General features: G+C 40.2%; 4 protein-coding genes across 7 annotated transcripts; 3 read left to right on the top strand and 1 right to left on the bottom strand.

Moving 5' to 3' along the window:
- The first annotated feature begins 26,480 nt into the window (after positions 1-26,480).
- On the top strand, positions 26,481-73,347 carry LOC126260075 (decapping and exoribonuclease protein-like). 2 transcript variants are annotated; one of them, XM_049957279.1, is made up of 7 exons: positions 26,489-26,688; positions 26,772-26,909; positions 37,822-38,045; positions 46,583-46,814; positions 63,808-63,943; positions 67,919-68,134; positions 72,812-73,347. In XM_049957279.1, exons 1-6 carry the CDS (start codon positions 26,636-26,638, stop codon positions 68,126-68,128), a joined length of 993 nt encoding a protein of 330 aa, XP_049813236.1. In that variant the 5' UTR covers positions 26,489-26,635; the 3' UTR covers positions 68,129-68,134; positions 72,812-73,347. The 2 variants fall into 2 exon arrangements, with proteins under 2 accessions (XP_049813235.1, XP_049813236.1); XM_049957278.1 differs by having other exon boundaries at positions 26,481-26,909.
- A 20,220-nt stretch (positions 73,348-93,567) lies between these two features.
- LOC126260015 (uncharacterized) lies at positions 93,568-253,389 on the bottom strand. 2 transcript variants are annotated; one of them, XM_049957176.1, is made up of 12 exons: positions 253,291-253,389; positions 237,940-238,142; positions 210,480-210,624; positions 210,140-210,339; positions 206,415-206,580; positions 176,325-176,461; positions 164,712-164,932; positions 149,670-149,920; positions 137,473-137,613; positions 130,797-131,009; positions 111,493-111,639; positions 93,568-95,659 (listed from the first exon to the last, which is right to left on the bottom strand). In XM_049957176.1, exons 1-12 carry the CDS (start codon positions 253,304-253,306, stop codon positions 95,568-95,570), a joined length of 1,932 nt encoding a protein of 643 aa, XP_049813133.1. In that variant the 5' UTR covers positions 253,307-253,389; the 3' UTR covers positions 93,568-95,567. The 2 variants fall into 2 exon arrangements, with proteins under 2 accessions (XP_049813133.1, XP_049813134.1); XM_049957177.1 differs by having other exon boundaries at positions 237,940-238,153; positions 253,291-253,379.
- Positions 253,390-253,599: 210 nt separating this feature from the next.
- On the top strand, positions 253,600-349,623 carry LOC126259223 (anaphase-promoting complex subunit 2). Of its 2 annotated transcripts, none has more exons than XM_049955835.1 (14): positions 253,600-253,852; positions 264,150-264,309; positions 271,554-271,662; positions 273,822-273,960; positions 284,630-284,810; positions 299,089-299,314; positions 304,290-304,480; positions 315,582-315,756; positions 328,614-328,725; positions 328,818-328,946; positions 339,916-340,045; positions 344,014-344,099; positions 344,302-344,457; positions 349,292-349,623. In XM_049955835.1, the coding sequence occupies exons 1-14, from the start codon at positions 253,766-253,768 to the stop codon at positions 349,496-349,498; spliced, it is 2,088 nt and encodes a 695-aa protein (XP_049811792.1). In that variant the 5' UTR covers positions 253,600-253,765; the 3' UTR covers positions 349,499-349,623. The 2 variants fall into 2 exon arrangements, with proteins under 2 accessions (XP_049811792.1, XP_049811791.1); XM_049955834.1 differs by having other exon boundaries at positions 264,150-264,588.
- Positions 349,624-419,444: 69,821 nt separating this feature from the next.
- On the top strand, positions 419,445-494,219 carry LOC126259226 (uncharacterized). The gene is made up of 7 exons (XM_049955840.1): positions 419,445-419,594; positions 431,785-432,261; positions 457,054-457,406; positions 468,614-468,801; positions 478,085-478,220; positions 478,666-478,768; positions 494,072-494,219. The coding sequence occupies exons 1-7, from the start codon at positions 419,556-419,558 to the stop codon at positions 494,189-494,191; spliced, it is 1,416 nt and encodes a 471-aa protein (XP_049811797.1). The 5' UTR covers positions 419,445-419,555; the 3' UTR covers positions 494,192-494,219.
- The last annotated feature ends 33,971 nt before the right edge of the window (positions 494,220-528,190 follow it).

The following is a 528,190-nucleotide window of genomic DNA, read 5'->3' as shown; positions in this document are numbered from 1 at the left end:
TTGACCCCATTGCAGCAGCAGGTGAACCCTTGTCCCCTTGCACAGCTATCAACTGCTTATGCATGATATGCACTTAGGTGCTAAAACTTGCAATGTTTCATCAAGGGTAACTCCTGTGTTTTTGACTCCAACATTGCGGAACCTTTACCCAATACACAAAAAAGCAAACAACCGGAGAACAAAATAGGATGGTGAGGAGGGCAATTAAACCTAACTTTATGATAAAGCTTCTTGTCACAACTCAACTTCCTCACCTGTGTGGCTACTCATACCTAACACTTTATATACTTCTAAACAAAAAGCCAAATCCTTGCTCACAATCAGCTACATTGTCTGTCTTACCCAGGTGCAAACTAACTTACATTGTTACACATCCTCGAAACACAATCTTGCCATAACCTGCATTTGAAAACATCTGATAGAAAATCAGCTGAGTTGCCATAATACTTGCAGGAGGCAAAAAAAAAACAACACTCGCCTAACAGTGTTCATTCAGAAGACAATGTCCTCGACGCAGCTGTGGAGGCGGCAGATACCAGCACGCCTGTTGCCTAATATAAGACGCTGCAGCACTTCCGACGCCATGCCTTCTGACATGTCAGTGTTTCTATGACCAAATGTAGAGGTTAGAGGTGAATGACCTCTATCGTGGATGGAAGAATGATTCTTCTTTAGCTCACAGTGGCATTCAGGACTCCACCCTGGGCTTGGTGATGGGTAGGAACCAGGAGGTTGCCAAAAGTCCGGTCATAAAGCCAGTACTTACAAAGATATGTTTATTCCAAGTGAAAGATAGAACTGTGATTGTTGTGGCACAACGTCAAATCCCGATGTGGAAAACATGCCTAGGTAGGCTGTTAGCAACAAGTTTATTGGTGAAAACATGGAAGCTCCTCTTCTCCTTGTCTGGAGCTTAATTACACAAACACAAGAAATAGTTCTCAATCAAGTTTTTGTCTTGAAGTGGGTGAGATCTGGTAAGTCTGGTGGACTATCAGTTACAGAAGACTAAATGACAATTACTTAAGTCACAATTTACGTCTCAAAGAGTGCACTAATTGCCGCTGATTACAAGAACAGCATGACATGCCCTAATACCAAAGTCCTGGAGGTCTGCTGCGCTAGAACCAAGTCTCAGTGTAGCAGGGTGAAGATGGCTGGTAGCTCCATGTAGTGCCTGAGGCAAAGATCCAAAATGTGCCTGGTGCTGGAGAGCAGAGTCCTGGAGGTCCCGGGAGAGGCTCTAAAATATCGACCATGACAGTGGTCAGCATAAAGCTCAGAGAACTTGTCTGCAGAGAGCTTGATGTGAACTACCATTCCATAGTTGTGCACTCGAATAAATATGGTCGCAGCACACACATACGGTGTGCCCTATTTGTGGACACGATACGCAAAGGTGAAATGGTGCACATGAGATCACCGCTGCAGTAATAGGTTCGTGTGCTGCTATCAGCTAGCATGGAGCTCTTGTGCCAGCTGCCAAAGATTCTGTGGACAACAAACCAGCTTACTTGGTCACCAGGATACTTACTGGCACAGAAGGCAAGCACTGGTCAGTGATGGGCTTTCCAGCATGTAAGCGGGCTGCGGAGGATGACACCTGACACTTGGTCAAACATGGGACAAGGGAGCACAATTGTTTGTTGTCTTGTAGGTGTGTAGCTACAGGCACAGCACCCATGACCTCCCCCCCCCCCCCCTGTGTGGTGCATGGAAGAGATGATGAAGCCTTCTTGGTGGAGTGTAATGACCCAACCTCCTTCCTTTCCCTGAAAATGATGGCAGTGCCATCGAGAGACAGAGGGCAAGGATCTGTCACAACATCTGCCCAGATGAAACAGCCAAGCGTGTAACAGATGTTGTCCAGTGACTGTGTCCATGGAGTGGGTTTCTGGACCAATCCTGAGGATGGTACGGTGGACCCACAAGGGCTGGGGGGGGGGGGGGGGGCAGCCAAAGAGGAAACATCTGGAGCAAATTTGCAAGGATAACAAAAGTATTAATACAAACACTGCACCTGGAGGGCTAATAGTGCTGCGAGAGGATATGGGAAGTATGCGTAGAATGCCCGGATGGTAGAGAGCGTACTGGAAAGAATGCAGTAAAAGCATTGCATCCAGAAGGCAGATATGAGCGAGAGCACTGGTGCAGTAAGAATGTTGTGGCTGGAGGGCACACAGGAGTGCGGGAGCACTTAAGAAATAGGAATTTTGTGCCCAGAGGGCATATGTGAGTGCGAGAGCACTTGAAAAGTAGAAATGTTACATCTGAAGTGTGTATATGAGTGTGGGAGCATTTGAGAAATAGGAATATTGTGACCAGAGGGTGTATGTAAGTGCAAGAGCACTTGAAAAGGAGGATCGTTGTGCCCAGATGGTGTGTGTGAGTACAGGAGCACTTGAGAATTATGCAGGCATTTGAGCGCCCGGAGGGCACAATGGTGTTTAAAAGCACCTGGGATAGAGAATATGACAAGAAGGGAGGACAAGCAAGGAATCCTGGCATGTCAGTAGTGATTACTCCTGTGGTTGAGCATGAGAAAGAGCAGGAACAATAGGCATGGAGATTGCCCATGAAGAAAGGAAAATGTTTGACTGCTGAAGTTCCACAACAATGTTTACAAGGAATGTTGGGTCTCACAGCATTGATGATGATAGCCAGCTGGTGGGTGTTGCTGGAAGGTCCATGCCTGCTAAATCCCTGGTCCAAGCCTGGAGTGGAGAGGTATTAGCTGGTGCTGAGCCAGGCATCAGCAGCCCATGGACGGCGGAGGCACTTTGGGAAAGGCGGCCGGGTCCATTTACAGCTGTGGCAATACCAGATGTCATCTCCAACCACAATACTTGTTCTTTGCGACACTGTGTCTGCTGCATGTCCTGCAAGTGAGATAGTGGTGCAAGAGGTACAGAACTGGGGAGCCACATCAAAGTCAGTTGTGAACTTACTGTAAAGAAAACCAGAGATTAGCACACCTAGTTGTGTGTGTGTGGGGGGGGGGGGGGGGGGGGACAACTTTGTCACTAAGATGTAAGATGCTTAGATGCTTGGAAACCGTTGCCCAAGACATGAACGAAACTGTGAAGTCCACGAAGTCATCACTAGTGAGATGCAGCTTCAAATCGTTTAAGCCATTGTCAACAGTGGGTCAATCAAACATGGGCTTCGATGGTAGAGCAAAACATGAGAGCTGTCACCAGTTGGTATTGTGTGAAAAATGTTGAAGCTGTCACGAGAACTGGGACTATATTGGAAGCCAGCACTTATGATGGGGTGATACTTAAAATCATAGTAGCCGTCGCCAATGGTGAGATGAAACTTGAGAGCCATATGGAAGGTGTCGCCAATCGTGGTACAAAAAATAGACCACTGTAATCCCTTTTCACTAATCCCCGTTACCTCTCTTTAGTAAGAGCATAACTCATGCACGCTATAGGTACTGTGGAAAAATACCTGAACTATTATTTATTATTGTAGTGCCACTGCTATTTTGTTTAGTGCACGGTATTTCGATTGTAGCAACCGAGCTGTTTCTGGCTTGCTTAGTGAAACATGCTAGTGCAGTGTTAATGCACAGCACAGGAAAGAAGATTTCTCCATCAGTGGATTTCAATGGTGTTGCCAAGAATGTGATTAGAAGTGACATTGGGGTAACAGGTACACTGCTATCTTGTACGAACAGCTAAATTTTTGTAGCAGTTTCATTTGCAGCCCAGCAGTTCTATCAAGACATGGGGGCTACGCCAGGTGAGGAAACCACATGGAACTACCACCAACAGTCACGAGTTCGTGTCTCCATTACAGTACCGACTTCCAGCAGTAAGTCTGCCCTCCAGACTTAGTGCCACAGTAAAATGGGCCTTCTGAGCTCACTCCGGCAACAGACGGACTCCTGCCCAGGAGGCAGTGGATCACATCCCCCCACACAACAGCCATCTCCTGCCACTATACTGGATGCGTTTCTGCACTACCTGCCAATGGCCTCTGGGACACAGACAATTGTCACAGAGTTGGTTACTGCAGCAAGATTCCTGTCTGTCTTCATGTGCTGCAGATGCCCGGTGTTTGTGACATGACTTACACAGTAGGGTTGCGTTCCAAACACTGAGCACAGGCATTGACAAAGCTGCACACATGCATGTTGCAGCCAGCCAGCTGGCTGTGCACTAGCTGACATCTCGCAGGCCACCCGGCCCTCTTACAGTGGAGTGGGGATGTAGTCATTTCCTTGCACTGATGCAGCACTGACATACAAGTAGAAAATAAAATATTAATTTTTACAGGTGCATCTTCCTGGGCCTCCACTAGTCTGCTGCCCCGCCTCAACCCTCCGCTGCCTGCCATCCTGACATTGTAGCCACTCCTCCACCCTTTGGGTTAGCTATAACATGTTAGCTATTGAGGCTTGTGTGCTGTCTATACATGTCTTCATAACAGACTGCAATCTTCACTGCACTTGACATAATTGTCTTGAGAGATTCAGCAACTGTTTAGTGTTGTACACTGATATGTGGTTCCGAGCAGACACGACGCGTTGCTGACACAACTACTTACATCTGAAGATGATCCAGAGTGATCAAACCCATAATCTAATTAAAAATGTGCAACTGAGATGAAACAATAAATGAGAATTATATTATGACTGCGATCTTCTTGTGTGTAGGCTTTGTTGTTGTTAAATTTTATGGGTAGCTTTCAATTTTAACTCCTTCGTACATGGACAGGGCTAGTCGAGCACAGCCTCAGAAGGCAAGGAAAATTACTAGGCAAGGGGATTCAGTAGACCTAGAGGATCTCATGCTGAAACTTCTCGAGAAGAGATGTCAGCAGCAGACGCATTGCCTGAAACCCAGAAACAATACCCACAAGTCAACAGAGTGGAACTAGAAAGGTTTGCAAAACAGAATCGTCAGTAGCACAGAGCAGTTCTAACTCTGGAAACATGAATGCATTCCATTGTGGGTAAAGCAGATGCTAGAACAAGTGGAGGTAGACGAAGAAGAAGCCATGGAACAAGCCTAGGGAAAAGTAAGCAATTTAGGAGGGATATGGCAGCATTACAGGAAGAATTAGATGAACAGCTGACTCAAATGTGTTTCGCATGCCAGATTTGAACCTATGGATTTGAACAGTTTTGCCAAATCTCTAACATCCAGGTTAGTGCTCATGCACACTTGCTATGCACTGTCTGCACAGATGTCCCATCCACAGATATTTGTGCAGATAGATCACCGCGTGTGGTCCGGCCTTTAAGAATGAACATATTACTTTCCAATAATAGTTCTTCTTGTGTTCTAACTGTAAGCAATCATAAATTCTGCAGCGAGGGTTAAGGCTTTAAATTGTGGTTTTAATAAGTGTATGAGTAAATTATGTTGCCACCAGTGGCAATGCATGCTGTTGTTGTAGTGTTGTACAACTCCACATAATTTTACACTTCATGTGTGCCCTTTTTTAATATTATTTTTTGTGTAGAGAAGCCAGTATATAGCGTGAGATATTTTACAATCAACTACCTTTGGTCATCCATTGTTGTAATGCCTTGTAATGGAACCGAACACAATGCTACGCTTGAAGCAAATTCAAGGGGTTTCACTCCTGTGCCAACTCCCTGGTGGACAGTACGGTCCATTGTACTTCAAGCAAGGGCACATCAAGGCCTGTTCATAGCAGCACGTAGCACGCTCACCAGTGACATCACAGGGTGTTGCAGTCGGGATGCAAACTCTCCGACTACAAACAGTTCCAAATGCCCCGTTAGGAGGACACGGAGGGCACATCTCCCAGCTTTCTCTCTTCCTGCAACATTAATTCATTATCCCAGCTGCTAGGGTACATGATCCACAATATTACCAGTATTGATATTTCAATAGCAATCATAATACCTTTGATTCCTTCACAAATTTGTTGTAATGGTAGAAATGCAGAGCGAACATTCTCTTATCAGCATAACGATTTTTACATTTTTTCTGTCGTAAACAGAGCTTACATTTTCAGCTAAAATTGTGACATTTGAGAATGATGCGATTATTGGTGTTACTGCATTCATAAAGTTTATGTTTATCATGCATATGTATATTTTAGTTCTAAAAACCTTGGGCATACATTTGGTGGTGTTTCAAGGCAATTGAGGCTTTTGGTTCTCAATACCAGTTTTCTATGTGTTGCTATATATGAAACACTCTGGAGTCTGGACAGTAATAACCAGCTTGTCTCATAGTGTCCAGATTGTTGAGGACAAGTGACAATTAATAGCGTAAATAATTTACAAGGTACAGACTTTTATCACCTTTCCAATGAGGAGACGCTTACTGTAAAGGGACTAGGACGATTATTAGAAGTTTTAAATATTGTGCAAAATGTTATTACCGTAAATGAGGGTAAAGTTATGATTCTTCAATTCTCCAGCGTATTTTATGACGAAATAAATCTCGGATGAACAGCCTGGTTTGAGTGTGCATAGGACACAATATTTCGGCAATCGACCACGTTTCCATCATCAGATGCCCTGATGTAGTGACCGGCGGTGGGCCGGTGCCATGTATATATACAACAATCCCCCTCCCACTCCTCCACAGGCGCTTCCTATGAGTCGGTACGGTCCGCGCCCCGCGCGGTCCACGTACAGCGTCTGTTCTCCCGCCGTCTGGGCGCTGCGTCCTAGGTCTTCTCGTTCAGAATGATCTGCCGGTACCGTTGACGTTATTCTTCCCTCCTCCCCCGAAGTCGGTATACTCTGGGAAATATTATTTTTCTTCTTAATCCGGGTGATCGCGGGTTCCCACGCCTTGCTAAGGATGTAACCGCTGTCACGATTTAGTTGTGGCTTCTTTGACGACACAGTCCCAGTATTTGGAAGTCTGTGTCAGGACTTTGGTTTGGTCATAAACCATGCTATGGAGTTCCAACAGGCAATACTCAGCGATTGCCGACTTACTGGGCTGTTGAAGTCTAGTGTGCCGTTGATGTTCTCGGCATCGGTCCTCAATGGAACGAAAGGTCTGCCCTATGTATACACTACCGCATTGACAAAGGTATCTGATAAACCCCTGATTTACGTAGACCAAGGCTGTCCTTGGCACTACCAAGAAGGCTCTTGGTTTTACTTGGAGGACGGAAGATGGTTTTCACTTGGTGTTTACGTAAAATGAGTCCAATTTTTTCGGATAAGTCCCCACAAAACGGAATAATAGCCAAGGCCGCCTCCTCCTGAGGTTCATCCTCAGTTTCCGCCGGTGTTGCAGGTGTGGGATGCAGAGCATTCCGAATTTGCCCTTCCTTCTAACCATGCCTCCGAAACACGGTCTTCAGATGGTCCAGTTCTTATTGGAGACTGTCCCTATTGGAGATGGTGTGAGCTCTGTGTACAAGAGTTTTGAGCACGCCATTCTTTTGTGCCGGGTGGTGGCAGCTATCCGCATGTAGATACAAATCGGTGTGCGTCTTCTTCCTATACACACTGTGCCCCAAAGTGCCGTCAGCAACGTGGTCGATTGCCCAAATATTGTGTCCTATGGACACTCACACCAGGATGTTCACCTGAGATTTATTTCGTTGAGGGTAAAGTTGATCTTCGACGTTAAGATCGATCACTTGTGATTTTTCTCTATATTGAGTTTAGTATCTTTGATAAATTTTAGTATTTTCGTAGACGGCAACACTGACTCTCAGTTAAAATAGTAAACACAATTTTATTAACGAAGAAATTCCGCTGCGACAATGCGTTTTATACTTAACGATCATCTGAAGGAAAGGTGTGATTTTCAATTCTTTTCAATCAGACGGAATCGAACAACAGTACAGAGAGTCGTGTTCTCGTCAAGACGCAAAAGAAGAATGAATACGTAAGTAAATTGTGTTACGATCCTAGCCTGAATGTGTTGTTCTTAAAATAATAGCTCTTAAGGTAGTTATTTATTAGAATAAGAAAATCTGTATCCTTGTAAAGTCGATCATGACGTATAATTGACAAGGAGAAAGTTGGATGAGCGGGAAAAAGAAATTATTCTCCCAAGTATCTCTTACTGGCATTCAAGGCTGTCCAAGCTGGTGGAATGAGTATTTGGCGAGCATCAGTGGAATATGTGGTGCCATACACAATACTGAATGACAGAATCCACAACAGGCATCCTCTTAGTTTTGGCTGCCGAACTGCACTTAGTGCCGAGAACGAAAAGAATTTAGTAGAAAGTATCATGCTTAGTGGAGTACTGAGATTTCCACTACATGCTAGAGATGTTACAGAAAGTGGTGGATCACGAATGGACATTCTGTGTGTTCACAAATTTTTAGATTCAGATAAATCTGAGAGTGAGAAATTAATAACATCTGGTATATGAAAATTATGTTTATGAACAAGTTAATACATCTACAGCCCAACAGCAGTAATAATAATTATAAGATGCATAACTTATCTGACAAAAAAAGAATTCTTTTTGTTTAATTTTGTTGTTTTGTACATAATTAAGTATGGTTTAGAGCAATAACGAAATAATTCGTAAGCTTTCGCAATTCTCCATTTCACATTTTTGTATAAGTGGGAGTTTTCGTGCTTTTCCATTTTTTTCGGACAAATGTACAAAACAACCAACAGATGTACTAGTTCACGAATTTACTTCCTGGCTGAAAATCAATTATTCTTACGCTCTCTCGCACAACAACTGGCGCTAACTGTACACTTCCTTACTAAATGTTCGCTTGAAGACATGCTTATTCGATTTTGTCACTCTCGCAACCAACGGATCTGTTTTTGGAGACCCTAGTTCCTTTCCAGCTAACTTTTCCTGGTAATCTACTTTTTTGTTCTCAGAATGAGAGTTTCACTCTGCAGTCGATTTAGCTCTAATATGAAACCTCATGACAGAACAAAGCTGTCCAATAATCGAACCTGCAGCTTTATTTTTCTTTTAGATTCAACATAGTTCATGTTTACACTGCACACGAAAGACAATTTCCGCACAGTTATCAGCCGACTCCAAACATTAAGTGCCATATGTGGAAACAGTTACACTCAAGTAGTAATGTCTACCAACATGGTCACTCGACTAGAATACAAAGGAGGCACTGAGGTCCATGAGGGCCTAAAGTACACAGCTGTCGATCCCTCATTTAAGTGAATATCACAGAAACAAGTGATATAGCTTTTCGTGGAATTTCATATATACAATGTGGGCCTGCAGCACAGCTAAACCTGACTCACAATAAGATCAACACACTTCAGAAGCATGAATAAATACTACAGTCTTACAATAGATGGTGATGTGTTTTAGACCCATACGATTCTCGGTTGGTAGGACATGTTCTGAGGCATCAAGGGATCACCAATTTAGTATTGGAGGGCAATGTGGAGGCTAAAAATCGTAGAGGGAGACCAAGAGATGAATACACTAAACAGATTCAGAAGGATGTAGGTTGAAGTAGATACTGGGAGACGAAGAAGCTAGCACAGGATAGAGTAGCATGGAGAGCTGCATCAAACCAGTCTCTGGACTGAAGACCACAACAACAACAACGATTCTCAGCACCTCAAATGGTTTACTGTATAATAAAATTCATAACTAGATATGCTATAACTCATTCAGAAACCCACAAAATTTTTTACTGTCAGTACAACTTCAACATTTACTGACGACCGATCTAATTTTATTACGGTATATTAGTGAATGAATTAGCATATCTGAGGAGTATGCTATCATCTACGAGGATTTATCCCGAGCGAATAGAGATAAACGTCTGCCTCACTGTGCTAGTACCTGGTGGCACTTACGTGACATAGTTGAGTGGCAAGGGCCTGTGAACCGTGCATGTTGTTTCTCATATCTGTATGTACTCGTATATGGCCCTTAAGGCAATTACATCACGCGAGTTGTGCATGCATAGAAGCTCCATAAAACGTGCACAACTGAAAGTGTGCTCACAATCATGATACAAAGTTTCACGTAGTCTAGAGGAGCAGTAGTGTGGTAGATTTAACTGGTGTATCTTTCAGAATGCAGCATGTATGTTACATTTAACAGTACCCAAAGAAAAATAAGCAATAAATCCGCAAGGTGTCGAAAGTTAGGGCGTTCACTTGCTCTTGTGCTGTTACACAGTAGCCACTGCTGGTTACGGATATTGTTCAGAACTATCTGAATCGTGAGGGCAGTCGCGAGAAGCGTCTCAAAGACAATAGACCTGCAAGGATTGGATGTAAAGTTTCCCCTGACATCACAAGGAGCTTTCAATCAGATTGCTTGAGAATGTGAAGTAACCAAGATGCGCTATCACTAGAAAAGAAACGAGAAACTACTTTGAAAACCTTAAAGAATCTATTGATGGAGTGCACCCAGAAAACGCAATAAATGTTGAGAAAACTAACTTTTCTAGTGATCCTGGGTCCACAAAAATCTTGGTTAAACATGGTGTAAAACATCTGGAAAGGACCGTAGACACCTTTAGAATTAGCAAGAGTGTAATGATGGCTGCAGCTACTGATGGAACTCCTCTCACTCCTTGTATGGCTCATAAAGCTGAACACTTATACTCTAGCTGGTGTGAAGGAGGGATCCAAGGTTCAGCATTCAGTAGAAATTCAAGTGGCTGGTTCGACATGATAATGTTCAGTGATTGGTTGAACAAGATGGAGAGAAAGGATTTACATAAGATCATCATTGGAGATTACTTATCAAGCAATGTGTCCGAGGTAATCCATTCCTGTGAAGAAAACAACACAGTTTTGTGCCACTTTTGCCAAACACAACACACATTTGCTAACCCCTTGAAGTGGCATTATTTCCCCCTTTGGAGGATGCATGGCAGTAAGTTTTGAACACAGAAGGAGACTGCCAAAGACTGAGTTCCCTCACATGCTGAAATCGGCCATCGATGAAGTTGGTACCAGAACCCAAGAAGATATGAAGTTTGGATTTTGTGGATCGGTTTAGTTCCCTTCAGTCCAGACAAGATGTTAAGTAAAATTCCTGATTTTGAGGAAAAGGACAGCTCTGCAGACTCTTCCTGCTTAGGAATACTTACCCAAAAAAACACATCCACAAGCGAAACAAAAATCGGGGAAAAAGGTTAAAAGTTTTTTCAGGAAAAGGTGTCTCAACCTAGGAGAATATGAAAGAATTGATAGTCTTCTCTGCCTGGAACCTGGTGAAGATCATGAGTCTTCAGAAACAACAGATGCTGGAAGCAAAAGTAGAGATTCCAGTGATGTGGAAGGAAACCAAGAACCACAGAACAAAAATATGTATGACGTTGACAACTTGGTTCTGGTCATGTTAAAAAAGAAAAAAGAAGACCGAAATAAATCTTACATCTTCAAAATAATTCCAATGACAGGAGATTAAATCACCATGAGTTTTCTGAGGAAGAAGGTCACTCCCAAGGGAACATATTTTGTCCATTCCACCTCAGTTGATGAAGTAATTGTCAACCAAAGTAATATTGTGAAAGGAGTGGAAGCTAGCAACAAAACAGGGAGAAGATCTGAACTCATTTCTAGGATTAATTTTAAAAATTTGAATGAGAAAAACTTTGTGTTCATTTCATTTCCATTAACAGTTATTATTTGTTTGTATACAGTGTAAAGTATTAGCAAGTAACATATTTTTGTTCATTTTATTAATCACAACACCAGGTAATGTCACATGAATTAAATGAATAATAGTTGTAACAGTTTCCTCTGTTGTAAAATAAACATTCAAATACTCTTTTTGTATGTGGCTTTAATTAAATTATTAGTAAGGTATAAATAATGAAACTTATAAAATATAGATAACTGATATATTTATTTTTGCTAATCGACTTTAGTCTATTTGTTGCGTCATCCAAACAAGATGTAACCAGGACAAAAGCCCCACAGGCGCAAAGATGTGAGCTGGTTCCACTGCCATATAGACTCGCTACTTGAGCGAGTTCCACCAGTGTCACAGGCAGCGCTGAGGATAAAGATATCGACTTCGCCTCTGCCAATTGCCTGCCAAGTACAATCCGCAATGACCAGACGATAACGGGCAGAAGTCTACTTCGAAGATAGAGGAGCAGCTGTCACCCAGTTGGTTATAGATCATCGTCCAGGGCTGGCTTAGACAGGGAACATCGTTTAGTGACTCTTAGAAGTAAACACACAGTTGTTGTAAATTGTATTTGCTTCTCACTGTAAAGTTTACCTACGATTATTTGCACTCAGCCATAAACTAAAAGTAAATAAGACCCCCAAAAATTAATTTCACAGACTATAATTTAATTAATTATGGTTGGTTTATGTGTTCCAGTACAAGCTGTTGTGGAAAAATTCTATCCTGATGCAGATTATGTTCATTGCTATGCCCATCAATCTAATCTTACAATGATAACGGTGGCATCAATCAACTGCAATGTGAAAATACTTTTTTCGAGTTCACAGGGAATATGTGCATTCTTCTCAAAGAGCCCCCACCAGAATGCGATCCTTGATGAGGTGGCGAGAAAGTGTGTGTCTCGATCTTGTCCTATTAGGTGGAATTTCCATCTTGATCTGTAAACACAGTTCGTGACTGCAAGAAAGACATCAGAATACTGAATGTGTGAATCACGTAATGAAAAATAACTATATAATGAGTGAAACTACTATTTGCCAGGCACTTTGTCATAAAAAAAGTTCTTTCCACTTGTAGTTTTAGTTATTGTTTGCAATTCTTTGTAAAGTTATGCCATTAGTTTAAGTTCTCTTTGGTCATCTACAACATGGAGACACTAATGTGTAAGATCCGAGGAGATATTGACAACACCTGTGGTAGTGAATCTATGGATTGATCAATGAAGAAAAGGAAGTTGGACACAACTAAGTGGAAAAAAAGAGGAAAAGCAGGTGTGTGGTGAGATAATATCTGAGGTCATCTTGTAGCTTCATTATTGTTTCTCCCACAAAAGTTTCCCTTCTGCTTTTCTAACTTTGCTGATGATATCTGATAGAAAGTATGTTTTCCATACTGTGTATTTTCTTGGATAAGCTTAAATGACATCATGAATTATCTTCTATCTACATAGCACTAGAATTTACATAATTTTCAGGTGACTTCAGTATATAAGATGGGTAAAGAACAGACCCCCAAAATTATAGACTTCAGTTTGCTACAGAAACCTTGAACATTTTCTCAGTTTGAATATATTAACGTTTCTTGAGACTGAGGAGCTTATGTCCATGAAACAGCTTGGTTTTAGAAAGCAGCACTCTTGCAAAACTCAGCTGATATTTTTCTCACATGATATACTGCAAACTATGGATGAAGGGCAACAGGCAGATTCCATATTTCTAGATTTATGGAAAGCATTTGACATGATGCCCCACTGGAGGGTGTTAATGAAGGTACAAGAGTATGGAATAAGGTCACAGATATGTGAATGGCTTGAAAACTTCTTAATTAATATCAGCCAGCATGTTGTCCTCGATGACGAGTATTCATCAGAGACAAGGGTGTCACCTGGAGTGCCCCAGGGAAATACGATTGGACCACTTTTGTTCTCTATATACATGAATGATTTAGCACGCAGTGTGAGCAACAATCTATGGTTGTTTGCTGAAGACGCTGTAGTGTACGGTAATGTGTCGAAATTGAGTGACTAGGAAGATGCAAGATGACAGACAAAATTTCTAGTTGGTTTGATTAATGACAGCTAGCTCTAAATGTGGAAAATGTAAGTTAATGAAGATGAGTAGGAAGAACAAACCAGTAATGTTCGGATACAGTTTTAGTAGTGTCTAACTTTACACAGCCAAGTCGTTTAAATATCTGTGCATAACGTTGCAATGCGATATGAAATGATATGAACATGTGAGAACTATGATAGGGAAGGCGAATGATCGACTTCCATTTGTTGGGAGAGTTTTGGGAAAGAGACCACATATACTAAGCTGGTGCGACCTATTCTTGACTACCACTCGAGTGTTTGGTATCTGTACCAAGTAGGATTGAAGAAAGACATTGAAGCAATTCAGAGACATACTGCTATATTTGGTACTGGTGGGTTTGAACAACATGTAAGTGTTACAGAGATGCTTCAGGAGCTCAAATAGGAATCCCTGGAGGAAATGAGGCGTTCGTTTCGAGAAACGCTATTGAGAAAATTTAGAGAACCAGCATTTGAAACACGATTCTACTACCACCAACATACATTGCACGTAGGGACCACAAAGATAAGACAGGACAAATTAGGGCCCATACAGAGGGAAATAGATAGTCATTTTTCCCTCGCTCTATTAGCGTGTGGAACAGGAAAGGAAATGAATATTAGTGGTACAGAGTATCCTCTGTCACGCACCGTTCGGTGGCTTTCGGAGTATCTGTGTATATGTAGATGCAGGTGTTGGTCGATAGAAGTTTATAACAACAAACAACCTAGGGAAGACGTTCACTAAACTGTCTACGCTGCTAATTCTCAAAATTTCCATGATGTGGGCCGAAGCAGAAAAGGTTATTTTCAACCTTGGAATGGGTATGACACACGAAAGATTGCCAGCGTTGGCGATGCTTTTCATTGAGAGAGATCTCATGATGGAGATCCTAGACTTTAATCAACTGGTGACCGACAAGTTTGCGTCAGTAAAAAACAGGAGAGCAGGGCGAATTTCCAGTATGAGTGAGGTAAGAGTAAGTTAGTTACTGGTATGTTCCGTGGCTCATTTTGCACGATAAATCGTCATGATGTGAAATGAGTCATTTTACACTCGTATTGCAAATTAATTTGTATATCGATTTGTATTCTAAACATCACCATATTATTATTATTTCTTTCTTTCTTTTCTCAGACGTTATGTCTGGTCAAAAATGGAAAGTGACGCGGACCTTGATCAAGCGTGACTTCCTTTTAACTGTACGGTATATGTTATATTGCATTTAGGAACTTTTGGGTCATTGAACATGTATCAATAATTATGGATCGCCGGCTGAAGTGGCCGTGCGGTTAAAGGCGCTGCAGTCTGGAACCGCAAGACCGCTATGGTCGCAGGTTCGAATCCTGCCTCGGGCATGGATGTTTGTGATGTCCTTAGGTTAGTTAGGTTTAACTAGTTCTAAGTTCTAGGGGACTAATGACCTCAGCAGTTGAGTCCCATAGTGCTCAGAGCCATTTGAATTTGAATTATGGATTTCTGTAGTTGTATATATAAGTTTGGATGTAGCTGTATTGAGTTGATATACTGGTGGATATTGTGTGGTATGACTCCTGTAGTTGATAGTATAATTGGTATAATGTCAACTTTATCCTGATGCCACATGTCCTTGACTTCCTCAGCCAGTTATATGTATTTTCAATTTTTTCTCCTATTTTGTTTTGTATATTTGTTGTATTGGGTATGGATATTTTGATTAGTTGTGTTAATTTCTTCTTTTTATTGGTGAGTATGATGTCAGGTTTGTTATGTGGTGTTGTTTTATCTGTTATAATGGTTCTGTTCCAGTATAATTTGTATTCATCATTCTCCAGTACATTTTGTGGTGCATACTTGTATGTAGGAACGTGTTGTTTTATAAGTTTATGTTGTAAGGCAAGCTGTTGTATTATTTTTGCTACATTGTCATGTCTTCTGGGGTATTCTGTATTTGCTAGTGTTGTACATCCGCTTGTGATGTGATCTACTGTTTCTATTTGTTGTTTGCAAAGTCTGCATTTATCTGTTGTGGTATTGGGATCTTTAATAATATGCTTGCTGTAATATCTGGTGTTTATCGTTTGATCCTGTATTGCAATCACGAATCCTTCCGTCTCACTGTATATATTGCCTTTTCTTAGCCATGTGTTGGATGCGTCTTGATCGACGTTTAGCTGTGTTAGATGATACGGGTGCTTGGCATGTAGTGTTTTCTTTTTCCAATTTACTTTCTTCGTATCTGTTGATGTTATGTGATCTAAAGGGTTGTGGAAGTGGTTATGAAATTGCAGTGGTGTAGCCGATGTATTTATATGAGTGATTGCTTTGTGTATTTTGCTAGTTTCTGCTCGTTCTAGAAAGAATTTTCTTAAATTGTCTACCTGTCCATAATGTAGTTTTTTTATATCAATAAATCCCCTTCCTCCTTCCTTTCTGCTTAATGTGAATCTTTCTGTTGCTGAATGTATGTGATGTATTCTATATTTGTGGCATTGTGATCGTGTAAGTGTATTGAGTGCTTCTAGGTCTCTGTTACTCCATTTCACTACTCCAAATGAGTAGGTCAATATTGGTATAGCATAAGTATTTATAGCTTTTGTCTTGTTTCTTGCTGTCAATTCTATTTTCAGTATTTTTGTTAGTCTTTGTCTATATTTTTCTTTTAGTTCATCTTTAATATTTGTATTATCTAACCTATTTTTTGTCTGTATCCTAGATATTTATAGGCATCTGTTTTTTCCATCGCTTCTATGCAGGCGCTGTGGTTATCTAATATGTAATCTTCTTGTTTAGTGTGTTTTCCCTTGACTATGCTAGTTTTCTTACATTTGTCTGTTCCAAAAGCCATATTTATATCATTGCTGAATACTTCTGTTATCTTTAGTAATTGGTTGAGTTGTTGATTTGTTGCTGCCAGTAGTTTTAGATCATCCACGTATAGCAAATGTGTGATTTTGTGTGGGTATATTCCAGTAATATTGTATCCATAATTTGTATTATTTAGCATGTTGGATAGTGGGTTCAGAGCAAGGCAGAATCAGAAAGCACTTAACGAGTCTCCTTGGTATATTCCATGCTTAATCTGTATTGGCTGTGATGTGATATTATTTGAATTTTTTGGATATTAAGTGTGGTTTTCCAATTTTTCATTACTATGTTTAGGAACTGTATCAATTTAGGATCTACTTTGTATATTTCCAGTATTTGTAGTAACCATGAGTGGGGTACACTATCAAAAGCTTTATGGTAATCAATGTATGTGTAGTGTAGCAAGCTTTGTTTAGTTTTAGCTTGATATGTCACCTCTGCATCTATTATCAGTTGCTCTTTACATCCTCGTGCTCCTTTGCAACAGACCTTTTGTTCTTCATTTATTATTTTGTTCTGTGTTGTATGTGTCTTTAATTTCTGGGTATTGACTGAAGTTAATATTTTGTATATTGTTGGTAGGCATGTTATGGGGCGATATTTAGCTGGGTTTGCTGTGTCTGCTAGATCTTTAGGTTTCAGATACGTTATTCCTTGTGTAAGTGTATCAGGGAATGTGTATGGGTCTGCAATGTAACTGTTAAATAATTTAGTTAGATGTGAATGTGTTGAGGTGAACTTCTTTAGCCAGAAATTAGCTATTTTATCTTTTCCAGGGGCTTTCCAATTGTGAGTAGAATTAATTGCTTGGGTGACTTCATGCTGCAAAATTTTCACTTCAGGCATTTGTGGTATCATCTTGTATGTCTCTGTTTCTGCTTGTATCCACCGTGCATGCCTGTTATGTTGTACCGGGTTTGACCATATGTTGCTCCAGAAGTGTTCCATGTCTGTTATGTTTGGTGGATTGTCTATTTTAATGTGTGTGTTATCTATTGTCTGGCAAAATTTCTTTTGGTTTGTGTTGAATGTTTGGTTTTGTTTCCTTCTATTTTCACTTTTTTTGTATCTTCTAAGTCGTTTGGCCAATGCTTGTAATTTCTGCTTCATTTCATCTAATTGCTGTATCGCTTCTTGTTGTGAGATTTTACCTAACCTTTTTCGTTTTTTTTCTGAAATTTCATTTCTTATAAATTGTGTTAGCTGTCCGATGCCTTTTCTCAGATTTTCTATTCTGATCTGTAGCCTGTGTTGCCATGCTGGTTTTGTGGGTTTCTTGTGTGTGTTGGTTGGTTCTGATCTCTGCCTAGTGTGTATATTTAGTGTAGTGAGTGCTCCTATATAAACCAGTAGTTGTAACTCTTCCATAGTTGTGTTTTCATTTATTTTGTTGTGTATGATTGTGTTTATAGTTTTTATTGTTGTTTCGACTTGTGGGTTATTTGGCGGTCTATGCAAGAATCGTCTAATGTCTGTATTTGTGTCTTTGTATTCTATATATGTCAGCTGAAATTTTTCTTCTATATCTAACATGTGTGTCACTTCGTGTTCTATTTGTGCCTGTTCTGATGGCTGTCTTAAGATTTCGTTTTCCTCTGATTGTTTAATTGATGTGTGTTGTTCTTTGTTTGTTTGCTCTGGGATGTTTGAGTCCATTACTGTATTTTCTTCTTCTTCTGGCTGTACCTTATTTTGTTCCAGTATTTGTTGTACTTGTTGTTTGATGTTTTCTAATTCTGACTGGGGTATCCTGTTATTTTTGATTATTACACGGATCTGATCAGCTAGTCGTTGTTCTGTTAAAAATTTTATTTCTGGGTATCTGGTAATAAATGTTGTGTATACTTGTGATCTGTATCCAGTTGTGTTGGTTCCTAGGTTTGTTGCTTGGTAATAACAGAACATGAGGTGTCGATTAACTTCATCTGACCATATCATCCTCTGTCTTTGTTTTCCTTCTAGGGTGATTGCAGGAATCATATCCTGCAAAACACCTCTATTTGGATTTAAATCATTTTCCAGTTGGCTAGCAGTGTCGTTACCATTGTGGGCGGGCATAGGGTTCAAGTGTCGTCCACGACCATGACGGCGCTTGTCTGAGGCTTCTTTAGTTCTGTCCTGAACCAACCAATCACACTAAAAGGGGGGTTAGCCCTATTAGTGGTTTGTTCTTTTCGTCGCCTTTTACGACTGGCAGAACATACCGGAGGCCTATTCTATTCTTTTCTTTATTATTATTTTTATTATTCCTTGAAATGAAAACAAGATATACAGACTGAGTTAGCAATTCCTACCCACCACCTTTTACACATTAATTACATAGGGATTCTTCTATGGAATAACTTTTTCAATTTATTTTCAAATTTTACCTTGCTGTCTGTGAGACATTTTATATCACTAGGTAAGTGGTCAAAAATTTTTATTGCAGCATTGTGCACCCCTCTCTGTGCTAAAGACAACCTTAATGTTGAGTAATAAATGTCATTTTTCTTCTAGTATTGTAATTATGTACCTCATTGTTCCTTCTGAACTGTAGTGGAGTATTTACAACAAACTTCATGAGGGAATAAATATACTGTGAAGCAACAGTCAGAATGCCCAACTACTTAAATAGATGTCTACATGACTACGAAGGCTTTCCTGGTGTAATAATTGATAATATTCTTCTTGGGTGTGCAGCCAGATCGTAACGTCTTCATGACACAATATTTCCGCGGTCCAACTGGCCGCCATCTTCAGCTGAGAGTGTTGGTGCACGATCTCGCCGGAACTGACATCCCAGCGCAAGCGGCGGCCCCTATATAGGCCGCAGAAGGCCCACAACGCGTGCGCAAGAAGGTGTCGTAACTGCCCTCTAGCTCAAGTAAACATACCGCGCCGCCAGTGGTAGAAACAGGAGAAATAGAGATATCGCTATCAAAAATTTAAAAAAGAAAATTAAAATTTTATTTCGACGATCGAAACACAGACCGTTGTTTTTTAATGTCGGATAACACCGGGTCCCAAGTCTTACTTAAAAGATAACCCTTGTCTCTATTAATAAGATTATGAGATAAACGAATCTCTATGAATTCTTTTCAAACACAGTCCCAATAACGTGATGCAGGGGAACCCATTTGTGTCTCTTCATATAGCATTCTGTGTCCCTTGGTGAGACAGTGCTCTGCCACTGCAGATTTCTCAGGTTGAAGCAACTGTGTGTGCCGCTGGTGCTCAACACATCGGTCCTGAATGGTCCGGATTGTCTGACCAATATAAGCCTTACAACAGTGGCAAGGGATCTTGTACACAACGGGCTTCCTCAACCCCAAGTCATCCTTAACAGAGCCAAGAAGCGCTCTAATCTTGGCTGGCGTATGAAAAATACTTTTGATATGATATCTTTTCAGAATTCTTCCTATCTTCAAGGAATTACTCCCAGCAAAAGGCAGAAAAGCCACTGATTTGCAGGTATCTTCTCGTGGTTCAGGCGAAGGTCCAAAATGAAAAGCACGATGGATCTGTTTATGTGTATAGCCATTCTGCTTGAACACAACCTTAAGATGGTCTATTTCTTGTGTCAAGCTTTCTCCATCTGAAATGGCATAAGCTCTTCTCGCCAACGTCCGTAGGACCCTCGTACACTGGAACGATGGATGACAGCTAGAAGCATGCAGGTAACGGTCCGTGTGCGTAGGCTTTTGATAAACACTGTGTCCCAGTGTCCTATCAGCCTTTCTGTACACCAGAACATCCAGAAACGGAAGCTTTCCACCTCCATGGGTCTTTGTGAAATTCTGGGTGAGACCATTCACAGAAAACCTGTTAATGATGCTTTTGAGAACTTTTTTCACCGTTTCTTCCATTTCTGTATGTATACTGGGAGTGATTACAGTACTCATGTCATCTGAAAAAAGAACTAATTCTGCTTGTTGCACATTAGATGGTAGATCATTTACATACATGAGAAATAGTAGTGGACCTAACATTGAGGCTTGGGGAAAAGAGCATAGGTAGTTCCAGTTTTCAAGAAGGGTCGTCGAGCAGATGTGCAAAACTGTAGACCTATATCTCTAACATCTATATGTTGTATAATTTTAGAACATGTTTTTTGTTCGCGTATCATGTCATTTCTGCAACCCCAGAATCTACTCTGTAGGAATGAACATGGATTCCGAAAACAGTGATCGTCTGAGACCCAACTCGCTTTATTTGTTCATGAGACCCAAAAAATATTAGATACAGGCTCCCAGGTAGATTCCATTTTCCTTGACTTCCAGAAGGCGTTCGATACAGTTCCGCACTGTCGCCTGATAAACAAAGTAAGAGCTTACAGAATATCAGACCAGCTGTGTGGCTGGATTGAAGAATTTTTAGCAAACAGAACACAGCATGTTGTTCTCAATGGAGAGACGTCTACAGACGTTAAAGTAACCTCCGGTGTGCCACAGGGGAGTTGCTTTTTACAATATACACTCCTGGAAATTGAAATAAGAACACCGTGAATTCATTGTCCCAGGAAGGGGAAACTTTATTGACACATTCCTGGGGTCAGATACATCACATGATCACACTGACAGAACCACAGGCACATAGACACAGGCAACAGAGCATGCACAATGTCGGCACTAGTACAGTGTATATCCACCTTTCGCAGCAATGCAGGCTGCTATTCTCCCATGGAGACGATCGTAGAGATGTTGGATGTAGTCCTGTGGAACGGCTTGCCATGCCATTTCCACCTGGCGCCTCAGTTGGACCGGCGTTCGTGCTGGACGTGCAGACCGCGTGAGACGACGCTTCATCCAGTCCCAAACATGCTCAATGGGGGACAGATCCGGAGATCTTGCTGACCAGGGTAGTTGACTTACACCTTCTAGAGCACGTTGGGTGGCACGGGATACATGCGAACGTGCATTGTCCTGTTGGAACAGCAAGTTCCCTTGCCGGTCTAGGAATGGTAGAACGATGGGTTCGATGATGATTTGGATGTACCGTGCACTACTCAGTGTCCCCTCGACGATCACCAGTGGTGTACGGCCAGTGTAGGAGATCGCTCCCCACACCATGATGCCGGGTGTTGGCCCTGTGTGCCTCGGTCGTATGCAGTCCTGATTGTGGCGCTCACCTGCACGGCGCCAAACACGCATACGACCATCATTGGCACCAAGGCAGAAGCGACTCTCATCGCTGAAGACGACACGTCTCCATTCGTCCCTCCATTCACGCCTGTCGCGACACCACTGGAGGCGGGCTGCACGATGTTGGGGCGTGAGCGGAAGACGGCCTAACGGTGTGCGGGACCGTAGCCCAGCTTCATGGAGACGGTTGCGAAAGGTCCTCGCCGATACCCCAGGAGTAACAGTGTCCCTAATTTGCTGGGAAGTGGCGGTGCGGTCCGCTACAGCACTGCGTAGGATCCTACGGTCTTGGCGTGCATCCGTGCGTCGCTGCGGTCCGGTCCCAGGTCGACGGGCACGTGCACCTTCCGCCGACCACTGGCGACAACATCGATGTACTGTGGAGACCTCACGCCCCACGTGTTGAACAATTCGGCGGTTACGTCCACCCGGCCTCCCGCATGCCCACTATACGCCCTCGCTCAAAGTCCGTCAACTGCACATACGGTTCACGTCCACGCTGTCGCGGCATGCTACCAGTGTTAAAGACTGCGATGGAGCTCCGTATGCCATGGCAAACTGGCTGACACTGACGGCGGCAGTGCACAAATGCTGCGCAGCTAGCGCCATTCGACGGCCAACACCGCGGTTCCTGGTGTGTCCGCTGTGCCGTACCTGTGATCATTGCTTGTACAGCCCTCTCGCAGTGTCCGGAGCAAGTATGGTGGGTCTGACACACCGGTGTCAAAGTGTTCTTTTTTCCATTTCCAGGAGTGTATATAAATGACCTAGTAGATAGTGTCGGAAGTTCCATGTGGCTTTTCGTGGATGATGCTGTAGTATACAGAGAAGTTGTAGCATTAGAAAATTGCAGCGAAATGCAGGAAGATCTGCAGCGGATAGGCACTTAGTGCAGGGAGTGCCAACTGACCATTAACATAGACAAATGTAATGTATTGCGAATACATAGAAAGAAGGATCCTCTATTGTATGATTATATGATAGCGGAACAAACACTGGTAGCAGTTACTTCTGTAAAATATCTGGGAGTGTGCGTAAGGAAAGATTTGAAGTGGAATGATCATATAAAATTAATTGTTGGTAAGGTGGGTGCCAGGTTGAGATTCATTGGGAGAGTAATTAGAAAATGTAGTCCATCATAAAGGAGGTGGCTTACAAAACACTTGTTCGAACTATACTTGAGTATTGCTCATCAGTATGAGATCCGTACCAGGTCGGGTTGACAGAGGAGATAGAGAAGATCCGAAGAAGAGTGGTGCGTTTCGTCACAGGGTTATTTAGTAAGCGTGATAGCGTTACGGAGATGTTTAGCAAACGCAAGTGGCAGACTCTGGAAGAGAGGCGCTCTGCATCGCGTTGTAGCTTGCACTCCAGGTTTCGAGAGGGTGCGTTTCTGGATGAGGTATCGAATATATTGCTTCCCCATACTTATACCTCCGGAGGCGATCACGAATGTAAATATAGAGAGATTCGAGTGCGCACGGGGGCTTTCCAGCAGTCGTTCTTCCCGCGAACCATACGCGACTGGAACAGGAAAGTGAGGTAATCACAGTGGCACATAAAATGCCCTCCGCCACACACCGTTGGGTGACTTGCGGAGTATAAATGTAGATGTAGGTATGTGATTTTTCACCAGTCAGAGTTATGTCCCTGGATTCTGTTGGCTGAATTACTACTAAGTACAACTTTCGGCATTCTTTAAGTTAGATATGACATGATCCATTGGTTGTCTATATCAATCCCATGAAACTTCAATTTATCTTGGAGTATACTTTGGTTCACACAATCAAATGTCTTTATAGGTCACAGAAAATGCCTACCAGTGGTATTTTGTTATTTAATGATTGTAATATCTGGTGTGTGAACATGTAAATGGCATTGTCAGGAGAGCAGGCCTTCTGAGACCCAAACTGTGATATTCTGAGGATATTATTGTTAGCAAGGTAAGGTACTATTCTAGAACACATCACCTTCTCAAAAATTTTGGAAAATGATGTCAACAGTGAAATAAGTCGGTAATTACTGACGTCTCTCTTATCGCCTTTCTTAAAGAGGGGTTTAACAATGGTATATTTTAGTCTCTCTGGAAAAATGCCTTGAATTAGTAATGCATTACATATTTTGGACAACACTGGACTTATTATAAGGGAACAAATCTTTATTACTCTATTGGAAACACCATCAAAACCAGAAGGGCTTATATTCTTCAGAGAATTTATGATCCTCTTAATTTCAGAAGTAGAATAGGTGGTACATTCACATGATGTAATTTTATGAGAGCTACTTCTTCAACACATTGCTGTGATCTTCCTCTTGAACTGTAGGTCCCTAAGTTTTCTACTGTGTTTAAGAAATGATTATTAAATTCATTTGCTACATGTGACATGTCATTTGTAACCCTTCCATTCAATTCAGTAGTAATGTTATCCTCTTCTGTGGTTGGTTGTCTTGTCTCTTACTTCACAGCATTCCATATCACCTTAACTCTATTGTCAGATGTTCTGATGTCTGACATTATTTCGATGTTTCCTGATTTTGTAAAACCTTATTTATTAATTTGGGTAGTTTTTCTAGTGTGCAAATACTGCTGAGTCTCCACTTGTTCTTGGAAAAAGATACATTTTCCTTTCACAAGGTACTTCAATCCCCTTAGTGATCCAAGGTTTTCTACAAGTTTAATGTCCCTTCTGATTAGCTTATGTGGAACACTATTTTCAAATGCTAACATGAATTTATCATGGAATACACTAAATTTTATTTTGCACTTGGTTCTTAATAAATTTCATCCCACGTTGTTTCTTGTAAACTACTCTTAAAACACCTGCCCATAGTCATTAATGATTCTAACTGAGTTCCACTGAGGAGTATTCACACTGTAGGGCACTATATCATTTATCCTGGCTAACTGTGCATCGAAATCAGAGAGATTGTTTGTTACTGGGTAAACAGCTATTTTCTTGCTTTGTGTCTCATCAAAGAAAACATTATCAATGAGGGACCTACTGTCTTTATCCACCCGTGTTGGAAAGTTAACTACGGTACTGATCTTCAATTTTTTGCAGGCTTCGTTAAGTGGATCCAAAAAACTGAAGTTTATATCATAACGAATGTCGGGAAACCAGGCGTCAAGACAAAGAATTTTCTCCCTTGTAAATGTCTCATGTAAAAATGCAACAATGAAACTTCAGTGCGAGACCCTACTTCAGATACCACCGGCCGCCACTGGTTGGCATATCGGTGAATTTCCTTACGAACAGCAGTATTCGATAACGTCAATGTACTCAGTATTCTCACTCCAGTACACATACTGCTTCCTTGTGTTGCTTGTGCAAATCTACTGGCAGTGTGAAATGCTACTCGAGTATCGCCACTGGAATTTATTTTGAAATGCAACTTTCGTGACTTCTCTAGAGTAGCATTATTTTAGTTGTATGTGGAAGGCGTGAGATCATGGAGGTAAGAATTACCTCCATGCGTGAGATCACAGTCTAACATAACAGTCGCGACACTCACTGCTGTAAAAGTTGTTGTCGTTTGACAGATGGAGCGACACTAGCGCTTCAAGCGGCAGGTAAGGTGAACGTCAGACGCGTCGTAAGCATAATGTGTGTTTGCATCCATTTCCTACGTAATTTCCGAATTATTCGAGTTAGTTTCTTGCCTCCAAGAGTTTGTGTAGTATCAGAAAGCATATATGTTTCTAAAAATGATTCTAAAATAAGCGCAAGTATGGACAAAAACCATGAATAGAGTGGCAAGCTACAACAAATTCGTGAAGAAACACTTATGACACTGGACAGAATTGCAGCTTACCACGTTGATATCAAAAGAATATAAACACACAGATTCACATGTAAGAAGCACGGGCATGTACCTCTACATGCAAAAGCGATGGACAGCCCGTTTATCGTTCTGTAGGCCTACTGTGTTTGTCACTGTCGCCTGTTGCCACAAGTACGACCTTCATCTTTATATTATTCTAAGTGGGACAAGCAACTGACAAATAATGGGAGAAATATGCTGAAAACATAATGAGCTGGTTACATTACATTTCACGAAAAACCAAATATTTGAATAATTTTCAAACAATCTGTCTGTAGGCACTTTCCTTGTCCCATAATAGTTGCGCTCGAAGTCTAGCAATCTGAACGTTCTGACACTTCACACGCTTTTGTAAGACACGAACAGCTGCACTTAATCTAACCACTTCATCGTCAAAGCAGGTCTGTGTTGATGATTCTCACGAATCTGGCACTAATACATGGAGAGTTGAACTGGCTGCTTCTGTGTCATAGGACTGTTTTACAGCTTTAGATTGACTGTCGAATCTTTGTGGCAGTTTCCTCTTCGTCTGTCGAGGTGGCTTATTTGGAATGTCAAACAGTGTGGGTACTTCATTCCACACGAGTTTTTATTGTCTGCGTTCATGAACTGGTTTTGTTCGAAATGTAGCGAACAAAACCTAATATTATTATACAGGTAAACCGGGTCTTTCTTCATAAGGTCTTCTCGTCTGCTACTAACTAGCCATTTTTTTTTGCTCCTAAAACGAAACATTCATCATTTATACACATACATTTGCAAGTGAATCCTGACAATACAGTTTAGTAACATGATGGTATATACCTCTCAGGATCCTTAGGAAACCTAAAAAAGACAGCTGTGGTGTCTTCTTTCTATTGCTGCTGCAATTTATTGCGCTACAAACGCTCCCGATGGTAAAAACCATTGTATAAATCAAAATAAACAATCACTATTCGCTTTCACGATCGCGCTGAACTCACAGTTCAACCTATCGGCCGCTTGGAGCGCTGCTGGCGCTGAAGGTAACAAAATCGAGGCGAAGTGTCGCGACTGTTACGTTAGACTGTGCGTGAGATGGCCGGCTAACTGCAGTGAAGAGTTATCTTTGCGTCGTCAGTGTTGTCGTCTGCCGACACTTCTGTGAGTGTTGTTTGTTTCTGTCGGTCGGGTAGACGCGGTAAACAGACAGACTTTTTGTGAGTTAGAAAAATGTCGGCTAAGCTAAATGTTCATTTGCAAGAAGTTCCAAGGACCTTCCCCACTTTTCAAAGGCCTGAGGTATTAGGTTACTACAGTCTCAACACAGAGCGTCAGTTTTGTGATGACTTATCAGAATTAAAGTATCTTGTTCCCCACCACAGACGGAAACGAAAACACAACCTTAATTACAAGATTGAAGATATTGTTAAGAAAGATGAGGATGTCAATGAGAGACTGGACACGATATTGCAGTGGATTCTCCGCAATGCTCATAATTTGAAAGATGACAGCGGAACTAGGTTTGTGACGTGTGTTCTTTGCAGCATTAGAATAATACCAAGCATTTTAATGTTTTATGTAGCTTATATTATGCTTCATTTGACGACACTGGAAAATACTTCTGTTTGTTGCTCCATCCAGTACACGTGTTTTTTAGTAGGTGTTAGTGTGTTTCTAAAGTGAAAGTTTATAAACGTTGAATCCACTCGTAATTATTCGTCGCACAGGTAAAACTAGAAATCTGTAGCAGTTGGTGTTGCCCAGAAAGCAAATCTGTATTGCTTGTATCATTTTGTAGGGCATCTAATATGGATAGAATAATAACAATAAGCAAATCAACCGAAACAAATGGAATATTTTGCAGTGTTTGCATGAATGAAGCAACCCTCGTCACTCTGTAATAAAAACTGTCCATTGACTACTCATTTGGCACAGTAAACAGAAGTGAAACAGCAGATAGAATAAATGTTTTCTAGCAAACTATATTCACACTTACGAACTGACGTTGATGTTTTTATTCGACAACCATCTGTGTGCATACCGATTGTGATGGCTGATAATTCCTGAATTATTGTCTTAAAATGACTCAATACTAGCATTTGGGGAACACTAATACCAGATTTTATGTTTGACCCAAAACTTTGTGTTATTTTATTAGAATATGGGTAACTGGGAAATCAAGTAATGATAATAGCAGTAAGTTTGTAGCACTGCATATAATGAATAAATTGCATGAAATATTTCAAACAAAAAGGAAATTGAATGTTGAAGCATGTTTTGAGAAACAAATGGGAATAACTGATCATCTGATTCACAATAATATTTGGTGAGATGATCCTTGACTAAATAAATAAGTAAATGAGAAAGTCTGTAAAATTTGCAGGACTTGAGTAAACAAGTGACAGACAGACAAGGCTCAAAAAAGAAATGTTGGGCTTTTTTTTGTAAAGCTTCTTAAGAAATTTAGTAGTTCCTTGTATAAGATACGTGGGTCATTGCAAATACATAATTGTGATTTTGACACATGTATTGCAAACACGTGGTGCACAGTTGCAGCTTATAAAACCACCGATTATAATAAAATTGACTGAATCTTGACAAATATTCTGTTGTCAACAAAGTATTAAACATCAGGCATTTAATAGCTTGTTATTTAGTACACTATTTCCTATGAGTGTTGTAGAGCTCTTGAAGCATTGTATTTATTGATACTACATAATAATTATTAACAAATTAAATTACTGTACCCAAGAGATAAAGAGAGATAATTTAAACTTGAAATCATAATTGTAATATCAAAACGCAGCTTCATTTGTGGAAAGAAGGGCAGCAGTCATGTGCTTTATCTTAAAGGTGGTTTAAGCAGTAGTTAAAGGTGTATCTTCATTTAATACTGCCTAAATCAGCCCTGGGCTGAACTAAAACTGCCACCCTTCTTTCACAAATGATATATTGTTTAGACACTACAAATATGTTAGGCTGAAACTGTGACAATAGGAAAATATATACTCTCTTTCAGAGAATGTGTGTAGGACCTTGTTTGGTAATGTGCACCACTCTGTTCCCCATTTGTGTGTGAAGGAGAATCTAGTCACTGACATTTTTCATTGTAGCTCATTTATTTTATGAGATTGGTCTAATCCATAGCTTCTCCATTCTTCCTCACTCATCATACTGTTAGTAGTCACATATGCACTGCAGCATGTAAGGGTTGTATGCATGCTCTGAATCTGTCAGTTTCCTCTGTCATTCTAATCACATTTCATGTTATTTATCATGTCAGTGATACCACCAAAGCACTCAACATTTCTGTGAAAAAATCTCGCCGTTCTTGCTTATACTGACTCACAATCTGAAACTGGGTGTTGTCAATGTGTGTCCCACACAGAATGACAAAGGCTGCAAATAAGGCCTAATCAAGGAGCACTATGCCTTCTTTTTTTATTAATGGTTTAAAAGCATCACTTCTTAATAAAGGGTTGTGTGTGCACTATGGGGTCGACAGAAGCGTCCGATCCCACGCGTCGGCTTTGACCCGTGACGTAAGGGTGTTGTCGTGTGTGACGTCATGACGGCGCGGAGTTTGGTTTGAGTGTGGCTGTCTCCAGTTCTGTTTTATCTTATTTTATTTACTTTTCTGATCTGTTCGTTCTATCTCATGAAAAATTTTCTTTTTTTTTAATTTAAAAACACTTATTACTTATTTTAATTATCTGTTTCCTCCAATTTCTGTTTTAGTTTATTATATTTATCTTTCTGATCTGTTAGTTCTATCCCGTGAGATTTTTTTTTAAAAAAGACAAAAAACACTAATCAGCTACTGAAGCATCTTTATCTTCTATGGGTTGCAGGGGTTACGACCCCTGGGGAGGTGGGTGGGTATTCATGCATGGCTGTCTTCACTTACACGTTGTAGCTACGCAAGGCGTCTAAATTTGTTTATATTTAGTTTGCCCCCCCACCCAAAACACCCCATTTCCTGCGCTTGTCCCGTTAGTTTCATTAGGCTTCTTGTGGAAAGTGTGTGTGTTTGTTTTTGTTTCCGCCATATTTGTGACGTCATGGGTCAAAGCAGACGGGCGGGATCGGACGCTTCCGTATTTCCGCACTATGGAATACATCTTTTAAGTGAAAATTCTAATTTAGTTTACTATTAAATGTTACTCTAGATACTTAAGGTTAGTTGACTCATTAAACATCTTCACCACTACATTATACTCAGGTGTTGCCCCGGACCTGCTGGAACAGAATTGTCAGTGCTTTCCCCTGCTGTAGCAAGATCTTCCTGGAGAGTTTCACAATCTCTTAATTACCTTGTTTTGTGATACACCATCAGATCATCTGCAAACTGGCAAATGTTAGAGTTGATATCAGTTCCAGTGTCTTTTATACATGGTATAAACAGTAATAGCTCCAGCAGTCTTCCCTAAAGCACAGCTGAAAATAATTCGGCTTTCTCTGATACAGCTTTCTCTATCCTTATATTCTGAGTTCTGCACTGTAGGCATGCCTTTATCTAAATCATAATCCTGTTATTAATTCCTGGAGCCTATAATAGCCACATTAAGAGCTTTGGTGGTCTCTGTTGAATGTGTTTAACAGTGAAGTCTTAAATTTTTTGTGATCATTGAGTGTAAAGTCCCATAGTTCCTCCATAATTTATTCTGGGAAATGTGGTACTTTACATCACTATATTGGTTGTGAACAATTAAAATTTATGGTTCGTTATTAGTGACAGGTATTCAGCATTGTAGCTCAGTGGACTTAATTCTTGAGTTGGAAGATACATGATTCTTGCCCACATAAGTAAGGGGTGATCAAAAGGCTTCCATGTGAGGGTCTTGCTGCAGAGTATATGCAATGTGGCATGACTCTGATGCTGGTGTATAAACTTTGACATGTAGCAAAGGATTAGTGAGGCATTTGTTTCTTTCTGAGGTGCCTGCAGCAAATATGGAAATGTGAAGTGTGGTGACATTATTACCAGATGCGTCCAAACAGGGCCAACATGCTGTTGTTCTTTTCATGGCTGCTAAAGGACAAACACTGGTAGACATTCATTGGATAATGAAAGTGTATGGGGCAGCATGTCTGTCGAAAACTTCCATTGTGGAATGGTGTGCCAAGTTCTGTGCTGGTCATGATTTGACATAAGATGCTAGACAATGTGGGAGGCCAGCCTCATCTATTATGCATAGTTCAAGTGGGAGACACTCAAGCATCCATCCTATAGTCCTGATCTCTCCCTATGTGATTATCATGCTCTTCGTCCCTTAAAAGAGGCCTTGAAGAATCAGTGTTTCCTGCCAGATGAGGATGTGCAGCTGGCAGTTACAGGCTTCTTCATGCAGCAGGACATTATGTTTTACCAAATAGCTATCTGCAGCTTGGTGCAGCAGTGGGATGACTCTCTCAGTGCTCATAGTGATTTTGCCTAAGTGGCATACCAATTCTGGACTGTATGGTCTTTGAACAGAAACTTTTGGTTTCCCGTAGTAATATTTGATAATTCCACTGTTAGGATTGTGCTACATGTAGATTCTTTCTGGTTTTGATATTTTCATGCTATTTGTTTCTCACACCATCACAAAAGATATTTTTTATATTTGTATTTGACATATATATGTCACTTTAAATGCAGAATATACTTGTTTATCATACTTCACCATGGTTTGTCTGGGTTAGGTCCTATGTAAAATCACCAAGCAGATCTACAGCTTCTAATGTATTCAGTTACTCACAGACAGATCTGATGCAGAAAAGACAACAAAAGGAACCTCAAAAAGTTAAATCTCACTTTCAAATTGATGGCATAGAAATAAGCATCTTCCTGGTCTTGTAAAGCACGTAAATTAGTTGCAAATAATTAAAGTAAATCTAGAAACTCACCAAATAGTGGAGATATTGAATCATAGACAGGCACGTAAAAAAATTAATTTGTTGCATTTAATAATCACATTGAGTCAATCCTTTAAAATTACAATTCCATAAAATTGTTAATTGATACAGATTTTTTCTCTGTGTAATGAGTTTTTCATTTAGAATTATCTGTATGGTTTTATGAATGCATAATGATTCATCCAATCATGCATAAGATAGCAAAGTTTTATTTTGTTTTGTGCGCCTGTCGACATCTCAATGCTTCCAGCTAGTGAGTCATTTCCTTTACTCCTAAATTATTTACATCTCAATGCTTCCAACTAGTGAGTCATTTCCTTTACTCCTAAATTATTTACATTGTGCTAAAAGTCTCCGTACTATAATTTATTAATATTTTTCAAAGCAGAATAAGTATTTATAAATGTGAATATTCAAAACACTGAATTATCACAGATGGATCATGCACAACATGCTTTGTTGGTCGTTGTCTTCTTGTGTAGTGTAGTTCAGCCAGTCTGTTCATGTGTTGTACAAGTGCGAATTTTCTCATTTGATTCTGTTGGTCTGAGTTGTTTTCAGTAATTCCAGGTTCAGGTTTCAGTTCACTAGTGGCATATTTCATATAAGGTTTGAGTGTCATTTTGTCTTATCGTATCTGCCCCATCATCGGAGCTGCCTTTGTCTCAACTGTGCAGTTACAGGAGCAGTAAATTCAGAAACTACTGCAGGGTGTAATTCAGCTCACTGTGGTTTTGTCTACTACAGCCACATCTTGGCGCACCATTTCTGTACCTGTGCCAACTTTTTGGGTGTTTGATGGTCAGAAAGAGGATTTGCCTTTCGCATTCAAGGTACACAATGAAGTGTTCACTTTATTGCCAGCGCATGTGCAAAAATTTCTTGTTTGTGTTCTCAGTTTTTCTCAGGCACTCACACAGAGGAGGTAACTTCTTAGTGGGACAGTTAGATTTGCATTTTTGTTGTGACAGCTGCCTCCAGCCAAGCAGTGCATGTGCCATGTTTTTGGTAATGCAGGACAGTCTTCCCCATAGTGTTCAATGAGCTCGATCTTGAGCGGTGTCTGGACTGGTGACCTAAAACTTTGTGTGTGGCAAGCTGGGCCACCTTAAGTCAGGTCATTTGCAGTATTGCTATCTGGTGTGGTCCTCAGTTTTTGCTCACAGAGATTTTTTGCTGATGATGCCATCAGACGTCTACTATCTCATCATTGTTGCTGTCAGTGCTGACTGGGCCACGACTGGCCTTCCCATCAGCACCGGCCCTGTTTTGGCTGCCCTCCTTTTAGTGTCACTCCTGTTGACACCTGCCCTGTCACGGCTTGCTCTCCAGTCATCAGCTAGCCTGTAAGCAACATCAGTTCCAGTCATCAGTACACGTGTCACCAGCCTTGTCTGTCAGCCTCCTGTCTTCGCCCAACTTGTCAGTGACTGCATACATTCGTTCATTATTCCTGTTGTTGCTGCCCATCCTGTTGATGCCGCCACTGTCAGTCCTGCAACTGCCAGGCTCTGGCCCTGTCACGGTCGGCCCTTCTGTCGTGTCAAACCTGTCAGCCACTGCATCAGTCCTGTCATCTTATCAGTGCATTGCTGGTCCTCTTGTCGTCACCCATCCTGTTGATAATACGGTGACCATTTTAGTCAGTCCTGTTGCCAGTGGCCCTTTTGTGGTCAGTTCTTATGTCATCATCAACAGTGTCGACCCAACTGCCAGTCTTGTCGTCACTGACCCTGGTATCACCACTCCTCTTGCCGTCACTAGCTGTCTTGTCAGTGTTATTGTGACCAGAACTGCCACATCTGACCCTCTCGCCGTTGCAGGCATCTCTGCATCTGGCCCCATCATCCCCTTTTGTGGCACTGTGGCCATCCCAGTGACTGCTCCTGTTGTTGCTGCCAGCTCAACTGCCCGTCTCATCATTCCTACTGACATTGCCGATCCTGTCATGTTCTTTTGGGTCTTGAGTTGTGCCTTCCTGGAAATTTTGCTGCAAGCTCCACCTAGGCCTGGTCAGCCAAGCTGTCACATACAGAAGCCAGTTACCATTCCCCTATGAGGACACGATGTGGTTGCTGTATTGGGGACAATTTCTTGTGTTCTTTAGTAGCTTGATTCAGTATATTCATATATCTTGTGTTCAGTTTTTGGAAGTTATTATGCAGTGTGTCATTTTTCTATTCTTGTTTATCAGAGGTTGCGGGTCCTACACCACTTGCTCAGCACTCTTCTTCATTGTATGTTGCATTCTTTTTCACCTGTTCACACAATTTCATTTTATACGTAAGGTTTTCTTTGTGTCCAGCACTTATGGAATGCAAGATTGTGTTACTGGAATTAGTTACATGCTGAGGCACTTGTTTACATATTGGCTGACTGTGCAATTATTTCATTCCAGTTGTTTGAGCAGTCAGCATTAGCAGCTGTGTTGTGTCTCCTTCTTGGGTGCAATGCTTCTTTGAGATGGTTGCACCATCTCTTTTTAAGGGAGGAGGGATGTGATGTATGCAGGGCTGCCCCTGCACATTTTGGCCACCGCACCAGCGTGTGTGCTTCACGGGCTACATATGGTCCCTGCCTAACCACAGAGGCTGTTTGTATGTAGAGCCATGGTGCTGTGTACAGTCAAATCACCAGCAGCCAGCACAGCATTTGGGAATACAAACCTCACCGATAGGCAGCGTGCCTATTGCGACAAAAAGTGCTGTAAGCAGGGCAGTGCTTTCCTATGCTACGTCACATGTGTTCTCAGTGCTATGTGGGTATCCTTCAAGAGATTATTTTTGCCAGTGTCAGACTATGTGGGACAGTTATGTCCCAGGGCTTCATGCTGGCCATATCAGCTGCTCCCCTTAAGCCCTCACGATGAGTATCTGTCATTGATACTATGCAGGACCACCATCTACTGCTTCCAGGTATCATGCCTCACTGCACGCATCCCAGCGGGAGTTGTTATCATCTGAGGGACTGTGTCCAACATCCCAGAAGCACTGTCATTCCTTGGCATCTATTGTCATATGAGCCATCATCTCCAATAACTGTCGATGCCTGACATCTCGGAACCTATCATCATCTCAGGGACATACTCTGAGTACCAGGTCGGATCCTAACAATGATCGTCCTTGGCTCTTCGTGCTATACAACACTTATCGTGACTGTTGGGCTTCATCATGAAGGCACATTTCAGGCAACATTTAGGAGAGACAGTTCAGTTTGTACTTCAGTTGTGTGGTCATTGTATTTGAGTTCTGTTCTCTATATCACTAATAAACAGTTGTTGATACAATGTATGTTTCATCACTCTTCAGTGTGAGGACATTTCAAAAACTTCTCCCATTTATCATTCACATCAGTTCCACTTAATATTGGTTCCCATTTTACATTCTCTAACCATCTTAATTCAATCATACTTATAGCTATGCAAAATAAAATGGACTGATTTATGGTACATACACAGATAACAGAACACTGTATTAAGTAGTTTTCAATCCCTGGCTCTTCTTGTGGCAGAAAGTACACACAGTCACACATAGAACCACACAGACACCCACCAAATGCACACTATTATGGACATGGTGACTCTGATTATATTAGAGAGCAGTTGCCTGGGCTGATGGAAGGGGTAGGGAAGGAGGCATGTGGCAAGGAAGGGGTACTGGGATGGTGCAAGCCTGGAGTGGAAAAGCAGATAACTCGGCAGCTGCACAAAAGAACAAGAGTAATTCTCATGGGGTGGAGCATATAAGAGCTATAGAGAGAAGGGAAGAGAATAAGGTGGAGATGGAAGGGAGACATGGAGGGGGGAGAGAAAGGGAGAGGGGTGGAAAGGGGAATAGAGAGAGAGAGAGAGAGAGAGAGAGAGAGAGAGAGAATGGCTGCTTGAGGAGGGGGGGGGGGAGGGAAAAAAAAGGTTGAGGCAGTGGGAAACAGGTTAGCGGAAGTGTAGGCTAGGGGGATTGCCTGATTGCAGAATACGCTGAAGAGACAATTCCCATTCGTATAGTTCAGAGAAACTTGCACTGGAAGACAGCATCCAAATAACCCACTCAGTGAAGCAGCTGTTGAAGGCATTTTTGCTCTGGTGCACAGCATTTTTGGCAACTGGATGATCAAGTTTCCAGTTTGCGACAGTTTGGCGGTAGTCATTTGTGTAAGTAGATAGTTGGTTACCTGTCATGCCCACACAGAATGCTGCACTGTGACTGCAGTACAGCTGATATATAAAATGGTTACACTTTCATTCATGGCCGTGCCTTTTATAGGGTAGGAAATGACTGTGACTGGGCTGCTGTAGGAGGTTGGTGTGTGTGTGTGTGTGTGACAGATCTTGCACCTGGGTCGTCCACAAGGAAATGACCCATGGGGTGCAAGAGTGGGAGCAGAATTGGAATAGGGATTGACAAGGATATTCTGTAGGTAGAACACTATTTTGGGTGATGTGGATAGGATCCCTCACCTCATGGTACGGTGAGAGGTAGTTGAAGCAGTGGTGGATGTGGTTGAGATATTCCAGGCCAGGGTGATAGTGGATGATCAGAGTAGTACTGTTCAGCAGCTGATTAATAGTTTTAATGGTACCAGAAGAGGAGATGGTGTGGGAGATCTGTTTATGCATGAGCTGGTTAGGAGATCATCTATCAGTAAATGCTCTGGTGAGTTTATTGGCATATTTCAATAACTCTAGGCTTGCACTGCAGGTGCAGGGTCCGTGGATGACTAGCCTGTAAGAAAGAGACTTTTTGACATGAATGGGTGACAACTTTAACAGCTGTAATTTTGACGGTTGGTGTACTTCATATGAACAGTTGTATTTATGTAGCCATCTCAGAGGTGGAGATTGACTGCTAAGAAGATAGCTCATTGAGTTGAGAAGCACCAAATAAAGTGGATTTATGGAGGGAAGGGCAAAGGCTCTCTTCATCATGAGTCTAGATCATTAAAATATCATCAGTGAGTCTGTACCAGACAAGGCATTTTAGATGTTGATTGGATAGGACGGATTTTTCCATGTGGGCAGTAAATAAGTTAGCATAGGATGGTGCCATGCAGTAACCCCTGGCAGTACCAAAAATTGAAATAATTGTGGATTAGTATGTGCTAGGCCAGGAGGATTAGCAAAGAGGTGGTGGGTCTGGTATCAGGAGGACACTGGGAAAGGTAGCTAGCAAGGCTATGGGTGTGATTAATTTTCTTTGTATAGTCCCTGCATTGGTTTCTGTAGTAGGTACTCTGTAGTTAAATACATAGTTTTCTAAAGTTGTTATTTATACGTTTTCCTCTGTTATGTTTGTAAGAACATGACCAGTGCTTATCCCCTGTGTCTGTCTTTATGTGGTTGTAGTTAGAACACTATAAAAAGTCACCATTATGTAACTAATTAATGCTATTATTTAATGAGTCCATGTGTCCAATAGACAACACATCTTTTTTCTATGCTGATGTATTCTCCAGTAAGTCCTCTAGATAAGTAAAAAAAATTTCAGTTCTGCTTCGAGATGACCTACACAGGGCTGCTATAGTCAGGTTGTTTTTCCCTAGCTAGAAATATATTTAAGAATCTTTTCTCACTCTCAAAAAACAAGGGCACATGTAAACTTGGAAAGCTGATCAAACAGATAGTGCAGCTAATGTGGCTATAGTGAGGATATTGTGATGAGATCTTATTCACTGTAGTCAGTGACCTTGCCATTAAGATAGTGTGCACTACACCAATGGGAGGAAGGATGATTAGGAGTGTATTACAATGAGATGTGGTCATGAAATCCATCTTTCAGCAATTCCACTTGGATTAAGCAACCCAAACCTAATTACAATAAGACATTACCCAATGACGCATAGATTCCTTCTCTGGCTGGAGGATCACCAATATGGAGTAGCCACTGCACACAAATATCAGTAACCCCCTGTTCAACAGTCTGCATCTTATATTCTGACAGATGTCAGCTGCAGTGATACTATTTGAATCAGGATATATTACCATTAATGTATTTTGTGATAGATTTTAAACAAAGACTTGTAATAAAAAATTATCTTCCTGTGTCTGAATGCAGTAGTGAGTACAGGGAGAAGGAGAAACAAAATGAGATTATCAGTACTTTTATCTCATAAATTTCAAGTGAATGTATTGTATCTTTAAACTATATTTCTCTTTGAATTATTACCGTAAGGTGCAAATAGCCTAAGTGTTAAATACCCCTAGTGCCAAGCCTTCAGTACCACCACTGCCTTGATTGTTTGTGAAAATGTCACTTGTGATTCTTGCAGAATTTTGTGTACCAGGGCAGGAAGATTTCTTGTAAATATAGAAATGAGTGAAAGCATTTCAAAGCTACTATTGGGAGAAAACGTAAGAAATTTGTAGTTGCTATAGGTGTTTAAACACAAAAAAATCCTAGGAACAACTCAATGGGTATCAGAAGGTTTTAATAACAATTGTTTGATGTTTTATTATTTATAATATGTGTCAGAGTAAAGGAATTTTGCTTGCATGGAAATCCTAGATAACTGTGGTGACTTTTCTTTACCTCTATACAGGTTACGCACAGATTTTGTATGCTTCCGTGGCCTTCTTACTATGCTTATTTGTACACCTTATGAGACAAGAGATGACTGGATAATATGTGCAACAAAGTGGAAAGGTACAATTTATCTGTGTGCTTTTGAAACTGAAGATGCAAAAAGACAGCGTTTGCAGGCCTCTGAACATCAGAAGAAATGTATGGCTTGGGGCAGGAAATTTGAGCAATATATGGCAACAGGTGAAAATTCATCGACTACCATGAGTTTATGAATATTCTTATGACTTCTACATTTTATTGTGCTGTGTAAAAGAGAGTTCATGTGCCTTAGTGTGTTCCAAATCATGATGAAACATTGTACCATTAAATGTGCTTTAATCTTGCACTTACCATCTTATTTACTTATGGAAAGACAGCATAGACTGTAGAATGCAGTAGCTTTTGTTATTTTGTTCTCAAAGCAAGCAATATTTGCTGTTTTAATGTGTTATAGCACTTTAATTACTAGCTGCAGTTAGACCTCAAATAGGTTATTGCTGCCTGACATACCTGGTTCATAACAAATAACTTATTTTTAGAGACTATTAGCTCTCATGATAAGGTGAGAACAGTGACTGATGTTACCCTGCAGTTGACTGCACACTGTAATTAAACACACGGAGAGGTTGAAACTGTAAGCTACACTGGGATTCAGATCCTGATCAGTGCCTTTCATGGATCATGTGGTTACTGGCTTGAGCTGCCCAGGCATTAACAACAGCCATCCCCATATTTTCTGTCAGCCAGTAACTCTGCAAGCAACCATATGGTGTTTGATGGAGGTTCTCCTTTACCACTGTTAGTCATTTCCTTTAGTGTTCCACTTGCAAAAAAAAAAAAAAAAATTATATATATATATATATATATATATATATATATATATATATATATATATATGGTTATAATAGAGGGAAACATTCCACGTAGGAAAAAATATATCTAAAAACAAAGATAATGTGACTTACCAAATGAAAGTGCTGGCAGGTCGACAGACACACAAACAAACACAAACATACACACAAAATTCAAGCTTTCGCAACCAACGGTTGCTTCATCAGGAAAGAGGGAAGGAGAGGGAAAGACGAAAGGATGTGGGTTTTAAGGGAGAGGGTAAGGATTCATTCCAATCCCGGGAGCGGAAAGACTTACCTTAGGGGGAAAAAAGGACGGGTATACACTCGCACACACACACATATCCATCCACACATATACAGACACAAGCAGACATATTTAAAGTTTAGGCAGAGATGTCAGTCGAGGCGGAAGTGAAGAGGCAAAGATGATGTTGAATGACGGGTGAGGTATGAGTGGCGGCAACTTGAAATTAGCGGAGATTGAGGCCTGGTGGCTAACGGGAAGAGAGGATATATTGAAGAGCAAGTTCCCATCTCCGGAGTTCGGATAGGTTGGTGTTGGTGGGAAGTATCCAGATAAACCGGACGGTGTAACACTGTGCCAAGATATATATATATATATATAATTTTGTGTGTATTTGTGTTTGTTTGTGTGTCTATCGACCTGCCAGCACTTTTGTTTGGTAAGTCTCATCATCTTTCTTTTTAGATATATTTTTTCCACGTGGAATGTTTCCCTCTGTTATATATATATATATATATATATATATATATATATATATATATATATATATAAACTTCATGATCCTTACACAATATGTACATTGTCAGCAGTAGAATCACTCTGCTGTCAGCCTCAAATGCCTGTTCTCTAAATTTTCTCAACAGTGCTCCTCAAAAAGAATGTTGCCTTCCCTCCACTGATTTCCACTTGAGTTCCTGAAGTATTTTCATAGTACCTGCATGTTGTTTGAACCTACCGGTAACAAATCAGGCAGCCCGCTTTTGAATTGCTTCGATGCCTTCCTTTAATCTGACCTAGGGTGGATCCTAAACACTTGAATAGTACTCAACAATGGTTCACACTAGTGTCCTGTATCCTGTTTCCTTTACAGAAGAACCACACTTTCCTAAAATTCTCCCAATAAATCAAAGTTGACCATTTTCCATCCCTACTACAATCCTTACATACTTATTCCAAGTCATGTTGCTTTCCGATGTTATGCCTAGATATTTAATCAACATGACTGTGTCAGGAGGCATGCTGCTGATGTTGTACTTGAATATTATCGGTTTGTTTCTTATACTCATCCGCATTAACTTAGATTTTTCTACATGTAGAGCTAGCTGTCATTCATCACACCAACTAAAAACTTTATCTAAGTCATTTTGTATCCTCCTGCAGTCACTCAATGACTACACCTTCGCATACACCATAGCATCGTGGGCGAACAACCACAGACTGCTGCTTACCCTGTCCACCAGATCGTTTATGTTCGTAGAAAATAACAGCGATCTGTCACACTTCCCTGGGGCACTGCAGACAATATCCTTGTCTCTGATGAACACTCCTCTGAGAACAACATACTGTTTTCCGAAAAAAACATACTGGGATCTGTCTTTGTGCCATCCACATACCTGGGAACCTATTCTGTAAGTTTTTGCCTTGATTAACAATTGGCAGTGTGCCATCATGTCAAATCCTTTACAGAAATCTAAAAATATGGGATCTGCCTGTTGCCCTTCATCTATGGTTTGCACGATCTCATGTGAGAAAAGAGCAAGCTGAGTTTTGCATGAGTGACACTTTCTAAACCCATGCTGGATGTGGTCAGAAGCTTTTCCCTCTTAAGGAAATTTATTACATTCAAACTAGAATGTGTTCAAGGATTCTGCAGCATACTGATGTTAACGATATTGATCTGTAATTTTGTGGGTCCATTCTTTTAACCTTCTTCTATACAGGAGTCACCTGTGCTTTTATGGCCACTTGGGACTTTGCACTGGGTGAGAAATTTGCGGTAAATGCAAGCTAAGAAAGAGACCATTGTTGTGGAGTACTCTTTGTAAAAGTGAATTGAGATTCCATCAGAACCTGGCTACTTATTGTTTTCAACTCTTTCAGTTGTTTCTCCACCCCAGTGATGCTTATTACTATGTTCTCCATGCAAGAGTCTCTGTGATGGTCAAACAATGGTATGTTTGCATGTTTTGCCTGCATGAACGATTTCTTAAATACAAAATTTAAAACTCTCCTACTTTTCAGACTGCATAGAAGTTCTCCTGTGTAATTTTCTCCTCATTTAAACTCAGTAGCCTAGAATAGCTCAGCTACAGTCCAACATTTGTTACAGTTTGAATCTTTCACTATGTGGTAGTGTGTCTGCTAAATGAAAGGGAGCCTTTGTAGAGTTTAGATGTAAGAGACAAAGTGGAGATTGCAATTGTGATTCCGATTGTGAAGTGTGTCCAGGTGTCTCTGTGGGTAAGAACCATTGACCACGAAAGCCAACGGTTTCTGTTTCAGTCTGGCATACAACTTCAATCTGTTGCAAAGTTTCACACCACCACCACCACCACCACCACCACCACCACTACTACTACTACTACTGCTGCTTGTTTTGTTGTTATATAACACTAAAAGTACATTCAAAACATAATTGCATACGTGTTTAACTTTAAATGTTTCTGCATTATGACAAATTGCCCCAGTTCATAATTATTCATTGTTAGTGGCCATTCTGCGTGTAAAACACTACCACTAAGCAGAAACTAAAGTTTATTAGTGATTTATGCAGAATATTTGATAGACAACCAGTGTTAGGGCAAGAGAGGACTCTTGTGACTGAATGGAGTCTAATGGATAGGCTATAAAATTGTAAAAAGTCATATGATGCATTTAAGTTTAGGAGGTAAAATTCCAGTACTGCCAGTAAGACACATATAAAAGTGGAAAACAATTTGTTACTTTTGGAACTATTAGTTCCATCCTCCTCCCCAAGAACCATGGACCTTGCCGTTGGTGGGGAGGCTTGCGTGCCTCAGCGATACAGATAGCTGTACCGTAGATGCAACCACAATGGAGGGGTATCTGTTGAGAGGCCAGACAAACGTGTGGTTCCTGAAGAGGGGCAGCAGCCTTTTCAGTAGCTGCAGGTGCAACAGTCTGGATGATTGACTGATCTGGCCATGTAACACTAACCAAAACGGCGTTGCTGTGCTGGTACTGCGAACGACTGAAAGCAAGGGGAAACTACAGCCGTAATTTTTCCCGAGGGCATGCAGCTTTACTGTATGGTTAAATGATGATGGCGTCCTCTTGGGTAGAATATTCCGGAGGTAAAATAGTCCTCAATTCGGGTCTCCGGGCGGGGACTACTCAAGAGGATGTCGTTAACAGGAGAAAGAAAACTGGCGTCCTATGGATCGGAGCGTGGAATGTCAGATCCCTTAATCGGGCAGCTAGGTTAGAAAATTTAAAAAGGGAAATGGATAGGTTAAAGTTAATTATAGTGGGAATTAGTGAAGTTCGGTGGAGGGAGGAACAGGACTTCTGGTCAGGTGAATACAGGGTTATAAATACCAAATCAAATAAGGGCAATGCAGGAGTAGGTTTAATAATGAATAAAAAAATAGGAGTGCGGGTAAGCTACTACAAACAGCATAGTGAACGCATTATTGTGGCCAAGATAGACACGAAGCCCACACCTACTACAGCAGTACAAGTTTATATGCCAACTAGCTCTGCAGATGACGAAGAAATTGATGAAATGTATGATGAGATAAAAGAAATTATTCGGGTAGTGAAGGGAGACGAAAATTTAATAGTCATGGGTGACTGGAATTCGATAGTAGGAAAAGGAAGAAAAGGAAACGTAGCAGGTGAATGTGGATTGGGGGTAAGACATGAAAGAGGAAGCCGCCTGGTAGAATTTTGCACAGAGCACAACTTAATCATAGCTAACACTTGGTTTAAGAATTATGAAAGAAGGTTGTATACGTGGAAGAAGCCTAGCGATACTAGAAGGTATCAGATAGATTATATAATGGTAATACTGAGATTTAGGAACCAGGTTTTAAATTGTAAGGCATTTCCAGGGGCAGATGTGGACCCTGACCACAATCTATTGGTGATGAACTGTACATTAAAACTGAAGAAACTGCAAAAAGGTGGGAAATTAAGGAGATGGGATCTGGATAAACTGACAGAACCAGAGGTTGTAGAGAGTTTCAGGGAGAGCATAAGGGAAAAATTGACAGAAATGGGGGAAAGAAATACAGTCGAAGAAGAATGGGTAGCTTTGAGGGATGAAGTAGTGAAAACAGCAGACGATCAAGTAGGTAAAAAGACGAGAGCTAGTAGAAATCCTTGGGTAACAGAAGAAATATTGAATTTAATTGATGAAAGGAGATAATATAAAAATGCAGTAAATGAAGCAGGCAAAAAGGAATACAAACGTCTAAAAAATGAGATCGACTGGAAGTGCAAAATGGCTAAGCGGGGATGGCTAGAGGACCAATGTAAGGATGTAGAGGCTTATCTCACTAGGGGTAAGATAGATACTGCCTACAGGAAAATTAAAGAGAACTTTGGAGAAAAGAGAACCACTTGAATGAATATCAAGAGCTCAAATGGAAACCCAGTTCTAAGCAAAGAAGGGAAAACAGAAAGGTGGAAGGAGTATATAGAGGGTCTATACAAGGGCAGTGTACTTGAGGACAATATTATGGAAATGGAAGAGGATGCAGATGAAGATGAAATTGGAGATATGATACTGCGTGAAGAGTTTGACAAAGCACTGAAAGACCTAAGTCGAAACAAGGCCCCAGGAGTAGACAACATTCCATTAGAACTACTGACAGCCTTGGGGGAGCGAGTCCTGACAAAACTCTACCATCTGGTGAGCAAGATGTATGAGACAGGCGAAATACCCTCAGACTTCAAGAAGAACATAATAATTCCAATCCCAAAGAAAGCAGGTGTTGACAGATGTGAAAATTACCGAACTACCAGTTTAATAAGCCACGACTGCAAAATACTTATGTGAATTCTTTACAGACGAATGGAATAACTGGTAGAAGCTGACCTCGGGGAAGATCAATTTGGATTCTGTTGAAATATTGGAACACATGAGGCAATACTGACCCTACGACTTGTATTAGAAGGTGGATTAAGGAAAGGCAAACCTACATTTCTAGCATTTGTAGACTTAGAGAAAGCTTTTGACAATGTCGACTGGAATACTCTCTTTCAAATTCTGAAGGTGGCAGGGGTAAAATACAGGGAGCAAAAGGCTATTTACAATTTTTACAGAAACCATATGGCAGTTATAAGAGTCGAGGTACATGAAAGTGAAGCAGTGGTTGGGAAGGGAGTAAGACAGGGTTGTAGCCTCTCCCCGATGTTATTCAATCTGTATATTGAGCAAGCAGTAAAGGAAACAAAAGAAAAATTCAGAGTTGGAATTAAAATCCATGGAGAAGAAATAAAAACTTTGAGGTTCGCCGATGACATTGTAATTCTGTCAGAGACAGCAAAGGACTTGGAAGAGCAGTTGAATGGAATGGACAGTTTCTTGAAAGGAGGATATACGAATAACATCAACAAAAGCAAAATGAGGATAATGGAATGTAGTCGAATTCAGTCTGGTGATGCTGAGGGAATTGGATTAGGAAATGAGACACTTAAAGTAGTAAAGGAGTTTTGCTATTTGGGGAGCAAAATAACTGATGATGGTCAAAGTAGAGAGGATATAAAAGGTAGACTGGCAATGGCAAGAAAAGCGTTTCTGAAGAAGAGAAATTTGTTAGCATCGAGTATAGATTTTAGCGTCAGGAAGTCGTTTCTGAAAGTATTTGTATGGAGTGTGGCCATGTATGGAAGTGAAACATGGACGATAAATAGTTTGGAGAAGAAGAGAATAGAAGCTTTTGAAATGTGGTGCTACAGAAGAATGCTGAAGATTAGATGGGTAGGTCACATAAATAATGAGGAGGTATTGAATAGGATTGGGGAGAAGAGGAGTTTGTGGCACAACTTGACGAGAAGAAGGGATCGGTTGGTAGGACATGTTCTGAGGCATCAAGGGATCACCAATTTAGTATTAGAGGGCAGTGTGGAGGGTAAAAATCGTAGAGGGAGACCAAGAGATGAGTACACTAAGCAGCTTCAGAAGGATGTAGGTTGCAGTAAGTACTGGGAGATGAAGAAGCTTGCACAGGATAGAGTAGCCTGGAGAGCTGCATCAAACCAGTCTCAGGACTGAAGCCAACAACAACAACAACAACAACAATAATTCCATCCTTAGGCAGAGAGTAAGGATAGGTTTGGCAGTTTACTCAGAACAATGGGTGAGACTGACTCACCTGTTTTAGGGCAAAAGGAAGCCAATGGAAAACTAATGGAAAGAAGATGCAAAGTATGAAGACTGGGAAAAAAAAGACATTACAAGACAAACAGAATGTAACTTGGCTATAAGAGGGTGGTTTGATAAGTCTGGCAAATTTCCACGAAAGAATGGAACATTTCTGTTTTGCCTTCATGATTGGTAATCTTGTTTATTCCAAGGATTGTATAAAGAATTTCTACAATGTACAGTATACAGTTCATTGTTGACAACTGTGTGAATTGGTCAGTATGAAGGCTGCCATTTAAAATGGAAAAACTGAGTTTCATGCCATTATTAAACATTTCCGTTTGAAGGGTTAACTGCCGCACAAATCAAAACAGAATTGGATGAAATTCACATGGACTCTGCACTGTCAAGCACTGAAGACACAGTGTGCTCCAGCCAACCAGTTGATGTCGCCTCACAGGAAACCATTGACGAAATCCATGATATGGTAATGCAAGACTGTCAAATAAAAATTCTTGAGGTTGCCAAGACTGCAGGAATCTCAAATGAGCATAATATTCTGCACGGAAGAATATCGTGCATGAAGAAACTGGGTGCAAGGTGGGTACTGCGATTGCTCACAGTCAGCCAAAAGAGCACCTGGCACAACTTCTCAGTACAATGCCTGGCACTGTTTAATCACAGTCTGCAAGAGTTTTTATGCTGATTTGTGAATGTTGAGTCAAAACGGCTATCAAAACAATGCACAAAGGCTGGTGAAGGTGCTTCTAAGAAGCAAAGAACATTTTGTGAGCTCGTAGGGTGATGGCCATTGTTTTTTTGGGATTCCTGAGAAATTTTCATAAAGATTTCTTAGAAAAAGGCACAACTATGCTCCATTGTTTGAAACTTGCATTGGCAGAAAAAAGACTAAAGCTGGTGCGCAAAAAAGTGCTCTTCCACCAGGATAATGCACCATCCCGCACATCAGTGCTAACAATGGTGAAAGTGCATGAATTGGGCTTTGAATTGGTTCCTTATCCGCCCTGTTCATCAAACTTAACCCCAAGTGACTTCTTTCTAATTCCTGATTTGAAACTTTGGTTTGCTGGGGAGAAATTTTCATCAAATGAGGAAGTGATAGTTGCAGTCAACGACTTATTTTGCAAAGTTTGACCCGACCTATTTTTCAAGTGGGATGAAAAAAGCTGGAGGACTGCTGGACCAAATGTTTACCCCTCAAAGGACACTATGTCAAAGTTTTTTTTTTTACCAGACTGATCAAACCACCCTTGTAGATGCAAATCTTGTCATTCATTTATTTTGTATACATACATGTTGTTCTTTGCTCCTCTATTGAGATTATTGAGTCAGAGTACAGCCTTATTATCCCAGGATCTTAAGTATTACGGTGATATCTGTATAAGTTGTAGCTACAAAGTGCAGCTCTTTTATTTAATGTCCTGTTCCCTTATGTAATAAGTTTCTGTTAGTTGTTTAAGATAGCTGTCACTTAGATTTTTCCATAAATTGTGGATATATTTTTCAGCACGTCCTGGAGGCTGCCCAGATATAGAGCAGCCCATTAATGAGAAAGCAGAGTTTTGTGTGGCTTTCCAGTCAAAACTGAAAAATCATAGGCTTTTGTACTGTGCAGAAATGGACTGTGTGAAAACAGATACTGAGATAAAAGACCTAAAAGAATTACAGAAGACAGAATTTGTGGAAATAAAGACAAGCAGGATCATCACACATCCAGGGCAATACAGAAGTCTTAAAAGGTGTGACAAGACTGCACCTCTTAGTAAATGACCTTGTCTGTCAACAGCTATTCTTTAAAAGCCAGCAACATACATCTTCTAATAATTAGTGTCACACAAGAATTATAATATATACATATGACAGTCAGTAATAAAGCATAGGTATGCTTTTTTTCCAGATTACAGTTTGTAAGTCATAGTTCCTTAGAGACTTGCCATTATTAAATGATTTATTTTCCTACTAAGTACTCTCCATTGTAGTCAATTCAGATCTAGTGTTCTATAAATTCAGAAAAGTACTGTGTCTATTTTGTGGCAGCTGACTACCTCTAAAATTGTATTTCTTGCAATTAAAATCTTTTTATATAACTGTATACAAATTGTGTGTGCGTGTGCGTGCGCCCGCATTTTTATATCTGTTACCCATTTAGCACTAAAAGTAGTTACAACATTGAAATGTTGCATTAAAATTAATAAATTCCCAACAAATGTAAACTCCCCCCTGTAACTGAAATAGCCTCTTTGTATGGGATTAATTGTGAATACTTGCCCTTTCCCTGAACTTTCTCCTCATTTTTGGCCTAAATTAAAGGTGATTTATTCCGTAGATAAAAAATCAAAATCCTGATTTGGTTGATTAACATTGAGAGAGAAAGTGCATTTGATTAGTCAGGGGGGAGAGGTTTTAAAGTTAAGAAATTGACATGGACAATAACCATAAGAGTACGAGGTGCATTCAAGTTCTAAGGCCTCCGATTTTTTTTCTAATTAACTACTCACCCGAAATCGATGAAACTGGCGTTACTTCTCAGCGTAATCGCCCTGCAGACGTACACATTTTTCACAACGCTGACACCATGATTACATGGCAGCGGCGAAGGCTTCTTTAGGAGTCTGTTTTGACCACTGGAAAATCGCTGAGGCAATAGCAGCACGGCTGGTGAATGTGCGGCCACGGAGAGTGTCTTTTATTGTTGGAAAAAGCCAAAAGTCACTAGGAGCCAGGTCAGGTGAGTAGGGAGCATGAGGAATCACTTCAAAGTTGTTATCACGAAGAAACTGTTGCATAACGTTAGCTCGATGTGCGGGTGCGTTGTCTTGGTGAAACAGCACACGCGCAGCCCTTCCCGGACGTTTTTGTTTGTAGATTGTATTTTATTGGTCCTGTTGTCTACATAGCAGCTTATGCGTAAGACATTGGACAAGTCAAGTTATAAATATACAGGCTGAAAGTAATTTCCAGGCATACATATTTAAGCTTACAATAATACACTTTACACGTAAGTATTTATATATCACATTTCATAAATTTAAATATTCTTCAATGGAGTAAAAGCAGTGATGCTGTAAATATGACTTTAGAGATTTTTCAAATGTATTGACCTCAGTGATAGCTTTTATGTTTTCAGGAAGTTTGTTATAAAGCTTAACTCCCATGTGAAAAGTACCTTTTTGGCACAGTGCTGTGCTGATTTGAGTCATATGTAAGTTTCTGTTTTGTCTGGTAAAGTGCTAATGTATATCACAGTTTTTATGTAGTCTCTGGTCCTTGCCTATTACATTTAATTTAAAGAACAAAAGGGTTTCCATAATGTATACACACGGTAATGGGGGAATACCAGATTTCTTAAACAGGGGTTTACAAGAGTCTCTAGGCTTGCACCCAGACAAGATTCTAATGGCCCTTTTTTGTAGTTTAAAAGTGCTATTAGCTATTTTAGAGTTTCCCCAGAAGGTGACCCCATATCTAAGACGAGAATGAAAGTATGCATGATATGCATTCAATACTGTTTTCTCACTACAGCATGATTTTAATGAACAAAGAAGATAACATGTTTTGCTCAGTTCTGCATTGAGATATTCAATATGCTTATTCCATCTGATGTTACTCTGCAGCCAAAGTCCTAAGACTTCGGTTTCAGTACTGTTACCAACTGGTTCGTCATTGATAGAGACTGATGGGATAAACATGTCCTTGTTAGGAACATTGTGGAATTTTAGAGCAACGGTTTTCTTACTGTTTATTACAAGCTGATTACTCTGTGCCCAGCTGCTAAGTTGTTTCGTGACCGTGTTTACTGTCTGCTGTAACTGTTCATCGCAGTCTCCTTTTAGTAGAATCGTGGTGTCATCTGCAAATATGATTGATTTGTGTGCATCAATATTTAAGCTTAGATCATTTATGTACAGAAGAAACAGAAGGGCTCCCAATACGGATCCTTGGGGTACACCACATTTTATTTGTTTATAGTCAGATAAGTGATTAGATACAGTTTTTAGTTCGATATTTGTGTGCTTGACGCACACTGCCTGCATACGATTTGTCAGGAAGGAACTGATCCACTTGTTGGACAGACCTCGAATACCATATCTTTCTAGCTTTGATAGCAGAATTTTATGGTCCACCATGTCAAAAGCTTTTGACAAGTCAATAAAGACTCCTATTGTTTCCTGTTTTTTGTCCATCAGGTTTAGGATGGAATTGATGCACTCATAGACAGCAGTTGTCGTTGACCTCTTATTTCTGAATCCATGTTGTTCATTACATAGGATGCTGTTTTTATTTATAAATTTCATAAGTTTCTCATACATAACTTTTTCCAGTACTTTAGAGATGCAGGAGGAAATTGTGATGGGTCTGTAGTTATTTACATTGTCATTATCCCCTTTTTTATATACAGGAATAACTTTTGATGTTTTTAACACATCAGGAAAAGTGCCTGCCTGAAGTGAGCAGTCGCATAAATGTGTGAGTACTTCAATTGGGTTTGATGTGCTCTTCTTTAACATTGTTGCAGGTATACCATCAATACCTGCCGATTTGGAATTTTTTAGTCCTTTTATTGCTTTAGCTACTTCATCTTGTGAAACAGACCTGATGCACATTGATCCTCTACATGCACTTATTTTCGTAGGATGCACTCTGGAGGCGATCTGTTCAACAGTCATTCGGCGATCCCCCAAAACAGTTATCTCCACTTTCTCGATCATGTCGTCAGACCGGCTTGTGCGAGCCCGAGGTTGTTTCGGTTTGTTGTCACACGATGTTCTGCCTTCATTAAACTGTCGCACCCATGAACGCACTTTCGACACATCCATAACTCCATCACCACATGTCTCCTTCAACTGTCGATGAATTTCAATTGGTTTCACACCACGCAAATTCAGAAAACGAGTGATTGCAAGCTGTTCAAGTAAGGAAAACGTCACCATTTTAAGTATTTAAAACAGTTCTCATTCTCGCCGCTGGCGGTAAAATTCCATCTGCCGTACGGTGCTGCCATCTCTGGGACATATTGACAATGAACGCGGCCTGATTTTAAAACAATGCGCATGTTTCTATCTCTTTCCAGTCCAGAGAAAAAAAATCGGAGGCCTTAGAACTTGAATGCACCTCGTATGTAAGACACCGTTGTCTTACAGTGGTAACTGCCTCATGTAATTTATTTGGCTGTGAATATTAGTTCTTGAGCTGTAGTGGGAGATTAAAACATAAAAACAGAGCTATGATCCAAATAACACACATATATTAACTTAAGACTTAAACGCCACAAATACTGACAAAATGTTATCATAAGACAGGTGTGTCTTTCAATATTAATCAGTTTTCCTTTATTTAATAAATTTGCATGCTGCAGCACAAATGTCAGCCTACACTTGAGCATGCCCCCCCCCCCCCTCCAAAAAAAGGGGTTGTCTGATGACAGCTCCTAATCTCTTACAATTTATAACAACTTAAACAGTGTAGCAAAGATTAATCGTAACCTAAATGAAATTTTGTGACTCATGGGACCACGCTACATGCCTCCAGTCAGCTGCTGTCTAGTTTGTGTGTTCTTAGACCCATTGAAGACAAATAGCTTTACACTGCTGTGATGAAAGTCATGGGATAGTTCCTAATATCATGTGGACCTCCTTTTGCCTGACTTAGTGCATCAACTCAACATGGCATAGACTCAACAAGTCATTGGAAGTCCTCTGCAGAAATATTGAGGTGTGCTGCCTCTACAGCCATAATTGAAAAAGTGTGCCAGTTCAGGATTTTGTGCATGAACTGACCTCTTGATTATATTTGATGGGATTCTTGTCAGGAGATCTGAGTCATCAAATCATTCACACAAATTGTCCAGACTGCTCACTACAGACCAGTCATGAGTAATTGTGGCCTGGTGACATGACACATTGTCATCCGTGAAAATTCTGTCATTGTTTGGGAACATGAAGTCCGTGAATGGCTGCAAATTGCCTCCAAGTAGCCGAACATAAACATTTGTCAGTGATCAGTTCAGTTGGACCAGAGGACCCAGTCCATTCCATTTAAACATAGCCCACACCATTGTGAAGCCACCACCAGCTTGAACAGTGCCTTGCTGACAACTTGGGTCCACATCTTCCTGGGGTCTATGTCACACTCGAACCTTACCATCAGCTTCTACCAAATAAGATCAGGACTCATCCGACCAGGCCACAGTTTTCCAGTCACCTAGGGTCCATCCGATATGGTCACAAGCCCAGGAGACGTGCTGCAGGCAATGTTGTGCTGTTAGCAAAGGCTCTCACATTGATAGTCTGCTGCCATAGCCCATTAACACCAAATTTCGCCACAAAGTCCTACGAATTACATTCATCATGTGTCCCACATTGATTTCTGCAATTATTTCATGCAGTGTTGTTTATGTGTGAGCACTGCCAACTCTATGCAAATGCTGCTGCTCTCCGTCATTAAGTGAAGGCTGTGAGCCACTGTGTTGTCCATTGTGAGAAGTAATGCCTTAAGTCTGGTATTCTCAGCACACTCTTGACATTGTGGAGCTCAGAATATTGAATTCCTTAATGATTTCCAAAATGGAATGCCCCATGTGCCTAGCTCCAGCTATTATTCTGTATTATTCCAGTTATGTGGCTGTAATCACGTTGGACACATTTCCACACGAATCACCTTAGTACAAATGACAGCCCCTTTATACCTTGTGTATACCATACTACCACTATTTGTATATTTGCCTATTGCTATCCCATGACTTTTGTCACCTCAGTGTATGTCACACTGTGCAAAATGGCACCCACCTCAAATGTTCATTGCATGCAGCTCTCTTCACAATGTTCACTCAGAAACTGGTTGAGGCAGACCTACAATCACTGTCAGCAGTAATCCCTCTCATATTTAAAACCCACTGTCATTCACAAGACATGATACTCATCTTTGTCTGTTTACAACCACAGCTATTATGCCATGTTACATATCTGTGAGTGGTACAGCATATCTCATAGACAGATTGGTAGTCTGTGTTGATACAACAACAAATCAAGCATGTTTAATCACAATAGGGTTATGGGCATGTCCAAACATGATAGCTCGTCTACCATTACGTCACATCTCCAAGTTGACACATTTTATTGCATTGATTCCGTGCAACTGACTGACACATACACGCCACTGCCATGAATTATGTCAACAACGGTGAGTCAAATGACCACTTGTTACAAACCCTTCTACATCATCTACAGCAGTCCAAAGTGGGCCAGTTTGCTTTTCTGAGGAGGTGTCTAATATTTTGTCCTATGAGCGTGCCGAAAATCATGGAAAACTGAACAAATAAACCTTTGACATAGTGTTATTAAGATTGCTATTAGTTTATTTAGTTTATACGTATAGAATTTTTGCTTTGACATTGCTTCTTTCCGTTCCTACATTACTTACATATGTTTTTATTTCATAAGCCATCTATCTGTAACATGTATTGTTACAGCAATTTCTTTGTGAGCTGTACAAACCATTTATACGTTGAAAGTAGAGTAGTGGACACACGTGTAAAGAAAAAGTTGAACACTACAAGTCAGAGGTATACAAACCAAATTTGGATATGACTTTCCCTACCTGAATTTACACAAAAATCCAAGAAAACAGATGTAAAATGTTTTGGAAGTTATTATTAGTTTATTTACATATTTATTTGCATCTGAAGCAAACAATGATAAAAATACAAATTGCATTATGTAATGGTACTTAATGACAAAACATATAAAATACTGTCTGCCCAGAATTTTGCTAAATCATGGACATCCGTTGTCACTGCCATCAAGTCCTCCAATGTGCATTCCAAAGAGCATTTACGAAAACTATAAAATGTTAAAAAAGAAGTATAGAAAAACAATAAGAGAAGCGAAAGCAAGAGCAATTGACACCACTATAGCGAACTCAAAAAACAAGGCAAAGGCAGCTTGGAATGCAATCAATGCTGAAAGAAAGGAAAAAGATGGGTCAAACAAAGAAGAAGGTATTAGGTCAATTAAAGTAGACAACACAGTGGTCACAGATGGTATGGAAATAGCAAACATACTGAATAATAACTATATCAGTGTAGTAGAAAACCTAAAATTGGAAAGAAATAGTCAAAAACAGAAGGGTATTAAGGTACCAAAAAGATCATGCAGTACTATGTTCTTAAGACCAGTCACGGAAGATGAATTGCGGAAAACTATACAGAAACTGAAGTCCAAGAAATCAGCTGGTGATGATGAAATATCAAATCATGTAATAAAGCTGGTATGTGAGGAGATAATAACACCACTGCTGAACATAGCAAACTGTTCTTTCAGCGATGCAATTTTTCCAGAAAAACTGAAGATAACGAAGGTAGTGCCAGTGTACAAGAAAGGGTGTAAGGATGATCCCAACAACTACAGACCAGTTTCACTGATATCAGGTTTCTCAAAAATCCTAGAAATGCTTATGTATACCAGATTAGTTAACTATTTGGACAAACATAACATTCTCATGACCTCACAACATGGTTTCAGAAAGGGTAAATCTACAGAATCAGCAATTGTCAGTCTAACAGAATACATTTTACAGTCCTTAGATGAGAAAAAGGTTGTCTCTGCAATGTTTCTGGATCTTTCAAAGGCTTTTGACACCATTGACCATGAAATGCTGATACAAAAATTAAGCAACTATGGCATTCGGGGGCAACCAGGTGAATGGATAAAATCATACTTGTGCAACCGCAAGCAGTATGTATCATTAGGAAACTCGTACCAATCAGAAACCAAATCCATCAAATATGGAGTGCCGCAGGGTTCGGTAATGGGGCCATTGTTATTTAATGTATTTGTTAATGATATAGGTGTTGAGGAGGAAGAAAAGAAAATATTGTATGCTGATGACATGACAATACTAAATAGTGACCAAAATATGGAACAGCTTGAGAGAAGAGCATACATATCTGCAAATGTCACAGCTCAATGGCTGTTGGAAAATGAACTGGTTATAAATCTAAAAAAGACTATGTATGCAGTGTTTAAAAACAAGGAAAAGGCTGTAGACATGGATTTAGAGGTTGATGGAACAAGGCTGGAAGAAGTAGAATCTGCTAGATTCTTAGGTATTCTTGTGGATAATGAACTGAAATGGAAAAAACATATTAATAATGTCTGTAAGAAACTGAGCTCTGTCATATTCTTAATGATGCAACTATCACAGTATTCAGACAAGAACCTTCTGTGTACAGTGTATCATGGACTTTTCGAACCATACTTACAGTATGGAGTGACTGTGTGGGGAAACTCAAACAAACAAGAGACAAAACGAGTGTTCACATTACAAAAAAAAAAGCAATTAGGACCATTTTAAGAAGAAAGACCTCTGAAACATGCAGAAACTGTTTCAAGAATTTAGGTATCTTAACTTTTTCATCATTGTATATATACAAAACAATAATGTACATCACAAAAGGTAGTGAGGACTGGATTACAAATGCTAGTGTACACACCCACAATACAAGAAAGAAGAATGAAGTACGGAGCATACCCCACCGACTGGCAATGCTAGAAAAAGGACCCCAGTACTCTGGTATAAGACTACTAAGAAGTCTGCCCAAAACCCTGCAAGATAGTATACTTCACAATGACTTTGCAAAGAAACTTAAAGACTATCTCATTGAAAAAGAGTTTTACAGTGTTGCAGAATACTTATGCCATTAAATTTGTATATATTGTTACTCATTATCAGTGATGTAAAAATGTAAGCTAAAGGTGTAGGAAAATAAGTGATAAAGAATTTTAATACTTTGACATGTCCTATATTACACGTACATTTACTGTACACAATGTAATCTTACAGGATCAAATAAAATTCAATTCAATTCAATTCAAAGTTTATGAAGTGGGCCACGGTTTCATCTTTGCCACATTCGCAGAGCCTAGATGGGCTAGGAGAGCCCCACTTTAACATTCTCATTTTGGATCTGCAAACACCAGTATGAAGTCTGTTTAATGGTTCCCAGGTAGACAGCGTTCTCATCCTCTGTAATCTTAACCTTGCAGTCTTAGGAGGTTCATTGATATTTTGAATTCTGTGAAAGAAACTACTACTAGGTCTCAGTCATTGGTGGGTAGGTCAATATCTGTACACAGTAGCAGTGCATATGAGGCAAGTTCATGGATGCAACTTCTGTTATAACATCTGTTGGAGCTATTCCTGTCGAGCAATTTGGATGCAACTTCTCTTCTAATATCTGGTGGAGCTATTCTTGTCAAACAGTAAACTGTCAAACAGTAAACTTTACAACTCAGTGTTTGTCTCAAAACCCCAGTGTTTTTCATACAGAGAAGTGTCAATTTGTGTAGCATAACTGGATCTGTACCAAACAGGTCATGTATACTCTGTGGCAGGATAGCATAGATCCAAGGTATTAGTTCTCATTGTCTCTGGTTGTGTACCCAGTTGATTCCAGTCAATTTGCAGAGTAATGTTACCTCTAGCAGACACTTTCTGTTTGGTGTTTATGCAGTGCTTTTTGTAAGTGAGGGTGTGATCCATTGTTACACATAAATACTTAGGTGGTCTAACCAAAAAACAACAACAACAACAACTGGGGGAAGAACACTGTCTTGTGGCAGGCCGTTCTTTTGTTTTCTCCATTGAATACTCTGACCTAGAAATTTGACAAACTTGTAATTCTGAAGAAGGTTGCCAACACTTGTCATCTTTTAATCCTTAGTCATGTTATATAGTTTACATAATATAAAATGATGAACCGATTCATCTGCAGCAGATAAGTCAATAAAATCACCATAAACAGTAGACCTTGAAGTCAGGTTTAACTGCAGCGTAATTTCCAGATTAACCCTCTTCATTTGCAACATACTTTACTGATTGATATGGTACACTTAAAACTGATACTTTTGGTATGTCTCATGAAATATTTGTGAGCACAGATGTGATTGTTGCTTTCAATTTATTTGTGGTTTTCGGTTTATGTCAATGTTCCTCTGTCTGTCCACATGGGAAAAGGTCACAAGATGCTAAAGCAGGACTGTTAGTTTACAAATGTAGCCTATACAAATAGCCCTTGTTGTGTACTTGAGAAGTGGTTATGATAAAACTTGAGATGGTCATTTTCAAAATGTAATTGAACTGTTACTAGCTACACCCAATCTTGTAGCGTTGCCAAATATCTTTCACCTGTTACCACCATGTGGAAACTGACAGAACTAACAGTAGAATACATTGTAATGCTCTGCAGTGGAAATGTCCCATGGGAAATAATACAGTATATAACTACAATGAAGTAAGTCCATACATATCACACAAGTACCTTGTGTTTAAAAAAAAATATATTTTTCTGTTTATGATTTGATTATGAATAATGTCAATCAAACTTTTTAATAATGGGAGGATTAACAGTACTAACCTTCTCCTTGCAATTTAGTCTCACTTTGCAAACCATGAAATATTTTGCAGAACTTACAGAAATAATTTGATCACAAGATGATGCTTCCATTGCCAAATAAATTGTGGTGTACAAATTCCAGTGTACTTCCTAAAATAGTCTGCTCTAAATTTGTTACAGTTGCAGCCAGAGTTTGTCTGTGCACATCATATGAATTACTTCTTATTAGTGTAAGCGTTATGGACTGACATCAGCAAATCAAGATTTGGTGTGTCATGTGTTAGCTGTATTTGAGTTTACATCTAAAAAGTCAACTACTCTTCTAGAAACTCTGTGGCAATTGCCTTCTCGGAGTTCCACAGAGAATCACCAAAGAAATAATTCAGATCTCCTCTTCCTCAGTGTTTGTTGGAAATCATGTCTGCAGTCAGATGCTCCACAACATTACTCTGGCATCTGTAGGAATGTTGATGTCCAGGACTATTTTCAAAGAGCAGAGCACTTGATATTAATAGATGATTCTGGACAACTGCATACACTTTGTGTAATAATTCTAAATAATGTTTCATTGAGAGAGTCATATCACTTGCTGCTGTTTTAAGTGTCATAAAGCACATAAACTAAATAGTCAGACCCCAGAACTTTGTTTCCTCATAGCTTTGCCTAAAAATATGTTTGTTTTCAGGCAGAATATGTAATCAAATATTAATGTCATCTATTAAACGATGGAAAATTCAGGGTGGAATGTAATAATATTATGAAAAGGATAGTTGCTACTCGGCGTGTAGTGGAGATGCTGTCGCAGATAGGCACAACAAAAAAACTCGGAAAGTGAGCTTTTGGCCAAAAAGGCTATTGTCGAAAACAGACAACATGCACTTGCGCGCGCGCGCCCACACACACACACACACACACACACACACACACACACACACACACACACACACAAATGAAATTCACACACACATGACCACAGTCTCTGGCAACTGAAGTCAGACTGCGAGCTGCAGCACATGATGGGAGAGGCAACCCTGTGGGTGTAAGGAGAAGGCGGGGGCGAAGAGGGAAAGGGTTAGCAGGGGGGGGGTGGGGGATGGTAACATTCTGCTAGTGGGAGCATGCAGGGACAAGATGAAGAGAGGTTAGGGCAGCTAGTTGCAGTTGGAGGTTAGATGGAGGGCAGGAGAGAGGGTGGAGGGGGTTTGCAGAAAAGGAGAAAATTAAAAAAGACTGGTTGCATTGATGGAATGTAGAGGGCTGTGTAGTGCTAGAATGGGAACAGGGAAGGGGCTATATGGGTAAAGACAATGACCAATGAAGGTTGAGACCACAAGGGTTACGGGAATGTGGGACATATCACAGGGAGAGTTTCCACCTGTGCAGTTCAGAAAAGTTGGCGTTGGTGGAAGAATCCAGATGGCACAGGCTGTGAAGAAGTCATTGAAATGAACGATGTCTTGTTGGGCAGCGTGCTCAGCAACAGGGTGGCCCAGTAGTTTCTTGTCCACAGTTTGTCAGTGGTCATTCATGTGGACAGACAGCTTGTTGGTTGTCATGCTTATGTAGAATGCAGCACAGTGGTTTCAGCTTAGCTTAGATCACTTGACTGGTTTCACAGGTAGCCCTGCCGTTGATGGGATAGGCAATGTTTGTGACCGGACGGGAGTAAGTGGTGAGAGGATGTATGGGACAGGTCTTGCATCTAGATCTATTACAGGGATATGACCCATGAGGCAAGGGGTTGGAAGCAGAGATAGTTTAGGGATGGGTGAGGATATTGTGTAGGTATGGTGGGTGGCAGAATACCACTGTGGAAAGGATGGGAAGGATAGTTGGCAGCACATTTCTCATTTCAGGTCACAGCAAGAGGTAGTCGAAACCCTGGCAGAGAATGTAATTCAGTTGCTCCACTGCTGGGTGGTACTGAGTCACCAGGTGAATGCTTCTCTGTAGCCAGATGGTGGGACTTTGGGTGGCAATGGGTGACTGGAAAGGTAAGGTTTGGGAGATCTGTTTTTGTACAATGTTGGGAGGGTCATTACAGTCTGCAGAGGCCTCAGTGATATCCCTGGTATCTTTTGAGAGGAAATGCTCTGCACTACAGATGCAATGACCACGGGATGCTAGGCTGTATGGAAGGGGCTTCTTAGTATGGAATGAGTGGCAGCTGTCAAAGTGGAGGTACTGTTGGTTGTTGGTAAGTTTGATACGGACAGAGGTACCAATATAGCCACCTTTGAGGTGCAGGTCAACACTGAGAAAGGTGGCTTGTTATTTTGAGTAGCACCAGGTGAAGCGAATGGGAGAAAAGATGTTGAGTTTCTTGAGGAATGGGGATAGGGCATCCTCACTCCCGATCCAAATCACAAAGATGTCATTAATGAATCTGAACTGGGTGAGGGGTTTGGGATTCTGGGTGTTCAGAAAGGATTACTGTAGACGGCCCATGAATTGGTTGTCATAGGATAGAGTTAAGTGGGTGCCTGTAGCTATAACCTGGATTTGTTTGTAGGTAATACCTTTAAGGGAGAAATAATTGTGGGTGAGGATATAGTTAGTTATGGCAACTAGGAAGGAGATTGTTATTTTGGAATCCTTTGGGCATTGAGAAAGGTAGTGTTCAATAGCAGTAAGGTCATGGGCATTAGGGATGTTAGTGTAAAGAGAGGTGGCATCAATAGTGATGAGCAGGGTTCTGTGTGGTAAAGGAACAGGAACTGTGGAGATTTGATGGAGGAATTGGTTGGTATCTTTTATATAGGAGGGTAGGTTGTGGGTAATAGGCAGAAGGTGTTAGTCTATGAGAGCAGAGATTCTCTCAGTGGGGGCACAGTAACTGGCCACAATGGGGTGTTGTGGGTGGTTGGATGTATGGAATTTAGGAAGCATGTATAAGGTAGGAGTGTGGGGAATGGCAGGGGTGAGGAGAGAGATGGACTCTGGGGAGAGGTTCTGGGATGGGTCTGAGGATTTGAGGAGAAACTGGAGATCCTGCTAGATTTCTGGAATGGTGTCACAGTGGCAGGGTTTGTTGGTGGATGACTCTGACAGCTGGTGGAGACCTTCTCCCCAGGTAATCTTTATGTCAAAACAACAGTGGTGGGGCCTTTGTCGGCAGGTAGAGTTATATGGTCAGGATCAGTTTGTAGGTGGTGGAGTGCAGTTCTTTCTGTGGATGTAAGGTTAATTTGCATGTTGAGGGATTTGGGAAATGATGGTTAGGCAAGGTTTGAGGTTAAGAAATTCTGAAAAATTAACAGGGGGTGATTTGGGGGCAGTGGGGGTGGATCACGATTGGATGGAGGAGTGAACTGAGTCAGGCAGGGTTCAGCATTGGTCTGTGTTTGAGTCTGATGGGTAGGGTTGGTGGTGAGAAAGTGTTTCTGCTGTAGGGACTTGGAGAAGTAGAGAAGGTCTTTAACAAGTTGTACATGATTGAGTTTGGGAGTGTGGCAAAAGATGAGGCCTGTGTAAAGGACTGATTTTTTTTGGCCTGTGTAAAGGACTGATTTTTTTTTGCGAGGCTAAGGCTTTTGAAGGAAAGATTCGTGTCTGTGCTTCGGGTCTGTTAAGGTTCTGGATTTTGTGTGGTTGTGGGAGGTAGTTTTGGAGTGTGGGGTAAATGTAGTTTCTCTGCAAGACAGGGTTTGACAGCTATGAAGGGACGTAAGGGAGGTTTGGAGGTTGTTGTAAAGGTGTTGGACAGTAGTAGTTCAAGGTGGGAGTAGGAAGTGAGCAGGGTGGAGAGTTTCCTGAGGTGGCATTGTGCATGTTGCTCTAGTTCCTGGAGGGCGAGAGTTTGTGTGTGATATGTGATTGAGGAATTTGGGATTGTAGTAGAAGAATTTTACAGATGGAGACAAGGTGTCACAAGGAGATTTGGGCTCTGTTGATATGGTTTTGCTGGACTATGTCTTGGTGAGGGCTAAGGATTGGCAGTATCTGGACAGACGGAGGTCATTGTGGAAGGAAGGGTGGCAGAGCCATTTGGGGAGATTCCATGAGCCAAGCAACATTGCAGGAACAATATGTGGAGCTGGGTTCTGGATAGGGATAAGGAAACTTTTCTGAATTTATGCAGATTGAAGGAGCAAGGATCCATAGTGGTGGAAAAATAGGTCAAAATACGTAAATAACATAGAATTATGTCCAAAAAACTTTGCAAAAATATACCCAAACATGTGGAAAAAATTGCAAAAAGTATGAAACAGATGAAATAAGGGGGGGAAAATGTGAAATCTGAGAGAGTAGGGTGACCGTGAAAGGCAAAAACCAACTGAAATTTGTGTGAAGTCACAGTGAGATCAAAGAAAAAATATATAAATTTTTTAAAATGTGGATTGCAGGTCTGTGGATGGATAAATGTGAAGGGGGATGGAAGATGTGACAAGGTTAGCTGAAATTAGTAGCTACAAACTGGAATAGAGAGGAGAAAGAGTGAGGGGATGGGGAGGAGTTGGTAGGATGAGATGCAAGTTCATGTGGCACAGGAAAGGTACAGGAAATAACACGTGAAAATATGAAGTGTGATGCAGGGAGAGTGATCAATTTAAAGATATAGGATTAATGATATCGGTGAGAGTAATGTGGGATGTGAATACTGCACCAACAGTCAGCGTGGTCTTGTTGCCGTCTGTTGTGCGTGACTGAGATGGTTGATACAGTGTGGCTCATAAGTGGAGCATAAGGTGCAGTTTGTAAGGCAACAAGAGAAACTCTAGGAATGAAGAGAAATTTAGACAGACACTGAGTGTAGTGATGCATTAGAAAATAGTAACAAAGGAAAACGGCACTGGGTTAAGGATAGAAGAAAAGCTGTCTGCCAAAATCAATCAATGTAACAGTATTAAGAAAAGGATAATTGCTACTCACCATAGAGCGGAGATGCCAAGTCACAGATAGGTAAAACAGAAAGACTGTCAGAAAGTGGGCTTTCAGCCAGTAACACGATCGCGCACGCGCAAACGCAACTCTCACACACATGACCAGTTGAAGCCAGACTGCAAGCAGTAGTGTGTGTTGGGAGAAGCAATTGGGTGGGGAAAAGGAGGAGGCTGGGGCAGAGAGCGGGAGTGATAGAAGGGTACGGCAGGGGGACGGTAATGTGCTAATAGTGGGAGCATGCAAGGATGTGGAGGAGAGAGGGTAGGGCAGCAAGGTGCAGTCGGGAGGTTAGATGGAGGGTGGGGGAGAGAGGGAGGGGGTGGGGTAGCGGAAAAGGAGAGAAGTAAAAAGACTGGGTGCGTTGGTGAAATAGAGGACTGTGTAGTGCTGGAATGGGAATAGGGAAGGGGCTAGATGGATGAGACAAAGACTAACGAAGGTTGAGGCCAAGCAGGTTATGGGATAGTAGGATATATTGCAGGGAGAGTTCCTACCTGTGCAGTTCAGAAAAACTGGTGTTGGTGGGAAGGATCCACATGGCACACACTGTGAAGCAGTAATTGAAATGAAGAATGTCGTGTTGGGTGGTGTGCTCAGCAATAGGGTGGTCCAGTTGTTTCTTGGCTGCAGTTTGACAGTGGCCATTCATGCGGACAGACAGCTTGTTGATTGTCATGGCTATGGACACCACGTCCCTGTACTATACCAACCTATTCATGGAGAATCTAGAGGAATCCTTTTTAAGCACCCAGAATCCCAAACCCCTCACCTGGTTCAGATTGACTGATGACATCTTCATGATCTAGATCAGGACACCCTATCCACATTCCTCCAAAGCCTCAACACCTTCTCCCCCATTCGCTTCACATGGTCCTACTCTACCCAACAAGCCACCTTCCTCGATGTTGACCTCCACCTCCAAGATGGCTACATTTGTACCTCTGGCCATATCAGACCTACCAATCACTAGCAATGCCTCCACTTCGACAGATGCCACCCATTCCCTACCAAGAAGCCCTATCTATCCAGCCTAGCCTCCCATGGCTGTCGCATCTGTAGTGATGAATGCTTCCTCTTGAATTATACCAAGGGTCTCACTGAAGCCTGTACAGACAGTAATTACCCTCCCAACCTTGTACAAAAGCAGATCTCCTGTGCCTTATTTTTTCAGTCATCCACCAGCTCCAAAAGTCCCACAATCTGACCACAGAGGAGCATTCCCCTGTTTCTCAGTACCACCCAGGACTGGAGCAACTGAATTAAAACCTCCACCAGGGTTTCAGCCACCTCTTGTTGCATCTTTAAATGAGAAATGTCCTACCAACTTTCCTTTCCACCCATCCCACAGAGGTATTCCACCAGCCAGTATATCTACACAATATCCTCGTCCATCCCTACACAACTCCTGCTCCAAATACTTTGCTTCATGGCTCATATCCCTGTAATAGACCTAGATACAAGACCTGTCCCATACATCCTCCCACTTCCATCTACACCAATCCTGTTACAAACATCACCGATCTCATCAAAGGCAGGGCTACCTGTGAAACCAGGTGTGTGCATGTGTGTATGTTGTCTATTTTTGATAAAGGCCTTATGCCAAAAACTCAGTTTCTTAGTCTTTTTATTGTGCCTACTGCGACTCAGCATCTGTGCTGTATGGTGAGTAGCAACTATCCTCTTCATAATAATGGGCATCTATTGTTATATAGGCTTCGTAAGTTCTCAGAATCATTTAAATTCTCTTTTAAAAAGTGGATCTTGATGAATTTCCACATAAATTCTTCTTCTTCTTGTATTTCAAGATAGGCTGTGTAGCAGTAGATGTTTTAGCATACAAATATCAAAATAAGAAAACATTAATTTTAGCTTTTGTCAGCTCTCCTTGAAAAGATGGTTGAAAGAACCACCAACCTGAATGTGTCTAGAGGCAAAAGAACAGTTTAATGTAATAATTTTGGTGTACATGGTTGATAAAAAAGAAAAATCTTCGGTGCAGGGTACTTCTGTGAGCCAGAGGAGAACGGTACCAGCAAGTGTGACAGATGATTTCAAAATAGACTTATGCAAAGAAAACATAGGAAAGGTTCTATTCCAGAACTGAAACGTGCATGCATACCATACTCCCGCACCACCCCCACACCCCACCGTATGTATGAAAAAGATAAAGTATGATGAAAGACCTTAATGTTCTGATAACACTGAATACTGAGCCATGTCTCTTGATAACACCATTTATCTGTCCTGCTTTACTTACTAGTTTGTTCTTCTTTTCATATTTATCTATCATTACATATATTTACTTAATTCAAGTATTGTCTTCTTTTAGTTATTAGCTTATAGTAATAGTTTATGTCTGTAGATTTGTGTGCTTTGTTTATCAATTATTGTTACAACAGTTTTTGTACAGAAGAGTGTATGATTGTCATTTTTAAATCATAATTTTCTACTCACAGGTTCAAATTCATGAAGTGGTGGGCACAAAGCTTTCTGGTGAACATAAATTGTATCATTTGTGGATTTCGTAATGATGAAGGTATTGTAGAGGAAGTTCGAGAATATATGGTTCCAGAGCTTGCCAAAACATCGAAGGTGAGTTTTATTTACACTGACAAAGATGTTTACGTGCTGTGATGAAATGATGTGTATAGTATGAATATTTCTTGGACAGGCATTTTCTTTTGTTCATTAATTTCTTTGTAAGTGCAGTGTACTTAAAGTACTCTAATAACTAATGTGTCTAAAAAGTAAGAGCTAGTTGGTTAGAAAATATTATCTGCAGTGATCATATTGTACAGTTATGTGCACAGACACTCTGTGTACGAGTACTTAAAGTTTAAGTGATGGTGAGTTAAAATGGTTGTTAAACAATTCTATCGTATTTGAAGTAATCAGCGATAAGATTTTGTAATTCAAAAAGGTGTTTAATGAAACTGAAATTCACTGTGTAGTATATAATATCTGTAGGCCTTTTTACAATGACTGAAGAAAATGTAAGGTAATGGCATCATGCATCTAGAAAAGGCCTTACAAATGTACATGATGAGGGTAGGAATGCTTGGCGGGAGTTCAATCAGAAGACCGGGTTGAGCATGTGAATAAAAAATTCGGGAGAAACATCACTTCACAACAAATCACCTTTAGGCTGGAGCTGGTGGTTCACTGTAGAGCTGCATGTGGTCACACTGGTAACTGCAGTTACTGTCATGATCACATGCAGCTGTTCACTTTAAATGTGCCAAAACTAGTCATTTTAATAAATGAGAGACTCTGCAACCTTGACATTTCTTTGTCCAGCTGGTAATCAGAGAAGGCTCAAGATTTAAAATTTGAAACAACCAAAGAGTGCACTCCAGCATCAAACCAGCTATTTAAAATCAGAAAAACAAAAGCCGAGGAAGATGATGAACAAATGTTAAGAAAAAAAGAACAGAATTAAAAGTAGCAGAATAAAAAACAGCTGTGTTGTCAGATGAGATTTAATCTGTCATGAAGATCAGGTCATCTTTGGTGATCATGGAGTCTTTCTCATTCCTGTTTGGACTGGGGAGGTAAGGGGGAGGAAGCAGTAAAGACCTAATTGATAAATTACTCCTGTTCACAATGGAAGGTGAGTGGGTTCTGAAATTGATGATTCCTGTGCTTGTATCCACAAGAGGTATATTTTAAATGAACAGATACCACTGTAAACGGGATTTACAGCCCACATAGAAAGAATGAGGTCAGTGGAGAATGGAGACAAAGGTGAGGTATCCGTCCATGGGACGACAATACCACTCTACTCCCATACTTGTTAAAACGGCTATTTACCATTACTTATTTGTTGCTATTGTTTATTTGGTATCACCAAAGGACACAGGAAAAACAACAATGAAAGCTCTCTGTCCTTGTGTAACTCAGTAAAAAGAATCAAATGGAAACATATGAGTTTTAATTAGCACCTTGAAAAAATAAAGTTACATTTTTATTTTTGTGTTTATTTGCATGTACATGTCTGATATCCTGGTACACAGTGAAATCCTTGCAACTAAGTACTGTAGCACGTCATTAGAGTAGTCAAGACAACATGCTGCAGCCCATCACTACTTTATCATGTGCCATTTTGATTTGGCTGCTCTAATGGCATGCTACAGTAGTGTAATGCAATGATTTCACTATGCACCAGTATTTCAGACATGTATCTACAAACAAACAAAAAATTAACCCTTTCCTGTTGTAAGTGTGTGTACCAGTACTGCTACACTGATTCCCATGTGTTTTGACATGTATACACCCTGCTTGGATTTTCCTACAGTACGGTGGATGTCATGGACATATTCTGAGATGCCGGCTTCTCACTCCTGGAGATAAATTACTTCCATATGTTGGTGAATAAAAGAAGTTTTGTGTATTTGTCATACAACATGTGTGCCTCATTGCTTGCTATCATTTGCGGAAAACCTTGTTTGGATATTTTGAATTGTTTATGAGATGCAGCAATTGTTATGACCACGATTCGCGATGCACGAGGATAGGAAAGGGCGTGTCACATCATGATAAACGCAATAACTTGAGAACGAAATGAGAGATCCTTCTACTCTTTCATATAAAATTTTGATATCTTATTTTCATTTAATTTACAGCAACATATGAGCTAAAGTCAACCATAAGCAAAGTTTATGCAATGTGTTTTTACCTTTGAAAAATCTTTAAAATTTTGCATATCTTTTTACTTAACTTTATGCAGCACAGTAACTATGGCACGTAACAAAAAGAAGTTCAGTCCTTTGTTAAGCCAAGATATCAGACTCAAAGATGTGCAAAAATCTAATTTTTTCACCTAATAATTTTCTTCAAAATGGATGATAAGTACTTTAGCCAGCAAGTCCGAACTGAATGCATCATGCCCGACTGTCAGTTAGATATAAAACCCAATAAGTTGAGAATAAAATGAGATATTGTTCTTCTCTCAACTTTAAATAAAATTTTGATATCTTATCTGCTTTTCATTCTATGCAGTGTATGAGCTAAAATCAACCATATGCAAAGTTTTTTCAATGCATTTTTATCTCCAAGAACTCTTCAAAATTTTGTGCTATGTTTTACTTAATTTAATGCATAGCATTATGTTTGATGCATAACAAAAAGAAATTCAGTTCTTTATCAAGTGAAGATAACAGACTGTAAAAGATGTGCAAAAATCAAATTTTTTAATCTAATAGTTTTTGAAAAATTGGATAATAAGTATTTCATATTATTCAGAACCCCGTCTTTCAGCACAGGCACCAGCATTTGATGAGCAGTACAACCAAAACAAAAGCTGCCCCAGCACGGAATCTACATCTACATTTACATTTATACTCCGCAAGCCACCCAACAGTGTGTGGCGGAGGGCACTTTACATGCCACTGTCATTACCTCCCTTTCCTGTTCCAGTCGTGTATGGTTCGCGGGAAGAACGACTGCCAGAAAGCCGCCATGCACACTCGAATCTCTCTCATTTTACATTCGTGATCTCCTCGGGAGATATAAGTAGGGGGAAGCAATATATTCGATACCTCATCCAGAAACGCACCCTCTCGAAACCTGGACAGCAAGCTACACCGCAATGCAGAGCACCTCTCTTGCAGAGTCTGCCACTTGAGTTTGCTTAACATCTCCGTAACGCTATCACACTTACCAAATAACCCTGTGACGAAACGCGCCGCTCCTCTCTGGATCTTTTCTATCTCCTCTGTCAACCCGACCAAAGAGCTCTTCTGTAACAGCAAAAGGGTTAATTACGTAACTTAATTTTATATGATAATTAAAACTTTATGACGACCCCTCAAAATAAAAAAAATTGCTTGACCACCATGAAGAGCCATAATGTCTTTCCAGAATGAATTTTCACTCTGCAGTGGATTGTGTGCTGTGTGAAACTTTCTGGCAAATTAAAACTATGTGCTCGGACTTTGACTTGAACCTTGGACCTTTGCCTTTCATGGAAAAATGCTCCACCGATTGAACTATCTAAGCAGAACTCAGGACTTGCTCTCACAGCTCTACTTCTGACAGTACCTCTCTCATACTGTCCAAATTTTCCTTTTGTTGTGTTATATTTCATATGAATTCACAAAAACAATCACATAAATTTTAAAAAGAAAATGATCGTTTCTTCCATAAAGTTTCACTCAGTGCTACTGTAGTTTCATCATAATATGCTTATGAAGTTACTGTCATTTCAGCATAATATGACAGTTCTGTTACTTTGATTTGAGTACATAAGGTGATGTTTACGTTTATAAAGATAAATTTAAAAATCCTTACATAAATTTTTACAGCTATAGTATGTCACTACTAATGTTGAAAAGTTGCAGTTCCACTCACATAAATAGCCTACACATATTTGTAGTCACGTACAAGATACCAAAAGGTGGGCCACATGTAATTTTCGTACCATCTAGAAATTTTTGGCAGAAGTTACAAACATACATTCAGAATATTAACACAAGTATGCAAACTGAAAAGGAAGTGATGGATCATGACACCTAGCTGTCATTCACTCATTGATAAACAAAAGGTCACTGTGTTTGTTGTTAATTTCAGGATACATGGAATGCAGCAGCTGGTTTAAATTTTTGTGAAACGTTTCTGGACTTTGTGAAAAATACCATAAAGGAGGAATCCCTTGAAGTTGTGTGGAAGTTTGATTGGGGTCCAAACAGAGATGTCTGTGGAGTGAAGCTAACAGGCATAACTGATTTTTCCATTCTTCCCCTATGGTATACAGACAACTTGATCTTGTCTGCTTCATAACACAAGGTGAGATGTCTTTCTGTAGCTTAACAGTGTATCTTACTTCAAAGAAGATACATTTTAAATTTGAAGATAGTAACAAATAAAAGACACTGATACAATTTCTTGATTGTGAACTCATTCTGATATTTTTTTATTTATTTATAGACATTCAAATGCTAGTGAGGAAAAAATCTTTAAAAAATGTAACAAAATGATGTATAACTAATGGGTGTTCGGAAAAATGACTATGAAGTGAGAAAAGAGTAAATGAGTCAGTAAATTCCATAGAAGTTTTGTTGTACCATGCAGTTATTTCTAATCTTTGCAACAGGAGTGGTGTATTTTTTAAGTAACAAACTGCACAAAGGAGAAATTATAGTTTTCAAAAATGTGTTCAAATGTTGGTAAAAATGCATCAGTATCTATGCATTGTTTAAAACACACAAGTGTAATCTGTGCTCATAATACTCCCTTTGCCAGTAACGTTCCATGACAGGTTTTTTTTCTGAGTTTGCAATACTAAAAAGGAACAATTATTTTTTTTAAGTTACCTGGTATGTGTGCATCCATGAAATGATCTTGGCAATGTTTCCACACAAACTCACTAGGTGACAGGGATGTGCTTAGCAACACTCTCTTTGGGTTATTGGGACATTCTTTATGGTGACATAGTGGATGCTGATTGTGAGCAAAGAGCGAACATTAAGTTCTGCATTAAGCTCAGGATAACTCCTAGTGAAACATGGACAATGATTAAGCAAGCATATGCATTCAAAGAACTTTCAAGAAGTTGTGTTTTTGAGTGGCACGAAAGGTTTCATGAAGGCAGAGATTCAGTGCAAGACAATCCCAGAGCTGTTCGCCTGCCTACAGCACATACTGCTGCAAATGTGGAGTGTGTAAGGCAGTTATAGCAAGAAGGCTGTCATGTAATTGTGTGTGCGAAATCAGAACAACTTTATTTGAAGCGTGATGTGTGTCATAAGTTTTTATGCAAAGATTTAAGAAAATTGAAATTTAATGCAAAACTTGTCCCTTACACACTAACAGACAAAAAGAAATAGGAAAGATGAAGAATTTCTGTTGAACTACTGTCTGTCAAAGATTATTGCTGGGGATGAAAGTTGGTGCTACCAGTAAGACACATACATGAAGCGTCAGAGTGCTGAATGGCGGACTCCTGGATCACCAGCCTTGAAACAAGTTAAATGACAACCTTTGAGAACAAAGCTAGTGTTGATTGCATTCTTTGATAGTAAAGGATTAGTTCACCACGAGTGTGTTCCTCCAGGTCTAACAGTGAACCAAACTCTTCACATCAAAGTCTTGAAATGTTTGCTACAAGCAATTCAACATCGCCACCCTGATTCGCCGCATTCTCGGGAATGGTTCTTACTGCATGACAATGCAAGATGCTATACTGCCTTATCTGTTACTGGGTATCTGGTCACACAGCCTTGTTTTGCCATCCCACATCTGCCATATTTGCCCGACCTCTTGCTTAGTGATTTTTTCTTGGTTCTTTAAGTGAGAAGGTGGCTGAAAGGAAAGCTTCATCAAAATATCACAAACATCCAACAGGCTGTGACAAATAAACTTGTAAGCACTGCAGTTGAAAATTTCCATGCTTGCTTCTAAGACCTCCAGAAACATTGGAAAATATGTATAGACAGCCAAGGGGGCTACTTCAATAACAACTAGGATCATTACCATTTACAACCTTATTGAGAGATTCGCTACTCACTCTCATAACTGGAATTGTGGCATGTGTTGTGCAATAACCCCCATCATGGCTCACAGGGGATGTTATAGTGGAATTCACACATTTCAAAACACAACTCTAGTAGTCAACAGCCTGCATCTGAAGGATTGTAGTATTTTTAAAATTACTGCCCCTTCTGCTATTATAGCAGTCTCATGTTTATTCAGTCATTTGTTCACCCAGTCCTCACATTTGTAAATCCCACAATGAAGGAAAGCTTTCAGGGATCAAGCACATTTAGCCACTACACCTTGCAACATTCTGTGTCATCCTGCACCATTGATCAGAGACTAGCAGCAGCCGGACTAGAAAATCACCGTCCTATGTCTAGACTGCCATTAACACAAGACAAGTGAAATGGTGCTATGACCAGAAAGCATGGACCACTGATGAATGGCAACACATTGTGTTCAGTGATGTATCACACTTTTTGCTCTATCCCATATGACCATTGTCAGCAAGTATGGTGGTGAACTGGGGAGATGGACCATTTTTCCTATGTTTTGGAGAGGCATAGCAGTGTTAGTCCAGGCATCATGGTGTAGGGGGCCATCAGTTATGACTTCAGATCACAGCTGGTAGTGACTGAGGGAACTCAAATGGCACAACACTATGTAATGGACCTCCCGTATCCTTATGCATTACATTTTATCTGACTGTTGTGGTGCCATTTCTCAATAGGACAGTTCTCAACAACCCACAGAACATGTCTCTATGAACTGTCTGTGTGATGTTGAGGTATTCTTGTGGCCAGCAAGAATTCCAAATCCATCCCCAATAGAATGACCAGCTTGAATGTCAATTCTGTCCCAGTATAAATATCCAGCACATGAACAACCATTTACAACAGTTGTGGGCCAGCTTTCCTCAGGAGAGGATGTAACATCTTTATGATATCCTTCACAATCATATCAGTGCAAGTGTCCAGGCTAGAGATGTGCTTCATTGTATTGATAATTGGGTCCACTCTGCAAAGAGTTTTGTTAATGACTCAATTTTTTAATCAGTGAAACAAACTACATACCCTGTCAACCTGTGAAGGTTAAGTGTATCTGTCATGGATGCTTAAGAATCTGTGACTGTTTGCTCAATATAAATATAGTAAATTGCACCCAGTCACATTTTTGAAGTATTTGTTTATTCCGTAAATCAGTTTTTGGACTTTTCATGCTTCTCTTCAGGTGGTGGTCAGGAGATTACATGACTAATTCATAACATAATGCTGGGTGTAGGCTATGTGACAAGAAGCTGGAACATTCTTTAACGTGCCACAATAGGTAATGTTTATATGATGATTGGTATCCGAAAAAGGATTTCTGTAGTTACCGCAACTATGTTTTCTTTCTTTCTCTCCATTTGGATGATTCATTTTTTTTTTTATCAGGCAGTGTAGTTGAATGTCGATGTTTTTATGAGGTTTACTGCATAATTTGATACAATATAGAGATACTGTAGACTAGTAAGATTGTAGCTATCAGCTCTATCAGCTTTTGAGCCCTTTTTGGAAATCGAAACAAAGTAAAATAATCCAACATGCACCATCATAATGGTATTTGCTGCCATCAAAGATTGCTGCACAAAAGTGACTCATAATTGAGCTTTATGCCATGCCATGTATAAAATTCAGATTGAACATCATAATTTGCAGAAAGAAACAAGTATCTTGTCATTATTCAATGCCCCCACACAGTGTCCCAGACTGACATTTTTTTGTATTCAGGAGGCTAGCAGTTGCAGTCTTTGCTCAACCACTGTAAATTTAGGTTTCTCTAAATTGAACGGGGAAAATGGTTCATTTCAAAAGGTCAAAACTATTTTGTCCATCAAAAGCTGTTTAAGTTATTGGAACAAGTTGAACTTTTACTTAATGTATTCTGTATAACTAGCCAGTTTTGGCTATTTTAAAATACAGATGTCCAGTGATATGTATGCTGTCATATTTATGAGTAAACAGATCCTTTGAAAAGGACAGGACTGATTTCCTTCCGTCATCCAAGCTTGGGTTCCATCTCTAATGACATCATCAATAGAAGGTTAAAACCTGATTTATCATTTTTTTTCTTTCAAACTGTCATTTCTGTTTATCGTGATTTTTCCTGTTGTTTCTCCTCCAAACACAGATATAATTTATTGAATTTCCTTTCTTCATTGTGAATTAGAATCAGTTTATTGCAGACTATTGTTAATTTTCATTTCCTTCACATTGTCATGTTGGTGCTATGTCAGGTGATGAATGATTTTTACAGCCATGCTATGCTTTGCTGCTCTCCACAAAAATTCATCTCTCTATTCTTTACCCAAAACAGTGGATACAGTTGTTAGGAATATCTTGAGGTGATCCAGCATTTTATACCAACAATGCACCTGTATGTCATTTTGGTAGGGAAACCTGCAATGTCTGCTCTGTTTTAATCAAATAAAATTATGGGCGTCTTATAATCTACATTCTTTTCACTATTTTACTACAATGTCTTAACAGTTCTCTGCATTTTCCCCTCTTCCTGTTTTCCCCGCTTTCTGTACAAGCTGCTGATTGATATAGTGTTAAGCTTGTACTATATGTTTGAAGGAATAAAAGCTGCAAACAGACTGTGTAACACATAAATTAAAGTACATTTTGGAAGTCACACAAAAATATGTTAGAAGTTTAACCATCTGAAGATGAGTATCATAGCCCAAAAGTGGTAATGGCACGAAAATAAAGGTTTTTAAAATTATGTATGTCTGGTTGTGTTCTCCACCAATGATTCTTAACAAATAAAATATGTTGTGTGAATGTACTGTGTTTAGGCAATTCATAAAACCAAAATAGCCAGTGTTTTTACCTCTCTTAACATAAGAACATTTTTTCCTGCACTAACAAAATCACAAAAAACTGCAGTATCTTCGAAAATGTTGTGACAAAAATTTTAATCCGATGTGCATAAAATTACTTTCAGGAGCTGTACACTGGTGAGACAGAATGCAGTTTCCACATTCAGAACAAAGGATGTGTCAATATATGTTGCTATTAACTTCCTGGAACATCTGCAATAACAACAGTGCACACAAAATATATTCAGCATAGACAACACTGCATATTTTGATGTGTGTGAAGGTCGCATACTGGACTTACAGCAGTGGATCACTTAGCGGTGCAAATATGAATAGTACTTAAGTTTGCAGTCCATTGTGAACAAGTCTACATTGTTTATTTTGTGGTTGGAATTGACATATATTTTGTAAATATTGACAGTAGGCTTTAACATACAATATCTAATGTAATTCTAGTAGCTGTGGCATTCTTTTTTGTTGCACTGCTCAATATGGCTAATTGTTTTGGCAGTATTTTATCGGATCTTTTGGTAATTGTATCAGATCTTCTTTGACACACACATCCGTTATTGCGATGTTATTGTGTGTGGAGATGGGAGTGAGCTCCCTTAAATGCATTAGAGTCATGTAATAAAACTGAGACTGATCACAGAAAAGGTAATTTTTGTGTCATATTTTCAGTCACAAGCTTGGCTGCTCCAGCTCAACAAACAAAATACCTGAAGCATAGTTTTAGAAGATTTTGGATTATGAAAATGGCAGGTCTTCTGCTTGCATTTGTTATGCAATAACTTTGATAATTTTATTGTACTGTGTGAAAGATGGACCACACTAAAATATTGCAAACAGTTTTGTAATAACTATGATTATGAGTGATTATGTTATACAGTAATAAAGGCTTCCATACTAGTGACAACAAAGTGTTAAACCCAAATAAGAATAGTATAAAATTACTTAAATATTTTTCCACTACAATAATTTTGTTGTATGTAGATGAAAATTAAACTAATGGAAAGTCTTTCTGGTACTAATACTACTGTCAGAAATTGAAGTTTGCATTGTGTCTTGCTCCCTTATGGGAACAATCTACTAAAAAATGTAGGATCCTGCAGCAAACAGGTGATCACTTGTATTATGAGTACAGTTAAGGTACACCATACATTTCACCTGAGGTAAATGATCATTTGATATATCATTGACAAATAAAATTTTCGCAACACCTTAATCTTCACAAAACATCTGTGCACAAACCATAAACTGCAACAACATACACATAATCAATATAAGGACAGGGGAACAACTATCTACGAAGCATTCTATAGATTTTTTATATATGGGACAAACTTTAAGAAAGTTGTATGAATGCATGGTGGAAGTCATCCCCTTCAATTTACATTCAGAAAGTAATCTGGAAGTATTAAAAAAGACAAGTCGGCAGTGAATAGTGACATTGGTTTGAGGGTGCATCAGTATGAAGAATTTTGTTTGTGAGTTTTCCAAATATTGTAGGAAACTTATTCTTAACTTCACTTCATAAATAAAGGTACACAAGTAGAAAGTGGGTAAAGCAACAAAAAATGTAAATTTGAGTTATTGGTGAAATTCTGCTGTAAACGCCATGGCCAATAACATATGAGGCACTGAGAGCAAGAGGGGACTAACCCACATTTGTTGCCATGTTAAGTTACCTGCATGAAATGATGCCTATGTGAAGTATAAAAACCATACAAAACCACATATTTAAATTCTGTATGGTAAACATAGACGAGGGGCCAAATACTACTTTTTGCACTGAGCCTTTGTCACAATTTTATGGACTATGATTCATTAGTCCACTGCTGCACTGACAGCACTTCCCTGAACCACCTCCAGTGTTCGCTACATGCAGCCATGCCCATAGTGATGCGACGATGTTGCCTTGTGTAGTAGTTGCTATCGCAGTATTCGCATCACTCTGCATTGATTCACATCGTGGAATCGCGCAGTGCAGGCGTAGTGTGTTGGTAGGGTGATAATTGTCGAAGTTACAATGATGGATCAAAACCCAAAACCTAAAACTATAGAGGAACAATTACAAGGTATGTTATTATTGTTTGTGTGCGCTATCATACTGTGTAGCAGTAATACAAAAATATTGATTCCTATACGTTTGACATTGAACTTCACAGATATGTTTCAATTGGAGGAGGAAGGTGGTGATCAAGAACGTGATACAGAGTGGCGCGATGTTAACAACAGTTTGGAAATGTCCTCAATACCAGGACCATCTGCATCCTCATCATCCCCTTATAATATGAACAGTGTGAAAGGCAAAAAGCGTTTGAGGAATGAGAAAGATCGGAAATGGATTGTAAGAATACAGAGATGAGCCAAAGGGGAAGAATATGTAAACTGTAAGGGCAAGATTACACCTCAAAAAGAAAGCCGAATGGGACCATGTTCTTGTTTGAAGCAATGCCACCTAAAGATAAGTGCAGACAGGCAGTGTAAAATATTTAATGATTATTATGGATTGGCGAACTTTGATTTGCAATCGACAGTATCCGTGTTCGTAAAACATCATGAACGTATACCATGTTCCTTTCTTGATGGGAAAATACCAGGCAATACTTTTTGCTTGATATTCATGGTAATGATGTGAAAGTGCAAACCATTTTTTCAGAACACACTGGTGGTATCTGCAGGATGAAGAGACAGAATACTGAAGCAGAAAGGTGTTAGCGCAACTGCTCCTCTTGACCGACGAGGATGACGTGAATCTGCCAACAAAACACTATCAGATAAAATAGCTGAAGTGAAGTGTTTTGTTGGCAAATTTCCAGCGTATGAAAGTCACTATGCCGTACACAAATCAAGTAGAAAGTATTTGGCACCCGATTTAAGTTTCAGTACTGTGTATTCGTTATATTGCAAAGAAACAGTGAACCCAGTATCTGATCATATAATTCGCAAAATCTTTAATGAACAGTTTAATTCATCTTTCCATCCACCTATTTCGGATTCACGTAAGAAATGTGATTCTTTCCAGATCAAAATAATGGCCTTACCAAATGACAATTTGTTCATCTTGCAGAAAGATGAACATTTGAGGAAAGCTGAGTGTGCACATAAAGGCTTGCAGAACGATACTTTGCTTGCTAAATCAAATGATAATGTTACAGTTATAACATTTGACATTATGAAAACTTTGCCTACAACTGTATTGTCAACAGGGGTATGCTATTACAAAAGGCAAATGTGGACCTATTGCCACGGTATTCACAATGTAGGGAATGATGATGTTCACGTTTCTTTGGAACGAGTCGATGGCATCTACATCTACATCCATATCCATACTCCGCAAGCCACCTGACGGTGTGTAGCGGAGGGTATCTTGAGTACCTCTACTGGTTCTTCATTCTATTCCAGTCTCATATTGTTCGTGGACTACTGATGGCCTTGGGAGAGCCAGTCATGACAAAACTGTACCTTGTGAGCAAATGTATGAGACAGGCGAAATACCCTCAGACTTCAAGAAGAATATAATAATTACAATCCCAAAGAAATCAAGTGTTGACAGATGTGAAAATTACCGAACTATCAGTTTAATAAGTCACAGCTGCAAAATACTAACGCGAATTCTTTACAGACGAATGGAAAAACTGGTAGAAGCGGACCTCGGGGAAGATCAGTTTGGATTCCGTAGAAATGTTGGAACACGTGAGGCAATACTAACCTTACGACTTATCTTAGAAGAAAGATTAAGAAAAGGCAAACCTACGTTTCTAGCATTTGTAGACTTAGAGAAAGCTTTTGACAATGTTGACTGGAATACTCTCTTTCAAATTCTGAAGGTGGCAGGGGTAAAATACAGGGAGCGAAAGGCTATTTACAATTTGTACAGAAACCAGATGGCAGTTACAAGAGTCGAGGGGCATGAAAGGGAAGCAGTGGTTGGGAAAGGAGTGAGACAGGGTTGTAGCCTCTCCCCGATGTTATTCAATCTGTATATTGAGCAAGCAGTGAAGGAAACAAAAGAAAAATTTGGAGTAGGTATTAAAATCCATGGAGAAGAAGTAAAAACTTTGAGGTTCGCCAATGACATTGTAATTCTGTCAGAGACAGCAAAGGACTTGGAAGAGCAGTTGAACGGAATGGACAGTGTCTTGAAAGGAGGGTATAAGATGAACATCAACAAAAGCAAAACGAGGATAATGGAATGTAGTCAAATTAAATCGGGTGATGCTGAGGGAATTAGATTAGGTAATGAGACACTTAAAGTAGTAAAGGGGTTTTGCTATTTAGGGAGTAAAATAACTGATGATGGTCGAAGTAGAGAGGATATAAAATGTATACCGGCAATGGCAAGGAAATCGTTTCTGAAGAAGAGAAATTTGTTAACATCGAGTATAGATTTAAGTGTCAGGAAGTCGTTTCTGAAAGTATTTGTATGGAGTGTAGCCATGTATGGAAGTGAAACATGGACGATAACTAGTTTGGACAAGAAGAGAATAGAAGCTTTCGAAATGTCGTGCTACAGAAGAATGCTGAAGATTAGATGGGTAGATCACGTAACTAATGAGGAGGTATTGAATAGGATTGGGGAGAAGAGAAGTTTGTGGCACAACTTGACGAGAAGAAGGGATCGGTTGGTAGGACAGGTTTTGAGGCATCAAGGAATCACAAATTTAGCATTGGAGGGCAGCGTGGAGGGTAAAAATCATAGAGGGAGACCAAGAGATGAATACACTAAGCAGATTCAGAAGGATGTAGGTTGCAGTAAGTACTGGGAGATGAAGAAGCTTGCACAGGATAGAGTAGCATGGAGAGCTGCATTAAACCAGTCTCAGGACTGAAGACCACAACAACAACAACAACATTGTTCGTGGAAAGAAAGATTGTCAGTATGCCTCTGTGTGGGCTCTAATCTCTCTGATTTTATCCTCATGGACTCTTCATGAGATATACGTAGGAGGGAGCAATATAATGCTTGATTCCTCGGTGAAGGTATGTTCTCAAAACTTCAACAAAAGCCCATACCGAGCTACTGAGCGTCTCTCTTGCAGAGTCTTCCATTGGAGTTTATCTATCATCTCTGTAATGCTTTCGCGATTACTATATGATCCTCTAACAAAGCACACTGCTCTCGATTGGATCTTCTCTATCTCTTCTATCAACCCTATCTGGTACGGATCCCAAATCGGTGAGCAGTATTCAAGCAGTGGGCGAACAAGTGTATTGTAACCTACTTCCTTTGTTTTCGGACTGCATTTCCTTAGGATTCTTCCAATGAATCTCAGTCTGGAATCTGCTATACTGACGATTAATTTTATATGGTCATTCCATTTTAAATCACTCCTAATGCCTACTCCCAGATAATTTATGGAATTAACTGCTTCCCGTTTGTTGACCTGCTATATTGTAGCTAAATGATAAAGGATCTTTCTTTCTATGTATTCGCAGCACATTACACTTGTCTACATTGAGATTCAGTTGCCATTCCCTGCACCATGCCTCAATTTGTTGCAGATCCTCCTGCATTTCAGTACAATTTTCCATTGTTACAACCTCTCGATATACCACAGCATCATCCGCAAAAAGCCTCAGTGAACTTCCGATGTTATCCATAAGGTCATTTATATATATTGTGAATAGCAACGGTCCTACGACACTCCCCTGCGGCACACCTGAAATCACTCTTTCTTCGCCGGCCGAAGTGGCCGTGCGGTTAAAGGCGCTGCAGTCTGTAACCGCAAGACCGCTACGGTCGCAGGTTCGAATCCTGCCTCGGGCATGGATGTTTGTGATGTCCTTAGGTTAGTTAGGTTTAACTAGTCCTAAGTTCTAGGGGACTAATGACCTCAGCAGTTGAGTCCCATAGTGCTCAGAGCCATTTGAACCACTCTTTCTTCGGAAGACTTCTCTCCACTGAGAATGACATGCTGCGTTCTCTTATCTAGGAACTCTTCAATCCTATCACACAATTGGTCTGATAGTCCATATGCTCTTACTTTGTTCATTTAATGACTGTGGGGAACTGTATCAAACGCCTTGTGGAAGTCAAGAAACATGTCCTCTACCTGGGAACCCGTGTCTATGGCCCTCTGAGTCTCATGGACGAATAGCGCAAGCTGGGTTTCACACGATCGTCTGATTCCTACAGAGTAGATTTCTAGTCTCCAGAAAAGTCATTATACTCGAACACAATATGTGTTCCAAAATTCTGCAACTAATCAACATTAGAGATATAGGTCTATAGATTTGCACATCTGTTTGACGTCCCTTCTTGAAAACGGGGGTGACCTGTGCGCTTTTCCAATCTTTTGGAATGCTACGCTTTTCTAGAGACCTATGGTACACCGTTGCAAGAAGGGAGGCAAGTTCCTTTGCGTACTCTGTGTAAAATCGAACTGGTATCCCATCAGGACCAGCGGCCTTTCCTCTTTTGAGCGATTTTAATTGTTTTTCTATGTCTCTGTCATCTATTTCAATATCTACCACTTTGTCATCTGTGTGACAATCTAGTGAAGGAACTACAGTATAGTCTTCCTCTGTGAAACAGCTTTAGGAAAAGACATTTAGTATTTTGACCTTTTGTCTGTCATCCTCTGTTTCAGTATCATTTTGGTCACAGAGTTTCTGGACATTTTGTTTTGATCCACCTACCACTTTGACATAAGACCAAAATTTCTTAGGATTTTCTGCCATGTCAGTACATAGAACTTTACTTTCGAATTCATTGAACGCCTCTCGCATAGCCGTCCTCACACTAAATTTCGCTTCGTGTAATTTTTGTTTGTCTGCTAGGCATTGGCTATATTTATGTTTGCTGTGAAGTTCCCTTTGCTTCTGTAGCAGTTTTCTAACTCGATTGTCGTACCACGGTGGCTCTTTTACATCTCTTATGATCTTGCATGGCACATACTCATCTAATGCATATTGTACGATGGTTTTGAACTTTGTCCACTGATCCTCAACACTATCTGTACTTGAGATAAAACTTTTATGTTGAGCCGTCAAGTACTATGAAATCTACTTTTTGTCACTTTTGCTAAACAGAAGAATCTTCCTACCTCTTTTAATATTTCTATTTATGGCTGAAATCACCAATGCTGTAACCGCTTTATGATCATTGATTTCTTGTTCTGCATTAACTGTTTCAAATAGTTCAGGTCTGTTTGTCACCAGTAGGTCTAAGATTTTATTGCCACAAGGCGATTCTCTGTTTAACTGCTCAAGGTAGTTTCCAGATAATGCACTTTAAAAAAATTTCACTCGTTTCTTTGTCCCCGCAACCTGTTATAAACGTTTGAGTCTCCCAGTCTATATCTGGTAAATTAAAATCTCCACCCAAAACTATAACATGGTCGAGAAATCTACTTGAAATATTTTCCAAATTTTCTTTCAGGTGTTCTGCCACAACAGCTGCTGAGCAAGGGGGCCTATAGAGACATCCAATTACCATGTTTGAGCCTGCTTTAACCGTGAACTTCACCCAAATTATTTCACATTTCGAATCTCCGTCAATTTCCTTCGATACTATTGCACTTTTTATCACTATTAACACGCCTCCCCCTTCACTGTCCAGCTTGTCTCTGCGGTATACATTCCAATCTGAGTTTAGAATTTCATTACTGTTTACATCTGGTTTCAGCTAACTTTTTGTCCCTAGTACTATGTGGGCATTGTGACCGTTTATTAATGAGAGCAGTCCTGGGACCTTTCTATAGACGCTCCTGGAGTTTACTACTACTACTACTACCACATTAATTTTGTCATTCCCTGTTGCGTTTTGCCTACTGCTACCTTGTCGCATCTCAGGAGGCGTCTTGTCGAGCCTAGGGAGGGAATTCTCTAATCTAAAAAACCCAAATGTGCACTCCACACGTACTCCGCTACCCTTGTAGCCGCTTCCTGTGTGTAATGCATGCCTTACCTATTCAGGGGGACCCTACATTTCTCCACCCGATAGCGGAGGTCGAGAAATTTGCACCCCAGATCTCCGCAGAATCGTCTGAGACTCTGGTTTAAGCCTTTCACTCGGCTCCGAACCAGAGGACCACGGATGGTTCTGAGAACGACACTACAAATAGTTAGCTCAGATTCCACCCTAACCAACTGCCTGTATGAACTGAGGATGACCTCTGAACCCAGACGGCAGGAGTCATTGGTGCCGACATGACATCTGGAGGTTCTCATGAGATTGGCTCATGTTTGTTGTACTATGTGAACAATTTTGTGAAATCTTCCTGGTTAGTTATGTTCTCGGATCAGTGTGGAGGTCAAAATAGGAATATTAAACACTCACTTATGTGCCAGTACATAGTTTCCAATCCTATTTACATAGTAAATTGATTACAAATTTTTAGTCAGTGGTCATTCGTATTTACCTTGTCATCAAGATTTTGGTTTGATTGAAAAACAAAAGAAGTATTTTAAAAATGTTTACATTCGAGAACACTGGAATGAGATTATTGAGGCTGCCGGGAAGAAAAAGCCTTTCAAATTAGTTCACATGGGTAAAGATGACTTTTTTCAACAAAAACACTTGAAAGGAATATTACAAACTGCAAAATATCGGTTGGTCAAACCAAAGTAGAGTGGTTCAGGACCTAGTGACTACAATTTGTGGAAGAGCTACCTTTTGCTATACTTTTTAAGTATTCCAATGAAACAGGTGATGTATTTAATAAAGTCGATGTGTCCAAGAAGAGATCAACTCTTATAAAGGAGTTAGAATGGCTGTATCCAGAAGGTAATGCAATGAATTAATTGAAGAAGAAAGATTTACTGAGTGTACTAGACTTCATTCCACCAGCCCACCATGATTTTGATAGTGAAGATTATGATGTGCAATAACAGTTTGTGGAAACCTTTGTGGTTGTTGTAATTGCATTATTTCATGACATTGTTTCTTAAAGTTGTTCAATGATGTAAACAAACTATAGATCCTATTCCTCTACAATATAAAGAACAATAACTATTTTGTAGCTATTTCAATGAGTATGTTGTATTTCATTTCTCATTGTATTTGCTTATTCATTTGTTTCGCGTATGTTACTTTACTTTCTTTTCCAATGTCGATGTTTTCATACTCGGATTGCAAAGTACACAATCTGAAATACATTTGAATTCAAAAGTAAATGGAAATCCTTTTGTGAAAGTCAAGAGTGATGCAGCTCACGCTCTCGTCGATGGACCCTGTGTATTTCTGGGATGTTCACTTAATTTCAGCTTGGATATAAATGACACATTTTCACATGGAAATGGATGGCTCACTGTTGCCATTGTGACTATTTGCTGAAAGTCATGTTATGTGTAATGCAAAAGTGGACTAACCCACATAAAAAAATCAGGAATGTTAAAGGTCAAGTTGTAATTTAGTTGTATAATCCACTTATGAGACCTGCAGTACTGCTAGAAGCTAAAAGTTGTAACATACAATCACCGGGTAAAGAACAGAATATGTTTTCTAAATCCAATATCTTTCTTCTCTGATTACCTCCGTTGGAGAAAGGTTGGGGTTAGTCCGGTATTGCTCCCAGTGTCTCATATGTTCTGATACAAGAACCATAACAGATGGGAAAAGTGTTTATAGCTGGCACTTGGGTCTAACACCACCATCGATGTTTCTAGAACGAGTCATGTGCCAACACTCTGTTAGTGCCTTGGCACACATTTGTGTGAATTTCTGACAATTGAAGTAGCTCTGTGGCTTGTTCGTAGCAATATGGCATTGCTTAAGTAATTATTATAGATAAATAATACATAGTATTGCAAAATGAAATGAACACTGCACCAAAACGGAGAACGAGAGGTGAAGGTACTGCTCAAAGTGAAAGAAAAACAATGCCGTGAAGGAAAGAAATATACTAAAAAGAAAAGAAGAAGAAGAAGAAAAAAAAAAGATGTTCTGTTTCCAACTAATGAGGCTATCAAGCACCAGGTAGACCTTGACTGTCTCTTTAACATTTATCGTAAGTTATGGAATCAATATAATTATTGAAAAGAATTTCGTATTGCAGAAATAATAATTCTGATTTGAGGTTATGGTTAACTGCTTGCAGGGAATCACTTACTTGCCTGCAAAGACCTAGGTACTTTGCAATAATATTATTAATATATATATACTTACCCCCACTTTCAGATTTCTTGCAAATGTTAATTTAAATGCAGTCAGCTTTCATATGACCAGAAACTTAAGTTGTTCAATGATTTCCACTCCCTAAAAGATACAGTGAAGCAAAATTCCTATGCAGTGTCTCACATGCAAGAGTGTAAAGTGAAAGGGTGAAGCTCAAAAATAAATAATGATACTAACAAAACTACTCAGCCATCTACTGAGGAAGGTGCTGAACAACCGGTAATACCAAAGATGAGAAGCAAATATCTGCTACACAATGCATGATGTGAGGGAGATTTAATACAAATATGTAAAGAAAATTTTGTGAGGTCCTCAGTTTGACAAAAAGAAGAGTTCAGACATTAACGCAGTTTATGAAGAGTGGTGAGATTGTCTATGAAGAAAGGCCAGGAAATAAGACAAAACAAAGGAAATTAGCAGAAAAAGATAATAATCTGGTTGTTGATCATATTAACGCCATTCCAAGTGGAGCAAAGCCACTAATCCAGGGAAAAATCAGCCAATAAAGAATACAAAGTGTAGATCTGACTGTTTTTTGTTTATTCAAGGAATTTCAAAAACAATATGAGGACACTAAAATCCCCAAACTATAGCAACTTATGTTCTACATGTGATCTTAAAGCCAAATTAAGGTGTGATCCCAATAATAAAGACAGTAAACTGCAACTAGAAGTGCATCAGTGAAAAGCAAAGAAGGCTATGGATTCCATGAAAGCTGACAAACAACAGAGTGTCAAGGGCCTAACTTGGAAGTTTGTACAGCTGCAATGGATTTACAAAAAGTGATTTCTCTTTTTTAATTAAGGAACAGTGTAATGCACTATTTACAGTGCCTCTCACACCGGACACATGTTCCTCTGTCATGACGTGTTATTTGACAGGAATGGGAATGAAATTGCTTCCTGTGTGCACAAAGCTACATAGAAACTTAGTCGTAAAAAGAAACTCATAATGTGGAGTCAAACTGCTGTGGGCAGGATAAAAATATGATTACAATGGTTCTGTGGATTTACCTAACAGCAAAGGGTTACTTTACTTTACAGAAATATAAGTCTAGTTTTTGGTGAAAGGACACACTCTTATGTCTTGTGATCATGATTTTACTCACATTAAGAAATGAAAGAGGCTAACTGTGTGTGAAGTTCCAAAAGATTTACTTCACCTCATTACTGAAGCTACACTCGCAACACTATTCATATTGACTGTTATGCAAGAAACAGGTCATTTGAGAAAGATAACTACTGAAAAATATATGAATATTACAAATGTGCATATTTTCAAAAGCACAGTGGGTTTGACTGACTGCTGAACGGGTAGGGGTACTGCAACTTCCATCAGCTCTTAAAGAAACTGAAGAGAACACACATATGACAAGAAAACTGTATAGTTTTTCTCTTTGTTTAGCGTACCCTAAATTTTATACTAATTTTGTATAAGTGGTATAAACACTTTGTCTGTGTGAGTGCTATGCCGATTGCGTTGTTGTGGGTTGAAACTTCCCGTTTCCTGAGGTATCGTAACAAGACGAGAAAACACCTGTCGGGAAAGTGGGTTCTTGTCAGGATATCGCTCTCTGTACAGTTCCGCTTCCTGCGTAGCATTTTGCCTACCTTCAACGACGGCAATAAAATAAACATTATGTCAATGCAGTTTGTAGGAAGGACAGCCTTTACTGTATGCCTACTCTACACAACAGTATTGGACTAAACTACTGTACTAAATGTAGCCGGACATAAGAAAACAATATTGAAATTGCTGTTTTGCTAACTTACATTCCCCATAGATGAGTAGCATTTCTACCTTCTCTTCGTTGGTGTACATTCTACTCACACAACTCTTCAACTGACGATGGTTGACGGCATGATGGGTGTGCATTCTACATATGTTTACATTTGTCCTCTGTCAACGTCAGCACATGGATGTGTTCCATTACCCCGAGTACCTGCACTAAGTGCTGGGAGCATCAATATCATTGTTGTGTTATATAATTAATAACGTTGTGTTTCAGTGAATGGTACACTATGATATATTTTTGATAGGTCTTTGGGAGAGGAAATGAATTACCTAATAAAGAGGAAATGAATTACCGAATAAAAAATACAGGAAGCCATTTATAAATGTCATATTGCTGTTCATATCTTTGTAAAAAACAGACCTACAATGAAGGCAATCATGCTGATTGATGTCCCCCTGATGGCTAAAGAACATTTGCTTGAAACATTTTGTGCTTTGCATCTGGACAAACAGTGGGCAAGGTAAATGGGACAACCTGTATATGAAGGTGTACTTTAGATAACCTGTGAACTTGTATATTTAAAACCAACCTCTCAACTCACCTGTATTTGTTATTTATCCAAAATGAATGAATGGTATCTATTTGTTCTTATTGGACTATGTGAGAGATTTCATTTCAGTAATAACGCTGACATTTTAGTTAAGTCATTCCGACAACAGTATTCTTGCTCCCTGCTGAAAACATTTGTAGAGAGTGGAACAGATGTGTCCCTGGATAATGATTTGGAAGAAAACTTAGAAGAGCCATTAAGCCAAGAAGGAAGGTCAGATGAGAGGCTGGAGACAAATACGCACTGGAGCCAGAAAGCTGGTATTGGGAAGGGGAATTAAAATGATGAGAGTCGTGAAGTAAGTACCCAGCTTCATGCTGCTTAGCAGCATGCTTAATAACATGGTACAACAGGATGTTTCCCAATTGCTATCACAGGCATCTAGGCATTGTAGAGGAGACTTTGTAAATAATGTTTTGATAAGGAACGCACATCTCGAAATGGACTGTTTGGATGTAAAATAAGTTTGAAGATTAGATCACTTTCAAATCTCCTACTTCACAGTATACGCACAGCAGAAACAATGAGCTCTGAGCTGTGCAATGTTATGTGTGCTCGCTGGGCTCTCTTCTGAATGACAAAAGACATCCTCTTCAAAGCTCCAAAATTGCAGCATGTCTGTGGAGCACCACAGTTAACTCTCCTGTTGTGAACATATCAGTTTCTTGCAGCCATTGTAATCGGAGAAAAATTGTGTGTGATGTCATAATTACAACAGGGCCTGATGGTGGAGCTCTCTTCTCAATTTGTGTGCATGCCATGAATTGAGACAATTGAAACTGATCTGAACTTCAAACCTGTTTTGTATCCAAACGGTTCATTTCTGGACATGGATTCATTATAAAATTTTTTATCTATTAAGTCCCCTCTAGAACCCCTAGAATCCTGTATCAGGAACTGTGAAACACCCTGTATAATGTGTCTGTGATCATTCATTAACAAAGAAAACACCCATATAAAACAAATATGCATTAAGGGAGATCATTTACAGTTTCGGATGCTGTCCTCCTTAAAATAAAGTCTGTGCTGTCAGCAGTGGGTCTAGATTATGCAGTACAGTTTTTGCAGATTAAAACCATGAGCAGAAGCAAGTTTTAGGTGTGACACTGGTCTGCAGAAGTACATTTCTAGACAGTGAAAGATTTTTCTTGAAGATAAGGAAACAATTTTTGCAGTGTTGATCTAATTTTAGGACATGATTTGAAAAAGTCTTGTCCTTGATATTCTAGTTAAGACAATCAAATCTGATGTGTTTTCTTGTTTCAGTGGGGGATTATTTGCTTTAGGCTGGAAACACTTGGCAGAAACATATCTTCCATACATTCCAAGCTACAAGACAGTAGGAAAGTGGATGGTTTATACAAAGGGTGTAGGAAATATCAAAATACATAAGAAATTTTTGTTTGTTAATTGGCTTAATGTGAGCAGAAATACGGCTGCAACCATCTGCACCAAGAAAATTAATGTGGGTTTTGGAGAATTTGAGTTTTATGACAAAGGAGACGTTCATTCTCATCTTGAGTCCAGAAAGCAAATATGTTATGTATGAATCAGAGACATTACAGCGTGCCAGCTCTGAAACACAAAGCATTCTCAAAAAGGCCTATGAAAGAGACTGCATTGAGAAGAGTCTTTATTGTTCCCACGATCTCAATGATGAACTTTTAATGAGATCGGCTTTCAGAAGCAAAATGAGTATTTCCAAATATATACAGAAATAGGACAGATCCTCAGTAAACACAAAGTGAAAGTAATTTTTCACCCTCCACCTAAGACTGCAGCACTCCTGGGTTCCGTTAAAAATGATTTGGTGCTTCAGAAGCCTGGGGTTTATAAGAACCCCTGCGAGTGCGACCGTTCATACATCGAACAGATGACACGTACAGTCCAGGAGAGATGCACAGAGCACCGCAGGTACACCAATCTCTTACAAACTAATAAATCTGCGGTGGTGGAGCACTGTATTGACACTGGGCACTGTATGGTGTACAATAATGTCAAAATTTTAGCCTAGAATTCATGTTTCTGGGACTCAGTAGTGAAAGAAGCAACTGAAATTCAGTTGGCGACAAATTTAATTAATAAACATAGCGGCTTCAGCTTGGACAAAACATGGAATCCGGCAATTTCTGTAATTAGATCACAAAGACGTCCTGACAGTGCACTCTCCCTGTGACACATCGGTATCACCTTGTGGAACGACTGCGCAGCCATAGATTTAATTTCCATGCATATGTTACACCTCTTTGCCACCTATCAACATCTCTGGCACTTTGTGTATCTTTGGCCGCATATGCAGTGTTTCGATCCTCGGGTGTAAAAGGACGGAGCAAATGCTGGAGCGTTAGTCACCTCGGCTCAGCCTGAAGATGGCTGGACGGTATTCAGCCAAAATATTAGAACAAAAAGCTGAATTTATGCGGCTCCACACCCAAAATTTAATGGAAAAGTTAAATAACTATCCATAAAAGTGAAGTTTTGTGTGGTTGCCAGAGGAAATGTGCTGTTAGTCCTGAACTTTTGGAGGGAGGTAAAGGGTATGATGCTGTAGTTTCTAATTAAATTTGTTGCCCATAATGTGCAACATATACAACTGAATAAGAGCAGCAAGCTGCAGACAAGGAGTACTGCCAGAGGCATTGTGTTTGCATTGGTATATATGAGGAGGTATCTAAAAATTCCTGGAACAGCACAGCTCTGGGCAGAGCTTCTGTAGCACACATTTCTCTTGCTGGGTGTGTGTTGCACTACGTGTGAGCACAGGATGCCCCTGGGGTTGCTTGGGAAGGTTTTGTCTAACCAACATGAGTTTTCTCACCACAACTGTTTTGCTCTGTCCTCATTTTTTTTAACATTGTGGGTGTATGTGGATATTGCTGGGTTTCAGGCTGGATACCCCCTATTCATGTTCAATGCTGAGGTGATACCCTGGAACATAGAGAGCCTCAGCAATTCTGTTTGTGTCTGGGCGGGAATTAAAAGTATACTGGGGCAACAGTGAGAATTGGGAGCATAATCAGTGCAGTTGTGTGAATTGCTGTGCCAAGGTGGCTTATTGGCTAATAGACCTGCCTGCCAAGCAGGAGACCTCGGTTTGATTCCCAGCCTTGAAACAAACTTTCACTTGCCACTTCCGTCTATATTCATAAAATCATACAGTACCAGTTTTGGGAATTATTATGAACTTTCGCAAGAAGCATGTTGTCGAATAGAAGTTGTTTCCAAGACTGATAAAAGTGTTCGATAATCTGTTTTGTTGGTTTTATGATACAACATTTTAAACACTTTATACAATGGCTGCATGTACAGATATATTGTCCAGTGACAAGAGTGAAAGGGTAATAGTGACTCTCACATGGAAAATGTCCATTAGTATGAGGGGTAGTAGTCATAAAGTTCTAATTGTCACCTTATCTGTGTGTCAAGCACCTTCTGCGATTCAAGCTGGACCTTCACAGTAATGGTAAAATAGTGACCATTGAGGTGGATCTTCAGCTTCAGGAATATGGCAAAGTTCACAGGAGCCAAATGTGCTGCGTAGGGTATATGTGGAGGTGAAAGAATCTTGTTTCTGTTGAGAAACTCACATGTGTAGAGGGTGTCATGATGGGGTACACTATCATAGTGGAGCAGCCAGTGTTTTGCACACCACAGATCCAGCCACTTTCACCAAACTTCCTCCCTCAGACACCTTAAAACATGGCAACAGAACTTGCTATTGACAGTCTGGAATTTGTGATGCACAATGCGATGAATGTTAATAAAGACTATGAGCTTGCAGCTGGGCGTGCTGAGGACCTGACTCACCTTTTTCAGTTGTGGAGATGATGGGCTGTGAATACTATTGCTTTGTCTCAGGTTCATATCCATACACCCATGTTTCTTCACATGTAATAAATCTTGATATGAAGGATGTATTGTCCATGCATGTATTGTCCATGGCATGCTGACAGACTACTTGACAGACTTCAACGTGGTGTTCCTCCTACTCTTGGATCAGTAGCCTGGGCACCAACTTGGCAGCAACATGCCACATGTTGAATCGCACGTAAGGAATGCCTGCACTATTCTGTACGACACACCCACAATGCCTGAAATATATTTTCAGGAGGTGGCACCCCACAGCTCTTTTATATTTGGAAAATATCATATTACTTCCTTGAGGTGCAGGTGAAATACTTTATTTACAAAACCAGTTTCAGTCATCTGACCATCATCAGGTTCCTGTATATCAATAAAATAATACATAAGTAACATTACAAGCTTAAACTGTCATGTGTCTGTTAACTGATATAAACATTAACAAAAACAACACAGAATGAGATGTCACGTACTCACATAAAACTATTCACAGCATCATGTTAAGATGAAATATAACACTGTTGTTATCAGGTGGTAAAAGCATGAATTATACAATGAAAATAAAAGTATATGATAACACAGTCCTGTAACTCACTACGAAAACTAAATATTATAAAGACATAAATGGTTCACATTTATATAGAGTTACCTGTTATCTATTGTAAAATAAATTACGTCAATAAATAAAAATAAATGAAAAGTACTAGTTTGCTTTTGTTCTGCAGTATTACTTTTATTGTGTTAACCAGTTTTTGTCTTACAAGGCCATCTTCAGACAATTACTGACTCTTGTCAGCAAAGAAGTGACATTGTAACTTCTTTGTCGACAATCAGTAAATTACTGACTATTGTTGCCAAAGAAGTTATACTGTAACTTCTTTGTCGGCAATCAGTAAATGTCTGAAGATAACCTTGTAAGCCAAAAACTGCTTAACACAATAAAAGTAATAGTGTAGAACAAAAGCAAACTAGTGCTTTATATTTGTTATAGCGTTATTCTACAAATAACTGACGGAAGAATCAGTTAATAATCTATAAAAATGTGCTATGTAGTGTAATCATTCATGTAAAAACTGTAATCAGCATTAATGCCGTGAACAGATTCATACCATACAAAGGTGGCTGCAGTGATCAGCTGTACAGTGCATGGTATAAATCTGTTCTCAGATTTGTCACTGACTGCAGTTTTAACATAGATGAGTACACTGCACAGCACAGTTTTATAGATTGATGATGTAATTTATATTAAGATATCATGACAGGTAATTGTGTACAAATGTGAACCATTTATATCTTTATGATATGTGGTTTTCATAATGAGTCATATCACTGTGTTATGGCATACTTTTATTTTCAGTGTATAATTCATGCTTTTACCACCTGATGATAACAATGTTATATTTCAGCTAACATAAAGCTGTGAACACTTTTATGTGAGTAGGTGACATTTCATTCTGTGTGTGTTGTTGTTAACTTTTACATTATTTAACAGATTCACGACTGTTTAAGCTTGAATGTTACTTATGTATTATTTTATTGGCATGTAGGAACCTGATGATGGTCAGATGACTGAAACAGGTTCTACAAATAAAGTATTTTTGCCAGCAGCTCAAGGTGGTAATATGACATTTTCCTAATGGTAGCAATTTTATGACTTGTTCTCCGGTGATCCTCACACAATTTGCAAGAGGTTTTGACATTTTCAAGTGTTCTGCTTTTGAAAGGTCATCCTGATTACTCGTCTTCCAGTATGTTCTTTGATTCTTGAAGCACGCATGCCACTCAAACTACCTCACACAACTCACTGCAGCATCACTATACACTTGCTGAACAATGTCAAGTACCTTTGTGGCATATTTCCCCAGTTCCACACACAATTTCACATTCACTCATACTAATATGGTGAAATCACAGACATGGTAACAAATGTATTCAAAACAGTACCAGCTGCACAGCTCCTGATGTTAACAGGATGCTCTCTCTTGGCACACTTGACCTGTGAAGGTTGACACTCCATTTGCCTGTATGTGAAGCCTTGCACTGTCATCTGTTGGCTTTTTGATACCCCCTTGTAACTACCGCTCATAAGCAGTGTCAGCAGGATGTAAGTAGTTCCCTAAAAAGTTGTTGCAATAACAGTATGAAACCATACAAGGCATTCCAGACGTACCAGCCAACTCTGAAGCTAAAAATTATGTTTTGTTAAAAATGTGGTTTTCCTCCCAGTATGGTAGGTAGACCAAATATAGGTGGAAACAACTGTTTGGTGTGCACATTAAGGGAAGACATCTATTAAATACTAGTAAATCAGATTAAAGCAACCACCTTACTTTGTGTCACCGGGAATCATCGAGGTTGTTGACAGGGATGATTAACCTCTGTTATAAGAACAGCTGCAGTACTGATTGGGAGATTCCCTTACCAGATATTGCCTCAAATGCTTTCGTTGCACAAATATTATACTGTCTTGTGCACTTAGCCTGCTTACCTCCTCTACTGGACACAAAGTTGTATTCGTGTAATCAGTTATTTTGAATTTTCAAATTCATGAATTTTTCAGTACAAATAATTCCAGCCAGACAACTGTCTTAATTATGAACTGTTGAAGACTTCCAGCACAGTACTTTAACATGTCTTGACCACCTGCTAGATGTAACTTTGCTCCATCGTCATTGATGGCAGTGCCACTAATTCTACTTACAGTAATGACGAGAGTTGCAAGTACAGGTTGTATTCCCATGTAAATATACACTCCTGGAAATGGAAAAAAGAACACATTGACACCGGTGTGTCAGACCCACCATACTTGCTCCGGACACTGCGAGAGGGCTGTACAAGCAATGATCACACGCACGGCACAGCGGACACACCAGGAACCGCGGTGTTGGCCGTCGAATGGCGCTAGCTGCGCAGCATTTGTGCACCGCCGCCGTCAGTGTCAGCCAGTTTGCCGTGGCATACGGAGCTCCATCGCAGTCTTTAACACTGATAGCATGCCGCGACAGCGTGGACGTGAACCGTATGTGCAGTTGACGGACTTTGAGCGAGGGTGTATAGTGGGCATGCGGGAGGCCGGGTGGACGTACCGCCGAATTGCTCAACACGTGGGGCGTGAGGTCTCCACAGTACATCGATGTTGTCGCCAGTGGTTGGCGGAAGGTGCATGTGCCCGTCGACCTGGGACCGGACCGCAGCGACGCACGGATGCACGCCAAGACCGTAGGATCCTACGCAGTGCCGTAGGGGACCGCACCGCCACTTCCCAGCAAATTAGGGACACTGTTGCTCCTGGGGTATCGGCGAGGACCATTCGCAACCGTCTCCATGAAGCTGGGCTACGGTCCCGCATACCGTTAGGCCGTCTTCTGCTCATGCCCCAACATCGTGCAGCCCGCCTCCAGTGGTGTCGCGACAGGCGTGAATGGAGGGACGAATGGAGACGTGTCGTCTTCAGCGATGAGAGTCGCTTCTGCTTTGGTGCCAATGATGGTCGTATGCGTGTTTGGCGCCGTGCAGGTGAGCGCCACAATCAGGACTGCGTACGACCGAGGCACACAGGGCCAACACCCGGCATCATGGTGTGGGGAGCGATCTCCTACACTGGCCGTACACCACTGGTGATCGTCGAGGGGACACTGAGTAGTGCACGGTACATCCAAACCGTCATCGAACCCATCGTTCTATCATTCCTAGACCGGCAAGGGAACTTGCTGTTCCAACAGGACAATGCACGTCCGCATGTATCCCGTGCCACCCAACGTGCTCTAGAAGGTGTAAGTCAACTACCCTGGCCAGCAAGATCTCCGGATCTGTCCCCCATTGAGCATGTTTGGGACTGGATGAAGCGTCGTCTCACGCGGTCTGCACGTCCAGCACGAACGCTGGTCCAACTGAGGCGCCAGGTGGAAATGGCATGGCAAGCCGTTCCACAGGACTACATCCAGCATCTCTACGATCGTCTCCATGGGAGAACAGCAGCCTGCATTGCTGCGAAAGGTGGATATACACTGTACTAGTGCCGACATTGTGCATGCTCTGTTGCCTGTGTCTATGTGCCTGTGGTTCTGTCAGTTTGATCATGTGATGTATGTGACCCCAGGAATGTGTCAATAAAGTTTCCCCTTCCTGGGACAATGAATTCACGGTGTTCTTATTTCAATTTCCAGGAGTGTATGTTCAGCTTTATTAATAGTTTTTATCATGCACTTTGATACTACAAGTAGGGTAAGGCCAAACTGGTTATTGTTGACTGGCCTCCGTTCAAACAATTACTGGAAGTCATGTTGATTGATATGTTTTTGTGTTTCTACAAAAAAGCACACCATCAATAACCACACCAACAAAATCACCACGCTCGTTCCATTTTTATCTTCTATTTTATCAAAACCACAAGTGGTCTGCAAGGAGCGCTAAAAACACAGAGAGATTTCCAAGGTACATTCTGGACATTGGATTTCACCTTCTGACAATGACTATGATACTTAAAAGCTTTAATTTAATTATTTTATGCCTCAGTTTACTTATTGCACATAGAAATTGAGTGATCCATAACAATAAATAGGATGACTTTTACTGGCACTGCATGTATACTGTAAATGAGTGTACACTTCTACATAATAATGTTTAATAGCATTTTCACTGTACTTAATGCTCAATTTGTTACCTGGGATGGGCCATGACCACAAGAGAGAATACTGAGTGAAAAGCAATTGTAAAGTCTTGATTCTGTGAAATTTATTGTGAACACACTGTTCACTCTCATCAGCAGAATATCTTCTATAAATTATACATAAGATATTCTTTAATAGTGCTTCATTACTTAAATAATTTTCAAGACAGGAAAAAATATTACCAGGCACTACCCACTAGTTCCTGTTTTCTTATTCAGTCTCTCTTTTGCATAAAAACACTGTACATAGTAGTTAATTTTACTATACATTTGTATAACATTTTAGCACAGCAAAAAACAACAAACTGCTTCTTCATTTTTACATAATGTATTTGTTGCACATATAAACACTGAATGGCACCAATTATTAATATCACAGAGTTGACTATGTTTTAATTTATAGAGAGCAAGACAGATAACCAGTATCATTGTATAGTCTGTATAGTAATTATATTTCAGTAAAAAAGTGAATAGATCTTCAACCCAAAGTTTAGTTATATGTTTATGGCTAAAATGACATCAGTCACAGACAAAAAAGTCAATGTGGCTCACAGTGATCTCTCAGGTTTTCTCGATATGATTGATTAATAGTGTACTTCCGAATGTTCTGTTATGTTGTTGATTCCATTTTGTGCACAATATTTTGACAACTGATCCAGCTGTCTTCCTTAGGTGCTGTGAGTACTGATCTCTTACTTTTACTTGGTCCCACATTGGAGGATGCTGGGAGCAGGAGCTTGCAATCAGCTCATAGCTCATTGGCTGTTAAGACAAGCCCCACTTTCTTCTCCCAGAGCAGCCAGCTTACAGCTTAGAAAAGAAATGAACATGTAATGTATTAGTGCATTGCAGAAGTTCCACAAAAGTTGATGGTGAGTCACTAAAAGGACCAAGAACAAGCTCTTTGCTCAAAAAATGGTTCAAATGGCTCTGAGCACTATGGGACTTAAAATCTGAGGTCATCAGTCCCCTAGAACTTAGAACTACTTAAACCTAACCAACCGAAGGACATAACACACATCCATGCCCGAGGCAGGATCCGAACCTGCGACCGTAGCAGTCGCATGGTTCCGGACTGAAGCGCCTAGAACCGCTCTTTGCTCATTTCTGCAAATAATGTACCTAAGGTTGGCAATGTGTGTAAACATTCTGGAGTGGCATGAAGTCAGACGACATGTGCCGATCACAGAGGGGCCAAGTAAAAGTGTGTGACCAGTATTACTGTTATGTGTACTCGCAGAACCTGAAGATAACGGCTGGGTCTGTCATTGAAATACTATGCATAAAATGGAATCAACAACTCAGGAGAACACCCAGAAGCACACTATCAATGGCTGACAGTGTTTCACAGCCCACAGATACGTTTGAAAATAACAATGCTCTTTACTGGGCATGAACTTTGCTTTCATATAACCTGGAAAATGGTTGCCCAACAAGTTACTGATGGGCCTACAGTATAATGTGAAATCGAAACTGTATAGCAATTTTGCATGCTTCTTGACATAACTGGTTACGGTGAGTGAGGGCTCGTCAGCTTGCTCTTCAGTTTACAGAGAGGCCATAATATGCCCCTTACCTGCAGAGCCATCAAGTCACACATGTAATTACACTGTATGGAAGCAAAGGAACCTATTGCTGCTGTCACTATAGGGGGAACTAGGATGACATATGTTTATTTTTACTCCCTCCACTCCTCTGATAACATTCTATATTCAGCATTTTGGTACATATAGTCCTTAGTTTATTCATTTCCAAGGCCTTCAGTTTTGGCTTTCCATTCATGTTTTCAAACATTGAATTCATGTGGCATGTTTGTGAATAAAACTTTGGTAAAATGTAATCACAGTTAACCTATATCTTGAAAGCTGGAGGATTTTCTGTTATCACTCAAGAAACTGCACACGAGATACATCACACTGGTGTAGGACACCAGCTGTATCAGCTGAAGGTATCAACTGCCCTCCAAATGCTGCTGCTGTGAATCAAAATATTTCTTAATTAGTTTACAGAGACCATAGTGAAAAACAAGGAGACAGATTCGTTACATTGTGATTTGCTTTACAATGTAACTGTGACTATACCAAACAGCAAACAGTTCATTGCACCTTGTATGTTGAATTTTCTGTATCAAAACAGGGTTTAAGGAAAAGAATTGCCAGTTGATGTAACTTTTGAGAGGTATGGATTAATTATAATATTGACTAGATGTGGATATAAGCAACATATATGTAAGTACCTTTGGCAACTATCACATTTTATGGTTTAATGTAAGATAAAGATATAAATGCTGTAAACTACTACATTTTAGTTACTGTTACATGGTAACATTTAATGGTTGGAAATTAAAAGTAGTACACTTGTGTTGGACTGGTTCAGAATGTGGTATTTCATAATACGTTTTGTGCCTAAATTATGCTTGAAATGTAATGTGGAATAATGGTACTGTATATTCCACAAAAATGATAATCACTGCCATCTGCATTGTATTAACAAGTTATCTTGATTACTGAATGAACATTCCAATTATGTAATGACGTTTTCCATTCCAACACAAACTTAATAATTTTCGAGAGGTTGGTTATTGATCATTCCAGAAGTTAATATGGGCTATATTCTATAGGGAGTCTTGAAGGAAAGGCCACTTTCTGTCAGGTAGTAAATTATCTTTTGAAGCAAAAAAGTTTATAAACATATACTATTAGAACATTTCCTGACATACAAGTTTGTAAATGTTCATATGTTTATATCACAGCAAAATAGTTTTATTTTGTTATATACTTTTATGTATTAGTTACGACCTGTTTCAAAGTTAGAGCAGTCCATCACAAATTACAAACCAATTCTTACATGCAGTAGTACATGGAGGCTTAATTATCTGCACCTCAGTTACATGGATTTGCATTTACCCAGATTGTCAACCACAAGCAAATATCTTTGTAGTCTAGTCTGTGTGTGCACAGATATGTCACGCTGGCACTAACTGTCCACACTATGTGTGACCTCTGCTTCAGGCATTTCATTATTGTTTGTGGTAGACAGTGACCATTCCATTATTGTTTGAGTGACACAGTTGTCAATGGCTACACTGCTGTGCCACATTGTGCATCTGAACTTTAAAAATGTCAAAGCACAAAGGTGTGGTGCTATCACTTAAAGGTAAAATAAACATTATTGATTCATTTGAAAAAGTTAACCAGTAAGTATGGTGTAGGTACTCCTACAATAACCAATATTAAGAAGAATACTGATTCAGCTTTGAAGTTAACTGGCAAACTTGATAGTGAAGATAGGAGTAAACATAAAAAAGTGTCGAAGAAACCAAAAAAATGTACCTTTGTATTGTTTGTTTCACACACACACACACACACACACACACACACACACACACAAACTAAGTAAACAATATCTGGTCTTTTGCTCTCTGAAAAGGCATTACAGTTAACTATAAAAATAGGTGGTGGTGAATTGTTTGTGGCAAGTAACAGATGTAAATCTCATCACAGAATTTGTAAGTTGGAAATACAACGTGGAAAAAATTTCAGCTCATGTAGATGCAGCAGATTAGAACTGGATGAAAATGACTGTGGCATGGACTTTGTTTGCAACGCTAATGAAACCAGATTAAATTGGAAATCCTGGCAAGAGACATCAACTCCAGGATACAAAGCTAGTAAAGAGCGAGTAACAATATTAGTTTGTGCAGATGCTACTGGAACCCATAAAATACCTTTGCTCGTTGGAAAATCCAAAAACTCCAGATGCTTCAAAAAAATACCAGGGTTCCCTTAATATATAAAAGCCAAATATTGCAAGGATGAACACCAAATATTCACTGACTGGTATGACTACACTTTTATCCCTGCAGGAAAAATATTTGAAAACGAAACTGGTAAACAAGGGAAAAAGTCATAATTTTACTGAGTAATGCACCAATCCATCCTATGGCTGAATTGTTAGAGAGAGGAAATTGAATGTTCACAGTAAATTTTTTGTGTCCTAATATGATATCTTCACTACAGTCAATGGATTAAAGCGTTACTGAAACATTATAATGATTTTATAGAATACAACTTTTACATGGATTGTTATCTGAGATAAAGGTAACATAGAAGTCATTTTGTCATTTTTCAAGCAATGAAATTAAAAGAATATTGGTGGTGGTGGTTGTTGGGATGTTTAAGGGGGACTAAACAGCGGAGGTCATCAGTCCCCCATTCCAAAAACAGGCGAGCCGAAAATGTGCGGAGCAGGTAAAAACCAAAGGGGGGAGGAGACTCCCCCCCCCCCCAGGCACTAAAAGAACACAAATGCAGCAACAAACACTACAAACAAGAAGAGTACAGATGAACACCAGACAGAAAGAAACAGAAGAAAAGAAGAGGGCCGGAGGCTGGTTGACTGACCACGAGAACAAAAAAGGGGAAAGAGTCAACCATCCGACTATACACCAAAACAGCAACAAATTTTGAGAGACGCGAATACAAAAGACACAGAAAGGGAAAGGGGCAGGACCTCCCTAAATAGAACCATAAAAAGGACTACCACGGATAAAAGTTAAAACGTCATCAGCCATGGAGGCATCGTCGCATAAAACCAAAGGCAAAGTGCCCGGGAGATTAAAAGACTGCCGGAGGGTGCGCAGTTGGGGACACTCCAACAAAATGTGGGCGACCGTAAGCCGGGACCCACACCGACACAGGGGGGGGATCCTCCTGACGCAAAAGATGGCCGTGCATCAGGTAGGTATGGCCGACGCGGAGCCGACACAGGACGACAGAGTCCCTGCAAGAAGCCCGCAGGGAGGAGCGCCACACATCGGTCGTCACCTTGACAGCCCACAGTTTATTCGGGGCTGTCATGCCACGCCACTCAGCAGACCACATCCCAAGCACCTTACGGCGCAACACCAGCTGCTGATCGCAAGCCGTGAGGCCGATCTCCAAAGCTGGGGCGTCGATCGCCCCTTTGGCCAGCCTGTCAACACGTTCGTTCCCCGGGATGCCAACATGACCTGGCGTCCAAATAAAGACCACCGAACGACCACAATGGGTAATGGCGGAAACAGACTCCTGAATAGAGGACACCAGAGGAGAAGAGGTATAGCAGCGGTCGATGGCCTGGAGGCTGCTCAGGGAGTCACTGCAGATGACAATGGACGTACCTGAGCAGAAACGCATATGCTCAAGAGCGCGCAATATGGCCACCAGCTCTGCAGTAAAAATACTGCAGCCAGCCGGCAAGGAGCGCTGCTCAACATGGGCAGCGTGAGCAAAAGCGTAGGCAGTGTGACCATCAACCAGGGAACCATCAGTGTAGACAGCCTCACAGCCCGAAAATGAGGCGAGGAGCGCAAGAAAACGGCGACGGAGGGCCACAGGCGGAACTGAGTCCTTGGGTTCTTGTGCCAAGTCCAGACGGACGGACGGACGGCCGGGGCAAACACCAGGGAGGCGTAGGTGCACGGACCCGGAAGGGAGGCAAAAGAGGGAAGGACCCCAGTTCCGACAGCAGCGACTGGACGCGGACAGCTATGGAAAGCCCAGACCTAGGTCGCCTTTCGGGCAGATGGAGGACCATGGCAGGGAAAAGCAGGCAACGATTGGGATGGCCCAGCGAGCAATGCACGTGGACAGCATAGTCGGCGAGCAGTCGATGGTGGCGAATCCGCAGCGGGGGAACCCCGGCCTCCACCAGTAGACTATCCATGGGGCTCGTACGAAAAGCGCCAGTTGCAAGCCGAACCCCACAGTGGTGTATGGGGTCTAACAACGTCAACACTGAGGGTGATGCAGACCCATAGCCAGGCTCCCATAATCAAGCCTGGACTGCACTAGGGCTCTGTACAATCGCAACAGCGTGCAGCGATCTGCACCCCAAGACGTGTGGCTCAGGCAGCGGAGGGCGTTGAGGTGACGCCAGCACTTTTGCTTCAGCTGAGTAATATGAGGAACCCATGTGAAAGAATATTGTTACATGGTTCTAGATGCATGAGATTTGATTGAAAAGCTTGGAACAGAATACTAAAATGGGAGCACGAAAATTCAGTAACCAATACAGATGATTATGTTTTGAAGGATAAAAATAAGCTAATGACAACCATACAAATATGCCAGGAATGTGATGCTGCTGCTGCTGATGATGATATGAAAGAGTGGTTCACTTCTGACAGTATTGATTAAGATTTTTCAAATCATATTGGGTGACAAAATTGTTTTATTGAAATCACATTACAGCCAAACAAACAGCAGGAAATGCAAGAAGTTGAAACAGAAGAAAACGTTGTTGTTGTGGTCTTCAGTCCTGAGACTGGTTTGATGCAGCTCTCCATGCTACTCTATCCTGTGCAAGCTTCTTCATCTCCCAGTACTTGCTGCAACCTATGTCCTTCTGAAATTGCTTAGTGTATTCATCTCTTTGTCGCCCTCTATGATTTTTACCCTCCACACTGCCCTCCAATGCTAAATTTGTGATCCCTTGATGCCTCAGAACATGTCCTACCACCCAGTCCCTTCTTCTTGTCAAGTTGTGCCACAAACTCCCCTTCTCCCCAATTCTATTCAACACCTCCTCATTAGTTATGTGATCTACCCATCTAATCTTCAACATTCTTCTGTAGCACCACATTTCAGAAGCTTCTATTCTCTTCTTGTCTAAACTATTTATCATCCATGTTTCACTTCCATACATGACTACATTCCATACAAAAACTTTCAGAAATGACTTCCTGACACTTAAAATTTCTCTTCTTCAGAAACGCTTTTCTTGCAATTGCCAGTCTACCTATTATATCCTCTCTACTTCGACCATCATCAGTTATTTTGCTCCCCAAATAGCAAAACTCCTTTACTACTTTAAGTGTCTCATTTCCTAATCTAATTCCCTCAGCATCACCAGACTTAATTCGACTACATTCCATTATCCTTGTTTTGCTTTTGTTGATGTTCATTTTATATCCTCCTTTCAAGACACTGTCCACTCCGTTCAACTTCTCTTCCAAGTCCTTTGCTGTCTGTGACAGAATTACAATGTCATTGGCGAACCTCAAAGTTTTTATTTCTTCTCCATGGATTTTAATACCTACTCTGAATTTTTCTTTTGTTTCCTTCACTGCTTGCTCAATATACAGATTGAATAACATCGGCGAGAGGCTACAACCCTGTCTCACTCCCTTCCCAACCGCTGCTTCCCTTTCATGTCCCTTGACTCTTATAACTGCCATCTGCTTTCTGTACAAATTGTAAATAGCCTTTCGCTCCCTGTATTTTACCCCTGCCACCTTTAGAATTTGAAAGAGAGTATTCCAGTCAACATTGTCAAAAGCTTTCTCTAAGTCTACAAATGCTAGAAACGTAGGTTTGCCTTTCCTTATTCTTTCTTCTAAGATAAGTCTTAAGGTCAGTATTGCCTCACGTGTTCCAATATTTCTACGGAATCCAAACTGATCTTCCCCAAGGTTGGCTTCTACTAGTTTTTCCATTCGTCTGTAAAAAATTCGCGTTAGTATTTTGCAGCTGTGGCTTATTAAACTGATTGTTCGGTAATTTTCACATCTGTCAACACCTGCTTTCTTTGGGGATTGCAATTATTATATTCTTCTTGAAGTCTGTGGGTATTTCGCCTGTCTCATACATCTTGCTCACCAGATGGTAGAGTTTTGTCATGACTGGCTCTCCCAAGGCCGTCAGTAGTTCTAATGGAATGTTGTCTACTCCCGGGGCCTTGTTTCGACTCAGGTCTTTCAGTGGTCTGTCAAACTCTTCACGCAGTATTGTATCTCCCATTTCGTCTTCATCTACATTCTCCTCCATTTCCAGAATATTGTTCTCAAGTACATTGCCCTTGTATAGGCCCTCTATATACTCCTTCCACCTTTCTGCTTTCCCTTCTTTGCTTAGAACTGGGTTTCCATCTGAGCTCTTGATATTCATACAAGTGGTTCTCTTTTCTCCAAAGGTCTCTTTAATTTTCCTGTAGGCAGTATCTATCTTACCCCTAGTGAGATAAGCCTCTACATCCTTACATTTGTCCTCTAGCCATCCCTGCTTAGCCATTTTGCATTTCCTGTCGATCTCATTTTTGAGACATTTGTATTCCTTTTTGCCTGCTTCATTTACTGCATTTTTATATTTTCTCCTTTCATCAATTAAATTCAATATTTCTTCTGTTACCCAAGGATTTCTACTAGCCCTCGTCTTTTTACCTACTTGATCCTCTGCTGCCTTCACTACTTCATCCCTTAGAGCTACCCATTCTTCTTCTACTGTATTTCTTTCCCCCATTTGTGACAATTGTTCCCTTATGCTCTCCCTGAAACTCTGTACAACCTCTGGTTCTTTCAGTTTATCCAGGTCCCGTCTCCTTAAACTCCCACCTTTTTGCAGTTTCTTCAGTTTTAATCTACAGCTCATAACCAATAGATTGTGGAAATGTCTTACAATTTAATACCTGGTTCCTAAATCTCTGTCTTACCATTATATAATCTATCTGATACCTTCTAGTATTTCCAGGATTCTTCCATGTGTACAACCTTCTTTTATGATTCTTGAACCAAGTGTTAGCTATGATTAAGTTGTGCTCTGTGCAAAATTCTACCAGACAGCTTCCTCTTTCATTTCTTTCCCCCAATCCATATTCACCTACTATGTTTCCTTCTCTCCCTTTTCCTACTCTCGCATTCCAGTCACCCATGACTATTAAATTTTCGTCTCCCTGCACTACCTGAATAATTTCTTTTATCTCATCATACATTTCATCAATTTGTTCATCATCTGCAGAGCTAGTTGGCATATAAACTTGTACTATTGTAGTAGGTGTGGGCTTCGTGTCTATCTTGGCCACAATAATGCGTTCATTATGCTGTTTGTAGTAGCTTACCCGAACTCCTATTTTCCTATTCATTATTAAAGCTACTCCTGCTTAACCCTATTTGATTTTGTATTTATAACCCTGTATTCACCTGACCAAAAGTCTTGTTCCTCCTGCCACATAACTTCACTAATTCCTACTATATCTAACTTTAACCTATCCATTTCCCTTTTTAAGTTTTCTAACCTACCTGCCCGATTAAGGGATCTGACGTTCCACGCTCCGATCCGCAGAACGCCAGTTTTCTTTCTCCTGATAATGACGTCCTCTTGAGTAGTCCCCGCCCGGAGATCTGAATGCGGGACTATTTTACCTCCGGAATATTTTACCCAAGAGGACGCCATCATCATTTAACCATACAGAAAAAGTTGCATGCCCTCGGGAAAAATTACGGCTGTAGTTTCCCCTTGCTTTCAGCATAGGTGCTGGAAATGATGCAGGACCATCTCATGCAGAAGTATTTCAAGCCCTGGAAACAGCTTTCAAATGGTGCAAACAACCAACATAGTGTGACACCATGAGTTCATGACAGATAAAACAAATTCATACTGTAGCATCAATGAAGAGAGAAAGCTTTTTATGTCAGATGACAATGAAACTACAGTGACTGCCCTATGTGACTTTTGTTAGGTATTTCATTAAGGTTGCAAAATTTTAGTAACTTTATGAACATATGTATGTACATGTGAAAATGTGTCTCTAATCTCTTAATAAACACAGATTTTTATTTGATTTTAATAAGTTTAATTTATTTTGTTGTTTAGAATAAACACCTATCTTTGTATTAACCCTACAAAGTTAACCATACGACGACATACCTGAAAGATAACCATAAGCGGGTGACATATGCTATCTTTCTAGAGTTAATAATACAAAAATCACTTTCCTTCATACATTCAGCTATCTAGATTTTCGATTATCCAAATGATTTATGACAACAATTAGTATCATTAATTGATGCTCCACAGTACATGTTTTAGAGCATCACAGCATAGCTTTGTATTGTTCATTATACAACATAGCAGTTTTTCTTGTGTATTCACCTTTCTTCTGTAAACTCCATCAACCTCCCTAATAAAGGTCTGATTGTATTAGATCTGGAGTAGGGCCTGGATGTCAAATAATGGCAATACTGCAACTGTTCCACAGCCCAGGGAAAATGCAGTTCAGGTATTGCCTCACACATAAGATAATGGGTGGTGGAGTCTCCATCTTGGTAAAAGGACTTCAGAGTAGTCAACCAACAACACACCCACTAATTATTCAATGGACATAGTTTCTATAAATGCAAGTAATTGTATCTTGTACACATACAATCATATCTTACTACTGAAAATAGCAATATACATGCAATGTGTTCTAAGTTGGTTAGTAAAACTGTTAAAACAAGAATTTCCCCTATTTGGTGAAACAGGTGACAAGTTCAAAGGAAACAGGACTGTTTATCAATGAGATGGGAGGGTAGGGTAGGGATGGGTGGGGGGGAGGTGAGGGGGGGCGGTGAGGGGAGGGGGGGCAGGGGGGGTCACCTGGCGTGCACAAGAGAAGGCCTTGAAAACATGCACTAGATGTGACATAAAGGCACCAACAGCTGTGTGATAAAGGGATATCATGAAGAATTCAGTAATATTCAGGAACTGAACACTATTGGTCCTTGTAAGCAAAGAAGTTAACATCAATATATGCTATTTTACAATGGAACCTTGAGGTTTACCCATTTAATGTACTTAATGTACACACTAACAAACTTGATTTTACTTCAAATAATCCCACTATTATACAATTTCTAGTAGTTTGTTGACATAGAAGGATATTTTCATGGCTCATTATGTGTTGGGATTACAACATAGACATACATTGCAATGCTATTTGTCCATGGTGATTGCAACTACAGTTCCATCGCAGCTGAAAAATGGTACTACAGGCACTGTGTATCCTAAATTCGCAATTGCTCATGGAAGAGCATTTGACAATGTACTTTTGGAGACTGGCACATTATAAGAGTCAATAAAGGGAAATTCACAGTAAAGCAAAGGAGGAAGAAAGAATTACTCATGTGGTCTATCACTACCCTACTACTGGTGTGCAATGATTTGTTGTATGTCCCAACATTGCACAAATGTTTTTATGTTGATCTCTGCATTATGAAAGACTGTAACCATTTCATCTTTAGTGTACACAAAATCTGCGCAAAAGGAACAGCATCTGGCATTACCAAATTCACCACTGGTTTCAAGGAGTTTTTTATATTAACGCAGTGTTACTTTTTGATGATGCTTATTCATTCGTAGTTTTAGTATCCTTGCCAGCAGACATCATGATGGAGGCAGATGAACTTGCATGGGCAGTGCAAAGAATTGTGTGAAAATTTGCCTTGGAGGGCACACGTGACGCATATTATGGGCACACCTGCTGATAGAGGTGTTTACCTGTGAGTGGCAGTACGCCAGGAGGGACAGGGCTTATGCTGAAGTCAACTATGAGGACTTTGTTTTGCGCTTCATGCCGCATGTGGTTGTCAAGTGCTCAGTCAACAGCCACCTGTATCAACATGTGCTGAGTTTATTCCTGTGCACATCTCTTCAGGTTTTGGACTTTCTGTTTCCTGTAGATTCACTCTCAAGGGAAGTTTTCATTACATCTTAAGGGGTTCTGTTCCCAAGTTATTATCAAGCCACCACCAACCCGTGAAGTACCCATACCAATGAACAGTGCAGCAGTGTTGTCACAACTGTGAAAATACTAAAATAGCCAAACCAGTAAGACCGCAAATATCCAACTGTGATCTTTCAAAAACAAAGAGAGTTGTAGTGTTTCTTTGCATCTATAACATCAACATATCATCTTCTTCAATTAGTTAAAAAATACACTGAGTGGGCAAAAAGCAGAAGCAGCCTTTGGAACGTGTGAAACCTGTAAAACCTGTGTATGTATGTAGTAAAATCATTCTCGCTTGATTAATAAGATATCCTTACATTGTATAGCACTGATGGTTTAAAAAGAGGTAAGCAGTAATTTCCGGTAGTTTGTATTCATATAATTAATTTTCATAAACTGTTTGAAATGTAACATGTTTCTTTTTATATACACTGGTAAGTAATATCATCTCCCAGACACTTTGCTTTCCTCTGAGGAAACCTATGCAGTGACAGTGGAAATGTAAAGGAATTTTCAAATTGATACCTAAAATAGGTTGTTTTTGAAGACTGGTTTGATTCACACATTAACATCTGATGCAAATGTGAAGAGCTAAATTCTTGTGAAGAGAACAGGAAAATCATGAAAATCTGTTTGGCAGTATCTTTATACAAAGATGTAAAGAAGATAATTTTTGAGTCAGTCATAATAGTATGTATATCTACTGTTGTTTTATTCAATAAAATGCTTCTTCTGTGAATAACAGACATTTTTGCAGATACGTATCATGATTCAAGTGAATTCACATTTGGTCATCTCCTGTTACATGTTATTAATCAATAGAAATACGCTTATTTATATAAACGATTAAGGATTGTAACCAGATAATAACCTTATTTAAAATGTGTTAGGTTTTCTTCAAAAATTTGTGGATATGAGGCACATGTTCTCCATACACTGTCTGAAATGCTCATAACCACATTGATAACATGAAAATTATCTTTTGGCACTATATTTCCATTGCTGGAATTCTTTTTTCCCTTCTTCTTCAGAATTAAATGCAGCCACTTAAACACTTAAATGTATCAATTCTCAGGGCACATTATTATTATTATTATTATTATTGTTACTACTACTACTACTACTACTACTGCTATTATTATTAATACTACTACTACTAGTGGAGTTGACAAAATACAATAACAATAATTATTATTATTAAATTAATAATAATAATAATAACATTAGAAGTATATGATAATGTAATGTTATGTTCCAGATGAGGTGACTGACTGGCTCAGATGAAGCAGGTAAGGTGAAAATTGAAGAGGCAGTGGGTCAATAAGGATGGCTCTGTCTCTAATGTAATAGTGTGTGTCAGCAACAGGATACAAGGGACAGATCTTGCATATGGGTTTTTCACATGAATATTATTAATGTGGAAATAAACTGGGAGCAAGAGCATGGTTCAGGATATGATGTATGCTGAGAAGGTGGCAGAATATCACTTTGGGAGCAGTGGGACTGTTTGGATTAGATTAGATTTAAATTCAATTTTCGTTCGTAGACCCAAAAATGAGATGATTCTCATGGGTATGGAACAAGTCAGAAGGTACAGCATAAAAAACATAAAACATTTGAATATAATGCTCATTACCCTGATTATTTGTCAGGGGATTGTCCAAATTGGTGAATACATTACAGTATACTGGAACTGCTAATATTTACAGAATGAACACACTGTCAGAATGAAACATAGTTACACACATTTAATAAATTTATCATACACAAAATACCTAATCTTGACTGTTGTGACCAAGTGCTGTCAAAACTGAAATCTAACAGATATTTTTACTTAAGCTGGTCTAATAGTCCCTGTTAAGATATACATCTATAGAGTAGAAGGCGTTGCCTACAAAAAGGTCTTTCAAACTCTCATCAGGTTACCTTCCATTAGGAAAGTGGGTGCACTCAGTGACTGTTATGTGATTTATAAATTACAGTGCACAGCAATCAGCAGTTGTCCTTTTTTTTATTTTTATTTATTTCTTTTTGCTGGTTTTATTACACAAATACAGATTTCGGATAGTGCCTAGCCATTATCAATGCACTATTTTCTAATCTTGATGCATGTGTTAGTTCCCTGTTGTTCGGGTGTCAGTCACATTACTTTGAATACTACAGTAGTATTCAAAGAACTGTGACTGGCACCCAAACAACAGGGAACTAACATGTGTCAAGATTAGAAAATAGTGCATTGATAATAGCTAGGCACTAGCCGAAATCTGGATTTGCGTAATAAAACCAGCCAAAAAAGGATGACTGATTGCTGCACTCTATAATTTATAAATCTTTCAAAGTCTGTTTAAACTGTGCTTTAGCTGAAACCAAGTTTTTAATGGTTGCTGGCAAATTAAGGGAAATGTGTGTTCCTGAATTAGCTCTTTATGTAGATTGTTCTTATTCCTTGTATTGATACTATGTATTTAGCTATTGGTTGGAAATAGAGATATATTACTTGCAACAAATTTGATTTAGGAATAAATGTACTGAGAAGCAGTGGTTAGAATACAAAGTTCCTTGAGCAGGTTTCTACATGTCATTCTTGAATTTACACCACAAATGAGTCATATTACATGCCACTCTAAAAACTTTCGCTCGGTTTGATGAGTTACCCCGGAATATGATCCTGCATCACATAATAGAATGAAAGTTAGCAAAGTATGCAAGTCTTTTCATATTTATATCTCTTACATTTGACATCATTCTCACTGCAAATACAGACTTGTTTAGGCACTTCACAAATTCTGTGGTATGCCCTTTCCAACTGAATTTATTAACAAGTTGTAATCCCAATAATTTAACACTATCAACCTTTTCATTCTGAATGTCTTCATACGTTATACATATGCTGGAAGAAAATCTCTTACAGGTTCTGAACTGCATATAGTGGGTGTTTCCAGTGTTTAATGACAGTGAATTAGCTTTAAACCATTTATCAGTGTCAGTGGAAATTTGACTAGCAGTCTTTTCTAAATCTATACTTGACTTGCTACTTATTGCAATGTTTGTATCATCTGCAAACAAAACAAACTTAGGATCTGGCAACGTAACAGACAAGAGATCATTAATGTATACAAGAAAAAGCAATGGACACAGGATGGAACCTTGAGGAACACCACATGTTGGAGAGGATATTGCTGATTTCAGCTCACAATGAGAGATAGCTGAAGCCTCTGGAGGATATGGTCCAGTTAGTCCACTGCATGATATTATTGCACAATGTTGGCCCAGTTTAGTTGGAGGGAATATGGTATTGGAGACTTTTTTTAGACTGTGTTGGTGGGTATTGGCCATTTGTGAAGGGCTTAAAACATATTGGAGATGTATTGCTCACTACTGTAGATGTGCTGTCCACAGATAGCAAAACTACATGGTCCAGTCACATTAATGTGACCACCACTTATATTTGAAGTCAACATGCAATAACCACTCACAGAAAGGAGGTGGCAGCAACAGCAGTGGATGGTATATGAAGTGTGTTGAGGGTCTTAGAACACAGTGCAGTCATTGTCAGAATGTGGAAATGGAACAATTTATTTCACGTTCAAAAGAGCACGATCAGCGGCTGTTGACCCTAGGGTGGAACCATTTCTGAAACAATGAAGTGTTTGCTTGCTGCCGCGGCTAAAGTATAAGATGCGTGGTAAAATGGCACTATACAAAACTGGTGCTGAAGAAATTGTTGTGGACCAAAAGCCATAGATGATGGGAATGAACAGCAGCAGTGGAGATGTGTACAGATGAACAGACATGCAACTGATCACCCAGATGAACTCAGGGGCTACCAATAGTATCTGTTCAATGACCATTCAGTGAAGGTTGTGTATGGACCACCACGGCAGCAGCCTGGTTCATGCACCCATGCTGACCGCTGTTCATCACCAATGAAGGCTGGAATTTGCACACCAATACTGCAACTGGATATCCATTGAGTGGAGACAGCTGGCCTTTTCAGATGACTCACATTTTATGCTCCATCAGAAAGATGGATATTAGCATATACAGTGTGAAACGTTGAAAGCAAACAACCAGGGCGCATTCCCTGGGTGATCTCATTATTCTGAAAGGTGCAATGGATCAATACAAGTAAGTATATATCTTCAGGGACCATGTTCATCCCTGCATCCAGTTTGGTTTTCCTCCACACAATGGCATCTACCAACAGGACAATGCAATGCGTCACACAGCTCGCAATGTATGAAGAGCATCAGGCTGAGTTTACCATACTACTCTGGTCACCAAACTCGGTGGATTTAAACCCAATCAAGAGTCTTTAGGGCCACCTCGACCAGGCTATTCGCACCATGGATACTCAACGGAGAAACGTAATGCAGCTGGCCACGGCACTGGAATCAGCATGGCTCCACATCCATCTTGGTATCTTCCAGACACTTACTGACTCTCTTCTGCACATCTTGCAGTGATCTGCACTGCAAAAGGTGATTATTTGGGCTTTTGACAGCTAATTGCATTAATGTGACTGGACAATGTATAAAGGGGCCCTTTTGTGCAGAAGATGTGACTTCAGTCAAAATGAAGATACTGCTGGTGTCGAGTGATCTTAATAGGATGTATGTTTCCATGCAGCTGTTAGAAAGGTAGAGGTTGTTGTCTGTGAAGGTGTTTCTGTGAGCTGATAACAGACAATGAAAATGTACAAGTGTGAAGGTTGTGAAGAGATGAAGACAGAATTTTTGGCTCCGGTCCAGATTGTGGAAATATCATTAATGAATCAGAATCCAGCTCGGGGGTTTAGGAATTTGATTGGTTACAATGGATTCAATAGTTTATCATATGAAAGCACCATGTGAGATTCTGTGAAAGTGTAGCGTACCTATTTGTATACCTTATGTTCAAAGGAAAAAGGATTGATGGCAACATAACTAGTCAAGCACATAAAGAATGAAATGCTAGCAATGGAACTGGAAGTAACTGGAACATGTAATATTCAATGGCAGCAAGGATGTGGAGGATGTTACTGTGGGAAAGTGTAGCAACAGTCAAGAAAAAGTAGGTAAACAATGGTGGAAGTGGTTGATATCCCTAAAATGAGAAGGTGGGCTTTGTAAAATCAATGGGGGCTGGTGGTGACTAGAGCAAAAACACAATTATTAAATCATATTTTTTTGAAAAATAAATGTCACAGCTTGCACCTAAAAACAATTCCATTGCAGGTTTCTCATGTTCCTTCCATTGTCATGATCATTCATTTCCATACCTCGGGCTGTTTTCAAATACAGACAGTTCCTTCTCCTCCCCAGAACATGCATCACTCTTGTACAGTATACAGAGCATTAAAACCAGTTTTCTTGATTTCATTAGATTTTTTTTTAAGCTCATATTTCCCTGCTATTTCCTCTTCACATCACTTTTGTTTATTATTTTCTGTCCAGAATAAACACACCTCTGAACTTCTGCTGCATGTCTTCTCTGTTTTCTTTCTGTACGGCCAAGAAAAATAACTTTTATCCCCCCCTCCCTCCAGCACATGAGGTGAGACATTGACAAGGAGACAGTGGGACTGTATCTGAACGAGCAATGTTTGCATATTGCCACTATAATTGAAGTACAATTGTGTGTAATAACAAAAAAGCTTCTTAATCAGGTTACAGCAAATATCTCTTCAATCCTTGCCTACTGAACTAGTGTTGCTTCTCTAATAGTCTTGATATCATAGCTTCTCTAATAGTCTTGATATCATAGCTGTTTTATATCCATTACAACTTCTGGCCATACGTGCTCACATCACAAATCCATAATAATAAGGGAGGAAGGAAGAAATGAGGATTACGATTTTATGTCCCATTGATTATGAGGTCATTAGAGTTAGAACTCAAGCTCTGAATGGGAAAGACAATCCACTGGGTCCTTCCAAGGGTTCTATCCCAATATTTGCCTTAAGCAATTTAGGGGAATCACTAAAAACCTGAATCTAGATGGACGATTGAAAATTTTAACTGCTGTCCCAAATACGAATAGCGTGGCTTACCACTGTACCACCTCACTTGGTATCTTAGAAGAAACCATAATGTTTAGCTCTTGCACTTTTTTGCAAACAAATATAACAAATTTTAATGTCTGAAAGAATAAGAGTCCAAAAGTTAAACCTTCCTGACTCCACGTGTAATTAAAATAAATGCAATAATAAACTTAATGTGTTCTTGATGATAGCAAAATTGTAGTTTCAAGCATTTTGCCATGACACGAAATTTATAGACATTGATTATTAACAAAGGACCATACCTGGAGCTGGATCAGGATGCAACATAGTAGTGTCAGATAACACAACAACACTGCTCATTGTAGGAAGACTGACTCCAATATTTGTGAGTGTCTCCAACTCTCCACTGACATTTAAAATTTGTACTGATGCTGTCTCTCCTGTTAACACTAAAAAAAGATATTACCATTATTAATGTCACAATCTAAAGTATGCACTTTGTGTAAGTATCTAATTTATACTTTTGGCAGCCTGGATTTGGAGGAGCACAAGTAATGAACTGTCACACATAGTCGTGGGAGTAAAATTTAATATTGTTTTAAGTGTAACAACAGTAAGCTGGACACCTGTCTTTTTGGCTTGAATATTTTAGAGCACACTAAAGAAGCCATTTTGAAAGTAGTTTATTGTCAATGTCACATCTATTTGGAGGGTTAGGAAGCTAGCTAGCAATGTGCAGTTTTACAGGGGTTGACCAGAGATTTATAACAGTCATGAAGACAATGTACTGAGAAAATGTAAAGAAACTGAGTACAGTTCATCACCTGAATATTGAGTCTGGGACACATATTCCTAACGTAGAATGTGGTAACGTAAAGTCTTGGTGGAATGTAAATAATTTTAGGAGTAGCAAAATTTGTGCTTCTTCCAGGCAATACTGTGTTATAATGAATGCCATTGGAGAGAAACCAACAGACGAGATTATTAATGATGTTTTACAGAGATTATTAAGTGGTTCTCATTTAATTTTCAGAAAACACCCTTACTTAGTTCTGTACAACAAAAAGGGTCATACCAACAACTGATGTAGCACACAAACAGAAGTCAGCAAACAGGGTAGAATGCTCCAAAATTTTGGTGTGCATACTGACGAAAACTTGAACTTGAACTGAAAGACGTGTATTGTTGGGTTGCTTAAAACTTAAGTTCAGTTACTTTTGCTTTTTGTATAATTACTGGTCTTGGAAACAAAAACATCAGCCTCCTGGCATATTTTCACTCAGTAATATCACATGGGATAATTTCCTTGGGTAACTAATGACTTAGAAAGAAAGTAATGATTGCAGAAAAGCAATCAGTAAGAATAATATGTGGTGTTTACCCGAGGTTGCCAGGTAGGCTCATTTTTAAGGCATTAGGCATTTTATCTACACCTTCACAATGCACATATTCACTAATGAAATTCATCACAAATAATCCATCACAATTTAGGAACAACAGTGATGTCCATGCCGACAACACTAGAGGATAAATTATCTTTATTACTCACTATTAGAACTCTCAATGGCTCAGAAAGGAATTCAATATGTAGCAACAAAAACATTTGATTCTTTGCCTGATAACATAAAATGCCTGACAAGTAGCAAAGCAAGTTTTAGACTTAACCTGGAATTATTTCTTGTAGAAAAATCCATCTGTTCAAGGACTATTTTTTTTAACTGGTAGCCTGTAAATACAAACTTAATTTTTAGGAGTAGCTGCATGACTTGGAGAAAAATGTTCATTATTGTTAATACTAATCAGGGATACATTTTCTGTAAACTGATTCATTTCACATTATTTCAATAAAAGAATCATTCAAATGCTCTATGGAACCTAACCAACTAATCGATCTTCAGACTTAAGACTACAACAAACAGCAATGCATAGCCATTCCCTATTAGAGACAATCTTCACAAGGCTTTTCAGAAGTTGTACAAGGCATAGTTCATACTAATTCAGGCAGGCTATGAAAAAATCTTACCTTATAGTCTCAGATGTTATTGAATTCACCATATGTTAAAATGAAGGACTAAGTAAGGAACACATATTTTTTTTGTTTTCTCCAAAAAAATTTCTGCTCAGAGATACAGCCCTCCAAAGATGACACTGCGCATACCTATTTGAAGATGCAAATTTTGGAAAAAATTTTAAAATGTTGTATCTCTGGAACAGCTTAGTTTTTTTTTTTTTTAATTTGAAAGATAACTGCTTAATGATTACAAAGAAATCCTCCATTTGGACTTATCTGTCAAAGTTCTTTTACTATAGTGTTCTGAACTTTTTTTATAATTTATGAAATTTTTTTTTCAAAAATGGCAATCCATAAAATTTTGATTTTTTCTGTTGATTAGTACCATATAGTTTCCCTGAAAAGGAGAGTTTCCACTTCTAGATTGAACAGGTTTTATAAACAATTGACATTTTTGCCGTACATAAAACCTGTCTTATTAACACATTATCGGATAACAGGCTCATAAAAATCAAAACCTACCCCTATTTAACATAATTTTAGTTTTGAAAGATGAGTAAGAGAATCATTTTTCAAGCATTTTAAATGGTTCCAAAATGTATGTGAAAGGTTCAAAGACTTAAAGGTTTCAATTTGTACAAGTTCTGTACACTCTAATGTTTTGTACTGAAATTAGCCAGTCAATGAACTAAAAATGTGTTCCACTGTTTCAGTATCTTCCTTTAATATAGAGTGATGCCTTCCTGTTAAACCAATAGGAATTGGAGGACAATCTTCAAAACATTGTGAACAGGAAATGAGCACTGATGGCGTTGTTGCTGTCCTTCAGCTGGAAACCGATATCCAGCACTGGTCCACGTTGTACGCTTCATAAAGTTCACAACAATTTTGTATAAGTGGCATCTATAATCTCAGCAATCCACCAGTCACATTCATACACACATGCTACAAATACCCCCCCTTCTCAGGTTGTGAATCTGAATATTATCCAGCTGTTTTTGAGGTGTTGACTGAACAAATGAAATTTCTTCTTCCTTGCTCTTTAAAGTGCATGCAATATGAGTTCACCAATCACTTTGAGTCCAAAAATAAGTCTTCTAAATTCCTTTCACAGGAGTAGTTTGTTTGGACTGTCTTCTTTTTTCTGCTCATGGAATTCTTCGATTTCCTCTTTGGACAAAAGAGTGAGGGCTGTGGATGTGTAAGATTTCACGACTCTCATAAAATCCTCAGCATTCTGAATCGCAGCTGTATTTTGTCTGGAAAGATTATGTTTTGTAACATGATGCTCCAGCAGGCCTCCTACGCCATCACAAGGTCCCTTCCCGTGACCAATAGCACTGCATACTAAATCAGTTGGCACAATACAACTTACTTGATTCAAACAGCTGGTAATGATTTTTAAAATGACTAGCAGCACCATCAGAAATAATGATGATCTTCTCTGCCCCTGTTTGCAGTTGAAGAAATTTGCGCATTGCTAGCAAAGCACATGCTGAGTCATGTCCTGTGTCATCATTTATAACTGCAACACTTGTGATCTTGTTAAAAAATATGTCACTCCTGTAAAAATTGAAATCTGGTCATTACTCCAATGATGTACTTCTTGTGGGAGAATTACAGACCAGTTCCCTGCAAAATCACAGTGAAGCACTAAACATAGTTCTTCAGCCTGTACACACCCTTTCACTTCTGCAATGTGTTGTTGTTGCAATTTCTTCAGATGCTGGTGTGTTACTGCTTTCACTGACCATTTACCAAGTTCTTCAATGAAACTGTCAAAGGCAACAATTTTCTCGATTGGTTTATTTTCCTCCCATGATGCATATGTAATTTCTGCAGAGTTATCTGCTATGTCTTCCAGGCGAAGTGTCTGTAAAGACAGTCCTCCCTTTCCAGGGCAGCCACCACATTCTTGAAACAAACAAGTATCACGCTTTATGTCACAGACTACTAATGACTTCACGCGCCCAACCAAGGTGTCAAATGTCACGTGCTCCAGTAAGTTCTTCAAAGTTACCAAATAAAGTTCAAAATTCATGCAGTACACACATAAACAGACATTTCTAGGTGGGTGTGGAACTACCCACTTAGGTCATAGTGCATAAAATTTTGATCTTCCAATATGTGAAGTTGTATAGTTGCTCTTATAAATTGCAAAAGTTTCTTTAATATGCAAGTCAATGTACCTCTTCACTTTCACAACTTTTTGACCTTCAACTGTTACAATTATTGTGTCTTTTTTGTTGACACTCTGGTGAGAACAGTCTCATTTGTTTCTCCTTTAAAGAATGTGGTCAGTTTTGCTGTAGTGTATTTATCCACAGCTTTAGTAATTTCTCTGCGCTTTCTTAATGCATAGAGCTTATGACTTGACTTCACTGACCACAGTTTCTTAACAGGACTTGACTGATTCAGGGTATTTAATTCTTTCTCTGTTGCTGCAAAATCTGCACCATGTGACAGTTCGCCTTGCTCAGATACTATCATTGTTGTTATTCTGTCAAAACATTTAGAACACAAAAAGTCATCACTGGAAACATCTTTACATTGAAAAAGTTTTCAAATGAGAACACTTATTCTCAACCTGAACAAAGTCTGTTTTTTTTTGTCTTATATATCACTCTTTTATGGATATGCAAATGGTCAGCACTTTTCACTCTCCTGTGTCCCCAACCAGAAGAGATTTCAAACAGTCCTTTACACAAAACACACTGTAACTGTGTCAACTGACAAATTCCTCATGAAAACGCAGAACTCACTGGATGGTGTCAGATTTCTTAGAAGCCTCTTCAGTAACCAAATTAGCACTTAACAACTACAATACAGAAACCTGCAATGAACAACCATGACAAAGAAACTGACAAGAAACTGCAACAAAGTGTAAGAAATATCTGCAACAATGAAAGTGAAAAGAAATAACTGCAACAAAGAAAGTGGTAAGAAATAACTGCAGCAAAGACAATAGAAACAAACATTGTAACAAAGAAATTGGTAAGAAACAACTTCAGTGAAGACATACATTACCCTTGAAAGTTAACAAAAAAATGTTTTTTTTTAAATAAAACTGGTCTAACTTAAAAGTGGAAGCTCTCCTTTACAGAGAATATAGTACTACATGGTAGTAATCAACAGAAAAAAATCTAACTTTCTGTAAATTATAAAATAAATTCAAAAGGCAACAGTAAAAGAACTTTGACAGATATGTCCTAACGGAGGATACCATTGTAATCATAAAGCAATTATTTTTCAAATAAAAAAAAAACGCTAGCAAAATATCTGGCACTGTTACAGAGATACAGCATTTTAAATTTTTTTTCGAAATTAGCATCTTCAAAACGGTGTCCACATTGTCATCTTTGGAGGCCTGTATCTCAGGGCAAGAATTTTTTTGGAGAAAACAAAAAAAAAAAAAAAAATGTGTCTCTTACTCACTCCTGAATTTAAATTATGATCATTGATGCAGCGCATGGTCTACAGGGCCTGTGATTGCTGAGAAGAGAGAGAGAAATTCAATAACATCCGAGACTATGAAGGTAACCCCCCCCCGCCTGAAGTGATATGGATTATGCCACAAGTAATTGGTCACTTGCCTCCCTCTTTATAATTCGCTGTTGCCACAGGGTTGAAGTAAGTGGCATCCCTGTGGAATAAATCTTCCCAGTGCATCCCACTCATGCTATGTGAGATCCAGATTGAGTAAATGTGTAGACTTCTCTATTTTCACAATGTCATCACTTCCAAATGTCTTATCACTATGATCAGTCCTGAGGATATGGGCATGGCCTTCCTTGGATATTAAGCTGTTACGCATTACAGCATGGAAGAAATTTTTACTATCACAATACAATACCATTCCCTTGTTTGTGAACTTGCAGCACCTCAGTTCTATGTGGTCCATTTCCTGTTGTGGAGGAGTCCATAGTGCCTCTTTGATCATCACTGCAGAGACAGTTTTTATTCATAGATTATTACATGTACTGTCACACTTAAGATACGGATGGTTTGAAAATGAACACAGGTGTACGAAACTAGTTATCCTCAAGAAATAGAAAAGATACTTTTCAGTTCAACTTATGATGCAGTTACAACCATTTACTTCAACCATTCCCTTGTTTTTGATAGAAATAATTCCCTTGTGTCTGATAGTAATATGAAAGTGTATAGTGGTATTCTAGCATTTATTATGAAACTCATCTACATCTTAATTCTGTGGGTACCAATTTCCTTTCACGTTCAGTTTTAGAAATTATCATTTAAGTGGAAAAGTGAACTGCCACAACATAAGAATTTGGGGAAGACAGCAGTCACATACCACAGTTAACCATCACAGAGACTCTCCAAAATTCTATGTGCTTTATGCCATAGCCCAAGAAAAGATTTGTGTCCTGTTCTTTTTTGCAGAAAAGATGATTACAAGAAACATGTTACTGGATATGTTGCCCTCTGGATTTTTTCAAAATTGTGAGAACAAGCCGAAAAAATTAATTTTTCAATAGGATGGAGCACCACCACACAGGCACCAGTATGTAAGAGCATTTGTTAGCAATAAGCTGCCTCACCAATGGATCAGATGCAAGGAGTGTACAGCTCTCTCTTGGCAATGCTGAACTTCAAGGTCTTCTGAACTCATGGTATGTAATTCCTTTTTGTTAGTGTTTGTGTAAGATTCCATCTATGTGCCTCCCTTTAAAACAACTCTGGGTGAAATGCAATACTGCATACCTACCAACAATGAATGTAGCAACTCCAGAACTGCTTCCAAAAGTAAAGGATGAGTTTAACTATCATCTGGATGGTGGGCATACTGAACATTTGTGAAAAGTAAATGAAAACTTTGATACTAAATGTAACAGTAAAAAGTACCCCATGGTTGCATGCACATGCTTGTAAAAGATTTACCCTTGTAGAATCTGACAGTTCTTTTGAACATGCAAACTTTTTACACCTATACATAAGTTAAAGCTCGCTACAAGTTTCTATCTTACTTCTTGAAGAAGACACAGTGTATAAAATAAGATGAATATCTCCGACGCCTTATGTATGTGAAAGGAGATATTTATTCTGTTTGAAAATTAAATGTGCTCCAAAGATAATGAAAAAAGTCCAATAATCCACGATGTTTTAGCCATTACTGCACCTTGATTTAGTGCAGAGAGTTGTCTCAATATGAAGTTAAATATGTAATGACAGAAAGAATCCATCTGAAACCCATTTTTGCAGGACAGAATCTCTGCACTTCTTCAAATAAGTCATACATGGGCAAGTCTAGTAGCAAAGAAATATTTAAGGGAACAACCAGGAAAAAAAAAAAAAAGGTCAGTGAACACTGATAAAGTAACTTCTAATTTCCCAAAAGTATTATTTGAATAAAAGTGACAAGTTATGGTGATTTATTTCAGCTGTGTAGTGGAGGTAAACAAACTTAACCTCCATTTCGATGTCAGTAAATATTTCCAACTCTCATAAAATCTTCATCAAACAACCCTTAAGATCAAATAAATTCATCTTACAAATCGTGTGAATGTAATATTTTATAAATAATTTTAATTCTTTTTCATAAATCAAGTTATCTTCCTTGTATAATTTTCATTTTCTTACATAAATAAACTTCATTGTAAGGCAATTGAAGCTTAAAATTCAAATAAGATGGAATAACAACAATATGTAAATGACAGATTGCTACAACACACAAAATGGGTTTCATGTTCACTTCGCTTCCTTGTTTACAGTTCACATTGGAGTTACGTACACTGAAGAGAAGATTCCAGCAAGCTCCCATCTAACATAAAGCAGGAAATTATAAATTCAAAAGCAAATTAAAAGTGTGCCTCATTACCCACTCTTTTTACAAATTATATGTATACGTATCTCGAGTCAGGAATTGAAAAGTTCTGTTAGCTACATGACAAGAAACAGTTAGGCAAAATCAAACAATGGAAAGAGCAGGATGGAATAACAGCAATATGAAAAGGATAGATAGCTACTCACCACATAGGCAATTGTTGGAAACCAGACCAACAGTGTTATGGTACATAGAAAGGAAACAATTTGAATGGTTATGGCCGTATGAGACATGTGAATGGTAATAAAATCCTTCTGTAAGTGTGGGCATAGTGATTTTCAGAAAATCTCTCTCTTCCCAGATCAATTTTCCAAACTGTAACTTACCAAACGAGAAAGCGCTGGTAGACAGACACAATAAAAACACACACACAAATTTCAAGCTTTCGCAACCCAAGGTTCCTTCATCAGGAAAGAGGGAAGGAGAGGGAAAGACGAAAGGATGTGGGTTTTAAGGGAGAGGGTAAGGAGTCATTCCAATTCCGGGATCGGAAAGATTTACCTCGGGGGAAAAAAGGACAGGTATACACTCGCACACACACATATCCAACCGCACATGTACAGACACAGTCAGACATATGTAAATGTTGGCACTTGCCCGCGAAAGGCAAAGGTCCCGAATTCGAGTCTCGGTCCAGCACACAGCTTTAATCTGCCAGGAAGTTTCATATCAGCGCACACTCCGCTGCAGAGTGAAAATCTCAGTCTGGAAGTATCTATTCTATCCCAGTGACTTCCATTGTGTCCCCTAGCCCTTTTCAGTGTAAATTCATCCAAGAGAGAGAGCTTCAGAATAAATATAGTTAAACTGAAACAGCTACTAATACAACAAAATCCATCAAAACAACAAAATTCTCATAAATAAAAAGAATGAACTTTCATATCCATTCAGGAAGATGACTTGTTGTGCATGTCAGCAAATCATATGAAAGTAAATCATCAGAACTGAACATATTCACCTTGATGGATATAAGCTATTATCACACTACTGTAGAATTAATACGAATAAAGGGGAAGTGGCTATAAATGCAGAAGTCCTCAGGCTTTCAGTTTAATGAATTTACATTGAACAACTTTTTGAACAATAGTGGATCAGGAAACATAAGAGCTTTTAGTACTAATAGTTTACAGGCCATCAGCAGGAAATATCTTAAGCTTCCCAAACAGTTAGAAATAAATACTTTTAATGTGGTTATGCAGAGTTAACTGGAGAAACACTGTTTTAGAGAGTTTATAATGTCAGTTTCCTGTTACATAGTATTGACTGAGAGTACTTAGAGGTAATACGGTACCAGCTTTTGATTATTTTCTAAGAAAACAGATTGCATTGTCATAAACAATTCTTAACAATTTCTGGAATATTCTGTCTGAATGTTCAACAATAATATTTCATTAGGAAGAGGATTTCATTTTCTTAGGCCATCATCTGATAACTTACTGTTTTATTTTCTGACCAGCAGGCCATGGCTGACTTGCCAGCGGATCTGTCATCTCTTTTAGGAAATACTCAAATGAATGTGGTTAAAGTTTTAAAGTTCTGTGACTTGTCCAAGTTTTTACCAAGATTTTAGGGAGAGCGTCTTAATTTGTTCACAAGGCGACTGGCTCACTCATATTTTACGTAAGTTGCCAGCCAGTGACAATTTCCTGTGGCATCCTCGATGCTCCTTTCTTGTTTTCCTTACATTTTATTTTCTTATACAGCATTTTTCATCTTTTCCCACTTTCTTTGCATGTTTGGTTCCATTTTACTAAATTTGTCCACATTCGTCTCTCTTCATGTGTGTCAGGGAGCTGATGACCTCGACGCTGAGTGCCCGAAAGACCCAACACACACACACACACACACACACACACACACACACACACACACACACTCTCACTCTCTCTCTCTCTCTCTCTCTAAACAGACAGTCTACAAAACTTCAGCGAAAATTCATAGCTGTACAAATATATGTGACATTTTATGATTATATCTATATAAAACATACAGATAATGTAATATCTAGAGAGAGATTGAACAAATAAATCTTACACTGCAGTATCATACATTCAAATATTACAACTATATGCATATACAAATATATTAGCAGATTCAGAAGGATGTAGGTTGCAGTAGTTATTTGGAGATGAAGAGACACACACAGCACAGAGTGGCACGGAGAGCTGCATCAAACCAGTCTTCGGACTGAAGAACAAAACAACAACAACAACAACAACAACAACATGCATGTACAATCCAAAAATGTTGTGCAAGTAACTAATGGCACAGGCTAATAGGTCATATGGAAAAACTGGTGAATATTATTCACCAGATATAATAGACCTAAAAAGGAGGGAAGGGGAAGAAAGAGATCTATGGAATATGGGTGTGGACCAGTTATAACAAGCTTATTACCTAATGCTGAGAGAAATAATAACTGGGTGCTGCTATTTTAATAAGGGTTTGTTATGGAACTGTGTTTCGTCAATATGGACCCTGTCAGAATTCTTTGATTGGTGTTTATTAATGACCAGAATTGCAAGTAATTTTAGTTTTCTGTCTTTAGGTCCTTTATGGAGAACATCACACTCATAGCATATGAATGACATTCATTCTGAGCATGTGCAGCAAAGGTGGAATCTTTCTTTTTCAGTTTCCAACTCCTTTCATGCTCAAGTCGGGAGTGGAATCTTTCTTTTTCAGTCTCCAACTCCTTTCATGCTCAAGTCAGTTGTAAGGGCACAAATGCGCATGGCAGTCAATGAGAATTGGTGATATGCATCCTTACCGTCAATTTGAGATTGCAAGATCATGTGTGTTTGTGTTTACAGAAATATGTATAAGGCTGTGAACTGAATTGAAAATGAATAGGTTTAAGTAATAATATTTGAATGTGAGGTGTCTGTTCCTTTGAAAGAACAGACACCATGCAGACCCTGCAGCTGTGAAACACTGTATGTAAATTGAAGGAGGTGACTGCTATCAGCTGCAGCATGACATTAAGCAGAACCAGCAGTGACAAGCGAAAATGTATACTGGAGCAGTGCAGTTTATGTTGGAAATATTCCGGGGGCACCAGGCAGCTGCTCATGACATCAGAGCAGGCAGGTCTCAGAATTTGCAGACCAGTGCAGTGTGCCCTGGAGCTCCATCCATGGCTAAGTTCTGTCATTATGGACTTGGTAACTAAGGTGATCCGTAGAAAACACAGGACTGGATTTGACTCAGAAGCGTCATTAGACTCTGTTCTTGTTAAGGATTTGTCGATCAGAGGTTAAACCAATTTGCAATTAGAATAATAAACCCATGTTTGTGAACCTACAAGTGCTTGTTACCACATAACAGTAGTCATTTCACAGGAGAAGTCTGGTGGATGGTGGGGTCCCTTTGAAGCAAGTAAGATGATCATATCAAGAAAGAGAGAACCCTCGCGCAGTCTAGTAGTTATGGCCCTACCTAACTGACCTACATATAATTTCCCACACAGACTGCAGGAAATTCAATAATAAATTCCACTCCATTCTAAATGTGGAATCCTATCTTTACTGCTGAAGAGAAGGTGGGCAACAGTATTCCTAGTGTAAAAAACTGGAGTATAGTTCCTCGATTTTAGTCTCCTAGCAAGAACATGTGAAGCCCTATGCACATGTACCATGGGGGGCCCATTTATTGTTAGTGTGGCTTTGTGCTGTCTGAGGAGGAGAAAGGAGTGCTGTTATCCTCTGTCTCTTCTTTTTGCAGAGAATGTTGTCAATTAGGGTAGAACTATAACCTTTGCTGTATGCTGTTTCTTTAATTACTTTCCACTCATTTACAAAATATGGTTTGGATTGTGTATAGAGAGTAGGCAGCGCACCATAGAGTGGAAGGCTGCATGTTTGTGTATTATAGGATGCTGTGAATTGGCTGGTATTACTGTGTTTATTGATGTTACTTTCCTGCAATATCTTAAATAAATGCTGTTGCTTACTGATGTCAATGGTGACATCTAAACAGGTGATAGAGTCTCCTCCCAACTCCACCGTAAATTTGATTTTGCTGTGGTGTGAATTCAAATGTTGCAAAAAATTATTTAATTTTTAGGTAGTACATCATCCACTGCCTGGTCCAATACTATATTTTTGAGCTCGAGAGGGTCTTAACCTAAAAATGTTTGCCCAAAATTATCCATAAACATTTCAGCTAATAAGGGGCTCTATGGCGATCCCACTGCTAACCCATCTGTTTGACTCAAGGGAGCCAGTTGAAATTGGAAATTATTTTGCTTTAAGCATGTTTCAATTTCTATCCTTACATCTTCTGTCTCCGTGTAACAATTCTGTTAAAATTTCCATTGCCTCTGAAACAGGAGTATTGGAAAACAGGCTGCTAACATGAAATGAAACTAATTTTGCACTAGGTGTAATGGTATTGTCTATTAGGTATTTGGAATCCCTATCAGTAAATACAGATTTGCAGCTTTTAATAAGGTTCTCCACTTCCATAGCATATTACATTGTGGGACTGTTACCTAACTCAGGTAACAATATATCTGCATTTTCAGTTTTCAGTTCATCAGCTACCAGGTGTTTCGTAGATGCATCTCTGGCAAAGAATATTCATGATACACTTTCAGTATGTCTAGCTGTTTTTCAGAAATATTGGATTTCAGAGCATATTTAATTCCCTTATTTAAAATCTAGAATTCTTCAGAACAAAAATTTAGACTTGATAAGTTAATGACATGTTCGGCAAACTATTACAGGTTGTTGGGGCTAATTTCAGTTGAGATAACCATTCGATTTTAGCTTTCTTGTTGAGGCATATCAGGTTTGTTATGGCACACGAATCTTCTTTGACAGTTTTGACAATATATCTAGTTCACAAGGGTGTGGCGGTGCACAGCCTACTATCTATATCACAAACCAAGCCAGATTCTGAAAATGAATTGAAAATAATTAAAGAAATAGCATATAGCAATGGTTATAGTTCTACCCTAACTGAGATGACGCTTAGCAAAAAGAAGAGACAGAGGATAACAGCACTCTCTTATCCACCTCAGATAGCACAAAATCACACTGATAACAAATGGGTCCCCATGTTATATGTGGGTAGGACTTCACACATTCATGCCAGGAGAGTAAAATCCAGGAAATATACTCCAGCTTTTTACACTAGGAATACTGTTGCCAACCTTGTGTTCAACAGTAAAGATAACATTCCGCCTTTAGAACATAATGGAATTTATAGAATTTCCTGCAATCTCTGTGGCAAATTATATTTAGGTCAACCAGGTAGGGCTACAGCTACTACACTGACTGAGCATGAAATGAGTTGGAGACTGAAAAAGAAAGATTCTGCCTTTGCTGAACATGTTCTGATTGAATGTCATTCATATGATGTAAATTGTGACCATCTTCCATAAAGGAACTAAAGGCAGAAAACTAACATTATTTGAAATACTGGTCATTAATAAACACTAATCAAAGACTCTGATCTGGTCCTTCTTGACCAAACACAGTTCCATAATTCACCCTTATTAAAATAGCACCAGATTTACTATTTATCTTGCCATTAGGTAACAAGCTTGTTATAACTAGTCAACACCACATTCCACAGACTTCTTTCTCACCCCCTTTTTTTATCTATTCACACATTCACCAGCTTGTCCATATGACATAGACTGTGCTATTACTCTCATTCACAACGTTTTTGGTGTACATTCATATAGTTTTAATGTTTTAACATACTGTATTATAAGATTTATTTGTTCTCTCTCTCTTTAGGTACTATATTATGCTTGTGTTTTGTATTGATATAATCATAAAATGTCCCATATCTTTGTACAGCTATGAATTTTCATTGAAGTTGTGTGGTCTTCTGTTTAGTATTAAGTTATCTGATGATGGCCAAAGGAGCTGAAAGCCGGTTCATAATGAACTATTAAATAAATATTATTGTCGAATATTAGAACTGTGTATTCAAGTTAATAGCAATGCTGAATGCTGTAATTTTGAAGAAGACTGCATTATCTAAGTCATTCTTTTTTCTTGTCTTGTACAATATCAACCAAGATAATGTGTAGCTCATGAAATGTTATGAATATAATAGAGGGAAACATTCCACGTGGGAAAAATATATCTAAAAACAAAGATGATGTAACTTACCAAACGAAAGCGTTGGCATGTTGATAGACACACAAACAAACACAAACACACCCACAAAATTCAAGCAACCGTTTGTTGCGAAAGTCTGAATTTTGTGTGTGTGTTTGTGTTTGTTTGTGTGTCTATCAACATGCCAACGCTTTCGTTTGGTAAGTTACATCATCTCATGAAATGTTATGATTTATATGTATTGGAGCTTACAGTCTTCCATTATCTGCTTTCTCTTATAAAGAATATTAGTGATATATTTTATTTATATAATTCTCATTGTGAAAATTATATAATTCTCATTGTGAAAATTAGCATTTAGTGTGCATCATGCAACTGTGAGTAGGTACTTCTTCAACAGAATGTTACTAATATCATAGCCCGCATCTCGTGGTCGTGTGGTAGCGTTCTCGCTTCCCACGCCCGGGTTCGATTCCCGGCGGGGTCAGGGATTTTCTCTGCCTCGTGATGGCTGGGTGTTGTGTGCTGTCCTTAGGTTAGTTAGGTTTAAGTAGTTCTAAGTTCTAGGGGACTTATGACCACAGCAGTTGAGTCCCATAGTGCTCAGAGCCATTTGAACCATTTGAACTAATATCATTCTAACAATTTGAGTCTGTCATGTCATTTAAACATGACAACAGTTACTCCCTTCAAACTTTCTGCCAGATTTAAACTGTATGTCAGACCGGTACTCAAACCTGGGACCTTTGCCTTTCGCAGGCAAGTGCTCTTATAACAGAGCTTGACTCACAACCCACACTCACAGCTTTACTTCTCTCATTACCTCATCTCCTACCTTGAAAACTTACCTCTGAATCAATCCTCCACCTTTTTTTCCTTTTTTCTTCCCTTCCCTTCTCTTTTTTTACCATTACAATTTTTGGTGAAATAAATAAGGGAGCAATAAGCTGTTGTTAATGCAAAACTGCTATGTTGCATTACATAATAATTTACAAATTGAAATCTTTAGAGAATGTTAGTGTGGTAGGATATACAGGACTGAAGTTTCAAAGCCAAAGTTTTAATTTGGAGACTGAGAAATTTTTCTTTTTTTTCTTTTAAAGTGCTAACCATAATTAACTGAAAGCCATGAACAGATTCTCACAATATGGAGTGTATGCCACAGGAAACAATTTATCTAATAACCATCAAACTTCAAAGGAGCCAATAACTTGATAATGACAAGCCAAAACTGCAGCTAGTTTTGGAGCATTTATTTTCATTATGACTTTTGTCTTACACTGACGTAAATTATGCTATGGGCTCAACAGAATGGGAAATATGGACGATAGTGTCATATGAAATAATGGAGAACATTCTGCAATTTCTACACTTGAAGATTAAATTACTGAAGTTGATTGAAGCAATTAGGTACAACAAATGAAGCCTAGAATATAAAGTTATTCCATCATATGTTCATAAACATAAAACACACATGATTTACATAATATTACCAATGTTATTTTCACAGGTCACTTGACAATGGCTATAAGCTGAAACAGGCCTGTCATGTAAAGTATTTAAAGAAACATATTACCTTACTGAAGCTATTTCTGGAGCATTCATTTTCATTATGTCTTATAATGATGTATACTATGCTACTATGCCGCAGGCCCCCAACGGAATGGACAATAACTTTATTTTACCACTCACTTTAAAATAATAGGGCTCGGTTTTAGGCACTGACTTGTAGTCATAAAGGTGAATCATGACAAGATTGCATGAAAAAGTACTCTATCACATAATCATAAACAATGACTTGATTATAATGTTTATGCAAAAAGTATGGGAAGAATGTTGAAGATAAAATTATAAAGCAGACAGTGTTAATGGAAAAAGTAACTTTTTGTTTACAGTTTGAGTCTTGTTTTCCCCTAAACAAATAAGGACAAAATTGATTGGAACCAAAGATAACGAGTGGAAAACTCCAGGGACTAAAATAGAGAGCGATAAATGTAATTTGGACAACAAGCAACAGTAAATATTTAAAATAGCATTGCCACTAGTATGGTAAAATCCTCAAATGTATAATTAAAAAAGCAGAAATCCTGTACTAAGATCAAACAATAAACACGCCAAGAATATCACAAAACAGTTTTGGATCATTATTAAATATGAGACAAACAAACACAGTGACCCAACAAAACTGAGCCACCACCTCGCAGACATGGTAGCACTTTATTCTCTTTGGTCACCGAATTCAATGACTACTTCCTCACAGTGACGGCAAACACTGCACCCATGATAAAAACCAAATACAGCTGCAACAGGATTACTATTTTGGAAGGTGCATGCACTATAATCTAATAACAGTTTCAAAATAGAACCAGTAAGGAGATTACAGAATTTATCAGGTCACTAAGACGGTTATAATTCTGCTGGCTATAATAGTGTTTCTAATGGAATATTGGAATCTTGTGCTGACTTGATGGGATTAACCTTAACACTCAACTCATGAAGTGACCTTCCTGTAATCCCTATGTTTAAATAAAGATTTAAGGTGCAAATTATTTGAAATTTTTAATTTATGTCATGTTAACATAAATGGGCTGTTACAGAACTGAATTTTATGTTTTAAAAATTTATATTATCTCTGAAGCAAGTAAATTTACATATAAAACTTAATTCCAGGGTTTAAATCTGCACATAAAAATTCCACTCAATAGGTAGTGTACAAAATATACATTCATTGGCAGAATCTACACTTTTTTTTTATCATCACTCAAAACTCGTTTCATTTTAACCAACACTTCAAGTATTTCACTGGAGAAACAGACAGATCCCCACCACAACTATCATAATGTCTTCTGGTAAAATAATATTTTTCATCTACTTCTTGATCTGTAGCACTGAATCCTTCCTTTGTATTCCATCTAACAATTTCATCAAACTTGGGAAAGTTAAAATTGCCACATTCCTGCAAACAAATTTTGTATTATACCGTATTTTACTGAAGAAAACAGCTACGTAGTTCACAAGGCGTGGTCTAGGAGGCCCTAACAACTGTCAATAATGTATGAAAACAACAAGGTGACAATGCAACTGACAAAAAAACATTGTAGGGCTGGCAATTTGAGAGTAGGGGGAATATGGAAGCATTTTGCCACAACCAACCTCAATGAGTGAATCTGAAAATTTTCACAAAATCTGAGAGACACCTTGTGAGTTAAGTGTTAAGCTAATTTTGTAAAGAATCAATAACTCTGAGCATATTTTCTGACAAAAATTTAGAGATGCTGTAACAACATCCATCTACAAAACTGTAGATAAACAAACCACTTCTAATTACAGAACTACATCGCTCCTCCCAACATTCCAAAATTCTACTACAAAAATTACAATATTATGGCATTAATGAAATCCCTGTTGCATGGATGAAACATTACCTTCATAACAGAAAGTAGAGGATCTCATTAACAGACGGCCTCAGACTAACCTCAGAATGGGGAAGCATATCATGTGTAATGCCACAAGGATTTGTGCTGGGCCCAATCTTATTTGTAACCCACTTACACGATCTTCCAGTGACTTAAAAGGACTTTTCAAAAATGTAGTTTGTTGGTGATACAAGCATTTTAATCAAGTATCCAAACTCAATTCTTCCAGACAAAACTCAGATGATAGCTGAGAAGGTCTACAAGTAGTTCACAGCACACTGTTTATGTCTCAATCTCACAAAGGCTTGTGTTATGCAATTTTGAAACAAGCAATAGCAACCAGTTAGTAACATAACAGACATTAATGGTCATATACTAAATGAAACACACAGTGAAAAATTCCTCGAGTTTACCTAGATAACAAGTAAAAATGGATTCAACACACAGACAAATTAATCAAGAGGTTCATTTCAGCATGTTAGGCCTTTAGACGTATTTCTCATTGTGTTGACCTAATGACAAGAGTGTTGGCCTTTTTACTCACTGTTTACTTTTGAAATTATCTTCTGTGGCAGTGCATCTACAGCACAAGGGAGCAGCAAGAATATTGAGTAAAGCAGATAAGGTGCATCTTGCAGAAGCCTTTTTATGGATCTTGGAATTCTTACGCTCACTTCCAAATACATTTAATCTTTGATCATTATTGTTGCTGATGTTACAAAATCAGTTTCAGCGAACTGCGGTTTGCATTGTCACAATATGAGACACAAAAATAGGTTTCATGTACACTTTACCTTCTTGTTTAGAACGGAGTTACACACTGTGAAGACAAAAATTTCAACAAGCTCTCATCTAACATAAAGCAGGACATTACAAAACCCTAACAGCTCAAAAGAAAATTAAAAACATATCTTATTAGCCACTCTTTCTGCAAATTATTTGAAAACACATCTGGATTCAGGGATTGACAAGTTCTGTTAGCTACATGACACGTAGCAGTTAAGCAAAAGCAGACAATGGAAACAGTAGGATTTAATACCAACAATATGGAATGTATGTCTTACTATTCACCACACAGATGAGGTGTTGAGTTACAGCCAAGCACAATGACAAGAATACTACAAATATTTAAGATTTCGGACACAGTTATCCTCCTTAACCCTACCACCCACACCAGCAAATTGTTGCTCACATCAGGTGCAGTCGCAACTGGCCTTAAGCAGCTGGAGACAATAGCCACATGTGTGTAAGTTGTTGGTCTGTGAATGTGAGACAGTTCTACTTCTGAGGAAGGGCTCTGTTGACAATATTAAATATTTGTAGTAATCTTTTCACTGTGGCCGTCTGCAACTCAACACCTCCTCTATGTGGTTAATGACAATTTATCCTTTCCATATTGCTGATAAGTAGCAATGTTTGCTATAAACCTACATGCCAAGTAGTACTGTACTGTAAGGGGGACTCAATATTTAAAGATTTAAGGAAATATTTTCTTTCAACAATACAATTCTAAACTAGTCAATATTTAGCTACTAACAGCACATAAACAGCAGCTATATAGTGAAACTGAGAAAGCAACAGATTTTTTTTCCCAAATTATCAACTTTCTTTCTAATTCACTCAATTATTTTAGAGTTTGAATAGCAATAACCAGTGTGGTGCTCGTTTGTTGTTAATATAATAGATAGATTAAGTTTTCATCATTTTCTTGTCTTTCTTTTATGTACACCTTGACTTGTTTCACATCCTTGAAGGTTCACCTTCTTGATGGGATCTACAAAACACAATATAAGAATGAATACTGCACAGCACTAAATGTAATAATGTTCACTAAAAAGGTTTCGGGTTTCTCAGATAAACAAACATCCAGTGCAGCAGAATTGTACTGATACTTTTACCTTTTATATTCCATGCAGGAAAATAATATCAAAAACATTAATATATGCCTCTTTCTGCTTGCATGGCAAAAACAAATACCATGCTTTCTAAACAATAAATGTTTTTCATTATAGCATAGTGAAACTCCATAAACAGTTGTTGTAATAGAAAACATCACAGACTTTAAAGGCTGACTACCTCAATGTACATTTGTTTGTTTCCATAATTGAACAAACATCATGTTCCATGAATTATACATGGATTTCTGATCACCTTTATTAATCTGACTGCAAAAATAGCAAAGATGTTAATCATCTAGGGAAGTAATGAAAAATTTCTTCAAATATATCTCACAGATGTAATAACTTCTATTGCTCACCTTGTGAATGAGGGATCTCAACAACATGAACAACTTGCTGTTGGGGTTGAACATAAGACTCTGACAGTAAATGCACCTTTGCTGTCTGTTCCAACTGCTGTAGCCTTTCTTGAGTTCTCTGCAATTCCTGAGTTAGCTCTTCTACTCTCTGTCTTTCTTGTTGCAGTTCTGACAAAGAACTATTATCTGCTGTTGCTGGTTTTGGACTGCTTTCTATGGAAAGGAGACCAGAGTCATATGAAAAGCTGTCAAAAAAATGAGATATATGTGATGCATACTTTATGTAAAGCCTTGTCTTAAAGAGCAGATAAACATTTTCTGTTGGCTTCAGTACATCAGCTGGAACAATATTTTAAAATCTGGTCACTTTAGGTAATCCAGATGCTTTGAAAAAGATAATAAAAACTTGGCACACTCTCTGATAATACATAAGTTTAATTTTCCAGAATTATGAATAACATACCTAAAAGTCATCAAACAGAAATTTTGCAAAAACAGACCACTTCTCATTCCTTCAGAAGATGGTATACATAGTAGGCATAACAACTTCTCCCTTGAAGGACAACTTGTTTCATTACCTATGGGAAAACAATGAATGGGACGAAGAGGAAGAAAATGATACATGACAGAAATTAGTAGAGGATAAATAGCTATGGATTGTGCATACGTTTGAAGGTATACTGAGGTGATAAAAGCTATGCGATACCACCTATTATCGTGTTGGAGCCCCATTTTTCCTGCTGTAGTGCAGCAACCACATGTGGCATGGACTCAACATTCATTGGAAGTCCCCTTCGGAAATACTGAGCCGCACCGTCTCTATAGCCATCCATAATTGCGGAAGTGTTGGCGATGCAGGATTTTGGGCATGAAATGATGTCTCAATTAGGTCCCATAAATGTTTGAGGGATTATGTTGGGTGATCTGGTGCCCAAACCATTCACTCAGTGTCCAGAATGTTCTTCAAACCAGTCACGAACAACTGTAGCCCAGTGACATGGCGCACTGCCATCCATAAAAAATCCATTGTTATTTGGGAATGTGAAGTCCATGAATGGCTGCAGATGGTCTCTAAGTAACCAAACAAAAGCATTTCTAGTCAATCACTGGTTCAGTTGGACTGGAGGACCCAGTCCGGTCCACTTTTATACAGCCTGTTCCATTATGGAGCCACCACCTGCTTGCACAGTTCCTTGTTGACAACTTGGGTCCATGACTCAATGAGGTCTGTGCCACATTCAAATCCAACCATCAGCTCTTAAAAACCGATACTGGGACTCATCTGACCATGCCACAGTTTTCCAATCCTCTGGGGTCCAACGAATATGGTCATGAGCACAGGAGAGGCACTGCAGTCGATTTTGTGCAGTTAGCAAAGGCACTCGCATCAGTCGTCTGCTGCCATAGCCCATTAACACCAAATTTCTTAAGGATATGTTCATCATATGTCCCACATTGATTTCTGTCATTATTTCACACAGTGTTGCTTGTCTGTTAGCAATAACTATCCTAGAAAAACGCCACTGCTCTTGGTAGTTATGTGGAATCTGTCGGCCAGCACATTGTTCTTGGTGAGAGGTAATGAGTGAAATTTGGTATTCTCAGCACATCCTCGACACTGTGGATCTTGGAATATTGAATTCCCTAACAATTTTTCGAAATGGAGTGTCCCATGGATCCAGCTCCAACTACCATTCCACGTTCAAAGTCTACTGTTTCCCGTCGTGCCGCCATAATCACGATGAAAACCTTTCCACAAGAATCACGTGAGTACTAATGACAGCTCTGCCAATGCACTGCCCTTTTATACCTTGTGTACATGATACTATCACCATCTGTATTTGTGCGTATCACCACCCCATGACCTTTGTCGCTCAGTGAAAGGTACGACACTGTTTTGATCAAGTAGTAAGTTAAAAGAGCCATGTTGATAAGTGGATAACACATACTGCTCAAATGTGTAGTCTATGCAGTGAACAAGTAGCAAAATATTTTGAATTGTACTGTGATAGATGATAAAATTTGGTTTCATCACAAATCTGAGAATATGTGACATTCAAGAATGGTATAATTAGGTCAACAAAGAAAAAAAAAATCATGATAACTATCTTTCAGAACAGCAGATACTTACTCTCAAAATTGTAAAATAATATTCCAAAGAACAGTTGCACTAGTTGTGTGTTGTAACAGTTTCTGATGGTGTTCAGTGACAATATCACATAAACAATTCGGAGACCTTATTAGCAGAACATAGTTTCTTCAAGTGTGCTTCAGAAGACAGCAGACACCTTACAGATACTGCCTGCTCTTAGGAGAACACTGCAACAACTTCATGCATGTGTCACAGCTGTCATTATGAACTGGTGATGACAACTATAATTAACCCTGTCCACCTCTGAGAGACCAAACTTCACAACTCTGACGTTGTTATCTCTACTGTGAGATGTTACAAAAACTGTATCGTGTGCTCCAAAATTAACTGCCAGGAATGGTGCTATTGGAGATTTGTTGACTACATAGTATTATCATGTCCACATGCTATGAGTGATATATTGGATGTACTGAACTCCTTCATGTGATGAGTTTGCGTGCATGGTTCTTAAGTCAGGTATTGTACCAAATGACTTTTACTTGTTTCCAAGATTCGGACATGCTGGTATAGAAAGATTTTTGCTGGAAGCGATGAAATTTGAGTACAGATGATGATGTGGTTGGAAGACTGGAAACAAGAAGAAATGAAGTAAAAAAAAAAAAAATAAACCAAAATAAAAAATAAAACAGATTATGACACTACAAGCAAAATATTTCTGGGCAACAACAATCCTGAGAGAATGGATAACGCTCCATTCTATCCACTATAACCATCCTCTCAGTGGTGATAGTACTGATAGGATAGCACAAGAATGGACCAGAAAGAAAGGAAGAAAGACAGTAGGCAGTTTGAAGTTTTGAGTTGGTCCCCAGATGCATACTCACATTACTAGCCAAATAAATCAGGTATCAGGCTTCAGTTACCATACTGGCACACAATATCATATTGACACAACATTTTTTCTCTCATGAGAGTTTCACTGTAAAGACTAAGAAAAGGGATTTCATTCTGTAATATCCTTAAGGTGGCAGTTAGGTTATTGTCATATTTTATTGGAGTTTTAGTGCGTACTGTAAATTAGACTGAACGGTGAGGTTATGGCAGGCACAGACACTGAGTCAGTTCATGACATGTGTTTGATGACTTAAATGACTTCTCATGAAAGGCAAAGATCTGGGTTTAAGTACTGGTCTGACACAAACTTTTAACCTGTGACATGAATACTACCACCTAACTGTTTATGCTGTATTCAAAAGTAAAAATATACATAATCAAGAAAATATATACCAAAAATGAAAATATATTATTTGTCAGTTAACATGTAAGTGTAGTTCAGTATTAAAGATACAGCATTATCACCACAAAACAGTCAACAAAAATGTTTTGCTACATACAGACCATCTACACAGGCACAGTGTATTACAAAATTTGATAGCCAAAAATATAGCTGGAATTGCACAATCAGAACTCATTATATTGGAACTGGGTATTCAATACGTATGAGGGTTGACTGAAAAGTAATACCTCCACCTTCATAACTCTTCCAACAGTTGGCATGCGACAGGTACTGGGTTGTTCCGTAGCCTCTTCTCTACAGCTCCAGTTAAGTTGGTGGGAAGCCTTAGCATTGAATGGTTGTGTTGTTACAGTGTGAAGTATGGAACCCTGCATAGATGGTCAGTCAATGCGATTTAAGCAATGTGCAGTCATTGAATTCTTGACAGCAGAATGTGTCACCCCACAGGAGATTCATCAGAGAATGAAAGCAGTTTATGATGATTGTGTTGATGTGAGTACTGTGTGTCATTAGGCAAGTAAGTTTAAAGATGTTGAGGCGGGAGCACCTGAAAATCTGACCTGTGTGACAAACAAAGAGTTGGACATCCTGTGACAGCAACCACCGAGTTTCACAAGCAAAATGTTGACAGATTGATTCACGACGATCGTCGTATCACTCAGAGAGAAATTGCTAGTACAATCAGCATTTCACAAGAATGTGTGGGCCACATATTATTGCTTTGCTCGGCTATCAGAAGATCTGTGCACGATGGGAACCCCAGATGCTGACCCCTGAAATGAAAGCGCACAGACTTGAAATTTTGCAGGAACTCCTCTCGCGTTATGAGAATGAAAGTGACGTCTTTCTCCATTCAATTGTGACAGGAGATGAAACGTGATTACACCATTACGACATGGAGACAAAATGTCAGTCTCTGGAATATCGGCACAAGGACTCACCCAAGAAAAAGAAATTCAAGACGCAGCCCTCAGTTGGAAAAGTCATGGCCACAGTGTTCTGGGATGCAGATGGTGTTATTCATGCTGATTTCCTTGATCGTGGAACAACAATAAATTCAGTGTGTTACATTACAATGTTGCAAACTCTGAAATGACAGCTAACAAGGGTCCAAAAGAAAAAGGGAAATGTTTTCCTGCAGCATGACAATGCCAAACCACACACTTCACATGCCACCACAGCAGAACTTCAGAGGCTGAATCTCACCACCGTATGGCTTACTCCATATAGTCCAGATTTAGCTCCATCTGACTTCCTTCTGTTCCCGATAATGAAAGACGATCTGCGGGGACATCATTATGCTTCAGATGAAGACATTGAGAGAACTGTGAGACTGTGGTTGCAAAACAGAGTGTCGACTTCCTCTGTGACGGCTTCAGAAAACTAGTTCATCATTGGCAGAAATGTATCCAATTGGCTGGTGATTATGTGGAAAAGTGAATACTGGTAATTAAAGATCACATTCTAAGGATTATTTCTGCATTTCATTTATTAAAACATTCCCATCCAAACACAATTAACGAAGGTGGAGACATTACTTTTCATTCAACCTTCATACATGGTTCTTTTCATCTACATGGGCTTTGCTTACTGTTGTTTCTCTTTGTTTTCTCTGTTGGTGACTTTTTTCCTCTTTTAATCCCTCTCTCATCTCCCTGTTAATTATCTCTTTTTCTACACTGATATCCCATTGCTCACTGGTCATTATTTATTAAATCATTAATATTCAGTCTTAGCTACACTTTCTACTTCTGTGTTTATAATTTATTGAATGTAAATGATATCAGTTAAAAGATCTGGAGGTTGAAGATCACAGGTTGTAGGACTACTGATATTTCTTTCTGCAGTGATTTGACAAACACCACCATCACACTGTTGACAGTTATTTTGTAAATGCCACATTTCTTTCCACAACAATCTCAAGTGAAATATCAGGTGGTTATAATTAAACTTTCCCTATTTAACATGTTATAAGGCGGAAACTAATTACTGTAAGAGTTCCAAACTTGGTAGCATTAATGTCCACACAGTATAGAGTGCATGATTATCATGCATCACAGCACCACTGTCTAGTTACAACTATGGGCACCAAGTGCCATGATCACTCATCATGGTTCATAGTCTCATACACCTGACCAGTTGCAGTGCACTCGTTGATGTGTCTACATAAGCTTGGACAAAAGGAGCAGGGCATTATTGGTGAAGTTCTATTATCAAAACAACAGTAATGCTGCAGCTGCACTTTGAGTATACTGCTGACTGAAAGGATTACGGAATTTTCTTCTTTCTCCACTTGATGTGTGGAGCATGAGAAGTTCGAATCAACTGGAGAACTGGGCGTCACTCCAGGAAGAGGCTGATGACTGGTTGCACCTCAGGTGGTTGATGAAATCACTGCTGCTATGGCAGACAACACTGCGCACAATTTCCGATCATCAGGCAGGGCGTGTGCTGTGTCATGACAGTTGAACATCCCTTGATCCACTGTATAGGAGGTGCTTCAAACCATTCTCAAATGGTATCTGTATAAGATCTATATTGTACAGCAGTTTGCACCAAAGGATGCACAAGGATGTGTTGACTTCACTCTCCATTTTCTCGCAAGGTTTGAAGTCGGTGAGGACTGGATCTGGACCATCTTATGGACAGACAAAGCTCATTCATGCAAGATGGCGCCCTACTACACATTGCTCATGAAGTTAACCAGCTTCTCCAAAACACATTTGGAAACACTTGAATTATCAACTGATCGTTTCCAAATGCTTGACCGGTATGATCACCTGATCTCACTCCCTGTGATTTCTGGTTGTGGAGCTACCTGAAGGACAGTGTTTACCAGGGGAACATTCACACATGGATTGATCTGAAGCACAACATATCAAGAGATGTAGCCAGCATACCTACAGACATGCTTCCTTCTGCTGTGCAGAATGCAATCCTGTGTTTTCAGACTCATCTGGACACTGAAAGACACCATACCGAGCCCCTTTTGTACCAGTAATGGTACCGGTATGTAATGGTATGACGTACCATAGCAGTAAATCAAAAGTGTTTCAAATGAATTGATTCTGCATGATTTCTCTTCCCCATGTCCTTGACATTAATGCTACCAAGTTTCATACTCATACATAATTAGTTTCTGTGTTATAATGTGTTAAATAGCGAAAGTTTAATTATAACCACCAGGTATAATAGTTATCTCTACCATTGTATTTTGACTGTTGAAATGTTGACTAACATTGCAATATAAGTACTACAAGAAGCCCTTTCTGTAATTTCTACTGTACCTTTAAGTTGGTGTGTAATGGCATTTTTTGTCCCACGATGCTCACGCCACCATCGTTTCAGACCATGTTCGTGTGGCTCTCTGTCACCTTTCGTTCTGCGCATTTGTTCACTCACTTGACAAATGGTTGTATAGCTGCAACCTGCAGACAATGTTGAGATGAACAAAGATTGGTATGGAAGGGAAAGTAAAAAGGTCCTTATATTTTAAGACAAAGAAATACTCTTTCTCATAATTACTGTCTGTGTGCAACATGAGAGTCTCTTAAATCAGTTGATGGGCACAATACAGTGGAGTGCAGACTGCGGTTTTGCTTTTTCCTTTGCCAAAACAAAAAATTAAGCTCACACTTTTTCTTCTCCATGAAATCAATTTGGTTTCATTGTCTTAAATGTTTGTATTAGGTTACAATTTAATGCAAATTCAGCAATGATCTCTAGATCCTCTTTGACAAAGAAAGAACGAATCCATTAAAGTGTCATTGAAGGGGACATTCTTGTATTGTCCTAGAGCAGTAAAAGAAAACTATAGACAGGTCACATCAAAACAGTAGGACTGGGACTTTAACTCTCTGTAATCCTCATTTTGAGTCTATAGGTATTGCTCAAGGTATAGTCTACTAATACAGAAACTCCCCTGAACACTGGACAATAACTATTTATTTTCCTGATTACATGAAAATTGCCATTCAGCAATGAATAAACCGAGAATTGTCAAAAGCATTAAAGTAAAGGATAAATGGGGAACACAACTCAGCAGCTTGGCCAAAGAATAACTAAGTCTCTTCACTCGCCATCCACAGCTGGTGCTTTTCACATAGCTCCCCCACAGTACAGTGGAGCTCCCGGAATGTGCGGGAATTAGTGCCGCACTTGTCACCCTGCCATTGTATAAGCCTTTGGTTTCTTCGGCTTCTCTCATGGACTCACTTGTAGTGACGAAGGCGGAGCTGCTGCTGGTTGTATGGTCTCCATGTCAGGTAGGGACAAAATCACCAGTGTAGGACTCACATTCTCCTGCTATGTCTGTGGTGAGCAGATACGCTGGTTTAACCCCTCCTATGACACTGTCAGAAACCAGCTGTTGTACGCTATTTGGACCACTAGTTTGTTGTGTTTTAATACTCAGAAAGGTCCCAAGTATGGCTGTTGTAACAATGTGTCTACAGCACCTGCCCACATGATCCCGAGAGCATGTCGCAATGTCTTTATGTACAAATACTTTCAGAACTCCATGGCATGAGGCGAGCAATGGGCATAGTCTGGCTACCTGGAACATTAGCTGTTGCAGCACATACGGCAGCTGCAGCCTGATAGACGGCAGCTGCGCTGGTGGGGGGAAGGGGGACTCTAAAACTTCAATGGCAGATCAACTTTTCCCCATATATCATCTCAGTGGTCGATGATGCAATGTCTGGCTTTACTGCTGTACGAAGTCCTAACAAGACCAGTGGCAGAGCAGCTGTCCAGTAACTATCATGGCACATAAGCATGGCCTTTAGTGTCCTATGCCATCGCTCAACCATTCCGTTGCTGAGGAATGGTAACTGGTGGTGCTGGAACCTACATAGTTACCGTATTTACTCGAATCTAAGCCGCACTCGAATCTAAGATGCACCTGAAAAATGAGACTCAAAAGCAAGGAAAAAAATTTTCCCAAATCTAAGCTGCACCTGAAATTTGAGACTCGAAATTCAACGGGAGAGAAAAGTTTTAGACCGCACCTCCAAATTGAAACAAAGTTGGTCCATTGTAACATGAGACACAATTTAGGTCGAATGGATGAAGATGCAGCTACAGCAGTTTGGTTCGAGTCCTAAGCTTAACATTTCAGCTTTACCAAGTAGCCACTGCTACGTGTCAGGCGCTCCGTCCACATTTATACGGGTACCCTTCCTTTTTCACGTGCTTCGTCTGGTTTGAATCGATTGCTTATTTTGCTTTGATCTGATAAGTGCTGTTCTCTTTGTTATAGGTGTTTACGTCACTCTAAGCTGAAAATGCATTATTGTACTGTGTCATGCATTGTTTGTTGCATTCTGATAATGAGTGTTTACGACTTGTCGCCCCTCACGGCTTGCCTTGCTTTTGTGCGCGCTCCGCCACATTTAAAAAAAAAAAAAAAAAAAAAAAAAAAAAAAAAAAAAAAAGAGAGAGAGAGAGAGAGAGAGAGAGAGAGAGAGAGAGAGAGAGAGAGAGAGAGAGAGAGAGAGAGAGGAATTGTCTCACAAGCGAAACAATGGCAAGAGACTGCTATTTGTTGTTACTTACACTGCTGCTTTCTTTGATAATGATCAACAAGAACCAAATAATAGACTGCATATGTTAGAAAATGTTCTGAACGAGAGTTTAGCGAAAATCTTTCTCCATTTCAAAATCTTTGCAGATGCCTCTTTAGTACATTACATTCTGCACAGAAATTAGAGTCACCTTAGATTTAAAAATCTAGCCAGTTGCTGTGCTTCATTTCTGGCTGTATCACTATACAGCATAAGAATAATATAAACATGACATGATACGTATATTCTTCCGCATTTGCTGTTGCTGTTCTGTAGTTTATGAGGCAGACAGGATTTAAATGAGACAGCAGCAAACACGAAAGAATACATGGCATAATGTTTACATTCTTCTACCTTTTCTTTTAATTTATTTACTGACGCAGAGGTTTTGGCGCCAGTATTTATCTTTGTGCCTGCAAATCATGCCTGTGTAGCGCTACATACATTCGACGGCAGAAGATAGTTGTGGCGGCACCAACAAACATTTTTCAGAACTTCCGTTTACTCTGCACTCAATTCTAAGCCGCTGGCGGTTTTTTGGATTGGAAAAACCGAAAAAAAGTGCGGCTTAGATTAGAGTAAATATGGTAGATAGCTCAAGAAATAATGTTGCCTTTGGTCTGAGCTGACATGAGTGAAACACCTGAGGCAGGAAATCTATGTATTCAGGAATGCCCTTGCTTTCATCTCAGCTGAAATAGCCCAGCTAAGAACTGCTTCTGACCATCTGACCAGCACGTATATCTTTTCATGACTATAAAGAAATAACAATATCCCTTCAAAAGTGGGATTGGGGCCACGATCTCTATATGCAAGGGAGAGAATTGACTTGTCGTCTTGGGAAAATCTCCCACTGGTTGGTGCACTTGTCTGCCAACTTTACATCATTCACAGGTCAAACATGTCCTCACCAACACGTGGCAGTTTTTTATATATATATCTAAAAACAAAGATGATGTGACTTACCAAACGAAAGTGCTGGCAGGTCGATAGACACACAAACAAACACAAACATACACACAAAATTCTAGCTTTCGCAACCAACGGTTGCCTCGTCAGGAAACAGGGAAGGAGAGGGAAAGACGAAAGGATGTGGGTTTTAAGGGAGAGGGTAAGGAGTCATTCCAATCCCGGGAGCGGATGTCTTACCTTAGGGGGAAAAATGACGGGTATACACTCGCACACACACACATATCCATCCACACATATACAGACACAAGCAGACATATTCAAAGACAAAGAGTTTAGGCAGAGGTGTCAGTCGAGGCGGAAGTGCAGATTCACCTGGTCCTACTCCAAATCCCATGCCACTTTCCTTGACGTTGACCTCCATCTGGCCAATGGCCAGCTTCACACGTCCGTCCACATCAAACCCACCAACAAGCAACAGTACCTCCATTATGACAGCTGCCACCCATTCCACATCAAACGGTCCCTTCCCTACAGCCTAGGTCTTCGTAGCAAACGAATCTGCTCCAGTCCGGAATCTCTGAACCATTACACCAACAACCTGACAACAGCTTTCGCATCCCGCAACTACCCTCCTGACCTGGTGCAGAAGCAAATAACCAGAGCCACTTCCTCATTCCCTCAAACCCAGAACCTCCCACAGAAGAACCACAAAAGTGCCCCACTTGTGACAGGATACTTTCCGGGACTGGACCAGACTCTGAATGTGGCTCTCCAGCAGGGATACGACTTCCTCAAATCCTGCCCTGAAATGAGATCCATCCTTCATGAAATCCTCCCCACTCCACCAAGAGTGTCTTTCCGCTGTCCACCTAACCTTCGTAACCTGTTAGTTCATCCCTATGAAATCCCCATACCACCTTCCCTACCCTCTGGCTCCTACCCTTGTAACCGCCCCCGGTGTAAAACCTGTCCCATGCACCCTCCCACCACCACCTACTCCAGTCCTGTAACCCGGAAGGTGTACACGATCAAAGGCAGAGCCACGTGTGAAAGCACCCATGTGATTTACCAACTGACCTGCCTACACTGTGACGCATTCTATGTGGGAATGACCAGCAACAAACTGTCCATTCGCATGAATGGACACAGGCAGACAGTGTTTGTTGGTAATGAGGATCACCCTGTGGCTAAACATGCCTTGGTGCACAGCCAGCACATCTTGGCACAGTGTTACACCGTCCGGGTTATCTGGATACTTCCCACTAACACCAACCTATCCGAACTCCGGAGATGGGAACTTGCTCTTCAATATATCCTCTCTTCCCGTTACCCACCAGGCCTCAATCTCCGCTAATTTCAAGTTGCCGCCACTCATACCTCACCTGTCATTCAACAACACCTTGCCTCTGCACTTCTGCCTCGACTGACATCTCTGCCCAAACTCTTTGTCTTTGAATATGTCTGCTTGTGTCTGTATATTTGTGGATGGATATGTGTGCGAGTGTATACCCGTCCTTTTTCCCCCTAAGGTAAGTCATCCGCTCCCGGGATTGGAATGACTCCTTACCCTCTCCCTTAAAACCCACATCCTTTCGTCTTTCCCTCTCCTTCTCTGTTTCCTGATGAGGCAACCGTTGGTTGCGAAAACTAGAATTTTGTGTGTATGTTTGTGTTTGTTTGTGTGTCTATCGACCTGCCAGCACTTTCGTTTGGTAAGTCACATCATCTTTGTTTTTACATATATTTTTCCCACGTGGAATGTTTCCCTATATATCAAAGATGATGTGACTTACCGAACGAAAGTGCTGGCAGGTCGATAGACACACAAACAAACACAAACACACACACAAAATTCAAGCTTTCGCAACAAACTGTTGCCTCATCAGGAAAGAGGGAAGGAGAGGGAAAGACGAAAGGATGTGGGTTTTAAGGGAGAGGGTAAGGAGTCATTCCAATCCCGGGAGCGGAAAGACTTACCTTAGGGGAAAAAAGGACGGGTATACACTCGCACACACACACATATCCATCCACACATACACAGACACAAGCAGACATTTACAAATGTCTGCTTGTGTATGTGTGTGTCTATATATATATATATATATATATATATATATATACTTGTCTGTATGTGTGGATGGATATGTGTGTGTGTGCGAGTGTATACCTGTCCTTTTTTCCCCCTAAGGTAAGTCTTTCCGCTCCCGGGATTGGAATGACTCCTTACCCCCTCCCTTAAAACCCACATCCTTTCGTCTTTCCCTCTCCTTCCCCTCTTTCCTGATGAGGCAACAGTTTGTTGCGAAAGCTTGAATTTTGTGTGTATATTTGTGTTTGTTTGTGTGTCTATCGACCTGCCAGCGCTTTTGTTTGGTAAGTCTCATCATCTTTCTTTTTATATATATATATATATATATATATATATATATATATATATATATATATATATATATATATATATATATATATAACAGAGGGAAACATTCCACGTGGAAAAATATATCTAAAAAGAAAGATGATGAGACTTACCAAACAAAAGCGCTGGCAGGTCGATAGACACACAAACAAACACAAATATACACACAAAATTCAAGCTTTCGCAACAAACTGTTGCCTCATCTCCTTCCCCTCTTTCCTGATGAGGCAACAGTTTGTTGCGAAAGCTTGAATTTTGTGTGTATATTTGTGTTTGTTTGTGTGTCTATCGACCTGCCAGCGCTTTTGTTTGGTAAGTCTCATCATCTTTCTTTTTATATATATATATATATATATATATATATATATATATATATATATATATATATATATATATATATAAGAGGGAAACATTCCACGTGGGAAAAAATATATCTAGAAACGAAGATGATGTGACTTACCAAACGAAAGCGCTGGCACGTCGATAGACACACAAACAAACACAAACATACACACAAAATTCTAGCTTTCGCAACCAACGGTTGCCTCGTCAGGAAAGAGGGAAGGAGAGGGAAAGACGAAAGGATTTGGGTTTTAAGGGAGTGGGTAAGGAGTCATTCCAATCCCGGGAGCGGAAAGACTTACCTTAGGGGGAAAAAAGGACGGGTATACACTCGCGCACACACACACATATACACATATACAGACACAAGCAGACATATACAGAGGCAAAGAGGTTGGGCCAACTGTCAAAAACTGACTTTCACAGTTACTGAGTCACAAATGGCACAGGTGGAGTCTTGGACACATTACACCAGATAAGGTATTTCTGTCCAATAACCACACTAGCTCAAGGTTAAAGGATGTTGGGTTGCTTTGAACAACTGTCATAGCTGTTTGTCTGTGGCTTGCTCTGCTCTCAGTTGGTCGTAATTTATCATGGCAGAATTGCACCAATTCTTGAGAAAAAAATCAACCACTATGCTCTATGTCCCTTATATCAGTAGATCCAAATGGCAGAACCACTGAGGAGAACAACCTCCTTTAATTCCTTGGAAAGTGAACACAATCGGCTTATTTTCGTACATGGTCAAATTTCAACATAAAGACCAAAGTGTCATATGGTTTCATAAATGACTAGTAATTCCTGATCATATGCATTCCGCTTAGTCTAGGTTTCAGACAGCTTTTGGGAGAAAAAGCCTAAAGGCTTCCAACTGCCCTCCATATTTTTCTGCAGTGCTGCACCAATAGCCAATCGACCGGCGCGTCTGCAACAATTGCTGAAGGTGCCTTACGAACTGGGTGAGACAACAGTACCACTCCTTGTAAACTAGCTCTTATCTTTTCAAAGGCTTGCTGCCTGGTGGGCATCCCAGGTAGGAGTTACCTGCCCTCAGTGTTGTTACCTGCTAGGGTGTTCATCAGCAGTGTATGCATCTTTGCTGCCCGCAGTAGATGGCATCTGTAAAAGTTGATAATCCTGAGGAATCTTCGTAACTGCTGATGACCAGTCATCCCAGGAATATTTTGTAAGGCCGTCTCCATCTTCTCCTTGAGCAGGCAGATACCAGCTGCTGATACAACGTGACAGAGAAACATCACTAGTTTTGGCAGAGAACATACTTTACTTCATTTATCACAAGTCCAGATTTCTTTACCCTGTCAAATACTGGTTTGAGGTGATCTTGATGTAAAATACTGGTTTGAGGTGATCTTGATGTAAATCAGCTGCTTGAGAAAATATTAAAATTTCATCCAGGTATATGAAGCAGAAATCCAGGCCCTTCAATACTTCATCTAGAAATCTCTGCCAGGTTTCGGCTGCATTTTTCAATCCGAATGGCATACAGATGTATTCAAAGAGTGTTAAAGGTGTTATCATAGTCATCTTAGGAATGTCCTCTTCAGAGACCAGAATTTGGTTCTATGCCTTCTTGCAGTCCATCATGCTGAATACTGTAGCCCTGCCTAAAATGTTCATAAAATCTCACAAATTAGGTATGGGATAGCTGTCAGATATTGTTCAAGCATTCAGTGCCCAATAATCCACACAGGGCCTCCACATGCTACCTTTCTTTCTAATGAGGTGCAGTGTGACTTTTGTACAATGCCTGTTTGCAATATGTCAAATTCCACTATTGCTTCCGTGAACAAATTGGGAGCTACTCTTATCACTGTTGGCCTGTGGTAATCTTGATGTGGTGCACCATGGTATGCAATATATTCTGTCCTCTACTTGGAACCTCTTGCTTCATTTAATGTTTAACTAAATCATTAGGTGAATCAACTGTGTTGCTTGCTCTTCTGCCTACTGTGCCCATTATCATCCCACTCTTCCACCTAACTTGCGCTGTGCTTAGTTGTAACTACAATTTGTGGTGGTGGATGAAATGTGCACCTAGAATCAGATCTTGCACATCAGCCAGTATGAACCTCCATTTGAAAACTGAGCTAGTTTGGTGCTAGCTTGATCTTGAGTGCAATAGCTCGAATTGATTTTATGTGTGCTATCATTCACCTACAGTTGGCTCCAGCTGCTCTGGTGGCACCACCATGAGTTTTGATGAGTCTTCTAGCGAGAAAGTGGGCAACTTGTAACAAGTCGGTCCAGGCAGTGAAACAGTGAAGTTCCACTCCAGAGCGCTGACTTGTTGTCAGCAGGAGTCAATGTTTATCTGCGGAGTTGCGCACAGAGTCCGTAAGGAGTGTAGGCGCAAGTGTGGTAATGTCTGAGTCTGCTAGGTGCAATGGGAAAACCTCATTCTGACTCAGGCATAGGCAGCCTGTGTATCCTTGAGCTCAGCACCACATGTGAATTACAGGATGTGATGGTGCCTTGGTAGAGTTGAGACATTTGTTGGATGTCGAACGTACTTTATTTCGGGGTGAGGTGTGACCTGGTACACTCTACAGTATGGTGGTTGCAGGGAGTATTTTTCAGTAACTGCTGACCCAAACTGCTGGACACATCAGTTGGTAGGGTGTTCAGTGCATGAGCTTTTCCCTTGAAAACACACTCTGCTACCATCTGGTATGGAGTAAGGATTTAGGGTGAGCAGTAAGCAACTATGCCACAAAAATATTTAACAAACTAAACAGTCTCTTTACTGATCCTTGAGAATATTTAACACAAACAGCACAAATGAATCAATGAACAAGAAGACAACATCTCATTACCAAATTTAGCATTCTACAACAGGAAGAACACTTTCAATTTAATTTTACAATGATGCAGTTCTGACCCTCAGAAAACGGTCCCTTGGACATTTAAGGCAAAACTAAAACCGAGAGAAGGTACATTCTAAAACACGCAAAACATAAAATCTTATGACCAGCAAGAATCAGCCACAAATACACTAGATAGTGAAATTCTAAGGATTCTTTTTGACAACTGAGCAATATGACATCAAATAATTTTAAAAAAATCTTTAAAATAAAGAACCTTAAAAAAACTCAGCAACAGGTAAAATTTAAAACTTGTTTTCTTAACCGTAATTAATGTACTCTTTAAGAACATTTAAATAAAACTGACCTGCTGCAAAACTTCAACTTCATGAGTTTAACTAATGTAAACATTACTGCGAACTCAATAACTCTGTTGATGCACCACAGAAGGTGAATGATTTATAGCAAACAACTTACATACTTGTGACAGTGCACAACAGTTCACAATGAGGTAGACAAAGAAATAGATTAGTGTTAAACTTAAAAGTTAAATACAGAGCAAATGGCCATCAGAAACTGATAGTTAATATCGCAATAAAATACACAGAGGGTATTCAAGGTGATCCTTAGGACAATAACACACGGAGGAAGTGGCCCAGGCAAACAACTTCTTTTCAAGGGTACAGCTCATGCGCTGAACTCACGTGATGGTCACCTTTCCCAAACAGTACCCTGCCAAACGATGCATCCAGTAGTCGTGTCAACAGTTTCCACAACTGGTCCCCCTCATCTGAGCCATCATACTGCACAGTGTTCAAGGTCACACCTCATCTCAAAATAATGAAGTACCTCTGATGTCCAAGGCACCATTGCACCCTGTAATTCAAATTGACGCTCCACATGAGGATACACGTGTTGCCCACAGCTGAGTAAGAATGAGGTTTGCCCCGTTGCACCTAGCAGATTTGGACATCAGTGTTATAATGGCTGAACCTACAGTCCTTACGGACTCTGCATGCAACTCCACACAGACAACCATTGGGACAGCTGCCAATACAGGTTACAGCCATGGGACAGAACTCCACTGTTTTACCTCCCGGGCTGACTCACCGTGAGCACCCATCTCCTTGCTAGAAGCCTCGCCAAAACTCACGGTGGCTCCACCAGAGTGGGTGTTGCCAACTGTGGATGAATGATAACACACCTAAAATCAAACTGAACTGTCGCACTCCAGATCGAGCCAGCAACAGACTGGCTCAAAAACTTTGCTGAAACCTATTTGCACTGTCACCTTCTGTTCGCCATAAGTCATGATGGTTGAGTTGTTAGGGGCAGTTAGGTGGACTGGTGCACCACTGCTCTTCCTGATTTTGATTAAATAGAAGTGTGCTAACATCTGACCTGAGTCAACCACGAAATATCCATTTTCCTGCCTGCCTGTCACAAATAAGCGGTATGACAACGAAAGCAGGCAAGAGTAAGAACATCTGCATGGGCACGGAAGGACTGTCTCGAATAACTGGGCTGATCCTGAGTGGTGCATCCTGTTTGTCTTCTATCACTCCACCAACGTTGTCTGTGGACGTAATGTCTATTCCTTCATACATACTGCGCCACTCTTGTGAAGCTATGTGGCCTGCTGCACCTACTGCAGGCCACTGGGGCCATTTGGGAATGTGCAGGGAAACACGCATCTCATGGTCCTCATATCACATCTTTTGTGGTACCAACACACTCAACAATTTAGCCCATCTGGTCCTTGATTCTGTTGGCAGATAAATGCTGCTGCACCGTACCTCTCCGCTCATTATCCTGTCTGTTTGGCTTCAGTACTGATAATTGTTAATGCATTGTGCCCAACTATAACTTTAGAGTGCAGAGCTGCTCACTGACGAACTTGCTTGGCTCCTGGCACATAGCTGCAGCTTATGCTGTGCTGCCATCATCAGCTACCTGTGTTACTGCTAAGTTGCTTGCCTGCCCTACTATCATGTGGACCTTGCCAGTGACTGATGATAAAGAAATTAAGTTGCCCACCCCATACGCAACTACTGCTATTTTCACTGACAGCAGCAGCTGCAAAAGCCACACATGTCGTAGCATCTCATCTGACATTGCTGTCCCCTCCACAAAACTCCAGAGATGCCGCCAGAATTCATAAGGTGTCCTGTCACCAATAAGCTTGAACTGCTGGACCTGCTGCAACCGGTCATCTAAAGATTTGCTCATACACCTTGACCACCGTGTAATGTATGTCCTGAATAGGATGCTTCAAAATGACATCTGACACGGCCTCCACCTGCCACTTCAAACTTTGTATAGTGTTCATGACATTGTTCTGCATGCTAACTCTATAGTCAGAAATCATAGTTTGGGTTTCTCCTGTAGGAACTTTGGCACTCCTGTTTTAATTGTCCGATTGTCAGCTCCGTTAGAGGCCTCAGTTCTTTTGTCTGCTGTATGCACGGCTTGTCAACACAACTTCCCATTATTACATGACATGTTTCACATTTACAGGTCCCTAGCCTCTCTCTCTAGCTCTTCTTGCAAGTGGGAAAATTGTTCTTCTATATAGTATTGTTCAGCACCATAATGTGAAGTCAACATCTCACTCTGTGCCGTGCTTTAATCTGCTGCTTTCTTTCATGCTTTTGAGGTCAGCATTTTATAGGTAATGCTCTTGGTGTAGTCTACCAGTACAGAAACTGCCCAGAATACATAGCAATAATTTACAGTAACTTCCCAGAATACGGAACAATAACTATTTAACATCTTGGTTACATGAAAATTGCCACTTAACAACAGATAAACACAGAACAGTCAAAACATTAAAGCAAATGATGAATGAGAAAAAAACAACTCAGCTAGTCGCCCAAGGAATAACTATGTCTCTTCATTTGCTGTCCTTAGCTGCTGTCTCCCACAAGCCTTAGCGTTTGGTGCTGACATTATATAAAGAACATAAATATTTGTAGGACAAATACAAACTCAAGAAAGTATTCAGCTATTAAAGTCCAAAAAGAATTTATGTAAGCATGACAAATTTTGTTTCAAGTAGGTTTTTCATAAATCAACGGTGAAGAGAGCATCAGTTTTAGAACATTTTAGCCATATTGCCACTCTTTGACTGAAACAGGGAAGTGAAAGCCTGTATTATAAACATAGTTTTACATAGTTTTCAGCACTTTTTGCGCAAATTCATTAAATCAACAGAGAGCATTTTCAGGAGTAATCAATAGTGTTTGTTTTTGAATCTGTGACTGGATGAGTAACCTACAAGCTACTGTGCTAATGTTTAAACTCTTCTGCAGTGGAAGATTCCACACACTACAAAACACTACAAAATAGATCTTACATGTTGCATAAATAACTAAATACTTGTACTTCTGTGTAGTATCAGGAAGTATTATATTCTTGGGCCTCACCTGTTACAAGAGAAATGAACTTGTAGCAGTTTGCCTTGGTGCCACCAGAAGGGGTGAGCATTTCAGCAAGAGCTCGACGAGCACGACGTTGCCCAGCAGCTGCTTCGCTACGCCATGATTCTAATAGGCGAGGGTGTGTATGGGCCAATGCCACACATCCATCACTACAACATGATAGTGATGCTATCTCTGAAATGGGGTGCAAAAGACCTTTTGCATTTCTCCCCAATGTCCGTTCCACCCGAGCATTCCTAACAAGAACAAACTATGATGATGACAATAAGAGGAGCCCGGTAGGCACAAAAATAGAAACATATTGGAAACAGTTCACAAAATACCATGGAATCAAGTAACTCATCATACAGTATGAAGGAGTCAACAAAAGCCTTAAACCAATACATAGAAATATATATTTCAGAGTGAAATGTGTTTCAAAACTAGCAAAACACAAACATGATAATAGTGTGTGAAACATTCAATCCAGAGAACTCAACACAAAGTATATTTGGGAAACATGTGAATTTTGTGGCAACCTAGCCAAAAATGTCTCATCCCCTCGGGTAAGTCTCCCCTGACCTGTGGTTCTGGGCGACTTTTCCAGAACTCTTCCCATTCCCGAAACTTCACTATTCCTTTTCCTTTGTACCCCTTCCTTTTCCTTCAACCCTTCTACCAGAAGAAGGAGCCACTGGTTTGAAACGTTTGTACATTTCCATATCTTTTATATGTTTGTTCTTCTGCTACCAACTGGTAAGTAGACCTTTTTTTATCACATAATTAAATATTCAAGCACTGATTATTTTCATTGATCACATTGAGGACAACAGAGAAAAGATTTACATACTGCATTCTGCCCTCTAAGTATGTTTGACTGAACAAGATCATACAATGGTTTCTGTTTTCTACCATTCCACAACTGCTGAAGTTACACAAAGATATGTGCTGCAGAATTGAGAAACAATTAAAAATAACTCAACTAAGGAAAGGATACTGCATATGATGTGGTAGCTGTTTGATTTTAATTATTATGCAAAAGAACTTTTTCCCCTTCTAGTAGTAGTTTATTGTAATTCACTACAATAGCAAAGTAATCCAAATGACAGGGAAAAACACAGCCCATTTCTGTTTATAAGAAGAGACATTAGACAGATGCCCATAAGCCTATACCAGTGACATCTAGTTGGTTAATTGCAACAGACAGAAGACTTGTTTTGTTGGTGTCACACAGATTAGCAATTTTGATAGAGATAAACTCACACAGCAATGTTCCTTTTTGGCACACCAGTGTAGAAGGGTGCACAGAATCTGCTAAGTGAAAAATCCATGCAATACACACATTTATTTATATACAAAAGCCGAATTTGAAATTTTTCTTTGAGTGAGACCACGAGCACAATATCATGTGCCAATTTACAGTTCTAGATTCACATACTTCACTGTTTGCATAGTTTCTGCATACTCTTTTCACTGATTGTATCAATACCTGTTTTTACTGTAATACATTGTGAAATTTTGAACATTAGTGAGTGCTGCGATAAACTCGTACTATTATCATTAATTGTACGCTTAAACTTTATTGTGCTCTTTTAAAATTTTTGAGAACAGTAGGCCTATCCACGTTCAAAACAACTGTTCTCTAATTTCACTGTACAATTAAGTGAGAAACAGATTAGTTTGAGAATTTTCAGACAATTACAAAATATATTTTCGTAAATTACCAGTATGAGTGTTTTGGGTATGTAATTTATTTCATAGCAAATCAGTGTTTGTGGTTCACAGTTCTGCCAAAGCATACATCATCCCTGAACTTGTATTGTACATTAACACAAATAAATGTGTTTTTTGAGAATCTTATCAAGATACCATTGTTCTCTGCATAATCCACGAGCAATGTGTAGCAATTCCGCATTTGTTATATAGTTACTGTAGGAGATTTTGTAACTAACTTATTGTGTTACATCTAGTTTTCCCTTAGAGAGGATTAGTCAATACACTACCTGCATTTATCATAAGATTGTCAGTCCTTATAATCACATGTCATGCCTACTAGGGCACCACAAAACTGACTGTCAACAGCCAATAGCTAAAATTGTCAGTTGTGCGCCCCTGGTAGCTGAGTGGTCTGCGTGACAGAATGTCAATCCTATGGGCCCGGGTTCAATTCCCGGCTGAGTCGGAGATTTTTCTCCGCTCAGGGACTGGGTGTTGTGTTGTCCTAATCATCATCACTTCATCCCCATCGACGCACAAGTCATCGAAGTGGCGTCAAATTGAAAGACTTGCACCCGGCGAACGATCTACCCGACGGGAGGCCCTAGTCACACGACAGTTTCATTTTATTTTTATTGTCAGTTCACCTTATGCACTGGCTGGTGACAGTCAGTCTTGTGGCCCTCTAGTAGGCATGACATGTGATTATATGGATGCAATGTTGTGGTGATTTGTGTATATAGTAATTTTAAACTTTACTTTTAATGTGCCAACACGTCATTCATGTCATATATTGTGCATCTGGAGATTTAATGGAAAGAATTTGTGTGTATATGACACAATATGTTTATAATAACCTGTACAAAGATCTAATGATGGTAATGTAGTTTACTGAAACTGGTTATCAACAATACAGTGTTTTGTTGCGATTTTGTCTAAGAAGTTTTTCCTCTCATAAGAAAGTAAATACAGATCACCCCTTCATACTCAGTATGAGTAAACTAATGGGCAACTAAAACAAGCACAATGATATATATGTTCAGTAAACTTTCAGCACAGGGCAGGAGCATGTGGATGAACTCTGGCTCAAGTTTAAAAGAACAGTTCACTATACACTGGATAGATATGTACACAGTAGGACTGTTCATAATGGAAACGAGCGTTTGGCATTATTGGCTGGGAGGCCCCTTGCGGGGCAGGTCCGGCCACCTTGGTGCAGGTCTTATTACATTCGACGCCACATTGGGCGACCTGCATGCCGGATGGGGATGAAATGATGATAAAGACAGCACAACACCCAGTTCCTGAGCAGAGGAAATTTCTGACCCAGCCGGGAATCGAACCCAGGTCCCTAGGACAGCAATCCGTCACACTGACCACTCAGCTATCAGGGCGGACAGTTCATAATGGGAGGGAACCTCCATGGTAAACAGTAAACAATCACTGTTTTTATAAAAACACCAGGTGTAAAACAAAGTGTAGGGCTATAGATAGTGAGATGTCAAATGAAACATGTTTGGGTGTCAAGAGAGAAACATTTGATTGCCTTCAATTACTACAGTAGCAGAATACTGTCAAGTGATATTTCACAGAACCCAAATAAATTTTGGTTATATGTAAAGTTGTTAGAGGTACCAAATTTAGTGACCAGTCCCTAGCAAATGAGATAGGAACTCAAATTGAGAGTAGCAAAGCAAAAGCTGAGATGCTTAACTCCATTTTCAAATTTTCCTTTACAAGCGAAAACCTAGGAGAATTGCCCCGATTTAATCATCGTACCACTGAAAAAAATGAATGAAATATGTATTTTGTATGAGTGGTGTTGCGAAGCAGGTGAAATCATTAAAACTGAACAAAGCTCCAGTGCCTGATGGAATCTCTGTCTAATTCTATACTGAATTTGTGGCTGAGTTAGCCCCTGTTCTAATTATAATCTATCATAGATCCCTGCCTGAAGGGGGAGGGCACTGTGCCCAGTTCTTGGAAAAAGGCACACGCCACACCTGTCTACAAGAAGGGTAGTAGAAATGACCTACTACAAAACTACCCTCCAATATCCTTGACATTGATTCGTTGTAGAAGCAGAACATATTCTGAGCTCAAACATAATGAGGTATCATCTTGAACAGAATGACCTTCTCAATGCCAACCAGCATGGATTATGAAGACATCAATCATTGGAAACCCAACTTGCACTTTTCTCATATTACATACTGAAAGCTTTGGATCAAGGCAGTCAGGTAGGTGCAGTATACCTTGATTTCTGAAAAGCATTTGACGCAGTACCACGCCTATGCTTATTGTCAAAAGTACGATCATAAGGGGTATCAAGTGTAATTTGTGTTTGGATTGAGTATTTTTTGACAGGGAGGACGCAATATTTTATCTTGGATGGAGAGTCATTGTCAGATGTAGAAGTAACTTAGGATGTGCCCCAGGGAAGTGTGTTAGGACCCTTGTTGTCCATGTTGTATATTAATGACCTCGCAGATAATATTAATAGCAAAATCAGAGTTTTTGCAATCAGAGTTTTTGCAGATGATGCAGTTGTCTATAATGAAGTACTATCTGAAAGAAGCTGCTTAATATATTCAACCAGATCTTGATAATACTTCAAGGTGATGCAGAGATTGACAACTTGCTTTAAACGTTCAGTAATGTAAAATTTTGCACTTCACAAAATGATTAAAACGTGGTATCCTATGACAATAATATCAATGCATTACTGTTGGAATCAGTCAACTCATACAAATACTTGGCTGTAACACTTTGTAGGGGTATGAAATGGAATGATCATATAGGTTCAGTTGTGGTATAGCAGATGGCAGACGTCAGTTTATTGGTAGAATACTCAGGAAGTGCAATCAGTCTTCAGAGCAGATTGATTACAAATCACTTGTATGACCAGTTCTGGAATATTACTCAAGTGTATTGGATCTGTACCAGATAGGACTAACAGGGGATATTGAATATATACAAGAAGGGTGACACGAATGGTCATAGGTTTGTTTAATCCATGGGAGAGCATCACAGAGACACTGAAGGAACTGAAATGGAAGACTCTTGAAGATAGACATAAATTACCCCGAGAAAGTCTATTAAGCAAGTTTCAAGAACCGGCTTTAAATGATTACTCTAGGAATATACTACAACCCCCTAAATATCACTCAGGTAGGGATTGTGAGGATAAGAGTAGAACAATTATTGCACACACAGAGGCATCAATCAATCAATCATTCTTCCTTTGCCCCCATAGGTGAGTGGAACGAGAAGAAATCCTAGTAACTGGTACAATGGGAGGTACCCTCTGACATGCACCTCACAGTGCTTTGCAGAGGACTGATATAAATGAAGATGTAGACATCTATCTGTTCTTAAATAGTAGAAAAACTTGTGTTTGTATTTTTTAAGATTTTCAAAGACTGAAAAACTACTCTACAAGAAACAATATGGTTTCCACAAGCAACAACAGTGCGAAATTAAGATACCTCTCTTTGTCTGTGAGAACAAGAAAGCAGTAGATAATGGAAGGTTGATACCATATTCCTTGACTTCAAGACAGTATTCAAATACTGTTCTGTGGTAATTAATCAGGAAAATATATGTTTAGGATAATGGAACAGCTTTGTGTATCTACTGAAGACTTCCTGATATATAAGACTCAGTACATTATCAATGGGGAGGAAACTAAAAATATGACAGAAGATTTGGTTGTACATCACTGGGGTGTTTAGAGCCAGTTACTGTTCACAATAACAGCTCCAGAGTATGCAGTTGCAAATTTTAATAAAATCCAAGAACACCTGCAGATGTTCAACACTTGGTGCAGAGACTGGCAGTTGAAACTCAGCACAAATAAATGTAAAGTAATGTGTGTAAATGATGGGAACAACTCATTTGACTAAACCGCTAGCATGATGTCTGTAAAGTGTTGTTAAAATATCTTATCAATATTACAAGCTACTTGTAACTACAAATCATCTAAATTTTGATTAAATGTGAAAATATACATCTCAACTAATTTTTTTGCTTGTTTTAACCTGTAAAGTAAGATGGTAACTAGTGAAATGTGTTTGTGGCACCTTGGACAGCATTTTCTCTTGTGTATTCTAAACAAACAATATGCAGCAGTACTATGATTAAAAATATGTCAACTGCCAAGTACAGAAATATCTGTGGTGATCTTAAGCAACGACAAACTCCCAAAATATGTTATGGGACATATAAATCATATTGGTACTGAAATACCTAAGTCCACCTGATAATTATAGTATAAAACCATCAAAAAGTATTGTGGAACAGATAAACAATATTTGTAATGATCTGCAGTATATTTTATTTGTGATTTAACAGTATATATTCTAGTTTAATTTTCTTTTACTTGGCATTACATAAACATTTTTCAATTCCAGTTAGTGCATTACTTCACCCGAGTTCAATTCCTCCTTCGGGCCTTGTATCTCAGATTTATAAAGTATTCAGTGGCACATCTTCCCCTTCATATCCATCTCTGTCAAATCTGTGCCACCGTCTACAGTGTGTCAAATAAAAAAACTATGAAACAAAGACAACATTAGGAAAAGGAAAGATTGCAACTCACCATACAGTGGAGATTTTGATTTGCAGACAGACACAACAAAAAGATTACTAAAAACGTAACCTTTCAACCAGAATGCCTTCCTCTGAAATAGACAATATACACACACAAACACAGTTCACACACACATGACCAATGTCTCTGGCTGCTGGGGCTAGATTGCGAGCAGCTGCGCATTACGGGAGAAGCAGCATGGTGGTAGCTGGGAGGGGGGGGGGGGGGGGGAGTTGGGTATAGGTAAGGAATGGTAAAGTGCTATTTGTGGGAGCATGTGGGGATGAGGTGGAGAGAGAGAAAGGGGCAGCTAGATGCAGTTAGGATGTTGGACAGGAGGGGGAAGGGGAGGGGGTGAGAGCAGAGGAGGAGGGCAGTAAAAAGATTGTGAGTGCACTTGTGGAATGGAAGGCCGTGGAGTGTAAAGAGGGGATAGGTAGGTGAAGGACAATGACTAATGAAGGTTGAGGCCAGGAGGGTTAAGAGGACATTGGATATATTACAAGGAGAGTTCCCACCTGCACAATTCAGAAAAGCTGGTGTTGGTAAGAAGGATCCAGATGGCACAGGCTATGAAACAGTCATTAAAATGAAGAATGTTGTGTTGGGCAGCATGCTCAGCAACTGGGTGGTCCAGCTGTTTCTTGGCCATATTTTGTTGGGAATTCTATGGGAAAGTGATGCTTGCGACTGGACTGGAGTAATGAATGCACTGCGAGGCAAAATGTTAAAACAGCAACTAAAAAGGACAACACTATAAAAGGGACATTAACAGGCAATGGATTAAAAGAAAACTGCATAATCAAATGTCCTTAGACAGGTTTGTCAAGTGGATAAAACGAAGAATGCGAGCAGCTGTTCCTGGGTTATCCTCTAAAATTTCCTCCAGAGTACGTGGCACGCCAAGATCAATGCGTAGTGCATTAAAATTTGGACAGGACGTTAAAATGTGGCGTACTGTCAGCAACTGCCCACATGGGCAGAACAGCGCTGGTGCAGCCGTCAGCAGATGGCGGTGGCTGAACCGGCAGTGTCCAATCCGTAACCGGGCCAAAACGACCTCCTCCCGCCGAGAAGGGTGTGAAGAGGTCATCCAAGCCATGGGGGAGGATTCAAGGCCTGACGCTTGTTTTCAGTAAGTGTAGACCAATCGGCATGCCACAGCGATAAAATGCACTGACAAATGACCCTGCTAAAATCAGATAAAGGTGCACAACAAGAAGCTATCCAAGGCTGGAGGACCGCAGCATTGGCCGCGGCATCTGCAGCTTCGTTCCGAGGGATACCGACATGGCCAGGAACCCACGTAAAGGTAACCGGAGAACCGTTGTCCGCCAGCTGCTGAAGAAAGTGTTAGATCCGGTGCACGAAAGGGTGAACCGGATATGGATCACTGAGGCTCTTGATGGCACTCAGGGAGTCAGAGCAGATGACATAAGCAGAATGTCAGTGGTGGCGGATGTAAAGAACAGCCTGATAGAGGGGAAAATAGCTTAGCTGTGAAGACCAAACAATGGCCATGGAGCCGGTATTTGAAACTGTGTGCCCCGACAATAAAAGAACACCCGACACCGCCATTGGTCTTAGAGCCATCTGTATAAATGAAGATCGTATTAATGAACTTCGACCAAAGTTCGACAAACCGCGAGCGGTATACCGAAGCTACAATAACCTCCTTTGGGAGCGAGCTGAGGTCAAGGTGAACGCGAACCTGAGCCTGGAGCCAAAGTGGCGTTTGGCTCTCACCCACTCTAAAGGTTGCAGGGAGTGGAACAACAAGTTGCTGAAGGAGGTGATGAAAGCGAACTCCAGGGGGTAGCAGGGCAGATACATACAACCCGTATTGATGGTCGAGAGAGTCGTCAAAAGAGGAACGATAAGATGGGTGGTCGGGCATTGATAATAGCCAACAGGCATACCGACAAAGCAGTATATCGCACCGGTAGGTGAGTGGCAATTCACCGGCTTCAGCATGAAGACTCTCGACGGGACTAGTATAGAACACTCCGATTGCAAGATGTAACCCCCGATGTTGTATAGAGTTGAGGTTGCGTAAGATGGACGGCCGTGCAGAGGAGTATACAAAGCTCCCATAATCCAGCTTTGAGCGGACGATCGACCGATATAGGTGAAGTAGGACGGTTCGATCTGCTCCCCACGACGTACCACTGAGAACCCGGAGGACATTTAGAGAATGGGTACAATGGGCAGCCAAATATGACACAAGTGGAGACCAGCTAAGTTTCCTGTCAAATGTAAGACCTAAAAATTTTGTTGTCTCCACGAATGGGAGAGCAACGGGACGGAGATGTAAGGACGGTGGGAGAAACTCTTTGTAGCGGCAGAAGTTAATACAGACTGTTTTCTCGGCAGAAAAACAGAAGCCACTGGCGACACTCCAGGAGTAAATATGGTCAAGACAATGCTGATGACAGGGCTCCAGGAAACATGTACGCTGCGCACTGCAGTAGATGGTAAAATTGTCCACGAAAAGGGAGCCTGATACATCAGCTGTGAGGCAATCCATTATTAGATTGATCGCTATGGCGAAGAGAGCGATGCTCAAAACTGAGCCCTGTGGCACCCCATTCTCCTGGCGAAAGGTGTCAGACAGGACAGAAACCACACGAACCCTGAACTTTCAATCCATTAAAAATGCACGAATAAAAACAAGGAGGCGACCACGAAGGCCCCATGTATGCATCCTGTGGAGAACAGGTGTCGTAAGCCTTCTCCAAATCAAAGAACACAGCCACTGTCTGGCGCTTCTGCAGGAAGTTGTTCAAAATGAAGGTCGACAAGGTAACCAGATGGTCAACAACAGAGTGGCGCCTACGAAATCCACATTGTACATTGGTCAGTAGGCGTCGAGATTCAAGCAGACAAACCAAACGAGAGTTAACCATTCGTTCCATCACCTTACAGACACAGCTGGTAAGGGAAATGGGTCGATAACTGGAAGGCAAGTGCTTGTCCTTCCCCGGCTTAGGAATCGGGACAGCAATAGATTCGCGCCAGCATGTGGGAACATGACCCTCAATCCAGATGCAATTATAAGTACGAAGAATAAAACCTTTACCCGCAGGAGAAAGGTTCTTCAGCATCTGAATATGAATAGAATCAGGCCCCGGAGCGGAGGACCGTGACCGGGCAAGTGCACTTTCGAGTTCCCGCATGGTGAATGAGGCATTATAACTTTCATGATTCGAGGAGCAGAAGTTAGGTGGCCTTGCCTCCTCTGCCTGTTTTCGGGGAATGAAAGGCAGGGTGATAATGAGCGGAGCTCGAAACCTCTGTGAAAAATCGGCCGAAGGCATTGGAGACATCGTCAGGGGCCACAAGGACGCCACTCGTGACCATCAAGCCAGAAACTGGTGAGTGGACCTTAGTGCCAGATAGTCAGTGCAGGCTACCCCAACAACAGAAGAAGGAGTAAAACTGTTGAAGGAGCTTGTGAAAGCAGCCCAGCTGGCTTTCTTACTTAACACGACGACACTGCACACGTAATCGTTTATAATTAATACAATTCGCCATCGTATTGTGGCATTTAAAGGTGCATAAAGCACGTCGACGAGCATGTATAGCGTCTCTACATGCTGCGGCCCACCGGGGGACCGATACGCGACATGGAGAAGATGTAGTATGAGGGATGGCTCGGCTCTGAGCACTATGGGACTTAACATCTATGGTCATCAGTCCCCTAGAACTTAGAACTACTTAAACCTAACTAACCTAAGGACATCACACAACACCCAGTCATCACGACGCAGAGAAAATCCCTGACCCCGCCGGGAATCGAACCCGGGAACCCGGGTGTGGGAAGCGAGAACGCTACCGCACGACCACGAGCTGCGGACATGAGGGATGGAATATTCAGCAGCAGTGAGAATGACTTCCGTGAGGTGTGCAACCTGACTATTGCAGCTTGCAAAGTTTTGATCCTGAAATGTCGCCCTGAAAGAGAAGAGCCCCCAGTCTGCTTTGGAGATGGGATATGATGCAGGAGATGGATAACACAAGGGAAGTGGTTGCTCGAATACGTATCAGAAAGAGCGTACCACTCAAACCTATGTGCAAGTTGGGTAGTACATATAGAGAGGTCTAAATGGGAATAGGTGTGAGTTGTGTCCGAAAGAAAAGTAGGGGTGCCAGTATTGAGGCAGACAAGATTGAGGTGGTTGAAAAGGTCTGCTAACAGGGAGCCTCTCAGGCAGGATGCTGGAAAGCCCCAAAGGGGATGGTGGGCATTGAAGTCTCCAGTCAACAAAAATGTTGCAGGTAGCTGAGCAATAATTTGCATCATGTCTGCCCTAGTAACGGCAGTCAACCATGGAGTGTAAAGAGTACAAATGGAAAATGTGAAAGTGGGGAGAGTAATTTGGACGGCAACTGCCTGCAGATCAGTGTGCAATGTGATGGGATCGTAGAGAATATCATCCCGGACCAGCAACATAACCCCTCCATGATCCGGAATACCTGCCACAGGGGGTAGGTCAAAACGCACAGAGGTATAGTGTGCCAAGCCAATACGATCGCATGGGCGTAGCTTCGTTTCCTGGAGAGCTACTACGAGCGGACATTGCAAGCGTAGCAGCAATTTTAAGTCCTCTCGGTTGGAGTGAATGCCGCTAATATTCCAATGAAGAAGTGCCATCATGAGAAGAAAAAGAAAAAGGAGAAGCAAGAAGGGGTCACCTCGAAGGCCGCTGAGGGCCTGGCTTCGAGCGAGCACCGCTGCCGCTATCAGTAGGTGGAGAGTCATTGTCCATTTTTTCAATAGGTTGGTCGACCACCATGTTAAGATGGTTGGGAGGGGGAACTTCCTCCGCTGGTGAATGGCCAGATGTTCGGCTACCAGCGGTGTGGCCAGGCAAAACGGATGACTGCCTGGGGCGGCAACTGCTGTGAGGCGCAGGAGAAGAAACGCACTGTGGCGGAGAAGGAGAACTTTTCTTCCTATGAGCCTTCTTGGAAGGTCATTTAGTCGAAGTACTGGTCGATGGCTGGGAGTTCGGGGTACGTAAGAAGTCTTCACAGGACGGTTCCTTCTTGAAGGCCAGTGCATCTGACTTCTGGGTCTTAGTCTTGGCAGAAGCTGATGAAGGTGCTTGTGTCTTAGGGGTGACGGGAGGAAGAGGAGACGTTGACCGGGCGATCTTAGCACTGGCCGAACGGACGACCGTAACGCTAAAGTTCAGATCGCATGTCTGCTGCATTGATACCTCCATGGTAGGCCGAAGAGAGGCAAGGACGGTACTGTATTTCCCTGCTGTGAGCAGCGTGGGCTTCTTATTAGCAAACAGCTTGTGAGCAGCCGAGGTGGACACTTTCTCTTTGACCCAAATTTCCTGTATACAGCATTCATCCTTGTAGACAGGACAGTCGCGAGAGGACGATGCATGGTCACCCTGACAGTTCACGCAACGAGGAGACGGAGGTGGACAGTCACCCTCATGGGCATCCCTGCCACAAGTGATGCATTTAGCTGCATTAGAACAAGACTGGTGGGTGTGGTTAAAATGCTGACACTGGTAGCAGCGCGTAGGTGTCGGGACATAGGGGCGAACAGAAATAAACTCATAGCCTGCTTTGATGCGCGACGGCAGCTGAACACTATCAAAGGTCAAGAAAAGTGTCTGGGTCGGTACAAAGTCATTGTCGACCTTTTTCATGACCCTATGGACAGCCGTCACGCCCTGCTCAGTGAGGTAAGACTGAATCTCCTCGTCAGTCAATCCGTCGAATGATGTAGTAGATACCACACCACGTGACGAATTCAAAGTGCGGTGAGCCTCCACCCGGACAGGGAATGTGTACAGGAGTGTGGCCCGAAGGAGTTTTTGTGCCTGAAAGGCACTCTCAGTTTTCAACAACAAGGTACTGTTACGCATCCTGGTACAAGATTTGACAGGTCCGGCTATGGCATCTACGCCCTTCTGAATAATGAAAGGGTTGACAGATGCAAATTCCTTGCCATCCTCAGATCTAGAAACTACAAGGAACTTTGGGGCAGGTGGTAGTACTTTTGTCACTGGTGGCTGGTCAAGTTTCCGTTTTTGGGCAGAAGAGAGAAGAAGAAGAGAAATCCATTGCGGATGAATCCCCTATGATTGCCAGCGTCTCTGATGGCGCACTCTTTCCTTGTGAGGACCCTCTCAGAGGGCGCTCCTGCCTTAGGTGAATGTTTACACCTCAGGTCACGCCTCCCGAGAAACGGACGGAGGGACCAATCGGCATGGTCGGAAGGTGTCAGCTCGGGCAATCACCCCTTCCCGGGCCTGGCCTTTACCAGGGGGTACGCATGGGCCTGACTTGTCTACCCAGGGCGGGGAATTACGCTTTACCCCATCACCGGCTAAGTGTGCGAACACGTGGGTTGGCCTTCAGGCACGCACAGGGAGGAAAGAAGAATACGAAAAAAAGGGAAAGAAGGAGAGAATGGACATACTGTCTCTAATGCCGAGTCGGAGACCATAGGGTGGACAAGAAGGCAAGGAGAAGGAGGCAATGTAAAAAGTAAGGAAGACAGTGAGAGAGGGAGAAGGACAAAGAAAGGAAACAAACAAAAGAAGGAAGAAACCAGAATAAGCGAAAAACCGAAATGACCACAAATGTAAGTCGTTGAACCGTCCGTCTCCGGACGCAGGCGCAAACTACCCCCTTGAGGGGGAGGGACTCCTTTCAGTCGCCTCTTATGACAGGCAGGAATACCTCAGGCCTATTCTTACCCCAGACCCGCAGGGGGCTGGAATAGGTGGTGGTAGTGGTGGTGGTGGTGGTGGTTGTGGGAGGATGTATGAGACAGTTCTTGCATCTAGGTCTACTACAGGCATATGAGCCATGAGGCAAGGGATTGGGAGCAGGAGTTGTGTAGGGACAGACGAGAATATTGTGTTGGTTCGATGGATGGTGGAAGACCACTGTGGGACAAAAAAATGGTTCAAATGGCTCTGAGCATTATGGGACTTAACAGTTGAGGTCATCAGTCCCCTAGAACTTAGAACTACTTAAACCCAACTAACCTAAGGACATCACACATATCCATACCCGAGGCAGGATTCGAACCTGTGACTGTAGCGGTCGCGCGGTTCCAGACTGAAGCGCCTAGAACCGCTCGGCCACTCCGGCCGGCACACTGTGGGACAGCTGGGAGGACATTCCTCATTTAGGGACACAATGAAAAGTAGTAAAAATCCTGACAGACAATGTGATTCAGTTGCTCCAGTCCAGGGTGGTACTGAGTCACGAGGGGAATGTTCCTCTGTAGCCATATGGTGGGACTTTGGGATGTGGTGTGTGCCTGGAGACATAAGGCATGGGAGAACTGTTTCTGTACAAGGATAGGAGGGTAATTGCGGTCTGTGAAGGCATACAACTACAGATGCAATGGTCACGGGTGTAATAATGAGCAGTCCCTCTCAAAACATACCAAGGGTCTCACTGAGGCCTTCACAGACTGTAATTACCCTCCTACCCTTGTACAGAAACAGCTCTCCTGGGCTCATCTCTCCAGTCACGCACCACATCCAAAAGTTCCACTGTCCAGCCACAGAGGAGCATTCCCCTGTAATTCAGTACCATCCCGGACAGGAGCAACTGAATCATATTCTCCGGCAGGATTGTGACTACCTCTCTTCTTGTGCTGAAATGAGGAATGTCCTACCCACCATCCTCCTCAGACCTCCCAAAGGGGTATTCCACTGCCCGTCGAACCAACACAATATCCTTGTCCATTCCTACACAACACCTGCTTCCAATCCTTTGTCTCATGACTCACGTCCCTGCAATAAACCTAGAAGCAAGACCTGTCCCATATATCCTCCTCCCACCACCACCTACCCCAGTCATGACCTGTTCCACTGAATGGTTTAGTGAACTGTGAAATCAGACATGTGATCTATAAGCTAAGTTGCTACCACTGTGCTGCATTCTACATGGAAATGACAACAACACAGCCTGTCTGTCTGCATAAATCGCCACCGACAAACTGTGGTCAAGAAACAGCTGGACCACCCAGTTGTTGGGCATGCTGCCCAATACAACATTTTTTGTTTCAATGAATGCTTCACAGGCTATGCCATCTGTATTCTTCCCACTAAAACCAGGCTTCTGAACTGTGCAGGTGGGATCTCTCACTACAATATATCCTTTGTTCCCGTAACCCTCCTGGCCTCAACCTTTTACCCCCTTCCCCCCCCCCCCCTCCCCCATCCCCTATGCTGTTCCAGTTCCAACACTACACAACCCTCTATACCACCAAGCAGCCACAGTCTTTTCACCTTGCTCCTTTTCCATAGCCCCTTTCACCCTGCCCTCCATCTAACTTTCCAACTGCACTTAACTGCCTCACCCTCTCCCCACTTTGTCCTTATATGTTCCCACAAATAGCACTTTACCATCTCCAACCCACATACTGCTCTCCCTCCCACTCCCCATCCCAGCTACCCCTTTTCACCACCCAAATTGCTTCTTCCATCAAACACAGTGTGTGTGAACTGCATTCTGTGTGTGTGTCTATGCGCGCACAAATGTGTGTTGTCTATTTTGGAAGAAAGCCTTCTGGCTGAAAGCTTATGTGTTTAGTACTTGTTTCGTTGTGCCTGTCTGCAACTCAAAACCTCTGCTGTATCGTGAGTAGCAATCTTTCCTTTTTATAATAATGTCATTATACCATCCTGGGTTTTCCATTGTTTAAACTATGAAACAAAGTACATAAGTGTTTAAAGAAATACTAAACTTACTGGTTAGGTGAAGTTTTCAGCTGCCTGTGTAGGAAGTTATTGGAGTACATCAGAACTCTCTGGCAAGCGCGTTCACATAAACGTAGCTCAGTTTTCAGGTGATGTCTATTCTTCAACACAAAACTTTCATATGCCTTGCTTCGTCGATTACAGAGCCCACGCCTTGTGTTTGATGGTTTTGCAACATCACTGTGAGCAGTAGACTCATTGCTGTTGCTTTCCTGCAATCCAAAACTATGTGGTTTTTTTCTAATAAGGAATAAAAACTACTTACAAACATTTTCTTTTAGTTGTTGTTGTTGTTGTGGTCTTCAGTCCTGAGACTGGTTTGATGCAGCTCTCCATGCTACTCTATCCTGTGCAAGCTTCTTCATCTCCCAGTACCTACTGCAACCTACATCCTTCTGAATCTGCTTAGTGTATTCATCTCTTGGTCTCCCCCTACGATTTTTACCCTCCACGCTGCCCTCCAATACTAAATTGGTGATCCCTTGATGCCTCAGAACATGTCCTACCAACCGATCCCTTCTTCTGGTCAAGTTTTGCCACAAACTCCTCTTCTCCCCAATCCTATTCAGTACCTCCTCATTAGTTATGTGATCTACCCATCTAATCTTCAGCATTCCTCTGTAGCACCACATTTCGAAAGCTTCTATTCTCTTCTTGTCCAAACTATTTACCGTCCATGTTTCACTTCCATACATGGCTACACTCCATACAAATACTTTCAGAAATGACTTCCTGACACTTAAATCTATACTCGATGTTAACAAATTTCTCTTCTTCAGAAACGCTTTCCTTGCCATTGCCAGTCTACATTTTATATCCTCTCTACTTCAACCATCATCAGTTATTTTGCTCCCCAAATAGCAAAACTCCTTTACTACTTTAAGTGTCTCATTTCCTAATCTAATACCCTCAACATCACCCGACTTAATTCGACTACATTCCATTATCCTCGTTTTGCTTTTGTTGATGTTCATCTTATATCCTCCCTTCAAGACACCATACATTCCGTTCAACTGCTCTTCCATTATCAAAGTTATATTTGTACAATAACAGTGTGAACAGGAAAGAATGCTGCTCACCACAAAGAGGAGGCAACGAGTGGCAGACAGGCATATTTAAAAGTAGGAAGGGACCAGAGCACCTGGAGACGACAGTGACTGTGTGTGTTTGTGTGTGTGTGTGTTTCTTCTCTTGATAAAGGATTTTGTCTGGAAGCTGAACCATATCCTACTTTTAAATGTGGCTGTCTGCCATGCAGCTTCTACTCTATGGAGTGAGTAGCAATTTATTCAATTCACAATGTCATTTTAATTTCATTCCCATTGTTTGTATTTGTCCAGTTTAGTTTATGTATTTGAAAGATATGTAAAAGGGAAATATTTATAAAGTAAATTCTAAGACAGGCACTTGTTGTGATGAAAGGAAGGAAGGCTAACATTCAATGTTCCATCTACAATGAGGTAGTTCAAAATGCTTTGGTGTGATGAATTCCAGCATAAAACTGAAGCATGCTATGTGAACAGTTTGCATTTCATAATTGCAGTTTTGTTTTATTTTGAAAGCTACTGAACATGGTTACTCTTTTTCAGAGCAGTTGAGTGTTTTGGATACTGGCTGAAGGTGCCTAAAGCAAACCTGGACAGCCGCTTTTCACTTATTGATTGAATGATACAAGTTTATTTGCAACACCAAATTGCATTCATGTGGGTGTGATTAACTTAGCACTGGATACAAGTTTGGGAGCAATGATGAATCAAAACCCCTACTGCCCATTCAGATTTAAGTATTTCATGGACCCATAAAATGCTTCAGGTAAATACCAGGATAAATCTTTTGAGAAGGTTACAGCAAATTTTCTTCCCATTCTTGTCCAATCAGAATGCAGATCCTCTTCCAACGACTTTGTCTTTGATGGTATGTTAAATGCTAATCTTCCTTCCTCCAGAATGAAATTTGTACCTCATGACAGTACACAAGGTATATTCATAAATTAACCTCTTTAAAATAAATACATGCTTATAGCTTCATGGCACTTGTGTGGTTGGAAAAGGAGATTCTGAAGGTCATATTGTATCAGTCAGCTCTCTGTTTTGTTCATAAGTGTGTAAGCAGCAAGTGAATGAAATGGAAGCAATATTGGATTCCCACCAGTTGTGACATACATTTTGACATTTGCTTCTTGCAAAGAAGAGAAGTTAATGTCATCAAGGTTCATCACAGACTGTGTCCTTTGTATGGGGATGGATTATGAATGACAGTGTTGCGAGGGAATTGTGCAGAAAATTCAAAGCTACTCACACAGTTGAGCATTGTGAAAGTGGTTAAGGAAGACATTTAGTTGTAACATGACGTTGTGCATGCAAGATATCGGTTGACAATTTCCAAGCTCCCTGAAGAGGAGCCTCAGATTTCATGGAGAACAGTCTTTAACCATCTGTAATAGTGTCACAGAGAGGTTAGATTACCATAACTTTTGTTTGTGCACAGTGGGTACCATAATGTCTAAAACTGAAAGAATGGTTCAGTTTTGACATTCCTTTAATGCCACAATGAAGAGGGGTAGTTATTTCCAAATAGAACTGTGACTGGGGATGAGGCATGGGTGAAGTGTGAGAACACTGATGTTAATTAAGAGTCCAAACAGTGGAAGCACACTCATTCTCCCAATAAGCCCAAAACATTCAAGCAAATGCTGTCAAACCACAAATCGATAATCACAGTTTTTTGGGGTAGCAAAAGCATTCTGACAACAGATTTCATGAGAGTAACATGTGAGGATATTGTGACATCTCATGTTTATCATAAGACACTTATGAAACTCCAAAGGTCAATCCAAAACAGATGGTGTGGGATGATCACAGAAAAGTCATTCTCCTTCGCAAACAACATACTGTGCATCAAACAAAGGAAAAACTCAGACCTTTTCATCTCTTCACCAAGATGACGGCCTGGCTGGCTACTCAGTATTTCACAACTGATGATGAGCTCAAAGATGCTGTCAACTGGCTAAAGCATTAGTCAGCACCATTCTTTGACGAAAGGATACAGAAGCTGGTGTCACAGTATAACAAATGTTTGGATTTGGGTGACAACCGTGAAGAAGTAATGTCAATATGTTAATACAGATTGTATATAAAAAGTTGTATCTATTTTTTTCTTTTTTAACAGCCAATCATGTTAATTTAAGAGTACTCCTCATATAAATAATTATGATTACAGAACTGTACAAATTCTGTACTGAGTGGAGTCCCCATATACTACAATCGCAACTTTTAAACACTGTGACATGAAATCACGGAGGGCCTGGGTGAATTCCTGAAAAATCTCCCCATCTACTTTGTATGCAAGATCACAAGGCATCAGCAGCAGGTTATGGAGAACCATGCCAAACACTTCAATCACAAACATCTGACAATGACTTGACATGTAAACGTGTCAGGATAGTGCGGTGGCACCCATCATTCTTCGAAGAAATTTTACACATTCCTTATCACATGTGGTAGAGGAACATGATCCTTCAAAGTAGAGACACATGTACAGGAACAGTTCTCTGGGCTGTTAAACCTCTCTGTGCAGTGGTTAGTACTCAGATTGTCATCAGTAAGTCAAGAGTTAAAGTAACATGTTGTATCCAGTTGTGTCTGTAACTGACTTTATTCTCTGCTACACCATTGAGCAGTGTAGGTTGCCAGATCGTGATCAACACTGTAGCATCTACATGTATGCAGCCACCACTGTTTGACACACTGAGGTGGAACTTGTCTGAAATAGCAAATTTTAGGATAGGGCATTTCAATGATTTCTTTGACAATAGCAGCTGATACAATGGAATGCACAGCACTAAACCAGCACAGATCAGATGGAGTCAGTGTCCAGCATTGAGCTGTCACTGTGAGAGGAGCTGTATTGTCTACTGTGGGCATGAAGCAGATTAGATAGTGGCCATTTTGCGCACTGGTCATATTGTATGATCCAGTAATCATTTTTCATGGTGCAGGGGCTCTTCCACACACTGCTGATTCCAAATGTCACAATATATATCCATCAAATTGCAATTTGTCTCTCTTTTAAGTATTTGTTTATTCCATTAATAAGTTTTCAAGCCTTTTCAGGCTCACCTTCAGATGGTGCACAAGGATGTTACATGTTTATTTACATAGTGTGATGCTGTGTTATGGCTGCATGATAAGAGTGTATTTTAAAATACTTTAATGTATCACCAAGAGTAATATTTATATGGCAAGCTGTACTGAAAAATGAATTCTTTTACTTACTGTGACAGTATGGACTGCTTTGTAATTCTGGCAGCGTCCATTGTGATTGCCAAGGTTCATTCACTATTTTCTATGAATACTGTCACAATAAAAGAGCCAGCATCCAGAATGTGCTGTATAACTGGTGCATGCCACAAAGATATCCACTCAAAGACATGACACACTTTGCTCACAGACAATTATCAAAGTAGACACTGGTAACAGCAGACTCTGCAGCTACATGATTTGGAAGTCATTTTCTGGATAGGTGAACATGGGATATTTCCAGATGTGCATTACAGGGAGAAGACACAAACACAATGAACCTTAAAATCAGGGTCACAGATGTCCAATTGGCCTTTGGTCTGAGGTATTTGCTCAAGTTCTACTGCTAGTGATGTGGACTACTGCTGCAGCTGATTAAGGGTTACTGAACATCTTCAGCTCCAGGATGGAATCTGTGTACCCCATATAAAACGTCCACACTAGATACAAATGCATAAGCTGTAGACAAAGCCAAGTTTGTTGTGAATGGAGCACTCAACAAATGCCAAGAATGATAGCCAGCAAATCAAGGTCCAGAGCAAGACCAGTGTCAGTATAGAAGTCAGGTATAATTGAAAACAGCAAATACAGTTTGCTATATGAGACTGAGCTGCAGCAGCTTGCTTAGCCTGTGGCTGCAAGTGGCTCAGCCAACGTGACTCATGTTCCATGCCTCTGGTGGCACTCCTCACTTATGAGCTGCAACGCCTCTGAACCGCTGTCAACTTACTCTGCTGACAGAGATATTAAATCATCAGTCTGCATCTACAGTTAATCCTACTTGAAAATGTGAGGATGTACTAAATTTTTGTGTACCTTGTATCTGAGGCAGGACATGAGTACCTGCCTGATATTTATGTAGTGGGTTGTGGGGAACCGCCCAAAAGCCACATGCAAGCTGGCCAACACATCAGCCCTCGTCGTTATTTCATTAGGTGGATTAGATACGGATCAGACTCGCCTACCTGAGTTCCGAAAGAAGAACATCAGCACATGTGGCTATCCAGGCAGGCAGCCGTGCAGAAAAGTGTGTTATTTTGCCGAAAGCTCCTGCTCTCACGAGAAAAGCAATTATCTATATTGGTGAACATGCACAGGCTGTCCAAAAATTGTTGTAGAGTATTTGTTATACAATATTACTAAATACACTTGTAACGTCACGAGCAAATGCACAATAACATTCGTTGTTACACGGCCCACAGTATTGGAGCCGGAGGCTGTGAAAGAAACAGCCACTTGTGTCTTAGCCATCGAGTCATGTACACCTGCTACTACGGCAGTGTGAAATCAGCTCCTGTGTCACTTTTTAGCGACTATACATTCACCACCTACAAGAACCTAAATAAATGATATCAGGGTGTATACGTGGACGAGGAAAAAAAAATTCCCAGATTTTCCGGTTAAAAATACACTTTCTCCCAGATGAAAATACACTTTTTCCATGTTAAGTAACAGCATACTTTTCCTTGGAACTGTAAAACTTATCAATCCTATCAATGGTTGTGGTTTTATACAATGGCGCAGAATTTCCAGGCACTTTAGAAAATGAAACTCAGGGGAAAAAACACGTCATGGAAAGATGTCTGATGTGCAGCAACATGTACTCTGCATATTTTCATATTACGAAAGTATAAATTCGAATTCCAACAAACACCGCATGTTACTTTGCGAAGAATTGAAATCAAGATAGCGATGCGCTTTTGTAAGCCAGTCGTATTCAGAGCATAGGACACGTGATGTAGTTAGTCAATAGCAACACCACTGTTAAGTAGCACGAACACACAAATAGGAAAAGGTAACGGTTTAAAATAATATGCATAGTGTTGCTACAAGAAAAGAAAAGCTTTTACGTATAATATTGGTCTATAAGATTAATAAGCTGCAAGAGAAGCTAAGCTTTCACACATAATGTTGATATTTTTTGAGCGTGTTACACTTTAAGATACATCACACAAAAGTGCCAGTAAAATTTTTAACAATGACATATATGTCTGATCTTCTGGGCTCGAAAATATTCTAAATGGTCATCGTCAAAGATTTTATTTTTCTACGAGAGTCAAACGCTCTGTGATTTAAAAAATTCATCGGACATTCGCGCACAGATTTCATTTTGCGTGAAAAGAAATTTACTTTGAAAGTAGCGCTTTCCAAATAACCATTCGGAATATTTTCTCGTGACCCGTTAGAAATAGATTCATTTCAGCAGTTGCCAGATAGCGCCAGATAACAGGCGTCGCCGCACTTGCGCATCTACGGTGACGCAGGAAGCCCATACGTCCGTACATGTAAAACATTCATAGATCTTACATTATGTCATAAAAGAAACCAGGCATTAGAGGATACTCCAAGAGCATGGGAACTTTGTGAACCATAATAAAATGCATCATTCGGCTCAAAGTGCACATTCGTATGTCCAGATTCAGATGTAAATTTTCTTGGAGTACCAGTACTGTATTATCTCATGTTTGGTTCTTTATTAACGCATAATCCCATACATACTAGAAGATGAAAATGTGAACTTGAAATGTAGTGAATAGTTGAAACTAGCGAATAGTGTGGAATGAAACACTTCGTTCAAATAAACTGATTGCCTCAGCAGAAAAGATTTCTTTGACAAACCGACAAAAATAACTTCATTGTTCTGCAAGGCAATTCGTGCTTGACTGTCAGACAGGTGGAAACAAAATAAAATCTGAAACTAATTACATATTTTAGCCTTCTGTAATTATGTGAATGTATTTTAATTCACTTGATAGCTCCTGGCCACAGAAATCCAATTTGTTTTCATTTGATGTGAGAGCAATAAACGAAGAGGAAACAGCAAAATCACTTAACGTAAACACGGGTCATGTATAAGACATGTTATTTGGTCTTAAGTCTGCCAAAGTGCAGTGCCACGCCTCTTCACACAGCAGTCTTCCATCGCATGTCTCTGTATTTCGCTCTGTGGAATTCAGACATGTAATATTTTGTAATCGGTGCCATCAAACTATATTCATGCGAGTGGAAATTAAAATGTCCTGTGGTACATCTCCTGCTCCCAATTGGCCAGTTTGATATCCTGCCCCTCTTTAAAAAAATCTCACAATTAATACTGGATGGGATTATTTGTAACTGGCAGAACAAGAACTCTTCAAAAAATCTGCAGTCTTTACTGCCTATTAGCTAATAACTTGCTGTTTTGTGTCACATAAAATTAAATATAGGGTACATAAAACGAGTAAAGACAAGAGGCAAGCAAGACAGTAGAACACATTTCTTCAGTCCTTAAGTCCTAGCTTCTTTCCGTCTCTAATCTTGCTACAGCTTTACATGATGTGCTTTCCTTTCTGCAAAAGAATCTATTACCTCATCAAAGTTCGTCAACGTTTTGCTACATGAAAAAACCAAATGTCACTGTCTAATACTAGAAAAGCTGTTGATACAAACAGTACCCAAGACTGGTGTAGTTCCTTGATCTGATTACGTGTATTTTGTCACTCTCTGCTAGATAAAATTAAATACGCCAGCCTAATCTTGCAGCAATTGTTACACACACCAACTAAATGAGACTGTTTTGGCACAAACAGTCATTTTTATAACACCACGGAATATAATTCACGAAGTACCAATGTCAAATGCCTATTAGGCCTACTGCAAGCAAAAGTTTTATGTTAGGAAATAGTTTCACATTTCATTCATACTCTCTAGCTTCTGAAGCATGAGATTGAAAAGTAGTAGTACGAAATTTTTATATAAATTTGAAATCGTCATATTCTTCTGTGATTTGTGTGAGTCCCGGTTTCTTCTCCTTCCACGTTCTAACAAACAATCTTGTCAGCACTAATTCTGTAACTATTCCTGCCAGTGTCAAAACTTTTTCTTCGGTTAACTTCATTAACCCTGCTACAATCACCGGTTTACCTACCCCATATTTATTCTCTGGTTAGGGGTTGTTACATGTTTGAACAACACATTTTCCGCCCTACTCCAAGAATAGAACTTCAGCGGCTGCTAGCCGGGGACTGTATTACTGGCCCTTAGAAGTGTAGCGGTCTGGTCAAAAATTTTCTGTCAAAATTTCATTTTCTTGGATACACGGAGGAGACAATACGCAGTCTTTGTTGCCTGTTATTCCCGTTAGTCATCTATTTCCACTCTGGTAGTCTGAATCTATGGAATTCGCTAGTAGTTATAACAATGCTGATCATTTGTAAACCCAGTCAACCACATAAACAGCAATTGGCATTCAACTGTTTGGCTTTATTCTGCTCAGCTTGTAAAGACTCGTCCCCTTTCGTCTGCAGGAAAGTTTATTTCTAGATGCGACGGGGATTCCCCTCGCAGAGACATCATGTACACTATGCACGCATTCAAAAATCAACTTACTATTCTTTCAGAAATAAACTTCAAATTTGTTCAAAAACCAACAGGAATGTTTTCAAAATCATGTGAGTAATCGATAGACCAACGTTCGCTGGTTGTTAGGCGCTTTGTGAAACAAGGCCTTTTCCTCAATAATATGAAATTGCCCCCCCCCCCCCCCTCCCTGAAACTTCCGCCTGGGGCATATACCCCAGTTTGTCTCCGCCCCCTAGTTCCAGGCCTGTTGCGCACGCATGAATCTGGCAGCTTAGGCACACCAGTAAAATTTTTCCGGATAGCATCTGGCTGCCTGCTGCTATTGCTTTTACAGCCAACTGCCACACTTTTGTAGGCAGAAACGGGAGAAGGTACTACTCATATGTGACTCAACTGCACATGCGCAGCTCACTCACAACTGCTCAAATGAATCTAATGTAAACAGTTGTGACGTCACGCTCATCGGAGGCAATTTGTTGTTATGAAACACTGCATAGTCTTCCTAAAGCCTTTGCCACATTTTGCTGTTGGCAGATGCTTGTATGAGCATTGTATTTTGTTGTTGTGTATAGTGCATTTCCTTTGCAACTTCAGTTTTATTTTCGTTTTTTTTCCTCTCGTTTGTTTTTTATTGCTGCAGTATTATTCTGCAGTAGTGAGATACAGTAATATTCTATGTTAGAGTATTGGTTCTTACCAGTCAAAGTTACAAAAATTTGACTGAAAACTAAAACAATGAAAAGTTCCCGGGTTTTTCCCGGTTTTCTCCCGGATGAAAAAATTCCCGGGTTTTTCCCGGATCTCCCGGGTCGTATACACCCAGGATATTAAATATTATTCAATCATTTTCAAAATCTATACACTACCTTTTGACATTCAGGAGAAGATTGCATCCAAATTTCAGCTTTATAATTACCATAGTTTCGGAGATAGAAAAAATTGTTAAAAAATAAATAACCGACATTTAGGGAACTAAATTTAGTAAGGAAGTATAGTAGTTTATTTTTTGGTTTAATTGGAAAACATAAACAGAACTACCAGTGTACAGAATTAATTAATTGAGATTTTCTATTAAAACTTTAATTATTTTTCGTTTTCGTAATATAAAAATCAGACAAAATTATTATTTGTATCTAATATTGTTGTGGGAATAAATGTGAGTGAATGAGTGTGTGTACACAGAACATTCATCATACTTAAATATTGCATTATATACTGTCTTAAGAGACCTGCAAAAGTCACACAAGCCTGTCGTGGGAAAATGATGTATGTCTAGGTGTGATTGCTATTGTAACAGAGCAGCCAGAAAGTCAGCTGGAGTATTATCTGTATCTAAAGGATATTTCCAGATTTAATGCCTTTTTGTTTTCATTTATTAAATATTACTTTAATATTTGTATATCAGAATGACATAGATGCGTCTGTATGTAAGGATTGGTGCAGGCCAGTTTTGGTGCGAGTATGATCATGAGCGAGCATTCTGCTTGGCAGCGAGTATGGTTAGCCAATCAGAATTGAGACGGTTCCCGCTTGTTACCTGATAGTTATACGGGGAGTGAGGCCACAAGAAGGGAGTCTCTCGCTAGCTTTGAATGTGGACAGTCATGTTACGAGTGCGAGTCAAAATAATGTGTAAAGTAAAGGAATATTGAATTCCTCGTGTTTGATACGTGTCGTGACTAACGTAGTATCCGCATGGCATATTTCAGTATTCAACCACTGAGCATTTTGGCAAGCAATTTCTTTTTTTGAAATCCACAAGAAGGACCGAATGTAATAACTCAAATTAGTGGTGAAATTAATGACTGTGAAAACGTTGTTTAATTCCGGTCGGGTTTGGACAGATTTCTGGCTGCTGTGCATATGAATTGAGTGTATCAGCGGTGAACAAAAAGAAAATAGCCAATACTTTAAATGTGAACTGAATACTACTGTTTCTTTGGCTGGACAAAATAAACATTTTTGTGTGGAAATTTCGGACATTATTTTCCAGAAGCCAATCCATTTTCTTACCGCCTGATAAATTTTTTAATGACAGTTTTTCTACAGAACTTTATTTCATAGAGTTGTGCGGCCTCAGTAATTGTAGATATTAGCTGGTGTTTTTTATCAATGCTGCTTTGACATCATCTTGTAAGTACCTACGCTGCCGAGTGAAGGGCCATTGAGCAGACGCCGTTCTGAGGTAGGTGAATTTCTAATATGCAGCGTGCACAGCAGAGTAAAACCTCGCCATGCTGCACACTGACATCCATCCACACTATGAACTGCAAAACTGGTTTCTCGATCTGATTACGTGTATTTTGTCACTCATTACAAAAAAGTTCCTATCAGCAGAAAAGCAGCAATCCAGTTTTGATATTATCAAGTAAATTCACGTCTTAGCCACCAATGCACCATTAATAACAAGCCTGCAGACATTATCTCCCTGCAGTAGCGTTTGCTGAACAGCAGCAGCTGAAATAACTCCTGTTGCCCCGCTGTTTATTTGAAAAGTTAACAGTTTAATTGCTGTGTGTGAGACGTCTTTCACTTGCTCTTGCAGGTGACCTCCTTTTCAGAGAACAATGGCACAGGGATATAACGTATTACATAAAAATTATTCATAAAACCATTAAAAACTGTGCTCCCACTTTGAAAGCAATTTATTTACCCTTTTTGAAACTCATATAAATTGTTTCCTTTACCTATGAAATCAAGAGAAAAAGGCATGGACAGCATTTCAGTTCCTTTGCATACCTATTCCTCATCCACACTTTTCATTACGTCTGTCATATTTAGGAGATGGTCATAATAATATGGCATGGAGGTGTAGATGTAAAATCCCACCCGATTTATTTGTTAACCCCAACTTCAGAAAATTTAGGATTTTTCTCACAAACACAACATGCATACAATACATAGTTGTAATGCCAAGTCAGACGACTGTTCAAGGTCTCATTTATATTTCTTAATAAATACTTACTTCAAATCCATTTACAGCTTTTTCTTTCAGTGTATCACTACTTTCCTCCACAACAGTACACTTCTGTTTGACAAGCAGTTTGGCATCTTTTATTAGATTTATTAAATGCAGTGAGCGGGAACGTACTTCTTCTGGACCTTGTGGAAGAGGTTACAAATTAATTACTAGTAATATTTGGAGGAAGCACTTGTATGTGGATTGGGGGCTCAAAAAATGAACTAGCCACCATCCAAAACAAACAATCTCATGCAACACCACAAATTGTTTAATATTTAATATTCCACTGATAAATAATGAAAGGCTTAAAGGCAACCATTTACAGTATACAACAGGCAATGATCAGTTGATAGGCACATAAATTGAGAATGTTGTTATGGTTTCAGACAAGTTCCTCATCTGAAATAATTCTCCCCCCCCCCCCCCCAAATCTCTCTCTCTCTCTCTCTCTCTCTCTCTCTCTCTCTCTCTCACACACACACACACACACACACTTGACTGAGAAAAGAAGAGTGTAAATATAGAGTCAGTGAAGTTGGGGGCAGAGGGACAAGGGTGGAGTTAGGTGTAGGACAGAAACTAAAGGAGACTGACACCTGCAGGATTGTGGGATTGAAGAAGGGCTTGTAATCCAATCTGCACATTTCAGGGGAGCAGGTATTCAGGAGAAGGATCCAGATGGGAATGCAGAATGTAGTTTATTTGTCTCATTACGTACAGTTACAAATCAAAGATTTTTGTACTGGAGACACATCAAAATTACTTTTAAAAAATGAAATTATAATAATTAATATATTGAAGCAGGCATTTCTGAATTTTTAGACATGGACAATTTAACAGGAACATATATAACACTTACAGACATTTTGCAGCATGCAATACAGTTTATGCAATATATTAACAATTTACTATACAATACATTATCTTAATTGTTTCTTTTCTTTAAAAATTACCAAACTGCCCTGCATGAGTTCTTCAATTGAATAACAACATTTTTTCCCCTAGTGTATTAAATAACAATTTTTTTAGTGGGTCACACTGCACATTTAACATATTTGTGTTGTTTACTTTAGTGTAAATTTTTAATCCAATGTACAACGGTGTTTGAGCATAAAGTTTTATATTATGAGAGGGAAGTCTGAAACTGTGTCTGTGATAAGTAATGCAACTTTGGTTGAAATGAAAATTGTCAAGTGAGTTTTGATTTTTATATATGAAAATAAAAACTTTGTAAAAGTACAGAGAAGGAATGGTTAGCATTTTTAATTTTTCAAATAATGGGCGACATGATGTTCTTTTTCGAACTAAACATGTTTCTTACGATTCTCTTTTGAAGTGTAAGTAATTTCAGGCTGTTCGTAGAGTTTCCCCAGAAAATTATAGTTTCAAAGTAGCTGTGGTAGATTATCTTCCTGGTGTCCATAAGGGTAGAACCAGATAAGACATTCATCACATAAGCTATGCTGTTTAGTTTGTTTGCTAAGAAGTCTACGTGTGTCTTCGATTTAAATTTTTGTCAAGATTTAGACATAGAAATTTTACATAACTTGCTTCAGTCATTTCCTGATCGCCGTGCACTATTTTTATGGGAGATAATGTTTTAGCACTGAACTGCACTAATTGTGTTTTTGTGCCATTGAGTTTTAAACCATTTTGCTGAAACCATAATTCTAAGTTTCCCATTTATATTTTCCACAGTATCATGAATTTGAACATTTTCAATTAAAACCGAGGTGCCATCTGCAAATAAAACAGAGTGAACATCAATGTTTAAAGGTAAATCATTTATGTACAGAAGAAAAAGATAAGGCTCTAAACTTGAGCCCTGCGGGGCCTTTTCCCAGTCCGAGAATGATTTTTTTCCATTTGGATTTAGAATAACTGTGTGTTTTCTTTCAGACAAATAAGATTTCAACCACTGTAATGCCCTGTCAACGATCCCATATCTCTCTAACTTGTGTAGAAGTAGTAAGTGATTGACCGAGTCAAAAACTTTGGTCAAATCACAAAAAATACCTGTGACCTTTTTACCCTTGTCTAAAGCAGAGCTTATCTTTTCAGTGAATTCCCTGATAGCATTTATTGTATTTTCCCTTTTGAAATCCAAATTGATTTTTAACTATAATATCATTTTTATAAGAAAGTTTTCAAGATGTTTTGCAACAATCCTTTCTATTACCTTAGCAGAAGCTGGCAGCAGGGAAATAGGGCGGTAATTTCCCAAGTCATCTGGTGAGCCTTTCTTAACAATGGTCTTATTTCAGCATATTTTAACACATCTGGGAAATGTCCTTCCTCAAATGAATGATTAATACTTTCAGCTAATGGATGAGAAATGATGTTATGAACAGCCTTGACTACAGTGGTTTGAATTTCATCACACCCAGCTGATTTTTTTTAAGGCACTATAGTATCATCTTTTGGGATGATTGTTTTTAATGTTTTAAGGCTTGCATTTTGTTTTATATTTACAAAGTTGGCATCTACCTTGTCCTGGTGGGCTATGATGTCTACTTCTGATTTCACCAAATTTATGAAAAAATCATTGAAACAGTTTGACATTTGAAAAGGATCTACAATTATATCATTTTTAATTTACATTTTGACATTTTATTGGCAATTGTTCTTTACTCCCAATTCAGTTTTTACAACACCCCAAATTGCCTTTGATTTATTTTCATGTTTACTAATATACACGTTGTTAGCCAATTTTTTTGCTGCCTGTATAACTTTTTGAATGTCTTCTTATATCTCTTTACATACTGCACAAAGTCAGCGTTTTTGTTATGTTTTAACTCATTGTGAAGCTATCTTTTCCTGGCACTAGAAACTTTTATTCCTGATGTAATCCAATTTATTTTATTGGCCACTGTTAGTCACCAGGCTTGAGGGGGGAAAGTTTTGTTGAAAACTTCTAGGAAACAGTTTAGGAATTCTCTTTGCTAAAGCTCCTTTTAAAACACTGCATTCAGCAGCATGTTCTGCCACTGGTTAGTAAACTCTGCTGTTGCCCATGAAAATAAATTTAGAATGTTTACATATACTGATCATGTTACAGTGCTTAAGAGGTCCAAAAGCTGAATATCACATGGCACTTGTATTGTTTCACATCAATAACAATATTTACACCAACTGGATCTACAGTACTGTGTAACTAGGTAATGGATTAGACGTAGTTTGTCACAAATGATTTTGTCAGGTTCCTTATAAAGCAGTACTTTTGTTGTCACTAGAGCTTTCATATTTACTAGTAAATTATTGTAAATTTATGTTTCTGAATAGTGGACACCTTTTGGGGACAAAGGAAAGGCCAGTAAGCCTTAATGTTTCTTGTTCTTATTCCTACAACTGAATTTGTGAACTGAGTTGATATTTACTGAAAGGAATGTATTAGTTGAAATAAATTTATTTATGATTAAAAATACTACTCTGCAGGATGGTCTTAACCCTAAATAATTCACTTTACGTGGTTTTGGATTCAGAAAATATTGGCTTGGTTTGTAGAGTTACCTTAACCCATCATACCATTTGAAATTATGGAAAGAAAGCAAGCAAAATATGCTAAATTTTTATTTATTTATTTATTTTTATGTCACCAATGTTTGACAGCAAGCACACTGCAAATTATTATGTGTGTTAAGCGTTTCAATAATTCTGTGGAATGCCTTTCTCCACTGAGGTCACCCCAAAATTTAATGCTTTTGTACTCCACTATCTTTCAGTCATCATAATTTTTGCTTATGGTGGGTGGAAATCTCTAAAATGTTCTGGAATACGTATAGTGAGCTTTTTCAAATTTAATGACAATGAGTTGGCTACAAATCATTCATTAATGTCCATGGAAACTTTCATTAGCAGCCCTTTCTAAAACTGTACTTGACTTGCTGTTTACCATAATACAAGGTTATTACAAATGACTGAAGCGATTTCATAACTTCACTGTAGCTACATTAATTGACATACTGTTACAAAACTCAACGTTCATACAGAAAAATTCAAAAATTTTGTAATGCCGCATCTGCACCCCAGATTTCTGCCACAAAAGTGCAGCAGTGAGCAGTTAGGCAAGACTGTGACAGGCGTCAAGAAAGTGTATGTTGTGTTTGAAAAGCATTCACATAAGTCTACCATAACAGTGCAACGACACTGCAGAATGAAGTTCAACAAAGATCCACCAACTGCCAACTCCATCTGGTGACAGTATGCACTGTTTAAAGCTTCCGGATGCCTCTGCAAGGGGAAATCAATAGGTTGGCCTGCAGTGAGTGAAGAAACAGTTGATAGTGTGCAGGTGAGTTTCACACGTAGGCCACAGAAGTTGACAAACAGCAACATTTTTTTAATGAATGGCACAATGAACAAGCATAATGTCCAAATCTGGGGGTCAGAGAATCCTTACAGTATCATGTAGTACATCTGAGATTTACCAAAAGCATTTCCAGAAGCTCATGATCTATAATGGTCTTTTCGCAGAAGAAAAAGAGACCATAAACTTTAAACCATGAGACTGCGCAGAAGGGCGCAAATGGTTTAAAGTTTATTGTCTCTTTTTCTTCTGCGAAAAGACCATTATAGATCATGAGCTTCTGGAATTGCTACAAAATTGGGTCATTCTGCAGAGCTCCACCCTAGTTCAACATGATGAATTCCTATATAGGAAATTGAGAAACTGATGGATTGGTTGTGGTGGAGTTGACGATCAGCAATTCATGCCATGGCCTCCACGCTAACCCCATGTGATTTTTTAATGTTGTTTTGTGCGAAAGATTCAATGTTAACATCTTCTCTACCAGCAAACCTGCCAAACTGTGAGCATGCATCAACAGAGCTTTTTAACAGACTGGTAGCGACATGCTATGCCAAATATGCAAAGAACTTGATTATCAACTTCATATCTGCAGACTAAGTAGGGGATACATTTGGAAAACCTGTTAAAAAAAAAATAAATAAATAAATAAATAAAAAAAAAGAAACTTTCTGGGTTTTTCTATGTGAGTGCAAAGCCCTGTGACAATATGTCAAGTAATATAGCTGCAGTAAATCTGTGGAATCACTTCAATCATTTAAAATGACCTTATACCTGTATGATCTGCAAACTAAATAAGATTGGCATTTGACAATGTAACTTTTAACATCTGCTTCATAAAATGTTAAATATATTATATGTGATGAGATGGTTAAGTTGCCACTTACACACAAGCTTTTCTAAAATTTGTTTAGAAAAATAAAATTGATCAGAGGTTCAACAGCATTTCTTGTATTCTCATCTTATGCTCCAATGATCACTTCAACCAACGGTCGGCAGATGATGGCTGAAGTGATTGCTATAGCAAGCAGAAATCTACATATACCAGTATTCGAGTGCTGGCCCCTGTTTTGACCAGAACCGAGGTGGAATATTACTACACGTCGGTCAGGGGCCTGAAGATGGCATAGTAAATCGCCAAAACTGGTAGCCAAATAAAATAAGTTTGGAAATTAGATGGCTAAAAGGTGTTTGACTTGACAATATGTGCCACTATAGGGATTACAATTTGTGTTGACTATGTCTATGAGCTAAAAAAATTAATATCATGACCAATAATAAAGTGGCAATGAATCTGTCCAAGTGAAGTTGTGTGCAAATGGTTTTGGAACACTAAAATGCATTATAATTGTCCAAATAATATGCTCAAGAGTTCATGATGTAGTAGGAATAGGGTCTTGCTGTACAAACAAGAGTAACTTCATCTCTATGTGCCATCTTCTCTATTGCCCTCCACCTGTTCCCTCCAATTGATAGGCAGTTGGAGCAGTGGAATGTTTACTAGCGTTGAGTGGGTGAATTTACCGGGATGTAGCTTTTCTGATACTAATGTGTCATTTGATTTCATGTTATATTTTAATCTGAAAATGTCGAACTTCTTAATCTTTTAAGTGATCCTTGTATGTTAGATTATTCAAAGAGCTGTAGTACATTGTAGTAAACTGTCTGAATATTTCTGCAATCAGAAACATGCAGTGGATTCTTACTTGGAATTCATGCAATAAGAGAAGCAGAATGGCCAATCATACAGGCCTTAGGTAACAGATTTTAAGGGTAATTCAACTTCAGATGGGAAATATAATGTGCAAGCCTTTACATACAGTCATTAATTTGTGGCATCATACTCTGCTTTGCTCCAGTAATGAAATACTATCTCAGGCACTCACATGACCTATTACTGGATAGTGTTTTGGGTAATGTGTAAGTGTACATGAAATCATCCAACACTGAGTCACAGAAAGGCACAACAAAAAGACTGTTGGAAAGTTAGCTTCCGGCCAACAAGGCCTTTGTCAAAAATAGGCAACACACACACTCATGCAATGCAACTCTCTCTCTCTCTCTCTCCCCCCCCCCCTCACACACCCACACACACACACACACACACACACACACACAGTCTCTGGCAGCTGGAGCTGTGGTCTGGTTTGTGGCTCCAGCTGCCAGAGACTGTGATCAAGTGTGTGTGAGTTGCATTTGTGTGTGTGAGTGTGATGGTGGTGGTGGGGTTGGGGGGGGGGGGGAGGTATATTTTTGACAAAGGCCTTGTTGGCTGAAAGCTAAATTTCTGACAGACTTTTTGCTGTCTTTCTGCGACTCAGCATCTCTGCTATATGGTTAGTAGCAACTATCCTTTTCATTATATTGCTACATTCCATTGTTTGAAATCATTCAAGTAACTTATAAGTTGTTTTATGAGAAAACTGCAGTAGCAAAAGATAGAGACAGACACTATAAAATTATAAAGTGGAATATGCTCTAAACGTATATTATCCACCATCCACAACCTCCTCAACTACTTTAAAAATTGCAAACAATAGTAAAAAAGCGAGCCCTGTCTCCTCAATTTATGAATTATCACTGTTATTCATCAACAACAGGCATGTCAAAATCAGACACACTTGTAGCCAACTCGTGCTGGCAATGCAGTCCTTTCTTCCCAGCATATGTGGACTATTATAACACATGGCTAACAACTGCTTACTCCAAAGAACAAGGTCTGCACATTGTCAGGGACACTGACAAATTACACTATGTGATCGAAAGTGTCTGGACACCCCCAAAAACATATGATTTTCATATTAGGTGCATTGTGCTGCCACCTATTCCCAGGTACTCCATATCAGCGACCTCAGTAGTGATTAGACATCGTGAGGGAGCAGGAATTCAAAACTGCATCAGGATCCACCGCAAGTATTATGACAGTTAGGCGGGAGGTGAGAAAACTTGGATTTCATGGTTGAGCGGCAGCTCATAAGCCACACATCACGCCAATGCCAACGACACCTTGCTTGGTGTAAGGAGCATAAATATTGGATGACTGAACAGTGTAAAAGTGTTGTGTGGAGTGACAAATCATGGTATACAATGTGGTGATCCGATGGCAAGATGTGGGTATGGGGAATGCCCGGTGAACGTCATCTGCCAGCGTGTGAAGTGCCTACAGTAAAATTCACAGGCAGTGGTGTTATGGTGTGGTCATGTTTTTCATGGAGGAGGCTTGCACTCTGTGTTGTTTTGCTCGGCACTATCACAGCACAGGCCTACATTGATGTTTTAAGCACCTTCTTGCTTACCACTGTTGAAGAGCAATTTGGGGATGGCGATTGCATCTTTCAACATGATCAAGCACCTGTTCATAAGGCATGGCCTGTGGCAGAGTGGTTACACGACAATAACGTTCCTGTAATGGACTGGCCTGCACAGAGTCCTGACCTGAATCCTACATAAGACCTTTGGGATGTTTTGGAATGCCTACTTCATGCTACGCCTCACCAACCGACATCGAAATCTCTCCTCAGTGCAGCACTCCATCAAGAATGGGCTGCCATTCCCCAAGAGACCTTCCAGCACCTGATTGAACGTATGCCTGTGAGAGTGGAAGCTGCCATCAAGGTTAAGGGTGGGCCAATGCCATACTAAATTCCAACATTACTGATGGAGGGTGCCACGAACTTGTAAGTCATTTTCAGCGAGGTGTCCGGATACTTTTGATCACATAGTGTAGCTGTTATGTGTCACAGCAAATGTATTTGCATACTGGTATCTCAGCCATACCAGAAATCAATTGCAAACAATATTGAACAAATTATCAACCAAAATACCATTGCCATGAAAATTGCTTCTTACACTCTGCATATAACGCACACCTGTGAAATTCCAGCTATACACCAATGGATCAGTTTCTTTTACTAATATGGAAAAAATACAATGAAGTACAGTATGTGCTCCTACAGCAAATTTGAAAGCACATCTCAACTATAACAAAAAAAAATGAGATTCCACACAAAGGACAGGTGACAGTGGAAACACACACAAGAGGGTGAAACAATCCTTCACATTTCTCACCATTGTATGTTCAACAATTGAGAACATTTATGGGTTGAATGAATTCTAACCCACCCAAGACCATGGACCTTGCCATTGGTTGGGAGTCTTGCATGTCTCAGCAATACAGATAGCCATACTATAGGTCCAACCACAACAGAGGGGTGTCTGTTGAGAGGCCAGACAAATGTGTGGTTCCTGAAGAGGGGCAGCAGTCTTTTCAGTAGTTGTAACGGCAACAGTCTGGGTGATTGGCTGATCTGGCCTTGTAACATTAACCTAAACGGCCATGCTGTGCTGGTATTGCGAATGGCTGAAAGCAAGGGGAAACTACAGCCGTAATTTTTCCCAAGGGCCTGCAGCTTTATTGTAAGGTTAAATGATGATGGCGTCCTCTTGGGTAAAATATTCTGGAGGTAAAATAGTCCCCCATTCAGATCTCTGGGAGGGGACTACACAAGGGGATGTCGTTATAAGGATAAACAGAACTGGCATTCTGTGGATCGGAGCGTGGAAAGTCAGATCCCTTAATCGGGCAGATAGGTTATAAAATTTAAAAAGGGAAATGGATAGTTTAAAGTTAGGTATAGTGGGAGTTAGTAAAGTTCAGTGGCAGGAGAAACAAGACTTCTGGTCAGGTGAATACAGGGTTATAAATACAAAATCAAATAGGGGTAATGCAGGAGTAGGTTTAATAATGAATAAAAAAAAATAGGAGCACTGGTAAGCTACTACAAACAGCATAGTGAACGCATTATTGTAGCCAAGATAGATACAAATCCCACACCCACCACAGTAGTAGAAGTTTATATGCCAACTAGATCCGCAGATGACGAAGAAATTGAAGAAATGTATGATAAGATAAAAGAAATTGTTCAGACAGTGAAGGGAGATAAAAATTTAATAGTCATGGGGGACTCGAATTCGATAGCAGGAACAGGAAGAGAAGGAAAAGTAGTAGGTAAAAATGGAATGGGGGTAAGGAATGAAAGAGGAAGCCACTTGGTAGAATTTTGCACAGAGCATAACTTAATCATGGCTAACACTTGGTTTAAGAATCATGAAAGAAGGTTGTATATGTGGAAGAGACACTGGTTTCAGATATACTATATAATGACGAGGCAGAGACTTAGGAACTGGGCTTTAAATTGTAAGACATTTCCAGGGGCAGATATGGACTCTGACCACAATCTATTGGTTATGAACTACACATTAAAACTGAACAAACTGCAAAAATGTGGGAATGTAAGGAGATGGGATCTGGATTAACTGAAAGAACCAGAGGTTGTAGAGAGTTTCAGAGAAAGCATTAGGGAACAATTGACAAGAACAGTGGACAGAAATACAGCAGAAGACTGGGTAGCTTTGAGAGATGGAATAGAGAAGGCAGCAGAGGATCAAGTAGGTAAAAAGATAAGGGTAACAGAAGAGATATTGAATTTAATTGATGAAAGGAGAAAATATAAAAATGCAATAAATGAAGCAGGTAAAAAGGAATACAAATGTCCAAAAAATGAGACCGACAGGAAGTGCAAAATGGCTAAGCATGGATGGCTAAAGGACGAATGTAAGGATGTAGAGGCATATATCACTAGGAGTAAGACAGATATTGCCTACAGGAAAATTAAAGAGACCTTTGGAGAAAGGAGAATCACTTGTATGAATATCAAGACCTCAGACAGAAAACCAGTTCTAAGCAAAGAAGGGAAAGCAGAAAGGTGGAAAGAGTATACAGAGGGTCTGTACAAGAGCGATGTACTCAAGGGCAATATTGTGGAAATAGAAAAGAATATAGGTGAAGATGAAATGGGAGATATGATACTGCATGAAGAATTTAACAGAGCACTGAAAGACCTAAGTCAAAACATGGTCCCAGGAGTAGACAACATTCCATTAGAACTACTGATAGCCTTGGGAGAGCCAGCCCTGACAAAACTCTACCATCTGGTGAGCAAGAGGTATGACACATATGAAATACCCTCAGACATCAAGACGAATGTAATAATTCCAAACCCTAAGAAAGCATGTGTTGACAGGTTTGAAAATTACCAAACTATCATTTTAATAAGTTATGGTTGCAAAATACTACACGAGTTCTTTACAGAATAATGGAAAAACTGGAGAAGATCGATTTGGATTCCATAGAAATGTTGTAACCTGTTGTAACCGTGTCTGGAACGTTCGCAGGGTGGCCGAGAAAGCGTGGAGGGACCAAACGGAGAGCAGCCCGTGAACAAGCAAACGAATGGAAGGGACAGACACGAAACAACGACGGACGATAAAGAGAGACCTTATGACAACAACACACAAGAAGCAGCGGAGTGACAGAGACAACCAAACGAATCCAAGATGTCCATTAGTAAGGAAAACCATGAATGGTAAACACGCGGTCTGTGGTCGAGGCATTGTGTCAAGACTCACGCAACGATTAGACTCACTGGCTGAGTGAGAGGCAGGTGCTTAAATACTCTAGCGGGGGCACCATTATTGGCCGATGGAACCACGTGTTCCACTGTGCCACCCTCACACTAAATGTGGGCCAGGACATGCACACCGCCACAGCTTACAGCGCGATGGTGCAGAGACCTCTAGGGGTCTTCGATGTCAATGACGTCTGGCGGGGATTCAAATTACGCGGCACACGGTACCAGAGAACACATGAGGCAATACTGACTCTAGGGCTTATCTTAGGGGATACGTTAAGGAAAGGCAAACCTATGTTTCTAGCATTTGTAGATTTAGAGAAAGCTTTTGACAATTTTGACTGGAATATTCTCTTTCAAATTCTGAATGTGGCAGGGGTCAAATACAGGGAGTGAAAGGCTATTTACAGTTTGTACAGAAACTAGATGACAGTTATAAGAGTCAAGGGGCATGAAAGGGAAGCAGTGGTTGGGAAGGGAGTGAGACACAGTTGTAGCCTATCTCTGTTGTTATTCAATCTATATATTGAGCAAGCAGTAAAGGAAACAAAAGAAAAATTTGGAGTAGGAATTAAAATCCATTGAGAAGTAATAAAAACTTTGAAGTTTGCCGATGACATTGTAATTCTGGCAGAGACAGCAAAAGACCTGGAAGAGCAGTTGAATGGAGTGGACAGTGTCTTGAAATGAGGATATAAGATGAACATCAACAAAAGCAAATCGAGGATAATGAAATGTAGTCTAATTAAAACAAGTGATACTGAGGGAATTAGGTTAGGAAATGACACACTTAAAGTAGTAGATGAATTTTGCTATTTGGGGAGCAAAATAGCTGACGATGGTCGAAGTAGAGAGGATATAAAATGTAGACTGGCAATGGAAAGAAAAAGCGTTTCAGAAGAAGAGAAATTTATTGACATCGAGTATAGATTTAAGTGTGAGGAAGTCTTTTCTAAAAGTATCTGTATGGAGTCTAGCCATGTATGGATGCAAAGCACAGACGATAAATAGTTTAGACAAGAAGAAAATAGAAGCTTCTGAAATGTGGTGCTACAGAAGAATGCTGAAGATTAGATGGGTAGATCATGTAACTAATGGGGAGGTACTGAATAGAATTGGGGAGAAGAGGAATTTGTGGCACAACTTGACTAGAAGAAGGGGTCAGTTGGTAGGACATGTTTTGAGGCATCAAGGGAGCACCAAGTTAGTATTGGAGGGCAGCGTAGGGGGTAAAAATCATAGAGGGAGACCAAGAGATGAATACACTAAGCAGATTCAGAAGGATGTAGGGTGCAGTAGTTACTTGGAGATGAAGAAGCTTGCACAGGATAGAATAGCATGGAGGGCTTCATCAAACCAGTCACTGTACTGAATACCACAAAAACAACAACAACAACAACAACATGAATTCTAAGGGTTCATTTTCAAAGCCATGAGACAGGTCATCTAGCATCAGAAACTATTTCATAGAATAATCTAGAACTATGTAATCAATACATGGCATTACTTGGGATGGGATTTTCTTTCCCTCAGTTTTGCAGATCTTATTCATTTCTTTTTGTAGTATGACAACCTCAATTCTGATTCTGATAAAGTCCAGAAGCAAGACCTGTTCATACTTAGTTACATGCTGTCCGTAGACTGTGCCCTTGGTATTCATATGTAAAATTATCTACCAATGACTTCAAACGTATAGTACAGGGTGACACATGGGAGACGGATGGTTTTGAACTGCGTAATACTGAGGGCGCGGTGGTGGGAGGTGGTCGAGGTGGGGATAGTTCTGATCCCCACAAGACGTCATTTCATTTACTCAGTCACTATGAAGCAGTGGGACTTGCAACATCAAGTGTTTGTCTATGACAGTTTCGTGAAAAGTGGTGAGTCTATTATTGCTATGCAGTGATTGTTTCATGCACGGTTTAATGCCGGTCGACATGATGCTGTTCTGAGCCGTAACACAATCCTCAGATTGGTGGAAAACTTCAGATCAACTGGAAACATACTGGATAAGAAGCATCTTGGCCCAAGACACAGAGTAACGACACCAGAAAATGTTGAAAGGGTAAGGTGAGCAGCAGTCAGAAGCCCAGGACAGTCAGCTAGATGTCCTGTTAGTGAGTTACAAATGAATCGTGAATCGGTTAGACGAATTTTGCATAAACAATTAAAATTCCATCCCTACAAAATGCTCATCGTCCAACAACTTAAGGAAACTTATTTTGCTGTATGAGAAGACTTCGCTTACAGAATGCAAGTGATTTTGGGATCGAATGAAAATGAAATTTTATTGATGAGCGATGAAGCTCATTTTCATTTAAACAGGACCATGAATAAGCAAAACCTATGTTTCTTGGCTCCAGAGCATCCACGCCTTATCCACCAGCGTCCTCTACACTCAGAAAAAGTAACAGTCTGGTGTGCTCTTGGCTCTGTTGGTATTATTGGACCTTATTTTTTTGAAGAGAACGGGGCCACAGTTACTGTTAATTCAGTTCGTTACATTTGTATGCTTGAAACATTCTTGGAACCAGAACTAAGAAGATGACGAATCCCTGTAAAACGTTTATGGTTCCAGCAGGATGGGGCAACATCACACACCGCAAACACTTCAATGACAATTCTTAGACACATGTTTCCTGGCCCGATTATCTCACATTTTGGCAATGTTCCTGGGCCTCCCAGGTCTCCCGACTTCTCAGTATGTGACTTTTTTCTGTGTCTATAACAACAAACCACAAAATTTGGATGAGTTGAAGAATGCAATCATCCAAGAAATTGCTGCCATCCCTGTAGAGATTTTAGTCCAAGTGATGGAGGATTTTGAGAAGAGACTTGAGTCCTGCATTCGAAATGATGGACATCACCTTGACGACATTTTTTTTTCACTAATAACTTTGTTAACTAAAATGGCAAATAATGAGCTTCAATTTTGCGTAAATAAACATGCATTAATTTTAAAGTTGGCTGAGTATTATTTCATTAAAAACCGTCCGTCTCCTGTTTGTCACCCTGTATATTTCCACGGTGAAAACCATGTTTCTTGTAAGTACGATGAAGTGCATTAAATGTACTACACTGTACAAAACTGGATGGCAGGGGCATCTTACTCATGCTGACATTCTCTAAAGCAGTAAAATGAAGTTTATGTGAGGGAACTCAGTGGTCATGATGCTCACTGCAAGGATGTAATACACAATAGGGTGCATGACGATATTATGGAAATGCCGCATTGTTCAGTGTGCAGCAATAGCATATGATCACATTGATTAAACTGATACTAAGTTCCCATATGCACACTTGTGCGGTTCTTCAAACTGCAAATATATTACCATTAGAAATTCACATCTAACTGAATGGAGGTACCTGAAGACACCAAGGAGGAAAAATACTCAAGGTATGAGCCATTCTATACTGCTTTGGTAAATAAAGTCTAATAAATATTGCAGGTTAAGTGTATCAATAAGATATCTTTTATAACGTTCCGCATACTTCAAGCCATTGAATTACAACGCAATTTAAACAAGCACTTCTTAGGGAATTTATAATATTTATCTCACAAACTAAGAAAAGGAGGATGTTGAAACTGAAGTGTTATTTTTGGCTTTGAAATCTCCCCACCTAAGATATTGATGGCATCACAGTCACATTTGTTTTGATTTTCCTTAGTTGTAGACACCTTTTGTTTATTGGTTGATGTGTCTGTCATTCAATACACTTTGCTCTGTATTCCTGTGTCTGAATTGAGATTCCATAAACCTTAATAGGTTATGAGCCCAGATTCATCACAAAATTCAGTACAAAAGTTTGTTACAACTTCTATTTGATACACAATTTGAGTCAGCTCATGCATTATTTTTTGTGCCATATCAACGAAGGAAACACAAGAAGGATCATGAAATTTGATGCATTGAATTTCTGGCTATGAAAATTCAAATTCAGGCTTTGTTCGACATCTACAGCATTCAAGCTGTGGTGGATGGTCAGTGAGCAACACCTGAGGATCTAACAATGTTGTTTGGAAAACTGTAGGTAAAAGACAATGCTCGTGTTATGCATTGCATTGCAATGTTGATCGAGTACTCACCACTCAAATTTTTGATAGTGTACACTACTGCTCATGAAAAGTGGTAGAAATTCAGCATAATTCACCAACAAACTCTGAAGTGAAGAAGCTCGCTCTAATGAAAAGCTTACATGATTACCAAATGAGAGAGAGTGATCCAGTGTCATAGCATATTGCAATAATCATGAAAATTGTGAGCCAACTCAAGGACGTGAATGAAACAGTGTCAGACATAGTGAACATGGCCAAGATCCTCATAAGCCTTCTGATGAAGCTCCACACTCTAGGCATGGGCTCGGACAGTATGCCTAGAAATCAGCAAATTATTGTGAAACTCCAAGAGTGGCTCATCTCCAAAGAAAAGCAATTGAACAAAATGGAGGAGGCATCCAACGTCTTGGTAGCGACTTCATCTAAAGGCTGGAAGAAAGAGCATAGGGGTATGAGGAAGGAGAACTCACTTCAGGAGATTTCAAGAGGAAAATTTACTTGCTGGGCCATGTGTCATGAAACTGCCACTCTAAGATGAAGAAGAAGAAGAAGAAGAAGAATTACCAATGGAATGTCATGCAAAAACGTTCCACATGATAAAAGTGATTTGTGAGAGTATATTGAATGTTGACGTAAGCAATGTCTGGCTTCCTGACAGTGGAGCATCATAGCACATCACTTTTCAATGGGAATGGTTCAATGAAATTTGTGAATGTTAAAACATTGAAATTTCAGTTGGAGATAACACTAAATGTGAAGCAAAGGGAATTGGGTCAATTCAAATAAAGAAATTCATAAATAGGCATTAGGAAGACAGATGGATTGACAATGTGCTGTAAATCCCAAAAAGAAGGAAGAATTTGTTTTCTTTTGGCGTATGTAAGATAAAAAGTTTTGAAGTGAGCTTTGTAGATACGTTTGTAAACAAGTCTTGCGACAGACATGCTGTTGCCAAATAAATAAAACAAAAAAACAAAATTTTCACAATATATTAGTCTCAAACACACAATGTGACATGAATGACCTCAATACCCGACATGAAAGATTGGGTCGTATAAATGTCAAAGTGATTGCAAATTTGATCAAAGTAAATCTTATCAAAGGAATACACATGTCTCATGTGGCGTCATTCTTTTGGGATGTGTGTCAATATACACTATGTGATCAAAAGTATCTGGCTGAAAATGACTTAAAAGTTCGTGGCGCCCTCCATTGATAATGCTGGAATTCAATATGGTGTTGACCCACTCTTAGCCTTGATGACAGCTTCCACTCTCGCAGGCATACGTTCAATCATGTGTTGGAAGATTTCTTGGTGAATGGCAGCCCATTCTTCACGGAGTACTACACTGAGGAGAGGTACCGATGTCGGCCGGTGAGGCCTGGCATGAAGTCGGCGTTCCAAAACATCCCAAATGTGTTCTGTGGGATTCAGGTCAGGACTCTGTGCAGGCCAGTCCATTATAGGGATGTTATTGACATGTAACCACTCTGCCACAGGCCGTGCATTATGAGCAGGAGCTTGATCGTGTTGAAAGATGCAATCGCCATCCCCGAATTGCTCTTCAACAGTGGAAGCAAGAAAGTGCTTAAAACAGCAATGTAGGTCTGTGCTGTGATAGTGCCATGCAAAAACAACAAGGGGTGCAAGCCCCCTCCATGAAAAACATGACCACACCATAACACCACCACCTCTGAATTTTACTGTTGGCACTACACATGCTGGCAGATGACGTTCACCAGGCATTCGCCTTACTCACACCCAGCCATCGAATTGCCACATTATGTACTGTGATTCGTCACTCCATACAACATTTTTACACTGTTCAGTAGACCAATGTTGAGACTCCTTACACCAAGTGAGGCATCATTTGGCATTTACTGGTGTGACGTGTGGCTTATGAACAGCCGCTTGATCACGAAATCCAAGCATTCTGACCTCCTGCCTAACTGTCATAGTACTTGCAGTGGATCCTGATGCAGTTTTGAATTCTTGTGTGATGGTCTGGATAGTTGTCTGCCTATTACACATTATGATCCCTTCAACTGTCGGCAGTCTCTGTCAGTCAACAGATGAGGTCAGCCTGTACGCTTTTTTTCTGTACGTGTTTTTTTTACATTTCCACTTCACTATCACATTGGAAACAGTGGACCTAGGGATGTTTAGGAGTGTGGGGATCTCACATATAGACAAATGACACAAGTGACACCCAATCATCTGACCACGTTTGAAGTCCGTGAGTTCCGCAGAGCACCCCATTCTGCTTCTCTCATTACATCTAATGACTACTGAGGTCACTGATATGGAGTACCTGGCAGTAGATGGCAGCACAATGCACCTAATATGAAAACCGTACGTTTTTGGGGGTGCCCGGATACTTTTGATCACATAGTGAAGAGTGCCTCACTGTTTGCCCTTTAACAAGAAAATCAAAGTGAGAAATTCGAAAATGAGCAATTTTATGCACAGCGATGTATGTGGACCAATGCAGGTCGAATCACTCAGTGTAATGTTCATGGACAACACGTCTTTTTTGTCATGTCCACTTCTTGAGAAATAAATTTGACTTTTTTGACCACTTCTAGGAATTTGAGAAAATCATGTCAAACATGCTGTCCAAAAAAATGAAGACTCTGAGTAATGATTTTGTGACATAGCACACGAGACAACAGCACTCTATGCCCCTCAACAAAATGGGAAGGCAGAATGTGATAACAGAACCATTATCAAACCCATGAAGTCCATGCTCATTGGCCGAATTTGTCAAAACCTCCATGGGTGGGGGCAGTTAATACCACTGTTCATGTATTGAATCGCACTTCAATCAAAAAGAGCAGAAATTTGACACCAATATGAAACATGGTCAAGTAGAAAACTGCACATCTCACATGAGCACTTGCGGAGCTGAAGCATTCACCCATTCCTAAATAGTCCTGCAAGAAGTTAGATCCGAAGACCAAGAAAATAATCATGGTTGGATGAGCAGAAACGTGACACCAATATGAAATACGGTCAAGTAGAAAACCGCACATCTCACACGAGCACTTTCGGAGCTAAAGCATTCACCCACTCCTAAATTGTCCTGCAAGAAGTTAGATCCGAAGGCTAAGAAAATAATCATGGTTGGATATCAGGGAGAATCTTGAAATTACAGAGTTTTTGATACAAAAAAACAAGAAAATCACTGAATCCCATGACATTAAATGCAGTGTAGGACTCCTGGCCATCCATAAACCCATTTTAAAGCATGATTGTGTTGATTTACATCACGTGTTCCCTATTTTGGACTCCAACACTGAAGAATCTGACAGCAAAGATGGAAAACATGATGTTCAGCCACCAGTTGGAGATGACAGAAAACTACAAGGAGAGGTGATCTAGATCCCAAACAGCAGCAGTCTTATAGATTATATAACAGGAGCCAGATCTGACCCCTAGCTAGATATGATGCGACTATGTATATTGTCTTGAACTGAACATTTTTGATAAGGCAATTCATGTCCAGACAAAGAAAAATGGGGACAAACAATTTAAGAGGAATTCAAAGCACGTTAAACGAAATAAGAACTTGGGTCATTGTGCCAAAAGAGATCCAAACGACAATATATTCAAAGTTGGTTTTCAAAACCTAACCACCAAAAAGTGAAAATGGCCCAAGATATAAAGCTTGACTTGCCACTCGAGGCTTTACCGAATACTCTGGACTGGACTAAAACAAAACTTTGTCATCAGTAGTGACAGACAACTCTCTACAAAACTTGCTCATGATTTTGGCCAAAGAAGATTCTGAAATCTTGCAATATAATGTAAAAACCACATATTTATATGGAAAACTAAATGATAAAATTTACATGTTGATGCTACAAAGTATGATTCTGAATGACAATGAATGTGTGTGCAAGCTTAAAATGTCATCTTATGATTAAAGCAGGCTTCCCATTGTTGTAATCCAACATTTGCAAATTCTTGAAGAAGTTTTATTTCAAAGAGAGCAAAGCAGATAAATGTACCTTTACTGGGAATATTGGAAATGGTCTGGTCTTTTTGGTTTCATTTGTAGCAGATAGGCTGTGGATTGGCAAAAAGCAATGAATCCCTCAAGATCATTTCAAAAGAAATGATGAAAATGTTTTTAATAACTGTTTCAGAGGTGAAAGTTTTTTGCAGATAGGAAACTGGGCAAAAGGGAGGAGAAGAAAATTTGTTTGTACACCAACAGTGTATGTGACGTGATCCTGAAATGTTTTGAGTTGGAAAATGAGTCCTTTATCCACTCCAGTGGATTTAGATGTGAAAATGACTCAGCAGATGAGGATGCGTCAGTTATAGTGACATTTCCATTCTGGGAAGCAGTTGGTTCACTTTTATTTCTCATGACTGTATGTCAACCAGATCTGGCTTTCACAGTGAATGCAGTGAGAACATACTTGAACTTTTATGGTGAGAGTCATTACAAGCTATTGTACACATTCTGAAGTGTGTGCGAAGCACAAAAGACACTGGTGTATTCAGGGATGGTTTGAGGCTACTGCAAGAACTGCAGTCACAGGGGACTCTGAACTTGTCAAAATCTGTTCTTACTTAACAAACAGACTAGTTTCACTCTAAATGGAGGGAAAAATTCTATGACTTCAGAAATGTCAATAGGCTGCATTCACACTAGTCCTGCTGGTGAGAGTACCTTCATTGATGATTATACCTTTCCTTCAATAGGGCAGTTTTGATGCACAGCATGGCAATCATTCTCCACATGAAGCAACGATACAGATTTCAGTTTCTCTCCCAGTCAGCTGCTGAGGTGCTGTACACCTTCTTGTCTACAACACTAGAAAAAGTGCAGTGTATAGGCTGAGACTGACAGGTAGCATGCAATGACAGCTCTCAACACTTGCAATTGGCATGCTGTCTTTCAAAAGGAAGGGAATTTCACCATATCCCCACAACTTTGCCTACAGAGGAGTTCATTAATACCAACAAGGTGGGCATCTGGACCCATCCCTGTGAAAAAGCCACGGAAATATGCACTGAAAGGGCCGGGAAACTGTATCAAGCAAAACCAACAGCTTGCAGTAGTGTTATAAACTATAAAAAGCCTTAACACCAACAAGAGCATACTGATTCTGCCTGCTAACAAGGGAAATGTGACATCAGGCTGTGGCTAAACTATGTCTCCGCAATATCCTTCCTCTCAGGAGTGCTAGTTCTGCAAGATTCGCAGGAGAGCTTCTGTAAAGTTTGGACGGTAGGAGATGTACTGGCAGAAGTAAAGCTGCAAGGACGGGACGTGAGTCGTGCTTGGGTAGCTCAGTTGGTAGAGTAGTTGCCAGTGAAAGGCAAAGGTCCTGAGTTCGAGTCTCGGTCCGGCACACAGTTTTAATCTGCCAGGAAGTTTCAAGTTTCATCTGTAATGAAGAGTTAAGATTATAAGCAGAAGACACGTGAGCTACTAGATCTGATAAGTTAATGGAAGCTAATCACAGATCTGAACCAGTGGATCACAGGGTATTTAAATTAGTTAATCATAGAGTCTTCTCTCTCAGTCGACATACTGAGGCACCTATGCAACACAGAATATCTGCCACCTCAGCTATATGGGTTTCTGAAAATCCATAAAGGTGATGTATGATAAAGCCGCCCCTGGCTCACCAATGTATGAACTGGGAAAACACTATGCTTCTTTGCTTCAGTCACATATGGGAAAGGCTGACAGCTACATAAAGGACTAGGGATATTTCACGGAGAAGTTGAAGAAAGTAATACTTGGGCCTGCTGACACCCTGGTTAGTGTTAATTTGTGCATTTGTTCACCCAAGTGCGACTCTGGGACTGTTTGGAACTTAACTGTCCCATTTTCCTGCGGAACATCACCAAGTCACTTCATGTAGCTTTTAGTATGAGCTACCTTATGTTGAATGACAATTTCTACAAACCACTGGAAGGCATTGTCATGGGTAGTCTACATAGTCCAGTGGTAGTCAATTTCTTCATGGAGCAGTTCGAATGACAGGCACTGGTCTTGGCACCTTGTAAACCTAAAATGTGGCGCAGGAACATTGATGACACCTTCATCATACGAAACCAGGGTGAGGAACAGCTTGGTGATTTCCTAAGACATATGAACAGCCTCTATACCAACATCAAATTTTACTATGCAAGTAGAAAAGGCTCAACAGATATTCATTCTAGATTTGCTGGTGGAACGGTGAGAATGTAGGTCACAGCATGTATCAAAAACCAATATACATGGTCAGGCACCTGCATGAACTATAAAATGGTCAACGGACCAAGGAAAAAGATATCAGAAAAATATTCTCGTAACACATATGAAAAGAATATGTGAGCTACAGCACCTCAGATGCAAGATGCAACACCTGGAATGCATTTTGAGAAGCAATAGGAACTCCAGGGGTTATGTAATACGTGAAATGAAACCAAACACCCGTCAAAGTGACACATCAAATATCCCCAGAGTGATGGGCAGAATCTACTGTATATTGTGAAAACACAGTGTATAGACCATTTACAAACTGATCAAAAATAGCAGATTTGAAAAGGACAAAAGGGACACACCTGAAATGTCATGAATATACTGAAAACTGTGTACACGATGCAAAGTTTATGTTTGAGTGACCTGGTGATCCATCAATACCAGGTTCACTGAGCATAAACAGTAAATGGTACTGCAGGTTGGGAAAAGTGGAGAAATCAGCCATAGCAGAGCACACACTCTACATGACCAATGACATAATAAAATTGACCAATATGCATGTTCTCACTATGGAGAGGAGGTACGATTCCTGTTTGTTCAGTGAAGACATAGAAATTCACAAATATAACAGTAGTTTTAACTATGAAGAAAAAAGAGCTACGGTAAATGGATTCTGGATTCCCACACTGCTGAAAATGAGCATTGCAAATATCAAGGGGAGAACTTTACTGGGAGATGAAGAAGCTTGCACAGGATAGAGTAGCATGGAGAGCTGCATCAAACCAGTCTCAGGACTGAAGACCACAACAACAACAACTTCCTATGGCATAATTAATTCATAGCTTGACTGTTTACATAATGCAGTTCTGTTTGACAGATACTGTAAAACAGAGGATTTATCCTCCCAAACCAGTAGCTTTTAATAGAGGATATAATGGCAGAGGTGTTACTACTACTAACAAAAACAAGTATTTTTCTCATACTTACTTCATTTTTCTCAGTCTCTATGTAAAAACTAACAATATTCTTGATACTTTACATTTAACTGTGATCATCAAAGCTTCCAAAACTCTTCTAATAGTTTCATCCTCTTAAAAACTAAATTTGATTATATTCCACTGAACATAAAGTCAGTTTGGAAACAATTCATTATTATGAACATGGACATTTTATTCCCATGTATTCAGAAAACAACAACAGATTTTAGACCATTTTCTTCTTCTTTGTATTTTTAATCCCTCTGAAGCTCAAATAAACAGAGCAATTTCTGAAGTTTTTGTGTGCACATGTAACAACAACTTCGGACAGAAATAGAGCAGGCAATTCAACCCACCTGTTTGAAGGTCCCATACTTACTTTTCAACAGGAGAATACCAGATACTCCAATTGAAATAGTGTAAACCCTAAGCCTCTGTTCTGCTCCATGACCAACACTAGTTATGACATATAAACCTGTCTTTAGGATCCCTCCCTCTTTTTTTTTCCAAGTATCAACAATCTTGACAAACTGGCAAATTCTTAACTAGATCAATAATGTAATCATTTAAATATTTCATCTAAATCATGGCAAATTAAGTACAGAGAAAATTGAGTTGGATGGTATCACAGACAAAAATCTCCAATGTCAGAAAAAAGTGTTAGACAATAGACTCAAATACACGGCCTGACAAAAAAAAAGTTACATTCCATATGGCAAGGAGAAAACAAAGCAAAACAAAACTTCATGGTCTGAGAGGGTAAGTTATGCTGTTTCAGCAATTACAACACTGAGTCACATTTACAAAGCACTTGGCAGTATGTGCCCACTTATCAGTATGGTTAACATGAAAAAATTGGACACAAAGTGAAAAATATTGAAACAAACTGTTTTTTGGTAGATCAGCACTTAGAAGCCAGCTTCTGAAGAATATTTCACTTGTAACTGTAACAGTCTATAGATTCCCTCTAGACAACTTTCAGCTACTTATGAGAAAATTATATGCATTATTGAGATACCTGTCAGACACAAAGAAACAGTTAGTAGAGTTTGGAGAGTTCAATGTAGATTTCTTAATAGATTCTGACACGAAAAATGAACTGGAATCATTATTTGGTTGTTTCAATCTGATTTCAATACTGAATTTTCCAACTCGTGAATAGCAAGATAGTAGGACCCTGATTGATAAAATTTTTATAGATCGAGCTCATGTTGAAAAAATTAATATGTACCACATTGTTAAGGAATTATTTGATCATGATGCACAATTAATGGGAATAAACAATGTAGCACCTTACAACTCTGAGACACATTTGTACGAAGCTGTGATGTTTATTAATGACACAACAGGGTTCAGTGTTATAAGAATAAGTTAAAAGAGGTGGGATGAGGTATACAGAGAAAAAGATGCTAAAATATAATTGAATTATTCTATAGTAAATCTGTGGCAATATTTGAAAGTAGTTTTCCTAAAAAAATTATCCAGAAAGTCCAAGAAAAAAACTAGTAAGTCATAACAACTAAAGGTATTTATATCTCATTTAAGAGGAAATGGGAAATTTATACAAAAGTTATACAAGTTCTGATATCACTTGCATTCTAAAAAGAACTGTAATATTATAAGAAAAATCTTTAAAATGTCCAGAAATGGCTGCATTGGTAATGGAACCTTGACCGGGAAGCATGGACTACTGATGGAATGGCTTCTTATTGTGTTCAAAGATTAATAGCATTTCTACACTATCCCTGAAGACCATCAGCACTGAGTATGGGAGTGACATGTGGAGAGAGGTTCCCTTCTTCCATTGTTTTGAAAAGGCACAATGCTTTTATTTCTAGTGTCATGGCATGGGGAGCCAACAGCTTGGTAGTGATTGAAGGATTTCTGATGGCATAACTGTACATCACAGACACCCTGCATTCTCATGTGTAACCTGTCATGCAACAGTATCATGATAATTCAACACAACTGTGCTCATCCACATATGATATGAGCATCTATGAACTATCTGTGTAATGTTGAGGTACTCTCATGGCCAATAAGCTCACCAGATGTGTCCCTGGCGGAACATGAGTGGGAGCAGCTTAGACATCAGCACTGTCCCAGTGCCCCGTATCCAGGATATCAAGGCAGACTACAACAGTTGTGGCCAGCTTCTCTTGTGAAAGGATAAAACAGCCCTTTCCAACTAAATCTGTGCATGTATACAAGACATAGGGGGTGCAGTTTCATACTGATAGTTACAAGTTACAAGTTCCGAACATATTTTTAATCCCGTTCAAGCATTCATGCAACTACACTTAAAAGTTTTTTTAGCAGACTACCAGTTTTTAAACAATTCATCCATGGAACAGCAGTTGTCTAGAGAAATGATTTTGTCATTGTGGCCCCTTAGCAGTTAGAGGGCCCGCACAACAGAGAAGCGAGGTGGGCTGCCGACCTCCGTCCAAGAGCTCATATCAAAACATTGCCAATGAATGTAAACATCAACAGACTTTCTGCATAAACACGGCACTACTTCATTAAAACCATGTGACTAAGATTGACCAATTACAACTAATGGGACTAAGTGTAGCACTCTGCAGAATCGGTGTTATAAGCACACCAACAGAATCAGAACGGCAGTGGGTTACCTACAGCTAGGACAGCTCCGGCCAATACCTATGCCGCTCTAGCCTAGTAGACACTTGCTGTAGTCTTCTGTAGAAATTTGTATCTTGTTGGGCATAACGCCACTTTGGAATTGTGTAGCATAGTTTTTGGTTATTATTATTTCTTTTCACTGTCTTGTAACTTTTATCTGGCTTTTGCCACCACAAGAATTATTGTGTTTCTTGTTGTTCTTGAGTTTGGAAATTAGTGTACGCCAAGAAGGCATTTTAGTTAAATAAAGTGTGTTCAAACTTGATCATTAGTTCTTTCCTGCTGACCGCAGGACATTATAGATTTAAATTTAAAACTTACTTTGCTACTTGTCAGACATTTTATATTATTGGGCAAATGATAAAAAGAATGTTGCTGCATATTGAACTCCTTTCTGGGCCACTTAAAGCTTCAATAATGGGTAAAAAAAGATCATTTTCATTTGTTTCCAAAACTAGAAACTATACAAATAGCAAAAGTAGCTGAACTTATTTGTTTGAGCACCTCTGTGATATCATACTTCCAGAAGTTTTCTTCAGTATGTACACTTGAGAATTTGGATGAATCTAGCCTATTTACTGACTCCTGTTCAAGTACTTCATCAACTGTTGGTATGGTTATTTGTTGTACAGAACTGAATATAGCATGTTTCCTCAACATATAGGGAGTGTCTATTTTCAGAAAAAAACACTTAATAATTCTTTGGAAAACATCATTAGCAATCTCGTCCGATGCTTTCTGTCTACTGTTATTTATTATAACACTTATCTTCTCCAAAAAGTACCTATTCTGCTCAATGAATATTAAGTGGAAGGTCATCGACATACATAAGGAATAGGAGTGAGCCCAAAACTGAACCTTGTGGGACATTCTTTCCGATTTCTCCCCAGCCACCAAAATTTTCTCTCCTTCCAGTATTGTTTGAATTACTCAGCACAACTTTTTCATTATGTTTGTTACATATGATTCAAACCAGTTGTGTATGAAGCCATCACTTCCATAAAACATAAGTTTTTCTGTGTGGCATGATTTATGCAAATGCCTTGGAAAGATCACAAACTCTGGCAATATTTTATTATTAAAGGCTTATAATATTTGGTGAGTGGATGTTTAAATAGCATTCTCAGTCAAGAAACCCTTCTGGAATCCAAATTACGATATGCTGACTAACCTATTATTATTTACGTGTGAGACTACACTTCACTATGCTTAAGTGTGGACCTTCTCTCCATTACATTAATTTAAAATACACACACCAAAAAAAGTTTTCCACCACCCCGGTTCCCAGAACTCCTGAAGATAGATTTTGACTGTAGATATTGTATCACAGACACAGTTCCTTTGACTGTTCAGAGACGTCACTAAACTCACCCAAAGATGTAAACAACCATGCATGAGCAGTGCCTATTAGATGGAGGGGGTCCGACAGCCAATCAGTTCCAGTAATTCCACAGCAAAGTAGCTACACAGCTCACGTTGTCTGTAGTTCAACCATACCTAGATGGTCAATACTGCAGTTCAATTGCATCCGCATTGTTACTTTGTACCAGGAAGGACTCTCAACAAGGGAAGTGTCTCCAGGCATCTCGGAGTGAACCAAAGCAATGTTGTTCAGACATGGAGGAGTACAGAGAGACAGGAATTGTCGATGATATGCCTCGCTCAGGCTGCCCAAGTGCTACTACTGCAGTGGATGACTACTACCTACGGATTATGGCTCGGAGGCACCCTGACAGCAATGCCACCATGTTGAATAATGCCTTTCGTGCACCCACAGGATGTTGCGTTATGACTCAAAATGTGCGCAATAGGCTGCATGGTGCGCAACTTCACTCCTGACGTCCATGGCGAAGTCCATCTTTGCAACCACGACACCATGCAGTGTGGTACAGATGGGCCCAAATGCTGAATGGACCGCTCAGGATTGGCATCACTTTCTCTTCACCGATGAGTGTCGCATATGCCTTCAACCACAAAATCATCAGAGACGTATTTGGAGGCAACCTGCTCAGGTTGAACACCTAAGACACACTGTCCAGCGAGTGCAGCAAGGTGGAGGTTCCCTGTTGTTTTGGGGCGGCATTATGTGGGGCTGACGTATGCCACTGGTGGTCATGGAAGATGCCGTAACTACTGTATGTTACTTGAGTGCCATCCTCCGACCAACACTGCAACCATATCGGCAAGGCATTTGTCTTCATGGATCGCAATTCGAGCCCCCATCGTACACATCTTGTGAATGACTTCCTTCAGGATAACATCGATTGAGTAGAGTGGCCAGCATGTTCTCCAGACATGAACCATATCGAACATGCCTGGGATAGATTGAAAAGGGCTGTTTATGGACGATGTGACCCGCCAACCACTCTGAGGGATCTCCGCCAAATCGCCGTTGAGGAATGGAACAATCTGGACCAACAGTGCCTTGATGAACATGTGGATAGTATGCCACGACGAATACAGCCACGCATCAGTGCAAGAGGATATGCTACTGGCTATTAGAAGTATCGGTGTGTACAGCAATCTGGATCCCCACCTCTGAAGGTCTCACTGTATGGTGGTACAACATGCAATGTGTGATTTTCATGAGCAATAAAAAGGGCGGAAATGATGTTTATGTTGATCTCTATTACAATTTTCTTTACAGGTTCCAGAACTCTTGGGACCTGTTTTGATGTGTGTATTTTGGAAACAAATGGCAGTAAGTGAATTGGATGATAATTATTTAAGTCTTTGTTGTCACTTTTCTTATTAGGAGGTTTAACAACTGCATATTTATTCTATCTGGATAAAATCCCTGTGCCATTGATACTTTACATATACCACTAAGAATGTTACTTATTAAGTGAGAACAACTTTTCAGAATTCTGTGTGAAATTCCAACAACACATGAGCTTTTGTTTTTTAAAATTTTTATAATTCTATTAATTTCAGAGAAGGATTCTCTTCTAATTGCTTAAAGTTTTGTGAAATGACAGTTTTAAAGATTCTCTTGGTTCTCAACTGAACTGCTTAATCCTATTTTTGCTGCTACATTTAGAAGGGAAATGTTAAAAACATGCAACTTGTGAATTATCAGTCAAAACACTGTCATTTAGTTTAATTGTTATAGTATCTTGTACTCTGGTTGCCATGAATCTTGTTTCACAGTATCCCATATAGTTTTCATCTTATTATCTGCACTGTTAATTTCTGTCAGGATATGCATCATGGATAGTGTAGAAATGCTATTCATCTCTGAACGCAATATGATGGCAGTCCACGCTTCTGGTAAAAGCACCATTTCAAACACAGCTGTTTCTGTTGTGGCATTAATAGCTGTCTACACATGGAATCGTAATCTCCTACTCCCGTTGCTTCTAGTCTCTGACCAACGGTGCAGAAAGACTCAAAAAGTTGCAGGGAATCCATTATTTGATCTTGAATGGCAGGTACTGATGTGAAAAAGATATGATACGCTTGGCACTCAGTACGGCAGTCCTCCATTGTGGTAGTCAGACATGATCAACCAGAACCCTGATGAGTATGCCTGTCCTCATGTTCCCATATGCAGTCTAACATCTCGCCCCTGTCACGTCTGATGCCCCACAAATCTGGATAATACAGGATTCTACCACCCAGCCAAATGGCAACCCACTATGAGGCCCCTTTCAAATTATGTTAGGTGCTGATAATACTGTCTAAAACGAGTATGCAGCATTTCTGTGTCCTTCACAGCGGCAGCACTCTGGTGATCATTCTACATGTCACAGATAACTATAACTTTAAACATTAATGACGTACTGGATTTTCTAATGTTTGATTTTACTGTAAACATTAAATACACACTGATAGTGTGTACATGTATGAAGTTACACTGACGTCCGACCACATCTTTTGCACGCTTCATTGTTTTTGTCTGGCAGTGCATATAGAAAAATGCCAGATTTTGTTGCCTATGTTAACTATTATAAAATTAAAAAGGTAGTGGTAGTCCTTAGAAAAGGCCTTCCATGTGATGCACTGTGCAATGTAAGATTTTTTTTGCAGCTGAGATTTGAGGATGCCCACACCTGACAAGAAAATTCAATAAAAACAAAACAAATAATGCACGACATATGACTGTGTTCTGTACATTAATTAAAATGGTTACTGTGTTCTCTGTGGGCAATGCCTTTGTTTAAGTTGGTGAGTACCCAGGCTTGGGGAGTCATTCATAAATATTTCTAAGTAAAGCTAAAGTTGGTGCAAGCCAGCATTTGAATGGAGCTTAACCATGTTTGCATATTGCACAATGCAAAAATACAGCTGTGCCATAAATCTTAAAAAATCCTACATTGCACAGTACACAAAATCTGAAGCTGGTATCTGAGGAGCTTAGCACTGATAAATGAAACCTGCAAAAATAAATCAAATAATGTGTGATCTGTGGCAGCGTTCTGTACATTAGATAAGCATTCTATCATAGGATGTAAAATTTCAAAACAAATGGACTCTGAATCTCTCAAAACTAACTCACATTGACTTAAAACTCATGGTATCGGAAGGGATTAAACTTTCTATTTTCTTCCATCTGAATTAAAGTACTGACTCTGAATGTCTAATGTCTACTCTTCTGTAAACCCTTCCTCATTGCACAAACTCATCTCACCATCTGGTGACACAAAATAACACTGCCACAATCTCCAGATTTTGAAACTTCAACCACAGTGCCAAGACAGCTGGTCCTTTGATCTCTCACATCCCAGACCCGCAACATTCTCTGTGAAATACTGATGTTTACCAGTCATGATGAAAACCATTCTTGGTGCAAACAAGACTGAAATTTTCATTTGTATTAGTGAGAAGTCTTGCTGAATAGTCAGTACATTACAGGCTTTGAGATTTGCTTAAACTTGTTGGTGAATGCATTATGAGACAATGAAATTTGCATTCTCGCTACTGCTGACCCTCACATTACAGCAATGCATTACCTTGTAAAAGCACCAGAACTTGTTTTAGTGAGAAGTCTTGCCGAATAGTCAGTACATTACAGACTTTGAGATTTGCTTAAACTTGTTGGTGAATGAATTATGAGGCAATTAAATTTACTTTCTCGTTACTGCTGACCCTCACATTACAGCAATGCATTACCTTGTAAAAGCACCAGAACTTGTTTAGGAGCTTACAAATTACCCAATCAAAAGAAAGGGAACATCATAGTTCTCAGCTGTCCGATGACAACCTTCCCTTAATCTGACTCTGTGCAGTGTGTAAAACATGTAATGAAAGTCAATCCTATATTTAAGAAATTTCCAAAAAGACTGACACAGAATTTGTTTGATTGTTGTATACTTTTGGAGATATTCGTGTGCCTTATTGAGTTATTTGAATTAAATGTTTTACGAAAATTATAACTGAATAAAATCTCCAGGACATCAAAATATTCTAATTCATACATTCTGTAACTAACCTGCTGACATTATGTGGTCCTGAAGGCAACGGCAAGCTTTAGTTTTGAATGCTGGACAGTAGAGCCGTCTAGCATCATCCTCTTGAAGGTCTGATGCCAACGAAGATGCAAACCTTTCAGCTTCTTCTAGGTACATTTCTTTTTCTTTAGTGAGATCATTTGTTTCCTATGGAAAAATATATATGTGAAAATTACAGTGAAACAAATTCTAAAATTACAGATTTTTGCCAAAGAACAAATAAAATCGCATTTTTCTTTCTCTCTACATCTTTATTTCTCACTCTGTCCTTATTTCTGGACTGAAACTGGTACAATGCTTACTAATATACCATCCTAGATTTCCTACAATCTTTTATGTCTCCTCCTCCATCTTTGTTTCCCCTCATCCTAATGACAGATGGGCCCTCCCCCCTCCATCGCTCCTTTCTTTTTCTATTGGCATTTTACCTCCTGGGAATAAGTACTGGACAACCATTCCGTCTCTCTCCAAATTTAGTTTTCTCAAGTGAATTTTCTTTTTATATAATATTTACATATCAAGTGGAAAATATCTTTCTGCTTTCAAATATTACAGTTGTGTACAATTCTGTATGAAAGTTTTGGTAGAATGTAAATACTTTAGGAGTAACAATATTATGAAAAGGGTACTTGCTACTCACAGTATAGCGGAGATGCTGAGTCGCAGGTAGGCACAACTAATAGACTCACAAAATGAGCTTTTGGCCAACAAGGCCTATGTCGAAAATTGTGTGTGTGTGTGGGGGGGGGGGGATGTCTATTTTTGACAAAGGCTTTGTTGGCCCTTTCTCGAGCTAGAGTGCTCTAGCTCAAGAAAGGATTACTCTGAAAGCTAGCAAGTTTTTGTGTGTGCCTGTCTATACCTCAATGCTTCTATACTGACAGAATAAAATCACAATACCATAAACTAATTAATGTAGAGTAATGAAACTTTGGGAATTCATCTGTCTAAGTAACTTATTTACATGATTAACACTGCAAGACCACAGGTTAATGCAAGTGCAAGATAAGCCATTGCAAATGTGAAATGCTGGTACATTAATAACTAACGTAACCACCAGAATGTTGAATGCAAACATGTATGCATTGTGTTGTACAGGTGTATGGTGTCAGTTTGTGGGACGGAGTTCTATGCCTGTTGCACTTGGTCGGTCAATACAAGCTAAGTTAATACTGTTTGTGGATAACGCTGGAGTTGTCATCCAATGATGTCCTACATGTGCTTGATCGGAGTCAGATCTTATTATCAAGCAGGCTAAGGCAACATGTCAACACTCTGAAGAGCACGTTTTGTTAAAAAAGTGGTACGCGGGAGCATTAAGTTGTTGGGAAACACCACCTGTGATGCTATTCATGAATGGCAGAACATCAGGTCAAATCACCAGACTAACACACAGATTTGCTCTCAGGGTGCCTGGGATAACTACAAGAGTGCTCCTGCTGTCATCTGAAATTGCAACCAGACCATAACTCCATCTGCAGGTGCAGTGTGTCTGATACACAGATGAGCACTAACCTGGTCTCCTCCTAACCAACACACAGCCATCACTGGCACCGAAGCAGAATCAGCTTCCATCAGCCTACTCTGTAATGGCCTCTCATTTGACACCACTGAAGTTACGAATGGTGGTGGTTTAGGACTGATGGAATGGAAGCTACATGGCATCTGGCTTGGGGCTATCCTCGAAGCAACCAATATGTAACAGTTCGCTGTGTCACTGTGATGCCAATTGCTACTCAAATTGCTGCAGCAGATGCAGAATGAAGTACCAGAGCCATACACTGAACATGACGGTATTCCCTCTCGGTAATGCCATTGTGGCTGTCTGAAGCCTGGACTTCTTGCAACCGTACATTCTCATAACCACTGCTACCAGCAATCACTAATAGAGTTACATTCCTGCCAGTATTTCTGAAATATCACAGAAGGAACATCTAGCTTCTTGTAGCCATATCACCTGACCTCGTTAAGACTCAGGTAGCTGTTGATAATGGTGTCTTTGTCACCATAAAAATATTTTTGACTAATATCAACTCATAGTGGCCAATCTCAATGGTAAGTAACACTTATGACTGCTACAGCATGTATTTAAAGCAAACCTGATTTGCATAATCATAGTGGTGCCACTAGCACCACTCTTACACAACTGGCACAAAATTTGAATAGACGTCTTCTTTAAGATGTATAAACACACCGACCAGCTTTCATTATATCACACAACTACTTGTTGGTGATTACTTTTTTTTCCGTCAGTGTACTTTTTGGTGAGTGGTATCCTTTACTCCTAAAGAATTTACAAATACGTATGATTTATTACATAAGAACCAAATAAGCATCTTCTGTTTTACTTTAGTCCATAGCTGTCTTTGCTGTATCTCTGGTCTCAGGCAGGTCAATACGATGGTTACTACAATAAATGGTAGGGATCATGGTGAATGTATGCAGTAGCAAGATGCAACATTGACTTTACAGCCAACCTTACCATCATTCAGTAACCCGGCACTGCAGTAACCTACTGTACTGTCATTGAATATTTGATGAATACAAGATTGTTTATGCAAGTGTGAGTTCTTTCCAAAGACTGATGATTAACTGCTGAGTTACACTACAGCTATGAGTCTACTGAGGTGTTCTGAGAGAATATTTTGAATCGTTTCCAATGAAATATAGTGGTTTGTATGTGATTGCAGTATATACTAACCATTAAAGGCACTGAAAACTTGGGAAATTAAGATTCATATATTTCCAAAGAACAATGAGATGAACCAGAAATGGATAAGTGCTTGTAAACATACTGTTTCATTTTCAGTTGCTAATGCTTGAGTGTGCCCAAAACATTTTACTAAATTGGTTAATGAAGAGGATTTGAAAAGTTAACTGTTGAATCTTCCTCCAATACAAAAAATTGAAGCCTGATGTCATCCCACCTCTACATTTCCCAGCCTCCAGAGTGATTTAAGGGGTAGCAATGAGCCTATAATGAGAGAAAAAAATCAGGTTAAAAAATGTAAGGGTGTGGAGGAGATTTAACAGTCAACATATTGCCAACTAATGGAAAAAAAAACTAGCGGAGAAAATATTAACTATAAAAACAAACAATGTTGCAAATGTGACAATATGTTTTAGTGTAACATTGAGTTACTCAAAACATTAAAAAAATGTGGTTGAGGCATCTTTTTCTGACTGTCAGCAAAAGGTGGTTATGAAATGACAGTATACTAATTGGTTATCTGAAGCTATTGCAAGGGCTGTGACTTACATTGTATATCTCATAAACTGTTATGTTTTATCATGTATTTACTGCAATATTCTCATCCTAGTGCACCTGATATTAAAAGAAGAGTCCCGCATTTCACTGACCACAGAAAAAGGGCCTAGACAAATTTTAGAAAACAAACTGTCTTTTAGCTATTTCTTAGTTTTATACAGTGAAAAACTTTTAAATTGGGAATTTTTTATTTATTTAAGTAATAAACAAGTTAATAATAATATACCATAACATGAAAACTCTCAATTGTATTGAAAATTGTGTATGAGTGGTTCATGTGTGAGTGTGGTGCACCTATCAGCTTTTATGCAGTGCAGTGAGGCAAGAAGGTCAGTGGTAACGTCAACACTTGCTGTGAATCTGTGCTTTACATCCTCTGTGTATTCTAGTAACTGTAATCAGTACCACATGATCGAGCAACACAATCTTTCTTGTTACCTTTTGCTCAGATTTCTTGTTAATTCTACGTGCCGTAAGGCCACATGCATTACACAGCAACATAATCTTCTGAGTGGAAGGATCAAAGACCCTTCGAGGTGCACGTTGCTTATGAGTGGCAGGATGAGAACGCAATGGATTTACAACATATGGTGAACTGCATTTTTCACAGGAAAATTTCTTTTCATGAATATCATCATCTGCAAATAAAAAGAAGTGCTACTTTATTACTCAACAATATAAACAACAAATATTAATAAAAGACTTTCTGTTGTAATATTTATCTGTTAAGAACAGTGCAGTATTTTCAGCAGTATATTTAAAATTAAACGCAACTGACCTACAAAAGAACATTTTTTAGGCTTCTTTGGTATTTTCTTTTTCATAATCTTCTTCCTTGGGATTATAATATCTGGTGAAAATGGTCTCTTTTTCTCTCTTTTTCTTTGGGACATAATACATGTTTGGTCTGCATCACGTATTTCCTAGAAAAAAAATTAAAAATAACAACACATAAATGTTTCAGAATAGACTATTTTTCATATTTCATGAGAAGACTACCCACTCATGGTTTCTCAGTTATTGCAGACACACAAATTCCATGGCCAACTGATATGATTCATCGGAAATAAAAATAAGTGGATGAAATTATATAAATTAGTCTTAATTATCAAACCTATACATTACAATGTGGTTAATATTATAACAAAGAAGTACAGAAACAGTTATTCATCTCATTCATAGATTTAAAAAAAGCATATGATTGTGTTCATAGACCCACACTTCAAAAAATCCTTAGATCATATGGCCTCCATCCCAAACTGATAAGACTCATTCAGCTAACTTTAACTAACACAAATTCAAAGGTTAAGTTAGAGGAGAAATGTCCAAAGCTTGCACAATAAAAATAGGACTCAGACAAGATGATGGATTGACCCCTTTGCTTTTCAGTGTGGCTCTCGATTACATCATGACAATCTAGCAAAAAGAAAATCCACATAAAATCAAAATTGGAGGAAAACCAGCAATAAGAGCAAACTGCCTTGGGTTTGCTGACGATTTAGTTCTCTTAGCCTTTGACATGGAAGAAGTTCGCATTAAGATCACAAGTCTCCAGAAAATTGCTTCAAAAACAGGATTACAAATATTCTTTGGGATAACGGAAATCATGCCCATGAAACCTCTTTGCATAGATAAAGTATACATAAATGATCAGGCAATTAACATAGTTCTACTATTTAAATATCTTGGAGAAATTATTTTGCACAACTTGGGTGAGAAAGCAACACTGATTAATAGAACCAACAAAATGGAAAAAAACACAATGTCTAACTTGGTTAACATATAATAAGAAATGCCTGTCAATAGACACTAAGATCCAACAATACAAAACTGTAATTCTCCCGGAATCAACTTATGCTTGAGAAACTCTGTTCCAAATTAAAAATGAAAGAAGAACCAATCAACTCTTAAGACTGAATGAAGAATTATCAGAACATGCATCAATAAAAAATACCAGGTTGATGCAGTCTGGAGGATCCTCCCTAATGAAACTGTATATTGTGAGATTGACCCAATCACTAGCACAATGAGGAAGAAAAGAATCTCATATTTCTTTCATGTCTTAAGAATGCCTGACAACAGGATTTCAAAACAACTGATGATGATAAGTCTTGGAAAGAAGAGAGGAGGACAGTCGGCCAAAGAAATTCAGCAAGATCTTGAAGCAGTCGGACTTAGAATTACTGATGCAGAGAACAAAAACAAAATTAACACTCTCCTTATGAATCATAAACTTTCAGCAGAAATGACACACAGAAGACTGGTAAAGATTTCAGACAAATAAAGAAAATTGCGTTCGGAATGAATGAAAAAGTACTAGGCTGAGTGCAAGAAGCAAGTAGTCTAATCTTCAAAGAGAAAATGAACATGGAATGACTCAAGTGGTCTAATGTGGTCAATCAAGTTAATAATAATAACAAAAAATATAATAAAGTATATGAGAACAAGATATGGTGTTCTCAAAAATGATTTAATACACACATACACTACTTAAAGCAATGTATTTGTTTTGTTGGACAAGTGAAGAATCATGCCATTTATTGACCGTAATAAGAGTTTGAAACCATGCTAGTCAAATACTTCTCACTTTTGCATACATTGTTATGGAACCACATCTTACAACTCTGAGAAAATATTAGATTCACTTCACATCATACAGCTATGCTTTCCAGTACATTTTTAAAATCACCAGAACTCTTTTGTCAAATACGTACAAGTCACCACACCAGTGTTACACTCATTGTCCTTAACACAGTCTGCATGGTTCATTACTATGTTATTTATTATTAATTCCTTTAACTCCTTATGTGGCATAGGGCTGCAAACAAGGGTTGCCATTTTGTTCTGTCTTCTGCTAGCATTTTCACTTCTTCCCATCTTATTCCTTGCTCTAGACCTTCTGCTTCAACTGATCATCTCCACATCGTTTTGGGCCTGCCTCATCTCTGTCATCCCTGTGGGATCCAATCAAGTGCTTCCTTCACAATATGTTCATTTGGCCTCCAAGTGTGTGTCCTAACCATCTCCACTTCCTGTTTCTTGTTTGCAGCTCAATTGGCTTCTAGCTGGTTCTTTCTCAAAGTGTTTCATTAGAGATGACATTTGGCCACCATACCACCAGGATGTTTCTCAGACATCTGTTGTTGAATGTCTGCAGTTTATGGATTAGCTGCTTTGTCACTTTCCATGTTCACATCCATATAGAAGCACAGATTTTACATTATTTTGAAACATCCGCAATTTGGTCCTCATTGTTATTTCCATCGATCCACAGATAGAGCGCAGAGTTGTAAAGCGCATTTGGTTTTGTTGACGCAGCTGTTAATGTCCTTTGTTTGCACCACCACATGGCGTAATCACACTTCCAAGGTAGCAACACTTATCCACCCTTTCAATTATCTGGCTCTCAAGCTTAAACTCTGCGGTACTGTTATCATTTGTCCACATATCCTTTGCTTTTAAGACATTAATTTTCAAACTGGTGTTTCTTCATTGCAGATTTAAAATGTTCTAGTTTCTCTTTCGTGTCATTGAGGCTGTGGGATAGAAGGCAAAGGTCATCTGGAAAATCTAGGTCTCCTAAATGTGTTCCCTAGCTCCATTTTATTCCTCTCACTTTATCCATTGCTAGTGTCTTTACAAGATTCAGTACTATGTTAGATAGTATCAGTGAGAGCATGCAGCTTTGCTTAGCTCCTGTTTTCACTGCTATTGGCTCTCAAAGCAGACCTTGTTGTTGAACCTGGCACTTAGTAGTTTTCATACATGCATTTGACAAGAGCAATTTTTCTTGGGAATTCCAAAAGTTTGCAGTGAGCTCCATATTTTTGTTATAATTGTACTGTCGAAGACCTTTTCAAAGTCTACAAACAGCATGTGAAGTGGTGACTGGTATGAATGTTCAGTCACTATTCTCAAGGGGTTTATTTGGTCAGTGCAAGAGCAACCTTAAGGCTGCTTTAGGGATTTCTTCTTTGGATGGCGGTTCTATGTTAATTGACATATCTTGTGGGAGTCCTTCCCTGTCCACATTCAGCTGAGTCACATTGTCTTCTGTAGTTTCACAGTTCAGAATGTTCTCAAAATGTCGTCTGCACCTCTGCACTTGGTCTTCTCGATTTCTGAGTAGTTTTCCTTGTTTGTCCTTGATTGGTACATCAACCCCAAATTTCTTATTTGACAGTTTCCTTGTGATGTTATATAGTGCCTTGTTATTGCCTCTGTTAGCTGCTGCCTCTGCCTTAGCTGCGAGATTATTGATGAAGGTTCTCTTTACCATCCTACTTAATATGCAGCATTCCTGCTGGATTTCTTCTTTTACTTCTCTTGTCTGTGCGCAATTTAGCCAGAGTTTTGCCTTCCTCCTCAGCTATGTTGAATCCCAAGTATGGTCAAAGATCCAGTCTTGTCTGCCGTGGCCCTTTGTTCCAAGAATTTCTTCAGCACTCTGAACACAGATCATGTTCACTGCATTCCATTGACCCTCAATGTCATTCTATTTTATTGCTCTGCTAGGCACTTCAAAACGCTTTCTTAGGTGGATCAAGAACTCCTCTTGGACTTTTGTATTGCCCAACTTTCTAAAATTAAACTTGACCCTCTTCTGCCAGCAATGTCTCTTTTGTGCAGCCATTTTTAGAAGGACTGTTGCTAGCATAAGGTGGTGTTCACTACCAACATCTGCTCCTCTTTAATTCCCCACAACTAGGAGTGATCTTCGCCACTTCCTGCTAATTGCAAAGTGGTCTATCTGATTCTCTGTTCTGCTGTCTGGCAAAACCCATGACACTTTGCGACACCATTTATGGCAGTAAATGGAACCTCCCACAATCAGATTAAACATGCCACACAAGTCTATTAGATGTTCTCCTCTGTCATTTTAGGTGCCCAACCCATGCTACCTGATAATCTGCTCATTCTGTGGTTGTCATTCTCAGTTTTTGCATTAAAGTCGCCAATCAGCAGGACAATATCTTTTTTTTGATGCTTTTGTAATTTTTCTTGGAGTTTGCGACAAAACTTGTCTTTCTCTCCATCCTCAGACACTTCTGTTGGTGCATAACATTGTACAATGGTCACTGGTCTTACCCTCACTGCGAAGTGAGTGACTATGATTCTTTCTGTAATTGGGAAGATGTGCCCTTCCTTTGTTCTTCTTCCTCCAAATACCATTATTCTTGTTTCACTTGATCCTAAAATTTTTAATTGGTATCATTCCATTTCTTGTACCACTTTCATTTGTTTACCCGTTGGACACATTTTTCTCATGTTCCAGAACGCTATTCATGTCACCTTTTTCATTGCCAAGGTTATCATCTTTAAATCTTCCCAATTATTGGTATTCTCTGTTGCACTTTCTGTGATATGCCGATTTCAGGTTAACAGCTTATCAGGCCATACGCCCCAGCTCGATGGGAGGGCTGCTCCCTTGACTGCAATCGAGCTCACAGGAGTTTTCTGTGGAGGTTCTCTCCCTTAGCCTTCGAGGGTCCTCTCTCTCTCTCTCTCTCTCTCTCTCTCTCTCTCTCTCTCTCTCTTTCTCTCTCTCTCTCTGTAAGACAGCAGTTATTGGTTTTGGTCTGCCACAGGTATTTTATTTCCACGATACCCACCATATCTGATGAGCATTCCTCTATCCACCACCTGGGGAGGCACCTGATGGGGGCCGGAAACCCCTCTCATGGTTCATGAGACTACATAATTATAATTTATTCTGAGGCTGCCTTCATTCAGTGTGATTGTATCTTTCATACTGGAGATTTTGGCATGTCATTTTGATTTTTTTTTCGGGGGGGGGGGGGGGGGGGGGGGGGGAGTCTTAAATGTAAATGGGAGAGAATGTGCTCTGCTTCTGGAGAGGGTGTCTCTGAGGGTGAGGTAGGTGTAATATATCAGCAAGACAGGAGTAGTCGGCTATGGGAGGATGATGAGTAATTTAGGAGGTGTTTGTTGCAATTGTGGTGTATACTAGTATTCCAAGGACACACAACCAGAAACATTCTTCCCTGACCCAACGGAACCCAAACAAAGCCATAAGATGGTCAGCTTGTTCTCAAGTACTAAACAATGGAAAGAGTAAAGATAATCACTCACTGTATATTTGAGGTGTTTAGTGGTGCACAGATACAGACACAAGATTTGGAACTCATTTACGTGCATGTCTCCTGCTCAACACATCAGCTATACAATGAGTGTTTATCTCCAGTCAGTCCATTGCTTGTATTCCACCCAAGATTTTCCAGTATCATACTAGTGTTCTCGAGAATCCACATACATTTCAGTCCTCTTGAAATACTCATCCTCACTCTAACATCTATATTCTGTTACTCACTGAACTGGTCTGAGACGCACTTTCCTTTAACCAGCATTACTTTGGAAACAATATAATTTATCCACATAACAGACCGCAATTAGCCCAAAGTACAATAGTTCCAGCATTTTCACATATGGCAAAGTGCACGAACACATCTGTAGTAAACTACTCATCCTTTGCCAATGAATTGATTGATTTTAATGAAACCTGTCACAATGTAAGGACACACTTCATATCAAAAACAGTCATACAATAATAATCAATGGCAAATTTTTATTATAAGAGTGAACAGTGAAGGTAGTCATTTTGATATCTTCTGCTGTCAAGTTGCTCTGAATTATAGAGCTGTAAACATGATCTTCAATTTGTACTTAGCTTTCACCGTCTATCTGACCTCAGTTTTTGCTAAAAATTCATTTTAACCCTTAGGAAAGAAAAACTAAACAGAAAAGAAGTAAAGTATCACACAAAAATTTTCAAAAAGTTCATCAAGACGTAAGGATAAATAAAATGAAATAGCACCTACTGTTCTCTAACAGTGTAACTAAATTATTGTTTCCAAACTGGAAACTACTTTTCATAGTTCCAAATTAAGGGAGAGAATAAAATATCACATTTGAGCTACCCTCTGGAAATGAAAGAAGGAACTCAGCACATGTACTAAGGTGACTAGTTTTAGCTATAAAAAAAGTTAAAATGAAAACAAAAAATTTAGGAAAAAATAAAAATATTTCTTAAGACTTGTAATGTACAAGAGCACAAACTAATAATAAACCAACAGTTCTGTTTTCAATTGCTTCCACTTTTTATGTTGTTCATGTGTGTTAGCCTGGTGCTGCTTGACCAATTGATACTCATTTCACAATCTGACAACATAATAAATTTTTATCAACAGTTTTTCACCATCAGTTATTTATGTAACATTTCTTACTATCAGACTCTAGATCAGTGACCTGTGATGAACCTCTTACCTTTCCACAATTCACCAGGGAGTGAATGGGCACACTGTCGATGTTTAGCCATCTGCCACAGGGGAATGTTGAAGTCTACAGCAACTATGGCACTATTTGAAATGCCTAGTCTATGTCACAATGTTGGCTTTTACCACAATCCATAACACAACAGTATGATCCACAACCACTCTTCATAATGATGCAGATCACAAAGACATGAACTCACACTGACTGAAGAGAGGGAGCTCTATCTCACATTTTAATATGACCGAGAAATACCAATGAAAGTGGATAACACCCTCATGATGTTTTAATTACAGTAGTTATGAAACAAAGTTCTCCTTTCAGGATGGAAGCAAACATATGATCTGCAGTTATATCAAATTAATTTTAACTGTATCCATATTATGATATAAATATGTTACACTGAAACAGTTTACAAAAAAGAAAAGAAAAGATTGCTTACAGATATTTTTACATTTCACTTCAAACACAGAAAATTTTACATGATAATAAAAATAATAATAATAATCAGTTATATGTTAAATACAAGTGACCCATTCAAATACCACTCCATCACATGCCTGTGCAATAGGTATGAAGTGTTCACATCATGTAAAAGAAAAATTATGTACAGACATCTGAAGCAAATTAAAGTAACAGCAGAAGAAGAGAGACTATCTGAAGAAATCTCAAGACTGAAACGAACAACCCATCACAGACTGCATCATAGTAGAGCAAGCAGCACATAAAATGTAACATATTTACAGCCTACACTGATTACAAAAAAAAGAGTATTTGGTTCCATTCAACAAAGATTGTTTATTAAAGTTCTGCAGATTTATAACATAAACATTTCAATTACCAACAAACTCTCACTCACAATGATGCAAAAGAAAACACATCTACACCTGAGGTAGTAACAAAAGAATACTAACAAGAACAAATTCCAATGAAGTGAGGCAGATTTGAAGGAGACATCTCAAACTCAATATAGTTTTATTTAGCACTCAATCAACTTTCATCAACACTCAATTTAACCATATGTGGGTTTGCCATCAAAAGCAGCAATGGTTTAAGCTTTATATCAAATCATCTTATGTGCTTGAATGAGGTTAATCTATGTATTTCAGCAGAAACACAGATGACCAACCCCTAAAAGCAGTGGCAAAGTGGTCTAGAAACATTAGTATGCCACTAAGCAGGGACAAATAGTGGGCAAGAAAGATAGGGAAGACCAATATCCAAACTACTTGGTTTGAGATTAGTCATGGGAACATAACTGAACCTATGAATGAACCATAACACAAAAAATCACAACACAAAATCACCAGAATTTTCTCTATTTTGAAACCAAAACCAAATGGAAAAACACCTTTGAGGCATTAATAGATGTTCAGTTCCACTGTTGATTTACACTTAGGACCTCTTTAACTGGACAAAAGCAGACCCTGTTTAAAAAGGAGGGCAGGGGGATAACAGATATTGAGCAACTGCACAAAAAGCAGTATTTGATTTGGAAGCAGTATTTTTACAACAACCTCATCATTCCACAAAGCAATTGTAATCACAAATAATAATTAACCAAAGTGCACTGTGGAGACCCTACAGGGTGCAGAATAGCATCCTTCACACTGTTTGCAACTGCAGAATACTCTGTCATGTTCTTGAGAACATTGTTGATTTTGATTCATTCATTCACAGGGTTTTGTAGTTCCCATCAAAAAGTAGAACCACCACAGATGTGGAATGAGTGAAAGTATACATTAGCAGAAATATAGAAAAGTAGTATGTACACTATATTAACACCAAACTACTTTTATACAGTATATTATTAATCATGTTTATGCTAGCATAATTTAAACATGTACAGAAAAAAAACTGCTTCTTCTTCAGTTATACTCAAAAGCTGCATTTGTCTGCTGCTCGGAGTGTAACATTTACTTAGTAGCAGTGGTACTTTTCAAAGTCCTGTTTACAATACATTACCACACACACACACCTTTACAATGAACACTGCTACTTGCCACACTAAAACATTTTAATTCTTGAAACTAAATACTCAGATATTTTGAAGAAAGAGTGGCTAGTGAGGTATGTTTTTAATTTTATTTTGTATTGGTGGGGATCCCCACTTCTTGCTTTAAATTAGGCGCGAGCTTTATGATTATCTTCCCACCAGAGTAAACAACTCTATTTTCAACCACAGACAAACTCTAAATAAAAATTATTTTTGTGTCTTGTATTGTCACTGTGTCAATTATAGCTCAATGGAAACTGATTCTGTAAGCAACAGACACCATTACAGAGTAAAAGTACTGAGATATGAGTGAAAGAATTCCTGGACCTTTAAAAAAGCTTCTGCAAGATGTATGAGTGGTAGTCACAAAGTTTTAATTGTCACCTTATAATAATAAAGTTACCCAATTAAATTATTGTTGGTCTATTCATAAATCTCTGTCGTCTTGGTACACAGTGAAATCCCTTAGTCGCATTACCACTGTTTGCTGGCAAAGGAACCAAAACAAAATGGTGCAAACTGTTGTCATAATGGAGTCTCACACAATAATATGCTTTCAGAAACAGAAATGTTGCAGCTGATCAGATGAGACTACTTTAGCCACCTGTATTAGCCTGACTCAGCTGCTTAGAACTACTTAAACCTAACTAACCTAAGGATATCACACACATCCATGCCCGAGGCAGGATTAGAACCTGCGACCGTAGCGACTGTAGCGCCTAGAACCGCTCGGCCACCCTGGCCGGCCAGCGGCAGGAGAATGCACATATAAAGATGCAGAAATCTGCAAGCTTTTGGAGACCATAGCTCTTTCTTCTAACATAAGGGTTGAAGGGCAAGGAGGAGGGCTGAAGGAAAAGGATTGGTGAGGGTTAAGAAATGGGGAGAGCTTGGAAAAGTCGCCCAGAATTCTGGGCCAGGGAAGACTTACTGGACAACTGTTGGGGACTGGACTGGATGAGATTTGAAAACCTATAAGCATGTAGGTGGAAGACAGGGCAATACGAAAGACAGATATTACTGATGCAACATTGTGCAGAAGTTAATAAGAGTGGAAAGCTAAGTGCATTGTATTATGCGTTAGAAGAGAGTGGGAGAGGGAGTGGGAGGAGGAGAAATCAGAAAAGTCAGTAAATAAAAGACATAGAAAACTAGAAGGGAATGAAGAAAGGAATACCAAGATCAAAAAGATAAACATAAGTTAAGGGCAGGTGGGTGGCGAGTACTAAGCATGTAGTGTCAGTTCCCACATGCAGAGTTCTGAGAGACTGGTGTCCGGAGGAAGAATCCAGATACGTGTGGTGGAACAAGTGCCGAGTTCACAACTATCACATTGTACAGCATATTCAGCAAATGGGATATTGTGTGTTGCCAGTATACACCCTCTAGCTATGTCCATTCATCCTAACTGATAACTTGGTAGATGAATGGGTATAGGCAGAGGGTGTATACTGGCAACAAACAATATCCCATTACACAGCACGCTCTACAACATGACAGTCGTGACCTCGGTGCTTGTTTCACCCCACATCCCATCTGGATTCTTTCTCCAGGCACCAGTTTCTCAGAACTTCACAGGTGGGAACTGGCATTACAAGTCCTTGGTTCTCACTACTGAGCTGGCCTTAATTTCTTTGGTCTCTGTATTCCTTTCTTCACTCCCTTTTATTTTTTACATCTTTATTTTCTGACCTGTCTGTTCATCCCCCCCACCCTCCACACACACACACACACACACACACACACACACACACACACACCTCTACCAAATACAGTGCACTTACATTTGTGCTCTTATTAATAGTGCATGATGTTTAGTCAGCCATCTCTGTCTTGCGTATTGGCTATCTTCCACCTTTAAGCTCTCAGGTTTCAAGCCTCATCCAGTGCAGTTGTCAATAGTCAGTCTTTCCTTCTCATCCCATCCGGTATGTCTCCTAGGACCTGTGGTTTTTGGTGATTTTTCCGAACTCTCCCTATTTCCTAACCCTCACCAGCCTCTCCATCTCTGCTCTTCCTTCGCCTTCAGCACTTCTGCCACAAGACAGAACCACTGGTTCCAAATGCTTACAAATTTCTGTAGCTTTACATGTGTGTTCTCCTGCCACTGCTTGGTCAGTAGGTTTTTTATCCATTCAATTATATTATATTTTCAACAACTGATTATTTTCATTGAAAAAATAATGTAAGTTATTTTTATGAAGTGTTTACTAAAACTTCATGACTACTGCAAACAATGGAAACTCCAGGTTGGAATATCAGCAATATTAGGAAAGATGACCGTAAAGATGACCTGCTGGATTGCAGACAGGCACAACAAAAAGATTGTTACACATTATAGCTTTAGGCCAAAGCCTCCTTCACAACAGAAAACATACACACATTCACACAAGCAAGTACACCTCATGCACACATGACTCCTATCACCAGAAGCCTGACTGATTGCACCTGCTGGTGATAGTGGTCGTATGTGCACTCTCATGGATCAATTCTGCTGGAGACACACTTTATTTTTATTTTAGGCACAGAGCCTCAGAAGTGGAGAAATCCAATTTAGAAAACAAAACATGATCAGTTAGACGAGATGTTCATCATATAGGAAGATGAAGAGGACTACCATAGAGAGGAAGCTGTGGTTGCAGAGACAAAGCTTAGCCTTTTGAAAGAAGAGGAAGCTCCACAAGATAACTGCATAAGACACGAGGGAGCAAAAATATGTATAATAAATTAACAATACTCTTATCTTTAGATCAACGCAATGAAAGATGCCTCTAACATGCTGAACTGAGGTTTTTAATTATTTTACCTGTTTGTTGACTCCATTTTAACTACTATCTAGTGTCACCTTAGGAATTTTACACAGTCTGTTTTATTTGGTGTATGACTATTAATGTCTAGGTTTGGTCCTAACATGCCACTATTGTTTGCCTGAAATCATACAATACGAGTCTTTCAAACAATGGAAGGTGCATAAACGCACAATTAAACACACTGCTAAACATTTAAGCTTTTGGACAAAAAAAGCCCTTCTTCCTAAACAGAAAACACACACACACACACACACACTCACAAAGCACAACTCACACGTATACAAGGCCACAGTCTTTGGATGTGGGGGCTCAACTGCAAACTGTGACTGTATCTGAATAGAGCAGCAATCTGCTGAGATGATTGATGAGAGTAAGGAAGTGGCACGGGGCATGGAGGAGAAGGGACAGCAGGGTAGGCGGGGGGAAGATGATGTATTGCCTGTAGGAAAGTGCAGGCGTGTGGTGGGGACAGAGTGGCCTGCTAGGTGCAGAGTTTGGGGGCTGTGCTGAGTGAAGTGAGGTGGTCGGGAGTGGGGGATGGGGGTGAAAAGAAGAGGGGGGAGGAGAGAAGTAGAGAAGGTAAAAAGAGTAGAAGGTGTGTTGGTGGGATAGAAGGCATGTGTAGCACTTGAGTGGGAGCTGGTAATAGGATAAGTACATGGAGGACAGGGACAAGCGAAGGATCAGAGCAAGGAAGTTACAGGAATCAGGAATAAAGAAGATGTTGTAGGGACAGTTCTCACATGTGCAATTCAGAAAAAGTGGTGTTCGTAGGAAGAATCAAAATGGTGCAGGCTGTGAAGCAGTCATTATATTGAAGCACACTGTTTTGGACAGCGTGTATTGCAACGGATGGTCCAGCTGTCTCTAATCCACTGTTTGGTAGTGGCCATTCATGTGGACATACAGCCTGTTAGTTGTCATACCCACATAGAAAGTGGCACAGTGGTTGCAAATTAGTTTGTAGATCACAGGGCTGCACTCACATGTAGAGCTACCTTTGATGCGGTAGGAAATGCCAGTGACAGGACTGGAGTAGGTGGTAGTGAGAGGATGTATGAGATAGGCCTTGCATCTAGGTCTATTGCAGGGATATGAGCCATGAGGAAAGGGGCTGGGAGCAAGGATGGAACGGGGATGGGCAAGGATAATGTGTAGGTTTGCTGGGTGGCAGAATACTACTGTAGGAGTGGCAGGGAGGTATTTTCCTCATTCCAGGGCATGACAAAAGATAGTCAAACTGTTGGCAGAGAATGTGATTCAGTTTCTCCAGTTCTGGGTGGTTGTGAGTAACGAGAGGAGTGATCCTTTGTGGCCAGACACTGGGTACGTGGCAGGTGATGTGTAACTAGAGAAACAAGGCACAGGAGATCCGTTTCTGGACAAGGTTGGGAGGGTAATTTTAGTTTTTCAAGGCCTCAGAGATGCCCTTTGCTTATTTGGAGAGGGACTGTTCATTATTATAGATGGAATGACCATGTGTGGCAAGGTTGTATGAAATGGGTGGCAGCTGTGGAGGAGGAGGGATTGTTGGTGGTTGGTAAGTTTCATGTGGATGGAGATACCAATTTAGCCATCCTCAAGCTGGAGGTCAATATTAAGGAAGGTGGCTTGTTGTGTTGAGGAGAATCAGATGAAGCAAATGGGGAAGATGGTGTTGGAGTTCTGGAGGAATGTGGATAGAGTGTCCTCACCCTTGGTCCGGGTCACAAAGATGTCATTAATGAATCTGAACCATGAGAAGTGTTTGGGATGTTGAGTGATTATAAAGAATTTTCTAGATGGGCCATGAATGTGTTGATGTATGATGGTGTCATGTGAGTTTCTATTGCTGTATTATGGATTTGTTTACAGGTGACACCTTCAAATATGAATGTAGGTTATGGGTAATAGGCTGAAGCTGTTGGTTAATGAGAGCAAGGATTCTCTCTGTGGATGCACAGTAACTGGCCACAGTGTGGTGTCCTGCGTGGTTGGGTTTATTGACTTTAGCACGAATGTAGAAGGTAGGAGTGTAGGGAGTGGTAGGGGTGAGGAGACAGATGGACTCAGGAGAAAGGATCTGGGATGGACTTCAGGATTTGAGAAGGTACTGGAGATCCTGCTGGGTTTCAGTATTGGGGTTATTGTGGCAGGTTTTGTATGTGAATATATCTTACAGCTCACTGAGTCCCTCTACTTGGTATTCCCTGCAGCTCATAACTGAACTGGTCGAGCCCTAACTCCTGCGGTTGTGAACCACAGATATCATTCCACCTCCGGCAAGGGGTTCTGGATGTCAGCATCCGCTGGAATGATAATATAAACCTGACTCCTGGAAACTGCTCTTTTCTAACAAACCGACATATACATGGGTGAGCCACTGCAGATTCCCACTGTCGCACCCTAAGACGAAGAGCAAATGCCTTAGTGAAATATCATGTAGTTTCCACAATATAATCCAACACAACAATCAAGAACCTCTCAAGCGCAATCAAAATTATTCACAAAACATCAGTTTATTTGAACTTGAGTGCAGATTCTTGAACACTTTACAATAAAAGCAAATGTTTACTGCCACGGAAATGGAGTTGAGGTTAGTTCACAGCCATTACACAATTACGATAAACTGAAATAATATGTCAATAACACTCTAATCATTTAACGTTTTGTGAATACTGAAATTACACAAAACTAGTCACTGCACAAATTTATTGATGCATTTGTAAAAATTAAAATACTGAGCTTAGCTTTGTTGTACAATGTTGCTGCAACATATTTTCTTGCTGCAACACATATTATGTTCTAGGTACAGATACATTAATACTGCTGTGGCATATGGCAGGTGCATCTCAATCCAGCCACATCTCACACAACAGAGCACTGTGGATTGCTCCCGTCATGGCCCGTCATGGATGTAGAGGCTTATCTCACTAGGGGTAAAATAGATACTGCCTACAGGAAAATTAAAGAGACCTTTGGAGAAAAGAGAACCACTTGTATGAATATCAAGAGCTCAGATGGAAACCCAGTTCTAAGCAAAGAAGGGAAAGCAGAAAGGTGGAAGGAGTATATAGAGGGTCTATACAAGGGCAACGTACTTGAGGACAATATTCTGGAAATGGAGGAGAATGTAGATGAAGACGAAATGGGAGATACAATACTGCGTGAAGAGTTTGACAGACCACTGAAAGACCTGAGTCGAAACAAGGCCCCGGGAGTAGACAACATTCCATTAGAACTACTGACGGCCTTGGGAGAGCCAGTCATGACAAAACTCTACCATCTGGTGAGCAAGATGTATGAGACAGGTGAAATACCCTCAGAATTCAAAAAGAATATAATAATTCCAATTCCAAAGAAAGCAAGTGTTGACAGATGTGAAAATTACCGGACTATCAGTTTAATAAGTCACAGCTGCAAAATACTAACGCGAATTCTTTAGAGACAAATGGAAAAACTGGTAGAAGCCGACCTCGGGGAAGAACAGTTTGGATTCCACAGAAATGTTGGAACACGTGAGGCAATACTGACCTTACGACTTATCTTAGAAGAAAGATTAAGGAAAGGCAAACCCACGTTTCTAGCATTTGTAGACTTAGAGAAAGCTTTTGACAATGAAATAAAAACTTTGAGGTTTGCCGATGACATTGTAATCCTGTCAGAGACAGCAAAGGACTTGGAAGAGCAGTTGAATGGAATGGATAGTGTCTTGAAAGGAGGATATAAGATGAACATCAACAAAAGCAAAACGAGGATAATGGAATGTAGTCGAACTAAGTCGGGTGATGCTGAGGGAATTAGATTAGGAAATGAGACACTTAAAGTAGTAAAGGAGTTTTGCTATTTGGGGAGCAAAATAACTGATGATGGTCGAAGTAGAGAGGATATAAAATGTAGACTGGCAATGGCAAGGAAAGCGTTTCTGAAGAAGAGAAATTTGTTAATATTGAGTATAGATTGAAGTGTCAGGAAGTCATTTCTGGAAGTATTTGTATGGAGTGTAGCCATGTATGGAAGTGAAACATGGACGATAAATATTTTGGACAAGAAGAGAATAGAAGCTTTCGAAATGTGGTGCTACAGAAGAATGCTGAAGATTAGATGAGTAGATCACATAACTAATGAGGAAGTATTGAATGGGATTGGGGAGAAGAGAAGTTCGTGGCACAACTTGACCAGAAGAAGGGATCGGTTGGTAGGACATGTTCTGAGGCATCAAGGGATCACCAATTTAGTATTGGAGGGCAGTGTGGAGGGTAAAAATTGTAGAGGGAGACCAAGAGATGAATGCACTAAGCAGATTCAGAAGGATGTAGGTTGCAGTAAGTACTGGGAGGTGAAGAAGCTTGCACAGAATAGAGTAGCATGGAGAGCTGCATCAAACCAGTCTCAGGACTGAAGACCACAACAACAACAACATGGCCCTTGCAACTAGACTGCAGCCCATCCTGCATATAACAGCCACTGTAGTCTCTGGGGCTGCGACACTGCCAGCACCAACTTCCCTCTGCGAGCCACAAGATACTACATAAACTTCCTAGTATTCCTCCGCCAGACAATCTTGTCAGGATGATGCCCAGTAGCTTGCCAGTCAGTGAGAGTTAACCTCGGCATCAAAAGTCCACAGTATATTTTTCAGAGCAGTGCACATTCGTCGGAGCCTAAGACTTTGCCAGTGCCGCACATACAGACTCTGCCTATGGCAATGTTTCAATATGGTAACCGTCAGAGTACTCAGCTAGTACCCTCAAGAACTGTTATGGTATTAGCGAGAAACTTTCACTGGATCAGGATAACCCTTTAGTTGCCTTCATTTCAAAACCATTTCAGCGCTATCCAGAACCAAATGTTATTGTGTTCTCTGTGTTATTAATAAATTTCTATTGTTCTTGGTTACCTGGGCATGTCTCTCTTCTCGCGTGCATCACCCACTCAAGGGATACTAAAATGGCGATGAAGTAAAAATCAGTATTCAATCAGGTTGTCTTCCTCTGCATTTGTGTGCCCTCCATGTGTTTTCACGATTTCTGTTCCTCATTAAGGCATCCACCAGTCGCTGTTAATTGCTTCCTTTGGCTTCCATGCCTTTACGTGTCTCATTCCTTCTGTTCTGGGGGTCAGTGGTTTCCCTATCTGTTACTTCTGTTTTACAAGTGGTCATTCCACCTTTCATCCTTTTCCCTCAATTTGCTCTTTTATGTGTGGGGCATTGCTTTGGGTCCCTCCTTTGTTTTTTACTCTTCATCCCAGTGCCAAATTTTTCAGTTGTCTACACAGTTTTTTTGATCTAACATGTTCTGCATACCTATGCAACAATTTTGTCTCTTATCTTGGCTTGTTACCACATTGTGCTAATGTGGATGCATTCATTTTCCAGTGCTGTTTCTCTGTGCCTGTCCACTTCCCTTGTTTCTTGCCAATATCTTTTATGTTTTTGTCCTTGGTCTCACTTGTACATTTGTCATGCTCTTTCCATGCCAGAATTATCAGTCCTGCAGCTTCCCCAGGTATGGGCTCAGTAGATGGTCTGTTTGACCGAGGACACTGCTCGCTTGACTCAGCAATGTATGATGGCAGTTCCCCTTGTGCTGCAGACAGGATAGCATAGCTTTTACATCACACACAGCACTTCCTATGCACCTCTGAGCTTAATTTGATGGTGCCTCGTCCATCCTGACACTCCCCCTGCCCAGGACTCATCTCTGCTACCTCCACTTCCTCTGGAATTAATCAGTGCCTTGGATTCATCGCCCGCATTCTTTTCCACACTGAACCACATCCTTCACATTTTTGCAGTTTCCAATGTTTCCTTCCTGGCAGCCTCTAGCCCGAAGGCCCAGAGCCACTCTAGCACACTTACCTCTAGTGCTGTCCCCTCTGACCTGGCTCTGGCAATGCCTGCTCTGGCATCACCTGCTCTGGTACTGTCTGCTCTGGTGTCATTTGCTCTGGCACCACCTGTTCCGGCACCTGTTGTTCTGGCATATCCTGCTGTGATGACTCCCACTGCTGTGCCACCATCTCCAGCATCACTCAGTTCAGCACGCCAGCCCTTTCGCAGCTGGCCACGTCAACATCTTCTACATCGGACCCTCTCACGTACTTCATGTCCCCTCGGCAATCACCAACCTCTTGGATGCCCCTTCTCCATCTGATGGTGGTGTCATTAATCTCTTTTCTGCTTCCACTAATCTGGGCCTGTCACCTCCTGGCACACCTGTCAACTTGCCACCTTCCTTTCTGCCTGTGCCAATGTTTCACACCCAGCTCCAGTGCTCTCCTTCTCCTTCTTGGCCCCCTCACTTCCCTGTGAAGGTCTCGCCCATCTCAAGCTCTTGCCTTCTGCTCCAACACTTACATCTGTGGTGTGCATTCCACCTTCTGTAAGACCCTACCTGTCACCGCCCCGACCTGGTCACCATCCCTGAATGTCTCACTGCAGTCACACTATGCACCCTTACAGACTTTCCTGCATCTTCTGTACTCCTGTCTTGGAAGTTTCGGCACAAGGCCTGACAGTGTCCAGTTTTGCTACCTTTGGTGGCCTGGTTGTCCTTTCTCTGCATGTCTCTCATTTTTCCAGGTCTTCTCCTCATCTCATCCATTGCCCTGACTGCATAGTGACTGCCTCCATTGGCTGCTGTTGCCTTGTATCGGACACCCGGAGCCGTGGACATCCTTCCTTCTGAGGGTAACTCAATGCTATGGCTCCTGCTACTGCTCATGACAAGGTGTCCAGTGACCTCTCAGGGCATTTAGCTTGCACTGGTGCATTTGGACCAAGTCTAGTACCTTCCGCCGCAGAAGTCGAACAGGCGCAAGAACAAATGGACGTGGTCAGCCCATAGAGGGCTCCGCCTCCGCGGCGGCAATTTCGTGCAGCGGCTCTCGCGCAGCGAGTGTGCCACCACTACGCCACGTGCAGACAGCGGCCAATAGCTGCTCCCTCTGGTTTCGTATATAGGGATCTGCTCTGCCCTAGTCCAGTCAGTCTGGTACTCGCTCTGGATTTCATTTCTATCTCGGCGGTACTGCGTTCTGGTCGATGCTCGTTGTTGACATTTGCCTGGCTCTGGTTCCGAATGGATTTACTGTTGGTGTTTGGTGTTGTGGTTTCCACAAGCCTCTGTTGTTTATCTCTTCCTCGTTGTGTGGGTCACAGTTGGTCGTGGTTGGTTGTTGTCAGTTGTCGTCGGTCTGTCGTCCGACTCGTGCTTGTGTTTACCCGGTGGTGCGTGCTCCACTGCTGGTGGCTTCCCCGTCTGGCGGCTCCGATCCACAGCCCAAGGCGTTCCCGCAGTTGGTTTTGGTTACTACACCAAGCTGCTGCCATGTCCTCTCAACCACTGCTGCCCGGGTGGCACCATCATATCCCAGATGCCACTACATGTAGTGCCTATCTCCCAGCCAGGGTGCGATTTGTGCTTTTATCAGTGGGGGGGATGTCTTAGGGGTTTAGTAGAATTATATATGTTACTAGCTTGGACCGTGGCGTGACGCATGGTTAAACAGCTATTTATAAATACATGTTAATGCCGAAACTCACTATTCACGCGTATGCACTATCAGAAAAGCCATCCCTTGTTATATCTTTAAAAGTACATTATAGGTAAAGATTATTTACAAAATCATCTACATACAGGTAAACGAGAGGAATTCAAAAAGTAGAGGCACATTTGTCAAAAGCTGTACTTATTCTGATGTTAGAAACCTGAAACATATTAATAGTATTAACAGTAAGACTTACTAAAAAATTTCAGTCTTTGGCTCCACAAATTTAAATTATACGTAAAGTTTTACTCCAGTGCATGGGAAATAAACATCCCAGGTTGGGATGCATAAACTAAAACCAGAGAACGGGATGGTCTGATGCAGAGGGGGGAAATCTCCCCCCATCCCCCCCTGCAAATCGCACACTGCTCCCAGCAGACGCCAGTGCTCTGGTGCCATCCTCCAAGCCAGCCTCTGTTGGTGACATGTTGTGTGCCTTGCGACCCTTGTGCCAGATACCTACCGCATCCTTTAGTCAGCACCAACAATGACCTCACCACTGGACCCAGTGACTCCCTGGGTTACAGCACCCTGGTCCCAATGCTTCTTCAGGTTCCAGCACTGCCAGCACATTCATTGTTGGCCATCATGCTGCCGGCCTGCACGCCAATGGCTCACTTGCTATTCTCCACCATCGGGCCATCCCTAGTGACTCCTACGCCGAGATGTCTCTGATCATGGTCATCTCCTGCATACTCCGTGGTCTTCACCTCACTGCAAGGTGCCAGCCACTTCTCTTCAGAGCACCCTATCCAGGCTTCCATCTAGACTTCACCATCAATCCTGTTCTCTGGTCCTGGAAGTTTCACTGCAAACCTGGCCTTGCCAGGGCACACCACCTTTGGCAGCTCAGTCAACTTTCTTGATAACATCCTTGTCTAATCCCTTTTTTTTTTCCTCATGTAAACTTCTCTCAGATGACTCCACTGTCTGTGCCTTGGAGAATAAGGATGCCTTAGCTTAAGCAGTCATCTCCACTACAGCCACCACTTACACAGAGATATAGCTCCACAACTCCCACATGGGGAAGAGGAATGGCTATGGCTCAGCAGCTGTCTACACAGTGAGATGGTTCCATCATTTCCTCCATAGTGATGAGGACTGTGGCATTTGGCTGTTGCCTCACAATCCAGCCACATGGCACATCAACAGAGTGCTGCAGGTTGCCGCCCTTTCAAGATGCCTGCAATTCAGCCATAGCCCATCCCACCTGTGACAGCTGATGGTGCCACACTGCCAGCACCAGCTTGCCTCCACAAGCCGTATGATACTAGCATAATGTCCTATCCTAGTATTCCTCTGCCAAATGGTCTTATAAAAACACCACCCAGCAGGTTGCAAGTCAGTGCAAGTTCCAGTCTCAATGTCCAACATCAGAAATCTGCTAGTACATAAATCAGAGCAGTGCATGTCTGTCAGAGCCCAAGACTTTGCCAGTGCTCCATGTACAGCCTTTGCTTATGGCAGTGTTTTGTTACAGTAACCGACAGTGTAATCAGCTAGTACCCTCAAGAACCGTTACTGTGTTAGCAACAAACTTTCAACGGATCAGAGCAATCTTTTAGTTGCTTCATTTCGAAACCACTTCAGTGCTATACAGAACCAAATGTTATTCTGTACTCTCCATGTTATTAATAAAGTTCTACTGTTCTTGGTTACCAAGGCACATCTCTCTTTTTGCATGCATCACCCACATGTGGGATACTAAATCTGCTATAGCTATAAATGGGTTAAAATTAAACCTAAGTAATTATGAAACCATACACAGCAGTGTCTAAACTATGATCATTACTGCCAACTAATGAGTAAGACAATTATAATTATTGTTATTATCATTAATGAAAAAGGAGGAGGGGAGGAGAACACCTCATTAAAAAACCTTGGTTCATCTGACCTGGGTGATAGTACCTTGTAAGGGTTCCTTGCCAGGATAATGGCAAAAACCTCAACAGCAGTAAAAGCGGAGATGCAGATCATCAGTACAGAGGAACTGGCAGAAGAGGCAAGCTTCATAAAGAAGACAAAGCATATTTAAAAGTTCAGACACATCTGCGTGGTAACCACCGGTACTCTGGACAGCGTCTGTTCAGCATGTGAGGTGCAGCTGAACACTGGGCTCCAGGAACTAACAATTCCTGGTTCGATCCAACCAGCATTAGCTAGAACCTAATTACAAGCAGAATGATTCATACAAGTAATATTAACATTACCACAGGTGGTCAATCCAATTGCCCTGTGGTGATAAGCAAGCTATCAGATTCTGGGGAGCTCAGGCTCGTACAACAGAGAAAGTCAGAGTTCTCTGATAAATTTTCACAAAAATCTCACACATATATTGGCACTTTTAACATCCAAACAGTTATTCAGACTGGCAAATTACAGAGTCTTATTACAGAACTCAACTGACAGAAAATTCAAATCCTCGTACTTCAAGAGACTGGATTCACCGATTTGGAAACAACAGTCAGCAAAAACTACCGTATCTCTAACAGCAAAAAAGACAAGAAAATTATTTGGCGTGCCCTTTATTGTGAATAAGGATATCCTTGAATCTGTTAAAGATGTAAATCAAATCAGTAACACACTAATGACCATGTGAATTAAGCACACCAACAAAACATACACAATTATTAATGTTCACGCACCTACTAATATTGACAACAAAAAAGAACCTAAGAAGACAGAAAAATTCTGGGAAAAACTTGATATTGGAATGTCCAAACATCCGAAGGACAACGTAAAAATTCTTCTCGGTGATTTCAACGCACAAACTGGCAAGCGGAGGAAATATAAAAAACAGTCAGCAATTACTCTGCACACAAATTCACTAACAAGAATAGCGTTAGGTTAGTTGAATTGTGCCAATAAAACAATCTATTCAAGTCTGCAGAGGGGCAAATATAGATTCTAACCACTATCTTACCAGAGTCAAGTTAAGTTCACACCAAAAATGAAATGGCAAATGAAAACACCACTAATTCCCAAATTTGATTTGGAAAAAAAAAAAAAAATCCAAGAATCAAACATTACAGAAGTATGGGTCCCATGAACCATGGACCTTGCGTTGGTGGGGAGGCTTGCATGCCTCAGCAATACAGATGGCCGTACCGTAGGTGCAACCACAACAGAAGGGTATCTGTTGAGAGGCCTTCCTGAAGAAGGGCAGCAGCCTTTTCAGTAGTTGCAGGGGCAACAGTCTGGATGATTGACTGATCTGGCCTTGTAACACTAACCAAAACGGCCTTGCTGTGCTGGTACTGCGAATTGCTGAAAGCAAGGGGAAACTACAGCTGTAAATTTCCCGAGGGCATGCAGCTTTACTGTATGGTTAAATGATGATGGCGTCCTCTTGGGTAAAATATTCTGGAGGTAAAATAGTCCCCCATTCGGATCTCCAGGCGGGGACTACTCAAGAGGACGTCGTTATTAGGAGGAAGAAAGCTGGCGTTCTACGGATCGGAATGTGGAATCTCAGATCCCTTAATCGGGCAGGTAGGTTAGAAAATTTAAAAAGGGGAATGGATAGGTTGAAGTTAGATGTAGTGGGAATTAGTGAAGTTCAGTGGCAGGAGGAACACGACTTTTGGTCAGGTGAATACAGGGTTATAAATACAAAATCAAATAGGGGTAATGTAGGAGTAGGTTTAATAATGAATAAAAAAATTGGAGTGCAGATAAGCTACTACAAACAGCATAGTGAACGCATTATTGTGGCCAAAGTAGACATGAAGCCCATGCCTACTACAGTAATACAAGTTTATATGCCAACTAGCTCTGCAGATTATGAAGAAATGGATGAAATGTATGAAGAGAGAGAAGAAATTATTCAGGTAGTGAAGGGAGACGAAAATTTAATAGTCATGGGTGACGAATTCGAGAGTAGGAAAATGGAGGGAAGGAAACATAGTAGCTGAATATGGATAGGGTGTAAGAAATGAAAGAGGAAGCCACCTGGTAGAATTTTGCACAGAGCATAACTTAATCATAGCTAACAATTGGTTCAAGAATCATAAAAGAAGGTTGTATACATGGATGAAACATGGAGATACTAGAAGGTATGTGATAGATTATATAATGGTAAGACAGAGATTTAGGAACCAGGTTTTTAATTGTATGACATTTCCAGGGGCAGATGTGAACTCTGACCACAATCTATTGGTTATGAACTGTAGTTTAAAACTGAAGAAACTGCAAAAAGGTGGGAAGTTAAGGAGATGGAACCTGAATAAACTGACTGAACCAGAGGTTGTACAGAGTTTGGTTCAAATGGCTCTGAGCACTATGGGACTCAACTGCTGTGGTCATAAGGCCCCTAGAACTTAGAACTACATAAACCTAACTAACCTAAGGACAGCACACAACACCCAGCCATCACGAGGCAGAGAAAATCCCTGACCCCGCCGGGAATCGAACCCGGGAACCCGGGCGTGGGAAGCGAGCACGCTACCGCACGACCACGAGATGCGGGCTGTACAGAGTTTCAGGGAGAGAATGTGGGAAAGAAATACAGTAGAAGAAAAATGGGTAGCTCTGAGGGATGAAGTAGTGAAGGCAGCAGAGGATCAAGTCGGTAGAAAGACGAGGGCTAGTAGAAATCCTTAGGTAACAGAAGAAATACTGAATTTAATTGATGAAAGGAGAAAATATAACAATGCAGTAAATGAAGCAGGCAAAAAGGAATACAAACGTCTCAAAAATGAGATCACAGGAAGTGCAAAATGGCTAAGCAGGGATGGCTAGAGGACAAATGTAAGGAAGTAGAGGCTTATCTCACTAGGGGTAAGATAGATACTGCCTACAGGAAAATTAAAGAGACCTTTGGAGAAAAGAGAGCCACTTGTATGAATATCAAGAGCTCTGATGGAAACCCAGTTCTAAGCAAAGACGGGAAAGCAGAAATGTGGAGGGAGTACATAGAGGGTCTATACAAGGGCGATGTACTTGAGGACAATATTATGGAAATGGAAGAGGATGTAGATGAAGATTAAATGGGAGATACAATACCGCATGAAGACTTTGACAGACCACTGAAAGACGTGAGTCAAAACAAGGCCCTGGGAGTAGACAACATTCCATTAGAATTACTAATGGCCTTGGGAGAGCCAGTCCTGACAAAACTCTACCATCTGGTGAGCAAGATGTATGGGACAGGCGAAATACCCTCAGAATTCAAGAAGAATATAATAATTCCAATTCCAAAGAAAGCAGGTGTTGACAGATGTGAAAATTACCGGACTATCAGTTTAATAAGTCACAGCTGCAAAATACTAACGCGAATTCTTTAGAGACAAATGGAAAAACTGGTAGAAGCCGACCTCGGGGAAGATCAGTTTGGATTCCGCAGAAATGTTGGAACACGTGAGGCAATACTGACCTTACGACTTATCTTAGAAGAAAGATTAAGGAAAGGCAAACCCACGTTTCTAGCATTTGTAGACTTAGAGAAAGCTTTTGACAATGTTGACTGGAATACTCTCTTTCAAATTGTAAAGGTGGCAGGGGTAAAATACAGGTAGCAAAAGGCTATTTACAATTTGTACAGAAACAAGATGGCAGTTATAAGAGTCAAGGGGCACAAAAGGGAAGCTGTGGTTGGGAAGGGAGTGAGACAGGGTTGTAGCCTCTCCCCGATGTTATTCAATCTGTATATTGAGCAAGCAGTAAAGGAAACAAAAGAAAAATTCGGAGTAGGTATTAAAATCCATGGAGAAGAAATAAAAACTTTGAGGTTTGCCGATGACATTGTAATCCTGTCAGAGACAGCAAAGGACTTGGAAGAGCAGTTGAAAGGAATGGGCAGTGTCTTGAAAGGAGGATATAAGATGAACATCAACAAAAGCAAAACGACGATAATGGAATGTAGTCGAATTACGCCGGGTGATGCTGAGGGAATTAAATTAGGAAATGAGACACTTAAAGTAGTAAATGAGCTTTGCTATTTGGGGAGGAAAATAACTGATGATGGTCAAAGTAGAGAGGATATAAAATCTAGACTGGCAATGGCAAGGAAAGCGTTTCTGAAGAAGAGAAATTTGTTAACATTGAGTATAGATTTAAGTGTCAGGAAGTCGTATCTGAAAGTATTTGTATGGAGTGTAGCCATCTATGGACGTGAAATGTGGACGATGAATAGTTTGGACAAGAAGAGAATAGAAGCTTTTGAAATGTGGTGCTACAGAAGAATGCTGAAGATAAGGTGGGTAGATCACATAACTAATGAGGAGGTATTGAATAGAATTGGGGAGAAGAGGAGTTTGTGGCACAACTTGACAAGAAGAAAGGACCGGTTGGTAGGACATGTCTGAGGCATCAGGGGATCACAAATTTAGCATTGAAGGGCAGCATGGAGGGTAAAAATCGTAGAGGGCGACCAAGAGAGGAATACTCTATGCAGATTGAGACGTATGTAGGTTGCAGTAAGTACTGGGAGATGAAGAAGCTTGCACAGGATAGAGTAGCATGGAGAGCTGCATCAAACCAATCTCAGGACTGAAGACCACAACAACAACATGGGGAAAACAACCTACAAACAACTAGAGAGATTTCCAAATGAAAATTATACAGAAAGCAGGAGAACTGATTGGATTAAAGAAAAAATTAAAACAGCCAAGGTGGAATTCATATTGTGATGACACACTAGAAGAGAGAAAACAAGCCTTCTTAAATTATAATTGTGTCAAACCAGAAACCACACAAAAGAAATTTTTCAACGTCAGAAAACAAACAGCTACAATAGACAAACTAAAAGAAAATATCTTAATGAACAGCTAAACTCAATTGAAGAAGAATTTAGGAACCACCAAACACACGACTTTTACAAAACGTTTGCAAATCAAATCAGAGACACTCCACAAACCCACTGTTTCACGAAATAAAATGAAAAATTTGCACTAACTATCAAAGAAAATGGTCAAGAATTAACCAAATATTTCTCACTATCACAACCAAGTAAGAGATCCCCCGGATTACAACCAGAACCACACTGCCATGTGGCTTCAGTTGCCCGGGACTACGGTCGTGCGTGCGAGTTGCATTTGTCCGTGAAAGAGGGAGATTGCATTTGTCTGTGAAAGAGGGAGGGGGAGAGAGAGAGAGAGAGAGAGAGAGTGAGTGTGTGTGTGTGTGTGTGTGTGTGTGTGTGTGTGTGTGTGTGTGTGTCGTCTACTGTTGACGAAGACCTTAATGGCTGAAAGCTTTAATTGTGAGAGTCTTTTTGTTGTACCTATCTGCAACTCAGCCTCTCCGCTATAAGGTGAGTAGCAACTTTTCTTTTCACATATTTAAAAATTGGTTTATAAGAACATGCGGGTATCTGCCTGCAACATTTTGTCAAAATTTTAAAGTAGTCAGTGAAGAACTTCCAGAAATTTAAGATTTTGAACATACATACATTTACATTTTTATTTATTATATACACAATATAAATATTCATGTACCATGTGGTACGCAATTAGTTACATAAAAACACACGCATACTCAAATGCAACGTTGAATCAAAATTTCAAATTGGCTGGTGAAGAACTTTGGGTGATTTAAGATTTTGAACAAACGGACATAAGATTTCTGCTAACAAAGTATATGTTACTCCAGGAGGTGTATAAAACTACACACACAAACATTTGAATGCAACATTGTGTCAAAATTTGAATGTGATCAGTGAATAACTTTCGGAAATATAAGGTTTTGAATAAATGAACATTTACTTTTTTATTTATGAGGGTTGGAACTTAAATAGTGGCAACTATTTATTCACAACCGATACAAAAGAGTTACATGTTTGCATCTATTACTATCCTTCAAAGTAGTCACCAGCGTTGTGTAGAAACCATTGCCAGCGATGCAGAAGGCGTAGTATACCGTTAGCAGAGCCTGTTCTGTTGATGGTGCGAATGAGGCGGTCTACCGCTTGTCAAATCTCTGGAACAGTTCTGAAGAGAATGCCACAAAGTGGTTCCTTCATCTTCAGAATCAAATCAAAGTCACATGTACTTAAGTCCGGGGAGTATGGTGGATGGTACAGTACTCCCCAATCCCACTGACCGAACACAGAACCCACAGCTTGCGTTGTATGTTCCCGTGCACTGTTGTGCAAAATGATGGATGGTTTGTGCAGAAAGTGTCAGCGCTTCTTTCGCAAAGCTGGTCACAGGTGATGCTCCAAAAACAAATAGTAACACTGTGCACTGACGGTCTGCTGTGGAGGAACGTAATGTGTTAGGATAACATCATCACAGTCATACACGAGAATCATCATAGCTTTAGACTGTTCCATTCAAACCGTCAACAGAACAGGCTCTGCTAATGGTATAGTATGCCTTCCACATCACTGGCAACGGGTTCTACACAACGCTGGTGACTACTGTGAAGGACAGGTAACAGGTGAAAACATGTAACTCTTTTGTATCAGTTGTGAATAAATACTTGCCACTATTTAAGTTCCAACTGTCATATATAGATGTGAATGTTCATTCAAAATTTTAAAACTCTGAAAGTTCCAGAGTAGCAATTTGCTCTATACGTTGACTAGCTAGTTCATGAAAATACTGTCGCATACAGACATTTTGACCTAATTCTCAATATGTTATGAGTCAGCAAAAAATGTAACTTACCCCATTTTCAGGAAGAGTTACTGATGGTAAGATAACAGACGGTGGTGTTTGCCATACAAGTTCATACACTTGGGAACCATCAGGCATTGGGGCTTCCCTTGCAACTGCCACAAGCTTGAGGGATGCAGCTTCATCATCACATGCGACACTTTCTGTGCTGATTTTACTGTTTTCGTTACACTGGGCACCAACCGGACATGCATCTGCAATACATCTTGAACATATATACAATAATTTTGTAAGTGTGTCTTAATTTTATTCCTGTACACAGCAACCAATGGAAGTTAAAAAATGTCACTTTCGATTAACTGTACAAAATTATTAACATTTTTGGCTCACAGATATAAAATATTAGCGCATATTGCATCAAAATAATTACAGTATGCAAAGCAAAGCACCTTGTCACAGATGCTGACAATGGGTAAAATTACAGAAAAATAAATAAATAAATACAAATGCAGGAAGTCCATGAGAGCTTTAAATTGTTAATCAACCCTGGAAATCTGGTACCCTCCACTTTACTAATGCTGTCACAGTGGGTAATATTACAGAAAAATAAATAAATATATACAAATGCAGGAAGTCCATAAGAGCTTCATATTGTTAATCAATCTTGGAAATCTGATGCCCCCCATTTTATTAATCCTGTCACCACTGTAAGAGAACACAATGTCACTTGTAGCAGAACTGCTCATGAGAAACTGAATCTATTGACTTTCGTTGTAATTACAAGCCAATCATTGAACTGTACACCAGGAACTAATTCTCTGCTATATTATTTGCCTTACTGTCCAGTTCCAAATCAAATTTGCAACATCTTTCACTTGTATCACCAGCAAAGCTAATAGATTTGAACGTACCAGCTACACTTACTAGCAAGTTACTGATGTAGGAAAGTCAATGATGTATGAAAATTTGTGGTTTACCCCTGAGGTAGATCCCAAATTAATGTGCTTGAACTAAGCGTCAAGGTCATTTCTTGTTGTGGGACAATGAAATAAGCTTCGTGCATACTATTTTAGAAAAAGAGTGAAACCTGCTGTATAAAGCATTCCCCAAGTTTCAAAATGTTTACAATACACACTAGAAAAAAAAATAACATCCTTCACATGGCAAGTGTTATCTCTTCTGATGCCACTATCTGTCTAGCATCCATAATTTTCCATTACTGAATCAATAAGAATGTTATGTAGAATTGGTAACTGAACCTCTTATAGAAGTCTCTTGCAGGACTTTGGCACCTTTATGATAACATCAAGTAATTTTTCTCTGTAATGTGATTCTTAAATGAAAGGAGTATAAGATTTGATCCCATGAAGCGTTACTTTGTTTTGCTTCAAGCAGATCCAAATGGCTTTCTGGTCCTTTGGTGACCTGTTAGGAGATGCAGCCAGATGGATCACTGATGACTACAGAGGAGACAAGATCCCACATGTATAAGCCACCATTGAGAAACTGCTGTCAGGATGAACACTGGTAACTTATCAGCCAGTTTCAGTGCAGCACTGGTTTTGCAAGAACCAGTGTGGTAAAATGTTCAATATCATCTATGTAGTAGCCACCAGAAAGATCGCGGGAGGCGCACATTGGCACGGCGCGTCACGGGCGGTAGTTGCCGCAAGTAGAGTCCCGTCCACCAGAGGGCACGCGAGAATTCGGACGCGACCTCTGCCGGCGTAACAACAAGAACAAGAACAACAACAACTCCAGCAGCACGGGCCGTGCCCATTCAGTCAACATCGGGCATGCCTAGGACACAGTCCCGGTCTACGCTAAGTGAAGTGCGACGTAAACGTGAACAGTGTTACTACACGATTGGCGACGAGTAGGGTCGTTCTTTCGCGTGTTGCATCGTTGTTCCGGTTTCGCAGTTTCTCCACGGCATGGAGGATTTGGTGCGAGTTTTGGTTGCGCAGCAGACGGAACTCATGGCCACCATGAAACAAGTGCTTCCGGCGTTGCTCTCCACGCCGTCTGCTCCGGCGCAGTTCCCTCCTCCCTTTCCCCCGTATGACGAGACGGCGGAGGATTGGGACGCATATGAACATCGCCTTCGGCAGCATTTCCAGGCGTTTCATGTTGCCGATGCGGAGGTATGTCGTGCTCTCTTCTTGTCTTGGATTTCTCCCTCGCTGTATCAAGTTTTGCGGCAGCTAGCGCCGTTGCAGGAACCCTCGGCCTTGTCTTTTGACGCATTGTGTTCGTTGCTGTCTTCATATTATCGCCGCCGCACGCATGTTGTGGCGGCTAGGGTCGAGTTCTATCAATGCAAGAAACAGCCCCATCAGTCTTACCGGGCGTGGGCCGCAACCCTGCACGGTCTTAGTCGCAAGTGTCATTTTGTCACGGAGCAGTCGCGAGAGTCGTATGCCCACGTTATGGTACGCGACGTCATTGTTCGTTCGGCCCCTGATAGGGAGGTCCGGCAACGGGCCCTGCAGTTAGAAGACCCTTCCCTCGAGGAAGTTCTGTCCATCGCTCAATCGTATGAAGTCTCTCACGCGGCAGGTCAACAGCTGGAAGCGTGGTGCGACGTCACGGAGGTTCAGGGTGGCGCGGCCGCGTCCACTGTGTCCGGGGTGGACGACGTGCGAGCGGTACAATCCGGCCGTTACGGCCGCTCCCGCACGGCGCGTAAACAGAATTCCGGCCGCCGGCCCCTGTTGCCGTCCTGTGCGTCGTGCTATATACATCACAATCGGTCAGAGTGCCCCCAGCGTTGGGCCGTTTGTCGCAAATGTAATAAAAAAGGTCACATTGCTAAAGTTTGCCGCTCAGCCTCCAAAGCATCGAAGGAAGCAAGTACAGCGGACATGGACGTTGACATTCAGGAAGTTTCATCGGGCCAGGCTCCCGACGCAACGGCCCACAAACTCTTTATCGAGGTGTCGGTTCGGTCGCGCCGGTTACAACTGCAAGTAGATACGGGCGCGGCAGTTTCGTTGTTGAATGCACAAACTTATTCTGACCTTGGATCGCCCCTGTTGGCGCCAGTTTACCGGCGTCTACGCGGTTATGGTAAACAGTTCATTCCCCTACTGGGTCAATTCACTACCGACGTGACTTACAAATCAGTCACTCGGCCTATTACTTTTATTGTTGTCAGTGATGCGAGCTCCGCTAACCTTTTTGGCCTGGATGCCTTTCAAGCTTTCGGTTTTTCTATTGCTGACACCATACAGTTGGTCTCCGACGACGTTCCCTATCACTCATTGGAATCTTTGATCTCAGACTTTCCAGATATTTTTGAGGAGGGCCTGGGGCGTGTTTCCGATTTTGAAGCTCACTTAACGTTGAAGGCGTCGGCTCGGCCGCGTTTTCTACGCTCGAGACAGATCCCCTTGGCTCTCCGCCCTCAGGTAAAGGAAGAGCTCGACCGGCTGACAGCCCTAGGGGTCGTTCTTCCCGTTTCTTCCAGTGAGTGGGCTTCGCCCCTCGTTATTGTCAAGAAGCCCTCGGGAAACTTACGCCTTTGTGGCGATTTCAAGGCCACCATTAATTCCCAATTGGTGGTGGACACCTATCCTTTGCCTCGTGCTGATGAATTGTTCTCCGCCGTGGCGGGAGGCCAATATTTTTCGAAAATCGATCTGTCGGAGGCTTATCATCAGATACCACTTGATGAGGACTCCAAACGGCTGGCGGTCGTCAACACCCCGTTTGGCCTTTACCAATACCAGCGGTTGGCTTTTGGAATATCCAGTGCCCCGGCGATATTCCAGCGTTACCTTGAGCATGTCACGTCGACAATCCCTCATTGTATTAATTACCTGGATGACATAATTGTCACAGGCCGCAGCACGAAGGAACACTTGCAAAACCTTCGCACCCTCTTTCTCAAATTCAGGTCTGTGGGCTTGCGTTGCAACCTGCATAAGTCAACCTTCTTCCAACCGTCCATTGAGTATGTGGGCTACACCATATCTCGGCATGGCATCCAGCCACTAGGAAGTTTGGTCCAAGGTATCGTCAACCTTCCTCGGCCCACTTCGCTGAAAGAGTTACAAGTTTTTTTAGGCAAGACAGCCTATTACCACCGGTTCCTTCCCAGGGCTTCCACTATAGCCCACCCCCTGTACTGCCTTCTGCACAAGGGTGTTCCTTTTGATTGGTCGCCTGCATGCGAGCGAGCGTTCACCGCGTTGAAGGGCCTCCTCACTTCAGCCCCTTGTTTGGCTACTTTTGATCCCCGTAAGCCGTTGGTCCTGGCTACAGATGCTTCGCAGTATGGGGTGGGGGCGGTCCTGGCCCATCGCAACGCCGACGGTTCCGAGCAACCACTGGCGTTTGCGTCTAAAACGCTTAGTCCCGCGCAGGCCCATTACTCCCAGGTGGAAAAAGAGGCTTTGGCCATTGTCTACGCTGTTACCAAGTTTCACCCTTTCTTGTACGGCACGAAGTTTCAGTTAATCACTGACCATAAGCCGTTAATATCGTTATTTGGCCCCGCCTCTCAGATTCCGGATAGGGCGGCCCACAGACTACAGCGCTGGGCCTTGTTCCTCTCTAAGTACCATTATGACATTCACTTTTGCCCTACAGGACAGCATGCCAACGCCGACGCTCTTTCCCGTCTTCCGGTGGGCCCGGATCCTACGTTCGACCGAGAGGAGATTATGTGTTTTCATTTGGATGTGGCATCCCGCCAAGCAGTTGATGGCTTTCCGATCACTAGTTCTAGAGTCGCCAGAGAAACGGCGGCTGACCCAGTTCTCCGGCAAGTAGTTCGCCTCATTCAGCAGGGGTGGTCCTCCCGCCCTCCGGGCCGGGCCTCGGACCCTCTTCGTAATTATTTTCTTCTACGAGACCTCCTCTCGGTCTTGGAAGGAGTTCTCCTTCTGGCTACCGATGATACAGCTCCTCGAGTGGTTGTTCCTGCAGGTTTACGAAGGGAGGTCCTCACGTTATTACATGCGGGGCACTGGGGTGTTTCTCGTACTAAAACCTTGGCTCGCAGACATGTGTACTGGCCCGGTATTGACAGAGAAATTGAGCACTTGGTGGCCGCCTGTTCCCAGTGTGCGAGCCAACAAGCATCTCCTAGGGCAGCGTTCTCTTCATGGCCGCCGGCAACCCAAGCATGGGAACGTGTTCACATAGATTTTGCGGGCCCGTTTCTCAATGGCTTTTGGCTCATTGTCATTGATGCTTATTCCCGATTCCCATATGTGGTTCGCTGCTCCTCAACCACTTCAGAAGTTGCAATCCAGGCACTAGCAAAAATCTTTTCTGTGGAAGGTCTGCCAATCACCCTGGTCTCAGACAATGGACCGCAGTTTATTTCGCAGACCTTCCAGGATTTTTGTAGGCGCTTCGGTATTCGGCACGTTTGCTCTCCCCCCTTCCATCCACAATCGAATGGGGAAGCCGAGCGCATGGTGCGCACATTTAAGACGCAGATGAAAAAGTATATGCACGAATTTCCTGCAGAAGAAGCCTTGACGTTTTTCTTGACGGCATACCGGACCACACCAATGGGCGACCGCAGCCCCGCAGAGCTCCTCCATGGGCGTCAACCTCGGACTCTGCTGCACCTCCTCCGGCCTGGTCCTCGCCAGTCTTCACAAAACGGAGTACCTGGTTTTCCACTGGGTATGTCAGTCTGGGCCCGTGGGTTTGGTCGCAATCCACGTTGGATACCGGCGGTGGTCCTGCGCCGAAATGGCCGCCGGCTCTATACCTTGCAGGCGGGGGATCGGGTGGTACGTCGTCACCAAAATCAGCTACGTCCACGTTCGGGCACCCACCCTCCGACCTCTCGGACACCGGCTTCCCCATTGCCGGCACCTGTCTTGGTTTCACAGGGGACGTTACCTCCTCTCCCCGCTGTGACTCTGCCGCACTGCGATGGTTCTCAGCCTTGGCAGCCTCCAGTAGCTCCAGCACTGGCATCGCCATCATTCGAGATGCCCCAGCGAGAGCCGGCCCCCCTAGCAGGCTCGGTTTCTCAGGGGGCTAGTTCACCTGTGGTCGTCCCTTCCCCTTCGTCCCCGCCACTGGGTCTTGCCCCTCCTGAGGTGGAACTGGATCCGGAGTTCGACAGCTTGTCACCCGTTCTGTCCCGAGCTCCGGTTATGGGACGACGGGGGCCTCTTCGTGTGGGTCACTTCCAGCCGTATTCGAAGGTTCCAGCTCGAGGGTTGGCAGATCCCCTCGACTCCGGCCATCCAATGGATGTGGAGGTCATCGCTCCTGCCCGACGCTCCACCTTCCGACGCAGTGGATCACAGTGGCTTCACCCCCCGAAGGAGGAGGAGTGTAGTAGCCACCAGAAAGATCGCGGGAGGCGCACATTGGCACGGCGCGTCACGGGCGGTAGTTGCCGCAAGTAGAGTCCTGTCCACCAGAGGGCACGCGAGAATTCGGACGCGACCTCTGCCGGCGTAACAACAAGAACAAGAACAACAACAACTCCAGCAGCACGGGCCGTGCCCATTCAGTCAACATTGGGCATGCCTAGGACACAGTCCCGGTCTACGCTAAGTGAAGTGCGACGTAAACGTGAACAGTGTTACTACAATCTATGACCTAAGGATGTGTAAATTTTACGCAACATTACTAGACATACTTTACCTGTTGTCCATTATGTATGGCTATGACATTTTTGGATGTTGAGGGATATTTTATCCAAATTGTTAGTTGTGGCAACATTACTGATATGGCATTTTTACTAGATGTACTGCATATAGGAGGAAGCAATATATTGGCTGTTTCTTCTAGGAATGATTACTCAACGAACTCTAACAGCAAAGCACATTGTGATGCAGAACGCCCTATCTTGCAATGTCTGCCACTGGAGTTTCCTGAGCTTTAGTGCCCACTACATGTACCTGTATTGAAATGTACTGCTTTCTTTTGGATTCTATTTCCTCTATCCATTCTATCTTGTATGGATTCCAGACTGACAAGCAACATTCAAGCCTCGGTCAAACAATGGTTTTACACACTACCTCCTTTGTCGGTGGATTACACTTCATCCAGTGAATCTCAGACTGGCATTTGCCTTGCTGCTATTGTCAATCCACTTTAGAATTTTTTGCCAAAACTGATCACAAATGAAGAGCAATGAACTGGGCACCAAATTGATTTGTTACCATAAAAAGCCTATACAGAGAAAGTTTAGTTATTTATATGTACAACAACTGCATTTGCAATACCTCACTACCAAGTGGAATGTGGGACTGTGTCAATTGGTATCCAAATACAATACAGGCTGTTTGAAAAAGAACTCAATGTTTTTAATGTGTCCTAGAATCTCTACAAAGTAACATACACTATTCTAGTCTGTGGTATTTGATTCATCAACTCTCCAAGTTTGGCTGCCCTGCAGCTGGCAGGTCTGCTTGACCTTGAGATGGCACCAGTGCTGTTTTTTTTCCTCTGTTCCCTCAGTTCATTCCAGGCATGCATTGCAGAGCAACTCAGCAATAATGTGTACTCCGCAACAGAAAGCGCAGTGTTATCTGGCTTGTGAAAACTGAGTCAGTTATAACAGTGCAACATAATTTTTGACATCAGTATGGTGGTGATCCCCCTGCAGCAAAAACTATCCGTCATTGGCTAAAGTCTTTCAAGGAAACCGGTAGTGTTTTAAAAGCAAAATCACCAGGTACACTAAGAACTTCTGAACATGTTGTTGGACAGATCCGTGTTTCGTGTGTTCAGGGCCCAAAGAAATCATTGGCCAGACATAGTCTACAATTAGGAGTGCCTAAAGGTAATGTGTATGATGTGCGTAAAAGACTTAAGTTGCACACCTACAAATTGCAGCTGTTGCATGAAATAAAACCTACTGATAAAATCTAAAGGTATGAGATTGTTGTTAACTTTCTACACACAATTGATGACGATGCAAATTTAAAAAAAAAAGATACTCTTTTCCGATGAGGCTACATTTCATGTCAGTGGAACAGTTAATCGTCATAACTGCAGAGTTTGGGGGGCATAGTATCCACATGAAGTTATTCAGCATCAATGTGACTCTCACAAAGTTAATGTCTGGTGCAGTTTGATGGAAGATTGTGTGACTGGTCCTTTTGATTTTGTAGAAAAAACAATAAACGGGGACATTTACTGTGACATGTTGACAAAGCATGTCTTTCCCCAGACGGATGATATTGAGATGGAAAAGGGGCTTGTGTTTTTCCAACAAGATGGCACCCCACCTCATTTCAGTAACTGCTCGCTTTCCAGGAAGGTGGATAGGCAGGGCTGGCCCAATACCTTGGCCATCACAAAGCCCAGTTTAACCCCACTGGACGTTTTCTTTTGGTGTCACATAAAAAAATGTTGTGTATGTTGAAAAGATCAGAGACATCAATTATTTGTAGCCATTCGACAATCAGACTTAGAAAAAAAGATTTAGAAATGAACATAAAGGAGGTGAGGTCTTGGTGATTTCTGATTTTGCTGAGAATTATACCTTTGTTGTACAAGATGAAGCTCAAGGAAACCATTGGACCGACACACAAAAAACATTTCACCTCTTTGAAGCTTATCACAGAGTTGGTGACAATCTGAGCATACAAATATCGTACCAGAATGCCTCACACGTGATGTCGTTACTGTGCATCTGTTCCAGTCCTACTTGACTCAGCTGAACCTACCTATACTGTATGTTGGCCTCATCCTATAATGTAATGATGATGTGGTGTGTGACATAAGTGCGACAGCATAGTGTGTAAAGAGGAAGAAAACAGGACAATGACAATACTTCTCTTTCATCTAATACAAAATCTTCAAACGAAAAACTGTGCGATTTTGACATATTCACTTTGTAACAAAATAATATCCACATGATTTCTACATTGGAAATACACAAGTTAACTATTTAGAAATGCATTTCCATCTGTGAAACAATGTTTTTTTTTCCCCTTTGTAACAATAACAATGCCAGAACATAATATTTAAAACTCTAAATCGAACTACTGTAAACACAACAGTTTCTAATCTTCAACAAATGCAGTTTTGTCTTGTGAAACACTAAAATGATAAATTTAAGAAAAATATTATACATAAAGGCATACTTGTCCTTTCTTTTTTGGGTCATCTGTTTTCTGACTGGTCTGATGCGGCCTGCCACAAATTCCTCTCCTGCGCCAACCTCTTCATCGCAAAGTAGCACTTGCAACCTATGTCTTCAATTTTTTGATGGATGTATTCAATCTCTCTATCTTCCTCTACAGTTTTTGCCCTTTACAGCTTGCTCTAGTACCACAGAAGTCATTCCCTGATGTCTTCACACATGTCCCATCATCCTGTCCCTTCTCCTTGCAGTGTTTTCCACATATTCCTTTCCTCTCCGATTCTACACAGAACCTCCTCATTGCTTAGCTTATCAGTCTACCTAACTTTTAACATTCACCTGTAGCACCACATCTCAAATGCTTTAATTCTCTTCTGTTCCGGCTTTCCCACAGTCCATGTTTCACGATCACACAATGCTGTGCTCCAGACATACATTTCAGAAATTTCTTCCTCAAATTAAGTCCTATGTTTGATACTGGTAGACTGCTCTTGGCCTGGAACACCCTTTTTGCCAATGCTAGTCTGCTTTTGATGCCCTCCTTGCTCTGTCCATCATTGGATATTTTGCTGCTTAGTTTGCAGAAGTCTTTAACTTCCTCACTCCTGATGTTAAGTTTCTCGCTATTCTCATTTCTGCTACTTCTCATTACTTTCATTTTTAATAAATGAAAAGCACCAGTTTGCTTTTGTTCTACAATATTACTTTTATTGTTAACTGGTTTTCTCTGATTGACTCTCAATCCATATTCTGTATTCATTAGATTGTTCATTCCATTTAACATATCATGCAATTCTTCTTCACTTTCACTCATGGTAGCAATGTTGTCAGCAAATCATATCATTGATATCCTTTCACCTAGTACCTTAATTCCACTCCTGAATCTTTCTTTTATTTCCATCATTTTCTTCAACGTACCAATTGAACAGCAGGGGGGAAAGACTACATCCAGGTCTTATACACTTTTTAATCCAAGTGTTTCATTCTTTGTCGGCCACTCTTATTATTCCCTCTTGGCTCTTGTACATATTGCATATTAACCGTCTTTCCCTATACCTTACCCCCATGTTTCTCAGAATTTTGAACATCTTGCACCATTTTACATTGTTGAGCACTTTTTCCAGGTCAATAGATCCTATGAACGTGTCTTGATTTTCCTTTAGCCTTGCTTCCATTATACGCACTGTCAGAATTGCCTCTCTGGGGCCTTTACCTTTTCTAAAGTCAAGCTGATCGTCATCTGGCACATCCACAATTTTCTTTTCCATTCTCCTGTATCTTATTCTACTCAGCAACTTGGATGCATGAGCTGTTAAGCTGACTGTGCGATAATTCTCACTCTTTTCAGCTCTTGCACTATTCGGAATTGTGAGGATGATATTTTTCTGAAAGTCAAATGGTATGTCACCAGACTCATACACTCTACACACCAACATGAATAGTTGTTTTGTTGCCACTTCTCCCCGTGATTTTAGAAATTCTGATGGAATGTTATCTATCATTCTGCCTTATTTGATCTTAAGTCCTCCAAAGCTCTCTTAAATTCTGATTCTAATATTGGATCCCCTATCTCTTCTAAATCGACTCATGTTTCTTCTACATCTACATCTACATCCATACTCCGCAAGCCACCTGACGGTGTGTGGTGGAGGGTACCTTGAGTACCTCTATCAGTTCTCCCTTCTACTCCAGTCTCATATTGTTCGTGGAAAGAAGGATTGTCGGTATGCTTCTGTGTGGGCTCTAATCTCTCTGATTTTGTCCTCATGGTCTCTTTGCGAGATATACATAGGAGGGAGCAATATACTGCTTGACTCTTCGGTGAAGGTATGTTCTCGAAACTTTAACAAAAGCCCGTACCGAGCTACTGAGCGTCTCTCCTGCAGAGTCTTCCACTGGAGTTTATCTATCATCTCCGTAACGCTTTCGCGATTACTAAATGATCCTGTAACGAAGTGAACTGCTCTCCGTTGGATCTTCTCTATCAAACCTATCTGGTATGGATCCCACACTGTTGAGCAGTATTCAAGCAGTGGGCGAATAAGCATACTGTAACCTACTTCCTTTGTTTTCGGATTGCATTTCCTTAGGACTCTTCCAATGAATCTCAGTCTAGCATCTGCTTTACCGACGATCAACTTTATATGATCATTCCATTTTAAATCACTCCTAATGCGTACTCCCAGATAATTTATGGAATTAACTGCTTCCAGTTGCTGACCTGCTATTTTGTAGCTAAATGATATGGGATCTATCTATCTGTGTATTCGCAGCACATTACACTTGTCTACATTGAGATTCAATTGCCATTCCCTACACCATGCGTCAATTCGCTGCAGATCCTCCTGCATTTCAGTACAATTTTCCATTGTTACAACCTCTCGATACACCACAGCATCGTCTGCAAAAAGCCTCAGTGAACTTCCGATGTCATCCACAAGGTCATTTATGTATAATGTGAATAGCAACAGTCCTATGACACTCCCCTGTGACACACCTGAAATCACTCTTACTTCGGAAGACTTCTCTCCATTGAGAATGACATGCTGCGTTCTGTTATCTAGGAACTCCTCAATCCAATCACACAATTGGTCTGATAGTCCATATGCTCTTACTTTGTTCATTAAATGACTGTGGGGAACTGTATCGAACGCCTTGCGGAAGTCAAGAAACACGGCATCTACCTGTGAACGCCTGTCTATGGCCCTCAGAGTCTCGTGGACAAATAGCGCGAGCTGGGTTTCACACGACCGTCTTTTTCGAAGCCCATGCTGATTCCTACAGAGTAGATTTCTAGTCTACAGAAAAGTCATTATACTCTAACATAATACGTGTTCCAAAATTCTACAACTGATCGACATTAGAGATATAGGTCTATAGTTCTGCACATCTGTTCGATGTCCCTTCTTGAAAACGGGGATGACCTGTGCCCTTTTCCAGTCCTTTGGAATGCTACGCTCTTCTAGAGACCTACGGTACACTGCTGCAAGAAGGGGGGCAAGTTCCTTCGCGTACTCTGAGTAAAATCGAACTGGTATCCCATCGGGTCCAGCGGCCTTTCCTCTTTTGAGCGATTTTAATTGTTTCTTTCGTCATCTGTGCGAAAATCTAGAGAAGGAACTACAGTGCAGTCTTCCTTTGTGAAACAGCTTTGGAAACAGACATTTACTATTTCGGGCTTTAGTTTGTCATCCTCTGTTTCAGTACCATTTTGGTCACAGAGTGTCTGGGCATTTTGTTTTGATCCACCTACCACTTTGACAAAAGACCAAAATTTCTTAGGATTTTCTGCCAAGTCAGTACATAGAACTTTACTTTCGAATTCATTGAACGCCTCTCACATAGCCCTCCTCACACTACATTTCGCTTCACGTAATTTTTGTTTGTCTGCAAGGCTTTGGCTATGTTTGTGTTTGCTGTGAAGTTCCCTTTGCTTCCGCAGCAGTTTTCTAACTCGGTTGTTGTATCACGGTGGCTCTTTTCCATTTCTTACGATCTTGCTTGGCACATACTCATCTAACGCATATTGTACGACGGTTTTGAACTTTGTCCACTGATCCTCAACACTATATGTACTTGAGACAAAACTTTTGTTTTGAGCCATCAGGTACTCTGTAATCTGCTTTTTGACACTTTTGCTAAACAGAAAAATCTTCCTACCTTTTTTAATATTTCTATTTACGGCTGAAATAATCGATGCAGTAACCACTTTATGATCGCTGATTCCCTGTTCTGTGTTAACTTTTTCAAATAGTTTGGGTCTGTCTGTCACCAGAAGGTCTAATATGTTAACACCACGAGTCGGTTATCTGTTTAATTGCTCAAGATAGTTTTCAGATAAAGCACTTAAAAAAATTTCACTGGATTCTTTGTCCCTGCCACCCGTTATGAATGTTTGAGTCTCCCTGTCTATATCAGGCAAATTAAAATCTCCACCCAGAACTATAACATGGTGGGGAAATATGCTCGAAATATTTTACAAATTATCCTTCAGGTGCTCAGCCACAACAGCTGCTGAGCCAGGGGGCCTATAGAGACATCCTATTACCATGTCTGAGCCTGCTTTAACCGTGACCTTCACCCAAATTATTTCACATTTCGGATCTCCGTCAATTTCCTTCGATACTATCCATCACATCAGACAAATGTTCCCCCTCATAGAGGCGTTCAATGTACTCTTACCATTTACTCACTCTCTCCTCTGCATTTAATAGTGGAATTCCTGTTGCACTCTTCATGTTACCACCCTTGCTTTTAATGTCACCGAAGGCTGTTTTGACTTTCCTGTATGCTTAGTCAGTTGTTCCGACAATCATTCCTTTTTCGATTTCTTCATATTTTTCATGCAGCTTCCCTGAACGTCCTATTCCTTTCATTCCTTAGTGACTTGTATTTCTGTATTCCTGAGTTTTCCTGAACATTTTTGTACTTCCTTCTTTCATCAATCAACTGAAGTATTTCTTCTGTTACCCATGGTTTCTTCACAGTTACCTTCTTTGTACAGCCTTAGAGAACTTCATGTGTGTCTCGTCATCCCTTAGTACTTCAGTATCCCATTTCTTTGTGTATTGATTCTTCCTGACTAATCTCTTAAATTTCAGCCTACTCTTCATCACCATTATAGATTAGATTAGATTTACTTTCATTGTGTATTGAGTCTATATATGTTCCTGGGTATGCCTTACAATCCAGTATATGATTTTGGAATCTCTGCCTGACCGTGCTGTAATCGAACTGAAATCTTCCCATACCGACCAGCATTTTCCACATATACCTCCTCCTCTTGTAATTCTTGAACAGAGTATTAGCTATTACTAGCTAAAATTTATTACAGAAGTCAATTAGTATTTCTCCTCTTTCATTCTTTGCCCAATCCCATTATACACAAATATATTGAAACAAATAATACTATATAACAGATTAAGATTCAAATGCGAATCTATTTCATATTGTAGGCAGTCACTGGGCCATCCAATAGCACTTGCAGTTCTCCCACCAGTTATGCAGGCCTAGGACTATCACTGCCTGGTGAACCAATCTGGTGGATTGTGATCTTTTATGAATTTGATTAAAAAAGTAGACTTATAAATTTTCGGGTCGACAGAAGCGTCCGATCCCACGCATCGGCTTTGACCCGTGACGTAAGGCTGTTGTCGTGTGTGACGTCATGACGGCGCGGACTTTGGTTTGAGTGTGGCTGTCTCCAGTTCTGTTTTATCTTATTTTATTTACTTTTCTGATCTGTTCGTTCTATCTCGTGAGATTTTTTTTTTAATTTAAAAACACTTATTACTTATTTTAATTATCTGTTTCCTCCAATTTCTGTTTTAGTTTATTATATTTATCTTTCTGAGCTGTTCGTTCTATCCCGTGAGATTTTTTTTTTTAAAAGACAAAAAACACTAATCAGCTACTGAAGCATGTTTATCTTCTATGGGTTGCAGGGGTTACGACCCCTGGGGAGGTGGGTGGGTATTCATGCATGGCTGTCTTCACTTACACGTTGTAGCTACGCAAGGCGTCTAAATTTGTTTATATTTAGTTTGCCCCCCACCCAAAACGTCCCATTTCCCGCGCTTGTCCCGTTAGTGTCATTAGGCTTCTTGTGGAAAGTGTGTGTGTGTGTGTTTGTTTTTGTTTCCGCCATATTTGTGACGTCATGCGTCAAAGCACATGGGCGGGATCGGACGCTTCCGTATTTCCAAATTTTCATGTCTTTGTATATATTGCATAGTTAGAATAAGTCTTCTTCAATATTTCCTAAAACTTGTGGGAATAGGTAAAAAGTGTCAATAAAAAAATGCTCATTTAGATACATTAGCCGATACGTAAATACTTAAAACACTTTTCGGCTAGAATCGGACCCCCACGAAATCTTTGTTGTAGATTAAGTCTGATCTCTAGTAGTGCACCCATTGGTCAACGTTAGGTTTATATGTGTTCATTCGGTTGTGAGTTTGCGAAACCAACGAATATGAGGGTCAAATAAAGGTTGTGTTAACTGACTGGCCTGTAGCGCACACTAATATTTACGTTCACGCCATACTTAAATGTCCTTTCCACATAAAAACTAAAACGTTAAACTACAAGGTAAAATCAGAAAACGTGTATTAGAAAATGCTCAAGCCACAAATTGAGAAATTCAACACCTTTGTACAGGAAATCAAAATTGTACCTGCCAGAAATAATAAGGTCGAAGACTGGCTCTGTGTTTATAACATGACACATTTTCCATGAATAGCATGAACTTATTGTGCGAAAAGTTTATTTCCAAATATCACCGCGTATTTATGACTTACTGGTTAGATTGGTGACTTTCTACTTACTGACAGAGGTTTGCATTTTCCGAACACTACAGGTTCAATGTTTTTCCCACAATCAGAATGTTTTTTCTTAGCCATCAACGTGCTGTTTATTTGTAAACATAGCAAAGATTTTACGTACACCCAACTTAAAAATTCATGACACAAAATTGCGTATAATAAAAAAGTTGCGCAATGTAAAACTATTATATTGAAGTCATATAATTTAAGTATGGGACTGAAAATTTTCAGCAATTGATCAAAAAGTCGTTATTGAATTGATTCAGCAGACAATGTTTTCCGGTTGCCACCTTGCTTGAGGTATAATAACTTCGACAGTGGTACAGTTTTCAAATGCCAGGATGTGAGTGATTTTATTTGAGATGTAAATATGTTTTTGTTATCACAGGGAATAAGTGGTCGTATGGTGATAGTTTATCCGGAATAATGTCCCTCAGCATTAGAACTAGTGCAGAAATATTATAGTCTCTAAGATAAGATGTCAAACGCAAGTGTACAGACACTCGAAATTCCGTCAAAGGTGTATGAGAACTTCCTTGCAGTTTTTCCGATTTTAAAAGCGGAGGTATGCTTCTGATGGACGTTATTCGTACCGTCCAAGTTTTTATGTATTTTTTGTTTAATTATTCCAGAACGCCCGTTGGAACTGCACATTGATGAGAACATGGTTTCTGTGGTTAAAATCATTTTGCCGGATCTTTTCGCATACATGTTTACATTCTATTTGTGTTTGTTTTATTTACTTATTTAGAGGCTGAACTTCGTGACTGTCAACGCCCTTTCAAGTACTTTGAGTGGAATGTTAATAAAATATATAAAATGCAGACCTGTCAAAAACTAGATAAATGGTATTGTCTCTCTCCCATTCCCCTCTCATTAGCCGACAGTCACTTTCATGCATATAGAATCGAAAACTGTAAACATATCGTGCATCTAAAGATGTACAGTACTGCTTATACACTATCGTAAAAGATAAAATATTACTATATTTGACTGATCCCATACGTAATACTGACCGAGCCTGCCATCCTCTGTAAATACTAGAATCTCTTGATTAATTGAAGCGTCCCATATCACTTCACAAACTGACACCCAAACTGCCACCTTTCAGCCTAACCTAACCTCAGGCTACATTACAGATCAGTATGTCGTCACAAATAAATATCATATTGATAGTCATCATCGCCAACCCGAAACCAAACTGCCAACTTTCAGTCTATTCTAAACCTCAGGCTAGACTACTGATCAATCTGTCACCACAACCTACACACCAAAAAGACAATAAAGATCTGGTAGCCACGTGCCCATACCACTGTATCATCATCATCGTCATCAATATCATACATTCCAAACAGATAATGTAGACAAAAGAGATATCATTGTTCTCTTTCCTTTCTGTTTAAACACATGTGTTTTCATTTGCCATATTACCACCACGTTATGGGAAGAAGCCAATGGCTGGTATCGGTAACTGACTATTCCTTACATCTGAGAGGGAAGCCACATGAAGAGCTTTTAAGCAAATTCCGTCAACTGTAAGTGGACAGAAGAAAGTGTGACACAGTCTTACAGTCACTTTTATTGATTGTTACATGTTACCCATAATCTTCTGGAAGCATTTGTTCCAGAGGTACATTATGGATCTTCTCAATTATCATACAATGGCATACAGTGTGATACATTTTCAGATGTTTAAAACCCACAGACACTACTTTAATAGCCAGTTGAAATTTTGACTCCTACAGATACTAATGCTTCACTATCATTATTTGTAGTGTGGTTATTGCTGAATGTTGTGTGGCTTCCATCTCACCTCAGAATACTGCAGCTCTGCAGGGTTTTAATTAAGTAGAAAAAAATGGTGACAAGATATAGAGGTGGCATTGAAAAGCAGTCAGCAAAAAGGAAATGGGAAGTACATTGGATGTGACTGTTACTGCAGTGTTGATTACACAACAGAACCAACACTTTTTGTGGTAGGCTTTCACTGAAGTCCTGTCCCACATTTTTCTTTCCCTGTTCTTTACAGTATGTCCTCATATAAACACAGTATGCCTATACACATTGTGGTTTTTGTGGTTGACATATCTGCTTAGTGGTAGAAGTATACAGTTTCATTTGTTATTAATTGGATCCTTTTTATACTATGATATTTGATACATTAGTTTCCAATCCCCTGTATATACTGATCCATCTATATTGCTAATGTTGCTGTAGTGGTGTGCACACAAGAAATCTGCTGATTGATGCACAGAGAGAGATGGAGAATGCAGTGATTCCTATATGCTCTTGTCATCTCCTACCACTTGCTTCACCATTGCCTCCCCTCGTTACTAGGAATGCTTGGGCAAACACTCCACTGGGCTATTGTTTCTTTTATTGTTAGTAGAATTTATAAGCTCAGAAAAATACCTCTGTCAGTTCTTAACATATTATTATTTGTGTTTGCATTATGCCACCTATAATAAACACTGTATTGGCTAAATAACCTCTTCATATCTAAAAAAAAAAAACATGAAAATCAATGCCAAATGGTCTAAGCACAGCCCAAATTATGGACCACAGGCTGACGTGGAAGAATCGTGCACCTGGTTGGAGTGTCATGGGTACACTGCGCCTTCCCACTGTGCATCTACCCACCATCTTCCTTCTTTCGTGCATACCAATATAGTCCAGTTGCTGTTTTCAATCATGATGGGATGTGTTCATTTCCCGGATTCAATGTCGACACCTCTAATTTGTCTAATGAAGTGAAAGCACAAAGTATGTTGGTAATATTCTTATTGGATGTGAACGTTAGATTCACTGGCACAGTTGATAGTGTTAAAGGTCTAAATTAGATGTTGGTGCTGAGTAGTTGTTCATTTCCCCTTCATTTGTTGTGCTCCAATATGATTCATTGCAGAATAGTTACACACAACTCTTTAGTTGTTTACACGGTAATTTTGTGCCTTTTCATCATGCAACATAGTACCACTGGTGATGGACAAGGGGCTGGCCACAGATCGTCTACTCCAAAACAGAAAACAAATCTTTGATTACATTCTAGTCAAGCGACTGAATCACAACAGTTGTTAGATTATTCATTCTTTATGGCACATCACATGTAAACAGTGCTGACAGTCTGAATTGGGTCATTGTGATCTCGGATATGTCCTTGTTATGGTACCATATGATGTCCTTGGTCATCTAAATATCACAGTATTTTCTTTATATGACTTCTGATGTCATTACAGCTAAGTGAAGTATAAAAGGTAGAATAAGTTAACTAATGCTTTTCATACAGAACACAGCTTTTTAAGGAGCTAGGAACACAGATCAGCTAATGTTTACCAACCAGCTAATGTTTGTAACTGTAGTGATGAAAATTAGTCTGTACCACACCAGATACTCAGTCCAGTTGTCCATGCGTAGATGAGGCATTTGCAGCTGTTAGATTGTTATTCATTGGAGCAGATGTATTAATAGAAACAGGACATAAACTATGAAGAGTACTTTATGAACTTCCAGCATGCTGGAAATTCATAAATGTTAATCAGTACAATGAAAAACCAGCTGGAGTTGCAGATTTCACTTTCTTTAGTTACTCGCTGACTAGTTTTGGGCCAGGGCCCATTTTGAAATCGTCGTAACAGATAGTCAAATTGGTAATAATAAATGAAAAGCACCAGTTTGCTTTTGTTCTACATAGAACAAAAGCAAACTGGTGCTTTTCATTTATTATTATAATGTTGTTATACCAAGAACCGACGGAAGATTCTGTTAATAGTCAAATTGGTATTTCTGAAAATGTGAAAACCATGTCAAAAATTTTTAAAGGAACAGTTGAAGCAACTTTGGCTGGCAAGATGTCCTAAAACTTGCGAGAGAGACTGCTGAAGAAATAAGGCAAGAGGGTTGCAGGGCCATAACCAGGATGCCCGCACCAAAGCAGAACATTAACACTGAAGAAAGGAAAACTCTCTTTTCCTTAAGAGAAGACACTGAAATAGTGATTTTACCTGCTGAGAAGGGAAACGCTATTGTTCTTTGGCCTGCAACATCTTATATCTGTAAGACAACGGATTTACTGTGGGACTCAGCGTGTCATTGTCTCCAGAAGGATCCAACTGACATACTATAATGGAAGACAACCACACTCCTCAAATCGAGCCAGTTTCCCAAACATCTTAAAAAGAGCTTAAGAGCACAAGTGCCAGTTCCACCACAACTTTACAGGCTGCCTAAGATCCATAAGGAAGGGATTCATCTTCACCCCTCATGAGCAATATAGGTGCCCTAAAATATCACCTGTCGAAACATCTGGCTTCTCTTCTAAGCTTGATGGTAGTAAAATGTCAACAACACGTTCGAGACTCGGAAGGTTTTATATGCCTGAAGACTTTGCTTCTTGAACCAACTGATGTATTAGTGAGTTTCAATGTGGTCTCTTTGTTCACACGAGTACCTTTATTACAACTTATAGGAACTAAGTTGGAGGAGAACATCGTACTTTTTATTTAATGAACACTATTTTGAGCAGACTGATGGTGTTGCTATGGGTAGCCCTTTGTCTCCCATAGTAGCTAACCATTTTATGGAAGACACTGAGGAAAAACAGTTCAGTCAGCAGTGTTGAAACCTAATTTTTTTTTGGAGGTATGTGGATGACACTTTTGTAGTTTGCCCTTACGGAGCAGCAAAGCTTCCAGCATTTCTGGAACACTTTTAACTCCCACTATCACAGCATTTGCTTCTGAGAAAAAAGGAGACCTTCCAGTCCATGGTGTCTTAGGTCCACAGAAAAGATGATGGTTCCTTGGGTCACAATGTGTTTGGTAAACTGACTTCCACAGACCTATATCTACAAGCTACGAGCTGCCATCACCCGTCTCAATGTAATGGCGTGTTATGGACTCTTGTTCGTAGGGTTAGAATTGTGTCAGGTGCAGGAAGCTTCTCAGCAGACTTAGCCATCTTCGCTCTGTGTTTGTACAAAATGGGTATTCTGATAAACAGATCCATAATGCTTTTAAACTTTCACACACTAAAGCTCAAGAACAGCCAGAAGAAAAGGAGAACTCCATGAGGATGGTTTCTACATCAAATAAAATGTGTCTTCTGCACTCCAGTGCAAGTGCAAACTATGCTGGGTTATGTTAAAAATAACCTAGGTCTAAGGAAACCAGGGATATATAAGCCCCGTGCCAGAGTGGGAAATCGTACATTAGACAGATCTGTTAAGGATAGATGCACTGAACATAGACGTCACACCAGACTGGATCAGCCGGAAGAGTCTGCTGTGGCTGAACATTATCTTGACATGGAACACAGCATGAACTATGGATAGACAAAGATCCTTTTGCCTTCTACTTCCATGTATTGGGACTCCGTCATTAAAGAAGCAGTCGAAATTCATATAAATAATGACAATACAAAATCAAATAGGGTAATGCAGGAGTAGGTTTAATAATGAATAAAAAAATTGGAGTGCAGGTGAGCTACTACCAACAGCATAGTGAACGCATTATTGTGGCCAAGATAGACACGAAGCCCATGCCTACTACTGTAGTACAAATTTATATGCCAACTAGCTCTGCAGACGATGAAGAAATTGATGAAATGTATGATGAGATAAAAGAAATTATTCGGGTAGTGATGGGGGACGAAAATTTAATAGTCATGGGTGACTGGAATTCGAGAGTAGGAAAAGGGAGAGAAGGAAACATAGTGGGTGAATATGGATTTGGGAAGAGAAATGAAAGAGGAAGCCGTATGGTAGAATTTTGCACAGATCATAACTTAATCATAGCTAACACTTGGTTCAAGAATCATAAAAGAAGGTTGTATACATGGAAGAATCCTGGAGATACTAGAAGGTATCAGATAGATTATATAATGGTAAGACAGAGATTTAGGAACCAGGTTTTAAATTGTAAGACATTTCCAGGGGCAGATGTGGACTCTGATCACAATCTATTGGTTATGAACTGTAGATTAAAACTGAAGAAACTGCAAAAAGGTGGGAATTTAAGGAGATGGGACCTGGATAAACTGACTAAACCAGAGGTTGTGCAGAGTTTCAGGGAGAGCATAAGGAAACAATTGACAGGAATAGGGGAAAGAAATACAGTAGAAGAAGAATGGGTAGCTCTGAGGGATGAAGTAGTGAAGGCAGCAGAGGATCAAGTAGGTAAAAAGACGAGGGCTTGTAGAAATCCTTGGGTAACAGAAGAATTATTGAATTTAATTGATGAAAGGAGAAAATGCAAAAATGCAGTAAATGAAGCAGGCAAAAAGGAATACAAACGTCTCAAAAATGAGATCGACAGGAAGTGCAAAATGGCTAAGCAGGGATGGCTAGAGGACACATGTAAGGATGTAGAGGCTTATCTCACTAGGGGTAAGATAGATACTGCCTACAGGGAAATTAAAGAGACCTCTGGAGAAAAGAGAGCCACTTGTATGAATATAAAGAGCTCAGATGGAAACCCAGTTCTAAGCAAAGAAGGGAAAGCAGAAAAATGGAAGGAGTATACAGGATGTTACAAAAAGGCACGGCCAAACTTTCAGGAAACGTTCCTCACACACAAAGAAAGAAAATAAGTTATGTGGACATGTGTCCAGAAATGCTTACTTTCAATGTTAGAGCTCATTTTATTACTTCTCTTCAAATCACATTAATCATGGAATGGAAACACACAGCAACACAAAGTACCAGCGTGACTTCAAACACTTTGTTACAGGAAATGTTCAAAATGTCCTCCGTTAGCGAGGATACATGCATCCACACTCCGTCGCATGGAATCCCTGATGCACTGATGCAGCCCTGGAGAATGGCGTATTGTATCACAGCCGTAAAGAAGCCTCATCCGTAAAGAGAACATTTGCACTGAAATGAGGATTGACACATTGTTGGAGGCCAGTCAGCTGCTGATAGTGCCTGCACACGCTGTGCATGGTTCTCCCGTAGCATTCTCCATACAGTGACGTGGTCAGCGTTACCTTGTACAGCAGCAACTTCTCTGACGCTGACATTAGGGTTATTGTCAACTGCACGAAGAATTGCCTCGTCCATTGCAGGTGTCCTCGCCATTCTAGGTCTTCCCCAGTCGCGAGTCATTGGCTGGAATGTTCCGTGCTCATTCTGGAAATCTGTCTCGATACAAACGTACCGCACCACGGCTATTGCCCCTTGCTAATCCATACATCAAATGGGCATCTGCCAACTCTGCATTTGTAAACATTGCACTGACTGCAAAACCATGTTCGTGATTAACATTAACCTGTTGATGCTACATACTGATGTGCTTGATGCTAGTACTGTAGAGCAATGAGTCGCATGTCAACACAAGCACCGAAGTCAACATTACCTTCCATCAATTGGGCCAACTGTCGGTGAATCGAGGAAGTACAGTACATACTCACGAAACTAAAATGAGCTATAACATGGAAGTTAAGCATTTCCGGACACATGTCCACATAACGTCTTTTATTTATTTGTGTGTGAGGAATGTTTCCTGAAAGTTTGGCCGTACCTTTTTGTAACACCCTGTATAGAGGGTCTATACAAGGGCGATGTACTTGAGGACAATATTATGGAAATGGAAGAGGATGTAGATGAAGATGAAATGGGAGATACGATACTGCGTGAAGAGTTTGACAGAGCACTGAAAGACCTGAGTCAAAACAATGCCCTGGGAGTAGACAACATTCCATTAGAATTACTAACGACCTTGGGAGAGCCAGTCCTGACAAAACTCTACCATCTGGTGAGCAAGATGTATGAGACAGTCGAAATACCCTCAGAATTCAAGAAGAATATAATAATTCCAATTCCAAAGAAAGCAGGTGTTGACAGATGTGAAAATTACCGGACTATCAGTTTAATAAGTCACAGCTGCAAAATACTAACGCGAATTCTTTAGAGACAAATGGAAAAACTGGTAGAAGCCGACCTCGGGGAAGATCAGTTTGGATTCCGCAGAAATGTTGGAACACGTGAGGCAATACTGACCTTACGACTTATCTTAGAAGAAAGATTAAGGAAAGGCAAACCCACGTTTCTAGCATTTGTAGACTTAGAGAAAGCTTTTGACAATGAAATAAAAACTTTGAGGTTTGCCGATGACATTGTAATCCTGTCAGAGACAGCAAAGGACTTGGAAGAGCAGTTGAAAGGAATGGGCAGTGTCTTGAAAGGAGGATATAAGATGAACATCAACAAAAGCAAAACGAGGATAATGGAATGTAGTCGAATTACGCTGGATGATGCTGAGGGAATTAAATTAGGAAATGAGACACTTAAAGTAGTAAATGAGCTTTGCTATTTGGGGAGCAAAATAACTGATGATGGTCAAAGTAGAGAGGATATAAAATGTAGACTGGCAATGGCAAGGAAAGCGTTTCTGAAGAAGAGAAATTTGTTAACATTGAGTATAGATTTAAGTGTCAGGAAGTCGTATCTGAAAGTATTTGTATGGAGTGTAGCAATGTATAGAAGTGAAACATGGACGATAAAGAGTTTGGACAAGAAGAGAATAGAAGCTTTCGAAATGTGGTGCTACAGAAGAATGCTGAAGATTAGATGGGTAGATCACATAACTAATGAGGAGGTATTGAATAGAATTGGGGAGAAGAGGAGTTTGTGGCACAACTTGACAAGAAGAAGGGACCAGTTGGTAGGACATGTTCTGAGGCATCAAGGGATCACAAATTTAGCATTGGAGGGCAGCATGGAGTGTAAAAATCATAGAGGGATACCAAGAGATGTATACACTAAGCAGATTCAGACGGATGTAGGTTGCAATAGGTACTGGGAGATGAAGAAGCTTGCACAGGATAGAGTAGCATGGAGAGCTGCATCAAACCAGTCTCAGAACTGAAGACATCAACAACAACAATGACAAGATCAATAGAGACACAAGATTTCAACTCAGCAAGGCATGAGAACCAGCATTGGTGGTACTAAGACATCGCCAGCTGCAGACGAACATATCTGAGTCAACACAGACGGAGAATCAGACTCTACACACTTAACCTGGGCACCAACACACTGCCCACCCATGTGCGCACTGTGCTGCTAATTGTGGCCTTGCTTTTCCTGCTTTGTGAATGCGAAGACTGTGGCCCGTTTCTCTGGCAGGGGACACTGGGTGTCACTGTGCTATATGATTCACCCGTGATGACATTATAGCCCCCCCCACAACCTGTGCTTTTCTAGCGAGTCAACCTTTATATTGGTGAGCCGTTGCAGCATCTGAAGATGACGAGTAGCTGTCTTGTTGAAACATTATCCGACTTGACACCTATGAATCGATGAAGCAGCTGGTACGTTGGGAGGAAAGTCTCAAACAGCACAAGACTAAAAAATATCACACGTTAGCTTCTGTTGCAAATAATTTTGTGTAAAATCACCACAAGACAAAAGAACTCAGCTAAATTGTGTACATCATCTGTGGAGAATACGCATGTCATGTTAGCTGTATAAAAAAAGCTGCTTTAGTCAAATTATCATGTGTGAACAAATTGGTTGCCAAATTTTATAATAACCTTAACTGAAGACAATGAATGCAAACAATAAAGAAACAGAATGAAATAAAAATAGAAAAAAATGTAAGAATTTGGCTCAAGAAATTCATTTTATATTTAATTTTACTGTGTGTGATGGTATGATATAGAAATATTAGAAATATAGACCAGACACTAATCCACTCACCTTAAGTTTGTTTCTTGTGGTTTTATTTTCTATTTTCTAATTATCTGGGCTGATGCTTTCCTCACCCCACCTGTCTAGCCATGTATTTTCTGCCACTAGTATTTTTTTTCTGTGTGTGTTAGATGACATGTTATTAAAATCCCTTCATCTTTATCTCCCCTCGTCCACACAACTGATGTGTATATCTCATCCAGGGACCTTTCCTTACTTTTTTAACTCCCGAACCGATTTTGCTGTCCCCCCTCCCCCAAAAGCTGTTCTTTTCCCACAGTTATATCTTCTGATTCATGCTTCTTTTTCCATAGCTATTAGTTTATGCACTTTTTCCCACTTTCCCTCCTCCAACTGTAAGCAGTCTATCTCATGTGCTGCCATTTGAGTCATGCTTTTGGACAGTTTTCAAGTGGAGTTATAAGAAGGTGGAGAATTGAGTGTTCTGAATTTAGAAACCAGTTCAACAAGTCTTTAATGGATTTTTGGACTTGGTCACTTTTCAGTTATCGGAAAGACAATTACTTTGACATGAAAAATATAGAAAGATACTGGTGCTATGTAAAAACCAGCTCAAGCAAGCGTTTGGGGAGTCTGATTTTTTGTAAAAGGAACCCAAGTATGTATTTGTGAAGAGTTAGTAAGATTGACTTAGAATATACTCTAAAGTGTCTGTGTATTGGGATAAATGAAGCTCTGCTGTTGGTGAAAGTCACTCCAGGGAAGGGCATCAGATTTTGAAATCTGGGACTTTGATTGATTTCATGACTATCTGCTGAACAATTGAAACCACACAAAGACCATCTATTGATCTACTTGATGGATAAGTAAGATTTTGTTGTGATAGAGAGAGGCATTGGCAAATCGCTGCCATTGGTCTCCTGCAATGTAAGTATTTAGGTTAGGTCTTGTATATAGTGCTCAGAAGGAGGGTAGTGAACTACCTTTATATTATATCTGAATATGCAATTGTAAGAGATGACCAAGTAATGAAAATTCATACTTTTCAAAACTATACAAAAAATTTTCCAACAAAAATGATATGAATGTATAACATACAGTGACACAAATCTTTTGTGAAACTTGCCCAATGTAATTCTGTTTCTTCCAAACAGTTTTTACTTCCTATTGTAGTTTTGCAATTTAAATTCTTCTTGTTTTTATATTTTTGCAGGAACCTGTTAGTGGCTCCCAAGACACTTCCTTCATAGCTGATGTTGTCAGAGAACACAATCTTGGTCATTTTCTTGAAGATTTAGTTCTGTCTCGGATACAGAAGATTTTACGACAGAAAATAGCTCCTGAATTTTGGAGCAAGTTTTCTGGAAGTGAAGGTGAAAATGAAGGCTTTGGAAGATTTAAAGATGCTGTGAATAATTTATACAACCGACTGCATCAGTTTCTCCCAATCCTGGAGAAACTGGAAAAAGTACATGATCTGTCAGCCTCTAAGAATCATCTTGCCTTTGGTCAGAGATCTGTAGTGGAAGAATTTAAAGTTTTATTGAGGGCAACACTACATTCACAGCTTCCATTAAACCATTCTGCTATAACTGAAGATTTCTACAGGAGGTCATTTAAAGTATTCTGCAACTCTGATAAAACCGAATCAGGTCGGTTCTCCATCTGCCAAGTTTATTGATAAGAGTTCTAACAAAAATTGATTCTATTGGTTTTCTGGCAGTCTAATTTCTCGTTATTGGCACATTACTATCATCTGGCTTGCAGTGCTCTATATTCATCTCTAAGTGTTGTGTTAAATACGTAAATATTGTGTGCTAAATAATGTGTATTAAACTGATATGCATATATGCACTAAATAGAATCAGAAAATTGTCCAATTTTGCATTGTTGAAGCTGTTGACACTTTAAGCGCAAATCCCATTAGTTGACGGGATGTGAAAATTTTGGTAGACTGCCGATCTTATCATTTGACCGGGTACAATTTCTCCTGTTTTTAAATATGAAATCATGCATATTGGCTAGCTTAATATGTCTTCATTGTGTTGCTCAGGAAATTTACAAGAGCAAAAAAGTCTGATCAGAAGATGTCCTATAGGGCTTTTGAGTACAGAACTGTGAAATGGTGGAGGAAACTTGCTTCTCATTTGTTGTGACAAGTGTGAAATTAACTTCGATGCCACATTTATTGTTTGGCGTGTTCACTCAGTGCAATTTGAGAATACGCAACATTAAAATTCAACTGTGGCATGAATGTATAAAACAAAGAATAAACACGAAGTAAAAAATATCACATCTAACTGTAACTGCTGTACAACTTCTAAGCATTGATACACTACACTGCACAAACACTATACAACCACTACATCACTCCTTCCTCCCCCAAAGTGTTAATGCCATCTGCAAATATACATGACCTGGTGTCCGGATCACATGACAACTGGTGTTGCTTTTGTGGAGTCATCAGCTGTAGAACTCAATGTCCGTGGGGGGTTATCAGCAACATGTGACAGGGTTGTGGGTGGTTCAGATGTGTTCGTAAATGGCGTGGTAGGTGATTTGTGTGAACCAGTATCAGAAGCACTAAATAATGGTTTTAGGCAGTGAATGGAAACTGTTGTTGGCATTCCTATGACATTGACTCTAAACGTTTTAACCCCTGCTGCGTACAATATGACACATCATATGATGGTTGTAAAAGTTTATGTACTGTGTCATGTTGAATGAACACTTCTTTGGAGCTTGACAAATCAGCAAAGACAAATGTCCGATGAGTCCCTCACTCTCTTGCTGCAATAGACCAGAGTTGTTGCATCTGTGTGCGTAACTTGCTGACGAAGTTTGATGAATTAGTGATAGTGTCCGGCATGCTGCACAGGAACTCACCTGGTAGTCTATTCGGTTGTCCATGGAGCAGCTCAGCTGCAGTTGTGTTCAGATCATCTTTGATGGCTGTGTGGAGGCCCAGCGGCACGATCGGTAGTGTCTCAGTCCAATGCTGTGACTTGTGATGCCGAAGAGATGCTTTGAGCTGATGTTGTAAGCGTTCTATGAAACCATTTGCTACAGGGTGGTAAGCAGTTGTCCGGATGTGTTTCATACCTAACAGGGTTGTGAGTGCCTTCAATAGATAAAACTCGAATTGACCACCCCAGTCAGTAGTGATACGTAATGGTATGTCAAAACGAGCAATCCACCCACTGAGAAATGTAGTGACAATGGTCTCTGCAGTAATATCAGACATGGGGATTACCTCCAGCCAGCAGATGGGTCTATGACAGTCAAACAGTAAGTACATTCCTCCAAGGACAGCTACGGTCCAACAATGTCAGTGTGGACATTTTCAAACCATTGGTTAGGTGGAACAAACATTACGAGGAGTACCCTAACCGGTGTGGCCGAGTGGTTCTAGGTGCTTCAGTCTGGAACCGCGTGACCACTACGGTCGCAGGTTCGAATCCTGCCTCAGGCGTGGATGTGTGTGATGTCCTTAGGTTATTTATAATTACTATTAAAAACAGTCTTGATCACGATTTATTTGACAAGGTGACCGGTTTCAACCACTACTGTGGTCATCTTCAGACCATTGAGTAGGAACCTCTTTCTGTGATTCTTCAACAGAAAGAGGTTCCTACTCAATGGTCTGAAGATGACCACAGTAGTGGTTGAAACCGGTCACCTTGTTAAATAAATCGTGATCAAGACTGTTTTTAATAGTAATTATCTATAAGACATTGATCACTGCTGTGCCCATAATGTATTCAAAAGTAGTCCTTAGGTTAGTTAGGTTTAAGTAGTTCTCAGTTCTAGGGGACTGATGACCTCAGATATTAAGTCCCATAGTGCTCAGAGCCATTTTGAAGTCCACTAACATGACGAGTGATCTTGTTACGCTGATAGGCCGTGCACTGGTGAACAAAGATCTTACAGTCTCTGTCAGTGTTAGGCCACACATGAGTTCTTTTCACCAAAAGCACTGTAGCACAAACACCAGGATGAGACAGATCGTGTAGTGACGCAATTTCATGAAGGGTCATGGCTTTTATGCAGAGATGTCACAATACAAAAGCATGTTAACTGGAGGCATTTGAATGCAGCATATCTGAAGGGTAGATGGCCAGGTCAAGACATCTCACAGTTTGTCGTCGGTCTAATGTGCTGCAGCTAGTGCCTTGTATTTGATTGCCTTTGAGATCACCTCAGTGCGAGGGAGAGCATCTGCTGGGTCATTAAATTCTCTCTCTACATGAACAATGTTGGTTGTAAACTGTTCTATGAAGTTCAGATGACAAAGGTAGCACGGTGATGCTTTGTCCGGGCATTCACGAAATGCGTATGTCTGCAATTTGTGGTCCGTGATGAGAGTGAACTGTCTGCCTTTGAGCATGTATCTGAATTTTTTATTGGAGCATATTGCTCTCTGTGGACAGCACAGTTGACACAGTAGACCGGCTCTCGACTTTCAAAGGATGTCACCAACGCAGTATACGGATGATGCATGGTGCAGTTGGTGTGGTTGGTTTGCACTTGATGTCCAGTATTGCACGGCATGGTTACTATGTTAGTTGCCATAGGAGATAACAATGCAGTCACCAAAAATGTTGCAACAAGCATGAAATTAACTTTGAAGTAACATTTATTGTCTGGCATTTTCAAACAATGCAATCTGAGAATACTCTATACAAACATCAAAATTCAACAACAGCATAAATATATAAAACAAAGTGTAAAAACAAAGTGTAAAAACAAAGTCAAAGATATTACATGTAAATGTATCACTGTGCAACTTGTGGACTTATAATGCCTTGATACACTATACTGCACCAACATTATGCAACCACTGCACATCGTTTCCTTATGTGTCTGAAGAATGCATGTGTTCTCCATAGTACAGTAAGAAAATAAGAAGATACCTCTGTCTAAATACACGAAATTGTAGTGTGCAGAATTGCCAGTGTGTGAGGACAATTCCAGAGTTATGCTTGGGGCGAGCTGAGTAGGTTGTCTACAGGAAAGCATTCCCTGAAATAGATAAAACAAGAATTCAGAGGATGTGAAAAGTATGTTTAGCCAAAATGAAAAACCAAAGAGGGAAGGCTGCAAGAATAGCATAACATACAGTGCAGTGAGTGCAAAATTGCCATGTTTCAGAATGTATCAGTAAAAAAATTATACTGTGCAAAAATAATGTGTAATAATTTATAATCAGTACTTTTGGATGTTTATTTCCAGTTATCGAAACTACAATAGTAGATTATTGGGATTAATGTGGTTATTAAAAATTTTTGAATTTAGAATATGCATACATTTCTTGCAAAATGTAACATTCCTTAAAAATACAAGTAAAATAAACTAAACATTCAAATAAGCTGAAACTATGCAATCCAGGAGTAGTAGTGTCAGGCTTTCATGAACTGTTAGTGTCACAGTTAAATGTTGGCTACTTTTAGTAATAAAAAATATTGAAAATTCTTAAAAATAATTGGCTTTCTAAGAAACCGCAAGCTTTATATGGCCAGGAGTCAAAGTGTTAACAGTAGTGATCTGCACTCATCTGAGTGTTCCCTGTCCTGTCACCCGCCACTTATACAGGTTTCCATTCTTTTCTACCCTCTTCTCACTGTGTACTTATTCTCCCCCTTATTGCTGTCTAAATCCTCTCCTTCCCAACTGGCTGCCTGAACATTTCCTAATAAAAAGTCTGTATTACCACAAAGTGAAGTATATGGTATTCATATAGTACTGAAAGGTAAGTAATTGCAGTATTTTGGAAGATATGTGTAAATTGTTATTAACTGAAACAAAAAATGAAATGTGGCATTCCCTAGGAAGATGCATTGTTTTCTTTGAGACTGAGTTTAATTTTATATATCTAATAAGTAGATCTTTGTAGCCCTGTACCATAGATAGTGTGGAACAATTTTAGCATTCATATTGTTGATAGATTTGCTGTTTTTGCCACTGTATAACAATCACTTCTCATTGTCATAGTGCATTGTGATCCAGATTGTAGTATCATCTATTTCTGTTAAGTTTACAAGTTCATCTCAACACTGGAAACTTCAGCTTACCTAAATTGTAGGTGTCAGTGGAAAGAAATTCTAAGCTACAAGAGCATTTTTTTGAGGAATTGGGTGTTATATGTTCAGTTAAATTCAAAGACAAGGACATAAATACAAGAAGTCCAAACAATTTATGTAGTAGAAAGCACTTTCTAGCAATACATACAGAATTTCACGTAACTAACATGTGGTGTATTGTGCACAAAGTGATACTGACAAAATCAGATTGGGAAACTAGGTACTGAAAGTGGTAGATGATTTTTACTGTTTGGGTAGTAAAGTAGATGATGGCTAAAGTAGAATGGCTATAAAATCCATACCGGCAATAGCAAGAAAAGGGTTGCTGAAAAAGAGAAATTTGTTGACTGAATATAAATTTAATTGATAGGAAATCTTCTGAAGGTTGTACCTTGTACGGAAGTACGTTTGGCAATTAAGAATTCATACAAGAAGGGAGTAGAACATTTTGAAATGTGGTGTTACAGAATAATGCTGAATATTTGATGGAAAGAGGAAATAAATAATGAAGATTTACTGAATTGCAGTGGGAAAAAAAGAATCAGTTGATAGGACACGTCATGAGGCATCCAGAAATTGCCACTATGTTAGTAAGAGTTGGGCGTAAAATTTATAAAGGGAGACAAAGGCTTGAATACAGTAAGTTAGTTCAGTAGATGTAGGTTACAGTTGCTATGCTGTGATAAAGGGATTAGCACAAGATAGACCAATGTGGAGAGCTGCGTGAAGTCACTCTTTGCACTGAAGACAACAACAAAAACAGTATTTTAGGTTTACGGCTGTTACAGTACACTTTAAACACCTTTATGTTGTTCTTAAAGGTCTACGGTTAGTTAGTTACATACATCATAGATCATTTGAACGATTCTTTCACTGAAATGATGTGGATTGAGTTGGCTGACAGGATGTGTACGTGATTAGTGTTAACATTAATGAATACACTATTTTTTTAGTCCTTCTCATGCAACGTGGATTAAAAACAAGTTTTTTCCTCCTCTATCAGTTTTTAAGTAGAAATTAATCCATGGAATAGAAGGATCTGTCTGGGAGAAATCATTTTAATTTAGATTTAAAACTTGCTTTGCACCTGTCAAACATTTAGTGTTATTGGATAAATGATCAAAAATTTTTGTTGCTGACAGATTATAAGATTGTGTTTCTGGTGGCTAGTGAGAAACACCTTAAAATTTGTCAGTTTGGTACATAGAATATGTCTTGTGGTCAGGAAATCACATGATTATCCTACCACCAGTAGGTGCCAGTTCATTTAGTGTCACTGGGGGTGCACATATAGCCTTCTGCTACATGAAGTAGCTTTACGTCCCAAGGTAACTCTAAACTACCATCAACAAAAACGGCAAAGGTCTCTATGGAAGATGAGTTCAACTTCACCAATGCACAGACTCAAGAATGAATGGGACAAAAAATAATAATATGCCTTGTATTGCTCAAAAGTCACTGGGATATGAGCTGCCATGTCAAGCATTATCGATGCTAAACAGAATTAGGTCCAAAACTATCAGATACGCATATTTATCTACACAAATGGGGTAACCAAACATCCCCACTTTGAAATTGTAGAGAACCACAGACCTTCAGACACGTCACAGATGAATGGCGTAAAAGGTCATATAATGGTAGACCAGAAAACTTCCTGCTGGCAGCCCAGAAGTTGATTAGTTTACATAAATAACCAAGATGTTCCTTTGTAATGTTTTATATTATATGTTAAATATATGTGTTATTACCTGCACATGTGTGTTTTTTAATGTGTCAAGAAGCCATTAGGTAAATAAATAATATTATATATATTATATGTTAAATATATGTGTTATTACCTGCACATGTGTGTTTTTTAATGTGTCAAGAAGCCATTAGGTAAATAAATAATTGTGGATCTTAGGCTTTTGCTCTCAATAAAACAGGTGATTTAAAAACAGCTATGTAGAGTTTGTTACATAATTGTGAATCTTAATTACTTAATTGTGAATCTTAAACTTGATACAATTGTTATATCAACTGTTTTAAGACAGTATTTGCAGTGTGTTTCAAATAGAGTATGAAACTGCTACTTGTGAGGCTACCACAAAATGTTCTGCCTTTGTTTAGTCGACAGAGAAGTAGCAGACCTAATGTATCTGATACAACAGAAACTGATAGAGTGAAACATTGTTTAATTTTAAATTATTGTGACCCTTAAGTAGGAAAAACAGGAAGAAAGATTGAAATTGATTGATAGTAGAAAAAGAAATGTCAAATCTGTCAACCTGTACATCGGAATTACAAAACTGCAGAAACCTTTCAGTCCAAAGCAGTTCCTGTCCGTGGGAACATCTCAAAGGAAGAATCATTGATCTAAAAACTTCAAGCTTATGTTTACCATATTACTGTTATCTAATTTTGGTTACATATTTTTTTTGAGATGGATACTATCCTCTTATGAGAGGAGATACAGGTAAAATATGAATTTGAGAACTCTTGTTGCCTTTAGTTTTTAAAAACAACTTTATTAATTTAAAGCTGAAAAAATGTTGCAGATATAGATGAAGTCGCAGATAGTGAAAATGTGGTGTGTGGAGGTTGTGGCACTGAAATTGAGGGTTGTCAGTGTCGAGCCATATTGGATGCCTTTCATGAGACAAATAGGTGAGATTCACAATAATATGTGTTGGAGCTATGAATACATATAATTGGTAAAAATTTTCTGTTTTCACTGAAACATCATTGCAAAAGAAAGTATTGAATACACACAAAGTCCAAACTGTGGTGATCTGTTAATATACTCACTGTGGCTATTGTATTAGTAGTTTTCTGACTATTGAATATTTTGTTGGCTATACATCTAAACATTGATGATTTACGGAATTACACTATTATTAGTATGTATTGCTGCTTCTTGGATAATCAAGTAAATGGGATAATCTGTATCAGTCAACGATCCTAAACTTCAAAATAAGACTGTACTAAGCTTTAAATGAATCCTTTCTCAGAATTAATGGAACATGCATTAACAAACATGCGAAGACAGTAACTTGTTCTCGAAAGAACAGTTACTGTTGATGACCATGCAGCTTTTCCCTGGAATAAACGATGACTAACTGACAACCTCAGCTGCCGACAGGTGTTGTTGATATGAGTAATGAGTGGTTGGGCAAATGTCTATAAGGTACAATACATATGTAGAATTGTGGACAGTTGGGAATGTGAGTCTCACGGGAAGTGTGCAAGGGACAAGTCCCTGCAGTTGCGCTATTCGTCTGTGTCCTCAGTGGCTCAGATGGATAGAGCGTCTGCCATGTAAGCAGGAGATCCTGGGTTCGAGTCCCGGTCAGGGCACACATTTTCAGCTGTCCACATCGAGGTATATCAACGACACCTGTCGGCAGCTGAGGTTGTCAGTTAGTCATTGTTCATTAACAAACATACATCATCTTGTGTGTGTGTGTGTGTGTGTGTGTGTGTGTGTGTGTGTGTGTGTGTGTGTTTTCTTTTAGCCCTAAAGAAGTATCCATTCCAAAGCTTAGCAACAATGTCTCATTTATGTGCCTATAGACAACTCAAACCCTCAGCTATGAGTATGTGACAGCTTGTTACTTTTTCCCCTTCCATATTTTATACTCCAATAAGAACTTTCCATTCTTAAAATAAGAATGGAAGAAAAAATTGTCAACAATGGAGATTTAAAGCTTCAAAGCTTCTGCTCAGTTTTGAATATAACTTGAGATAGTAACATGAAGAGCAAAAACAAATGGCACAATAATGTTGATCAATTGAATGCAAAAGTACCATTTTCCAATTTGAAATGGTTAAAGGTAAGAGGGAATGATGAAAAAAAGTGCTGTAATTGATAGTATGTGTTGTAAATTGACCAGTTTTGATATGACAGGTGTCCTTACTCAAGGAGAAACAGTAGAAAAACAGTTCAGAGTGACAGAATTCTGCAAAATTCACATGCTAGGAAACAGAGTGAATAGGAAATGAGAAGTCTGGTAGGAGCATATGCACATGACCATAAAGAAGGGCAGTAAAAAATAAGTGATGTTCAGCAGTATAACATATTCATTACTGTATAGAGACAGAGTGAAGTGGCAACTTCATATTTTAATGTTAGAGAAAAAGTCTGTCCAACACATTATGAGACAGTTATTAAATATGACACAGGAAAATCTGGATTGGAACTAAGAGTGCATTATATGGAATCAAAATAACTGATGATTTTATTTAATGAAAATACATATGTTGTAAGTAATGAGTTATAGATGCATAATAAGGAATGATTTAGTTAGTTGTTTTGTTAAATATTCATGTAGTTGGACAAAATCAAGAGGAAAAGAAAGGGAAGTTTTTAAAAGTTGCAAATTGCAAAGTATACTTATTTATGGAGAAGGGATATAAATAAGAACACCAACTGGAATTATGAATTGTAATGTAGAACATAATTGACATTTGATCTGAAATCACAAATGATAGGTAAGTATTAAAGTAAGTTAACACTGAAGTTCTCAAAAATATTGTGCTTCGTAACTGAGATGAGCAGCAAATTTTATTTAAATGAAGTTTATTAGTGCATGATGGAATCTCAAGTGATTACTTGAATTAAAAGCTGCAGTACTGATGCTCTTATGTACACAAAATGCACCAATTAGGAGCTTACTCTGCAGAATTGGTCTCTTTAGCTGGTTCTTATTTTATTTTTATTGTATTTTTCTCAAATTATCATTTTGTAGTAATACATGCTGTATCATCATCATATGTTGAATTTAGCATATGCTTTTACATTAATGTCCTGAAATGTAATTATTTAGGAAACTGATTGAGATGGAGCTGTTGGAGAGACTTTCCAGTGAAGTCATAACTTCTCTAATCCATGTTCGGATTGAAAAGCATGTACATGACAGCTGCAAAGGAAGTTTTGATACATCATACCTTGCATCTTTAGATGAAGTAAGTGTGTTTCCAGTATGCTCCATTTGGACTATTTTGTTATCAAACCCTTTGAGATTTATCTTGAAATGATTTAATAGCGGCACAGTGAGGATTCATATGATTTTCAATTTCCTATCATTTACTCTCTAAGCAGTTTCATGCACACGCCTTCCAAAATCATTAAGAGTAATGATTGTGTCCTGTAGTGGCTAAGTCTTTAAATTTCAGATTACCAGTCCAAAGGTCTGGGGTTCAAGACCTCAGTTGTTAAGGCTTTTTTCTGTCAGTTGCCTCTTCTTTCACCTCTATCAATAAATTGTTAGTGTGATAAATGCCAAATTATTCCATCTATGATTAATATTAGCTTAGAAAGAATGTTTTTCATTGCACCAAAGAACACAGTAAGAATAATATGTGTGGTTCTCCAACAGTTATGTTTATTCATCCCTAAGGATTTAAGCATTTTCAGCTTTGCATTACACTTACTCTCTCAAAATCTGTGATAAATAATGCATAGCAGTTCAAAGAATGTACTACTAAACCATAAATAAACTGGAAGCCATCGTGGATAAACATGATTTATATTCATTAACATATTAACTAACTGTGTTTTCTTGAAGGTATTGTGCACATTACATGTCATATATATTTCATAGTTATATGTTATTGTTGGTCTTACATATCATATGCAATAGTGTGAACACTTCAGTTAGATTGATAGATGTTAATGATGTTTATTGTGTTAGTCACAGTGTCTTGTGCCATAATTTGATTTCCTCAATAATGTTTAGTATGTGTTCTCTGCTCAAAGATGAGTTGTTGTGATATTCTGTCTTAAGACTAGTTTGACGCAGTTCTCCATACTAGTCTGCCCTGTGTTAGCCCTTCATCTCTTCATAACTCCTGCAGTCTATATCCATTTGAATCTGCTTACTTGTTTCAAGGTTTGGTCTCCCTCTACAATTTTCACCCCCATTTCCCACCCTACCCCTTTACACACTTCCCATCAAAATGACAGTTCCTTGATATGTCAGGACATTTGCTATCAGTGATCCCCTCTTCTAGGTATGCTGTGCCATAAATTTCTTGTCTTCTAAATTTGATTCATTACCTGTTCATCAGTTATTTCATCTACCCATATGATCTTCAGCAGTCTTCTGTGGCATCAAATCATAAAAGCTTATGCTCTTCTTGCCGTAACTGCTTATCATCCACATTTAACTTCCATACAAGGTTACTCCGCATACAGTACCTTCACCCATCATCAGTTGTTTTGCTTCCTAAATAGCAAAACTCATATGCTACTTTGAGTATCTAATTTTCTAATATAATTCCCTCATCATTTCCTGATTTAATTAACTACTTTCCATTACACTTGATTTAATTTTGTTGTTGTTCATTTGTGCATTATTTTCAGAACACTGTCCATTCTGTTCAACTGATCCTCCAAGTCTGTTGCCATCTGTGCCACAACCTGAAAGCTTTTGTTTCTCCACCCTGGACATTAATTCCCTTTTGTAATTTCTCCTTAGTTTCCTCTACTTCTTTCTCAATGTACAGATTGAATAACGCTGAGGATTCCTCCCTTTCATGCCCTTTGATTCACATTACTGTAGCCTGCTTTCTGTACAAGTTGTAAATAACTTTTAACTCCTTGTATTTTATCCCTGCTACCTTCTTAATTTCAAAGAGTCCAGTCAGTATTGCTAAAAACTTTCTCTAAGTCTAAAAATGCTATGAACATAAGTTTGCCTTTCTATAACCTGTCTTCTAAATAAATCATCGGGTCAGTATTGCCTCACATGTTGCTACTTTGTCTGGAATCCAAACTGATCTTTCCCAAGGTCAGTTTATACCAGTTTTCCAATCTCCTGTAAATAATTTGTGTCAGTATTTTGTAACCATGATTTGTTAAAATGATGATTTAACAATATTCCTACTTGTCAACACCTGCCTTCGAAACAGGAGCTGTTGCCTTGTTCTTGAAATCTGATTGTATTTTACCTGTATCATATATCTTGCAAATCAACTGGAATAGTTTTGTCATAGTATGTTCTCTCAAAGATCTCAGTAATTTTGAGGGGATGTTGTCTAGTTGTCTAGTCTAGGTGCCTTGTCTTGACTCACAGTAGCATACCTCCCAAACAATCTTTCATCAATTTCCTGTTCTCTTTCTACAACATTGTCTTAAAGTTCATTTCCCTTGTGAAGCCATTATGCGTGTTCCTCCCACCTTTCAGTTTTACCTTCTCGCTTGGCAACTGAGCCTATGTCATTCATCTTTTCGCATATTTGATCTTCTATTGTCTTCACTGCACTGTCTCTGGCAGTGACCGATTCATGTTCTGTTGTGTTTCTTTCCCCTGTTTCTCAGTCATTGCCTCATATTTATTTTGAAATTCTCAACAACTTAAGGTTCTTTGTCCAGGTCCTGTATCTTTAATCTTTAATCCCCCCCCTCTCTCTCTCTCTGGATGAGTGTGATAATTCAAAATCTGCTGTGGAGTAAACAAACTGCAATTGGGAAACCATTCATATTGTCATATTTTAACCAGAATCAAGTCTAAATCTGAAAACAGTGTCATCAGTGATATATAACACTTAGAACTGAAATCATGTTTATTATGAACACCACTATACATCCAGAAAACAAGTGAATTCCTGGACAGAGAGTGCAATTAATTATACAGACATTAAATATACCAGAATGCTTGTGTTTATACAAATATCACATATTCCAGAATATACAAACATAAGATATTTCAAGAATGTTCCAGAAATAATAAATACTTAATAACAAATAATTTCTGGTGGTCAGATTCAAACTGTGACCAGCAGCACACCAGCCAGCAGTGCTATCCATACAGCATATACAAACATAAGATATTTCAAGAATGTTCCAGAAATATACTTACAAGGGGAGACCATGATATGGGATCACCGATTTACTTCAGACTTTTACCCTTTTAGTAGGCCATCATAACAACATAATGTGCAAGTGGTAAGGTGCACGACTCTGGCAATTCCGAGAAAATCACAAGAGAAGTTTTACATCTCTATTGTGTAACTGATGTATCTGCGTGTAGGTGCCAGACGTTAGAATTCATGGTGGTCAAGTGGCTAGTGTTCAAGCTTCCTAAGATGAACGTGTATGAGGCAATGGTTCGATACCTGTTCAAACCTTCATTTTTGTAGTACAAGTGTAAATTTTATGGTATTAAAAAAATGTGCACCTATATTATTTGTTCTTGCTACATTAGCTATGTCTCACTGCTATGCAGTTTAATTACCAAAAGCGGGCCTGCCTCTGTATCTGCAGCTCGAAGCATTGAGGTACAAAATAGTTCCAGGTACATTACCAGATTGCATGTATAAGGTATTTCACAAATCACAACAGGCATGCATTTTCAAGAAAACGCTATGCGTTTCTTCATTTACTTGTTGATATTTCTGAATATGTTTGTTCTAATAATAGATTTAATTAAAAGTAGTAAGTAGTCAAATAACATTAAATTCACTAAAATTTGTGCAAATACATGTGTTTTTTAATTATATACCTCTCAAATGTCATATAAATTAAATAACATGATGAAAAAAAAATATAGATTAACAATTAATTTTGAGCAAGAGTTGAACCGTCACCTCATACACGTTTGTTTTATGAAACTCGAACACTAACTGCTTGAGCACCATGAACTCTAATGTCTGGTACCTACGCACAGATACATCAGTTACACAATAGATGCGTAAAACTTCTCTTGCGATTTTCTGGGAATTGCCAAGGTAGTGCATCTTACTGCTTGCACATCATATTGTTTTAATGGTCTACTAAAAGTGTACAAAGTTTGAAGTAAATCTGTAATCGCTACATCGTGGCCTCCCCCTGTTAATAACAAAGAATTGCTAGTGGTCAGATTCAAACTGGAGACCTGCAGCACACCAGCCAGCAATGCTATTCACCATGGCACACTGCATGCACCACAGCTTGTAGCATCGCTCCCTCTTTCGGGAAACAGCGACCCACTATTTCAGAAGTTCTTCAGCACCTCTGGAATGTAGTAGGTCTTAAAACAGAAGATACAGACCACATCTCTGTGCCTTTGTCTTATGGCAGAAGGGTCATAATCCTCAACTTCATGTGTGACATCTGACAAGCAATGGAGCATACGATTTGGCACAAAGTAGTGCTTTAGTTTCTATTCTTATAGTCCTAGCTTCCATAAGGCATAAAAGTCTGTACCAAGTCTGCCAGACTGAATCTCACTGGTTGGTGCTTGGCGTTATAGCACTCTCAGTCTTTCTCCTGGGTGTCTGCGGTCCATGTGCAAGCCAGCTGCCTTGTTTCTTTGGTCATGGTGATGAGGTGTTTCATGCAGTCATCATGAGTACTGGCCAGTTGAAACTGGATCTGTGTATCCATTGATGGTTTGACATTGCAACTGTGGAGCAGCTAGAATGGTGTAGAGCCTGTAGTGCCGTGCTTCGCTGTGTTTTATGCGAATGCCACAACAGTCTCCCTGTTTGATGTCAATGTACATTGAGAACATATCTGCCTATGTCTTATTGAAGCATTCTGTGAGGCCATTCATCATTCAGTTATCATCCTGTAGGTGATGTTGCAATGTGTAATTACCTTTCATACTAGTTTCGACTGGAAAACTTTTCCACAATAAGAGATCATCACTTAGATTGCTCTGTGCTTCAGAATGCTGTGTTCTACAAGGAATTTTGCAATTTCTAGAGCTTTGGTTGTTGGCACAGCTTCGGTTATGTCATAGTGGGTTAGGCAGTCAGTGCAGACTTTTATCCAGCGATTCCCATTTGTTAACTTCAGTTACCTCCTCAAGAGGTTGATTCCTATTGGGTAGAATGTTGCTGCTGCAAGTGGTACCTGATGCCCCTGAGGTAATTGCAGCACATACTTCCATCGTTCCCATTCCTAACCAGTGGCTCACACAGTGGCTAACCAATCAGTAAAGATGTGGTCAGTGATACCTGTGTCTGATTCTAAGTTCAAATATAATAAATTTCCTGGAGACAGAAAAGTTTCTGTCTGCAAGTCAGCATTGCTCATGCATAACTCAGCTTCCCCTTTTCTCACATGATATCCTGTGAGCCATGGATGAAGGACAACAGGCAGTTTCCATATTCCTAGATTTCCACAAAGTGTTTGACACAGTACCCTACTGCAGACTGAAACAAGTGTCCAAGAGTATGGATTAGATTGCCAGATGTGTGAGTTGCTCAAAGACTCCTTAAATAATAGACCCTAGTATGATGTCATCAATAATAACTGTTTGTCATGGATAAGGGTATCATCAGGAGCACCCAACTGAAATGTGATAAGACAGCTCTTGTTCTGTACATGCGTAAACAATATGACAGATAGAGTGAGCAGCAATCTGCAGCTGTTTGCTGATGACACAGTAGTGTATGGGAACAATCACTGAGTGACTATGTGAGGATACACAATAACTTAGGAATAATTTCTAGTTGGTTTGATGAGTGACAGCTCACTCTAAATGTAGAAAAATGTAAATTAATGCAGGTGAGTAGGGAAAACAATCCCATAATGTTCAAATACAACATTGGTAGTGTGCTGGTTGACACAATCATGTTGATTAAATATCTAAGGCATAATGTTACAAAATGATGTTACAAAAGGGTGGTAGTAGGGAAGGCAAATCGTCTACTTCAGTTTGTAGGAAGAATTTTATGAACATGTAGCTCCTCTATAAGGGAGACCACATGTAGAACACAAGGTCACATAAAAACTAGATATCAAAACAATTCAGAGGCAGGCTGCTTGATTTGTTACCAGTAAGTTTGATCAACATGCATGTACTGTATTATGGAAATCATGTGCAAACTCATATGGGAATCCCTGGAGGAAAGATGGTGATCTTTTCACAAAACATTATAGAAAATTTAGAGAACTGACATTTGCAGCTGACTGCAGAACAATCCAGCTGTCACCAGTGCACATTTCATGTAAGGACCTTGAAGACGCGAGAAATTAGGGCTCCTATGAAGGCATATAGACAGTTGTTTTTCTCTCGCTCGATATGCGAGTGGAACAGTAAATGAAATGATTAGTAGTGGTAAAAGGCAGCCCCTGCCATGCATCACACTGTTACTTGTGGAGTATGTAGGTTGTAGATGTTCTCTAGAGTCTTCATGAATACCTGGTGACCAGATGTTGCATTCTGGAAATACTTTAAGATAGTTGGCTGTAGATGACCTAGGATGATGATCAACCATTTCTACCCCAACAGATAATAATTCCTCTTATACAATATTCCATTTCTTAATTGGAATTCTCCTTTTGTCGGTTCCTCCTCCTTCAAGCTTCAGCAGTGGTGTATCTTTCCTCAGTTCAGCAGAGATGTTACTTAATGCAGTTATGATTTGAGATTTTATCTAAGCTGCTGTGTTATTCCAAAGGATTTCTTGAAGGCAGTCGGTGCCCTTCCGTTTGTGTCCACCTTTGTTTTCCAACGTGATGTCATGCTTCTGAAGCCTGAGTGCTCATCTCACCAGTTGACTGACAGATCCTTCAGATTAGTCATCCAGCATAGGGAGTGGTAGTCTGTCAAAACAGCAAATGATTTGCCACATAAATACTGCTGTATCTGGTTGATGGCCCAAAAAACTGCAAGGCATTCTTCCTTGTCTGTAGAATAGTTCATTTTAGACTTGGAGAGCACTCCGGGAGCGTAAGGTATCACCTTCCTGAATTTATTCTTGAACTGCACCTATCCCACAACCAGTAATGTTGGTATGAAGTTCTCTCTTGCCATTCTTGTCTTACAATGATAAGACTGGAGAACATGTAGCACCTTCGTAAGGACAAGGAAAGATCTTTCTTGCACCATTCTCCAGGAAAGTTTGGCATCTCCCTGCAGTAGTTCTTGGGAGGGATGTGCATTGGCACTGAAGTCCTGTGTGAATCACCAGTAGTATGAGCACATCCAAGAAAAATTCTTGCATTGTGAATGTGTGGAGTATTTGGAATATCTGCAACTGTTCTTAGTTTCTCTGGATCAGTGTGGACTCCATCACCATTCACTATATGCCCTAAAAGTTTTATTTTTTGGGTGATGAAGAGGCACTTTTTCAGATTTAAGCAGCCTGTATATGCTTCAAAACAATTATCGGGTTGCTTAGATGTTCTTTAAATGTTTTTGAAAAAATGACAGATAGCAAACTCATGTCATCCAATTGAGTGATGAAGTGAGTCTAGATCCCATGTCGTGTCATCTGTCATGACATTCTGTAAAAGCTTGTGTTCTTGAACCACACCATAGTGTGAAATATTGATGGCTTATGGCTTTTTTGTCAAAACTTTGGGTGCCGAGTTGTGTCAAGTTTTTGAATAACTTAAGCTTTCAGGGATTGATGGGTCATTTTTTTTTAAGCCAGCAAAGAGCAATATGAGTAATTCTAAAGTGCGCGTCATATATCTTGGCGGCCGAGTTTAGGTTCGTTCTGCGCATCTGACATCAGAAAACACAGTCAGCCAATGAACAGAGAACGACGTTGCCAGATCTCGACTGCAGTGCAGAGCACGGACAAGTCTCTTCAGTTTTTGAAACGTTCAGTCATAAATACAGTAATAGAACAAAAGCAATGTCTTGATAGCAGACTTTCTTTTATAGAAAGTTTGGAAAAAGCATTCTTTACACCAATTGCTTCATATTCTATTAATTAATTAAACCAAACAAGCAATAAGACTCCTAATTCAGGCGATAGCAAGGAAAGGTGTTTGTTTGAATCTCACTAACTGCTTTTTCGCAATAAAGAACAGCGGTAATTGTTTATTTCCTATTGTACTTCGACGAAGCGTGAGTAATTCATAGTCATACCAACAGTGTGTATAAGTAGTTGCGTGAGGTGTTAGAGTCCTTATGGAGTTACACTGTTCGATGAGCCGATGTAGCGGAACGGTTAAGGTGTTGGGCTGCCAAATGAAAGGTTACGAGTTCAAACCTAGGGCGGTGCTTAATATTTTCTTTATTTAAAAACAATATTGGAGTGCCTTACTTCACGATTTTTATTCGTTTGAATGAAATTTCTAGTGCTTTGCCTCTTCATTAACTTTTCCGCTGCTGCAGACACGTGCTCCCCGCATTCCGCGCTGTGCGCGATTTTGTCATCACTGCACTTCTCGCCTGTGCAGACACATGGTGTTCCCACTGCTTTGACACACTTATCATTCAATTTCATAAAAACTATTTGGCCAAAAAATTTGATTTTTACACGTCTTCTTGACTGATACCTTCCCCCCATAAATGACTTAATTTTGTATTGATGTGTAACATTAAATGTAGTAAACCATTGCACGAAATTTTGAAGAGTTTGCAGAGGTAAAAGTCCATAGCGTATACTTTCCGTATGGTCGATTTTAGTTGCCACAATGTTGAGAATGAAATGTGGACAAGATACCTACATTTCATATAATATTTACTGTATAACAATATCTCATTTAATTTAAGTACCACATAGGTGTCGTATGTAATATTGAGAAATATTCCGTCTTTCACGACTGTAATAAAAGTTTTATTTATACAGGGCGCGTTTGGCTTTATTTTAAAGTGAAAGGTGAAAAGGTATGGCACATACACAATGGTATTCATGTTCTATTTCTTGTTTTTGTTCCACAGTCGCAGTTTTACCAATGGTATTGAAATATATCCCTCTTCTGCAACTGTAATAAGCGACTTATTTAGACCAGATGCTTTTCTCTCTTTTGAAGCATCATAAGAGGACTGTATTTTGTGTCCTCCATTGCCAAGTCAGCTTTCGTAGTTTTGTGCTGCGGTAGCACAATATTCAACGTTTGTGTTGGCTCATCAGTGTTTTAGCAAATAAATACTGTTTGTGTGTGCCACACACAAAATTATATTTGACATAGCTCTGAGCATTTCACTGACAGTTTTGTTTAATGTATTTTGTCTACTTCCTTCTGATTGATTGAAGTGCTTTAAAATAAAGCCAAACGTGCCCAGTGTAAGTAAAACTTTTGTTACAGTTGCGAAAGGTGGAATATTTCTGAATATTACATATGACACTTATGTGGTACTTAAATTAAATGAAATATATAGGTATCTTGTCCACATTTCATTGTCAACATTGTGGCAACTAAAATCGACCATCCGGAAAGTATACTCTATGGACTTTACCTCTGCAAACTCTTCAAAATTTCGTGCAAAATTTAATGCTGCATAATAACTGCGTTGAACATCGAAACAAAATTAAGTCATTTATGGGGGGAAGGTATCAGTCAAGAAGATAAGTAAAAATCTAATTTTTGAGCCAAATAGTTTTTATGAAATCGAATGATAAAGAGTGTCAAAGCAGTCGGAACACAATGTGTCTGCACAGGCGAGCAGTGCAGTGACAAAATCGCCCACAGCGCGGACTGCAGGGAGCACGTCTTTGTAGCAGCGAAAGGGTTAATGCGGCCGTGGTGGCTTTACTTCATGAACTGCGCGCTCCCCCCTAAACGTAAGGTTGCGAACTATGCTATACTATGGCGCTGCTTCTCTTGGCGCGTGCGTCGTGTGCAACTGGCAACGCAGCAATCTCCCACGTCTAGGCGGGCATGCGCGAGCCGCCAAGATAAAAGAATTGAACTATAGTGAATTATGCTGTCAGTGTGACAGGAATGACTAAATGATGTGCGCAGTTACTAGAGATAACATCAGAACATCAGCAAGCTCCAATCTATCCGCTGCTTAACTCCTGTCAACTTTTGGACAGTCACTCATCGGCTGTCAGTGTAGACGTAAATGGATACCTTTTGTATGTCTGTGTGATTGTTTGTGGGAATGGATATAATTAAAATTGGGGGGGGGGGGTGGAGAGAGAGAGAGAGAGAGAGAGTTGTAATACAAAAGCCAGTAAACTCCCAGTGTCGGTAGCTGTTCTATGTGTGACACTTAAATCAGCTACAGGTGAGAGGTTCTGATTCCTCATTTTTGTTTACAATTGATATATGCGATGAAAAATATACCAATTTTATTTTAAAAAGCACACCTCAGAATAGTGATTCATTAGGTAATGCATCACTTATATATTGATTACCTTTGTGGTTTAGTGTATAGCATTGCTGGCTGTTCTTCTGGAGGTTCCATGTTTTAATTCTTGGCGACTGCAAAAAATTTTCTTGGATAGAAATGTCTCAAATAGAGTCCATTAAGCCTCATGACACCAAATGAGTAACCATTTGATTAACATGTATAATGAAACTTTGGCTGGTTAAGTGGCATTGTATTGAAGGTTGTACAGCAGACTGTGATACACTTAACTGCTTACTGATTTTGAAAAGTGTTTTAAAAAGGAATTTAAATAACACATTAAAAGTTACAAAAGTAGTACATCACCTCTCATTGTAAGAATAAAATAAGAATATTGCAGGGCAAGAAAGAGAGGAGGCACAGAAGATATTTGGTTGCAGAAAAAGGAAAGAGATAGAAATTTGAAAGAATCTTTTTTTGTTGAGAAGGGTAATTATTGTTGGGAACAAATAGGTGGCAACATGTAACTTCTTTTTATGCATTTATAACTAGTAGTTCAATGTTAGAGAAATTATCATTATTTTTTGCACTTTTATTAATATGACATTTACCTCAAACTTTCTGTTCATGTAGAACTTTCTAGAAAATGTGGTTTTCTCTCTTGGCAGTGGCTGGAAACTGTTGTAATGGGATGGCTGACTCGAATATATTGTGCTGGAACTGATGCAGCCCCACCTAGCACACGCTCCACACAAGAAGCTCTCAATAAATTCAAGCAGAAGCTCTCTCACTTTTTGTATGAGACATATACCCGGACACGTATTGAGCAGTTGTTTAATATTATTATTGGTATGTACAATAATTGGCAGTGGAAATAATGTAAATATGCTGAAAAATTTGTCAAAACTTGTGATCCAAAACTTATTAGTTTCTGACATAACCCAACACTTTCTCTGTTGCTAAATTCCCAAGATATTTCCCAAATACCCCCCATCCTTTTTTTCCTGGAGACACTAGCCTACCTTATAGTCAGCTGTCCATTTTAAGATTTGTTATCTCTTCCACATTGAGCTCCTTTCACTTACAGCGTGTGTGAAATGGATCTACCACTTTGTCCCTTATTGTACCGCCATTCAATGTCCCAAAACTGCCGGAAACAGTTTTTCCCATATTACACAGTACCACTCTTGTCTAGAATCTATTAATCAGCTTCTTGGCCATTTTTATGACTTCCTTGCATCATATACTGAAATGAGATTGACAGTATGAAAACTCTGCCCCATACCTCCCAAATGTCACTCCATCATCCATATTACCTCTGTGATATACTTGTTAGGAATTGGAAGACACTTAATCGTAGCTCCTTATACTTTAGTTCTTACCCTTTCTTGGGGGGGGGGGGGGGGGGGGACAATACAACAAGGACCTTGATACTTATTTTGTCACTTAGGTCCTTTCGAATAGCCCTACTAACAAGGCACTTCTCATTTCCAGAAATGGGAACTGGTTATCTAATATGTGCATGATTCCCACAGCCATCTGTTCTTCTTTTCCATTAGTGTCTTCATTTACTCCTCATTTCTTGCTGATTGTCCTCCACAGTGCCCCACTCATGAATGATGTGAGGTGGCCCAGTGATTAGCACACTGGACTTGCATTCAGGAGAGACAATTCAAATCCTTGTCCAGCTATCCAGATTTAAGTTTGCATTATTTCCCTAAATGCTTAAGGCAGATGCTGGGATGTTTCCTTTAAAAGGGAATGACCTATTTTCTTCCCCATCCTTCCCTAATCTGGGCTCATGCTCCATACATAATGATCTCGTTGTTTACAAGACATTAAACCCTAATCTTCCTTTTATTTCCGTTCTTGCTTTTTTGTTGCATCTATTCACAAACTGGATTCTGTCCCTGCTATTATCAGCATCAACTGTCATCTGTTCAGATTTTCTATTTATTCTCCCTCTTTTCATTTTTCTCCCCACCATGTTGTACCTTTTTTTTTATTTTTCTCTCCTTTTTTGTCTTTTTTCCAAGGGGTAATGCTTGCATAACGTTTGATAAACTTCACATTTTAAACGGGGAGCACCTTAGAGAACACACCAGTTTAGACTGGATACAGTTTTGGTGAACCCATGGTTCCTGTGTTGAGGTCTGTTGAATGTCACCATCTGCCTGGAACTGTAAGCTCCATACATGAGTCAGAGGAAATTTTGATGTGCCAGTAGAAAGGTGTGTGTCAAAGGGAACATGAATTTCCATTTGTTTGTGAGGATGTTACGAGCCTCACCTTAAACATGTACCCTGCCTGCCAATAAGGTGAATAGCTGTTGGGGCAAAATGTTCATTAGCGCACAAGCTGCACCTGCAACACCTTTCTTCTGCTTGATTCAGCAGTATATCCCCAGCTACTCCTAGGGCATTCATAAAACTTACAGCAATCAATAAAATACTCTCAACAGTTCAGGTAGGCTGTTGGGTATTACTAACACACAACCCATGTAGAGAATGTATGAGTTCGGCCTTCTTGAACATCAAAGATGATGATGATGATTACGATGATGATAGAACACAAATCAACTGCCCAAATGTGTTTTTAATTGCAAAGAGAAGATAGATTCGAAAAGTTGTCACCTTTCAGAAAGTGTTTTGTGGGGTAACAGGAATACTGAAGTTGGTGAAATACCTCTGAAATGGGAGACTGTTAGTGAAAACTACTACTTCACATCAAGGAACATTGCTGTAGAATGAAAAAAGTCTGTGAGAAACTGAAAGTTCAGCCCTACATACAAAAACCTTTAAGATTTAAATGCTACACTGTGCTGTGTTCCCATTGATTGTAGATGACTAATTTATTCATGATATTAATTTATTCATGATATTAATTTGCTCACTTTGTTATGTGTCCACAACTGCCATTCTTGAAAAGCAAGTACTTCATTTTCCAAATTCTGCAGCAGTCACTGGAAGTCAAGAGTACAGTGAAAAATCAAGTCTCAAAAATAAATACAGCATTTCTCACATTAATATGATGTATATTTATACTCTCAGATACAATGACTGTTCACCACTATAATCTCAGTGTGAAATGTCAACTTGACAGCTCAAGATGTAACCACAGAATGAATAAACATATCAACGATAGCAAGAATCTATATTGTTTTTCTGTGATGTCATTTTCATTGTCACAGTGCTCATTACTCGATGTGAGCTCCACTTCTTCAGCCCATGATGGTGCAGCACAGAATAACTTACAAGCCACCAAGTATTGCAACTCATAGTTAGACTCCCATCGTCGTCCCATCTTGAAGATGTGCAGCATCCATCTGTACCAGTTTTCATGCATAAACAGTAACGAAAACTTACAAACAGTTTGCAGTTTCATACTTACTTACCTAGTAAATTGCTTTCAAATGTCATGCCTACCATTCGTCAATAGGTAGATGCAAAATGTCACTTTAGCAAAATGATGTATTACACCACATCTCCCTATTCTTAAGACAAATGATGTCACCATAACCAGAGAAGATAACAGATAACAATGGTAAATATTTTCAACAGTTTATCTTTTAAGCAATCCAATTCTCTATTTATTCTGAACCTGTAGACACACTGACTTGCAGTTCTACCCAGTGGCAACTCATGTAATCCAAATTTAACTTCCCACTTTAACTCTCTAAATATGTCAGATAACTAAATATTTTGTCCATCTCTGTGTACATACCTTTACTCTATACAAGTGAAATAGACCACATAGAGGGCTGTTAATTCAGTTGCCCCTGTAACTTAATCTCAGTAAAGTCCAAACAGACCATGAAATAAGTATTCACGTTATGAGTTTAATACTGTTTACAGTGTCCAGAAGCTGCATGTGTATTGCAGTTCATTTAATCTCTTCTCAGATTCTTTAAGTATTACAAAACAATAAAATATTTTATCCATAATCTATTTGTACATCTCTCTCATTCATTATACTTGTGGGCTGAACTTCAAAAAAATTGGAAAGACCGGTTAACCAGATAGAGCTCTTCAGATTAATTCAAAACCATGCCAATACCTAGTGTAAAATATGTAAAAACCCTCATAAAATATACTAGTGGATAATTGCAAAATATGCATACACAGTGGTTCATTGGATATACCTAATCTTTATTATGCACTCATGCTCATAAATTAAGGATAATTGTGAATGTGGTGTCACACAACATGGCACTATACAAAACTGGCGCTAATAGCATAGGCACATAGGGAACAAACATGACACAGATCTGTAAGTCCACGGTATTGGTGATAAGTTGAGAAAACCGTCCCGAAATACGTGCTACAAAACGCCACTGTTTCCTGCGCATGTACCCTGACATCAATATGGGATATGATCACCATGCACACATACACACGCCGCACAACGGGTTGGCATACCCTGGATCAGGTGGTCGAGCAGCTGCTGGGTTATAGCCTCCCATTCTTGCACCAGTGCCTGTCGGAGCTCCTGAAGTGTCGTAGGGGTTTGAAGATGTGCAGCGATACATCGACCGAAAGCATCCCAGACATGCTCGATGGGGTTTAGGTCTAGATAACAGGCAGGCCACTCCATTCGTCTGATATCTTCTGTTTCAGGGTACTCCTCCACGATGGCAGCTCGGTGGGGCCGTGCATTATCATCCATCAGGATGAAGGTGGGACTCATTGCATCCCTGAAAAAGTGGATATACTAGTGCAAAATGACATCCCAATACACCTGACCTGTTACAGTTCCTTTGTCAAAGACGTGCAGGCGTGTACATCCACCAATCATAATCCCACCCCACACCATCAAACCACGCCCTTCATACAGGTCCCTTTCAAGGACATTAAGGGGTTGGTATCTGGTTCCTCGTTCATGCCAGATGAAAACCCGGCGAGAATCACTGTTCAGACTATACCTGGACTCTGCGTGAACATAACCTGGGACCACTGTTCCAATGACCATGTACTGTATTCTTGACACCAAGCTTTACAGGCTTTCCTGTGACTAGGGGTCAGTGGAATGCACCTTGCAGGTCTCCAGGCGAATAAAACATGTTGTTAGTCATCTGTAGACTGTGTGTCTGGAGACAACTGTTCCAGCGGCTGTGTGGCTGTGGTAAGGTCCCGAGCAAGGCTACCTGCAGTACTCCTTGGCTGTCTTTGGGCACTGATGGTGGTATATCGGTCTTCTTGTGGTGCTATACACTGTGTATGTCCCGTACTGTAGCGAATGGACATGTTTCCTGTCTGCTGGAATCGTTGCCATAATCTTGAGATCACACTTTGTGGCACATGGAGGGCCCGTGCTAGGACCTGCTGTGTTTGACCAGCCTCCAGTTGTTCTAGTATTCTACCCCTCTTAACGTCATCAGTATGTGTTCTTTGAGCCATTTTCAACACACAGTCACCATTAGCACGTCTGAAAATGTCTGCACACTTACTCGCTGCACTGTACTCTGACATGCACCAACACACCTCTGCGTATGTGGACTGCTGCCAGTGCCACCGTGCAGCGACCACAGGTCAAATGCACTTCATGGCCATACCCTGAGGTGATTTAAAAACTGCCCACCAGAGCGTTGTTTCACCATTTATCAACATTATCCTTAATTTATGAGTGTGAGTGTATTTCATCAGCTTGATTGATAGATATTTCATGCTTTACCTCAGCACATATTCAAGCATTTTTCCCTCCATTGCCACCAGACAGTAGGAGTAACATTTTTAGAGCAAGTGGCAACCTTTTAGTGCCATGCACCCTATACTCCTTTTGTCGTTATTACATACATTAGGAATAGCACATAAAGCTCAGACAACTGCAACCTTATTATTCATTTATTAACCCTGTATTTAACTAGATCACTCAGAGAGGCACTCACAACCCTGGATTCATCATTATCATCAATCCAACATGCAACTGTTGTTTCAGTGATCTTAAGGACCATTAATACACGGCTACAGTAAGGAATCTGAGCTCACGGTGCCCCTTGCACCAACTACCATTGACCTAAGAACACAAACAAATTTGTTTGCAGTGGTGTTGAGCACATTTGGCCTAGAGTCTCATTGACTGGAGTAGAATTGTCTTCATTGATGAGTCCAACTTTGAAATGAGCCCCAATGACCAGTGAATACATGTCTGGAGACAACCCAGACAGTGGTGCGTTATGAACCTGACTGTTGCTCATCGTACAGCCCAACACCCAGGAGTGATGGTCTGGGGTACCATTTCATTTTATAGCAAGAAACTTTAGTTTGTAATCACAGCGGTATGTCAAAGGTATTCTGGGTCCTGTTTTGTTGCTCTTCATCGTGGGCTTACATTTCAGTAAGATGTCTTTATGCACTGCTTGTCTTTGTGCTTGCCAAACCCTACGTTGGCCAGGAAGGTCGCCGGATCTCTCCCTAACTGATAATGTTTGGAGCATTAGGGGCAGAGCCCTCCGTCCAGCTCAGGATGGCATGATATCCCTCAGGAGGACATCCTACAGCTCTGCCAATCAATGCCAAGCTGAATAACTGCTTGCAAAAGCGCCAGAGGTGGACCAAAGTGTTATTGGCTTGCTCAGTTTGTGAAGCTCTTTCTCTTGAATAAACCATTAAATATTTCTGAAATTAATTGTAGTCGTTTGTTTGTCTGTACGTGAACATCACATCTGCTGATTTGGATAATTCCTTCGTGGTGCTCCCCCCCCCCCCCCCTCTCCCTCCCTGCAAGGTAGAGTACAGTATCCATTTATCATTCTAGACATCTTTGCTCTGATCTTGACTCATGTATTTTGAGTTAAATTCACTCATGCTTTAACGTGAATCCACACCATATTGCTTGGTTTTCTTTCTCTGTATCTTTCAAGTACTCCTCTACGCTCCATTAGCAGTGACCAAGTTGTGCGGCTGACATGCACATCTTATATTGCCACACTTGTATTGAACACAAATATTACTATAGGTAATGTACATTTACTCTGACTTGATAATAATATTAATCTTCTAAGTATTTATCATACATTAATTTTGTCTGTATAAATTATTAATGTACTTGTCTCATTATCTGCATAGTATAAATAGGATAATGAAAGAAACTGTAATTTAAAGAAGACAGAATAGTAAATGATGAAGAGATCATTGTATAGAAATTGAAATGGGAAGTAATATAAAAATTAACAGGACCTTGTAGATGTCAATCTGCAAAATCCTTACAGATTGGGAAACTCGCCTGTCAATGGCACACAACTATTACCACTCTGCACCAGTGCCACAGAAAAATATATCTCAAGTCACATTTCTGGATACATCAATCTATCCACGTACCTCAGTTTGCTTAATATAGGCACAAAGCTGTTGACATTCTACTTGCAATCCCCCTTTCTGTCTCTGTTCGATTTTCCCAAAATATTTCAAGTATCCCTATTTGACACAACATAAAGTTCAGGCATAACTGTATTGGTAAAGCTCACTCTTGTCTCTTTTGAAAATAATCACTTTACTAAATGTTAACACTATGTCATTTGCTCTTAATCTTACAAGAAAATCATAGATATCATATGAATTAATGCCAAATGCTATTAGACAAGCAAAATTTATGCAGTCATTTCGAAATTGTTGACAAAATTCTGTCCCATAGGTGACATGGCTTCTGCATGTCCTCCTAATTTGACTCAGTTGTCAATGGAAGCAGCAATAATATCAAGTGTATCTTCTATAAAATATCACATATTTTCTTCCATAGCTCAGTTCTCTGGTTATTCCTTATTAATGTGATTCAATTACTGCAATGTTTGTTCTGTGAACTGTGATGTGTGTCAGAATGCAGTGTTTCCATTGGTTGTAGATAATTTGTTTGTTCGTGAGCTACAGATTCAGCATATTAATTCACTCACCTTGTTACTTCATCATGATCACCTTTCGTTTTTCAAATTCTGCAGTGGTTGCTGGAAGTCAAGCTTGCACCAAAATATTCATTTTTGAAAATAAACATGATGCTTCTCAAATTAAATAGGGTGGAATAACAACAGTATTACAAAAAGGATAGATTAATATAACAATGAAAACAAACAATTATTGACAAAATAATTAAACTGGATAGATAAAATATCTACTCACCAATCAGTGGCACAACATATACATAAAAGAAAGTTATAATTTGGCAAGCTTACGGAGCCAGTGGCTCCTTCTTCAGGCAGAAGGGTTGAAGGGAAAGGAAGAGGGGTGAAGGAAAAGGACTGGAGAGGTCTTGGAAAAGGGGCAGATTTTGGGAAAGTAACCCAGAACTATAGGTCAGGGGAGAGTTACCGCGTGGGATGAGAACAAAAGACTTATTGCCAGGGACTGTATCAGATGAGATTTGAAAACCTGAGAGCTTAAAGTAATGGAAGACAGGGTAATATGCAGACAGAGATTACTGCTTAAACATCATGGATGAGTTAATAAGAGTGAAATGTTAAGTGCATTGTATGTAATGGAGGTGGGAGGGGGATGGTGAAAAATAGGTAGGTAAGATAATGAAAGACGTAGAAAACTGAAACGGAGTGAAACAAAGAGTAGTTACTGTGAAGAAATGTTGATGCGGAAGAAATTAATGTAAATTAAGGCCAGGTGGATGGTGAGAATCAAGGACATGTTGTAGTGCTAGTTCCCACCTGTGGAGTTCTGAAAAACTGGTGTCTGGGGGAAGAATCCAGGTGGCACATGTGGTGAAACAGGCACTGAGGTCACGACTGTCATGCTGTAGAGCATGCTCTGCAACAGGATATTGTGAGTTGCCAGTGTTCACCCTCTGTCTACACCCATTCATTCTAATTGATAATTTGGTGGTAGTCATGCAGATATAGAAGGCCGAACAGTGTTTATGTAACAACTGGTTTATGGTCATTTCACAAGTGGCTCTCCCTTTGATATTATATGTTTTGCCCGTTACAGGACTGCTATTGGTGGTGGTAGAACTTTTGCAGCAGGGATGGTCAAAGGGGTTGGAGCCACAGGGTAGGGAGATGGATGCAGAAGGAGCATAGGGTCTTACAAGAATATTGTGGGGATTGGGAGTGCAAGAGTGTAGTAGGCAAAATTTCGGACAGAATAGATCTCATTTCAGAGCATGATTTTAGGAAGTCACGGCCCTATCAAAGTAGGTAATTAACACATTCCAGACTGCTACAATATTTTTTTTTTTTTTTTGTGGAGGGATCAGCAGTACCAGGATTCGATGTGATGGCCCAGGAAATCTGCTTTTTATCTAGGCTGTTGGGTATTTACATGCAGTGAAGGCTGAGGTGAGAATGGTGGTGTATTGTTGTAAAGGTCTGCAGCTACATACTTCTGTCTGGTATGAGAATGGTGGTGTATTGTTGTAAAGGTCTGCAGCTACATACTTCTGTCTGGTACAACTCTCATGCTGCTGGCTCTGTAGTGAGATGATGCTGTTGTCTTTGAAAACAATTGCAGAGTGGGCTGAGTGGCACTCTGCTCTGAAGTAAGTTGGTCTTCAGCAGCACTGGCATTTGGAAACTCTTGTGAGGGTGTGTGTACGTTGACATCTCTTGTTTGTTGCTGTGTCTAGCAGCTGTGTCTTCCATTGTGAGGTACTAACTTTGTCATGGTACCTCATTCTTTGGACACCACCGTATTCCTTCCCCCCTCCCCCCCCCCTCCCCTTCCCCCTAACCTCCACACCAATATCGTATAGTGCTGTGTCACATGATGATGGCGGGAGTGGAGGGAAGGCCTGAATGTGGACATAGACGGAGTGGAATGACAGCTGATGGCAGCTCCCTATCAGCACCCCAATATCCACCTTGTGAGTGACTGGGAACACCAGTCAAAAAGTTGTTGTGCACCCTAGTGGTGTGCTGGATCTATGGGCAGAAATGCTGCTGCAGAATCACTAACATAAGAGTGCTGCAGTTGGTTCTGGTGATGCTGTTGCAGCCCAGTGGAACATTGAAGGATGTGAAATGAATGTCACAAGACTTCTATGATGACACCATACTCCCAACATTATTTCTTGCCAAAAAGTTTAAAGTAGACTTCATGCTGCAGTTGAAACTTTGTCTGATGTACTGGAATGAATTGTTTGCACAGCAACTGCAGAAGATGCAATTGGTTTTGGGGATGGTGACTATGATAGTTCTGCTGGTAACTTCCGATGTCAAGAAGTGGAAGGAGGAAAGAAAACCTTCAGGGCATGCTCCCATGAGTGGGAGGAATGGAGTTTCTTCATGTGACATTTGAACATTCAAATGAACCGTTCAACGTCACCATTTGACCGAAGGTCAAAAAGAATAATAGTTAGATGGTGTGCCATTGACTGCACAAAACTGTTGAAATTCGGCTGGCATTAATTGCAGTTCATTATCTGAGAAAAGTTCCTTAGGAAGATCTTCAAGACAAAAAATAGAAGACAAAGCTGATACCTTACTAGCAGTAGTGGTCATGGGGATAACAAAAGAAAAACCGAGCGAGGTGGCGCAGTGGTTAGCACACTGGACTCGCATTCGGGAGGACGACGGTTCAATCCCGTCTCCGGCCATCCTGATTTAGGTTTTCCGTGATTTCCCTAAATCGTTTCAGGCAAATGCCGAGATGGTTCCTCTGAAAGGGCACGGCCGATTTCCTTCCCAATCCTTCCCTAACCCGAGCTTGCGCTCCGTCTCTAACGACCTCGTTGTCGACGGGACGTTAAACACTAACCACCACCAACCACCACCAACAAAAGAAAATTTTCTGTATGTCTCTCCTGCATTGTATGACCAAGATTGCACCCACGAAATCAATATGGGTGCATTTCCACAGTCTGAATGGACATTGTAACTCAAAAAAGTGTTGCAATGGAGATTACTGGTGTTCCACACAAACATAACAATGAGAGATCATTTGTCATTCTGCATGTCCATGCCTTGCCAAGTGCAGTGATGTTGGGTGAATTGCTTTGTGTGAACTATGCTGCAGTAACCTTGGTGCAACAAAGCCAAAACTTCCCACTGGATGGAGTGAGGAGTCACAAGCAGTGCATTATCATTCACTGTACACAAAAGCAGAACACATGACTGCCTGAATAGTGTGTGACAATGCAAAAAGTAGCTATGTGCCACTGGGTCGGGAATTTCTTTCAATCTATGTGGCTGCCTATAGTGCACATATTGCAAAACTACATGAAGTGTTGGGTTGAAAGCAGTTGCTGCAGCAATACTTAAAAATTGAGAGGAGGATTTTGAAGAATTTCAAAATCCTGGATACTGCTTTAATAGCATGTTTCCACATATGAATCAAAAGCTGTGTCAGTAATGACTGGTAATCCAGACCAGTCAGCATCCAAATGTTGGGCAGTGGGCCTGTACAACAATTTGTACTGATATTTAGACACACACAGAGCCAATTGTTGCAATTTTTGCACTGTCAGTGGTGGGACAGGCTTGGAAGGATTGAACAAAGCTGCTAAAGAGCAATGATCTGTAATCAAATAGAACTTCTGACCCTACAAGTATTGGTGGAACACCATGGATAATGTTGAGCACCTCTTTATAAAGTTGACTGTAATTGCACTGCAGTTTGTTGAGAGTTTCTGAGGCAAAGGCTGTGGACCTATTAAGTGAACCAATCATGTGGGAGAGCACAGCTCCAATCCCATAAGATGATGCTATCCACAGTTAACTCAACAGGCTCAGCTGGATCAAAATTAATCAGATGACGAAGATGTAATAATGTGTCCTTTAACTGTTGAAATGTGTCATGACACTTGTGAAACCGCGCAAAGGGAACCCTTCCTTACATATTACATATATGTGAAACATTAGTATGAGGCACTGAAACTCTGATTTGTAATACAGTTTCTTGCATGCAGAGGCCGGACAAATCAATCAAGTCTAAACCAAAAATGTCGACACTGTTTCTAGAACTGAGTATGTAAAATGAAACACATTTGGTAACATTACAAAAAGTTGCTGGCGACTCAGGTACTGGTGTTCCATTATACGTAGACAAAACAGGTTGCTGTAGCCGTGGGCTGCGGATCGCTTCTTGTGTGTCTTTATTGATAAGTAAAGTAGATACATCTGTGGTTAACTGAAATTTAATTGTCTGGTGAACTACTCTTAAATGGACAAATATTATGTCTGTCATGTGCTATATCAGAAGGTTTTCACAATGCATAAACATGAGTCTTCATTTGCGCTGGCAGTAATGGTATTGCTGACATGACATGAACTTCCTGTTAGCTTTGCTGTAGTCATGTGTCAGCCTGGAGCTTGCCCTGGCTACTGTGTAAATAGACTGTTGGGATGTGACCTTGCCTACCACACTGGAAACACGTTGTGTCAGCAAGGACAAGCTTTTCTGTGATATGAAAAGCACTGAGGACAAAGCTTCCTCATCCTGTTCTGTAGTACAGCAGGTGTACCATGAGAATGAAAGTTTTTACCTTTGCACTTACTTTTATTCTGACACCCATTGACATGAGCTTTAGACTAAGTGTCTTGTGCAGTCTGAACATGAGAAATACTCAGAGCCTCCAAATCAATCTCAGTTGTGTTCACAATACTTTGAGATTCCACAATAGACAAAACTGTTTTCAGGTCAGGATCTGGCAATTTTAGAATAGCAGTGTGAATGGATACTTCTGACACAGTTTGTGTGATTGCGTCATGTAACATAAGATTACTGTAGCTGAGTCCATAAGAAAAATGGAACCTGCAATGTCTTGTTAGGCCTCTAAGTTCAGCAATCCATAGTTTTAAAGTCTGTTCAGGCTGCTTCTTGACATGAACAAATTTGGACCTCACAGCAGCTGAAGCTGAGTGTCAAAATGTTCACCAAGTTTGTGAATGAGATTGCCATAACTAACATCTTCTGGAAGAGAATCAGAGCACAGTTTTAAACATAGATGGTACATGTCAGCACTGATGCACAAAAAGCAATATGCGCCATGTCTGTAACGTTATAGGTGATGAAGTGTGCTTCCAGTTGCATGCGATATTCAAACCAATGCTTTTTGCATTGCTCTCCTCACACTCATTTTGTCTTCATTCATATTCTGTTTGTCTACTTGGCTTTGACTTGCTTTGCAGTAGCTCTGTAATACATCTGTTGAGTCACGATGGGTCTTTTCCATCTCTCATAACCTTGTTGAGCAGCTACTTGTCTGAGGCACATTGTACAATGCTTTTGAGTTTTACTCGTTTCTGCTCCACATATTAGTCTTCAGAGCTGCATATTTTACATTGAATACTTAGGTATGCTGCAGTCTCTCTGTCACTCTTGCTAAATTTTCATGCCATTTTAAACACTCCATGTGATACTCATAGTCATTAATGCTGTCACAGCTTTACTATCATGGAGTCCCTCCTCTACATTAACTGATACAAAAAGTTCAAGTCTGTTAATTATAGGAGGTCTGAGACATTGCCTACACACATTGTTTCTTTAACTGTCTGCTCAAAGTAATTTTCAGACAAAACATTCAGGACAGTCTCATATGAGTCCATTTACATGTCATCATTTATGCTGCGCAACATGAGGGTATCAGTCTGGCCACCGGTTCTTACAGGACCAGCCTCTGTGTTGAGGCTAGGGAGCCACCACTTGCCATCTGGTGGTATTGCACCTCAAGTGCATCAGGCATATAAGATCCTCACTGTCCCACATCACCAGCATAACACATAAGCATCCTACTATGAAACAAATTTTCTCAAATCATCCACAAGTAACATGGTCATTTTGGATCCATGTGGAACATTAGCTGAACACACTTGGCAAGTACCACTTACATCCAGGGTTGAATTAATTGTAAGCCTGGCTATTGAAGAGGCTCAGAGAAATTTAAGATTTAATGATGTATAGGCCAGACTGCACTTCTGCATATGGTTTTAATTCGACATTTTATGAAATTTTAAATGAGCACTGTAATTGCATAGTTGGTTGTAAACAGATGGACTCTCTTGGCTTCTCTGTGGTTTTCTCTGAATGTATCCTTGAGGTCTGTCTCTCTAAAGAATTTAATGTTTATGATGCAAAACTAAAAGTTATCTTGAGGATGCTAAAATAGACAGACATATTCAGACTGCAACTTTCCTCATCTTCTGTTTCCCTAAGTCCCTTTCAGTCTCTGCAACGCCTTTACCTATCAGTATGAATTAGTGCAAGCTGTCGAAGACACCTTTTTCTGGCTACAAAGGCTGGAGGAGGAGGTATCATTTTGTTGGGTGCCAGAGCACATAGGAAGTAACCAAAAAAATCAGCAATAAGGACGTGCTCAATATTGAGGAAAATGAATTAACAGATGGGTTGGCAGAGGAGGCATGTAGCAATAATCAAATGATTCAATGTGTTGTCCCCCTACATGCTATCACCTAGTTGCCATGTATAACAGGAAGAAGTATTGTTGGAAGTGATGGATAATGTGCTATGGCTAGTGAAGTCAGTGCAGTCACGACATACCTCCTCTCGGCATTATAGATGAGATATAGTCCTTCTTGCGTGTCTGCATACAGGACACAGTCCCGTTACATCCAGCTTCTGTTCCAATGAAAGGGTCCTCCAATGCATGGTGCCTATGACCTACAGATCATAGTGTGATTTTAATTGACTGTGTTTTATACTTAAAAAATTGGTTAGTGTAATTTGCGTGCAGAGTTGCCCTCTGTTTAGATACTGTTAAACATTCAGTTGTTCCCTAAAATATGAGAGAGGAGTTTTTGTGTGTTTTCTGGGTGTGTGGCTCATCCATTTTTTTTGTCTTCTTGTGTTATCCACATTTTAAAAAAGTTCTAGAGCATCAACATTCAGTGTTTGTAGTAGTGTGAATGTGTACAGGGATGTGAGTGATTGCAGTTGTCAGTAAGTTTGTGTTTTACACCTTTTTAATGTTTTAGATATTTTAAACACATTTGTTTCTATTTCAGCAACGATGCTTATAATTCGTATTTGAGTGCCCATAAACTGTAAAAACACATACAACACACACACTCATTCCTGAATTTGCAGTATTAAATTTTATCAATTTAACTATTAATTATTGATTAACAAATACTAATTCTATTTTAGTATCTTGGTTTGTACAGATGCAGGTGTTCATGTTATACACTTTCTTTGGAGGAAGATAATACAAATAATTGTGTACATTTCTCATACAGAATATCCAGATTCACAGCCAGCAGTTGAAGATCTTCGTGTGTGTTTACAAAAAACAGATCTTCGCAAAACCCTAGTGCAACGACTACAAAGGGCACTGGAAACTCGACTCTTGCATCCTGGTGTCAATACTGGTGATATTCTGACTGCTTATGTTGCCGCTATTCGTGCCCTTCGACAACTGGACCCCTCAGGAGTACTGTTGGACACTGTAACCCAGCCTGTACGGTATGTGGAGTGTTGCTTATTTAGAAGATGTAAATATTTTCATGCATTTTATCAGTAGTTTAGTAGTATGATATAAAAATAATGAGGGTAGACAATCAATCACCTGCTTTTGAAAATTATATGGAGAATGTATGTTACATGTGAGTCGACCAGTTCCTCAAGCCAATCTGCGCATGTGTACTCAACAGATACCAAATATTATGCACATCTCTGAGAGTGATTAAAGACAGTTCTACCAACCCATTTCTTTGTGCAGCCCTTGTGTAATGGCAATGATTAATGACAGTATGAATTTCGGTCTAATATATAAAGGAATTTCTGAAATACAGGACCGAGCGAGGTGGCGCAGTGGTTAGACACTGGACTCGCATTCGGGAGGACGACGGTTCAATCCCGCGTCCGGCCATCCTGATTTAGGTTTTCCGTGATTTCCCTAAATCGCTCCAGGCAAATGCCGGGATGGTTCCTTTCAAAGGGCACGGCCGACTTCCTTCCCCATCCTTCCCTAATCCGATGAGACCGATGACCTCGCTGTCTGGTCTCCTTCCCCAAACCAACCAACCAACCAATCTGAAATACACAAAATACAGAATTTAGTACTTTCCATAAAAATAACTTCTTTACATCTTAATTTGTTTTGTGTAAAAGTCAATGAAGGACTGTAACTAAATACTTTATTATTAAATAACTAAGTAAACAGCAAATTAATTGAAAAGCTAAAATTTACGTAATAGTTCCAGTTTCGGACAACCACCATTACTTCATTTATCAGATGCCATTCTTCTCATATGATGTAGACTGAGGTGACAAAAGCCAGGGGATAGTGATATGCACAAATACAGATGGCAGTAGTATCACATATACATGGTATAAAAGAGCAGTATGTTGGTGGAGCTGTCATTTGTACTCGGGTGATTCATGTGAAAAGGCGTTTGACGTGATTATGACCACATGACGGGAATTAACAGACATTGAATGTAGAATGGTATGTGGAGCTAGATGCATGGAACATTCCATTTTGGAAACTGTTAGGGAATTCAATATTCTGAGATTTGCAGTGTCAAGAGTGTGCCGAGACTGGCTGATGTCCTTCACTTAACAACCGAGAGCAGTGGTGTTTGTGCAGAGTTGTCAGTGCTAACAGACAAGCAACACTGCATGAAATAAATTCAGAAATCAATTTGGGACGTACGACGAACTTATCTGTTAGGACAGTGCAGCGAAATTTGGTGATAATGGGCTATGATAGCAGAAGACCAACACTAACAGCATTGCTAACGACATGACATCACCTGCAGCACTTCTCCTGGGCTCATGACCATATTGATTGGACCCTAGGTGACTGGAAAGCCGTGGCTTGGTCAGATGAATCCTGATTTCAGTTGGTAAGAGCTGATGGTAGGGTTTCGAGTCAGCACAGAAGTTGTCAGTAGGGCCCTGTGCAAGCTGTTGGTGGCTCCTTAATGGTGTACGGTGTGTTTACATAGAATGGACTGGATCCTCTGGTCCAACTGAACTGATCATTGATGGGAAATAGTTAAGTTCGGCTGCTTGGAGACCATTTGCAGCCATTCATGGACTTCATGATCCCAAACAGCGATGAAATTTTTATGGGTGACAATGTGGCATCTCACTATACTGCAGTTGTTCACAATTGGTTTGAAGAACATTCTAGACAATTTGAGCAAGTGATTTGGCCACCTAGATTGCCCGACATCAATCCCATCGAACACTTGTGGGACATAATCGAGAGGTCAATTCATGTACAAAATCCTGCACAGGCAACATTTTCACAATTATGGGCGGGTGTAGAGGCGGTGTGACTCAATATTTCTACAGAGGACTTCCAACAACTTGTTAAATCCATGCCATCTTGAGTTGTTGCACTATGCCAGGCAAAATGAGGTCCAACATGATATTAGGAGGTATCCTATGACTTTTGTCACCTCAATGTATTGTATGAGTGAATGAAAAGTGTGAATGTGAATTGTGAATCCTTGAAATTGTTAATAAATAAATGTGTGTGAGCATATTAATCATATTGTGAAACCTTGGAATGAGTCACATACATAGGGGAAGATAATGACTGTAAAGCAGTCAGTTTTTGATCCTTTAGTAATGTGATGTTTACTTCAGCCCTTCATACGAGAAAAGCAGGGGCTATATTTATTTTATTTTTTAATGTACTGATTTACATTTTGTGTGTAAATTGATTTTGAAACCGGGAATGGTCGAAAGGGGGAGCTTGTCAGGTTTTACAAGTTGAAATAGAACACTGATAGACTACCATGTTATTCAGCCAGTTGTAGAAGAAGTCTTTTGCACACTTTGGTATCACTAGAAGATTTTCCACATAAGTCTTGAGGAGTGAATGGTCAGCTCTTGTGATGTGAGGTCAAGTAACCCAAATCTCTCATCATTTTTTTTATAAGATTGTGCAGTAGTTGTTTTGAATTGATCCATAAAAGTGTGTAATCTGCCATGGATGATGTACATGGAAACTTTGGGAAGATTTAGTGAGAACTGACACTTTGTTTTGAAAGGCAAAAATTCCACGTATCATGCTATGCAGTCATAACAGTGAACTTTCAAGAGTACTAAATATGAACAACTGAGTGGCATTTGAGTGAGCATTCAAAACCATTAACCACCATATGTTTTTTACAAAATGCTTATTTGCTATTATGAATTGTGGTTCTTTTGATAACATGTCCTGTGTTAACATCCTAAGCTGGCTGCTACAAAGAGAGTGTGTGCCGCTGTAAGTTTGGAAGGATTAGTATAAGCCATGATTATTTTTGTACTCTCATTCCTGGAACTGTGTGCTAGGGCAGACTTGGTACCAAATTTATATACCAGAAGTGATAATACAGAACATAATTCATTCAGTTTTTTTAGTTATAGCCATAGCCAGAATAATGAGATGAACATGCCTGACGGATATAAGACAGTTAGCTACCTCTGTGCACCCTGTTGACACATGTAACACAACTAGTTTTTTTCAGCCTTTCTCAGCTGAGGAACATTATACACCACTTCACAGTTCTGAATAACTCAACAAGATAAGTAACTGCATTAAATTTGGCTCCCCTTCATCCATCTTCATTTTAACATTATATTGACGACAAATTTATGGTCTGGCCACATGTGTGAACAGTATGCACCCAAGCATCCAGATCACCATATAGACAGAGAAAGAGGGAAGGCTGCCATTTTTAGATGTTTTGGTACAACAAAAGTCAAATGGACATCTTGACCACTCAGTGTGCTGCAAGCCAATGCACAGTGATTTATATCTTAGCACTCAGAGCTTTCACCATTCAGTCCAGAAGAGAGCAGCACAGAGCATAAACTGTTTCTTATAAGGACCACTTGGATTCCAAAATTAATCATCCATAGTATGTATTCCGAAAGAATGGCTGTGGGTTGTGTGATATGAAGTCAGTGTTCTCAAAGAAAATGAAAAGTGCAAATGTTGAACATTCATGTGATGAGCTACCAATTGCATTCCTTTCTTTCTGCAGTGTTACATCCAGCAAAATAGGCTGAGTCCTGGTAAGGTGAGCTATAAGATCTATTTTCCAATCTCCTAAGAAGATAAAGGAGATGCTATGCCCTGTTAAGGACATCCCTTGTGAGTGTGGAAGCAATTGCATTGGTTAGTCTATACGCACTGTTTCCAATAGTTGTGCAGAACATCAGTGGCCATATTAAAAATCGAGAACTGGAGAAATCGAGAGTTACTGAGCTCCGTCTCACAAACAAACCTAAAATACTGTGTGACAAAACAAATGCTTTGTCCCAGGTTCCTACATAATAAGACTGTGTAATTAAAGAGGGTGTATAAATAAGAATGTGGGAGAAAATCTTCAACTATGACAGCAAATGTAATCTTAGCAGTGCATGGAAGCGAGCTCTCAATGCAGAGAAAAACCAGAGATTTTTGTCACAATGTTTACGCTATGACAGGAGTGGTAGTGAAGACATTGACACCAGCTGTGACAGCACTATGTAATTACCAACCAATCAGAAGCCGTTTACGGGCTGTATAAGGTCACCACAGCATTAGTTTTGACAATCAGTTGTTTTTGATGAAGACGATGGAGGTAATCATCAAAAGCTTAAGGTTTTACCTGGATTGGTGTGGCAAGAAGTCGAAGAATGTTTTACACAAGTAACTGCAATGCTAGCAGAAAGGCTTAAGAGGGGACACGACTGCGGTGTGGATGAACCACTGCAAGAAACTAGCCAGAAAGACTTGATACTGTTTGTTATTGTCTTTACATCATGTACTTATTATCCGATTGAACTTTAAATTCATAATTACTCTGCATGATCAAAATGATTGAAAAGTTTGGACAGAAATGATGACTACAGAATTGGGCCATCTTCAGCACGCAATACAGATTTGAAAGCCAAGGAAAATATACTTTATAATGACAGCATGCTGCCATAATTCTTTGTAGTGTTCAACTTTGAAAATTTCAATTTCTATCATAGAGAAAATTAATAATAAATTGTTAGAGATAACACAGAGTTTTAAGAACAAACCCATTTTGCTTATATGTTAATATGTTTCAGATTGTAAATATTCTTCATGGGTTTGCCACCAGATCATGTTGTGCAAATTCCACAATATTTTCTCAGAGCAACTGTCCGACATCTTCAGGTGGTTCAACATTGCTGGTGGCTAGGTACCTATTTACAACATATCCGCCAGGAACACTTGAAGAGTCACATTTTTCAGATTGCTAGAACTAGTTATTTTCATGCAATTATCCCACACTTATTACAGATCCCTACAGCTGATAATTTGGTTTAGCTGTGATCCAATCTCTCACCTCATGAATTCTGTGCAATGCAAGTGTTAGAGAGATTTGCTGCTTCCAGAAGTGCATTTTGTATATCAGCAGTTTATAAACTTCATAGTGAAATTAACAGCAAAAAATTAATAAAAGCATATAATTTTTTACAGGCAGTATTTGCGTCATCGAGATGATACTGTGCGATGTGTGGTGAGCAGTCTTACTGAAGAAGATCCCAATGAATTGGCAGATGAACTGGTGCGAGGTGAAGTTCTTGCCCTGGATGAAGGTTCGATCTCAGATGATGATGCGACCACTGATTGGGATTCATGGACACCAGACCCAGTTGATGCTGATCCTTGTATGTTATATCTCATTACTTAGTTTATTACATATGAAAAAATGGGATAACTTAACCTGTTGATCAGCAAACAGCAAAATGATAAACTTAATTATGAATCATGGTATTCTATAATGACAGAGTTAAATTTCCTTAATCGTTCTTGCCTCTGTAGCAGAGGTTACTAACACACATTTGTGCATAGGTGCATAACTTGAAGATAGCTGATTTGAATCCTGGTGATGGAAGAATTTTTACCACTAGCATTTGGCCATTAGTAGGAGAAAATATGACAGCTTTAAGTTCCTGATTACCAGACTTTGTGTTATCTCCTTGATTAAATTCCAAACCTTTCCACAATGCGCCTAAGACTGAGGGCATGTGACACTATTGATGGTTATCTGTATATTGCTGGCAGATGGGAACATTAAGCTCCATAAACATGCTTGGGGCTATTCAAGAGGAGTGGGCTATTTGTTGGCAGGTTTCCCCTGTCCCTTCTCTCTCTCATAATCAACAGTAATATGAACTCCACATGAACTCATCACAGTCCCTACACTTAACTAATACATCTGAGAAACTCACACATTTTCCAAAGGAAAGGTGCTGCATGATGGTGGCAGAGGAGGGGCCAGGATGGGGGAATTGAGTGGTTGAGAAAGATGCTTTCCAAGTAGAGGGTTGAATGTGTAATTTCAATTCCATGTAATTCCAGTGACCTCAAAAATCAGTATAATGCTTTTCAAGTTATTCAAGTTACTGTCAGTGTGATCTAATTACCTAACACACCATTCCTCTCTCTCATTCAGTTCAATACATTAATTCTCTTACAATATTGTATGTGCTTTCATTTTTAATTAGTGAGCTGTCTGCATGAATGTATGAGTATTCTTCAGTTGATACTGTGTTTCATAAGGCACAGACTGCTCCAAGGTTGTTAGATTTAAGAAGTTTGATTATCCTGTCATAGTGTATGTAAGTGAGCCAGATGCAAGCAGTGCAATGTGTGCATGGATTAATTAACAGTTAGATGACTGAGTGTTAAAGGAATATTCCCAAGGAGCAAGGTAAGACAATCCCAGCACTAGAAAAGGCTTTAATAGGTTGTGGCATGTTCACAGTGATCTGATGTGACAGGGAAACACTACTGAGTTGACATCCATTGTCATATGTATCATATCTTGTACCATTTGTGCCATTTCCTTCCATATTCTGACATTGTTTTTTAGTTGAACCATTCATACTTTGTGTTTCCTCTTCCTTCTGAAACAAGAGTATATGTGAGCAATTTTTCGTAGGGTCTTACTGATCCCCAGCATTTAGCAATATTTTCACAAGGCAGACCTTTCTATGAGTACTGAGGTGGTGCAGTATCATCAGAGAATAAAACACACTGATTTCAGTCAGCTCATTACTTAGAACATTCTGAATTGCTTTATGATTAAGTCTTGCATTTTGTAAATTTGAAGAGGAAAGTGAAGTTAGTAGTGTAGTCAAAAAATTATTCTATACAGTCAATTTCTTTAATTACTGTACTTTGAAAGTGACATAGTAGATTCCCCCCCCCCCCCCCCCCTCTTCTTCTCACCTTGATTCTTGCATTTAGTTCTTCCATTAGGGGTATGGGTTTTCTTGTTGTTTAGAAGCTCCAGTTGATATGAAATTTTTTATTTGGGCACTTTATCATGTGATACAAAGGGCAGTCCTAAAGTTTGAAAAAATAAAGTTATATAATTAATTTTTTATTTGTTTGGAGATACAGCTGCATTCCTGGTACATATTGAAAACCCTGTGCTGCAGTACTGTAGCACACCTCTCTTATTATTATTTTTGAGCTTTTCCTCATTACAGAGGCTTATCTCCAACATAATAATTTACTTGGAAATTACAATACAAACAATAAACGTTCTTAAACTATACTCTCAAAATATTTCTCCAGGTGTTTCGATCTTGCGTGTCCTCTTCCTCTGTGCCCATTCTCCTCATTGTGTGCTGTACATTTTGGAGCCAGGTGGTCACAGGTCGTCTTCTTCTTCTCCCCTCCAGTTCCCACTCCAGTATCAATTTTGGTATTCTGGCTTCCTCCATTCGTCGTACATGCCCGTACCACTGTAATTTCTTCCTATCCATTACGTCATATATTCTTTCTTTTATTTCCATTCTCCTTATTACTTCGGTGTTCCTTATCTTTTCTTTCCTGGAGATTCTTGCCGATCTTCTCCAAAAGCCCATCTCTAGAGCTCGTAATTTTCTAATGTGCTTCATGTTAATTGTCCAGGTCTCCGTTCCATACAGAACCACACTCTCTAATATGGATTTGTATATTAATTTTTTAGTTCTGCTCATTACATTCCTGCTCCATAAGACTGAGTTAAGCATCCCAATGACCCTCCGTCCGCTACTAATTCTTTTATTGATTTCTAACTCTGATTTTCCCTCGATTTCTAAAATGGATCCCAAATAACAGAAAGTGTTTATCTTTTTGATTTTCTTTCCTTCAATGTATAGCTCATCTGAATCATTAGTCAAGTATTCTGTTTTTTGGTAATTAATCTTCAAACCCCAAGTTTTGTATGCTACTGCTAGTTGATTGCACATATAGTTAGCATCCTCCCCATCTTGTGCTACGACTACTTGATCATCAGCAAATAATAAATGATGTAGGTACACTCCATCTCTTATTTCTAATCCCATACTATTACATTTACGAGACCATGGTCTAAGGCTAATATCTATATAGATTTTAAATAATGATGGTGACATGGGACAGCCCTGTAAAAGGCCTTTGCTTGTTCTAAATTTCTGTGAAAGTTTATTACCAACTTTAAGTTGGCAAATGTTATCTTTATACATCTGTTGTATTATTTTAATCAAAGAAGGGGTTTATGTTTGCCATATGTAGTATTCTCCAAAGTAATTTTCTTAGAACAGTAACATACGCTTTTTCTAGATCTATGAAAATTAATCCTATATTTTTTTATTTTTCCCTATGTTTCTCCAAAATCTGCCGTAATGTGAAAATATGGTCTACACATGATCTCCCAGCTGTGAATCCACATTGTTCTTCTTGGGTTCTAAAATTTTTTCCCAGTTTGTTTTTAATTACTTTCGCAAAAATTCTCATTAATGTGTTTGTAACACAAATTCCTCGATAGTTTGAACAAATTTTGTGATCCCCTTTCTTAAATATTGTATTAATGTAACCTAGCTTCATCTCGTTGGGTATTGAATCTCCATTTATCATTTTGTTGAAGAGCTGTGTTATCAGTTTCACAATTTTGTCACCACCATATTTCAGACACTCCAGATTGATATTGCCTGGTCCCGGTTATTTACCATTCTTTCCTGTTCTCAACGCCTGAAGTACTTCACTTTCTAAAATCTGGATCTCATTATCTTCATGTCCTTTATCTTCCCCTGTTCCTTCTTCTAGATATTCTTCTCTGTCCTCATTTAATAATTTTTGGAAATACTCTTCCCATTCCATTTGTGTTATCAGCTGGAGATTAGTTTTGCTTTTTGTATCCTGTCGAAGTCCTTTAAATACAGACCATGCTTCTTTTGCTCTCCCAAATCCTAATTTGCTATTCACCTTGGCACATGTTCTTTCCCATACTTCATTTTTTGCCATCCTTATTTTTTTTTCATCACTTCATTCTTCTTTTCCTTGTATATTGACCTTGTTTCTTCTGATTTATCATTCAACCACTGAAGGAATGCATTTCGTTTTTCTCTAACGAGGACCTCTAGTTCCTCTGACCACCACTCTGCTGCACGGTTATGGTTGCTAACTTTTTTACCCAACACCTCTGTTGCTATGATTTTCACATTAGCTTTTATATAGTCATATATTTCCTCTGTACTTCCTTCAAATGATTCAACCAGTTTCCTTTCCATCCTGGCCGCAAAGAGTGTTCTGATACTTTCGTCTTGTAGGCTGTCAATATTAAAAGGTAAATTTTCATCTTTCTCAGTCTGGCTCATTTTATTTATGTTACTTGTATCACTCCTTGCATTCTTCCATGGCCAGAAAGACTTCATTTTAACTAGATAGTGGTCTGATCCACACTGGGCTCCTCTATAAGATCTGACGTCTACTGCCTTGAAACTGCTTGTTTGCCTAATGATAATATAATCTATTATAGAACGAAGTTCTTTGGTGTTCTGTTGCCAAGTATATTTATGAATGTCCTTATGTTTGAAAAATGTGTTGGTAATTTTTAGATCAAATTGTTCACAAATTGCAATCAATCGTTCCCCATTGTCATTATATTCGTCCTCTCCATGTTTCCCTACTATTCTACAAGATTCTCTAATTCCTACCCTTCCATTCAGATCTCCCATGATAATCAGTTTCTTTCTTCTTGGGATTTTTTCAATAGTCTCCCTGAGGGTGTCCCAAAATGTATCTTTCTCCTTATCTTTTGTGTCGTTCATGGGTGCATATACGCCAATAATCACAACTTCCCTAGCAAATAATGTCATTTCAACAGTTATAATACGTTGATTAATGAATGTCCAATTTGTGATTCTTTCTTTCCATGATTTCTTTATCATAATGGAGACTCCTGCTTTGGCTCTTACTGCTTTTGATACCCCACTCCAGATATGTACATAATTATCCAGTTCTTCTTCTCCTTGGCCTTTCTTCTTTGTTTCAGAGAGTACGACAACATCCATGTTGAACATGTCAAGTTCTGCAGGGAGTAAATTTATTTTAGTGGAAATACCTTGGACATTCCAGCATCCAAACATAATTTTCCGTTTCTCATTGCCAGTTCGTCGTCCAAAGTTCCAATTTTTCCGAGGCATATTATGAGGTTTTTTAGCATTTTTATGTTTTTATGTGAGTGAGGAGCTGGCCCACTGCACAACCCCCAACCCGGAGGACCAGGTAATTTTTACTCAAGGTTTTCTTCCTTTAGCCTTTGATAAGCCAATATCATACTACAAGGCAGCAATTGCTAGTTTTGGTCCACCCCGGGTATTTTATTTCCCCGGTACCCACCATATCTGGTGAGCATTCCCCTATCCGCCACCTGGGGAGGCGCCCGATGGGAGACCAGCAAACTCCACATGGGAGCACACCTCTCATGGAACCAAAACAAAATGGTGCAATCCACCGACACAGTGTATTATTATAAAAAAATTTCTGCAGCCTGAAGGGAGCAACACTTCAACAATTCAATCAGTTTTCAATGTCCCAGCTAATATGCATAGGACACAGTTAACACAAACTCTTTCTTGGGGCTATGAAAGTTTGGCTCACCCCCTGCATTCAGTTTACATGGAACTCAGTGGCTTTATCTTTTCTTAGAACGAGAAACCATTGCATAATAGGCATGTCCAGAATCACAGTTGGGTAATTTTTGAAGTGGAAAGTTTTCTGAACAGAAAAAACACAGACTCCAACAACCAACGTTTCTCTAAGTTGTCCATCATTGAGAACAATGTCACAGTGAAGGATGAATATGTAGAGAAGGACTAACACCATAACCAAGTTTCATGGTCACAGCTTGATTTTTTCGTGGTTACAATTAAAACTTTATGAATACACCTTGTATTCAGTTATCTTATATTTTAAGTTGAGTACATTAGCTGGACAAGCTATTTTGATTCCCCAGAGCCCGACTGTAGTGCCCTGAGGCAATGGCCTTGTATATGCGAGTTGTGCTTGTGTGTATGTGTGTGTGTTCTACTGCAGAAAAAGGATTTTGTCTGAAAGCAATCTTTTTTCATTGTGCCTGTCTGTGAATTGATGCCGCCTCTGTATTGTGAGTAGCAGTCTGTCCTTTCCATATTGTTAAACAATGAAAAGTCCTGGATGGAATGACAACAATATTATGAAAAGGTTAGATTGCTACTCACCATAAGAAGAGTCACTGAGTCGCAGACAGGCACAATGAAAAGACTGTTGTACTGCTTGTTTCCAAATTATAGTTATTACATCCTGGACTTGCCATTGTTTAAAGAGGGATTCTTGCTAGTTTTCTGTGAGAAGTAATGCATGCCACATGAATAGCATTCACAAAATATTGTCCTTAGTAGGGTAGTGCCAAATGTTGAATTCCTCTGTGAGATGTCTGCAGTGGCTAGATGAACTAGGATTTTGTGAACTGGGAGAATCTCACTGTTCCGCTTTACCTCTTACCTTAAAGTTGAGCATGTTTCAGTAATTACCATGGGGGTTGTCAATGGTATTAATGGCTGTTGATGCAAAACTTTTGGTTGCTTGCTATTTTTGGGTGCCTGTCACACCTCAGTTGTATTAAGCTTGCTAAGCTATGTGTAACTTTGTGTGAATCAGGATTTTTCCACTGGCTTACTGTGGAAATCAAATGGCACAAACCAATTTCCACAAATATGCTCCTACTGATTTGGTTGACTCATTGGGTACTGCAAACATCCAAACCAACAAACGGTCTTGGATGATCAGTTACTTTCTGGATAAGTCATCCTACACAGCAGACAGGTGCCATGTGTCAAAATCCAGATGTCAAAGACATGCTGTCTATTTAACCCTTTGTTGCCTGACGGTACTTGAAAGTACCAGTAAGTTTTGACTCTCATTATTTTCTCGTGGTGCAGTTTCGTGATCTGAGAGCCTGTCGGTACGTAACAGTAACTCTGCTCTACTGTTTCATAGATGTTATTGTGCAATACATAGACCTCTCTGGCGGTCAAAGCTTGAAATTGTTTTTCGCGCGCTACTGTGAAAACAGAAGATTGTATGTGCTTGTTTCCATGGAGTTGCCTGAATTTGTGTGCAATTTATTGAAACTTCCGTTGAGTTTTCCATTGTACGTACTTATCTTCTTTGTTTTTTTATAATAGTTTGAAGCATTACATTGCATGTGAATGAGATAAAGTGGAAAATATAAGGTGGACTTATTAGTACCGTCAGGTTGTGTGAACACTTTATTGTAGCAACAATGCGTTACCTCTCACTAGTTGTTCTGTCCACTTTTTCTCACATAGAAATCGGTAAATACATTTGCCTGTGGAACAATTAGAACACACAGGAAAGGTTTGCCAAGCAATTTACCTAAAGAAAAATGTCTAAATCAAATCACAGAGAGTCATCTTTAGACCTAACAGTATTTCAATGGAAGGAAAATAAAGTAGTGTATTTTGCGTCAAACTTCCATGGCACTGAACAGAGCGTAGTGACAAGAAAACAGAAAGATGGAACTAGTATGACTATACCATGTCCAGTTATTGTATGTGATTACAATAAAAACATGGGTAGCGTGGATCATGCAGACAGATTACGTTCAACTTACGGTCTTGACAACCGATCAAAGAAATGGTGGAACCGTCTCTTCTGGGGAGCAATAGAAATTGCTTTTGTCAATGCTTTCGTCATTTTCAGTTATCTACATGGGGCACTGCCACTGCTGGAATTCAGGCGTGCTGTGGCACTAGGGCTAATGAATGAACAGCAAGTGACAAATCTCAAAAAGAGAAACTCTGGTAAAGATGAAATAACTCTCCCAAAGAGAAGGAAGGATAACTTTTATGTTCCGAAGGATGTACGTCTTGGCAACAGAGGAAACCACTTTGTAGTGTTCACTTGTAAAAGAGGACGATGCGAAATGTGTACGAAAAATAAAATTCAGTCGAGACCACATTCACAATGTAGTGCATGTAAAGTGTATTTGTACTGCAGTGAGAAGAAGAACTGTTTCCTACAATTTCATGAGGTATCACTAAATATGTGATATGTATATACTGTCAAAAATGTATAGCTAAGTTACTATGTATTGTGAAGTTGCTCTAGAATAAATTTATGTGAAATTAAAAAAAAAATTCAGAAATATCATATTTCTGTTAATTAATTTTCTAATGTAAAAATATTTAATATTTATGTGGAATAAAGTACAACTTATAAAAATTGGAGCATTTTTCTGCGCATGTTGTGATTCTGTCCATGGAGTCTGACGGTACTTCTGAGTACCAGGAGAGAAGAAAGTTGTAAAAAATAAAATAAAATTTTACAAAAAATCCTACCGTCATTTGAGGCCACAATAGCATAAATTCTGCAAAGAAAATGTTAAAAAGTACTTTTTTCTTATGTCAGGAAACAAAGGGTTAAGATGGTAAAGCAAGTTGTTCATCTGGTATTCAAAAATGCTCAGACTGTTGCACAGACCAAACAGCATAAATTTTAACTTCAGAGGCTGACACCTGTTATGATAGCAGTCCTTTCCCAGTCGGCTTCATCAACCTCAATCTATAGTAGCAATTCTGGATAACCATATTGGAGAAATATTTTGCTCCCTCCAGCAGGACCAGGGATCATGTTTGTGGCAGTGGACCTATCTCCTGTTGGGTGATTTTTTTTTTTTTTTTTCAGCCACTGTTAATTGGTGAAGAAACACCATATGCCATCTTTCTTCTTCATTAGGTCCACAAGGGAGGATCATTGACACACTAATGGCTGAGTGATGTTATGCCACAGCATTTTCTCTTCCTTCTTCTCAGATGTTAATTGTTCAGCTGAAGACACCCAGTGTCTACATAGTGTTTCACTTTGAGTCATTTGATCTATCTTGTCTCCACTATAGACTTTAATGCATCTGAAAGCTGACATTGTTCCTCAATCGAGCTGAGACCTGTTGGCAGCTGGATAGTAGTGGATAGTTGATAATGGAAGTGTAGCACGATTCTCCAGCGATGGCACTGAGCTGACCTTGCTGTAGTGGTTTGGTTGTTATAAGTGCACTCTTCAGGGTGAGATGTAGCTGTTCATGACAGTTGGTGTCCCATTGCTCTCCTTTCCACTTGTGATGGTTATGATCATCACTGGCAAACAGATTTCTTTTGTAAGGCAGAACACTTTGGCTAGGGGTGCGCAGTTAAACTGAGCGTCTAGATTGTTGATTAGAACTTGTCTTGTTGATGACTGTGGGATGAATGGATCTTCAGTGGCAGACAATTATCCAGAGCAATTGTTGTTATGTGAACTTGTTGGAGTAGCTTTGTCAGTTTGGAAGTCCAGTCTTCTGCAGTTTTTACTGCTTGTAATGCCTGCAAGAAGTCCCATCCAAGGATAACATTATGGCTGCATTATGATGAAACAAACAATTTGAAGGGTTGTGTTTCTATCATTGACAGTTATTCTCACAACTCAGGTTCCTGTCAATTGAACATATTTTATATTCACAACTCTCAACACAGTCACATTTGAATGTCAAAAAATAGTCCTCTTCAGGTTGCAATGATAAGTATCCATTTTCACACAAAAAGCCACTCTAGAATCAAACAGTGCCTGGACTGGTTGGTTGTTGATTACGAGGGTGTTGTGATTTCTTGGCAATTGCCATCCATGCAGGAATTTAATCTGTGGTGACCTCACTTCCAGAGATGATCCCCCATTTAGTGTTTCTGATTTTCACAGTTTGGTTACTGGCTGGAACCTGTGTATGGTGATATGGAATGATCATGACATGTTGGAGAGTGATCTCTTTTCTTGTTGGCTTCTGACATATTTGGGTTTACTGTGTGACAGAGTACTAAGTAGATATGAAAAATGCCGTTGGCAAGGTGCAATGTATAATTCCACCTTTTATATTAAACAAAGTGGTTGAATTCTTTTAGACATTTCGTTTCATCAGATCCTGGCCAGAGTCACATAAAACACACTATGTGATGCCTGATTTACAAATGACTGACTAATGCTCTTGTGTCCATTAGTATCTTGACAATGTTGTCCGTAAAAGGACTTTATTTTTGAACTTGGATTCCTGCCCTGAAGGTAATGGCTTTTGCATAGCTTTTGTGGAGGAAATCTGGAATCGATTAGTAGTTACAAGAGAAGGACTGTCAACAAGAACTAATACTTCACCTTGCTCTCTATTGGAAAGATATGTAGACAACTGTAGTATATTCCTAGATTGCTCACTTAATACTGGTTCTTGAAATTTTGAAAGTAGGCTTTTTCAGGATTGTAAGCTCTCTACTAGTAAATTATCATCTCAATTATCTTTTTGCACTCAGACTGTTTAGTTAGTAATAGAGCTCACTTGTTGATGCTGTTGTCACAGAATACTACATTTTACATTTTGTGAAGTGTACTGGTTTTTTTTTTTTACATTTCTGAATATTTAAAGCAAGTTGCATGAGATCTTATGAAGACCAGACTGAATACTTCCGCAGCTTTTTCTGATAAAACTTCATTATAGATAATGGCATTTGTGCGCCAGCTTTTTAATATACAACATGAGCAACAAGGGCTCCAACACATTTCCCTGAGGAATGTCTGCAGCACCATCATATCTATCTGTGACTCCCCATCCTGGAGAAAATGCGGCACTCTCCATACCAACAAATCCTCATTCCAGTCACAAATTTCTTTTGGTACCCCATGCGATAACTGTTTTTTAATAAGTGTTGATGTATTGAGTCAAATGGTTTTTGGAACTCAAGAAATTCTGTGTGAATCATATTTCCTTGATTCGAGGCTTTCATAATGTTGTGAGAAAAGCACAGGTTGAGTTTTGCATGACTGATGTTTTTAGAATCAGTGCTGTTTGGCAAGGAGGAGGTCATTTTCTCTGAAATACCTTATTATATTTGAGAACAGAACATGTTCAAGGTTTTATCTGCATTTTCTTCCAACTAATGAGCACAAATTATTGACTATGGGATATACAGTATCTGATGGTTAAAAGTGGGAGTAACTCAGCTACAAACTTGGTAGAGAGTTTGATAGGGATTCAGTCAGGCACTGGAGCTTTGTTCAGGTTTTGTGATTTCACCTGTTTCTCAATACAGCTGTCACTAGTCTCTATATCACTCATTTTTGGAGTGAAGTGGTGGCATTTCTGCATTTTCTTTGCTACTGTACAAGTAACCACTGCAATAGCAAAAACAAAAACAAAAACAAAAAAATCTATCAGAAATAGTACTGTGAACCTTTGTCGTTTTTTACTACTGGAAAAATAAATTCCATAATATGCAAAATGTAGTTTTCAGCTTTGTAATATATTTGACAGTTCTCCATATTTTTACAGTTACAGCATTCACTGTATTATTTGTGCATTGTGAGTAAAATCCTTCTTTCATTTCTTGCATTAAACGAATTTGTTGTCTGCAGTTATACACTCTCTCTTATTTACAGCAAAACCTTCAAAAAGTCGCCGTACTTCTGACATAATATCTATGTTGGTCAATGTATATGGTAGCAAGGATCTTTTTGTTAATGAATATCGCACTTTGCTTGCTGATCGCTTGCTGTCACAATTTAATTACAACACGGAAAAGGAAATTAGATACCTTGAACTATTGAAACTGAGGTATGTAAATTTATGGTCTTTTTATTGTTAGTTAATATGTATCCTTTTTAATATATTTTACTGTACAGTAATTACACCAAAGTGCCAAAGAAACTGGTATAGGCATGCGCATTCAAATACAGAGATATGTAAACGGGCAGAATATGACACTGCAGTTGGCAACACTTATATAAGAAGACAAGTGTCTGGTGCAGTTACTAGATCAGTTACTGCTGCTACAATGGCAGGTTATCAAGATTTAAGTGAGTTTGAATGTGGTGTTATAGTTGTTGCACGAGCGATGGACACAGCACCTCCGAGGTAGCAATGAAGTGGGCATTTTCTCGTACAAACAATTCACAAGTGTATCGTGTATATCAGGAATCTAGTAAAAAATCAAATTTCTGACATTGCTGCGGATGGAAAAAAATCCTGCAAGAACGGAACTGAAGAGAATCATTCAACATGACAGAAATACAACCCTTCCGCAAATTGCTACAGATTTTAATGCGGGCCATCAACAAGTGTCAGCATGCAAATTATTCAATGAAACATGATTGATATGGGCCTTCAGAGCCAAAGGCCCACTCATGTACCCTTGATGACTGCACAACACAAAGCTTTATATCTCACCTCAGCCTGTCCACAACACCGACATTGGACTGTTGATGACTGGAAACATGTTGCCTGGTCAGACAAGTCTCATTTCAAATTGCATCAAGCGGATGGACAGATACGGGTATCGAGACAGCCCTATGAATCCATGGACCCTGCATGTCAGCAGGGGACTGTTCAAGCTGGCGGAGGCCCTGTAATGGTGTTAATGGTGTGAGGCATGTGCAGTTAGAGTGCTATGGGACCCCTGATACATGTAGATATGACTCAGACAGATGACCCCTGCATAAGCATCCTGTCTGGTCACCTGCATCCGTTCATGTCCATTGTGCATTCTGACGGACTTGCGACACCCTAAACATCCAGAATTGCTACAGAGTGGCTCCAGAGACACTCTTCTGAGTTTAAACACTTCCACTGGCCACCAAACTCCCCAGACATGAACTTTATTGAGCATATCTGGGATGCCTTGTAATGTGCTGTTCAGAAGAGATCTTCACCCTTTCGTTGTCTTATGAATTTATGAACAGCCCTGCAGGATTCATGGTGTCAGTTACCTCCAGCACTACTTCAGACATTAGTTGAGTCCGTGCTACACTTCTGTGAGCTCACAATATTAGGCAGGTGTACCAGTTTCTTTGGCTCTTCAGTGTATCTTTAAACAATTCTTCAGATTCTTTCCTGCAAATGTGTGACATGTGAACCATAATCCCGGGTATTTATGCGGTCATGTTTTCATGAATACTTGAGTTACTATCCATCAGATCAGGACTGAGTGGATACAGATGACAGGCACACATAGTTAAATATATAATTGAATCCAGGCCTACAAAATTAAAATTTGGCTGAATCCAAACCCAGGTAATTAAGCATGTAGTTGAATATATATTTTTCAACTGTTTTAAAAATCATCGCAGCTGGAAGAAAAGTATGTTGCCCTGCATAACATTACTGTTTCAATATCTTGTAACACCTATCTTAATTATTGATTTGTTTCAGATTCTGTTTTTGAATAAATTATTTATATATGCAGATTTCGGTTCTCTGTTTTGTATCACACCCTCTTTTGTGGCTTCAGCTGTATAATGTCATCCAACTTGAGTCTGTGTGCTGTCACTGACATAACATGACACACTAAATATGAGTCAAATGTTAGGAGCCCTGATCTGTTGGTTTTTGTGACTCACTTGGATCACTAAAATGTTCACCATATGGGGAGATGCTGAGTCACAGAGAGGCACAACAAAAAGACTGTCACAAATGAAGCTTTCGGCCAGTAAGGCATTCATCAACAGTAGACGACACACACACACACACACACACACACACACACACACACACACGACTGCAGTCTCAGGCAACTGAATGAACACTGCCATGTTGTTACATTCCATCCTGCATTTCCCATTGTTTGATTGTACTGTAACTTTTCCTCTTTGGTTGTTAGTGTGTCAACTTTCTGGTCAATTATACCCTCAAAGCTGTCTTCATAATAGCATTGTCATTTTTAAGCTCTTCTTTAAGATTTCAATTTCCTTAATGATACAACCATTTATCCTATTTAATGTATTTGACTAGCCTTCATTATCAGTCTTTAATTGAAGGAAGGAGGCCATAATCTAATTTAAAGCATCAATAAGGGTGCCTGGTGTTTTACGAATAGTGGTGCTGTTTGATCTAAATGTATATCGTGCTGTTTATATTCCCCACTACTCTCAGGTTCCACTTTTACTTCAACAGTTCCATAACAGCACTTTACTTCATTTCCCACAGATTGTACAGTTCATTTTAAAGAACTGAAAACTGTAATTAACAAGTACTTGTGTGTGTCCTGGATTAGAAACATTGAGAGCTTTCAGTTTTTAGTAAGCAACCACTCAATATACGTACAAGTCCATGGCTTCTCTTCAGTTTTTCAGGTTGTTTCTTTGTCATGTTGACAATAAATGAAAAACTTTGCTTAATAACATGAAACCTGACACACACACACACACACACACACACACATACACACACACACACACACACACACTGTTAGTTGGACAAGTGATATTTGTGGGGAGAGGGAAGATGTAAGAAAATGAAGTTAAAAGCAATAAAGAAAATAATTTAATAAGATGGGAACTTGCCCTTGTACTAATCCTTGCTTTCAGATGCCCTCCTTGGACTTAACCTCTATTAATACACATTTCAACTCTCCTATCCTCTCTCTTTTTTCATTGTGATATTATCATCATCAGTCTCATTATTTCTTACATTTTAATTATTTATTGTGCATTATTTAATTATTTTCTATATTGCTCTTAACATAATCTTCGTTCTCCCTTTTTCCTGTTTCTCTGTCATATGTTTGTTACCTTATACCTTTTTTCTGCTAGCTCCTAATTATGCTTTTAATTTCATTGCTCTTCCAATAACCCATCATTTCTTCTTGCTTCGTCCTCATCATTTGTGGATTGGAGGTGACACAGTGCTTACCAGTGTATTATTTTTGACCTATTCTGTCAATCACCTCACCCTTTGTCTTTGTGTACGCCTGTCCTGATGACAGGTGGCTCCCTCTCATCCTGTGGTCTGAGTGACTAACTATTCCTTTTTAACCTCTGCCAAATTATTCCTCTTTCTTCCCCACTGATGGAACTAATAATTCTGAAAATTAGGATAATTTTTGTGTACTTTTACGTATGTCTTTCAGCAGTGCTAAAAATATTGCACAGAAATTTCTTCTCTCACAATTTTATAGTTTTCTCAAGCAAATGTTCCTTGTGATACACTGTTTAAGGCAATTGTCTGTTTTCTGGTGATACCACAGTGCAAATTAAGTTTCTCAAATGGATTTGTGCCAGTTTGTACTTTACTGTTGAAATCTTTGCTTTAACTGCATTACATGATCTGTGTGGTCAATAACCATTTTTTACTGTTTGTCACAGCTTGTACTTCAATCTGTGTATGAACACCTTTTAGTATATTAACTGACATTAAATAACATCTTTGATAGTGTGTTGATGCCTATTTGTATGTGCAAGCTTTTTTATAGTCTTTGATTGTCTATGCTATATATGAAATTCATGGTTCTATATATAAGAGGCATTCAAACTTTTCGATATGCATGGTGTATAGCTTCAGTACTCATTTTGTGACAGGATATTATGTTCTAGTTCTGAGATAATGTATGTATGTCCCTTACAGGGTAAATATTGTATGGTGCTTTTGGTGTTTCTATATTTTCTTTATCATAATGCTTACATTTTTATTTGAATATAATGGAAAGAAACATTCCACATGGGAAAAATATATTAAAAAAAGATGCTGTGACTTACCAAACGGGAAAGCGATGGTAGATAGACACAATAAAAAGCACACAAACACACACACAAATATCAAGCTTTCGCAACCCACAGTTGCTTTATCAGGAAAGAGGGAAGGAGAGGGAAAGACGAAAGGATGTGTGTTTTAAGGGAGAGGGTAAGGAGTCATTCCAATCCTGGGAGCGGAAAGACTTACCTTAGGGGGAAAAAGGAACAGGTATACACACACACACACACACACACACACACACACACACACACACACACACACACATATCCATTCGCAAATATACAGGCACATGTGCCCCCTAAGGTAAGTCTTTCCGCTCCCAGGATTGGAATGACTCCTTACCCTCTCCCTTAAAACCCACATCCTTTCGTCCTTCCCTTCTCCTTCCCTCTTTCCTGATGAAGCAACCCTGGGTTGCGAAAGCTTGATATTTGTGTGTGTGTGTGTGTTTGTGTGTTTTTTATTGTGTCTATTTACATTTTTATTTAGACTACAAATTTCTTAGACTTGCTTGGTAGTGATGTTCAAATTAAAAAATCATTGGTAGCAATGTATTTTGAACGAAGTGACAACCTCAATTGGAAATGACTTCTTTCAAATGAAAACATTTAGTTTAAATCTGAAAAATGTAGTAGAAGAATTGTGGCCAAAACTCAGACAGATTATAGTCATGTTTTGTATAAGTACATACTGAGTAAAGCAGTGAAAAACAACAAATTCCCACCTTGCTTTAATGATGCTGTTGAGAGAATGTTGTGGAAAGAGAAATCACCTTCTGTCTGAAAGATAGAAAATTGGGAAACTGATAGGAATACCTAAAAACCCACTCATGCAGCCTTTAGAAGACATACACAAATAGCCTATAACATTTTCCACAGACTTATTTTGGCAAAACAGCTTTCAAAGAGTCACGCAAGTTCTGACTCTGTGTAAAACCAATGAATGAAAAGAACATTACATCAAGTATTTTGAAACTGAATATAACAGCTAGAAGCCAAAATAATAAAGACTGAAATCAAAAATACATTTGTTGTGAGGATACTACCACACCATCAGTTGTGTACTTCGAAAACTCATGTGTGACACTGAAAGACAAATGCTGTTTGAAGTATTGTGCAGTGACTGAATTCTTCGTAAAAGAACGTTTAACACTGGCCAAAATTCATTTGTGGCTTGGAAACGTGTAGGGAGGCTCTTCGCCTTCAATTTACACCATGAAGAAATGGGTGGTCAAGTTTAAGTGTGGTTGTGAAAGTGCCCAAGATGGTCCATGCGAAGGACATCTAAAAAATGCAAATATAACAGAAATCATTGACAACATGTGTATATGTTTTTTGAAGATCGCCATATAAAGGAGCATGAAATTGTTAATGCGCTTGGGATAAGGACTGTGTTGGTCACATCATACACCAGGAATGGAACTTGAGAAAGCTGTGTGCAAGATGGGTGTCACGTGTGCTCACTGCGGATCATAAAACACATTTGCATACACTTTCCAAAAAGTGGTTGGTGCACTTTAAGGAAAACAGGAGTGACACCTTGCATCACTATGTGACAGTGGATGGAACATGGATTCGCCACTATACACCCCAACCAAAACAGCAGTGTATGCAGTGGATAGAAGCTAGTTCTTCAGCTCCAAAGAAGATGAGGGCAGTGCCATCAGTGGGAAAGATCATGGTATTGGTGTTTTGGGATGTGAAAGGAATTTTGTTGATTGACAATCTTGAAAAGGGGCTGAAACCGTAACTTGAGAATACTTCTCGCAGCTTCTAATGAAACGGGATGCAAGCATTTTTGAAAACATACCCGACTTAGAGAAGAAAAATGTCATCTTCCATCAGGACAATGCACCTGCCCACAAAAGTGTCTTGGCAATGGGGAAATTGAAGGATTTGCACTATGAAGTGCTGGAACATCCACCCTATTCCTCATATTTGTCTCCCTCAGACTACCATCTATTCTCAAAAATCAAGAAATTTCTCGCTGGTCAGCACTTTCTGTGCAATTGAGAAGCCATTGTGGCTGTAGATGGGTACTCTGCAGAACTTCCAGAGGAACTCTACGGTGAGGGAGTAATGGCATAACGCCACTGTATGATATGTTTTGAGATTAGAGGAGATTATGTTGAAAAATAAAACTTCTTTGAAAGCATAAATTGTCACTTTCACTATCAGGGCGACTGTCCTTGCAATCATCATTTCACCGAAACTCCTCAAACTAAACAAGGCGCCAGGTTCTTTCAGAATTCCTGATTGATTTTACATTAAATATGTTTCAGAATTAACTCCTTTCCTAGCTTATATTATCAGGAGTCTCTCTTACTGTGAATTGTCCGTTGTTACTGGGAAGAGCATTCCCATTTATAAAAGGGAGAAAGGAATTAATATACACAATTACAGACCATTACTCCTAATAGCCATCTTTTGTAGAACACCAGAGCAAATATTAAACAAACCAAAATTGATGTTCCTGGGGACAAAGAAGTTTCTCTCAAAGGATCACCTTTGGGTCAGGAAAATATCACCACCTTTGTTAAACACAAACAATACCTTACAAATAGTAGAGTCTATTTCCAACTATCTTCATATTTTACCAAGTCAAATACTACAGTTTAGTAAGTTTTAGACAATTGAAACTCGAGGCTGTAATATCAGCAATATAAGGAAAATAGAGATTGCTACTTATAAAGATTGTGACGTTCGCCTGCTTTATTTCTTCATTGATAGTGCTCGGTGTTGATGTAGTGCATTGTTAAACTGGCTGAAAAATGGGGGATGGGAGTTCAACACTGACTACTGTAAATGCCGACAGCTGCACAGTTGCGTGTCAGTTCTTTACTTTCACTGTTCACAACTCCCAATGTTACACAGTTTTATGGCCAGTTCACTATTGATTAACTTTTGATAAGCCTCATTAATAGTTTGCATGCAAACATCAGCTTACTGCCACAATAGTTTGCTTTTCAACATCTATGAGCGGTAAATACATAAACACACATTTCACAGTTCTTGCAGAATAATAACGTATGTGTGACACTATTTCTCAAATAAATTGAACAGACACTGTCATTGTTTTAACACATGGCCTATTTTTGTTACACTAATTCCAATCATTAAGTTAATGCATTATTGTTATTCTAACTGACACAGACTTCCTGTCTGAAAATCAGCTGTGGAGAGACTGTCTCAGGACCAAAAATTGGGCCTTTATATATCCTCACAATAATAGGCACTGAAACTATACATTGTTAGATGTTTAAGTTACAAAAATTACAATTAAAACATAACTCATTCAGTTAACTGAGTATATAGAAAATTTCCTTCTTTTTTAACAGTTTCTTCTACTACAAGGGTTAGGGTGAATTATTGTTTAAATGATGAAATTAACGATATAGTTATACAAACAATATTTTTGACAAACCTGGTAATTATTTTGAAAATAATTAAGGGTTGGCTTTGCCAAATAAATACATAAAGAATCCTAGTAGTTCTTCTTCCAAATGTTTATAAGTAGTACACAATGTATATTTGTTTATAAGTCAACAATAGAATCTAAGTCACAGAACAATTACTGATTTCACCGTATAATAAAATATATTAACTAGGAACAGTCAAAATAAATCAGGAAATTGATTACACACACAAAACTAAGCACAAAATTAGATCTGGTGCTATATTTCTTAAGACTGAGGCCAACATTTCTCTTTTATGGCACTGCAGATTATACTCATTCATGTTAAATGTAATTAGGCAAAAATGAAAATAAAATGAATTTAAGGAGGCAGATGGCAAAACAAGAGAGGAAGTAAAGAGATCCCAGCTTGCAGACAGGCACAACAGAAAGACACAAATTAGCCTTCAGCCAAATTGTCAAAAAAGGAAAAACACACACGCACACACACATTCAAGCAATCACACTCCACACGCCCATATGACTACCATCTCTGGCAGCAACCCTCACAAGTATCTTCAGTGATTTGGTTTACAGTGTATTTTGCCAATCTTGGCAACAAATAAGAAATGATTTGAACGTCTATTAATTGATGTTATTAGAAATGACTATACTTTACTTAACTTCCACTCATGAGCCATTGCATCTTGATGTCATCACTGGCAAGGTTCTAGTCCAAGATGTTCGATATTCCTACTTCCAAAATTGTTCCCAGGTTTTAAGAATTTTTATGTGTGTCGTCTAAGTGAAATATTGCAGGCTGCGACTTGAACTCTCCACATTTTGCCGGCCGGTGTGGCCGAGCGGTTCTAGGCGCTCCAGTCTGGAACCGCGCGACCACTATGCTCGCAGGTTCGAATCCTGCCTTGGGCATGGATGTGTGTGATGTCCTTAGGCTAGTTAGGTTTAAGTAGTTCTAAGTTCTAGGGGACTGATGGCCTCAGATGTTGAGTCCCATAGTGCTCAGAGCCATTTCTCCACATTTTATTGATATTTTATATACAATTCTTCTTACAGTACAACCAGTCATCACAAGTTCAAACTTAGGACTTTACAGTCAAACATAACAATAAATTATACCTGCCAAAATCAGGACTTCAAAGACATCACATAATAAAGTTATTGCATTGATTACGATATTAACATTTCAGCAGAAAAACTTTTCGCTTACAACCCGTTTTTAATTTACTATTTCCAAACATTTCAGTAATCAGTATTCATGTTGTTGTTGTTGTTTGTTGTTGTGGTCTTCAGTCCTGAGACTGGTTTGATGCAGCTCTCCATGCTAATCTATTCTGTGCAAGCTCCTTCATCTCCCAGTACCTACTGCAACTTACATCCTTCTGAATCTGCTTAGTGTAGTCATCTCTTGGTCTCCCTCTGCGATTTTTACCCTCCACGCTGCCCTCCAATGCTAAATTTGTGATCCCTTGATGCCTCAAAACATGTCCTACCAACCGATCCCTTCTTCTAGTCAAGTTGTGCCACAAACTTCTCATCTCCCCAATCCTATTCAATACCTCCTCATTAGTTACGTGATCTACCCACCTTATCTTCAGCATTCTTCTGTAGCACCACATTTCGAAAGCTTCTATTCTCTTCTTGTCCAGACTGGTTATCGTCCATGTTTCACTTCCATACATTGGTACACTCCATACAAATACTTTCAGAAACGACTTCCTGACACTTAAATCTATACTCGATGTTAACAAATTTCTCTTCTTCAGAAACGATTTCCTTGCCGTTGCCAGTCTACATTTTATATCCTCTCTACTTCGACCATCATCAGTTATTTTACTCCCTAAATAGCAAAACTCCTTTACTACTTTAAGTGTCTCATTTCCTAATCTAATCCCCTCAGCATCACCTGATTTAATTTGACTACGTTCCATTATCCTCGTTTTGCTTTTGTTGATGTTCGTCTTATATCCTCCTTTCAAGACACTGTCCATTCCGTTCAACTGCTCTTCCAAGTCCTTTGCTGTCTCTGACAGAATTACAATGTCATCGGCGAACCTCAAAGTTTTTATTTATTCTCCATGAATTTTAATACCTACTCCGAATTTTTCTTTTGTTTCCTTTACTGCTTGCTCAATATACAGATTGAATAACATCGGGGAGAGGCTACAACCCTGTCTCACTCCTTTCCCAACCACTGCTTCCCTTTCATGCCCCTCGACTCTTATAACTGCCATCTGGTTTCTGTACAAATTGTAAATAGCCTTTTGCTTCCTGTATTTTACCCCTGCCACATTCAGAATTTGAAAGAGAGTATTCCAGTTAACGTTGTCAAAAGCTTTCTCTAAGTCTACAAATGCTAGAAACGTAGGTTTGCCTTTTCTTAATCTTTCTTGTAAGATAAGTCGTAAGGTTAGTATTGCCTCACATGTTCCAACATTTCTACGGAATCCAAACTGATCTTCCCCGAGGTCCGCTTCTACCAGTTTTTCCACTCGTCTGTAAAGAATTCGCATTAGTATTTTGCAGCTGTGACTTATTAAACTGATAGTTTGGTAATTTTCACATCTGTCAACACCTGCTTTCTTTGTGATTGGAATTATTATATTCTTCTTGAAGTCTGAGGGTATTTCGCCTGTCTCATACATCTTGCTCACCAGATGGTAGAGTTTTGTCATGACTTGCTCTCCCAAGGCCATCAGTAGTTCTAATGGAATGTTGTCTACTCCCGGGGCCTTGTTTCGACTCAAGTCAAACTCTTCACGCTGTATCGTATCTCCCATTTCATCTTCATCTACATCCTCTTCCATTTCCATAATATTGTCCTCAAGTACATTGCCCTTTTATAAACCCTCTATATACTCCTTCCACCTTTCTGCCTTCCCTTCTTTGCTTAGAACTGGGTTGCCATCTGAGCTCTTGATATTCATACAAGTGGTTCTCTTCTCTCCAAAGGTCTCTTTAATTTTCCTGTAGGCACTATCTATCTTACCCCTAGCGAGACAAGCCTCTGCATCCTTACATTTGTCCTCTAGCCATCCCTGCTTAGCCATTTTGCACTTCCTGTCGATCTCATTTTTGAGACGTTTGTATTCCTTTTTGCCTGCTTCATTTACTGCATTTTTATATTTTCTCCTTTCATCAATTAAATTCAATATTTCTTCTGTTACCCAAGGATTTCTATTAGCCCTCGTTTTTTTACCTACTTGATCCTCTGCTGCCTTCACTACTTCATCCCTAAGAGCTACCCATTCTTCTTCTACTGTATTTCTTTCCCCCATTCCTGTCAATTGTTCCCTTATGCTCTCCCTGAAACTCTCTACAACCTCTGGTTCTTTCAGTTTATCCAGGTCCCATCTCCTTAAATTCCCACCTTTTTGCAGTTTCTTCAGTTTCAATCTGCAGGTCATAACCAATAGATTGTGGTCAGAATTCACATCTGCCCCTGGAAATGTCTTACAATTTAAAACCTGATTCCTAAATCTCTGTCTTACCATTATATAATCTATCTGATACCTTTTAGTATCTCCAGGATTCTTCCAGGTATACAACCTTCTTTTATGATTCTTGAACCAAGTGTTACCTATGATTAAGTTATGCTCTGTGCAAAATTCTACAAGGCGGCTTCCTCTTTCATTTCTTCCCCCCAATCCATATTCACCTACTATGTTTCCTTCTCTCCCTTTTCCTACTGACGAATTCCAGTCGCCCATGACTATTAAATTTTCGTCTTCCTTCACTACCTGAATAATTTCTTTTATCTCGTCATATGTTTCATCAATTTCTTTGTCATCTGCAGAGCTAGTTGGCATATAAACTTGTACTACTGTAGTAGGCATGGGCTTTGTGTCTATCTTGGCCACAATAATGCGTTAACTATGCTGTTTGTAGTAGCTAACCCGCACTCCTATTTTTTTATTCATTATTAAACCTACTCCTGCATTACCCCTATTTGATTTTGTATTTATAACCCTGTAATCACCTGACCAAAAGTCTTGTTCCTCCTGCCACCGAACTTCACTAATTCCCACTATATCTAACTTTAACCTATCCATTTCCCTTTTTAAATTTCTAACCTACCTGCCCAATTAAGGGATCTTACATTCCACGCTCCGATCCGGAGAACGCCAGTTTTCTTTCTCCTGATAACGACGTCCTCTTGAGTAGTCTCCGCCCGGAGATCCGAATGGGGGACTATTTTACCTCCGGAATATTTTACCCAAGAGGACACCATCATCATTTAACCATACAGTAAAGCTGCATGTCCTTGGGAAAAATTACGGCTGTAGTTTCCCCTTGCTTTCAGCCGTTCGCAGTACCAGCACAGCAAGGCCATTTTGGTTAATGTTACAAGGCCAGATCAGTCAATCATCCAGACTGTTGCCCCTGCAACTACTGAAAAGGCTGCTGCCCCTCTTCAGGAACCACATGTTTGTCTGGCCTCTCAACAGATACCTCTCCGTTGTGGTTGCACCTACGGTACGGCCATCTGTATCGCTGAGGCACGCAAGCCTCCCCACCAACGGCAAGGTCCATGGTTCATGGGGGGGATCAGAATTCATACTATTTATAATAATAATAGCCAATGTAACCAATTACATAGGTAAACACAAAGTATTTACGTCAGTTTTGAATGCACTTCTTTTATGAGCAAAGATCATTTGTGTATTCGTTTCATATTGATACATGTCACATTAATAATGTCCTCATTAAATATAGATGTAAAAAAATGTTGGTTATGAGAAGTTTTATTTAATTGTGTGGTTTACAAGCACAGTATATCGAATTCTTCACTAGAGAATGATACTGTGTCAGTCACCAGTTTCTCACCAGTTTCATTACAAGTTGACGAGATAGGTTTCATGTTGTGTAGATTTCTGAAAGCCATTTGACACCAACACGTCATTTACTGGCTGAATCCATTATGTTGTGCCTACATGGTAAATTTTGAATGAAAATGAAAGTAACATCAGATGTTTCTCAAGGAAATGTGGTAAGACCAGAAATGTTATCAATGCAGATGAACAATTTATCTGGTAGTCTGTGAATAATATTCTTTGCTGATGATGTTATTGTTGTTGTTGCCCTCAGAAAAGTATCATTACTAGATGGTTGTAAGAAAATACTGAACAACTTACACAGTTTTCTAACTTGGTGGAAAGAGAACTGGCATTTGAGGTATATTGGTAACCATTCTATTGCTTTCATTGTATATCTAATGAAGGGACCATTCAAATGCTATAAAAGAGGTTAGAACTTTTATTGAGGCACACAGACAGTAAATTTTCTCTCATTTTAAATTCAAATGGAAGAAAAAACAGGGCGTGGCTAACATTGGTACAACATACCCTCTGTCAAGCACTGTACAGTGACTTGCAAAGTAAAGATCTTCCTACAAATGACCATTGCACCCAGTAAAAGTCTCTGTAGTGAAAGTATGTAGCAATAGTGTTGTTTTTGTTTCCTTCATTTTTTTCTCAGAATGATTCACTTAATTAGTCTTCATTATGATGCCTGTTCTCATGTATCAACAGGTTTGGTGAAGCTCAGTTACATTACTGTGAAGTAATGCTGAAAGATGTGTATGACTCAAAGCGAATAAATGCACACTTGCATTCTGATCCTAACTTCAGTCTTGAACAACAGGTTAGTTTCTTTCATATGATATTGAGTGGGCGTTTAACAACATCAGTTCTGTAAAATTGGTGTTCAATTACCATTTAAAATTATGTTTACAGAAGTTTCCAGTGTGTGCTATGGTCCTCTCAGCACAGTTTTGGCCACCATTTAAGGGTGACACATTAGAGCTGCCACCCTTTATAAAGGAACACCTTGACGTTTATACAAAAGCCTTTGAAACACTGAAGGTTAGTATAGCAACGTTCTTTATCACCTTTCTTCTAATTGTCTATTTGTATAGTGACTCTTTTCTTTGCATGAATTATTTCTATGCTCTGCTCCATATTTTTGGTAAACTTTAAATAGGACTTGCCCTCATGTCATGAAATTCCAGCTAATGCTGACTGAAGGAGAAAACTTGCTTAAGACTATGTATTGATGGTAAAGAGTGTACACTCTTCAGCTTATTAGAATACAAATTTAAGTTGTTGTACTATGTGCATACATACATCCCTTGTTGATGAAGTTCTAACACAAATGCTAGGCAGTATCTTTTTCCCAGAGTAGACAACATACCGTAGCTCAACAGTATAAATTAAATTACTGATGTTATCATTTAGTTTGCAGATTTCTTATGGGGACATTTGTTTTACTCTTTTTTAGAATTGCTGACATTTAGTATCCATGCTGTGAAAATTTTTAGCGATACATAAAGTCAGTTGTTGAAAACTGCACAAATCTTCTCTCATTTTCCTACTCCCTCTTTCACTCCCTGTGTTTCATTGATTGTAAAGGATTAAAGGAATTATTTAAAAGTTCAATTCATCATTCTGACATAGTCAAAACCTTTGTTAATGACAACTTTCCTGAATATTACATACATCATCTTCTTGTTACATGATTACTGATTTAGTCAGCCTTAACTGTACTACTCAGTTTTTGGGATGGGGGCTCCATCACTGTGATGGTAAATCTAGTGACACTGTGGCTAAGGGTTTCCACCAAATTTCTGACACCACTGCATATAAACGTTATTGCTAAAGGCCTATGCTACAAATCCAGCATGACCTCCATCAGGTCCTCTAAACGTTATGTCCATTCCAAAACAAGTTGACTTCATCTTCCCCATTTCCACTCCAATAAGCTTTCATTTCAACATGTTTTACCTGCTTCCTAAGTTCCACAAAACCAGCTACACTGGCCTCACCAATTAGGTTTTCTTCCTGCTCCTTCCACATATTCCTATGTAGGCTGTACATCAGGGGCATATGTATGTTCCAAGATTTGCCATTTCTTATTGGTCCTTGACACTTGGTAGCATTCATGGGATAACTGGCATTTATCTTCAATTCAGGTTTTCAGCAATATTCTTATGCTTTCCTGCAAGTCAAACAAACCTGTGGTCATTTATGGTGCCTGCCTTTGTATATGTTCAGTATCCTCTGTCCATTAATATTTGGCATGTGTACCACGCATTGGAGCAATATTCTAAGGTGGGAGTCGTGTGCATTTTGTAATCTGCATCATCTCATCAATGTCTGTTCATTTGCAGAACTTACATAAAATAAAAACAGGGGCATGAGCAAAGATAATCATTAACATTATAGTGTATCATTAACAGTATACTCAATAAGAACATAAACAATTGTGTGCAGGTAGGAATAGCTCAGCTTACAAATATGTATATGAAGAATAGTTTACATGTATGTACAAGTACAATGACTTGGCCCTGAAGTCTGATTTTGAGCATGCAAGCACTTGCCTGATCCACCTGTGGTGTATGTGAGAGATGGTGAATAAACTTCACACAGTTGATGATTGACACTACCATGCCTAATCATACAGCCACAAGCACAGTTTGCATAATCATGTGAATGTGCATAGACTGTGCACGGCTCCATGCCCTTCCATATACTCTGTGCTGCATTGTGATGTAGCTAACCATCATGTTTCCTTAGCACCACATGGCTGTTAGCTTACATTTGATGAGTATTCAACCACTTGAAAGTGAGTGAGACCAAACCATGTGAATAACAAGTGTCAGGGAATGATTGACACTCACTCAGCTTCGCCTCGTGAATGTAGTGCTCTAGTCTTACTCCTGCTCAACACCTCTACTGGACAATGAGTGGATATCTTTTTTTTCATTCCATGTATAGTTGTTATTTATACTCTTCATCAAAAGTTTTTCACACATCTATACAGTCATCTTACATTTTAATTTATGCTTTTCTTGTGTTTACTTCCCACGTGCATTTTTCTGGTTTATCTCCAGGATCTTATCTTCAGGGCTAATTCCCCTGTTCGTTTATATATTTTGCTCTCCCTGTACTGCATTCCATTCTGAACTGTGTTATGGACTTGCTGCATCTATATATGTCAGTTGGACCATTTGGGCCACATCAGAGCAACTACGTTAAAATTCTGGTTTGTGTATCCACTCACAGTTCGCTGTAAAATCGTTATTGTTATTATTATTATTATTATTATTATTAAATCAAACAACAGAATTTCCCAGTAGGAATATCAATAATGTAGGAAAAGACAGATTCCTACTTACCATAAAGGAGACACGTCAAGCTGCAGACAGGCACAATTAGAAAACACTTACATAAAGCTTTCAGCCAAAGCCTTCGTCAGTAAGAGAGAGAGAGAGACATCATTCATACACACAAGTAAGCACACCTCCCATACATACGACCGCCAACTCCAGCATCTCGGGCCGGAATGCAACTGTCACGTCGGATGCAAGCAAAATATGGAGGGACCGAGGAAGGGGAAGGGATAAGTAATGTACTGGTAGGGGGAGACGAACACTGACTGGTGAGGTGTGCAGGGACTAGATTGCCAACAGATGCAGTGTCAGGAGTTTGAAGTGCAGGGAGGTGGGGAAAAATAGGAGAGGACTAGGGAAAGACGGGGAGATGCATTGGCAGAGGGCTGCAAATAAAAAGGGTGGGAGTTGAGAATGGGGAGGAGATGGTAGGACAGAGGGGTGGAAACTATTGGGTGGTGGGTGTGGGGACAGTATGCTACTGTAGGTTGAGGCCAGGATAATTACAGGAGCATAGAATGTGTTGTATGGATAACTCCCATCTGTACAGTTCAGAAAAGCTGATGGTGGCAGAGAAAGTATCCAGGTGGCTCAAGCAGTGAAGCAGTCCTTGAAATCAAGTGTGTTATGTTCAGCTGCACGTTGTGCCACTGGGTGTTCTAATTTTATCTTGGCCACAGTTTGGCAGTGGCCGTTCATCCTAGTGGACAGCTGGTTGGCAGTCATACCAATATAAAAAGCTGTGCAGTGACTGCAGCAAAGTTGATAAATGACATTGTTGTCTTCACAGCTGGCATACTAGGCAAGGGAGATTTTGGCCAGGCCAGGTTGTATGAGATGGAGTTTTTGGTGCGAAAGGGATGACAGCTGTCAAAATGCAGGTATTGTTGGTGATTGGTGGATTTAATGTGAACAGAGGTGTGGATGGAGCCATCAGAGAAGAGGTGGTCAACATCTAGGAAGGTGGCATGCTGGGTTGAGGAGAACCACATGAAGTGGATGAGAGAGAAGGTGTTGAGGTTGTGAAGGAGTGAAGATAGGGTATCGTAGCCCTGAGTCCAGGTCATGACGATATCATCAATGAACCTGAACCATACGAGGGGTTTGATGTTTTTGGATGCTAGGAAGATCTCCTCTAGATGTCCCATTAAAAGACTGGCATAGGAGGGTGCCATGCGAGTGCCTATGGCTGTGCCACAGATTTGTTTTTGTACCTTCCCTTCAAATGAGAAGTAGCTATGGATCTCACCAGGGCCTTCACAGACAGGCACGATCCCCTACACCTAGTCTGCAAACAGATCCCCTATGCCATTTCCCATCACACCCCCAGTCCTCCCACCATCCCCAAGGAACAGCCATAACCCTTCATCACCCAGTACCATCCCGGACTGGAATAACTGAACCACATCCTTCACCAGGGGTTTCATTACCTATCATCATACCCTGAAATGAGGGACATCCTACCCAAGATACTTCTCACCCCTTTTAAAGTGGTGTTCACTTGCCCACCCAACCTCTGCAACATCCTAGTCCATCTGTATACCACTCCCAACCCCACACCTTGCCACAAGGATCATATCCCTGTCAAAGACCCGGGTGCAAAACCTGCTCCATCTACTCACCCAGCACTTCCTGCTCCAGTTGTGTCATAGGTCCCATCAGGGGCCAGGCCATCTGTGAAAGCAAACGTTTCATTTACCATCTCTGCTGCAGTCATTTCACAGCTTTTTATGTTGGTGTGACTACCAACCAGCTGACACCCAGGATGAACGGCCATCTCCAAGAGCAAATTAGACTACCCTGTGGCATAACATGTGGCTGAACATAACAAACTTAATTTCAATGGCTGCTTCACTACCTGAGCCATCTGAATCCTTTGCTCCAGCACCACCTTTTCTGAACTGCAGATGGGATTATCCTTACAACACATTCTCTGCTCCCATAATTATCCGACCTCAACTTACTGCACCACACCCTCCACCCAACAGTTTCCACCTCCTCTGTCCTATCATCTCCTCCCCAATCTCATCTCCCAACCTGTTTATTTGCAGCCCGCTGCCAATGCATCTGCCTGTCTTTCCCTGCTCCCTTCCTCTTTTTGCTCTTTTTTTTTTTTTTCTTCCCCCCCCCCCCTCCACCTCCCTGCCCCACACCCTCCTGATCTGTTGGCGGTCTAGTCCTTGCACATTCCACCAGACAGCATTTGTCCCTCTTCCCAGCTGTACACTGCTATGCGTTGCCCTTCCCCTCTTCCTCCTACTCCATAATATTTCTTGCATCCCACATGATAGTTGCATTCCGGCCTGAGGTGCTGGAGTTAGCAGTTGAGTGTGGAGTTGGAGTGCTTGCTTGTGTTTGTGAATGGTGTGATGAAGGTTGTGGCCAAAAGCTGTAAGTAAGTGTCTTGTAATTGTGTCTGTTTGCTGCTTGACATGTCCTCTTTGCAGTAAGTAGCAATCTGTCTTTTCCTACATTATTATTATTATTATCACCACCACTACTACTACTACTACTACTACTAATGGATAGTATCACATCACACCACACAAATATTGTTTTCTTTAACTGTACATATACACATATTTAACACACAGAAAAAACTCGTAATTAATAGTTATTAGATTTAAAGTATTAACAAAGCACAGAAGGTCACACTTGTATATCCCTCTGTGGGCCTCGGGGTAGGAATAGGCCCCAGGTATTTCTGCCTGTCGTAAGAAGTGACTAAAAGGAGTCTCACACGTTTCAGCCTTTATGTGATGGTCCCCTATTGGGTTTGACCTCCACAAATTTTCCTGACAAGCCAGCCAATTGGAGAAGGTTGCCTTACATGGTGTATTGTGTCCATTGTGCATTGAGATCTTTAGCCCACTTTCTCGTCGTTGCATTGCAGTCCTGCTCATTCTCCATCTCTTTGGCGAGGACACCTGCCTGGGTGCGTTTTCCATCATGTACTATGCAGTGTCGCTTTCTGCGCCAACAGTGACCATGGACTTCTTAGCACCTCATTTCCAGCATGGCAGCCAGTCCATTGTCGTGGGGCCACCATGTACCCTATTGGTTGTAGCCCCCTGACCACACAGGGACCACTCTGCTAATGCCTGTGCCATTAACTCCCCACGTATGCCAAGGAGTAGATGCCCGTCACCCTGGGACATTGGGACTCCCGGCAATGGCCATCCTGCCTGGTGGCCCTTGCTGAGGCTGGATGGCGCCCATGGGGAGGGCCCCTGGTCGGAGTGGGTGGCATCAGGGCAGGTGACATGCCACGAAGCGTAGTACATCATCTCTTGCTGGTGGTCCGCCGCCAGCAGCCTCTAAGTGGGTAAAGTCCAACTTCAGTGCTAAGAAATATGACCCCAAATCATTCCCCTTCCTGGCCACACCATGGGAAGAACACCAGGCTAAGGATGGCAGTGCAGCTTATTCGCCCCGGTATCTCATTGTATGAGAGTTGATGGGGAATTTTTCATGACCAGAAAAGCCTCAGTTTTTTGTGGAGCATTTGGAGGACAAGTTTGGGGAGGTGGAGGGCTTGTCCGAAATTCGCTCTGGGTCAGTCTTGATAAAAACAGCATCCTCTGCCCAGTCACGGGCATTAGTCACTTGTGACAAATTGGGGGATGTTTCTGGTACCATCACGTCCCATAAGAGCTTAAATATGGTCCAAGGTATTATATTCCACAGGGACATTCTATTGCAGTCTGACGATGAACGGCATGCCAATTTAGAGTGGCGAGGTGCTCAATTCGTCTGGCGCGTCCATCGGGGTCCGAGGGATAATCAGGTTGCCACTGGTACTTTCATCTTGGCCTTCGAGGATGACACATTGCCCGAGAAGGTCAAGGTGATGGTCTACTACTGTGACTTCAAGCCATATATCCCTCCCGTCCATCACATTTCAATACTCCATGTGGCTCGTCTCCCATCTTCGTCAACTGAGGAGAGCATCATTCACCTTGCTTGCAAGACTGCAGGATTTTACAGAAAGAGAGGAAAATCATGGAATATAAGACCCTGGACTGACTGACCTACACTGAGGCTAAGAGGAAATTTGAGCACCTACATCCGTGTCTATGACCTCTTGCACCGCCACTATGAGAACAGTTGTCCCCCCTTCAGTTCCTCACATTCCTTTCACCTCTCAGAACCAGAAGGCTACACCTGCCCCCTTGATGGAGGGGGGCACTTCCCTCCCTGTTGCTCCCTCACCACCTACTTTGGGAGCAACCCCCCTCTCCCCCCAGCCATCGGAGATATCAGTACCCACTTCTGAGCTGGAGAAGCGTAAGTCTTCTTTGGCTCCTCTCGCTAGGAAGGGGTTCCTTCAGTCACTCCCTTCCCAGATTTCTGCTAGTGGGTAAGATGACACCCGCCAGTGGCTGAAAAGCCCAAAAGCAGCTTGTTGTAGGGCTTCATGCTCATCCTCATTCCCAGAGGCGGAATCAATAGAGTCCTCCCAGTCAGGGAAACCCAAGGTGCAGTGAGAGAAATCCAAAACGAAGGTCCCCAAGACCTCGTGCTGGCACTGCGTAGTTTGATGATCACAGATGCACACATGCTACTGTAAGCGTACACATATATTTCCCTTATCTGCATTGCTGTCTTTACTGTAATATTTTTTCTGCTTGTGCTTTGTCATGTTTAGGTGTAAGTTGTGGTGGCACTCACACTACTGCTACCTACAAGCTCTGCGTCTGCAGATGAGGTGGAGATTCTGGTGTCCACTGAGGACCTAGATCTCGCCAGACCCTCAGACACAATGGATATAGACTGCTCAGGCAAAAGTCGGTGGCAGCAGGTGATCCTGAGGCATAAACTGCTTCATCGAATGTTCCATGCCTTCCCAGTCTCATGATGACGTCATCTTCCAGTGGAATTGCAGCGGTTTTTTCCATCGTCTTGCTGAGCTATGAAAACTGTTAAGCTTTACACCTGCTTTCTGCATTGCACTCCAGGAAACCCAGTCCCAGGAATACTGACTCCTGCCCTCTGTGACTATAGGCGATATTACAGGAACCGTAGCAACTTTAATCAAGTGTCTGGTGGAATTTGCGCTTATGTCCTTAATTCAGTCTGTAGTGAACCTGTGCCCCTTCAAACCCCTCTTGAAGCTGTGGCTGTCAGAATAAGGACAACATCTGCAATGTATATCTTCCTCGAGATGGTGTAATATCCCTGAATGTATTAACTGCACTGATTTATCAACTCCCTAAACCTTTCCTACTTTTTGGAGATTTTAACTCCCGTAACCCCTTGTGGGGTGGCACCAGCTTACTGGCCGAGGCAGAGATGTCGAAACTTTACTGTCTCAGTTCGACCTGTGCCTCTTATATACTGGGGCCGCCACACATTTCAGTGTGGCTCATGGTAGTGACTTGGCCATTGATTTATCAATTTGCAGCCTAAGACTTCTCCCATCTATCCACTGGAGAGCACATGACGATGTGTGTGGTAGTGACCACATCCCCATCTCCTGTCACTGCCCCAGCATCAGCCCACGGACGCCTGCCCAGATGGGCTTTAAACAAAGCAGACTGGGAAATTTTCACCTCTGCTGTCACCATTGAATCTCCTCCACATGGGAACATCAATGTGCTGGTTGAGCAGGTGACTGCAACAATCATTTCCTTGCTCTCTAGGGTGCCCCTGATAAATGGCAGTCCCTTGGTGGTCGCAGGCAGTCGCTGAAGCAATTAAGGAGCGTCAGTGAGCTCTACATCAGCATAAGTGGCACCCTTCCCTGTAGCGCCTCATAGCCTTTAAACGGCTCCATGCCCACGCTCGCCAACTTATCAAATGACGGAAACAGGAATGTTGGGAGAGATATATCTCGACCATTGGGTGCCATACGTCACCTTTCCAAGTCTGGGCAAAGATCAAACGTGTTTTTGGGTACTAGACCCCAACAGGTGTTCCTGGTGTTAATGTAAATGGCATATCTACCGACGCAAACACGATTGCCAAGCACTTTGCTGAGCACTATGCTCGAGCCTATGCATCAGAGAATTACCCCCCAGCTTTCGCACTCTCAAATGGTGGCTGGAAGATAAAGTCCTCTCATTCACTACACACCACAGTGAATCCTTTAACAGAATGGGAGCTCCTCAGTGCCCTTGCACATTGCCCCGATACAGCTCCTGGGTCAGATCGAATCCACAGTCAGGTGATTAAACATCTCTCATCTGACTACAAGCAACATCTGGTTGTCATCTTCAACTGGATCTGGTGTGATGGCGTCTTCCCATCCCAATGGTGGGAGAGCACCATCATTCCGGTGCTCAAACGCAGTAAAAACCCGCTTGATGTGGATAGCTATCAGCCCCACCAGCATTCTTTGTAAGCTGCTGGAACGTATGGTGTGTCGACGGTTGGGTTGGGTCCTGGAGTCACGTGGTCTACTGGCTCCATGTCAGGTCAGCTTCTGCAGGGGTCGCTCTACCACTGATAATCTTGTGTCCCTCGAGTCTGCTATCCGCACAGCCTTTTCCAGATGTTTTCCCCTGGTTGCCGTCTTTTTTGATTTATGAAAAGCATATGACATGACCTGGCGACATTAAATCCTTGCCACATTATACGAGTGGGGTCTCAGAGGCCCGCTCCCGATTTTTATTCAAAACTTCCTGTCGCTCCGTACTTTCCTTGTCCAAGTTGGTGCCTCCCATAGTTCCCCCCACATCCAGGAGAAAGGGGTCCTGCAGGGCTCTGTATTGAGTGTGTCTCTATTTTTAGTGGCCATTAATGGTCTAGCAGCAGCTGTAAGGCCATCCGTCTCACCTTCTCTGTATACAGACGATGTCTGCATTTTGTACTGCTCCACCAGTACTGGTATTGCTGAGCGTCACCTACAGGGAGCCATCCACAAGGTGCAGTCGTGGGCTACAGCCCACGATTTCCAGTTTTCGACCCCAAAGTCATGTGTTATGCACTTTGTCAGCGTCATACCATTCATCCAGAACCAGAAGTTTACCCTAATGACTATCCACTTACTGTAGTGATGACATATCGATTCTCAGGACTGGTTTTCGATGCCCAATCCTGTTTTAATCTAGCCATTTTAGGTGTCCATAGAATGCTACTCTACTCTTCCTTAACGTGTCTGATATTTGTTCTATTTTTTCATAAACTTCTTTATTACTACTTAATTTCCATTTCCCAGTCTCGTATCTTGGTCCCAAAATTTTCCTGATTATCTTCCTTTCCTAGTCTTCTATTTCACTTGATTGTTTGGCTGTATTTAACAAAATGCATTCTGATGCATAAAGGCATTCTGGTTTTATGAAAGTATTGTAGTGCTGAAGTTTTGCATTTAGGGAAATAGATTTCTTGTTATACAGGTTTTTGTTAGTCAAAAAGCCACCTCCATTTTCCTTCCCCTTGCCAGTTCAGCTTCTTTGTCTAAAGTGCTTGGTTGAATTACTTCACCTAGGTATCTAAATTGTGTAGCCTTTTTTAGTGTGCCATAATCAGTTTCCATATATTTCAGTGCCTCGTTCACATCTGTCATGTACTCAGATGTACTCAAAAGATAGGTGTAGGCCTGCTTTTGAAGCTGTTCTCTTCTAGAGATTTGTCTGCATTGTTGCATTAACTGCAGATTCAGCAAAGATGGAAAGATCATCTGTGACAGCCAAACAATCAAAACTCAGATTATCCTCTTTTCTCCCAATTGTGATTCTTCTGATTCCTTCGTCTTCTGTTTGTTTCGTCCATTCCCTGATTACCTTTTCCAACACACAATTGAACAGCATCTCCCTGCCTGACACCAGTTTTGATCTCAAAAACCGTGGAGGTGTCGTCTAGAAATTTAATTTTGTATTTGTTAGTGTGTCAGCTCTAAGCTCTCTTAAGGTGTTGAATAATGTTTTCCTGTCAATTGAATCATATGCTCTTTTTAAGGCTACAAATGTTGTGTAAATGCTTTTAGATCTCATCCTTCTATACCTGAGCATGAATTTCAGACTTAAAATATGTTCCTCACAGGATCATCCTTTTCTAAACCCTCCTTGGTACTCTCCTAATCGCTGATCCAGTTTGCTTTCCAGACTGTTTTGTAATGATTTTGAAAGTATTTTGTAAGCCACTAGAAGGTGGGATGTTGTTCTGTAATTGTTAGTGCCTTTTTTGTGGACTGGGTGAATTAATGCTGTTTTCTGATCTTCTGGTATAGCTCATGTTTCCAGATTTTTTGAATGATCCATGTCGCTTCTTGACTGTTCCCTCACCTGCAGTTTTCCACATTTCAGCTGTTACAGAGTCTTCCCCAGGGGGCCTTGTCATTTTTCAGATCTTTAATGATATTTTGGATTTCATCCATGCTGGGTGGTTCTGAGTTCATATGAGTGTATCCTGGATTTTGTTCTGGAAAGTTTGCTCTTGGTTCCTCACAATTTAACAGCTTATTGAAATAGTTTGCTAATATTTCACAATTTTCTGTGTTGTTTAGGGCTATAGGTGGTGGGTGCATTTGGAGACTTTGAAAGTTTTATACAACTTCCTGGTATTGTTCTTTGTGTTTTATGATTTCTGAAACCCATTTAAGAGCAACAAATAATATAATGACTAGTTTTCAGTACGTTTTACTTATGCAATTACTTTTTTGTGATTATTAATCAAAAACCACATTCTTAAGATCCATTGTTCATTAACAATTGTTGTTATAGGGTAACAGAACTCTCTGCTGGAAGCCACATTTGGGTGCAGTAAATCTTGACATCGAGTTGAAAGATAGAAATATTAATTTGACTGTATCTCCAATCCATGCCACTATTATTTGGCATTTTCAAACAAAGAGTAAGTGATACATTACTTTTTATTTGTGAATTGTCTAAATTAAAAATACAATGTCTGATTTTTTTCATTTTTTGTTTGTAACATTTATTTACTGAGTGCTTCCTCCTCCACCAGAAGCTAACAAAGTTGTGTAGCTACTTTTCCAACACTACATTTAAATGGTAATGCTTACATTGCCTATACCAGGCTGTTCCAACCGAGCTCCAGGGAGCCGGAGCGCTCCGGAGCGCTCACTGCGGCAGCTCGGAGCCCGCGTGGAGGGGGAAAGCGAACTCACTGCCCCCTGACCGCATGCAACCGCAACTTACGCAATAATCCGTGTTCAATGACAGCTATGACTAGCCGCAGGAGCCCTGTACCTCCAATAGGAGGATTCCTTTCTATTCTTTGAGACGGGTGGTCGTCCGCAGTGTCTTGTATGTCAAAGTATTAAATTCTGCGAAGAGGTACAATATACAACGACATTATACACGTCTTCACGCAGCGCACTACGATCAGGTAGAAGGTGTTGCACGCAGAGAACTGCTGGCCAGGCTTAAGAACGACATACCAGGAGACGCAAGTTTAAAAACGGTTTCCTAATACGGAGGATATAAAAACATGCAACATAGTTCTTGTTCTGTAATGCATTTATAATTTTCAGTGAATGAGAGCGGAGAAAACACTACTGAATCTGCAATTCGAGCAAGCTACAGGATCGCTCACATCATTGCAATGAGTGGCAAGCCGTTTTCGGTGGGACCACTCGTAAAATCGTGCATGGTAGCAGTTGCAGAATGTTTGTTTCCAACGGAGGTGAAGGCAATTGAAGGGGTTTGCCTGTCGAAGCAAACAATGTGTCGTCGAATCCTGGACATTGCAGCGGACTTAGAGACACAGCTCAGGAAAAAGGTGGAGAGCTTTGTTGCATTTTCGCTAGCGCTTGACGAAAGCACTGACATATCGGACTGTGCTCAGCTTGCAGTCTTTGTGCCTGGTGTCGACATGGAGCTGCAAGTAACTGAAGAATTCTTGGATGTGGTACCACTCGATTACACCGCAACAGGACGTGACATTTTTGAAGCTGTTTGTGAATCAGTGGACAATATGAATTTTCTGTGGGATAAGCTCCATTATTGCTTCTCGTTTGAAAAATAAACTCAGGGACGAATTCGGGAAATACATTTTGACTCTTGACTGTTTTATTCACCAAGAGGCACTGTGTGCTGAAACAGTAGAGCAAAGTGGCGTAATGAAAGATGTCGTGAAGTGTGTGAATTTTGTGCGGCGTCACGGTATGAATCATCGCCAATTCAAAGGATTCCTGAAAGATATGGAAGCAGAATATGGGGATATACCTTACCACAGTACAGTTTGTTGGCTGAGTCGGGGAAAACTTCTTGATGTTTTCTTTGCCATTCGTGAGGAAATATCTCTTTTTCTCGAAATGAAAGGGGGAGAAATGCGTTGTCTGAAAGACATAAAATGGATATCAGACCTGGCGTAATGGATATCAGACCTGGCGTTCCTAGCTGACATAACTATGCATCTGAATAATTTAAATCTGTCATTGCAGGGCAAAGGGCAGGTAATCGTTGACATGCACTACCAGATCAAAGCGTTCATGGAAAAGTTACGTTTATTTGAGAGGCAGATGCGCAATGGACATTAACGTTCTTCAATCGCATTTTTCTTTAAAACTACCTGAAGGTACTACTTTCGGCGATTACCAAGCAAAGTTAAAGCAGCTCATCACGTCGTTTGAAACACGATGCCGAGACCTCACTAGTTTGGAAATGGAACTTAACGTGATCAGCACTCCTTTTTCAGTTTCCCCCAATGACTTGTCATCGTCACTTCAATTGGAGATTATTGATTTGAAAAATTCAACTTTGTTGAAAGAGAGGTACTACAACACGTTGGATTTGTCACGGTGGTATCGTTTATTACAGCAAAAAACATTTCCCAAGCTTCACAACAATGCCGCTCAGATCATGTGCATGTTTGGATCTACGAATTGTTGTGAACAGCTTTTCTCAGCAATGAAAAGAGTAAAAAGTAAGGAACGATCGTTTCTTCAGGATGCAACAATGAAGGCCATCCTCCACATTAACGTTGCGAACACTTTGACGCCTGATATTTCCTATCTTCTAATGAAAAGAAAATGTCAAGCTACAGAGGCCCAATAAATTTAATATGCAATTTCTTGTAAAACAGTTGTTTCTTATTTACTTCCTGAACATTGTATTTCCTGGTGTAGCATGTGACCACGTCTTGGCAGCGAAGAGTATGAGGTTGTTGATCTTGTAAGACGCAGCTGGCACATCAAAACGCTTGCCTTGCCACCTGCCTCAGCCAGCCGTCCCACGATCCTGTGTGCCGGCCCACTTGAATGGCCATAGCAAGCGACGCGGCTCCCTGGAGCAGGGAGCACTCCGTGGCTCACAACGGAGCTGACGAGCTAGAACAGCCTGGCCTATACAATTCAATTTTTGTTGTGCTTGCAAGTGATAGATTACAGTCTAATATAATGTCATTAAAATTTCTCTCTCTCATCTTGATAGTATTCTACATTTGTTTCCAATATATGTTGGGGAATTATAAAGAATTAGTGAATTACATGTAGCATACCGGACAAACTGTTAAAAAAATTTGTAGATGTGGAACTGTGGTAATCATCAGTAGAATGTCTGGAGAACTTTTACAACAAGAAAGGCCTACAGAAGAGCAGTATTTCGTAATCGTATGTTCCAGAGACTAGAGTTGTGCTATTAAGAGAGAATACTAGTTTATTTTAAACACAAAATATAATGGCTGGTGAACATAATCATCTTCCACCCCCTTCCTATGACTGATGATGTGAAAAGAAAGAACAATGCTGAAATGCAGTGACAAATTGAGCAGACAGCAAAGACAACGGTATAATTTGGAAACATATGCCACACATTGTACTGAAAGGAGATGTGGTACTCAGGAAAGGAACCTTACAAACCATTATCATTTAATTAAAAGCAAGCTTAACAGAGAATAAAGGAAACCTGAAAGTGTATATATAAAAAATGGAAAAATGCAGTTTATTTTATATCAAATTAGTTCTTACTGTATTTTTAACAATTTAGAGATGCTTAACGAAATGGCAAGGGGATGTATATTCTGTTGAAGATTGATGGTAGACTACCAGCAGAATCTTGAGGGGCAATTAAAAAGAAATTGAATTAAAAGGAAAGTGTCTCTAAGATATGATATTGCAGTGGCTTTGTTGTTCAGAAGTACGATGCAATGTTCCTTTGGACATACAGTGTTCCTTCGGACATGATGTGCATTGTTTTTCTGAACAACATAGACACTGCAATATTGTATTTATCTGCTAACACCCATCAACTGCCTTTCAATTAAATTGTCTCCCCTCTGTGGGAATATACATAATGAATACATGAGTGCAGGTTGTAGACACTTGGTTGAAGGCATGTGGAAGTCAGAGCCTAGGCAAGAGTCATGCTTGGTTAGCCTAATGGTAAGGTGACCACTCCCGATAATTGGGAAGTCAGGGTTTGTGTCCCAGTCTGGCACAAGTTTTCATTGTCGTCATTCCATTATGTAGGTGATGGTTGTCCATATTTGCAACTGCAAATACATTTCATGACTCTGTAAGGTAATAGTGTTGATGTCACCAAGTTAGCAAGTTGTTGCTCACAAACTTATTGGTTTCCTATTGTCAAGTGTTATCATACTTCAGACACTTTAAACACTATTGCTTTTGTACTCAGTAACATGTTGCACTTCTGGATTGCAGGTACAAATTTGTCACGATTGTACAAAAACCACACCTTCGCAAAATTACTCAACGTGTCTTTGTTCTGTAGTGGCTTCCTAAGTAATCATTTAATTATCAACATTACATGACAACCTCCTGTTTAAATGGCATTTAGTGCTGTTCTGTCCTTAACTGTGCTTCTTAATTTCTGAAACTTCTTCCTTTTTACTAACAGACCAGTGGACTATTGAAGAACTCAGTCAGGAAATGCGAGTTGCTCCAACAATCTTAAGAAGAAGAATGGCGTTTTGGCAGTCACAGGTTTGTAAGAAAATGAGCAAGTGTGTAGTACGTGAAATATTATTGTAGATTCTTCACTACACATGTCTATAAGAAGGGTGGAGAGGGAGGGGGTGTAGGTGTCATAGTAAATGGAATGCTGGTACTAAATGAAATTGCTGAACTAGTGAATTTTCTTTTAAAACAATTACTTAGTTTCGTTGTGTGCTTCTTCCTGTGTTAGGGTTTGGTGAGAGAAATGTCCACCGACAACTTTGTTCTTGTGGAGGAGACAGTTCCTCGATCACGAGGTCCTACTGCATCAGATATGATGTGTGAAGATGAAGAGGCAGAGAGCCCCATGGCTTCTGCACATGACCAGCGGGAAGAAGAGCTTCAGGTGAGTTCCCACTTTATCATCATGGTCATTCGAGAAAACAAATGATGACTTGCCTTCATATGAAGTGCTGGCTGGTGGATAGGCAGATAAAAAGATGAATTTAAAGAATTTTAAAAATTTTGTCCATTTTAGAAAAACACACTCACACTTATTTTTCATTCGTCAGTGTGATTGTTTATCCAGTTTTTGAAATGTGGGTGGTAGGGACAGTGGGGAAATGAATTTACATGATATTGTGTAGAGAAGGGAGAATGAAAACAAGTAATGTGGGTGGATAGGGGGGTGAAGAAGGGGTACGAAAGCTTGTACACCTTCCATACTCAATGAGAACAAGGGCACTGGGAAGACATGGGCATCAAAGTGAGAGCTATCAGAAGAAAATGGAAAAAAAGAGGAGAAAGAGGTGTAAGCATAATAAAACTAAAAAGAAACACAGGAAAGAGGCTTCGTAAGACAGTCATTAATCCCTATAGTTTCTATATGTCAGCGTATTTAACATTTTGGCAAAGTGAAATTTAATGCCATTGTAAATCTCTTACAACTGTAACCAAAAATTCCAGTACTGGTGATATATTACATCTGTTGATGTCATCACTAATATCAAAACGTGTGGCATTTGACGGCTGTAGTATTTCTAGGATGGTACAATTTGGATGCTTACAAACTATAGACAGGTCCATGACACTGCCATAGTTACTCGCATAGCACCATCTTACATCAATTTGTTCAAGTAGGATCATTTCCTAGCCACCCACTGTCTTGAACCTCTCACCTAGTTCAAATTCATTGATGACATGTCTATGGAGATGTGTTCAGGGTGAGCGCGCCCTGTTCTAATTCATCCATGATCTCAACGACTTCTTTCACTTGGTCCTCTTTGGCTCAGTGAGCCACCTACCTGTTTATTGACCTCCGCTTCATGGATGGCTTCTAAGAGACTGTATTAATAAAACCTCCCAATCACTTTGATAGCCTTAACCCATTCCATATCAAAAACTCTTTGTCACATAGCCTGCCCACTTGTGGTACCCCTTCTATTATCAATTTCATAATGATTGACCAGTGGCTTAGAAATCCTCTTAAGTCTTCACTGCATGACGAGCATCAATTTTTGCACCTTTCCTAAAAGCTGTTGCTGGAGAGAAGAATGCAGAAGGCATGGGTTGTGAAGCATCCATTGAACATGATCATGTCATGCCCAGTCGTGTGTTGCGCATCTGGGTGATCAGCTCTGGTCTTGGACGCTGTTTGGTGGTGGCCATTAGCCATTCATTCTGGTAAGCAGTTGGTTGGTGGTCGCGCCCACATAGAATATCCAGGGTGGTGGTTCTTCTGGAAAACCTGTAATTCTCAGGGAATTCTATGTTGTTAACCTAGTGCTGATTTTTTTTTTTTAATATAAATCACAAATTTTAAAATACTTAATATTTCAAAGTCAAACAATGGAAAATCCAGGATGGGATGTAACAATATTATGAAAAGGAAAATTGCTACTCACCATGTAGCAGAGATGCTGAGTCACAGACAGGCACAACAAAAAGACTGTCACAAATTAGCTGTTGGCCAATATGGCTTTCATCAAAAATAGACGAAACACACACACACACGCACACACACACACACACACCACACTCGTGTGTGTGTGTGTGAGTTGCGTTTGCGCGAGTGTGTGTACATCATCTATTTTTGATGAAGGCCATACTGGCCGAAAGGTAATTTGTGACAGTCTTTTTGTTGTGCCTAATCTGTGACTCCGCATCTCTGCTATATGGTGAGTAGTAAGTTTCGTTTGCATGATTGTGATATTTCAATGTATGTTAATTGTGTGAATATTATTCCATATAAATTATTACTGTTTAGAAACTAGGGTGTCCTCAACTGAGAGGAAAGAAAAGTCCTTATTATAAGATGCTCATCCCTCCCCCCTCCCTGGTCAGCCTTAATTATCAGGAAAGTTATCTTCTTATGACACCATCTTGCTCCCCCTACCTGGAATTCTCAGGTTTTTTCATGTTTTAGTAGTCCTGATACCAGGCTGAAATTGCAGAAAAGCTTATATATGACACTATAATGGATAATCACTGCAAAATGTAGCCAAGGGTAGAGTCAACCACCCAGTGGCAGAGCACAGTGCTGGACACAATGAGCTCAAGTTCGACAGATGCTTCACAAGCTGTGCCATCTGAATCCTTCCCCTCAGTATCATCTTTTCTGAACTACATAGGTGGGAGTTATCCTCACAACACCTTTCATTCCTGTACTCATCCTAACCTCAGTTTCTGCTAACCCAGAGCACCCATACTCTTTACCCAACAGTCTCTGCCTTTTCTGTCCTGTTATTCTTTCCTAAACCACTCCTCCATGTCATTGTCATCATGTGGGGCACTAACTCACTGACTGTGGTGCCCGTATGTCGCATTTCTATGAGTGCTTATGTGGCGTCTTGTAAACCCACAAATCACTATTAAAATTCTCTCTCTTTGCACAAGTTTTGAAAGCTTGAAGAGGCATAAGATATTCAAAAGAATAACTTTTTACTTATCTTCATTATCTTGTTGTTGTTGATGATGGTTCAAAGTCTTGTCTAGGGGTACATTCTTGCAGCTGAAATTTCGATTTTGTCGGTTCTTGATGACTAAATAACTGATTGAAGATTTACCTATTTTGTTCTTGAGATTTATTCTTTGTCACATCTTTCAACATCACACTGTTTTTGTATTTTCCAAATTAAAAATAAAAAAAAGAAAACAAACAAACAAACAATAATTACATTGTTGGTGGCAAACTTAGAAAACATCGACTACCATCAGATGAATGCCCACCACTACTTACATTCTGCGGTACTCACATTATTCCAAAGAGTTTACAAAGCAAAAGAGTTTACAAACTTTCTTTACCAAAGAAGAATCTTCGCTAAAATATATCATTATTTGTGCAATTAATAATATGAATTTTAAGTATGCCACAAATTTTGTAATTTCAATTATTTTTAAAAGAAGAGTAATTTTAACTCTTAGTACATATCAATTGTAACACATTAATTTCTTTTTTATACATTTTAGTCTAAAATATAATACATTGTATACAAAATCATATGTATTCCTTTAGTAAAACAGCTGAGATAATTTGAACCTATGCAAGAATCAATAGTATACATGGTATCGGTTGTCTCTATATAAAAAAAAAAGAGGTAATGTTAGAGGAGGGTGACTCATTATACTCTCCCTCCCATGTTCCCATCCCATAGCCTTGTTGCTCCCATCAAGCCATCAGCCACCCTCACCAACCCCTTTTGTACCCTGTCTCTTTTCCCCCTCTAACCACTTCACCCAACACGATCACTCAGTGCTGTGTACCTGCCGAACTGCAGTCCCAGGATTGTGTGATCAGTTGGCACAATGTAGCTGCACAGGTGTGTGTGTGTGGGAGGGGGGGGGGGGGGGCAGGTGCAGCACATGTTGGTATGTGAACTCTAGCTCAGCAAAGAATCCATTCCAAAGCTCGCAAAGTTTTCAATATTAGATGTGAGAAAACAGTTTTCAGCAGTAGTGACCATTTTAGAGAAATTGAGAAATGAAGTGGAAGACTTCCCTTATTTGAACGGAGCAGCCCTTTGGAGTGTTGTTTCGAAACTTAACTTCAGATTCAAAAAGTTCTACAAAAAGGGTATGCTAATGGTACGGAAACTGTGCTCCACCATAACCTCACATAGATTTGCAATTACTAGTGCAACTGCTTTACGAACTGTTAACTAACGAACATGGGGATGATTCATTATTAATTATATGTGGTGTAACTGACAAAACATCAAGCTCTACACCCATGTTTTCTTCCACCACAGTAACTATGATAGAAAGCTCAATTACAGTGTCTGCATGTGACATTATTGTGAAGAAACAACTTATCAGAATACAAGCACTGGTGCTCAGTGAAATTGGCAGGTGATGCAGCCATACTCATATGTGGGTTTGTCTCTGATGAGGCAGGAGAGACCAATGGCTCAGCTGTAGCAGAAGATGGATGTGTGAAACAGATGTTGGGTATTCCACAGCAATATAGGATCCCAGGCAGGGCCTGGAAATATGGGTGACTTAGTAATGGTGAGGACATGAAGAATGCAAAAACACAAATTTTTGAGAGTTGGCAATGATAATAAGACAGATATTTTGTCATTTAAATGCATAAGTAAATGTAGTCAGATCTGCGGCAGAGTTCTGATTTAGCTGTTTCAGTCTTGGGTGGCATTTTGCTATGAAAGGGCATTCGTTTGTGGATCGTCAGCAGGTTTGTGAGAAATGTTGATGGTATAAGAGGAAAAGGGAATGGAAATCTATTTTTAAACAAGGAATGAACTCACTGAGGTCTCTAGAATCTGTCAAGATATTGGAAGAGGGAACACACGTCACTATTATCTGTTTCATAAAAATTGCCATTTAATTACGATTTCCAGTTCTGGCTACATCCTATGATAACATCAAGGTGCTGTAATTCTTTAGAAACTGAGGAAATGTCCTGTTTTATTTCATATGTGAATATTATTTTACAGTTGAAAAGGGAGCAACTTTGTTTCTTTATGAAATTGTGGTTCCATTAACATCAACCACCATCTATAATCCAGAAGTATATATATTATTTATATAATTAACTTACAGTAGCAAATTCTACCGTCAACCAATGAAGCATTGGTTAAATCTGTAAGTGTAATTTTTCTTAAATGTGGTTAGTTCTGCAGCTTGTTCAAACTCAATTTTGTTACATAATAATTTTGTCTTATGGTCCATTCTGTTAACTTCATTAGGCTGGTTAATGATTTTTCCCTCTTTGTATCTTACAGGTATTCTGGTCATATATTGTTGGAATGCTCACAAATTTGGACTCAATGCCTCTAGAGCGGATACATCAGATGCTCAAAATGTTTGCATCACAGGGACCAACATCTGTGGAATGCAATATACAAGAACTAAGACATTTCCTTGACAGAAAAGTTCGTGAACATCAGTTGCTGTTCAGTGGCGGGTACTATCGCTTACCTAAATCATAGACAGCATATGAAACGAGGTCACCAGCTACACGGCAGTACACAGTTGTTCTTTAATTGTACAAAAATCTTTGAAATTGGAATTAATTATGCTGTATACAATGTAATTAAAAGAATTTACTTTTGTATTCTAATTTGTATTACCAAACAAAAACAGCTAAACATTCCAATCTGCTCCCTCTTTGCAGAACTGGTAGACAAATGAAAAAATGTTAGTTTAAGACGTGTTTCTATCATTTACATATATAAACTCCTTACATCTTGACATTTACATAATTCTAAGGAAACAAACACAAATGACAGTAAATACTTACTATTTGGTAGCTGTGATACTATGTACAGGGTGTTCATAATTAAAATTCCAGTTTCAAAAAGCTGTAGAAAGAGACTCACTGATCATAATGATGTCAAATGCGAACAGCATATTATTGACATGGGGGGAAATGTCACAGAACAAATAAATCTAACAAAAATTTGACCAGTAGGTGGCACTGTAAGCATCAGAATATGCACTTCAACAGACACATTGTTCCTCAGTTCGCATCTGCAACACCCACCATGACTGTCTCCACGAAGAATTACACACTGCTGGTAAAGGATGGTGACTATGCACCAGTAGCCCTACAGAAGTTCTGGACACTCAAGGACATGAGAAAACGCTTTGGTCAAATGTCTGCTAAGGGAGTGGAGAAAAGAATGCAAAATTATAAAAGACAAATTTCTTTGAAGTGCAGTGTGGCAGAGGGAGGAAAGTAGTTGATCTGATGTCTGTCGAAGATGTGGCAGTCATGTGCAGACATGCAATGCATGGTAAATTGTCTGAACATTGGATGTGACTACAAGCTCAGTGCATAAAATCCTATAAAACATCCTGCATTGTTATTCATACAAAATCACCTATTCTCAGGAGTCGCTGCTTGCTGATGTGCCAGCTAGACAAACATTTTGAAGTGGACAATTAATGGACATGGAACATTTTGTGGACAGACAAGGGCCATTTCCATCTTCGACATGTCAAGTGCAGAATATGGGCAATGGAAAATCTGCACACACATCAACTGGTACCAGTTCATCCTGCAAAGGTGATTCTAGGTGCAGGTTTATGGCTTTGTTTACTGTATTTAAAAAAAAAAAACCTCCCCCCCCCTCTTTAGGAGATGAGTCTTGGGTGTTCTGTTACCTGTACCATCAGTGGTAAATACTATGAGAGTCATTTGCACACCATCATTCCAACCGTCAACAGTGTGGATTTGTGTGTTTTTTCCCTAGATGGCACTCTCTGCACATTGTACAGCCCAGCCAGTGAAACAGCTGCTGTAAAGGCACTTCAGAAATGCTAGAATTATCAACCATCATTTCCCACAGTGTGGCCTTCTGGATCATCTGATCTTAATCCACGTGACTTCTGGCTGTGAAGTTATCTGAAAGATGACATGTTCGGTGCTCCAATTATGAACGTAGCTGAATTGAAGGTACACATCACACAATGAATTCTGAACATGAACCCCAAGACACTCATATCTGTTGTGGAACATGCTATTTCTTGATTTCAACTTGTTTCAGAAAATGGTGAGCAGCATATTGTACACTACAATTGGAAACATGTCATTTTGCTTTTTATGCGGGTTTTGGCCCCAGGACAATTAAAAATCAATGTTGCTGTGCTTCTTATGCAGTTTTTGGCCTCGGGACACTTTTCCCATCCAATGTGGTATGACCTTGTCATGGTGGATGGTTTTACCTAACTAATAGCACCACAACTGTTGACTGCTGAACCTGTACAGTCATGCACATTGAACAATTCGGATAGTGTAATGTACAACTCAAACCATAGCTATTGTATTGTGATTCATCTGTCATTTGTAACCAACCCCATTTACGTTAATTGATCATTTATTTATTTTTATTTTTTTCTTTCATGACATTTCCTTCTGCATCAATAATGAGCTGTTCAAATTTGATGTCATTCTGAGCTGCAGTTCTCTTTCTACAGCATATTGAAACTGGAATAGGGCATGCGAAGTAATAACTTCTTGTAGCTAGGGTTCACAATCATATAAAATTATATAAATAACATCATAATTACCTTTTAATTATACATTATTTGTTTTTACACTGCAATTTCAGCCATATGATCATTATGAAGTGGAACTACTGCAAAATGCAAAATACAGAGCATAAACAGGTCTGTCCAAAAAATTCTGGGACTTTGTCCACAAAATTTTCCTGTGCTTACCGTTTACTTATTGTTCATGGTTTTCTTTGAAATATTCTCCTCCACAACTCATACACCACTCCCACGCCATTTCCACTTCCAGAAGCAGTCTTGGTAAGCCTCTTGCTGGATCACATGAAGTGCCATCTGCAAATCTTCTTTTATCTCATCAGTCACTCCAAATCTCACCAGTTGTTGCAAATTTTCATCCTTTCAATGGTGTTTACAACTTTGGAAATAAAAAAAAAAAATTGCAGGGGACAGGTCGGGAGAGTATGAAGGATGAGGCAGCACAGTGATTTTGTTTTTTGTGGAATAGTCACGCACAGGGATGAATGTGCAGATTCGTTATCATGATGCAAGAGCCATGAATTGCCTTGTGACATTTCAGGCCTTTTCCTTCTCACATTTTCTTGCAGGCATCGCAACACATCCCGATAGTACCATCAATTAACAATTTGTCCCTGTGGCACGAACTCATGATTAACTAATCCTTCAAAGTCAAAGAAAGCCATCAGTGCAGCTTTGACATTTGCCCTGACCTGATGAGTTTTTTTTTAGTCTTGGAAAAACTTCGCCAACTCATTGTGAAGATTGAATCTGGTCTCAACTACATACTCGTAGACCCACATCTCATCACCAGTTATGATTTTCTTAAGGAACATCTCATTCTCATTTGCGTGATCCAAAAGCTTTTCACAGATTGAAAGGCGAAGGTCTTTCTGGTCTTGACTTGCGAGCTATGGGATGAAATTGGCAGCAATACAATAAATACATTCCAAGATGCAGTGTCTGGATTTTAAGACATGAACCAACTGAAATGTTACATTCTTCTGCAATCTCTGGACAGTCAGTCTTCATGTGACATACAGACAATTCTACAAAATATGTAAGTCCAAACAAAATGTAACATTTCTTGATCTTCCAGATGCAAGAGATTTGTTTACGAAACATGGACTACATTATAATAACGCTGGCAAGTCATACGTTGGCAAAATGCTAGCAAAATTAATACAAAAAGACGATGACGTTGCAAGAAAACCAATTGCTGTGCAACCAGTTTCGACCAAGGAAATGGATAAACGAGAAAACAATTTCAAAATCGCAGACACAGCGCCAGCTCAAACAGGAACATCACGTCCAGAAGATGAGACGGTGCCAGAACCAGCCTCAGAACATACAGCAAAGACTGAAATTATCGTCAAGAAAACTGTACCTACTCATCATCCAGATGCTCACGCACAGGGAAACTGATGAAGGGGGCCAGTTCTATCCGAATTTGGCCCAATACAACGAATCCAGAACAAGCAGTCAACACTCAGGTGGACGTTCCGTTACTTTATAGTCAAATTAGTTTTAAAGACCCTCTACCTAATAATATATGCAGTAGTAATTTTGTTATGCACTTGAACATAAGAGGTCTGTCTGAAGGAATTATCAGGAAGCTTTATGATATAGAAATTTTGCTAGGAAGTGTGAAACAATCTGTGAAAGTAATATGCCTTAATGAACATTGGCTAAAATCTGAAAATATCAGTCTCCTAAATAAACTTACAGGTTATAAACTAGCTACCAGCTTTTGTAGGACCAATGGGTATGGAGGCTCTTGCATATTAGTTCATTCCATGGTAGAATATGATATCAGACAGAATTTTAGCCATCTGAATGAAGAAGGCACATTTCAAAGTTGTTTTATAGATCTTAAAGAGTATAACACACTAATTATCAGCATATATCGCACCCCTGGGTACCATATAAGCTCTGTATTTTTAGAAAAGTTTGATACATTGCTACATAAATTAAAATGTGAGAAACTGTACAAGAAAGTGGTTATATGTGCTGACTTCAACATAGATGTAAGGACTGATGACAAATTTTCTTCACACTTAAAGAACCTGGTAGCCACAAATGGGCTAAATCTCAATTTCGATCAGTATACAAGAATTACAGCAAGCTCTGCAACATGTATTGACAATATTGTAAGTAGTTATAATTATTATGTAAAAGAAAAGTTTCTTCTAGATTTAGGAGTATCAGACCATAAAGCACTATTTGTATCACTACCGAAGCAAAATTTAGTCTGCACAACAAAAAGATGTAGGAATTTCAGTCAAGAAAATGTGGAAGTATTTTGCAAAAAACTAAGCCAAACCAAGTGGACAGTCAGCAAACACACTTCCACAAGTGACAATTACAATAACTTTTTAACTGAATTCTTGGGTATATTCAATGAATGCTTCCCTTTTGTAACAGTGAGGACCAGGTCCCAAAAAAGTAGATCCTGGGTAACAAAAGGAATTAGAGTGTCTAGTGCTACTAAGAGGAATCTGCATATGGAGGCAAAAGTAAATCGAAGCCCTAAATTTCTTAAGTATGTGAGCACATACAAAAAAACATTTGACAAAATAGTTAAACTAGCAAAACGTACTGCAAATAACAACTTCATTTCAAATGCAAAAAACAAATCAAAAGCTGTTTGGTCTGTTATAAGAAGTGAAGTTGGCAGTGAGGCAGAGAGAAAATGCCCTTCTAAAATAGTGATAAATGGTAGAGCTGTTACAGAACCCAGTGCCATTTGTGAATCATTCAATGACTTTTTCATAAACTGTAACAAATTTGGTGACTGTTCACCACCAAATACAAAGCCCAATATGACAGATAGCAATTGCACATGTTTTAAGTTTTCTCATGTTTCCATCTCAGATGTCATCAAAATCATAATGTCCCTAAAAAATTCAAAATCTGCGGGGTGGGATGAGGTCCCCACTGAAATAATAAAAATAGTCCATCACAGTATTGCATATCCACTCTCTTTCATAATCAACCAATCATTTGATGAGGGATGTTTCCCAGATCGATTAAAATATGCAGAAGTTCGGCCCATACATAAAAAAGGCAAACAAGATGAATTGGGCAACTATAGGCCAATCTCACTGTTACCAATTTTCTCAAAAATATTTGAAAGAGCTGCATGTGATCAGATTGAAAATCACAATTCATCTAACAGCATTATCTTATGCAATCAATATGGTTTCCGAAAAGGCCGCAGCACAATCCATGCAATAAATGAATTAGTCACAAAAGTCAGCAGATGTCTTGATGATAGAATGTGTGTGTCAGGCATCTTTTGTGACCTGTCCAAAGCCTTTGACACAGTAAATCATGACCTGCTTCTCCAAAAACTGGCACACTATGGTTTTCAAGGCAAATCTCTTAGCTGGATGTCATCATACTTGGCAAACAGAAAACAAAGAGTACTTATTAACATCAACGGCAAGAAATTTCTCTCTGGCTGGAAAAACGCTCAATTAGGTGTTCCACAAGGCTCAATATTAGGGCCACTGCTTTTTCTATATTATATTAATGATATGCCATGTCAGGTCCAGTCTGATACTATCCTCTATGCAGATGACTCAACAGCTGTAGTCTGTTGTAAAAATGAGGTAGACCTAATTCGTCATATTGAAAAAACACTTGGGGAAGTGGAGGCACGGGTCTAAAACAATAACTTGACATTAAATTTTACAAAAACAGAAATTGTTCATTTTACCACAAAACAATCTGCACAGTCTATAAGTGAAATAAGGTATATGGACAAAAAATTAGAGACTGCAGACTGTGTCAAATTCCTTGGCGTGTTAGTCAATAAAAACCTGTTATGGAGGTGCCATGTGGACAACATACTGGGTCAACTGAATAGCCTTGTATATATTATGAATATCTTGTATAGTATTACTGATTTAGCTGCAAGAAAAACTGTATATAATGCATATTTTGTTTCAGTCATTAGGTATAGTATAATTTTCTGGGGGTCTGAAAAAACAAATTTACTTAGAGCTTTTAGACTACAAAAAAGAATCATCCGAGCAATGGTGGGAGCAAAACCAAAGCAACACTGCAAACCTTTATTTGTAAAACTGGATCTAATGAGCATTCCAAGCATATACATCTATGAAACTCTCACTTTCACGAAAAGAAACCCACAACTTTTTGAGGGCAACTTCTTCTTGCATCAATATGATACTAGACATAGAACGAGCTACATGTTACCTACCCACCGTTTAAAATCATATGAAAAAACCCCATACTATATGGGCATGAAATTTGTAAATAAAATATGGAAAGATATGGATGACCCAAATGTAAAAGGCACCAAAAGAGACCTGGAAAAATATCTGAAAGATAAATGTTACTATAGTGTAGAAGATTTCATGAATGGTAACAATGCATTATAATTGTAATTAAAATACCTCTTTGAAGATGTTACACCATGTATACTACTAGTTTATTGTCTATTTTTGGTATTGTTATATATAGTGCATAAACTGACAAGTCACCTATGTCACAATCTTTGATTGTATAAGGCATGTTATGTGATAATAAAAATTGAATTGAATTGACAATGTCGTTGACATTCCTGACATGAGCGTCATCGATAGATGTTGAAGGGTGTACTGAACGAGACTCATCTTTAATTTCCATCTGGCCATTTTTATAACATGTGATCCATTCGTAACACTAAGTCCTGCGTAAGCACTCACCGTAGGCTTGATGCCTCATTTGCTGTGTCTCTGTAGAGGTTTTCTTGAGTTTCACGCAAAATTTAATGTAGGTGCGTTGCTCTGTAACCCTGCCATCTCGAAATTTGGAAATTGTGCAACAAAGTTTGATACTTCCTACAGCACTGAACAATAACTAACAGACATACAATGATAAAACTTCCAGCAGTTACACATTAAACACAGGTGTGTGAAGGAATACCAACCACATTTATCTCCAACACATCATTGACGCGAAATTACGAATGTTCCGGAGTTTTTTGAACAGACCTTGTACTTAGAATGACACTCACATGATGCCACACATATGGCAGTTATATTTAAAATAAAATATTAAAGTAACAAAATGTTGCTTACACTATGCTTTGGACATGTCAAAACATGAAAATTATCTGCCATATATGCATGTCATCAACACATCCTTACACTGGTTCTGTAATTGTAGGAATGTATTTACATTAAATGAGAGTGAGTCTGTGCACATCATGAAAATGGCATAAATTCTACATATTTTTACCTTTGTTAACATCTTTTACAGGAATCACATTAAATTGTTGCTCACATACATGACAGCCTGAGGTAATTAGCAGGAAAACACAATCACAGATCGTATTTTTTGCGTATTGTCTGAGAACATATATTGAAGAGTAATAAATGCTTGCTGTCAGAGTAACTTAATAGATATTCTAAATTAGCTAACAAAAATTTGGTGTTCTGTATTATAATATAGTCACTTGATTTAAGGAACAGAGTTAGGAAATATATTTAGCTTGGTGTGGCATAGTAAAATGTAAGTTATTGGCTCTGAAAGACATAGAGTAGCTTGGATGTTCATAACTTCTAGCACACATACCAGTAATAATTATATATACCAGTTTAAAAGTACATACATATTAACAGATATATCTAACAAGCCTGGCACAGTCACACAAACCATACCTCGTAACATTGCTCATACAGAGATTGAACCAGAAAAGGAATAAGAAACAGAAATAAAACAAAAAAGATTAAAGTAAACATGCTTGATGGGGTATTTCCCACTTCTTACAGAACATACTTTTACAAAAATATAACATTATGAACTATATATTAAGACTGTAGGACACCTTTTTTACGTATTTGTGCAACACCATGGTTCTCAGAATATCTGGCAAGAAAGGGCTGTTGGGGTTGCATTGGTAAAACTCGTTATATGATTTTTATGGTCATTTACTAAAATACATTACTTATGTTAATGCACAGGCATTCTAAAAATAAAATGCATGTGGGAGTGCACCTTAGACTCCTTTATTTTCATATAGGACTATACACCACAGTTATAACAGCATTAGCACAGCTTTAACATTTTATTTCATTGTATAACTGTCACATGCATGGAATGGTGTGAATGCCATTCTACATACACATTCTGTTTTTTGCATTTTGCAGTATTTCCATTTAATAATGACCACACAGCCAAAATTGCAATAGTGGGTTGTACAAACAAATATTTTACAGTCAAAAAGTGACCATGATGTCATTCACAAAATTTCACATGACTGTGAACTCCAGCTACAGGAAGTTAATCAGTTCTGTGCATACAAAGTTTGCTGTAGTACCAGCAAATGAACACCAAATTGCTGCAGACAACAGATCATATAAAATCTAATAAACAATTTAGAGCCAATCACATAAACCCAAAATATATCAATGAAATAAAAGTGACATCAGCAGTGAAATGAGCTAAAAAGGCATGTGAGAGAATGCACCTTAAAGAGCGGGTTAGAGTCAATATTAAACAAGTAAATTGGTGTTAAGTTATATATAACTCAATTGCATATAGCAAAAATAATTTCTCCACTGCAGTTTGATTGCGTGGTGAAAACGAAAGATTACACTCATTATTTTTGTGAGCAGATTAGGAAAACACATTCTAAGAAAATATTGAATTTGGTGATGAAACAACACACATAGTAAATGTAAATTTTTTTGATAGAGTAGGAAATTTAACAGTTACAGTTTTTACTTGGAAGGAGTTAATACATTAAGTAAGGCTCTGAAATTAATTGTAACACATATAGTTCAAGATAGGATGATTAAAAATATGATTGCTAATACTAAGGTACCGTTAGATATGGAAAAACTTCCAGTTGAAGAGCGACACCTAATAATGTGTAAAATAATTAAAAGTATATGGCAGCAAATAGGTAGATAAGATCATAAAATCCATACAATACATGAAGTCACTTGCTCAGTAAAGAAATTAACAAGAAATTTGGAACACAGAATGAAATTAGTCTTAAAGCAGATAAAGGCAACTGTTGTTATTTAGATGAATCATAATACACTGAAGAGCCAGAGAAACTGGTACACCTACCTAATATCGTGTAGGGTCACCACAAGCACACACAAGTGCCGCAACATGGCATGGCATGGGCTTGATAGTGTCTGAAGTAGTGCTTGAGGGAACTGAATCCAGCAGGGCTGTCCGTAAATCTGTAAGAGTATGAGAGGGAGGAGATCTCTTCTGAACAGCACATTGTGAGGCACCCCAGATATGCTCAATTATGTTCCTGTCTGGGGAATTTGGTGGCCAGTGGAAGTGTTTAAACTCAGAAGTGTGTTCCTGAAGCCACTGTGTAGCATTTCTGGACGTGTCCTGCTGCAATTGCCCAAGTCCATCAGAATTCACAATGGACAAATGGACATGAATAGATGCAGATGATAAGACAGGATGCTTACATGTGTGCCACCTGTCAGAGTCATATCTAGACATATCAGTAGTTCAATATCACTCCCAACTGCACAGGCCCTACACCATCACAGAGCCAACATCAGCTTGAACAGTCCCCTGCTGACATGCAGGGTCCATGGATTCACAAGGTTGTCTCCATACCCATACACATCCATCCACTTGATACAATTTGAAACAAGACTCGACTGACCAGACAACATGTATCCAGTCAACAACAGTCCAATGTCGATATTGACGAGCCCAGGCAAGGCATAAAGCTTTGTGTCATGCAGTGATAGAGGGTACACAAGTAGGACTTCCGCTCTGAAAGCCCATATCAATGATGTTTCATTGAATGGTTTGCACACTGACACATGTTGATGGCACAGCATTGAAATCTGCAGCAATTTGCAGAAGGGTTGCACTTCTGTCATGTTGAACAATTCTCTTCAGTCATCATTGGTCCAGTTCTTGCAGGATCTTTTTCCGGCTGCAGCAATGTTGGAGATTTGATGTTTTACCAGATTCCTGATATTCGGATACATTCGTGAAATGATCGTACGGGAAAATTCCCACTTCATGGCTACCTCAGAGATACTTTGTCCCATCGTTCGTGTGCCAACTATAACACCACATTCAAACTCACTTAAATCTTGATAACCTGCCATTGTAACAGCAGTAACCGATCTAACAACTGCATCAGACACTTGTTGTCTTATATAATGTTGCCAACCACAGTGCTGTATTCTTTCTGGTTAAATATCTCTGTACTTGAATATGCATACCTATACTTTTTTTTTTTTTTTTTTTTTTTTTTTTGGGCACTTCAGCATATAATAAAAATGTACTACACTTCTTTGAGAGCAATAAAATTAGAAAGTTTGATAAAGACCACACTAAAATTTTTAATGGCCCTTTAAAGAAGAAAGTTATAGTTATTAACTTTCTTATTAAGTTATAGTTATTAACTTTCTTTTTCTGAGAGAGATTTAAAAGAATGTATAAATATGATTCCCTGTGTTTCAGAGTTGAGAGATTAACCAAGAATACACCAAAACGGTATCCCAATTCGTTGAGTTGTCAACTAAAACTAGTAAAAAACTTGACGAGTTACTTAAAAAATATTACACCATCAAAAGACAATGTAACATGCGCAACAAGGCTGAATACGAGATAACAACTAGAGCACTTGCCCACGAAAGGCAAAGTCTCGAGTTTGAGTCTCGGTCCGGCACACAGTTTTTATGTGCCAGGGAGTTTCATATCAGTGTACACTCTGCTGCAGAGTGAAAATCTCATTCTGGAAACATCCCCCAGGCTTGGCTAAGCCATGTCTCCGCAATATCCTTTCTTCCAGGCGCGCTAGTTCTGCAAGGTTCACAGAAGAGGTTCTGTGAAGTTTGGAAGGTAGGAGACATGGTACTGGCAGAATTGAAGCTGTGGGGACGGGTCGTGAGTCGTGCTTAGGGAGCTCAGATGGAAGAGCACTTGCCCGCGAAAGGCAAAGGTCCCGAGTTCGAGTCTCGATCCAGCACACATTTTTAATCTGCCAGGAAGGTTCAAGATAAAAGATACCTAGGCATCACAGATTGGTGTTTTTGTTTTGTTTGGCATCACTAATATTGACACAAATGTCCTAGACAGAGAATAATAGATAATAAAGAAGAACATAGTTAAACATAAAAACCATGTAATGGTAGATGTGCGAAATTATTGATTAATTATAATAATCACATTCCATATCTACGAGGTTTGTTTGTAAAGTAACCTTTTTTTTTAACTGATAGATTTATTGTAGATATCGTTATAAGTGTTTAATGTTCTGCAAAGTAGTTCCCTTGGGCATCTATTATTATTATTTCTTTCCTTTCTCAGACATTATGTCTGGTTAATTATTATTATTATTATTATTATTATTATTATTATTATTATTATTATTTATTTTATGGCCTTCATTGGACCACTCTAGTCAAAAATACAAAGTTGTAAACAAGTTGTTACACAGGGATACAATTTGGTTCAACAATAACTTAATATGATATTTAGGTAATATAATTATTAGAGTCTATTCTTATATGAAAGGTGTGTTGCTCTTCTGTCTGCCCAATATTTCTTCATTCTTTCAGATATTTGCTTTCTTTCTTCATCTAAGACCACTCTTCGTGTACTCCTTTTATTGATTTTCATTTGTAGTCCGGTTTGCGGGTCCTGCAGTATTCTGGTTTTCTCTGTCTTGTTTTTTAGGTCATCTACTGTAATTTGAAGTTCTTTTATATCTTCCTTAATTTTTGTGATCCATTTAATGTCGGTCTTGCTATTCCATATTTTTGTATTATTTTTTTACTAATTCTGTTTTCTGGAGTTCTCATCAGATGTCCAAAGAATGAGATGCGTTTCTTCCTGATTGTGCTCATGACTGGTTCTATTTTCTTATATACTGTTTCATTTGATGCTATTCTCCAATGTCCTTTTATTTTATACTGTTTATTTATACATGTCCTAATTATTCTTCTTTCTATTTTTAGTATTCTGTCAATTCCTGCTGTATTTGTTGTTTGGAAGATAGTTTCAGCTGCATACGTTATTTCTGGTTGTGTAACTGTTTTATAGTGTTTTAATTTTGCATCTATAGATAGGCTTTTTTTGTTGTATGTAGTTTTGGTAATGTAATTTGCGTAGTTCAGTTTTTTTTATTCTATTCTGCCATGATGGCTTCTCATTTAGATTGTATGTTATTATTTTGCCTAAATATTTAAATTTATCAACAATTTTGATTTCCTGTTCTCCTATTGTAATTTGGTTTGCAAGTGGTGGATCAGGTAGCATAATCTCAATTTTTTCAAATGATATTCTAAGGCCTACTTTCTCTGCTATTTCTTGTATAGATTTCACTTGTTGCCTGGCTTCTTGAACGGTGTTGGCTAGGAGAGCAAGATCATCAGCGAATCCCAAGCAGTTTGAGCTAATATCATCTTTTGCACTTCCAATTCTTATCATCTTTGGATTGTCCTTGTACCATTCTCTCATTATGTATTCCAGTGCACAGTTGAACAGTAATGGTGATAGGCAGTCACCTTGTCTTAAGCCTGTTTTTATGAGGAATGGTTCCGAAATTTCTCCTCTAAACTTCACTTTTGATTTGGTGTTGGTTAGAGTGAGTTGTATTATTTTAATTAGTTATGGATGGAGTCCTAGATTTCTTAAAATTTTTAATACTGAAGGTATGTGGAAACAGTCATATGCCATCTTAAAATCTACAAATGTTATTGCCAGAGGTTTGTTCCCTTTCTTGTAGTATGCCATAATCAATTTTAAACTAATTATCTACTCTGCACAGCTTCTCCATGGTCTGAAACCTCCCTGATATTCGCCTAACTCCTGTTCTAATTGCTCCTTGATTCTTTCATATAGGATCTTGGATAGAATTTTGTATGTGCAATCTAGGAGAGAGATTCCTCTGTAGTTGTCTGGGTTGCTCTTATCTCCCTTTTTGTGTAGTGGGTGCATGATAGCTGTGGTCCAATGTTCGGGAAATCGTTCTGTTACCCAAATTTTGGTTAGAGCCATGTGTAAGGAGGTCTTGACTGTGTCACTTGCGTATTTACACATTTCAACAAAAACCTGATCTTCTCCACATGCCTTATAATTTTTTTGTTCTTTAAGAATTTTTTCTACTTCTTGGAAAGTTGGAGGGTCTAGTTTGTTAGGTTTGGTTTTTATTGGGGCATTTATGTTGATTTGTAAGGGTTCGTTGGATTTCTCACAAATCAGAAGTTTGTTAAATGCTTTTGCCATGATTTCTGCATTTTCCTTGTTACTGTGTGTCATTCTTCCATCTTCATCTTTCAGTATTAGTGTAGGGGCCTCATATTGTCGTTGTTTCCCAAAGATTTTATAGTAGTTCCTGGAGTTGGTTTTACGATAATTACCTTCTATAGAGTTTATAATATCTTTATGAAATCCTCTCTTGATTCCTCTAATATTTTGTGTGAAATTTTTTCTTTCATTTTTTAGATTGATGGCATTTTCTTCAGTTTTATGTGTTTGAAACTTTAACCATGCTTGGTGTCTATCTTCATGGAATTTGTCACATTCTGATGTCCACCATGCATGTTTCCTTCGTGGGTTCAAGGGAGCTAGATAGTCTGCTTCTTTTTTTAAGATTAGGCACTAATTCTTCTAGATCATTTGCCAATTTGATGGTTTGTGCTATTTGTTGGCACTTATTATTTTTAATTAGCTGATGTGGGTCAAACCTTCTTTTTATTTTATTAGTTTTTCCGGTCCTCTTCTTTAACAGATGGCTAGAGGACAAATGTAAGGATGTAGAGGCTTATCTCACTAGGGGTAAGATAGATACTGCCTACAGGAAAATTAAAGAGACCTTTGGAGATAAGAGAACCACTTGCATGAACATCAAGAGCTCAGATGGAAACCCAGTTCTAAGTAAAGAAGGGAAAGTAGAAAGGTGGAAGGAGTATATAGAAGGTCTATACAAGGGCGATGTACTTGAGGACAATATTATGAAAATGGAAGAAGATGTAGTACTATGGAAATGGAAGAAGATGTAGATGAATGTGAAATGGGAGATACGATACTGCGTGAAGAGTTTGACAGAGCACTGAAAGACCTGAGTCGAAACAAGGCCCCCGGAGTAGACAACATTCCATTGGTACTACTGATGACCTTGGGAGAGCCAGACCTGACAAAACTCTACCATCTGGTGAGCCAAGATGTATGAAACAGGCGAAATACCCTCAGACTTCAAGAAGAATATAATAATTCCAATCCCAAAGAAAGTAGGTGTTGACAGATGTGAAAATTTCCAAACTATCAGTTTAATAAGTCACAGCTGCAAAATACTTATGTGAATTCTTTACAGATGAATGGAAAAACTGGTAGAAGCTGACCTCGGGGAAGATCAGTTTGGATTCCGTTGAAATATTGGAACACGTGAGGCAATACTGACCCTACGACTCATCTTAAAAGCTAGATTAAGGAAGGACAAACCTACGTTTCTAGCATTTGTAGACTTAGAGAAAGCTTTTGACAATGTTGACTGGAATACTGTCTTTCAAATTCTGAAGGTGGCAGGGGTAAAATACAGGGAGCAAAAGGCTATTTACAATTTGTACAAAAACCAGATGGCAGTTATAAGAATCGAGGGGCATGAAAGGGAAGCAGCGGTTGGGAAGGGAGTGAGACAGGGTTGTAGCCTATCCCCGATGTTATTCAATCTGTATATTGAGCAACCAGTGAAGGAAACAAAAGAAAAATTCGGAGTAGGTATTAAAATCCATGGAGAATAAATAAAAACTTTGAGGTTCGCTGATGACATTGTAATTCTGTCAGAGACAGCAAAGGACTTGGAAGAGCAGTTGAACGGAAAGGATAGTGTCTTGAAAGGAGGATATAAAATGAACATCAACAAAAGCAAAACGAGGATAATGGAATGTAGTCGAATTAAATCGGGCGATGCTGAGGGTATTAGATTAGGAAATGAGGCGCTTAAAGTAGTAAAGGAGTTTTGCTATTTGGGGAGCAAAATAACTGATGATGGTTGAAGTAGAGAGGATATAAAATGTAGACTGGCAATGGCAAGGAAAGCGTTTCTGAAGAAGATAAATTTGTTAACATCGAGTATAGATTTAAGTGTTAGGAAGTCATTTCTGAAAGTATTTATATGGAGTGTAGTCATGTATGGAAGTGAAATATGGACAATAAGACAAGAAGACAATAGACAAGAAGAGAATAGAAGCTTTCAAAATGTGGTGCTACAGAAGAATGCTGAAGATTAGATGGGTAGATCACATAACTAATGAGGAGGTATTGAATAGGATTGGGGAGAAGTTTGTGGCACAACGTGACTAGAAGAAGGGATCAGCTGGTAGGACATGTTCTGAGGCATCAAGGGATCACCAATTTAGTATTGGAGGGCAGTGTGGAGGGTAAAAATCGTAGAGGGAGACCAATAATGAATACGCTAAGCAGATTCAGAAGGATGTAGGTTGCGGTAGGTACTGGGAGATGAAGAGGCTTGCACAGGATAGAGTAGCGTGGAGAGCTGCATCAAACCAGTCTCAGGACTGAAGACCACAACAACAACTTCTTTAACGGAGTGAATTTGATTTTAATTTTAACCATATAATGGTCTGAGCCTGTGTCTACTCCTCTCAGTACTTTAACATTGTGGATCTCCTTATGAAAATTTTTGTCCATACAGACATGGTCTAGCTGCCACTCGCCCTTCCTCCAGTCTGGATGTTTCCATGTTTTAAGTTTACTTGGCTTCCTCTTAAAGTATGTTGATTTAGATATAAGGTTGTGTTCTCTGCAGAGTCCTACAAGTGTTTGACCATTTTTGTTCGTAAATTTATGTGGACTCCATTTTCCAATTATATCTTTATATTTCCTTTTCGCAACTGAGCATTGAAATCTCCCAATAAGTTTTTACATTCTTTTTATTTACTCTGTTCACAGTTTGTTCTAGAAGGTCCCAAAATTTATCTACCTCTTTCTTTGTTTTTGTTAGACAATTTTTTTCATTTGTTGGGACATAAGCATTTATTATTGTATAGGTTTTATTCATTGTTTTAAATCTTAGAGTTGCAATTCTTGGTGATACTGCTTGGAAATCCATTACTGAATCTATTATTTTTATGTTTACTAAAATCCCTGTTCCAAACTGGGGATATTGTTTCATTGCCCTCGGTCCTGGTTTCCCATTATAAATTCTGTATCCTTGTGATTCGAATGGGTCCTCTGTGGTGTTTCTCATTTCGTGGATCCCTTTTATTAAATTTTTTTGTTTATTTAGTTCATCTGTGAGCTCCTTGAGTTTTCCGGTCTGAAGTAGTGAGTTTATGTTGTGTGTTGCTGTATAATTTATTTGCTCATGTTTAATCTTCTTTTTGTGTTTTAGTGTGCATTTGGATGGTTGCAAACGCTCCGATTCGTTGCTGTCTTCTAGTTGACTACCCACCGAATCCGATGTAGCCTTTTCCTGCCTGTTTGAGCAGGCCGGTGGAATTTTTTCCCTAAAAGACCTTTCCATTTTTGACTTTCGAAGGTTGTCACCCTTAGTTGGAGCACGCTCCGATTTACAACTATGATTGTTAACCGCAGAGGGTGTGTTTGGTCCGCGAGAGCTATTTTATTTCACTCAAGTCCGCCAGTAAACCGGTGAGGACTTCCCTATCCGCCACCTGGGACATGCCACGTAGGAGTATCACCTCTCCTCCTACTATGACAGCATAGTAGGTTCATGGCCCTTGGGCGTCTACATACATTTTTCAGTGGCTTTGCCACACACGGTATTCGTCCTGGAAGTCTTCAATGGGGACCTCAGCGGCGTCATAGATGGCTTCAGTTGAGCCAAAACAGATTTCTTTCAAGGCAGCCTTGATCCTCAAGAAGAGAAAGAAGTCACTAGGACTGTGTCTGGACTTTATGGGGACTGTGGCAGTGTTGCCAAGATGCGTTTCACCAGGTACTCATGTACACACAGAGCGGTGTGGCTTGGACATTTGTCATGGTGGAGCTCCAGGTAGTGGCAATCTTCTTTCTCACTCAGGTGGTCCTTTTTCACAGTTTTTCCAACACATCAACATAGTAGGCAGCATTTATGGTTGGGCCTTGAGAAATGAGCTTTCTATGGACCACACCTTTGGTGTCAAAAAAGACCATCATCATCATTTTCACTTTCAGTTTGCTCGTTCTTGCTACTTTTGGTTTTGGGGATCCCAAGATGACCACTTGCAGCTTTGATGTTTTGCTCCAGGGTCATATTCAAAACACCATGTTTCATCCCTGATAATAACATTGTCCAAGAAAGAAGGTTCGATTACCATCATATTCGAAACACCATGTTTCATCCCCGATAATAATATTATCCAAGAAAGAAGGCTCAATTACCACATGTTCAAGAAGTTCAGTTGCATGGCGATTCTTGTGATTGGCCATTAAAAGCATGGGACCCAGCCTGGCACATACCTTCCTCATGTGAACACCAGTTCATATACAGTTGTTTTGTTAATGTTGAGATTTCCTGCACTCATCTGGATACTCAACCAACAGTCAGAATGTAACAGGTTGTTTACACAGGCCAAATTGTCGTTGTTTTGTTGGTTGACAGCTGTCCAGTGCGAGGTTCGTCGACCACCTTTTCCTGGCCTTCCTTAAACACTTTCAACCACTGCAAAATTTGTGAATACAATAGAGCACTGCCCCCATAAGCTTACACAATCAGTTGGTGGGTCTTTTCAAGAGATTTGTTCAATTTTGAGCATAAAGTTGCTCGAGTGACAATTCCATCCCATTTCATGACACAGGCACTAAACAGGTGTTCACTTAAACAGTGATCCTGACACACCAACTAGTCAGAGAAAACTGGCAAAGGCGTTGCTTTGAAAGTCACACTCACCTCACCCAACCGATGAGAATGCTCCATGGCCCCTTTAAGTACCTCGTATGTTTCAAGGTACCATTTACACACAGTACAGTGGTCTTGTGATGGGCAATTGTCTGTCAAGAACTGTATCTGACATTTTTGTGAACACTTCAGAAACACATTTCTTCACCAGTTTTAAGCAACCAGCAAGTAAAAATTTGGTGCTATAAGCAATACATTGACAATACATTGGTTCTTGTTGAAGATATTACCAAAACTGGCACAATGCATGACCAGCCTAATAGTTTACACCATAATATAAAGTTTCCAAAAAAAGTAGTAGCCAATAAACGTATAAGCTTCTTTAACATGCAAATTTCAAATGTTAGTAATGTTTTATATATTGTTTTTACAGTGGGCACTCAAGCTTTCATGTTGTGGAAAGGAAAGGAAAACCCTGTGATCGGGCCCTGATACCACACAGTAGTTGACCAACTGCCATGTTATTCTGTCATTCATCATTGGCTGCAGTATGGAGGGGTATGGGGTCAACACACTGCACTCTCAGTCATTATTGACATCTTGAACTTAGAGTCACTACCTCTCAATCAGGTAGTTACGCAGTTGGCATCATGAGGCTGAGTGCACCTGGTCTAGTCCTCCCACCAAGGAAAAATACCTGGATGTATCAGGAATCGCACCTGGGTCGTCTCTCCTCCCCATCCCCCCCTCCCCCCTCCTGTGAGGGTCTGTTATGTTGACAACTTGGCTACGGGGACGAATATTTGCTTTTTGTGATTTTTTTTTTTTGGGGGGGGGCACAGATCTTGGAGATAGGTATTTTTTTAAATACTACACGGCCTTGTAAAGACATTATTTTAGGAGCTACATTTAATGAGCAGGAAATATGGATGTTGAGACTTTTAAACCCCTGATGTCAACCTTTCAACCAAAGCACTGTATGTTTTCTTAACCCTTTGGTTTTTAACTTTCAGTGTCTTATAGTTTACATAAATAAGTGCCACTTGTGTCTGAATAAAGGCATATTAACTGCTTTGATATCCTTAGTCTCATGCATTTGTTTAGTTCAGTGCACCCAACTGAAGGAATTGTATTTGATTAGTAGCATACTGGTTTTTTTTAGGTAGCAATCATCAGCGTGGAAGCCAAAGCCAGGCAATAGCTTTAATTAGTCAATTTAGGGAGCTACAGGTAGATTGAGTCTTCTCACGTTAGATGATCTAACTAGTGTAAGTGAGAGGGGTGGTGTAGGTGATAATATGCACTATCAGGAGTGTGGTCTGGAAAGTGAGTGACCAGAAAATATGTTCTCCTCTAATGCTTTTGCTAGACTACCAAACTCCATTTTTCATCTTCTACAAAGGCTTACTGATCTCTCTATCGAACAGGTTGAATTTGTGTTACAGTTAACAATTCGATTTGTATTTCATACTGATTCATTATGCATTTCATGTGACATTGTTCTTCAGCTTCTTTATCCATTAACCAATGTGGTTTTCAGCAAGATTTTCTCTGAAATTATACAGAGTGAAGGATCCTTTCATGATTTGGGGCAGCGCATTATTCAGCTAAGGTTGACACCCCAGATCAGGCATGAGTTGGAGTGCAAGCATTTTTGGCATGTCCATTACCAGCATGAGACCTTTCTTAAATACACTGATGAGATTTGCACTGCTGTGCTAGCTCTGGGGTTGCAATAACCTGAATGTGATTTGGTTAAGACCATATAAGGCATGAAGGCTGAGGACCGGTTACATTTGGCTTTTTCTAGGAAACCTCTACCGCTTTCGTGGAATTAGATACCTACATTGTCGAGATGGAAAGGTTAAGATTTGCTGATGAACAACATGAGGTGGGCAGTTGCCTAGTTACTCCATCTGAGGGAACCAGTAGGAGACCGTTGGCTTTGTGCTTATCTAAGGTCTATTTCAGTTTTGGTGATAGTAGACATTTTGTTTGGTAATGTTCGGTGAAATAGGGTTGCGTCCGAATATCTGACACCATAGGACACCAGTGAGAGGAGGTACCCGTCTTCCTTTTATGAATTGCTCCCACATTAAAACAGTGCAAAATCTGATGCTTCCTTATGTGCGTGCCCAATAGAACAGTGAACCTGCTGGCTATCTTTTGAATTCTGACAGTTCTGTTTCACTACTTTATTATAATTGGTACCTAGATTTTAGGAATTTAACTAAATACCTCATCTGTCCCCCCCCCCCCCCTCAAACCCCTCCCCCCCCCACACGCCCCCAATCTCCGAGATGTTGTTTGGTTGAGGAACAAATGTTACCTTTGGTAGGCAAGTTAAGCATACTGTATTTTACATGGACTGTCAACATTATCTTTGCTAAGAATTTATCGGTTGACTTGATAGTGGGATCTGATTTCACTGAGCGTACTGGTCTGGTTCTTAACTATCAAACTCGTGCCTTTTATTCCAAATTTTGCTCTAATGAAAGAATAGCATTGCATTCATGCCAGCACTCTCATCCAATTAGCAATTTGCAGTCAGGGCCATCTGAGTTTGCCGCTGATCATGTGGAGCCTGGGATAGACTACCTCAAGAAAGAACACCTGTATGGGTTACGAATTAGGCAGCAACCATGCGAGGGTGAAGTGCCTGAATTGGCTGCTCATTTGCACAGTGCTGTGGGGAAAGTGTTGGACCTCATCTTCGACTCCACTGCTGAGGGAGGTGCTATGCTCAGTGATGATTTGGCGATGTTGGCAGGACTGCAGGAAAATGTGAACCTCTTATGGGACAGTCAGTTTACGTGCCAACAAGTGTGTGGGAGTCAAGTACAGCCCACACATTGGGCGAATCATTTTGGTGATTTAAAGCAGACATCTCTGAAGGTTGTTGCCATTGATAGCTTAATTAGTCACTTTAGAGAGCTACAGGTAGATTTGAGTCTTCTCGCATTAGATGATCTAACTACTGTAAGTGAGAGGGACAGTGTAAGTGGTAATCCATGCCATCAGGAGAGTGGGCGGGAAGCTGAGGGACCAGTAAATATTATCTCCTCTAATGCTTTTGCTAAGTTGCCAAATGTCATTTTTCATCTTCTACAAGGGATTAATGAGCTTTCTATTGAGTGGGTTGAACACGTTGGATTTGTGTTATGATTAACAATCCGTTTTGGATTTCATGCTGATGGATTGTGCATTTCACATGCCATTGTCCTTCAGCTTTTTTATCTGTTAACACATGGGATTTTTAGAAAGATTTTTTCTGAAATTATGCAGTGTGGAGGATTCCTTTGTGAACTGAGTCAGCACATTATTCAATTGAAGTAGTCATGTTGGATCAAGTATGATATTTGGAGTGCAAGCATTTTTGGCATGTACAGTACCAGCACAAGCTGCTACTTCTGAGGTTGCCAATAGCTGAAGGTGATGTGGTTAAGACCATATTAGAAGGCATGAAGCCTGAGGACCAGTTACGTGTGGCTTTTTCGAGGAAACCTATAACCTTCATTAAATTTGATACCTTGGTTGCCGAGATGGAAGGATTAAGATTTGTTGATGAACAACTGGATGTGGGTGGTCGCTTAGTTACACCATCTGAGTGAAACCAGTAGAGACCGTGAGCCTTGCGCTCTGTAAGGTTAAATATAAGGCCTATTTTAGGTTTGGTGATAGTAGATGTTTTGTGTAATCATGTTCAGTGAAATGGGGCCTGCGTCCGAACATCCAATGCTGTAGGACACCAGTTGAAAGAGGTACCTGTCTTCCTGTTAAGAATTGCTCCCACATTAGAACAGTGCAAAATCTGATGCTTCCTTATGTTTGTGCTCACTTGAACAATGAGCCTGTTTGGACTCTCTTGGATTCTGGGAGTTCTGTTTCACTACTTGCTTATTATTGGCACATCAAATTTGAGAATTTATGTAGAATACTTCCTCTATGCCAGCCATATGAGAGATGTTGTATAGTTAATGGATAATAATTACCTCTGGCAGGGGAGTTTCAGATCAAGTTATACATATTGGATTTTACATGACCTGTTAACTTTGTCATTGCTAAGAATTTGTCAGTTGACTTGATACTGTGCTGAGATTTCATTGAGAGTACTGGTCTTGTTCTTGGCAGTGAAGGTCATGCTTTTTATACAAATGCTGGAACCTTTCTATCCTGTGGTTAAATATTGCTTGTAATTCTGTTCAGCATAAGACCATAAAGGTCCCTCCATCCTCATAAATCCTGGCCTGTCCGATTAACTCATTTCAGTAATTTTTCTATAATTGACGTGCTGCTCCCTGAGCGAGTCATCCCCCAAAACCGTCCAATATAACTCAGAGAGAGCGAGCTGCAATATAGAGCTCACGCATAGGCATTAGGCATGCATGTACAATTGTGGGAGGTGCGAGTTCAAAGGGAAGGTCAGAAACCTGTGCGTTGATTTAACATTGGAGCCAAGACTGGAGCAATTGCTTCTAATAAACTGGCTCACTGTTCTAGTGGCCCCTGAAAAATTTTAAGATTTTGAGCCCAACTAATATCTAGGTCTGTAATGAACTGAACAGGAAGATCTCTAGAGTACATGTTAGTCACGTTAAGGGTGTTAGCTAGCCCCATCTTTCCTTCTGCTCTTGGTGCCGAGGCCTGGCATGGTGTCTTTGAGTTTCAATGGGTGGAGGTTGAGCCATGTGAGCTTGGCCTTCTATTGATTTCACCCCTCATTGATGATCTTCCTCTGGATAACTTTGGAGCTAAGCTGATGGCGCTATCAGTGAGAACAATAGCCGCAAAGGAGGAAGGTTTTGGACAGTGAGTGAGTGTGTGGTGTGTGGAGTGAGTGTGCCGATGTTTGGAGCTCTGGATGCTACACAAGAGAATGAATCTTCTCTGGTGAAAGTGCCAACCCTGATTTTGATTGTCAGTTATCACCTGCCGCACAAAGTGGTTTCGGCAAGTGGGCATGATGTGGAAGACACACCAGGAACTTTGAGATTATATGGCCGGTTTGACACTAGTGACGGCAGTCCAGTCTCTTGCAGACTTAAGGAGCGGAGGGACAGCGCCCATCCTGTCCAAGTTAAGTAACTTCTGTGTATGTCCTTACCTCCCACTCCCCACTCTTCTCCCCTGAGAGGAGTTTATGCAACCACCACTCATAATTAATAGCAGCTATTTAAAAGTCATTTGCTTAAAATCTGATCAGTAAATTTTGGCTGACTGTAGCTGCTTATTCAGTGACAGTTAATTGTTTCTAAAATTCTGTATTTTGCTGTCCACTGAATGACAGTAGGCTCAAAATTACTGTGCAACTCTTTAAAGGTCAATGAGTTAAAAAACTATCAGGAAATTTTGCTAACTGTAGTTAATTATTTTTAAAATTCTGTACTTTTAGTGTTTAGTTAGACCATCAAAAAGCATTTTTGTAGTCAACACATTAGTATGTTATTAGACCTCATAGATTATACGGGGTGTATCAGAAATACCTTTACAAACTTTGTGTGATATACCCGTCCTCCCCAAAGCAAGGAAAAAAGTCCATATGTGTCTAAAAATCTCTGTTCTTGGAAGTGATGAATGTTTACATTCAGTGCATTTTGAGGCACAGTCTGATACCTGAAATCCTTAGCAATTAATAAAAGCTGATTTTGTTAGCTAATCAAGTGATAGTGTCAACAATACAATCATGGTAAACCCTAATTTAATATGTTCACATTACAAGTCAACATGGCGATCCACTCATTGTATCCTCAGTGCCAACGTATTGCTATAAAGATATGTTGGAGGGCAATTGTGTGTGATATCTATGGCATTTGATAAGTTCCATGTCCAACAGCTCCCTCCACACCTGGTCAGGTGATGTCAAATGGTAAACACCCTCATTAACTTGGGCAGTCATGACTCGATATAGGTTTGATGAACCCTGTGTTATTGATGTGGCAGCTGGTTATCCTCTCTAATCATAAACTCTGGGGATGCTTCAGTGATCAATATATGTCACAGAAATGGAATGTTGGGTGTCATAGGAAACGAGAATCTTGACGTAAGTGGCCAGACCGTGAGATTGGTCTAAATCTTTATGTTACATCCTCAGTTTCAAGGTGTGTTACTTGTTGGTGGGCTGGATGGCTGCTGATGCAAAACAGTGATTAGCAAGCAAGTAGTTTAGATGCCTGCCAACAAAGTCAGTATGTCTTCTCAAAAACAGAAGAGAAGTGTAAGCACAAATATCACGTCTATCCTAATAATGTGCAGACTAGCCACAAAAAGTAATATGAGCACAAAAAATCTCCATACATCACAACAAAGATTAGTGCAAAACATAAACAGCAGCAAGCCAAAAGGCTCTTCATCTCCTCCGAAAGACTGAAATATACAATTGTAACACCCGTTTATAAAAGTGGAGATAAACAAGTGATCTTTAATTATAGACCCATTGCCTCCTTCCTGTGTACTCAATTTTTTTCGAGAAGATAACTTATGACAGAATATTGAATTTCCTTCCTGAGGATAACCATTTAACAACAGCTCATTTTGACCCTCATAAAGGCTTCCCTTCCAAGGAAGCAAGACATTTCTCCCAAATTCAGTTCTGTCAGAACTAAACAAGGAAAAAAGTACTCTGTCGGCATTTTCCGTAATATTGCCAAGTCCTTCAGTTGTGTAGATCATAAAACTGTGAATGGGAAATTAAAATGATATGAAGTTAAAGGAATTCCTCTTGCATGGATGGAATCATATCTTAATAGCAGAAATCAGAGTATTATTCTAATAAATAATATTACAGGAATAAAACTAAATTCAGAAGAGGAAACATTAACCATGGAATCTGTAATGGTTCATTACTTTGTCCGCTCATGTTCTTGACCTACATCAACAACTTACCAGACACATTGGAGGACTCTTCAAAAACTATGAAGTTTTCTGATCAGACACATACACTGATAAATAGCTCGAACACATCCATATCATGCACAGTCTGGAAAACAGTGGAACAGGTTTACAACTGGTTCACAGCAAACAGCTTAACACGTAATCTTACAAAGACTCATATTATACAAATCCAAACAAACAAAAATGACTTGCAGGTACCAGATGTAAAAATCATTGAGGACAAACTGAATAAGGGCCCATGTGTAAATTTTCTAAGTATTGAGATTGCCATTAAACTGAAGTAGCATCAGTATGTGCATAAGTTAACTAAAAAGCTCATTTCTGCCTACTTCATATTTAGAACTCTCTCTTATTGCATTGTCCTTTAAACAGTATTGCTTGTATCCTTTGCATACTTTTAATCAGTACTGTCTTATTATCTTCAGAGGCAAAATTATTTGTTCTACCGAAGTGCATTATAAGAATAATGTGTAAAGTTGATAAGTGCACATTTTGCAGAAACTCCTTCAGGAACCTCATGATTCTTACATTTACATGTCAATACGTATACTCGTTAGTGGTGTTTGTTGTTATAATAAGTGTTGATTTAAAATGAAATATGCAATTCACAGCCACAATACTATAATTAAAAATAATTTCCATATAGACTATGTTTCACTATCCAGGGTCCATAATGGAGTTTTATATTCTTGTGCAAAAGTAAGCAATAGGTTTCTGGTACACATCAGATAGAAAATGGAAAAAAAAGTGAAAGAATTCCTCTTAACCATTCTGTAATTTATGAGAATGTTTGGTCTCAGCAATGTAAATTCCACTTAACTCTAATGTTTGTATTAAACAGATATTGTGTTGCCAGTATATAGACAGTTAATAGTAGTCTGCATAAAGTACCATAAATTCCTTGAAATGTTGGATAAAAATAGCAGCTGCTTAGTATAAGAAGAGGAGCAGTGACATTTTCAAAGTAGTCATTTTCTATATAAACTACATAACAATTACACTTGACAATTTCAGCATCAAAATTCTGGCAGTACAAAAAAAAAAACAGTTTACATATGAAAATCACTTAGAGAATTACAGGTTCTATAAAGGAAAACCTGAAGTGCATATCAGCACAGGACCGAAACAATTTGGCAAGGGTTTTGTGGTTGACAAATCCATTTTATATCCAGCCACTGACTTTGTGTCACCTGCAGAAAGGCCTTCAACACTGCCAATAAAATCAGGAAATAAGGTATATACACTTATTAATGTGCAGGCACCAACAAATGACTACAAATCACAATCACAATCAAAATTCCTAAACGTTACATCAAGATTCTATTAGATAAATCAGTGGGCAGTTTGGAAAAGAAAAGAAACACAGGAGAGTCACAGAACTGTATTACTCACTGCATGACCAGTAAAAATGGTGAACACCTCATAAACTTCTGACAAAATTTTAATCTCAAAATTAACAATCATTAAAAGGATAGATTGCTACTCACTGTAAAGAAGACACATTGAGTTGCAGACAGGCACAATGAGAAGACTGTTACACACTGTGCTTTCGGCCAGAGCCTTCTTCAGAAAAGAAGGAAAATACACTAACATTCACTCCAGCAGGCATACCTCACACACGACTGCTATCTCTGGCCGCTCAGGCAAGACTGCAGCTGTTACGTTGAATGAAAGCAGCAATCCAAAGTGAGACAGGAAAGGGGGTGGTATAGCTGAGGGTGGAGGGTGTAATGGTACTTGAATTACGTAACCATTATGGTACCTCACCTGAACCTCTCGATACCAGTAATATTCTACCGTATTTCTGTTAACTACTTAACATATTTCTGAGACAACATTCAGATTTGATTTCATTTGTGATACATCAATATGTTTATATTGCAATGATATTATTCTTATATGTATTCTTTCTTTTGTCACTGTGATCTTTGACGTACTTGTAACTCTGATTTTTGGGTGCGTAAGCGATTGTTAGTTAGTTGTTAACTTGTTAGAGAGTCAGACCTTGAGAAGGTCAAGTCATGAACGTCATGTTGGAAAGATGCGTATTGTAGTCCGCTTATAAAATGTGAACTTTAACAGTGACTGTGAGAGAGATGTTTTCAAGTATTTTTTGTATTGTGAAGTGATGTTTTGAGTTTAATATAATAGAGGGAAACATTCCACATGGGAAAAATATATCCAAAAACAAAGATGATGTGACTTACCAAACGAAAGCGCTGGTAGGTCGATAGACACACAAACAAACACAAACATACACACAAAATTCAAGCTTTCACAACAAACTGTTGCCTCATCAGGAAAGAGGGAAAGATGAAAGGATGTGGGTTTTAAGGGAGAGGGTAAGGAGTCATTCCAATCCCGGGAGCGGAAAGACTTACCTTAGGGGGAAAAAAGAACGGGTATACACTCGCGCACACACACACACACACATATCCGTCCACAAATATACAGACACAAGCAGACATTTTTGTGTGTCTATCGACCTGCCAGCGCTTTCGTTTGGTAAGTCACATCATCTTTGTTTTTGGATATAGATGATTTGAGTTTACGTGATATTGCAATTAAAAGGAAGTGTAACTTAATTTCTGAGTGCTGATTATTTTTTTACATCACCATTGTCCAGCAAAAGTGTAATCTTCAAGGATGGTTTGTGAAGCGCATCTACATAACTTTTGAATATAGCAGGATAAAACCTAGGCCTCTTTGCATCCGAGCTTGGAATCATAACCACCTAGATTTTCAACGATTGAGCCATGATAATACGAGACCAGCGTGGGAAACACAAAAAGATGAATGCCTAGTTTTTTCATTATTACATGAAATGACTATTACCTGTGCTCTAATGACACCTGCCACATAATATGACTGATGTTGCCCAAAAATGCACTATTTAGCAGCGTGAGCAACACCACAATCGTTATTAAACTTTGACCTTTGTTGTGGTAGGATTGTTAGAAGGGGGAGGAAGAAACCTGTCTGGTGAAGCTTGCAGGAACTAGAAGATGGCAGCACAAGACTGCTAGGCATAGTATCGAGGTTGTTGTTGAGGGGGGAGGGGGGGGAGGGAAGGAGAGGAACAGAGAGGGGAAAAGACTGGTGGGTGCATTGGCAGAGAACAGTGCACATGTTAGTGAGAGGATGTGAATTGGGGGGAAGTGATAGGACTGCAGGGGCAGAAACTGTTGGGTGGAGAGTGGAGCCACTAGGTTATCATTACTTGAGGCCGGCAGAGAATGTATTGTAGGGTAACTCCCATCTGTACAGTTACAGAAAGCTGGTAGAAGAGAGGAAGATTCAGATGGCTTGGGTTGTATAGCAGCTATTGAAGTCAAGCATCTTATGTATAGCTGCATGTTGTGCCACTGAGTGGTCTACTTTGCTCTTGGCAACAGTTTGATGGTGGCCTTTCATCCTGGTGGACAGCTGGTTGGTAGTCATACCAACATATAAAGCTGTGCAATAATTGCAGCAGAACTGGTATATGAAATGGCTGCTTTCACAGGTGGCCCAACCTCATATGGGGTTAGATAAACCTGTGTGAGGATTAGAGTAGGAAGTGCAGTGTGGGTGGGTTGGGCAGGTCCTTCACCTGACTCTTCCACAGCAATATTATCCCTGTGTCAAAGGACTGGAATTGGAAGTGGCATACAGATGGACTACGATGTTGTGGAGGTTGGGTGGGTGACAGAACATCACTTTAGGTGGGGTGGCAAAGATCTTGGGTAGTACGTCCCTCTTTTCAGAGCCTGACGATAAGATAATCAAAGCCCTGTCGAGGGATCTGGTTCAGTCGTTCCAGTCTGGGGTGGTAGTGGGTGGCAGAGGGGACACTCCTTTGCAGCTGGTTCTTAGAGGTGGTGGGAGGACTGGAGGTGTGTGGGGTTATGGTATGTGAAATCTGTTAGTGGGCTAGGTCTGGGCGATAGTGCCTTTCTGTGAAGGCGTTTGTGTAACTTTCCACATACTGGGAAGGGAGTTCTTGTGACTGAAGATACACAGGCCGTATGGAAAGGGTTTTTTGGTATGGAAGGGATGGCAGCTGTTGAAATGCATATGCTGTTGGTGGCTGATGGGTTTAATGTGGACAGAGCTGTGGATGGAGCCATCAGAGAGGAGGAGAGAAACATCCAGGAAGGTGGCATGCTGGGTTGAGGAGGACCAGATGAAGTGGATGGGAGAAAAGGTGCTGAGATTGTGAAGGAAGGAGAATATGGTATGTTGGCCCTGGGTCTAGATCATGAAGATATCATCAATGAGCCTGAACCAGACCAGGGGTTCAGGGTTTTGGGAGGCTGGGAAGGTTTCCTCTCATGGCTAGTATGATGGATAGTGTTCATTGCCACTGGTCTGTGTATAGTACAGTGGAAATTATGCAGTACACAACCTCAAGGGCATAGCACTGATCAAATAAAAGACAATCCAAGGAATCAAAATCAAAAAGTACATTCTTTATTCTAAGGTGAGAAAAAGCCTGTCAGGCTTCCAGTATTTACTGTGTGATTCGCTGCTGTGACTGGAGCATTGCATAAGCAACATTGATGGAAACTGGAACAAGCAAGTGTGGTAATTTGATTGTGCCTCCAGGTCATCAATAAACACAGACTGTAGCAGTAACCCAATTATCCACCACCTCATCAGAACAGGTAGGTATGGGAATTCCAGCAAGTATGTCTCATGTAGGAGAGTGGCCAATTTGAAAGCCACAGCACAAAACAAAACAAAAAAAAGTTGTGGGTCCAGAAAAACAAAGCGGAGACTGTTAGACCATACTGACATGTCAGTATGGCCTGCGTCAGACAATCTATGAAATATGAATTGTCCATAAGGCAACCAACAACTCATCATCCAAATCTCCAAATGCTGGTGGCTCACTACTTTAGTAAAAGGAAAAAATCATTAAAATGTCTCCTGCACTGCAATGGAACCTTAATGGGTACAAGATTCATTTGTAGGAACTGAGGCATTAGAACTCTTAGCCCAGAAAGACCTGTGCCTTTACTTGTAAGGGAGCCATTTTAAAGATGCTGATGCCTCTGTTATAGCCGCCACAGAAAGAATAATCACCATGGGGAGAAGGCTAAAGGTAGTGCCACCACCTCTATAAATAAGAAGTTCATATCTCCCTCCCAAAACAAGTTAAAAACAGTTGCTATTATAGTCATACATAGTGGTTATGTGCTTCCTAACAATGCTCCTGTTAATGAGTCACAGAGCAAGCATCTCAGTACTGCTGCAGGGTATTATCTGTTATCAGTCTCTTGATAGGCTCTCCTACCCTTGCATGAAGGGCTCAGTGGGAAATTGTTGACTGTCCACACTCCAGTGACCACTTTCCTCAGTGGGTAATGAATCCACAACCTAGAATGAGGATGCAGACCTCCAGCAGGAATCTAAAATTAGAGAGCATGGAGGACATGGACAGGGACTACTGATAGATGGTACTAGGTGGGAATGTGAGTTGGCCGGAGTGTGTGCAAAGGCAGTCCACACATTTGTGATAAACATTGTGTCCAGATGGTGCAGTGGTTAATGCAACTGCCTAGTAAGTAGGAGTCCAGGATTCTAATACTGGTCTGGCACACATTTTCACTCATTGCTGCTGGTTCCACATATAGTGCCAATGCTGCTGAAATAATTAGTTCCTTCCCTTGCCTTTCCTTTCTGTCCCTTCAACCTTTGATTTAAATAAGATGTACCACAGCTGTGGATTCCATATGGTATCCATTCTTTGGGACCTGTCTGCATTCACATAATTTTGTGAACTTTATCAACCTTTCCACAAAACTAATGCATGTATGGAAAACCATTACTAGGATTTCAGGGAGAGTTGTAAAGTTCCTTATGAATGCTGTAATGAATAATGGGAGTCTACAGATCAACAAGAGACGTATGTCTGAAACTATTGTGGAGCATTTCACTCAAACCACCACCAGCAGCAGCTGCCAGAATCTAGCTTTGTACCATTACAGACTTATTGATGAGAAGAGGGATTCTGACTTAAATTCTTCCAATGAGGCAGTTTACAACTGTCCCTTATTTAAATGAGAGCCAGATTCAGCATTATACACAGCACATGTCAGGGCACCAGGTCATGACAAAACTGATCTCAGCATGTTGCAGCACCTCCTCTATCTCTTTGACATAATATTGTAACAAGGCAGTTTCTTGACTTGGGGAAGGTAGCTCTTCCAAATCCCCTCCTTAAACATTGAAAGGACTGAACACATCAAAATACCTATCACAGCTTCGCTCTTGTCGTCTGCACTGGGAAAGGCATTGAAGTAGATAGCTGAATGCTGTCCAGCTAGAATCCAGGTTCTTCTTATATCTTTCTTTTAGGGTGGCGGGGGGGGGGGGGGGTGTTCATTGATAACTTGATCCTGTTGGAGGTGGCTGCAAAAAGATGTTCCTGTAGAAGTAGCACCTAATAGATACTCATTTGACATTTAGAAAGTCTATGTTACTACTGGCAGGCATAGTAGCCTTGGGAAGCTCCACAAACGGGGCTTCTGTGGACATCGTGCATTTTCTTTCAGATCAGTCTTCTCTTCACAGTGTTTCAGATAGTGAACAATGGAAAATCCAGAATGGAATATAACAGTATTAAGAAAAGGAAAGTTGCTACTCACCATGTAGCAGATATGCTGAATTGCAGATAGACACAAGAAAAAGACTCTCACGATATAAGTTTTCAGCCATCAAGGTCTTTGTCAAAAATGCTCTCTCTCTCTCTCTCTCTCTCTCTCTCCCTCTCTCTCTCTCTCTCTCTCTCTCTCTCTTACACACACACAAGTAGCATTTTAAGTGTGATACTGTTTTTAATAGCTGTAGGTCTGTCTCTGGTATTTGTGGATAAATTTTCAACTTTTAATTCATCTCTCAGTATTGCCATAAGCAGACTCCAGCTGAAAATGGGAGGTGGCTTGAGAAATGGGCACTAAAAATGATTTAATGTATCCTTAATGTATACAACATTTTGGAATGTATTATATGTAGTAGATGAAGAGCAGACCAAGCTTATCCACTTAGTTTTGATACCACTTTTGTGTTGTCCCATCTTCATTATGGATGCACAGTTCACAGATCATTATATCTGAAGGTATTATATACAGCCTACCATTAGGGAATTTGGTTAATGACATGGATATTTAGAACTATTTTCATCAAGATTCTGTGCACCAAGGATATCGTACTGTCACTGCATATCAAGTGGCAACTATTCATTGCACGATAAGAGTGCAAGATGTACCCTGTGCCCCACATGCCTGCAAACTGTATTGTTGCTTGCCCACTTGTAGAACAATGTTTCAATAAATACCCTCGAGTAATGAAGCCATATGAGGACTGTGCAAAGAACCTTCTTTTAGAAATTAGTGTTCTGAAAATTAATGTTTTAATCAAGGTTGTTGTAAACCATCATCTTAGCTTCTAAAGTTACAAGAATTGTTTTGAGTTTCACTAATTTAGAAAACAAAGTCTTTGTTTTGAAATATTTAAGATAATTTAATTGGATGGATAAAAAATCTACTCACCATGCAGTGGCAGAACAAACACATAAAACAAGGTTTTAATTAGGCAAGCTTTTGGAGCCAGACACTCTTTCTTCAGGCAGAAGCGTTTAAGGGGAAGGAAGAGGGGTGAAGGAAAAGGACTGGATGTCTTGTAAAAGGGGTAGACTTCGGGAAAGTCACCCTGAACTGCAGGCAAGGGGAGACCTAGTACACAGGATGAGAAGGGAATACTGATTGTTGGGGACTGCATTGGATGAGATTTGAAAACCTGGGAGCTTAAATGTGTAAGACAGTGTAATCTGCAAGACAGAGATTACTGCTTAGACATTATGCATGAGTTAATAAGAGTGAAAAGTTAAGTGCATTGTATGTAACAGAGGAGGGAGGGGAATGGTGAAAAATAGATGGGTAAGATAATGAAAGCTGTAGAAAACTAAAACGGAGTGAAGCAAAGAGTAGTTACTGTAAAGAAATTCTGAGACAGAAGAAATTAACGTAAATTAAGGCCAAATGTGTGGCAAGAACCAAGGAGATGTTGCATTTCTAGTTCCCACATGCGGATTTCTGAGAAGCTGGTATCTGGGGGAAGAATCCAGATGGCACGTGTGGTTAAACAGGTCATGTTGTAGAGCACACTCTGCAACAGGATATTGCGAGTTGTCAGTACACACCCTCTGCAAATGCCCATTCATCCTACTTGATAATTTGGTGGTAGTCATGCTGATGTAGAAGGCCGAACAGTGTTTACATAACAGCTGGTATATGATGTGTGTTGTTTCACAGGTGGCTCTCCCTTTGATAGTATATGTTTTGCCAGTTACAGAGCTGTTACAGATGGTGATAGGAGGGTGCATAGGGCAAGTTTTGCTGTGGGGATGGTCACAGGGGTAGGAGCTGTAGGGTAGGGAGATGGGTGCAGAAGGAGAGTAGGGTCTGACAAGAATACTGTGGAGATTAAGAGGGCAACGGGAAACTATTCTAGGTGTGGCGGGCAAAATTTCAGACAGAATGGATCTCATTTTAATGCATGATTTTAGGAAGTCATGGTCCTGTTGAAGTAGCTGATTAACATATTCCAGACCACGACAATACTGAGTCACCAGTGGTGTGCTCCAAAGTTGTTCTTTGGAGGGATCAGCAGTACTAGGATTGGATGTGATGGCCCAGGAAATCTGCTTTTTAACTAGGCTGGTTGGGTAATTACATGCAGTGAAGGCTGAGGTGAGAATGGTGGTGTATTGCTGTAAAGAGTCGGCATTTGAACAAATACATTTGCCTCAAATGCCAAGGGTGTATGGGAGGGAACGTTTGACTTGGAAAGGATGGCAACTGTCAAAATGTAAGTTCTGTTCTTTGTTGGTAGGTTTAATGTGGACAGAAGCTGGCCTTTGGTGAGGACGAGATCAACATCAAGGAAAGTGGTGTGGGGTTCAGAATAGGACCAGTCAAATTTAATTGAGAGATGGTATGCAGAGATTCTAGGACTTTTAGCTGGTCAGCCTCACCATGAGTCCACATAATAAAGATGTCATCAATGTACCTAAACCAAACCAGAGGCTGAAGACTTATGAATCACAGGAAAGCACCCTCCAAGCAACCCATGAAAAGGTTGACACAGGAAGGAGCCATCCTGGTTCCCATGGCCAGACCCCTGGTCTCTTTGTATGTCTGCCCCTCAAAGGTGAAGTAGTTATTGGTAAGTATAAAGTTTATTAAGGTTAGTAGGAAAATGTCATACATTTGGAATCAGGTAGGTGCTGACTGAGGAAATGTTCAGCAGCAGATAGACCATTTGCATGAGGGTTGTTGGTATAGAGGGAGATGTGTGGTGGGACGGGCATGGATTTCATACAATCTAGGAAATGGTTGGTATCTTTGATGTAGGAGGGAAGTCTTTATACTATGTGTTGCAAGTGTTGATTAACTAAGTCAAATATAAATTTGGTGGGTGCTTTGAAACCAGCAACTATAGGATGATTGGGTTTTTGGATCTTAGCAAGAAGGTAAAGGGTGGGTGTGTGTGGTTTGGGTAGGGAGAGAAGTTCTATGGACTGAGCTATTAGTCCTTGTGAGGGGCCTGAGATTTTAAGGAGGGACTGTAGATCAGTTTGAATCACAGGGATGGGCTCTTGATGGCAGACACCGTATATAGAGGTATCAGACAGCTGGCGTAGAATTAACATACTACAGGTGGCTTGCCTAATTACAAACTTCTTTTATGTGTGTGTTCTGTCACTGCTTGGTGAGTGGATTTCTTATCCATCCAATTAAATTATTGTGTCAAAAATTGATTGTTTTTGTAGAAATATTTAGATGATTAATAAAATTTTAACATTGTGTATACAGGGTGTTACAAAAAGGTACGGCCAAACTTTCAGGAAACATTCCTCACACACAAAGAAAGAAAATATGTTATGAGGACATGTGTCCGGAAACGCTTACTTTCCATGTTAGAGCTCATTTTATTACTTCTCTTCAAATCACATTAATCATTAAATGGAAACACACAGCAATAGAACGTACCAGCATGACTTCAAACACTTTGTTACAGGAAATGTTCAAAATGTCCTCCGTTAGCGAGGATACATGCGTCCACCCTCCGTCGCATGGAATCCCTGATGCACTGATGCAGCCCTGGAGAATGGCGTGTTGTATCACAGCCATCCACAATACGAGCACGAAGAGTCTCTACATTTGGTACCGGGGTTGCGTAGACAAGAGCTTTCAAATGCCCCCATAAATGAAAGTCAAGAGGGTTGAGGTCAGGAGAGCGTGGAGGCCATGGAATTGGTCCGCCTCTACCAATCCATCGGTCACTGAATCTGTTGTTGAGAAGCGTACGAACACTTCGACTGAAATGTGCAGGAGCTCCATCGTGCATGAACTACATGTTGTGTCGTACTTGTAAAGGCACATGTTCTAGCAGCACAGGTAGAGTATCCTGTATGAAATCATGATAACGTGCTCCATTTAGTGTAGGTGGAAGAACATGGGGCCCAATCAAGACATCACCAACAATGCCTGCCCAAACGTTCACAGAAAATCTGTGTTGATGACGTGATTGCACAATTGCATGCAGATTCTCGTCAGCCCACACACGTTGATTGTGAAAATTTACAATTTGACCACGTTGGAATGAAGCCTCATCCATAAAGAGAACATTTGCACTGAAATGAGGATTGACACATTGTTGGATGAACCATAGGCAGAAGTGTACCCGTGGAGGCCAATCAGCTGCTGATAGTGCCTCCACATGCTGTACATGGTACGGAAACAAATGGTTCTCCCGTAGCATTCTCCATACAGTGATGTGGTCAACGTTACCTTGTACAGCAGCAACTTCTCTGACGCTGACATTAGGGTTATCGGCAACTGCACGAAGAATTGCCTCATCCATTGCAGGTGTCCTCGTCGTTCTAGGTCTTCCCCAGTCGCGAGTCATAGGCTGGAATGTTCCGTACTCCCTAAGACGCCGATCAATTGCTTCGAACGTCTTCCTGTCGGGACACCTTCATTCTGGAAATCTGTCTCGATACAAACATACCACGCCACGGCTATTGCCCCGTGCTAATCCATACATCAAATGGGCATCTGCCAACTCCGCATTTGTAAACATTGCACTGACTGCAAAACCATGTTCGTGATGAACACTAACCTGTTGATGCTACGTACTGATGTGCTTGATGCTAGTTCTGTAGAACAATGAGTCGCATGTCAACACAAGTACCGAAGTCAACATTACCTTGCTTCAATTGGGCCAACTGGTGGTGAATCGAGGAAGTACAGTACATACTGACGAAACTAAAATGAGCTCTGGTAACATGGAAATTAAGCATTTCTGGACACATATCCACATAAAATCTTTTCTTTATTTGTGTGTGAGGAATGTTTCCTGAAAGTTTGGCTGTACCTTTTTGTAACACACTGTATAGATATTTCAGAACAGCAAGAATCTCTTGGCTGCTCAGTAGTTTTCAACCATCATATTTTCAGGATTCACCTATCAGTTATGTTTATAATGCACCACACTAAGTTTTACACAATTCTGAAAGCACTGAGGATGTGAAATTATTTGCCATGATTCCCATAGCACTCTTGAAGCCTTTTAGTAAGCCTACTCAACTGATAAACTAATCCATACCATAGAACATACTCTTCTTTTGTGATTTGCTGAAATGGCAAGGAGGTTATAATCTGCTCAGTACTGGAGCACTCGGGAATAAGGAGGTGTTAGCAATCTGATATAGTTGCAGTGGGAGGCCTGTAGGGATGATATGCCAGTCCCCTATAAATTGTAATCTCACTGTTGAGCCAGCACATGCACCAATGGGAGGAAACATGGCTGGGGGAGAGGGAGAACATGCTGTGCACTGTAATCAGCTCTGACATTCCTCCTCCTGCTCGTAGACATGGGCTGAAGTTTCACTCACCTGTTTCCAGATTCACGTGTTGCCAATATTAAAGTAAGTTGAGGACTTTATATCTGAATATTTATGTTTGTTTTTATTTTATGGCTATTTTGTGATTTTTTAAAAGTGAGTATGTATGAAGGGTAGAACACAGACAGCCAGATGATGGGAGCTTGACCCGCAACATGCGTAGCTGTTGATTACATTCCTCACATTTCCGTCTTGTATGCTAATTGAGAATAACAATTATCTTCACAACCACTCCACCAGTTCTCAAGATAGCTAATATTAGAGTGTCTGGAGTAGTGCCTCACATTCTTATGATTTTAAAGAATATAGTAAACCCTGAAATATATCAGCAAAGTATTTAAATGATGCAATATTTGCCACATGGTGTATTTTTTTAAGAAACTGGTGAAAAATGCAGTAATAATGAGTGTTTGCTGTTGACAAAGCAAATATATGAGTGTGCAGTTAGGGAAAAGTTATAGGGTATAAACATACTGCCTCCTACTTCCACTTCACAGGGCAGATATTGTCAGAGTCAAATTGTACATATTTGACAATGTCACAGACAACTCGGTTTTGTACAGTATATATATACATCTTATTGGTGGCAGTGGACGCTTTGGGACAAAATTGTGCCCCTTGATAAATTTCTCAAGGACTGCTCGTTCAGTACTACAAGGTGTTTTTAAAGGTATATGATATTCTTACAGGAGTGCTGATCAAACCAGACAAAATTCCTATTAACATATGTCAGGAAAGAAATACTTGTTGAGATATGGGTCTTTCTGTCCTACAATATCCATCTGTCTGTTGACACTACAGGAGGAGCAAAATCTGGTTACCACTCATTTTATGTATCAGGTTTAGTGTTATGCACATTACACATGCTGCTGTAAATGTTGTTAATGGGTGCGGAATACACCATTCCCTCAAATGTCCCCATAGCCAGAAGCGTAAGGTAATGAGGAGGTCACGCTTCAACCAATTCATCATTGTTTAAATATTTGTGTACAATATTATCATATGAACAATGGAAAATCCAGGATGGGATGTAACAATACTATGACAACTGCAGTCTCAGGAGACTGCAGTCGCGCGCGTGTGTGTGTGTGTGTGTGTGTGTGTGTGTGTGTGTGTCCCCCTTAGTTGCAGGTTGTCTATCTAACAGGTTTGAGGGACAACAAAGGTTTTATATTGAATATTTTGCATGATTATTAACTGAATTTAAAATGCTCTCATAATCTATAATAAATAGTTTTCAGTGCGATAAGGTCTGCAGCTGCAATAAATTTTTTGAAAGTTTTCATGATGCCTTCAGCTGCCATTCTCTTTATTTCATGTACAATTGTACAATTTTGGCCGTAGACGATTTTCAATCATTTTAAGGATGATTTTTGTAGTAGTAAATTATGTCGTGTATGTCATTGCTCCTATGACTCCATGTTATGCTTATAAAATAAATCCAAGATGTTTTACACTATTTTTGGAGCACATTACTTTTGAGCAGTTATTGCAAAGATCTTAATAAATTGCTACTAAAAAACCATTCATAAAATATTTGAAAATGGCCCAAGGCCAAAATTGTACAGTCATACATTAAATAAAGTGGATGGTAGCTGAAGGTATCATGAAATCTTTCAAAAAGAAATATCATAAATACGTATAATCTTACTTTAAAACTTTAATGCAGTAAGTATTACAGTAGGAAACTGTGTGTTTGTCTTAAGGCAGCATAACTGATGGCGTGCAAATACCCAGACTTTATTCATCCAGTATTCAAAAATGAGTGACTTCCGACAAACTTAATACACAGTTTCAAATCTTTACAGAACACATGGCTTACAGTCCTCTTCACATGTACAAACCTAAACTCACCAAGGTAGAGCTTAGTTTTCTCTTTCGCTGTTACCTGTGGCTATGATACATTGGGAGGGTGATCCCACAGCCTTCCATACCACCTTCACAGAACAACACATGCCATAAATGGTAGTGTATCAGGTTGTATGCTTATAAGATTCTAATCTTAACCTCTTTGATTCATATGTCAGCAATAATCATAGGAGATGGTAGCTCTCTCAGCTGAACAACTTGCATGGGATGTTGACTGGGTTTATTGCACCAAGAATTCCCATGAAAAAATCACAGGAAAATGTTGAAATATACAAGGAAGCTGTTGACTCTCATATTTATGGACTCCCGTTAGACAGAAAAATGGAAACTCATGTAGAGATCAGTGTCATCTAATGGACAAGTTCCATGATACACCATGCAACACATGCAACATAAAATACCATCTACCGCAACACAAACCTCTCTCCTTTCACAATTTGAGCAGGTGTGATGCTCATTCTATTATTGAGCACTTTGCTGATTTCGGCTGGAGGAATGAGGAGGATGAAAAATATATCTCATTCTCCTAGTGAACAACCAAGAACATTAAGATTTGCTTCCTAGAGCCACTGTTTTATGCTTTCACTGCCTGAGAAACTTGCTGTGACAATGCATCAGGAGGACATAAGCATCATTCAAGGTGCAGATCCTAATGCTGTGAAGTTTCAGCTTATCATGAAGAATGGGGTCTTCTCATATGAATATTCGATGGGGAGACTCAACAAAAGCACACTGCCCAACATAGTCACATACACCAGTAATTCTTCAGGCAATGTCATAATGGATGGGGAGTATGGGCTTCCGTAATTTAGAAAGGCTTTAAATGGACATGGATATGTGCTTATTTGCAGATTTTTTTTAGATATTTCAGAATGTATGCATGATCACATACATGCTGGCTCCTGCCTTCTATTACACCAAACCAGGGTTTTCGGGAGATGCCATTTTGGAAAAGACAGTTGTCAATATTGAACTGATGACTGGTGTCGATTCCCTGCTCATTTTCAAACACGGGATTTGCGGGAGCCTTTGTCAATGTGTCCATAGGCATGGCAGGAAAAATAACCTGTGAATGAATGAAGAGTTAAATGTACCCAATAATTTATATCCCGTACCTGGATGTAAACATATTATATAGGCATGTCATGCAACATCCTCCACTAATTGGAGGGTTTCAAAGGCCGTCCAATGAAGAAATCATTGGATATGGTAAATTCACAGATGTGGCTGCAGATTTAGTGTAGGATATGTCATGGAGGCAGAACTGACATATCTTAATAAATTGCATGATCTGCACAGCAGTTTGTTGCTATATCTGGGGCGTCTAGTTCTGCACGCTGGTTTCCTTCCTAAGCTGTGATGATGCTGTGGGATAAGCAGAGATATGTAATACACTACAGAAATCCCCAGTAATGTTTCAGTTTGGGAATACAACTGATTAGTCATCTGCACTATCTTTAATCTGTCATGCTGTTTGAAGGAGTATGTTGGTTAATGTGAGGGCTTCCACAACATGTGGCTTTGAAAAAGATTTTTTAAAATAATGAACAATGCAATTTTCAGTGAGACAATGGAGAATTTGAAAGCTACTGTGAAATTCACAGTGTTTACCACATGGACAGCTTCATCTATTGGGTGAAGGGTTTTGACCCATATGAAGTAATACACTGCCACCCCAACAGATTTGACACATTTGGATGTGTGGCTGATAATTCTTATACCATAACACCTGAAAACAATAAGCTTATAGAACTAACAAAAGACAAGGTGAATGGGTTGCAGATCTTGGAGTTTATGTGTCTCAGAACAAAAATGTGTGTATACCTTACAGACACAGGTACCACCCAAAGGTGGACAAAGAGTGTGTGTCATGTGCCCCAATGGCTCTCATTATTGATGATCACAAGGAGAGCATGATTGGTGGTGATATTGGCAGTGCTTCGCCTCAATCTCACATCCCTCCTATCCGCATCCTCAGCTGAGATTGACACGGTGGTTGAATGGCCCTGATGGGCCACATGTGGCCCGTAGACAGAGTGCTTTTGACCTCAATCTCCACATATGGAGCTTCACATAAAGGCTCAATCATGAGACCATGTGGTACACACAGTACAGCAAGTGAAAACTGGTCTGTTATGCCATGACGTCAAACAGTTCATTTGTGACGTTGGGATCAAGGCCATCTGGTACTCAAACAATCCACCCAAGTGATAGTGAGAGAGTGAAAATGTTTATTTGATGTATCTATAGTGGAAATATGTAAGTCTATGTGGAGTAATATGAGCTGAGGGAGAGAAAGAGAGAAGTTTTTTCCATTGTAACAAATGTATATCGGATGACAGTGTATAATTTTTCCATTGCAACAACTGTAAAAACTTTCTTGGGAAACATACTACGCAGCATACTACAGAGTTCATTGTATAATATTTTCATGCTATTAGTAATTATTGTTGTTGTTGTTGTGGTTTTCAGTCCTGAGACTGGTTTGATGCAGCTCTCCATGCTAATCTATCCTGTGCAAGCTCCTTCATCTCCCAGTACCTGCTGCAACCTACATCCTTCTGAATCTGCTTAGTGTACTCATCTCGTGGTCTCCCTCTATGATTTTTACCCTCCACGCTGCCCTCCAATGCTAAATTTGTGATCCCTTGATGCCTCAGGACATGTCCTACCAACCGATCCCTTCTTCTAGTCAAGTTGTGCCACAAACTTCTCTTCTCCCCAATCCTATTCAATACCTCCTCATTAGTTACATGATCTACCCACCTAATCTTCAACATTCTCCTGTAGCACCACATTTCGAAAGCTTCTATTCTCTTCTTGTCTAAACTATTTATTGTCCATGTTTCACTTCCTAACATGGCTACACACCATACAAATACTTTCAGAAACGACACTTAAATCTATACTCAATGTTAACAAATTTCTCTTCTTCAGAAACGTTTTCCTTGCCATTGCCAGTCTATGTTTTATATCCTCTCTACTTCGACCATCATCAGTTATTTTGCTCCCCAAATAGCAAAACTCATTTACTACTTTAAGGGCCTCATTTCCTAATCTAATTCCCTCAGCATCACCAGACTTAATTCGACTACATTCCATTATCCTCATTTTACTTTTGTTGATGTTCATCTTATATCCTCCTTTCAAGACACTGTCCATTCCCTTCAACTGCTCTTCCAAGTCCTTTGCTGTCTGTGACAGAATTACAATGTCATCGGCAAACCTCAAAGTTTCTATTTCTTCTCCATGAATTTTAATACCTACTCCAAATTTTTCTTTTGTTTCCTTTACTGCTTGCTCAATATACAGATTGAACAACATTGGGGAGAGGCTACAATCCTGTCTCACTCCCTTCCCAACCACTGCTTCCCTTTCATGTCCCTTGACTCTTATAACTGCCATCTGGTTTCTGTACAAATTGTAAATAGCCTTTCGCTCCCTGTATTTTACCCCTGCCACCTCCAGAATTTGAAAGAGAATATTCCAGTCAACATTGTCAAAAGCTTTCTCTAAGTCTACAAATGCTAGAAACGTAGGTTTGCCTTTCCTTAATATTTCTTCTAAGATAAGTCGTAAGGTCAGTATTGCCTCACGTGTTCCAACATTTCTACAGAATCCCAACTGATCTTCCCTGAGGTCGGCTTCTACCAGTTTTTCCATTCGTCTGTAAATAATTCGCGTTAGTATTTTGCAGCTGTGGCTTATTAAACTGATAGTTCGGTAATTTTCACATCTGTCAACACCTGCTTTCTTTGGGATTGGAATTATTATATTCTTCTTGAAGTCTGAGGGTATTTCGCCTGTCTTGTACATCTTGCTCACCAGATGGTAGAGTTTTGTCATGACTGGCTCTCGCAAGGCTGTCAGTAGTTCTAATGGAATGTTGTCTACTCCCGGGGCCTTGTTTCAACTCAGGTCTTTCAGTGCTCTGTCAAACTCTTCACGCAGTATCGTATCTCCCATTTCATCTTCATCTACATCCTCTTCCATTTCCATAATATTGTCCTCAAGTACATCGCCCTTGTATAGACCCTCTATATACTCCTTCCACCTTTCTGCTTTCCCCTCTTTGCTTAGAACTGGGTTTCCATCTGAGCTCTTGATATTCATACAAGTGGCTCTCTTTTTCTCCAAAGGTCTCTTTAATTTTCCTGTAGGCTGTATCTTTCTTACCCCTAGTGAGACAAGCCTCTACATCCTTACATTTGTCATCTAGCCATCCCTGCTTAGCCATTTTGCACTTCCTGTCGACCTCATTTTTGAGACGTTTGTATTCCTTTTTGCCTGCTTCATTTACTGCATTTTTGTATTTTCTCCTTTCATCAATTAAATTCAGTATCTCTTCTGTTACCCAAGGATTTCTACTAGCCCTCGTCTTTTTACCTACTTGATCCTCTGCTGCCTTCACTATTTCATTCCTCAAAACTACTCATTCTTCTTCTACTGTATTTCTTTCCCCCACTCCTGTCAATTGTTCCCTTATGCTGTCTCTGAAACTCTGTACAACCTCTGGTTTAGTCAGTTTATCCAGGTCCCATCTCCTTAAATTCCCACCTTTTTAATAATAATAATTATTATTATTATCATTATTATTAGTGTAAAGAAAGTGCCTCTACACAAAAAGTATATACCAAAGAGTATTATGCATTTTGAGTATCTCTGACACTATAACCGAGAACACACTGTATAAAAAATTTCTACCAGAGAAAATATTGTGAATAAATTAAGAAAATTATTAAACTGTACCTTGCTTCTTATTTACAAACCACACACTGAATTTTCAAATTCAGTCATGTTGGCAGTTGTAATGCATATAATTACACTCATGAGCCAAAACATTGTGACCGCCTGCTTAATAGCTTATTTATCCATCTTTGGAATGAAATACACTACTCATACAGTGTGTGAGGGATCCAACAGTTTGTTAGTGGGTTTGTGGAAGTATGTGGCATTAGATGTCTATGCACAGGTCATGTAATACACGTAAATAACGGACCGATGATCTGCATATGCGGTGATGGTGCCTGATAGTGACCTAGATGAGTTCCGTAGGAATAGTATCAGGCAAATTTCGTTGCTGAGACATCAACATGAGTTCACTATAATGCTCCTCAAACCACTGTAGCATGATTCTGGCTCTGAGAAATGGAAAATTATACTGCTAAAGAGGACATCGCCATCTGGGAAGACTTCAAGCATAAAGGGATGCAAGTGGTTTGCAGCTGTCAGCATGTCTGCAATTACTACCACAGGTCCTGTGCAAGCACAGGAGAATATCATCCATAGCATAATACTGCTCCCAACGACCTGAGTCTGCGGCGTGCTGCATGTTTCAAGCTACCATTCACCTCGATGCTGGCGTTTGTGAAGATGACATCGACCTAGTGCAGCAAAAATGTGATTCACCCAAAGAGCTGACATGTTTCCATTGATTGACAGTCTAATATTGATGGTCTTTTATCCAATGGAATCATAATTGACGATGTTGTTTGGCCAAAATGTGAAAATGTAGGGGTGGTCTGCTGCTAAACTCCATGTTCAACAATGTGTGATGAATGGTGTTCTCCAAAACACTTGTGCATGCACCAGCATTGTGCTGCTAAACTCCATGTTCAACAATGTGTGATGAATGGTGTTCTCCAAAACACTTGTGCATGCACCAGCATTGTGCTCCTTCAGAAGGCATGCCACAGATCACCATCTATACTACTTTACAGAGCAGGCAAGCCTCCGTACCCCACATATTATGAAGAATCAATGACGTCTAACCATTTAGCACCTAGTGGCAGTTTCACCATCGTCCTCCCTCTTTCCATGGATGCTTACAACAGTAGCTCATGAACATTGGACCAGCTTTGCCATTTTTGAGATACTTCTTCATGGGTTCTGTGTAATAATAATAATAATAATCTGCCCTTTGTCAAAGTCACTCATCTCAATGGATTTCCCCAACTGAAGACCATATCTTTGCTAGGGTGATCCCCCTTCCATGTCTGCTCTACTTGCATTCTTTAATTACCATGTCACATGCCCTCAACACTACCAGGTGGCATCCAATGTCACAGTAGGCAGTCGTCATAATCTTTTGGCTTATCAGTGTATATAAAGCACATACCTTGTATCATGTGTGTATGTAGAAAGTGTGATTCAGTTCACAAAAATAAATGAAATTGGAGCAGCTATTTCGGGATAAGTCTAACAATGACGTCTAACTGACCTTGAGCAAGTTATATACTGTGATGTGATGTATATTGAATTTATTTTGTATGATACAGAAAAAAAGTTACTTTTTTTAAAATTCTCCAAGCATATAAAAGGGACAAAGCCGCATATTATAAGACACTGGGAGACACATGTCAGATGTGTGTATAGAAAATGAGTGCAGAGAAGAAGGATCAGTGGTTTAACATGGAATATAACTTAGTTCCCAGAATAATTGCATGGGATTTTGCTTGTTGCGCAGTGCTTATTGGTCCCTGGGAGAAGGTAGTGTGTGATCAATCCAGTTTTAAAGACATGTAGAAGCCATATCTAAACAATATCTGCCCTGTAGGATGAACAGCATAGGCAATGGATGTAGATGAAAATGCTGCATACTTACTCTGAATAAATCCTTACCTGCACAGCTTGTTGAATCCCAGCAGTCGAGGGTGGCGTGTTGAAAGCAAACTGTTCAAGTGGATGCCTGCATCAAAACCTGGGGGATGATGAACTGAATAAATAATACTAAGTATTATTTTTAAAAAAAATTAATTTGTCACTCAATTTAAAAGTAGTTTTACATTATCTGAACCACGTATAACAGCTTTTTGTTCATCTCCATATGTCTTTTTGAGGTGCCAGAGGGGAGGACAGATATGTGATTTAACATTTTAAATTACAACATTCTTGTAAATACACAGCACATCCATGAATCTTTTCACCATCTTTGCCATAGACAATAGTATATGTGTAACCGAATATTTAGAGCAATGTCACCATATCTTTCTAACATATTTTGCAGTCATTCCAGTGTGTATACCATGGTAAAAATGTGTCAACCAATATGCAGTTTATCATGATTTGGCACACTTCATGTCCCTGAATAGCTTTGGGGAAGCAACATTTGGAGAGAATGTCATTAATATGTGTACAATATTTCTGAATGCAATATCCTTAAACACAAACTGTCTGCACTGGTTGTAGAAGCCTTGAGTGCCGATGATAAATGTTGTATCTTGAGGTGCTATCATGGAATGCTTGAGATGTAACACAACACTTCTTCATTTACACAACTTGTTGCACAATTGCAGTGAGGGGTGAAAAGTAAGTATTCACATGGTTGTGCAGTACTAAAGCAAGAGTTTCTTGTCTCTTACAATGATATGGACCATTTTACATCGTTGCAGGAAATTTGTGGAAGATCTGAATTCCATAAGTTCATCTACTGGTCCAAGTTTAATTATTTTGTTCTGTTTTGAAATCTATCATGATGATTGGCACAATTTCTTATACTTCCATGTGATGAACAGACAGCCTTCCTTTTTTTTTAATACCTTCATAACAAGAAGGATGAAACCTCACATATGTATTGAATGGTAGTCAGTAGATATTTGGATCCAAACCATTTGTAAGTATCATATGGTAGAATTCTGATTTCAGGTAGACTCTATCATTTGTTACATTACAATTGTTGAATGCAGTAGAATCATTTCCAGGTTTCTCTTCCTATCAGTTTGAAATGATAGTGTAATGAATCTTGGCGTTTCTAGCTTAACAGAACTTTTAATAACTAATGTTTGCTTGGATGCAGTCGATAGCAGAGGATATTCAAAAAGCACCCATGGTTGCATCTTACAGTGATGTGGGGCATTTTACATATTATTTTATTAGTGATAATTTTGTTCTCTTCACACCCCCTTGAATTTATGTGTTATTATCCATTGCACTTTGTACCAGAATAAGGTCCTGCTTTATGTTGATAATAATGTATTACGTGTCTTTGAACATCCAATCAGAATCTTAAGAGGTCTACATGCACTAAATTGCCTGTACTCAACTGCTTTTCTATCCGTTGTTTTGTCCATGAACCATCCTGCATTTTCCAAACCATTCCAGTCCAAGACCAGTGCAGAATCATATGTTTTAAGGGCTGATGTTATGTCTAGATAGCATGTGCAATCAATCTCAACCCTTCATTTCATATATGTCCGCCCCTGGTAGCTGAGTGGTTAGCGCGACAGACTGTCAATCCTAAGGGCCCGGGTTCGATTCCCCGCTGGGTCGGAGATTTTCTCCGCTCAGGGACTGTGTGTTGTGTTGTCCTAATCATTTCATCCCCATCGACGTGCAAGTTGCCGAAGTGGCGTCAAATCGAAAGACTTGCACCAGGCGAGCGGTCTACCCAACGGGAGGCCCTCGTCACATGACATTTTCATTTCATTTCATATATAATTATCTGAAACAGAAATTCTAAAACATTACATGTAAACTTTGATGTCACTGTAGTGCTGCCATCCTTTTTCGGAAATTTCCCATCCAGTTACAGTAAACTCTTATATGGAATGGTTAAAGTGCACTGGCACTGTATAATGAGTGCACCATTGAACAATGCATTGCTTTGTTTTTAGATATTGTTCAAAGAATACTAAACAGCAACTGTCCAACCATTTATAAGAAAAATATTGATGACACTAAATGAAGACCATAATACCATAAAATATAGTACACTCAAAGACTGAATAAAATAAGAAAACAGCTTCTTACAGCTACAAATATATCAGTTATAAGTGGTGAAGTTAAGAGAATATATGCAAAACTAAAGCAAGTTTACAAAACTAAAATTAAAACAGCCAAGTGTGAAGCAAGTTTTGAAATAAAAAAATATTTTTAACATAGCATGGTATGTCATTGAAAGTGAAATAAACCAGTGCAAGAAACACAATATCATTCCTACAGACAGTAATGTTCTAAATGAGTACTTCATAAATTGTACAAGTTTTCATAATTGTGGCAGGAACTGTTTATTACATATATTACAATCCGCATCCAGAATTCCATATTGGTGACACTGGACTAAAAGTTCTATGTCTTCCGCGACCTCAAACAATGGTCTCAGGTTTTGTTTCACTGGATTACGTACAACAACAAGTGAAAAATGAAGTGGACAATCTACTGAATAGTGTGACGATCGGTTGCTCATACGAAATTCAAAGGGACCGAAATTCGCACACGTGCTTTGATCCTCTATGCACCACGACGTCGGTTACAGTAGTGCTGTGTGCAATGCTGCCATTTGTGCAAAACGCACATGCAGTCAACTATTACCAAGCTACACCAGCCTCGCCTTCCTCACAAATCAGTAACAGACATTTTTATGCATCCAGTTCACCAGAACAAACCACTGGATCGGTGGCCCAGTTTCACGACCTCATGGGTACAAGTGCACTCAACATAGCCTCTTCATCCAGCAACGTTGTACTATGACAGTGTGACCGCCAACAGGTTTGACCAGTGTTTTACGGACCTACCATGAAGGGTGCATGGCCAGTGTATGCGGAGAACTCTCATTGTTGCCACTTCAGGTCTAGGGCCCCCCCTGCCCTACCCTCCCCCCTCCCCCCTCCCCCCCTCCCCCACTCACTCATGGGGGGGCCTCGATTCCGACCATACAACCGCTTGCTACTTCCACAGTACTGTCTGCGTTTGCTCCGCTGGCCTTCCACATCATTTCTGACTTGGACAATGTCAGTGCTATTCCTGCAATTTCCGGTCCACTTTATGGGCCCTCATTACGCACTGCTTGCCTGTTTGCTTCCATGGTACCGACCATGCCTCCCGCATCATGTTTTTGGGCGTCTTTAGAGACATTACAACCAGCCATTGTTCCAAACGTCTGTGCTAGTAACATTTCTTCTCCGGTGCTGCCGGATCCCAGCACGAACTCTAGTGCAGCAGGACCGCAGGCCTTCCAAGACATGCTGAAGCCACCTTCATCTCCATCTCCAGGCCGCCTACCCAAGCTACCTTTCCTATACGAGGACAATCCAGTTTCATGATTCGCACTGGTGGAGCACCTCTTCGAGCTACATCAAGTGACTGATGACAACTCAAAGTTCCTATGTTTGGTCACACACCTTCACGACCACTTGGATTTAATTTGTAACCTCCTACTTTCACCTCCACTGCCACCAAAGTAGAAGTTCGCCAAGAAAATGATATTAGACCGAACTGCCTGCTCACCACAAGAATTGATAATCAAGATTGTGTATGAGGAGCACCTGGGGACCGCACTCCATCACAACTTTGGCGCCGCCTCAGGTTACTCGTGAGTGAGCCCATGATGCCAGACATCACCCTGTGGGCACTATGATCTACCAAGTTACCCACCGACCTATAGATACACCTACTGCCGCACTCTTTTGAGTGTATCGGTTCTCGCCTACGCATCGCAGATCAGCTATATGTGCTCCTGCGCTAGAAACACCCAGCTCATCCACCATTGCTGTGTGACACTACACCTCCTGTTCACCGGCTGTCTGCAGGCAGGGGCAGCGCCCATTCCACTTCAATGCCTTCTACGCCACCAGACAGTACTCATTCATTCTCCCCTCTTTCCGAGCACTCGAATTGCCCACGCTCCGTACATCCCGGTTTACATTCCAGAACAGATCAACGAGGACAAGCCTTCCCCGCTATCACAGTCACCACCACCGCCACATCCGGCTCATCTGTACTATTGGTACCACAAGATTTTTGGGGCTGAGGCCAAGAACTGCAGGTTACTTTGCCAACACCAAAACGCTGACTGCAGGAACTAAGTGATGCTGAGTCCTGCAGGGAACTTCACAGGTGTCCCCTAACATTGCACTTCTCCTCTCGTCCCCTCGGACGAGCGGTCGTTTATACATGACAGACATTTCATCACAGTTTGTCTACCTAATTGACACTGGCGCTGGTGTGTCTATCATACCTCAATCGTTGGCCCTACCAACTTTTCACCGACGAAGTCTCTCCTACGAGCTGTCAACGCATCAGTGTTACAAACTGTCAGTTCTGTGGAAGTGATGGTGCACCTATCCCCCTTCTCTGCGTTTCCCATGGACCTTCTACATCGTCGACATCGACGAACCAATTCTCGGTATGGATTTTTTTGTCCCATTACAAACTCTCCCCGAACGTAGTCCAGTGTTCAGTGCTACAGCACCCGTATAACACTCAGATACCATGCTGTAGCATCCATTCTCCTCATTCCGTTTCCGCCACAACATGGGATTTAGTTCACAAGTGTTCCACCCTCGCAGGCAAGATTGTGACCTGCGTCACTAACCTAATTTCAGAATACGACTCAGCGGTGCACCTCCGCCGGGAGAACGACGAGCTGTAACAATGCATTGCTCACACTTACAATGAGCTTGCTGCGGCCCGCACCTCACTGTTGAAACTGCAATCTGCAGTTCCTTCACCAGATTGAACTTCATTGCCAAGCATCAGTTCAAACACTCATCAGGTTAGTTCAAAAACATTCATTGCGTGTGATGATTCGTGTTCAGTGACCTCAGCACCACCCAAGTGCACACTACGCGCAGTGCCTCGTGTTTCAAACAGTGTCTCTAATAACAGTCACTCGCGCAGCATGACAATGCCCACTATGCAGGCAGCCACCCTGCTTGTTGATAAACATTCCCCCTCTCCCGCATGCCAGCCAAGCAACACGGCGGCCATCGCTGTCCCTCGCGCAACGCCAGCGCATCTCAAGCCAACGTTGGTTGCCCAAGGCAAAGTTAACAACAGACAATCACTGTGTGCCCCACTCCTATCCATGCTGCATGCGCAGCCGACCTCTACAAACAAGTGCACGCCGCACTCGTGTAATAGGCATGTGACTTTCATGCTGCCTTTTCCCACTAGCACTAATGGCTACGCCTCATCGTGCCCAACTCGTCCCATAACCCCACGTCAGAACATTACTCAGCCTCGTGTGCAGTTCTCAGTCTCTTCCGTCACTGATGTAATGACACACAAGATAATTACCACTGCTGGCCCTCCTACTAGACACAAGGTTAGACGCCTAAACCCCATTAAGTTGTGCGGAGCCCGGCAGCAAATTAACGAACTTCTGGAGGCAGGCATTCTACAGCCATCGGACAACAAATGGTCTTCACCAATTCACCTCAACACCAAACACAACGGGTCTTTTCGAATCTGTGGTGATTACATACGTTTAACTGCTCGTACTGTCATGGACAATTACCCCGTGCCAAACATAAATGATTTCGCTCATATGTTATTGGGCGCCACAATCTTCAGTGTGATTGACTGCAAACGTGAAACTTCCTGGCAGATTAAAACTATATGCCGGACCGAGACTCGAACTCGGGACCTTTGCCTTTTGCGGGCAAGTGTTCTACCAACTGAGTGACCCAAGCATGACACTGACAAACTGAGCTTCTTAGGGTGCATGGCTGACTTATATCCCTCTCCCCATGAGCCATTTCCTCTGTGGTCTGGACTTGTAGCTGCACATAGGCAGTTGTGGAGATGCTAGCACTGGCATCTGAGGTAGCATTGTATAGGTACTCTGCCCATCCTGTTTGTCAGATTATTTTGTTTGCTCAAAGTCTTCTTAATTAAACTCAGTGCTCATTCCCAAGCCTTGCTAAGATTAGAGCTTCTATCTCGATTGATGAGATCATCTCTGGTGTTAATTTCTATGGCCTCTCTAACAATGCTGTCCCATTATTTGGAAGTCGGTGCCAAGTTCCTGGTGCATTCGTACTCCATTGGATGATTCTCAGACAAAAAGTGCTCTGTGACCACTGACTTGTCGGGGTACATCAGTTGAGTGTGCCTCTGGTGTTCTCAGCAATGATGTTCAGAGCACACTGTCTGTTCAATATACATCTTTCCACACTGACACAAAGTCTGGTATATGTCAGCCTTCCACAAACTGAGAACACCTTTGACGTTTCCCAACAAGTCCACAAAGATGGGATGCCATTGCACCCCATGTCAGCAATATTACATATTTGCTGGCAAAATATTTGTCAGAAATACAAAGGCCTTATGTGTGTAAATGCCTTCATTACAGCTGCATTTCTGTGGATTTTGTAAAATGTCTTGACAACTTCAGATAGCCTGGTGAGTTTTGACATCTTTTTGTTACTCAACATGGCGTCTCAACAAGAGTCACTAGAGGTCATTCATCAGAAATTTGATGAGAAGACCATCAATCTTTTGAGGCATGACCTGAACTTCCATGTATTTTCCGTATAATGGAGAACACTATGAACTAATGGAAGGAGTTGCAATGGGTAGACCACTCTCACCTGTCATCACAAATTTGTGTATGGAGTACTTTGAGGAGGAATCCCTGGCATCACATGTTTTTCTGTAATGCAGATGACACATGGAACAGACAATCTCCTTCACTTACTTACACATTTGAAATCCATACAACCCAACATCAAATTCACTATGGTGACTGAAGCAGAAGGAAGATTACTATTTGTGGATGTCGTGGCCAAGAGAAGAGTCAATGGCACTCTGGGCCATGGTGTGTATTAGAAGAAGATGCACACTAACCTGTATTTGAATGCAGACAGCTGCCACCACCCTTTGCAGAGGAATGGGGTACTATAAACACTAGTATTTTTTTTTAAAAAAAAAAGAATATCCAGAATGGCAAATTAAGCATGCTGTCCACCTCACACAGTACAACCTGTGGAGATGGAAGATGTCATGGAGGAAGAGGTAACCACTGCCTTTATACTTAGAAGGAGAGACAGCATTGGCCGTTTTTTTTTAACGCAAAATCGATTTTCAGTCACTTAGTGACGATCCTCAGAGCTGTAATATACAATTTAAATTGGTAGGCACTGGTGTCAACAAGCTTAGAGCGATCACATAATTGCTCTAAGCTTGTTGACACCAGTGCCTACCAATTTAAATTGTATATTACAGCACTGAGGATGGTCACTAAGTGACCGAAAATCGATTTTGCGGTTAATAATAATAATAATAATAATAATAATAATAAAAATACGACCAATGCTGTCTCTCCTTCTAAGTATATCCATTATCTGGTCGTGGTGCACAGGACACTCCATGGAGTCGCCAATCACTGCCTTTATATCTTCCACTGATGCACTATTGGGAAAAATTGGATGCATATTGAAGAAGCACTGAGCAGAACCAACTATTGCCCACTCAATAAAACAAGAGCATTATTGGGAAACATCAAAAATGATCTCGGTTTGCAGAAGACTGGCATATACCAGATTCTGTGTCAATGTGGAAAGGCATGTTGGCAGTTTAATTAAGAAGAATCTCAGCAAACAAAACAATCTGACAACCAGGGCAAACAGAGCACCTACATCAACACTACCACAGTCTCCAATGCTAGTGTCTTTGCGACCACCGTCATGCAGCCACGGGTACAGACCATGGAGGAAACAGCTTATGGAGGGAGGGGATATAAGTCAGCTATGTGCCCCGGGAGCTCAGTTTGTCACTGCACAAGTTTGTTGTAATCAAACAATGGAAAATCCAGGATGGAATATAACAATACCAGAGTCTGAGACTGCATACGTGTGTGCAAGTTGCGTTTGCATGTGTGTGTGTGTGTGTGTGTGTGTGTGTGTGTGTGTGTGTGTGTGTGTGTGTGTGTGTGTGTGTGTGTGTGTGGACAAAGGCCTTAATGGCCAAAATCTATAATTGTGTGAACCTTTTTGTTGTACCTATTGTGACTCAGCATCTCCGCTGTATGGTGAGTAGCAACTTTCCTTCGAAGTTTGTCTTAACGTTACTCTGGATGCAAATTGTGCTGACTTTAGTATATCCACTGGCTGAGCTGACTCATGAAATTTATTGGAATTCTTCTTCAAACCTTGGCTTCTTCAGAAACGAAGCAGTTGTCCTGTTGAACCTTCCTGGCTAAATTCAATTGCATCCTTTGTTGTCCTTATTTATGATTTAAGCATACTGATGGTTACATATAGCGCAGTCCCTTTTCCAACTTCGTACCCCTTTCTGCTTTGGGACCTTTTAGCCAATGACACAGCTGATTTAATGCAATTTTTTATACATTGCACAGGTTTTTTTCTCCATCTTCACTCTACGATGGACAGTGTTCATAACTTGACAGAAATGTACTTCAAAACTCAGTCTCACATGCATTGGGAAGTACTTCCACAACATTTTTTCCTCAACCATCACATTGTAGATTTAGTATATTATTTGCCTCAGTGATACTGAAGTGCTGTTGAATGTCTCCAGTCAAATCAAAATCATACTGCAATTCCCACTGCTTGGACTGATTGGTGGAAAGCAATCCAAGCATAATTGTTCTTTCAGAATAAGAGTGTATGACTTCACATCTAAACCTCAACTGATGCAGTGATGTACTTGATGCCTGTTTTTTATGAACTTATTGGGAGAAACATGAGACAAAAAGTGGTACACAAGTGTGTATCAAAGTTTTGGTAGTATCAAAAATTGCAGAGGACACAATTGTGTTAAAGTACAATTATTCCAGTGGTTGTAAGTCACTGAGTGAGTTGAAATAGTGCATGATCTTCTGTCTCCCCCCCCCCTCCCCACCCCTGACTGCCCCCCCCCCCCCAACATAATCTCCACAGCGAATTCCTTACAACATTTAAACTGATAGTCCTACATTGCTAAAATTTCCACACAGCCATCAAAAGCATATTCCATGTAAATATTTCATGAAATCTTGGAATGTTAAATTTTTTGACAAATTTAAGCAGATAGTATTTGTAAGTGGCCTGCTGGGTAATATGATTAGAAGTTTTTTTTCATGAATAGCGCAAGCTCTTTCCTGTAAGGTTTTAAATATAGTCCTTTTCTGATAGCCACAACTCCTTTCTGCTTTGGGACCTTTTAGCCACTGACACTGCTGATTTAATGCAATTTTTTATACATTGCACAGGTTTTTTCTCCATCTTCACTGTATGATGGACAGTGTTCATAACTTGACAGAAATGTACTTCAAAACTCAATTCAAGTTTGATGTACAATGTTTTAATGAATTGCAAGTACTACAATATGCTGCCCTATATCAGTGTCTTTCCTTGCACATATTGCCTTAGTTTATCAACCTAAAAGTCAGTGTGCAGCATGATGTTCTACCAAACCTTTGTTTGTAGCAGAAGTGATATTGTGTTCCTTGCACGTCTCTCCTAATAGAATAATTCCGTTTTCAACATGTGCTAGTTTTTTTAAAATTTTGTCCCAGGCTCACAGTAGCTGTGTAGGAGCATGTGCAATGCTCTGCTGGTTTATCGAAAATATTACCCATCTTTGCAGCTGTGCTTCATACCACTGATGTTATGCTGCTACATGATCTGAGGTTTTGCACCATGATACATACCAAATCACTCATATCCATCCAACTGTTGTGTGATAATGGGAAGTCAAGCCATTTATCTAAAGCCTTGATCCCTCAACGACTTATGACGCTCCACAAGAATCGCATCCAGTTCAGAGCTTCTCTGTAATTCTTCTGTGTAAAAACTTCCAGAAATGTTTTCACCTTCACCATCCTTTAAGATGTAAGTTCTGGGATTTGTTCACTGCACTTTAGAACATGTAAATGCCTCTATTGATCTGTTCAGTAAATATTATTTCCCAAATGTCACAATGCACTTTGAAATACATACTAAATACCCTGCATTAAATTTTTGCTTGCATGGATCCAACATTTTGATATGGCTGTATAATGTATTTAGGAGCTTATTATCATAGAGATCAATTGATTTCATTTCTATTGTACAACGTATAGTTTGGTTGTAGTATTCAATTTTTTGTGGGAGAATATCTAGCAATTTGTATGATTGTTGAAGAATTTAATGCATCCATGTTTAGTTTTATTATAATTCTGTTTGGATGTCTCACAACACTTGCTTTTACATGAGAGAATGTCAAGTAGAGATGTATTCCAAGCTCCACAACTACCGTCTTTAAATATCTATTATAAAACTCGCCTCACTAATCTATTTGAAACTTGTCTGGGTAGCGATCTCTTCCTGTCCGCAGCAATTATTCAAACAATTGTGGAGCTTCCTTATCATTTTTATTCTTACCAGTAATGTCCAAGCAAATATTATATATATATATATATATATATATATATATATATATATATATATATATATATATATATATATAACCATTAAAATATATTTGAAACCTTTATTCACACACGAATATTGCTTCATATCTACATCATCTACTTGCCATGCATCGTACAAGCCTCATATTATAACATGCCTATGAAATAATGTCTTGTGGGTCAGTTTGTGGAGTTCTTGAACTACTGTCTCCATAATTATTTGATGATGCATGTTTTTTTTTTAAGCTCAGAACCAATTAATATGATTTCATGTGTGTGAGCAGTATTCCAAGCTGCAGCCAATGTGGTGAGCAGTCTTAATCGGTCTACTAATTTGCTGGGGTCATCATAATATTCTTTTGCGCTGAATTTTGATACCTTCACCAATGCTATATCTGGCAACTAAACAGGCTGAATAATATTTCAGTATTTCCTATTATTCAAGCTTTTCATTTGTCCATTTGGGTTGTCATCATTCTTATGTACCTTATTCATACATATTATTTCAGCATAAATTTGTGTCAATTTTGGTAAATAATGCTCACGCTTTGACATTTTTAAGAATATTAGATTCAGTGTTGTTTCAAATTCTTTATGACCAATCTGTACTGTGTGCCTGATGAAAGTCATTGGCTGTATACTAAGTATATGTGGTGGTTCCCTACTACTGACTCCTTATGTTCCATGTATCTCAATATTACTGTGGTATTAATGATATCTATAATAATATATTGTTATTGTTCTCCTCCTCCTCCTCCTCCTCCTCCTCCTCCTCCTCCTCCCCCCCCCCACCTCCCCTCCCCTTCTGCCTACATCTGTCTTATCAGGTGTGTGAGAGAGCTGTTAAATTCTTTCAGTAATGTTTTAAAAGTTTCTTGGAATGATTGATCTCATTGGCAATCATAATTTCTGTTGAATGGCCTTGTGCAACTTGATATCATTACAAGTTGTCGACATGCTGTTCTGTACTAAACTGACTTTGAGATAGTATACAACTTATATACAGGGTGGTCCATTGTAGTGACTGGGCCAAATATCTCACGAAATAAGCGTCAAACGAAAAAACTACAAAAAACGAAACTCGTCTAGCTTGAAGGGGGAAACCAGATGGCGCTATGGTTGGCCCGCTAGATGGCGCTGTCATAGGTCAAACGGATATCAACCGCCTTTTTCAAATAGGAACCCACATTTTCATTACATATTCATGTAGTACGTATAGAAATATGAATGTTTTAGTTGGACGACTTTTTTTGCTTTGTGATAGATGGCGCTGTAATAGTCACAAACGTATAAGTACGTGGTATCACGTAACATTCTGCCAGTGCGGCCGGTATTTGCTTCGTGATACATTACCCGTGTTAAAATGGACCGTTTACCAATTGCGACAAAGGTCAATATCGTGTTGATGCATGGCTATTGTGATCAAAATGCCCAACGGGTGTGTACTATATATGCTGCTCGGTATCCTGGACGACATCATCCAAGTGTCCGGACTGTTCTTCGGATAGTTACATTATTTAAGGAAACAAAGTGTTCAGCCACATGTGAAACGTCAATCACGACCTGCAACAAATGATGATGCCCAAGTAGGTGTTTTAGTTGCTGTCACACCTAATCCGCACATCAGTAGCAGACAAATTGCACGAGAATCGGGAATCTCAAAAACGTCGGTGTTGAAAATGCTACATAAACATCGATTGCACCTGTACCATATTTCTATGCACCAGGAATTGCATGGCAATGACTGAACGTCGTGTACAGTTCTGCCACTGGGCACAAGAGAAATTACAATGACAGATTTTTTGCACGCGTTCTATTTAGCGACGAAGCGTCATTCACCAACAGCAGTAACGTAAATCGACATAATATGCAGTATTGGGCAAAGGAAAATCCACAATGGCTGTGACAAGTGGAACATCAGCGACCTCGGCGGGTTAATGTATGATGCGGCATTATGGAAGGAAGGATAATTGGCCCCCATTTCATCGATGGCAATCTAAATGGTGCAATGTATGCTGATTTCCTATGTAATGTTCTACCTATGTTACTGCAAGATGTTTCACACAGCGTTATCTATCACAAAGCGAAACATGTGGTCCAACTAAAACATTCATATTTCTTTACGCACTATATGAACATGTAATAAAAAATGGGGGTTCCTATTTAACAAAAGGCAGTTGATAGCCGTTTGACCCATGGCAGCACCATCTAGCGGGCCAACCATAGCGCCATCTGGTTTCCCCCTTCAAGCTAGACAAGTTTTGTTCTTTGTAGTTTTTTCGTTTGACGCTTATTTCGTGAGATATTTGGCCCCGTCACGATTAATGGACCACCCTGTATACTCTTAGTGTAGGTGTGGAAATGGTTTTCAAATATTCTACCTGAGGTTCATGTCAACTGAGTCTTTCATTCAGTGCATGTTAATGCTTAATATGTTTCCAGCTCATCGGCGTTTTCGATTGACTTCAATGCAGATCTAATAGTCTTAATAGTTTTTCCCTTACCTTCTAATGTTTTTTTGATTATCACAGTGATTACTACTAGCATATTGACTGTCTTCCGCATGTTCTCGAAACTTGACATTAGCAACAACCCAGTCTTCTTGTACTGTATATCAGTTCGCTGATTAGGCATGACAAACTTTGTGTCAATCATTATAGTGAAACTTTATTCTATATTTTCAATACTTTTTTCAATTTTTCCACTATGACATTTAAGACTTTATTTAAAGCTTCAATTTTTGCAGCCACATTTGGAGAAATGCTCTGTCTATACCCCCCCCCCCCCTCCTATGTTCAGTACCTGACATATATACGAATTTGTGTATAGTGTAATATATACTGGTGTACTTACTTCACTCTTTACTGTATACAGGGTGAACCAGAAGTTCACTTACAAACTTTCAGAACTGATAGTTGGTTAAAAAAAAAAAAAAAAAAAAAAAAAAAACCTAGTAATGACGAGTTCTAAACTTAACACCTTAAGAGCTATGAGCACTTGTTCATCTTCAACACTGTGAAATATGTCTTTTCTACTTGCTTGCTTTCCATATTTTGGGAGGTAGTAGCGACAAAAACAAGAAAGGATTATCCAGGAAACATGAACTCAAAAATACTTATGTTAAGAACTATGAGGACCTGTTCAGTGGAAGAGATGTTTTGCAATAACAAAGATGAACAAGTGCTCATAGCTTTTAATATGGGCACGTTAGGGACCATGTTTACTTGACTTTTTTTCTTGTTTTGGTCCATATTATCACCTCTCACAATGTGTCTGTGGGGGAATTTCTCTATCTGAAAAACCCACAAGTGCCCGTCACATGTACTCCACTTTCTTAGCAGCTGCTTCCTGCACTTAACCTATTAGTACGGGTGTGAGTTAATGGATTTGGTGGAGAGCTGTAAGCCAGGTAAAGTTATGTAGTTTTAAATATGGTGTCAGGTGAAGAGTCAAAATGAGGGCAGGTGGCTGGGTAAATGATGGACAAACCAGAGTCATTGGCAAAATGATCATACTTCCACAAACGTTTACTGGGGTCCACAACACATGCATGTACAAGACGCCAATACACATATGTACTGACACCGATAAACCTGGCTATTTCATTCAGTATAGGACGACATAAATGTGCTAGTGGCCAGTGAAGCTCCATCTGATCAGCTGTATTTGACTGCACCAGCAATCACGAAAGTATTGATTTAATGTTGAACCTTCACATTTATAGTGAAAGTGGATGGTGGATGCTTTTCATTGGATGGTAAAAGAAGGCCTTCCTCATGCATGCATTCTCATATGGCTTCAGACAAAAATACATTAAGCTTTTAGCGACTGACATGACAGCAGTAGTACAGCAACAAGGACATGGCACCACTCTGCATTGTTGCCAAATTTATTCAAGATGGCGGACTCAAGATGCCGGTGACAGATCAGGAAACGTCGCAATGTCATGGCAGGAAGTACAAATTTTGGTGGGAAAATGCATCAATTGGGCTACCTCCACCCATCCCTTCCCCCCTTCCCCAGAAAATGGAGGGAAAAACGTCAATTGGGCTACTTCGACTAACCTAAGAAAATGGAGGGAAAAGTTTGGCCAGAAAATAGGTCACTTGGGCTACCTCCACTACCCTAAGTCATACAACCACTACTTCTTCCTTGGAATTGGACTGTTATCTCTTGGCGAAATTATATAATCAATAACTTTCTGCTTCAAGGCCATTTTATTAACTGCAGATCGCTGTTCATGAATAGCATTTAGTCTGGCCCACATTTCCACTGCATGTGTGAACGTCATAACAGATTGTAATTGGCCAAATCACGTTGCAGTAGATAGACTGAGCATCGCCTTCGCATTTAAGTCGTCCCAAGCGCTTTGACTCTCACCAGCTTCATTTGGCGTCGATTTGCCCTCGAGAACTTTTTCAGCACAAAAAGTAATTTGCAACTGATACTTCCACAGTTGGAAATTTTTACCATCAAATGACTGATACTGTACATTTTCTATTTATGCATAGGTGCATTGTGCTGCCACCTATTGCCAGGTACTCCATCCATATCATCGACCTCAGTAGTCATTAGACATTGTGAGAGAACAGAATGGAGCCCTCTGCAGAACTCACGGACTTCGAACGTGGTCAGGTGATTGTGTGTCTCTTGCGTCATATGTCAATACGCGTGATTTCCACACTCCTAAACATCCCTAGGTCCACTGTTTCCGATGTGATAGTGAAGTGGAAACATGAAGGGACATGTACAGCACAAAAGGATACAGGCTGACCTCATCTGTTGACTGACAGAGACAGCCGACAGTTGAGGGGGTCATAATGTGTAATGGGCAGACATCTGTCAAGACCATCACACAGGAATTCCAAACTGCATCAGGATCAACTGCAAGTACTATGACAAATAGGTGGGAGGTGAGAAAACTTGGATTTGATGGTCGAGCAGCTGCTGATAAGCCGCAAATTACACCAGTAAATGCCAAACGATGCCTCGCTTGGTATAAGGAGCGTAAACATTGGACGATTGAACATTGAAAAAACGTTATGTGGAGTGATGAATCACAGTACATAATGTGGCGACCCGATGACAGGGTGTGGGTATGGCGAATGCCCAGTGAACGTCATCTGCCAGCGTGTGTAGTAACAACTGTAAAATTTGGAGGCGGTGGTGTTATGGTGTGGTCGTGTTTTTTATGGAGGGGCCTGCACCCCTTGTTTTGAGTGGCACTATCACAGCACAGGTCTACATTGACACTTTAAGTACCTTCTTGCTTCCCACTGTTGAAGAGTAATTCAGGGATGGCGATTGCATCTTTCAATACGATGAAGAACTTGTTCACAATGCATGGCCTGTGAAGGAATGGTTACATGACAATAACATCCCTGTAATGGACTGGCCTGCACAGCGTCCTGACCTGAATCCTATAGAACACCTTTGGGATGTTTTGGAACACCGACTTCGTACCAGGCCTCACCGACTGACATCGATACCTCTCCTCAGTGTAGCACTCCATGAAGAATGGGCTACCATTCCCCATCAAACCTTTCAGCACCTGATTGAACGGATGCCTGCGTGAGTGGAAGCTGTCGTCAAGACTAAGGATGGGCCAAAACTATATTGAATTCCAGCATTACCGATGGAGGGTGCCACAAACTAGTAAGTCATTAACAGCCAGGTTCCGGATACTCATTTCAAACCGAAAACGAAGGTTTCCCACCCCTTGTTGTTTTGAGTGGCACTATCACAGCACAGGTCTACATTGACATTTTAAGCACCTTCTTGCTTCCCACTGTTGAAGAGTAATTCAGGGATGGCGATTGCATCTTTCAATACGATGAAGAACTTGTTCACAATGCATGGCCTGTGAAGGAATGGTTACATGACAATAACATCCCTGTAATGGACTGGCCTGCACAGCGTCCTGACCTGAATCCTATAGAACACCTCTGGGATGTTTTGGAACACCGACTTCATACCAGGCCTCACCGACTGACATCGATACCTCTCCTCAGTGTAGCACTCCATGAAGAATGGGCTGCTGTTCCCCATCAAACCTTTCAGCACCTGATCGAACGTATGTCTGCGTGAGTGAAAGCTGTCATCAAGACTAAGGATGGGCCAAAACCATATTGAATTCCAGCATTACCGATGGAGGGTGCCACAAACTTGTAAGTCATTAACAGCCAGGTTCCGGATACTTTTGACCACATAGTGTATGTCAATCTTATAATACTCATTTCAAACCGAAAACGAAGGTTTCCCACAATAGATCAGCGAAGTACGACGATTCCAGAACTTGAGCGTCACGGTTCACACGAATAAAACTCTGAAAAAAAGCAATTAATTCACAGAGCAGAAACAGATACTGTATGTATGCATTTCCCTGGGCCCATAACTTTATGTCTTTAATTATGTTTGGCAGAAAATCACAGAGCAAAATACGGTGTATTAGAGTAAAAATAACTTATTACTCCTTCCTTTATCGCAACAAAATGTTGCACTGTAACTGTAACAACAAAACAAAAAAGTAGACACATAATTTTATAAAGTCATGAAACGCAGTAGCACACAGAATGAACACAAATATCTGGTGCACTCACACAACGAAAACTGAAAATGAAGCCACTAAAAAGAATACTCAATATAACAAGCACCCTGCTGGTGATGCATGTTGTAAGCAAGCAAGCAGGTTGAGGCCAGAAACAGTAACACCATTCTGCCAAGGGGAACCTATCCAGCCTTTGTACAGTAGTTCGGAGAGTGACCTTGGTCTGCTGAGGGTGCTCTGGTCACATGTCGGGCCAATGTGTGTGTGGGGGCAGATGACTTGTGACTGTCGGCTATGGTGGATAACCTACTGCGAGGAGTATATGTGGTCCATGTGCTTATGCTGTCTGTCTTTGCGGTATATGTACGAGTGTCTGATGGTCGATTAGCTACGTGCAGGTTGCAGAAGTGGTGATTTTGTATGGCGCAGGATGCGAATTTTGTATTTACTATATCGATATGGTATGCTGTGATACATATCCAGGTTGGAGATCGCTTTCACGCTGAAATATTCAAGCTTCCGTTGTCAGTGGCAAAGAAGTGTAATTGAGGAAGTGTCTTTCCGTATTTAACGATCTGTTGACCACTTTTGCAGGGTTTAACTGTCAGTGTAATATGGCGATCTGTACAACATAGTTTAGCCACTGAAAGTCTCATCTGCAGAAAAAAAGGTGGACAGCACTCTGACACCGGCAGCATCAGTAATTTTGCAGGAACATTCAGTAAGAGCCAATCAGAATGTTCCATTCATTCACAAGTCATCCTTTGTGCTGGACATAGGAGCCTCTAGAGATAGGTTCGAACAAGATGGGGGCAGTTCAAAGACAAATTGAAGCAGACCATCCATCTCTTGTGCGATGTTGTCCCTCATTCGCTGTTGTGGCATTGGGACATCTCCACACCATTTTTCTCTTCTGTAGTACAGTGCTTCGAATTCTGTTTCCGTAATTGTTCTGATTTTCATCTGTGCTTAGGCAGTGCCCTCTTTCCAAACAACAAGATTGCTGTTATGATGCATGCACATATATGATGAAGGCTTTTAGCGTTTATTGTTTCTGATACATATCTTGAAAGCTGGACATTACGATTTCCGGGATGGACAGGGTGCATTGTTAGGACCATCAGGGAGAATGCAGTCGGTGATATTCTGGGCTATTTTCGTAAACAGGTCCTGTTAGGATAGGAATTTCCATGTGCACAAGCTGAGACATCACGAAAGCTTCCACAACAAGAAAAGCGCCCGTTAACTATTTCTCCGACACTTTACGATATCAGAGCATGGTACTTGGCTCTTATTTACATAAACATGTGACGTCTGTATGACACTGACAACCTTTTAACCGTCCCTGCGGGGGTGAGCTGCTATGCAAACATCTCACTTGGCGCTGTAACCAGCTACAGTGGCTAGGTAAACAAATGCCCAACCAGAGACGTCTCGCACGTGGGACAGTGTGTCCCGTTAGGATCACTAGGAAGAATGCATCCAGTCATCATTCCACCTTGGAACTCTGTAGGGAACATTTCGCTGATACGTCATGATCGAATTTCTTAACGATAGTCCAAAAGTGGTTTTACATGCAATGAGTGATTGTGCACTGTAGTATTTCGGCTGTTTAAGGGTTGTGAGCTTGTTTTTGCAGAGCGTTACACATGCATTATTTTGCCAATTTTACACGTAGTGAATGTGTCTGTTGCATTATTTTGTGAACATGTCTGTAGGCTTTGCAATGCATTATATTGACAGTTTGCAATTAGTGAGTGTGTTTGCAGAGCATTATATATGCATTATTTTGACACTTTACGAGTTGTTTTCGTGTTTGTACATCAGAGTACTGCATTATTTAGATGATTTACAAGTAGTTTGCAGGTCTGTAGACTATTTACTATGACCCCAAGCACACTAGGGCGAGTGTTTTGTATCAACATAATAAATAAATTACGTGAAATCAATCCCTAAATAAATTGTTCGAACTTCCCACCGAAAATAAATAAAGTATGCTCCTTCCTGTCTCCAGCAGCTGGACGCAGACTGAGTGCTTTTCCCACCATTTTTCCCCAGACCGCCATGGGACGACAGCGCCCTCTGGTGGCAATACTGTGTACTAGTTCAGTTGGACTCCGGACCTCATGAGGAACCCACTGGTTTGAGCTACTGCCTATGACAACGCAAATCGTTTACATAAACACTGCATGCAAAATAAGAACTTGCGTCCATCCTGTCCAGCAGCCCAGTACAGGCTGAGTTCTTTTCCTGCCAATTCCAAGGAAGAGGTAGTGGCTGTATGACAGGTTAGTGGAGGTAGCCCAAGTGACCTATTTTCTGATTTTCTGGCCAGACTTATTCCCTCCGTTTGCTTAAGCTAGTCAAAGTAGCCCAATTGACGTTTTTCCCTCCATTTTCTGGGGAAGGGGGGGGGGGAAGGGAAGGGTGGAGGCGATGGGGTTGGGTTAGTGGAGGTAGCCCAGTTGACGCATTTTCCCACCAAAATTTGACCTTCCTGCCATGACATTATGATATTCCCACATATATCGCCGCCATCTTGTATCCCCCATCCTGAATAAATTTGGCAATAATGCAGATTGGGGCCATGTCCTTGTTGCCCTTCCACTGACTGTTGTTATGCACTAGTGAGGATGAGTTATGTGTTCATATAGTGTGTGTACGGTGCAGTGTCACGTGTTGTACTCACTAAATCACGGCTGTCAATGTAGTTCCACGCCGGAAAGACTCTGCGTTTTTCGCAAGGAGGTAAAAAGAGAATGGATGTGGCACAGCAGACGTACACTGTATATTGTTTTGAAGGCAGAGTCGGCGCCATTTTAAGTAGCCCAAAACATTAGGAGACCACTGTTTACATGTGCTACTTGTTCATTATTGTGCGCGCAATAACTGTTTTAGGTACTAAAAATTATAGAGCTTACATGAATAACACAGTGTCAGAATGGCAATTTCGAACGTTTTTCTGTTCTACGACACAGAGTGACGTCATGTGGAAGTGTCACCATAGTGAACTATGGGGGATGAATGCTGTGAACATAATGTTTTGGAATAGTTAAGATGGCGGACATCAGCTTCAAGTCTGTGACGTAATGCAGCCTCTCCTCTTTATTTACTTTCATGTTTTTTTGCTTGTAATAAGTGAATCGCGGTTGTCAAAGAGTTCCGCGATCGGCCGCCAGGGGCACTGACTTTTTTCGCGTTCTTGTGCCTTCTCCCTGAACGATGTTTATTCCTGTGTTTTATGTTCCATGTTTTTTATATTTCTTTTTCTGCATGGTCACTTTGAGTTACTGTTCAGCTAGCCTCCTGCTTTCATTGAATAAAGAGTTCTTATAAATGTATTTCCTTGACGTCAGATTAATCAAATATTCATAAGTTGATCAGTTCAAATTACACTGATCCCAACGAGTGATGAGCCGGATGTGGTCCTCGAGCAAAGTAACTGAACTACAGCCATTTTTCATTGAGCTCAGAGATGTCTGAAGAACGCACTGTATGGAGACTAGCGTCTGCTTGCCGCTGATTTGGCCAGATAACCCCATCTCATCGTTCATTGAGGTGGAAGCAAGTTTTTACTGCACTGAGATCATGGCCAATATTACAAGGTTCCTTCTCGTAGCAGTTCAGTTAGACCACAGTTTCATGGCTGAGGTGAAAGACATCATCACTACACCCCTTTCGCGCTTTCCTACTAGAAACTGAAGGCTGAACTAATACAGAGATTCGCTGATGTGCAGGAAGATCGAATTCGACAAGTTCTTACACAAGATGACATCGGTGATCATAAGCCATTGCAGCACCTGATTAGATTAGATTAATACTAGTTCCATGGATCATGAATACGATATTTCGTAATGATGTGGAACGAGTCAAATTTTCCAATACACGACATATTAAGTTAATTTAACAACATACTTAAGTAAATATAACAACTTTTTTATTTATTTATTTATTTTTATATTTTAAATATTTTTTTTTCTTAATTTATATCTAAAAATTCCTCTATGGAGTAGAAGGAGTTGTCATTCAGAAATTCTTTTAATTTCTTCTTAAATACTTGTTGGTTATCTGTCAGACTTTTGATACTATTTGGTAAGTGACCAAAGACTTTAGTGCCAGTATAATTCACCCCTTTCTGTGCCAAAGTTAGATTTAATCATGAATAGTGAAGATCATCCTTTCTCCTAGTATTGTAGTTATGCACACTGCTTTTACTTTTGAATTGGGTTTGGTTGTTAATAACAAATTTCATAAGAGAGTATATATACTGAGAAGCTACTGTGAATATCCCTAGATCCTTAAATAAATGTCTGCAGGATGATCTTGGGTGGACTCCAGCTATTATTCTGATTACACGCTTTTGTGCAATAAATACTTTATTCCTCAGTGATGAATTACCCCAAAATATGATGCCATATGAAAGCAATGAGTGAAAATAGGCGTAGTAAGCTAATTTACTAAGATGTTTATCACAAAAATTTGCAATGACCCTTATTGCATAAGTATCTGAACTCAAACGTTTCAGCAGATCATCAATGTGTTTCTTCCAATTTAATCTCTCATCAATGGACACACATAAAAATTTGGAATATTCTACCTTAGCTATATGCTTCTGATTAAGGTATATATTTATTAATGGCATCATACCATTCTCTGTACGGAACTGTATGTACTGTGTCTTATCAAAATTCAGTGAGAGTCCATTCACAAGGAACCACTTAGTAATTTTCTGAAAGACAGTATTGACAATTTCATCAGTTAATTCTTGTTTGACAGGTGTGATTACTATACTTGTATCATCAGCAAAGAGAACTAACTTTGCCTCATCATGAATATAGAATGGCAAGTCATTAATATATATTAAGAACAACAAAGGACCCAAGACTGACCCTTGTGGAACCCCATTCTTGATAGTTCCTCAGTTCGAGGAATGTGCTGATCTTTGCATGTTATGAGAACTACATATTTCAACTTTCTGCACTCTTCCAGTTAGGTACGAATTAAACCATTTGTGCACTATCCCACTCATGCCACAATACTGGAGCTTGTCTAGCAGAATTTCATGATTTACATAATCAAAAGCCTTTGAGAGATCACAAAAAATCCCACTGGGTGGTGTTCGGTTATTCAGATCATTCAAAATTTGATTGGTGAAAGCATATATGGCATTTTCTGTTGAAAAACCTTTCTGGAAACCAAACTGACATTTTGTGAGTACTTCATTTTTACAGATATGTGAAGCTACTCTTGAATACATTACTTTCTCAAAAATTTTGGATAAAGCTGTTAGAAGGGAGATTGGACGGTAATTGTTGACATCAGGTCTATCCCCCTTTTTATGCAAAGGTATAACAATAGCATATTTCAGTCTATCAGGGAAAATGCCCTGTTCCAGAGAGCTATTACACAGGTGGCTGAGAATCTTACTTATCTGTTGAGAACAAGCTTTTAGTATTTTGCTGGAAATGCCATCAATTCCATGTGAGTTTTTGCTTTTAAGCAAGTTTATTATTTTCCTAATTTCAGAGGGAGAAGTGGGTGGGATTTCAATTGTATCAAATTGCATAGGTATGGCCTCTTCCATTAACAGCCTAGCATCTTCTAATGAACACCTGGATCCTACTATATCCACAACATTTAGAAAATGATTATTAAAAATATTTTCAACTTCTGACTTTTTGTTCGTAAAGTTTTCATTCAATTTGATGGTAATACTGCCTTCCTCTGCTCTTAGTTCACCTGTTTCTCTTTTAATAATATTCCAAATTGTTTTAATTTTATTATCAGAGTTGCTGATTTCAGACATGATACACATACTCCTGGATTTTTTAATAACTTTTCTTAATATAACACAGTAGTTTTTATAATATCTGTACAGTGAAGCACACTCTGTCACCGTGCCAGACAACTTATTGCGCCACTGTGGAGCAGTAGGTTACTGCTGTAAATAAAGGTAACAGTTGTATCACAAACTAATGTGTCACTTGACACAGTCGCGGAGTTTGCAAGCCATAAAACCTGTCCAGATTGGCACGGTCGTGGCATAGAGCAACAATACAACAGCCTGAGCTACGTTTACATGTACTGAGTATGACTCACTCACGAGTGGCTCAATTGAGGCAAGAGAGGCCAGGTACGGAATATACCCCTGTTTCCGATCAACTTGTGGTCGCCTACATTAGACGCTTAGGGAATAACAAATCCCCCGGTCCCGACAAGGTCGATGTCCCATACCTGAAATACCTGCCTCCCAACGCAATCACCTACCTCACCACACTATACAAACAGTGCATTTCCCTAACCTACTTCCCAAAAGCCTGGAAAACTGCTCAGGTCGTAACCCTACCTAAACCCAATAAGAATCTTTTCCTTCCACAAAGCTATTGACCCATCTCATCTCTGTGCTTTCTAGGGAAAATACTGAGGTGCCTGATCCTCAGCTCCCTATCCAAATTCCTACAAGACAATTATACAATCATCCCTGAGCAGTTTGGATTCCACTCTGGACACAGCACGATCCATCAATCCCTGCATCTGGTGGAATACATATGCAGGGCGAGAGATCAGAAACAGCACAGGAGCAGTCTTTCTTGATATTGAGAAATCATTTGACAAAGTCTTACACGATGGCTTAATCTCTAAATTACCCCCGTTAGAAATTTCTGGACATATCATCAACATGATTGACTCCTTTCTGACGGGGACGCAGTACCGCGTCAGGTGCGACAAACATCTAAGCACAATCATGGATGCTGTGGCAGGAGTTCCGCAGGGCTCAGTTCTTGGCTCCATATTATACTCGCTGTACACCAACGATGTGCCGAAGTTGGCAGGTGGTGACATGGCGCTTTATGCCGACGACATGGCGGTTTACAGGAGCAGCAGCAACCTCAAATTCATAGCACGAAAGCTACAGGAGCACTTGGTCAAAATCGCGAAATGGTGCAACATTTTGAAAATAAAGAGAAATCTGAAGAAGTCCATATCAGTTATGTTCACGAGGAAGTTGACTCCCCAAAATAGACTATTTCTGTAGCCGACAAAGAAATAGAATGGAGCAATTGAGCTACATGTCTCGGCCTTGTACTAGACAAACGCCTAAGCTTCGTAAAGCAAATAGATAGATCCAGAAGCAGAGGTTTCACTGCTTTTGTACAACTATACCCACTCCTAAAAGGTGGAGGGCTTAGCATTGAAACGAAACTAAGATTGTACAGGTCAGTTATCGTCCCAAGTATTTTATACGGATCGGAACTTTGGTCTATGGCAGCAGACCGACATCTACAAAAAATTCAGACTCTCCAAAACAGAATCCTCCGCGTCATCGCCGATGCAGACCGCTACACACCGTACACACACATTAAGGACGTCTTACAAGAACCATCAATCTACACCTACATAAAAACAAAATCAAAAAAATTCTATGAAAATGCACCTACTTCAACCCACCAACTAATTCACCATATAGGAACCCATTACCCTTATGCTTCAGACAAGCGACCAATCTCAACAATAACCAGAGTCTTTAGGGCATAACAGCTACAGACAAAACAGTCATACATGCAAACATAATTTAGATAAATTACAAAAGCTATTCTTCTAAATATCATGCAGCCATATTAGAAGAAAGACGGGCAAGGCCCTGTTGTGCTTCAGTGGAACATAATTATAGATAGACAAACACCTGCATATAGTCTTTGAATGCATATAGTCTTTGGTGTGTATTTACGTGTGTGGTCGATTTGTGTTGACATGTGGTGGCGTTGTTAAAGCAACAATAGATGTTGCTTTTATTTCGATATTGTGAGACATAAACGTGTTTCGTCGGGATGTTACCCCCTGCTGACAGCAGCATGAAAATGACACAGGTTAGTCAGAAAACTATGTGTGATGAATCACTTGTTAGGACATTTGGTTTGAAAGTTGTGTGTGACTTAGGCGTTGTCGGAGTGTGATGATTTTTGAATGTTCTCGTGCACGTCAAATTGGTTTTATATTTCAGCAGGTTGATTTGTTGCCATCTTCAGGCAGTCCAGTCATCAGAAACACATATAGATGGCAAAAAGTCACCTTGTCATCATTTCACAACATTTGGATGATGTTACCCCGTTGAAAAACCGCGAGTATTTAAAAATAATTTAAGCTGCTTGAAAAACACAAGGTGATGTGTACCTGTGACATCAGTGTTTCACACCTCATTTCAAAATGCGTCAATGAAACTTACGTAGGCCTATGGGCAGTGTATCGCTATTATTGTAGGTATTGTCCAAGGAATACTTTTTCAAGGTCTAATATTGAAACGAGGGCAGGGAATTCAAACATTTTGTTGATGCCTGAATTATTAGAGATGAGCGGACAAACACAGGTGAAATAGGATGGACGGAAGAAACGTTAATAGTTTGTTTAAATTGCTACCAATGTTAACATAGTGCTCAGACCTTGTAACAGCCACGTCGTCGGGGGAAACTCCAGATAAATCTTCTCTGTTCAGTAACACAGAAATTGCTGGCTCGTCAACATCATCACAGTAAATGTACTGAAAGGTCCCCAGTTTCCTGTGGCCCCACATGTTGTCAAGGTTGTTTCGACTATGATGCAGAAGTTCTGCTAGGAAGCCCTTACTGTTATTACTTTTGAAATAGCCTAATAACCAGTTTACTTATTTTTTCTACCAGTCTCGTTTTCATTTGGATATCCATTTATAATATATTCACTCATTGCAAAGCTGGACATCACACCAACAACTTCAATTGACACGAAAAGAGGCAGTTCAAGAATTTGCTGATGAGGGTGGAGCCAGCCACTTAGATACTTTTGCTAAGACCTCAGATAAACTAAAGAAAATATGCAAACTAGATTTCAGGGTCTGTTTAGCCCTTCATTACCAATATGGGTCCACTATACATTTTCAGTAGACTTTCATCACAGGTTGCAGAACCAGTTGATTGACATGAAACACAACTCTGAGAACCAAGCACTTTTTCAGCATAATGGATTTAAACAATTCTGGTTGAAAGTATAGAAGTCCTATACTTTCATGTGGCAAGAAGCTAAGTTGCTCATTTCAGCTTTTCCATCTACATAGCCCTACTTAGTGGAGAGGGTCTTTCATCCAGGCCAACTCCGCCACATCTCAGATTTGTATGAGACTTGGCTTATTTGTTATTTTCCCCATGAGGTTAAATATCCGTACCTAATTTTATCCCCCTCTCTTTCAGTTTTAGTCCATTGTACACATTCTGATTGTAGAAAACAAGACATACTAAAATGTTGAAAATAAATTGCCATTTTACCATTCTTGTCGCATACATATCAACTTTCTATATGTTCTGTTGGTGTGATGGTTCTGTGTTCCTCATGCCAATGACTTGACCTTTCTCAAAGTTCAGAAGTTCACAATAAACTGCATGTAGCCTACGTGCCCTCTGGGAAAGCTGTGTTATCTCTACTAAAAGTTTCCTATAATGTTACACACATCCACCAGTCATCACATACTCACACCATTCTTCACTTGTAGAAATGCCTTTTTTCTGTATTGACACTAGGTGCCATGAGGAGAAAATTTTAGTCAACATATCATGAAGCTTGGAAATACTGAAGCATCAGATTGGTAGTGTACAGTCCAGTTATTTGTGATGTAACATTTTCCATTTCCACCATTGTAACTGTTTTTTTTTTTTTTAAATATGGCTTCAGAACTGAGTGAACTGAAACAGTCGCACTTAGCGACTAAAATGGAGGTTTGAAGTCTGTTTTTGATCAACTTCAGTTTTGAAAATAACTTGACTTCACTGATATTTGTGATGTTAACTGACACATTCTTAGAATGAACTTGGTATTAGGAAAACATTTTTTTCAGGTAGGTATTTATTTTATGCATCCATCGCTTGTCACTCTTCAGCTTGTTGATAAACACAATACAGGAATCATGTAGTTCATATTTCTCAACTTTCTGCCACATTGTAGGTTTAAATGGGTGTATGACACAAACTAATCTCTTGATCCACATTGTTTCAGTCCCCATGCTTTGATGTAGGAGGTAACAAATGTACATCTATTTTGTGTTTGCATGGTATTTCACTTTAATATCAGTACAGTTAGCTAACTTTTCAGATCTTGTTCTTCAAAACTATCCCTTTATGTTTTTATGAAGCTTGTTAAGGACTGACATAGCTGTGTTCTTGTCCAGTGTAGGGTTCTGCAGAGTTTTGTTTATTTGTCCCTATACACCTTTCCAAAATATTCTGTTGAGCTCAGTTCCCATCCTTGACATTTTATTGTGCTAGCTGAAACCACTAACAGGCAGGTTTTCCTGCCTGTTTTGTCCTCTGAAAATTAAAAAATGCATTCTTTATAGCCTTGAAACAGGGCTTTTGTAGCATTAGCTCGGCCTGACCACTGTGTTGTTACCTTGTTTGGCAAGAGACTGCGTTTGTTTGTTTCGGCATTTTTCAGGAAATAGCCTAGTTTGGAATGTTATAGCTGGGTCATTCCACACCAAGTGGTCTAAAACTGAAAAAAGTTCCCACCATCATGGTCTCCAATTTTCGTCAAATTTTAACTGTAGCTTTAGTCAAGTGTTGAAGTAAGTTTCCCAAGATTTCAGGCCTCTAGCTGCAATAGCTGCTGATCTAGACCCCCTTGTCTGAAGTGTACTTAGTCCGTGTGCATGCAACATAAAAAAAATGTCATATTTGGAGTCTAATAAAATCGAAACTAATTCATAAGAATGGTTAGTAAGATGCGACCCTGTACAGTTTTTTTTGCTGATTCCAACGAAATTATTTATAACATTACTCATGCAAACCCCGGTCAAATAACTCGACTCAAAGTATACTTCAAAATTTGTCGTGACACAACGCGACAAATTTTGACCAATATTAAGACTGCAATGATTTCCTTGCAGTTGAAGATATGGACTTGAACTTTTGGCCAAGCTTCATGCTTGTGCTAGACATAATGCAGCCGGATTTGCAATGATCCAGGCCATATGGTCGCCCTGCAGTATCTCTTCAAATTAGGCAGTGTCAGCACAAACGGTAAAATTTACCAAAGTTTCAAGCCAATTACTAAAAAATAGTTGGCCTGAATCTGCTTGTGAATAGTATCACCTAAAAGAGAAAATCTTGCTCTACAAGACTGACATTTGTTTTTTTTGCAACGCGACCATTAAGTACTCATTAACTCACATCAAAGTTGTTATATTTTGTATGCGCGATGCACTAATTTTTCTTCATTTCTAGGAATTTGAATCTTAATAGTCGCTTAGAATTACTGATATAATTGGATATTTCATTCGTGTTTTATTCAGTGATTGGCCAGTGAGAGATGTCAGAAGTTAATGAAGAAGAAGAATCGTTGGCCCCCTGTTCAATTGGAAAAGATGCTGCTGCATCAAAGTGCCATGTTATCTTCTATGCTAAGAAGACTGGATTCAAAGCGTTTAGTGATTTCACAGAATGTGACCAGAAATTGCTTGTTTCGCGTTCAGAAGCCAAACTTGACGAAAATTCCATCATTTGCTTCCACCATGAAGCCCTCTTCCTACATGAATATCAAGCGATGCAAAAGAAATGTTGCAATCCATTCAAGAAGAGGAATCACAATGTAAAAGCTGGACTTAGACTGCTTGATAATGAAACAGCTGCCAAACTTTGCCTGTTAAAGAAAAAAGAAGTGATTGATATAAAACCTGGTCAGAAGCTTTGCCCTCGCTGCATGTCGGCACTGAACCAAAAGCTAGAAGATTCATCATCACTATCAACCCAATCTGAACAAGATTTCACAACGGATGAAACTGAACCAGCCATCAACAAAAGTTTATCATTTATTGGTGCTTCACCATTGAAAAGAAGACAACTAAGTAAAAGAGATAAGCCAAGCTATGCAAAAAGAAAGATCTTGGATGCACAAAGTTTAATTGGGAATCAAATTGCTGCTGCTGTAGGAATCAATTACGATGAACAGCCAAGTTCAAGTAAAAGTCGCCCATGCAGTAATTGTGCAGATCTTGATAATCTTATAGAAGAGTTGAAAGAAAAATGTAAAGTGTCAAATCGTAGGACAAAAGTTCAAATATTGACCTTGGTTCCAAGAAGCTGGACAATTAAAGATACGACAACAGCATTTAATGTATCAGAAAGAATGGTAAAGCAAGCGAGAAAACTGAAGAATGAGCAAGGTGTTCTAGCTTTTCCAGCAAATCGGCAAGGAAGGAAGCTTTCAGATGAAGTTGTCCAGAAAGTACATGACTTTTTTCAAGATGACGAATTCAGCAGACTTTGTCCAGGGAAGAAAGACTGTGTGCCTGTGAGAATTTCAGGAACAAAGGTGTACAAGCAAAAGCGGTTGTTGCTTTGCAATTTGAAGGAAATGTACGTGTCTTATCAGAAGCAAAATGGACCAGAAATTGGCTTCTCAAAGTTTTGCGAGCTTAGACCAAAATGGTGTGTTACAGTTGGCTCTGCTGGAATGCACTCAGTTTGTGTCTGTACAATACACCAAAATGTCAAGCTTATGCTCACTGGTGCATCAATCAATGAAGACTACAAGGAAATTCTTAGCAAAGCTGTTTGCAGCTTGGAAAACAAGGATTGTATGCTTCATCGTTGTGAAAACTGCCCTGGTCCAGAAGGTGTAGAAGCAGTTATTGCAACATATTTTGAAGATAATGACCCTGAAGAACCGATTGAGTACAAACAATGGATTCATACCGACAGGGATACTTTAGAAACAAAGCAGCTTTCAACAGAAGAGTATGTTGAAGATATTGCAGCAAAAATTTGGAACCTGTCTTGTCATCACTACATTGCCAAGCATCAAAGCCAGCACCTGAAAGCTCTCAAAACTGATTTGAAAGAAGGCGAATTCATAATACTAATGGATTTTGCTGAAAACTATTCATTTATTGTTCAAGATGCAGTGCAAGGCTTTCACTGGGAAAACAGTCAAGCAACAGTTCATCCATTTGTAGTCTACTACTGTGAAAACGAAGAGGTGCAATGTGTGAATCTTTGTGTTATTAGTGACTGCCTTCGACACGATACGATTACTGTCCATGTTTACATTGGAAAAGTAATCAATTACCTGAAGATGCAATTTTCCAAAATAAGCCACATCCACTACTTCAGTGATGGTTCAGCTGCACAATATAAGAATTTCAAGAATTTTCTCAACTTATGCTATCACAAAGAAGATTTTGAAATAACAGCAGAATGGAATTTCTTTGGAACAAGCCATGGAAAGTCGCCTTGTGATGGCATTGGAGGCACAACAAAACGGTTGGCAGCAAGAGCAAGTTTGCAACGTCCATATGAAAACCAGATTCTAACACCCAAAGATCTTTTCAACTTCTGCAATGATAATATCAATGGAATCAAATTCTTTTTCATCAGCAAAGAGGAAGTTGAAGAAGAAAAAGCTTCTCAAGAAGAAAGATTCCTGCAAGGGCACACTCTAGCTGGCACAAGAGAAAACCACCATTTTTTGCCCATTGATATGACGACAATTCAGGTCAGTAGAGTTTCAAATGATGCGACATCTTTTTTGGCCAAAATTAGTGCTGCTGAACTAGTAGTTCAAGTCATGGATCTTCAGCCTGGGCAGTATGTTGCTTGCATTTATGAAAAGAAATGGTGGATTGGAAACATCGTTGAAATCTCAGTCGAACAGAAAGATGCTTTCATAAGCTTTATGCATCCTCATGGTCCTGCAAGTTCATTTTATTGGCCCTTAAGACGTGATACTTGCTGGATTCCAGAACAACTTATCATTGGTGTTATTCCAGCTCCATCAGTGACATCATCTGGTCGGCAATACAGTTTTCCTGAAAGCATTCTCTTGCAAATCAACGATGCTTTCAGAATGATGAAGTAACTGAGGAAGACAGGCTTGGGAACCTGCATAAAGAAACCCACAATCAGGCTTGGGATCCTGTGGTAAAGACACCCTGTAATCAGGCTTGGGAACCTGCAGTAAAGATACCCACCCGTGGCTGTTACTGCATGGCTATCGGGCGTGGCCCCTATGGCGATGGGGATGCTGGTTTTATTGTGATAACCAGTAATGGCTCAGCCATCATGGACCAACGCAGGGCACTGCGCACACAAAATATAAGATACTTTGACCTGAGTAAATAAGCACTTAATGGAAGCGTTGCAAAAGAAAAATATATCCATCTTGTAGAGCAAAATTTTCTCTTTCAGATGATACTATTCACAATTAAATCCAGGCTGACTATTTTGTAGTAATGGGCTTTGAACTTTGGTAAATAAAGCCATTTGCGCTGACACTGCCAAATTTGAAGAGATTTTGCAAGGCGACTATAAAGCCTGGGTAGTTGGAAATCCAGCTGTATTATGTCCAGCACAAAGATAAGACTTGGTAAAAAGTTCAAGTCCATATCTTTATCTGCAAGGAAATTATTGCAGTCTGAATATTGGTCAAAATTTGTCGCATTAAGTCACGACAGAATTAGGGGTACACTTTGAGTCGACTTGTTTGACCGGATTTTGCATCAGTAATCTTATAATTAATTTCGTTTGAATCAGCACAAAAAACTGTACAGGGTCTCATCTTACTAACCATTCTTATGAATTGGTTTCAATTTTATGAGACCCCAAAAATGGCATTTTGTCTGATGTCGCGCGCATGCGAACTTACTACCCTTCAGACAAGGGGGTCTAGATCAGCAAGTATTGCAGCTAGAGGCTTGAAATCTTGAGAAACTTAATTTAGCACTTGACTAGTGCTACAGATAAAATTTGAAGAAAATTGGAGACATGATGGTGGGAAGGTTTAGACCACTTGGCATGGAATGACCCAGCTGTTAGTTTAGGTTGTAAAAGAAACACTTATCAACAATGACCAACACTTGATTATGTATTGGATTGTTACTATAGGCTTTAATGCCCATACTATGTAGGTAGGGCTTACTGAACATACCACTTCACCATCTCAATTTCTAAATTTTTTAAAGCAGCTTATGAACTTGCATTAAATTTCACATAATGTCATACAGCATAACTTAGCTGTAACTTCCTCTTTCCTTTTTCTTTTACAGTCTTTCATTTCTAATTCCTCTTTTTTGTGTTGATTAATTTGTGTTTTATGGTGTCATTAATAAAACTGTAAAAAGAATGTCTTCTTACAGCAGTAGCCTTATTTTTCTGTTTTTGTTAATTGCCTACGATGTCAAGAAAAGCCACCAAAGCAGTTCTGTTTTTTGCAGTAGCCTTCAGTGAAAGTTACAAGAGTCAGTGCCATAGTAGGGATGCTGACAAATTTTTGGAGTGGTTTCAGATTGGTGTCAGTGTTATTATTACAGCGAAAAATATTTTTTTGTGGAAATGCATTCATACATTCTTTAAACCCATTCATTTTATACTTATTAACTTCCCATTAAAGTCAACAGTGGTTACTTGACCTTGCTATGACATCATGAGAAAAGCTTTCCGACGGATGCTAGTCAGCTTAAGGGATCATGCAATAACTAGTTAATGAATAAAGTTACCTAATAATTGTTTTCCTCAACTTGAAGAGCACAATAACCTGCATATTGTGACAGGAAGTTAAAACAAACATTGGGCCCTGGTTTGGGTGAAATATAATAGGGAAGAAATTGGCTTTCCATAAAGTCAAGCTCACAAAGACTCTCAAAATTTTGTTAACAATATTTTCAAGCCCTGGTGATTTTTCCATCTGCAATGCCACATGCCTGACTGACTGCCACTGGTAATTTGACCGAGTGCACGGCTAAAGAGATGAATGCTGTCTTAACTCATATCAGCTGTTTATTGAAAAATTCAGCTGTATACAAAATAGTTACTTCTACATCTTCAACGAATATAAGAGGCTCCACACCACAGTATTTGAACAAAGGTTTTTTAGTTTACACTTTTATGATTCAGGCCCCTACACTGCAGTATAGATAGCCGCACATAAATATGGCCCTGGTTATCTCCATAAGGACAACAAATAATACAAAGTTCACCGAGATCGAATTGACAAGGAGTGACACACTGGTGTTGTATCGTCTGGCATCATACATTAACAGGCAGCACCTATGCACAAAACAAACAAAAGTATGTGTGTGTGTGTGTGGGGGGGGGGTCACATTTAGACATACACACAAAATATTTTGGGATGTAGGTTATGGTGAAACTTTGGTTGTCAGTTGTTGAAGCAATCTTGAAGGCTTCACTCAATCCATCATTCTTCATACAACTATGGTTTGAATGAGTTTGCCCATTTGCAGAAGGAACATTTCTTGATGAGATTTGAGTTGAATGGAAGTTTGTCAGTGAAAATTAAGAAGTGTAATGGCTTCCATCATTGCTCCACAAAACACATAACAGTTACTACCCCTATTTTTAATTTTATACACATAGTGTGCGTTTTTAACTTTTATGTAGTTTGTATTTTTAACATTTATATAAAGCCAAGCACTTATTGATTTAAAATAACAATTCCAGTATTTGGAAGTAATGAACCCTTAAGTCAACTATTGTCATACCTGTAGCTTGTCACTAATGTGTGACTTGTGCTCTGCATCAAAATCTTCATGTCAAATGCTGTGTTGAGTGATCATTGAATTTTGTTGTCAACTAAGGCATGACTGGTAAGTTTCATTTTTTAATAGTTTTATCTCTGTAGATTAGCCTGCGTACACCAATACTGACCCTACGACTTATCTTAGAAGCTAGATTAAGGAAAGGCAAACCTACGTTTCTAGCATTTGTAGACTTAGATAAAGCTTTTGACAATGTTGGCTGGAATACTCTTGTTTCAAATTCTGAAGGTGGCAGGGGTAAAGTACAGGGAGCAAAAGGTTATTCACAATTTGTACAGAAACCAGATGGAAGTTATGAGAGTCGAGGGGCCTGAAAGGGAAGCAGTGGTTTGGAAGGGAGTGAGACAGGGTTGTTGCCTATCCCCGATGTTATTCAATCATGAGCAAGAAGTGAAGGAAACAAAAGAAAAATTCGGAGTAGGTATTAAAATCCATGGAGAATAAATAAAAACTTTGAGGTTCGCCGATGACTTTGTAATTCTGTCAGAGACAGCAAAGGACTTGGAAGAGCAGTTGAACGGAATGGACAGTGTCATGAAAGGAGAGTATAAGATGAACATCAACAAAAGCAAAACAAGGATAATGGAATGTAGTCGAATTAAGTCTGGTGATGCTGAGGGAATTAGATTAGGAAATGAGACACTTAAAGTAGTAAAGGAGTTTTGCTATTTGGGGAGCAAAATAACTGATGATGGTCGAAGTAGAGAGGATATCAAATGTAGACTGGCAATGGCACAGAAAGCATTTCTGAAGAAGAGAAATTTGTTAACATTGAGAATAGATTTAAGTGTCGTTCTGAAAGTATTTGTATGGAGCGTAGCCATGTATGGAAGTGAAACATGGACGATAAATAGTTTGGACAAGAAGAGAATAGAATCTTTTGAAATGTGGTGCTACAGCAGAATGCTGAAGATTAGATGGGTATATCATACAACTAATGAGGAGGTATTGAATAGGATTGGGCAGAAGAGAAGTTTGTGGCACAAGGGATCGGTTGGTAGGACATGTTCTGAGGCATCAAGGGATCACCAATTTAGTATTGGAGGGCAGTGTGGAGGGTAACAATCGTAGAGGGAGACCAAGAGATGAATACACTAAACAGATTCAGAAGGATGTAGGTTGCAGTAGGTACTGGGAGATGAAGAAGCTTACAGAGGATAGAGTAGCATGGAGAGCTGCACCAAACCAGTCTCAGGACTGAAGACCACAACAACAACAACAACAAACATGTTTGACACACACATTGCATGCATTTCTTCCTCCTCCTCTTTTATCTTTCCACCTCTTCCTCCCATTGTCTCTGTCCATATTCTACCCCTACCCCTCTATCTGTCGATCTTCACCTCCTCCCTCTTTATGACCGCCTCCACTTCCACCTCTTTGTCCATCCTCTCCTCCCCACTCCATATGCAAACTCCTGCCCCATCTCTCTCTCTCTCTCTCTCTCTCTCTCTCTCTCTCTCTCTCTGAAGATGTTCTCCCTATTCTGTCCATCTTCTCCCCACCCTGACATATATGTACCTTCTCTCTTTCTCCATCTTCCTACCCCTCTCCCTACCCCTCTCTCTTGTCCATCTCTTCCTTCCTCCTCTCTGACCTGCTCCTACTTCCCTGTCACTGCGATCATGTCCTCCAACCATATCTTTTGTTCAGCTCCTCTTGCCGATCTCTCTCCTACTCTTCCCAGCCCATATCTGCTCAACCCCCCCCCCCTCTCTCTCTCTCTCTCTTTCCAGTGCTGTTCATGTAGCCCCTGTAAAACAGTTCAATAAAGGAGTCCAAGACTACAACTGCAATGCACCTGCCATGCAGTGAAGTGTACACAGCATGGGCTGATAAAGCACATGTTCACCTGTATCTATGCTTCTGTAGGAGCTAGTATATTACAAACCCCACAGTGCTGGTACGCATGAAGTTTACTGTTTGTGTGACAAATTTGGTTCAGATCAATCCAGGGGTTTGGGAGGAGATCCCAGACATACGTACTTACAGTCTGCTGTATATATGTACTAGCCTTTTTCTTGCACATTCACCTGTGTATGCATTTGACACTTATATTGAACACATCTTCTCCCTCTCTGCGTCCACCTCATCCTCCCATTGTTGTCTTTCTTTCCTTCTTCCTCGCAGTGTCCATTCTGTCCACCCCTGCTGTCAGACCATATCTTCCTCTCCTTCCATCTGACCGTATCCTCTTCCCACTCTCTCTTTCCATATCCACCTCCACTGCCCCCTCCCCCCCCCTCCCTCTCTTCCACCTGCCCACTACCCCTTTACACCTTCCACTGCCTCATCTATCTCTCCCTCCTCCCCTCTCTCTGACCATTTCTTCCTTCCCCTTACTCTGTCCAGCCCCCCCCCCCCCCCCAATCCATCACCACCTGTCCCAACCCATGCTCACCTGCACATGTACCCCCTGCAGTACATTTCAGTAAAGCAAGTCGATACTATGCCAACACAATGAGCGTGTTGTGCAGTACAACTTACACGTCGGGGCCTGGAAAACCATTTCTTGCCCTTGACATGTAAGCTATCGTGCAAAGCAGATTGACTTGGCAGGCTACTATTGTCTCCAAACAGTATGTCTGCTGTGGAGAGCAGTCTCTACACAGAGGCTGGAAAAACATGTTTTGCACAATCTTTGTTCCTTTTGCAGCTAGGAGTTTATAAATCCCACAGTGGTGATACTTATGTTTCTATGGCAAATTTGGCTGAAATTTATCCAGAGGTTTCGGAGGAGATCGTGGACACAAACACATAAAACATATGTATTTATTATATCTAAAAACAAAGATGACGAGACTTACCAAACAAAAGCGCTGGCAGGTCGATAGACACACAAAATTCTAGCTTTCACAACCAACGGTTGCTTCGTCAGGAAAGAGGGAAGGAGAGGGAAAGATGAAAGGATGTGGGTTTTAAGGGAGAGGGTAAGGAGTCATTCCAATCCCCAATGTCTGCTTGTGTCTGTGTATGTGCGGATGGATATGTGTGTGTGTGTGCGCGCGAGTGTATACCCGTTATTTTTTCCCCCTAAGGTAAGTCTTTCCGCTCCCGGGATTGGAATGACTCCTTACCCTCTCCCTTAAAACCCACATCCTTTCGTCTTTCCCTCTCCTTCCCTCTTTCCTGACGAAGCAACCGTTGGTTGCGAAAGCTAGAATTTTGTGTGTATGTTTGTTTTTGTTTGTGTGTCTATCGACGTGCCAGCACTTTTGTTTGGTAAGTCTCATCATCTTTGCTTTTAGATATATTTTTCCCACGTGGAATGTTTCCCTCTATTATATTCATATGTATTTATTACGTTTTTGTGCAAATAAATAAATCTCATGAAGGATGCCGGATCCAATCCTACGTTATATTCTTTAATTCTCTGTGTTGATTACATTGAGCTGTTGTTCGTGATTGCTTTGTGCACACATCGTTTTTGTCTAATTTGTGTGTATGTATTTTATTTTATTAGTTACTTGATTTATTTCTTGCTTCAGGTCAGTAACACTGGCATGAAAAACTGGAAGAAAAGGAAACTCAAGAGTAGTGGAAGCAGTGTGAAGACCATAAAATTGGATAATAAATTTGCAGACAAACCTCTGCATGGTAATAACAACAACAGAATTAAATTAAACTGTGGAAAGTCAGAGATAAGATCAGTGGGCGAAGGGCCTGACAAAGCCACTGACAAATGTTTTGATAGCCATAGTAAAAAGAAGCTGCACAACTGTTCCAAAACCAGTGGTAATGTAATAAACACAGTCACTTCTGTTGCCAGTGCTAAAGCAGCTGATTTTAACATTTCTGAAAGCAACGTAGAGAACTATCAAGGCACCAATGGTTCTGGAATGACAATCAAGAAACACGTTGTTGAGAGTCAGAAAAAGTCTTCGAATTTAACCAGTGAGAAGAACATTTTGCTGACACGAATTGAGAGGAAAGCAGTGTGTTCCAACTGGAAACTGTTCAAAGAAGTAAGTTGTATCATCTGTAACAACCATTTATTGAACTGTCATCAAATCAATATTCAAGGGTGTTACAAAAAGGTATGGCCAAACTTTCAGGAAACATTCCTCACACACAAAGAAAGAAAATATGTTATTTGGACATCTGTCCAGATACGCTTACTTTCCATGTTAGAGCTCATTTTATTACTTCTCTTCAAATCACATTAATCATGGAATGGAAACACACATCAACAGAACGTACCAGCGTCACTTCAAACACTTTGTTACAGGAAATGTTCAAAATGTCCTCCATTAGCGAGGATATGTGCATCCACCCTCCGTCGCATGCAATCCCTGATGCGCTGATGCAGCCCTGGAGAATGGCGTATTGTATCACAGCCGTCCACAATACGAGCACGAAGAGTCTCTACATTTGGTACCGGGGTTGCGTAGACAAGAGCTTTCAAATGCCCCCATAAATGAAAGTCAAGAGGGTTGAGGTCAGGAGAGCGTGAAGGCCATGGAATTGGTCCGCCTCTATCAATCCATCGGTCACCGAATGTGTTGTTGAGAAGCGTACAAACACTTCGACTGAAATGTGCAGGCGCTCCATCGTGCGTGAACCACATGTTGTGTCGTACTTGTAAAGGCACATGTTCTAGCAGCACAGGTAGAGTATCCCCTATGAAATCATGATGACGTGCTCCATTGAGCGTAGGTGGACGGAACTAAAATGAGCTCTAACATGGAAATTAAGCATTTCCGGGCACATGTCCACATAACATCTTTTCTTTATTTGTATGTGAGGAATGTTTCCTGAAAGTTTGGCCGTACCTTTTTGTAACACCGTGTATAGTTTTCTTGTGGCCCTCATTGTTTTATCCATACTGCATCATGTGATGGTTCCAAGTGCAAAAGTACTAAACAAAAAACTTTCCTAAATGGGAAAAAGTATGGATTAGGCATTAATGTTAGTAAGTGTTTTTGTAATTAGTAAGCTTTTGAACAGTAGGTTAGACAAATAAATACGTAAACTATTAGCAAATTATTTAATAAATTTCAATCTGTTGCTTTGAACACATAATCGTCCACAATAGCTTCTTATGACATGTCACCCATGTTCTACATCCAAAGACAGTATCGACCAACACAGAAAAATTGAAATCTGTGAGACTTGAGAATGGACAAAGAACTCATCATTTTACCTGTTGACAATAGAAACGACTACATCCTTTTCTCACAAGTTGAATACAACTGCGAGATGGAGGCAGCACTCAACAATCCTGCCTGTCGTAAGCTAAGAGAGGATCTGAGTGGCAAAATCCAGAGAAAAACATTAGATCTTCTCAAAAAGAGTTCTATTCCTTCTGAAGTGACTACAAGCCTACGCCAACAGGCTGCAGTTCCCCCAAGACTTTACGGCCTACCCAAGATACATAAGGACGGGTCTCCTCTTCGCCCAGTAGTGAGCTTCATTGGAAGTCCTACATTTTTTTCTGGCCAAACATCTTACTAGACTATTGGGACCTCTCATAGGCAAGTGTGACGACTATATCCGGAATTCAGAGGATTTCATAGGACTCCTGAAGACACTTAAGCTACAAGAATGGGATATTTTGGTTAGTTTTGACGTTGTATCTTTATTTACAAAAGTACCTCTGCAGGACTCGTTAGAGCTTTTCAGCAGCCAGTTTGAGAAAGACATTGTGGCCTTATTTAATCATGTGCTTCCCTCAACTGATTTCTTATTCAATGACCAGTATTTTGAACAAGTGGACGGTGTCGCCATGGGAAGTCTTCTGTCTTCCATGGTGGCCAACTATTTTATGGAACACTTTGAGGAAAAAGCACTGCAGTTGGCAAGTCTCAAACCTTCCTGCTTCAGGCGGTCTGTAGATGATACTTAAGTGGTGTGGCCCTATGGAACAGATACATTACCTGTGTTTCTCCGGCATCTGAACTCGCTCCATCCCAATATACAATTCACAATGGAATTGGAAAAGGAAGGCATTTTATCACTCCTGGACGTCATAGTCGGAAGAAAAGGTGATGGTACACTAGGACATAGCATCATATGGAGCTATATTTGCAGGCCACAAGTTGTCATCACCCTATGCAATGTGATAGTGTCTTATGCTCTTTGGTGCATACAGCACATGTGGTCTCAGATGCCGACAGTCTATCTGGTTAGTTGCAACACCTAAGAATGGTATTTCAACAGAATGGCTATTCCGATAGGCAGATATGCCAAGCATTCCGTTCTAAACAAATTCGAAGCAGGGATGTAATTGAAGATGTGGAGGCACCCACTGCAACAGCGTTTTGCCCTATTTTGGCAGCATGTCTTCGAGAATAGAAAGAACCCTCAAAAGGCAAGACATCAAGTGTGTTTTCCGGCCATCAGCAAAATTGAGGAATTTTTTGTGCTCGGTCAAAGACGACCTTGACCTTAGGAAATGTGGCATGTATAAAATCCCATGCCAATGTGGAAAATCTTATGGGCAAACATGCCAAACCATGCAAGAACACAGTCATATGCGCCTGGGGCAGCCTGATAGGTCTGCAGTAGCGGAGCATTGCCTGGACGTGGGACATCATATATTTTACGAAAAGACTGAAATTTTATCCCCAGCGTCATCTTTCTGGGACTGTATTGTATATGGTGGACAATCTTATCAACAGATGTGCAGGTTTTCAACTAAGTGCTGTCTGGAATGCAGCACTGGCTGCCATCAAATCAAAACATGGGAAACAAGAACTTTCGATTCATCATGCGACGAAATGTACTACTGTGATTTAATTCAGCCTTTAACCACAGGAATGTCCGGCAGCACAGTCATTGCCCATAGTGCACTCCCGTGCTCCCGACTTTCAATGCTGCCACACAATTATCATCAGTCGCACCTTGCAGCAGTGACAGCTATAGCTACCACCATCTGATGATACCGAGCAGTTGCATCGATGAAATATTGTGCAAGTTACACAATACGATCCAGCGACAAACCTGAGAAGCATATTTGCAACAGATCTGTCAGGAAAGCATGAAAAGTCACAAAATGGATCTCTCTGAAAACATTAGTGCCTCCAACAGTCTGCTGGTAACTAGGTGCACCAGCACTTTGAAGTGTAACACTTTCAAACTGCTATATATTGGAAAATTGTGTCACTGACAGTATTGTTGATGTTGCATTTGTCCGACAGTGGGTCATCCTGCTGATACACTCAATATTGTGTCTTTTGAAGTCCATTCCAGGATGTTGTCCAGCTGTTGTGCTTTTGATGGGAGAGGAAATGTACCATACTTCTGACTCGCTCATCCTTTTTGTGCTTGACTGCGGAGCTCATTTGGTTTCTAGCTTGTTATCACAGGAGGAATGATGATGTAATAATTGCTAGAAAAGAAAACACACATATGTTGAACAATAATAGGGATGAAAGCTTCACAGCAAAAGTACCTTATCATACTACTTTGCAGACCTATTGGATTAGTGGCTTGTGGGTTGCAGTTCAACTTAGGTGTTATCATCTAGTCAGTATGAAATAATTTTTGTGATGAGGAAGGCTTGTTGAAAAAAGAAGAAGAAGAAGATGACTGAGATTAGTAGTTGTGGCAGTGGTAGTGCCAATACGTTTTCGTGGATTACAAATCAATAAATTATGGTAGTGAAATGTAACCCACAAATGTTACCTTGCAGTAGCAGTTGTAGAACATGATCGAAACACCTGTTTTATTTTGGTGTATCCTAGGTTAGGCTGCTGCTGTCATGTAGAGCAAACTGATGGTTAAATCAATCATTACTTCATCTTCTTTACATTACAAACATTGACCAGGTTCCCTGTTTTACAAGAATTCTGGAAATGGCTCTAACATACACTGGTGTACATAGCACCAGTTCATGATCTGGGCTTCATTTGCTCACATTCAAACATTTTTTAAAAAAATAATAATATTTATCTGCACAATATACTGTGACATATACCTTTGTTATGATCCAGCCAACATTTTGTTGTATCTTTACATCTCTCACTTAAGTGCTTTACGGATGGCGTAAAAGACCATTTGCAAACTATAAGTCTGTCATACAGAAGTATAGTCTTTTGTGGTAATTGTTGTTGATGATAAACATTTTTGGGTGTTGGTACTGCATCATTCTTGTAGAATCCTTTGATCAAAAGTTTCACCCTTCTTTTGGGAACTAGCTGTACACAGTAGTACAAAGGCATACTTGTGGTAATTTAAGTACAGTATTGTCAATAATTGTGATTAATTAATTATTGAATGATTTCACTGTGAGTGGTGGGAGCATTCACCAGTGTACTAGTACTGGGAGAGGAGGCTGGAAGTACAAGGGTGGTCCCATAAAGACACAACCAACAAAGAAAACACAAAAATTTTGGAAAAAATGTATTTATTTTTCAACATAATCTCCTTTCAGCTCTATACATTTTTCCCACTGATATTCAATAATTTCGATACCCTGTTTGTAATGAGGACTGTCTAACTCCTCAAAATAGCCATTAACTGCTGACATCGCATCTTCATTTGTTGAAAATCTTCAACTACCGAGCCATTTTTTCAAGTTTGGGAACAAAAAGTAATCCGAGGGAGCTAAATCTGGCAAATAGGATGCATGAGGTAGCAATTCAAACTTTAATTCATCAATTTTGACCATTGCAATAACGAACTTGTGAGTTGGTGCATTGTCCTGAAGAAACAACACTTTCTTCATGGCCAAATGCAGCCGTTTTTGCTTGATTTCTTCGCCCAAATGCTGCAATAAGTTTGCATAATGCTTGTCATTGATAGTTTTTCCTTTTTCAAGGTCGTCAATGAAAATTATCCCCCACACATCCCAAAAAACTGACGCCATGACTTTGCCTGCAGGTGACATGGTCTTTGTCAATTTGTATCCATTGTTTTGATTGTTCTTTAGTCTCGGGAGTGAAGCAGTGGACCCATGTTAATGAAACGGTGCAAAAAGAAGCTTTGTTGCTGTGAAACTTCACAAACACTCAATCGGAACATCTTTACGACACTGTTTTTGCTCGTGTGAGCAAATGCGGCAGAAGCCGTGCACACAGTTTTCTCATGTCCAAATTTTCAGATAATATGCCATGTACCACACTTTTTGAAATGCCTACGAAGTCTGCTAGCTTGCGCAGTTTCAGTTGGCGATCATGCAGTACCGCTTTGTGGGATTTTCTTCTCGTCTCTGGAGTTGTCACTTCATTTGGTCAACCACTGCGATGGTTGTCTTGGCAGCTCGTACATCCTCGTTTAAACTCAGCTACCCAATATTTTACTGTTGTCATTGAAGGAGCAGACTCTCCCAAAGTAGAATGTAGCTCAGCTTTAAAATTGGTTGTGCTGATGCCTTAAAAAATAAATAAAATAAATAAATATGTGTCACAGAACGATGACCGATTTTCTCCATTTAGCCTACACAAGTTCACTCACAATGTTCACTATTGATGGCTGCCAAACAATGTGGCGTCTTCAAACCTGAAACATATGCTTTATAGATTTTATACTTGCTAATCCAGAGATATTTTTCAACGACGACTGCCATCTCTCGACCATCTCTCGCTCAGGCCGGATACTTATGGGATGACCCTCGTAGGGCATTGTTAGTGTTTATGTTTGCGTATGCTGTTGCGTCCTCGTACCACTTGGTGGAGGTAGCTGTGAGTATAGAAGCTGCCATGATCAAAACTGATCATGTGTTTGATAATTTTGACTTCGTATCTGACTTTTTGCTTACATTGATACAATTCTTTTCATAAAAGGCAAATATTAGCAAAATTTATATTCTGACCGTGTTGTTCACTACATCCAGCTACAGCTGATTTGCTCGGTTTGTGAGGCATACATGATATTAATGTCTATAGAATGATGTCTGCTGGCAAAAACCTAAAGTTGCATAACTAGAGCCAGTGCTGTCTGAGACTGTGAGAAACCAACTGAGCTCAGGTCGCTCGAGTCCCACATGTTGTTCATACTTCCTCAAGCAGGTTGCAACTGTTTTTTGAGTACATGCATTATGATTGGGGGTGCTGAGCCACTGCAGTACTTCATATTTTCCGGTTCTTTAATTTTACTCTCTAACTATATCTTTTCTTGTACTCAGCCTGTGCACATTTCATTTTGACAACCTAACTTGTTTGTGGGACGTAGAGTATCACTTTTATGCTTCTTTTAATATTATAAAACTTATTTTGATTAACTTTTATTGGTCCTCACGCCAGGTTTCACCTCCACTTTTTGATAATTTGGTATGGAAATGTGACTCAAAAATGACAGCCAGTCCATATGGGGCATCTTTAGGTACCCATATGGTGGTAGTCCTGTGACTGTGCGGGGATCGTACTATTGATGCCCAAACTGTTACCTCCCCACACATGCCTAAAATAGAGGCACAGGGACTCCCATCAATGTCCCATCAAGGCAAGTGACCATTGCTCTGGCTGGGTGCCACCTGCAAGAAGAGACCTCAGCTACAGTAGGTGGCATCACGAGGGTTAACTACTGTAGTGAAAAGAATTAATATTACAGCTGATGGCTGGAAGGCTCCAGCAGTCGCTCCAGGCAGATTAAATTGTTTCAGTGCAGTTCATTATGAGCCCAAGAACTTTGCCTTCTTGCCACTCTGTAGGAGGAAAGCATGATGAAATGAACTGCAGAAACTTATTCCCCCCACTGCCAGTTTCTAAATTGCACCCAGAAAATGTATTTGTAGCAACCTCTCCTCTAAGTAAGCAACGAAGTGGTTTTGTCTTAATTCAGCAGTTTCTACTCAGTCCTAGGAGTTACTCTTTTGCTAGAAACTTAGTGACATAACCCTCACCAAGACACCCCATAAGAACCTAAACATGGTACAGTGTTTAATTTTTCACTGGGACTTAACACTGCACACTGATAAGGAATTACGCAAAAACTTCAAAAAGCAAGGGATCCATTTTGTATGTTGCGTATGTGGAGGCCAGACAACAAGGTCAACATTAGAGCATTCATCCTCCCTTTGAGAGGGATTTATTTCCTGGAAAACTTAAAATCTTGGTCTGCCATTCTGATATGAATTCATATTTCCCTCTCTAATGCTGTTGGTTAAATGTCAACACTTCAGACATATATCGTCCTGTTGTTCGAACAACCCAGTTTGTGAAGGCTGTGGTCAGCCCCTTAATGAAAACTCATTACGTAAACAATCAATGCAGCTGTGGAGATGATCACCCTCCTTAGTACCCAAAGTGTGCTACCTTAACTAAATAATGTAAAATCCACGAACTTAAGGTATCAGATTGCCTCTCATATTTTGAAATGCAGACAAAGTACAATCACTCATCTCCCATCCCCTTAGTGTTTAATATTGCCACTACTGTGGTTAGGTCATTGGCAGTACCTGAAGTAGTTATTTTGTCCATTCATTTGGTGTCAATACCTGATAGTTGCACGAGTAAATTATCCCATTGAGGAGGTAGGTCCTCCTTTCTTGTGAGTCCTGCAGCACCATGATTGATGATATTGTCACCTGCCAGAACTTCATCAACTAATGGCCTCCTGATTCATTGACGACCATTCTCCTACCCTCTGAAGGTAGCATGCCTTCTGTCAGATCCATACTGGCTATAAGAGAGTATTTGGAGGGATCAGATGTCATCAGTGAATGGATTCTCCTTTGTACCACATTGGAAGCAATAGCAGGTTAAGTACAAAGAACCCCAGCAGTTGCCATTTTTAATGTCTACTTACTCCAGAGCAGGGCACTTGAGATGGCCACTTTAATCACCACCCTCTGTGAGGGAGTAACACATCATCAGGTAGTGCCTGCTGATTAACTTCTTTTCTGATCTAAAGCTGTGTCTTCTCATTGAAGATACCGCTAGCCACTTTAGTGTCACCCCTTACACCTTTTCGGTTATCAATGTTACAATCTCTATCCTGAGTTTTGTGGTTCACTTCAGCGGTGTCTACATGACAATCTCTGTGGTAATGATCACTTCCCAGTGATCCTATCACTTTCTTGTCACTGCTTGATGGACCAAATTTCACACTGGCTTTCCTTAAGAAGGAACACTAAGAGTGCTATGTCACCTCCTTGAGAACAAATATCTTTTCTTTTCAGGTGTGGGCCAAGCTCCGCAGTTTACTGGATTGCCAGGGATATACAGCTGTTCTAGATCTCCTTCTTCATGGAGATATCTTGACCAATGTGTCATTTTTTGCTGAATACCTTAAAACCCGCTTTGAAACAGTGTTGGCTCCTCCTTTGTATCTGGCTACCTTCGAATCAGGAGAAAGAAAGCTGGCGTTCTACGGATTGGAGTGTGGAATGTCAGATCCCTTAATCGGGCAGGTAGGTTAGAAAATTAAAAAAGGGAAATGGATAGGTTAAAGTTAGATATAGTGGGAATTAGTGAAGTTCGGTGGCAGGAGGAACAAGACTTTTGGTCAGGTGATTACATGGTTATAAATACAAAATCAAATAGGGGTAATGCAGGAGTAGGTTTAATAATGAATAAAAAAATAGGAGTGCGGGTTAGCTACTACAAACAGCATAGTGAACGCATTATTGTGGCCAAGATAGACACAAAGCCCAAGCCTACTACAGTAGTACAAGTTTATATGCCAACTAGCTCTGCAGATGATGAAGAAATTGATGAAATGTATGACGAGATAAAAGAAATTATTCAGGTAGTGAAAGGAGACGAAAATTTAATAGTCATGGGTGACTGGAATTCGTCAGTAGGAAAAGGGAGAGAAGGAAACATAGTAGGTGAATATGGATTGGGGGGAAGAAATGAAAGAGGAAGCCGCCTTGTAGAATTTTGCACAGAGCATAACTTAACCATAGCTAACACTTGGTTCAAGAATCATAAAAGAAGGTTGTATACCTGGAAGAATCCTGGAGATACTAAAAGGTATCAGATAGATTATATAATGGTAAGACAGAGATTTAGGAACCAGGTTTTAAATTGTAAGACATTTCCAGGGGCAGATGTGGATTCTGACCACAATCTATTGGTTATGAACTGCAGATTGAAACTGAAGAAACTGCAAAAAGGTGGGAATTTAAGGAGATGGGACCTCGATAAACTGAAAGAACCAGAGGTTGTAGAGAGTTTCAGGGAGAGCATAAGGGAACAGTTGACAGGAATGGGGGAAAGAAATCCAGTAGAAGAAGAGTGGGTAGCTCTGAGGGATGAAGTAGTGAAGGCAGCAGACGATCAAGTAGGTAAAAAGACGAGGGCTAATAGAAATCCTTGGGTAACAGAAGAAGGGTCAACAGAAAGGTCCGATCTTACTCGTCGGCTTTGACCCGTGACGTAAGCGTGTTGTGGTGTGTGACGTCATTACGGCGCGGAAAACCTAATACATGGTTTGATGTACTCTTGTTTAAAGAACATGTATACGTAATATGAAGCAATTTGATGAACATATTGATCTGTAGCGTAGCCCACTTGAGGTTAGGTTGGGAGTTTTTTTTTTGGAATGCGGCCGCGGCAGCGGCCGCCTATGATTCGAAAATATTGATTTGACACTAATGAAGCCTGTGGGGGGATGGGGGGGCACTGCAGACTCCCCCCACCGCATAACGACATATTTAGTTTCTCCCCACCCAAAAACCCCCAATTTCCCACGCTTGTCCCGTTACAGTCATTAGGCTTTTTGTGAAACTTGTGTATTTCAGTGTTTACAATACGTATTCGATGTTTTTATATCCGCCATATTGGAATTGTTGTTTATGGTCGTTTCCGCGGTATTTGTGACGTCATGGGTCAAAGCCGACGGGTAAGATCGGACGCTTCTGTATTTCCCAGAAGAAATATCGAATTTAATTGATGAAAGGAGAAAATGTAAAAATGCAGTAAAAGAAGCAGGCAAAAAGGAATACAAACGTCTCAAAAATGAGATTGACAGGAAGTGCAAAATGGCTAAGCAGGAATGGCTAGAGGACAAATGTAAGGATGTAGAGGCTTGTCTCACTAGGGGTAAGATAGATACTGCCTACAGGAAAATTAGAGACCTTTGGAGAGAAGAGAACCACTTGTATGAATATCAAGAGCTCAGATGGCAACCCAGTTCTAAGTAAAGAAGGGAAGGCAGAAAGGTGGAAGGAGTATATAGAGGGTTTATACAAGGGCGATGTACTTGAGGACAATATTATGGAAATGGAAGAGGAGGTAGATGAAGACGAAATGGGAGATACAATACTGCGTGAAGAGTTTGACAGAGCACTGAAAGACCTGAGTCGAAACAAGGCCCCGGGAGTAGACAACATTCCATTAGAACTACTGATGGCCTTGGGAGAGCCAGTCATGACAAAACTCTACCATCTGGTGAGCAAGATGTATGAGACAGGCGAAATACCCTCAGACTTCAAGAAGAATATAATAATTCCAATCCCAAAGAAAGCAGGTGTTGACAGATGTGAAAATTACCAAACTATCAGTTTAATAAGTCACAGCTGCAAAATACTAATGCGAATTCTTTACAGACGAATGGAAAAACTGGTAGAAGCGGACCTCGGGGAAGATCAGTTTGGATTCCGTAGAAATGTTGGAACACGTGAGGCAATACTAACCTTAAGACTTATCTTACAAGAAAGATTAAGAAAAGGCAAACCTACGTTTCTAGCATTTGTAGACTTAGAGAAAGCTTTTGACAATGTTGACTGGAATTCTCTCTTTCAAATTCTGGAGGTGGCAGGGGTAAAACACAGGGAGCGAAAGGCTATTTACAATTTGTACAGAAACCAGATGGTAGTTATAAGAGTCGAGGGGCATGAAAGGGAAGCAGTGGTTGGGAAAGGAGTGAGACAGGGTTGTAGCCTCTCCCCGATGTTATTCAATCTGTATATTGAGCAAGCAGTAAAGGAAACAAAAGAAAAATTCGGAGTAGGTATTAAAATTCATGGAGAAGAAGTAAAAACTTTGAGGTTCGCCGATGACATTGTAATTCTGTCAGAGACAACAAAGGACTTGGAAGAGCAGTTGAACGGAATGGACAGTGTCTTGAAAGGATGATATAAGATGAACATCAACAAAAGCAAAACGAGAATAATGGAATGTAGTCGAATTAAGTCTGGTGATGCTGAGGGAATTGGATTAGGAAATGAGACACTTAAAGTAGTTTTGCTATTTAGGGAGTAAAATAACTGATGATGGTCGAAGTAGAGAGGATATAAAATGTAGACTGGCAATGGCAAGGAAAGCGTTTCTAAAGAAGAGAAATTTGTTAACATTGAGTATAGATTTAAGTGTCAGGAAGTCATTTCTGAAAGTATTTGTATGGAGTGTAGCCATGTATGGAAGTGAAACATGGACGGTAAATAGTTTGGACAAGAAGAGAATAGAAGCTTTTGAAATGTGGTGCTACAGAAGAATGCTGAAGATTAGGTGGGTAGATCACATAACTAATGTGGAGGTACTGAATAGGATTGGGGAGAAGAGGAGTTTGTGGCACAACTTGACCAGAAGAAGGGATCGGTTGGTAGGACATGTTCTGAGGCATCAAGGGATCACCAATTTAGTATTGGAGGGCAGAGTGGAGGGTAAAAATCGTAGGGGGAGACCAAGAGATGAATACACTAAGCAGATTCAGAAGGATGTAGGTTGCAGTAGGTACTGGGAGATGAAGAAGCTTGCACAGGATAGAGTAGCATGGAGAGCTGCATCAAACCAGTCTCAGGACTGAAGACCACAACAACAACAACCTTCGAATGCAAAAAATATAAGTTGAAGACATCCCTCCATCCTTTATCTATGGTAAAAATTAATTATGTAATAAACATTTAACAGGTTGGGAACTCCTTCAGACTCTTTTGGACCAGTGGCTACCCAAGCAATATATGTCGATGAATGTTGCATTTGTTATTGCTCTCAGTCTGTACCCATGGGTTGGCACCAGCTCCAAGAAGCCGCACAAAGGACCTCGCTCTGAACCCTTTTGCTTGGCTACCAGTTTCTTCTATGATAACACAGATCATGTGTTTCAGTCCTTGTACCAAGATTCGTCCCAACCCAGAACTCTACTTGGATATGCAGCATGTGAAAATTGTTGCACAGTTCCATTTTTTGGAATTCCTCTTTGATATAAAGCTGATATAGCTGCCTCATATTCACCATCTTGACAGTAGTTGCATGCAGAAGCATAACATTCCTCACCCACATCTCTTGGGAAGTGGATCACTCTAATCATCTGTGTATTTACCATCTCATTCTGACTGGACTGTGGTTGCCTGCTTTATGGCTTAGCTGCACCTTTGGTTTTGAAATTGTTGGATCCATTACATCATTGTGGAGTAGAACGACCCCGGGGGCCCTTGTGGACTAGTCCCCTCTCGTGATGTGGGGAGCCTATCTCTTCATTTCCAACTATTGCTCACTTGCACAATCACCATATGAGAATTTCGTAATCACGTGACTTACTGAATTCTTTTTTCATATGGGGGGAGGGGGTGTTGACCTCCTGATGCTTGTTCTCATGATGGGTTACCCCATCTGGAATGCTTCTCAAGACACTCTGCTGGGATCTCTGCCTACCTTCTTAGAAAGTGCCCCCTGTGTGTTTACATGCACTTCTCCTTGTGTAGTATAAACACCATGAAGTAGAACAGTCTCTAAGCTACTGTTTGATGTTACTTTATTACTTTAGTCAACATGTTTTAACTGCTACTCAAGATCTTTTCTCTGACCTGACTCATACTATATGTTCAGTTTTCTTCCTGTGGGTCCCATTCCATGTACCGGTAGGTATCCTGGGGAATGAACTGATTGACCGGGTGGACAGAGAAGCTGTTTCTGACCCAACTACAATTTTACAATGCAGGGAGTGGATTTGTGGGTGCAGGTGAGGCCTCTACTCTTTCGGAGATGGTACTGTGTCAGATGGGCTACTGCGATTTGTAATAGAGTTGGTGCTATTAAGAAATCTATGGCTGCATGTCTTTCTACTTCTGTTCCTCCTGGAAGGAATCCACTGTCCTGTGTCTCCTCCATGTTGGTCATACCAGATTAACCCATAGTTTTATCTTTTGTAATGAACTATCCTCACATTGTGCTGTGGCTCCTTACCAACAGTAGCTCATACCCTGGTGGAATGGCCCCTCCTCTTGGCTTTCCATGCCAATCATGGTCTTCCAGTTTCTGTGCCTCCAGTGTTGGTGGTCAGCATACAAACATTTAAACCCGTTCGTCATTTCCCCTTAGGAAGTGGTTTTTGTTGTCAGATCAAGTGTTTTAAACTGCCTGCAGGTTGACGTAAAGATAGCTGGAGTGTGGTGGCCCTTGATCCTGCCTCCTCCCACACCCACCCTCTCTTCTGAGAGAGTTTGTTCCATTTACATCCTTAACAATATGACGGCTGGGTGGGGGATTTGGGAGGAGGGGGATTGTCAGACATAAGAGAGATCCTTTTCACTGCATATGAGGCCTGCGGGTCCTATGTCTGCTCTCTGGCATGCAAAATGGTGCAGGCCGCATACTGTTGTATCCCAGGCAATTATTTCTCAGCTTTAGCCTCAATATTGCATTCAATATCTGTTTTACCAGTCTGTATACTATCACAAACGTATTAGATTTCTTGCCATTGTCACAAACTCCTGGTAGATTATCTCATGGACGAGGAACTAATGATCTCGCTGTTTGATCCTTTAATCTCCACAACCAGTGAACCAGTTATTTATGCTCCAAACAGTGATTCCTGTTGGCAAAAGCATCAAACTGCATGACCAAATGCAGAATTGCCTGACGCTATGAGAAGCCAACGGAGCTCCAGTTGTTTAAGGTGCATTTCTCATTCATGCTCCATTAAGAGATGCTTGTTGAAATAAGACTAAAGCTATAGTTACTATTTTATTTCACCTTATGTTGAGATGTCACTCAATTTACTTCTTCTCTTTGCCTGTACAGAATTTGTGTAACTCTCGCCTTCAAGTTAGGCAAATCTGCAACTTTTTGCTTCACTTCTTTGTATGTGCTCAGTTCCACCTGTTAATTCCAGTTTATCGGGATCACTCACACTGTGTCAGAGCTCTTGTATAATCTGTACAGATCTTTCATGAAACAATCTCTCTTGTAGTTAGACTGAAGTTTATCAGTGTTCTGCCAGTAGAGCTATGATTTGCCCATGAATTATCATGGGCAAATTTGCCATGTCACATTAACATGTATTTACTAATCCTATAATTGAAATTTAGTGTATCTTTATATTTTGGGAAATGCTTAATAATTTTTCTGCATTTAATACCAGTTGCCAGTTTGGCAACTGGCTGAATATTTCAGCAATTTTTTTGAAAGCATTTCCTCGTTCCTAACTACATCATTTGTGAAAGGTATGAGATTGCCACTAATACTTGCCAGCAAATCATTAAATGTTTGGGTGTCCAAATGAAACCTCCCTTATTTCCAAATGCAGTTTTTTTAAAAAAAGAAAGACAGAGTTAAAGAAGAGAGAGGGAGAGAGAGAGAGAGAGAGAGAGAGAGAGAGAGAGAGAGAGAGAGAGACTTGGATACTTGCAGTCTGAAGCATCATTTAAAGCAACTCCGTTACAAAAAAGTTGAGTAAATTTCTACATGGGCTCCTTTCGTAAACCATAAAATCTATGGACAGCACTCTCTCAACCGATTTGCGTACAAGCACGTCTGGGCTAAAGGAGGCTGTTGCCTTCATGATTCTTCTCCTGAGATCGATAAGTCATGTATAGCCCTGGCACATAGTGTCTTTCACATAACTCTTCAGGAAGAAATCCAGATGGCGCATGTCTGGAGATTAGTGGCCACTTGGTTGGTCCATCATGTTCTGTCGATTAATGTGCAAATGTTTCAGGAAGTCATGAACATGTAACCTCCAGTGTGGTGGTGCACTGTGCTGCTGGAAAATTGACAGCCCATCCACACGACTTCCCTGTAGTAATGAAAAAGTGTCAAATTTAGTCAAAAAACTTTTTAAAACAGCGCAGACTACTCCGGCTTCTCTGGGAGTGCTATTTTTTAAAATAAAATTTGTTATCTTTTTTTGTGATGTGGCAAAGTGGAGTGTTCCTGTGGTCGTTGGTCATGGTAGTCGCAAGTATAATGTTATCACATGATATGCAATACCGACCAAAAGGAAAGGGCTAATTTATATTTTCTTAGCAATAAAATTTTAAGTATGTATGTGTTTTGTGTGCTAGACAAGAAAGAGGAAAGGGAACTGGAGCCAATACAGATGTGAGAGAGGCACTGCTGGTCGGAAAATCCATGCTGGCTGTTATCAATGAAAGCCAAGGAGCTGGCCACAGGGAAGAGCTGTGATAGGTATCTACAAAAGCCAAACCTATTGCTACCAGGAGGATAAAAACACGTATTATTTTGGTTGTTAATAAGGGTGATGTTTTTGTTCTTACGCCCTCTCTGGACTATAAAAATGGTAATATATGGGAATTATTAATACGGAATGAGAATGTGTTGCAGTTTTGAAAGTGAGTATAATATGAATTGAGATTGCTACATCTAAATGGTGAGTCACTCTTTAGAGATTTGTATGGTCGGACAGTACCAGTCATAAAATTCAGTCTGTGGGAGGTTTTAGTTTCACCGGGAACATAGTCCCGATTCATGAACATTCAAATTTTTTTATTGTGGAAGGGTAAAGTAACCAATCAAATTAAATGGTTAACTGGATGAGGAAAGTGTTCCCACAACAGTTCATATGTTGAAAGTATATAGCACCTTGAACATAACTAATTATTGAAGAATCAAAGGTAGTGCTTGTGGTCTTTGGAGTTTTCACTATATAACGTTGAAATTAAAAATAATTATTCTTCTGCTAATCTGTGGTATATTTACATGCTGAAAGCAGTAGAGTAGATACAGAACTAATAATAATAATAATAATAATAAACCCCGTGGAGGCCCGGGAAAAGAATAGGCCTCCGGTATGTTCTGCCAGTCGTAAAAGGCGACGAAAAGAACAAACCACTAATAGGGCTAACCCCCCTTTTAGTGTGATTACTTGGTTCAGGACAGAACTAAAGAAGCCTCGGACAAGCGCCGTCATGGTCGGGGACGGCGCTTGAACCCTATGCCCGCCCACAATGGTAATGACACTGCTAGCCAACTGGAAAATGATTTAAATCCAAATAGAGGTGTTTTGCAGGATATGCTTCCTGCAACCACCCTAGAAGGAAAACAAAGACAGAGGATGAGATGGTCAGATGAAGTTAATCGACACCTCATGTTCTGTTATTACCAAGCAACAAACCTAGGAACCAACACAACTGGATACAGATCACAAGTATACACAACATTTATTACCAGATACCCAGAATTAAAATTTTTAACAGAACAACGTCTAGCTGATCAGATTCGTGTAATAATAAAAAATAACAGGATACCCCAGTCAGAATTAGAAAACATCAAACAACAAGTACAACAAATACTGGAACAAAATAATGTGCAATTAGAAGAAGAAGAAAATACAGTAATGGACTCAAACATCCCAGAGCAAACAAACAAAGAACAACACACATCAATTAAACAATCAGAGGAAAATGAAATTTTAAGACAGCCACCAGCACGAGCACAAATAGAACACGAAGTGACACACATGTTAGATATAGAAGAAAAATTTCAGTTGACATATATAGAATACAAAGACACAAATACAGACATTAGACCATTCTTGCATAGACCACCAAATAGCCCACAAGTCGAAACAACAATAAAAACTATCAACACAATCATACACAACAAAATAAATGAATACACAACTATGGAAGAGTTACAACTACTGGTTTATGTAGGAGCACTCACTACACTAAATATACACACTAGGCAGATATCAGAACCAACCAACACACAGAAGAAACCCACAAAACCAGCATGGCAACACAGGCTACAGATCAGAATAGAAAAACTGAGAAAAGACATCGGGCAGTTAACACAATTTATAAGAAATGAAATATCAGACAAAAAACGAAAAAGGTTAGGTAAAATCTCACAACAAGAAGCAATAGAGCAATTAGATGAAAAGAAGCAAAAATTACAAGCTTTGGCGAAACGACTTAGAAGATACAAAAAAAGTGAAAATAGAAGGAAACAAAACCAAACATTCAACACAAACCAAAAGAAATTTTACCAAACAATAGATAACACACACATAAAAATAGACAATCCACCAAACATAAGAGACATGGAACACTTCTGGAGCAGCATATGGTCAAACCCGGTACAACATAACAGGCATGCACGGTGGATACAAGCAGAAACAGATACATACAAGATGATACCACAAATGCCTGAAGTGATAATTTTGCAACATGAAGTCACCCGAGCAATTAATTCTACGCACAATTGGAAAGCCCCTGGAAATGATAAAATAGCAAATTTCTGGCTAAAGAAGTTCACCTCAACACATTCACATCTAACTAAATTATTTAACAGTTACATTGCAGACCCATACATATTCCCTGATACACTTACACATGGAATAACTTATCTGAAACCTAAAGATCAAGCAGACACAGCCAACCCAGCTAAATATCGCCCCATAACATGCCTACCAACAATCTACAAAATATTAACTTCAGTCATTACACAGAAATTAATGACACATACAACACAGAACAAAATTATAAATGAAGAACAAAAAGGCTGCTGCAAAGGAGCGCGAGGATGTAAAGAGCAACTGATAATAGATGCAGAGGTGACATATCAAGCTAAAACTAAACAAAGGTCTCTACACTACGCATACATTGATTACCAAAAAGCTTTTGATAGTGTACCCCACTCATGGTTACTACAAATATTGGAAATATACAAAGTAGATCCTAAATTGATACAGTTCCTAAACATAGTAATGAAAAACTGGAAAACCACACTTAATATCCAAACAAATTCAGATAATATCACATCACAGCCAATACAGATTAAGCGTGGAATATACCAAGGAGACTCATTAAGTCCTTTCTGGTTCTGCCTTGCTCTGAACCCACTATCCAACATGCTAAATAATACAAATTATGGATACAATATTACTGGAACATACCCACACAAAATCACACATTTGCTATACATGGATGATCTAAAACTACTGGCAGCAACAAATCAACAACTCAACCAATTACTAAAGATAACAGAAGTATTCAGCAATGATATAAGTATGGCGTTTGGAACAGACAAATGTAAGAAAAATAGCATAGTCAAGGGAAAACATACTAAACAAGAAGATTACATATTGGATAACCACAGCGACTGCATAGAAGCGATGGAAAAAACGGATGCCTATAAATATCTAGGATACAGACAAAAAATAGGAATAGATAATACAAATATTAAAGAAGAACTAAAAGAAAAATATAGACAAAGACTAACAAAAATACTGAAAACAGAATTGACAGCAAGAAACAAGACCAAAGCTATAAATACTTATGCCATACCAATATTGACCTACTCATTTGGAGTAGTGAAATGGAGTAACACAGACCTAGAAGCACTCAATACACTTACACGATCACAATGCCATAAATATAGAATACATCACATACATTCAGCAACAGAAAGATTCACATTAAGCAGAAAGGAAGGAGGAAGGGGATTTATCGATATAAAAAACCTACATTATGGACAGGTAGACAATTTAAGAAAATTCTTCATAGAACGAGCAGAAACTAGCAAAATACACAAAGCAATCACTCATATAAATACATCGGCTACACCACTACAATTTCATAACCACCTCTACAACCCGTTAGACCACATAACATCAACAGATACGAAGAAAGTAAATTGGAAAAAGAAAACACTTCATGGAAAGCACCCGTATCATCTAACACAGCCACACATCGATCAAGACGCATCCAACACATGGCTAAGAAAAGGCAATATATACAGTGAGACAGAAGGATTCATGATTGCAATACAGGATCAAACAATAAACACCAGGTATTACAGCAAGCATATTATTAAAGATCCCAATACCACAACAGATAAATGCAGACTTTGTAAACAGCAAATAGAAACAGTAGATCACATCACAAGCGGATGTACAATACTAGCAAATACAGAATACCCCAGAAGACATGACAATGTCGCAAAAATAATACATCAACAGCTTGCCTTACAACATAAACTTTAAAACAACAAGTTCCTACATACAAGTATGCACCACAAAATGTACTGGAGAATGATGAATACAAATTATACTGGAACAGAACCATTATAACAGATAAAACAACGCCACATAACAAACCTGACATCATACTCACCAATAAAAAGAAGAAATTAACACAACTAATCGAAATATCCATACCCAATACAACAAATATACAAAAGAAAACAGGAGAAAAAATTGAAAAATACATCCAACTGGCTGAGGAAGTCAAAGACATGTGGCATCAGGATAAAGTTGACATCATACCAATTATACTATCAACTACAGGAGTCATACCACACAATATCCACCAGTACATCAATGCAATAGAGCTACATCCAAACGTATATGTACAACTACAGAAATCCGTAATTATTGATACATGTTCAATTACCCGAAAGTTCCTAAATGCAATATAACACATACCGCACAGTTAATAGGAAGTGACGCTTGATCAAGGTCCACGTCACTTTCCATTCTCAACCAGACTTAACGTCTGAGAAAGTAAAGAAATAATAATAAATTACAAAGGATGAGACTGGGGGGGGGGGGGGGCAGTGAGGCATTAATTCTAATAGAGTGCATGGCAAGCTAAAATTTGTAACTGATCTCTCTGACACAAGAACTATGCACAAAGTAATTATAGAGGGACACTACAAATGGACTGCGTAGAACCAGAACTATATTTGCTAACCTTGTACAACTTACAAATGTGTTGGCTGGCAACATAATATTGTGGAGGTATAAAATACCACAGTATTGTTTTAAATAAACTGTAACTTCGGCTAAGTACTTCACTTTCATCTTTTCATTTGCAGAGAAACTGTACAACTTCACTTTCATCTTTTCATTTGCAGAGAAACTGTACAACTTGGTTGTGGAACTTTGTGGTGCAGTGAGACATCTGCTACATGTACTCATCATTAGACAGTGTGCCAGCTGCCATATGAAAGTTTCAGAATAATTGAAGTTCAATAATTATTAACAAAATTGTTTCTAAGAAATTTCTTATGGTGAAAATCTGATTTCAGTTAACCATGGCCAGTGTTTTAGTAAAAAGAAATCAAAAAGAGCTCTCTCACTCTTCAGATTAGCACTGTTGCTTTGAAATTACAGTCTTGCTTATCACATGAACCTTCCGTAAAAACTCAGCTGATCACACTGTTAATCGTTTGACAGAAATTGTTGCACAGAATAAGGGATTAGTTGTTGTCATATTTAAATAACATTATTGATTCTAATTATTAGAGTGATAATAGTCACATTTTTATTGTACATCTGACAGAACAAATATTATATACTCACAGTTACATGACACTCATCCACACTGTCATCAGCGTAATTGTATTCATGAGAATTTCTTAAATGGAATATGATTAATGTCCTTTACAACAGAAAGTATATGATTAAAGACTGTGAGCTCAATTACATACAGATCAGCGTATTTTACAAGGTACACAGTACCTATTAGTATCAATTGCAAGGCAGGAAAAGGGAATGTGTAGAGAAAAGTAATCTTCTTCAAAATTACAATTCTTTACTGTTACAGACAGTATTGGATGTCCCCTCTAAGCCACAAGTTACCAGGTGTGACATTGGTATTAGTTTTATTCTTAGACATTGTATTCTTATTTTCTGTGATATGTTGCAAGATCCATACTGGGTAGCAACTCCATCTGGCGGTAAACACGGTGTGAGTAGTTTGAGCAAATCATCATATTGGCTTAAATACACTGTAAGTTAATAGCGATATTGTTAAATAAGATAATACAGATGTTGATGCGTTATCCCTCAAATGTATTCACCAGCGTATAAGAGAAAAGGAAATGGTGACTTTGATGTAACACACACACACACACACACACACACACACACACACACACACACACACACATGATGTACTCAGTGGAACAGGATTTAATCAACATGTTGTTGTTAAAGTGCTAGTGCTCATACTGTATCTCTCTTGCAGACTTGTTCACTACAAAATGTGAGGTATCGATGCGGAGGAGCAAGATCTGAATCATCATGTATCAAGTCACTCCTTACTTTGAATATTTGGAGTCATACACTTTTAGAAAACAACATTTCAATCAAAATCTTTTTGTTCGACGTAACACTACTGGTGACAAAATGCTTGATACAGAATTTAGCTTTTCTTCTTATTTGCATAGAGACTGTGCTTATAATTTCAAGCAAATACACTCCTGGAAATTGAAATAAGAACACCGTGAATTCATTGTCCCAGGAAGGGGAAACTTTATTGACACATTCCTGGGGTCAGATACATCACATGATCACACTAACAGAACCACAGGCACATAGACACAGGCAACAGAGCATGCACAATGTCGGCACTAGTACAGTGTATATCCACCTTTCGCAGCAATGCAGGCTGCTATTCTCCCATGGAGACGATCGTAGAGATGCTGGATGTAGTCCTGTGGAACGGCTTGCCATGCCATTTCCACCTGGCGCCTCAGTTGGACCAGCGTTCGTGCTGGACGTGCAGACCGCGTGAGACGACGCTTCATCCAGTCCCAAACATGCTCAATGGGGGACAGATCCGGAGATCTTGCTGGCCAGGGTAGTTGACTTACACCTTCTAGAGCACGTTGGGTGGCACGGGATACATGCGGACGTGCATTGTCCTGTTGGAACAGCAAGTTCCCTTGCCGGTCTAGGAATGGTAGAACGATGGGTTCGATGACGGTTTGGATGTACCGTGCACTATCAGTGACCCCTCGACGATCACCAGTGGTGTACGGCCAGTGTAGGAGATCGCTCCCCACACCATGATGCCGGGTGTTGGCCCTGTGTGCCTCGGTCGTATGCAGTCCTGATTGTGGCGCTCACCTGCACGGCGCCAAACACGCATACGACCATCATTGGCACCAAGGCAGAAGCGACTCTCATCGCTGAAGACGACACGTCTCCATTCGTCCCTCCATTCACGCCTGTCGCGACACCACTGGAGGCGAGCTGCACGATGTTGGGGCGTGAGCGGAAGACGGCCTAACGGTGTGCGGGACCGTAGCCCAGCTTCATGGAGACGGTTGCGAATGGTCCTCGCCAATACCCTAGGAGCAACAGTGTCCCTAATTTGCTGGGAAGTGGCGGTGCGGTCCCCTACGGCACTGCGTAGGATCCTACGGTCTTGGCGTGCATCCGTGCGTCGCTGCGGTCCGGTCCCAGGTCGACGGGCACGTGCACCTTCCGCCGACCACTGGCGACAACATCGATGTACTGTGGAGACCTCACACCCCACGTGTTGAGCAATTCGGGGGTACGTCCACCCGGCCTCCCGCATGCCCACTATACGCCCTCGCTCAAAGTCCGTCAACTGCACATACGGTTCACGTCCAGGCTGTCGCGGCATGCTACCAGTGTTAAAGACTGCGATGGAGCTCCGTATGCCACGGCAAACTGGCTGACACTGACGGCGGTGGTGCACAAATGCTGCACAGCTAGCGCCATTCGACGGCCAACACCGCGGTTCCTGGTGTGTCCGCTGTGCCGTGTGTGTGATCATTGCTTGTACAGCCCTCTCGCAGTGTCCGGAGCAAGTATGGTGGGTCTGACACACCGGTGTCAAATGTGTTCTTTTTTCCATTTCCAGGAGTGTACATTTTGCGGGACACACTGGCCCACAGTTCCACTCATCATACTGGCATCCCATTGACTCTCCCCTAACATAAATTGCAGAAATCCAAAAGGTATCTGACTACTGTAAAAGAAACACACACAACAATGGTGTAATATTCTATAATATTTATTATTTGTTACATGAACCTGATGATGTCATAACTGCTGAAAACTGGTTCACGTAACATGCAAATATCTTACTATCACAGTCTTACAAATATCCCATTTGATTGAAGGGGAAGAAGCTAAGGGACATTAAACAGCTAAAGCATCATCAGATACACGGTTCATGTTACATGTTCTTTGATGATGAAAAATGGTCCAGCTGTGCTGTTTCACTGGCGCACGCCACACCTTCATCTTTTATCAGTCTGTGACATATCCCCAAAAACTGTGGAGGTTTCTCAAACTTCGTGAATGGTGTGCCAACTTAATCTTCTCACATATGTGGCATGTTGCTTCATCAGAGAAAACATCACATCCTAGATACTTATGGTTTTGCTCGATCCAGTCCATCATCTCAATAGCAAAAACATCGTGAAGCTGTGGGTTGTTTCACTTCTTACAGTTTGATCTTTGTAAGTGTGGAAGAAAAATGATTTGTGCTGCGGCTTGTAAACTAGTGAATGAGAGACTTGTCATACAAAGCCTTAACCATTGTAACATCTGATTGGTTCCTTTGAAAATCATGTCGGAAGTTTTTTTGAACAGCAATGTTTGATTTTGTTTCCAGTACCATATCACCACATTGAGCCCTCTATTGAGGTGTGGTCATTACTGGTAATTATTTAGCTCCTGAAACAAAACAAAAAGTGAAAGCTAGTGTTTAAAACAACCTACACAAAACTTTTTGAGTTGATTTACACGATGCCACAAATCACAAGCATCTGCGTCTAACAGTTTTTTAATTGCATTTGGAAATCAGGGAGGTTTCATGTGGACACCATGTATTATATTGGCTGATTACTTAGTGTTGCATGGTTACTTATCTCTCTCTAAAGGCATGGAAAAATTATTTCTTGTATATTTGTTACTTTAAAAGGTGCTAGAGAGTTCTAATCATTATATTCCTCTGTATGGGATTGTGTCCAATCAGCCTATGCCTCCACTACCCACAAATTTATCCTAAAGTTTCGGCATCACAAGCTAGACCTTTTTTTATGTAATATGAAATAAAGAGGGATGTAATGTATCTTGTCTTCTGTGTGGTCAAAACTCATATTTGCTGTTGCCTTGTTAACACTCTTCTGTTAACAAGAAAAAGAGTCAAAGGTGGCTACAGTACAAAATCAAAATTATTTTATCCAGGATGGAATAATGACAGTATTAGGGAAAGGATAGTTGCTACTCACCATATAGCATAGATGCTGAGTCACAGATAGGCGCAACAAAAAGACTGTCAGCAAGTAAGGCTTCATTTGAATTGGCTTGCTTACTGACAATCTTTTTGTTGTGCCTCTCTGAGGCTCAGCATCTCCACCATATGGAGAGTAGCAATTATTCTTTTCATAATTATTTTATTTAAACATTTTTTAAAATACAAGGTCAGTACACAAGTTATAAAGTAAATCTTTTACAAAATCACTACAGTTTTAATACAGTTGAACTTGATTATAATTAACATTTTTAGATATGTGTAACAAAACTGGGACTAAAAATCCAATTGAAAATAGCAGCTGCAAAAATTGTACATTCAGCACAATGGTTGTTTTTCATTAAATTTACACCTCCATCCACCCCTACCTCTAGCAGGTTAGAAATTCATCATAACTATCACCATGAATTTATATAACCTCAAAAACTTTGGATTTAATACTAAAATCCATTGATTATTATTATTATTATTATTATTATTATTATTATTATTATTATTATTGTGTTATGTCCTTTCCACTATTATCCCTGTTATAAGGGGATAAATATCATTAGAACGGTCACCAACTAGCCTAGGGACCCCAAAATTGTGGATTTGGTGCTAATGTCATTCATTTTTGTATCACTATTAAGAATAGTGCAGTAGCATTTGTGTTTCATCTTTCCAGGTAATTGGAAAGAATGAGAGCTCCACTGACCAGGTTCCGAAGTTCAAGAGGAAGAAGCCATTTGAGCATGCACATAAAGCAGAAATAAAGACACACACAAAAATTAGTGATAAGTCCACAAACTCTCAGCAAATTGTAATGCCATTGAAAAATGAAAAAGATGATATGAGATGTGGTCAAATTAATGGACAATTGAGCCAGAAAGAAAAAGCAAGTAAGAAGGCACCAATTCATGGGAAAATGAAAAAACATCATTCAGAAAGTACTACAAATGGAAAATGGGATAATAGTGCAGATGTCAAGAATGCTGCGGAACAGTTTACATCAGTCACTGCCCCACGTAATTCTAACAGGTAAAAAAGTAGACATCCTTCTTAATATTCTTATTTCATCCTCGCTGTGTGAATTTTCCATGTCTGTAGTTTTCATTCCATATTTCAGGAGGCTCTTGCAAAATAAATAATCACTGTATGATTCTGGAATGAGAAGTTGAACAAAATAATCTTCACTTCTTGTTGACTATACTACATAGTAACAAATACACAACAGATCTGGTCAGTAAGATGTCAACTAGCATACTGATTCACAATCTCATTACATGTTAGTTAATTAACTCAACAATATTAAATTATTTTTGAATTAAAATATTTTTAATAAGTAATTCAGTTGAGGACAGAGTATAGCAACAGTCGTCTGTAGGATCTTCTCCTCTGCACTGGCTGTCAATTACTGTGTGGGAGTGGTTGGCTTATCATCTCTGGTGGTAGGGACAAAGATGCAACCATAAGCGCATTGTGATACTGTTTCTAATTAACTAAACTGAAATGAATATTTATGTGCAGTACTTATAAAAAAAACATATTTAAATGAGAGAACAGATTCAGAATACAATAACTTAATAGCTGTTGTACCGTTGTGTTATCTTCTCAACTGCACACACTGTAGCAGTAAGAATCATGGTGTAACTGCCACTAATTTCTGTTACACCACACAGGGTTCGCCCCCAGGGATGCATGCTGGTGGCATCTCCACTCTGCCTGTGCCTGCCACCGAAGTCAGTTTGTTGTGGGATATGTCCTTCCTCTTATAAATCAGACCCAGTGTGGGTTCCCCGGGTTTACTGAGGATTTAGCCACTGTCACAATTGCCCAGTGGTTCCCTCATTGGAATCTCGACAGATTTTTAATAACACAGTCTCAGAACCTAGATGTCGTTGTCAGAACCTTGGTAGCATCATAATCCATTCCGTGTAATCACGATAGGCAATACTCTGCAACAGCCAACTTGGTATGCTGCTTCAGTCTGTTGTACCCTTGGTGTGTGACTTGTGTAAGCCATGCAACACTGACAGGGGACTTGATAGACTCCAGATTTCCGTAGTCTGAGGTCGTCCTTGACATTACTAAGCAGTGTCTGTGTTTCAGCTGCCATCAAGACTATTGACCTCCAAGATCCTCAAAGATGGGGTGCCTTTAAGACCCATTTTGAACATCATTGGTGCCCCATTGTGTTCATTTGCTAAATATCTGAAGGATACCCCTAGCCCTTGTGTCAGAAAATGTCCACATCATATTCCAAGTTCCGAGGATTTTGTTGGCTCTGTAACAACTTTAGGCTTAGTGATTCTGACATCTTTGTGAGCTTCAATGTGATCCCTCTTTTCACCAGGATGTCTTTATAAGAATCTTTGGTTCATAGTGGCCAGAAAATTGACATTGGGATGACCAGCCGTTTTTGCCATGCCTTGACGTCGATATACTTCCTTTTTGGCTATCACGAGCGGATGGAAGGAGTAGCTATGGGGAGTTCACTTTCACCACTTGTCGCCAGCATGTCTGTGTAACATTTTGACAAAGAAGCCCTGGAGTAGCCCAATGGAAACATACCTGTTTCTTCTGGTATGTTGACGACACTTTCATCATATGGTCACATGGAAGAGAGATAAGCCGAATGATTGCCTCATACATCAATTCCATACTGCAGAACAAGTTTTACATGGAAGTTGAAGTGGATGGAATGCTCCCCTTTCTGGATGTCCTGGTAAAAGGAACGGTATATTATGACACACACACACACACACACACACACACACACACACACACACTCACTCAAATGTGGACCACTGCCACCACCAAGCACGGAAGAATGACATGACCAAAACATTGGTACATAGAGCTCGCACATTCACTGACAATGAGAACATTAACCAAGGTCTTGATGAACACCTGAGGGCAGAGTTCTGGAGAAGTTGTTACACAAAGTGGCAAATTAGGAGTGTTTACATTCTACACTGACTGCGAAGCTGGCGGAAAAAGGAAAGGAACCTTGGGAGGATATGGTCAACACATTTACTCTATTTTGTGGTGCATTATCCTGCAAGATTGGACGAATTCTTTGGAAACATCAAGTGAAGACTGTCTTCTGTCCACCAGCTATAAAACAGACTCTGCTTATTGTCAGGATCCCAACATTTCTACAAGCAACTATGTTGCTGTCATTGGTGTGCTGTGAGTGCTCTCCTTATCGAACGCTTGCCTCATCAGTATCGGATAAATTGTGTTCACACAGTAAAATCACAGAGCAATGTCAACTACAAGAGCACAAAGATATTTTATGACAGGTTTCTGTGCAGTGTATGCCTGGGCATCATCACATTTCATAAGGGCTTTGCACGCACATATTTCCACTGCTTTGTTGATAAGTGTTCCAGGAGTTTGAAGTATAGGACACAAATTTTGTTTCATTGTTTTTCATTGAATTGCCAGTAGAAATACAGAGTTCTGCTGGTTTGAAAGAGACAGGTATGCAGAATTTTTGACATCTAAAGGAAGTCCTTAAGGGATTGAGACCACATAGTTCAGTTCCCCTAGGTAACATGGACTGCCTAACATCCATAAAGAAAGTTTATCCATACAACCATTGTCTGCAATACTGGAGCAGTCACCTATAAATTAGACAAAGTATTTGGTATCTTTATGCAAACCAACTGTAGGCAAGTGTCCACATCACATAAAAAATTTGACTGCTTTTATCAGCTGACTTAAGGTTGCTTAAGCTGGAAAGCAATGATGTATTGACCAGTCTCATTTTATTTCCCTTTTTACAAAAGTGCTTCTGGTGTACTCACTACATGTCATTTGCAACAGGTTTGGTGTTGACATAACATTATTTGAGCACTCTCCCCTTGACATAACTTTTATTTGACAACCAGTTGTATGAACAATCTGACAGTGTCATCATGGAGTGTCCTTTGCGTGTCACCTCTAGTGTCCAACCTCTTTATTGGAGAGTTTGAAGTGCTGGCACTCGCTTCAGCAGTTTTAAAACCAACAGAATTGTGGCAATACATTGATGATACCTGTATAGTTTGGTGTCAGGCTTTGGACAGTTTTCTTCAACATCTAAACTCCATACATGAGAACATAAACTTGACTATGGAGCTGGAGAAAGAAGTTTGTCTGCCATTTTTGACACATTAGTGCAAGAGCAGTGGTACACTTGGACATTCTGTCTTGCGAAATCCCCCTTGTACAGACCTTTATTTACAGGCAACTATTTGCCACTATCCAGCACAAACAATAGGTGTTTGAAGACCTCGATTCACTGAGCCCATACCATTACAGATACTTATAACCAGCAAGTGGAATTGGAACATTTCCATACTGTGTTCCTGTAAAATGTATATTCATCTCAGTATATACAGAAAGTGCAACAAACATACAAATAACACAATAAGGAAGAGGATGGAGCTTTCAAGACAACAGCATACCTGCCATATACTAGAAATATTTCTCCAAAAATAGCCAGAGTACTAAGACGTAAGGTTAAAGTGCTCTTTCGTCCTTCATCAAAGATCTTTTGGAATAGTCAAAGACAACATAAAGCTGTGCAAGGCAGATGTTTATAGGATTCCATGTGAGTGTAGCAAGTCACATAGGGCAATCAACATGCACTTATTAGGAGTGGAACGTTTAACATCATGGGCATACTCATCTCCTCCAAGCCAGCGAATCTGTCATCACAACAGACTGTATATCTACTAGGCATTTGATGAAATATAATAAAACGAACATTGCTGTCCTTGCTTCAAAATTTTGGATCTCTGTTACTGGTGTATCAGTGGTAATATGAATGGAGCCATTAGCAACCATGAAGGCAGCCCTAACTGAGATAATGCATGGAATCCTGTAAGAAAAACTTCATGCTATGTATATACGGTGTCATCCTGCAAATTTACCATGTGAAGAGGATTGCTGTTATATCGATGAGGTTAGTTTTCGCCATGAAGGGCACTCTCAGCAGCGCACTTGCATCCGAAGTGCATATGCTTTAGCAGTGCGTGAGCAGTAACAACTGAGTACACCGTACGTCTGCTGGTGGAGTCTTAAATTGGAGAGCTCAGTGTACTTTCAACGTTCGGAGATGGGCAGAAGACTCTACACTAAAATACTGTGGCAGCTAGTTACTGACACCATGCAGTTTGCCTGAAATTTCGGGAACAAGAGGAAAGTTGATTTCATGTTGCCCAGAAAGCACTCACATCACGAGAGACCTGAATGATTTTGACAAGGATGTTTCGATACACATCATTGTAGACTTGTTTACAGATGAGTTATCATTATCATGCTCATAAATGCATGAGAATATTATATATAAAAATGGTGCTTTCTCAAATCAAGTAATTTTAAAAGACTTTGTTTTTAAATATAATAAAAGCAATTATGGAAGAAAATTTTTAATGGAACAAAGTAACATAGCAGGAACACAAGCCACATTTCTGAGTAAGATGACAAAATAAGGTGGTTCAACAATATTTTATCTTGATGAAATGTGGTTCGCCAAGTATCAGTCTAGGGAAACCTGCTGGAAAATGAGTAATCTTACTGGTGGTTTTAAAACTCCCGTAGGAAAAGTTCCATTGTTGTTCTTCATTTTGTTTTATTCCTGGAAGTAAACTTGTATTTAGGTTTAAAACAAGAGAGACAACCATTTGTAAATGAATGCTGTCACTTTCAAGAAGTGGTTCACTGAACAATTCATACCATACCGTCCGTTGAAATAAGTCATATGTAATGAACAATGCAAATTATCATTCATTTGTTACAGCTCATTAGTTTGAACAAATTATGCAGGAAAACTTGCATGTTAATGATGTCACACAATTTTGTGTTTTCTACCATATCACTACCTGTAAATCTGATTGAATTAATTAGGGCACAGGTTAGAGGCTATGTAACAGTTAAAAACAAAACATTCGAAATAGCAAATGCTGAATTACTTGTGCTTGATGCAATATAAAATGCAAGCCCTTCAGTGTGGGCATACTGAAAAACCTGCTGAAAACATTAAGGAAGAGGACTTTGAAAGAGAGTTGAAGATTAACAAGCCTGGAATCTGTAATTATAAATTTACAATCAAAGGACTCCTGAACAGAATAAGGTAATAGTAGCCCATAGGTTCTAAAATGCTTTAGTTAAAAAAAAAGGGGGGGGGGGGGCTTGCTGTTTCTCAAAGTACACTATGTGATCAAAAGTATCTGAACACCTGGCTGAAAATGACATAAGAGTTCGTGGCGCCCTCCATTGGTGATGCAGGAATTCAATATGTTGGCCCACCCTTAGCCTTGATAACAGCTTCCACTCGCAGGCATACATTCAATCAGGTACTGAAAGGTTTCTTGGGGAATGTTAGCCCATTCTTCATAGAGTGCTGCACTGAGGAGAGGCATGGATGTCTGTCGGTGCGGCCCGGCACAAAGTTGGCGTTCCAAAACATCCCAAAGGTGTTCTATAGGATTCAGGTCAGGATTCTGTGCAGATCAGTCCATTACAGGGATGTTATTGTCATGTAACCAATCCGCCACAGGCCGTGCATTATGACCGGGTGCTCGATCGTGTTGAAAGATGCGATCGCCATCCCTGAATGGAAACTTGCGTACAGGCATATGATACAGGTGACACCCAATCACCTGACCACATTCGAAGTTCGTGAGTTCCGCAGCGCGCCCCATTCTGCCGTCTCACGATCTCTAATGACTACTGGGGTTGCTGACATGGAGTACCTGGCGGTAGGTGGCAGCACAATGCATCTAATATGAAAAACTTATGTTTTTGGGGGTGTCTGGATACCCTTGATCACGAAGTGTATTTATTCCATAAGTGGTAAATAAGAATTTGGTAACCTTTGATGACTGGAAATTTGTATTCTAAGAAGTTTCCAGACATGCACTTCCAATGAGACACGTTTTATATTATTGAAAAAATTGTCTAAGGGGAAGCAATGATTGTGCATTGCTTTTTTACTTATTATTAGCCATTTACCTGCAGCCTTACCTGCACACTTGTATGTTGCATATATTGCACACATCTCCTCCCGCTCTCTCTGTCCATCTCCTCCTTCCCCTCTCCCTGTCTGTTTCATCCTTTCACCTCCCCCCTGCCCACCTCCTCCTACCCCCCTCTCCCTGAACGCCTACTGCTGCCCCCTCTTTATGTCCATCATTTCCTGCTCTCCTCTCTCTATCCGTCATTTCCTGCTCTCCTCTCTCTGTCCATCATTTCTTTCTCTCCTCTCTGTGTCCATCTCTTCCTCCCCCTCTCTCTTCCCACAGGACTTGCATTCAGGAGGACATCAGTTCAAACCAGCACTCGGCCGTCCTGATTTAGGTTTTCCATAATTTCCCCAAATCGCTTAAGGCGAATGATGGAATGGTTTCTACTCTCTGCATCCTTCTGTAATTCAAGCTTGTGCTCCATCTCCGATAACCTTGTCATCGACGGGACGTTAAACAGTAATCTCCTCCTCTCTCTTTGTGCCTCTTCCTCCCCCTCTCTCATACGCCTCTTCCTCCCCTCCCCTCTCTCTTCTGCCTCTTCCTCCCCCTCCCCCTCTCTTTTCTGCCTCTTCCTCCCCCTCCCCCTCTCTCTTCTGCCTCTTCCTCCCCCTCCCCCTCTCTTTTCAGGGTCTTCCTCCCCCCCCTCTCTTCTGCCTCTTTCTCAGCATTTCTCATTCTGCCCCTTTCTCCCTCTCTTTCTTTCCACATCCTCCTCCCCTCTATCTTTCCATCTCCTCTTCCCCACTCTGTCTGTCCTCTGCTCACCCCCCGCCCCTTTCTCTGTCCTTCTCCTCTTCCCCGTCACCATACATCTCCATCTCTCTATCCCTCCCCTCCGCATACTCAAAGGATCTTTTTTCCTCCCTTTCCAGTCAGAGGAATCCATGCCTGTAGTTTGTTGGTTTTATTAATGTTCACCCTGTGTTTGTGTGTGTGGGGGGGGGGGGGGTGCGTAAGGCCATTTTCCAATGTAATCTACACCATACTGAAGGGAGGAAACTCAGTCAAATGATGTTTGTATTAGTGATGCCTTTGTTGGAGGTGAATTCTTCATACAAAAAACAGAAAAAAGTTGTCAAAAGGACGTAGGTGAGAGTTTAGTGAACTGGTATGCCTCACTCAACATGACTTCTAAAAGTTTTGTTTCGGGACAAAAAGTATTCAAAAAGTCAGTGTTTTTAATTTCTGCGTGAAAGCATGTTGTTGTTGGACATGAACATTTGCAGTGATGAAGGCAATGAATGTTGAATGTTGCAATTAGAAGTGTTCCAATGATAATTTGGTTTTGAAACAAGGATGCAGTGTTTCAATATGATATTGCCCCACTATATCACCAGAGTTGTCACACATTTGTGAACTTCAGTACTTCCTCCCATGCAATCATTATATCCCACAAGGGATGCTTGCTTCCATTAATCTGTTCTAGATGATTTGTCCCCACACTTTGCCTGTGATCTCTGCCTGAATTTCAGCTGTTTTACTGCTATGTCAGAACATGATTTAATTTTATATTTTTCTTTACTTTTGAGCTTTGTAATCATACATATACCACGTATATGTTGGTCTGAACTGGAATACACTCAGAAAACACGGTACAGTGTTTTTCTTGTGGTTTCTGCTCTTGAAATATTGATACGTACAACGATGGAAATGAAAAGTGTTAGACCACAAAGCACCAGTTTGATATTTATCAAAGTATCTGGAAGATTTCATCATATAACTGCTTGTTAATGATCAAACTTTCAGTCCTCTTGAACATCATTCATGAAAAGCAGTATAAGGTGTGACCACCCACAGGAACGAACTAGAATATACTTAAAAATCACAGTACAATGTTTTTCATGTGGTCTTTGCTCTAGAAATATTGATATGTACACTGATGGAAATGCAAGTGTTACACATGAAGCATCAGTCTGACATTTATCAAACTATCTGGAATGTGGTCATCACATAACTGCTTGTTAATGATTGAACTTTCAGTCCACTTGGATGTCATTCATCAAAATCAGTAAGAGGTCTGAGTACCCCATATGAAAGAACACGCCCTTGTTTTTGTTGTACATCTGAAGTAAAGAGCCTCAAAAGATCATCTTGAGGAATTTCTTGTCATGCCTGAATCGCATGCTAAGCTCATGAAGATTGTTGGCTGAATGCTGGTATGAAAGCATATGCCTCGCATCTCAGACAATCTATATAGGTGACAAATCAAAGGACCAGGCAGGCCATTCGAGGGTCTGTACATTCATCAAGCCATTTATAGTGTGAACTACAATGGGTGGGTTCTTGCATTACCATGCTGGAATACCACATTTTGTACCATAGTCCCTGGTCATGGCAAAAGGGTTTACCATTCTTGCACATACTTACAATCAGTCATCTTCCCTTCAACAGTTACCAAATCAGTCCAGTTGTCATAACCAACACACGACACCAGGAGGTCGAGAGGCATAAGAGTCGAGAGTTGATGTCTCCTGTGACCTTTCACCAGGTCATCTATGAGCACATTAGCATTGATCTTAAGTGAGACTTAATGGAACAGCACAGAATGCCACTCATTGCCCCAGTTTACTCTGGCTCTACACCATGAAAAGCTCTACTACCTGCGATATGATGTCAGTGGTAAACAATGCATGGAAATTTGAGATCTCATTCCGACTTCGATTAATCCATTCTAGATGGTTCGTCTCTGCACTCTACCTGTAACCTCTGCTTGGGTTTCAGCTGTTATCAGCCATCTGTTTCTCAAAGCCATTTGAACTGTCTTACTATATTCTTATGGTGTAGTCCTTGTTTAAGAACCTGTTTCTATTCTTATTGGCACATTATCGTTCTGACTGTATCTTGTCACCATTTGTTATGCGGGCATTACATTGTTGCCAATTGTTTGTGCAGTCATTTGTAGTAGTGCTTTCTAAGTCTGAAAGATGATGATGAGCCGAGTCCACATATCCTTTGGACATTCTATGTTGTGATGTCCACCTTAAGTTGCAGTAATGGTGGACCTACCATGTAGCTTTCCTGTACCCACACCATTCCTCATCTGTAGGAATGGCTTTTTTTTCTCTGTACTGAAAGTTAACTCACGTAAGAATGAAAATTTAATCAGCATGTCCTACAGGCATGGAAATACAGTAGTATCTGTTTGGTAGTGTTTGGCCAAGATGTTCAAGGTGTCTAAATGTCCATTTCTATTAGTGTATTTGCATCATGAAAATACAATAAGGGTGGCATCTGACACCCACACGATTTGCTAATATGTATGGTGTTACAATAAAATACTGGGCAGATGTTATGAATTTTGAGTAACGCTGTGCGCATTTAATTTGATTATTGCATAAAGGAGATTAAAGCTGATAGTTCACTGCTGACCAAAACTTAAGAATATTTGGTTACGATGATCTTAGAACCGTAATAATGAATTTATAATAAATTTCTTGTATGATGCCTACCACCAAGGTGAAAAAAAAAAAAAAATCACAGTCTAATGATTTGAAGTACATTTCTCAATCAGCTGGAATCTGATTTGACTCTACTTCTTTAATTGGGTTTGTTGACAAGGTTTTTAAAATTTTTGTGGTAAAAGGGATTTCCCCCCCCCCCCCCAAAAAAAAAAAAAAAGAAAGAAAAGTGCAACACATGAAAAATATTATGTTTTCCTGTGCCATTTTTTCAGTTGTAAAAGAGTCTAGTAGAAAATTTTCAGCACAGAATGTTGACCTATGAACGTGCAATAACAGTGAAACGGCCAGACAGATCAAGGTCATTACAGTATAGTGTGCAGACATGGACTGAGCTGTAGACTCCCTGTTTTTGTCCCCTGTAAAGGAGAAGACTGATCAAAACTTCGTACAGAAGTTTTACTAAAACATTCTTTGTATTTGCTACAAAAAAACTTGATGATTTTAGTGACTCAAATATTGGACATAGTGTTTGCTGTTAATATTTCTATCTTTATAGATCGAGTTTTATACAGTTTTTTGAACCTGCAACTTCTTTTGAACCTATATCAGTATCAAAATAATATCACAGATTATAAAGGAATTTTATCTGGCTTCAAGATAAAGCTCCTAAAGTCATTCATTTAATGTCACATTTGTTTCCAGTTGCTTCTTGCATTATTTTGCAACTTGCTTTTCTATCAATACAATTCACATCCAAACAGTTGGTATGTTTCTTCACACCTTGGAGTATTTAAGTGACAGCCTGCTTCAGCTTGGTGTACACTAATGGTTTGTTTAAGCTAGGAATAGATTTTTGTGCATTCAAGTATGTCTCTAGGTGGTACTGCAATTTTGCTTCCATTAGGGTAACTAACGACCACCTATTCTGTTTTCTTGTAATTTTACAATTTTCTCAAGTGAATTTTCCTTTTGAAGCCCAATATCTGTTGGGCAGTAGAAATTTATTACCATCTTTGTTCAGTGATAAACTTTTTATTTTGCTGATAAGGTAATTTTAGTTTTTTTTTTTTTTTTACTTTCCTTTTGGAGATGGTTGTTTGTCATATTTGGACAATGCTTGCAGATTTATATAGAATATAAAAATCTTCAATTTCTCAGCATCAGAGGATTCACAGTCTGAAATCTTAAGTATTCCTCATGTAAATGGTGTTGTAAAAGTTTGTACAATAGGTAATCTGCATTTAGGTTTTCATTTCATGGCTCTGTTGATTTCAATAATGTACCTCCATAATAAGCAGCAGGATTTCCTGTCACCTGTGATGCGAGGTTGAATAGGCAGAATTTCTTTAAATCTCATAATTTACATGTCAAATGCTTACTATAATTTAAAAGAATAAAGAATGAAAATATTAGGTCATATTAGGATGAAAAGAGTGTGCCACAAAAAGTATTCACTTCTGTTCTCAACATAATGTTAATGTGATTATCTCCTACAGTGGCTACTGCTTTGATTGTAGACCTAGTACGCTTCCTTCCTTGATCTTATCCATTCTTTGCTGGAATAACAGCTAGCTAGGCATATCAATCTCTTCATTGTTTGCAATAAGACAAGAAATAAGCTTAGAGATTGTATTGCCAGATTTGAAATTCATAGTAAATCACAAATTCTTGTTTCCATTTATTAATGCAACATGAAGATGTGCTTAGCGAAGATTTGCATAAAAACTACTATATTCATTTGAAATTAGTTTATGATGTTGCCAAAACTGCATTTGTTTATAAGTCTATAAAAATTAGATTAGGACAGTCATGTTTGTTATTTCAGGCTGACAAAGGAGATTGCTCTGGATTGTGAAATGGTTGGAACTGATGACAAAACTGACATGGTTGCCAGAGTGAGCTTAGTTAATAAATTTGGAGACTGTGTGTACGATAAATACGTTGCTCCAACAGAAAAAGTTCATGATTATAGAACTTGGGTCAGCGGAATTCGACCAGAAAACCTGAAAAATGGTGAGTTTTTAAAGTATTTTACCCAGTTTTATTGCCATATGCCAGTGTGGAAGTTAGCACAGAAACAGCTAAGTGAAAAAATCTGTGCAGTTCGCAAGTTTGTTTATGTATGTTTGTGTGAGACCACATTTACAAGATTGGTGTGCCGATTATAAGTTCTAGATACACTTATTTTACTGTTCATGTCACTTCTGCATGAACTTTCATTGATTGTATTAATACCTGTTTGTATTGTCATATGTTGTGGAATTTCGAGCTTTCGTGACTGCTATAATAAACTCGTACTGTTATCTTTAATTTTAGGTTTAAACTTACTGTGCAGCTTTAAAGTTTCTGAGAACAGTAGGCGTATCCTCGTTCAATAAAATCGTTCTCTTAATTTCATTGTATAATTGCTTGGGAAATAGGTTATTTCTGAGAATTTCTGGGCACTTAAAAAACTATGTTTTTTTAAATTACTGGTATGAGTATTTTGGATATGTAACTTACTTTGTGGCGATCAGCATTTGCGGCTCACAGCTACTGCCGAAGAATACATTACACCTTATTTTCATTGTATATCAAAGCCAGTAAATGTGGTTTCTCTCTCTCTCTCTCTCTCTCTCTCTCTCTCTCTCTCTCTCTCTCTCTCCCCGAAAGCTACCGTTGTCCTGTGCATAACCTGCGAGTAATTCGTAGTAAATTGGCATTTGTGATTTAATTACTGTTGCAGGTCTTCTAACAAATGTATTGTGTTACATCTGGTTTTCCCTTAACCCTAGGATGCATGTACAGGGCCTCAGAGGCCCTTGTATGTCTTTATTTTTAAAAAAATTCTGTAATTTTTTGTTTGATTTCAAACTGCTTTCCAGTACTCTTTCACTAACACTGTGACATTCCTCCTATCAAGTCTGAACGAGATACCTTTGTAAGTTTTTTGTATAATTCAATACGTTTACCCATACACCATGAATGCATAAGCAGGGCTTCAGAAGCCCTCACACATTTGTAAATGTTCTTTAGCCTATATTGTCTTCAACATTTGTTTGGGAGCAGTTATTAATTCAACAATAACTGTAGTGGTATTTCCAGCAACAGGAGTGCCAACAGCAGCAGTAGCTGTAGTAGTAATGGTATAAGTAAAAAATAATACACACTACTTTCACGTATTGGCGATGTCGGTGTATTATTGATCTTTTTGCTATCAAATGTTTTATTATTGCATAGTATTGTTATCCTGTGCTGCTCTTGTAAGCCTCATTGTTACTGTAGTTTGTTTGTTGCTGCAAGGCCCATACGAGTATGACGCATTTAGTGCTGCTGCTGTTCAAGAGACACGCCTTTTGCTATGGCTTCGACATGCAAAGCAAGAGAGTCAGTACGTGCAAATGCAGCTAATTTTGAAAGTGTTGTGGCTCAGTGGTTTGAAGAAGATGATTCTTGCTAGGAAGGAAATGTTTTTGAAGATGCAAGTAGTGAAGAATCAGCCAATGAACCTGCAGATGTCAATATTGAGGCAGATGACAGTCCTTCCGATAATATTACTTCATCAGAGTCTGAAAATGAAGAACCACCACAAAAAGGTATAGAAGACCACACATACATTAGTCGGAATGGAACGATTTGGAAATTAGATCCTCCTGCAACTTTTAGTATGCCTGTCCATAATATCGTAAAGAAGGCACCTGGTCCAGCCCATGGTTTGAAAACCTGTGAACCTAAGGATGCCTGGGACTATTTCATCTCCAAGGAAATGCTAGAGGAAATCATCAAAAGCACAAATATTGAAGGCAGAAGAGTGGCTGCTTTACGTGGTGAAACGTGGAAAAACATTTCTCTTGCTGAAATGGAGGGTTTTCTTGGTCTTTTACTGCTTTCTGGTGTTGAGAAGAGTTGGGATGTCCTATTAGAGAATTATTCTTGGATGAAAAGGCAAATCCTACATATTAGAGAATTATTCTTGGATGAAAAGGCAAATCCTACATATAAGGCCACCATGTCAGTAAATAGATTCAAGGATATAAGAAGAATGATTAGATTTGATGACAGGCATACCCTTGTAGCTCGATCTGCAGATGACGAACTTGCAGCTGTTCGCTATGTATGGGAACTATTTCTTGACAAGTGTAGAAATAGAATGATTCCCAATGATTGGCTTACAGTTGATGAACAGCTAGTCCCATTCCGTGTAAGATGCAGCTTCACCCAGTATATGCCCTCTAAACCAGCCAAGTATGGCATAAAAATATTTTGGTTATGTGATGCTACATATGCATATGCTTTAGACGGAATTGTTTACACGGGAAGGAAGCCCCATGAACCTACTCAGAAAAATCTTGGATTGAATGTGGTGAAAGATCTTGCTAAAAGCATTGAAGGATCATCAAAAAATTATTACTGTTGACAACTTCTTTACTAGTGTGCAGCTGGCAGAAGAGATGCTTCAGAAGCAAATTACAATGGTGAGAACAATCAAACAAAATAAACCAGAAATTCCTAATGAGATGAAACCATCTGCCTCAAGAGCGATTCATTCCTCTTTGTTTGCATTTAGAGGTGACATTACAATGGTGAGTTATGTTCCCAAAAAGAAAAAGTCTGTAGTTCTCATTAGCACAATGCATCACAACAGAAACATTGATGAAACTCATGCAAAAAAAAACCCAGATATAATAAATTTCCGTAACTCTACGAAGGGTGGAGTAGATCAAATGGATCAGACAATTCGTTATTACACTTGCAAGAAACAAACAAGAAGATGGCCATTTGCATTATGGATGAATATGATGGACGTCGCAGCAATGAACAGTGAAATTTTATTTTCCGCCCAACATGTGACATACCATAGTGGAAGAAGTGATAAAAGGCATTTGTTCCTAAGAGATTTAGCAGAGGAAATGGTAAGACCACTAATGGAACTTCGTATTCAGATCCCTAATCTACCAAAGAAAATCGTTGATGCCATGCAAAGATGTGGTGTTCAAAAAGATATCGTACTGCCGAACCAACTTCCTGTTTCAGGAAAAAGAAGAAGATGCAATTACTGTCCATATAATAAACACAAGAAAAGTGCTATGACATGCATTAAGTGTAAAACCAGCATTTGTAAGGAACATAGTGGCGTTCTTTGTGCTTCTTGTTTGTCACATGTTGAAAACTAAGAAAAATGCAATTTTATGTGAACAATGAATAATAACGTTTTGTCAAAATATTGCCTATTTACATAATATTGTGAATAATGAGTAAGTTTTAATTGAAGAAATTGGTTGTAATACATGTTATAAAATGTAAACTGCAACTTAACAGTGAATTAATAAAATTATTTGTATATGTTTTATGTAAATGGATGTAACTAATAAAAATTCACTCTTAGAGTTTTTTTAAAAAAATCAATAAAATGTTAATTAGGCCCACCAGATCCTGTTACTATATCTTAGGAATCTTTCAATATGACAATAAGTTTGACAGAAATAAATTTAACTCCAAAGAATGATTATATGAAAAGAGGAAAATTTTAAATTAGGGCAGGGCTTTGGAGGCCCTGCATATGCATCCATGTGTGTTTCCAGCACTATGCATCCTAGGGTTAAAGAAGTGTAGCCCTACATATTATCTACATTTATCACAAATTAATTCTGTTTTCAAGTTTGCTAACAGCTATAATTAACGTCAAAAAATTTTAGGAGACTAGTAATTTTTACCATAATCTTTTGTACTGCTTTGATAGAAATCTCATTTTGTGTGCTTGCTTCAATTCTTATAGGGAATTTGCATCTTTTTAGTTCAACAGGTTAGAAGATAATCAGTGGGCTTAATTTAAATTTATCATTAGTGAAAATGTAGCCCCACTGTGAATACTGTTCTCAAACATGGCTGAGTTGGTTGATGTTCTTAAGCAACTGGAAATCACCCTGACTACTGCCAAACTATTGGGAGCTGCTGTGAATTGGTATGTTGGAAGAGCTCCCAAGAGTTTTGTATCTGTGATATTGGTACCAGAGATACCTCAACTACTATCCTTTCCTGTGGATCCTCCCTCCTCTGCAGAAAGTACAGGATCTGTCATTACTGCCCACTTGACTGCAAGTTGCATGTCATTGGTAGATATAGGCATCCTGTACGGGGTGGAGGGGACTAGGGTGTTGTACCGATCCCCCTAACCAACAAGTTTGAGGTGCTGCCTTTCACTGAAACCGAAAACTGAGTCAGTGGGACTCACTTCAGCTGTTTTGTGGAAACCTGTTTTCTCCAGTGGCAGAAGGAGGCAAACATAAAACAGTAGGGATCTATTAATCGTCGGCAGTTCAGACATACAGTGAGTGATGGTACCCATTTGGAAAATGGCAGCAAGGGACAGGAAAGGACACGAGGTACACTCAGTGTCTATGCCTGTGGGCCTCATTCAACAATTTTGAACAGACTATTCCAGCTGCCATTGAGGGGACAGGGTGTAGGCAGTTGCAGATAGTAGTGCATGTTGAAGCAAATGATGCATGTCGTCCCAAATGATGCATGTTGTTTGGACTCCAAGGTCATACTTGGATCGTTCCAGCGACTGGCAGAGAAGCATTATGCATGGAGTTTCAATGAAGCTCAAAATCTGCATTATTATCCCCAGAACTGATTGTGGCTCATTGGTTCCCAGTCGTGTGCGAAGGCTCTGTGACAAGCTAGGCTGTGACTTCCTGTACTTGGGCTATAGATTTGAGAACTGTAGGGTCCTCCTAAATGGATGAGGTGTGCACTACACATCAGAGGCTGCTACTCAGGTAGTTGACTGTGTTGGGTGCACACAATGCTTTTTAGATTAGGCAACTCTCCTTCCAATCCTGATAATGATAGCTGTAGGAAACACTGAAGTATCAGTGTAAGTTCGAAAGAAATGACTCCAGCAATTGAGAGTTCTGAAATCTTGATGATTAACTGCTGAAGCATTCACAACAGAGTGCCAGAGTTAAAAAAGCCTTCCTGAGGAGCAGTGAAGCTCACATAATACTAGGTACAGAAAGCTGCATGAAACCTGAAGTTGATAGCATGGAGATTTTTGCAGAAAATTAAAGTGTGTATCAAAAGCATAGGCAAATGGGAAGTGGAGGTGGTGTATATTGTCACTGTAGAGAAGAAACTCAAATCCACTGAGAAGACTCAGTACCAGGGGTGAGCATGAAACAATAATCGGATCCTTCTATGTCCACTGGACTCATATCCTGATGTAACTGAAAACTTTAGAGAGAATCTCGGTTCACTTGTTCTTAAGTTCCCCAGCAGTACTGTAATTATTGGTGGAGACATTGATCATCCAACAAATAATTGGGAGAATGACAGTTTTGTTAGTGGTGGGTGTGATAAGATATTCTGTGAAATATTACTAAATGCCTTCTCTGAAAACTATATGGAACATATAGTTTGGAACCCCACTCATGATGGAAATATATTTGATCTAATGGCAATGAATAGACCTGATCTCTTCGAGAATGTCCTCATTGGAAGTGGTATCAGTGACCATGACACAGTTGTGGCAGCAATGGTTACCTAAGTACAATGGACAACTAAAACAAGCTGAAAGAGGTATATGTTCAGTAAACCTGATAAAAAAAATTAAGAGTGTCACACTTTAACGAGAAACTTGAAACTTTCAGCACTTGGGAGCCTGTAGAGGTACTATGGCTCAGGTTTAAAAGAATAGTTCACCATGCACTGGATAGATACATACCCAGTAGAACAATTCAAAATGGAAGAGGCACTCCATGGTATGCAGTCACGGTAAAGATACTGCTGAAGAAACAGAGATTACTGAACAATAGTTGTAAAACAAAGTGTAAGGCTATAGATAGAGAGATGCTGAATGAAACACATTTGGCTGTCAAGAGAGCTTTGTGTCATGCCTTCAATGGCTACTGTAGCAGAGTTTTGTCAAATAATCTTTCACAAAACCCAAAGAAATTCTGGTCATAAGTAAAGGTTAAATGTTAAATATTAAAAAATAAGTTGTGTACTTCACAAAACGAAAACCTGTAGTATCCTAAGACAATAATATCAATGAGTCACTGTTGGACTCGGCCAACTATTACGAACATCTGGATGTAATGCTTCGCAGGGATATGAAATGGAATGATCACGTAGGCTCAATCATGAGTGAAGCAGGTGGTAGACTTCAGTTTAATGGTAGAATACTGGGGGAAATACAGTCAGTCTACAAAGGAGATTGCTTACAAATCACTTGTGCGACCAGTTCTAGAATATTGAATAGGAATTTGCGTGTGTGTGTGTGTGTGTGACCCGTGCCAAATAGGAAAAACAGGGTGTATTGAATGTATACAGAGAATGGCAGCACAAATGGTCACAGGTTTGTTTGATCCGTGTGAGAGTGCCACAGAGATAGTGAAGGAATTGAACTGGGACCCTTGAAGATAGACATCTCTTTACAAAGTTTCAAGAACCGGCTTTAAATGGCGACTAGTAATACTCGACAACCCCCTACACATTGCTCACGTATGGATCGTGAGGGTAAGATTAGAATAATTATTGCATGCACAGAAGCATTCAAACAATCATTCTTCCTGCACTCCATATGTGACTGGAACGGGAAGAAACCTTAGTAACTGGTACAATGGGACATACCCTCTGTCATGTACTTCAAGGATGGTAGTTTTCAGAGTAGTGCTGTAGGATGTAGATTGACATTTTGCCATCCTTAGTAAATTTATGAAACATCTACTTGCAACATATATGTTGATTAGGGAGCAGATATGATGAAGCATAATTTTTATTGATTGTAAATTAACTTCTTGGCAAGTGTGACTTTCATGGCAATTTAACACTGAGTGTAGTCTGCCAGTCTCATTTTAATCTCAGAGCTATTAGCATTTTTACCAATACATCACATATATCTGTATCTAAGCTGAACAGTATTTTTTAAGGCAATCTCCCCCCCCCCCCCCCCCCCCCCCCACACACACACACACACAGTGTTGCATCTCTGAATTATGTACAGTATTTTTTAGGCAATTGCCCCAGCACACACACACACACACACACACACACACACACACACACAGAAGCTTTTCTGTATAATGCAGTTGGAGACTGTCATTATAACAGATCCTTCAATGCTGCAATGCTCTTGGCCTGAGTTTCAGCAAGCATGTACCCCACAGTTACCTCCACTCTTGTCCGCATGCCTCTCACTTCACTCATTCTAGGCTCACACTCTCTTCTCTGTTGTCTCTCTCTTCCTCTGTTCCTCCATGTCTTCATGTGCCACACACAACCCCTTGTGCCTGTGCTAGGGCAAGTTGAGCATTGCCACATTTGTACTTCCTTTCATCATTGCCTCTCCCTTCCAGCCAAATGCCTCTCCCTTCCAGCCATCAGTTGCCCTTCCTCCCCCCCTCCCCCCTCCCACCACCGCCACCACCATGACCACCACCACCATGACCACCACCACTTCCCACCCTCTCCACTCCTATCTTCTCTCACCCATTCCACCTGACTCAACTTTTCACTGTAGTCAAGGTTCAGCACTAGGACAATGTAGCTGTGTGTGTGTGTGTGTGTGTGTTTTGTGTTAGCTATCTCTGAAGATTGTCTGCAAGCTGAGCAATGTTTTCAGTCTTGCATATGCGCCACTCCGTGCCTCAACTGTAAAGAGGGTGTTTACTAACAGTTCTTCCATTATTTTAATCAAATGTAGATAGACAACATTTGTGCTTGTAGAGTTGCAAATGTAGAGAAAGACAAAACATGGAATAGAAATAAATTACAGGTAAGTAAAGAAGAGTAAAATAAATTGTCAGCAAGAGGAGAGATGACTCTAGGTTTATGTTTTGTATGAGTCTATGCATTTGAATACTGAAAGGGGATTGAATCCATTATGATTTATTTGTTAGTATTTAATCATTTGCAAGACATGCAGTACTATCATTTAATGATATACTTGACACTAATAGTTGATTTACTTGACATTCTTCTGTAGTAAATAAAATCCACAGAATTATGATATGTAAATAAGTAATATTGTTGATACAAATATAATAGAGGGAAACATTCCACGTGGGAAAAATATATCTAAAAACAAAGATGATGTGACTTACCGAACGAAAGTGCTGGCAGGTCGATAGACACACAAACATACACACGAAATTCAGGCTTTCGCAACAAACTGTTGCTTCATCAGGAAAGAGGGAAGGAGAGGGAAAGACGAAAGGATGTGGGTTTTAAGGAAGAGGGTAAGGAGTCATTCCAATCCCAGGAGTGGGAAGACTTACCTTGGGGGAAAAAAAGGACAGTTATACACTCGCGCACACACACACATATCCATCCGCACATACACAGACACAAGCAGACTTACAAATGTCTACTCGTGTCTGTGTATGTGCGGATGGATATGTGTGTGTGTGCGAGTGTATACCTGTCCCCCCAAGGTAAGTCTTCCCACTCCCAGGATTGGAATGACTCCTTACCCTCTTCTTTAAAACCCACATCCTTTCGTCTTTCCCTCTCCTTCCCTCTTTCCTGATGAAGCAACAGTTTGTTGCGAAAGCCTGAATTTCGTGTGTATGTTTGTGTGTCTATCGACCTGCCAGCACTTTCGTTCGGTAAGTCACATCATCTTTGTTTTTTTTTTAAGTAATATTATTGATAGATTTGTTGATATAGAGACTATATTTTAAAATCTATGGTAAAAAGGAATTAGAACAGTCACAAAAGTTACATTTTTGCATTTTGAGAGGGAGAAGATGTACTACAAATTGAGACTTGAACTGTGTAAAGTTAAGTTCTTTTTACTCACATGCATAGAACTCTCATCGGAAAGGTAAAATCACAAGTACTTGTTGCAGGAATCTTTTTGTACTGTGTATGCCAAGCATATGTTTGAATAGGATTCCACAAGAAATTATTGGAAACATTGACATCTACTATTAATTGCCATGATCATGGCCTTGTCAGATATTTAGGACACTTAGCCTTTGTATTTTAACTGAAGATTTCTTTTATGGTAAATGATTTATTGAGTGATTACTGATGTTATTAGTTTATTAGATGTGCGATAAAAAACTTATAACTACTTTTCCTCATCCATGCCTTCTCTCTCTGTCCAACCAGTCATGAGCTAGGATCATGAAGTATTGTACTTAACATGAACATCTGTCATAATGGGTCCTAAATTTAATTTGAGAGAAAATTGCAGCCTCAACTTCTGAACAGTAATTGCATAAAGAGCAAAATAACATGAATCACAAACTATTGTTCTTCGCAACAGAAAAGTAAATTTTCTAATCAAATTATTTCCATACTCCCTTAGCTGAAGATTTTAAACAAGTTCAAAAGGAAGTAGCAGAACTTCTGCGAGGCCGACTGTTGGTGGGTCATGCACTGCGAAATGACTTAAAAGTTTTATATTTGAGTCATCCACGAAGATATACAAGAGACACTCAAAGGTAAGAATTGTTTCTTTTTGCATTTAGATACAAAGTCAAATAATATTAGAAAATTCCGCCTTAGTAGCTAACTTTTCCATCTGTAACTTGCTATAAATTCCTGTGGCTTAATCACGCATGCAGAGCGCTCATGTGCAAACATGTGAGAAAGTGTAGTGTTTTAATTAATGCACCCATATTGATTACAGCTCACAAGATGAATCATTGCTTTCCATTGTTGGGAGAAATTCAGTGTGCATAGACGTTATTAACAAAATTTCATTTATCTCTCAACTACCAGTCATTTTTATTACTGTACAGTTTTGTAGTGTGACAGAGTGACATGGTTTTATGGCTTTGTTTTTGTAGAGCCCATTGAATGTATATTACCCAGTGTGAAGTTAGGTATTTCAATTCTGTCATTGTTTTGATAAAAGTAACATTATTACTCCTGTGTGTGAAATAGGTTCAAACTATTCAGAGAGTTGGCCAAAACCAAGCGACCAAGTCTGAAGAAGCTTGCAGCAGCAGTTCTGAATGTGAATATACAGGAAGGTGAACATAGCTCAGTAAGTATTGTTAATTTAATTGCAAATCGTTTTGAAAAGTGTTGGTGTGTGTAAAATACCCATACATCCAGTTTACATTTCGTGTTGGAACACTTTTACCAGAATACCTCATAACTGTTATCAGTAATTATACTTTTATGTTTTTTGAGTATAATTGATGTGAGATATGAAAAAGTTAGCTGAATATACATTTACTCAGTATATTTCCCTATTTTTGCTTTACTTCATTTTTGTTAGATGAACCTATTTTGCAGCAAAATGCTTGTAGAATTGTTAAGGAAACAATTCTCCAGATGAGCGAGCATTACATGAATGAAAAAGAGCATGTGGCAGTTAGTGGCACAAAACAAGCTGGAGTCAGAGAGACACCCCAAGTTAACAGGACTGTTGTAAAATATAAAACTTTCAAACTTTTAAAGGTGCTACATTGTTAGGAGTAAAAGATGTATAAGAAACAGAAGAAATAGCAAAGGTGTGCATCTGAGGAAGAAAGGACGCATTACAGTGAACTTGGTAAATTATGTAGGAAGTGGTAATAAAAATAGATTTAAATATGAAAACTTAAGTATGGAAACTACCAGAAAGAAAGAAATCAGAGGCCTAGCGATGGTTGAAGGAAAGGCGACAGAAAAATGCTGCAGAAAAGTAGAACAAAGACTAAAAAAGGTAAGGATGTAATAATTCATCAAAAAGGGAGCGATAATTAAGAGTAAGAAAGCAAATAAGGATATTAAACAAATAACAGTTTAGTACAAGATAGTACCATGTAGTTGCTTGACAGTCAAGTAGGAACTGAAAAACTACCGGCAATTGGATGTGATCATATGTGCTAGATAACCTAAGTGGATCCATGTCATCAGTGGAAAATAATATATTTTTAAAGTAGATAGTTGGTTTTTGGCATTAGTTCGTACCAAAAGCCTTATGGTGGTAGTGTCAGAATTTGGAACAAAACTTACATGTAAACAATAGACTTAGTCAGGCTGTTCCAACTAGCCTTTCATGTTGGAGGAGCTGGGTTAAAATTCTCATCCACCCATCCAAATATAAGTTGTTCTTAGTTTCTGTAATTCAACCAAGGCCAACTATAGGATGGTTTCTTTGGACAGGACACGACTGATGCCCTTCCCCCGATCCTTATTCTATGCCTAATAAAGTCAATATCAGTGAAACATTGAAACCTTCAGGCAGCTGCAAAATGTGTGGTAATTCAGTGCTACCTGACTTTCCACAGCTGAGACAAATGCTTGCACTTGTTGCAAAGAAAAAATTCCGTTGAGAATGAAAGTACAGTATACTCCTGATTGTTTGTGTGCAGATTACCTGTTTTGCTGAATATTCGTGCATCTAAAAAAAGGACTTGTGTCATGCACATGGGGACTGGCAACACAGTTTGCCAGCTGCTAGATACAGTGGCAGACACTAAGCTAGACTGGCAGTGGAAGACGACTGTGCTGAGCCGCGCCTGAACATGTGCAGATGTCGACCACTGCCACTACTACCCATCCACTAGACATTGTCCCAAATACATGTTGAAAATATCTCAGTTATCATATTTTTCGATTATTTGTGCGTTTTTTCTTCCACATTATCCTGAATAACCAGTAGTATACTGCACATGGTGGGTAAAAGTGAACTATATATTTAGCACGACATTGTGAAACCAGTTACAGGTGCACCTGAGCCATGTGGCGCTCGTAGTCCGTCTCCCCCGTCTCCAGCAGTCCTTTTCTGCCGATGGCCAGTTAGCAGAATTCTTACCTGCTGCACTTTCGCGTCATTTTGCACCAATATACAGAACATTCAATCAACACAAATAACCACGACCAACACAAGGAAGTGAAATAATATCCATTGTACACAAAAAAAAAAACAAAAGTTCAGTTAATAATTGAATAGTTGGGAGCAGTATAATATGTGTCTCCTGTGGATCAACACAGATGTTCACCAATGGTCATTTATTCCAATTGCTGTGTACCTCTAAACAGCTCACACAAAACCATCAGGACCACAGTATGTGCAAGCAATGACTCCAGACCTCCACAACTCCAGACCACAACACAAGGGGTTGCATGTTGTTTTCCTTCAGGAGAACCAATGTACCTCACTGCAGATTGTCTTTTGTTGATGACCATTTGGTTCTATACTGCAGCTGTGATAGGTAGTCCTTTTATCACTGTTTCCACATATCCTGCTTACACTCCTGCATGAACTGCCATCCTGACAAACTGGATGATGGCTCTGAAAGCAAGCCTGGCTCTAGGACTTTTGTCAGGGTATAACACTACTAGTTATTACTACAAAAGTAAGTCCCCTATAATGTTACTCTCTAGACAGGAATTAAAGTTAACTATGAGCTTGTACTAATTTGAAGGAATGGGCCCACGTTTCATTCCTGAAAGATTATATTTTGAAAGGGGGCGGTAATATTTAACTGAAATTGAACCAATGTTGTTCATGTTGTAAAATAAAACTTTATTCACGTAAATAAAAAACGGTTGCCTAAGAAAGCAAAGTAATTCCAAGTAAATACACTGTTCAGCAACACAACTATGAGATTTTATACGGGACTGAAGTCTGTTTTGTAAATTCAATGTGAAACAGCAGCACATTCTAGCAAATAGTGGTAAGGTAGCTAGTCATAAGCAGTACGGATAGAAGCTTAAAATGTTTTGGCGGCAAAGTATCTCCCAGTAAAGTGCATCATCCATACCAAAGCAAGAAAGAAAGTGTTCCATATGCAGCACCACTTAATAAGGGAGGCGCACAGCTAAATTGGATGTGAGGTGGCTTAAATGCTTTGCTATTAAAAGACAGTAATATAAAAATGGCTATCAAACTATTGTGTTAACATGGATACTATTGGTTTTCAAGTGGAACATATAAGTGTTTGCATTAGACAGAATGTAAGTGATGTGTGGGGACCCTGAATCTGTTATAGTCTGAATAAGCTGTAGCCAGTTATATTTACAAGACTACAAATGTATCTAGAATAATTACTACATTTCCTAAATACTTCTGTTGTGAGAATTACTGGCTGAATCTTAAGTGGGAGACCCAGAAACTGTTTTGCCCATTGAGTTGGTTTAAGGCTGTTACTTCAAGCAAGATTCACTAAGGATACCTAAATAAATATTGTTATATGATTAAAAGCACTGTTACAAACCTGCAAAGCAAATAATAAATGTGTAGGCCTTTAAACTGTGATGGTGTATAATTGCTTCTTATAATCACAATAATTTTCTGTTACTTTTAAAACTGAGCAAAGGTTATAATAAGAATGAAGATTACGTAATATAATCATGACTTTTTCTTTGCACTCATTCCTTTGGAAGACTCTTAACTGTTCACATTACTGATCATGTGGAACACACTGTACAGAAGACTAACTGAACACCAGAGAAAATTATTATTCCACAAAAGTGAATAAACACTTTTGAAACAGTAAAGATTCTGTAGCCCATTAGAATTCGGCTACTTGGAATTATTTTAGCACTAGGAATAGGAACCTGTCCAGGAAAAAATGACTGAGGAGAAATAAGTGTTCTTGACATGAGTTGGAAATAGAGCAATTATTATTTGAACATTAAGCAAATCACTGGTCCATACAAAAGTGTATAAACTAAACTTTACATGTTCTGAAGGTTGTGTGTGGCGATCTTCTTCAGTGCAAGTATGAATTCGTCATACAAGATCATGGGTGTTAATGTAAAATTGTTCTGTAAATGTTCTTTTTGGTACCAGAATTTCATGATTCAGAGCAAAATGATAAATCCCATGATCCATAGATACATTCATATCCGAGACATAATTAATCTAATCTTGTTGCTGTCCTTGCCCCCTTCAGAACTCAGTATGTTAACTGTTGAATGCTGGCCGCCGGCTGTATGTACCACAAAGTCTTCTGTTGTACTTCATGCCAAACCACCTCTTAGTTTCCCACCTACAGTTTTGTTCAGAGTAACTTCCCTCCAGGTTTTACATCTGTACAAACCTATGTGCCCTATGCGTGAACCAATTTTATGCTCACTATTTTAATACATTGGCATTATAAAAAACATAGTGTGGCCTGCTGTGCCACAAAAATGCGTGAACGGACCAGAGCTGTTCAGTTGGCACAAGCTAACTACGTTAGGTATCCTCTGGCGCGCACTCTTATCGATAGGAAAATTCTGGCAACATGTGTGGCGCACAAGGGCATGGGTCAATAAAAAGCAACAGCAGTGTGAGCTGAGCTAAGGTACTGTGGAGACAATTATTCAGAAGTCCAGTTCTGCAAGCTGCAGACCACATAGGTTGATCCCATATCAACTCATACGGAAGTTTTATGCTCTCAGTTTGTTTTCACTTTCGTATTGTTGCATGCGGAAAGAGCACGGTGCACCGTGATCCTGAAGAAAGTTCGCTTTGTTCCACACATGCGTCAGTTGTTCTCCCGTGGTCACGTTATCAGACGATGCACTCGTCACTGAGGAGTGTATACACATCAGGATCAGCGTTTGTGTGGAACTACAGTGCAATGCCATAGCTGCAATTGACAGATATCACAATCAAATTTCATTCTAAAACAATGGAAACTCCAGGTTGGAATATCAACAATATAAGGGAAAGATAGAGTGCCACTCAACATAAAGATGACATGTTGAGTTGCAGACAGGGACAACGAAAATGCACTTATACATTAGCGTTTGGCCTAAGGCTTCATCAGAAAAGGAAATACTCATACACTCATTCACACAAGCAAGCATACCTCATACACATGACTGCCATCTCTGGCAGCACAGACTATAGTGCAACTGTCATGTAGAATAGAAGCAATAGTCTGGATGAGGGCGGGAAGGGGTAGGAATATTAGGGTGTAGGTGGGGGAGAGAACAGCGCTGTCTGGCAGAGCGTGCAGGGACTAAACTGCCAACAGGCGCAACATTAGAAGGCTGCAGGGGATGGGGAGGAGAAATGGGGAGCGAAAAAGGAATGGAGTGAGGATCCAGATGGCTAGGTAAGTGAAGCAGCCATTGAAATCAAGCATGTTATGTTTAGCTGCATGTTGTGCCACGTGATAGTCTGTTTTGCTCTTGGCCACAGTTTGGAGGTGGCCGTTCATCCTGGTGGAGAGCTAATTGGTAGTCATACCAATATAAAAATCTATGCAGGATATGTTGGCCAAGATACCCTATCTTCATTCTTTTACAACCTCAACACCTTCTCTCCCATACGCTTCAACTGGTCCTTCTCATCCCAATGTGCCACCTTTGTGGGAATTGATCACCTCCTCTCTGATGGCTCCGTCCACACATCTGACCGCATTAAACCTTTCCTCACCAAAAAATCCCTCCCATACAGCCTGGCCTCCCGGGGATGGGATATTTGCAGTGACAAGCACTCCCTTGCCAAGTATGCTGAGTGTCTCACCAAGGCCTTCACAGACAGGCACTATCGTCCATAGCTAGTCCACAGACAGATCTCTAGTGCCATTTTTTCTCACACCCTCTATCCTCCCACCACCCCCAACAACCAGTTAGAAAGGAGTGCCCCGTTTGTCATCCAGTACTGCCTTGGACTGGAACAACTGAACCACATCCTTTGCCAGAGCTTTGATTATCTATCATCATGCCCTGAAATAAGGGACATTCTACTCAAGATCCTTCCTACCCCTCCTAAAGTGCTGTTCCATGACCTGCCCAACCTCCACAATGTCCTAGTCCATTCCTATGCGACTCCCAATCCCATCCCCTTGCTATAGGGATCATATCCCTGTGGAAGACCTAGATGCAAGACATCCCCAATCCACTCAACCAGCACATCCTATTCTAGTTCTGTCATAGGATTATCCTACCCCATCAGAGGCCAGGCCACCTGTGAAAGCATCCATTTCATGTACCAGCCCTGCTGCAATCATTACACGGCTTTTTATATTGGTATAACTTCCAACCAGCTGTTCACCAGGATGAGTGGCCACTGTCAAACAGTGGCCTAGAGCAAAGTAGACCTTCCTGTGGCACAACATGCAGCTGGACATAAAATACTTGATTTCAATGGATGCTTCACTACCTGACCCATCTGAATCCTCCCCTCCACCACCACTTTTCTGAACTACGCAGATGTTTTCCTAGCCTCAATCTATGATAACCTAATGTCCACACGCCATCCACCCAACAGTTTCCACCCCCTTTGTCCTATCACCTCCTACCCAGTCTCCTCTCCCACCCTCCTTTTGTGCCGCTGTCTGCCTGCCCATCTTTCCCCTTCCTCATTCCTCTCCTTTTTCACTACCCATTTCTCCTCTCCCCCTTCCCCACCTCCATGCCCCACAGCCTTCTGATGCTGTGTCTATGGGCAGTCTAGTTCCTGCACACTCTGCTTGACAGCACTCTTCTCTCCACCTACTCATCCCCTGCTACCCTTTCCCGGCCTCTCCAGATTGCTGTTTCCATTTTACGTGATAGTTTCATTCTGGTCTGAACTGCCAGAGATGGCAGTTGTGTGTGTGCGTGTGTGTGTGTGTGTGTGTGTGTGTGTGTGTGATATGCTTGCTTGTATGAATGAATGTGTGTGTATGCTTCCTTTCCTGATGAAGGCTTAGGCCAATAGCTAACATGTACGTGTCTTTTCATTGTGCCTGTCTGCTACTCAACACAACTTTTCCTTGTCCAGAAAGGAATGAAGTGGGATAAGTTTGCTTTCTTTGGGGATTGTTTGACATGTAGTAGTTCTTCAGTCTTCTTGTACTTAATGTACTGTTGCTCTATATGAATTGCTGCCCTTGATGCTATATTAAATTCTCCTGTTGTCAAGATTACTTGGTGGATGGCTGTTTGAGATTGTATACTTCAGTACATACACCAGGTTTTTTTTCCAATTTTGAGTGTGAAGAATAATGTTGAGCTATTTCATTCACAGTGCAGGTAGTAGTGAATAAGCAAACATGTTTATTATGTGTCTCTGGTATGTCATCTAATTCATCTGCATAGTTCATGGTGCTTTAGGCCTCCTGAAGTGACTGGACCTGTCCACCATAGCTTACTTTCTCCGAGACAAGATGTCATTGAGGCAAGTGTTTGGTGATGTTTTTTCTGTGGCATTAATCACTACATGAAGTCTATTAGTACAGCTTGCATCTTTAAGCAGTGGATGCTTTGGCATGTAATATGAGCAGGTTTCTCTCTCTCTCTGGTCATCAATTCCATATGATTCAAATCTTCATATTCTCTCATAAAGCTTATACGTTGTGCCTTAAACAGAATTAATTTCTTCTTGTTACCTGAACTGTTTGATCTGAAATTTTAGTTTCTTGTTGCATGCGAGGTGTGACAGTACCCTTTGCACATTGGGCTTGATTGAATGGAGGTATCATGTCTGACACAATGCATCTTAATTATATGTCCTGCAAATTTGCATGGTTCTCCCTCTTCACTTAACAAGTTTTTAATGTGTGAAAAACGAACAATCCTCGAAGCAGAAGGTCAATCTCACCAGGCTGTTGACTGATAGCTCTGCTACAGTTATGTACTTTGTAAATTACCAGATGGTGACATCAAAGGATGTTATTAGGAGTAGCCTTGTTGTATGTGGCATTAGTTCACCTACAGTATGTGTACAGTTGTCAGCAACCCTTGAGGAAAGGTACACCTGGTAAACATGCAATGATTCTGTAGCTTGAACATCACCAATACTATTTATTGGCCAGCTGAACTGTAGTACCAGCTGATCTGCTAATTTGGTAAATATGAAGTTCATTTGTGAGGCACCACCAAGAAATGCTCTGCATTGGCACATCTTCGCATTTTTTCCAGTGACGTTTACAGGAGAAGTTGTCAATAGTACTTCTGCATGCTGATGGTTTTATTTCACTGTCCAATGTGTTGCTGTTGTTGTTTGTTGTTGTTGTTGTTGTTGTGGTCTTCAGTCCTGAGACTGGTTTGATGCAGCTCTCCATGCTACTCTATCTTGTGCAAGTTTTTTCATCTCCCAGTACCTACTGCAACCTACATCCTTCTGAATCTGCTTAGTGTATTCATCTCTTGGTCTCCCTCTATGATTTTTACCCTCCACACTGCCCTCCAATACTAAACTGGTGATCCCTTGATGCCTCAGAACATGTCCTACCAACCGATCCCTTCTTCTAGTCAAGTTGTGCCACAAACTCCTCTTCTCTCCAATCCTATTCAGTACTTCCTCATTAGTTACGTGATCTACCCATCTAATCTTCAGCATTGTTCTGTAGCACCACATTTCAAAGGCTTCTATTCTCTTCTTGTCCAAACTATTTATTGTCCATGTTTCACTTCCATACATGGCTACGCCCCATACAAATACTTTTAGAAACGACTTCTTGACACTTAAATCTATACTCGATGTTAACAAATTTCTCTTCTTCAGAAATGCTTTCTGTGCCATTGCCAGTCTACATTTTATATCCTCTCTACTTCAACCATCATCAGTTATTTTGCTCCCCAAATAGCAAAACTCTTTTACTAGTTTAAGTGTCTCATTTCCTAATCTAATTCCCTCAGCATCAGCCGACTTAATTCGATACATTCCATTATCCTCGTTTTGCTTTTGTTGATGTTCATCTTATATCCTCCTTTCAAGACACTATCCATTCCATTCAACTGCTCTTCCAAGTCCTTTGCTGTCTCTGACAGAATTACAATGTCATCGGCGAACCTCAACGTTTTTATTTCTTCTCCATGGACTTTAATACCTACTCCGAATTTTTCCTTTGTTTCCTTTACTGCTTGCTCAATATACAGATTGAATAACATCGGGGACAGGCTACAACCCTGTCTCATTCCCTTCACAACCACAGCTTCCCTTTTGTGCCCCTTGACTTTTATAACTGCCATCTTGTTTCTGAACAAATTGTAAATAGCCTTTCGCTCCCTGTATTTTACCCTTGCCACCTTTAGAATTTGAAAGAAAGTATTCCAGCCAACATTGTCAAAAGCTTTCTCTAAGTCTACAAATGCTAGGAACGTAGGTTTGCCTTTCCTTAATCTAGCTTCTAAGATAAGTCATAGGGTCAGTATTGCCTCACGTGTTCCAATATCTATACGGAATCCAAACTGATCTTCCCCGAGGTCGGCTTCTACTAGTTTTTCCATTTGTCTGTAAAGAATTCGTGTTAGTATTTTGCAGCCGTGACTTATTAAACTGATAGTTTGGTAATTTTCACATCTGTCAACACCTGCTTTCTTTGGGATTGGAATTATTATATTCTTCTTTAAGTCTGAGGGTATTTCGCCTGTCTCATACAGCTTGCTCACCAGATGGTAGAGTTTTGTCAGGACTGGCTCTCCCAAGGCTATCAGTAGTTCTAATGGAATGTTGTCTACTCAGGTCTTTCAGCGCTCAGTCAAACTCTTCACGCAGTATCATATCTCCCATTTCATCTTCATCTTCATCTACATCCTCTTCCATTTCCATAATATTGTCCTCAAGAACATCGCCCTAGTATAGACCCTCTATATACTCCTTCCACCTTTCTGTTTTCCCTTCTTTGCTTACATACATAATATTGGCAATAAGGTCATGTGCCAATCTTAACAATGTTCCTCCATAAATGACTATCTTGTGCACTTTGGCTCCAGTTCTCGTGGACACCCAGTTCCTGAAAGTCATTCTGTAGTTCGTACTCCTTGCTCTTCCAATTAGACAAGTTCCATCAGGTTTTCCCATAAGCACATCTCTAGCTCAGCATGTTTGTGGCCTCCTAGCAATGTGCCCTGCCAGACTAATTCCCCACATTTTAATTTTCTGTACAGTGTTTGGTTGTTTCATTAGGTCATACAGTTCTTGGTTCCATCTATGTCGCAATGTGTTCTCTTCGCAGATTGGTCGGATGGTCTTTCTCACGATTTTCTCTTCAAAGATCAGCAGGTGCTCTTCATCTTTTTTTGTGGTGCTCAACATTTCTGTCCTATATAACAACAGCAATACTATCACTGCATTGTAGGCTTTAAGTTTGATCTTAACAGACATATTTTTGATAACATTATCTGCTTCAGACTGAAATAAGTTTTAGACCCATTTTCAGTGCCTTGAGTAATTTCTTGTTTAGGTTATTATGCCTGTTGAACCAGGTGCCAAGGTAATTAAAATTCTCCACTCTGGTTATATTCCATATTCTAACCTGCAATGAGGGCATTAATAGGGGCTTCTCTGTATACTTCAGTCTTCTCCATTTTAATCCTGTCCAATGTCAGTGGCATTCTCTGCCAAGTTCTCTGTTGTTTCTGTTATATCTTCCTGTGACTCTGCTGTGGCAGTAGTGTCATCAGCATATTCCAATAGCTATGTTCTTACATGTTACCATCTCACATCATTCCACAAATTACTTTCTCCAGGACCAAATTAAAAAGCAATGGTGAAATGGCTGACCTAGCATTTCACCTTGGCTTTTGTCTTTGCTGTACACAACTTCACCAATTAACTTCCTTGGTATGCCAAACCCCCTCATTGCATAGTGTCATATGCCTTTGAGAAATAAACAAATGGTTTCAGGAACCGATAGTTGAATTCCTAGCACTTCTCCCAGATTTGTCTCATGGTGAAAATTTGATCCATGATTGATCTTCCTCCCCGAAAACCTGCCTCATACTCTCAAACATTATCTTCAGCTTCTGAAGAATTATTAATGATAAAACTTTGTATGGTACACTTAGTAGAGAAATACTTCTACAGTTCTTTTTCTGCAGTGGGATAATGGTACCTGACTTCCACTCTTTTGGGATCACCTTTCTCCAGATGTCACTTACATCTCTCTTTCTGAAGTGGTCCACCTCTTGCCTTCAACATCTCTGCCATTATCCTATCTTCTCCTGGAGACTTTTGTTCTTTAGCTTTTTAATTGCTCTATCTACTTCCTGTTGAGTTACTTCAATTTCTTTTTCCTCTACACCTTGTGTAGTATGTTGCTGTTTTGGTCAATACTTGTTTCCTGCCTTCTGTTGCCACTATTCCTTGGCTTTTAGCATGTTGTGCCACTTGTTACAAATGCAGCATCTGTCCGCACAGCCCTCCTTTTTGGTTATGGTCTGTGCCAAGACAGTTGAAACAAAGCTTTTGTCCGTTAACAAAGCCTGTTCTGCTTGCAGTATTGTTCACTTTTAGCCATCTCTTTCAGACGAAGAAATGCCATGTTCACTGTCTTAGGTTCCCATTGTTTCCTCAGATTCACACTGATGTGATCCAGCAATATGTGTGACAATAATACCTCTTGCATTATAGTGCCAACCTGCATGACCTCAGTTGCTTTCAAATTTCTCATTAGCTGGTTGATTGATTTCAGTAGGCCTGTAGCAGATTCGGTTTTGATGTTGGGCAGATTCAGAATTTCTATCACATGTAAATCAACAACGAACTTTGGATTGTTATATCTGTGAACAGTGAAATCTCATGCAGTCTTAAAGTTACTTTCTGTACTCACTAAGTTTTCAGTCAGCTTAAGAGGTTCACCAGACACCCAAGACAAACAATAGTACCACTGGACATCGTTAATGCCTCATTGCTAACAACAACGGTCTTAAAGGTATGATCAGGAAAAAATTGCATTATTTCTGTAACATTGCCATTGAACTTTAGCATTGAAATTGCTGGGAGCTTTATTTCATGTTTACTACATAAAATGAGAAAATGAGTTTAGATGTCATTTATTGATCTGTACTTGTATTTAGCAGTAACAGCTTTACTCTAATACTGTTGAGATTGGAGTCTTCCTTAAAACTGGCAACAAATGTGAAGCTTCTGATCACTTATGACTTGATCTCTCCTTTTTTCTTAACTAAACTCTGTTTTTCAATAGGTTCCATGGGTTAGGATGTTAGAACATAAGGTAATAGATTAAGGAAGTAGAGCGAGATTACTTACAGAGCAGGATGACGATACCTGTGTTGCAGCTGCTGGTGGGGTTGGCAAAAGCTGGCACTGGTCATTGGTGTCATGTTGTTGAAAACGCCAGGCTGAGTTACAATGTTTACTGTCTTGCAATGGTCTTCGCAACACGATTCCTCATGGTTGATGTGTGGGAGAAACTATTAATGTTTGATAATTTCAGATAATTGTACACAAAGCCACAGTCACTGATTACTTGTAATTTGCATTATGTACAACTCAAAACACACTATGTTTGTGCCAGACCACATTTCAATTATTTTATCTGTGCCCGGGGAAGCAAACCTTAATCTTTTATCCTTCCTTCACAGGTTGCCCTTTTCTAAGCCAAGTATGTTAGACTGCTTGCATAATGTTGTTGTACAACAGCAGACAATTGTGTTTGGATCTTTTATATCCCTGTACCGTGCCCCTTGCTGAACAGCTACAGCCCTCCACAAATGCTAACTTTTAGAGAATTGTTGTTCCTTGGTCACAAACATTGCTTTTCATTCCTCATGCTATCATCAAACACTTTGTTTTTTTAATATGTTCTTTTATCCAGTTAAATGGTCCTTAAAAACTAAATGAGGATGAAATTTTTACTGTTTTGTGTTATGCTTATTTGTTTCTGCCTGTGTCTTCTTCCACTTGGTAAATTAGTTGAAGAACAACTATTGGGATGGGAATGGGAAATGAGCTGCCAGAGTATTGAAACACAGGTAAAAGTTCTATTGATGTGATAAATAACTGTTTTTCAGTTTCGTGAATTATATGAAGTTTTATTGATAAAAACAAAATAAACTTGCATATTTCACTTTTCCTTAACCCTTTCACGTACATGGGACGCATTTGTCCCACACATAAATCACCTTACTAATTGGACTGTAATCACAGTTGATCACAGTTGATGTGCTGCAGATGCTCTACTTGAAGCAGAGGTATTTGTTTTCTTTAATATCGTACATCTTTGGTGGCAACAATTACTATAACTACCATTAGTCGTCGGTTATTGTTGGTGGTTCTCACTTCGAGCTGACACACAAATTTATTCACTTATTGTGTGCGTATTGTGTTCTCTGCCTTACTGTCAAAGCTTGAAAGTATATTCAAGTAAGTTTCTCTTTTACTTTAGACCATTCATTTAGAAAATAACTGTATTTCATCAGTGGAAAACTTTATTTTCATTCTTTGGGACATAGTTGTCCGAATGTACCACAATGGTAATTTGTGTACTTGTTTTTGAATGTCATGAAATCGTTACTATTACGTGTAAAAAAAAAAAAAAAAAAATGAGCAGAATGGTATTTAAAATTCAGTTGAAAATATATTATCTTTCATTTTATTAAATAAGCGGAAAAAATTTGTACTGGTATAATTTCAAATCTGCTTTTAGGTCATGTGCTCCAGAAAAAGAGAATTTTTCATCACTGATGAAAGTGTTATGCAGATTTTGGAGGCTTGCAGTAGTGATGACAAAGATAATCTGTTACTGGATGAAGGAGATAAAATTTTTCTTGAAGGAGATATGGAAGATGAAAGAGAAAATGTTGTTATAGAAGATCCTGAAAAAGAAATACGTAGCCCACCTAGTAAAAGAAGGCATACAGACGAAATATCAGAACCAAATGCTGAGGTACCTGATTCCCTTCCAGATTTACCAGAATTTAAATGGTCCAGAACTTACCAACCAAGACAATTCAGTGATAACATGAATCATGAATTTGGGAAAGTGCTTTTGTTTTGTGTCAGTGAAAATCGTGAAATGCCACAGCCATTTGAAATTTTTTCTTCCACTATTGGCCTAAAAGATTTGGTGCATGATATATTAATTCCTGAAAGTATTCGGTATGCAGAACAATCGGGCAACGCATTCAGTACAAATGAAGATGAAATCAAGGCATTTCTTGGCATGAACCTGGTAATGGGGTACCATATTTTGCCTACATTTAGAAGCTACTGGGCAACTGAACCAGATTTAGGTGTTCCTTATATAGCCCAGATTATGCCACTACATCAGTTTGAAGAAATTCGAAAGTACTTTTATTTTTTCCAACAATGCAGATCAGTCAATAAAGGAAGACTGCACATACAAAGTGAGACCTGTAATTACCCATTTGAACAAAACCTTCCAGCAATCTCTTAGTGCAACTGGGGCTCAATCTGTAGATGAGCATATGATCAGATTCAAAGGACATAATATTATGCGACAGTATGTCAGAAATAAGCCAGTAAAATCGGGTTTCAAAATGTGGTGCAGATGTAATTCGGAAACTGGCTACCTATTTGAGTGTGATTTATACACTGGCAAAAAAAAAAAAAAAAAAAAAAAAAACAACCCTCAGGTCCTGAAGTAGGGCTTGGTGAGTCAGTAGTTCTGCAACTAACTGACAAAATCACTATCCGGACTAGGATGTGAAATTTACATAGACAGTTTTTTTAGCTCTCCAGCTTTGCAGTATTACCTTGGTTTACAAAATATCAGGTCATGTGGAACAGTGCGCACCAACCGTAAAAACATCTCAAAGACATTCCCTCCAGGCAAGGAAATGAAAAGAGGTGATTCATATAGTCTCACTAGCAATGGTCTGACAATCCTCAAATGGATGGATAACAAGCCAGTTTTTCTACTGACTAATTTGATTTCACCAATACCATGTACGACAGTGAAGAGGCGTCAGTCTGGTTCTTCTGAAAAGATCAATGTTCAGTGTCTTCTTATGATAAGAAAGTACAACAAGGGGATGGGAGGGGTGGACCTTATGGACCAGAAGAAAGTGACTTATGAGATTGACAGGAAGGCAAACATTAAGTATTACCTGAGAATTTTCTTTGATCTTCTTGACATTGGTGTAAACAATGCATATGTCATGTATTCAAAATTGGCAGAAGAATCAGGATTCAAATCAACACTATCATCCCTAGAGTTCAGACAATGCATTGCGAGAAATCTAATTGGAAATTATTCAAGTCGACAAAGGAATTTATCAACAGTAGTGAAAACATCAAGAAGGTTGCAGACCAGTTGCAATCCAAAAAGTCCAGAACACCGAATGATTGTGCTTCAAAGTGTGTTGAAAATCGCACTTACAATATTTGTGAACAGTGTGGTGTTAATTTATGCTTTACTTCAAGCAGAAACTGTTTTTCAGAATTTCCCATCAAATAGACAACATATACACAGCCTCTGTAATTTTTCGATGTATTAAGTGTAATGTGTTCTGTAACTGTCCTTTGAGGACCACAGGGACAAATACGTCCCAGCTTTTTTTTTGCAGTACAAATAAAAATGTTTGAAACAATAACATATTTTGTTTATAAAACCTCCAGTTACCACAGAGATACAAAAATTTTAATCACTAGCACTTTAGTTTTCTTATGTACCTGAAAGGGTTAAATTAAGACTTAAATAAGTCACTTGTATATTTTCAGGTAGAAGATGCAAGAGTTGCAATGCAGCTGTATATGATCTACCGGAAGAAATGGGAAAAGCTGTTCAAAAAGTCAAGAAAGAAACATGCTTCTAAAGACATAACTGTTTCTTCTGAATAATACCTGAAAATAAATTTATTTTTGTAAATGGTGTTTTTTTTTCCTTCTTTTTCTTATATCCTTAATAATGGGTCCCTATTGTTCCAAAGGGAACATTCAATTTTTAAATGTAGTCTACATAATTATGAACCATCTGTTGCATGGAAAATAATAATCTCTGTTTAATCTGAGATTATCACGGTCAATGTTGAAATATCAGCACAATTTTGATTCAACAATCCCTTATCTCTCACCGTATCTCTCAGAATACAGTAAAAAGTAAGAATCCCAGTTTGTATTACTGAAATTGATCTCAAAGTCTGGAAGCAAAGTACTGTATCAAGGCCAGGAAGGTTCCTGTTTACAATGTTAGTAGCTTTGAGAGTTACATTTTTTCCTGAACTTAGTAACACTGACAACTAACGAACTGAAGACTGTAGACTGTCAGTTAATGATTGGAGTCCGTAAGAAGTTTATAATTCTTATAATATGCATTTATAATCAGTACTCAGTGAACATGACATTCATAATATTTAAATTTTCTGTTACATAGTGTCGTTCATGCATTTTACAAATGGTGATAACTCCTCCAGATTTATTCATCTTTAGTTAGCCAGTTGTTACAAGACACCATTTACATATAGTGTGGATTTTTTTTTTTTTCAGTCAGTACATATTACTAATGCTTTCGGTGTGATAATAAGTGGCACATTTATAAAAAGTCTCATATTTAACTCATAATTATAATATAGAATTCTAGGTAGAGTACACACTTCAAAATGAGTAAAAATCAACTCTTCATTATGAGATTAGGTGTTGAGCAATAGGTAGTCACATGAACCAGAAGTTGTGGATTGTTGCTCAGTTTTCAAACCTATATTCTTCTTTTCCCTAGAGTTTAGCTTTTTCTTTCACAAATAATTTCTTAATAAATAATAATTTAAAAAATGCTGCAGCCCTAGCTACTCTGTTTGCTAGCATTTATCTTATTGTACGGAGTGTGCTGTTTTTATGATTTGTAAAAGCCATACTTGTGCTGCCTTATCTATCAGATGAAGCCACCTGGTAGAATTCTGCACAGAGTGCCACCATCTATGTATGGCGTGTGAGTGGTCCATAATCAAGTTAAAGAGAATGCAGCTTCTGTAACCTTTCTAAGGAACACTGTTTGCTGCCCCTTCTATAAGCAGCCTATCACACGGCTGAATACACCATCTCTCGACTTGTTTCTAAAGAACAGCATTCTAAAAATTTGACATCAGCTGACACAGGAACAGTAACCAAAATATAAACATGACACGTGAATAATTCTGTGCTTCACCCAACCACAGTGCTTACACGATGGACATAAGACAAAACGTTAAGAAGTTTAGAAACAGGAAATATTCCTATAGTGCCATCACAAGCTGGACTGGACAGACAGTATTATGAACACAACTCCCAAGAACTTTCATTTGACCTCACAGCTGAGCGTCACTATGGAACCACATTACTAGCAAGAAATTTACCGTATTTACTCGAATCTAAGGCGCACTTTTTTTCCGGTTTTTGTAATCCAAAAAACCGCCTGCGGCTTAGAATCGAGTGTGAAGTAAGTGGAAGTTCTGAAAAATGTTGGTAGGTGCCGCCACAACTAACTTCTGGCGTCGAATATATGTAGCACTACACAGGCATGCTTTGTAGGCACAAAGATAAATACTGGCGCCAAAACCTCTGCATCAGTAAATAAATTTAAAAAAAGGTGGAAGACAAGCTTTTTTTTCTCCGCCCCGAGTTTCGACCACTGCATTTTCATACATTATCCAACGAAGTAAATACAAATTCCGTATTGTTCATCTTCGAATGTAGCAACATTTCAATGTACTACGAAAATCCGACTGGCAAAACTGTTTGGGATTTTTGTCAATATGGCCAACTCTACGTTCTGAATTTTTCCCTACCTGTGAGAAGAGATGGTTGGTAATAGGAACTTTTATGAATTGTGAGTCACATGCAGTATTCTCTTCACCATAAGAATAATACGAATATAAACATTTTGCCATGTATTCTTTTGTGTGTGCTGCTATCTCATTTAAATCCTGTCTGCCTAATAAACTACGAAACAAGAGTGAGACAACAGCAAACGCAGAAGAATATACATATCATGTCATGTTTATATTCGTATTATTCTTGTGCCTAATAGTGATACAGTCAGAAATGAAGCACGGCAATTGACTAGATTTTTAAATCTGAGATGAGTAATTTCTGTGCAGAAAGTAATGTACTAAAGAGGCGTCTGCAAAGATTTTCAAACGGAGAAAAATTTTCGCTAGACTCTTGTTCAGAACATCTTCTATCATACGCAGTCTCTTATTTGGTTCTTGTTGATCATTATCGAAGAAAGCAGCAGTGTATGTAACAACAAATAGCAGTATCTTGCCATTGTTTCGCTCTTCTTCTTCTTCTTCTTTTTTTAAATTGTAAGCGGCAGTAGTGTGCACAAAAGCAAGCCATACCGCGAGCGGCGGCAGGTCATAAACACAAATTATCAGAATGCGACAAACAATGCATGATACAGTACAGTACTGCATTTTCAGCTTAGAGTGACGTAAACACCTATAACAAAGAGAACGGCACTTGTCAGATCAAAGAAAAATAAGCAATCGATTCAAACTAGACGAAGCATGTGAAAAAGGAAGGTTACCCGTATAAATACGGACGGAGCGCTTGACGCGTAGCAATGGCTACCTGGCAAAACTTAACTGATAAGCTTATGACTCGAACCAAACTACTATATAAATTGTGTCTCATATTACAATGGCCCAACTTTGTTTCGATTTGGAGGTGCGGCCTAAAACTTTCTCTCCCCCGAATTTAGAGTCTCAAATTTCAGGTGCGGCTTAGATACGGGAAATTTTTTTTTCCTTGATTTCGAGTCTCATTTTTCAGGTGCGGCTTCGATTCGAGTAAATACAGTAAATTGGCAACTAAATGACCACCACCGGGATTGACATTTGTTATGTACTGCCCACACATTTGCAATCAGAAGATAATATTTGTTGAACATCATCAGTGAAATTTGGCTTCTGAATTCTCCCCCAACACTAAGGGTCACACAAATCATTGTGCCCCTGATGACACAGTGGTGAAAGAAGCTCCTTACCTCCTGATCTGAAAGGTCAAATTTACTATGTGCAGAGTAAAACTCATGTTAAAACATGACTGGAGGGGTGCCAGAGACACTACTACTAATTGCGTAGCACCCAAAAAGCTTCAGAAAAGAAAGGGGGGCTTATAAATATGCAACATTGACAACTATACTTAATTCATCATAGGAATAAACCTGTTGTAAACAAACGCAAGCATGATGACTGGCCAGCAGCCATAACTCTCATCCATTGGTGTTCTGCTCTTGGTATTAGGTCCAACTTATGTATTAGATATCTTATTAGTACACTATGTGATCAAAAGTATCCGGACACCTGGCTGAAAATGCCTTACAAGTTCGTCTTGCCCTCCATCGGTAATGCTGGAATTCAATATGGTGTTGGTCCACCCTTAGCCTTGATGGCAGCTTCCACACTCACAGGATTGGTTCAGTCAGGTGCTGGAAGGTTTCTTGGGGAAAGGCTGCCCATTCTTCAGAGTGCTGCACTGAGGAGAGGTATACATGTCGGTCGCTGAGGCCTGGCATGAAGTCGGCGCTCCAAAACATCCCAAAAGTGGTCTGTGGGATTCAGGTCAGGACTCTGTGCAGGACAGTCCATTACAGGGATGTTATTGTCGTGTAACCACTCCGCGACAGGCCGTGCACTATGAACAGATGCTCGATCGTGTTGAAAGATGCGGTCGCTATCCCTGAATTGCTCTTCAACAGTGGGAAGCAAGAAGGTGCTTAAAACATAAAAGGAGGCCTCTGCTGTGATAGTGGCACGCAAAACGACAATGGATGCAAGCCTCCTCCATGGAAAACATGACCACACCATAACACAACCGCCTCCAAATTTTACTGTTGGCACTACGCACACCGGCAGACGATGTCCACCGGGCATTCGCCATACCCACACCTTGACAACAGATCGCCACATTGTGTGATTTGTCATGCCACACAACATTTTTCCACTATTCAGTTGTCCAATGTTTATGCTCCTTACACCAAGCGAGGCGTTGTTTGGTATTTACTGGCGTAATGTGTGGCTTATGAGCAGCCGCTAGACCATGAAATCCAAGTTTTCTCACTTCTCACCTAACTGTCATAGTACTTGCAGTGGATCCTGATGCAGTTTGGAATTTCTGTGTGATGGTCTTGATAGATGTCTGCTTATTACACATTACGACCCTCTTCAGCTGTCGGCTGTCTCTGTCAGACAACAGACGAGGTCGGCCTGCACACTTTTGTGCTGTACGTGCCCCTTCACATTTCCACTTCATTATCATCTCGGAAACAGTGGGCCTACGGATGTTTAGGAGTGTGGAAATGTCGCTTACAGACATATGACACAAGTGACACCCAATCACCTGAACACGTTTGCAGTCCGTGAGTTCAGCGGAACACTCCATTCTGCTCTCTCACGGGTGTCTGATGACTACTGAGGTCACTGATATGGAGTACGTGGCAGTACAATGCCCTTAATGTGAAAAACATGTGTTTTTGGGGGTGTCCAGATACTTTTGATCACATAGTGTTCGCCATTGTAAATGAAACTTTAAGACATTCTGATGTATTAACAGCTATCAACATTTTTCTTAATCATACTTTAGCTAAGTGATTGCGTGCAGTCACAGTTTCCATAAATACTACTTGTGCTCTGATTGTCTCGCTGTTAATACGTTCTGTGAAAATGGGTGACACTGCTTCCTGCTTCATTGTGAAACAAGCACAGGCAATATAGTTCATTGTGAGAAACAAGTTGTTCTTAATGTTTTTTTACAAGCTTACAGAGAAAAATCAGCTCCGACATTTTTCAAGAAACACTTTGTAATAAGTAAAAGATCATATTCTAATTATATGTGTGGTGTGATCGGGTAGCATTGTAGAATGAAATTCACGTGGTCTGGGGTGACAGTTCGAATTTCGATTTGAATACTACCTAGATCATTTAAAAATGAAATTCAACAGATATATGTTAATTAACTCATACTTAACCAACACTTTTCAAGAAAAATTCACACCTTTTAGCTTCTAATTACATATTGCATGCAAACTTCTGGTTTTCATTGCAAATATAAATTCTTAAGTATTGATATTTTATAAGAGATCGTTAAAGATTGTTGGAGTTAAGAAAACATTACACATACAAGTTTTTTGAAGAAAAATGAAAAATTAAATACTCTTTATTTGAATAGGCCCATTGTTTTGTAGGACAGATGTGGTCTCACATGAGCTGGAGTGATAAGCAGCATCTTAGAAACATCGAACACACTATGCAATGCTGCATTTTTGTAGTTGTCACTGTACCACTGCTATATGAATCCAATGCCCCCTGTGGTTCAGGGGTTAGAATAGGCCTGAGGTATTCCTGCCTCTCGAAAGAGGCGACTAAAAGGAGTCTCACACATTTCGGCCTTCATGTGATGGTCCACTGTTGGGTTTGATCTCCATCTTTCTAAATTTTCCCGAAGAGCGAGCCAATTGGGGAAAGGCGCCTTACATGGTGCATCGTGTCCATTGTGCATTGAAATCTTTAGCCCACTTTCTCGTCGTCAATTGCAGTCGCGCACATTCTCCATCTCCTGGGTGAGGACACCTTCCTAGGTGCGTTTTCCACCATGCACTATGCAGTGTTGCTTTCTGTGCCGACGGTGACCATGAACTTCTTAGCACCTCATATCCAGCCAGTCTGTTGCGATAGGGCCGCTATGTGCCCTGTTGGTTGTAGCCCCCTGACAACACAGGGATTGCTCTGCTGATGCCTGTGCCATTAACTCCCCACGTATGCCACTGAGTAGGTGCCCATCTCCCTGGGGCTTTGGGACTCCAGGCAATGGCCATCCTGCCAAGTGGCCCTTGGTGAGGCTGGATGGCAACCATGAGGATGGCCCCTGGTCGGAGTGGGTGACATCAGGGCAGATGACACGCCCTGAAGTGTAGTACTTCATCTCTTGCTGGTGGTCTGCCGCCAGGAGTCTCTAAGCGGGCAAAGTCTAACTTCAGTGGTAAGAAATATGACCCCAAATTGTTCCCATCCCTAGCCACACCATGGGAAGAACGCCAGGCTAAGGATGGCAGTGAAGCTCATTCACCCTGGTACCTCGTATGTACAAGAGTTGATGGGGAATCTTTCATGATCATGAAGCCTCAGTTTTTTGTGGAGCATTGGGAGGTGGACGGCATGTCCAAAATGTGCTCTGAGTCAGTCTTGATAAAAACAGTGCCCAGTCTCGGGCATTACTCGCTTGTGACAAGTTGGGGGATGTTTCTGTTACCATCACACCCCATAAGAGCTTAAATACGGTCCAGGGCATTATAAAGCACAGGGACCTTCTTTTGCAGTCTGACGAGGAGCTACATGCCAATTTAGAGCACCGAGATGTTCATTTCGTCCGGCACGTCCATCGAGGTCCGAGGGATAATTAGGTTGCCACTGGTGCCTTCATCTTGGACTTCGAGGGTGACACATTGCTCCAGAAGGTCAACGTGATGGTCTACTGCTGTGACGTCCCTCCCCCGGCAGGATCTTTAAATGCTGGCAGTTCGGCCATATATCTTCCTGCTGTACTTCCAGCACCACATGTCGAGATTGTGGACATCCATCACATCCCAATACTCCATGTTCCCCATCTCCAATCTGTGTCAGCTGTGGAGCACATCATTCACCTTGCTCGCCAGACTGCAGAATTTTACAGAAAGAGAGGAAAATCATGGAATATAAGACCCTGGACCGACTGACCTACACTGAGCTAAGAGGAAATTTGAGTGCCTACATCATGTGGCTATGACCTCGCCTTACGCCGCTGCTACGAGAACAGTTGTCGCCCCATCAGTTCCTCGGCACATTCCTTTCGCCTCTCAGAACCAGAAGACTACACTTGCACCCTTGACGGTGGGGGGCACTTCCCTCCCTGTTGCTCCCGCACCACCTACTTTGGGAGCACAGCCCCTCAACCATCGAGGATATCAGTCACCATTTCTGAGCCGGAGAAGTGTAAGTCTTCTTCAGCACCTCTCGCTAGGAAGGGGTCCCTTGGGTCACTTCCTTCCCAGGTTTCTGCTAGTGGGAAAGATGACACCCACCAGTGGCTGAAGAGGCCAAAAGCAGCTAGTCGTAGGGCTTCGCGCTCATCCTCTGTCCCGGAGACTGAATCAGTGAAGTTCTCCCAGACAGGGAAACCCAAGGAGGAACGAGAGAAATCCAAAATGGTCGCCAAGGCCAAGGAAATTGCGGTAGTATCCACACCACCGCTACCTACAAACTCTGTGCATGAGGATGAGGTGGAGATTCTGGCGGCCTCTGAGGACTTAGATCTCGCTGCACCCTCAGACACAATGGATATAGACTGCTCAGGCAAAAAGTCGGTTGCAGTAGGTGACCCTGCGGCTTAACTGCCTCACTGAATGTTCCATACCTTCCCAGTCTCACGGTGTCATCCTCCAGTGGAATTGCGGTAATTTTTTCCACCGCCTGGCTGAGCTACGGCAACTGTTAAGCTTTATACGTGCTTTCTGCATTGCCTTCCAGGAAACCTGGTTCCCAGCAATGCAGACCCCTGCCCTCCACAGCTATAAGGGATACTACAGGAAACATAGTGACTATAATCGAGTGTCAGGTGGAGTTTGCATTTATGTCCGAAACTCAGTCTGTAGTGAACCTGTGCCCCTTCAAACCCTTCTTGAAGATGTGGCTGTCAGAATAAGGACGACACAGAAATTAGTTGTCTGCAATGTATATCTTCCTCCAGATGGTGCAGTATCCCTGAATGCATCAAGTGCACAGATTGACCAACTCCCTAAACTTTTCCTACTTTTGGGAGATTTGAACACCCATAACCTCTTATGGGGTGGCACTGTGCTTACTGGCAGAGGCAGAGATGTCGCTACTTTACTGTCTCAATTCGACCTCTGCCTCTTAAATTCTGGGGCCGCCACACATTTCAGTGTGGCTCGTGGTAGTTACTTCTATATCTACATCCATACTCCGCAATCCACCATACGGTGCGTGGCGGAGGGTACCTCGTACCACAACTAGCACCTTCTCTCCCTGTTCCACTCCCAAACAGAACGAGGGAAAAATGACTGCCTATATGCCTCTGTACGAGCCCAAATCTCTCTTATCTTATCTTTGTGGTCTTTCCGCGAAATGTAAGTTGGTGGCAGTAAAATTGTACTGCAGTTAGCCTCAAATGCTGGTTCTCTAAATTTCCTCAGTAGCGATTCACGAAAAGAACGCCTCCTTTCCTGTAGAGACTCCCACCCGAGTTCCTGAAGCATTTCCATACCACTCACGTGATGATCAAACCTACTAGTAACAAATCTAGCAGCCCGCCTCTGAATTGCTTCTATGTCCTCCCTCAATCCGACCTGATAGGGATCCCAAACGCTCAAGCAGTACTCAAGAATAGGTCGTATTAGTGTTTTATAAGCGGTCTCCTTTACAGATGAACCACATCTTCCCAAAATTCTACCAATGAATCAAAGACGACTGTCTGCCTTCCCCACAACTGCCATTACATGCTTGTCCCACTTCATATCGCTCTGAAATGTTTCGCCCAAATATTTAATCGACGTGACTGTGTCAAGCGCTACACTACTAATGGAGTATTCAAACATTACAGGATTCTTTTTTCTATTCATCTGCATTAATTTACATTTATCTATATTTAGAGTTAGCTGCCATTCTTTACACCAATCACAAATCCTGTCCAAGTAATCTTGTATCCTCCTACAGTCACTCAATGACGACACCTTCCCATACACCGCAGCGTCATCAGCAAACAGCCGCACATTGCTATCCACCCTATCCAAAAGATCATTTATGTAGATAGAAAACAACAGCGGACATACCACACTTCCCTGGGGCACTCTAGATGATACACTCACCGTCGAGGACAATGTACTGGGTTCTATTACTTAAGAAGTCTTCGAGCCACTCACATACTTGGGATACTTGGCCATTGATTTATCAATTTGCAGCCCAGGACTTCTCCCTTCTATCCACTGGAGAACACATGACGACCTGTGTGGTAGTGACCACTTCCCCACCTTCTTGTCACTGCCCCAGTGTCAAGCCCACGGACACCTGCCCACATGGGCTTTAAACAATGCAGACTGGGAAACTTTCATTTCTGCTGTCGCCGTTGAATCTCCCCCACACAGTAACATCGATATGATGGTTGAGCACGTGACTACAACAATCGTTTCTGTGGCACTTGACATATATCGAGGCCACGAATTGGTTTACACCGACAGCCAACGGCTTGATGGCTGAAGGTCATGTTGGCTTCGTGTATGTCTATGGAGGACATACTGGACAGTATTCCTTGCCCAATGGCTGCAATGTTTTCACTGCCGAGCTGGTGGGCCTTCTGAAGCTGCCTGTCCCATTTCCTGTAGGAATTTTTAAAAGTTATAGTTTTCAAGGCACTTGTGGTTTTGGCCTTGTTCGACACCTTTATTCAGGAGAACAAAAACTAGTCTCTTAGTGGTCGCCAGAAGTAGCTGAAGCAATTGGACGTTGGCGAGCTCTACAGTGGCACCTTTCCCTGGAGCATATCATAGCCTTTAAATGGCTCCATGCCCATGTTGCCAACTTATCAAATGATGAAAGCAGGAGTGTTGGGAGAGATATGTCTTGACTATTGGGTGCCATACGTCACCTTCCCAAGTCTGGGCAAAGATCAAACGTGTTTTCAGGTACCAGACCCCAACAGGTGTTCCCCATGTTAACATAAATGGCGTGTTATCTACCGACGCAAACGTGATTGCCGGGAACTTTGCTGAGCACTATGCTCAACCTAGTGCACCACTGTGGCGTTTGCCTAGCGACAGCAGCTTTTAAGATGAGTCTGGTGACCAGCGTCCTTGTAGAGGCCGGAGTCCCTCCGTTGCAGGTCAGGCATGCACAACTGCTGGCCAGTCACATTGCACACATTTGTAGTTCTCCTGCGCATCCGAATCACTGTCTCCTTTTCCCACCCCCGGCAGTTCATCTCCCGCATCGGCGGCCCAGGTCAGGGCTTCTAATTGCAGTTTGTGTCCAATCCCTTCTTTCTGAACTGGAGTCCTTGCCTTTACCACCTATATTTGAGGTCCATTCACGTACACCTCAATGGTGTACACCTAGACTGCGGCTTCAGCTGGACCTTTCACATGGCCCTGAGGACTCAGTTAACCCCACAGCTCTCCATTGCCACTTCCTCTTGATACTTGACATGTATCGAGGCCACGAAGTGGTTTACACCGACAGCCAACGGCTTGATGGCTGAAGGTCATGTTGGCTTCGTGTATGTCTATGGAGGACATACTGGACAGTATTCCTTGCCCAATGGCTGCAATGTTTTCACTGCCGAGCTGGTGGCTACATATCGTGCTCTGGAGCACATTCGTTCTTGCCCTGGGATGTCGTTTCTTCTGCGTACTGACTCCTTGAGCAGCCTACAAGCTATCGACCAATGCTACCCTCGTCTTCCTTTGGTAGCGACAATCCAGGAGTCCATCTATGCCCTGGAACGGTCAGGTCATTCAGTGGTGTTTGTCTGGACCCCAGGTCACATCGGAATCCCAGGCAATGAACTTGCCGAAAGGCTGGCCAAACAGGCTACGTGGAAACCACTTATGGATCGGCTTCTCTGCAACTGACCTGCATTCAGTACTATGCTGCAAGGCTTTGCGACTGTGGGAGACGAAATAGCATAACCTCAGCATGCACAACAAACTGCGTGCTATTAAGGAGACTACGAATTTGTGGCAGTCCACCATGCGGGCGTCTCGCAGGGTCTCTGTGGTTCTCCGCCGGCCCTCATTGACCACTCGTGGGTGAACATGTCTACCTCCTGCGCTGTGGTGACCCACCTCAGTGTTGATGCGGCACCCGACTGACAGTGGCCCATACCTTGGTGAGCTGTCCTCATTCAGCTGCCCTGCGACGGACTCTTCAGTTACCGGACTCATTGCCATTAATTTTACCTGACAACGCTTTATTGGCTAATTTAGTTTTACGTTTTATACGTGGCGGTGGGTTTTATCATTCTATATAAGTTTTAGTGCATGTCCTTTGTCCCTTTGTATTCTGCACTCTAATGCTTTTAGGGTGGGTGTTTTAATGTGTTGCAGAGTGGCTAGCTTTTCCTTTTTATTCTCGTGGATGGCCAGCCAAGGTCATCTGCTCTCTTGTTTTTACCCCTTCTACCTGTTTCTCGCTTCTCTCTGTGGGTTTCTTTTCCTGTTTTGTCCATAGTAGTGTTGGTTGTCCTTCTGTCATTCTTCTGGTTCTTCCTTTCTCCTGTTATTGTGCTGTACGTCTCCTTTCTTTTCTTCTTTCCCTTGTGTAATTATTTTACTGGGAACAAGGGACCGATGACCTCGCAGGTTGCGCCCCCCCCTCCCCCCTCTCTTTTTCTACCAACCAACCAACCATGATGAACCCAATGGAACTGATCTAGAGTCAAGTTAAGGGATTTGTTGTGAGAAATAACAAGACATTTAAGCTGCCAAATGTAACTGGAACTAATGCACGAAGCTTTGACACACATTACTGCCGAACGATGGTGAAATGCGGAACAGCACATTGAATTGAAATGTATTCCTTGGAGACCAATATGGAAGTACTTCTGAGATTATCAGACGACTGACTATAATACCTTCAGTGGCTTCAATATTTAACTTCTTGGTAACCAGCAGTCCACATTTATGCCATGCATAGCACTTGCAAAAAAATTACCATTGTTAAGGGCAGAAATTTTCATCACTCTTGTTTTTAATTAGAATACTATGTTAACTAATGGGTGAGTGATCATTTGTGGGGAGCTATACACAGAATAATTCTGCAAATCCCACTGAAAAAAATGTTTCTCACAAAGTCTATTTCCAGCTAAACAAATAATTGGAGGACAGATGGGTACCCCATGGTAGCAAGAGTCTGGTATGTAATTTTGATGGAAGAAATGAGCGACTGAAAACTGTCTATGCCTGTGTAACTTAGATATTTAAAAGCTCTCATTGTAATAAGGGGAACTTTCAAAAATCGTGGTGTAAAAAAATTACATATTATCGTCAAATTACTTGCAAATGAGAAACCTCGTCAAAATTCTTGAAGTTCTTCCTCTCATGTGCTACATAGTACATTTACTTGTTAGTAATATTTGTTCCCAAAGACAAAAATCAGTTTCTGATGAACTGTGATGTTCAAGAAAATGTAAAGAAGTTCATGTTGACCGTTTTGTCATGTTGGATCAAGAGCAGTGTTCTGAATTCTGATGCAGTTGTTATACAAAGCAGACATAAAATAAAATTTTGGAAATTCATACAGATTCAAATGAAATTGAAATATATCGTACTAGCTGTTCCTTCCACATGTTCTCTCTCCTCTCTCACCCTGTATAATGGTAGCATCCTTGTCTCCTTCTGCTGCAACAACACAACGCACGACAAAATCTTCGCCCCCCGTGGCGAAATCACCTGCTACACAACCGGCAGGCTGGAAAGGAAAAAGGAATACTCCTGCGAAAACTCTTAATGTCCCTCCAGCCAACAAACATCTGAGTGTTTGTCTGCCAATCTTAAAGGCTCTCAGAGATCGAATAAAGGGAAACTGTCTTCTCCTTCCCTAACTTGGAGAGCCTATTCAATGGTGTCACTGCGTGATACCCTCACCTGGCCAACCTCCATTTTGCTAGTATGCACTGCCTACTGTTTCTCTGCCCTGAAATCCACTGGCTGACCCAGGGAGGATGCTGACGCCTCTAGATTTCATGGAATAGGATCCTCCAGCCTCTGTGCCCTGTATCAGTGAGTCTTCAAAGGCTGGCACTCGGCAGCTGCCAAGGTGACTACCCTTCATTTGTTGCCTCCTCCCCATTCCCTGTTATTCCAATGGAACACTCCTGGCATTAGATCCAACAAGGAGGAAATACAGCTGCTCTTGGAATCACAACATCCTGTTATTTTCTGCCTCCAAGAAACAAAATTGCATCCTTGCGACCACTTTGACCTCTTGCATTTCCTTCTGGTCCACTTTGATCTTGCCCCCTGAGGAAGGTATTCCATCTCATGGGGGAGTCATGCTGCTCATCCAGGATGACATCCATAGCAAAACCATTTCATTGAACACCCAGCTGCAAACTGTTGCAGTCTGCGTTTTCCTTCCTCATTTCACCTTTTCTCTTTGTGACGCTTACATCCCTCCATCATTCTATGTCAACAGGGCTGACTTCCTCCAGCTTACTGGTCAGCTCCCTCACCCCTTTTTTGCTGCTTGGTGACTTAAACTCCCACCAAACCCTTTGGAGTTCTTCGAGAACCTATCCGAGAGGTTCCCTCTTGGCTGACCTCAGTCAACTCAACCTCATCTGTCTTAACACTGGAGCACCCACGTTCCTTTCAGACTCGACGCACACCTATTCCCCTTTGGACCTCTTGTTCTGCTTACATGTCATCTTGAATAGTCCGTTCTCTTGGACACTTACTCGAGCAACCATTTCCTGTGCACTATCCATTTGCTGACTACTACCCCACTTACATTTAAAACCAATTGGCAACTTTCTAAGGCCAACTAGAGGCTTTAAGCCTCCTTGGAAATTTTTGATGAACATCATTTCCCCAGTTGTGATGACCAGGTAGGGTGCCTTACGAACATTATCCTTACTGCTGCAGAATGTTCCATATCTCACACTTCATCTTTACCACACCGTGTCCCCTGGTGGACTGAGGCATGCCGTGACATGATTTGTGCACAGAGACATGCTTTCTGCATTTTTAACTATCATCCTATGATGGTGAACTGTATTCGCTATAAGTAGTTGCATGCACAGTGCCGTTGCATTCTTCAGGATAGCAAGAAAGTTAGGTGGATTTTATTTACTAGTTCTGTTAACAGTTTCAGTCCCTCTTCCATCATGTGGGCAACCTGCATTGGCTGTCTAGGACCAGGGTCCATTCCCCGATTTCAGTCTGACCATACCAAATGATATCATTGTGGATCCTATTGCTATCTCCAACACCTTGGGCCACTATTTTGCAGAGATTTCAAGCTTCACCCACTATTACCTCACCTTCCTCCCTTGGAAATGAGTGGAGGAGGCTTGGATGATATCCTTCTCCTCTCAGAATTGTGAATGGTACAATGCTGCCTTTACTATGAGGGAGCTAGACCATGCTCTCACTTCATTCTGATCTTTCACCTCAGGGCTGGACGATTTTCACATTCAGATGTTGAGCACCTTTCTCTTGTAGGCAAGCACTTTGTCCTTCGTATGTACAGTCACATTTTGGTAGATGACACATTTCCCAAATGCTGGCATCAAGCCACTGTCATACTGACACCTAAGCCTGGTAAGGATAAACACTTTCCTTCTAGCTACCGCCCCATTTCTCTCACCAGCTGTTTTTGCAAGGTGATGGAATATATGATTCATGACTGGTTGGTATGATGGCTTGATTCTGGCAATCTCCTAACCACTGCACAATGTGGATTTAGTGCATGCCATGCTGCAGTTGAACATCATGTCACTTTGTCAACCCATGCCATAAATGATTTTCTGAAGAAATGCCTGACTGCGGCGTTGTTTTTTGATTTGGAGGTAGCCTACGACACATGCTGGGGGACTGGTATCCTCCATAATGTATACACATGGGCCTTCTGAAGCTGCCTGTCCCATTTCCTGTAGGAATTTTTAAAAGTTATAGTTTTCAAGGCACTTGTGGTTTTGGCCTTGTTCGACACCTTTATTCAGGAGAACGGGCTGCCTCAAGGCTCTGGCCTGAGTGTTGTCTTCTTTGCTGTAGCCATTAACCCTATTATGGACTGTCTCCTATCAGGCACCTCTGGCTCCCTTTTCGTCAATGATTTTGTGATCCATGGGTGTTCTCCACAGACTTCTCCTTGAGTGGCATCTTCAGCAATGTCTCAATTGTCTTTGAACATGGAGCATCGACAGTGGCTTTCGCTTTTCCACTGACAAAACTATTTGTATGAATTTGTGGTGGCACAGTGGGTTTCTTCCACTGTCTTTACATCGTGGGCCTGTTGATCTTCTGTTCACAGAAACTACAAAATTCCTTGGGCTCATGCTTAATAGGACACTGTCTTGGTCCTCCCATGTGTCCTACGTGTCCTAAGCAGTACTTCCTAGGGGGTGCATTTGATGAACCCTCTCTGTTTGTACCAGTTCTGTGTTTGTTAAAAACTAAACTATGGGTGTTTTGTTTATTCATCTGCCCATCCACCCATCTTATGCTGTTTTAACACAATCCACCATCGTGGAAAACATTTGGCCACTGGTACATTTCACATTGGCCCAGTTGAGAGACTCTATGCAGAAGCTGCCGAACTACTACTGTGATACCGGCGTGATGTCCTCCTCAGTGGATATGCCTGCCGTTTTTCTGTTGTGCCTGCTGGCCACCCACCCTATGCCCTCTTTTTCGTTGATTGTTTTGACTGCCAGTATGGGGCACACCTTTCTTCTCTGTAACCTCTGGAGTTCACTTTTGGCTACTGCTCCGGCGGCTTAGCTTCACACTATCTGCCACATTCCTGATGGGTGTGAACCCTTCACTGTCTTGGCTTCTTGTGGTGGCCCGTGTTCATTTGGACTTCATTCACTTCCCTAGGACACTACTCCAGAATTCGATCTATCGCTGTAAGTTTCTCGACCTTCACACTCAAATTAGCGGTAGCACCTTCACATACACATATGGTTCTAAGATTGACTGTGGTGTCGGGTGTGCCTTCATCATTGCCACTGACCATTTTTGGTATCAGCTTCAGAACACTATTCGTTTTTTTACAGCAGAGCTCTTCAGCAACACAGACATTTTAATTGTGTCATATGCTCTGATTCTCTCAGTGCCTTTGTGTGCTGTACAAAGTCCATACCTTAGTGCAACGGTCCAAGAATGCTCCCACTTGCTTGCTCTTGAGGGAGCCACTGTGATGTCCTTTTGGGTTCCTGGTCACATCAGTAAGATGAGAAATGAGGCTGCTGATGCTACTGTCAAGGCTTCAGTCCTCCTACCTCAGCCTGCTAGCTCTTCTTTTCCTCTGGATTATTAAGTGTGATCTGTCTTCGGCAGGTGGTGTCACTTCGGCATCACCACTGGTCTTCTCTCCATGGAAACAAGCTTTGGGAGATTAACCCTCCCCAAGCGGCTTTTCCAACTTCCTCTCGGCCCTCTCATCACAAGATCATTTTAGCTAGATTGCATATTAGGCACTGCCTTTTCAGCCCTCACCATTTGTTAAGTGGTGACCCACCACCACTTTGTGCTAATTGTCATCAACCTTTGATGGTTTGCCTTTTCCTGACTGAATGCCCTTTTTTTTAACCACTTACATTCCAGTCTATGTTTGCCATCTGAGTTATCAGCTGTTTTAGCAAATGAAGCATGGTCTGTTGTCTGTGTTTTACTTTTTATGCCACAGCAGTATGTTGAAGGACATTTAATCTTTGGTTTGGGACCTCCGCTGTCTCAGTGGTGTATTTTGTGGATCTCCAAGGGAAAGTCCTTGTTTTTAGCTATCTTTCCTTCCGTCAATTGGGCTTAATGTATTGTTGCTTTTACCTTCTTTTACTTATTGGTGTTGTAAGGTTATGACATGAGTACTAATGATCTCAGTTGTTTTTGACAAAACAAACATCATCAAAATATCAACTTCCACCCATTGTCTTATTATGTTATCTATCTTAAAGGATTTATGATTTCTTTTGATTATATGACAATCAGAAATGATCAATATAAACAGGACTTTGTTGTTACTTACATAGGTAACACTTTATTTTTGGCAAATATAAGTGAAGTCATGTAATCATTAAATAACAACAGAAGGAAAACATTTTAATGTAACATATGCCCTGTTAATAGTACTATGTTAAATTTTATGTAAGCAGTGTAGCTATGGTTTATTATTAATATAGTGTACGGCTTTTGTTTCCAAGTCCTGTTTCCTTTCTTAATGTGCACGTGCACTTACTACACATCCCCGAATGTTCTCCTATGTGATAGGATCCACAGAAAGTGAAGAAATACTCTACATCTAGGTGACTACCCTGCAGTTCACATTTAAGTGCTTGGCAGAGTGCTTTCAGACTATTTCTTGGCCATTCCACTCTTGGATAATGCACATCTAAGTCTTTGTGTGTTGGCTCTGATTTATCTTATTTTATTGTTATGGTCATTTCTTCGCATATCACTGGGAGTCAACAAAATATTTTTGCATTTGGAGGGGATAGTTGTTGATTGAAATCTCATGAAAACATTGTGGTGCAATGAAAAATAGGTATGATTTAATCATTGCCACCCCACTGATGTATCATATCTTTGACGTTTTCTCCCCTAATCTGCTGTGCAGGGAGGAGACCCCCAAGAGGGATCATTGCCGACAAAATTTTATTTAAATAAATTTTCAATGCATAATGTTCGGCCGTAGCCGGCTTGGGCATACTGTGGTGGAAGGTGCTGGCCGGAAGACCATGGTCGGCACATTCCTGCCACGTGCTCCTCGGTCAGACTCAAGTCCCACGGGTTGGTTGCGCTGACGGGGGCACGCTACTAGCAAGGCACGTTGGCGGAATCAATCCTCCAATCAGAGACTAATCGTGTGATCACGTGGGGACGCGGCCGGGAGCGGCGAGGGCGGCTTGGGAACAGCTCCGCGCTCTCTTTGCTTCTGACCTCGGCCCCGAGTAGTCGCTCTTCTAGCCTCTGCCTCTCTGATGAGCAGACGGCAACCCCTCTTGGGGCTGCTCAGCCCTACGTAGGCACCACTGTACCATCATTACAAGAATAAACTGGGTCCATTCCACTCAATTAATTGTCATTTTACAACGCCCTCCGCTCCTGACTTCTATCCTGACGAACAAATGGTGTCAGAAGTGCGGATGCAACCCACCTTACGGTTGTAAAATCAACTCATCAGTTATGAGTACTACAAAGGGGCCGAGGCTGAGCAATTAAGGGAAACTAGACCGAACGTGGCGAGGCTGCAGCGCGCCATGCGCGTGCCAGCCGGTCGCCTGCGTTGCAGATTGTGCGTGGCCGCGCACTAGCGCGCCACAAGCGTGACGCAGTTCGCCGCCGTACGCGAGCCGAGGAGGGTCTGCGATGCAGTCACGCTCGCCGCCGCCGCCGCCGCTGTCCGTAGCTGCCACGGGTCACCGCCTGCGCCAGGGTCCGGGGTGCGGCCCTCGCGCCGCCCCGCCGTCGCAGCTGTCCGTGCTGTCGCCCGCCACCTGCTGCGCCCGCCCGTGATCAACGCGCCTGCCGCCGCTCGTCAACACCGCCGCCGTCCGTCGTCTGCACGCCACCAAATAATGTAAGTCGCTCGCGACGCCACGGTGGTGTAGATGCCCATATTATTGTAACATGCCGATCACCAGGCAGCAATCGGAGGCAGGAGCAGCCGGAGTGGATGAAGATCCCCTCTTGGCGCTGCAGTCCCAGTTAAATCGATTAATTCTAACTAACGCGGAGCTTAAGGAACAGATAGATGATCTTAAAATGGCTTCTCCGCAATCTAATGTTGCTAAGCCAGTGCTAGTTGAAGAACAGCCGAAGCAGGTGATTCCACCACTCACTAGTGCAGAATCACCTGTGGCAGTAGCCACCTGTACTTTGGTGCAGAGCTTCCCAGCAGTAGCGTTTATACCGGCGTTCGCTGGAAAGCCACACGAGGATATTCAAATGCTTGTGCAGAATATCCAGGACATCGGAAAGCTTTGCGGTTGGCCAGATGAATTTCTCTTAACCGTGATGAAAATGAAACTCACCGGCGAAGCGCGGAACTACGTGCAGTCGGTCGAGAGCTTGAAAAATGCCCCTACCTTCCAGTCCCTTGCAACAGGGTTGATTGAAAGGTATACAGACAAACGTGGTACTAGTTACTATCGCGACTTGCTTTCCACCCTTAAGCAAAAACCGGGTGAAGATTTAGAAGCATTCGCGGACAGGATTCGAAGCGTCGCATGCCACACGTACGCACTAAGTGCCAGTTCTGCTCGTAACGAGGTTCTGTTGGAAGAATCAGAATGTCGTGCGATAGACGTGTTTATTCGTGGCATAAACCCTCAAATAGGGGGCGAAATCAAGGTAGCTTCCCCCCGCACCTTACACGAAGCCGTGCGATTAGCACTCTTGAGAGAGGAGGCGAGCCGATTTGTGGCCGTCTCCGCGCGGCAAAGCGAGCCCCGACGTGTCTTTTCGAACGATACTAAGTGTGGGCGCTGTAATAGACAAGGACATGTGGCAGAGCAATGTCGCGTGCCATATTGTCATCAGTGCAGGAACATGGGTCACCAAAGCGTGCATTGTCCAAATAGTAGGCCACAACCACCTGCAAATTCCAGGCGAAATGCAAACCAACCACAGAATTCGGGAAACGGCCGCGGGGCAGGAAGTGCCACCCCTCCCGGCCCCCGTTAAAAATAGTGACCCCCCTAGTTGATAAGGGAATCACACAGGTGGCAAGCGTGGTTGTCGATGGTGTTAGAGGCCGCAAACCAATACGCGTGCTAATTGACACAGGCGCACAGATCAGCTTGGCATTTTTATCGAAGAGGGATAAAAGAACATTGCAACCGCCGCGGTACCATATCAGTGGTATTGGTCCCGGCATAGTGAAACCTGATGGCAGCTGTTGCGTTGAGTTCATGTTGGACTCCACAGAATATGCTTTTACGATGGAAGTTGTACGGAACAGGCGCACGGATTACATCATCCTGGGGAGTGACTTTCTGCGTCATTTCCAGGGGGTTATTGACTATAGGTTAAATACCGTCCAATTCGGCAACAACGTGCACCGTTTTGGACGTGACTGCACGTTGCGGGCGAGCGGAGCTGGGAAAAAAGGATCCGTTTCCCAAGTTTCGGAGTCTCCCGTAACGATGCTAAAAGCCGATAATCCCGTGGAGATACCAGAAGGCACAGGAAAGATCCTTTGGGTGCCTGTCGGGATACGTGAATCCGAAGAGGTTCATTTCTTGGTAGATCCACTCTGCCAGAATGAAACTCTTGACCAGATGCAGGTCCACGTAAAACGTAGCCTGTGCAAAACACAGCAAGTTCAGAAAGAAAATTGCGTACCCGTGTGTTTAGACAATTTTAGTCACAAGCAAGCTTTAATACCGCGTGGTACAGTATTAGCCAGCTTACAGGTTGTCTCAGAAGATGAGTTTCCAAAGAGAACCCCTTCTCTGAAAAAGAAAAAGACTGCTGCCGCCTCTCAACACCTTTTGACAATCACGTCACATCTGACAGATAAGTTTAAAGCTAAGCTTAGTCACCTTCCATTGCATGAACAAAAGCTAATAAATGAAGTATTGAATGAGTATTCATGGTTGTTTGAAGACAGGAAATATTTACCAGCAACAGATCTAATCCAACATGAGATTCCAACCGGAAATGCTAGGCCAATAGCTCAAAAAGGGTACCGAATTCCCTACCATCTTCAGTCAGTGGTAGAGGAAACTATACAACAGCAACTAGAAGCAGGAATAATACAACCCTCTTCTAGTGCGTGGTCTAGCCCAATTGTAGTAGTTCCAAAGAAATCTATAGACGGAGAAAAATCCTATCGCCTCTGTGTAGACATGCGAGCAGTAAACAAAGTTACTACTCCAGATCATTATCCATTACCCCGGATCGATGAAACACTCGATCGTCTGGGAAATTGCCGGTACTTCACAACATTAGACATGCGCAGTGGGTATCATCAAATTCCAATTGCTCCTCAAGATCGACCTAAGACAGCTTTTGTAGTTCCTGGTGGCTTATATGAATTCTTAAGGATGCCTTTCGGGCTTCGCAACGCGCCAGCAACCTTTCAGCGATTTGCAGATCTGCTATTACGTGGGTTGAAACCTACTATGTGCCTTGTGTATCTTGATGATATAATTATATTTTCAAAATCCATTGCTGAACATGCTGAACATCTACGCAGTGTGCTGTTGCGCTTGCAAAATGCTAATTTAAGCTTAAAATTAGAAAAATGTTCTTTTGCTCGATCACAAGTGCAGTATTTAGGTCATGTCATCAGTTCCAGGGGAGTCAAACCAGATCCACGATTAACTGAAGCAGTAGACACTTTTCCTGTTCCAACAAATTTAAAGGAATTACAATCCTTCCTTGGCCTTGCAAATTATTACCGCCGTTTTGTTAAAGATTATGCTACTATTACCAAACCACTTACTAAATTGTTGAAAAAGGATACTCCTTTTGTTTGGACGGATGAATGTTCGACCGCCTTTCAAACAGTGAAAACTATTTTAACTAGTTCACCTCTACTTGTTTACCCAGACTTCGCTGAACCTTTTATTTTATCTTGTGACGCATCTGATTTTGCTGTAGGATGTGTCCTAAGCCAAGTGCAAGATGGTGAGGAAAAACCCGTTGGGTATGCCTCTCGTCAACTGAATAAAGCAGAAACTAATTACAGTACTACAGAAAAGGAATTGCTTGCCCTTCTTTTTGGAATTAATTATTTTAGATGTTACCTTTATGGTCGCAAGTTTACAGTTCTTACCGATCACTCTGCTCTGCAGTGGTTATTGAATCTTAAAGACCCTAGCAGCAAACTTATGCGCTGGGCCATGAAACTGTCAGAATATGATTTTGAAGTTCGGCACAAGCCTGGTCGGTTGCATCAAAATGCTGATGCATTAAGTAGAAAAGTGCGTGTCATTCAATCAGATGAGGTATCAATTGAAGAGTTAAAAGAATCACAGCAGGTGGACGTTCAATGTCAAAGATACGCCACCTTGCCAGAATTTGAAGTAATAGACGACCTTTTGTATCGAAGAACTCCCCATGGAAATCGTTTGGTAATACCGGAATGCTTGCAGCAACGGATAATACGGCAATGCCATGATACAATCCAAGCATGTCACAGCGGAAAACGCGCTACGAACGCTCGAATTGCGACACGTTATTGGTGGCAATACCGACAACGTGACGTGGACAGGTATGTAAGATCTTGCCTGCCGTGTGCACAACGAGCACAAAATAAGCATCCGAGAGTGCCGCTGCAAACACTTCCTCAGGCATCTTCACCCTTCGAAATTCTTGCTTTAGATTTCCAAGGTCCTTTCCCACAGTCGCAACAAGGTAACAAATACATTTTGTCTATTATTGATCACTTTTCACGTTATCTAATTTTGGTTCCCCTCCCCGACATGACAGCTGAAACTGTGGCGAGAGAGTTTGTAAATCGTGTGATACTACCTTTTGGAAGTCCTGATGCCATTTTAACGGATCAAGGAACCAATTTCATGTCTGCTTTATTTGTACAAGTTTGTAAATTGTTAAGAATCAAAAAATGGCGTACAACTCCCTTCCATCCTAAAGCCAACGGTCGCGTTGAACGCGTACACCGTACAATTTGTAAAATGTTATCCTATTATGTTGCAAAAACGCACGCTGATTGGGACAGATATGTACCGTATATTTCTTCTGCATACAACACCCGAATACATGAATCCACGGGATATACCCCTTACGAAGCTGTGTTTGGACGGCCGATGTATTCGCCGTTCGAACTAGACAAACTACCTCAAGGTGTAGAAATAAAGGAAGTAAAAGGTTTAGCCCGCCGGCTAAAAGCGATCTGGTATAAGGTAAAGAGGAATAATATCAAAGCTACTAATAAACAGTTGCACAGGCAGAATAAAAATGCTGTTTTACCGACTTATCAAACAGGTGATTTAGTGTTACTACGGAACCCGGCAATCAAAAAGGGACGAACTAAAAAGTTCTCTCCCCGCTTTGAAGGCCCGTATCGGATTGTACGGTTGACCTCACCAGTCAATGCAGAACTGCAATTAACCGATCGTACGGTGATAGTGCACTTTGACCGCCTGCAACCTTACCACGGTAGGGCTGTGTCACCACAACAGGTCGCAGCCCCCGATCCGCCTGTGTCACCTCCACCTCAAGTGGAACAAAGACGAAAGAAAAAACGGAGGAGATTACCTCCACAGGGTTGTAGATACCGTTTGCGGAATCGACACCCTTATGGGTTGAGGTCGCGTGATTAATCACGCCTAATTAGAGTTTTATGTTATGTTTTATTGCAGATTAGTTTAAGTTATTTTCTCCAGGGACTTGGAAGCAAGAAATGCCTGGCTACCACGGAGTTCCCAGCCATTCTCAGTTGTCAATTTCCAGTCATGTCATGTATTTTTGCTCATTTTTATATGTACGATTATGTTTTATGTTTTGCAAGCAATGCCACGCATTAGACGTCACGCAACTGACTTGCTTCAAATGCAACCATTACACTTGGTGTTGGCAGAACCGCGGCTGCTAACTCCGAATAATATTCTTCCTTGTCCTCTATTGCCATCTATTTGGCAAACCAATACATAATACTTGTTACGTTGACGTCTAGTGTATTGTACTATATGTCATAGTTCTGTGTTTGCTGCAGCTAATCGTAAGTAATCGGAACAGATAAAGCCAGGACTTGAAATGCATACGCCTCGTACGCTTTGTTTACGGGACCAGCTGTTGGAGGGGCAACACATCAGCTGTCGCCTCCCCTCCTCTCTTCAGCGCTGTCCCTTCTCCTCGCCAAGAGCTGGCCAGCGGCCATCATTTTATCTCAGCCAGTAACAGCGCTCCGCGCGATGACGTATCTTATCTCCACGTGCGCTGCCGCCCCCAGCGTCTCAACACGCGGCGCGTCCTAGTAGTTACAAAAACAAGCCGCAAATTACTGCCCTATCCTCCGTGTATGACAGACTACAATGTATTTATCATCATTTTATATAACTAACAGCCTTTTTTAAAAAAAAACTCTTCTTCTAGATAATTAGCAATTTCTAATTCATCATTATTCCTGGTACACGCTAAGCGCGTGATATTTGTCGCTGCAGTAGCGGCCGGTCTCTCGCGGCTACACGCCGTCTCACATAACCGCTGACGTGCCGGTGCCTACTCCGCACCTACGCGTGCGCTTCGCGCTAGCTAACAGCTCCAAGCTGCTTTCTTTCATGCAGCCGGAAGACACGGCAAACAAAATTCATTCAAACATCCCAATAAATCTTAACATAAATATTAAGTAGATGTGATTCATTGTTTAAATTATTTTCCTTGTTTTGTTTCACATTAGCTGGATAAATCACACGAAGTTCTTAACGATTTACATTATTCTGCATACCTTAGTCTGCCAATCCTATAAGTGAAATTTCACTAGTGCTTTGATTCATTGTGTAAGCTACAAACTACAGCCAGATATGGGCAAACCAATGCAATGCCACGGGTTTTTCGCGCTACTGACGAGGCACAAACGACCAATCGTCCGGGCTGCCGTATATCGGTGGACGATTGTTCCTTGGTTGCTACGCAGTTATTTTTGCCCTCCCCATTTATTTTACTCTACCGCCGTGGTCATTGTTCTATCCTATTTTCCTTCTTCTGTCGATGAGGAGGCCCCTACAACATGTTAGGTACCCTCTTCCGACAGCACCGGTCTTTTAATCTTACCACCTATTTACACCGAGATATTGCTCTCCCTTGTTGCAGTCTTGCCCCAAAATATCGGCCGATGATCCATTGTGAGATAGGTACTTTGCCTCTAATTAGCCGGTGATGTAAGCGCTACTGGAACTGTGCCTAGTTGTCCTTTCAGTTCAATTTGTTATCGTCAGTTTTAAAACTAACACACACGCAGCCTAGCAGCCAGCCCCAGGTGGCCAGTGTTAAATGTTAACGTTGAGCGTTCCGACTACTTACAGCATTATTATTATACATCATTGTGTTTTTATTTTCTTGTCAATATATGTCATTGTTTTTAGTTATGTCATTATGCTAGCGCTAGTGATTTATAGTTCATGATTTTCATTTTATGTAGTGTTATGTACTGCGCGCACAAAAAGTGACGCTATTTATGCATGTATGCTATTCTAGCTTCAGAGCTATTTTTATTGCTTGAACAGTCGACATTTTCCTAGTACAGCAGGTCGCTGATAACGCCGCTGATACTATTATTCCATGCATCGCAGGAAGCCCATGTGCCTACACTAATTCTTATTAAGTCAGACGGACGCCCTTAGGCCCGCTGAACCACGGTATCGCAGATAGCTCCAATGCACTGCCTACCCCTCAATTATTAGACAGGTTGCCTTAGCACTGTCCGCAGGTTACCCCATTGCCCTGCAAATTATATAATCATCAATCCAAGTCTGCAGATTGCACTAATGCACTGCTGAACTTAATAGTCGAGTCACTCGCAGGTAGCTCATACGCACCGCGAACTTGTACTTACACGTCACCGAATCCTAGGCTCCTCGGTTGACCACAAAACAATTCATACATCAATTACCGTGAGACAATTTGCACTCACACTACGCCTTTGGCACTCAACCCCAAATGAACTGAGCTCCAGACGCTCTTTTATTACATTTTATACAACGCCACTTTTCTTCTAGATGGCAATTCCATTGCAAAATGATCGGATTCTGGCAAAGATTCAGATACCGTTCCCCAGATGGCAGCCTTTTCCGTTGCTGAACGGATTAGTTGCTTTTCACCATCTGACAGTGCAAACAGCACTTTCAAGAACAATGTTGTTATATACACACACTGTCGGATTCTACTGACGTAGTCCCTTATGCACTTCGTCAACCGACTAAAAAACAACATCCCCTGACGGATTTCGTATCCGATTCGGAAGTTATGTTCGGGAAATATTCCCTTTAGTTTATTTCTTGTCAATTATGATTACTTCAATGTCATGTTTTATTGTTATCAATTTATAGTTATGATTAATGTTAGTACACTTTATGGTTATACGTTATTTTTGTGTCATATTCGGTATTCCCTTTTAATTTTCATTGTTTCTGGACTGGAAGTATCTCTGATAGCACCTATTGGCCTTCAATTCGTATCCGCCATCAGCTACCATTAGTCACACATTTACACAACACTTCATACACCCAATAACAACTAACTACACACTCACACTGTTCATATCCACACTACCTTGGTGTAACTTGTTGATGTTACCAGACCTCTATTGTCATATACTAAGTACATGAACAAGGCTTTTTTGGTTTATGCCCTCCGCTCTTCGGAAGGGGAAAGGGAAGTACGTACGTATGTACGTTATGTTCAGTAGCAGTTTCTTTTAATCAACAACGTAGTCAATTTACCTGTTGAACACTTAAGTTGTTAAAATGGAATCAAACGTCTTTGTGACATCAGCTATTCGTTTATTATTGCTTTGCAATAAACTGCTACTTTTAAGTTGCACTTACAATGTCTTAGTCTCGGACGCAGAGCCACTAGCGCTCTCCGACGCTGTTATCTGAGCTCAGCACTCTGCCGGCTCAGCGCTGATAAAGCTGCGCTGCGCCGCCTCCACTACTTCACGCCCAGCCTCTGTATTCACGAGCAACAGACTCGCTCTCGCTAACATTCATTTCCGACTTCAGTACAGTTAATCTCTCTATTGACCACTTCTGTAAGTAAAGATCCTATGATTATTGAGTTAACTTGAGTTGTCCTACCCTCATTCGGGTTTTCTACAGCTGAAAAACCACTCAATATTATTCTGAATTTTATGAAGTACTTCACCTGTCTCGCCGTGTCGAACCTTAGCGGTGTGGGTGCCCCTGCGTAGTGGCCAATGCGTGGGAGGTGCCTAGGCTGTGCAGGTTCACACCGCGATCACAGGATTCCTTCTCATTTTATTCATTAAAAAAAAAAACTTTCTTCGTACAAAATCTCAAATTAATTAACGACACTTGGCCTTCGTCCCATAGCAGAGTGGACTCATCTTCGCTCGGGATTACGTAATCTGACTATCACATTGGACATTGTGAAGACCACGCAGATTCTTTTATTTAATATACACACAGCACAGTTACACGTGCACATGTTACACTCGGCCATTCAATTCGGACTGCAAGGAAAGCTCCGTCCACATCTGTTACCCTCAGAGCCCTTCTTGCACATCCTACAAAATTTGTCGTCGCAAATTTTGACCCCTAAACAAATGCTTTATGCCGTGCGGGAAAGCAACCTCCCCTTTTACTATGCTGCGTTGGAGGTCCGACTTACCCGTAATTCTGACGGTATTCGGATGCGAATGAGGTTGCCAATCACGTGGGCAAATTGCGAATACGAGTGCTATGAAATATACACTTTTCCAGTCTCTTGGACTACCCTTCACCACCATGTTGTTTGGCAGACTCAAGAATTTTTAATAGTTAGTCGGGATCGACAAACTCACGCCACTCTCTCTCGCGCTGAACTATCCAGTTGCTTCCATACAACACATTACTTATGCTCCACGCTAATTTTACACACTAACACTACTGAGTGCGAGATGTCACTGTTTTTAGCTGAAACTACTACACCTCCATGTCCTCGTGTTCTAGTCTCACTTCGTCAACCAATAATTCAGCCTGTTGGCAACAGTTTTCTGTTCGCTGTTCCACAGACTGTCACCGCCACCCTGGTGTGCCACCGTTCAATGTCAGAGACTGAATCGTACCGGATAACACTGAATAATAGTGGCCTAGTGTATAATAGTTCAAGAGGTGACGTATACGCTGCTTCTATGAGGATATCAGCTCAATTGCACTCTACCTTTCATGTCACCATTCCCACATTTACCTTATACCTTCCTGAACTCTCTTTTAAACTCCATCACCATGAGAAGCTAAAGAATTTACCGGATACCAATGATTCAGATCTACTCCAATCGATCAATCATCTCCTTACCCAGGAACACAACCAAGTTGCTCTTGACCGAGTGGCCTCACATATTGCTGATTGGCACCAAACCAAGCGATTAACCACCGTTGTATTACCCAGCGCTGGTTCGGTAATAATCATTATAATGATTCTGATTATAGTATCCTGGATACTCTGTAAAAGAGGGTTTTGCAAATTTTTCACTTCCTTCCGAGAAGTAGTACCACCCCCACAACCTGAAGGTGAATATCACACCTGAAACTACCTGCCAACCTTGGTGCATGCGATCAGGCATGACCCCCCCTTAGAATTAAGTTGTAGTCTAGGTGTCAGGTCAATGAACTAATTTTGTAATGGATTTGTAATTCTATGTAAAGTCTATGGAATCACAATTTAACTGTTGAGTTTTAACCCTCATGTAAGTCATTTTGTTTTCTCTTTAAATTTTTGTCATTTTGTAATGTTCTCATTCACCCACTTGGGCAATTACCATTGTAATCCTAGATTTAAGAACTCAAAGTAATATTACGGGGAAAAACCCCCTTGTGACTGTTAGGCCTGGGAGCATTCTCTCACCCCCACGAGGGTGGAGTGTTTCAGTGTGCTGTGCTCCGGTGCCCCTCATCATCGCCTGGGTACCCACCACCACTGATACCGCCGACACACATTCACAGCATGGCGCCGCCCCACTGCCGTCGCACCAACTTCACAAGTTTGTTATTCAAGAACCTTCCTTCAGGCCACTTTGTAACTTTTGCACATATTGATCTCACTATGTTATGGGACCCTTCATAATGATCATATATTTTTTAAATGGAATAATCAATTAGAATAAGCTCATTCATTTAATCCAGAGAGCCTTCTTCGGAAGGGGAAAGGATGTGCAGGGAGGAGACCCCCAAGAGGGATCATTGCCGACAAAATTTTATTTAAATAAATTTTCAATGCATAATGTTCGGCCGTAGCCGGCTTGGGCATACTGTGGTGGAAGGTGCTGGCCGGAAGACCATGGTCGGCACATTCCTGCCACGTGCTCCTCGGTCAGACTCAAGTCCCACGGGTTGGTTGCGCTGACGGGGGCACGCTACTAGCAAGGCACGTTGGCGGAATCAATCCTCCAATCAGAGACTAATCGTGTGATCACGTGGGGACGCGGCCGGGAGCGGCGAGGGCGGCTTGGGAACAGCTCCGCGCTCTCTTTGCTTCTGACCTCGGCCCCGAGTAGTCGCTCTTCTAGCCTCTGCCTCTCTGATGAGCAGACGGCAACCCCTCTTGGGGCTGCTCAGCCCTACGTAGGCACCACTGTACCATCATTACAAGAATAAACTGGGTCCATTCCACTCAATTAATTGTCATTTTACAACGCCCTCCGCTCCTGACTTCTATCCTGACGAACACTGCAACTGTACAAAATGGCTGCCCTTCTCTGAAGTTTTCCGATGTACTCTGTTGTGGAGCAGTACTCAAGAAATGGACATACAATTGTAGTGTAAGAAGTTTCCTTAGTAGGTTTCTTGTGTCTCCTAAGTGTTCTGCCAAAAAAATGTGCTCTTTCATTTGCCTTCCCCATAACATTTTTTATGTGCTAGTTCCAATTTAAGTTGTTTATAACTGCAATTCCTACATATTTAGCTGAATTGACAATCTTCAAATTTTTATTATTTATCGTGTAATCAAAATTTAACAGAAAATTTTAGTGCTTATGTGGAGGATATCACACTCTTTATTGTTCAGGGTCAATTGCCACTTTTTGCACCACGCAAATGTGCGAATCATTTTGTAATTCATATTGATCTGCTGATGATTATGCTAGATGCTAAATACAACAGCATCACCTGCAAACAATCTAAGAGGGCTGCCCAGACGGTCTTCCAAATTGTCTGTATGGATTAGGAACGGCTGAGGGCCTGTAACACATCCTTGGGGAATGCCAGACAACACTTGTTTAACTCGATGACTTCCCATGAATTACTACAATCTGTGACCTTCCTGGCAGGATATTATGAATCCAGTTGCATAACTGAGGCAGTACTCCATAGGCGAGCAATTTAATTATAAGCTGCTTGTGAGGAACAGTGTAATTACTTTGGGGGAGCATCCTGCACTCACTCTATTTACACAATATCCTGGTCCATCCTTACATTACATGCATTCCCAACTCCTTCCCACATGGATCATATTCCTGTGAGAGATTTGTCTGATACTCCAACCATCACAATGTACTCCAGGCCCATCACAGGTTTATCCTGTCCCATTAGAGGCAGAGTTACATGTGAAAGCAATCATACCATATACCAGCACTGCTGCAATTTCTGCATAACATTCTATGTTGATGTGCCTATCTACCACTTGTCCACCCGAATGAATGGCCACTGTCAAACTGTGGCTAATAGGACAATTGACAACCGAGTGGCAGAGCATTCTGCTGACGACAACATTTTAGACTTCAGTGCCTGCTTCAAAACATGTGCTGCCTGGATCTTCCCACCCAATACCAGCTTACCTAAATTACACAGATAGTTGTTCTAGCAACATATCCTTCATTCCCATAATTATCCTGGCTTCATTCATTTTGCACCTATGCCATCTTCTCCGCAGCCTCACCTTTCTCTGTTCTGTCACCCCTCTCAATCTGCTGATCACACAGCATTATTATGCTCTCCACAAACTCCACTGATGCAGGTGCCCAAGACACAGTCTTATTCCGATCACCTACTACTGCTTTCTCATGTGTTCCTATCCCATGCACCTACTACATCCTTCCCAACCAGCAGCCATTTCTTTTGCCATTTTTTAGACTTGTCATCTTTTTGTTGTTGTTGTGGTCTTCAGTCCTGAGACTGGTTTGATGCAGCTCTCCATGCTACTCTATCCTGTGCAAGCCTCTTCATCTCCCAGTACCTACTGCAGCCTACATCCTTCTGAATCTACTTAGTGTATTCATCTCTTGGTCTCCCTCTACGATTGTTACCCTCCATGCTGCCCTCCAATACTAAATTGGTGATCCCTTGATGCCTCAGAACATGTCTTACCAACCGATCCCTTCTTCTAGTCAAGTTGTGCCACAAACTCCTTTTCTCCCCAATTCTATTCAATACCTCCTCATTAGTTATGTGATCTACCCATCTAATCTTCAGCATTCTTCTGTAGCACCACATTTCGAAAGCTTCTATTCTCTTCTTGTCTAAACTATTTATCGTCCATGTTTCACTCCCATACATGGCTACACTCCAAACAAATACTTTCAGAAACGACTTCCTGACACTTAAATCAATACTCGATGTTAATAAATTTCTCTTCTTCAGAAACTCTTTCCTTGCCATTGCCAGTCTACATTTTATATCCTCTCTACTTCAACCATCATCAGTTATTTTGCTCCCCAAATAGCAAAACTCCTTTACTACTTTAAGTGTCTCATTTCCTAATCTAATTCCCGCAACATCAGCCGACTTAATTCGACGACATTCCATTATCCTCGTTTTGCTTTTGTTGATGTTCATCTTATACCCTCCTTTCATGACACTGTCCATTCCTTTCAACTGCTCTTCCAAGTCCTTTGCTGTCTTTAACAGAATTACAATGTCATCGGCGAACCTCAAAGTTTTTACTTCTTCTCCATGGATTTTAATACCTACTCCGAATTTTTCTTTTGTTTCCTTTACTGCTTGCTCAATATACAGATTGAATAACATCAGGGACAGGCTACAACCCTGTCTCACTCCCTTCCCAACCACTGCTTCCCTTTCATGCCCCTCGACTCTTATAACTGCCACCTGGTTTCTGTACAAATTGTAAATAGCCTTCCGCTCCCTGTATTTTACCCCTGCCACCTTCAGAATTTAAAAGAGAGTATTCCAGTCAACATTGTCAAAAGCTTTCTCTAAGTCTACAAATGCTAGAAATGTAGGTTTGCCTTTCCTTAATCTTTCTTCTAAGATAAGTCGTAGGGTCAGTATTGCCTCACGTGTTCGAACATTTCTATGGAATCCAAACTGATCTTCCCCGAGGTCGGCTTCTACCAGTTTTTCCATTCGTCTGTAAAGAATTTGCATTAGTATTTTGCAGCTGTGACTTATTAAACTGATAGTTTGGTTATTTTCACATCTGTCAACACCTGCTTTCTTTGGGATTGGAATATTATATTCTTCTTGAAGTCTGAGGGAATTTCGCCCGTCTCATACATCTTGCTCACCAGATGGTAGAGTTTTGTCAGGACTGGCTCTCCCAAGGCTGTCAGTAGTTCTAATGGAATGTTGTCTACTCCCGGGGCCTTGTTGCGACTTAGGTCTTTCAGTGCTCTGTCAAACTCTTCACGCAGTATCGTATCTCCCATTTCACCTTCATCTACATCCTCTTCCATTTCCATAATATTGTCCTCAAGAACATCGCCCCTGTATAGACCCTCTATATACTCCTTCCACCTTTCTGCTTTCCCTTCTTTGCTTAGAACTGGGTTTCCATCTGAGCTCTTGATATTCATACAAGTGGTTCTCTTTTCTCCAAAGGTCTCTTTAATTTTCCTGTAAGCAGTATCTATCTTACCCCTCATGAGATAAACCTCTACATCCTTACATTTGTCCTCTAGCCATCCCTGCTTAGCCATTTTGCACTTCCTGTTGATCTCATTTTTGAGACGTTTGTATTCCTTTTTGCCTGCTTCACTTGCTGCGTTTTTGTATTTTCTCCTTTCATCAATTAAATTCAGTATCTCTTCGATTACCCAAGGATTTCTACTAGCCCTCGTCTTTTTACCTACTTGATCCTCTGCTGCCTTCACTTTTTTCATTCCTCAAAGCTACTCATTCTTCTTCTACTGTATTTCTTTCCCTCATTCCTGTCAATTGTTCCATTATGCTCTCCCTTAAACTCTGTACAACCTCTGGTTCTTTCAGTTTAGCCAGGTCCCATCTCCTTAAATTCCCACCTTTTTGCAGTTTCTTCAGCTTTAATCTACAGTTCATAACCAATAGATTGTGGTCAGAGTCCACATCTGCCCCTGGAAATGTCTTACAATTTAAAATCTGGTTCCTAAATCTCTGTCATCTTTTTATGACCACAATAATTGAATCAAAAAATGGTAAATCCAGGATGGAATAAGGACAGTCTTATGAAAGGGACAGACTGCTACTCACCGTATAGTGGAGATGTTGAGTTGCAGACAGGCACAACAAGACTACTAAACATGTAAGCTTTTGGCCAGAAGGCCTGCTTCTGAAATAGGCAACATAAACACACACATTCATACAAACACATGTCATACACACAAGACCAATGTATCTGGCTGTTGAGGCCCGACTTGTCTTGGCAGCCACAGACAGTGGTCAGTAATTGAATATAACACATGGAACTATGTGACTTATATAACAAATGAAATAACTATTAATGTTTTTGAATGATGAATGAAGTGCACTGTAACAATGAGTCATTCTACATATAAACATAAATGTAATATTTAAGTATGTGTATCTCTTGTTGATGTAATTGGAACTTTTCTGCTTCAAAGTTAAGTCAACAGTCTTACAAATGAAACTGAAAATAATATTCAGAGTTATTACAACAATATGTATATTCTTAATCTTTTTACCATCACACTTGTTACTTCAGAAATTTTTGTCTCCGCTTCGCAGCAGTCTGACAGCCTCATCCTCTAGCACGTAACACGACTTGTATTTACACTCATTTTACTCCATAACTGGCCACAAAGTAGATTTCCTATGGGCACATTCTTCTGACCACACATATCCTACAATTAGGCAGCAAAACCTTTCTCTGGTATACCGAGCGCCTGTTTGATCTTAAGGTAGTACAAGACACGCTCGCTAAGTAACATGTCCAGCTCTGTTCTGACAGCACTACAGATGTACAGATATATGATTGGTTATTAAACGTGTGATCCATTTTCTTTCAGACATTAGTGGTGTGAATTCAGTTTCTTCAAGCCATCCTCAGAGTGAACCAAGACACCACAGGTCAGAAATTTAAAGGATTATTCATTACAGCGTGGAAAGCTAGAAATATTGTCTGTGTAACAGTGTTTGCATTGTCTGTGAATTCGTGTGTCAGTCCCTGAAGTACTTGTGAGGGTCACCTTGTGAACAGAATTTGGGAGTTCTTGTCCTAATAAATTTATGACATTGTAAGAAGTATTTATTTTTCTTCCTCTTAGGCAATATGGCTGTTCCAACTTCATGTAA

Source organism: Schistocerca nitens, chromosome 5 (assembly GCF_023898315.1).
Source record: "Schistocerca nitens isolate TAMUIC-IGC-003100 chromosome 5, iqSchNite1.1, whole genome shotgun sequence".
Taxonomy (NCBI): Eukaryota; Metazoa; Arthropoda; class Insecta; order Orthoptera; family Acrididae; genus Schistocerca; species Schistocerca nitens.
Note: the sequence above shows the minus strand (reverse complement) of the source record. Positions and strands in the feature narration are given on the sequence as shown.

Excerpts from the sequence above, each read along its gene's own strand:
- LOC126260075 (XM_049957278.1), top strand. The coding sequence starts at position 26,620 with ATGTCGGCTAAGCTAAATGTTCATTTGCAAGAAGTTCCAAGGACCTTC. Across the intron at positions 38,046-46,582 it reads TGAGCAATATATGGCAACAG|CACGTCCTGGAGGCTGCCCA; the intron begins GTGAAAATTCAT and ends TATATTTTTCAG. Across the intron at positions 63,944-67,918 it reads AGCTTGCCAAAACATCGAAG|GATACATGGAATGCAGCAGC; the intron begins GTGAGTTTTATT and ends TGTTAATTTCAG.
- LOC126259223 (XM_049955834.1), top strand. The coding sequence starts at position 253,766 with ATGTCAAACGCAAGTGTACAGACACTCGAAATTCCGTCAAAGGTGTAT. Across the intron at positions 271,663-273,821 it reads GCCTTTCATGAGACAAATAG|GAAACTGATTGAGATGGAGC; the intron begins GTGAGATTCACA and ends GTAATTATTTAG. Across the intron at positions 344,458-349,291 it reads AGCGGGAAGAAGAGCTTCAG|GTATTCTGGTCATATATTGT; the intron begins GTGAGTTCCCAC and ends TGTATCTTACAG.
- LOC126259226 (XM_049955840.1), top strand. The coding sequence starts at position 419,556 with ATGTTACCCCCTGCTGACAGCAGCATGAAAATGACACAG. Across the intron at positions 432,262-457,053 it reads ACTGGAAACTGTTCAAAGAA|GTAATTGGAAAGAATGAGAG; the intron begins GTAAGTTGTATC and ends TCATCTTTCCAG. Across the intron at positions 478,221-478,665 it reads TATACAAGAGACACTCAAAG|GTTCAAACTATTCAGAGAGT; the intron begins GTAAGAATTGTT and ends TGTGTGAAATAG.
- LOC126260015 (XM_049957176.1), bottom strand. Across the intron at positions 210,625-237,939 it reads TAACTCTTCCTGAAAATGGG|GAAATACGTGATGCAGACCA; the intron begins GTAAGTTACATT and ends TTTTTTTTCTAG. Across the intron at positions 176,462-206,414 it reads GGACCACATAATGTCAGCAG|GTCCAGAAGAAGTACGTTCC; the intron begins GTTAGTTACAGA and ends CTCTTCCACAAG.